This window comes from Leptidea sinapis, chromosome 44 (assembly GCF_905404315.1).
Source record: "Leptidea sinapis chromosome 44, ilLepSina1.1, whole genome shotgun sequence".
Taxonomy (NCBI): domain Eukaryota; kingdom Metazoa; phylum Arthropoda; class Insecta; order Lepidoptera; family Pieridae; genus Leptidea; species Leptidea sinapis.
Window position 1 is genome coordinate 7,610,778 of NC_066308.1, and position 567,362 is coordinate 8,178,139.

The window sequence follows — 567,362 nt, forward strand, 5'->3', positions numbered from 1 at the left end:
GTACCACAACGCCGCCTTGAAGCTCTAATGTGTAAGCATTATTGTGTTTCGGTCTGAAGGGCGCCGCAGGAAGTGAATTTACTAGGCAAAGAATACTATCTTATGTCTCAAAGTGACACGCGCAATAATTGTAGTGCCACTCAGAATTTTTGGATTTTGCAAGAATCAATTACCATCAGTTGAACGTCTCTTACTGTCATAAAAAAAAGATCCCTGAAAATCACACTGTAAAGGAACGCTATACATCCAGCTGGTAAGGATGATATTGAAATTTGTGGCGTATCGTGGGATACTTACCTCGATATCGAAAGATGAGTCCCGCACTATATATCTTATGAGTTCATGCACTTTCCTTACGGTAAAGGTCAAACTATAACAACTAAGAAAACTACATCTACGGGCAACAATTAACACGACAACAAAATTTATAATACATTTATTATAATGACAGCGATGGTTGACTCGAAATTTGTCTATTTGGCAAAAATATTTCCACTAGAAGTGAACTATATTTATTTAAATATTAAAAATCTCTTTTACAATAATGAATATTACGCAACCATCTATAATACCAAGTAGCTGCCTAGTCTACGGTGTACCTCGACCAACGACACCCTAACACACTGCCTCTGTGACAAAGACACGCTACTTCTGCCGTCCGCAACTCATTAAACTTTAATAATTTATTGTATAATATTATGTAAAGACGTGTGAAAACTGTCCTAAGTTAATAAAAAACTCGGCAAGCAATATGTAGTTTCATCATTATTGCACGAATAAAAATAATGTCGAATGGATGTATTCAATACCAATGAGTATACGCAAATTAAAATTGAAAACAAAATTTATGAACGATGCGGGACTCGAACCCGGCCGCGTTCCGTGCCGGCGCTCTTTCCACTGAGACAACCGTGCGAGTGACGTATCGTTGATGAATCTTGTATGTTTTTTCTCAGGTTGTTTCATGAAGACATTCTCTAAACAATTTATTATTAATTAATTTGATTTTATTTGTGTAATTTAACCCAGAAGTGAGGGTTATCGCTTTAAAAAATTAAGAAATTGTCCAACAATAATAAATAACTGTTAAAATAATATTTACTCGGTTTTCTTTGATTGTTATTTCATTCATTTACTTTGATTTCAGTCAAATTCTGTATTTAATTTAAAATAGGTAAAACATGTATAATAATATGATAATAAAATTACAGGTAAAATTACAAAATATGGACGGCAGATCGCTTCTACAATTAAAACACAATGTCACAAACTGATAAAATAATACATCAACAAATATGAAAGCTCGATGAATTGTTCACTAAAAAATTATACAAAATAATAATTCAACAATACTATAGTTAAAAACAAAAAGCACAGCACATTTTTAGCTTAGTACTAATTAAAACAAATTAAGACCTAAAACATTTGTAGGTCGCTACTAGCCTATAAATAGTCTAGGAGCCTTAGTGCACGTACCAATAAATTTCCGTTATTGCCTGTACAACTCACATTGCTGTCATCTATACATTCGATACGCATTAAATTAATGCTGCAATATTTGTACAAAATTAAATATCACATAAAATAAAAAATACTAAAATAACATTGTGTCACTTCAGAACCCGGATCGAAATATAGATAACAACAGTACAATCAATCACAAAGTTATCAACCAGAGCTGAAGATTATCTCACTCTACATAGTATTACATAATGTCAGTGATACCGCTCGTCATCACCACCGGCGCACCCCTCGCCCTGTCCGAACGCGCACTACGAGCACAAGTCCGCGGTAAGAGCCCTTCTCTTTCTCTTACTCTTTCAGTTCTCTTTTCTGTCACGTTTTAGCGAACCGAATACCCTCACCCTGATTAAGGACCTCCGAATAGCCCAAAACTAGTCGGTGCCCACACCGATAAATCGTGGGTCAAGCCGTATCAATATATTACGTAGCAATATCTCACGAAAGTTTTAATAATTTAATTATATCGTTTCTTCATCATGATTGCCAAAGTTTTATATTAATTGTTACCCAATTTTATTTGCAACATAAGCTTATCACTCATGGAAATTTATTGAATAAGGCGTTATTTTGCGGAAATCTTTAACTATTCTCTTCCTCTGCTCGAGTCTCATGCCAGCATTTGGCGAGTCAACATCTCCTAAGGATAACTCATGTAGAGGCGAAACACGTGTCGAATTGATTGAAGACAAATATTAGCGGAATTTGCACTCAAGAAGGCTCACAGCATTTGGATACTTAATTATGAACTTAGTAACAGTAGAATTACTATTTAGAATTATTACAACCTTAAGCATCATTGCAATTGACGAGCGAAAAGTGACAAACATCCATTAGGCAATTCAACAAAAAACTAGTAACATTTTATATTCCCTTTTGTGGGCAAAAAATAATGCAACACAACATTTATTTAGGACCACCCCGTTTTAGAATCCCGTACCATCAGTGTTATCAATAGGAGCCCTATTAATAAGACTCCACTATCGCTCAAGGAAGTCTGCAAACAACCCAGGAGTGTTCTGAACTACTGGAAGGAGCTGGGCTGCTTGGAATGACCTGTTAACACTGCACGCAAAACGGTCCCAACTGAGTGGTCTAACTGAAGAAACAGGAGCCTCTTTACCAATACCAGTAAGATCCGCTATCTGTCAGCGATACACCTTCATAGTGATGGCGAATTGAACTTAGACCGATTCGATATATTATTAGTGATAATGAGATAATCTTCGACACTGGTAGATGCACATATCTACTTGTAATCGCACCCCGACCGAGAACTATCCGCTACTGGACACAAGCACATCAAGAGTTTCAAAGACACGTTCTACAATATTCAAAGAGACCAACGCTTTATAAATGTCTACACATTGAGCTGTCCTAGAGGCCTGGCACATCACTCTAATGCAAATCATCAGCCGCACTCTAATCTCTAACTAGATAGACACTAATCATCATCATCATATTCAATTTCTATTAATATAATCGTAAACCTGCAAAATGGAATGTTGGAGTACAGTCATAGAAGCTATGTTGAAGTGTTAACCATAAACTTAGTATACTAGCGTAAAAGACAAACACTCCACATTACGGCGAGACTAAATTTAAAGTGTGCTAGTTTTACAGATGTTTTAGTGTGTTAGTGAAGTGTGTAGTATTTTGCTTTTGGTCAATCCCGATGACAAATATTGATAAAAGGCGTCATATTCATGTATACAATATTTTATTTTTTGGGAATATTAATTTATCTTAGAGCACATGTTCTACGAAAATAAACATCACGAAAGTACTATTGAAATTAGTATTTACCTGTGAAATGTTTCTTCAGTTGGATTGTTGCGATATGTAACAACACAACCTAATACAAAACATCCAACAACATATTTTTTTAAGAATATCCGTTGTAACACAGAACAATAACGATAAAAACACTAAAATTAAAACGCGGTTCAATTTGACAGGAGACTAATGGACACTAAATTGTTTCAAATCGGTTTCAAGGTCTTCATCTATTCCGTCTCTTTCTCAGGCATGATAGTGTTTCTCAGGTTTTTCTGTGAGGTTAGTAATCTCACTTTCACACAGAATTCGTCTATTTTCGCTGGTACACTAAGTTTATGGTGTTAACTATCTAAGCATTTAGACGGAGCGATGGGCACTATGCGATTGTATAGAAATTTAAATTCTCGTTTTTCTTACAAAGTGGTATTTCGATACAAATAAGGTTATTGAAGTATTAGTACCGTTTTGTTAGTTTAAGTGATAATTTTAATGACGATGAAACAAACACTTAAAATAACCCCAAAAGTTTTTTAAGAACCCAAGAGATTTTGCTCCATCTAATTTGAAATGTTATGGACTCTGAACATGACTCAGTCAAATATACTTAAAAATTATTGTAGGTTAGGTCTCTGGTGCGGGTGACATATTTGAACATTTTATATAATTTCCAATAAATCTCTTACGACAATATAATACATATCTGGTGCGGCCGCGGCAAGTGTCGGGCTACTGAGCTGAGTGAAGGACTTAAACGCTACGATTTAACAACAAGGCTCGGTAAATCTATTTGTGTACTCGATAAAATGTACTTATAGGTAATTTTCTAAGAGGATGGAATATACAATAAAGGTGAGCTAACACTATACCGCTTCGGCGAAGCCACTCGATGTTCACGTACCCTAATACATTGGAATACAACTGCCATACAACAGTCCGGTGTTCTCAACACCACATATATAGCAGTAGCTATCTGCTGTCATCGCTGCTCAAACAAACAGAAATGATTATTGTTTTAGTGGATGGATACAATGACATTAGGATATAGTCAAATATATGGATTTAATATACAGCGCGTTCAAACATTTCTAAAAATTCTTATTGTTTTTTTTCTTTACAATCTTAAAAATTTAACAACACAACCCTAGACGATATAGGTGTGGTGCAAGTGATGAGCGAATTCGGATACAAGCGGAATGTGCAAAAAAAGTCCCAAAATCGGCTTTCTTAATAACTAACTAACTGTGGCTATATTTAGAAAATTGCGATAAACGAATCGATTATCATTTGCACCGCATAAAATTTTTTTTCTGGTAAGTAAAGACCGCGGTGATGGATTGATTATGTACTAAGTACAAGTCTTATAAAGGACGTAGATTTGAAAATGGACGACATTCTTTTACAAAATGTTAAACTAAATGGCTACGGGTCTCGAATACAATTGTTACATTTTTAAAAGGTGGCAAGAAATTATCACAATCGCGTCTTTTTATTGTGAAAAAACACAAAATGAGCAAATTGGGGGAATAAATGCGCTAATAAAACGAAATAATAGCGTAAGTTCCATCCATTATTATAATATATACTCGTACGAGCTAACAAGATTTATAAAATGCGCAAAAATTTTAAAAATACTATCCTCAGGAACTTCATTAAATTGAAATAGAAAAGTTTCTGAAGTTTCTGAACCTTAAAAAGTTATTATGAACAATATTTACTTCTCATAACACTGTGGACCGGTTTTTATATATTGGAATTATAATTGAAAAATTGAATATTCAAATAAGTGAATATAGTCAGTGAGTTAACACATAAATAAATTACAATAACTTCTACAAACTAAGAGTAAAAAATATATATACAAAGAAAATAATTGTCGCTTAAACATTGATCACAAACAATACATTGGTCTAATTAAATTATGAAAAATGATATACTAAAACATTTTACATTAAAAATTAATTAAAATTAGAATCACATCGATTTCATGTCAATAATATTTACAAACACGGGTCAAAAATAAAATAATACAAACAAAATTTACAATTATATAAATAATCCAATTATTGCAAGAATCGAATAGATGCCACCGGAAGCGATCCGTCAACAATTATTGCGTCGCAGCAATGAGTGTGAGGAAATACGTTTCCTTAAAAAGTATACTTAACGGAATAAATATTTAAAGTTTTGCTGTAACAAAGTGATGGGGGCCGCGGAATAAAGGGAAATAAGCACCATAGCGTCGCATGAGCGCAACATAAAAAAAATGGAGCCGAAGTGTGGACGTGACGTCATTCGGTCACTGATTGGTCGGCGTGTGTCGTACACTCGCTGCGGTGAATGTACAATCGTTTATTTGCTTCTGGCTTTGGTGCCGACGGTGTTTATACTGTCGCCGCGGCTCCGCGACCTGTGCATGTTGTGTAGACCGTCGCCTGCCAACAAAAGTTATTTATATAACCTATAAGTTAAGAAGCTGGTCGAGCGGTGTAATATAAAAACATTTTCAACTTATTTTCGGAGATTTATACATAAAAAGCTTAACGACATTTAGTTATTTAATTAATATTAGATAGTTACTTAATTTAATATTAATTTTATGTAATATTTTTGTTTTCAAGTACAAAAGTTAACGCAATTTACCTTTACTCGTGGTTCGTTTGAGCTCGCTATCTCTGAACGCTCGCGCACTGCGGCCGCGCCGGTCCTGCGTCAACTTCTCAGCCCGAACGAAGATGCCGTGACGACGTTTGCATTCGAAGTATTTGGTGCCGCCCACTGAACCGTCGTTTTTACCTATTTAACAACACAATTAGCTTGTATCTCATTATTAGATAATTATTTAATATTTTATAATCAGTAAAATAAGTAGTATAATAAGTTTATAATATAATATTATGTAGTATTATTATACCAGTGGGCGCGTCGAGTTCTACTCCGAGCCAAGTACCCGGCGCGAAATGTGTCGGTCCAATGTACGCTATGACGCCCGTATTACTGCTTAGTCGTATCTGAACGCTCTCGCCCAGGCACATCCAGTCCGGTAATGAGTTTGATCGAGATATCTCTGCTTCATCTGTAAAGTAATTTTAATACTTTAAATAAATTCCACAGTAAAGTATAAATAGTAAAAGGACATACTCGTACGTATCGATTTGAGATACTTTTGTTTCGTTAATATGAGTTTTACGGAAATGAATCGAGTGTAATTAATAACATAATTTAGTCGCCCTTGACTACGCAAACTAGAAACAAGACAGATAAAAAAAACGCGTGCGTACAAAGTACATATGAAGTCCTGGTACATGATGCTAGGATGACACATGATTGCAACCGTTATGAAAGACATTACAATCACCACTACCATATTTATGTTCTCCTGGTGTATTACAAGTAATACGTCGTACGCATGACGTCAGAATATATAAAGGAATACTCGCGTCATACATAAGACAATCTCCTTTTCAACTATGATTGCCAATACACTGTATAATCTCATTTGCTCCCACGTTACATCTTATGAATTTATGTGTCCGTCTCTTTTTACTGTCGCTTTTTCGAATCATCAACTTTCAAATCACAACGCTGCTAAAGAAGTTTCTTCCTTCAAAAATATCGAAAATTCAATTTTAAAAATGAATAAAGTACAAAATAGGCAGCATCCATTTTTTTAAATTCGATTTATTCACATCGCTACATGAAAAACAATTACAAAAATGTTAATAATTACTATCCGATACTGACACTTTAAATGCCTCCATTTTGGTGCGTTTGATGAGAGCGAACAAGAATAAAATTTACACCAACAAACAATAATTGAAGAGAGAGATATGGTTGATAAATTACATATTTGATCGGCATTATTTTACTTGAAATTTGCTCTCACCACTTTTCAACTATTTTAATGTCCCAGAAAATATTTCTACTATTTAAAAATATAATTGTACTTGTCAAATTAAGAAAATCATCAAAAATAATACATATTAATTAAATAAAAATCTAAAGTAATACATATTAATAAAATAAATATTTGACTATTTTCATTTACTACGTATAAATCGCGTTTTAATCTTTAAAAAAGTTTTTACTGGGGAATATATACTAACGTATGTAATGTATTTTTGTTTGTAGTGAATCACACAAAAATTACTTGACGAATTTTAAAAATTATATCACCAGCATGCTGTATATATATAATGAGAGCTGTATTTTATTCAAAGAAATTAAGAGATCGATACGAAAATTTTAATTTAACAGGAAAAGATCGTAGCTAAAGTTAGTTTGCAATTTAATAAAATAATAATAATAAAATATTATAAAAGTAACATTGAGCTAAGTATATCAGTATATACCAGATATACGACTGGGTGGCGCCTATGCACAGAATGCCGGCTAGGTTATGGGTACTACAACGGCGCCTATTTCTGCCTGCGCAGTGAGCTAGTGAAATTACTGGGCAAATGAGACTTAACAGCTTATGTCTCAAGGTGACGAGCACAATTGTAGTGCCTCTTAGAATTTGAGTTTTACAAGAATCCTGAGCGGCACTGCATTGTAATGGGCATGACGTATCAATTACCATCAGTTGAACGTCCTGCTCGTCTCGTCACTTATTGTCTTAAAAAAATTTTGGGCAAGCGGTAAGTGAATAATAACCGTGCAATATCCGCTCGGTGGAGGAGGCAGGAGTGTGTCGGAGAGCGCGCTGATGATGCTCCGTGCGGCTGGCGGCCGGGTACGACGACCGAGATGCGTTCCTGTTGGAGCTTGGTCGACGACGGACCACCTGATACCAATCAATATGGACATATTATCATTTCAGTTCATACTTCAAAAATGTAGCTTATATCTTACATAATTATACGCTAATTTATAAAACCCTGATATCTCGTGTAGGACAACTGCCGGGATTCGAACAAACAAACTAATAAGACATCAATAAACCAATAACCATTCACCCACTCTAGCCATCTGTGGTGGAAAAGGCTTCTGCGAGCATTGGAAAAATAGCACTTCTTCCATTTATTGCAGACTGCAACGGGAAACCACTGCAATTTATTTGATGATGTGATTATATATATGATTGTGATCGTTACCTTCCCCGCGGGCAGCGAGGTATTCGTAGGTGAGTCACTGTCCCCCACCGAGGAGGTCTCCCGGCTGCCCGCCTCCTGGCTGGAATGCTCTGAGCTCACCGACTCCACTTCCACCTCGCCTGTTGGCACAAAACCTTTATTAAAACTAAGACTGCATATGATGTTATACTGCATACGTCGAGAACTTACACTTTCCATTAGATTATATTATGGTAACCGCCAAAATCATAATTGGATACAAGAAAAATATAGTTCTTACCGAAGGAACTATCGTGTGTAGTCTCTCCATTAACATGCTCAGTCACAACTTTACTGGGGCTGCACGAACCATGATCCTCTACAGGGATCGCACCCAGCGGATCAAGAATCGGACCTTCGCTTTCTTCTTTCAATATCTCTTCACAATCTCTCAAGAATGGATTTATCCTATTCCTCGAGCCGGGAGTAAATACGGGCGTCTTCGCCTTTTCGTAGGCGACATCTTCGAGTTCGTTCTTCGATTCGACGATATCGTTCTTTAGATCTGTGATATCGCTCCTCAGCTCGCTTATCTCGTTCCGGAGGCCGGCCACTGATGTCTTCGTCCGGCTTATGTGCGTATACTCGGTCGCCCGGTCGAAGTCCGGTGTGTCGTCTACCGACATGCTGCGGATCGATAGTGTGTCGTCGTTCGTGAGATTTGTCGTCGATACCGCCTGTGACCCTGGAATCGTGTAGAAGAGGTTTAGATTAGAATTCACAATAAGTAATGCCCACCCGAACTTAGCGCTCTGGCTTATATAGGGCAAGACCGTGTACCGTGATAATGCTACCACGTTTAGTTGGCACTACTGTAGTGCCAACTAATTTACACAAATCAAATTAAGCAAAGATCTTAATATTATGTGCTACATTATACCTTATTATTTCTAATCACAATAATAATTATATTAAATAATATTTAAATATTAACAGAAATTTAATAAATGTAATTATTAATTGGGATATCTTATGGCAGTTCGTGACGTTAGTAGCGATTGATAACACACCAAGCTGACAATCGTTATGAAGGTTTCGCCTTCCGCTTTTCATTAACCTATTTTTTACTATTTACCTATTTATAACATTATTCCAATTTGCATAAAGAACTATTTTTCAAATACAATAAAGCCCTGAAAAATTCTGAGTTTATTCATTACAAACACTATTTTTTTATAGGCTTCCAATAAGCTGGGCGTCACAAATAGAGTACGGCTATACATCAAGCCGGTCCACATTCTAGCGCTCTACAAAGCGCAGGTCCGGCCACATATTATGGATTATTGCTGTCATCTCTGGTCTGGCTCACCCCAGTATCAATCTTTTGACCGGTACAACGCAGTGCTGCTCAAATAGTCGGGGATGCAGGGCTCTGTGACCGGCTAGTTAACCTGACGTTGCGTAGAGACGTCGCTTCATTGTGTGTCTTCTGCTGCACTAGGCTTCCGCTTCTCTAGCCCGGGTAGTATTCTGAAGAGCTGTTTGACCTGTTTTTGCCGCCAAATTCACTCTAGGAAGCGTTCATCACATCAATAATAATTATTATGCTAGAAAAAGAGTATCCTTATTAGCCTCTTAATAATAGTCTCCAATAATTGAAACAGAAAAAGATATACTTGAATGTTGTGCTATTTTTATTCCATAAAAAAAATACCATAAACGCTGAGCCACGTGTCGAAAAAACAATCACATTTACGATTTATATTATATATGACGAGGAAAGAGCATTCATATTCTTTTTAAATGGTGTGACGTCACAATTATTGATTTGCTGGTGATCACTCATAATTGGATCATCGAAAGAAAACTGCTCGAGTATTTGATAACCTTCGTATATTCCACGGGCAGCGTTAAGACGCCCCAAAGAGGTCCGTACCGTACGACAGCCCGAGCTCGAATGCATTTATTGTCGACCGTATGGCCGTAATTATAGGGCTGTATGCACGTGCACGTGTTTTCAATTCAAATTGTTTTTTACAGGTATTTCACATCACAACGTAATCAAAGAATGATATTTTTTAACTAATTTTAACTAAAATTGTTACACTGAATTATTCTCGTTTTTATAATAGGTGTGTTGTAGTATTTGCGCCGATATATATTATTATAATATATTATTGACATGCGATTATAATCCCCTTTATTACACTATCCAACTGCTTATATACTAGTTGGAGAGATGAGTGTGTGCATATGTATAAAGGTAATGCAGTAGTGTGTGTATTACCTTTATACACACATACTAGCTGTTCCCGCCCGCTGCGCTGGGCGAATTTTAAAAGGAAATAAATTAATGAAGGAACGTTGGAATTCGAGAAATAAGGCTTATGCCTTATTTCTCGAATTCGATGTGAAATTTATGATGGTATAAACCATCTAGGATAAATTTCACATCGAATGGTGGTAGTTTCATGTCGATACGATCAGTAGTTTAGAGGTGATTGAGCCTCAAAGACCATTTTCATTATATATGTATAGATATATATATATATATATATATATATATATATCGACTACAGACATGTTAGACACACTCACCATAGCCACTGGAGGACAGCGACGGTGAGTTCTTGCTGGTCCCTCGCTCGCAGGCCAGCTCGTGGAGTGAATCCAGCGTCTTTGACGTTGGCAGGAACGCGCGCGATGTGGCGCGAGATCTTGTTCTCTGCAATCACATAAAAAACAATCTTTTTATTTAAGTGAAACTTCTTTGCGCTCATGAACGTAAAATTTTTACGTATGAAACGCAATAATTGAGCGAAGCTGAGCGGAGCTTTCACCGGGTGACTCCAATTGATTTCTGTGTTCCATTCCTGGACCGATTTTTGAACTCATAGAAAGCTTTCGAAATTTTCTAGGTTATAGTCGAGACAGATTTTTGAATTTAGACTTGATTCAATTATTGTAATTAAAAACAAACATGAACAGATAATTCGAAATTAGCACTCGCAATTTATATTTATTTAAAAATTGAGTCGATTCGTCAAATCACAATAAGTTTTAATTGTTTTCTTTTTGTACACAGACTAAGTTTACCTCGCTTCGCTCATATATACGCCGCAGCGGAAGCGGTACGACGAGCGACTGCGGCATCCTAGTAATCATATTAGTGACACAAAAATGTGGGATGTTTTTGTCCATGAAGAGGTTGTTTGCCACTCATCATTTGAGAAATTCATAAACTATTTTTCATAAATTCTCCATTCTAAATTTTATTAAAAAAAATTCTAATATTGACAAAAAACACAAAAATTTAATTTAATGTCATTTGAGATTTCAATCAATTATTTTTCATTAAATATAAAATATGTCATAAATTCTCTTTATGCGCAATTTTTTTTTTTTTAAGTATGATCTAAGCGCCTACTTGTTCTAGCCAGTTTTAGAACATGATTATGCCCAAGTTCAGAATAGTTGGGAGTAAAGCAGTGTCTGAAAATAAGCTAACATCTAACGTTGTTGGACGAGGTTATGCAAGAGGCTGTCACAACCTATATTTACCTTTTCATCATTAAAAAGTTATGCACGTAAGCATAATAGCAATAATTTGGTACGAACTGAACCACAGCTATTAAACCAAATGTTTTTTATTATTTATTCTGTTTATATGTACTGCATAGTGAGGTGACCAAATATTTTATGCACAATCAAGGATATTCGTTTTCTTATGTTAAGTACAGAGTTTTCATACAAGATATATTTATAAAAGATGTACGTTTGATAAATCCAAGTCGGTCAATTGGTTAAAATTTTTAGACTAGTTTACTACTTGGTATGGTAATCGAAAGTGATTCTACGCCATATAGATTTTTTTTGAGTAAGTAGATTTCTTTTACAACGAATTATGGCACCACCGCGAGTTTTCTTTGCAGTTGATCTTAAATCACGATATCATCTAAAAACGTCATAAAGTCCATCACATACTTCTCCATCTGTAAGCCAGGTATCAGCAACAATGATAATGTCATAGTCATTATACAAAATGATAAATTAAAGATCGCTTGTTTTTGTACGTAGCCCACGAACGTTCCGGTAAAATTTATTTATTTATAATAGTTTCAATTTTACACTTACATTACAGGATGAACCTAATGCGCTATTTTAGTTGTCCATAAAAATAATTACAATATGTCAAATTAATAGGTGCAATTTTAAAGCTTAGTCATTTACAATTACAGACAATGTCAATAAAAATAGTATTAGTGCATTAATAATTTGTTACCAGTACAAATAGTTTCAAAATTATTTTTATAAATATTTTTGTATTAAGTTTATGATAGCAGAGTAAATAAACATATAAGCTTGAATTTATTGCAGACGTAAGAAGGTTGTAGGACCAAACGTGATCACTTTTAGATTAAAAAAGGAGGAGGTTCTCAATTCGATCGGTAACTTTCTTTATCTATATACACCGGTTACTCGGAGATTTATGATCTGATTGACGTAATTCTTCTGTAGTTCGATGCAGAATAGATGCCATTTGGTCCCATAAACATTTTTACATTAGCTTGGCCCAGTAGTTTTCATTTGATGAACATTTTTCATGATTTTTTTTTAAATCATACAATTATTTTTTGGCATCGACTTATAAGTTAAAACCTATCAATAGCACCCAATAGTATTTTATTAATTGTAAAGGTTTGTATAAGAGGTATATTAAATTAAATTTTCAGTTATTTGATACTTTTCAGTTTTTGAAGTCGGTTTTTTTTAATGTAGTTTTTTTTTTTAAATAAATTACAGTAGTAGAGAACGTACGTTGGAGCGTGAGTTGGACAGGTCGTCGGCGGTGGACTCCGGCTCGGAGTGCGAGTCGTCATCGTTGCGGCGGCCCGGCTCCTCGTGTAGTGTCGTCATCCGCAGGCTCAGCTTACCATTGGCCGGCGACGCTGTAGTTACAAACACATACTTAGGTTGGGTTGTAACGCTGACTTTAACATAGACTGCGGAATGTGTTGCACCATCATATTCCTTGGCATAGTTAAAGTTGAAAAGAGAGATATTAAGTCTATTTAGCTATTTAACATTAACAATACCTTTAACCGGCGAAGATTGGGCGGTTGCGGTTAACAATATAAAATTGTCAATTGGTGACTCTGAACTCATTTTTACTTAACCGTTACTTTAACATGTTTGTTATTGCTAAAGTTTGTTGGTGCAACCCAGCCTTACTCTTCTTTTTATTTTTATCGACTCTTTTTTTAATTTATTTAATAGCAAGGGACGCAAGTCCATATGCCAATAGCGCTTCACTATAGGCATGTTCTTACCAGATTCGCTGCCTTGACACAACGAAACTGTTTGTGCTCGATTCAATATTCATGAGTTTCAACAAGCTCTACATCAAACACTTTGCAAACTAAATCTAGTTTCATTCAAAGCAAAATCATATCGTGGCTTTTGCATAAGAGTCTTTGGCTTAAAGCATTATTGCATCTACTTGTTGAAAATCGACATTTAAAAAAACATAATTTCAAAAATAATGATTGAGTGCAATATACCTTAACAATTTAAAAAAAAAAGATGACTGTTTGAAATCATATGAGTTTTAACAGCTAATAACTAAAAATATCTACTAAGACATATATAGATAATTGCGTAAATACTTCACTTTCGTTGTTTATCTATCGGGGATCTAAAATATTAAACCGATATAACTCTGATGAGTGAATAAGCATATAAAGATGTAAGATAACCAATTACTTTAGATAAAGGTATAATATCAAGTTTGCATTACCAAATATACTTTCATTCAAGGACTCTATTCTTATCATAAATAATTTCTAATTTTGTTTTCTAACACAACAATAAATATAATGCAGAAAAAATCTACGTTCTTGTTTAGTAATTAGATTTAAAAATGGGGCAATAATATTTAAGAAACACACATGAACTCAGATAAATTATTAATCAAAGAGAAATCAATTTATAGACCTAAACCAGCCAAATAAAGTAAATCATGTAAACAATAAATTTGAAGATAAGTTGAAAATCTTTGGAAGAAATAAACTATATCAATGTCCATTTTTTCGAAACGATGACAAACCATTATTTAAAAATGAAATAAATAGAAACAATCGCACCTTCAATGAAAAGCCTACTGTCTCAAAAGATAACGTAGCTATAAATAAAACATGGCTAACAAAAAAAAAACTAGCAATTTTTACAAACCAAGAAAAGTTTCATAATTGCAAATATTAATGTGTGAATACGAATAGAATTTTGAACAATAACAGCCGATATATAAAAGTAGAAGATCCGAACTTAAATCGTCCTTCACCGAGTTGATAATAAAATTAAACTTATTTTGTAATAAATTTAGTATATTAGAAAAATATTAAAAATGGGGTTGCCAAAAAATCCTGGACAGAATATTTTTAATTATTTAAAAAAATGATTTTTTCTTATACCTGGCAACCCAGTAGTTATTTATACGTCCAGGTTAATTATAGACAACCCTACGTCTGCACATTCTATATGTTTTATACTTCTTTAAGTCCAGTATAAAATTTTCTTATTATCTTTATGTTCCAACATTCAATGAAAAACCTTTTTTTTTAATTATAAAAAATATTCTGTTGTATATTCATATAAATTTTGAGCAGATTTTTTATGGCAACCCAGTTTTAGTATATTTTCTAATATACTATTTACTATAAAATAAGTATATTTTAATATCAGCTCGGTGAAGGTCGATTAAGGTTCGGATCTTAGACTATAACACATGCTAGAATCTCGAAATTGATTTATATTAAGTAATTATTCATACCATATTCACCAGGCATAGAAAATAAAAAAAAGCCTAGAAAGAATCTGTTTACACAATGAGCAATTGTTAAATATGTTGATTTTGAAACTAAGAACACTTTAACACTACGAGAAACTAATAAAACTAAGCACCAATACGCAAATAACAAAAAACATATGGTGGAAACAAAAACAAAATTTCGAAGAAAAACAAGCCAATCTAGTGACAACTATATCTACGACTTATATGGCACCAACGTACACTTGCTGGGCGTCGGCAGTCTCAGCGAGTTCAGGTTCAAATTCAAATTAAGGAAGGTTGGTCGAGCTGAAATGGAAATGTTATTATACTTAACAATATCACATTATTATACCATACACGTAAATCCCACACATTCAGAACAAACACAAATTGTGTGATTTTATAGAATTTGCTCTGCTTATTTTGATATCACAACACTATGAACTTAGATCATTAATACGACTAGATATGACAGCTGTGAAAACGTCGAAAAAAATGTGTTTAGAGCTAACCTCTAATTAGAGTAATTCACGCACAATAACACAGTGTGATAAAAATCGCGAGTGTAATACGTAGCTTGTCACGCACACTAAAGTATTGAACCTTGTAAAGTTGTCTAACAGCAAGAAACTAGCTAGACGTATTAATTGTCTAAGACTATGAACTTACATTAAATATTTTATATGTGTTGCATATAAGTAACAAGATTAATTTACAATAAAATAACTTTTATATACCCTATTTTACCAATAAATAGGTAGTAATGTATTCAAAATACATTCACGATACAATAAAAACCACGTGCATGGATACCTACAACAACACACGTAACACGATCTAGTCCATGCGTCGATACTTCTATTATTACTTTCTTTACCTTACCTAATATACTTCCAAATATACATCTACTCGTCTCATGCACTGACTGTCACATAATACTCGTATAGTAATTCAATCTTATGTCTACGTTTTCTAATTCTACTTAACAATACTGCCCCTTCCAGTTAACAAATCGATTTAAGTGTCGAAAAACGTAAGGCGTTCAATAAAGTGAACATAGGTATAGTGCACCAAAATGCATCTGTTGTATACGACAACACACCTATTATAAAAACGACAATAATTCAGATTAACAGTTTTAGTTCAAATTAATTCATAAATCATCATTTGATTACACTGTGATGTGAAATAGTTAAAAAACATTAATCAAAAACACGTGCATGTGCACCGAGTCCTATAAATACGGCCATACTGTCAACACTCGTGACATTCGTGCTCGAGAGTTGAGCTGTCGTACTGACCTCTCTGGAACGTCGTCCTCGTGGAATATACGAAGGTGATCAAATACTTCTTGCTATTTTCTTTCGATGATCCAATTTCTAGTGATCACCAGCAAGTCAACAATTGTGACTTGACAATATTTCAGAGCTTGCACCTAATCCTCACTATTTATTGAACGCCCCTCGTCTTAATCTTAACCCGACTATTCGAATAAAATTCCAATTCATCTTTACTTTTATTATCTTTAAGCGTGGTCTGCCGTTCAGTGTAACGACAGAATACCTAAGTGGGAAGGAGATGGAAATAATAACAGATCATGCTTATTACATGCAAATGAAAGAGACACGCAAACAAACATTTATTAACACAAACACGTAAGCCTGCTGGGTACTCGGAGCCTTAGTATCATTGCCTAACGTCCAACCAATCCAAAACGAAGATACTATTTTCTAAATTTAATTTGGAAGTCTCCCGCCAATTATCACTAACAGCCAATACCCACTATTGAGTTAAGATAACACAAAACAGCACAACTAAGTTTATCAGTCAATTTTGATATTGCATTCGTCTATTTCTGCCATTCAATTGTCATTTCCAATTTAGTAGGTTTGTCACCTTATTACCTGATAGGAACGAGCCTGAAGATTGCAAGGGTCAAGATGTAAAAAAAATATTAGTTCAAACTGGGAATAAATTTCGATCTTTCTCGATAGAATTTCTTATGTAACGATTACCAAAGTTTCTTTTAGAATAAATAAATACATGTTAATGACGCGACATCTTATCTAATGGTCCCAATCATTGGCAGCACTTAATCATGTAGTCCGTTATTGTATTAAGGTAATCTCAATGAGTTTGAATAAAATTGATGAGAGATAGTAAGGTATGAAGATAGATATTAATAAATATATTGACTGGAGAACAGCGTTGCCACGAAGCAAGTAAAAATAAATGTAAAATAAAGTCTAGTGGATGTAATGTTTCGTGTGTTATGCGGGATTTAGATAGGAGAAAATAAATTATTAATATCTCTATATGTTATGGCTTCGGCTAACAGTTAATGTGCGTGGGTCGACTGTATGATATTAGTGCTACACTAGTCAATTTTAGTGAACTATTGCCTATCAACAACGTACTTCTAAAACATTGGCCACTAACGTAATTTTTTTGTATATCTTACTATATTATGGATTTAGCAGCTTTATCAAATCGTGCAGGTATGAGACCTTCCATTAGTGTATACAGTACAGTACAAAAACGCTACTCCAAAAAAATGTCTGTGTATGTACCTAACCTAATCAACAAGTGACCGAGAATTCATCATTACTCTGTGTCACTCGACTCTCATCTTCTCTCACTTCTATTTTTCTAATATGGCCTCTTTCATTCATGCTGTTTTATTCTCTATTGATAAATGGTAATTTAGAGATTAGAATGTTCTATAGTAATTCAAATTATTTCTATATCGACACTATCTTGTAGTTCTCCTAAAAACAATGCATGTTTCTCTACTTGGACTGTGCACTAAATAGGGCTTGGTAAATATTAAAATTACTTTAATGATGCACAAAACTGAGTTCGTTAATAAAATACTTTACATACTAAAAATTACTAACTAGAAGGTATGTGTCAGGGTAATGCAAAACATAACTTTTGTGTAAATGTAAAAATGTGAATAAGTTAACATAATAAATGAAAATAGTACAATAAATTATTATTAATAGGACAAAATATGTAAGAGATTATTATGACGAAGAAAAATAATTGTCAGCGCACGATCTGTTTTATTTCATAACTTAATTCTAATATGTACCCATCTAGGGACTAAAAAAAGAGATAATTTTAAATTCATACACACCTATAAATATTATAATTATAAATTAAGAACATACTTGAACATGTAGCAAAACATTTAACAAATGACCTAAAAATACCTTAAACGAACGAATAAATATTATTATTAATATAGATGTAAAACTTTGAAATGCGAGTCAACTCACCTAGGCCGAATGGTTTAGTGGGCGTGACAGTATCGGGGTCATTGTGCGCTACCGGTGAGTACGAGTGTCTATGGGCGGGGCGTCGCGGAGTATCGTCCGCCAAGTCCGCGACGCTTCCCGAGCGCGCCGACGATAGCCCCGACAACGACTCAAATGACGAGTCCAAACGCATCACCTATGAAAGTGATTATTAGAATACACCAAATGTATAAACCTTCCTTACAATCCCGTGTAATTGGGCGTAATTCCAGAAAAACGTTTCAAACCACAATCATATCGAAATTGAGTTAAGAACACAAAACTGGTCACGTGATTCATATTAACGGACTGACAAAAAAAGGCAGCCCTACTGTCCTCTTTAAATGACACCATGAATTAGCCCAACCCACATGTATGGAATACACTAATATTTATTAAATTTTAAACACGAATTTCTTAAATTGTTTGTGGCTTGGAACGTTTTTCAGGAACCACGTCCAATTGTAAAACAGTGTTGTGACCTGATTGTGACAGTAATGTAGAAGATTTGGAGGATCTGAATTCGTTCAGTAGTTACAGTCGAAAATATATTTTCAATAAAATTGTTTCCAAGAAACCTTGACCAACCCGAAGTGAATTGCAGTGATGTGCCTCTTACACAATACATTCATTAATTTTTTTACAACATTACATTAAATTATGCTCATAACCGCTAACAGCTACTAATATAATTAAAGCACAATTTCGCAGTAATAAATATAACATAAGAGAAAGCTAGCTGGAAATGAAAATGCAAGGACATAGAACATGCCAAATGTTGCTAAATCAATACACCTTATACATTCTAATAGTCCTGTCTAAATAACAATTATCTAATGAACTATATGAATAGCTCTATTCAATTTAAACTAAAATGATTCTACAATGAATAAGTTCCTTCTGAATACCTATATATAATTTGTTTAATCGATTGATACATTTTTAAAACCTTACGAATTATACATAAAACAGCAAAGACGTATTGTGAACAACATTTTTTATTTTTCAATAGTTTTCAGTTAAATTTTACTTAGTTAAGTTAATTATTATATTATGATTTCCGACTTCTACTTGCAAAGACAATATGTGTTTATATATTATAACACCCAAAAATTATATGGTTAATAATTCGTGTACGAATTAATTCAATTAAATTTATTTTTATTGAAGTTGTACTTCCTCAGGCGCGTTATGAAAAAATGATGAGAGTGAAATTTTAAGATGCGCGCGCAACACTGTATCACAAAAGTTAAAGGTTGAAGTTCGTTCCTAAAATATTCATTTTTTGGATTCTTCGTCCATTATCAGGACAGGCAAAGGGTTCAAGCCCATACAGCCGTATTCATTATTCAATAATTAATTGTCAAAGCCATCTTTAGCGTAGAATAGCACGAGGAATAAATCATTTTAATGATTTTTGCTTCGTTAGGCCAAAGAAGTATAACTTCTTGCGTGCATACATAAGTACACACACACTTTTTCATTAAAGTAAGAACATGTGATAGTTCCGAACGAGATATAAGACACAAGAGTGTTGTAGAAAATAGAGCGAGAAACGATAATGTGAAATGCAACATTGATGCGACTGAGATGCACATGCGGGCTGACTCACGTTCGATCCGTTCTTGCAGGCGGTCTCGATTGGCTGCGACAGCTGCGACCGTGCGACAACACAATCGTTAACAATTGCATACACGAGCGACGCAACGAATAAGTACTTAATATTCGGTGTACAACATCGATATACTTGAATCTCGATTATCCGGGTCCGTCCGAAAGCGATAGCTAGATCTTTTAAACTGTTATGCAAACAACTTATATGTCTATATAATAATAGGACAATTGCACCGGATAATTGCGATTCCATTTTAAATTATGCTTTGATCCTGTATAATGTATTTCTTGTTATTTAAAGCTAACAACAGTATTGCAAAGTATGTAGTAGTAAAAATAAAAGGTAAACATAGATAAAATATATATAAACCTAGTCTCGGCCATATGTTTTTTTAATCTGTCTGGCCACGAATCTATGAATTTACGCACAGCTCCCGTGCGAAATTTAAACACTACTTATTCTAGAGAAAATAAATATAGATTTATAGAATATATCGTAACAGGGTGAACTTATCAAGTGGGTATGACCAAATCCAAAACTATGAGAAATAATAGCAAAAAGTAATCATAATAGTTTCGAGTCCGTTTCAAATACATCATTGGATTCTTGAAAAAGAAATATTCCTAGACAGGAATCGAACCAATTGATTTTGAAAAAAAAATGGATTGATTTTCATTAATATTAATATATTAACGCCGTTTTAACTCTGATAGATACAACAGATTACTATAATAATTATGAACTGAAATAAAAACCCTAACTTAACATTACATTTATTGGTTCCAAAATTTATATTACCTACTGTAGCATGTTGAATAATTCCACGTTTTGTTTATAATTTCGCTAGTGAAAACAATTACGTATCACGTCACATACCTATAAGCATATAATTTTTATGCGTTTTTCTCATATCACTTATTAAAACAGTATTGAAAAACGAATCAAAATTATGCTAGCGTGAGTGCTAAAAAGCCGAATACATCATAAAATTATCGTTGTGTAAATAAATAAATACATTTTCATTTTAATAGCGTGTTACATCTTTTTTGCAGTGTAAGACACTGTCCTGTATACCACTGGACAGGCTGTTTGACAGCAAATTTTTTGTGCCACTCCAGTCCAGTGGTGAATAGTAGGTAGGTGGTCAGTGAGTGTCTTACCTTTTCCTAAATTAAAAGTTCAAATTGTTAGTAACATCGATTAGCGCAGCAAGTTAATAGCGTTTTGTAAAGCACAATATCAACGCCGTATAGCACGTGAGAGAACAATGATATAAACACATAGTTCGGTAAGCGGACGCGACATAACTGAGGATAGTTTCTCACCACGCAACGCGACTCGTTTCCCTGATCGATAACGTTCGTTTCGTACGCGGCGTGCCCTTGCAAAGTCGACACGTATTGCACGACATATCGTGTCGCGTCGCATATCGTACGGAATGCGTCGCGTCGTGAGAAAGCACCCTGAAAACAGATTTGCGTGGACTGCGGGTGTAACATATTGTCCGTTACTCTTCAGAGTGGGTGGAACAACGTCTTAACCATTTAATAGCTTTTAATACATATACATATTATGTACAACTAGTTATTATTGCAATAATACAAAATATCAAATAATTCGAATCAATGTTATAAGGTTCAAGATAAGGTCCACTATTAACGAATAAGTTTGCATATTTTATTTGTAATAAATATGTTAAACATACAAAATCATTTGTGAAAATTTAATGTTGGGAGTATTGAAAAACGTTGTTACATCCACAACTGGTGCTTTTTATATCCGAAACTATTAGTTTAGGTCTTGCGAACAAAATATGGAATAGCAAAGCAATTTCATAATTTATTTTATCAGTGATTTCCACATAATTTACTAAACCATTTATATTATTTTTATTACAATAAATATTAATATGGTATAGCAATTATACCTATCATTGTGATACATAAAATTACAGTAGAGGATGACTATAAAAAAAGATTATAATAAACTTAGTTTCTTAAAAATCAGAATGAAAAATTAACTCTATTATGATGATAACAAGGTAACATTATCGCTTATGTAGTTAATAAATAATTTCCTTTCATTAACTCCTTTGGTGTGTGGTTGGTGTCACCACAATTATAAATATTTTCTCGGCTATATTAATAAATTGAGTTGCTAATAATATAATTAAAATTTATAAATACCTTAGCATATTATGTGAAATAAAACAGTTAATTCCATGACATTTCTTTGTCTATTTCTAGGACAACGAATATTATGAACCTATGTATCCACTTTTTGTCAATTAATTTTGTGTGTTGCCAACTACTTCTGATTGAGTGTAAAATTTATGTTACAAGCTTATAATAATATATAATGGAAAATAAAAATCATATTTTATTTAGCTATTGCAAAACAAGAAGTCTTGTCTGAATGATACGACTAATAAGACAACTCTTTACCAGTTATCTCTTGTTTTGCCATACTTACTGCGGATGAGTATTTATTATTTATTTAAGTATTTAGAATATATTTGTTTGATAACGAAATTGGTAATTAAATGAATTGACTATTCTTTTAATTTAATTTTGTTAAATTTTTAAAAATAACGGCTATACAGTCAGTCAGCTAAATATAGGACCGGGATTAGATTCGATGAGAAACCCCAGAGTTTGAAACTTCTTATCGTGCGAGCGAAATATAAGATTAAGATGGTTCGGCGAAAGAAATTGACAAGTTATTAGAATATTATTTGTAATGTACCGTCCGTACAAAAATGATAAATTTTCCATTTAATTAGATTATAAAACTAACTTATTGTAGTAGGTTTTGTATACAGCCCACTATAGTAAGCGAGTCTTGGTCAATTCAAAGATTTTTTTTTGTTCTGACTGGAGAGCCATCTTATAAGTAGAAATAACATGTAGGATTCTTAACGTATCGCACCTATCTTCCTGAGACTGAAGGATTGAATATCGCTTGTCTATAATTACACCGGCACAATATTTTTTAAACCTGCCTAGTAGTAACAGACACTACTACGTTGTGTTGCGTGGCGTCACCTGCGAGAAGTTGGGCACGGAGGCAGTCTTGCGCATGGCGCCCGAGTGCGGCCGCGCCTGCTCCAGCTCCTTGACGGCCACGCTCTGCCGCAGCCGGTCCAGGGTCAGGATACTCTCCACTGCGCTCACGCCGCGAGTGTATTTCTCTGTAATTGGAGTACATTTTTGGTAATAAGGTAAGACCTTCTTTATGTGAATAAGGGACGAGACGAGCAGGACGTGCAGCCGATGGTAACTGATACGCCTTACCCGTTACAAAAACTCTGAGCGGCACTACAAATGCGCTCGTCACCTTGACACATAAAATGTTAAGTCTCATTTGACCTTCAGGCCGCAACACAAATAATGCATACACATTACTGCTTCAAATAGGCGTCGTTGTGGTACCGATTTAGCCGACATCCTGTGTGAAGAAGCCTTCCGCTGGTGTGAGCACGACTGCACTCGGTTGTTAGTGATCCGCCCGGCTTACTGCAATACATTGCCGCTCGGATTTCATGACAACCTAAGCTAAATCTGATTAGCAATGGCGCTCATAAACTTACTATTTAGATTTTCTAGACTAACCGACACGCCATTAAAACGCAAACACAAACAGCGCTTGTACTCTACAGCCTGGTGACAGAAAAAGGTGATACTGATCTAGCCTGATTAAATGACTGGGCAACATGTTAACTTGTTAACAACATGTTAACTTAACATATTATGTCTCTGTGACGAGCGCAGTTGTAGAGCCGCTCAGAATTTTTAGGGTTATTCAAGACTCCTGAGCGACACTGCATTGTAATGGGCAGGGCGTATCAAGTACCATCAGCTGAACGTCCTGCTGGTCTCGTCCGCTATTTTCATAAAAAAGGCTATATCCTCTGCAAAGTAAGTTTCCACCAATTATCACGCTGAGCTACAACTAGATGCATATAGCCTAATATATGGTATAAAAGGCGCCAGCGAAAGGATTTTCTATGCTATTATAGCAGAAAAACGTTAGAAAGGCCACAAAATTCAAAGTAATTTCTATAGAAAACGCATTATTGGTGCTGGAGATTAATAGAAACTATAAATGTCAACCATCATAAATGACAGTGACTTTGTTTGAACATATTAGATGAGCAAATATAAAACTTGTATCAATCTTCAGCACCGATTACTTCCATTAAAATTAGTAAACAAATACTCCAACGGCCGTTCCCAATATATTATCTACAGATAGAGATAAATTACTTACCTTCTACTGTCAATAACCTGAAGATGTCCCAATATACCCGATAAGTCATTCTTATTTCCTTATATTGGAACGCGCGAATTGCAATTTCCATACAAACTTCTATCGCTAGTAAGCTATATGTCATCCCATTGACAGACAGCGTGTACGGATAAGGTGAGTTACCGTCGATATGTTTATTGGGACAGAAAAGTCAACGATAGTTACGATTTTTATCACAAGTAGGCCACAACCGGAGATAGACTGAATATTGGGAGCGGCCGAAAGCTTGGTGGTCTACTTCTACACGACATTGGCAAACTTGTGGTACACCTTCCACAGAAGCCACAGTAGGAAGAATAGAATAGAATAGAAGATTACCGATGTAAGTCTCCCCGTCCGCCGCGCTGGCCCCGTCGCCGGTGGCTGCGATCTGTGCCAGACTCTCCCTCTCCTCCAGCTCTTCCGACGCCTTCGGTATGTTGGAGACCACCTCGTACGTCACGCCCGTTTGTGTAAGCTGGTCCGTTCTGTCCATTCAAATTATATTATCTATCAAGTATTAACCATTATATTATAATTAAGCGAAAATTATGCTACGTGCACGACTCACGCGATATCGATTGCAAATCTACTGCCCGCTACAGTGTTTCCAATTTCCAAAGTTTAAGACTACCCCTCGCACCAGAGGCCCGAAACGCATCTCCATGACAATGGGCAGTGATATTCACTTAATAAGATGAAACGCTTGCCCATGCGCGTCAAACTCACACACGAATAATTCTGTTGTACCTTTTAAACACCTAAAGAGATATCGGACAGATACCACGGCCAGGTCGCTGTTGGCGGTGAATTCTTTTATATAATACTCAAAGATTTGTGCAGTGCAGGAATGTTAAACATATATATATACACATAATATTATTATAAATACACGTCTAACCGCCATTTTCTATAAATCGAAGAAATAAAAATATAATAACCTAGCACATAATATCCATCAGATTAACAACCGTGGTAAAATTGCAAAATAATGACAGCTCTAACCATAGATTAAACAAAGACAACAAAATATCTAGAGTAAATAATTAATTCTGTTGTTAGCATATAAGAAGACCCACACAGTGACCAACGGCGTCCAATAGTATTATCCATCGGATTTTTGCCGTTCAATATGTCGTATTCGCGACCAGTCTAACAAAACTCTCTAAGAAAAAATCGTATCACTCGATTGTTTGAAACGTGCATCAATGATAGATTGACAGATGACGGCTATAATCTTGTAAAAAACGAAGATAATCGAAATCCACTACGTTTTAAGCAACTTTTCACTTTCAAACTAAGCCGGATTGTACTTAGTTGCCAATCGCGATTCTGTAATTACGAGTATTTCAAACTTATGTCAAAAGACTGCATGTTTCAGACCAAACTAAATTTCAATTTTTACGTAGGCAGTTTCGCCTCTTACTATGTAGTATTTACATCCTCTTTGTTGGCGACTAGTACTGCAGAAGGCGAAGAGGGCACATGTACTCCGTGCATATTTCTTACATACAGGAGCAAAGAATATTACAATACATTGCTTTCGTTTCTCACCTGACAATTCTCTTTCGTATCCGGTCAGTGAGGCTCTGTCGCTTGTATATATTGATCGCCAGTCTCTTGCGTAGGACTAGTTCCATGGGCGCGGGATGTGACAAACGAACAGTCGTTTTAACTATCAAGTAGACGCGTTCGTTCGCTGAAATTCAATTGTTAAACATACGTTACATTAATACGCACGCAAAAGTAATAAAAAAAAATAAACTGTATTAAAAAAATATATATGAAATCATCGACATTTAAAGCTTGAATTCATTGTTAATTGTGTAAAGATGCTGAATCGTGAACATGATGGTCGTGATTACTGTCATAATTATTAGTAATCGCATCAAACGATTACACCCAAACCCGGGCCCTCTAGCTCAAGGACGGGGTTGACAAACACTGGGCTATATAAGTAGTGGTCGTGTGTGTACGGAGAGATCAATTGTGTACTAGATTAAAAGTCACTATAAAACGGAAAATATGAGAAATAGCCGTACAATTAAACGTGTGTTTAATATCTATCTTCAAACCACAGCTAACGGGCGATCGCGGTAGCGCTATATTTAGAAGCTGCCCTGGTGTAAAAGTTCGCCCAACCTTGAGTAAAATACCAAGCTTTAATATGGTCTAAACTCTAACTGATAACGCATCACAAAACCATTAACCTACCAATAGTGAAATGCGATAGCACCCATCGTCAAGTCCAGCCTCCATGGCCCTGCCCGGCTTCGCTGTAAAAGCCTTTAGGGCTATCAGCACAGAGGAGGTTTTTAGTCGGGTGTTTACTCCCGAGTCCGACATATGGGCCCCGTTTCGGGGTCTTCAATACTTAAATGTATTTTTCTCCTCTCCAAAAAAAACCCTCAACAAGTGCCACTAATAATTACATTTTCAATTTAAAATGACTGTTATTACAGTGATACAGTCCACCCAGGTTGGGTACAGGAACAATAGAAGTACGTACGTTCAGTGATCCTGTTGAGGTAGTGCGAGTCGTGGATGGAGGAGTCCCAGGCGGCCACTGCGCTCACGTCCTTGTGGTGGTGGTGTACTATCTGCAGCTCGTAGAACTTGTGCCCGAGCTCCTTGGGCAGGATGGAGTTCACCCCGGCCACCGTGACCTCCTCGCCCGACCCGTGCGTCGTCAGGTCGTCCGCTGGAAATAAGAAAGAACAAGGTTTGCATTACTAGTGGGGGGCTTCTTTGCACATTATGGGTACAACAACGGCGCCTTCTGCCGTGAAGCATTATTGTGTTTCGGTCTGAAGGGCACCGTAGCTAGTGAAATTATTGGACAAACGAGGCTTAACATCTTATGTTTCAAGGTGACGAGCGCAATTGTAGTGCCACTCTGAATTTTTGGGTTGCTCAAGAATTTTGAGCGGTACTGCATTGTAAAGGGCAGAGCGTATCAATTATCATCAGCTGCACGTGCTGCTCGTCTCGTTCCTAATTGTGATAAAAATAGCAAAAAGTATTTTGTTCCACGAAATTATTCTAAGGATAGGATAGGATGTTAGCCGAATTCTTAATTTATACCTTTAATAGTTAGATATCAAGTAAAAAAAATATTAAGGTCCTTCGAGCTTAATTTAGCCGAAGTCACAGTATTAACCATTGAGATCTAGAAACAGCACAGGTATATGGTGTTCCATCCCTGGAGGAGGATTCCACGCCGCCGGCGCACCCGGGATTGGACTGCCTGCACTGGGCACGAGAACCTAAAAACAAAATTACAGTATAATATTCAATGTTCATACAATCAGTTAATGGCAGTGTTCTAAAAATTATTATCTATCTTATACTTACGGCATTCCTCTCCTCAGTGAGCGAGACCCACTGCTCCACCAGCGACTGTTCCCGCTCCATGTCGCGCTCACTCTTCAAAGACGCCGACATATTCACCAGTTTCTGAATATATATCAAAATCAGAAACATTGATTCAATATAAACAACGTTACAAACAACGTTATAAATAACAATTGATAATGGTATTATTAATAGTAATATCTATTTGTCAAACCTGTAGTTGTGCATGTAAATGTTGTCTTCGTCTCGCAAGCGCTTCGCTCCATCTCCCTCTAAGCACGGCTAGGTCCTCTTCTTGATAAGAGTCCAATGGCTTTTGCAGCCGTGATCTGTGAATGATAAATTAAGAATATGAATAATTGTGTCCTATTTTAAATATGATTTATTTTTAATGAATCATTAGTCAAGAAGATAAAACTAGAAACTTTTGTTGTCGTTTTGAAACATGTTACATGTGCATCCCCTCCCCTCCGAATAAAGGAAAAATATTATAAATAGCCAGACGATATGGATGTTGTTCATACAGAATGAATATTTAATTTATTCAAAAGGCAATTAATTAACAATAAACATACTTCTGAATAAAAGTAAGTAAGTACTTTACGTTGTCAAAAAATAACGGGTAGGAAATGTGTGTGCTGTAAAAGTTGATGCGTGAGGGATACTATATATCAAATTTCTCAACAACCTAGATTAGGATTAAAGCCTGACGAGAAATTAACTGATTCGCTAGGAAGATAGTGAAGGCGGATGCTGATGGACATCGTAAGTTGGCTCTGATAAATCGGCACACCCCAATCGTAAGTCTCGGGCACTGTTCGAAAAACCTCACTCTGTCACATGATGGATCTGCAAGGTGAATGCTAAGAAGTTAGCCTCTCATTTGAGCGTTATTCGCACGTACTAATGCTATGATCTCCTATGTTACGCCGTTCGCTGCGTCACAATGCTTACTATATAAATGTACAGTTGTGGTCTCATTCACATGTTGGCGCCGGACGCGGCATCCGAACACCGTGCAAAGCGGATCTTCTCATTTCGGACCATTGCAGCGTGAAGGTCACACAAAGTGATGAGGTTTGATAAAAGATAAGACGAGTTGTTGATTGAATCAGTTCAATCTTATAAACAGGGTACACACCTGACGGTGACGGAGCCCACTTGCACGCCGGCGATGTGCTGGCAGATGATGGGCAGCGTGCCCGAGTTGGCGGCAGGCCGCACGCGCACGGCCACGCGGCGCTGCTGGCCCTGGCGCAGCTGGTACACGCCGCCCGCCACCGCGTCGGCCCGCGGCGACACCTGCCAGAGGTGAGGCAACAACAGGTGTGTCAAGAAATGCGTTGCCGGCCTTAAATAAAGGTGGGTATGCTTTTTTATCAAACTTGTGTCCTCTTGGGTTGAATTGGACTAAATTTTGTCGGCCTCATTCAGAGACTTTGCAAAGCATAGTCTCATAATCCCATGGCCGTCTTTCTGTCAGCGTCCTGTATCTCTCGCAATAGTAAGCCGTTGAAATTTAGTAAGATAATAAAAACAAAGACGAAATCCAAAATGGTGGCCATGAAATAGATATTTCTTATTTTTTACGACGGTATTAATTCTTTAACAATGGTATGGATCCCCACGTGCTCGAGCCCTATCGGTTTATTTTACCTTATCTAAGCAATAACTTGAATCATGAACTTGTTTTCAAGATTTCATATCGTTATCATAACTACAGAGTTTCCAAAATACCGCTAGCGTTTCAAGTTACCGCGCACCTATATATTAACTATACTCATAAAATTGCTTTGTTCATTCGAATGTATATCAGTATGTGGTCGTACCTCCACAGGCGCGTACTCGCCCTGGTCATTCAGCTCGTGAATCTCGATCCACAACTCGATCTTCCGCGTGAGCTCGCTCCAGCGGTCGGCCAGCGAGCGAGCCTTGGCCAGCTGCTGTTGTTCCACTTCCCAATTTCCCACGTGCGTGAATCCTGCCGATCGGTGGCCCCAAACTTCGATCGATAGCGCTCCCTCTAATATCAGTTAATTATAAATTATTGTCAATACTAACGCTTTCAAAGGATTATTATATTTTTGAACTAATATTAATAAATAATCAATTTATTTTTTCAGAATTTTTCGTTGGGGCATCTTGCAGAACCTGTTACGAGCCGATGTTGTATCTTGTCGTGTTTATTTGCGATGGATTATATCATACACAATTTAATAGGTAAAACTAAACCGATGAACCGTTTTGGAAAATTTGATTCAATTAATCTGACTTGAAATAATTTTACGTTTTAATATAGACAAAATATTTCATTATCTATATATATGTATAATAAAAATGGTCTTTGTTTGAGGATCTTTCAAGGCAAAACCACTAATCATATCAACATGAAACTACCACCATTCGATGCGAAATTTATCTTAGATGGTTGATGGTTACTTATTTTTAAGCCATTGCATATCTTCTATCGTAGGCCTTGAGCGTGGAGACCGAATCCAAAAATTCCGTAACGAAAATAACCAAACACCCCACTTACTAGATGTATATAGATATTTCGCCACTGTTATTACAGTGGCCGTGGAACAGCGGTTATCAAGTATGCTTTTTGTGTAGTAGGTCCCAGGTTCGAGCCTGGGGTACGTCTGGATTTTTTTTATTTCTATATTTTTTTTTATCACGTTTTGTTTAATTTTTATTATTATTTACATTTCTCCGAATCCAAAATTGGACGAGATAGAGCATTTTATTCATCGCACTTTACTGAAAATAATTGGTACAAATGGTAATAAATTTTCACTTATTTTGGCTGGCGATTTCAACATCAACTTCGCTTATAAAAAATCAGAGCGGTTGACAACTTTTCTTTTCAAAATATTGATTTTGAAAATGAATGATCCACAAGAATTCACAAGAAAATATGAGACCACCATTGACGCGGTATTTTCCAGATATTTAGAAGATATCAAGTCTGAAACTTATGTTTTTTATTTCAGTTACCATAAACCTATAGTTTTAATGATAAATATTCCTGAATAACCTACATGCATTGTAAGACAATAAAATTATTTTGAACAATATTAACTTCTCATTTATTTAACAAAAGAAAAAAAATGTTTTCTTATCGGTCACCACGCTCAAAAAGTGTAACTTGAATTAATATCAAAGAAAAAAAACAAAGGGAAAAAATTACTGCATAAATAAAATAAATATATAATTATAATTGCATAAGTTGATAAAAAATGCTATGCAATAGCTTTACTGCGGCAGTCCCCGAGTGCCACGCGTCTTTTTTTATTGTATAATTTATTTCCTTTTAAAACTAGCCCAGCGAAGCAGGCGGGAACAGCTAGTTAATATATAGGAAAATTAGTTTGTATGAGCATTATAATTCGCATTCTTTGCGGTTTACTTGAAATGATATTCTTACTCATATATTGTGGCAAGCCCATGTAAATTGAAAGCGTATTGTGTTGTATGCGCCCGCTAGTTATTAGGGCTGTAACTGACCGGCACAGTGCTCAATGAACTCCTCTGTGAGAGGCACAGCGAAGTCGCGGCGGTGGTCGAACTTGAAGGTGAGCAGGTGATGGCGCGGTGAGGCGGGAGCAGTCTGCGCCGGGGGCGTGTCGGCGGCCACGTGCGGCGGCACCACCACGGTGTCGGCGCCGCCCCACACGGCGTACTGGCAGAACACGAAGTGGGACAGCGACGGCGGCAGACCCGTCGCCTGCTTGATGACCACGCGGATCGTTACCTGAACAGATCAAACCAATTGAAAAAAAAAAAATTCGACATCCAACAGGCGTTCGACCGTGTTTAGCATAAGGGTCTAATGATTAAATTAAAGAATAAACTGCCACACTCTTTATTCCTTCTTTTATCTTTGTACCTCCCAGAACACCTGTTCCAAGTCAAACAAGGTGATGCAAGATCAGAGTTATACAAAATTGAAGCCGGAGTATCCCAAGGATCAGTTCTGGGACCGATGCTATACAATATTTTCAGGTGTGACTTACCAGTAGCCGATGATATTACAGTTGCAATATACGCTGACGACATAGCATTTCTGTCCGTCGATGCGGATCCTAGGAATTAAAGTAATAAACTGCGGCGTCAATTTTCAACAACATTCTAATGTTTAATTACAGAGATGCTACAAATGCCAGTGGTTAAGCAACTGAAACGTAACCACATATTATAAGGAGGCGCGGCATTCGCCGCTCCACTCTAACGTCATAATCCCTTCAACAATTCCGCTTATGGTCTTGGTGACCGATTACAGAAACAATTAATCAAAAAGAAAAATATTTCATCACCAAAATAATTGAAAATGAGGCTGGTCTTGGGTAAAACATTAAATTCAAATATTATTGTACTTAATCTTAATTGAACAATCGGAGTGGATACAATATATTTGTAATACTCACTTGCTGCGTCCCGTGGTCGGAGCCCTCATCGTCGTCGCGCAGGTCACCCGAGCCGTCGGACGCGGCCTCACAGATACGGTCCTGCGGGAACTGTCCCGACACCCGGCTCAGCTCCACCTGCACAAATAATACTCAAAGGTTATAGTAATTCAATTCTTAACTTCACTACATAGTTTATTTATACACCTGCTTCAGCAAGCAATAGCCGTTTAGCTAGTAAATTACTAAGTTACAGGGTCCAGGGAAGGTGATATATATCACCTTCATTGTACTTTTACTCTTTATACAAATAGTGTTAGGACCCTGTAACTTAGTAATTTACTAGCTAAACGGCTATTGCTTGCAATAAATGTCAAATACAGGTTTTGTTCATAATAAAAACAGACATATTTAAAACAAACCTTTCCTTTAGGAAATAATAATATATATTAAAGATAACTAGCTAACTCAGCAAACGTTGTATTGTCAAACAAAGTAATTAAATAAAAAATTTAATAATTGAAATTTTTTGGGTATAAAAAATAGATGACAATCGATTTTCACACCTACCAAATACATATATCGTAGATATTTAAAATTTATCGTACTACAATTATTGTATTCGATTGCCATCTTGCAACCTATACGGTTTGTGGATATAACAGAATAATATAAAAATCGCGATACAAAAATAGTTCTAGATCGTAGAAGGGCGAAAATGTGAAGTTCTATGTATTTTTCAATGCTGAATAATAATAAGATTAAAATAAAAAAAAAGTCAAAAAAAATTTGGGGGGACCCTTAACATTTAGGGGGATGAAATTCAAATTCAAATTCAAATATTTTTATTCAAAATAGGATTTAAAATCACTTATTGAACGTCAAAATCTACCACCCAATCAAAAGAGACTGCCTCAGACCTGAGAAGAATGGGCGCAAGAAACTCAGCAAGCTTTTTTTTTAATATAAAATATGGATTACAATGTAATATCGTACAATAAACATTTATAATTAAAGAGCCTGAGGGTGTTCGCTTTATTCCCAGTCCGTGGTGTCATTAAGAAAATCGTTTATGCTATAATAACCTTTCCCACACAAACGTTTTTTAACAATTCTTTTAAATTTCGTAACACATTTGTTTTGTACATTTTCTGGGATCATATTGTAGAAGCATATACATCGCCCAACAAAAGACTTACTAACTCGACCCAACCGAGTAGTAGGCATAACAAGTTTATGTTTGTTCCTCGTGTTAACATTATGAATGTCACAGTTTCTAGAAAATTCCTCAATGTGCTTGCTTATGAACATACAAAACATTATCAAAAATGTATTGAGAAGCAACAGTCAAAATGTTTATTTCTTTAAATTTTTCTCTTAATGATTCTTTAGGACTCTCTTCTGCAGCACAAATAAAGTATTAATATCGGCCGCAATGCCCCACAACAATATACCATAGGACATAATACTATGAAAATAACTAAAGTATACTAATCTCGCCGTATCTATGTCAGTTAACCGTCTAATTTTCTTAACCGCATATGCTGCAGAACTAAGCGTTTTCGCCAATCCTTCAATATGGGGGCCCCACTGCAATTTGGAATCAAGAGTAATGCCAAGAAATATAGCAGATTCCACTGGTTTTACCACCTCTCCATTTAATAAAATATTCGCATCTACATTTTTGACATTTGGCGCGGTGAATTTAATATATTTGGTTTTATGATTATTTAACTATAAGTTATTGGCGCTAAACCAGTACACGATGTCAGATAGAGCATTGTTTACTTCGTCATGTTCAATACAGCTATTAAAAACTAGTGCTAGATATGGTGCTATGACGTCAATAACCGAACTTATTATTTTTACAGATATGCCCCATATATCAGCAGTTTTTTTCATTTCTAAGGATCTGAAAGTTTTAATTATTTCTGCTGGGCTAACAACACTGAATTTGAAATTTTGTTTACATTCCTTAACATTTTCCAAAAGAAGTGACTCGGCAACACTGGTGGAGGAGACAAGGGTGCTTGAGATGGAAACTGGAATGTCAGAAAAAAATTTCTCAAAAGCAGAAGCTACTTCCTGCTCAGAGTGGATTTTTGTATTATTTATTATTAGATTATATTCAGAGTTGCAGTCTTTCGCTCTTCCAGATTCCCAGTTAATAACTTTCCAAGTCATTTTTATTTTATTTGAAGCATTTTTAATTATTTCTCTAATATGCATTGACTTAGCAATAGTACATACTTCATTAAATAATTTTGAATATTTTTTCACATATACAAGGAAAGATACATCATGATTACATGATGATCTCTCACTATATAGTTCATATAGTGAGAGATTGTCTTTCTGCTCCTATGAATACCAGCTGTTGCCCAGTTGTTAAATGACAAGAGACCACCCGAGTTGACCGAGAGTTGATTGAGCTGAAATTCAAATACAAGTTTGAGAGTTTTTCTGAAACATTGCCTCTATATTTCTCCATTCGCCTATTGTTTACCGGAACAAACATAAACTTTTTAGTTGAAGTACATTTGTTTCCTTCAATATTAAAAGAGGCTAATTGACCAAAGTGGTCTGAGGTCAGTTTACTAATTATTTATTAAGAAATAGGTTTATAATTAGTAAAAATATTATCAATACAGCTTTTAGAGGTGCTGGTTACTCTAGTAGGTTCTAAGAAAATATTTGATAAATTATATGATTTAAACAAAGATTTGAATCTAATACTTGTGGTGGATTTTTCTAATAAGTTAATATTAAAGTCACCACAAATCATAATATATTTCTTAGATTCTGATAATTTTGATAGAACCTCCTCCAATACACTCTCAAATAACTCATATAATGCATCGGGGGGTCTGTATATGCTTACAACAATGGCACACTCAAGCTCTGCACAGGCTATTTCAATGGTACGTTCAACAGAGAGGCCCACAATATCTATACGGTCTTTGAATTTAAGTGATTTACTTATAAGTATAAGAGAGCCGCCACGTGTTGCCTTTTCTCTGCTAAACACACTTGCCACCCGATGACCACTGGAGTAAAAAATGAGCTCATATTTTCTAAGCCAGTGTTCAGTAAGACACAAGATATCAATATTTTCATGGTTCATTAATAACTCCAGTTCCAGTTATTTACCTAACAATCCTTGCATATTTTGGTGCATCAAATCATGCGTGAAAAGTAGATGTTGTTCAATTCTCAGACCTACCCAATATGCACTCAAAATTTTACGAGAATCGGTCAAGCCGTTTCGGAAGAATTTAACTATATTAAATAAATATTTAACATTAAATCAAAAAATAAATTTTATAATAAATAAATTTAAATTTTTTGATAAGCGAAAATAACTGATATTTCGAAAGTGCTGGAACTGTTATTGGGATACCTGCAGTCGACCAGCGACCTCTCCCTGCTGGCTGATGATTGGTGTATGGTAGTCCAGGGTCACGTCATGGAACAGCGCCTCCAGGAACACATTGGCCACGCCAATCAGGTTATGATTCTCCTGTGACTCATAGAACGGGTCCAGCGCCGAGTCCTCCTGTTCCTGTGCATCATGTAATATCATAAATATATTTTTCCAGCGGTAGGTACTTTTGAAAGAATTTAAATGCATGTCATCGTTTCCATAGAAGATTGATAAAAATTACATTTTATTTACTGAACCTGTTTCTTTTGCCAGTTTAACATATAAATTAAGTTGAATTAACAACGTGTACATCCTTAAAAAAAGTATTTTATTGAAATATTTAATACAAATATAAACATTGATAGTAGAAAATACTAATTGACAAAGATAAATATCGATTTGGCAAAGAGCAACCATTCACAAACACACGAGAAAAAGTGCCTATTACAGTCGAAATTAAAATAAAACTGTATTCCGAATAACGTATCGCTATTTTATACAAGTACAAATTACGAAACACCATTAAAGGATAGCAATTTTATAATTCATGCAACTAATATTGCACACCACAACCGACAAGAGATAATATATTCTCGTGTATGTGATCCATCAAATAAATAGTGAGTGAGGTGGTGTTTTTGCCAGAAATCTTAAGAAGAGCAATGTGATATAAGGCCTGGCTCTTAGCCGATGCTTATTTATACAAAGTACGTGCGCATGTAAGTATATTTTAATTCCTAAAGATGGATCGCAAATAAATAAATTTATATTTCTGCCATAGTTTATTGACCATACGGCATTGTATCGAGATTACGTTCGTAAATGGCAGGATTATTCAACTCTACAGTGGTGGCTGCATATTATGTAGAATCTATTTAAGAATTGAGTATCATTCATAAACTTTGTCATAAATTAAAATTTTATACTTCTCGAAGTGTGCAAACGACTTACAAACAAAGAATTAATATTGTTTATCACTAATACTTAGACATTTTACTCTTATTTAGAAAATGGCTAAGAGAAGAGAGAAAGAGATGTAAGTTGAGGGATGAAAAAAGTCTACAACATCAATAATATCTACAACGCACCGTTGGGCTTTCCACATCTATTGGAGCTGCGTCCTGTAATTATATATGGTGTTTTATTCAACTATAAATAGAAACCCAAATATTCATTGAAGTCTATACGAGTATCTTAATCTTTCTGTCTACGTTTTCGTTCTACCCGCATTTTGTATTGAACATTCGATAACAATTATATTCACATCTGGCCATCACAAGTGGTATTGTTGGATAAAATTAATTATTATTATTATAAAAATGTATGCCTGGGAATTTCCAATAATAAAAATCTGCATAATTATAAATAGATCCATATGTAGCAGGAACTTGGAACTTATATGTGTATTGTTATGAGCCGGCACATATACTAGCGTTCTATAGAGCGCAAGTCTCGTTTATAAGATACGGAGGTGTCTGTATACCAGCAGCGTGACGTCACCGGGGGCCCGGTGCCGCCACTCGTCGTACATCTCGCGCATGTCCACCAGCTTGTTCTCCAGCTTCTCCATGGACCACACCTGGGCGCCGCGCGTCCCTCGCTTCACCATAATGGCCGGCTCCGACACGAACGCACCGCGCTATAAACATTATAAAGAAGACCCACATCACATTAAACTGACTCGCCCCCGACTTCGTTAGTTACATTTTTAGCCGACTTCAAAAAAGGAGGAGGTTCTCAATTCTTCGGTATGTATTTTTATGTTTGTTACCTCAAAACTTTGGGCAGGTTGAACTGATTTTGATAATTCTTTTTTTTATTGAAAACTAGCTGGTCCCAATTGTGGTCCCGTGTTTTTTCAAAAATAATAATAATCGTTTCAAGAATTAGATTAATTAATTAGATTGTATAAAAATACGCAATTAATTTGCTTTGGAATGGTGTTTTTGAAGTCGGTTATTTTTTATTATCTAATAATATTAGGTCTTTTCAACATACAAAGAATAACTACGGACTAAATGGTCTCCGTAGTCTCATTCACTCGCCTCGCTGCGGTTACTCTTTTTTTTTGGTTCCGTAGATTTATTTCGCCGTCATTCGTTATATGTATACTCGGCCGATATAAGAAATAAAAATGTAACGTTTTGCACATTTTAACAGCAAATTGTTGCGTTTTTGCAAAGTTTACTTATTTCTTACTATCTTACGGTCAAACACAACCAATTTTGATGAAATTTATCATCAGAAGGCTACGTTTATTTCCGAAATTTGAAGAGTTCCGTATAGAGGGTTGTTGTATCGTCTTTCAAACGTGTTTCAAAAGTAGTGGGGTCTAGTTTTTTATAATAATAACAAAAGTTTAGTATTTTACTTAAATTTAGTTATACTTGCAATAAGCTAAGGCAATACTGAATCATATTAAAATTTATACATGGACCTTTATGTTACTTATTCGTTGTAAAATATTACAAACGTTATTTTGATATATTCAAAATAATTGTTAAAAACGTTTGTATGGTAAACGTTACTATAACATAAATAACTTTCTTTATGATACCACAGATTGGGAATGGAGCGACCGCCCTCAGGCTGTAAAATAATAAGTTTAATAATTGTACAATTTTACGTTGTAAACATATTTTTTTGATGAAAAAAAAAGCCCGCTGACTTAATGTGCCCATTCTTCTCAGTTTTTTTTTTTACTTTCAATAAGTGATGTCACAATCTATTTTGAATAAAGACATTTGAATTTGATAGATACTATTATGTAAAAACACCACGCGCATTTATTCATCCACGCACATCCGCCAAGTTATTAGTCCTGTATACCTTCCTGTTGGGGCTCAGGTTCTGCGGCGGTATCTGCAGCGTGACACTGAAGCCGGTGTGCCGCCGCATCTCCTCGGCCAGGAAGTTGGCCTCCTGAACGAGCGCGTTGGCCCGCAGTATGTCGGCCTTCAGCCGCCCGATGGATCGCTTGAACGTGTCGTCTCGCTCGGCCGCCCACCGCTCCACGCGCGCCGCGGTTGTCGGCGTACACGCTGACATTTTACCTAAGAGTGTACGTTTTAAATTAACATTTACATAAACATTGGCAAATCTTATAAAATAATGATAAATACGCATAAACTCTGAAATTTGAAGGCCAACAAGATTCTATTAATAGATCATAAAGGTTACTCACTCAAACGACAATAATAATAATTGCTCAATAATCAAAATATTAATATATTTTTGAAGTTATACTTCTTTAGGTGCGTTATGAAAAAATTGATGAGAGTGAAATATTAAGATGCGCGCGCATCACTGTGAAGTTGGTTCCTAATATATTCTGACGTTTCATCATTCGTTTTTTTTTTTTTTTTGGTTTATTCGTCCATTATTAGTACAGGCAAAGGGTTCAAGCCCATCCAGCTGTATTCATTATTTAATAATTAATAGTCAAAGCGATTTTTGCAAGATTTTTACAAAATTGTTCTTTCTAAAAAGGTAGAATAGCACTAGGAATACATAATTTTAATGATTTTTGCTTCGTTAGGCTAAAAAAGTATTACTTCTTGCGTGAATACATAAGTACACACTTTTTTGAATTCAGGAGAGAATATCAATTTAATAATAAGTTATAAGAGTTACTTGTCATTAATTTGTGATGAAAACTGATTGTTAAATTTAATTTTAAAAGTTATTTATTTAAAATACGTCAAAGTAATTACCTAATTTGAGCGGATCGTAGGAATAAGGGGGATAGGGCGTGGAGGGCGATAAGATGTTACGTAGTTGTTGAAACTGGCGTTCGTATTCCTGTCGTTGTTTCTCCAATGCCACTGCAAATTAACACGTACATGTTTACTAATTAATTAAACTATTAACCAAAAAGTTATTAATTACACAAAACATGAATTTGATTTATATAAAGTAATATTGCCTTTTTATATTGCTATTTCTTTGCTGATTGATGACAAGTGCAATTATTGCTAACTTACGTTAGGGTTACCAACACTTGTTAAATAATATTTTTTTAAAGAATCATCAAATATAAAAAATTCAACTATTTATCTTTTCGAAATTCTTATCTTTTTAAAGGTCTGAAGACCTGAACTGCAAACTCTAAAAGGAAACTTCCTCAATCTATTGTGCATTTGGAACCGAAAGTACCAAATAAATAAGAGACCGGTATTTAAATTGGCTCACCCTGCTTGTCCTCCTCGTGCTGTCGCTCCAGCCTAGAGATGGCGGTCTGGATGGGGTCGTTGGAGAGTTCGTTCAACATGATCTCGTCGCGAGCGAAGTTGTAGTCAATCGGCTGCGCTGGCGTCTGCGGCTCGGACGTCGCGGCTGTTTCCATAACATTTTTTTATGACAATAAGGGACTAGCGAGCAAGAAGGTTCAGCTGATGATAATTGATACTTCCTGCCCATTACAGTGCAGTGCCGCTCAGGATTCTTGCAAAAACCCAGAAATTTTAAACGGCACTACAATTACGCTCGTCACCGTTAGACATAAGTGGTTGTCGCAATTGCCCAGTAATTTCAATAGCTACGGCGCCCTTGAGACCCAAAACTCAATAATGCTTACACATAACTGCTTCACTTGTACTACCCATAATCGAGCATCCGGCATCCTGTGCAAAGGAGCATCCCATCGGGAAATATCCTTAATCGCCTCTTACGACATCTTTAGGTCTGCGACTGCCTTATAATATTTATGCCCCGGGGAAGCACAAGCCAACTTACCCTCGTTTACACATAATGTTGACTGCATTGTTACGGCTTACTTAATAGTCACGACTTATTCTCCTTGATTTGGGCATTTAATATAAGAGCATTGTTGGAAATATGGTCGTGGACTAACTGAAACATTTAATGAATATGATACTATTTAATCGTTACGCAGACTGTAGGGTCGAGTGTTGAGTACATACGGAAACAGCTTCTGTTAGATGGGCCTACTTATCACATAATATAGTATTTCAAACAAAAAGCATTATTAGTATTTGAAGGATAAGGATCTAGGAGAGCCTACGTATTTAAGCACTGTAATATTTCTACGCCTATATTTGTGATTGTTTGGTGTTAGCTCTATCGAATATGCTGAAGCGCCATCATCGCTATTTGAAACCGGTGGCACTAGGCATCACCATTCGCGTGACGAATGTGTAAACGCTGTATATAAGTCTACTTGAGGTTGCAAGAACCGTCGTAACAAAAGAAGTGGGTGATAAAGCATTATTTTCTTTCATAGTTTTTCATATTACGACTACTAAACAACTTCAGTCGTATCATACAGTCCACATTAATATGGTCTTTATTGTACACTAGCTGACCCGGCAAACGTTGTTTTGCCATATAAAGTATAATTCACGCGATAGTTTTATAAGTAATAAAATATTGCCTATATTATAGCCTGTACATCATTTTGTTCTATCGTCAATAGTTTTTGCAGCGCACGCAAAAATAGGTTTTCGATTTTACACCTTGTGTTACAAAATAGCAGTTTTATTACGGATCCCTAATTTTGAAAAGGCCTATAGCCTTCCTCGATAAATGGACTACCCAACACTGAAATAATCATTCAAATCGGACCAGTAGTACCAGAGATTAGCGCGTTCAAACAAACAAACAAACAAACAAACAAACAAACACTGCAGCTTTATAATATTAGTATAGATGTCAAATCGTACGATATGTCTCGTATGTTTTCGATGCAGCTGTAGCTTATTGAGTATTCCAATTTTTTTTTTTAATCTTTTTTGCTGAATTTTAGTGTAGCCCATTAGGATAATATTAGGTAGACCTACGGTAAACGAAAGCTAAACGTCTCCTTCTCGTCGTTAGTAACATCACTCACCGGTCTCCTTGGGACAGTTGAGGCGGAAGAAGTGGTGGTTGCCCCAGAGGATGCGGTCGGCGTGTCCCAGCCGCACTCGTTCCAGCACGGGCGTGCCGTTGAGGAAGCAGCGCGCAGCGTGCAGGGGCCGCATGTGGAGCACCCCGCCCTCTACTTCCAGCACGCAGTGGTGGGGCTGGATGCCCAGCCCCGACAGCTGGATGTCGGCCGACTTGTCCGCGCCCACGAGCGTCCGCTCCTAACATAGCGACAGGTTAATAGAGACAGGCCATTTTAATGAAGTCATTGTGATGTCAGATTCAAGCATACACTTAAAAATCTCCCATCAGACGTAGCCATCGTATATAGAATAGCAACTTCGAGGAGATCTTGGATCTTGGTTGGAATTATTTATGCGTATGATAAGCTAAACAGCGTCTTAATATAATGGATTTCAAGAATCCTCAACTCAAATTAAAGATACCGTTATTCACTGTAACAGTTAATATGCTTTATTTCAAACTGATCTATTTATTCTATACATTGTTAAATTCAGTTTTAAAAATAAGTACCGTACAGGTAATGATTTATACCGCGAAGGCTATCATTGTTTTTATATAACCGTAATCGCCGTCACTGATAATGAAATGGAAAATACGCATTTTCTTACACATTAAATACATTCAGGTTTTTTTTACATATAATGAAGTATCAACTGGATTTGCTATGCATGTGCACCCAAAAAGCGCACTTCAATAACCCGGACAAATTAAAAAAAACAATAGAACATAGCCCACTTTGGCATTTGTTCCGAGCATGATAATTTTAATTTACTACATACTAATTTGTTTAAATAATTTAATTTTTATTATAATTCTAATGTTGAATTCTTTAACACGTATGAACAAGCTACTCAACTAACTAACAACAACTACTTAAGCTCATATTATATAAAACTTTTTACAAACCAAGGAATATTTTTAAGGTTTTGTTTGTAAAAACGATATTTAAATGATGAGTTATATGCAAGACAGGCACAATCACCTCTTTAATTAGTATTCAATAACGCAAAATATACAAACAAGTCAAAATATAAATAACGCAAAATGTACATTAACGTAATATATATTAGAAAAAAAAACAGAAATTCTAACAAAGACAAAAATATTGTTGTCTTCATTATCCAAAAAAATTGCTATGTTTTTTTTAATGCACAGTTTCGTAAAAAATGATCCCTGTTGTTATAATGAAATTGTTTCACAGTAGAACTGTCAAACCGTGCGTCACTAAATTCTCTCATAGAAAATAATATGTCCATACAAAACAAATATTGAAAATAAAAATAACTTAATATTATCGGTCCCAAATCGAAATAAAAACTATCCTATCTCTCAAGTTGGACCAAACTGCGCTCCATGAAGTATGCCCGTTTAAATCCGTTCATTAGTTTACAAGTTCACAGGAAACAAAACTCAGGACACCGGATTTATATATATACGTATGTTCTGATTTGGTTGTAACACATTGGCGTACCTTGAGATAATACACCAGCAGTTCATTGAGCGACGGATCCGCGTTAAGGTTCACGAGATAGTACTTGTTCTTCTCCACTTTGATACCGCTCGCTTGTACACTGATGCCCATCTTTTCCAGTGCGTGTTGACGCTCGCTTTGGATCCGACCTGGTGAAGACGATGAAAATAAAATAAACTCACGCTTCACACCAAGTTCTAAGAAATCACTATTTTTTTAAAGTCTGGTGAAGAGTAGGGCAAAAAAGAATTACAAGCTGGTATCCCCGAAACTTAACCTTAAGTGTAACGCTATATATGGGAAGACGAAATTAAGAAGACAGCGGCTGGACCCTACTGGCGACGTGTAACAGGGGGACAGAACTTATTTGAGGGGATTAGAGAAGGCTTTTGATATGACAAAGTTAGTATAGTGTGAGTTTATTTCGATTTTAATATTTTTAAGAAAGCCAAGCGCGTACACCTTAAGCAAAGGCCGGCAACGCTCCTGTGATTCCTCTGGTGTTGCAAGAGAATGTAGGCGGCGGTGATCACTTAACACCAGGTGACCGGTACGCTCGTTTGTCCTCCTTTTCCTATAAAAAAAAGCCAATTGCTTCTTGTACTTACATTTACATAATAAACAAACATAATTCATTCGAGCTAATAGAAGACCGCCACGCATCTATACAGATTTTTTCCCTAGATTTTTATTTCTCTAGTCTTCACTAATAAATGATGATGGTAATAATAATGTGCGCTAAATGGAAATAAAACTTTAATAATATTGGTTATTTTAAACAAAGTTATAATTACATGTAATTGTATCATCCTATAACTACTAACCTTTAATTTTCCATGAGATTGAATTAAATTAGTTTAACATACCGGTTTCCACTAATTTTTCTTCCCATGTCCTAGACATTTCCTTCATCAGGTGTTCACTCTGGGCCAGCTTTTCATGTACATCCTCTCCCATGGGCGAACCCTGAAGTAAATAAATTACATAACGACAATTAACAAATAATTATACTTCTTATCAATGCCTCATGACTAGGAATGTATAGGTGTAGATACCGACATTACTTAGATGTTATAGAAAAATAAGTTGCTGCAACAAGACAGTTCCCAGTGGGAGGCTCCTTTGTACAGGATGCCGGCTAGATTATGGCTACCACAACGGCGCCTATTTCTGCCGTGAAGCAGTAATGTGTAAGCATTATTAAGTTTTTCTCTGAAGGGCGCCGTAGCTAGTGAATTTAATGGGGAAATGAGACTTAACATCTTAAATCTCAAAGTGACAAGCGCAATTGTAGTGTCGCTCAGATTATTCTGGGGTTTTCAAGAATCTTGAGCGGCACTGCATTTTAATGGGCAGAGCGTATCAATTACCATCAGCTGAACGTCCTGCTCGTCTCGTCCCTTATTTTCATTTAAAAATAAACTTAGATTGCCTTGACACTATAAATGTACCTATAGGTATTGCTGTCGAAGACTAGATTTCGGCGAAAATGAAAAACTAGACCCATTAATATTGTCTTATCAATATATGTATAATTGTCGTAGGAAAAAAAAAATATTTAAAAAAATACATATATTAAACAACGAAGAAATTTTTTAAAGTAAAAGTTGCACGATCTTACGATATTGTGATATTATCTATGTGTGCCATAGTCGAGCTGCTCTATCTAATCAGCTTCCATCTCGCATATCAGCGCGGATCAACCCTCGACCCTTTGGCCTAGCTCCGACGTACGTGACCTCTATAGCCGAGCGCTCGCGACACACTCCACAGTGTCACACAAGCGCCTCATCAACGTACAAAAAAACATTAAACTACGACACACGCTCTTATTTATTAACAGGCGACGTAATTAGCTACTTTTAAATTCATCGTACAAAAAATATGTCTCTAGCATACGTCGCTTTATTCTGCTAACTGAAGTGATGTGAAATATTAATGCAGCGACATTTTGTTTGGGATTTCTAAGACAATCTATATATTTAAAAAATGAATTGCTGTTCGTTAGTCTCGCTAAAACTCGATAACGGCTGGACCGATTTGGCTAATTTTGGTATTTGTGGAAGTCCAGAGAAGGTTTATAAGGTGAATAAATATGAAAATATTCAGAATTAAATAAAAGCAACAGTTTTGTTTTTCCTTTGACGTGTCCTCCGTCGTTCAGAAATCAAATCGATATAATAGTTTGAAATGAATAACTAATTAGAATCTTTATATCTTTCTGACTTTCTCAGGGGGTAAAAAGTAATTTTAGCTTAATTTTAGCTACCTATAATTGGTAGATTAACTACAGTTGTTAACTATGATGGCAATACAACGTTTGCTGGGTCAGCTAGTATAAGATTAATATACGCATTCAGAACTTAAAATGGCAACAATTAATAGGCGTAGAGCTGAATTTGTTACAGATTACCTATATATATACCTATGCATTTGTTATTTCATTATCAGTGACGCCAGTTACAGTTACATAAAAACAATGATGACCTTCGCGGTATAAATCATTACCTGTACGGTAGTTATTTTTACAACTGAATTTAACAATGTATAGAATAGATCGGTTTTAAATAAGGCAGTGTAAACTGTTACAGTGAATAACTGTATGTTTAATTTGATTTGAGGATTTTTATGAAAATAAGGGAAAAGACGAGCAGGACGTTCAGTTGATGGTAATTGATACGCCCTGCCCTATACAATGCAGTGCCGCTCAGGATTCTTGAAAAACCCCAAAAATTCTGAGCGGCACTACAACTATTATATACCTACTAAATTTCAAGTCTCTACGCCTTATGGTACCAGAGATATCGTGATGAGTCACAATACATACTTCATACTTTACCAGTGGGTAGCTGTAACTTTGCGCAGGATGCCGGCTAGATTATAAGTATTACAACGGCGCCTATTTCTGCCGTGAAGCAGTAATGTATAAGCATTATTGTGATTCTTGATGAGACTTAACATCTTATGTCTTAAGGTGACGAGCGCAATTGTAATGCCGCTCAGAATTTCGGGTTTTTCAATAATCCTGAGCGGTACTACATTGTAATGGGCAGGGTGTATCAATTACCATCACACGTCTTGCTCGTCCACCCGTATTGGCATAAAAAAAAGAAGTGACAATGACACGAGACACGAAGCATACCGCGACTCGATCACATCACCCTGTGGAATGTCTCATGTGTATGTACCGTGGCATAGTTAGTTTAGCTGGGCTGTTTACACACTTAGCCTCTTAATTGGGCCATTGTGCATATTTAAAATGTCTTCTTCCTCCAACCAGCCCAGATCATTCCAGAAGTCTAGCAGTCTTAAGTTTCTACAGGCATCCGGAAGCGATGCTGGTGATTGAAGTATTTGTGTATGTACCGTGGCATATTTGAGCATCTCCTTGAGCGCCTCGACCTCCTGGCGCAGCTCTCGTATGATGCGCGCGTTGGGGTCTTCGTTGACGACGGCGTGATTGACAATCCGTTTGGCGCGGTCCGCGTACCGAAGTGTCGAAAGCGTCTCCTCGTAGTTGTCGGCCGCAGGGGACACTGTCGCCACCTACAGGTGCGGCGAGGAAACAAATGAATACAAGTCACATTTACCACTCAATATATTAGCAACAATTACATATTTAGTCGAATGTTGTTGCGGGTCTCGAACCCACGATCTCTCGCATTCCGTGCGAGTGCTCTTCCAGCTGAGCTATCCGTTGGAGTGACGTATCGTCATAAAATCTTGTATGCTTTGTTCAACTCTCAGGTTTGGGTTTCATCTACAGGATCTACTTTACAGTTGATAACCTGCTCAACCCCAGTATATGCAAATTAGGAAATTGACTTGAGATGTCGCTCTTGCAAATCTCAACAATTTGTTATGTTTTTAAAGTGATAAGCCTCACTTCTGGGATAAATACACAAATAAAATTTGAAAACAAAATTTTATGAACGATGCGAGACTCGAACCCACGACTTCTTGCGTTCCGTGCGAGTGCTCTTCCAACTGAGATAACCGTTCGAGTGACGCATCGCAATAAAATCTTGTACGCTTTGTTCAACTCTCAGGTGGCTTGTATTGTAATGTAAAAATAATTGTACCGTATTTTTTTTTTCAAAAAGCGTTAAGATGTCTGACACCGTGAGGTTGGTCGATATGTCTCCCTCTAGTATAGTGTGACATCTATTAAGCGAGTGCTACAGCCAATAATACGTAAGTGCATATGCACTAAAATACTAAATATAATCATTTTATATACGCAGTAAACACTAACCCCCTTATTCATAATGGTCCGCTAACTTTAAACAGCCGCTAAGGAGTGTTTTTTCTCATTCTGACTTAAGTCAATAGAAGAAGACAGAACGACAATTAGCAATGCTTTAAGTTAGCAGACTGTTATGAATAAGGGGATATGTTCTTAAGATTATAATCATTTAAGAAAATATGTGTAAGATAATAAAATATTGTATACGTGAAAATGACGCCGTTTATCAATATTTCTCACAGGGATTGACCAAAGGCAAAATACTACACACTTCACTAACACATCTGCAAAACTAGCACACATGAACATTTTAAATTTAGTCTCGCCGTAATGAGGAGAGTGTTTGTCTATTAAGCTAGTAGCATACAAAGAAGATAGAACTATCAATAACTGTTTTTTACTCAATATGGATATATTTTAACAAAATAATTTACCATAACAGTCTTGCTGTTGCCTCCGAGGTTGTCCTTGAGCAGCCACGTGAGCACTGAATCTCGGTACGGCACGAATTTGTCCTTGTTGTTCTTGCCCGACGACTGGTCCGCGAGCTTCGATATCACGAGGCCTAGGGTTGTGAGTGATCTGCAAACATTTCATTTAACACTTATTGCTTACATACTTGTAACTCTTAACCGTACGAAACTACACACAAAAAAAACCTAAAACGTAATCAATAAATAAAAATAGTTTAAAAAACACGCTTAGGTTGAAAAGATAATTGTTGAAATTTAAAATGAACATCAATTCCTGACTTATCGACGATAGATGAATAAATTAATAAAAATCTTAATTTGCAAAATGAAAAATTGAATTATCAAATTCCTGTATTATCATCGGTCCTCGATAAATCTACGAAGTATGAACGAAATCTGGCTGTTAAAAGTGTGTCAAAATCGCGCCCAAATGAGTCTGTTACAAACAAACATAGTCGAAGCTAATAAAAAGCGTGTAAAAAATGATATTTATATTTCTGATATACATTTAATCAGACTAATTTTTAACCGACTTCAAAAAAGGAGGAGGTTCTCAATTCGTCGGTATGTTTTTTTATGTTTGTTACCTCAAAACTTTCAACTGGGTTTGATTTTGATAATTCTTATTTTATTTGAAAGCTGGTGCTTCCCGTAACTCTTCAATTCTAAGGAGTAAATTAACGATACTCGACCGAATCTTTTTTATGCTCATCTACACATATTTAGTTAGCATACTTCAAATTCACTAAAAATCAAAAAATAACAAAAAACAACCGACTTCAAAAACACTATTCCAAAACAATAGATATAATATTCACTAAAAAGTATAAAAATAATTGCGTATTTTTATACGATCTAATTAATTAATCTAATTTTTGTTACGATTATCGTAGTTGTTGAAGTCGGTGTCATCCAAGAAAGGTTTGTAACTACATACACAGTTATAGGTGAGATGTGCTCGAGTTGTGAGGAGGCGAGAGGCGAGAACACCGATTCCAAAAATAACAATAATCGTAACTAGAATTAGATTAATTAATTAGATTGTATAAAAATACGCAATTAATTTTATACTTTTTAGTGCATATTATATCTATTGTTTTGGAATAGTGTTTTAGAAGTCGGTTGTTTTTTTGTTAATTTTTATTTTTTTAATATATCTAAATAAACACCATTTTTTTATATTACTATTTAAGGTATATATATCAAACATTATATTATGTGATATGTTGCAGTTAGAACATATAAATCAATACACATTACTCACTAAGAACCTTAAATATTTAGTTAGTTTAGTTTCCAACTTATTACATTAGTCATTCCAAACATACAATTTCCCATTTAGGTTTCATCGATTTCTATTAATGAGATATTAATACTAAATGTGAATAGGTTTATTGATGTCTACAACTCGGTTAAGTTGAGCTAGTAAATCTTTTGTTAGACGATGTATATGCTTTTACAACATGATCCAATAAAATGTACAAAATTAATTACGAAATTCAAAAGAATTATTAAAATCGTTATATTATGTGGTAAAGTTTACCTACTACTATAACGCAAATAACTTTCGTAATGATACCACAGATTGGGAATGGAGCGACCGCATACAGACTATTTTATTCTTCTAAAATTATGAAAAAGACGCCAGCTGAGGTGCCTGCGTTCTTCTCAGGTCGGAGGCATAAATAATACAGTCCTCTAAACGTTGAGGCCAGTTATCAGCGGAGGTCTCATTATACCTATTATTAGCCCGGTACACAACCTTCTTTGTGTAATGCAATCACAGCGACTCGGTTCTCTTTATCACCTCACAATATTGTGCAACTCAATGAACAACCAAATAAAAATTACAAATTCAAATGAAAATATTTTGTTTATTTTTAATTCTAACAGTATTTATGGCCAGACTAAGTAAAGTGGTGGTACGTTTTAAAATTCATCTCATAACGTACCGCGCTTATTTCTGACCCCTACAACGCAGTCAAAGAACCTACACAAACAGATACAGTAGTAATGGTATGCGCGACAAGCACACTGCTATTGCTTCAGTCGTTCACTTACACCTCTGAGGATTTTGACTATAGGGGCCTTCACTCGACTCTCGGTCAGCTGACCGCATGCAAAGGCGACCTTTGGCCAAGTGCCTCTATATGAAATGTTTATTGTATAGTCCTCCTCCTCCTTGTCCATACATAAAGAGATTATATAAAGAGGTTTCCCGGTATAAAGGCGTCTGGGGTGGTGTTCAAAGCAGGTGTTCATTATGGTAAGGTTTTTTTTTGTCGATACAAAACTCCAGTAATCTCCAGTACCTCTGTCATTCTGATGCCCAGTCCAAATTTTTGTACTGTTTCACGCAAGTGGTAATCATCTTCAGTTTTGCCTACCTAGGCGTTAAGGTCACCAACAATCATTAACATCTCGCGGTTAGGTATCTTCGACAAGGTTGCTTCAAGACATTGACAAGATACTCACTTATTAATATTAGAGCCTTCCTTCAGCCTGTCCCCGACTGCCCCGGTCTTCACCGCCCTCTCCGAGCCCGCCAGGTCCACGAGCGACAGTCGCGCGACCTTCTCACCGCTCACGCCGGTCGCGGCGTCACACAGCGTCTGTGTGAGCACTACGCTGAAAACGGCGTGCGAACGCGATGACTCGCTGTTCATGTTGGTCGCAGCGACTGTCCGCGATTTGTTGCCTTCCGTCATCAAATTGTCTATGTCCTGAAAAACATCGCAACAATTACACTATTGTTGTTACAATTTACCTTCCATAACAAATAAACCAACCACGCTTCTAATTTCACGCATTCTTAAAAATGCCCGCGCTTTAAGAATGGGTCAAGCCATCACATTATAGTACAAATACTGGCACCAATTTTTGGATAGGTATTTGAGGCAAGCTGAAAACTTGTTCCATACGTCTCCTATTATACACCAACTCGGAGCTGCAAAACTGGCTGATGAGCAGTGGGGCTAAAAGAACCCCAAAATTATTAAATTTTTATTTTTCCAGAAATAGAGGCAATATGCAATTTTTATATGTTGTACTTTTATGTATAAAGAATAAAACAAAAACATAAGCCTGACGATTGAGACGGGGCTTTAACATTGCCAACATTGCCGTGCAGAAATATTTTCCAAAAATTTTAAAAAATGTATTTGAAGCAACTTGAAATTTTAATTCCCGGCGTCAGACACTATAAAATCACTAATCAAAGATACTGCTTGCAAGCTGACCACTGCTTGCTGACGCCACGCATACGTTAATATGACAAGTATCCCTGTTCCAATGCGCGGGCGCCGGTTATCAAAAAGTTCATAAATCTGAACACGCAAAATGTATACAAATTTAAACCAAACGTAGGTATCTCTTAAAATACGCTGCTATTGTCAACTTCACTAATTACATAAAAATTTCGTTGTTACCATGAAATTCCATACAGAAACACACCATCTATTAAATCGCGAATATACCTACTTACTGAAGAAAGGAGTTAAAAAGAACCTATAAAGTAGTTCCATTCCAACAGTTTCATTACAATTGGGTAATTGACTCATTTTTTATTAATATTTTCTTATAAAGATAAAAAGTAATACAAATTTAGAGACATTTCAACTTTTGCTGTGTTATAAATAAACGCTTGACAGTTGGAGTAAGGATCTTCTGTCCCTATCTCGCGAAACAAAAATTTGTATATATTATATCCAATACGACAAAACTGAGATGTCACTGCTACTATTCACTATTGTTTAATAAGTAGAACTCAACTCAGAGACGTCCGCACCCGACCGAAGACCGTGGATATCTTGTGACAGTGATGGTTATAACATACTTAATTCAGACTAGATGTCAAGACACTACAGTGACGTCACATTTCATTATGACTATCTCTGTCTAATCCGAAATATTAAATCCTCAAAGCTTTTTTTATTATTGATCTACTAAATATTTTTGATCATTTTATTTGTTATTAGAATCAGTTTCAAAAAAGAATTAAAAACATCTATATTTTAATGTCAATATCCAATAATGTAAAATTTCTGTTGTAATTCCGTACGGACGTTACAGATTAACAAAAGAATTTATCATAAAAACTTATAAGTTACATTTCTCTATCACTGGCAGCCAAATACATTTCGATTTCCTTCACCCACGCAAATCCGTCGTTATCCACTGATTGTATACTTTCTCCAGATCGACTTTGAATTACTCTGAGTGACTATTCATTGTGCCTTGTGTCCTACGCACAAAGATCTTTTGTTCGATTGACTTCCTGCTTTGCGGCCGGACTGAATATAATATTATTCTTTTTTCATGGAAATGCCTGGTATTTGAATAATTTCGCATGCTTCATACATTTCATTACGCATAATACTCTGTTTAATTTATGTTTTCTTTACTTCGAAGCTTATTCTTAACCCACTGCCAAAAATGCACCCAGCCAAGTTGTTGAGCTAAATGCTTACATTAAATTACAATTTTATCGATAGGTTATACATTTGATCGAAGAGCACATAACATTAAACAACTATAACAACTTCTTAAATATAATATTTATTAACTAACTATAGGTTTATAAAGTACATAAAGAAGTAAATAGATTACTGATAGGTTTTTATAGCTCGTATTTTCTTTAAGAGGAAGTGGAGTAGGAGTAGACTGAGAAAGTTATCTATATTAGAAGAAACAGGTAGTGTTTAGGTGATTGGGAAACACTTGATAAATCCTGAGGGTATGTCAAAAAAAATGTCTAACTCTGATTTTGTTTCAGAATTACATTTCGTCAGACTTCATTTGATGATGGCGATAATATTGAAGAACAGTTCCATATAGAAGCTGTTCAAACATAATCATAATTAGATAAAGCCAAACTGCATGTGTGATGTTCTTAAGTTGACATTAGGTACCTACATGTCAGAAATTCTACCTCTTACCTTAAATCTCCAAGATTAATCGGCAATAAATACCAGAATCAATCTTAATTATGTTATTCACTCATAAAGGACGTTTAAGTAAAATGGGCAACAGTATCTGTTTCAGCAAAATGTTTCCTAATTTATACTTTCTTTTCTATTCCTGGTTTAACATTTTCAAATAGTTAAATCTCTATTTACAACATGCAATTTATAAGTAACAGAGAATTCTAAAAGCTCATTCTCAATTTACACTTATTTTCTCACACCATTCCCTTGGGTCGTTCAACAGTGGAATGAAATAGCCCAAGTCCCAACCCACGCGTAAGAGTACAATTCAAATTTCTTCATTGGTCTCCAGATGAAACATCATCTTCTTACACATTTTAATTTTGTTACATTTATTCATAGATTTGTTTATCGTTCAATTATAATCATAAACTATACGATCATATTTCTATCTGTGCGAAATATAATATTGTTAATATCTGTATGACTTTTAGAATGTATAAATTTATAAGGAATTTACAAACAATAAATAATGGAATGATTATATTTACAATTACAAACAATCTACGGATTTGTTCCCTTGAGACGCAAGTGACATTTTATAATACATTACGAAGGAATTCAATAAAGACCTTAACGACATAATATAAAAGAAATACAAGTTGTTTGGTTGGATTTAAAGTTTTCACATAGTATGGAGAAACAAATGTTTATAGAAATTAAGTACACATAACTAATAAAGTGTGCAACTGAGAATCACCACCTCACTCACCACCATAAAGCCTAGTCTTAATTCTATTACAAAGGTACCGATATATAACATAATATAATAATTTATATATTTTAATTCAAAATACATTTAATTGATAGTAATTATTATCTTAATATATATAAATCCAGTGTTCTGATGTTTGTTTCCACTGAAATCCTAAACTAACGAGCGAATTTTAATGGGGATTACTTCATGGAGTGCAGTTTAGTCCAACATGAGAGATAGGATAGTTTTTATTTCGATTTTGGGGGATTTAATTCTTGATGTTATGAAATATTAGTGACAAATTCATAAAATACAGCATTTTATTTATTATGTATACAGAACAACGTCTGTCGGGTCAGCTAGTTATAAAATACAAATTTTACACGAAAGGAATAATTGGTACAACATAAATTATTATAACAAAAATGTAGTAAACAGACAAAGCAAGATAATCAGTGTAATGAGAACGAAGGCAGTGTATATGTATACGAATATATGTATATGTGTCTTTTTAACCCAGTTTTAAGTACAGCAAAGGAACGGGGTCACGGGCAAACCCCGCGTATAGCAAGGCTATTCAAAATAATCGATAAGAACCTCCGCTTTAGAAATCTGACTTCCTTTTCCAGTCCTTGTTACATATTTTAGCAAACTAGCCGTATCCTGAATACTAACCTGGAAAATTACTTGAAACAGATTGTTGATACTGTGTATACAACTGTTTACTTAAAAACACCGGCAGTCTGTTTAAAAAAAATGCAAGCTTGCATTTTGACGAGGGTGTTTTCCGGATTTACTTAAGTATAGAAAAATTACTTCATTATTTAAATCTGGTAGTGCAACTGATCCTAATAATTATAGCCCTATATCGGTCTTACCTTCTGTTAGCAAAATTATAGGAAAAAAATATTTTTTCTACAGCTAACGAAACAATTATTCTATGTAAACAACTTTATGCATAGAAATCATGCAATTTGGTTTTACTCGAGGTTCATCAACAACTGATGCTGGTATCGAGTTAATAAGGAATACTTTTGATGGTTTTAAAGATTCTTTTGATGCTTGGAAAGATTCTATTGATGCTTTGGGTATTTTTGTGACTTGTCAAAAGCGTTTGATTGTGTTCAACATGAGACTATTATTAATAAACTGTGTTATTACGGTATACGAGGAGTTTCGCTGAAACTGTTAAAATATTTACAAGGAAGAATGCAATTCGTAAATGTAAATGGAAAGCAATCATCTAGTTCTCTGGTCTCAATGGGCGTACCTCAAGGCTCAATACTGAGACCTTTCCTGTTTCTGGTATATATTAACGATCTGCCATTTTTTATAACTAACCAGTATCATATAGTATTGTTTGTCGCTGACACATCTTTGTTATCAAGAATTAAACGTCAGAATGACAAGTGCGATGAAATAAATAAAACTTTAACACAGTATCAAAATGCATAATTTCACTATGAATAATATATTATTGAATAAAATAAAAACAATGTTTGAAATTTAAGTTGCCAAATGTAACACAAAAGTGACTCATTAATGACACAGATTTTTAGATGTTAAATGAGATTTTATGTCAATAAAGTATTTTTAAATTGACTTGACTAAGCGATACTAAGTCTATGGGTGGCACGATACTCAAATTATATTATTTACAAATCCAGTTTATGTTATGGGATGGAAGATGGCTTATAACATGATACTAATAAAAGAAATACTTTAATTACTTATTTAGTATTCGAAGATCTAAATAATATAATTACGACAGGACACAACGATCACGTAGGAAAAAAGTGGTCTAGTACATTAAATTATTTTATTTTATCAGTGCGAAGTGAAGCTATAATCCAATGAAGAAGATCTATGAATAAATTGTCAGAGATACAAAAAAATACGCTCATTAGACCAACAGCTAATTACATGGTCTATTACACTCATTGCAGCTAAATGTAAATAATTCATAAGTATTGAACTGTTGAATACTGAATCTCTCATCAGAATGTAACTTCATAAATATTTTAGTAGATCTGGGAAAAGCTCGAAATTGTTCCGATGCGAGAGTAAAACCTATAATCGATTAAAGCTCGGGCTTCCAAACACTTTTAAATTGTGAATTTATTTATTCAAAAAATGTCAAAGGCGTAATTTAGAGCTATGTATTGGATTTTATTGTACAAACTTTTATATGGTGCCATAAATGAGTTATAATAATATTATTATGTTTCGGTCAGAAGGGCGCAAGTGAAATTACTGGGCAAACGAGGCTTGACATCTTATGTCTCTTACGAGCGCAATTGTAGTGCCACAGCGTAATTTTTCGATTTTTCAAGAATCCTGAGCGGCACTGAATAGTTAGTTTAATTAGTAATTGGCAGGGCGTATCAATTACCATCAGCTGAACGTCCTGCTCGTTTTGTCTCTTATTGTCATATAAAAATGTAGTATTAATTTTGTACTGATACCAACTACACACATCAAAACAGTGCTACATCTAAGCAACATGCATGATATTACAAATTTACCATTTATATTAAGTAGTTTCTAAGTCTTTATTCACTCAAAGTGCATAGGTATATAAACTTTTTTGCTATTGATGGCGATTTTACTGGCTGGTTGTAAAAAAGTCGAATATGTGTTTTTTTTTTTCATAAAATTAAATGATAGGGAATTTGTTTGAATTTAAGTGCGTTTTTATTGCTACGTTTAGTCTTGATTTTATAATTTTACCAACCATTTAAATAAAGTTAGCGACAAAATTGAATTGTTAGATATTCTTTACGTCATGGAGCGACGTCATTTGACGGCAAATGAAATGCAAAGAGCTGTAGGGATGTTGCAAGCGGGAAGTAATCAATCTCAGATATCTCGGCATTTTGGCATTCATAGAAGTGTTATTTGTCGTCTTCGGCAGCGCTACAATAATACAAGGGAACCCGCTGAACAGCATTAAGGCCGTAAAAGGAGTACAACCACTCAGCAGGACGGGTTGGTACATACAACTGACTGCAAGACGCCAGCCGATGTTAACCGCTCGAGAGATAAGTTTGAGGCTACAAAATTCAAGCGGTGTTGATGTAAGTCCCCAAACTGTGCGAAATCGACTGCATTAGTACGGCCTACGAGCTTGACGCTCAATTAGGTGCCCACCGATGCGTCACGGGAATCGCGCTCGTCGAAATGAATGATGTAGAGAACGAACAACATGGACCCAGAAACAATGGGATAAAATTAAATTTTCCGATCAGTCGCGATTCGGGTTTAGTATACAAGAAGGGTGCGAATGTACCGTCCGCGTCGGCCCGGAAATACTGAAAGGCTCAGGTGCATTCAGGAAGTTCATCCATACAGCTGCTCAACAGTTATGGTATGGGCGGGAATAATGAATAACAGATGAACTGAGCTCGTTTTTGTAAATGGAAACATGAACGCTGAAAATCACGTTGAGGATATTCTCAGACCTTATGTCCATCCATTTGCATAAACCTTTGGCTCCGATTTTTCGTTAATGCATGACAATGCGCGTTCACATACAGATCGGCGAACCAGTCAATACTTGGCATCGGAGAACGTCCCGGTATAGCCCTAGCCTGCACAATCGCCAGACCTCAACCCCATCGAGCACGCATGGGACATGCTCCAGAGACGTGTTTTGAAGGACTTGGACGGAGTGACAACAACCCAACAGCTGAAGGATTTGCTACAATTCCATTGGGAGCGAATACCGCAAGATGACATAAACAGTCTCATTAATTCAATGAATAATCGTTGCCGACAAGTTCTGAATAGCAGAGGAGACCAAACTTTGTATTAAATTATCCTATCCTTTCACATTAAATTCATTTTCTTTAGAAATTTCATTTTGTTAAAAAAATGTTTACTTGCTTATGTACCTTAGTTTCTGCAGTATATTCTAATATTGGTGATTTCTGTTATAAAACGAACTTATAAAGACAACAGCTGTTATTTTTACATCAAAGGAACTTAAAAATATTATTTTAAAAAAATACAACGTTATAATGTGAAAAACCATCCTAAAATTTAAATAAGTACATGTTGCTTAGACTTTTTTCGATGTGTGTATTTATAGTTTCAAATAATAACTGTGGCAATAGACATAGACATTATCAGCGGAAAAACAAGAAATATTAACGTAGGTATTGGATATTAAAAATATGTCTAGATATTGAAAAGGCAAATGTACAGATTGAAAAGTGACGAAAGGCGATTTTTTTGCACGCAGCAGTTACTCAACTGGCGAGTATAGATAACAATAGGATATGAGAGAGAAATAATGATATGTGACGTGGTTTTATTTGCCAATAACAAGACTTTATATCAATAACTTGATTAAATTTAAATTTCAGCAATAACACTCAAATATTTCATCGAAAGTAGGAATATTACATCGGAGTGGAAGTACACATAATACAATATTAAACGAGCCTGGCAAATAGAATTAGCCGCAATCAAGCGAAATAATTGCCGCAGTTGAACCCCCGTGCTGCGTCTAGATGTAATCAGACTCTTAACGGACACTCTTCAAAGAAATCTACAATTGACTTATCCAATATTTATGCCAACGTTCACGAAGGCTTTAATATTAAACTGGGAGCTTTTCGTTCTTGATTATTAACAAATTCAGTGTTCCGCTTTATTCTTTACGAGAAACACAAATTTCAAGATTCGTAATGATACACAAATACAAAATGAGTATTGCCCTATTAATACTTTGCAGATATATTTTTCTAATATTAGCAAGATTTGAAGACGAAGGTTTTTAACCAGTGTGTGTTGCCAGTGATGACTTACGGTACGCAGACGTGGTCGCTAAACTATGGACCTGATGAGAAAGCTCATGATCGCTCAGAGGGCAATGGAGAGGGCTATGCTCGGAATTTGCCTGCGAGAGCGAATCAGAAATGAGGAGATCCGCAGGAGAACCTAAGTCACCAACATAGGACAAATGATTGCGAAATTGAAGTGACAGTGGGCAGAGCACATAATTCGACGGACAGATGGCCGGTGGGGCAAAAAAGCCCTCGAATGACGACCAAGTACCGGAAGACGCAGTGTTGGTAGGCCCCCCACAAGATGTAACGACGATCTGGTCAAAATCGCTGGAATGTGTTGGACGTGGGCAGCGCAGGAGTCTTGGAGATCTTTGGGGGAGGCCTTTGTCCAGCAGTGGACGTCTTCCGGGTGAATTAGCAACTAGGCAATTTTGTGATGTCCTTAATTTGTACGAATCAACAAACCAGCAGCTCGGGCTTATTTGACGATAGGTTATATATATAATAATTCTGGGATTTAGTTTAAGTCACTACTATTTTTTTATTTTTTTACAAAACTATTTTTCATATGAACCTAGAATATCCTTTAGCGTTTCATCAGTAGAATATTTGATCTTTAGAGCCATTCCCTCTAGGACCGGTTACTTGACACACCATCGTGAGTTATACGTCGCTTATTTTTTCAACGATGGTATTCGTTCCCACGACAATACAGTATCGAACGACTTTTCTATTCAGTCCTGATCCAATAACGGCAATTTGCTGTCGTAAATCTGTGTTCTCGTGACTTCGGTTGTCTACAATAAAACATGTAAATAAGCTTTGAAACGCTAAAAAAAGAATTAGAAAAGTTTGTATCTACTTATAAAATCCCTGACCTTTTTAAGAGACGGCGAAATGTTTTGATCTGAGTAGTTTGATACTGTTTTGAAAGCCGACGGGCGCGTGAGGGAATGGAGATTTATATCAGTGAAGATAGTCCCTATGTGCATCAGACTTCTAACGTATGGGCATTCTACAAAGGCTGAAACTGACACGTTTCGAATGTTAGCGGGTGACGCTTCGTGGATGTTGAAATAATTCTATGGATAGCCATGATGATGGCATTAACCTTCATTTATTTACAGTACATGTAGATTGATGCATCTACTCATAACATTTACTTACTTACTTACAAGTCGAAACTTTTGATTATTTTGGTTGCATCATTTTTTTGTATATATCGTAGTCAAGAACGTCGAGCCACGAGCACGAAGTACGAAGCGAGTACGAAGATGTTTCGGCCTAGCCTCGGGTAATCGGCGTGTGGTGAGAGTGCGGTCGAGATCGGGTGCCGGGCGAGCGCCGGACAAGCAGTCAAGGAGTAACCAGCGAGCGAGGCGGTTGTGTCGAACGCGCATACCGGGAACACCACGTTCTGATTACATAATCATAAGGCTTTGTGACTACCATAACAATTGTTACTATTATTACACTGTGTTTTATTTTCAACGTCCACAAAAAATGGACAACAACAAAGATCTCAGGATCTTCATGGTCAGCCATGTGACCAGTCTTTATTTACCTGGTAGGAGGTGACGGCGAGCTGCGACAGTCCGTCGACGTAGGGTCCAAGCACCACGTGCTCGCGCACCCGCAGTGAGCGTCGCGTGTTCTCGGGGTCGAGAAGGTCGTGTACGCGCTCGTTGTATATCTCCATGTACGACACCTCCACCTGCACACGACACCACACACCCATCATATACACATCTTAGCGCGGCCGCACACATACTATTTCCGATTGGATATTTCGGAAAATTAAACAAACAGTAACTCCGTGTGCATTGTAAATATTTTTTTATAAAAATAAGGAACGAGACGAGTAGGACGTTCAGCTGATGGTGCTTCACCACTTCACACCAAGGCAGCCTGCACTTTTTTTTAAATGTATTTATCATTATACAATTTATTATATACAAGACTAGGTCAACTTAGCATCTAACAACTACATAGGTTACAATTAATGCTAATAATTAGAATAATAACAGTTAAAATTTTGTACGACATAAAACTAATAAATATAACTTAGCAGGTTCATTAATATTGTCTTAGCTGCTATAGTTTTTTTAATAGATAATCTTTTAAATTTTTACTTGTCTGCTTGGCAACCACCTCTTATATAAAAAAATTCTTCATATTTTAGAGAACATTAAAAATATTATCATTTTTTTATGAAAATAAGGGACGAGTCAAGCAGGACGTTCAGCTGATGGGTATTGATACGCCCTGCCCATTACAATGCAGTGCCCCTCAAGATTGTTGTAAAACCCAAAATTCTGAGCGACACTACAACTGCGCTCGTCATCTTGAGACATAAGATGTGTATCATTTGCCCAGTGATATCACTAGCTACGACGCCCAACTGCTTCACGGCAGAAATAGGCGCCGTTGTGGTATCTTTAATCTAGCCAATTCTTTCAATTTATGCTAAATCGGTACGGTTTTCTACATCGATGCAGTAGTATGCAAATACGTTTTATATATCCAGTATCTTTCTTTTACTGGGCTACTGAAACTTGTCAACTTCTTAATATATCTCAAGATGAGGAGCGCAATCGAGATTCTGTTAAGAATTTTAGGTTTCATTTAATCCTGAGCGGCTCTGCATTGTAGTGGGCAAGGCATGTCACATGTAGTCTGATGCTCGTCTCGTCACATATCACTAACCTCTACTATAAACCACTGGACTGGCGGATGTCAAAGTGCTTTTGTGCCTGTTTGATATTCGCCATTTTGGCGCTGTTAGCCATGTAGCGAGAGTACGCGGTACTAAAACTAGTGATGACAACCTAGTGGACAACATAGATGGTGGGAAACTATTTACAAGAAATTGTTCGTTGATTCTTGAAGTATACATAAACACGGAAAACGAACGAAATGTAAGAATACTTGAGGGTATTGTACGTTCCTTAGCACCCATTTGTATTATACGTCAAAATTAGTTCTCTAGAGGCTCGCAAGTGGCGCTTCAAATAGGCACAAAAAATTTCTGTCAAAGATATGGAACAGCCTGTCCAGTGGTATTTATACAGGTCAGTGTCACATATACATAGTATGTTATAATATAAATATAATTAAACACTATAAACGTAGTACTCACTTTGTAAGTGAGCGCTGGGGGCGACTGCTGGACCGCTATCCTCTCGAACAGAGCGTCGCACAGCCTCGGAATTATGCCACGCTCATCAGCCCCCGGCGCACCCATCATTGTATATGATTTTCCTGAACCTGCGAACAGACAAAGAGATCCATTAATCATCCAAATTACTATAACATAATACGATAAAATATAAGGATAATAATTTGTGTAGATAGTCTCTTGCTACTAGACAACCGATAAAAACAGACCAGGAATATTAATTTTGTGTGCGTGCAAGTGCAAGCTACGTCTTACACTCGCGATTCCTATGACACTCTTTGTTACTGTGCGTTGACCTGCTCGAAATAGAGGTTATTTCTAAACTCAGTTTTCACAGCTTTCATAGTCTATCTAGACGTATAAATGACCTAAGACATAAATAATAGATTATAGCAATTACACGCTGTTAATCGTTATTAATTTTAATAAATTTATTTAAACATTAAGCTCTGAAAATTTAAAATATAAATGGAAGTAAGTTATAACCTTATTATATATATATATATATATATATATATATATTAAAGGAAACGTGTGTGTGTATGTACGTTCACCTAAAAACTTCACATCTGTTAGTCCAATTGCAATTAGACACTTGCCCAGATATAATGACGATGAGATAAACGACATGAACACTCCGAAAAACGTAGTTACATTGCCCTAGTAACAGTGATTTTATCTTTTGAAACATAACACAAATTTATATGCAACTAGCTGACCCGACACACGATGTTCTGTCAATAGAAAAAATAATGATATATTCGGGAATAATGTATCTAGTCTAAAGCCATAAGAAATGTAAAATTTAATTAGTTAAACATGAAAAGTGTCCTATATCAATAAAATAACTCCGATCGAAGCTTCTGTTTGAACGAAATTTAATTTTTTTCACACCCACTTTGTAGCACGCTTTCTGTCAATTCTATGTCAAACGTTAATGATTAACAAAGCGCTAATGTTAGTTTAGAAAAAATTTTATATGGTGGTGAAGTATTCTTAAATTTTCCCCCTAATTTTCTTAATTTTTTGTTTCGTAAGAACCTTATCCTGACAATAACAAACAACAAAAAAGAATTGGCGAAATCGGTCCAGCCGTTCACACGTGTAGGCGTGACCAAGGGAAATAGGGGATTCATTTTGACAACATTGGTTCAGTATGTATGCGTAGCAGCTAATAATATACAAATGAACGGCAACGCATCTCTTGAAGTACTACACTCCCCTAGTGTTGCGGAAGTCCACCAATTCCCACCAAGTGAGCCACTTGCCCGTTTGACAGTAAAAAAAATACTCCATATTTTCGAGCACGTTCAAAATACAATAAATTTTCTCAAATATTACATTGGTTCAAAATATAAATGAATATCACGTAACAAGGACACAAGTAAAAAGAAAATAATAAATAGCTATTCCACACAACATTTTCCTCTTGAATCTCAGCACACCTGCAACGTGGAAATAAATTGTTTGTACATCGGTACATATAGCACGAACGTGATAGTGAACGTGAAATAGGTCCTCTTCGAATGACTGAAATACAAAATTAATACAACAATTTTGTTTCTCATCTATGGTCTATGTTTGAGGCTCGATGGGAAATTTATCCTAGATGATGTATGGCTACTTATCTATATATATGAAAATGGTCATTGTTTGAGGCTCAATCACGTCTAAACCACTGATCGGATCGACATGAAACTACCACCATTCAATGCGAAATTTATCCTAGATAGTTTATGGCTTATTATTCAAATTCCAATGTTCCTATATTAATTTATTTCCTTTTAAAATTCGCAGCGAAGCGTGCGGGAATATAGGGCGTGATATTAAAATACGGGAGAGAATTCGATTAAATACAATTCTGCTTCAGTTTATTCTAAGAACTTTGCAATTCTGCTTTTAATAATAAAAGCCGTTCTTAGAATGAATCGTTTAAATACGAGGCTTAAAATATGAGTGCCATTGAACTGAAAACAAATTAAAACTTTAGTAATAACATCGTATAGAGAGATAAACATATCCCACGCTCCAGATAAACGCGAAACAACTTCTAGCAACGAGGATGAGAGCGGGCCCTCAAGAACTCGAGCACAACGAGGGACACGTTAAGGAAAGTGCTCTCTGCAAAAATAGCGTAAGGTCAACATGTGAGCTGGAGTGTAATTAAACTTAAGTTATATAAACAAGTACGGTGCAGTGTAGCTGAGTCGTGTCGCCGTGATATTGTCACGGAGCTTGATTTGTTGCCAAATGCTTAGTTCTTTAAACATAACAAAATAACGTAGATAAAAAATTCATCAAATGCGAGTCGGACTCGGATATATAAAGGAAAATGATATTAAATTATTTAAATGGAAAAGGCAAAAAATCTGCATGGTAATCTACATTATATATTTTTTAAGTTAAGATACAAAATATTCAGTTTCGAAAAACAATATATTAGAAACCTCAATATCATTTTTGAAGACCAATCCATAGATACCCGTATGGGTTTGATGCTAAAAAACTTTTGAGTTCTAAAGTTTCAGTTCTAAGTATGCGGAACCCCCAGATAAGTACCGGATATTTTTGTGTGAAAATGTTAAAGCGGTTCACAAAATACATCTTCTTACCAACATTCAACATATAGTTCATGTAGTTTTGAAAAAAAAGTGGCTGTGACATACACGGACAGACAGACATATATGACGAATCTTTTACCATAGTCTTTTGCCATTTGGCTACGGAACCCGAAAAAACCGTCAACTATTAGAATTTTAATAGACATTAAAGATGACCAGATCGATTGAAATTACTTTAATTAAATTCCAGACCAGTTTAACGTCTGATTTTTTTTATGGAATAGGACGACAAACGAGCGAACGGGTCACCTGGTGTTAAGTGATCACCGCCGCCCACATGCTCATTCCACAGCTTTGTAGTACGAGAAAGAAAGCTCCTTGAAAACCGCACTGTGGAGGACCACCACACATCCAGATGGTGGCGATTTATCCACAGATCCACTTTTAAAGTAAGACAAAGACATTGCCAATTTTCCATTTGGACAAAAGGATAATCACAATGCTGCATATTAGGAATAACAGCAGAGAGGCGTTTATAACAAAAATACGACCTCACGGTGACCAGTGATGTAATACAATCCATCTGAAAATTTCTTCGTGGTTCATATGCCGAGCACATCGCCACCGACAATAAACCCACATTACAAGACGATATAATATATTTTATCACACACCCACAATAATATAAATCAAGGCGGTAAACGGCGTGAAGCTGTGGCCACGCTGACGTAGGACGACCATAACTCACCAACGAGACATTAAGATTGTAGACTTACTACCGTACGCAATGGTTTCACAAAGCAACGCCTTGATTTTTCAGATAAATGTCTCCCCGGTGGCGTTGGACATGAAAGTACTCTTATCTACATTGCTTTGTTCTTACTTTTTTCGTGACTTTTTCATTTATGCTGCTGCTACATTTTGTAAATATTTTATTTCTCCCACTGAAGTGTATGACCACTGGACAGGTTGTTCCATATGTTTGACAGCAAATTTTTGTGCCAATTTGAAGCGTCACTCGCGAGCGTCCAGAGAACTAATTTTGACGTATAACACAAATAGCCGCGACAGAAGCATACAGTACTCTGAAGTATTTTTGCATTTTGAATTAATTTCGTTAGTTTTCCGTGTTATTTACACTTCAAGAATCAACGTTATGAAATACAATTTTTTTTGTTAATAGTTTCCCACAATCTATCGTTGTTTGCTAAGGTTGTCATCAGTTTGATCTAGTCTTAGTACCGCAGAATCTCGCTACATGGCCAACAGCGCCATAATGGCGAATATCAAACAGGCATTAAAGCACTTTGACAGCCGCCAGTCCAGTGGTATATAGTAGAGGTCAGTGATTTTTACACAAGAAATGAAAAATATCTTCTGAAATGATTCTAAATTAAAATATGACAACTATTGTCTGCACTCATTTCAAACTACCGACTTGTAATAGAGATGTCTAGACGAGACTTGATACTAATGTCATTGAAAAATTGTACAAGCAAAGTATAGAAGGACGGTAGACAAAAAATTATATGTTGGAAACTTTCCAACCACAACCTTTTGTTTCTAGTAATAACAGCTTTCCTTCTCCGACTTCAAAACGAAATTTTTAAACTTCCAACAAACCAGTTTTAGGCGGGGCCTTTGTTTATAAACAGAATGAGGTCACCTATCTATGGACTTAAACATAAACAATAATCTATGATTAAGGAGTATGCACACTACATGAAATGTGGCTTGTGTCTATGTTATTATTCATTCATTTTTTACTTCCTGTTATTAAAGCAAAATTCTAAGCAAAATTAGAAATTACATAACATTACACAGTTTCACGTCTGTATTCCTGAAGGGTTAGAGGTATATTTTTTCCACCCACATTTCACTATGTTTAATTCCCACGTAATAATAGGGGGCGAGCATCTAGATTTCTGAACTATGGGCTGCTAGTGAGAAATTTCCTACGAAAAACTCAATAACTGCCCCATTCCATACCCAGGCCGGGTACAAACCCGGTCCGGGAATGGAGTACATATTATTAATACGAGGATGGTCAAAGATATCCATATTTGACAAAAAAAATCCGTGAAGAACAATTTCTTAATAGGAGTCTATTAGAATTATCTTTATTGGATAAAACATTTTTGAATTAAAATGTCAAGACTCATTTGCACCGTAATAAGAACAGCTACAGTGCCATTCAGACCAAACCATAATAATGCTTACACATTTTTGCTTCACGGCAGAAAAAGGTGCCGTTGTGGTACCCATAATCTACAATTACAAATTTGGAATTATTTTCAATGTAACTTGAAGAAAACTTCAAATAATTCTACGTTGAAGTGCTTACGTAATAACTTAACAAAAATGTGAACTCATTTAATTTCGAACATAATAAACAAATCTTGAATTAAAAATGGTGCCTTTAGAATAGACATTTACACACACACAGAGCAGTAAATATCGTGTTTCAAAGCACAATTCAAAGAGTATTAACGCAGACAGGCCGATCTTTTCAACCTAACATATTTAAAAAAACACAAAATGTAAAAACACAGTTACAATTACACTAGTTTTTATCTTTTAAACGTGTTTTATTTAAATTTGTAACACTCGCGGAAATCAGAGTAAATACTAACATAACATACTTTCATAATAAGATTAGAATTAAAAAAATCTTTATTGGGTAATACATAACTACAGTAAATACAAATTTAGAAGTATTTTCAATGTCAGCTAAAGCAAATGCACATACAAAATAACTTTGTCTTCATGGCAAAATGAGAACACAAATTCCTTCACAGCTGCAATGAATCGTAGGCATTTTACTATTATCTGATATTATGTCACACGTTTTTCATCTGTTTAAGGTCAAAGTGAGTTCAAAAAAACAGCTGATTAGGGTTGAGGGAATCATAGTTTTTGCGAAAACTTAGCACTTTAAATATTGTATTAAAATATAATCCTAATTCATTTCTGACTTCACATAGTCATTAGAGATGACCTAAGGAATGTCTGGTTCAAAGCATAGTATACCCATTTAGTTTCACCTTGTATAACATACTAGCTGACCCGACAGACGATGTTCTGTAGATAATAAAAAAATACTGTTTATAGGAATTTGCCAATAATATTTCAAAACACCAAGAATTATTTCGTAAAAAATGATCCCTGTTGTTATAATGAAATTGTTTCAAAGTAGAACTGTCAAACCGTGCGTCACTAAATTCTCTCATAGAAAATAATATCTCCATACAAAACAAATATTGAAAATAAAAATAACTTAATATTATCGGTCCCAAATCGAAATAAAAACTATCCTATCTCTCAAGTTGGACCAAACTGCACTCCATAAAGTAATCCCCATTAAAATCCGTTCATTAGTTAAGGAGTCCATTGCGTACAAACAACGTGTCACGTAATTTATATATATAAAGATTATGTACATTATAGATCCGGCATGAATCTATAGCAGTGCCATTGAAGCCACGCAAATAAATAGCCTAGAACAAACTCAGAGTGTCTTGGTGCTACAGGCAAAATCATATGTAGGTTCGTGACTGCGTCTTGCGAATGAGTTTCGCTCACTACTCAGGGTTATAGCTACAATAAATTTAATATAATCATAATTAATATAACAATAAAATATCACTAACTAAACCGACACACGCTGTTCAGTCAATAGAAAAAAAAGATGTAAGTATTCGGAAATAATGTAGTCTAAAGCCATCGGAAATGTGAAATCAAAGTTAATGATGATTAGTAAATTTTGAAATATTAAAATGGATATAGTACGTATCCTTAAGAGATAGAAATATGTGATCGAGGACTTTTCTGTAGACCTATACACAATTCCACCATACATTATTTTCTTATATCTCAGGGTTAAAGACAGCGTTTTCGTTGAAAGCTCCCAGACCGCTTATTTTTTCTTACACCTCCAAAAATTATCGTTAATGTATACAAATATGTATACACAAACTTAAATATTTTTAGACTAAAACCTTCCTCAAGAGCCATCGCCACGCTATCCATTGGCGAAAACAGCATGAAAATCGGTGCAGTAGTTTTTGAGTTAATTTCGAACAGACAGACAGACAAACGCAGCCGAGGACTGAATTTTATAATATTATGTAGTAATATAACATGTGGCAGTCTTTCATTAATGTCAATGAAAACAACGGATTTTCCGAATTAAAAGTCAACATTGAACAACGATAAATTGATATTTTCACAGAGCAAACAGAATTTGCGATGTTGCGAAAATACACAAATAAAAAATATTATTTTTTATAGAATACGCGCTTCATCTGGCTACGAGCTGACTACAATGCAAGAAATGCAAACAGAAGGCAATTAAAACTACGTTTACCCACTGCAGAAAGATATTGCAGTAAGCGCAAATTCTTGCCTTTAAAACTGTGTCAACAAAGTTTTGCAACTCTTAACTAATAGACATAACAACAACCTACTTTTCCACCAACGTAAACTAATTTCATATTTAACATGTAAGAGTTATACAAAATAAAGTCATCATATTTTCGAACGTCATTACCAGATTATGTATCGCAGACAACAAAGAGACTGTAATACGCTACATTTCGTGATCTTATTGAGCAATTCAAATATGTATGTAACAATATATGTTAGCATTAACACAGATCGCTTCACTATTGCTAAACAATGGTAATAAAAATGTTTTTTTATGACAATAAGGGACGAGACGAGCAGGTCGTTTAGCTGATGGTAATTAATACGCCATGCCCATTACAATGAAGTACCGCTCAGGATTCTTGAAAAATTTATTGAAGCAGGCGTTATTTTGCGGAAATCTATAATTATCGTCTCTTACCAAAGTTTGGCGAGTCAACATCACCTGAGGATGCATCTTGTAGAGGCAAAACACATGTCGAATTGTTTGAAGACGAATATTGGCAGCTATTATCCGCAGTCTCTACAACTGCCAATTTTTTTTTTTTACAAAAACTCATTTGTTACCAAATATAGGAAAAAGACAGTACATAAAAGTACAGTGGTACTTCTTATAATACGTACGTTATTAAAGTAATGTTATATATTGGTCATTACGCTAGGTGTATTATGCGTGCGAGCCACTGGGATGCACGAGATAGGAACCGAGAGTGGCATGATCAATATACATGCGTTGTATACATCATTTTCAACAGATTTGCGAGGAAAAAACAGATTTCTTAATTATTAACTTTTGGTGGGTATAAAAAAACTCTAAGCAAGCAATGATTTCTATTAACACTCAAGAAAACTTAAAACATTTGGATTCTTGAAAAACCCAAAAATTCTGAGCGGCTCTACAACTGCACACCTTGAAGACAAAAAATGTTAAGTCCCATTTGCCCAGTAATTTCACTAGCTATGGCGCCCTTCACACCGAAACATAATAATGCTTACACATTACTGCTTCTGCCGAAAAAGGCGCCATCGTGGTACCCATAATCAGGTAAAATATACGTGTACGTTTAGATGTTTATATCAGTTGATTTTATGTAGGGTAAAGAAAGCTTTATTGACTAGAGTTAAAAGCTCAAGTTTATAGAAAAGTATACCTGAACTGAACGTAATATCTTAACAGTGAAATTTCTCAAAGTATTTCATTACAAGCGCGAGCAAAGCTGAAACAAAGTCTCCACCTGCAGTTTTAGGTCATGAAGGTGTCGCGAACGCGTCGCACCTTCTCTTTGTTCCATTTGCCGCGTTACCTTCGTCTTCACAGTTTATTCCGTGCATTAAACATTCCCAATGTTGGAGCGTTTACGTACAATATTAATAAGTCTACCATCTTGCTCCTTGCATATTTTATGAAGTACTTGGATGTATTGTGATCTAGATACAAGACTGTAAGTATAGCTCGACATGTACAAAGCTTGTGGGTGCCTAAAGTTAATATATTTTTAAAGCTTTAGATAATTTATACGTATAGATAGTCTCTAGAGTCTAGCTTGCAGGCAACGGCTGACAACAGGCCAGTTTTATTACATTAGTGTGCATGACAGCTACCACTGACACTCGAGATACTTTAGTCACTTTGTTTTGTGTGCGTGCGTTGCTGAAAATAGAGGTCAACAGTTTGCTGCTGTCTTTTTCGACGTGTACACACCTGTTACTGCAATATTACAGATAATTATATTTTTTACAATAAATTCCAACGTGTCGCAGGATTTATGACTACTAAGAAATACAATAAAAATGAATGAATTCAATAGGTTTTTTTTAGAGATGTGTAATAGTAATAATTAAGTATCAAATTACAATCAGCATAACCAAATCGCCTTAAAAGTAAAGTTTATTCTCAATATATTAAATTTAAAAAATTGGTATTACATATGCAAATCCTACTTTCTGTTTTTCTGATAAGGGGTCTTCTGTAAATTAAAAATCTTCTATCAATCAGAGATAATGCACCAATGTTATAATCCAATTCTCACTTTCACCGGCCATGCCATTAAAATACAATATCCCGTATGAATATAACAATGAAACTTTTCTATCCAATTTACAAGCACTTTTGCATCATCATCTTTTTACCACCATTTCGGAATATTCTCTACAATAAAGTAAGGTTTGCGAGAAACTCTACGATATAGATAAAGTATCAATTGTTTCCTTAAGTTCTTGGAGCATTTATGCTATACATACATATCAATTACTCTATTAAGATTCTTCATGAATAGTTTAAGGAAAAAATATATACTTATAACAGTTTATAGTAAAAAAGTGTGTGTGTAGAACATGTATGCACGCAAGAAGTTATACTTCTTTGGCCTAAGGAAGCAAAAAATCATTAAAATGAATTATTCATCGTGCTATTCCACGGTTTAGAAAGAAAAATTAAGTAAAAATCATCAAGCCATGGCTTCCCTTTGCCCGTCCTAATAATGGACGAAGAAACCAAAAAAAAAAACACACGCACAAAATTTTAGGAACCAACCTCAACCTGTTACTTTTGAGTTACAGTGATGCGCGCGCAACTCTAAATTTCACTCCCATCATTTTTTCATAACGCGCCTAAAGAAGTATAACTTCAAAAAATCCTATAATTCTTTAATTTAGAACCTTATTATTATTATAACAAATATAAATAACAAAGAAGAATCTGCCAGGGAGTTAAGCGATATAAAACGCGTTGTGAGGAGATCATGATACGCGATACCTACATTATTACGCAAGTCGACGTAACGTTCTCGATAAGAGGATATTAGCGAGCAATTCAGCTAATGTACAACCATTTGTACTTGTATTACGAGACCATTATAACCGCTTCTTCCACACAAGTGCTTTAATCTTACTAAGAAAACACTTTTAATAAACGCTATTATGATTGAGCACTTGTGTTAATATTTGTGTCGATAGAATAAAAATCCAGCCGTTTTTGCCCTCGTAAATATGTACACTTAGATTAGTCTCGGAATTTTCATTGCATATTCCACAGTTTATTCTGTGCATTAAACATGTTGGAGCGTTTACGTACAATTTTAATTAGTCCACCATCTTGCTCCTTGCATAGTATATGAAGTAATTTGATGTATTTTGATCTAGATCTGTGTTTCGCAACGTGGGGCCCACGCCCCACAGGGGAGGCAGTTAAGGGGGACAATTAAAAAATGGACTTGACACGACTTTAACCCTTTCGCTTTGGATTATTTAAATGGCAATGCTAGATATCGGTACAAAAAAGGCTAATCCAAGAATGTGCAAGAAAACTTTTAGTACCGATTCCGTCTCCATATTTAGATAATGTGGATTTAGTGCTGTAAATGATTTACGGATAAAAATAAATCGACTTGATATAACACAACGCGGAGACTTGAGATAAGAGCGAAGTAAATTGGAGCTTTTTCAGCTAAAGTACAGCCATCTCTACTTGTACTACGAGACCATTATAACCGATTCCTCCACACAAGTGCCTATTTAATCATACTAAGAAAACACTTTTGTTGTTGTTAACACACATGTCAATATTCATGTCTATAGAATAAATACCCAGCCGTTTTTGATCTCGAAAATATACTCAAATAGTCTCGGAATTTTCATACCATACATTCCAACGAAATGAAGATGGACGAATTAGATGTGCGGGGGGTTGTAACACGGCTTGACAAAATTGGTACCTAATGAATACATTCAAGATTGTTCCAATTTTTGACAAAATCACCGTAAAACCGTTTTTGTTGGTATGGACATGTCAAAAAACGAGGGTAAGACCACGTAGTGCAAATTGCTCAAAACCTACTGGAACTGAAAAGAGGTAGAGAGCGCCCGCCATTGACCTGGTGGTCTAACATAAGACGAGATCTCAATAAACCCCAATTGTCAGAACCGACCACCCAAGATCGTTCGGCTTAGCGCAGAAAAGTGAGAAGACCAAAGAAGGCAAAAAAGAAGATTCTTCTTCTTTTGTCTACGAATTTACAGGATTGTCATAAACAAATCATGTCCTTGCCTGGGGCTATGCCATAAGCATAACACAAAAAATCAACCTACGTCTTAGAGTAAAAGAACGATGCATACAATCTACTAAATTATCTCAAAACTGATAAGGCCTTACTCGCCTGAAAAAATTCAGAGGAAATAAAGGAAGACCACTGTTAAAAGACTAAATATGTATTATTTGAGAACAGCAAAAGAAAGGCATGCAGGTTTAAATAAAACACTTTTTAAAGGATTAAAACGAGTGTAATTGTAACTTTGTTTTTACATTAGGTTTTTGCGTAAAAGTTAAATTTTGGAGGAAGTTAAATCTTAAAATAATAATAAAAATGTAATGTGTAGCACTCGTTTAATCAAAGAAGATACTATAGACATGTCAGGATAAAAAACAGATGACGAGGCAAGGCAACAAACCGCCCAACCCAAATTGACACTAACGGAAAAGTCAAAGAAGAAATAAGAAAAGAGCATGCAATGGCCTGAAGTACAAAACAAATAGAGACTGATAAACACGCGACATGTGCCTGTTGTAAAATGTAGGAGTTCGTGGATTAGAAATGGTATTTAAATTACCATTGGATATAGCGTAGAAACTGAGCGAGTGTTTCCAGCTACTGCTTATACTGGTACTACAAAGTAGGGTTTGAAGTCAAAATTTTGATGCTTTGATTCGAAATTACAAATACATTTTTGTTTCGCCTTTATTGTTCGTCCTAGTTTACGAATTTAATTGTGTTGTGAAATTATATTAGATCCAATTAGATCCCGGATTGAAAAACATGCTTGAGATTGTTTTCTCTGACGTTAGAGGTGTGCTGGATGGTCTAACGGAACATTCGACCCGCTCATTCGAGTCGTTAAATACCAATATAAGCGTAACACTGAGTTCACATCACAAATAATATAATTAAGCTTGTTGCGTTTCTACTGACTGGGCAGTAAAATATTTAATCATCTAATTACGGAGTTATTTTGCAAAGTGTAAAATCTGTATTTCCAACAAAACAAAAGCATTACATTTCTTTTTACTATGTGTGGCGGCGCGCATTTTGGTTATACCTCACACTTTAAGTACCATGAATCCATATCTAAGCCAAATTAGTAATTTTAAGCACATGAAGTTGCATTAATAAATTGAAATATTTTTAAAACCATTGAAATAATTATTACACATAAAGAAAAAAAAATAACGAAAAAAGAGTGGCATTATATTGCTTTGTTTGACGTCCGTGACACGTGAATTTAATGAATATTGAAGACGTCCATTACGGTGATTTCGTAAGCATAAAGTAAAGACTCTTATTTACAACACAAAAATCAGGAAAAAGAGTTTAAACCATAGGAGTTAATCGCGAACAGACAGACGCGGCGGAGGACTTTGTCTTATAACATGTAGTGATACAAGCCAAATATTATGTTCGTACTTTTTCTTAATGGTAAGTATAAGTGTTATTGATATGTTACGTGCGACGTTTGTAGTTTGTTGCCCTCTCTGGACTTCTTGGATGCGTTCCAAACGTGGACGAAATCTCGTTAAGCTGGCCGAATGAGCTGAGCTGACAGACAAAAATTGAGGTACGTCTCATAGTCTGGCCGATACTGCAGTCCCATTTGTATCTGTACTCAGTTGGGTCTAGTTTATATGCTAGACATTAGATCACTTGAATAGCGTTTGCGTTTCGGCTTTTCAGTGACATAAATAAATTAGAATTTATGTTATTCAGTAGAGATATTTATTAAGAGTGAATAACAAGTGAATACCAGTTTCATTTTTACCAGTGGGAGGCAGCCGGCATCCTTTGCACAGAATGCCGGCTAGATTATGGGTACCACAACGGCGTCTATTTCTGCCATGATTCAGACCGAAACACAGTAATGTGTAAGCATTACTGTGTGAAGGGCGCCGTAGCTAGTGAAATTACTGGGCAAATGAAAATTAACATCTTGTCTCAAGGTGGCGAGCGCAGTTGTATTGCCGCTCGGAATTATTGGGTTTTACAAGAATATTATAAACTAGCTGAGCCGGCAAACGTTGTTTTGCCATATAAAGTATAATTCACGCGATCGTTTTATAAGTAATAAAATATTGCCTATATTATAGCCTGTACATCATTTTGTTCTATTGTCAATAGTTTTTGCAGCGCACGCAAAAATAGGTTTTCGATTTTACACCTTGTGTTACAAAATAGCAATTTTATTACGGATCCCTAATTTTGAAAAAAAAACATAGTCTATAGCCTTCCTCGATAAATGGACTACCCAACACTGAAAGAATCATTCAAATCAGACCAGTAGTACCAGAGATTAGCGCATTCAAACAAACAAACACTGCAGCTTTATAATATTAGTTGGCTTGTACAACTATTTGTTTCGTTATTGTTATAAATAACTTATCCGTTTGCCATAGACCTATACGTATAGCAATACTTGCCGCCACAATAAACGACAGCATAATATCAAAAAAAGCGGCCAAGTGCGAGTCGGAGTAGCCCATATTCCGTAGCAGCAAGTAACATAATATAAAATTATATAGAAAGGAAAATGATATTAAATTATTAAAATGGAAAAGGCAAAAAATCTTTGCTCAAAATCTGCACTGTATGTGCAAATGAGCTTTCATCATTTATCCAATTAAAAAAAAAACTACTTACTAGATCTCGTTCAAACATATTTTCTGTTGAAGCTTGCATGGTTATGTACATATTTTTTATGTTATTTATCACACACATATTACCACTTTGAAAGCATCATCTCTCGCGCAAACTATTTAGTTTAGAAAAAAAATATAATAGAAGACTCAATATCATTTTTGAAGACCTATCAATAAATACGTTGGTTTTGATGAAAAAAAAATTGAGTTTCAGTTCTAAGTATGGAACCCCCAAAATTTACTGTTTTTTTTTTCTATTTTGTGTGAAAATGTTAATGCGGCTCACAGAATACATCTACTTACCAAGTTTCAAGAGTATAGTTCGTAAACTGTTGGAAAAAAGTGGCTGATACATACAAGGACGGACAGACAGACAGACAGACATGACGAATCTATAAGGGTTCCGTTTTTTGCCATTTGGCTACGGAACCCTGAAAACGGTACTTACATGAATCAAAAGATGTAACAAGAACAGTTGTGCACGTTTTCGGAATTCAAAAAGTTTATTCCGTGGAATGTACTGATTTGTGGACTGTGGTAACGACTTATAAGAGATGCAAATTTTAGTATATCCAACACTTATATGCCATTTAAATGATAATTCTTACCGATTTTAACCAATTTGATATAAATATACATATAAAAAATACGGATTTAACGCTGAATCTATTTTTATGAAGGTTAATTTTATTAGCGTTTCACGCCTCGTCTAAGGAGGAGACGTCAAGTGATACGTAATTATTTATCAAGCGTGGCGTTATCAACAAGCTTACGTCATGTGCCGACAATCATAATTTATACAACAGATTTACATTTCAACAGATTTTAATAAGTAAGAGATCTATGAAAGGGAGTGATAAAATAGTTTAAAACACCCTTTGGTTGAAAAGGCAATGGTTGAAATTTAAAATGAACATCAATTGAATGAAAGATGAAAAAATTATAACAAAAATCTTATTTTGCAAATTGAAAAATGGAATAATTTTATCAAATTAATGTATTGTCATCGGTCCCCGATAAATCTACGAAATCTGGCCGTTTCAAGTGGTTCAAAATCGCGCCCAAATGAGTCGATTACAAACAAACATACATACATACAGGTGAAATTTTTTTTTAAAAGCGTGTAATAAAAGGAACTACTAAACGCAAAACACAATTACAAAAATAAATGTTAACGAAAATATATCATCACACAATGTGAATATATCATTTAATATTCGTAGTATCAACAGCCAAAAGTGGGGTCTCAACTCTTCGATTTTGTATAAGCTATTACATTTATTTATTCAAAGGCTTAACTCAGCTTTTGCTTTTTCTTGATCGCAATTCTTCATTTCTGAAGGTCATGTCAGTACTTCAAAGTATTCGTAACGTTGGTCAGTAAAGCCTTCCACTCCTTTCGGTCCTCGGCTTTCCTTATTGCGGCCGTAAGTGGCAGGCCAGTGAGTGTCTTGATCTGGTCCGACCAGCGCAGCGGCTGGGTGATCGTCCGCGTGGGGGTTTTGCGCTCCACCTTGCCTATGACTATCGGTTTGTCTAAATTACTAGGAAGGCGTCGGGAAATGTGGCCAAAATACCCCAAGATCTTTTGATAGCAGATTGTGGACAATCCAGTCCCAATGCGAAGTTGCCCCAGGATAGACATGTTTCTTCTCTTAGCTGTCCACGCTTTTGCTAATCATATTATAAACTGTGCAGTCAGACAACTTACTCCATTTATTTTATAACCGACTTCAAAAAAGGAGGAGGTGCTTAATTTGTCGGTACCTATGTTTTTTTATGTATGTTACCTCAGAAATTTCTACTGGGTGAGCCAATTTTGATAATTCTTCTTCAATTTGAAAGCTGGTGCTTCTAGTGTGGTCCCATTGCAATTTGGTCCAGATCTGACAGTGACATTCATGAAAAGACCACAAAAGTCTTAAATTAGCTATAAGTATGTGGCAGGAAAAATTTACAAACAGCTCAATATCGCGCCAACCGATTTCGATGATTATTTTTTATTGGAAAGGATATAAACTTCAAAGGTACTTTGGTGAGATTTTGGTTAGGTTCTGATTATGGGATCCATGACAAAGTAACGGAACTCTTCAATTCTTAGGAGCAAACTAACGACACTTGCTTTCTTTCTTTCAAGTTACTTCATAATTCTAAATCGTAGTCGATTATGATGATCAATGAAACTCCTTAACTGATACCAAAAATAACAATAATCGTAACTAGAATTACACTGATTAATTAGATTGTATTAAACTCGTAATTATTTTTATACTATTTAGTGCATATTATATCTATTGTTTTGGTATATTTATTATATTATAGTATTTTCGAAGTCGATGGTTTTTATTGTTAATTTTTTTTTAACTTTACATGCAAGAAACAAAGAAACTGTCGAATACAAGACGAACATTATTATGTCTCTAGAATTGAAACATTAATATTTAACATCGCCACAATCCTGCTTTCTATTTGAACAGTGCAAATTTGGAAGCGGACCAACACAATACTGCAAACTCCGTATAACACGGATTTTAACATAACAAGCTTATACAGTATAACAAAGGATTTATTTCACTTTGTAAGTTCAATATGTGTCGCGTCTCGTCGCCGGAAACTTGCAATAAATACAGTCAAATTAAAGATTATGTCTAAAGCGAGCGTTTTATGTTCAGCGAATTATGTAATAATATCCGGACGACCGAGCCTTGCTTGGATTTTTAAGAATGTGCAAAACTTGAACGAAAAATACTAATAGGACACCTGGATTCGAACCGGAGTCTTCTGCTTTCCGGATCACCCAATGTCCCATCTGAGCTATTATAGTCTTGTATATAGTGGCGAAATTTACCTTTGTATTCTAATGTTATTGTAGCAGTTTCTAAAACACGGATAAAACTACATTTTCGTAAATTAAAACCTAGCTAGATCGATTTATCGCTCCCGAAATCCCCTGTATACTAAATTTTATGAAAATCGTTGGAGCTGTTTCCGAGATTTAGATTATAATTATACAAGAATTGTCGTTTAAAGATATAAGATATATCACTTTTCTCATGATCCAATACTGAGATTTTTTAATTATAACAAATAACTCGACATCATTTTTTATACATTGAACTCTCCAGATTTAATTAGGATTATATGGTATCATTAATTATTGCATTTTTATTGCTGGATTCTTGTAGTAGTAGTGCAGTGAAATTTAGCAGAAGACGAGCTCAAATACGCACTGCACTGCAACTGTACGATTCAAATGAGGCACGCAGCAGTGCAGCCGCAGTTATTTAATAGAATTACCCCAACCCCACTAAACAAAACACTAAACGTTTGGCAAGCCTTCGACATGCAGACATCAAGGCGCTTAAGAAACGTCTAGAACAAGCAGTTACTAAATTTCCTATTGAATCAGTGCGTAAATGTATAGATTCTCTAATCTAAGGCCTGCATTGAGAAGCCCAAGATAGTAATTTTGAATAGAATTCTATTTTAGTTAATGTTATCTTTCATCACATTTGAAAGGTTTCCTAGAGTCGCAATCTATTTCCTAACAGTGAACGTACATCAATCGTATTTTATTTCGGATTGCTATAATGATTGATTGATTATATAAGTAATTAATTTATGAAGTGGTTAGTATTCATTTTAATAGCAGATCTTCGTAGTGTTCAATTAATGTTAACGACCTATTTATCTATAGTGCAGGTACACGTTTACAAACAAAATTTTATGCACGATGCGGGACTCTGGCGACCTCTGGCGTTCCGTTCCAGTGTTCTAACCAACTGAGCTAACCGTTCGAGTGACGTATCGACATAAAATCTTGTATGCTTTGTTCAACTCTCAGCTTGTGGCTTCATCGACAGGATCTACTTTACAGTTGATAACCTCCTCAACCCCAATATTTGCATATTAGGAAATTGACTTGAGATGTCGCTCTTGTAAATATAAAAGTGATGACCCTCACTTCTTCTACACAAATAAAGATGGTGGGTTCGAGTCCCGCATCGTTCATAAAATTTTGTTTTTCAAATTTTATTTGTGCATTAATCCTAGAAGTGAGAGTTATCACTTTAAAAAAACATAACAAATTGTTTAGGTTTACAAATATTTTCTGTTGGAAGAGCTACGAGGGGCGGTCAAAAAGTTCGCGGAATGGCGGGGTTGGCGGGGGTGAGGTCGCTCCTCCAGGTAGCCGCTACTTGAGTAACTCATAATTACTATATATGCCAATTTCTAGCCTAATTGGGTCATTAGCTTTCGAGTTACAAACGAGTGAACAAGTAAATCGGGAACAAACTAGCCACTATGGAGAAAATTGAACATCGCGCCGTCGTAAAGTTCCTCACCAAACAAGGAAAAACGCCTCAAACTATTTTGCAAGAGATGTTAGCTGTTTACGGAGACTCTGCTCCTGGTAAAACCATGATTTACAAATGGCACGGCCTTTTCAAGCAAGGAAGGGAGTCAATTGAAGATGATCCTCGACCTGGACGGCCCATTGAGGCCACTACGCCGGAAATCATTGAAAAAGTTGAAAAACTTGTATTGGAAGACGGAAGGTTGAAGAAGAAACAACTTGCAGCATCAGTTGGAGTATCAGAAACCACAATTTTAAATATTCTTCATCAACATCTTGGCATGAGTAAAGTGTGTTCAAGGTGGGTCCCGAGAATGCTCACGCCGCTGCAAAAACGTGAGCGCGTCAACTGTTCCCGCGAGTATTTGGACCGCTGTGGAGAAGTTAGGGAAGAAATTATGGCCCGAATTGTAACCGGTGATGAAACTTGGGTTCACCACTATGAGCCTGAGTCAAAGCAGGAGTCGATGCAGTGGCACAAAAAAGGCACACCACCCCCAAAAAAATTTAAAGTGTCGCAATCGGCCGGAAAGATCATGGCGACTATTTTTTGGGATACTGAAGGTATTCTTTTGATCGATTATAAAGAACGTGGTGTTTCTATAACGGGAGAGTACTACGCTTCCCTATTGGACCGATTAAAAGAAGCTATTAAAGAAAAAAGAAGAGGAAAACTGACAAAAGGTGTACTCCTTTTGCACGACAACGCGCCCGTTCACACGAGTCATGTTGCGACGGCTGCCATTCATCGATGCGGTTTTGAACAACTACGCCATCCACCCTACAGTCCAGACCTGGCCCCTAGCGATTTTTATTTATTCCCAAAGATGAAGAAAGAGCTGCGTGGAAAAAAATTTAGAGACGATGATGAAGTCAAGTCGGCGATTTCGGCGTATTTTGACGCCCAAGACAAAACCTATTTTTTCGACGGTATTAATAAGTTATATGCCAGATCCCAAAAATGTATTCGTGTTAAGGGGGAATATATTGAAAAGGAAAAATAACATAATGTATCATTTCATCTTTTTTCCCAGTCATTCCGCGAACTTTTTGACCTCCCCTCGTATATTAGGTATTTCTTTCCTTTCACAAAAATAACAAGGAGAACATAGTTGAACGAAGTTGCTTCTATACTCGATAGGTACTAGTATGAACTGTCAAACCGTTAATTAGACGACATTGTGAACTCGATACAGCACATAGCTACAACGATGTATTCCACCTGCACTAATATGGATATAACGCTACAATTTGCATTTATTCGCTCCGGTGAGTGCGCAACGTGCAAATCAACCTGCCGCGCTCTCGAGCGTGGCTGACGTGCTCAAATACGTCCATTCAGAAACAGATTACATACAAAGGCGAACCGAGTACTTTATAAACCCAAAGCCGTTAGGTACACCGCACAAATGAGCTCAGTTTCTTTTATTTTACTGAACTGTATGCAGACGTGTTAAATATACCTCAACCACGCCCTGTCGCTCTATTGAACCTTACGTCACATACGAATTGCAAAGTGACCTACCTACAGCTTGCCTCGTCGACCTCTTTTTGAAAATCCCAACCCTTGAAGCTTTTCTTGTAAAGAGGCGACAAAGCTATGAAAAATACCTATAATTATTGCATTAGGTACTAGCCGTTCCCACCCGCTTTCGCTGGGCGAATTTTAAAATGAAGGAACGTTTGAATTCGAAAAATAAGTAGCCATAAACCATCTAGGATAGATTTCGCATCGGATAGTGGTAGTCTCATGTCGATACGATCAGTGGTTTAGGCGTGAAAGAGCCTCAAACAAAGACCATTTTCACTATCTAAATATATATATTTCTTTTGTGCGTCTGTTGTTACTGAATCCTAAACGTCTTCAGGTGGTTTCGTGAAAGGTTTGAATTGGACTACCTCCTAAACGGCTGGACAGATTTTGATGATTTTTTTGTGTGTTCCAATGAATTTGAGATTGGTGTGTGTCTTCAGGTGGATTCGAGAATGGTTTAGATTCACAATTATTGAACTTCCTCCTAAACGGCTGGACCGATTTTGATGATTTTTTTGTGTGTTCCAGTGAATTTAAGATTGGTTTAGATTCTCAATTTCCGTCCATATAATATAATTCTCCTGCTCATGTGTATGTTAGTGAACTCCTCCTATCGGCTGGACCGATTTTTTCAAATTTAAGACGTGTACAGGACAACGTCTGTCGGGTCCACTATACATATATATAGATTTATCTGATTTATTAATTGTCCTATTCTCGGAATATTTCATTTATTTCCTACACAACACTTATACTTGCCATATTTCTCAAGGGTCAGTAGAATTATTGTGGCGAACATGTTAAAGACAAATATTGGCGGAAACTCAAATCATTTGTATAATTATGGATTTCCGCAAAGTAACGCCTACCTCTATAAATTTTCTTAAAAGGACTTTTTAAAAGTACAACCTTCACCTTGACACCCCTTATCTTCCCTTTCAAAGTACTCTTATGTTTCGTAAAGTCAATGAGGCATGAGACAATGGGACACGTCTGTAGGTTACCCGAGGCAAGCGGTTAGGGCGCTTTTGTTCAGTGTGACCTAGAATGTTCCATTGAATGACCCCTAGGTCAGTAAAGCGCTAATTGGTATCTGTGTGTATTTCTGCTAATAGGGCATTATGTCACTATTTATAAGAGAGAGCAATTTCAACGTAATTTTAAATATTCCAACGTAGGTACTTTATACTTACTTATATAATATTATAGTTTGTTTCTTAATTTGAAAAATAAAAAAGGGTTGTGTGGTTTTATGAAACCACGGTAAAAGTGAAACTTTTTTTCACATTATACAGGGTGTCCCGTAATCAGTGGACCAACGGGATACCCGTGATAGGGGTGGTCATCATCTATCGAAAACACCAAATTTTTCTGTTCTAGGGCCAGTAGTTCAAAAGATATGATTTTTTAAGCATTATTTTGAAAATTCTACCCTTATCAACACAAAAGTTGAAAAAAAATATTTTTTATTTTTATTTTGCCCTGTTTCTTAACTTAAGGTGGCTGAGGAAACATGTGTCTTCACAATTAAATCCATTTTTGTGAATAAATATTGCCAAATTGAAAATTAAAAACCAAAACATGCGCAAATATCAAATAACTAAATTTGGAACGTGATGTTTGAAGCAAGCTAGTGCAAAAAAAATGTATGACAGCCTTGCGGACCATTATTTAAAAAACATCTGCAGTTCATACTGATTCCAAAAAGGTATAACAATATTACATTTTACAAAAAAAATAACTTAATAACCAATTTTAGACTCCAATTGCGAGAAACATTTAAGCGCTATCTATTCTGAGAATTATTTTGTTATCGAGAGAGAGATAACACAATATGCTATCTCTTTCTCGCTCAGGTACCTTTTTCGTTTACGGGGTCCTATTGGCCGACGCCTATGATCCCCACACCCTAATTTTTCAAATTATTCTTAGTTTCATCAGAGACTTGCTCATAGCTCGTAGCTGCACACGTGTTTTTTACTTCGCTACCATTACGACTCTTTTTTTTGGTGACTGACGCTTGAATTGGACCTTGTTTGTCTTTGTGATTTGGATACTGTTTGCCCGGATTTTATAAAATGCCTAATACCTATACTCCTCGTGAATATGCTGAGATGTATTTTATTTACGGTCTGTGTAATGCAAACGCTCGGCAAGCAGCCCGTACGTATCGTGAGCGCTATCCTAATCGCGACCGCTATCCGGATCATCGAATTTTTCTCCGTGTAAATAACGCGTATTTAGAAGGCAGAATTCCCGGAGCTGCAAACAACGTGGGAAGACCTAGAAGAGTCGATGAACTTCAAATACTGGCCGAAGTGACAGAAGAACCTTCTACGAGTGTTCGTCGTATTTCAAGACGTACTGGTATAGCAAAAACAACAGTACATCGCATTTTAAAAAGAAACAGTTTATACCCTTATCATATTCAACGAGTGCAGGCACTATTACCTGCTGATTATCAACGGAGGATAGATTTTTGTGCAGAGATGCTTCGCCGATGCCGACAAGATCCACTATTTTTCAATTCAATATTATGGAGCGATGAATCGTGTTTTAAAAGAGTTGGAGTGTTTAACATTCATAATTTACATGAATGGGCTGTTGTGAATCCACGTATTGTACGAGAAGATAGATTCCAGCACCAGTTTGGAGTCAATTTGTGGGCTGGAATCTTAGATGGTAAACTTATTGGTCCATTTGAGCTCCCACCGAGGCTTAATGGTGCTCGGTACTTGCAATTTTTAAGAAATGACTTAAGTAATTTATTAGCAAATGTACCACAGGAGGTATGTGAGAGGATGTGGTTACAGCATGATGGCGCACCCGCTCATTATTGCAGACAAGTGAGGGAATATTTAAACGAGTCTTACCCAAGTAGGTGGATTGGACGAGGAGGTACAATCCCATGGCCAGCTCGATCACCTGATCTTAATCCATTGGATTATTTTTTATGGGGATATTTTAAAGAATCCGTATATGAAACCGTTAACGATAACGAAAGACAGCTAAGACAAAAACTGAATGTGGTGAGTGAAAAAGTCAAAAATAATGAAAGGGCGTTAAAAAGTTTAAAAAGAAATTTTATAAGAAGATGCCGGCTATGCCTTAGAGTAAGAGGAAGACATTTCGAACATTTATTATAAGAAATAAATAAAAAAATTCTAACTATTTACTTTTGTTTTATTGTAAATTCCGCCAAGAAATTGCTATCTAATGTTGATTTAAAATAATTATTGTCTTTTATTGTTTCACAATAATGATTAATTATACCTTTTTGGAATCAGTATGAACTGCAGATGTTTTTTAAATAATGGTCCGCAAGGCTGTCATACATTTTTTTTGCACTAGCTTGCTTCAAACATCACGTTGCAAATTTAGTTATTTGATATTTGCGCATGTTTTGGTTTTTAATTTTTAATTTGGCAATATTTATTCACAAAAATGGATTTAATTGTGAAGACACATGTTTCCTCAGCCACCTTAAGTTAAGAAACAGGGCAAAATAAAAATAAAAAATATTTTTTTTCAACTTTTGTGTTGATAAGGGTAGAATTTTCAAAATAATGCTTAAAAAATCATATCTTTTGAACTACTGGCCCTAGAACAGTAAAATTTGGTGTTTTCGAGAGATGATGACCACCCCTATCACGGGTATCCCGTTGGTCCACTGATTACGGGACACCCTGTAGACATTTAAATAAATATTTTTGGAATAATATTCCATTAAGGGTATAAAATTCGCTTTTTCAATCTTAATTTAATACTCTTATGAAAACCTTTACCTTTAATATTAATAACATACTATCATCAACCTGAATGAAAACTCATAAAAAGCCACACACAAAAAACAATTATATCATCAAGGTAGACAAAAATTTTCATAGAAAATGTTCATAAAATGAAAAGTACTGGGCCGAACTAAATATTTTTTTTTATGAGACCAAATGGCATCTATTTCGCATCGAACTAAAGAAGAATAACGTAAATCGGATAACAAATCTAAGTAGTGATCGTTGTACATACATAAAAAGAATACCGATCGAATTGAGAACCTCCTCCTTTATGAAGTCGGTTAAAAAAAATGACAAGCAGCAGAATATGGTAAGGAATTAAACAAACAATCCTCGTAAAACAATATCAAAGACAAAGTAAACAGTGTTCCGATATAACTGGAAATATAAATTGTTTGAAGCGTTGAAACACTGACCCAACGTGCCGCATTGAGAGTCAATACGGTGTTCGAGCTGAAATTTATTGAAACCTGAATACATTTGAATTGTGAATAGTTGAATTCAGACATTCGATCAATAAGTAACGCGAACTTAACTGTATCCATGAGCAGAATATTACACATACAGAAATAAATATTTTTGGGTGTAAGCTACGATCATACGATTCAAGTTATTTAATGTTTTTTTATGACAATAAGGGACGAGACGAGCAGGATGTTAAGCTGATGGTTATTGATACGCCATGCCCATTACAAAGCAGTCCCACTCAGAATTCATAAAAATTCCAAAACTTCTGACCGGCACTACAATTATTGCGCTCGTCTCCTTGAGACATAAGATATTAAGTCTCATTTGCCCAGTAATTTCACTAGCTGCGGCGCCTTTCAGACTGAAACACAGTAATGTTTACACTGTGCTAATTAACAAATAATAGTTCTATTCAGTTATTCTATACTTTTGAGTTTTACAAGCCCGTTTTTTTAACGTATTTTTTTTTTAATTTTTGTGTCAGTAATCAGGTAAACTATAAGATTTCGGTGCTTTTTACTATCGTATATTAAATAGTAATATTTTTTTTAGCTATGGGTAGGCCGACAAAGGTTTCGCGTGCCTTACGGCCGTTCCCAATATAGTATCTACAGGTAGAGATAAATTATTACCTTCTACTGTCAGTATTTAACTGTCAATAATCTGAAGCTGTCCCAATATACCCGATAATTCTTATCGCCTTATATAACGGGACTTTATATCGCTGATAAGCTGTACGTCGTCCCATTAACAGACAGCGTGCACGGATAAGGTGAGTTACCGTCGATAAGTTTATTGGGACAGAAAAGTCAACGATAGTTACGATTTTTATCTCAAATAAGATATAGACTGAATATTGGGAACGGCCATTAAACAATATAGATACCCCTACTTCACGTTCTTGTGAGACACTGAAATATCGTGAAGAATGTTTGTTAGCTATGAATGACAGGAAGCCTAAGACCCACTTATCGTCATGTGGATTAATAATAATAATTCTTTTATATTTGCCCTAAAGATTAAGGAGCACATTCAGTGGAAACTTTCACGTTTATTATTTATACAATACCAACTTGACGCACTCAACTAAGGCATTCTCTTATCTTATATCTTTAAACGAGCAATTCTTGTATATATATAATCTGAATCTCGGAAACGGTTTCAATTTTAAAAAATGTAGTTTTAGCCGTGTTTTAATGAGAAACAGCTACAATAACACAAGAATACAAAGGTAAATTTAGGCACTGTATACAAGTCTATAATAGCTCAGATGGGACATTAGGTGATCCAGAAGAACAGAAGACCCCGGTTCGAATCCAGATGTCCTAGATGTACATACTTAAAAATCCGAGGGAAGCTCGGTCGTCCAGTTATTTTCATTTATTTCTCATTCTTTTGGACGAACACTTTTCATATTTTAAGCTTTGGCAACACCACGCGCGACAATTTGTGATCATTTTTATTAGAACCTTTATAACGGTTTTGGTAATAATTATCAAAAAGTTTGTTGAATTGTAGATGTAGCCTCATTCTTCGCTAGTGTGAAAAGCTGTACGTTCACTTGACTGTGTGGTCATTCAATTGAACCACACGTAACAAAATGGTGAACATATCTTAAACAAACTGTTTGCTGGAACGCGACCTTTCGCATTCCGTGCGAGCTCTTAACACTGAGCCAACCGTTCGAGTGACGTATCGTTGATAAAGGGATAATATAGGGAAATATAAATGAAAGAAACATATTGTGGTGTAGGATTGTTTTTAGTATAGCTTACCAGCGATAGAAGTTTGTTTAGAAATTGCAATTCATGCGTCCCAATATAAGGCGCTAAGAATGACTTATCGGGTATATTAGGACAGCTTCAGATTATTGACAGCTAATAACTGACAGTAGAAGGTAATAATGTATCTCTGTATCTGTAGATAGTATATTGGAAACGGCCGTGAAAGTATTACACAATCTCAAACCCATGTGAATGGTCAGTTCAGTGATGCGTTTAACATTATAAGTAGCCACATAGTATAACGTGCTGACTAGAAAAGCCTAGAGGCTTACAACAGCGTTTAATCGCAATAAATAACTATCAATTATGATATGTATGGGTAAAGCTTCGTCTCAGGATAATTTTGAATATAATTATACCTTTACACGTCAACGTAAACAATTATTATTAAACAAGAACACATTCTCTCTGAAAAGAAAATGGTGTAAGTAATTAACACTTTCAAAATTACTGAAAAAACAGACAGTAAGTGATGTTTTATTTAAAGTAAATAATTATAATAATATTTTACATCCATGTGATACTAAATATTTATTTTCTTCTTACATAAAACTCAATATAGCTTTATCTTGATAATATATATAAATCCAGTGTCCTGATGTTTGTTATCCAGTGAACTCCTAAACTAATGAACGAATTTTAATGGGGATTACTTCATGGAGTGCAGTTTAGTCCAACTTTAGAGGTAGGATAGATTTTATTTCGATTTGGGACCCATAATTATTTTTAATCCCAAATATTTGATTTGCATGGATATATTTTCAATGAGAGAATTCATTCACGCACGGTTTGACAGTTCTGCTGTGAAACAATTTCATTATAACAACAGGGAGCATATTTTATGAAATAATTCTTGACGTTATGAAATATTATTGACAAATTCATAAAAAACAGTATTTTATATATTATGTACAGAGCAACGTCTGTCGGGACAGCTAGTTGCTTTATACTATATATTAAAACCGTACGTGAAAAATTATGTAAATAATGGTGAAAGCGTATCATAATCCGTAACAATGGCGTAAGTTAGCTGATACACAGACCGGATAGCGGAAAGAAGTGCTGGGGTGATGATAAGTTGATATCTTATTTAAAAAAAATATCCAAATAGGAATGCTAGTACCGCAGCGTTGTCACAATTACCAATAACAATGTGAGAAGGGATATACATAAGACAATGCAATTCATAACAGCAGATTGCAAGCAGCGTCACTATCTAGAAGATGATTTTAGGTCAATGCACTGTTGTACTACATTAGTCAGCTGATGATAAAGAGTTATTTAACTAGTGTATTTACATTAAGCAAGACGACACGGTGTGTGCACAAGATGATCATAAAAAGAAATGTGAACACTCACACACGGTTAAATATAAATATAAAAGATTTAACAAATTAATAATGTATCATACTTTACTGTTATTGGCCGGTGTCATCGGCCGTGTGTATCGTGATAACCTTTAAAAGTTTCCTTTACGATCGTTTTGGGGACACAGGCCGAAATTTGTTTTTGTATGAAATGGAGGCCAGTATGGCACTAAGGCAATCTGTGTTGGATTATTCTTTATGTAGATTTGTAGAGATGTAATAAAAAACCGACTTATTATCAAATCAAGATGATTAAAAAATATTTCAATTGGTAGAATATGTCTATATTTCGCGCCTATGGAGTGGCCGCCAGCAAAGTTATATCGAATTGGAACTTGCCTACGTAAGGTATGCGCAATGGAAAATTTATAAAAAAGTGAAGAGTCTTTTTGGAATATGTTTTTCTTGCTTATTTCTTAAAGATTTTTCAAATAACATGAATTCCTCATCAGTCAGAAATACTAACTTACATTTTCATGCTGAAATGCATGATAAGTGTTTATAACTGAGGTGCAATCTTTAAATCGTCGAAAACAAATATAAAAAAAAACATTTTTTTTTTATGTAGGTGGTTATTTTCGGCATTTCGATAAATCTACCAGATATCACAGTAAAATTTACGAATATTATAATCATTTAATGACATACGAATTCAGAACATTACCTGATGATTCTGATAATGAGATTCTTTCAGAACACTGAAACCAAGATATATCCTGACACCTAAATTGAAGTGGTCCAAAAAATTTGCCGAACAATTTGCTTAGCTATTTCTTTTTGTGATAAGAAATGACTAGATTTGTAGGTAAGCCCTGTCCCCTGCTATGCAAAACCATTCGGAATATAGAAAAACCATAATTCTGAGAGGCACCGCGATTGCATTTGCTTCACCTTGAGCTATAAAATGTTAAGTCACCAATGTTATTTCACTAGATAACGCGCTCTCCAAACATAAAAAAAATAGTGCTTGCACAGTTCTATGAGGCAGGACCAGGCATAGGTACCGTAGCAAGGTGGTACATGAGTATCCGGCATCCTGTGCTAAGAAGTGTCCCTATTGGTATGCTCTGTGCCTTACACCTTCGTTCAATTCCGGCCTTTATTCCAACTTGTCCATTTAGGGTTGCAAATCTGACCTAACTGTGAAGGTATGGACCTCCGCTTATCTGCGCTAACAGCAACGCAATCTTTACAGACGACATCACTATAGTATAACTCTAAATGTTTGTCTTCATATTTAAAAAAACTCATACACGAGAGATTTTTACACAGCAAAAACTTCTATAACACTGTTGATACATAAGCTAAAAAACAACTAAAGAGTCAAAGCTAATTAAAATAGTCTCGGCTCTATTCAGGCATCGTACTTATTGAAACGTAATGAAAACCGAGACTGAACATGAAAAGCTATTCGCAACTAGCTCTTTGCGACCGACTCTATGATGCCGTATTGATTATTATAATTAAATCGCTACGTAGATTATTATAAATTTGTTACTATCAGTACATTTTATTCGTTATCTGCAAATATATTAAGAAAAGTGTAGATTTTCTATGAAATAACCGCGAAACCAAATGTCTAGTATTAACCAAACTAGTATATTATTATTATTGTCTACTATTGTCTAGTATTATTATTATTGATAATTTCGAAACTGAAGTGGCAGTGGGCAGGGCACATAACTCGACGTACAGATGGCCGTTGGGGCAGTAAAGTCCACGAATGGTGACCATGTAATGGAAGACGTAGTGTAGTTTAGTAGGCCAATCACAAGATAGACCAACGAGATGGTCAAGATCGCCGGAAGAAATTGTACCAGGGCAGCGCAGGACCGATCGTCATGGTTTTGGGGAGGCTTTCTGGCTAAAATGATGATGAACCAAAAAAGAAGTGGTCTAGGATACAGGTTGTTGTCCGCGATTGTTCCCAAGACTGTGCCGTACAGTATTCCTTCTGCATCATCAATTGTATGTTGATGATTCTAAAAAACATTGTTATAGCGAATTATACTAGAGATGGTGTATGCACCTGCCATGCAGGTCACTCTCGGGAACATGTCTACTAGTGCCGGAAGAGGAAGTCTTTTACCGCGAGTACTCTTGCAGGTCGCGGAATGTGTAAAAATCAGCGTTGCTCAGTATAACACTCATGTTTGCGCGTTGCCCAAAGAAAAAATCGTATTTGACATCATCGATCTTCGACAACACCTCTCCCAGGGGTATTTTCTTTCCACTCCATTTTAATTTCAGTATACTTATTTGTTGGTTTAACACCATGGTGTAAACTGTATCTAAATCTATAATGTACTGGTATCCGAGAGACCGAGGTAAACCATCTAGGAGATGGGTGGACGAGATTAATGTCTTGTGTGCTAAACAAATAACAGAGTACTAAACGAGGGTCTCATGCCGTTGCCCAGGAGTTTAAAGCACTTGCGGGCAGCGCATGGAATAGAACAGCTGAAAACAGGAGTCTGTGGAGGCAGTTGTAATAATTCAAAAATTAATTTATGACGGAAAAATTTTCAATTTGAAATAATAAGTGACATGATTATTAAGTTGCTGTAGAAATTCATAAAATCCTAAAAATAATATATTTGAACAGAACAAAGACTTTGGGTCGTCTAGTATAATTTGAATACTGCCATTCAGTTTATACAGGCTGAGAAAACTAAGTCGCGATTGAATTAACTTTCATAATCCATATAGCAAGCACGATAAAGTGTTTTGAGTAGCGTGGGGAGAGCGGGCCGCAGGTCGGGTTGTTACCTGTACGGCACGTGCCCGACCGAGACGAATAATTAAGCGCCGCTTTGTGCTTCGTAATTACGGCTTCTGTGTAAAAATTTCAGACTTTACGAAAATTCTTTAAGGTATGAATAAAATCAGACAGGACAGAGTTGGTTTACAACCAAATAAATTATAAAATGAAATGTCCTTATTTTATGTAATAAAATAGTTTAAAAAAAAACTAAAAAAACACGCTTTGGTTAAAAAGATAATGGTCGAAATTGACAATGAACATCAATTCCTGTCTTATCGGCGATAGCTGAAAAAATTAAATAAATTAACTAAAATCTTATTTTACAAATTGAAAAATGGAATAATTTTACCAAATTAATATATTGTCATCGGTCCTCTATAAACCTACGAAGTTTGAACGAAATCTCGCCGTTTAAAGTGGGTCAAAATCGCACCAAATGAGTAGGTTACAGACAAACATATAAATAGGTGAAGCTAATAAAAATGGTGTAAAAACAAGTCTTCTGAAAGAGCTGTGCGATTCAGAAATGAAATAATTAGAACAGTCGAAGATTACTATTACTACGCTCACCCTGATGAAGGACCTCCGATTGATCCTAAACTAGTCGATATCAACACCGATGAAACGGGAGTAATACTGATTTAAAAAAATTAGGTCAATAATAGGGGTGGCTTCACTTCGTTTTTGCCAACACGGCGTTAAGGTGAAGGCACAAAATTACCTGAAGGAGATATTCAAAGCGGTTGTTAAAACATCAATACGCACTAATACTGCGTTTTCCAACGGGAAAGATTGGCCATGATCGAAGACCGACTTAATTCTTCCTTTGGATTATTCGTTTTGAACTGAATTGAATTTAAGAGTATGTAGAAAGTCTCAACCAAACGTGTATCGTTATCACAAGCGAGCCCTTATCAAGAAATCGAAACAAATTGCTTTTGAAAAGATTCGTATCGCCATACATGAATGGCCTACACCTTTGAAGGCCTGCATCAAAAACAAGGGTGGTTATTTTAAATGATTTATATTTAAAAATCCAGATGTCTGCAGTTTAATATCGTTTCATTAATATTTTAGTTTCAATTTGTCTTAAGACCTAATCAACACAAGGCATATTTTAAAGCAACAATTCAATCACACTGATATCAAAGTAATGTTAGGAGTGAAAAACCAATTACCATTAAAGAAGGCACTTATTTCTATGTGAATTAATAAGCATTGCTATAAAATGATTGCATTTACCAAATTTATTCAAGCATAATACTGATTAAATTTCTTTTCCCCCAGAAAACACTAAATTATTTCCAAGCCTCAAATCTAAATATAGAATAACAATTTGCTAGCGCTCAGGAAAGCGGTAAACAAGAATAATATTACAATATGCGGCTTTCTCGAGCGGTGTTTTGTGTATAGCAGTGGATATTGAGCACTGTAGCAATAACCGCAGCCTGAGACGTTTGCTTTTGTTGTGACGTAATTAAATACTAACATAGCCTTCGACGTTAACATGCGAAACCGCAACGATATACTCATACAGACATTAAAGACGAGTAAAAATATTATTATTATGATAAATTGTTTATATTTCGGGACATAAATTGGAAGTGAAATGTCAGACATCAACATTTAGCATTTCGTTACGTTAATTGTCTTAAAATCATTTTTAATGTATTTCATTTTAATCCTTTAATATGAGGGCCCCATTGTGAGTTGCAATTAAGGGTTAATTATTATGAATTAATACCAAGAAATATATCAGATTATACCAGTTTTACCGTCAGTTTAAATAAAACTCGTAAAAATACACGATGTCAAATAGAATTTTATTACATCCGCATTTATGTAGCATGGTTTCATTTCACTTTGAATTTGAGTGAAATGTCATCCGCAAACAATACTACTCGGTGTTTTTTGTCTGAGGTTAGGCAGATCATTAATGTAAATGAGTAAGAGGAATGGGCTAAGATAGACCCTTGTGGTATCCCCATACTGAGAAGAGCCCCAGTAGACCTCCTGACATTCACATAAAATTTCCTGAATTCTTTTGCATAAAACAGAAATCAGATGATGAAGCGCAGTTCCTTTTATGCCATAGTGATAAAGTATCCTAAACAGCGTTGAATTTTTAACAGAATCAAAAGCCTCAGTTAAATCACAGACGATACCAAGTGCATTCTGTGATTTCTCCCCAGAATATTCTTACCTAGCGCAACACCTGCATCGGTAGTTGAAGATCTTATAATATGATCTCTAATATACTCTATATTCAAACTGTTTCAAATGAAGTAACTAACGAGAGATAAATTAAGTAAACATTTGGCTTATAATTATTTTTACAAAATATATCTTTATTAGGGTCGGTAATACGTAAAACGAAACGGGGCGATAGCCCTTCTTCGGTTCTTCTGTATCTATCTAAAAAGATTTTGCGATTAAACTGGCACTGCTTAGCTTCAAATACATTTGAAATGTAAACCTACCTGTCTGTCCGTATGCGAATATGCAAGCGTTGTACCCGTCGAAAGCATTGTCCAGTATGTCCCGGCCGAGGCATTCGAATACAGTCTTCTGGGACGCGAAGTTTGGTAAGGCTGGGTCGAGTGAGTAGAAGCAGTGGTCGAAGGCGAATGTCTTTGGCTGTTTTCTGGAACAAAAAAAAACAAACCCGTTAAGCTACATTTCGAACTTATCAATTGAAGTAAGAAAAATTCACAGGTAAATGTAAATAAGCGTAGAGATATAACCATGTGCCGCTTTCAATAAAATTTGTGTATTTTTTTTGCCATATCGCGTCGTCCAACTTCGAGACACACACTTAAGGATATAAGAGCGGTTAAACGAAGAGGACTACCGAATACATTGATAGTGTAGATTTTTACCATTCATTCACCACTCGTCATACCTGTGCATATCTCAACACAAACACAAAATTAATATATGTTTGTGTGTTTATGTAGAGGTCTGAAAATATGTATATGTGATGAAAATTTAACACTTTAATTGTAAACATCCATTAAGATTAACGGGCAATAACTATTTATCGTAGTAGAATTAACGTGACATCTATGTACAGCTTAATTATAAGTCGACCGGTTATATGGATAGCCTAACACGCGATGAAAGTATAGGCCTGAGGAGACTCCGGTGCTAACGCCTTTATTCCAGCACTCATACTCAAACAGCGTAGCCCTGGAATTGAAAAGCTAGACAGATCGGCTTCCGTCAAGGCGATCGACAGATATCTTCTAGTATGCTAGTAACATGCAGATGTACAGCATTCATCGAGAGTTCTGATAAATAGAAGGTTTTTGATCCACAAGTATTTTACAAAGCATTATAAATTATAGCCCTGAAGAGGCATTCGAATTCAGTCTTCTGTGACGCGAAGTACGCTAACGCTGAGTAGAGTGATTATAAAAGCAGTGGTCGAAGACGAATAATTATTCCCGCATCCCGACTTCGTATTCTCGGAGAAAAATCCGTGAGAGCATAATGAACAGTCAACTCTTGGCATATCTAACAGGATCGCCGTTGATTAAAGATCGATCGATACCCGATACGGTTCTCGGAATGGACTATCCTTTTGAGCAACAGAGCAGGCGAGTGTTTGCAGGCGCATCACCAGATTACTCACGTGGCGTATTATCCAGGTCATTATTCAAACTGTAAAGAAATTAAAACAAGCCTTTCTACTTCATAAGAAAACAACAGTTCACACTACCAATAACAGCACTAGTGTTATTCATAATTTCCATGTGTTACATTCTAAATGTAAATTAAGGTACATTATGTTAATATAATACGACAATAGCCGTCTATAATTTCAACATTAGCATAGGAGGCAGCTACCCTCACTCAGCCTTACTTCTATCTACTGTTATACATTCTTTGAATCAGCGCCAATGACGTTCTGGCCACATAATATGAGGACATATCTTTCGCAATCTGATAGCGGACCGGCAAAAGTGTGCAGCAAGACAATGTAAGCACACTTTTCTCCTGAGTCGAGTGTCAACGAATCATATTTTAAATTGCTGCTTATTGACCAAGAATATTTTAAATAACTGGAGTAAATGCGGCAATGTATAGGATATAGCAGGCGAAGCTATGGTTATATATTATGGTGTAATATGTGACATGTTCCATGATTTGTCTATCTTATATCTTTAAACGAGCAATTCTTGTATAATTATATATAATCTGAATCTCGGAAACGCCTCCAACGATTTTAATGAAATTTAGTATACAGGTAGTTTCGGGGGCGAGAAAAAATTTAGTTTTATCCGTGTTTTAATGAGAAACAGCTATAATAACATTAGAATAAATAGGTAAATTTCGCTACTATATACAAGACTATAATAGCTCACATGGGACATTGGGCCTATTAGTTTTTTTTGTTCAAGTTTTGTACATTCTTAAAAATCCGAGCAAGGCTCGGTCGTCCAGATATTATGTCTAAAACGTCATTGCTAGGCGCAATAAATTAAGCGGCGCTACCTCAAGAACAGCATGACTATAGCTCAACACAACACCATATACATTCAACAGACGATAACTTGTACGCGACATAGTTACGCTAATAGCCCCAAGTTTTAATTAAAACGTCTACGAGCAACACAAAACATTTTCACACGTGCGATGAATATAATATAAGATTTATAACATTCTTAAAAGACGTATCAAAACACTGGAAGAAGCACTTAGATATTCTTATTTTTTAATGTGGTTGAGCACAAAATAACGTCTTTATATAAAGCTGTTAGCAGAGTGAAAGATGATTCGTATTCTAATTTCCGTGAAGAAGACGACTATCACAGATTCAAATCACATTTTAAACGACTATCACAAATTTGAATTAAATACATTCTAAAGGAATTAAACACGTGTAAACTATAATTACACAATCACATTAATTATTTGAAATAATAACTGTCATCGAAATGTTACGATAGAAATCTTTAACATTAAGGGTATTTTATGTAAACTGTGAGGTAGGGCTTTAAACTTGAAAATATAAAGTATTTAATATCCCTAATACCCAAATTTTAAATTGTAAGTGGTACTTTGAAATTGAAACAACTGAATATATCTACTAATTAGACTGCACTTGTACTTGAGAATTTTTTTAAAGAGAACAATGGGGATTAACAGCAGGGGCGTAGCTACCGCCGTATCAATTATACGGGTCCCCCGGGCCACGGGGTCCGTCAACGTGCGTAAGCAAAAATTAATAAAAACTTTTATGCTAAAAACTTTTTCCTTTTTTTTTTTGCTGCTTGCCGAAAAAACAAGGTAAGGAGAGTGTATTAAATATACTAATATTTGAATTGTTAATAAAAAATTTGGAAAAAGTGACACAGATAATTATGATGACTAAATATTCCTTTTAATTTTATGCAAACATTTTTTTTCTTTTGTAAGAATTAGGTGTTTCATTATATCAAAAGACTGGCTGGAACAAAGTGGTTGGAAACTGCTCAAGACCGGAAAATATGACATAAGCTGAAGAAGAAGGTGTTTCATTAAGAGCAGGAAGAGCACGCGCCATCAGTGTTTGGCGCGCGCGGCCGACGTCGGTGTCGAAAGTGACAGATAGATAATTATGATGAATAAATATTCCTTTTAATTTTATGCAAACATTTTTTTTTTCTTTTGTGAGAAATCCTTCCCAATCATAAGGCTCCCAAGCATTTTTTTATACGGGCCCCGGAAAGGCACGCTACGCCACTGATTAACAGATTACAGGTTATATTCGCTGTCCCAACCGATCGTTAAACAAATTTAAAATATTTGTCACGGTCTAGTTTGCATAATTCCTCTGTCTCCCGCTCTGCCGAGTCTTATTATACGGTTCAACGCGTACGGAAAGATTACGGCTCTTGTTTATGCTTTCAACTTGTTGCGTTATCACTGTTGTAAATACACTATTAATATAATCACTACATAATATTATAAAACAAAGTCCTCCGCCGCATCTGTCTGTCTGTCAGTTCGCGATAAACTCACAAAACTACCACACCGATGCTTTCACCAATGGATAGCGTGGTTCTCGAGGCAGATAATTTGTAAGTTTTTGTATGTAAATTTACGATATTTGTTCGAGGTGTCGGTAGAAAATAAGCCGTCTGGGAGCTTTCAACGGAATTGCTGTCTAAACCTTTTGAGATATAACAAAATAATGTATGGCGCACTATGGCATACGTCTGTATCTCTTAAGGACTACATACAATATCCATTTTAACACTTTAAAAAATTGGCAATTATTAAGGGGTAATGTAAAATCTGTTTACACAAATACGATATTAATCCTTATCATTTTATTACTACATAATATTATAAAATAATTCAAAAATACGCTTTTGTTTTAATTTAACTCTTTAACATTGATTACATATTTCCGATGTTTTTGACTACATAATTCCCGAATACTTAAGTACACCATTTTTTTTCTATTGACAGAACAGTGTCTGTCGGGTCAGGTAGTTATTAATATATCTATTTTTCAAATATATTTATAAAATATTATTCTAATATATTTTTTGGTGTCTCTTCACTAATACAGGATGGCCATCACCGGTATGAATTTGTACCTATACCCGTCACAACGGAATATTTGTTCGATGGAGGATATCACTCCGTTAGCCAGGCATTCCTCTTTTGCCAAGTGCGTCTCTTTCCCTCCACCTTGTCCATCATGACAGTAGGTAAGGTGTGGTGTGCCAACTGAAGTTACTACTAACTAACACTAACTTTAATTACATTCAAGCATACAAGATTTTAACTCACTCAAACGGTTGGAACAGTTCGAAGTGCCCTCGCACGGAACGTGAGAGGTCGCGGGTTCGAGTCCCTCATCGTTCATAAAATTTTGATATCAAATTTTATTTGTGTAGTAATTAAACCCAGAATTGAGGGTTATCCACATTAAAAACTAACTTTTATCTTACATATAAAATGACTTCTCTATTTAATGTGGCTGTTTACCGTTAAAATTATCATTTAGATGTTTATCTCGCTATTATTATAATCTATATTATAATATTTTAATTTTTGGGTGCCTTACTCTTGAATACATCACAATTTTCCACCATATTAAGATGGTTGCTATGAATATGCATTTATGATAAAACATTATCTATAATTTGAATATACCTTTATATTTTTTTATTATCCACGTTAATTAATTAATAAATAGTAATAATAACGAAATACGTACGTTATTAGACTAACATGATACTTATCAGTAAATTCTCTTCTTGAGGAAAATATTTTCAGTGAAAGTTAAGAAATATAGATATTTTTTAAACATAAATATTTTTTAACTAGATTCTCATTCTAAGTTTTTCATATTATGAAACAATAACAAACATAATTCTTGATTACACTAGTAATGATTGTATACAGTATTTTCCTTGATTAATCTGAGTGCCCCCCCCCCCCCCTGTAACTTCTAAAATAATAGTATGATAAAATTAAAAATGAGTACATACATTACCATGCAAACTTCCACCGAAAATTGGTTTGAACGAGATCTAGTAAGTAGTTTTTTTCTAAATACACTATTATTAAAATATCGATCAAAGTTACAACGAACTACAACAACTTTTATATTCTGTTACTTGCTGCTACGGAACCCTTCATGGGCGAGTCCGACTCGCACTTGGCCCCCTTTTCTATAAAACAAGTGTTCAACTTGTTTGTAATAACACAACAAAATTTCAATTTAAAAGTACTTATTCAGCAGTCCACGAATATGCATAATACTCTCGTACTGTGGCGTCTTGCATAAGAGAATTGATTGGCCAACAAAAGCTTGCAAATGCTGACTGAAACCGTCGTCAGCACGCCGGAAGGTTTCACAGTGTTTGCAACTAAATAATAGCTTGACGAATACTAAATCATACATGTAGAAATAATAGTATCAAATTCAAATAATACGATACAATAGTTATTTATGCAACTGTTCTGTCATAAGGGGTATTAAAGCACGAATGTGGGTTTGTGTGTGATAATATGTAGTATCACATGAGTGTTTTAATACCTAATTATCAACAGTTGCAGACAAGACTTTATCTACACCCATAATATGAATCCTCTATAAAAGATTCGGAAGCAGTTAGTTTACTGCTTACATTCAAAAAGCCAGTCCTAGGAGAACGGATGATATAATGTTGTAATGAATTTCATTACAACACTCATTTGGATGATGTAATGGTTATTTGGACATTGGTAGTTTTAATGTTGGCAATATGGCTAACTGTTTTAGGATCTTTATGATTTAAAGAATGGCTGTATACAAAATCGCTTATTGAACTTCAAAAACTGTTACACCCATTCAAAATAGATTGCCTCCACCTGAGAAGAACGGGCTGTGACAGTCTTAATGATAATTAAGTAAATCATATAGTAAACTTTCCCACAGAAACGTTTTTGACAATTCTTTTAAATTCCGTAACACATTTGTTATGTACATTTTCTGGGATCATATTGTAGAAGCATATACATCGCCCAATAAAGGACGTACTAACTCGACTTAACCAAGTAGTAGACATAACAAGTCAATTTTTGTTCATAAAATCATTCTATAAATTCATGAATTTGAATAGAATGCCGTGAAGTTAATATTTATTCAATAAAGAGGGAGTTCTCAATGAACGTACTGACAATTAGGTAACTCCAAACTGTAACATCGTTCGATACGTCGTATGGACTAGCCATCACCTCTTAGCCTTTTCTTGGGAAGTGACTTTACTGTGTTTCGGTCTGAAGGGCGCCGTACCTAGTGAAATAAGTGGGCAAATGCGACTTATCCACAGAAATAATTATTTTTCATTTTTCATTTTCATGTCTTAAGGTGACGAGCGCAATTGTAGTGCCGCTCATATTTTTTGGATTTTCAAGAATCCTGAGCGGCACTGTATTGTAATGGCCGTACGTATTGGCAATTTAACCATCAGCTGAACGTCCTGCTGGTCACGTCACTTATCGTCATAAAAAAAAACTAACTTTAGCAATAACACACATGTTAAAGTACCGGGCAAAAAAGGTGTTGCACCATTTACTAAGGTAAAGGTAACCTTCGGACAAGGTAATAAGGTAAGCCTTATTACCTTGTTCGAAGTATAGCATAATTTCAAAAAATCGCAGTGCGTTAATTATTATAAATTTTTTACCATTATGACTATAGATGTAGAGCTTATGATTCCATCACAATTATATAGCTGCTTTGGTATGCTATAATATAGTACTATATAGTATGTACTCGATATATTTTCCTAATAACAGAAAAGGTTAGGTATTACCTACCACATCAAATAGTATGAAAATAATCATCGGACAGGAGAAACGTGCAAAAATATCAAGGTAAGTAATATAAGTCTCCCCTGGGCGATTACCATGTCTGAGGGTTCCGATGGAAGCAGAAATGAATAATATTTACATACTCTACCCGCGATTATTACTTCAATATCTCGCTAGACACCAACATACCAAAATATATATTTCGTTGAGTTAATAATACGATAGTAAAATGGGCTTCATATCAGTAGTTCAGCTCTTTATTTTAGATTGGAATAAATCTCCTTCTAATAATATATGAGTACAGAAACATACGTTAAAGTTTTAATTCAATAAAAACTGAAGTATCAATTGATATTTCAAGAAAGTTGTAACACTTCGTTAATTAGGCTAAAGCCTGCTGATGTTCTCTCAAAAAACTGCTAGAATGCTTAGAGAATAAATAAACTAAATCTTAGTTTTAGAAATAATTTCATAATATTTGTACTGGTAAAAGAAAAGAACAAACATGTCCTGAAATTCGTCTGTTATGGCCATCTCTATTTTTACACGCTTTTTAATAGCTTCACCTGTATGTATGTTTGTTTGTAACAGACTCATTTGGGATTTTGACTTTAAACGGCCAGATTTCGTTGGTAGATTTATTGAGGAATACATTAATTTGATAAAATTATTCCATTTGTCTATTTTGCAAAATAAGATTTTTGTTAATTTATATAATACTCACTGACCCGGCGAACATTGTTCCGCCTTAGAGGCAATAAATGAGCAGATTTTGGATTTAATTAATTTCAATATTTTAATAGGATAATAAATATAAGGAAATAAAAAAAATCAAGTTCGTTAATGATTCTTTATCGGCTGTGTATTTTGGTGCTTGGGTTGCACTCTTCAGTGAAGCACCTTGTGATAGACGACATTTGCCGTTTTATTATCATGCGCAAAAGCAAATAACGCAGATGGTCCACCATCCCGTGAACATGCCACTTATAATTAATTTAACATGGGAAATGGATTCTAGATTCAGACCACAAACTTTCAAGGATTGGGCTTAAGATTTGAATGGTCAGGTCGAATGCGAGACGGATCGGAAAGGAAAGATTTGCGGGCTAACTCGTCATGCAAAATGTTCTGCCCCAAATGGGGTCATTTATAAACAAACATTGTGTTTTTGAGTGTTTGCTAGAAAATGTCGTGATTCGGTAGTTTCCCATTCTCAAACAATAATAAGTACTGCAATCGTATCGAAATACTCCTAGATTCAAATCAGTACTTCATAAATTTCTTCTTGTGCGTCGAAAATGATCTAGTTGTAGATCTCTGAGGTTTTACTGGACGATTTCGTATTGCCAGCCGATCCGTTTTACGGGCTGCCTCGCATTACTCTTGTGATTCATAGCACGAAGTCCATCCATACTAACGCGGTTCTTTTCACCTGCAATATCTTGTTCTTCTTCAGTCCTTTCATTCGCAATGTTTCGAATCCTAGTTGCATTAAGTCTGTCGGGAATAATTTGATTGTCTTGGTCGTGACATTGTTAATGATAATATCGACACAATAAGCTAACAGAAACTCAAAGCAAACACACCAACCAGTCAACTTGAATAACATGACGTTTTTATTACTTATTATCCTATTCCGGACTAAGAGAAATCCAAAAAATCTAACAACAGAAAAATTGGTCTAGCCGTTCTTGAGTTATAAACGGTGTAACTAACACGACTATGTTTTAAATATATAGATTCATCTATCGTCTGTCATGTCGCCTGTAAGGCAAGAAATGATGTTAATTTTTAACCGACTTCCAAAAGGAGGTTATCAATTCGATCTGTATTTCGAAGTGAAACTTCTTTAGAATCGTTGTGACAAATACAAAAATGTGTAGGATGAAGCCGGCAAAGAATGAGACAGAAATGTGTATACTATTTTATTTTTATGTATGACGCGAGTAGGTATACCTTCATATATACGAAATCATGTGTCATCCTAGCAACATGTACCAGGACTTAATTTTTTTTTATGTATGTACCCCGATTACTCTGAGATTTATGATCCGATTTACGTAATTATTTGATTTGTTTGATGTGAAATAGATGCCATTTTGTCCCATAAAAATTTTACATAGTTTGGCCCAGTAGTTTTCATTTTGTGAAGATTTATATGAAAATTTTCGTCAACCTGGATGACATAATTGTTTTCTGTGTACGGCTTATTTTTGGAGTGTTCATCCAAGTTGATTATATATTATTATTAACTGACACTAAACCTTAAAAAATAAACTACTAACCACCCAATTTAAAATAATAATCATTTATTCACAACACAGAAATTAATTAAAGAGTATTAATTAGAAGTTGATATATGGCATCAATTAATTCTAGAGTTTCACAGTTCGAACAAAAGGTTGAACCCAATGACCCAAAAACTAGTGAAAACTGAATCTTCGGGCTCAATAGTTAAATTGGATCTCGTTCCAATTTGATTACTGAGCGAAAGGTTTTAAGTGAGCAATGTTTCGACGTTTGAGGTTTTAATGAGATGAAATTTATTCTCATTTATACGTATAGATAGACTATGACAGCTGTGAAAATGTCGAAAAAAATTGAGTTTAGAACCTCTATTTTGAGCAATTCACCCACACCAACACAAAGTGTCGAGCGTGCCGTCTCACAAAGCGAACGTAATATTCGTAGAGACCAGATACGGGACGTCGACTCGAGCTGGTGTCTCCCCGTGTGGGAAGCTGTCGTGACCCAAATGCCGGCCGGAAACAAATCTCACCTTGAAGGTTCTAATAGAATCCGACGCGGCCGCCACACAGTTTTCACTAAAATCAACCTTCAATATCTGGACAACTATGTAACTTACATAAACGAAATTGTTATAAATATATTCTCATTTATGCATGCATACAAGAAAATATCAAAGAAAATTCCATAAAATTACAATATGTGAGATAGAGACAGATGAAAAGCTACATATCTTGTCTCGCTCTATTAGCTTATTGGTCAGCAAGTACAGCCCATACCCACCGTGAACCGTTCTCATTACATGATAAATCTATCTTTACTAATATTTACAAAACAATATTGTAATTATAAGACTTATTCACTAAATAACTTGAGAAGTGTCGCCGACACAAAACATCATACAAATCGCGAGTGTAACATGTAGCTTGTCACGCACACTAAATTAATATTAAGCAAAAGACTCTATCTAGCCGTATTAAAATTATCTCAGAAATTTATACTCATCTAGAAATAATATATTACTTGTGTCATTTCAATGTATAAAGTAATTGAAGAATGTGGGAACAATAAGAACTGTCGACGAAAAGACAAAGACAAATTAAGTGCATGCTCGTTGTAATAATATTAGAATAGAGAAATTGTTTTCGGGAAAATAATTTTCCTCCAAGTTGGCAAACACTAATTGAAATTTCTATTGTTTGGAGACTTCTAATTAACGTTTGATCGTGGGTCGAATTAATTATAAAATATGCAATCTATTATTAATGTCAATATGAAAGAAAGTCCCACGACTTAAATCAACAATAAGTTTCGTGGTCGTCTTACCTCCAAGATTCATATATATATTCATTTTAATAATCCAACGAATCGAAATTTTTTGATTTCTTGTTTCAAATCCTTCTATCGGATGACGTAATAGTATTAAAAAAAAATAACAGGTTGCGCTCCGGGAGTGCCGGCAGAAGGGAAAACTTGAACATTAATGTTGTGCATTTTTTAATATTTTGTAATGGTTAGGGAATAATTTCGCAAGAATTGATTTACTTATCTATATAAAAGTATGTACTAGCATTTAAGTAGTTGAATACACTATTCATTTATTGCGGACACAATAATGACAATTAATTACAGAAAAATTTAACAATTTAGAACTATTACAATTATTTTACATTAAAAAGTTTATCTCTCAGAAAAATCAGCTTTCATCCATAATTTCAACGCCTGTATTACGAATTTTCGATCAGGTCGCGTGTCCTGACGCGAGTTTAACATTTTATACCCATCCCAAGAAAAGTGGTAAACGCTACTAAAGCAATTTTCACTTCAAATATATTTGTATGAATGTGGCAGGTACAGGACAGGTGTTTCTTATATTACTATTACATTATTTTCTTCTTCACATTTGACATCATATTTTGTTCGATATATGGTCATTTTATGCTATCAACTCTTCAAACATACGTTGACTACACCAACTTACGTAGCAGCTACGGAGGAACTATCTATATGAATTTGGAGAGCAAGATTGAGATACTCAAATGTAAATTCGATACGTATAAAATAAAATCTAGATTAAAAATAATCTGCGATTACAGATCGGATATTGAAAGCGGCCTTAATATTACAAGTATGGACCGGGACTATAAGTAAATCAAGTAAACCCAATACTTACGGGCCACGTTCTTTAGTTTAAAACGTCGATATTTTGTTAGTCGTATAGTTTATCAATGGGAGGCTCCTTTGCACCGGATGCCGGCTAGATTATGGGTACCACAACTTTTTGCTTAGGAATATCATCTATACCAACAAATAGTCTTACGATAAGTCACCATGTTCTGTTCTGAGAGCCAGAAACTACCCACCCAATCGGGAATCTTTCAGGATTGAGAAAGGAACGGGCTTAAATGTGTGATTATGAGTAATGTATGTAAAGATTCAAATTAAAGACCCCTTGATCAACTATTCGGTTTTATTAAGCCATAAAATCTCAGCGATCTCCTTGTACTTAAGTTCGGTGGTTGAAAAACTTTTTTTTATATGAAAATAAGGGACAAGACGAGCAAGGCGTGTCTGATGGTAATTAGTGCCGCTCAGGATTGTTGAAAAACCCCAAATATTCCGAGCAGCACTACAACTGCGCTCGTCACCTTGAGATATAAGTTGTCAAGTCTCAATTGCCCAGTAATTTCACTAGCTACGGCGCCCTTCAGACTGAAACACAGAAATGCTTTCACATTACTGCTTCACGGCAGTAATAGGCGCCAATGCGGTAACCATAATCTAGCGGGCATCATATGTAAAAGAGCCTCTGGTAACAAACATATAAAAATACACACGAATTGATAACCACTTTCTTCCTTATGAATCCTCAAAATTAGGGAGAATTTCACAAACAAGTGTTCCTAAATAGATCTTACAATACTTTCGTTTTCGCTGTGTTATCAGCACCGGCGGTGGGTAGCCGGGGCGTGCCGCTACGAACGCACTCTGAATGTTAAACACGACATTGGCATGTCAAAGACCTTTGTACGTGGTGACTAGCATAGATAAAGAGCGTTCCTTTCCTGAAAACAATGCATGTACAGCATGCAAATCAAATCTGGAGGGTATACTATTTCCATTTTCCATAATAAGTCCTATAAAAAATAACGGGAATGTCACATCGAACATACATATTAACTTAAGAATAAATCAATTAGAGCAAATATCTAGCAATCCGTGTTCGGTTTTATCTGTGATAATTTAAAAATATATAAAATATCATTTCTTTAGTGTGTTTTGTGGGAATACTATAAGTTTCATAATAAATCCTCTAGAATAATTCTAATGAATATCATTTTAAAACTTAAGTTTTAAAAAATTATAATATTAAAGTGAGTAGTAGTTTATATTTCAAATTAAAGGTTCAAAAATAGTAATGAAAAATTTAAAGTGTCATATGTTAACAGTATCACAAACTACTTATTGCAATTACGAGCAAAAACTATTTTATGCACCATCATTTTTTTTACTGATTTTAATAATAATTACTTTTATGAAACTGACATAATTTAATTAAATACATAAAATCAATAAATATTATATTATAAAGTAGCCGCACGAGTCAAATATTCTTGATATTGTGGGCGACCAATCGCAAGAGGCTTTAGAACTCTCAAAGACTCTCCTCTATGCCGTCCGCCAGAAATAGGCTTAATATTCGTCGCGTAACCGCTCGCGCTGTGACATCATCAGTGAATATTAAAAGAATAACACGAGCACGCTTATTAAAAAGGAAATAGGGAGTGGAGAAACAAGGGCGTGTTCGTGTTTACTCGCGTATTATCAAGTTAGGGAACGCAATGACGTCATAGGCGCCGCAGCGGCTCGGGGCATTGTCAGCCGGGATCGCGCTGAAACGCCCGCGAAGCGACGGTAGTCTTTACGTGTCATCTTACAATAATATGACGTAGTTTCCTCGGCTTTTAAATTTATAATTCTATTCTGATACTATCCCTACTAATAATATTATAAATGTGAATGTAAGTTTGTTTATTACGCTTTCACGCCTAAACCACAGAACGTATTTCGATAAAATTTAGTACAGCTTTATTTAACATTTAGCTTGAAAAAGGATATAGGTAGACTTCAATGCAAAAAAAATGGAGGGGTTCAATAGCGGATGGAAGTTTGTATGGGAATTCGTCATTATTGAAGATAAAACTATGAAACTTCGTATTTAGGCACTTGATAAGAAATAATTTATAAACATTTGTTCGTGAATTTTTTTAAACTTTGAAACCAACATGGAAATGAAACAGAAGATTAAAGTTCACAAGGAAATACTATTAGACTGTCCAAAATGTCATGGGATATGCGATGTATCATAGAAGAGCGCTACCAGCAGCAGTAAGAGTAGTTTGTATGTGTATTATTTGAAAAGTATCCTAACAGATAAAAAAAACTGCCGAAAGTAACTATTCAACGCCGACGAAGTCGCGGGTAAAAGCTAGTATGAAATAAAGCTGAAGAGATTCTCAAATGAAAAATTCTTCAGAGGTGTTCGAATACGATAACCAGACCAATAGTGTCTATCTAGAATTAACATAATATGTATGTTATCTTAAATAGCCTTAATAAAGGAAGTAGGAAGAAAAAGCGCTCCTGAAAGGCTTTTTCTGCGTGTGGCGCATCACTATGTATCAACATATTAAATATAATGTTATGCAAAGATATAGATTAGTACTAATGATCTAACGACCGTTTTCAATATCGTATCTCTAGTTGCCGATATATGCTATCACCATTTACGGCCGTTCCCAATATTCAGTCTATCTCCGGTTGTGGCCTACTTGAGATAAAAATCGTAACTGTCGTTAACTTTTCTGCCCCAATAAACTTATCGACGGTAACTCACCTTATCCGTACACGATGTCTGTCAATGGGAGGACGTATAGCATACCAGCGATAGAAGTTTGTATGGAAATTACAATTCACGCGTCCCAATATAAGGCGATAAGAATGACTTATCGGGTATATTGGGACATCTTCAGATTATTGACAGCTAATTACTGACAGTAAGGTAGTAATTTATCTCTATAAATAGATAGTATATTGGTAACGGCCGATAGTGACAGGATCTTATCATACATGGTTGTCATGTTATAGTATAGTTATGTCATATTAGAGTGATGTCGACAGGTTATTGAAATGTAAGTAAGCGTAAAGAGATAGATTTGTCTACCTCTAGTAAGTTAAACTAAGGATAGATAGGTTATTGAAAACGGCCGTAAATCTAGGACTACTTTTTATTTTAAATAGTTAGTGATACCATGATTATTTTTCTAATACAAAAGCCGCAATAGGTAATTGTTTAATAAAACAACTGGACTTACTCAAAATTAAATCACATTTTAAAATATGGATTGAAGATGTCAACAAACGGTACTATAATTAAGTTCGCACTGCTCTCGTTTATCTTATATCTTAAACGAGCAATTCTTGTATATATATATAATCTGAAACTCGGAAATGGAACTCCAACGATTTTAATGAAATTTAGTGTACTACCTGTACGAAAAAACGATCTAGCTAGGTTTCAATTTAAAAAAAATAGTTTATTCGTGTTTTAATGAGAAACAGCTACAATAACATTAGAATAGAAAGGTAAATGTCGGCACTATATACAAGACTATAATAGCCCAGATGGGAAATTGGGAGATCCGGAAAGCAGAAGACCCCGGTTCGAATCCAGATATCCAATTAGTTTTTTATTTCAACACAATTATTGTTCTAGTTTCGAGGTAATAGCAAAACCAATAGCAAAACAATCAAAGGTTGCTCGTTGACAACAGCTGAGCGAACACAAACATGTCATTAATAACAGAATCAATAGCCGGCCAGATTTATAGCACTATCGATGTCCCGTAGCTGTTCCGCGCCAAGCACCGCCCGCCCGAGTGAATGCGGCTCGATGCACACTGAAGTATGTCTATACGTCTGCACCCTGCACTACAGTTTGAAACATTGCTCTGTACAGTGGATGCCAGGAAATTAATATGCTTCGTGGGTTTAATGAACTCTTAATAATTATCGTTCGTATCGTTATCAATAATTCAATTTTAGATGATTCAGTACATAATTAAAATAATATTTGATACTTTAATGGAAGAATATTTGAGTAGGGATTGTATTTTATGATTTGATGATGATAAGGGATGAGACGGGCAAGACCTTCAGCCGATGGTATGTGATACGCCCAGCCCATTACAGTGCAGTGCCGCTCAGGATTCTTGAAAAACCTAAAATTCTGAGCGGCATCACAATTTCGCCCGTCACTTTGAGACACAAGATTTAGGTCCCATTACCCCAATAATTTCACTAGCTACGGCACCCTTCCGACCGAAACAATATCGTGTGCACATTTCTGCTTCACGGTAGAAAATGGCATCGCTGTCGTACCTATATCTAGCCGGTAATGTAATATACATACATAAGATACCATAAAACGTGTTCACCTGATTCTAGAAACATCCAAAATGTTGAGTGGCCGCACTCGTCAACCTATGACACATCAAGTGTCAATTTAAAAAAAATAGGTTTAAAGATCATTTATTCTCATTAAAAACATAAAAACTGTCACTTACATGAGAACTATATTTTTAAATAATATTATATGATTCATCCGTAGAATAAAATAAGTATAAAACTAAATATAAGTGTGTGCACTAGACAAAGGAAGTAGCATCTGTAAAACATTTGGTTAAACGGAGCTTGAACAAATGAAAATTGCCTACATCTTTGATATCCGAAGATAGTCCATTGCACAGTTTAGCATCTTCATATGTAATTGTTTTCAGTCCATAACAGGTCCTTGGCTTTGGTAGTATGAAATGGTCATTATTGCGTCTATTTTGTATTTGTTTCAAATGCGCAATTCAATCGATAACAAACTACCTAAACAATTCTATACTATTCTAATGATCAAACATTAAGTTTACCACAATAGAACATAAAGTAACCAAAATTGAATTTCAGGGTAATGGTCCCACATTTATAACAAATTCCGACAAGAGCGTTGCGGTCGGGATCGAGAGGATAATCACCGCCCCCGATGAAGAAATTTATATTAATTTTCCAAATGAACGACCGCAGCCTTTATAGAATTTAAAACACAAACTGGCATTTTGTATTGTTTATTCCAGAGCTAAATATATATTATATTTTCTTAATTCCTCCAATTTGTACCCCAGTAAGTAATATTTTTTTTTTCATGAAACCCATTCGTGTGGGGTATTTATGGATAAGGTCTTCAAAAAAGATCACGAGGTTTCTAATATAATTTTTTTCTAAACTGAATAGTTCCAAAATGGTAAAATGCCGACTCGTACTTGGCCGTTTTTTTTTATATGTTAACTAATCATCTGCCAAATCATTATTCTAGCAGATGATAACGAAATAAATACTTCCCGACTTCATATCTTTTATTTCAAACAAGCTAACTAAAAATATTTTGACATAGAGCCGCATTAACGTAAATTACATACCTAATACTAAACAACTAATTAGGTATATTAGCGCGGAAATTATATTTATTTAAATGAATTCTTTATTGCCATACAAAACATTACAAATATAATGTCACCAGTTGGACGCTCCTTTGCACAGGAAGCCGACTAGATTATGGGTACCAAAACGGCGCCTATTTCTGCCTGAAGCAGTAATGTGTAAGCATTACTGTGTTTCGGTCTGAAGGGCGCCGTAGTTAGCGAAATTAAATGAGACTTAACATCTTATGTCTCAAGGTGACGAGCGCAGTTGTAGTGCCGTTCAGAATTTTTGGGGATTTTCAAGAATCCTGAGCGGCACTACATTATAATGGGCAGGGCGTATCAATTACCATCAGCTGTACGTCCTGCTCCTCTTGTCCCTTATTTTCATAAGAAAAAATGAATAATTAGGCTTCGCATTGAAACAATAGGCAAAAGCAAAAGGCTTAGCTTCACCTGACATAGAATCATGGATTTATGTTTCCATGCAGCGCTGTTTTTCAGCCATCCCCTCCTCCCTAAGGTGTTGAATAAGAGTGGATGTATTGTGGCTCCCCGATTAACTTTTTTGGACAAAATGTTAAGGCCGATGCTTAGTAGAATGTAAAATTTAATATTTAAAACCAAATATTTATAAAAAAGATAGCTTAAGTAGGTAAGATAGCTTAAGACTTAATTAAGTCAATATTTTTTATGGATTTATTTCACGTTTTACTTGCCTTTTGTGAAGATCCCAAATCCCAACTTACACATTTCGGATACTGGATGTTTTTATGAAGGAGTTTCCATGCTTACCATCTGGCGTCATAGCCAGATCAGCTCGATTGTACCATTTTCACGAGAATCCATTGATTTTAGTTTGATTTAGTAACCTCTCGCAACCAATGAAATAGTTTTCATTAAAAATCATCCGGTGGCTAATTATGGACTTTTTCGTCAATTCCAGTTCAATAATCGCCAATATATCAAAACACAACAAACACTCAATAAGCCTCAATAACACGTTCTGGATAAAATGAGTACACGCCCTTGAGATTAATTGGACCGGGTCCTATCTGGCATCATCTATGAAATTTTAATTTTTCTACTCATTGCTGTTTAGGAATACCTGATATAGTTATTTCGATCACAGGCGCCGCGACTTGCATAGGAAGTATAATTACGTTCCTGAATTAATATAAAAAAGCGATCAGTTATATAAAAACCTAGATAATTTATACGTATAGATTGACTTGTGTGTTCATAATTTGTTGCATAACTTCTATTTTTAGACCTTAAAATATGTTGATGTTTGTTATTTTGACATTTTACAATGCACAACTGGGAAGAGACTGACCCCCATGTCACGGGCTGTCCTAGTTTGGTGGTCGAAGGTAATTTTAAGCAAAAGTGTATTTTTTTTTTGTTGCAACAAATAAACATTTATTATTATTACTATGACAGCTGTGTAAACGTCGGACAAAATAGACTTTAGAACTAACAAAGTGTCACACAAATCGCGAGTGTAAGACGTAGCTTGTCACTCACACTAAACTTATAATCGTGGCCTATTTTTAACGGCTGTCTAACAGCAAGAGACTATCTAGACTCACCAAATCGGTAATACAGTAATGTCAATGTAAATGAAACATAACATCTGAAAAAGCAATTAACAGGCAAACAAAATATAATGTCACCGGTCTCAATGACTAGAAAAGGCTTTGGAGGGCTATCAACAAAGAACAACGCTGAAATGTTCACAACAAAATCTCTCTATTCATCGCTGTTACTACAAAAGAACTTTTCTTCGGCAAAATTAATCGTTGTTTCGTGAAATTACAACTAGCAGAGGGTGGAATGTGTATTGTTTTGTTTTTATGAATTTTCAGCGTAAAATATCAAAGGGTTTTGGGAATTTTGAATGTGCAATAGCTTTATCAATGTTGTGTGTTTTATGCCGCTTTTCAATCTTATCTTATCTACTTTTATGATAATATCGAACAATATGGTTACTATCATAGTAATATGTCTACAACGGTGATGAAAGTAAAGGTGCAGTTTAGAACATTGCTTTGCACCTATGGAATGAAAATATGGTTTATTAGTTCCTACTATCATTTTAAGAGTTTAAAGTAATCAATGACTAGAACAAGACATCAGAGTATTCAAAACTCAACGCGATAACGGGAATCAAATCAAGTGTAAATTATAATAAATGCGTATTGCTTCAATATTTGGTCGATAACGATTTTAAGACATAATATGCGATTTTTTCTTAATAATTTTTTTCCGCTTGGGTTATACCAAAATTCATACATATAAAGGCGTTTCCAAATTTAACATATCTATGTTAGTCATAATAACAATGTAATCTGTGACCAGATATTGGTCTATGTTTTCTATGTATTAGCAATCGATTTCATAAGATGGCGACTTATACAAGTAACATTAAACCAAGCAAGTATGGTTAGAGTTTATTTTATTTAAAACTAGCTGACCCGACAGACGTTGTTCTGTAAGTATATATAATAAATAACATCAAAAATTACTTCGTAAAATATGCACCCTGCTGTAGTAATAAAATTGTTTCACAGCAGAACTGACAAACCGTGCGTCAATAAATTCTCTCATAGAAATTATGTATGGGCACATCAAAGGAAAAACAAATTTGTTGTTTTTATTTAATTTAGAAGCATTTTCCTATTTCTTCACCTTTTAAACCTTCCCTGGACTCCCACAAATAATTCAAGACTAAAATTAGCCAAATCGGTCCAGCCGTTCTCGAGTTTTAGCGAGACTAACGAACAGCAATTCATTTTTATATATAAACTAGTGGACCCAACAGACATTGTTCTGTCGGAAATTTCGGACACACGTCTTAAATTTGAAAAATCGGTCCAGCTGTTAGAAGGAGTCCTCTAAAATACACTATATGGACGGAATTGAGAATCTAAACCAATCTCAAATTCACTGGAACACACAAACAAATCATCAAAATCGGTCCAGCCGTTTAGGAGGTAGTTCAATTGTGAATCAAAATCATTCTCAAATCCACCTGAAGACACACACCAATCTCAAATTCACTGCAACACACAAAAAAAATCATCAAAATCGGTCCAGCCGTTTAGGAGGTTGTTCAATTGTGAATCTAAACCATTCTCGAATCCACCTGAATACACACAGAAAGTTTCATTAGAATCGGTCCAGCCGTCTAGGAGGAGTTCAGTGACATACACACGCACAGAAGAATTATATATATAAAGATGTAGATAAGTAATACAATACACCAAATAACCACTTTCCTACCACCATAATGAATTAATTATATTAAGGAGATCCAATATCTACCTGCTATGTTTATCACAAGACCAGTTTTCATCAGCGTCTTATAATGATATGGTTCATTGCTGGTTAAAGTCGTTCAACTATCTTATATCGCCGACCGAGAAATTCTTATATAATATTGTATTGTAAAAACAGATACCTACACATAGAAACAAAATTTATATATCAATGCCTTTCAAATGAGGGGAGCCCTTAATTATTCATAGGGCTCGCTAGAACTGATTTATTTATACGAGACTAAAGGACTGAAGGGGGAAGTAGGTATATATGTATACTTTCAAATGATGTCCTCTGAACTCAGAAACGTCAGCCTCAAACATAAAACTAATCAATAGCTACCAGGTTTTGTGAAGTTGGGTGCAAATTTAGCCCTTTCTACCTGAGACAAAATCATTGTAGAGTTAGGAAAATTCTGTCAAACATAAAATAAACGCTTCTTCTAATTCCGGTTTGTCAAAACATCTTCCTCTGCCGGTTTTACCTTGTAATTGTCATTCGTTTTGCAACCTTGAGTAGCGCTCAGCTCAGGGCTAGTAATATTTGACCTCAGCGTTATAAGATTTGCGACCGGCTTTGTAACATAACACCTAAGCGTGACGTGGGGAACTTGGGAGTGACGACTACGACTTAAGTAGGTTATGTAACTCGTAGCGTGAGAATGTCGCTCAACTTCCGTAATCTTATGAAAGAAAGAAATATTACTTATATCCGATGCTACTCTCCCACGTGTCTTATTTCGTTTATTGTTGGTTTAATTTTAACATATTAAGACAAATTATTAGTGATTCAGATTCACTCAAAATCAAAAACTAAATTGGTGTCCTCCCGCCGCGGTTCCTTTTTCGCCTCTCGCCTCCACACGTCGCGCATGCGACTCAAGCACATCTCACCTGTAACTATAGATGTAGTTACAAACCTACATTGGCTGATACTGACTTCAAAAATTACAATACTCGCAACTAAAATTAGATTTATTAATTTTGTATAATGATTGTATAAAAATACGCAATTATTTTTATACTTTTAGTGCATATTATTATATCTATTTATTTGGAATAGCGATGTACAATTTTTTACTTCAAGATTTAAATGAGTTTCGTCTAACTAGTAATTATAAAATACTAGCTTTTACCCGCGACTTCGTCCGCATTGAATAGTTACTTTGGGTAATTTTTTTAGGATACTTTTCAAATAATACACATACATACTTTCCGCTGCTGGCAGCGCTCTGCTATGATACAGCGGATATCACTTGTCATTGTGGACAGTCTCTTAAATAGTATTTCCCTGTGAACTTAATCTCCTATTCATCCCCCTGTAGGTTAAAGTTTCAAAAATGATCGAACAAATCTTTATAAATTATTTCTTACCAAGTGTCTAAATACAAAATTTCATGGTTTTATCTTCGATAATGACGAATTCCCATTCAATCTGCCATCCCTTGCGATAAAAGGTAGCCTATGTCCTTTTTCAAGCTCTAGTCTATCTCTTCTCTAAGTATATCAAAATTTCGGTTCGGTGGTTTATGCGTGAAAGCGTAACAAACAAACATTCACATTTATAATATTAGTAGGGATTTAAATAAGTCACTGTCGGTAGTCGATAGTCGATTAGATCTGCTTCATAGCTTCCTCTTCACAAAATAAAACTTTCTATATACAAATCCTCGATTTGGTATTAACAAACGAGAACCCTTAAGTTATTCAACAAATATAAGAATGGACACACAACTTGATAACCTCTTCAAATTTTTTGAAAATGGTTCGAAACAAAAATATTACACCTGACAACCAAATAAATCTTCAGTAAAAAAATTCCTCCGCCGAGGCTTGACAGCCAACCGCTGATAAGTGGCAAGACGCGTAGGAGACTGTCCCCAGTGATAGTCAGACAAGTGTATAGCTAAATATTCTTAGTTGAACTGGTTAATATTACTCTTTGGTGGTCTCAGCATGGTTCACTATATCTTCAAGCTGGTCAAGCAATAACGGCAGATGTCTACTGTGCCGAACTCCGTACAATGATAGCAAAACTAGCAGTCTCATGAATCAATTTTCACCATAATTCATACCCCATGATAACGGGAGAGCTCATACAAAAAGACAAACTGTTTTAACTCTACAGGCAATTGCGCAATTGCAATTAGAAACCATTCGTCACCTTCCGTATTCACCAACCTTGCTCCAACAGACTACCACTTTTTTCGTGATTTCGATAATTTTTACTTGATAAAAAAATTTCTTCTCACGAGGCAGTACAAAATGTTTTCACACCGTTTGTCGAATCTAGATCACCACAGTTCTATCTCAAAGGCATAAATGAGAAATGATCTTCCTAATAGATGGCAGTAATGTATAGATATAAAGTATAGCGTATTTCATTAAGAAGTACTGTGGTGATTTCGAAGCAGAAACTTATATCGACCAACGAACAGATTAAACCGGTTTTACGTTACCAATACCTCATACTTGAGGAAAGTTATTACTTAAACTTGTGGAAATTGCTCCAAAAGTTTTTAGATCGCGATCAAATTCTGCAGGCTAACATTTAGGATATGCAGGAGAACCAACTTCCGTCGCATACACTAAGTGATTTACTCTATTCACACACGCCCATTGTTCTCTCGGAACGGAAAAGCTGAGCTGAATGTATAATGCGATCTACTAAACACACAGTCTGCTAATAGTATATAAATCTTCGTGAGTCAGCCAAGACTTGAGACTTCCTGAAGGAGCTGACTCATCCAATAAACGAAATATCGGTTACATGCATCACGATGTGGTTGTAATTGTTATAGAAAGAAATAGAGTAAGTAATGTATGTGTACGTATGGACAAATTTAGCGGAACGCAAGAAAAAGGTTTTTTGTTCTTATTGTAATTATTGTGCGAACTGGCCACAAACTTTAATAAAGCCTTCGTAATCATGAAAATTGGAACGCCGAAGCTTGGAGTCGAGTTCTATTCACAGATGAGTCCACATTCTGCCTAAAGCCAGATGATAAAAGGGTTAAAAAAGTGTGGTGAAAACCAAGAGTGTACACACAGTGCAACATCATTGAGAAAGTGGCCTAATATGGTGGAGGATCACTTATGGGACACGTATTTGGGGGCGTGGACGAACGGAACTCTGTGTCATTGAAAATAGGAAAATAAAGGCGATACGATTTGTAATTGACAATTTAGAAGAAATTGTAGTACCATTAACTTCATATGAATCGTAATTTCTTTCTGCTATTGATGAATAAATAAAACGTTTCAACAACTAAAGAGAATGGGCGACCTCGGGTTTTACTACGGTTTGTACTAGTGGCCTTGATTAGAAATGAAACATCAGAAATTTCTGGACAACTGATGGATTCATCTGACTCAGCGCAAATGGCCCACAATATATTTGACTGGGTCATAATTGCCTCGTTGGATCTACTATTAATATAGAGTTGTATATTTGTTCGTTCAGCTAGGTACCCAAAGATATTATAGGTTTGAACTAAGATTCTCGAAAATTAACAACAATAGTTAATTACACATTGCGATACACTATACTGGTGTCGGTTACCATGGCTAATAAAACCAACATTTACTTTACCATGATGCTATTATTGAATCAACTCATCATACAGCACCAACCTTACAAAAGGCAAATGTAGGCAATCGAATGAATACGAAATCAAATGAAATAATTATTAATCATTTAACAAAAATCCGAATGCCAAGTAGTTACAATGATTATTGGATCACTGCAATGCAGCACTGATAATTATTGTTAGACAGTTGGAAAAACAGAACGTGCAAACATAAAATATATTACGTATGAACAAAATTAGTTCGATTATTTTTTAATATTAGTAAAGCTAAGGCATATACTATGCGTATAGATATAAAAATTTCGTTATACATTTCTTAACATTAGCACAATACACCTGCTATTATATCAACGATTATAATATCTCAATGCAATACGCCAATTCGTAGTTCTATGATCGCTATGATCATCAATCATATGTTCTTACGTAGTACGGTTACGTTGAGTCGATTTGCAAGTGGTCGCTAAATTATTAAACCAATCAATATCAGCTCTATTAAGCTCCCATTTATTATATACACAATACTCCCAGTACGTAATCCAATAGAATCCAATCGGTCGCCGTAGTGACTGACTACAAACACTGACGTACAATCTACCTTCTTAGCTTCTAGCAATCATATCGATTGACGCTACGTATTTACGTCACCGTTCTCATGGATACCTGTGCAGTGTGAATGAACTATGCTTCTATTTACATTTAGAAAAATTAATTGTTTGCTATCCCGTTTATGGGTAAAAACTATACTACAATAAAACTGTGGAGTAGACGTGTCAATTGATATTTTTTTAAGCTGATTTTAGGTGATAAAGGAAATGAAGCTGAATACTTTATATTGGACATACTTTCATAAAACATTCACGAATGCCTACAGCGTAGCCAGGAGCTACATCTAGGCTGTATTTCATCAAAATCAGGGAACGGTGAAAATTGTATATTTACGGTATATTTACATTAAAAAGAAGCGTTCATATAAATGCATTTAAATTTGTGTGAACGATGTCGAGGGCAAAGCTAGTATCAATAAAATTATTGAACTTTCAGGACGTTTTCTTTCAAATATGGCTAATTATGTTTTACTCATTATTTACACGGAAAACTTGGCGTTCACAATCACAGAAGCAGCGGCAAATCGTTTGAAGTGCTAATTAGGTTTGTACTTTGACTAATTAAAACGTCACTCTTTAGTTTCTACGAATTTTTACGGTTGGTGCGTCCGAAATCGTGGCATTGAGCGATGGGCCGAATGAATTGGGCTGCGTCCAATCAGGTTTCAATCCGCTTTGGAGTCGGACTTGAATTTCGATTGATAAGTATCAGCCCCGAGCAATACATAAAAAGGATGAAACCAGCCCGATACTATACAGGCTAAATAAAGGCAACCGAGTTAGTTATTAGGCTGATGCTTAGTACCTATTACGATATGAGCGCTGCGTATATAAATCTTCTAAATAGGTACCGTTGAGTTCGTATCATCTCATATTTTATGGATATATATTGCGATGGTCTTACCTATATTTAAGCAAGCGTTCATAGAAATGATTCGTTTGCCAATTAATAATAATATTATTTACTATGCGACAGGAATTTTATATAGCATTACCAAACATACCTAATATATCCTTTTTTGCGAGCTTCTTTCTGAGTGATTCCGGCATTGGGGCTGGTGGAGGGCGAGGCATTTTTGTGTAAAACTTAAACGCGTCATACCCGATCCATTGTCGTCCTATCAGTGTTCCAATCATAATGTTACGAGCGACCAGGCCCCGCCCTATAAATATATTCCTACCTCCCCAATAGTGCCCCTGATGGTAGCACTAATTAATAAATATACTAACTTAATGTTTGATAAAAAACCTCCAAAATATATGCTTTTTATCTGTAAAGAAAAACAACAAGTAAAGACAATCTTCTGTTATCGGAACTGATTGATATATGAAGAGCCATACAGAGCCAGGTCATTTGTACCATAAGGAAATATTGAATTCCTTTGGAACTACGGTGTAAAATGTAAATTAACGGAAGTCCCGCCGCGATAGTATAATTAGTTGGCGTAATTACAAAATTTGTAACATCCGAGTTAAACGACGCGGATATTCAAACAAGGCCATATATAAATACCACAGAATGTGAGAGGGTAGGCCTAAATCCATGGACATAAGCACAAATACCAGAGCTAAGAACAACCATCAATCAAGCACCTCTTCAAAGAGATACACCATTAAGTCGGAGGTCACCTTGACAAGAGCAGAACTTTACTCCTTACTGAAGAGTTATCAAGTTAAAAACCCTCTTTCCTTAATTACATATTTATATTATAAGGAATGTGTCAACCAAAACCTAGTCGGTTCCTAACAGTTATTTATTACTTATTGTGAAATAATTTATGTTTAAACGCGACTCATATATTGGATGCAGCATTAATTTGTTATGTATATTACATACATTGTAAAATACTCTATTTGATTGAAAAGAGTCGCCATTCAGCTTCTCATATGTACTTCTCACGAGCTCGACCTTTTGGAAAATTCAGTAATTTAAAAGATATATTTGTAGTGACGATTTAAAAGCGCTTAGTTTAAGTCTAATTGAATAAAGTTTTTTTGACTTTGACAAAACCTAGTCGGTGTGAGGTACTTAAGCTGTTCTAAGTAGCTTAAGAAGTATCTAAACTTTTTTTTTTATGGAAAATGAGGACAAACGAGCGTACGAGTCACCTGGAGTTAAGTGATCACCGCCGCCCACATTCTCTTGCAACACCAGAGGAATCAAAGCAGCGTTGCCGGCCTTGAAGGAAGGTGTACGCGCTTTTTTTGAAGGTACCCATGTCGTATCGTCCCTGAAACACCGCACAAGGAAGTTCATTCCACAGCTTTGTAGGACGTGGAAGTAAGCTCCTTGAAAACTAGTGTGGTGGACCGCCACACATCCAGATGGTGGGGATGATATCCTAACTTGTCTCTTGTCGTGCGAAAGTGGAATTCGGCGGCAGGAATCAGGTGAAACAGCTCTTCGGAACACTCCCATGATAAATGCGGATCATAGGATAAAAAATCTTGCTGGATTATTTACGCAAAATAAAACCTTAGATGACTGTTTTTTTCAAGTTTTTGGTTCACTGTCACGCTCCACAACAAAGAACTACAAAGTATGTCGGAAGGAGCTAATAAAATAGTCTCCCATCTCGTGTTGGGCCCTCAGGGAAATACGTGTAAAAATGTTGAATGAGGGCCGGGTAATCCAACAGGCGCGGGCGGATCGATAGACCGCCGCGCCGGGAAAGGGAGACGCCTGGATTATTATGATTTACAATCTTACCGTAGTAATTGCTGTATCTTTAAATACAGAGTTATATATTTGGTTAACTGGCGGTCGCGCTTTAAAGGCTCACTATATAACATAAGGTTTACAATGAAATGCAAAACATTTTTTTTATGAAAATAAGGGACGAGACTAGCATAACGTACTGCAGATGGTAATTGATACGACCTGCCCATTACAATGCAGTGCCGCTTAGGATTCTTGAAAAACCCAAAAATTCTGAGCGGCACTACAACTGCACTCGTCATCTTAAGACTTAAGTTTTGCGTCAAGTGTCATTTGCCCAGTAATTTCACTAGCTACGGCGCCCTTCAGACAGAAACAAAGTAATGCTTACACATTACTTGCTTCACGGCAGAAATAGGCGCCGTAGTGGTACCCATAATCTAGCAGGCATCCGGTGCAAAGGAGCCTCCCACTGGTAAATATCTGAACTTGATGTAGCGAAAAACAATACAGATGGACGAAGCATTTCTTTCAAATTTGACTTAATGTTATATTAATGTTGTCATAACGTTTTCTCCTGCGATTACTAAAATTTACATTAGCAATTTTTAACCTTTAAATAAAATAAAATACAGTACACTAACAATAATTTATTAATTCTTAGACAGAAAAAAGTTCAAATCTTAAATTTTAGAATTATTTACGTAAGTTCTTCACTAGCAATGACTTTTCGTACACAAAATATAATATTGCTAATCATTGTTAACTGGGCCTTTAAAAAAAATATATTTAAAACAGCAACTCTATTGTTTTCATTTCTGTTTCGCGTTCTTTCATCTGTCTCATTCTGACAAGCGGGAGAGAAAGGGATGTGAATACTTGACAATAATTGTACCATATTTAATATAAAAAATATTCGTTTTACTAAATTATTTACCCTTTTTGCCAACACATCATATACGAATAAACTTACAAGTGACAAGTCACACCCTCTTTTTTTGCGTTGTAAACGTATTATTTGGGCAGTTTTTTATAGAACACTTGGACTTGATGATTGACACACAGTTCACACACAACTAAGGAGAAAAGTGTGCTTACATTGTCTTAAAGCACACTTTTGCCGTTCCGCTATCAGACTGCGAATGATATGTCCTTATGTATAGAACGTCATTGTAGTCAATCATTTATTTCGCACGGTATATTTGTCCGACAGAGACTTTCCAAACACAAAAATATATTTTTCTTTCTAAATTCAACAAGCAACTGATATATTAATTCAACATTCTGTTGATGAATGAACAGTTCAAGAAAACAATATCTGTAATCTGACCTAACTGTAACTTGAATGCAGATCAATTATTAATATCCTACTAGCTGCCCCGACAGACGTTGTTCTGTAGATAATAAAAAACTACTGTTTTATAGGAATTTGCCAGTAAAATTTCTAAACATCAAGAAATATTTCGTAAAGAATGCTCCCTGTTGTTAGAATGAAATTGTTTTACAGCGGAACTGTCAAACCGTGCGTCACTAAATTCTCTCATAGAAAATATATCCATACAAAACAAATATTGAAAATAAAAATATTTATGGGTCCCAAATCGAAATAAAAACTACCCTATCTCTCAAGTTGGACCAAACTGCACTCCATGAAGTAATCACCATTAAAATCCGTTCATTAGTTTAGGAGTCCATTGAGGACAAACATTGTGACACGAGATTTATATATATTAAGATATAAAATGGCGATAGATCTACTAGACCACTGAAATTGGTCGTATTTTTTACTCGTTTGGGTATTGACAAAGGCGCGGTCGTGGGCCCCCGCTAATGAAAGTCAAACACGCGAACCTACGCCCTCCAACACGCACCGTCGTTATTAATATCGGTATTCAAATTGCCTCGTATAGTGTGTTCCTCGTGGCACGGCACGACTCTTTTTGCACCAACTAGTATAGCATGTGTCACGGTCATAGATCTGTCACCTCCACCTAAATGAGTCCTCTCAAATGTGCTTACATATTGTTTGCTGGTTTTTTTAATCGAGTTTACATCAGATCTTTAAGGTCCTAGGAAGCTTCCCTGACTATTCCCGCCATGGTGTCCGTACGTCTGGTGGTGTACGTATGTACTAAAGAATTCATCGCGGTTGGCGCCATTCGAAAGGGTTAGAACCAAACTTACATTTTGATTACAATTTGGACCGTTAGATTTTAAGAACTCTCAAAAAAACTACGAAAAAATTTATGTCTATTGTTTTTTTTTGAATAAATTTTAAACGGTTTTACCGATCGATTCCAAAAACTAATCAGCTCTTAGCATCCAAAAACCAAATCGGTTGATTCGTTCGTGAGTTATCGTTGACGAAAGAAGACCGAAGTGTTTTTTCGGAATTACTTTGAAATTCCGAGTGCAATCAAGTCGGACTCAAACATTATTTATGAGAGCCGTGTCAAAATCGGTTCATTCATTCAAAAGTTACTGACTTTTAAAAGTTTAAAAAAATGGTGTATTATTAAACCCTTATCAGACTTTTGAGCTATCTGTTTGAGCTCGAAGAGCAATATCAATATCGTTATAGGTACAACTTGAAGCGTTTAGGTATGGAATTAGCGGGAAGTTGCGGGGATGGGGCCTTTAGGGTCAACCATTTTCCTAAATTTTTTTTTTCGTATGTATGTAGTATGTAAACATACTCTAAATCATTCCAACAATGTATACAGATTGCACTCCCTTAAGGAAGCAGGCAGGTCATACCGCGGCAAATGTTGTTATTCTTTTGATCTGACCCATATTCTATATTCAAATATCTATTCTATTTCTTTAAGAAGAGTAATTAGTCCAGAGAAGCCGTTATTTTAAGTAAGCCGTGATGCTGACTCACATAATGCACAAGGAACAAAAAAACGGGCATAAAATTCAGTTATCTGTTCGCAATGGAGTGTATCAGAAAGAATTTGTATGAGCCAAACTATCATACAAAAAAAAATCCACTGACATTTTCATAAATAATAAAAAAAATAGCCACATTTACGTATCTTTAAACTTCTCCACTCAAATATGACAACAAATAATGAAATTATTCATGACTGAGTTTCATTTTTACAAATCAAAAATGGTCCATTATTGGTCAGGGTGTCTATACGCTAATATATAAATCTATGGATATAACATTGACCATGTCGAAATCAACTCATGACATCATTCATAACTATAGAAATGCAAATTTTATACAGGTGGCTCGATATCAACTTTTTATACCAGTCCATATTTATAAAACGAAACCAAACAACTGTGTTATCTAATATAAAATTCTCATGTGAGTTTGCAAAGCCACGCCTAAATATTTTTTTGGCAATTTTATAATATTTTTTATTTATTATGATTCAACATTGAAAAATACATACAACTTCAAATTACCGCCCTTCTACGATCTACAACTACTTATGTATCGCGATAGTTATATATATCTTCTATCTTTAAACGAGCAATTCTTGTGTATAATATATATATTATTATAGCGGACGTCATGAAAAGGCATTTATTTTCTCAAAATTGAATCCTTTAGAATTCTTTTTGATGTCATTTCTAATAACTACTAGATACTACTACCGCTTCGGAAACAAGTGAGATGATGAGATGAGAGAGAAGAAGTGGCGCAAGAAACTCTCCCAGCATTCTTATTTTGCGCTCTTTTCAATCGAAATATACAATATTGTACAGTCATTTCTATCGCTATAAAAAAATCACAATCTAGTGCCAGGCTGTCCGATCATTTAGATATTCAGCTGTGGAGTAATAGGATTTACGACAGAGCCATTTTTTTATAAAACATTTAAATTTATTTATAGATAATGCCTGAACAGTGGCTGGGACTTTATTATAGAAGTGTATACATTTACCCTTAAAGCTATTATGTATCTTATGAAGCCTACTAGAATTAGCTACAAGCAATCCCTTATTTCTAGTGTTATAATAATGAAAATCACTATTAAGAGCATGAGCGGGAAACATTGCTGTGTCTTTATTGTCGAGTGCCGACTGCCCCATCATTGAGCCGTGTACACTTCATTTACTACATACAGACGGCTTATGTTAGACGCACTATCACTCGAACATAACTTATATCTTTAAACGTGCAATTATTGTATATATATACATATAATCTGAATCTCGGAAGCGGCTCCAACAATTTTCATAAAATTTAGTGTACAGGGGATTTCGGGGGCTATAAATCGATCTAGTTAGGTTTCAATTTAAAAAAAATGAAGTTTTATCCCTGTTTTAATGAGAAAAAGCTACAATAATATTTAAATACAGAGGTAAATTTCGCTACTATATACAAGACTTTAATAGCTGAGATGGGACATTGGTTGATCCGGAAAGCAGAAAACCCCGGTTCGAATCCAGATATCCTATTAGTTTTTTTTTTGTTCAAATTTTTTAAAATCTTAAACGACCGAGCAAGGCTCGGTCGTCCGGATATAATATATATATATATATATATTTAAGCACAAACAATTTAAACTAAACGTTTAAAATGAAACGAAATATTAATGTTCCTTTTCGTACGTCAATTTTAGCACACAAAACCTGTCAATATTTGACATTTGTTTTTATTACGGTTTATATTCTTACCACGCACAAAATTTCCACCCGTCATGAAATAGAAAACTTTCCTAACAGCCAGACATTATATTTTTAGAAGCTGAAAATTCGCTGAGCGACCGGCGGCGATAAATAAATTAGTAAGTTTCCGTTAATGTTACAAATAGGGTTGCCAAATGAAACTTAATGTAACAAACCAAAATATATTATCACAAAACCTATGTGCTATTACGTAGCTTTTACATTTTATTTATTTATTTAGAAATACCAACATTTGTTAACATTGATGCAGTATATATTTATACCATGCTTTAATAATTTTCACAAAGCAAATATTAGTTTATGAGAAAAAAGAAACTTATATGCTAACAAGTAATAATGGTTAAATGATTTGGTATTAAATTATTATTATAAAAGACTGAGATATATAATTATTATGACTACATTTTATTCTCTAAACTTACATACAAATAATTTGCGTACTGTAAGATTATAACAATCTACAGAACCAACATTATTGTGAACTATTTATGTTATATGCCCCGACATTGATTCACGGACTAGTAAAAAATAATGACTCCGTGTCACCTTACATAACAGTGTAGCACCAAAAGAAGCCGATTAACGTGTAAATACATAGCCCCACGCACACTTACTCCTACAAACCGATAGGCGGCCATTATGAGAATTGTCGTCGTCTGTGACAGATCAGTTTGCGTCTCAATAAAACAGTTTAAAAATGCCATCGTGCTTTGTGAACAGGTGTAAAAACGATACTATATAAGTATTTGTGGCCATATATGATGATTTAAGGGAGAACAAATTGTGTAACTAGTATCCCTCGTAACCGCACACACATTAACATAACGGTGCTTCACTTGCTAATATCACGGTGCGGAGTCCATCTTATTTTACTGGTCCATGTATTGATTCACGACATCTTCAAGCGAGTTAACAACAATGATGACAATAAAACATACTCGAAAGAGTCAAGTGAAGTTGAAAGCCCTAAAAACCCATCTGCGTTCATTACTATATAAAACTTCTATAAGCTCACTCGCTCTTTCCGCGAAAATACAAATTTAAATATTTTTATTCAAAATAGGATGTGACATCACTTATTGAAAGTCAAAAACTACCACCCATTCCAGAACGAATGCCTCAGACCTGAGAGGAATGGGCGCAACAAACTCAGCGGGTTTTTTTTTCATCGAAAAAATATGTAATACAAAGTTGTTTAATAAGTTATATTGTATAATTAATCTTATTATTTGATAGCCCGAGGGCGGTCGCTCCACTCCCAATCTGTGGTATCATTAAGAAAGTCATTTATGTTATAGTAACCTTTACCACACAAACGATTTTTAACAATTCTTTTGAATAACGTAATAATTTTGTTTTGATCTTTTTGTCGTCCTCGTCCCTGGAAATCTAAGTTATAAATAATGTATTTCATTAAAAATATAAAGGGTTTACAGTCGGTGTTGTTGAAATTATTTGCTTTAGTCTTATTTCAAAGCTCACTCCCGAATCTCGTAAAGTAAACATAGCAATTGAATAGAAATGTCGAGAATCGTGGTTAATATTAAAACGAGGGTTTATATTCCTATTACATTGAGAGAACCTATTTGCTGAAGCATATACCTGTGTCAGCATATTATAATATTGATTACTTGATGTGTTAATAAGCGCTACCAACGTCATGAACTGCCATAAGACATCTCAATTAATAATAACATTTATTTAACTACTCACTGTGTTAGTAATGTTATTTTATAAAATTATCACTATAATTAGAAATTAATATAATAGCATATAATATTCAGATCTTTAGTTAGCTTGATTCGTGTAAGTTAGTTGGCACTACAGCAGTGCCAACTAACATTTGGTAGCAGCATCATCACGGTAGACGGTCGTGTCCTATATAAGCCAGAGCGCTAAGTTCGAGTAGGCATAGGTACAACACGTAGATAGAGTTGTAGAAATAAGTTTTCTGATACCTACACATATAAGGCTTAATTGCAAATTACTATAATAAGTAGATTATAAGTAATTTTGTATATATATTTTACTATCAAATATAGAAATTTGGAATTAGAATTTATTTTTTCGAGTAGGCATTACTTAGGGTATGTTCCGATATGCACTCCGTGCACTGCACAGTGCTATCACTGTAGAAAAATTCGTTCCGTTATGGACTGCCAGTATACTGCCGCAGTACCCTAGGGAAATATATGACGTCATAAATAGCCGCCATATTCTACTGTGCGCACTGGCGTTTTCGAGGTAAGGTACTCGCAGTACTTTGATCACGTGATCAGTCAAAACCACTCGAATGCCTAACGTTTTTAATGCAATGCCAAATATTTTTAATTTGACAGTACTCCAACAACAGTTTTTTTTAATGAACTAGAAATCTTTAACACACTCATTTGAATGCAGCGTCAAAAAATGCGGCTGACAGTTTACAGGATTGCGTTCCGTTTTATATAGTAACCAGTATAACTGGCTATAAAGGAACGGCTTCACAGTATACTAAATTGACGTCACACTGTACAGTGGTCGCAGTGCATATCGGAACATACGGAATTGTAGGGGGACACTATGCCCGTTACTATAATTGTCAGTGGTTATTACAATTTTAAGTGGAATATTTAAATTTTAAAATACAGTTAAATAATTTTAAATAATATTTTATATTATGTGCGTTTAAATTACCAACCCCTTCTACACCTGTACTAAAAGTTATACGGAGAACTTTACGGTGTGTCAGCAAATGAGTTGGTGCCAATTTTCGTACACTTCATTGTCGGATGACCTCGAGGGACCGCTCCCCTTCGTCAGTTACCGCTTGTGAATTCTATTCGCAAAACTGTACGTGCCGCAGAATGTAAACGAGTTTTTTTCAGGGAACGGTGAAACCCGTCCATTCCACGAAAGGCAATCGACTACACAATAACTTGTTAGTACCAAATTGAAGTTGTACCATTGTCAGAAAAAGGGAAAATAGAAAAACTGTGCACTCAATCCAATCTAGCAAACGACCTCGAAACAAGCGTCCGTGATATGAAGCCTCAACCTTGGAAGTAATTCGGAAATGAGATCTGAGCGCTCCTCACACAAAAACCCACATAGTTTATCTCGACACGGTTATTGTGCGTGAAGACAATGGCCTCACTGTACATTGCGGCTTTCGTAACGTGTGGCCCACAATGGGTCAGCCTTGGGCGGAAAATGTAACAGCGCCACTCTTACTTACCTACAAATGTCTTTGTTATGACATACATAGTAATAGTAGGAAGTACAGAATATTCACAGAAAAAGTCATCGTGAATACATCGCCATGCAATGTAATCGCTGAATTCTTTATTTGAATGATAAAAATAAGTGCCCTTTATGCTTATGTTCTATTTGAAAAATGTAATGAGTAATGTAGTCAAAAGCATTAACAACATTTCTCTCTAGATAATTTTTTCTTATTGCGGAACTGTGGGTTGTTACGAGAAAATTACTCGATTAATTAATGAAATAATAAAAAACATATTATTTTTAAAATCAACTTTGTTTTTATTGAACTAAAACCCAGACAATGTTTTTTTTTATTTGATAACATAAACGTATCTACTATTTTAAAAACACCAATGAAATAAAATCTCAATATGAAATTATAACATTAAAACATCGGTATCCATAGTTTGAAATGAGCTCACAGAATTGAAAAATATTTATTAGGGAACTGCTGACGTAAAATAAAAATTAGTAAAACTAAAAAGTTTACGTATGGCCCACAATGGGTCAGCCTTGAGCGGAAAATATAACAGCGTCACTCTTACGGCCGTTCCCAATATTCAGTCTATCTCCGGTTGTGGCCAACTTGAGATAAAAATCGTAACTATCGTTGACTGTTCTATCGCAATAAATTTATCGACGGTAACTCAAGGTGTGTATACGCTGTCTGTCAATGGGAGGACGTATAGCGTACCAGCGATGGAAGTTTGTATGAAAAATTGCAATTCACGCGTCCCAATATAAGGCGATAAGAATGACTTATCGGGTATATTACGACAGCTTCAGATTATTGACAGCTAATTACTAACAGTAGAAGTTACTTACGGCCGTTACTTACCTACAAATGTGTTTGTTATGTCACATAAAGTAATCGTCAGCAGTAGGTACGGTGTCGACTCATACAGAATTGTTGGCACAACACTGCAATTGTCTCGAATTAAAGTGCTACGACCTCACAACGAATGAAGGATGTAAATATATAGTAAGCTACAGATATAACTGCAGTCTCGCGGGAAAGGAACAGTGAGTCAGCCGCGCTAGCGTGGGTGAAACTAGCAAATCTCGATTTAAAAGCTAACAGCAAACATAAGAAAGAGCTCCTTTGTGGAAAGGACGGGTGCAATAATTCGTGTTAATTGATGTTCTATTTTAATATAATACGATACAATAATTTTTTGTTCTTTTGCACCATTAAGTTCGTTTAATTTTAGACTTTGTATCATTAATTGCATTTTAATAATAACACACACACGTAAATTAGTAAAATGAAATATAAAATAGAATGTTCTGGGTATTTAACTTAATGGAGTTATTCAGATAACACATATTTCAAACTCTAAAAAGTCCCTAGAACATAGCTTGTGAACTCTTTGTAAGTAATATAGAGTATGAATATAATTTTGTAAATGCACAATTATTTATTATTTGTTCGTGAAATATTTTAAACGAAGCATTAATTTTTGGGTATCAAGACCGATTTAGTCTTTACGGTTTTGTTATTCAAATGCATCTTCAAATGTTTTAAGACTGTCAAATAATTCTAACAATACTTTTTTAACAAAACCGCAATATCCTTCATCACAATAATTTACAGTGTAATCCTCTGTTGCATACATAAAAGAACAGAGGCAGGTATTTTTGATATTTGTAGCATCTCTTTTTTTGATCTAAAACGTAGTAAAGACAGGCATGGCTATTTCTAAAATAAGAAGCCCGGGGAGGCTTATATTTGAAAGGGTCAAGAAAGGTGTGTTACTGCTATTGTGTATATTGTCGTAGACTAAGATCAATAATTCTACGTGACAGCTGTGAAAACGTCGAAAAAAATTAAGTTTAGAACTCACCTATTTTGAGTAATGAGCGCACACAAAATATCATACAAATCGCGAGAGTAAGACGAAGCTTGTAACGCACACTAAAGTATTATTCCTGGCCTGTTTTTATCGGTTGTCTAACAGCAAGAGACTATTTCGACGTAATAATCATCTAAGGTCACAGAGGTCGGCGAGCGTGTAGTTACACAAACGTTGCTAAATTTTGAATAAACAAAATAAGTACGTCAGGACCATGAGTCTTGATATTCTGGCCTTTCTATGTTCATTTTCAAAATTTGCCGTGAAGATAGAGATATCTTCGTGAAGTAGTTATCTACATAAATAAAAGCATATTTATAATTATTGTTCTTTATCCAAGTAATAACACAACATAGGCAATGATACTCTATTATTTACCGTAACGTCTCCAATCCACGAATAGACACACAAAAGGAATAACTTGAACAACTTTAATTGGACGCAGTGTACCGTCAGAATATACTATAGACATGATATAACGGTCGTGTGCAGACAGATCGGCGTCGCTTAAGATTGTCAATTATACTGTGAGTGATCTCGCTTGTGTTGTAATTGTTTAATTTCTCTCATTCGCCACTGCTGCGTTGGTATTTGGAACATGATAATAAATTGTTCTGTCTAATTTTATAATATTACAACCGTGAATATCACTTAATAATTAACTGGAGGTATTGTGTATGTAACTTGATATTATATATGTACCTACAACTGGTACAAAAGTGGCGCGTGCGTTTACAGGCATGATAAAATCATCAGGAATCTAGTTTAAAACAATAATCTCCTGGGAAGATCTTTATTTTGTGTTATAAGAATAGACTCTTGAATTCCTAGATCGTAGAAAAATGTGATCCTTTTTTGAGTTCAAGGTTTAAAAAAATAAAAAACATAATTCGTATCCTCATTTGCACCTATAGGAATATAGAAAAACAGAAAATTATTTTTGTTTTTTATTTAAATAAAACACTTTTTAAAGGATTACGTGTGTAATTGTAACAATGATTTTAACATTTGATTTTTGCGTAAAAGTTACATTTTTATGATTATTTTAGTTATACCGACGTTTGGGGGACTGCAGATGTTTTTTTTATTTTTTTTTAGATATTATACACAAACATACATACTACAACACGCGCGCCACTTGTCTTAAACTCATAGCCGGAAGTTAATAGCATAAAAAAAGTAAAGTAGCATGAAAATGGCATAAACGTAGAAAGTACAAGTAGATCGTAGAGTGCGTTAAATTTATTTTTATAATAATTTTCAATGACTGAGAAGGTGCGATTAAAAACAAATCATATTAAAGGGCAGCTAAAGCAACTACTTCTTTGAATTGTATTAACTCAGTGAATCTTCTGTACTACATATCTTTATTCTGTGCTTGTATAACAGTATTCATTATCGTCGAATTAATAAAATACACAACTGCATTTTGCAGGTGGAAACACTAGGAATTCTTAAACACAATATTAAAGACATTATAACGGTATAAGACAGGCACCTGTCACTTATTAAGTATAACATTCGATGGAAATATATTACCATTGTGTTGTCCCTTTCACTGCCAAATTAATTAACGCTAGAGAAAACGAGACGAATCAATAATTTGTAAAAGTAAGATTTGAACAGTTTATACTTTGTTCTAATAAGGATAATAGTTTTAAATTCTTAAGATAGGCACTGTTAATAAACGTTAGAATAATTAATATTTTATGACAACGAAGCAAGAAAAACTGTTTAAATATATCGTATTGAAGAGGCATCAAGGCAACCTTTAAGAGTGAGCTTGAAATTACTGTTTGTGTAAAGATACTCCGCAAATATGATTGTCATGATTCTTGCTTGACCTTGCCTTCTAATATTATATGTATATATCTAACACTCTTACTCCTCCGAAACGGCTTTACTGATTTTTACCAAATTTTATATGCATATTCAGTAGGTCTGAGAATCGGCTACTATCTATTTTTCATCCCCCTAAATGTTAAGGGTAGTCCAACCCAATTTTTTTTTCATTTCTTGACATATTTTTTTTTTATTTTTATTTTATTATGATTCAGCAGTGAAAAATAAATACAAATTAAAATTTTCGCTCTTCTACGATCTACAACTATTTTTGTATCACGATTTTTATATTATTTTGTTCCATCCACCAAACCGATATAGGGTTGCAGGTTGGCAATCGAATACAATAATTGTAGTACGATATATTTGGTAGGTCTGAGAATCGGTTGCATCAAAATTTTAATAATTCATTTTTTTTAATATGTTATATGGCAATACGACGTTTGCTGGGTCAGCCAGAAGTTTAATAATATACTTAATCGTGGATTGTAAGCTTCTACAATTCCTTACAAATAACATTTGAGATCAATGAATAATATAACGGCGCGTGTTTAAGACCAACCCACATAAGTGAAAACTTCATCAAGACGAGGTGATTACTATGAAATATATCTTTTTTGTTCTAGAATCTGTATAGATAATTATGATTCTGTATAGATTTCTCTGGTAAATTCTGCTCTGACTGATAACGGTGCCTTAGTTAACTCGAGCCGGCATTACCGGAACAAGTGTCACACAAAAAGGTTGCGGATCAGAATTTCAAAGCCCTTCAATTAATGTGAGTTGCTGTTGAAATTCCAGTACCTACCTACCTGTAGTCGATGCCTCTCATGAAAATAGGGCACTGTGGACTCTGTAACTTTGTATAAGAAATTAATAACTTATAGTACCTATGTACTTGAAACTGCCACTAGAAACTACAAACAAGTTAGCGAGCGACTACAATCGAACTTCGGATATCATCCATGCGAACACGAAATATGGATCTCGAAAGTAAACAGTCAACTCTACAATTTTGCAATCTCAAGTCAAATATTCGATTGTTTGTTTGATCACAGAGATCAGTTCATATCATTTCCACCAATATATTTGACATAAGAGAACGCTAATTTAATAATGTCAGCGCTGAATTCGCTTTCGTAACTCGAAATGTTCTTACCGAATGCGTCTACAGTTCCGATAGTTTTGTCGGTGGGATATCGCGAGTGTACGATAGCGACGGGCGATTACTTGCACTGAAGTAGACAATGACCACTCTAGGTCGTTTGGCGAGTGTTTCTGACCGCCAAGCGAATACATCTTACATAGCTGCGACAAACTGTGTCACTGGAGTAGAATAAGTTTTTACTAAATTAAAATACCCAGAATACATATGAAACAAATAGGTACAATGTTATTCTTATACATATACTTATAATATTACTATTTTTGTTTTGATGCACAGACAGCCAATATGAAAAAATATTGCTAGGAATCCCGTCACAAACCGTTTGCAGAATCCGGTTCTGATATTTGCGTAGTCTATCCCAGAAGGAGCCAACTCTTTCTCATCACAGCATAAAACTCAGGCACCCTCTATTCAAACATACGCAAGGCACTATCTAGGCAATCGCATCAATTTGGGAAAAGCCTCATCAAACTGCACGCGCATTATCGTGTATGACTTTTTGTGAAATTTGACAGGTATAGATACACTGGCAATACGTGTTAAACAGTACAATCTTGACGGGACGGCAACATTTGCCAAATCTTCGGGCTAACATGTTGCAACGAATCGAGAGTGCCCTCCTCTGTCTCTCTCTTTTTTAATAATAATAAGTGTGTTTATTGTATTATAAGTGTCAATGTTCTCTTTCTATTCGAATATCATCAATTGAGTAAGTAGTTTTCACGCCACGCAACTGTAATTTCGTATCAAATAAATTATTTAAATTTATCTACCTAATTTTAGTCAGTTTGTATATCGTGCTTGTAAAGATTAATACTTGTCTGATTCTGTGAAAAAATGTATGGCTGTCAATGTAATTCAATGGAGTTAAGAAGATCCCATTAAGAAAGGCGTGTAACCCATAAGAGCGAGCGAAACGTCGCGATAAATAATGTTAACTGTCATTAGAGTTTTTGTAATTATTCGTTTTATTAAGCCCACCACATAATCATCGTACTGCAACTTAACGCTACAAATAACGCGGCAGACATCTTGCATTACACTAGCGCCAAGGATATCAGCGGAGTGCTTCACCGCAGACACGAATTGAAAAGAAGCCTTTGCAAGTGATATTGCAGGCTTCGGATGATTACAATCACACTACGTTCGCGTGTGACTTCGTGATTTGGAATTGCTCCAAATATATTCGCTAGCCCTATGCGACTTCCTCTAAGATTTACGTTAGTTACAGTTCCTTGGTAAGAAGAAAAGTAAAAAAGTTTTGAACATATTTGGCGCAACAAAACAAAAATCCTTAATAAATATAACTCGTGTTTTTAAATAAAGAAGTTGTGAGAGTTTCTTTCGCCGCTTCTACATTCTCAGAGCGCCATTTGTTTCCGAAGCGGCAGTAGTACCTAGTATATTAGAAATAACATCAGAAATAATTCTAAAGGAATCGATTATGAGAAAAATAAATGCCTTTTTTTATTAGTTGACAGTAAAAATTACCCCGCATATTTTCCCCTAAAGCGCCAAAAGAGGTATAACTTCAAAAAAAGCTGTATTAAGTTACAATCTCCGATTCAAAGATAATCAATTATTCTTTGTTGCTAAGTAGTAGTTAGAACCCTTAAAATACCGAGACATCATCGCCGCTGTATAGACCACTACCGGCACGTCCGCGTGGAACGGTTACTTTGGGCAGCATTTTTAAATTTTTAAGAAACTTACTTTGCAAATAATACACATAAAAACTGCTATGGTTAATAGATTTTATAAACTACGTTTCTTTCTAGTCACATCTTTTGCTAAAACGTAAAGATTTTACGGTTTGATACTATATCTATAAAGTGGCCCGTGGAAAAAACTATCATCTCTGATAGTGAAGAACTTCCATAAATATTTCCACCCTCTATTTCAACCCCTTAAACACGATAAAAGTAAGCCTGCGTCCTTTTCCAAGTTCTAGTTGATCTCTGTACTAAATTGTATCAAAATCGTTTCAGTGGTTTAGGCGTGAATGCGTAACAAACAAACTAAAATTCACATTTAAAACATTAGTAGGGATGTGTGCGTTGATCTCATTATGCGAGCAACACTATCGCCACGATAAATCTCATTACGTAAACAATCCGTTGAAATCCTCTTTAGCGGCTGGTATCGCTGGCTAAAAATAACGCGTCAACTCGATATTTATAACGAAAGCAGCTACTAATGCGGTTACGTATTCTCGGGATTAGCTGGTCGTTGAAAGGTAAATGCACTGTTATATCGAAACAATACCAAAAAAGACTACGATTAAAGATTAATGTATATTTTGAAACCTCGTGTTGTAGTTTATCGGTTTTTTATCAAGTCACAAAAATTTACAAGTTTTAATTAAAAGAAAAAGTTCTTTGTCATAAAATTACTCTTAAGAAAAATAAGTTTCTTTAGTACCTTTTACAAAATCCCTGTTCTTTTCGCTAATGAAACAAAATAATTATTCAACATTAAGATTTTTATGTATATATATACTAGCTGACCCAGCAAACGTTGTATTGCCATATAAAGAAAAATATTCAATATTTAACTAAAATTTTTGGGGTATAAAATATAGATGACGACCGATTCTCAGACCTAACAAATATATTATCGTACATAAAAATTTATCGATCTACAATAATTATTATATTCGATTGCCATCTTGCAACCCTATTGCGTATCTGTGGATGGAACAGAATTATATAAAAATCGCGATACAAAAATAGGTGTTGATCGTAGACGGGTGAAAATTTGAAGTCGTATGCATTTTAGTGCTGAATCATAATATAATAAAAAAAAATATTTGGGGGTCGGTCACCCTTTTCATTTAGGGGTATGAAAAATAGATGTGGCCGATTCTCAGACCTACCCGATATCCACAAAATTTCCTACAAATCGGTTAAGCCGTTTCGGAGGAGTTAGGTAACAAACACCGGGACACGAAAATTTTATATATGAGATATATATATTTATATTAAGTACCTATTTACAATAATTATTGTAATACGTAAGTGAGGTTCAGACCGAAGACTAACATTAGACTATGTAATTAATTTGTATAAGTTCACCGAAGTTAATAACACATTCCGTAAAACTTTAAAAGGAATGCGCGATCCGTTGTAAATTATTACACACACACTAATATCAAACACTACCTAAACACCCGTGGACACATTATGTGTAGCAGGTATGTGCGCGCTCTAGCTCTAACGTATATATACAATACACGTATTAATTACCTGAATCAAAGTTTCATAAACATCTGCACAAAAAAACCACAAGCTTTTCCAGTTTATTTCAAATTTCAAACAAGTAAATTCGTTTATTATTACCGCCATCAAAGCAGTGTGAACTTTACATGTTATATTATAAATATTTAATATACGACCTGTTCTGAAAATGATTACTCATAACTAGATGCCTTATCAAGAAAATAATGGAAACATTTCATTTAGGTAACTGCATAACAAGCTGTTTTTTACACTCTATACATATATTATTCTGGCATAGTTTTGTTAATACATTTTGATTCATTTATCAACTAGCCTTTATCCGCGACTTCATCCACGTGGGATAGTTACTATGGGCAACATTATTTATTTTGTTAGGATACCTTGCAAATAATACACACACGAACTGATTTTTAGTCTGCCGGCGCGGAGCTCTGTTACGATGCAGCGGATATCCCTTGTCATTGTGGATAGTCCCTTTAATAGTATTTCCCTGCTAACTTTAATCTCCTATTTCATCCCCATTGAAACTGAGATCTACAAGTTTCAAAAATGCTCGAACAAATGTTTATAAATTACTTCTTATCAAGTGTTTAATCAATGCAAAGTTTCATGGGTTTATCTCCGAAAATGACGAATACCCATGCAAACTTTCATCTCTTATTTCAACCGAAACATGCCTTTTAAAAAAAATGCTAGCATAGTCCTTTTCAAGGCTCTATTCTATCTCCGTATTAAATTTCATCAAAATCGGTGGAGTAGTTTAGGCGCAAAAGCGTAACAAACAAACTTACATATTCACATTTTTAATAATAAGTAGGGATAAAGCAAAATGTATTAACCATGCTCTTATTTTCAAATTCAAATAATTTGAAGTAAAAACTACCCTAACCCCTTCGCAAATTGTATGCTTCAGACCTGAGAAGAATAGGCTCAAGAACTTATCAGTCTATTTTTTTTTTTTTATAATCTTTCGTTACAGCAAAATTTGATGTTTAAATAGCCTGAGGATGATTGCTCCATTCCCAATCTGTGGTATGGTTTATATAATAGTATGTCTTTTCAAAATGAACGTCTTTTATCAATTCTTTTGATTTTCACAACATTTACTTTATTTAAACTTTAAAGCATTACAACTGCCAAATGGAATAGTGCAAAATTGTTTTTTGTTGAAGTAAGTGAACAGTGAACACATCACAACAAACTAATACGAATTCCGTGCGTGTATCAAGGCTAATAGTGCTCTGTGTAGAATACGGAAATAAATACGCCTATTAATGCGCATGCGATTTTAAAACATGTGCAAAATTGAAGGTAAGTGTATGATGAAACGCAGACGACACAGGTTCACGCAGCACAGGGTAGAGCATATTTTGTAATATAGCTACGTACGACGGCGCAGGCATGCTTCTGTCCCGCTCTGCGTCTCGTTGTAGCGTCCGTAGGGATTTCTGAGCGAAGCGTGCATGTTTTACCGCTAATTCTTAATTTTGTTGCAATTACAGAACGTTTAGTTGAATTAGTGCGTTGTGAACCTTATTTCTATGATTCTAACCATATAGACTATTAAAAAAGATGTTTTAAGAGTAACAATGGGTTAAAACTAATTTTAGCCGAGAAATTAAACGTTTTATCTTAGTATGTATAGTTGAATAAAAAAACGTACAAGCGACTTCTTGCAACAGCCTCAGCTGACAGAGAAATTGCCCCTAGTGTATTAAAATTGTTTTTAAAAGTGTGCTGTTAAAGAAAATCTCGCTCACCTCATCCCAATTCTATGTACTCATTTTACTCGTCAACTAGAATCTTCTTCTTCTTAGTCGGACACTCTTGTCAGAGTGGTCGTGGTTGCGCTGACGAGGTACATGGTGGAGTGTTCGGTGGGTCAACATCCTTTCTGAGGGTAGATCTCCTGGCGATGTGCTTCCATTTCTGACGGTTAGAGGCGTTGCGAGTACACTGGACTATGGTGGACTCAGTAGCCTTTGTGATGGCGTCTATCCAGCGGGTTGGCGATCGACCGCGTGCTCTCTTGCCTTCCACCTGGCCCTGAACTACCAGTCTCTCCATCGAGTTCTCATTTCTAGAGACGTGACCAAAGAACTTCAGTATTCTTAGTTGCACAATTGACGATAGTCTGTCTTTAATACGAAGCTCTTTGAGGATGGATACATTGGTGCGAAATGCCGTCCACGGGATCTTTAGGAGGCGTCTCCAGCACCACATCTCTAATGCATCGATTTTACAGCGGTCCTGCAGTCTCAGAGACCAAGTTTCGGCTCCATAGAGAAAGATTGGAAACACAAGGCATTTCATCAATCTGACTTTAGTCTTCTTGGTAATCCTCCTGTCCCTCCAAATCTTTCCCAGTTGTTCCACTGCAGACCTGGTGATGGCGCACCGTCGTCTGATCTCGTCGCCACATCCTCCAGTACTTGATATAGTAGAACCAAGATAATTATAGGTCTGAACCACTTCACAGTTGGCTACATAGGGTACGTTGGTTCCAATTTGTTCGGCCCGGTCTACTATCATCACCTTCGTCTTGTCTCGGTTAATAATAAGTCCGAATTGGAGACTGGTACTTTCTAGACGGTTTAGAAAATTTTCCATATCTTCTCTAGTCTGTGCGAGAAGGGTAGTATCATCAGCGTATCTGAGGTTATTTATCACGCGTCCCCAACAGATATTCCTTTGTTCCAATCTTCCAAGACAATGCGCATAATATACTCTGTGTAGATGTTAAGGAGTAATGGCGATAAGATGCATCCTTGTCGTACACCGGCCTCAGTCTTGAATTCGCTTGAAAGGGTATCATCCACTCGTACCGCTACAGTACCGTGCTCATACAACCTCCTCAATAGAACTATTAAATGGGATGGTACACCCATTTCCGCAAGTATCTTCCAAAGGTGTGTCCATATGACCGTGTCAAATGCTTTGCGAAAGTCCACAAAGCAGATGTAAAGGGAACTAGAATACGTGTATTATTTATACGACGCAAGTGTTCTTGCTGGGTCGCGACATACGCTCGTGGCCTATGTCTGCCTGAGCCTTAGGCTAAGCGTATGCTGAGACGCAGGTGACGCAGCACAGCACAGTACAGTTATTGCAGTGCAGGGCAGGCGAGGCAGACATAGGCCACGAGCGTATGCTGCGACACAACAAAATACTTTTGTGTTGTCTAGTATACAGAATAGAAGTGCTCGAGTTTGCGAGTATAGTTCCTAGAAATAGGATGAGGTCAACGAGATACCGAAATATGCTTTTACAGTACGGGACTACGCTGAGGCGAAACAACGTACGACGGCGCGGCGCAGACATAATTAATAATTTTGTCGGAATAACAGACCTTTTCATTAAATAACTACGTAGTGAACCTTAATTTTATTACACTAATAATCCGGACTATTCAAAAAAGACATTCAAAGAGTTATAATTAAAGAAATTAAAACTTTTCAATTATGTATGTTGAAAAAAAAAACCTAGCAGCGACCGATTGTCCAACCACTTCTGCTTGCCAAGAAGAAAAATAAGATATCTAATTAAGTCGCGTTTTTTCTTAGGATCCTCTTCATATGGTATCGAACTGGAAATACCCCGCAACACAAAACAAATCGCGTCGATAATTTCTATTGTATTCAAATAAAATTTGAAAACAAAATTTTATGTACGATCTGGGTACTGTGGCTTCATCATTGGCTGAGAGTTGACAAATCATACAAGATTATATAGGTGACTCGATTGGTTAGCTCAGTTAACAGAGCACTGGCACGGAACGCCAGAGGTTCGAGTCCCGCATCGTTCATAAAATTTTGTTTTAAAATTTTATTTGTGTATTAATCCTAGAAGTGAGGGTTATCACTTTAAAAACATAACAAATTCTATTGTACTGGTACTCAGTACATAGATCACCTTGACACCAGCACACAATATGTATAGAAGTACGAACATACGAGTCAGCTGCGTGCGCGGTCGTTCCAACAATGATGTTGTTATTTCCTTATTTACTTGTAACACTTAACTATATAATTATATAGTAGCAATGTCTCTGTATTTATGAAATTATAACAGATTATACGAGACCTTAATTACAGTAAAAACGTCCTACATATAGTAATTGTATTTTATAAGATAAGCATTGGGAGTATTTTCTTTGATTAATGCGAATCTAATTCTAGCAGTATTTTTACATTAGATTATTGTTATTTTAGTTAATCCGACGTATCAAGACCTTTCCAGATCTCGTTTCGAGTCCCCCTGAAAACGTTTAAATGCAGTGGGAGGATATTTTGCAGTGTGGTTTTACAAAAAAAAATATTCAAACACGAGACTCGTCTGAATGTCAAAATGTATTTAATCCAGCATCTAGCCCCGGACTCGCACGGTCAGCGAACCAAAATTAAAACAACCATTATAAAGATAACAACGAAGCTCAAATAAAAAAATAGTATCTACTTGTAGCTGGTTTATGCAGCACGCAAAAAAAAATTACCAGTCTTTTTGAAAGACGGGCCAACAAACGCGGGACAAATTTGTACAATAATAAATAAAGATAAGTAAAAAGTATATACGTATTTAAGAATTTAACATTAGTAACCAAACTAACAAAAGTCGAAAAAAGTCGACTTGATAGATATTATTTAAACAGAAAAATCCGCTAAGCGAAATTAACACTGACCATTTTTTTCAAAATACCGCCTAAATCAATAAATCTCCCGATAAAAGAAAACAATCGCACCAATAGCAATAAGTCCAGAGCTCGTTACGTTAGGAAATGTGATCAATGAGTTATGAGTATAATATACTTTATCTAATGTTCAAAAAAATTTACTTTCATCATCTCACATGTATACATTTACGAGCTACCATTAAAAAACATTTTTATTATATTATGTAGGTACATATTAGGTGTAAATGTTCGATTGAAGCACTGTTTCAAGACAAGACGTTCAACCGATGATAACGTAGCATGCCCTGTCCATACAGTGTCGCTCAGGATACTTGATTGAACCCAAAATTCTAAGCGGCATCGTAATTACTTATTATACTTATATTAATACGTCACATTGCAACAAGTTACGGCGCCCTCCAAACCGAAACTCTTTGCTGCAGAAAACGGCAGTCTGCAGTAAGTTTAATCTTAGAAGTAACATCTAAAGCTGTACTGGCATATTCTTTTTAAATTTAGCTCAGACACGGAGAACACCCAGGTACGAGAGAGGAGAGGGAGAGTAAGAGACCCCCATAAAACCGTACACCCGAGCCACAAGTTTCGGACTATGTCTTAAGTTTTCTGTTTGAGTAGATTAGTTATCAGTGAACTAACAACTAAACTAAGATTTAAAAATGCAGATCGTGATTCGTGATCCACATAATTGAATTGATATTCATAACACGAACACTCCGATAATAATATCTAATAACACTGACCCGATAAATTTCCTATCGATCGAGTCTTCGTCATGCTTTGATATGTATTTGCATAGTATTACTTTCCCTTGACGTTGGGATAGATTGTTTTTGAATGGTATTATTGCATGCGTTCACTGGGTATTGCTTTTATCGCAATTGTTTGGAAGGGTTCGAATGTACAGGGTGGTTAAGATTTCTAACAAAAAGTTTGAATAGGAGGCGAGTTTACTTTCGTGTAAAAATAATAAAGCAGAAAATTTGATATTTCGTTTAATTTTTAGTAACACATTTATTTGCAAAGATTGATCCTTATCAGCAACAGAGTCCATTAGTCCAATAATACAGGTGTATTTTTTTTTTTGAAAAATCATTCGAGTCGATTTCCGTCAAAAGTTAAAGAAATTTTAAAAAACAAAATATGCAGTTATTGGTTTCTTATAAATCGAGAGCATGACTCCTTCCACGACTTTCATTTTTGGCCATCACCACCCTTCTCAATAAACCATCCTGTATATTAATGTATATTATGATTTCGACACGATTATGGTAAAGGAGATCGTTTTTCTCTACTATTGATGAATAATCATTAACGATATAAGATAGTATATCTTAAAAAATTACATAGTTTTTTCTTTGATTAACGCGAGTGTTACACATATAAATAAAAAACTTTTAAAGGACTTTAATGAGCTTATTTCATCCGCAGTCCCCCTAAAACAAGATCTGGAAAGGTCTTGAAATGTCGGGTTAATTACAATAATAATAAAAATGTAACTTTTACGCAAAAATGTAATGAATAAACACAGTTACAATTACATACGCGTTTTAATCCTTTAAAAGTGTTTTATTTAAATATAAATTATGCTCAACAATTACTACCTCTGGGGGAGCTCTTTTGAACATTAATTTACTTAGACATATGTAGGGCATGACTCTAATGCATTACTGTCAAGAAAAATTGAACAAAACACGCAAGCAAGCTAACACCTAGAGAAAATCTTAATTTGTTCTTCACGTATTTATTATTTAGAAGTGGGAGAGTCACGCAGCCTTCTTTTGACGTCAGCACAATCGGGCCAGACTCGTCCGGGTTAATTACCACACTCGCACAGAATACCGGCGTGAAGTAGCGGCCTAGTGCCGCTATGTTTCGCATAGGTTAGTGTCGAGGACCGGAGGCCATTCCGCCCCCCCATCCCCAACAAAGATTATGAAAGCGGTCCCTAAAGAGATAGTACCCCAGGAGGGTACCGGCTCTACCAGAGTCGGAGAATCCCTCCCCGAGCACTCTAGCTCGGGCTGCCCTTCGTATTCTGGGGAGGGCACAGTACCGCGCATGACCAAGGACAAACGAGGCAGTAACACCACGGCACCCCGCTCCAAACTCAACGTGGACTTTTGCAATATCAGGGGAATTCACTCCAACTTAAACGCCGTCCACCACCACCTTGAGACGGCGAAGCGATATCTTGACCTAGCGATACGTCATATTTAACGTACCCCGGGTACAAAATTGAGCACAATTTTTTGCCTCATGCCGGGGTATGTGTGTACGTTAGGGAGGATATCTGCTGTCGCCGTCTCGGCAATTTTGAGGGTAGGGACCTGTCCACTCTCTGGCTCCGCGTAGATTTAGAGGACCGCGTCCGCATCTATGCGTGTGTCTACAGTTCCCATAGTGGTCACGCAGAAACCGATCATCTCATGGGCTGCGTTCAAGCGGCAATTGACGACGTGCTTGCACAGATCCCCTCCGCTGAAATCGTAGTCTTGGGTGATTTCAACGGGCACAATGCCGAATGGCTTGGATCACGTACCACAGACTATGCAGGGCGATCTGTGCATAATTTTGCATTGGCGTACGATCTGTCCCAATTGGTTGAGTCGCCAACGCGGCTCCCGGATGTGGATAGCCACATGCCGTCCTTATTAGATCTTCTGCTGACTGCACATCCCGATGGTTACCAGGTCATTGTCGACGCCCCTCTCGGAACGTCCGACCATTGCCTGGTCAGGAGTGTAGTGCCTATACGACGCCCACGTCGCAGACCACCAGCGACCCGCCGCGTTTGGCACTACAAGTCAGCAGATTGGGATAGGATGCGTTCCTTTTTTGCATCCTACCCTTGGAGCAGGGTTTGTTTCCCTTCGGATGATCCTAGTGCCTGCGCCGTTGCAGTAGCCGATGTGATACTACAGGGCATGGATATTTTTATACCAAGCTCTGTAGTACCGATCGGTGGCAGATCACAGCCCTGGTTCGATGCGTCAGTTAAAGCAGCATCTGACTGCAAAAAACAGGCGTATCGAACTTGGGTTGCGGCGCTGGGCACAAAGGATCCGAACTGCATAGTTCTAAAGAGGAAATACAACCGTGCTTCCAGATTTTTTAAGCGGCAAATCGCAATTTTAAGTGCAAAGTCAAAACACGTCGTCACAATCGGCGAGCAGCTTTCCAGTTACCCGACCGGAACACGCAAGTTCTGGTCGTTGTCGAAAGCTGCTCTTGGTAACTTCAGCCAGCCGTCCATGCCACCGTTGCACATGAGGAATGACACCCTGGCCCATACGGCAAAAGAGAAAGCCGATCTCCTGTACGCTCTTTTCGCCTCCAACTCGACTCTTGACGACAACGGAAAAACACCGCCGACCATCCCGCGGTGTCAGAGCTCTATGCCTGAAGTACAGTTCAGACAGAAAACTGTTAGGCGAGCTCTGTTTTCGTTGGACGTCAGGAAGTCGAGCGGGCCGGATGGCATTTCTCCAATCGTGCTTAGAACGTGTGCCCCTGAGTTGACGCCGGTGCTAACGCGTTTATTCCGGCACTCTTATTCCAAAGGCGTAGTCCCTGACTCATGGAAGTCAGCCCTTGCGTCCATCCGATCCAAAAAAAGGAGACAGTTCGGATCCGGCAAACTACAGGCCTATTGCTATTACCTCCCTGCTCTCCAAAATCATGGAGAGCATAATTAGCCGTCAGCTCTTGGTATACCTAGAGGGTCACCAGTTGATCAACGACCGACAATACGGGTTTCGCCATAGTCGGTCGGCAGGTGATCTTCTGGTATACCTAACACATAGATGGGCTGCGGCTATTGAAAGCAAGGGCGAAGGCCTGGCAGTTAGCCTGGATATAGCGAAGGCCTTTGATCGTGTATGGCATAAGGCGCTCCTCTCTAAACTTCCATCATTTGGGCTTCCCTTTCGAGAGCTTGTGCAAGTGGACCTCCAGCTTCCTCACTGGGCGCAGCATACAGGTCGTTGTCGACGGACATTACTCGAACCCGAAGCCCGTAAATGCTGGAGTGCCCCAAGGCTGTGTGCTATCTCCTACGCTGTTTCTTCTGCATATCAATGATATGTTGGACACCTCCAACATTCATTGCTATGCAGATGACAGCACTGGTGATGCCGTATACACGGGCCATGCACGTCTCTCTCGGGAAATCGTCGACCAGTGCCGGGAGAAACTTGTGTCTTCTATCGAGTCCTCTCTTGAGAAGGTCGCGGAATGGGGTAAATTGAACCTTGTCCAATTTAACCCCCAGAAGACTCAAGTTTGCGCGTTTACCACTAAAAATACCCCATTTGTCGCATCACCGCTCTTCGACAACACTTCCCTAAAAGCCTCGCCTAGTATCGGAATACTGGGTCTCGAAATCTCGAGCGATTGCCAATTCCGTGGCCATCTGGAGGGCAAAGCCAAATTGGCTTCAAAGAAACTGGGCGTCATTAATAGAGCACGGCAATACTTCAAGCCGGCACACATTCTAGCGCTGTACAAAGCGCAGGTCCGGCCACACATGGAGTATTGCTGTCATCTCTGGTCAGGCGCACCCCAGTATCAGCTCGATCCATTTGACCGCGTGCAACGCAGAGCAGCGCGAATTGTCGGGGACCCAGTACTCTGTGAACGGCTGGATCACTTGGCGTTGCGTAGAGACGTCGCTTCATTGTGTCTTCTACCGCATTTATCACGGGGAGTGTTCCGAAGAGCTGTTTTACCTAATTCCTGCCGCCGAATTCCACCTTCGCACGACACGCCACAAGTTAGGATATCATCCTCACCATCTGGATGTGTGGCGGTCCTCCACAGTGCGGTTTATAAGGAGCTTTCTTCCACGTACTACAAAGCTGTGGAATGAACTTCCTTGTGCGGTGTTTCCGGGACGATACGACATGGGTACCTTCAAAAAAAGCGCGTACACCTTCCTTAAAGGCCGGCAACGCTCCTGTGATTCCTCTGGTGTTGCAAGAGAGTATGGGCGGCGGTGATTACTTAACAACAGGTGACCCGTACGCTCGTTTGTCCTCCTATTCCATAAAAAAAAAAATACTTACAAAATAATTTTGTTATTGTTAATTTTTTGTATAATTACATCGTGACACGTTTTGAATCTTGTCATAAATATTTTCTTACATAACTATTTTTAGAGGCCCATTTTAAATCATGTTAACAGATTATTTGAAATCGTATGTTACATAACTCCTAATCTAACATTTATTATATGTATAAGTGTAGATGAGAATACATTATTATCAAAAAAACACACAACAAAATCCACTTTAAAAATAAATCATCAACTTTTGTAAGAAACTTTCAGCATTCGTCATACTGTCATTAAGAACGCTTTCATTTAATAACTCTTTCGAGAACGCTTAATTAAATAGCGAGTCAACTTTAAATGTCAAATCTCAATTAGCCAGAAATAAATGAGTTATCTTTTATGTTCTTATATTATTGATTTTACAATAATTATTGTAGTATTTTCTTTGATTAACGCGAGTGTTACACATTTAAATAAAACACTTTTAAAGGATTCAAACGCGTGTAATTGAAACGGTTTTACATTAGATTTTTTGCGTAAAAGCTACATTTTTATTTTAGTTAACCCGACGTTTCGAGACCTTTCCACATCTCGTTTTCAGGGGGACTGCGTATTGTATAATAAACGAGCTTTTAAAAGTGTTTATTTAAATAATTATTGTAACGCATAATGGAAATAATAATAAAAGACAAGATTTAGACAAACAAATCTTGTAATCACTACCTAAAAGCAAGAATATTATCGTGTTCAGTTTAAAGTTTGTCTCATTCTAATGATTAAAATGCATGTTTTTATGGACTTTGAACAGCTATTTAACACCATTACAAAGCCGTTTTAAATAAACTTAAACCTCGAAATGAATAAATCAATGGTAGTTTTATTTATGAAAATAAGGGACGAGACGAACAGGACGAAGACTTCAGTTGAAGGTAACTGATACGCCTTGCCCATTACAATGCAGTGCCGCTCAGAATTCTTTAATAACCCAAGAATACTGAGTGGCACTACAACTATTGCGCTCGTCACGTTGAGACTTAAAATTTTAAATCTCATTTGCCCAGTAATTTACTCGCTACGGCGCCCTTCAGACGGAAACACAATAATATTTACACATTACTGCTTCACGGCAGAATTAGGCGCCGTTGCGGTACCCATAATCTAGTTTGCATACTGTGCAAAAGAGTCTCCCACTGGTTAATATCATGTGCCACAAATAATACTATTAAATCCACAATATAAAAACAGACAGATCTATTTATTTGTGGTAGGGTTTCACTAAAACAAATGAAATACAACAGGCCGGGAACATTAGTTAAAAGACGGTCTCGATACGGGCACTCTATCTAATGAAACACTACGCTGCCGAACATTATTTCAAATTCCTTTACCTTTATGTTGTCATTTGAAATGTGATGAATAAATGCGTTACAGGTAAATTACTTTCGAGACGTTTTTGCATTTGTGTGTGTGTACGTGTACGGTCAGCACATAAAAAAATAAAGCAATACTTAAATATTTAATTTCTTCAATTATAGACCTATCGCACTCATCCTCACTTTCATTCGATGCCTTGAAATATCTTTTCCACTTTAATAGCAGTAGATAAACAATTTTCCATTCCTATAGGTACCTACTACAGTCATTTTATTAAATTTTTCCTCTGCTAATATTCAACATAGGTACTGTGAAGATTTTTATTATTTATACCCACATTAATGCTAAAAAAGATTTAAATATATTTTTAGGGTGCATTATTAACAATTTATACTAATTTGATGATAGGCGAATAATTAATAAGTAACACTTAGATCATTTATAATAATATAATTATAATAATAATAATATCTTGTCTAGATAGAAGATGACAGCTGTGGAAACGTCGAAAAAACTTAAGTTTAGAACTAACTTCTATTTTGAGCAATGCACGCACACTAACACAAAGTGTTATATAAATCGCGATTGTAAGACGTTGCTTGTCACGCACACTAAACTAATATTCGTGGCCTGTTTTTATCGGTTGTCTAAAAGCAACAGAATCCAGGCTAGAATCAAGGCGTATAAATTATCTAACAAATAACACTTACGTCGACGAAAGAAAATCTAATATTTTTGATGAAATACTTAAATTTAAGTCATTAAAAAGCCTGAAGTTTAAGGACACATTTTTTCAAGAAATAATTATAAGTTAGTACTTACTTATAGTATCTTTACACTCCAGTTCATTTTATTATGAGTGTATAGATAAGCCGATGGAAACATCATCTGCTCAGTAAGTAGCAATCAATCCGGATAACTCATTAATTCGGAATGGAGCTTGGATGAGATCCGGCTCACACTGCTTCACAATATAATTTCACATATCAATCCAATTAAGTACCTTCATACGAAATCAGGATCTACATTATTGAATCCGTTTACAAAGCTTATCCGCTAATTGTTTTATAAGCATGAACGATTATTTTCATGGAATAAGTGCTAAGCTTATCAAAACATGGTCCTTCAAGCAGGATTTGTAGAACTAATTTATATATTTGCTAAAAATCTGAGTCTATTGGCCAATTTCTCAATGTGGGAATCCTTTAGTAATGTCGAAATAAATAAAACATATTCCACAGGTATCAACACCTTCATAAATTATTATTGTAAAAATACCGTAATAAATTTTCATGCTATTAGTAATCACTATTAATCAATATATAATATAATGACGTCTTATAGAGCATTTTTGTTTACTACGAAATATATCTTTATAATTTTAAAATAAACCATCCAACTGCATTGTGTGATTCCTCGCGGACTTCAAAGACATTCATAATAATCTCAATGCATACATTGTTAGTAGAATGTCCCTCCTAACAATTCACGAATATCAAGAAATAGCTAAAAAGCGAAACGGAAATTAGTGAAATTTAAAGACATTCTCAGGATCTCCCTTATGACAAGCTAAGAGCTATTAATAAGCAAAAATACACGCGACTCCCATTACATGTGAGTCATCGTAAAAGAAAAACCCATTAGTAAATTGAGCAATCCATCGTTTGATAGACTTTTAGTATTATTATTATGATACGATAATAATCTTGGCATATGAACAGGCGATAGCAATTTACCATTAAATTGTTTTACTCTCATTCACAAAAAGTACTCATTTTATTTATTATATCTCATTAAGTACTTCTACTTTAAAGAACAGATCCCTCATCTCTATCAGATGTTACGTCACACCAAAACTTTATATTTCCTGTTCCATATTAAATTTGTTTCGAGTTCTTTCGTAATGTTATGAAGATTCCGCCACATGATCAACAATTTATTATCTCTATCTAAATTCTAGCCCATCAACTAACGGCCGTTCCCAATATTCAGTCTATCTCCGGTTGTGGCCAACTTGAGATAAAAATCGTAACTATCGCTGACTTTTCTGTCCCAACTTATCGACGGTAACTCACCTTATCTGTACACGCTGTCTGTTAATGGGAGGACGTATAGCTTACCAGCGATAAAAGTTTGTATCGAAATTGCAATTCACGCGTCCCAATACAAGGCGATAAGAATGACATATCGGGTATATATTAGGGCAGCTTCAGATTATTGACAGCTAATTACTGACAGTAAAAGGTAGTAAGTTATCACTATCTATAGTAAGCTCCTATTGTCAAATAATAAAGGAGTCCTCTTTACAGGTTGACTAGGACTGTCGTCAGATTGTTAGCATAACGTATCCTTTATTCATTAATTGTTCAGCGTGAATATATTCCATTTCCATCAAAGTAATCAAGAAAGGCTGTAATGAGCAAACGACGAACTAACTGAAGCAATGACATATTGGGTGATGCTCTAGTTGTGAGATTGTAATTGTGGTTGAAATTGCTTGCGGGTTTACCGTCTTGGAATCTTAATTGATCCCGCTGGAAATTCAGGCAAATATGTACACTGACCCAACAACGACAAAGGTCACACAATCTAAAGGCACTGCTGATTGCATGTACCTGTTATGGTGAACTCACACGTCTATATCGAACCTTCTCGTCAATAGTGTGGTAAGGTTCGATCAGATGCTAAAATATATTAGCTATTAATTTCTATAACTCGGCAGGTCCTTCTGGACCTTACGAGTTATAGACGAACGACGAACTAACTGACAACGACAGACTAACGACTTACTTAATGACAAGGAAATATCCTACTAATATTATAAACGGGATAGTTGTACATGTTCGTGTACATAAATACAATAAAAATTGATAATTTATTGTAATGAATATTGGCTAGTTTCAAATTGATCCTTATATCAAAATAAACACTAATTGCTTCCGTTACTCAAAGTAGATAAACTTTGTCTATCACGCTACATCACTTGGACAAATATTTGACAGTTATGAGGAATACCAACCGAGTGCGCGATACTATGGTGCGGTCCGGCGGCGGGCGAATTACAGAAAAATTACAGTTCGGGAGAAGATATAGGCTACATAATATGACGCTAGATATAGGCATACATATATATTGCTGCTGTAAAGCGTTTACGCGGACGACGTCGCGAGCGGCAGCTAGTTGTACATAAATATAAAGTGAGTATTTCATATCCCATGATTACTATTTCTGAACATGAAAATATTCTCCGGGAATTAATCAGTGTCCAACATGCAAAAAAATAATCATTTCAATATTTGTCAATCTTTTATCTTCCACTATTCAAATAATTAAAAATGATGATAACATAACACAATTTATTTATATATACAGTGTTCAAGCGGTTGGAAAAATAACTTCAGCATAAATTTATCTGAAAAACACTAGACCTTCCGAAAATGCTTTTCATTCGGATTGAATATTATTACGAAACAGTTTCACGAGATTTACCGCTTTAATTTTTAATTAAATGTCACAGAGAACACAGAGCCCGTGAATATTTGAAGTGTACCATTTATCTTGAAACATTGCAAACGTCGGCAAATGAATTTCAAATTGCTCTTAGGTATCTCAAACAGTGAGAGCAATTTAGCGGACGGGAGTAGCTTACATTTGCAGAATGCAATCCTCGTGAATTGATATTCACGTGAATACGATTTTGATATTTCAAGAGGAATTAGTACTGGGTTTCTGGGAAAGCTATTGTAGTTTTTTTTATGAAAATAAGGGACGAGACGAGCAGGACGTTCAGCTGATGGTAATTGATACACCCTGCCCATTACAATGCAACGCCGCTAAAGATTATTGAAAAACCTAAAAATTCTGACCGGCACAATATATATGCGTTCATCACCTTGAGAATTGAGATGTCAAGTCTAATTTGCCCAGGAATTTCACACTACGGCGCCCTTCAGACCGAAACACAGTAATACACATTACTGCTTCATGGCAGAAATAGGCGCCGTTGTGGTACCCACAATCTAGCCGGCATCCGGTGCAAAGGGGCCTCCCACTTGTAGTGAACGTGATTTCAGGATACCCTTAAATAAACGTCAGCTAAAAGCTAGTTGTCAAAGTCAACATACTCAATGTAGTGTGAGTGAAAGAGAAGGAAACATTATGTCATCTCTAGCGCTCGTGCGGTCGGGACTCGTGATACAGTGAGTCCGCTGTGAACGACGGAAGTTAGTGGGCGCATGCGTCTAAGAGCCGATAATATTGGCGGTTTGTATTGTATCCTAACTAAATACATACATTGAAAATTTTGTGCTAATTAATTTTTTTTTACCAAAGGCTCCATGGGACGAATTAATGTTAACACGTAGAGCGCAAGAGAAAAAGTGGAATGTAAAGATATATATATAGCCGGATGATTATAAAACATGATATATGAAGAAATAAACTTAGCGAAACAGATTAACATAGATTATAAGCGTCCATCAGTTGGGACACAAAGGAAGTCTACAGTTTTTTTTTTATGGAACAGGAGGAGAAACTAGCGTACGGGTCACCTGGTGTTAAGTGATCACCACCACCCACAATCAACTTGCAACACCAGAGTAATCAGACGAGGGTTGCCAGTCTTAAAGATGTACGCGCTTTTTGAAGGTAGGTCATATCGTCCCGGAATAGTTTATATGGAAGTCGCAGCTTTCGCAAAGCTAACTGATCAGAACAGGATATTTAAAGGTTGAGAGACGGATCAGATTTAATATTAATAACATTGATAGATAACGTGTGATAATGATAGTACCTACCCCATTATGTGATGGAATGAGATACACTGTCGCAAGCAAAAGTTTGGAATCACTTGCGTCCTTAGTGCTTAACTAAATCCGGGATAGCTTCTTAAATACTGGCTTGATTTTAATGAATTCGTATAAATAAATTAATATATTAATATTCGAATAAATGGTTTCAGTTTAAAGTTAAGAGGTGAACCTTGAAAATTATGTAATTTTTATGATAGTTAAAAATTTATTTAGTAGGTAAGCAAGATCGCCCGGAACCAATTATTTCGAGTAAGTGATTCCAAACTTTTCCTCGCGACTATAGTTCGTATAGCATATTCTAGGAGGAAAAATTTGAAAGCATCCATACGAGTTCAAAATACTTAAATAAGAGATTCTCTACCTTCAGGGTGTATGCTTAGTGTGTCGACTAATGTAGCGTACCTAATAGTTCAAAGTTCATTTAAGTTTACGATCCGACTTCGACACACTCCGACAAGGATGAGGATATCTCAACAGCCATCCACACCTCTAAGGGCCACTTAAAACGTTATCATGGGAGGCTTCAAAGCAAAACTGGGCAAAAGTAGCGGCGAGGAGTTGAGAGTGGGGCAATTTGGGTTTGTAAATCGGAACGCCCGAGGTCAGATGCTGGCTGACTTCATGTAGTTAAAGGACCTCTATACGATGAATGAGATAATGAAGCCGGAACAATGCAAATGAACTACATCATACATTGTATGTATATTATATAATCCCATGTTAATTCTTTACTTGTCTGCGAAAAGAATCCACATGAAGCAGGTAATAAAGGTAAATTTTTTGCTCTTAATAGTGATTGTCATTAGTATTACACTAGAAATAACTTGTAACTAATTCTAGTATGCTTCATATGATACAATATGATAGCTATATGGATACACTTTTATAATAAAGTCCCAGCCACTGTTCAGGCATTATCTTTAAATATATTTAAATGTTTTATTAAATAATGCCTCTATCGTTAAACTGCCTGAGACTCGATTATGATTGTTTTACAGCAATAGTAATGACAGTACAATATTATATATTTTATTAAAAAGAGCGCAAAAAAATAATGCTGGGAGCGCCACTTGTTTCCGAAGCGGTAGTAGTATTTAGTATATTAGAAATGACATCAAAAAGAATTCTCAATCAATTTTGAGAAAATATATGCCTCTTATGCCATTAAAAAACAGCTAGATAGATGGATATTACCTAAATTTTCTTTGTTTTTAATTCGCTGATTAAAAATAAATGTCATTATTTCACTTATCAATCACAACTCGGACGAAGTCGATTCTTGTAATCAAACTTCCCTGGAACTACTTGCCCATAATATATTCAATAGATTTTCCAAGGATATTAATAAATTAATCCATTATAGGCACGAAAGGCACATACGAAATGCATTGCCTAGCAAGTAAAAGTTAAAATGTATTATACTAGCTGACCCAACAGACGTTCTTCTGTACATAATAAATAAAATATTGTTATTTTTATGAATTTGTCAATAATATTTCAAAAAGAATTATTTCGTAAAATATGCTCCCTGATGTTATAATAGAAAAAGTACGGACTATTTATAGAAAAAGTGCAGAAGGCGTTGCTATATATTATCCTTTCATGTATTCAACCAAATTTCTCATAGGTTGTTAAGGTTTCAATTCCCTGGAGGTCAGGCGGACTTGCGACCAGCTAAAAATTATGTATCGAATATAACGAGGAGACGCTCATGCTCCAGATCTTCATGAGCAATTGTGTCGTATTATAAGTGTAATAATCTTCGCCCACGAAAAAATAAACTTTTCGTGCTCCCGCTTCATTGGCATCTTTCAACGCGCTCTTGGACAAGAATGCTCAATGCGATCCATTAAATGATGGGTGGACTTCCCTAGTTTCTGAAATACCAAGGTACGCGGAGAGCATTGAAATTGTATAATTCATTCAAAAATTCTTTAATGTTCCTTTTTTGTTTCTAATTTTTCCCTTTTTATGTTTCATCTAATTAGTGTAAGTGGCACTGCCGTGCTAATTAATTAGCCTATAAATAAAAAATAAAAATTGTTTCACGTCTGAACTGTCAAACCGTGCATCAATAAATTATTCTCTCATAGAAAATATGTCCATACAAAACAAATATTGGGAATAAAAATAATTATGAGTCCTAAATCGGAATAAAAACTATCGTATCTCTCAAGTTGGACTAAACTGCACTCCTAAAGTAATCCTAGTTTAAATCCGTTCATTAGTATAGGCGTTCACTGGAAACAAACATCAGGACACCGGATTTATAAATATTAACATGTAGACACTAATGAACCCACGCAACACCCACTTAAACCATCATTAGTCATAGATTGTTTCCCTGTTACTTTAACTTTTGCACCGGAACTGATGGTAGATAATATCCAAATCTTGTTGCTTGATCAATTTCTCTCGGTTGTTTTGCATGTTGCACTTGATTATACGAACGCCTGACAAGCGTGGGTAGCACTGGTTGTTAAAACTCTACACCAAAATAGGGGCAGAATTTACAGAAACACAAAAGCGTGTCCATTGAATAAGTCCTTCCGAAAAATTTGAGTGATAAGATGATAACCATCCTTTTGAGTGACTGACAAGGGTCCATAATTATCTACAAAACTTGGAATTTGTGTTTTCATATACTAACTAAATTACTGAATTTACCATATTTTGTTCGGAAAATGGGTACCACAACGGCGCCTATTTCTACCCTGAAGCAGTACCTAATGTGTAAAAATGAGTGTGTTTCGGTCTGAAGGGCAGGCGCCTTAGCTAGTGAAATTACTGGGCAATTGCGACTTAACATCTTATGTCTCAAAGTGACAAGCACAATTGTAGTACCGCTCAGAATTTTTGGGTTTTTCAAGAATCCTCAGCGGCACTGCATTGTAATGAGTAGGGCGTATCAATTACCATCATCTGAACGTCCTGCTCGTCTCGTCCCTTATTTTCATAAAAAAAAAGATGAGCTCGTCAGAAGAACATACAAGAAACTCAACGGCCACACTTTTCAATCAAATAGAGTATTTTACAAAGGCTATATATAATACACAAAACAAACTAGTTTGGTAGCTGCATCTAATATATTATGAGTCGTGTTTAAATAATATCAATCACTAGCTGACCCGGCAAACGTTGTTTTGCCATAAAAAGTATAATTCACGCGATAGTTTTATAAGTAATAAAATATTGCCTATATTATAGCCTGTACATCATTTTGTTCTATTGTCAATAGTTTTTGCAGCGCACGCAAAAATAGGTTTTCGATTTTACACCTTGTGTTACAAAATAGCAGTTTTATTACAAATCCCTAATTTTGAAAAAAAAACATAGCCTTCCTCGATAAATGGACTACCCAACACTGAAAGAATCATTCAAATCGGACCAGTAGTACCAGAGATTAGCGCGTTCAAACAAACAAACACTGCAGCTTTATAATATTAGCATAGATTTCATAAAAAGGAATAATGAATTAACTGTATAAATATTAATTATTATAAGAATATTAGATGTTTGATTGATGATGATTGATGTAATTCATTGTTTATGTAATGATGCCTCGTGGACATGATCGTCTTGATCACTGTAATAATTAAGTAATTGCATCCAACAAAAATAATGATTTTTATTAACTACTAGCTGACCCGGCAAACGTTATTTTGCCATATAAATTATTTTAAGAGTTAGACCGTTTCTTGGATATTGCAACATTACATTATTTTTCTAAAATAAACGTAGCCTAGTAAAAAACAGTTCTTTCAATATTACAAACAGACACTCCAATTTTATTTATATATATAGATGTATAGATAAGAGGTCGATCTGGCACCACAAACACAATTCTTGTAAAGAGTCACTCCGCAAACAATGCGAAAGTAAGAAAGTAATTTAATACACACCAAATCTTTGTTTTAAAAGTAAGGTCGTCGACATAATATAACCGCGCTCAGGCTGAGACGGCATTGGAAAATATTCAACGCAATAAAATCGTAAATTAGATTTCAAAACAGTTTACGCAATATCGTGTACAAAGACCTCTCTGTGATGTAATTGAGCAGAAACGAATGAATTTAGATGTCGGATGTTATAGAAAGATGAATCAGGAATTCAGGGATAAATATACACGCCAATAAACTTTCAGGGTTATATTTTAATGAGAGAGAAATACTTTTTTGGTACAAAGACTAATATCAGAAACTTCAATATTTTTTTCTTTATATAATAATGTCCTCTGATCAATGACGTTCTATACATATGGACATATCATTCGCAGTCTGATAGCGGAACGGCAAAAGTGTGCTTAAAGACAATGTAAGCACACTTTTCTCCTTAGTCGTGTGTCAATCACCAAGTCTAAGTGTGCTTTTAAAAAGTGATCAAATAATATATTAACGACGCACAAAAAAAAGATGGTGTGACTTATCACCGGTAAGTTTATTTTATTTATTAATAAGAATAATTATTTTAAAACGAATACTTTTTCATTATATATGGTACAATTATTGACAAGTATGCTGATATGAGATGAGATGAAAGGACGCGACAAGCACACATTCAGAAAGGAAAATAGTCGCTCTTTTTTTAAAGGCCCAGTGAATAATGATTATCAATATTGTATTTTGTGAACGGAAAGTCATTGCCGATAGATTCACTTTTTTTAAAGGCCCTTAGAACAATATTGTATTTTGCGCACAGAAAGTCATTGCCAGTGAATATAAACGGCTTACAAGACCGTAAACAATTTATAACCAGTTTACCGAATTATTTTTTGTAAATAAAAATATTATATTTGAGTGTTTGTTTCTCTCATTATAACACATTTAGAGCGTTAACGAGTAACTAATATACGTACAAACCACTTAATAAACATACAAACTTTCACCTTTACAATATGAGTGTGATATTTTATTAAATACGTAAAAAACCTCCAACTGACAGATCTCGATCAGAAAATAGGGACAGACTAACAAAAGTAAAACTTATAGCAACCCTCTTTTTCGTCTGGGTTTAAAAAAATACGTAACTGCTACTCCACTGATGTCACTGTCCAAATCGGGTTCTAAATTTCAAAAACGAAGCTTAAACTGAAAAAGTTTAAACAACTGGAGTAAGTCTATACGTATAGAACGTTATTGCCTTATAAGGTGTCGAATAATCGTACATAATAACGTGTTCGGAAACCAAAACCGTACGTTGCGGGCGGGAACCCTTTATACTCGTATGGAAAACATCTCGAAAATTAAAGTCGCGTTTTTAAACACTTAGGCGTAAACAAACATCACATTTCAACTCTTTTGCGACCGTTCCTAATGTTTAGTCTATCTCTTACTCGAGATAACAATCGTAACTATCGTTGACTTTTCTGTCCCACTAAACTTATCGACGGTGACTCCGTCTGTCAATGGGACGACGTATAGCTTACCAGCGATATAAAGTTTGTATGGAAATGGAAATGCAATTCACGCGTCCCGATATAAGGCGATAAGAAAAACTAATCGGGTATATTGGGACAGCTTCAGATTATTGACAGCTAATTACTGAGAGTAGAAGGTAGTAATTTATCTCTATCTGTAGATAGTATATTGGTAACAGCCGTTAAAGTACATTGAAAAACATCTTGTCGGAATGATGGCTAAGCGTGTATATTGAAATCGAACTGAGTAAAGAGTTTTACATCCGTGCTAGATAGTTAAAGACCGTTACATTACAAAGGCTCTACATTTCGGGGATTTAAGAGATAGTTCTTAGTAAGCCTAATTGGATATCTAAACGCTTTATACCATGTTTCAGATTAACTACTTTACCCTACCGCTCGTAAAACCATGTTATCAACTTATCTATTCTAATAATATAAAATATGCTAGTGTGACCTTGTTTATTTCTTAAGCCTCCACGCCTTTACAACTAGTAGTTCGTTACAAATCAACACGAATTTTAGTATGCATGTTGTTTTCAGTATTCCCGAGTCCTGGGTACAGTAAAGATATAATATATAAATTTTAACCTTAATATTGTAAGGACCACGGAGAAAATGAACTCCAAGGGCATTAGTAATTCTACAAAAATAGACTTTAAATTTTGATTTCCAAGAAAACAAGTACGAAATGCAGTTCGAAGTTTTGAAAATCAGAATTATAGACAGACACATTTTTGACGAGCTCAAAACGCATTAATATTTCTTGTATTGTATGTAGACTACTCACTAAATACATTGTATGAAGTAGAGCATTACATATTTTTGCTGTGCAATAATTTTGGCAAGTACCCGGTGCTAACTGATTCACCAGATAGATAACTGAGAAAAAATAATATTACAATGAAAGATAATACAATTTATGAGTCTATTTATTTATTTACTTTGGCTTTTAAACAAACTACAATAAATTTAAATTTATGTAATTATTATTATTTAAGTTTATTATTATTAGTTTCGTGCAAAGATTTCACAGTTATCAATGTCAAAATCATGTTACCATTTACCACTGCTTCGGAAAAGGCTGAGGTTCAATGACAAGAAGTGGCAACAAACTCATTGCCAACTCTTATCGACATTTACAGCTTCATCATTTTACAGATTATTCTAATTATTATAAATTATGTAAAGTATACGCCTTCGTATTTCACGAATAGCGTGCACATCATGATTTTTATAGAAATATATAAAGAAACATATATTTTATTTGAAACAAATACAGTATTTATATAATAATACAGGATAATCGTACTGAAACCAAATGTTATAGCTTTAAACGAGCAATTCTTGTATATATATATATTTAATCTAAATCTCGGAAACGGCTCCAACGATTTTCACAAAGTTTAGTAATACTGAGGATTTCCGGGGAAATAAAACGATCTCGCTTGGTTTCAATTTAAAAAAAATGTAGTTTTATCCGTGTTTAATAAGAAACAGCTACAATAACATTAGAATACAAAGGTAAATTTCGCCACTATATACAAGACTAAAATAGCTCAGATGGGACATTGGGGGATCCGGAAAGCAGAAGACCCCGGTTCGAATCCGGATGTCCTATTAGTTTCTTTTCGTTCAAGTTTTGTACAATCTTAAAAATCCGAGCAAGACTCGGTCGTCCGGATATTATGAATAAACGTGAAGTGTTTCCCATAATTGGTTGGTGACAAACCACACTTCAAATAAATTAACTATAATTTAGTTTACACACACACTGTCTTATTAAGAAACGCATTGTAAAGTACTCCAAGACAGAGATTAAGGATTGGTCTGCTGCGCTCCAACTAGATACCGCACTACCTAAGAACAATAGCTTTTTTATTACGGCAACTATTAGATGCTTGTGTGCGTGGCATCTTGACAATCAATGGCATCTTTCAAATTTTGTAACATACGCTTCGTGTTATTTTATATTGAAATTGATAAAATACAAAATACTTACTGATGATATGTGATCCCAGTGCCTTTCTTATTTCTAGTAGTAATATTTTTATAAAAAATTTTACTACGAAACCCGGCATTTTAGCTTCAATTATTAGCAAAGTTTAACAGAACATTTGGCACATCAACGTCACACATTGTCCAACACTGGCTCGAGTACGCCTATTTTGGCGTAGTATTAGTTGCCGCACTTTGCGACTACGCCTGCGGTATCTAGTTGGAGCGCTGCGGACCAACCCTTAATCTAAGCTCCAAGTTTAGAATTACTTCTCCCCGTCATGTAATTCTGTAGTGACAAAGGTAAGACAAAAGTTAACTTGGAATAACTTAACTTCGCGTTTATTATAAACACAGACAAAGACCAGAAAGGTATACTAGTATACGTATACTAGTTGACCCAGCAAACGTCGTATTGCCATATATAACATATTAAAAAAAAAAAAAAAATTTTGATGCAACCGATTCTCACCTACCAAATATATCGTACTACAATGTATGTATTTTTCAATGCTGAATCATAATAAAATAAAAACAAAAATTAAGATTTTTCAGACCTACTGAATATGCATATAAAATTTGGTAAAAATCAGTAAAGCCGTTCCGGAGGAGTAAGGTAACTAACATTGTGACACGAGAATTTTATATATAAGATTATCTTCATCAACAGAGTTTCTGGAACGACTTAAATACAAGGCAAAACTATAAATAGCAACGACATGTTCTAACATTCCACCCCAACTGCAGAAAACTAAATTAACGACCTGCATCGCTGCAAGGACGAAGGTAAAAAAATAAAGCCCGACACACGGAAGGCGTTAATTAATTCGCTAATTGAAGCAGTTCCTGAACGCTCCACTCTTTATATTGTTTCTTTAATCTGGGGCAAGGATATGCATGAGTCCTGTCATGGTATCAAATGCAGTCAGGTCATTAGAGAGACGTATAAACTCATACATTGGAGTCAACGGAAACCATTTTGAGCAACTTATTAATAGTCAGGTATAAAAAGTGAGATATGAAAAGCAATTTGTAAAAAAATTCTATTTGCTTTCATTTTTAGTAATGCATATCTTTGCAAAGTTTGATCCTTATCAGCAACAGAGTCCATTGGTTTAGTAATATAGGTGGTATTTTTTTTGAAAAATCATTCGGGTCGATTGTCTTTATAAATTAAGCAAAGCTAATTAGTACGAAGGTCACACTAAAAGTTTTGAGTAACTTAAAAAAACAACATGTTATAACCAAAATATTATTTTTATTGCTTTTCAAAATACTCTCTCCTTTACATTTTAAAATTATTTTCATGCATGTTCTCTACGTGCTGATTGAACGCTATCACTGCCTCTTCGGAATTGGTCAAAGTGAAACCTCTCATCAAATCTTTGATTATGATTATGAAGATATAGAACAGAAAAAAACAACAGGTTGCAACGTTTCAAAAAATATAACATTCGAAATTCAAATAGTTCCCATTATCTAGAAGTGCAAAACTTTTCGTGTGCCCCATGTAATTAACGACCTGCATCGCTGCAAGGACGAAGGTAAAAAAATAAAGCCCGACACACGGAAGGCGTTAATTAATTCGCTAATTGAAGCAGTTCCTGAACGCTCCACTCTTTATATTGTTTCTTCAATCTGGGGCAAGGATATGCATGAGGCCACTTTTGTTATTATAAATTAGAGGACACTCATTCTTATAACGAGGTTCTTGTTCAGCACAAAAACTACAAACATATCCTACTTGGAACTTTATTTAGCACGGCATGGTTGTAGTTCCTTCATGGCACTGTGCAAGGCTTCAATTGTGAGCTCATGTACAATTGTTAAGTTCTATCACAATATCGCGTGATTATTCGTCAATATCGAGCGCTCCTCCAAATACTATATAGGCTTATTGCCAATCATTTTACACGTGCAGCCTTTGGACCGGCTATACGCAGAGGGCATACAACGCGCTGCGAGTGCAATATGCCTTTGTTTTTTAGCGCATCCATATACGGCACGATTGCGGAGGCGCGCGTTGATGATTTTTACGCGATCATTTGAAAAATATGCGCATCGTTAATGAACAGGCTCCAGGCTAGCCCCAACACTGTCCTAAGCGCGTTGGCATGCAGGTGGGAGTCACCACTGCTGAGGCATTGGATAGGTTTGCATGCGCCTCTAGCTAGGTGCAACTTATTGTGAAAATAACTAACCTTACTAACATAATTTTTAATACTTCGTGGCTGGATGATCTTGTTACCGTGATTACGTATTATTATTATTATTATTATTACGTCTGCTTGATGTGATTTTTTATATTAATATTTCCTTTATTTAGTTATCTTAAAGTTATTATATATTTTATTTTATGAAATGCTCACATAATGCCTCTTTATTTACGGTATGTGTGGATTGATGCATCTACTATACTCAATAACTCTTGTGTTTATAATTATTATTATTTTTTTTCTTTTTTGACTTACTTGTGTAAGCCTTTCAGTTTTTGACATTTGAGTATTTTTGTTGCGTCACTTTGCATATATTGTAATTGAAATGATTTGTAAAACAATTAAAATGTAAATCTTGACTTAAAAAGTGGCAATGAGTTTCTTGCTACTACTTCTCATTAGCTCAACCCTTTACGAAGTAGCGGTAAATTCAATAAGAAAAAATATTTTTATTTTTTGACATTCCTAAGTGTCATTTCCGTGACGTATATGAATAAATTTATTTAGAATTTTGAAGATAAATTGTAACTAACATACAATTACTAACATTACTAACTTAGTCTAAGAAAAATTGTTACTAACTTAATAATTAATACTTATGGATGTATAGTGTCTGAAATAAATGATTATTATTAGTATTATTAAATACCCACTAATATTTGTATAAAACAAATGACGCATGTCCCACATATACCTACGAGGGGAGGTCAAAAAGTTCGCGGAATGACTGGGAAAAAAGATGAAATGATACATTATGTTATTTTTCCTTTTCAATATATTCCCCCTTAACACGAATACATTTTTGGGATCTGGCATATAACTTATTAATACCGTCGAAAAAATAGGTTTTGTCTTGGGCGTCAAAATACGCCGAAATCGCCGACTTGACTTCATCATCGTCTCTAAATTTTTTTCCACGCAGCTCTTTCTTCATCTTTGGGAATAAATAAAAATCGCTAGGGGCCAGGTCTGGACTGTAGGGTGGATGGCGTAGTTGTTCAAAACCGCATCGATGAATGGCAGCCGTCGCAACATGACTCGTGTGAACGGGCGCGTTGTCGTGCAAAAGGAGTACACCTTTTGTCAGTTTTCCTCTTCTTTTTTCTTTAATAGCTTCTTTTAATCGGTCCAATAGGGAAGCGTAGTACTCTCCCGTTATAGAAACACCACGTTCTTTATAATCGATCAAAAGAATACCTTCAGTATCCCAAAAAATAGTCGCCATGATCTTTCCGGCCGATTGCGACACTTTAAATTTTTTTGGGGGTGGTGTGCCTTTTTTGTGCCACTGCATCGACTCCTGCTTTGACTCAGGCTCATAGTGGTGAACCCAAGTTTCATCACCGGTTACAATTCGGGCCATAATTTCTTCCCTAACTTCTCCACAGCGGTCCAAATACTCGCGGGAACAGTTGACGCGCTCACGTTTTTGCAGCGGCGTGAGCATTCTCGGGACCCACCTTGAACACACTTTACTCATGCCAAGATGTTGATGAAGAATATTTAAAATTGTGGTTTCTGATACTCCAACTGATGCTGCAAGTTGTTTCTTCTTCAACCTTCCGTCTTCCAATACAAGTTTTTCAACTTTTTCAATGATTTCCGGCGTAGTGGCCTCAATGGGCCGTCCAGGTCGAGGATCATCTTCAATTGACTCCCTTCCTTGCTTGAAAAGGCCGTGCCATTTGTAAATCATGGTTTTACCAGGAGCAGAGTCTCCGTAAACAGCTAACATCTCTTGCAAAATAGTTTGAGGCGTTTTTCCTTGTTTGGTGAGGAACTTTACGACGGCGCGATGTTCAATTTTCTCCATAGTGGCTAGTTTGTTCCCGATTTACTTGTTCACTCGTTTGTAACTCGAAAGCTAATGACCCAATTAGGCTAGAAATTGGCATATATAGTAATTATGAGTTACTCAAGTAGCGGCTACCTGGAGGAGCGACCTCACCCCCGCCAACCCCGCCATTCCGCGAACTTTTTGACCGCCCCTCGTATATATCTAATTACATTACCCAAAATTTTAGTTACGATTTGAAACAATTTATTCCTTTCAAGTACATACGGCAGTAGCAATCTCTCTATTATACTTCAAGAAGAAATGTTTAATATAGATTACCTTTCTTTGTCGTGTGTTGACTGGGGATACTGCAGAACGGTCTGCTGCTCTTCCATTTCCACCACACATTGTGTGCCGAGTTCGAGCTCTGAAAAATAATTATAATCTCTATTGTATCTAAATAAAGTTAGTCACACGTCGAGATATTGTTGAAAACCATTTGTTGGGCGATGTATATGCTTTTAGAATATGCCCAGAAAATGTACAAAACAAATGTGCACAAACCAAGGAATATTTTTAAGGTTTTGTTTGTAAAAACGATGTTTTAATAATGAGCATACTTAAAAGACCTTAAAGGTCGGCAACGCATTTTTCATTTTTGTATGTGTTTATACATCTCCACGGATGTATTAAACATTTTAAAAGGATTGTTAAAAAACGTTTGTGTGGGAAAGGTTACTTTAGCATAAACGATTTTCTTAATGACACCAGGGACTGGGAACAAAACGAACACCCTCAGGCTCTTTAATTATAAATGATTTTGTACGATATGACATTGTAATCCATATTTTTGTATATATAAAAAAAAGCCCGCCGAGTTTCTTGCGCCCATTCTTCTCAGGTCTGAGGCAGTCTCTTTTGAATGGGTGGTAGTTTTTGATGGTCAAAAAGTGATTTTGAATTCTATTTTGAATAAAAATATTTTAATTTGAAATTTGAAGCATTCGTTTCTGAATATGCCGAGATTTCCTAAATATATACAAGTTGACTTGTCTATTGTCCTCATATCATTTCCTGCGCAAACTTATACGCAACAATGTCAGTCTGAAACTCGAGTTGCACAACTTCGCTAAAGGGACCGCTGTTTTCTGTTATTTAACCACAAGACGTTACTAGAACGTGCTGAAGCTTCTCCTAATTAAATACTCGTCAGTAAGAATATGTCACTTTATACATTCCGCTGTTAGGTTATTTTGAAATCTTACCAAGTGACTGCATTTAAAACATTGAGGATAATGACAATTACTCGGCTGATCATAAGTGGGCAGATAAGAAATTAAATAATATAAGTTTTACCAGTGGGAGGCTCCTTTGCAGCGGATGCCGGTTAGATTATGGGTACCACAACGGCGCCTTTTTCTGGCGGAAGCAGTAATGTGTAAGCATTACTGTGTTTCGGTCTGAAGGGCGCCTTAACTAGTGAAATTACTGGGCAAATAATGAGATTTGACATCTTATGTCAAGGTGACAAGCGCAGCTGTAGTACCGCTCAGAATTTTTGGGTTATTCAATCATCTTGAGCAGCGCTGCATTGTAATGGGCAGGGCGTATCAATTACCATGAGCTGAACGTCCCACTCGTCTCATCCTTTATTTTCATAAAAAAAATATATAAGTATAAATTATATGAAAGATATGAATATGATTAATATGAAAGGAGATTCTTATACTGCATAATTTATTATGAAGAAGTAAACACTACATTTAGTTTTTAAACTAAATAATTTCTTTGATCAGTGAAATTCCTCGCGGCTATATATACGTGCGTTTCAGACTCAAAACATAATGCCTCTTTTAAACTACGCTACTAGAATGTACCACATGTGTCTACGTATCCAGTCACATAGATTTAAACATTTTCAACAACTGCTAAACAGGCGCGTTGGTGTTCATTTGAAAGATAAACAGAAACATGTGTTTCACACGTGATAAAAACTAGCTTCCGTTCGGTCCGCTAACACGTAACAGGACATTGTGTACTGTTTATTGTTTATTCCATTGTTTTAAATACATTAAAAGTAGTTTTATAGCAACGGGATTTTTCAAGCATGTAAACACAGTCACAAGGACATAGATTTGACAGTAGGTGATTGATAATAGAAGTTTCTTCGTATTATATAAGAGCATAATACATATATGTTCCATTTTGTTCTATGACTTTTTGCATCTTATAGGCAGAGACCCGTTGCTGTGTAAATTTTAGGACTTCTAATCAAAAAACGCGATTAAGTAATTTTGCAGTCCTCTCTTGATTTTAGCCTGACACTGCTTAAAGAATTTTTATTTTTATGACAATAAGAGACGAGACGAGCAGGACGTTCAGCTGATGGTAATTGATATGATACGCCCTGCCTATTTCAATGCAGAGCCGCTCAGGATTCTTATAAAACCTAAAAATTCTGAACGGCACTACAGTTGCGCTCTTCACCTTGGTAAGGTAATATAAGTCTCGTTTGCCCATTAATTTCACTTTCATCATACCGAGAACACAATAATGCTTACAAATTACTGCTTCACGGCAGAAATAGGCGCCGTTGTGGTACCCATAATCTATGCGGGCATCCTGTGCAAAGGGCTCCTTTGGTGAATTTTAAAAAGAACGAAACAGGTTGCCATCTAAGTGCCATGTCAGCGCTAAATGACGGATACATTATAACACATCCCAGCCAAACTCTCTTAATGTGCTGAGTGGCTAAGCATGGGTGCGGTCTAGCGTTATGGTGATAAAAGACCATACCCTTTCTTTTGATCAATTTCGGACAGTTTCTCTTACTTCTTACTTTAATCTAATCAATGGTTCTACCCAGCGGTAAACGCTCATAATGAACTACGCCCTAACAATCCCACGTCCAATCCCACAAAATACGGCATGATTTATACGGCCTTATTGCGAGTCTTTGAGCCGACCTCTTACCACGACTTTTTCGGACGTTCTTGTCGTACGTAATCATCAAATCTTGAAACCAATTTTTCGCTACTTTTACTGACACTGTATTAGGTCCATAAAATCTATAATCTTTTAGCAGCCTGCGTTGCATGTTTCCTATACTTTGCGTTTATATTTTGCCATCCAATGTCAAGATAGAAGTAATTTTAGGCATCTTCATGCAAAATTTCAATCCTAACACCATTTCTGTCTGAACTGTACTTAGCTCTGACACCCTGGGATAGTTGGCGCTGTCACCGAGTGCACGCAGAGCTGCTCGAATTGTCGAGGATCGACTGCTGTGGAAACGACTAGATCACTTGTTACCATAGAGTTCACTTCTTTGAGTGTTCAACCGCATTTATCACGAAGAGTGTTTTGAAGAGCTGTTTGACGTTTTTTCTCAAACTCAGATATCATCCTCACCATCTGAATGATCCTCTGCGGTTTAAACTTGGAACTTAAAGTTCGATATGACATGGGTACTTTAAAAAAAACTGCATAAACTTTCTAAAAGGCCTGCAACACCGATCAGTAAAGGGCAGTTAATTTTTTTATGTAAGAGGTGGGTCATTGGGCAAGAGCCTCATGTGTTGGGGAGTGGTGAGGCAAGCGCCCATGGATATCCGCCAAGGATCAAGAGACGTATTGCCAGCTGTTAAGATGGGAATATTCTTTAATCTAGAGTCCCTAAGTAGTATCAATTAAAGAAAACAGCAGCCGGATATTCCATAAAGTGGCTGTGCGAGACAAGAATTTCATGCAAAACATGTGTTTGTAGAATTTTGTGTTTTGACATAAGGTCCAATAGTGAAATTCGCCAGCTGATATAATTCCAAACAGCTTCTGTGAGCACTTCCCAAGATAAATGAGGTAAAAGATGCAGAGAGAACCCACATTTTTAGGCAATAGAATCAAGCGGATGGGAGATGACTTGATGGTTGATGATAAGAGCCACTCTTTGTTGTTTGTGGTCATGTGAGCCCGAATTTGTACCTAATATAGTTGCAAGTGGTGGTTTCTAGTGAAGCCTTACTGAATTCACCAAACTTTTGTGACCATGGAACTGAATGTTGCTCTATATACAGACAATGAGTATACTGATACAGGCTGTAGCAGTTCGAGAAGTGATTTTGAATTGAGGGGATAGGACAAAAGAATTCTTTCTGGAGGTGAACGCACAAACCTGTGTCTTCTTAGGATTAAATTAGACTAAATTTTGTCAATTCTATTCTTCTATGCTTTGCAAAGTCTCAATTTCAGACACAAATTTCAGCACTCATCAACACTATCCAGGGAGATGTTGGAACAGCTGGTGAAGGAAGCATAACCCTGTGCTGTCGTCAGCATAGCAAATAAATACTGCTGATTTGCATCACATCATTGAGCACAGCCATGCAGGACAATTGAAAATAAAAAATTGTTTGCATACAGTGATATTCTATACTAATATTTATATAATAGTGTAATTTTGTACAATTATTTTATGTTTGTATCAAATTAAATTAAAAACTAACATTAAGAAAAATTAGCTATAGCAAAAAAACTATAGTTTATTTAAAAAAATAAAGAACCTTGTGAAAATTATAATAAAAAATAATTGTAGTCATAAACATCATAGCCAATGCTGGTTTGAAATATTTTTCTATTAAAAAGAGCAAAGTGTTAGGTATAGGTAGGTGTTCAGGGGCATTTTCCAAAACTCTACATCTACTGTGTATAAGAAAAACAGATCTGCCTCAACAATTAAATGATGTATGAGTAAGTAAATGACAAATAGGAACCTCTAGGTATACTCAGATTCCCCAAATTCAGATAGCATGTTTCTAATCCCTACCCCTAATATAATCACAAACAGAATGGGCAAATATAGAGTAAGCAAGTAGTAACCAAATCCATTCAACCAACAGTTATTCTATTAAATATTTGATAATATAATCATTTTGTAATAAAGGAAGTAGTATTTGTGTACGAAGAAAAATTATATTATTATATTTCTTTGTCACAATTTGTGATTTACACTGCAACTTAACCATCAATGAATTTAAGCCAATTTTGTATATAAACCATTCCCCGTTAATAAATTTAAAAAGCTATACTCCTAATCATACTTTTATATCGATCTGAATTAGATAAGTAGATAAAAAGCGTCATGCACTCGCGGTTTCGATTTCGATAACAGATATTTATTTATTACCAAAGAAAAACCAGCTTACCTCGCCTGTTAAAAGGACGAACTCGAACAGCAACTTTGATTTTATCCGAGGCCATTTTACACTTTGTTAGCACAAAATTATCAAATCACAGCACTTTTCACACCTAAATTAAGCAGATTAATACACATTATTCACCCAAATTCAAGTATAACATAATTCATTATTTCACGTTTAATTCACGTCGATCCTGAAATGACACTGCCCGCCATGTTGTTTTTCAGCAAATGGTACTCGCCACAGACTACATAGGAGATACTAAATACTCAGCGTGGTACTAGCAACCTGACGGCTGACAATGTCATGTCGTTGTCAATTAGATTTCGATTTAAAAACATGGGGCGTTTTATGTCTGCGGAACAGTAGAGATCTGTTACTAATCTATTTTCTAGCAAGCAATAGATTGCTTTTTTATTAAGGTCACAGACACATTCCGAAAAAAACATTTCTTTTTGTTTCAGCTTTAGAGTCTGGCTAATTATTAAAGCTGTCCTTAAGAAACGGCGCTAAAGATTTAAAAAATCTGTTGCTGTTAATACTAGCTATATACTGAATTAACGAAGTTGACACTGTTTATTTTGGGAACACCCAAACACACTCCGAAACATTTTCTGTCGGAGTTTTATAAAATATAGCTACTTAAACATTAGGTCGGACTTCTTGTTATTCGATCTCTTACAACTCTTTTATTTTGAGAATAGTATTTAAAACGTTAGAAATATTGAAAAATTGCAAATATAAAAGGAAATTTGAATCAATCTGAATTATGTAATATTAATTAAATACAATATTTAAAGTCAAATAATATAAAATAAACCCCTCTTCTGTAGCTTTTTATTACGTCCGTGTGAAGCTTTGATAGGTCACCGGTATACTTATATCAGCCGTAGCAAAGGTGTGAAGATGAAATGAAAACTACTTTTTAATATAATTTCATTTATTTATATCATGACGACTTACTAATTTATTAAAACTTTTGTGAGACATTATAAACTATATTTATTTAAAACGGCCTTTATACTCACGATTCATCGGTGTTGATAGAGACTAGTTTCGGACCATTCGAAGATTCTATATCAGTGTAAAAGTAGTAAGTTCTAAGTTCACGCGGATGACTGATGAACGTATGCCCATAATTAATTCGTTTAAATATACGTGAAATTGGATTAATATGAATCAAAATAAATAGTTTTTAGGAAAAAAGTCAATAATACGCACAATATATACTTGAACAATTAGAAAATAAAAAACGAGTGACAGCAATATTTATGGACATGACCAAAGCTTTTGACTATGTCGACCATTTAATATTTATCAAAGAAAATTAGAAACGTATGGCATAAGAAACAATGCTCTTAATTTAATTAAATCATATTTATCTGGTAGAGAACAATTAAAAGAAATAACTTAAATAAATCTTATAACTAAAACCAAAATGAAATATTTATCAGACCCCGGAAAACAACAATTGGCGTGCCCCAAGGTTGTATTCTAGGACCACTGCTTCTTCTTATTTATATAAATGACCTTCCTCAAACTATTAAGGATCCAATGGTCCTATTTGCAGACGATAATACTGCCATATTTATTGACAACAATCCATTAACATATGAAAATTACATAAACAATTCGCTAAACGAACTAAAAGAGTGGTTTAATTATAATAATCTAAAAATCAATCTAAATAAAACATGCATGACGAAATTTACTTACAAAAACACACAATCTTATGGATTAAATATAAATAACGACGGTAAAGCGATTAATGAAGAGAAGTCCACAAAATTCTAGGGCATTTATCTTGACCACAATCTGTCATGGAGAACACATATAGATTGTCATTAAAAAACTAAATAGGTTCTCATTTCCTCTACATATGCTGAAGAAAGTAGTTGATATGACTGCAGTGTTAACAGCTTATCATGCGTATGTAGACAGCACTCTGAGATATGGGATACTATTCTGGGGTAATGCTCCAGGTATATAAGAACTATTCAAAGCTCAAAAGAAATGTGTCAGATCTGTCTGCTTACTAAAAGCAACCGAATTATGTAAACCTCACTTTATTAAATTAAATATTCTTAGCATGCCATCAATATACACTGGCCTTCAAAAGTAAGTATCACACTTTTAAAATTGGGATAACGTTTTAAGTTTACAAGATATACTTTCGAAATAAAAAGGACTCCAAAGAGAATTTAATTTTGTACATAAAAACTTTATAGTCGGTAACCTTCTTTTAAGAATTGGCTGAAAAAAACCTTCAAAAACAAAACCATTCCTTTTTCAAAGTGGACGTTTCCGAATTACAGTTTTACCATTCACATTTTTCTTTCTGTTTTAATTTTTTTTTTAAGATCGATGGGTCTTGTTTTAAAAATTTATGCTAAAACGCACATAACATTTATTTATCATGCCTCTTTCAGTTGAAGAATGTGCTAGGATCATGGCTTTTCTGGAACTAGGCATCAGTATGCGTCGCACTGCAAGAATGGTGGGTGTGACAGTACGAACGGTCCAGGAGGTAAAGCGAAGGTACGAAGAGACTGGACACCATCTGAGGAGACCTTGTAATGGCAGACCCAGGTGTACCAGTGCCCGAGAAGATCATTATATTATTTCCACTGTGTTAAGAAATCGCCACCAAAATGCAGTTGAAGTCCAGCAACAGCTACTTCAGACCCGGAGGGACTACATTAGTGACAGTACAGTGAGAAGAAGACTTGCTGAAGCAAATTTGAAACCTCCGGGAGTTCCGGGACCAGCGAGTGGCCCAAAACTCGAGAGACAGCATCGATTCGCGAGACTGCGATACGCCCGTGAACACATGCAGTGGGATGAAGAAGAATGGTCAAGAATTTTGTTTGCAGATTAGTCTTGATTCTCCCTTTACATTTCTGATGGAAGGCGAAGTGTTTACAGGCGACCTGGTGAGCGACACCTTCAAGCCTGCATCTCAGAAAGAGTCCAATACGTTGAAGGCAGTGTACATGTATGGGCTGGCATATCTTCAGAAGGTTGCACAGAGCTAGTAGCCATAGAAAATGCCACCCTCACTGGGCAAAGATATGCTCAAGAGATTCTCAATGAGTATGCAGGGCCGTATTTAGCAAAATGGGTGATGGATCGATGCTGATGCATGATAATGCCCGGCCACACACGGCTCATATCGTACAAGAGTATATTCAGGAGGTCGGTATCAGCGTGATGGCTTGGCCATCAAGAAGTCCTGATCTCAACCTGATTGAACACGCCTGGGATGAGCTTGGGAGGCTAGTCAGAAATCGCAGACCACCACCTACTACCCTCAGGGCACTAAAGCAGGCCCTGGTAGAAGAATGGGAGAATATTCCCCAACATCGGCTCCGAAACCTAGTGTTCAGTATGCCAAACCGGCTCGAAGCTGTAATCAGAGCTCGAGAAGGCAATACCAGTTATTAAAAATTAAATAATATGTAATACATTTTAGTTGAATTTTTTTACACTAATCTAACAATGTCTATTTTAGTTGTTTTATCTTTTTTAAGTTAAAAATGTTACTAATGTATAATTTTAGTTTCTAAGAATTAAAGCCTATAAAATTTGCAACAAAACGTTTTTAATCTTAAATAAAAAAGTTAAGAAAAAAAAAATTTGAAAAGTGTGATACTTACTTTTGCAGGCCAGTGTATATTTATGAAGTAGCAGTTATGGTAATAATATCAATAAATATGAAACCCTAATTTCGAAACGAAACGACAACAAATTACGACCTTAGAAGTCCAGAACAGAGTTGTATCAAAACAGCATCTTTTGCATGGGACCAACAATTTACAATAAGTTACCTGACAATATTAAGCTCGAAAATATATTCTACTTTAAAAAGTCACTCAAATCTTACTTAATAAAAAAGCATACTACTCATTAAGGTTTTCTTGACGATAAAATAGTAAATAATAAAAATTAACTTCGACTGAACTCATTATCATTGTGTAGCTAATGACATTATATTATAAATTAAAATGAATAAGCCTATGAAAAAATAACTACTGTATGATTAGTGTAAATTTAAGTTTGCTTGGGATGTATATCTTTTTTTTAGTATAGTACAGTATATTATAATCATTGTTAAAGAAATTAAAACGTGAACTGACTATGTATTCCACTATAAGTTTGCATGCCTTACGGGTTAGGATAAGAGCTCCTGTTAATTATCCAACAACATATTATGATTACCTTATCTTGCAAGTAAAGATCATTTGATTTGAACAAAGTATCAAAACAATCCTTGACGTCATATTATACTTAGAGATTATATTATCAAAATAATGTAAATAATTCTTTCAACTTTCGCTAGCCAAACTCTACCTAGTACCTACGACTTACGAGTCCTACGAGTAGGTACACAGTACGCATGATGTCATTTTTGATGGCTGCCTGCTGCATGACATGTCGTTAGAGTAAAAGTGTTCTGTGATGACAAGTATGTTTTGAGAAAATAATAACAGGTAGGTACAATACTGTAAACGTACTAGGTACCTATATTGACTTTAATAAATTAATTGCTGGCTACATAGTAATTATTAATTTGTTTTGACAAAATCTCAAACAATATCGTGCTTAAATTGTTTATAAATCCTATTAAATTATTATAAATTTCATAGAAATGGCATCAGATCCATTGTTTGGATGGGATTTGACTTTTAAAACTGTAGAAAAGGATATTAAGAGAAAAGCTGATGTTATTATAACTTTTATACACTTTAACTTAATAAAAAGAGGATTCAAGAGTATTGGTGTGGGTGATGAGGTAGGTATTTTGGTTTTAATTGCAGTTTTCCAATTAATTTTGAAAAACAGAAAAGTTTAAGAATGTGACTTTTCTTTCATGATGTAAAATTTTTCCGATTACAGCGCACACTCTCTGGCGATGAAGATAAAAGTGAGCTTTTACCTACAGGATGGAACGACAATGAAAATTATACACTTCGATATGTCTTAGATGAGAAATTATACATTCTCCATGGTTTAAACACAGATGGAAATCTTATTGTTAATTTAATGGTTGGTAATGTTAATGTTTTCATTATTAGGCTTAAAAATTATGCCTTATTAACCATTTTAACTTGACTTTTTGTAAGAGCTACTGAGTGCAAACATGCCATACATGTGTATGTTAGTAGTAGTGTCATTTTTATTATTTACTTTACTCATCTTCAGGTTCCAGTCTTTTGTTTTAGGTAGTTATTGGCCTGTGATTTATATTAATATCTGTAACTTGTGAAATGACCTTCCTTATAAACCAGTTTTAGGTCTATACCATACCAACCCTAAACATCTATGGTGTAATTACAAAAAAATAATTTAAACATGGCTTACACACACAGCTTCATCTTACTATAACAATATCAGTGACATAACAATAAAAATGTCTAACAGGAGTTTATCTGCTTTATTCCTAACAGTGTTTAACTAAAATGTTATTAAGCACAACATAAACACAACTGAAGTGTATGGGAACAATAATTAAAGGAATGGAACATAATTTTTGTCAGCTGTCATCATAAATAATCTAAATCTTCCATATGAATATAATATATCTGTTTAAAACCACCTAAAGCTTCAACTCCTGTTTAACTATAAGCAATGTCTAAAGATTGTTGAATGCTAAACAACAGAAAGACAGATTTGTACTAGCACTTTTTTAAAACAAGTGTTCACCACATGTTTTTTTTTTTTTGGAATAATACAGCTAATGTTTGTGAACTATCATTTATCTATATAACTTTATATTTTTATTTGCTTACTAATATTATAATACTTATGCTAATTTCATCAGTTCAGATAAAAAAATATGAAATTTATAAAAAATTAAAAAAAAAAATTAGCTTGCATTCAGCTTGCACATTAGTAACGCTAATGATTATTTATTGTTGACTTATCCAGAGATCAGAAGACTTAGCAGTATCAAATGTGGCAGTGAAAATAGATGATGCAGTTAAAGAGATGAGTGGACCCATTGAGAAAATGTTGCCATCACATAAAGATCTGATGTTTAATGTAAAAAGGGATTTAATTGATACCATCACAGAGAGATCTACTACTACAGCTCATACTCAGACAACAAGTATGTGTAAAACCCTCCTTAGAACTGACATAATTAAGTCAAATTAACAACTATGTGACATCGGCAGCTAGCTGTTTGTTGGTAAATAATAGTGTTTTAGAAGTTTAGAGCTAGACTTGATCACACTTGTTCCTATCTTTGTGTACATACATGTACAATGTTTACAATGTCAACCTCTCCCCTAGTCACAAACATACAGTATCCCCATTTTTTTTTAAATGAAAAAATGGGACAAGACTAGCAGGATGTTCAGCTGATGGTTATTATACGCCCTGCCTATTACAATGCAGTGCCACTCAGGATTCAAATTCAAATATTTTTATTCAAAATAGGATTTAAAATCACTTATTGAACGTCAAAATCTACCACCCATTCAAAAGAGACTGCCTCAGACCTGAGAAGAATGGGCGCAAGAAACTCAGCGGGCTTTTTTTTTAAATATAAAATATGGAATACAATGTAATATCGTACAATAAGCATTTATAATTAAAGAGCCTGAGGGTGTTCGCTTTATTAGAGTCAGTCCGTGGTGTCATTTAGAAAACCTTTTATGCTATAATAACCTTTTTAATATAACCACACAAATGTTTTTTAACAATTCTTTTAAATTTCGTAACACATTTGTTTTGTACATTTTCTGGGATCATATTATAGAAGCATATACATCGCCCAACAAAAGACTTACTAACTCGACCCAACCAAGTAGTAGGCATAACAAGTTTATGTTTGTTCCTCGTGTTAACATTATGAATGTCACAGCTTCTAGAAAATACCTCAATGTGCTTATGAACATATAAAACATTATCAAAAATGTATTGAGAAACAACAGTCAAAATGTTTCTTTCTTAAAATTTTTCTCTTAATGATAGGTAGGTTATAAATCGCGCGAATAGCCCTCTTCTGCAGCACAAAGATATTATTAATATCGGCCCCACTGAAAAACCCCAAAAATTATCAATGGCACTACAACTGTGCTCGCCACCTTGAGACATAAGATGTTATGTCTCATTTGCCCAGTAATTTCACTAGCTATGGCGCCCTTCACACCTAAACACAGTAATGCTTACACATTACTGCTTCACGGCAGAAATAGGTGCCGTTGTGCTACCCATAATCTAGCCAGCATCCTGTGCAAAGGAGCCTCCCACTGGTGCAATTGAGAAAATGTCCTGGGAGTGTATTGAATTTTTAGAATCGACACTCCCTTTCTTGGTACAAAGAATCATAGGCAGTTTTGATTACTTATGAAGAATCTCAACATTAAGTAAATACAGTTTTGTGCACTTTCTTGTATCATTCAAAATATAACATGTTTTAATCAATTAAAACGAAGAGAACTATAGAAACACACAACAGATAAATCTATTCTTTATACTTTCAGGTAATTCTAACAACAGAAGAGCAAATGATGATCCTCTAAGAGTTCCACCAAGACCTATGCCTGGTGTGAACCCTGATACTCCTGATCTTTGGTATGTAACTCTCGCATCCACATCTGAAGTATAATATTGATTATTATTTATTTATTTTGTTATCATACATTGTTAAAGATTTAGTAAAACATATTATTATGTAATAATAAAATTGTAAATATGTAAAAATTCACATTATTTATTTAATCCAAGTTTCTGTTGTCTAACATAAAAAATTGCCCTGTGCTTCCCCAGGGCGTAAAAGACTAGGGGAGTCCCAGGCCCAAGTGTGTCGTAATAGGCGACTAAGGGCTTTTTAAAAGTGGGAGAGTCACGCTGCCGTTTTATGACGTCAGTGCAATCAGGCTGGACTCGGCCGGGTTACTTACCACACTCACACAGAATTCCGAAGAAAAGAAATAGGGGCCTAGTGCCGCTATGTTTGCCGCTACGCCGTTGCAGTAGCCGATGTTATACTTTTATTTTATTTTAAGAAACACATCAACGTCCCGATGGCGATGACGCGATTATGATTATCCGAAGGCGAGCACCATATTCATCATAATTAAAAGCGAAATAAGTACTTAACGACTACACCTATGGCTATATAAAAATTCATTCAAGTAGTTGAAAGTATAGAAAATCAACATGTATGATAATTAAATTGTTTTTCAACCCAAGGTATTCAAATAAAGCTCGAGATTATAGGTAGAATTCCGATAAAGTTTTCTTAAATGACACAAAGTGCGATCTAAACTTGGGAAGTAAGTGGTTGCTGTCAACCTTCTTCCACAGCCACGTCTGCTACCACCTTCTCTCCCTCGGGCCTCGTCCTCTAAAGGCGCCTTCGTTATTTGATCTACAAATTATTAAATATACCTTCATCATAAGCTCGCCCTTCAAAGGTTGTAAAATAAACACATTGAATTATATTGCGATTAAACATATCCTATTATACTTTATAATATTTTGTATTATGTAAACGAGAGCAATTATAGTCGTTGAATTTTTGTCAGTTTGTTTATTCAATTGAGCATGCTAGTAAAAATTATTTCAATTCTTTATACTTTATAACAATATACTTATGTTGTCTTCGCACGAGAAGCCACAAATTACCATCGGGATGTGTGATTGTGTGCCGTTCCTCTACTGTGCGGTTTTTAAGTAACTTTATTCCACGTACAAGCAAGCTGTTGAATGAGCTTCCTTGAGCGGTGTTTCTAAGACTATATGACATGGGTACCTTAAAAAAAGGCGGGTACACCTGTCTAAAAGGCCTGCAATACTCCCGTGTTACAAGTATGGGCAGCAGTGATTACGTAAACCTAGGCGACCCTCTCCACCAATGCTCGTTTGTCCTCCTATTCCTTAAAAAAAAAATCACAAAAACAACTTCAATGTGGTTTCCATTCATGAATTCATTCGTGATGTGGCAAGCTTTAGAAATATTTTGTGCTTGCTTAGTTTCACTTATTTGACAAGCAAAAAAAAATCTAGCTAAGTGTAATACTACACTAAAAATTACGCGTGCTAAGTCTCGACCGCACGTTCGGTGTATATTGTATATTTACTTACAAATACTTATTATATGGAATACTCACCGTCTAATCTGCGACGCTTTGCCGCTGGTGCATTGGCCACACCATCATTATTTTGATTCTTAGACCTAAAATGTTAATACAAAAGTTCAATTCTTAATGATTAATATAATGAATACTCATGCTTTTAATATTAGCAAGCTTGTATCATATGTAAAATTTTAAACATGTCAAATAGTGTTAGTTCATGCTTATTTATTTTATTTTCATTAATTTTTTTTTCATATAATAATTTTATTTTGTTTTAAAGTAAAACTGACTATTTTAAATGAAGTAGCTAAGGTTTTCGAACTTCTTGTTCATAATGAACTATATCTTGTTATCCGTAGAAGCATTTTACAAGAACAATATAGTTTCGTCAAAAAACGATTAACGATTACGAACCTATTTAATTTTACTTCTTTTCTGTTCGATAACATTGGCCATAACGTTCAAATGGACGTAATTTAGGTACATAGATTTTATGAAGGCATTCGACAAGGTAGACCATGAAATTTCGTTAGGTAAAATTATTTACAATGATGTAACAATGTACATGGTAATTTACTTTGATTTTCTTCTTACATTACACAATTACTTCAAAAAGGAGTTGGTATCGGTCGGAGAGCATTCATGTAACTTAAGGCATATCCCAGGGCTCAATACTCGGACCTCTCCTTTTTCTTATGTATATGACACAAAGCAGTTTTTTCATCTTTGTAATTATTAACTGTATGCTGACGACCTGAAAATATTTAAGTCGATCACAAACAGGACAGATTGTGATTTAATCTAACAGGATCTAAAAATATTATCTGATTACTTACTGCAGCAAGAAATACAATTAAGATACGTAAATATATTTATATATTATGATTTTTTATAAACTATATAATATATTTGTGATAGTGCCTATAATTTTCCATCCATCCGAGACTCGGTTCGACTTCGGCGCAGTTTCTAATTTCTAAACTTATCTTCTTTTATAAATATAAAATAATTGATAGGATATCCATAAAAAGGTAGAAAAGTATGTGAACATTTGTTAGTTTTTTCCTCTTTTTTCGGATGTAGCCATAATTTTGGATTTTTTAATTATTTACTTCTCATCAAAATAAATTAGCATTGTATTCCTAAACGTTTTACACAATAAGATGCGGATAGCGCAACTGGCTACATTTTTATTTGATCACTTTTTTAATTGTCATGTACAGGTTTCATATACAGCGTATAGATACACGGGTAAAGCTATTTAAACGTAATCATAAATAAAATAATTGAAATTTTGAATCAAACAAAATTATACATTTAGAAAACAAAAATTTAATCACCTTACGTGGGCCCTATTCACCTATGAGTTCTGATGGTTACGCCACGGCGTGGAAGAAGTAGGTGTATAGTGTACGTTAGCTTGCAGCTACTAGATTATTTACAGGATGTTCCGAAATTATGACACGAAAGATTTATATATTTTATTTATTTATCTACCCGTTTGTTAATTTAATAATTGTGGTGCCATGCTGTACATAATGTATTATACAAGGTCAATTCTTTATGTTTATGTTAACCTGTAATTGATTATTTTCAGGGAGCTACCACCAGCAAATTTACCTAACATAGGAAGATCAGATTTGGATCCATTTGCTCCAGGTGGTGGTGGTATGATTTTCAACCCATTTGGACCCCGTAGAGATCCTGAAAACCCTGGCCTTGGTATCCCTGGAGGTTTACCGAGGTAATTTTTTTTTATTTTATCACTACATTTTATACAACAAAGTACAAGCTATGTATGTGTGTTCGCAATAAATCTTAAACTACTGAACTGATATTAAAAGAGGTAGTTAGTGATTCATTAGTAGTGTTTTGGTGTATATCATGTTAAAATTTTGTGTATAATGGTTGAAATATGATGATGATAGTTGAAGATATCGGAAAAAATGAAGCCGGCTGGGACATTTCGTTGAAAAACCTTGCGAATCCCTTTAAGGTATAAAAAAGTGTGTCCTGAGTTTCAAAAAAATGTTCACTTAAATCTATTCAGTATTAAGTCTTAGGTATATATTAAATTAAATATGCATTTCATACATATTAATTCCTCCATTAAATTTAAATAAAAATTCACATCAGCTACATAGCCAAATCTATACTACCGTTGAAATCTGTAGACTCCATCAGTAACTTTGTTTTGGAAAAATTCTGTGATATTTATTACAGCATTTTATGACTCTCTGACATAAATTCTACGATTTTTGAAATTTCCACTGTCCATATGTACTTTTATAACTCAAAAATGCCTTGCATTTTCATGACGATAAATCATGTAAATATAATTGACTATACAGTCATATTTACATGATTTATCTATGCATGTGGTATAATCTGAATAATTGTTATATTTAATTGAATAAAATTAAGATTATAAAACTTAAAACTTACTTAAATTTAAATTAGTACATGTTGCTTAGACTTTTTTGATGTGTGTATAATGGAGCGTTTTCAATCCAAAGCTATCAGAATGATTTATAAGATATGATGGTGTATCAGCAATAGACATAATTATGTACCTCGATATAGGGTTCCCTACAGTAAAAGAAGAAATAAAAAATCTTCTCCAAAGATATATCGGAAGGATTTCGAATCACCCCAACATATTGCATCGGCCCTGATCAACAGCGACTGTGGTCAGTTCACCCGACTAAGGAGTCATAGTTAACTAGATTGCAAACACGTATTGAATAAAACAACCATTAATTGATGCATGTGACCAATGGGTCATTGTTAACCATAAGATAAATCCCAGCGCAAGCAAACAAAAGTGTTACTCACTGTTGGAAAGTACCAACATATCGTGACAAGTGCAATAAAGAGGGAAAAGAGAGAGAGAGAAAAAATTGGAAACCTTCCTCACTGCACTTGGCAGCTAGAAAACGATTTCAATGTACGAGTATAAGAGTAATTCGTAGTGATAAATTATTTTATATTACGTCTTTACACGATTTTACAGATTCATCAATAATATTATTTTAATCAGTAGGCATTTTTTTTCACTATACGGGCATAACAATGCAAAATTTAATTGTTTACACCCCGGCTCAATAAGTTTCTTTATTGATTTTATGTAGATTTTATATTAAGAGCCCTTTTTAAAATCTGGCATGAAATATTAATTGAGTGAATTGTTGTATAAAACTGGATGTAGTACAGGAAATTATTTAAATGTAGATACATTTTACATCTTTTATTGACTTTTCAGGGGTGCAGTACCACCCGGCGCACGCTTTGACCCATTCGGACCTCCCGGAGCTGGGCCAATGCCAGGACGAAGACGTGCTCCGCCGGACGCTGATCATCTTCCACCTCCTGGGTTTAATGACAATATGTTTTTGTAACCATACTCAAAACGTTTTGTAAAGAATGGTAATAAATTGTATCTGTGGTTGGAAAGTTTTGTTTAGGTTGAGATTTTTCCAAATTTCATAGTTCAAGGTCAAAGGATAAAAAAGTATGGTCTGCATACCTATGTAATAAATAAAAATATAAGTAATACTAGTCCACAGAGCTATTGCAAAATTAATTATTTAATTAAAAACTTTAAATTGAAAAAGTGAAATTTTCAAACAAAATAAATATTCAAATAAATATACTAAGAATTAGCAGTACTGTTTCGACGACGTACATTGACATCTGGATCGTCGGCTTCACCTTTGATTTGTTTGATAATTTGCGACGAAATCAAAATTCTCTATGTTCATTCTTACGAACACTTTTTTATTTCGGTATAACTGAACTGAACTGTAAATTCAATATTGTGCATCTTGTTTTATATTCAAAAAAACTCACCCGTATTCGCAAACGTCAAAGACAAAATAAATGTCAAATTCACCGTAAAAATAATAACAATTAACATACTTATAAACACAATTTACACATACATACACACATACAGTAGTAGAAAGTCTCCATTTCAGCTTCATTCCTTCGAAAGGCAAACACATAATCTATTCGCCCAGAAGACTCGCGATACACTGGTCACTGTGATGACTGAAGTGGTGAACATTCAAATAACGAAAAAAGTCTTGAATAGGAATACCTCACAATTATAGTTTATCGATACTTTTTTACCATTATTTAGCATCCATTACGAAATACCTACCCAAGGATAGGATACAATAGGATACAACTATTTATGTGTTATTCGAATGTTATTATAATTTTAACAAATTATAAATTTGATGAACTTCTAGCAAATATTTTTTTAACGATTTAACTTACGAAACTACTGTTTTGTGAGCTGTGGGTGGCTAAAAGTGTGTTATGATGTGACAGAGTCATGCTGTCGTCCTATGACTACAGTACAATCGGAGCAGACTCGTTCGGATTATGTTCCTCACTCGCACAGAATAATGAAAGAATAATAATATGGGTAGGTGTGTTTGTTGGGGAGGATATCTGCTGTCAACGTTTCGGCAATTTCAAGGGTAGGGTGTACTCTCTGGCTGCGAGTAGATTATGAAGACCACGTCCGGTCATGTCATGTCAGGTCATCTGGAAGGTGTCAAGGAAGCCAAATTGGCTTAAATGAAGCTAGGGGTCATTAAAAGATCACGGTAATACTTCAAGCTGACCTAGATTCTAGCGCTCTCCAAAAGCACAGGAACACCAGATACTGCCTGTATTGTTGTCACCTCTGGTCGGACGCACCCCAGCATCAGCTAGAACCTATTGCCCGCGTGTATTGGATAGCTGCTCGAATTGTCGGGGATCCAGTGCTCTGTAAATGGCTAGATCATTTGGCGTTGCTGGGAGTTTCCGAACAACTGCTTGACCTGATTCCTGCCGCCGAATTCCACTTTCGCACAACTCGCCACAAATTACGATATCATCTCCACCTGTCAGGCGTTCCCTTTCATCTTTAAAATCAGCTTGTACACCTTTCTAAAAGCCCGGCAATGCTCCTGTGATTCCTTTGGTGTTGTAAGAGAATGTGGGCGGCGGTGATCAATTAACATCAGGTGTCCTGTACGCTCATTTGACCGTTTAATAAAACCTGAGTAGCAACGTGTAAGTTGATACGGTTTTTAAAAATTAGATTGCTTTGTATTACATAACATGTAATACATTAAAAAACGTTATTGTTTATTTCTCCTTTGTTTATAATTATTATCTGTTTACTACTTAATAAAAATAATTTAAATAAATTCGTTTTCATTAAATACACTAAGTATTTAAGTTTAAGTAATTTAGTAAGCGTAGCGTTTTAGGGTTTTTTACGATATTTCTAGAAACACTGTGCGCTAATTATTTAAAGTAAAATAGCTTTTTGAATCGGGTATTATTTCCTTTAAAAGAATATATTTATCGATATGTTGCGCCCTACCCTAAGCCCGTCCGCGTTCTTTCACTTTAGGACGGTCCGACACGTTTGAAGTCACCGCGAAAAGCGAACAGGCAACATCGCTTGTGTTCTATCCGACAAACGACCAGCGTCTTTGAACTTGAAGCACGCGGGATGGCAACATCGCATTTTGATGTGCAAAGATTCAAGTTCATTGAATCATTGAGTGTTGACCGAGTGACCTCGTGACCCGATTGTACAATGTACAGCATGTTAATATTCGCTCAAAATTAAAAGTCTACTTTTTGACCTAACTAGTGCACCGACTTTTTTCATGTTTTGTATATCGTCAGCAAATGTTATAACAAGTATGTGGCTACATTTAATTCATAGATATAAAATACATACTGTATACTATAAATTTATTCCCTTGAGAGTGTCGAATTATACGTTTTTTTGCGGCATAAACGGCCGTATCTTTTTTGAAGTAAAACTTCTTTAGGCGCGACTTGGGAGTAACTCAGTAATATTTTCTCGTACTAAGTAACGCTCTAAAAATAAATTTGAATGCACTGAAGAAAATATTAAATTAAGTCAAAAGAAGTACATAGAAGATTTCATGAAAAAATTTTAAATGGAAGATGCAAAACCACTATCTACTCCTATGGATGTAGGGTTATATCAAAATAAAATATAAATAAATAAGAGAAAAAATAGGAGCCTGAAACTGACTTGCCTTATTGTTGAAACCTGGCTGCAGCTCTTATGAATCTCCCAGTAGCCACACGCTGTTATCTAGCTAAGACAGTTTATTGAATATTACGGAAAAGAACATAAGGAAGGCGGCAAAATGCGTGCTAACATAATATAATAAGCAAGGAACAAAAGATCTAAAGCTAACACTTACAAAAGAAAGTAATGGAAAATTTACAGGATACGTTGATGCATACTGGGCCTCTTGCTCCTTGGACCGCAGATGCTATTTAGGACACAGTTTCAGTACTTACTTAGCAGTAATTAGTTTAATGTAAGTACTCATTAATTACAACAGAAGTTTGGTATAAATAAGGATGCGAGCAACCACTATTACGTGTCTATAAAATCAATGCGACAGATGCAACCACAACATTCTGGGTAATGTTATTAAAGTATTGACGCGTTTCGAAGTATCATCGGTTTTAAGTGATGATCCATGTGACACTCTCCTATTGACGCCAGTAAACTTCTTGGTAGGCGAACCATGTGTTAATGTTACTGATGAAAATTTGTGTGACAAAAATATTAATGGATTGAATAGATGGAATCTTTGCCAAAAAAGCGTGTGTGTCAGATACGACGCACGACTGGAGTTTACTCCTCAATAACGATTGTCTTTGAACAGCTACTAAACAAAATCAAGTCCAATGGGGTCGGTTAAAAACAGACATACAGCAGAAGCTAATCAATAAAAATGAAATCAAATAGCCTTTATTGCTGCTTTTCCTTACAATTAGTATATACATGCCTACTTACTAAACACTTAATTGATTTAATATATTCTATTATTTGAACTATCGGCAACTGGATGTTTGTGTAGGACAGCTTGTCTATCGACAAAGGCCTCCTCTAAAGATTTCCACATATTCCTGTCTCTCGCTAAACGGGTCCATATCGTATCAGCCACTTTCTTGAAGTCATCTTCCCATCTTTTGCTTTTTCTGCCTCTATTTCTTTTGCCATCTCTTGGGTACCATTCTGTTATTAACTTAGTCCATTTTTCTTTACTGTCTCGTAACATATGTCCCGTCCAACGCCATTTAAGCTGTCTGTACATGCAGTGTGTGCATTTTTGAATTTTGTTTTCGTTTTTATTTCTTGCAATTTTACTTTATCAATTCTTTTTATTCCTAAAATACTCCATTCCGTTTTGGCAAACTTTTAATTTATTTTCTTGTAATTCTGTTAGCGCCCATTTCTGGCAACCATATAGTTTTCCAAGTATTAGTTATTCTTCTTTCTATTTCTTTATTCATGCAATTATCTGTAGATATAAGTTGGCCCAAATATATATATTCGTTTACATATTCTAGTTGTTCTTTATTTACTGTTATTTATTCATAATTTTGGTTTTAGTTAGATTCATTGTCAGACCGGCCTTAACGCTTTCATCGGATAGCTGCTGCAATATTAGTCCCAGATTTCCTGCGTCCTCTGAGAACAAAATCAAATCATCGGCAAAACGTAGATGGTTGAGGTTTTCTCCATTTATATTGAGCCCATTTTTGGTCCACTTTAAATTCCTGAAGATCATCTCTAGTACTGCTGAAAATAATTTAGGTTATTTTTAATAGGAAATTCGTTACCCGTAGATTCCAGTTAATTTGTGCTGTACTCACTGTGTATACGTTAATTACGTTGGTTGCAGCCAGGAGATGCAAAAAAATGCAAATTTACTTCAACTTATTTATTAAAAGAAAGTTAAAACTAATTACAATTAATTATCCTAATGTCTACTGATCGATGCTAGATCAAGTAATGAACACACTTATATTTCCCACGATCGGGTAAACGCCGTCATGATGTCACCTAAGTCACGTTTCTGCTGCGCTTGCGCCTCGTGCGTCGAGTGCCGTGTGCAACGTTTATGGGACTATGCTTATGCGGCGCTTCGCTAGGGTTAGCTATGCGTAACACCTCCCCCCGTAGAACAGCGACTATTGCAGGACGTCTCCGAGATGGTCGCTGGTAGGCATCCATGGTCAACTTTTATTTGGTTAGGGTTGATTTTCCTGGGTGCCGGAACAGCATATGTTGCATCAGGGGTGCCGCTGCAGGTCTTCGTGATTCCGCTGGTTTCGTTTCTTCTATGTAATTGGAGATATAATAAAGTTCCAATAAGTGCACATGTACCCAATAGTATAAGGTACATGGGTATTGTCGTGTGATAGATTACTGGATCGGTGAAGCTTTCTTGATGTATCAATGATTGAGTTGCTATATCATTTTTAAAAGTATGGAGCTTGTGTAGACTTGGTGAATTTAGAATAAATTTTGGTAAAGATTTGGGCTCTGGTTCGATGTACTGGGGCATTTCAATTATTCTTACGACATGTCCTTTGATATGATCGTTTGAATTGGAGATCGTGAAGGTAGGTGCTTTCAAGTTGCAATTCAGTGGGATAATTGCTAAGTAGCTGCCATGTAAAGTTCGATACTGTTCTTGTCCACAGGATATCTTTACTTTTGTTGGAATAGGGAAGCTCATGGTGTAATGTTTGTCGTCAAGTGCTTCCAGTGCTTCGTTGTTCAGAGTAACTGACGTTAATTCACAGGATGGCGGGAGTTCTTGATTAGTAATAAGCTGCTGGACACAATCGGGCTTTTCCTGTATCTGTAGGTTTGATTTCGATTCGCAGAGAAATAGTGAGTTTAACTTCGGACATTCTGTCTCTATGTACCGAGAATCTTTGCTAGAGATTGCTACGAATGGTAAAGGTGGGATCAAGGTCTTATGGTTTCTGTTAGGAACAAGGGAGAGCTTATAGAAGTCGTATAGTGAAGGATCCACAATCGGTACTTTAATAACAATTACTATTTGTTTATCTAGATAAAAATAACCTAATTTAATAACTTCATAAAAATTTCTAATTTCAAAGTCAAGGACTTCCTTATTAGAATATAAAATCCTAAGCTTACTTAACATATCCTTAACATCACTAACACTAAATATAGAGTATGGAGTGCTCGATGCACGAATAAATGTTAACGTATTTTCTAAGTTCTGTAACTCTTCACACAGATCTTCTACATTATCTCCTAAGATCAGTAAGTGTTGTGCCATATGTGCGTACTTTATTAAGTCAGTGTCCTTTCTGGCGTCGCTTTGTAATATTAAATTTAATGCTTTATTCATTTTATCTTGATTTGATACAATACTACTTATTATTTGAGTGCTCTCGGAAACAAATTTCTTATTTAAGCTGACATGATTATTTAATTCTACTTCTAATTTCTGTTCATTACTGTGCAAGATCTTAATAGCGCGATCGTACTTCAACGCGTCTGTGTAATCCAAATTACCAGATATGCTTTTTATGACGGAACCGAGACCGTCGATGAGACCTCTTTTATTTCGTGATGATTGAAATATATTGAGTTTATTTGTAATTGATGCAATTTTACTATTGAGATGTTCAATGTGTGGGTCAAAAAGGAATACAGTTTTATTATTTAATAAGGGTCTTAATTCGGATATCTGGCTTTTCACTAATTCTATCTGTCTATGAATATTTTCTAAGTCTATATGGCTAAGGAAGGCGTGGTAATGTGAGACAATTCTTGCTACTCCTAGTTTGAAAGGAAGTAATCCTGGTCCATTGTCAAGTGAGTCAATCGTTACTTCTTGTCCTAGGGTCGTGCGGAGTACTGTCAGCCATAGAAATATCCTGCAACAAGGTGAGGTTTTTAGGGCTTCGCTTAAGGCGAGATTTGGCAACTGGACCGCGTTTTTTCTTTGTGTAAATGTGGATTGGAAGGTCTGCAAGTACAGTATCCTGCGTAAAGCGAGGGGCTAGTTTTTGTCGGGATGCCAAAGGATTTTTTATAAAGACTTGCTGGTCAGGGGTATAGTCTATCTCCGGTTCCCTATCCTTGTTACGATTTTCAGTCAGTTGGGTGCGTTCGTGTAAGGAAATCTCATTAATCATATCATATACTTGACGCATTCGTTTCCTATGGTCTTGTGAATACTGCTGAAATAGATGTTCAGTTAATTCAATGTCAATTGGGTCACGCGGGTCAAAATGCCCTGTTATCAAGTCCAAAGGCCTACACCTCGTTAAACTATGGATGGAACTATTGTATGCTAAGATAGCATAAGGCATGAGATTAACAGCTGGTTCATTCCGTTTCTCAAGTTTCAGTATCCTGAGATGTTCAAGGATAGTGGAATGAAATCGTTCTACTATACCATTGTCGTTTGGTGAATGTGCTAGTATTTTATGATGTTGCATCTTATGGATCCGGATGAATTCTGCAAATAACTGATTTGTGAATTCAGGTCCACCATCTGTCACTACTGTCAATGGGACACCGTGATGTGTGCAAAATATTAATAATGCTTGTACGACACTCAGAGCAGTACTATCCCTTAAGTGGTAGGCTTGCGCGTATTTAGAAAACGCATCTACAATTGTTAAAAATTTTTCGTTTTGAGCTGTAAAAAGATCAAGATGAATTATCTGAAACGGTTTAGAAGGAGGGGGAACTATTAAAAATCTCTGTTTAATTGGATTTCGGTCATATTTAGCCTGTCCACAAATGCTACATTCATTTATATATTTACTTATACATTCTTTCATCCTAGGCCAATAGTATTTAGATGATAAGGCCAAGTAACATTCAGTGATACCACGATGGTTTGTTTTACCCTCATGATATTTTTTTATGATGTCCTGTTGTCGCAAATATTCCTTAACGTTTTCTAATTCGATTTTTGTCAAGATGAGATTCATCGAAGAGCTTTTAAAGTTATCTTGTATAATTGGAATAATCTTATACATAGCGAGAGGTGGATGGATTATTATACCTGTTCTTACTTTTGGATTAATATATTCCTTAACTGCATTAACAACGTCATTAGTCAAGTTAGATTCGGAAAGTTGTATAGTAGTCCGGGTGTGAGTTTCAAAGGGTTTAGTCACTACTGGTCTTTTCGTAATATCGCCTACTAAAATGAAACAAATCTGTCTACTGAATTTATTTAGTGGTTCATCTGAAATTGGGACTTCGAGTATTGGAATTTCGTTACTAGTGTGAACAGTCACTGTTTCTGAATTAATCGGTAATCTGGAGGGAGCCGATAGAGTTTCAGACCCCGCAACTGATTGAGGCTTTTCAGATACATTAACAACTATAGAACTAGTGTCTTCATTATTTAATTCAACACGAGACAAAGCGTCTGCATTGGTGTTATGTTTGCCTTGCTTATAGACTGCGGTGAAATTATATTCACTCAACTTAAGTCTCCAACGGGTGAGTCTAGAGCCAGGCTCCTTAAGGCTCATAACCCATTGTAGAGGTCTATGGTCTGTGACTATTTTGAATTTTCTACCGAATAAATACGGACGAAAGTATTTTGTTGCCCAAACGATGGCTAGCAGTTCCTTTTCGATTGTACTGTAGTTAGTCTCAGTCGAGTTTAAAGTCCTGGATGCGTAAGCTATTGGTTTGTCGCTACCTATTGGTCCTTGAGAAAGAACAGCACCTATCGCGAAGTTAGAAGCGTCAGTTGTTAGTACAAAGTCTTTAGTGAAGTCCGGGTATTGTAGTATAGGGTCGTTAGTCAAGAGTATCTTACATTTCTCAAAACAGTCAATGTATTTGGGATCGTTGTAGGTGATTTTTGAACCTTTTTTTAGACATTGCGTCATGGGTTTAGTTATACGAGCAAAGTCTGGAATAAACTTCCTGTAATAACCGAGCAAACCGAGGAAACGCTTAATCTCAGAAGCAGTTTTTGGAATGGGGAATCTCTGGATGGCAGTGATTTTATCGGGATTAGGCTTTATACCATCTTTACTTATTACGTGTCCTAAATATGAGGTTTCTAACTTTAAGAATTCTGACTTATCCATTTGAATTTTGAAGTTAGATTCCCTTAATCTTTTGAAAACTTTTTCTAAATTAACTATGTGTTCCTGTAATGAGACGCTAAACACTATTATATCATCCAAATATACTAAACAGATAACATTCTGAAGATCCCTTAGGACATCATCCATCACACGTTGAAATGTGGATGGTGAATTTTTCAGACCCATTGGCATTCGTAAAAATTCGAAATGCCCATGTTCTACGTTAAATGCCGTCTTGTGGATGTCAGAGGGGTCCATTTCTACCTGATAGAATCCACTTGCAAGGTCTAAAGTGGTGAAATAATGACAGTTACCAAGCTTATCCAAAATATCGTTAATGTTGGGGATGGGGTATTTGTCATCCATAGTTTTTTCATTAATTTTACGGAAATCAACAACAATACGCCATTTAATTTTTCCAGAGGCATCGCTTTTCTTTGGAACTACCCATATGGGGGAGCTCCATGCTGATTGTGAAGGACGGATTATCCCTTGCTCAAGCATTTTTGTAATTTGTTCCCGTACTTCCTGTCTGTGAACGTAAGGGTATCTATAGGTTTTAGTATAAACGGGTAATTCATCTGTGGTACGGATTTTATGTTTAATTTTATTGGTGAATGTCAAGGGTTCCCCATCAAGATAAAAAACGTCAGCATATTGTGCACAGAGAGATTCTAAGTTAGCACGTTCTTCTGGATTCAAATGATTAGTTCGTAATCGCGAAAGAACTTCCGAAGCACGATCACTAGGTTGTTGAGTGTGCGTGCATTGCTCATTAAATAGTTCTGCACTAACCGGTTTATCCATTGAGAACACTATATCATGCTTAGTGGGGTTTACGATCTCTATTATACCGCGATTGTTCTTGACTGTGGTAATGCAATCGCGAATAGTACAGTTGGATATTATTTGTTCTGTCACTAAAACGTCACCATCATGAAAATTAATAGGTATGCGGATCAATTTGGATGTGTTAGCCGGTATTATATCTTCATAAAGATTACAATTTCGTGAATCATACATGCATAACTGGTTGGTCGACTTACGTGTAACTAAGACTTTATTTTTTAAATCTATGCTAGACTCTAATTTTTCTAATAAATCTAAGCCAATTAAACCATCAAAATAGTTATGAAATTTATATATAAAAAGAGTAATCTCACTATCTTCGTTAAACTCAGAAAAACACGGTATGGTAATTGAATAATTATTCCTAGTGGTCGCATGAATATTAGTTACCTCAAAGGGTTCATAATTACACGGAACATTTGAAAAAAAAATTTTGACAGCTTCAGGGCTAATAAAGGACTGATTCGCGCCTGTATCAATTAATAATTTTAAGGGTGGATCTGCTATTTGAATAAATGGAAGTTGTCTCTGAGTTTGTAGATTAATTTCTATTTTGGTTTTTCTGATTTTTGAGTTTCCTGAAAATCCTGATTATCAGAAGGATGTTCATCATGGTGCTCTTCAACGTAAGCGGGAGTATGAGCACTATACGCTTGCTCGTACATTGGCTCATAATATAAAGGTTCTGAGTACGTCTGTTCGTAATAGTCATAGTCATATTCAGGGTATTCGTAATAATTGTAATAGTCAACGTCGTTTAAGTTTATTTCACGCGTCTTGAAATAATTAGATGGGGGTGGATTTCCATGTTGTCTCCAGTCACGTCCTATCATCGGTCTAGGCAATGGCTTAGTAACATAGTGGCTTACGCCACTCATGGGTGTAGGACCGTTATTATTAGGTGTGTGTCCTAACCTTTGCTGAGGAACTCTAAACACGTTGCTTTGCGGTCTGTAATTAGGTGGAGGTGTGCTGAAAATTTGTTGTGTACGCGTAGGGCCTCTGTTAGGCGGTGCTTGGGGTTGCCAGACTTGCAATGGCCCCGGTGGCTGAAAATTATGCTTTGGAGTTCCTGGTGCGACATTGAATGAATTAAAAGTAAAAGGCCGCGAGGGTGGCAAATTAAAAGGCTTAACATTATACTTATTTGTTGCGTCATATGAAGACGTAGACTGCACTCTGCGTTCACCTGGTAATTGGTCATTGCGCTGCTGTAAATATAAGGTGTTGATTTCCTCTTGAACGTACTCTAATGCCTTCTCTATTGTATCCGGTCGCATGCACCGAATACGTGAACCTAATGGGTCTTTCAGACCTCGTACAAACGCTTGTAGGGTTAACTTTTTATACAATGTACGCTTTGCTTCTACGGTAGTGGTTATCGTTTCATGAAGTGTAACATAGGTCATTATTGTACTAAACAAACTCTGACATTTTTCATAAAATTCTTGAGGTGATGAATTTTTCTGGGTTAAAAGTGCTAAATCATTATACAAAGCGGTCTCATCTCGCTGGTCAGCAAAATTATTAATTAAGGCATTTCTAATACCCTGCCAATTTTCGGGGATGCCATTTGAATTTATTGTGCGCGCGGCATGTCCGGTAATTTTATTAAGGATACCATTTAATAAGGAAAGGTTACTGAGTTCATATCCTGGCTCCGCTCTAATAAATTGTGCTACCAGTTGATCACACAAATGCACGAACCGCGTAAGTACGTTCGGATTTCCATCGAACTCGGGTAACAAGCGTAAGGCCTTGAAAACTTGGTCTACTAAATCTACACTCATTTTTGAATTAATATTATTATGCAAATTAAATAAACTAGAAAATTCTATGCTATCGCTACTTTCTAATATATCCTCTAAATTCCTACTTGCATCAATTTGCGAGATTCTACTAATACTAATTGACCTAGTGGTCCTCGGTTTCCGTGGATGGAAATTTTTTTTAAAATTTAATAGGTACACAGAGGAAATTACACTGGAAAACAAAAGGAAAGAGAAAAAAAAATCACAGGAAAATTACAATTAAAAAAGGGTGAGCAACTCTAGTAAGATCTAGGTACTTACCAAATCATCTGCATTTCTCTGCTGTATCGATTTTCGGATACTCTACCTCGCCGCAACTCAAGTAGGTTCTAATAGCCCTTATCGGTGATCAATTCACTGACTCTATTATTTTAGACTATCCTACCGACTGCGCCAATTACGTTGGTTGCAGCCAGGAGATGCAAAAAAATGCAAATTTACTTCAACTTATTTATTAAAAGAAAGTTAAAACTAATTACAATTAATTATCCTAATGTCTACTGATCGATGCTAGATCAAGTAATGAACACACTTATATTTCCCACGATCGGGTAAACGCCGTCATGATGTCACCTAAGTCACGTTTCTGCTGCGCTTGCGCCTCGTGCGTCGAGTGCCGTGTGCAACGTTTATGGGACTATGCTTATGCGGCGCTTCGCTAGGGTTAGCTATGCGTAACACGTTTTTAATTATTCGTATGTATTTTGCTTCGACCCATTGTTTTTTTAGAGCGTCCCATATATGCTCATGTTCCAATGTATCAAACGCTATGTTAAAGTCAACGAATCCTTTATAATATGTTTTATTATATTCTTTATACTTCTGTGTATCTATATCTCTTAGAGTGTGTATATGGTCAATAGTTGAAAATTTGCTTCGGAAACCAGCTTGTTCCTTAGGTTGGTTTTCCTCTAGTGTGTTGGTAATTCTGTTTAATATGATTTTTGAAAATACTTTATAAATATTGGACATGAAACTGATACGCCTGTAGTTTCTTATATCGCCCTTATCTCCTTTTTTATGCAGCAGTATGATTGAAGATTTGGTCCAGTCTTCCGGGATGATTTCCGTTTCGAGGATTTCATTGAACACATCAATAAGTATTGGTGCTATCACTGGTAACGTAGTTTTTAGTAGTTAATTTGTGACTAAATCGGATCCAGGTAATTTATCTAGCTTTTGTGTTTCGATAGATTTTATTGTTTCTTTCTTTACTTGTTTTCCATTATGACTTTGGTATCAGTTTTGACAGTATTCCGTAGCTATTCCTAGTATTTCTGGTCTTATACTGGTCTTTCCATTACCTTTATTTTCCATGTCCAATCCAGTCTTTTTTATAATTCATTTCTTTTAAAGCCTTCTTTATTCCTCCAGTTTTTTCAATATGTTTTCTTAATGTTGTTAACCTTTTTGTTTTTCGTTTTTTCTGAGTTGTTCGCTTATCTTTTTCTTATTTCTGCTATCTTTTGTCTATTATTTTCATTGTATTTTCCTTGTTTTATAAGTTCTTTCCGTTCTTGTAATAATTGCTTACTTTTTAATGTTATTGCTGTCTTACTAATTATATTTATTTTTATTAGTTTCCGGTGCATTCAATGGCTTTCATACTGTTGTGAAACAGTCGTGCTCTTTTGACACTTGTCCCTGATAGTTTAGCTCTCACCATTCTATGATCTGAGTTAAAATTAAAGTTGTTTAAAACAGACAAATCTTTAAAAAAAATATATTGTTAGACATAATGATGTCGATCTCGTTCTTATGCCGGCCATTAGGAGAGATCCATGTCCATCTCTTCGATGGTTTCTTTCCGTACTTAAAAACTGTTTAGGATGCTTAATTTATTTTCAATAGCAAAGGATACTAGTCGTGAGCCGTGTTTACTTCTATTGCCAAACCCATGCTTCTCTATGATATTTTCTTCTCCAATTTTTTGTTTGCCAATCTTTCCATTAAAGTCGCCCATAACTATTATGTTTTTGGATGCTTTTGCAATAGTGGATTGTAAATCTACGTAAAAAATTTCGATTTTGACTATGTCTTCTTTTGTATTTGATTCGGTAGGCGAATACGCTTGGATTATTGACCATACTTGGTCTTCCTCACCTACAGCCAATTCAATTTTGAGAAGTGCAATCCGTTCTGGAATTCCTCTTAGTTCTTGTATGTTTTTGACAGGGTTTCTATATATATATTTATAAACCATGAATCCGACTCCGTACAATCCGAGCGTCTGCCCAATATGGTGTAATATGTATTTTCCATGGTCTTCTATTCTTTCCCCAATTCTTCTCACTTCGCTAATTCCAGTTATGTCCCATTTTATTTCATCTAATGCTAGTTCTAGTTCTTCTAGTTTTTCTGTGGTTCCTAGTGATCGACAGTTTATAGTTGCTATAGGTATATCATTATATTTATGTTTTTTGTTATTTGTTATCTTGAGAGGGTCGTGGTCGTTTTCCCCCAGGAGTACCAGTCGGCTTGGGGGAGCTAATAAAGCTAATAAAAGCGTATTAATTAATTTTGTTTATAGATATTAATAGATATTAAAAAAATAAAATAACTTCATAGGTCGGTATATCTGAACTGAAGTCTTGCGCAAGTATACCTGAGCGTGTGTGTGACAAAATTTGCACAAGTTTCCGGACTTGCACAAGTCTGGTAGGAAGATCGAAACTAAGATCTGTATACATGCGCAAACTAGTTTGTGCAAGTATGCATGAGTGTGTGTGTCGGAACGCAGTCAAACGCGCGCCAGAATTTCAATTCATTTAAAAGGTTGGCGTGGGAATACTTATTTCTTTTCAGTAACCATTCTTTACACCATACAGAACGTTTCTTCTTACACATCTCTTTTTTCTGAATAGCTAGCACCAAACCAACAATAGCCAAAACGTCATCATTTGTGGGTGTCACTTTTGGCATATTTTACAAAATACTTATTGCATGTTATGCAATAAGTATGACGTGATATGTGCGACTTCTTCGGTTTGTCACAGGCGCAGAACTAAGACTGCACAGGCATACTTGAATTGTGTGTGGTCACTATGAACGTCAGGTATACTTGCGCAAGCGTTCAGTTCCGGTATACCGTTACGTATGTGGCCGCCATTATGGTCAGGTACCTAATTATTAAAATCTGTGATCATCGCCATCTATCGAAAACTGTAATGGTGTCGTATTACTTGATGAAAGTGACACTAGATGACGTTTAATGTAGTATTATTTATCTTTAATTTGAACTAGATAAGGGGTGTCTGTGGTTCAACGCCATCTAATAAAGTTTAGGAAACTAACTTTCGCTAGCCACAACACGTCTTCTTATTGCAAAATAAAATAATTTTCAAAAGTAACGCTAGGTGGCCGATAGGAAAATACAATGCTAATTGTTGCCTTATTTGTAAGCAGACAAAGTCTGTTTTTATTTAAATGAGAAAAACTTTACTATCAAATTTTAATGAGCAGATTTCACTCTCCAAATTTTTCTCATACCGAGCGCCTTATATGAAAATCGATTCTTAACCCTTATTTCGAATTTGTCCGTGCTATCGGACAAGTACTTAAAAAAAATCTACGTTCGTTTCCGTTTCTACTTTTTCTTCCTTTCACGCTATAGTAAAAAAATAAATTTTTGGTGCGGCAGCCCCGTGTCTGACAGTTGCCAAAAACATGTCGGCGAGACAACATTCCAGGTAATTTACTTGAAAAATATTATTTTTGTTTTGTTTACGAGCTTTTTCTGTCTGTTGTTTTATGAATTATGTTACTATCATTCAAATAACACAAAACCCCTTTGATTTTGTTCTTGTCCTTCACGGTAAATAATGATTTTTATCTTGTCACAGCGGACACTGCCGAAATGTGTACTAAAACCGTTAGTTTTGAGTTGTACGTGGTGGCGGACATGTCCGAAAAGTAAACTTTCAAAAATCTAATTAGCCTTTACACATTCATGGAACAAACTACTACATTTTAACTACCTAAGCTACCGTAATAGTCAGAGACACTCACCGTGTGACGAATGTTGAACTTACAATGCTAACAGTAAGACTCAAAAATGTTATACCGTGAGTGTCTCTGGCTAAAACTTCTTGCCTGCACCTACTTAACTTCCTTTTTAACACAAAGGCTCTAGCACTAAATGCATGCGGCTGAAAGACTTTCGGTCCGAAATATACCGTGGTTTAATCAGCACAAACTGAAGTGATCTAGCTATCAGAAAACGGAAGAAAGCACGATCAGGCACGTTTGTAAACCAAGACCGGCTGACAGTTCACGTTACGATGGAGTTGCGCACTTTCCGTCAGTGAAGGAAGAAGATCGTTGTATGAACTGCATTAAAAAAAACTACGGTTTTCTGTCTAAAATGCGACACACGCCTTTGTTTTGTGACGGGCAAGAATCCTCGAAACTGATTTCTGTACTTTAAAACAAATTAAAGACTCATTTGACTACTTACATTGTTTCTTTTACACTAAGCCGCTTCTGCCACCTTGTTCGCTCAAGCCCGCTAGGGCGGACAAGTACTTTTAGTACTTTATTTCCTTAGATTCGATAATGTCCGCTGTGGCGGACTCCGATTTTTTTTTAAATGGTAGGACATAATTTTTTTTTTAAATTTTTTAGGGACTCAGACTAATAAAAGAAAAAAATTCAAATAAAATTTACCTTATTTGATTATCAATATCTCCATCGAAATAAGGGTTAAGGAGTAAACTCCAAAAATAGTGTCTAAATTTTGGCAAAGATGGTCTAAAGAATATTTAGTTAATTTGAGTCAACGTTATTAATGGAAAAAAATTGAAGAACCGAATGTAAATGACATTTTTATTATGAGAGAAGATAATATCCCACCAGCCAACTGGCTTTTAGGTAGAATTATATCAAAACACCCTGGCCCAGATAATTTAACTAGAGTAGTAACAATTAAAAGTAAATAGAAATTTTTAAACGTCCAGTTACTAAAATTGTAGTATTAACAAAATGAATAGTGTATGCATTCTGTTTTTAAATTTTTAATCACTTATTATTTTATATGGATGTCAATACAGCATTCTTAAACGGAAGCTTAAGTGAAAAAGTATACATGCGACAGCCACCTCACTTTGAAAAAAAGGGAAAAGAAGACTATGTGTGTTTAATAAAGAAATCTCTTTACGGTCTTAAGCAAGCCTCTCGGTCTTGGAACCAAAAGCTACATTCGGAACTGAAGAGCCTACACTTTAAAAGTTGCTTAAACGAATCCTGTGTATACATGAGGAAACGTGATAAAGAAATGATAATACTCGCTATCTAAGTTGATGATATCCTCATTTTATACAACAATGAAAAGGAAATGAGAAAAGTTAAAGACGAACTTAAATCAAAATTTGAGATGAAGGATATAGGTAAGGTAGAGCTCTTTCTTGGAATGAGAATAAAACAAGAAAAAGTTACTATTAAAATCAATCAGGAGGAGTATATCGAGAAAATTCTTCGCAAATTTTAAATGGAGAACTGTAAACCAGTGAGTACACCAGGAGTTACAGGGCAGCGTTTCGAAAAACCAAAAGAGTCATCTGTACCTGACCCTACAGAGAGCTGATAGGATCATTGATGTATGTTGCTGTCTGTATAAGGCCCAACATTGCCCACGCAACAAACTTTATGAGTGAATTTTGTAATAATTATGAAGAAAATCACTGGTTGCAACGAACAGGATTCTGAGATACCTTAAAGGATCAAAGAGTATGGGACTAGTATACTCTAAGGACACATGTCAAGAAATTGAAGGCTTTGCTGATGCAGATCATGGAGGTAATTTTGTTGACAGAAAGTCATATTCAGGAAATGTGTTCAAGATGGCTAATGGAGCCATTTAGTGGCAAAGTTCCAAATAGAGGAGTATAGCACTATCGACAGCAGAAGCTGAATACATAAGCTTATCCGAGGCTGCGAAAGAGGCCATATTACTCAGAAGATTTTTAAAAGAAATCACAGATAAGGAGCTACCAATTGTGATTCATACAGACAGCCAGTCCACTATGGCTATTGCACAAAACCCAATGCACTATCAGCAGACTAAACATGTTGATGTGCGCTATCACTTCATTCGGGAAACTATAGAAAATGGAACAATCATGCTGAGGTATTTGGAGACACAGCAAATGGTTGCTGATGTTTTGACGAAGGCAGTAATTAGAGGAAAGCATGAGTTTTGCAGAAGTGAGATGGGAGTGCATTGAGGATTGTCCGTGAGTGAGTGAGTGAAAGGATTAAAGGAGTCTGAATCTTGATAGGAAGTCTGATAGAAACAATTGAGGAGGAGTGTAAGAGCAATGAAGTACAATTGTTCATTGACTGGCTGGTTATGAATCATGACGTATGTTTGGATTTTTAGTGACTGCTGGTTTTTCTATGTCAAAAAAAAACAAAACTATCTTTTTATCTGTTGTTTCAGCTGAGGCTGAAAGCTGTGTTTTTCTATTATTAATGTGCTATTTTTACCAAATATATACTATATAACTGTATCTGCTATGTTATTATTAAACTTCTAATACGTTTGGTACGTGTCCTGTCACGGTCGCCAAGTACGTTACTCGTACAATATGTAATTTCTTAAAATTAATAAATGTAACGCAAATTGTTTATTTAGACGCTCCTGCACCTGCTTGTGGCTTGCAAAGAACCACTGGCACTGTTTAATGCAATGTTATTACTTCTAAATATATATTACCTACTTCTGAACTGGCAATTCGCAAGTGACGTTGGCAAGTCAGTTAACTGTCCCTTGTCAGGCTGTCAGCACAGTGCAGTGCACACCACGTGGCAACTGGCAACATTTTATTATTCCGTATTCCGTAATTCGTTCAGACTTCAGTACATTAAATTTTTCGTGCGGAGCACACGTATTTCGCGTGTGCATGCAATTTATATTAGCTGCTCTCGGCTAAATCAGTTCAATTCATATTCAATGTGTATGGCTGTGGGGGTAAGTTTGTTATTTTTATATGAAGCTTCTTCATACGTATTTGGTTGCGAAAACTAATTGTAGTGTATTGCCCTCGTTCAAAAGGACGTCACTACTTGCAGCTATGAGCAATCATTTAAATGTTGGAACTTGGAATGATTTCCTTTTAGGTACTTGTTTCTCGAATATAAGTTTCGATTTAAGTAACAAATGAATGATAGGTACGACCCGCTTTATTTATAATACTGAAGACAACTTTAATTGTTTTAGTACCTACAAGGCTAATTCTAGACGTTCAGTAGAAATGGAGAGGTACACCTCACTGTTCAGTGTTTCTAAAAATAATCATGGCTATAGAAATACTATTATTTATGCCGTGAAATATGAATATGTACATATTTATTTGTTAAATCTTTTTCGGGAAGTTCGCGATAGGACGTTTCGCTCTACTGTTAAAAATAAAATTTTAATATTATATGATTTGCACACTGTGAAGTATTATGTTGACTAATTATTAATAAATAATAACTTGTGATTTATATCACAATAAGGAAAAGTTGTCTTTGATATTCAAAAATCCTCAATTTGCATAATTATGATCTGGTGGTCAGTAGTCACATTCAAATACCAGATATAATATTGTATTACAAGTAAGTACTTATATAATTCATCTACATATAAGAAACACATTTAACAAATAAAAGAATTAATTATACATTAAGTTGACTGACCACTATATTATTTACCTCTTACTATCTCAAGATCACACAGCAGGCTGATATTATTGGCAATTTTTTTTGGTATTAGGTTTAAATTGCTTGTAAAATGTATGATTATATTGATGTTGAGGCCTCTAACAGCTGTCCAATACTTACATCACCTATATTAAATGTATCAATTATCATTTATAAGAATAAATAAGATTATAGTAGTATTATACAACAGTAGGAAGTGTTGATCAGAATGCTGCAGGAGTTCGTTATTCAGCCATAAAAAAATAGTTTGCCAGCACTATTTGTTATATGGTTTTAAGAAAGTTATTCATAATGAAACAATTTGGCTGGTGAGACATCTTATGCCTCAAGGTGACACACACAATAATATTTTTCATTTCTTATTAAAATTACAGACTAGTATTTACAAACAAGGACAGAAATATGTAAAATTGTTCTTATACTTTTCAACAACATCCATTTTGCATGTATGTCATTTCATAAACAATATTGTTGTATTTTTTGTACTTTGTACATAACCTCTAAAGTCTAAGCAGTCTCAATAACATATTATAATATTTTGTAGTTATATATATTACCTTTGTATCTCATTGTATAGTTTTATTAATATTTTGATAGCCTCAATACAGGCATGGTCTAAAAGACAAAACAACTAACTAAAGGGGTATTCTTATATGGAAATATGATTAAACTTAGAGTATTTGACATTCTGTTTGTTCTGTGATCAGTTTGTTACAATAACAATTTGAAATGATAATGTATTTATTATATTACAAAATGATAATTAAATTGAATACATTATCCAGTCTGTTTTGATCATATATTATCTGATGCATTCAAATGAGTGAAATTTGTCATTTTGTTGAGTGCCAATTCGGCAGTAGTACTAAGATGTTATGCAATCATCAAATCAAATAAGTACCCATGATTTATGGGAGTATGATTTATTGGAGTACTCATTTAAACTCAAGGGTTGAGTTTACAGTCCAAGTTGATTAAGTTTTGGAAATTTTATGAGGTGTAAAATCAAGATTTTGCCTTTAATAATAGCACTTTGAAATTATTATTTGGAAATATATACTTTCCAATCAAAGAATTTATGTACCACATAAAATTATCCATCAATATGGATATAATTTTCAAGGTTCTCAAGGTGGCAGTGATCAAATTTGGTATAATCTATAAAACTAGATATCTTGATGATATCCTGTAGTTATTGCAATGTCTCCCAAGCTGCTTAAGGAAGTACAAGATACTAAATATAATTCAACCACCATAATTAAATCATTTTAATATCTTGCTACAAGGAATGTGAGAACTTTATTGAAAAGTAAAACAAATTCAATTTACACTAATAAGCTCCTCAAGACATAGGTCATTGAACTTTATTAGTAGCGACTTGAGCAGATTTTGACCCTGTGGATATTATAACTACTTGTAATTTTAAATTTCAGCTTAAAGCTGTAAGAAATATTATAATTTATAATTATGCTGGGATTAATAATTTTATGGATAGGAAATTATAAATTTAATATGACTATGTTATTAATAATTGTAACAGTAAAGTCGGCAGTCATCATTATGTGCGAATTAGTGACTAAGATATAAACTAAAAGCTGATATTTGAGTTTTGTTATTGATTCAAGCATTTGTGTGATGACGTCAACATCCTGTAAAAATTATTCATGTTTAGCAAATATACCTTATTCAAATTCTCCCATTGAAATGCAACATGCATTTGAATAAAATTCAAGTGTTTATTCTGGACACGAAAATATTATTTTTTGTCCCTGTTTTAAGCTGTTCTAAGAGATTCATCTCTGCGATTTCGTAAATTTTATTCTGCTAACGTTTGTAGAGGCAATAATTTGTATACGAATTTAAAATAGAAAAAGCGGGCAAATGCGAGTCGGACTCGCTTATGAAGGGTACCTAAGCAGCAAGTAACAAAATATAAAAGTTATTGTAGTACGTTGTAACTTTGATCGATGTTTTATTATTAATTTGTGTATTTTTTTTAATTAACTTCTTTATGACGTATTAAAAAAAACTACTTACTAGATCTCGTTTAGACCAATTTTCGGTGGAAGTTTGCACTATAAACCTCAATATCATTTTTAAGACCTATCCATAGATAACCCACAGTTCAATGAAAACGATTTTTGAGTTTCAGCTCTAAGTATGGGGAACCGCCATTTTTTTTTTCATTTTTACTTACCAATTTTCAACAGTATAGTTCATATAGTTTCGGAAAAAAGTGGCTGTGACATACGGACGAACAGACAGACATGACGAATCTATAAGGGTTCCGTTTTTTGCCATTTGGCTACGGAAGCCTAATAAAAGTTAATCTGCGCATGAGACTTCTGTATTATTCGGTGTAGTTGTTTTCATCAAAGGCACTGCATTGGAAAGAATTAGGGACGAGTTGCGCGCCGTTAATTCGTTGGTTTAACAGGAAGTTACGTCACTTCAGCTATGCCGACGCCATTGTTTTCAGACGATAATAGCACGTACTAGGTTCTAGAAGTTTCTATTGACTCCTATGCATTTGGATATCTACTACTATTTGCTGCTACTACTACTAATTATATATAGCTTGAAATCGGCAATCGATTAATTGTCGGATTGACTCATCCCATAACATTTGTGTCATTAGAACCACACCTACGTCTAGCATTTATTATGAAAGTAATAGTATCAGTTTTTATAGTATTTTGCCTAAATATTTGTCAGGTATGCTTGAGTTCTGATTGTGCAGTTTTTTTACTTGTGAATACCTGGTTAAAACTAGAAATATAATATTATTGAAGTGAAACTTCTTTAGGCGCGACTACTAGGTAACTGGACGACAATGCAACGGAACCGGAAGTCCGTTACGGCAAGATGGCGTCACGTTTCTGTACCATCCGGTTTTTGGTTTCTTCGTCCATTATTAGGATAGGCAAAGGGTTCGAGCCCACTTGTTAAAATAAAATAAGTCTTAATTTTTTTTTAATTCTAGGTAAAGAAAGAAATGCTTACTTTGCTCAAAATATGAGGTTATAGCGTCAACGTTACCGATAAAAAAATAGCAAAAAATTTAACAATGGCTTTAATTAATATATTATATAATTATGTATTCATGTATCTGTTAATTATTCCTAAAGTTAACTTTTATTAAGTTTTACGTCAATCGCGCGTAAAGATTTTTTTTATCATTCATCATGCGTTAACATTCGGTGGGTCATGTGCGTTGGACTAGAAGCATAAAGACCTTTATTCGACAGCTCACAATGTCTGTCCATGTTATTATTAAATAAAAACTCCTATTACTCGTTGCTGGCATTATAATGCAGGTAGAATAGTAATACAATTCATTGCAGCGCTCCCAGTTAATGCTATACTCAGATTTTATAAACATATAGGTAGTGACCCTTCACATCCTGCTGTGAGGCTGCGAGAGTTTGGCTACCGCTTATCGGTGTCGAATATAACCTACGCCAACATACCGGTTTCGAACGCTTAGGGCTCGAGAGGCGAGGCACTTGGACTCGAAATAAAGGGCGTTGATTGGGCAGACGAGGGGAGAGCCTTTAGGTACGTATCAAACCACGTAGGTAGGTTTATTCAGCAAGGGCCCAGGGGTCGTTGATCGAAGTTTTAGCGGCGGACTCCCGAATCCAGAGGGCGACGTGCGCGGCGTCTGTTCTTGCATGATTAATGTTTTGTGTATTCATAATGTCCTAGTACCTCAATGTCAAGTATTCTTTTATCTGTCTCAGTTTATCTTTATTAACCGCATTACATTCTGAGACGTAATTTCATATAAATGAATAAACAGATAAGCAAATTATTCCATTAGCAATCTATTTGAAAAAATACAAAAGCTTTATTTTTTACTCTAGCTGTTAGGCATAAAGAAATACGGGATGGCAACAATCGAAATAATATTTTAACTATATAGGCTTATGAAAGATGCTTACAACCACAGTACAGAATAACAGTAGCAACTGATTATACATATAACTATTACATATAAGAATATAACATAACTAGCTGACCCGACAGTTGTTGGTCTGTAAATAATAAATAAAATTCTGTTTATTTTACGAATTTGTGAATAATATTTAATAACGTCAAGAACTTTCGTAAAATATGCAATAATGAAATTGTTTTACAGCAGATCTGTCAAACCGTGCGTCAATAAATTCTCTCATTGAAAATATGTCCATACATAACAAATATTTGAAATTAGAATAATAATTATGGGTCCCAAATCGAAATAAAAACTATTCTATCTCTCAGTTTGGACTAAACTGCACTCCATGAAGTAATTCCCATTAAAATCCGTTCATTAGTTTAGTAGTTCACTGGAAAAAAACATCAGGACACTGGATTTATATATATTATGATAATAGAGTAATAATTCCAGATCTTATTTAATTAATATTATAGTTGTAAAACAATAATATTAACCTATATTATGGTAAGGCTGTTAAATTATGGTAAATGAGATTAATTTCGCACGAGAGTTTCGCAGTGCTGCTGCACTCAGCTGGGCGTACTGATTTATACACGAGAACTATGCTAAGTTCATTGTGAATAGTGTGGGTGTTCGATAAACGAGTGGGGATATTTGAATTTTAATAATATTGTTTATCAAGCTAAAAATACACTTCTTTAGGATATAATAACGTTGTACACTTACAATTCAGTAAGAAATTCATATATCCTTAACACTATATAGCAGGTAGATTCACCCTTTCGTCGTTGCCATGCGAAAAACTAGGCTTTTGTGTGGAAATGTCTTCAGATATTTATTATGATCATTGTAATTCTTTAAGTATAACATACATATATATATAACAATATACATATAACATTTTGAGTTCAACCAATGAATATATAATAGTACAAGTACAAACGAAAAGTTTAATAAAACACTATTTTTTAATTTTCAAACGGCAATAACTTTTGAATGAATGTACCGATTTTCACGTGGTTGTCGGCATTCGATGCCTCCGATTTTCACTTTGAGTTTCAATTGATCAAACTCAGAAATTCAAAGTACCTACCTAATTACTAAAAAACACTTTTTTCGGTTTTCTTGCATCGATTTTCATTTTTCTTAGCGGGAAGTTATAAAAATGAGAGATTCTCGTCGATTTTTTTCCCTCTGAAAATGACACCTTCCTTATAAATACATTTACGTCAAAGATAATTAATTAATTGTCTCTAAATTTAGTTTGAGAATATATTATATGAATTTAAATGACTAATTAAGTAAGTACTTCTTAATTATCTTATTTGTTCAGAGTTTTATTAGTTTTATAATTAATAATCCAGTTGTGACTTGTGAGTCACTTCGTTTTGCCAAACTGTATAAAACTTGAATCGCGTTAACATGGTCGTACTTACAAAAGCGAGATAATAAATAAATGAAATGAAATGATTTATTTGTATGAATTGTGGTAACATAGTTCATTGATTTGTAGGTGTACAGCACAATTCGCCAATATATCGGCATACAAATATTGTTGATAGATTGTCAATATTGGATTTTGTATATTTATACATCATTAATACACATTACATAGCTATAATTCAATAATATATATATTTCTTGTGTGCGTGTTAAGTCACTGAACTCCTCCTAGACGGCTGGACCTATTTTGATGAAACTTTCTGTGTGTCTTCAGGTGGATTCGAGGATGGTTTAGATTCACAATTAAACTACCTCCTAAACGGCTGGACTGATTTTGATGATTTTTTTGTTTGTTTCAGTGAATTTGAGATTGGTTTAGATTCTCAATTCCGTCCATATTATATAATTCTCCTGCTCATGTGTATGTTAGTGAACTCCTCCTAACGGCTGGACCAATTTTTCAAATTTAAGACGTGTCGTGTTGTAAGTACAGGACAACGTGTGTCGTCGGGTCCACTAGTATAATATAAAATAAACATTAGTTTGTAGCTACCTCTCAAAAAATAACATTTAAACAATATTATGTTTAGCTAAAGAATTCTTTTAAACTATAGAAGCATTTATCTATTAGCCATAATTTTAATTTTTTATGCATTATTGTTTTAAGCATCTCTCTAATATTCTTTGAAAGGTGGTTAAAGACCCTAATACAAATAACGTTTGCGTTATTTTGATGAAGCGCTGTTCTACACTATGGCATCAAAAGGCGAGTTGGATCTCTTAATCCTAATATGGAATAGTCCTTTGCTGGTTTAAAATGTTCACCATGATAAAGAATAAATGAATAAGTGAGTACTTATCTCACTAAGTGTAATGTGGAATGTTATTGGTGTTTGTGTGACGTAGATATGTAGTGCGCAGGTAAGGAGGTCACAGGGTTGGAAATACAGGTCAGTGCTCTGCGACCGGGTCGTAACGGAACGTTTGTAGTGACGGGCTACGTTTTGACTAATTATTGTACGACCTATATAACCGAGTGGTTAGCGATCCTACCTACTAAGCTAGGTGTCCCGGGTTCGAATCCCGGTAGGTGCAAGCATGTATATGATGCATATGGATGTTTGTTTCCGAGTCATGGATGTTTATATGTATTTATGTATGTTTAAGTAAGTATATTGTATTAAATATATCGTTGTCTTGCAACCCATAACACAGGCTATATGCCTAATTTGGGGTAGAATAAGTTGTGTAAAAAGTATGCCAATATTATTATTATTGTTAGCAATTCTTATATATATGCATATATATATATATATTTAAGATGTTTTTTTGAGAAGGGCGGTGATGGCCAAGTCGGAAACTACGAGACTTAGAGAAAAGTTATGGAAGGAGTGATGCCCTCGATTTAAAAGAAACCATTAACTGCATATGTAATTTCTTGAACTTTTTGATCCTTATCAGCAACACAGTATATTGGTCCAATAATACAGGATGTAATTTTTTTGAAAAATCATTCGAGTCGATTCCCGTTAAAAGTTCAAGATATTTTAAAAAACTAAAAATGCAGTTAATGGTTTCTTATAAATCGAGGGCATCACTCCTTTCATGACTATTCTCTAAGTCTAAGTAGTTTCCGACTTGGCCATCACCGCCCTTTTCAAAAAACCACCACAGGGTGGTTTATACAGATGCATACTAACTTTTACCCGCGACTTTGTGCACGTGCAATAGTTACTTTGGGCAGCATTTTTTATTTTTTAATGTACTTACTTACTTTGCAAATGATACACTACAAACTGCTGTGGTTAACACATTTTTATAAGCTACCAAGAATAGAAGTTTCATCCTCCCTTTTCACACAGGTCTTATTTTAAAAATTCTAGAACAAATACTTATTTTTTTTCTAATCAAGTGCTAAATTTTCTTGGCGCTATCTTCGATAATGACTAACTTTCATATAAATTCCCACCCCCTATTTCCTATGTCCTTTCCCAAGCTCTTGTCTATATCTGTACTAAATTTGAAAAAAATCGATTCAGTGGTTTCGGAATAAGTGGCTGTGATATACGGACGGAAAGACAGACAGACGTCATGTCTGTCTGTCATAAGTCATACATAAGTTTTCTTATTTTCCGGCATCCGTTTTTGCCGGCTACGGAATCCTAAAAATGGAACGGTCCAATGTGCTGCCGCTATCGTTATATGATAGCTTTATGGTGCAATATCAAATGCCAGTGATTCAGCGGATTCGCAACAACTCTGTGATTCCCACATTTGATATTCGTTCCCAATCTTAAAATACATCTGTTCTTTTTAATTGTCTGTTTCGACTGCTGAAATTGCGTTCATAAATTTTTGTGTTACATACGTACATAATAATATATCTCTACGCTTAGCTGCAAGTTTAATATTTTGTGCACTTACATTTTCGGGGAAAATAATCGTTGTTTTGTTAGACCTAATAATAATAATATTGACACACTCTTACACAAATTATCTTGCCCCAAACAAGCCTGTACTATGGGTCCAAGAGAACGATATACTTAATACAATTTACTTACCTTAATATAAATACAAATAAACATCCATGACTCGGAAACAAACATTCATATTCATCATATAAATGATTCGAACCTGGGGCCTCTATAGCTCAGTTATAGGCAGTGTCACTAACCACTGGGCTATAGGGGTCGTCTGAACTTTTCTCTTTTACTTTACTTGGTAAGTGATACTATTATCTAGGGCTGAGATTTCTATTATTATTATATTTCTTGACAGTTCTTATAGCTTTAGACAAGGTCGGATTTGGTCCCTACGGCAGGACAATCGGACTGTCCAGTGGACGCCTCACATCAATTAGTCTGGCGTTATACTCGGTACGGTCCGGATGGTAATAATAATAATTTTGTCCGATGAACAATGCGACATATCTTCGAATATGGTGCGGTACCAAACCACGTCCGATGGTTCAGTCGTACTAAATCTGAATCTGATAAAGAATACTTCATTATAGTTTCTGTAATTGATGAATTGATAATTATCGGTATCGCACTATCTACGATAACTATACCGCAATGGTGTTATTACTATCTGATCAGATATTATTTTATAAAATTTATTCAAACCTTGAAATATTAATATCCTTTTGATAACATTCTAATTATCGCAATAGCGCCGTTACTTGACTAGAAGTAAAGCAAAACCAACAACTCCTGCATCTTATGCCGCTTCTTCACAATCGGCGATTAAAGGCGAATACACGCGAGCAGGATCGTGTATAGGGCTTATTCTAGTCGCCGATCGTCATCGGTGACTTGTCGGTTTTTCGGGCACGCATAAAAGGTAATTCACGTGTAGTTGCGTGCGCGTGTCCACAAGATCGCCGGTCATTCATTCACTGGAGGACACTGGACAGTGAGCGAAGCTAGTAATTAGGATTACATTATAAGTTAAATTTACTTGTATATTTACTTTGTTTAAGACAAATGCTCAAACACCATCTATTCTTCTTCCATTTTTTTCACAAATTTTCATTCAACTAAAGTGACAAAATTATTGTATACTGAAATAAATTAATGGTAGCAGTTATAAACTACAACTATAAACTCCACGTCCATCTCGAAGGACTGCCGCTCAATAAATGATCACGGATGTGTGGATGCTTTATGCGTACACGATGATCAACGATTAACTTCACGATGACAGACGATCATATAAGTAGCGATCATCGCCAATAGTGGAGAGGAGGCTTTAAAAAAACGCGATGGGGAAATGATCTTAAAGAACGGGATCTTTTAATAGTGTTGTTTGCTAAAACTGGTTATTTGTTATGCCTATAACAGTCGCTATTCAGTTCTTTTTTTATGTTTCGTAAATCGGTTCTGAATCTGCATTTCAAATGTCATTCATCATATTAAAATCTATAGAATATAAAAAATGCACATCTTTCGCATTAATGGGAATACCAATAAAGTTAAGCAAACATAGACGTTACTCTTAAGTCGGCTGTATGTGAACACATAACAGACCATCCAAACCACTACATCCGCATCGACCAACCAAAAGTTTTGGTAAAATAGAATTGATTTCTCCCAAGTCGGTACTTGAAGCCATTAAAATTAAAAAACATCCAAATTCCAACAGAGAAGACGGTCGAAATTATACCAAAAAAGAAGAGGACACTGTCAGTAAAATTTGCCAAAAACCATCTGTCTATAGCAAATACTACCTCCGAGGCTATAAATGGCGCTAAACTTACTAATGACAATTATGATAAATGCTATCTTGACTCATTTCATCTGCAGTCCCTCTGAAAACGAGATCTAGAAAGGTCTTGAAACGTCAAAAAATAATAATAAAATGTATCTTTACGCAAAATCTAATGTTAAAACAGTTACAATTACACGCGTTTTAATCCTCTAAAAAGTTTTATTTAAATGTGAAACACTCCCGTTATTCAAAGAAAATACCACAAAAAGATAACCAAAACGTACCTATGGATCGACTACGACCAGGACAATTCCTTGATTGTCCTTGACTCCATTGGATAGAAATAGGTGTCTCTCGCGCAAACTATTCAGTTTAGAAAAAATTATATTAGAAACCACAATATCATTTTTGAAGACCTATCCACACGTATGAGTTTAATGGAAAAAATTTTTGAGTTTCAGTTCTAAGTATACCCCTTAAAATTTATTGATTTTTGTTCTATTTTTGTGTGAATATCTTAATGCGGTTTACGGAATACATATACTTACCAAGTTCCTACAAGTATAGTTCTTATAATTTTGGAAAAAAGTGGCTGTGCCATACGGACAGACAGACATGACAAATCTATAAGGGTTTTGATTTTTGCCATTTGGCTACGGAACTCTTATATTATGAACTAAAAATAGCAATCTTGATTGAAATCGCCTGTATAGTTGGTAAACAAGCCGTATTAAAATAATTCACCAAGTTGAGCTGATATTGAGGTTATATGTATATTGTGCGTGCAATGCACCTGACATTGGCGGGACGTAAAGTTATTTATAGAGACGAGGGTAGATGCTCCGTAGTCTGTTCTGTGGAGGGAACGGGGCGCAGGCGAAGTCGATGACCGAGTATTGATCCCGACTCAGTGGGTCGCGACCTGTTTCCCGTTGCAACAACATCGCAGCCCGCTCACGGGGTTGACTCACGTGGGCACCCCGTTGGACAGGTTCAATGGTTTCCCAACTTGTGTCAAAGTTACTCAAAAAAAGCTAGTATTGTTGTAGATTAAAACGCGCGTGACTTTTACTGAGTCGGAGTCTGAACCGTTGACCGCAAAGGCAACGAACCGTCGGGTTTGATATATATTTAAATAATGAGAAATGTTAAGTTATTTTAAGTATTATTTCATTTCCCGATTTTATTACGTAGAAATAGTTCTACGACACCTCCGGACTGTGTTTTAACGGATATGGAACGGATTTGGATCGGACGTAGTGCTCTTAGTGTGCGGGAATTGCTCAAAATAGAGCTTAGTTATAAACTAACATTTTTTCGACGTTTCACAAATTATAGCATCAATTATAGCATCTTTCATAAAAATTATAGCATCTTATATCATTTTTCAAATGATATAAGATGCTATAAATTTCATCAAAAATTACTCCGTTTGACATTTTAAAATTCTCATGTGAGGTTTATTCTATTTCTGTGTCTGTAGTTTGCGTAAAGTTCATACTCCAATCACTGTCGTGTTTATTTTGAGCTGGGTGACCTATTCGCGAATCGTGATTGAGTTCACCCGCCTGGTAACAATTGGTACAGAGCGCCATATAAACTGATCTTTATTGATTGTTTATGCTAATCGCGATGGCGTGGCCCGGAGAAACTGTCACGAAGAAACCGCGATCTCTCATACCGGTACCGACCGCGATTGTTATTATGGTCCTCGCAAATGTACATTATTGCTACTATAAAATTTAGCAGTAAACAGCCTAATAATATTTTCCGTTTATGTAAGTTTAGGGGAGGGTTTGAATGGATTTGTGGCGCCAAATTCCACCTTAGCACGACATACGATTCTGGCCACTGACCTCTACTATGTACCACTGGACTGGCGGCTGTCAAAGTGTTTTTGTGCCTGTTTGATATTCGCCATTTTAGCGCTGTTGGCCATGTAGCGAGAGTCTGCGGAACTAAAACTAGTGATGACAACCTGAGTCAAACAAACATCGATAGGAAAACTATTTACAAAAGAAAAATTCTGTCAATCATATGGAACAGCCTATCTAGTGGTATTTATACAGGTCAGTGATGGCCATCTGTATGTATGGCTTTCTCCATAGTGCTGTTTTCAAAGAACTCTATGCTACGTATAACAAGTTATGGAATATGAGTGTTTCTAGAACGAAATGACCTTTTCCTAAAATAAAAACTAAAGATTAAATTGTAACAATTAATTTAGAAGCTGGATATCGTATTAATAATGGTTGATGAGAAGTGTTGAAGTAACCGCACCAGTGGGAGGCTCCTTTGCGCCGGATGCCGGCTAGATTATGGCACAACGGCGCCTATTTCTGCCGTGAAGCAGCAATGTGTAAGCATTACTGTGTTTCAGTCAGAAGGGCGCCGTAACTAGTAAAATTACTGGGCAAATGAGACTTAACATCTTATGTCTCAAGGTGACGAGCGCAGTTGTAGTGCTGCTCAGAATTTTTGGATCTTATTTGTCATTCGTCATAAATAAAACGTAAAAGGTTTTTTTTTGAACCCAATTCGGCCTTCTCTTCCAAGTGACCACGGAACTGTACCTACATACTTTTTAGCGATGAACGCAAAAAAGACAATATTCGAACATCGCTAAAAATGGTAAATCATGCTAAGCCTACTAAGTGAACTTGATAAGAATCCATCGCGCGCACTAATTTATTTGCGTATCAAATTTTAATGTCGATATGGTAATAAAGAAAATTCTAGATAAAACAATTCTACGAACTGCGATAGTCAATTATAAATATCGACTTCAATGACGCACAATATGACGACTTCAATACCAGCATTATTATCGCTTGCGATCGCCCGATTGTACATGCCAATCCGTCGGTTCGCAATTATGTGAAAGTGGAGTTGCTCAGTGCAACCGCCCATAGAGCGCACATTTATAAAAGCAACTGTGATTGCTTCACTTTCTACCGTTGCAATAGTATTATCCTTTCATTTCATCCTGCTGTCAAACACAATAACTGTAATAATAATAATACTAAATTTCTTTATTTCAAAGATTACATATTATAGTGGTTGAGACTTCCCAGTAAGTTGTCTTAGGACACTAGTATTGGGAATATCTCGCAAGTACCTTAGCATGTACATTTTATTTAATAAACAATATAGAAATAAACAGAAATGATTAAAAACCAAGTTTTACAATTATCGCACAATGAAAGCAAGTCTGAAAACTGTGTGTGTGTGTGTGAGTGAGTGTGTGCATGTGGGTTTGAATTTGGACCTATAATTGGGTCCATCTATAGAATGCGTGTGCTTGTCATGTCAGTCTGATCAGAAGATTTTCGACTTCATCATAATAACTAACGTCGAAGAATGACTTACCTGTCTATGATATGATGAAAATGTAAAAATCGATTTAAAAGAGTGGCAACCCTTACGTAGCTCAACCCTTTACGAAGTAGCAGTAGATTAAATAAGAAAAAAAATGTTTATGACATTCATAAAAGTCATTTCCGTGACCTACATGAATAAAGTGGTTTTGATTTGATTTGATATGAGGCTCTCTATACATATGTATTATCTATGCGCCTATTTCTATCGAGAAGCAGTAATGTGTAAACATTACTGTGTTTCGGTCTGAACTCTGAAGGGCGCCGTAGGCAGTGAAATGACTGGGCAAATGACTTAACATCTTATGTCTCAAAGTGACGAGCGTAATTATTGTAGTTCCGCTCAGAACTTTTGGGTTTTTCATGAATCCTGAGCGGCACTGAGTTGTTATAGGCAGGGTGTATCAATTACCATCATCTGAAAGTCCTGCTGGTCTCGTCTCTTATTTTCATAAACATAATATCTATTGAACTAATCAATAATTTAATTATGTAGGTACCAACGAAAATAAAAATTGATTACATTGCATTTATTATTTAACTATATTTAGTTATAGTTTAGCATTAGTTATTTACATAAAACCTAGAAATTGAATAGTTTGCCGCTAATACCGGTCTCTTTTCTGTAGGTTTGTTCTACACAACTAACTCAGCATTGTTAGCTACTTATCTCCACTTACTCTCGCTTACCACACTTATTGTAGTCGTCTTCCATAATTCAAATGTTTCAAAGCTGTTTCAAACAAAAAGTTCTGAATTTTTATAAGAACATTTTTAACTCGATGAAATATTCACGTGATCAGATTAAACATCAGATTAAACGAGTATATTTTAAGAATCGGTGTCAATGATAATACTGTAAATGTGTGTGTACCACAGTACACTGTGTGTAGGTACATTACACATAGTGTGACAACACCTTACTAAGAGAGTGGTCAAACAAACGAAGACCCATGAACTTGAAGCACGAAATTTGGTGAAAAGTAAAGTCTTACAGAACAAATATAACCAAAAATAAAATAAACAGACAATTTTATAGTTGTAAGTTTCCAAATTCATCAAAATCGATTCAGTAGCTCCGACGTAAAAACGTAACAAACAAACCAGGGGCGTGCAAGGTATAGGCAATTAGACAGTGCCTACCTCGTTAATGAACCTAAATAAATATAGCACTTGTGTCAAAGTTAGTTTAGTTTAATTTGGTTTCGTTATTTTATCACAAAACTTCTATTGAACACCCACTCATAAAAATTTCCCTTACACTAGATACTAAACACCCACGGTAAGCAATCTTTGCTTATTGTAGAGCTCAATTACGACTAGTACGATCCATGGTGCCTACCTTGCTAGAAAACCAATGCACGCCTATGAAACAAACGTACATTCACATTTATAATATTTGTAGGGATATAAGTCGTTAAACTATGAAATTGCCGTTATGTACTGAAAACTTTAAACATACTTATGTAAGTTAAAATATTAAAATTTAATCGATACCTTCTTTATCTTATACATTTGTGCCATTTCTCATCAAGATATTCTCCAAATCATTGAACATTTTACAGAGGTTTTATTTTGATTGAATGTTGCTAGTACGCCAAAATGATAATCCCCGATAAGTAAAATATTTCTGAGTCCCGCAATCATTCACGATAATATTCACTTATTTGATAAATTTACGAATTATCGTGTTTGTTATCAGTCCGGAAAATTCTCGACTGAAAAACTGAAGTGTTGTGTATTTTCAGAGGCGGTCTCTATGGGGGTATTAGTACACTGACCTGGTGTGAAATGAGATCAGTAATTGCCTTTGCGAGTTCGTTTGACGTCAGTACTTTAGACCTGATACGTAAGAGATGAATATAATTCACTTTGTAAATTTATGATAGCTAGAGACCAAATAGACATGCCCGCAGTTGAATAGCCTATAATATTTTTGCGTTTAGACAAAACTTTCATTCATTCGTAAATTTATCGTATGCCAAGCGATGTCTCCTAAATTCTAAACGCTTAGATGATGTATTGATCTCCGTTGCGCTCCAACTAGATACCGCAAACGTAGTGGCAAAGTGCGGCAACTAATACTACGCAAAAATGGGCGTATTCGAGCCAGTCTCGAACAATGTGTGACGTTGACGTGCCACATGTTCTGTTAAACGTTGCTAAGAATTGAAACTAAAATGCTGGGTTGCGTAGTAAAACTTAAATAATACTACAAGCAATAAGAAAAACACTGGGATCTCATATCATCAGTAAGTATTTTATTTATTTTAATGTAAAATAGCACGAAGCGTAAGTTACTAATTTTGAAAGATGCCAATTGAGTGTTAAGATGCCATACACACAAGCGTCTAATAGTTGCCGTAATAAAAAATCTATTGTTCTTAGGTAGTGCGGTATCTAATTGGAATAATCCTTTATCTAAGGCTAAACGTCTTGACGTCATACCTTCACACTTCGCAGCTATTATCATCATTCTCATACATCAAAGCGTCTCTAATTACCCACCGTTTATATTTTATTATTCATAATTTTGTCGACGTACGAAAAAACCTTTCTTCATTTGAAAATACTCCCCTAATTGCCACAGCCTGTATAGTGGCATCGATAACTAGTGATGTTCATTAATTTCCGTGCTCACTTAGAAGAGAAGGTTAAATTGGTGTTTCAAAGGCTTGGTGAGCTCAGTAAGACCCGATAGCACTTCACTTCAAGCCACCGTCTGCAATTGTACTGTTAGCACCTCTGGCTGGATGGAGGCTCCCCAGGAACAGCGAAGAGCGGTTCGAATCATCCACGATCAAGTTCTTCTTCGTTACACTCTTGGCAGAGTGGTCGTGGTCATTACGAAGTGACAACTTTTGGGGTAGATGTGACTCGCCCCACGAGCATTTTCCACTTTTCCCTGCTAGCCAACAGTCTGGTACACTCGTTCAATGGACCGCCCACAGCAGACTTAATTTGGTCGGTCCATGGCATGGACGGCCTTCCTCTCTTGCCCTGCACGACAAGGCTCTCAATGAACTCACTCTCGCGACGCGAGACGTATCCGAAGGACGCGTCTCTGTACTAACATTGAAAGTCGTTATTTTATGCCAAGTTCCTTGGAGAATGGAGACGTTGGTGCGAAACTCGGTCCATGAGGTCGCATGTATTATGCGGAGTGCTCAGAGTTCATGTTACTTTACCACCAGGCATTACGGCAAAATGCAAAATTTCACCCGCATCTCGTTGTCTCACATTTCAGTCATCACAGTGTCACTAGAAACTTTTTGCCTCGCACAACCACTTTATATTCCCGAACGGATACGACTTATCCCATCTTAAAAGCCCGAAACACATCTAGCAGTCGCGACAATTTTCTTTAACATTATATGCCTCTATATAGGAATAAGAAGATACATACCTACTACAATCACGTTTTCAGAAAAGCATTGCACGAATATTAATGTTCTGCCGCGTGATGCAAACACGTGAAAACTGAAATTGACCCGTTTATGGTGGCATTATTCAGACAATGCTTGCGTCATTAGCTGGATTGCGTTCATGGCTTAATAACGAGTGCAAATTTTAATTAATGTATTCATTTTATATTAACAAGATTGTAGAAGAAGTAGTTACATAGAATTTGAATGTTTTGGGTTTGCATCCCTTTCAATCTATATTCATTTGAAAGTATCAGTGAATTCGCCAAAGGCTATTAAATTTTTCTGTTAAACCCTACTTTATAAAATCCACTCAATAATGCGTATTTAACAAATAATTAACGCTGAATAATTTTTTAATTATTTAGAATGGAAATGTAAAGACTACTCTTGAAATCCAGCGTAAAATATTTTGCCTCAACTATGTATTTCACATTTTGAGACGAAAAAGTGCACTGTTTTTATGATATCCTCTATCATCCACGGGTCATCTGGTAGGATCACACTTTGCAACACAAGAGAAACGTTATCGGGCTTTTAAGCAAGTGCACGCTCTTTCTTTGAGGGGATTCACCCATATCGTATCATCATGAAAACACCGCGCAATGAATTTCATTCCAAATTTGGATAGAACGCTCCTTGAGAAGCGCGCTGTGAAGGAACCCTACACATCCGGCTAGTGAGGATGATAATTTAATTTGTGGGATGGTCTGAAGGTGGAATTGGGAAGCAAGGTGATGATATTAAAAAATGTCAGTGATGGACAAACAGCTCTTCTAAACACACCCAATGATAAATGCGGTAGAGGTCACAAAACGTAGTGACGTCTCTACGCAGCGCCAAATGATATAGCCACAGATATAAGATCCCCGCCTATTCGAGACACTTCCTGATTGTTTAGGTATACCCAAGAGCCGGCAGTTAATTATCCTTTTCATGATTTTCGAGAGCAGGGAGGTAATAAATACCCATAGAACTGTAGTTAGTCGGATCCAAGAACTTGGCTGAACGACAAGGGCTGACTGACATAAATCCAGGAATACACCTTTTGAGGATATTGAAGGATTGGCGATTAGGCTTAGTTCTGCAGCATATGCCGATAAAAAAATTACACAGTTAACTGACATAGACACGGTGCGACTAGTTAAGACTAGACTTAAGATATTTTCATAGTATTATGTCCAATGGTATATTAGTATGGGGCAGTGCGGCCGATATTAATACCATCTTTGTGCTGCAGAAGAGGGCTATTCGCGATACTTATAATCTAGGTCCCAAAGAATCATTAAGAGATAAATTTAAAGAAATAAACATTTTGAATGTTGCTTCTCAATATATTCTTGACGATGTTCTTTATGCGTTCAAAAGCACATTGAGGAATTTGCTAGAAACTGTGACAATCATTGTTATGCCTACTACTCGGTTAAGTCAAGTTAGTAAGTCTTTTATTGGGCGATGTATATGCTTCTACTATATGATCCTAGAAAATGTACAAAACAAATGTGCTATGAAATTTAAAAGAACTTTTAAAACCACACAAATGTGTGTGGGAAAGGTTACTATAGCATAAACGATTTTCTTAATGATACCACATACTGAGAATGAAGCGAACACCCCAGGCTATTTAATTATAAATGTTTATTGTACGATATTACATTGTAAGCTATATGTTTATTAAAAAAAAGACCGCTGAGTTTTGGGTAATTTTTGATGTTCCATAAGTGATTTTGAATCCTATTTTGAATAAAAAATATTTGAATTTGGATAAGAGTTGGAATAAATGCAATAGCACCGGTGTCAGTGTTCTCTGCATTATGTATTTTCGTTAGACACGTGATTATTAGTATGAAAATATATTACTATCACCATTGGGAGGCTCCTTTACACCGGATGCCGGCTAGATTATGGGTACCACAACGGCGCCTATTTCTGCCGTGAAGCAGTAATGTATAACTGTGTTTCGCTCTGAAGGACGCCGTAGCTAGTAAAATTACTGGGCAAATGAGACTTAACATCTTATCAATATGTTATGTTTTTAAAGTGATAACCCTCACTCCTAGGATTAATACACAAATAAAATTTGAAAAACCACAACCTGAGAGTTGAACAAAGCCAAACGGAATTTTATAACGAGGCGGTACTCGAACGGTTAGCTCAGTTGGTTAGAGCACCGGCACGGAACGCCGGAGGTCGTGGGTTCGAATCCCGCTTCGTTCATAAAATTTTGTTTTTCAAATTTTATTTGTGTATTAACATTTATGTTTCAAGGTGACGAGTGCAGTTGTAGAGGCGCTCAGAATATTTAGGTCTTTCAAGAATCCTGATCGGCATTGCATGGTTGGGTTATGTTATCAGCTGAGCGTCCTGCTTGTCTCGTCCCTTATTTTAATAATAAAAAAAAACTTGTATCAGGAGCGTAAACCTCAAGCGGTATCGTTAATCGTATTATAAGGTTACCAGTTGTCACTTACCACTGTCATTGTTCGTCCCTCAAACAGCGTCTCGTGTATCATAACGATTATGATAACATTCAATTAATAAGAAATATGATACTTATCATAAACTTTAGACCACCCAATGAGGTGTTGTTACGGTTAGCAACGCTGTCTGTATATTTATAAATTTTATATTAATTTATGATTTTCATTGCTTATGCCAAACACAATATGACCGCTTGATCTACTCGATAGGAAAAACATACTTAGGTAATGGGCAGGTTGATCAATTGAACCCCAAACTTTAAATGAGTTACAAGTAGAATAGTTGCTGTTTGGGTATTAGTTGTAAATTAAATAAGAGCAAATTAACATAAGATATTCCATAAATCATGCTGGCCTAAGCATAAGAATAAACTGAATATGAATAAACTAAATGAAGTAAATAAACTTCCCTCAGTCAAGTTGAAACTTGAAAAATATGTGAGGTTTTATGAGAGCCTGTTTAGCTAAATGAAATATTTATGCGAATCAGACTAAAGGAGTATATTTTAAGAATCAGTGTTGGTAATTCTAGTGTAATCTACCATGTTATAAATAAATTGTATGTTATTAGTGCTGAGTACGTCGTAATACGTACGTTCCTGAACAATACAGTGAACTGTGATAATACTGATGTAAAAGTGTGTGTAATGTGGCAGTAGCTTATAAAGAGAGTGGTTATACAAGGGTCTCTCAATATGACCGTTACAAGCAGAATAGTTCTAGATTCGGTTTTATACGTAAATTATATAAGAGCAAGATGCATAAGACCTAATGGCTGAGATGTAATATATATCACCAAAGCAGTAGCAAAACATCTGGCCTAAACATAAGAATAAATTGGATTTGATTAAACTGAATGAAGTAAATAAACGTCGCTCAGTGGATCAAAGAAATAATTTAAGAAGGGCGTGTTAAACTCTTAGGCTGAGTTGCACCATATAAGCTGTTATAGTAACGGTTTAAGTAAAATTTAACGTTAACAGTAGGTAACGCAGACTTTAACATAGACTACGGAATGTGTTGCACCATCGTATTCCTTGGCATAGTTACCTAAAGTAAAAGTTAAAAAGTGAAATATAAATATAATATCGAATATTTTTTGTGGAACTTGTGACAGGTCGCTATTTAGCTATTTAACAAGGTTGGACGGTAACGGGTTACGGTTAACAGTTAATGTAATGACATCATCTAAAAATTATCAAATGGTGCAACTCATTTTTTGGTTAAGCGGTACTTTAACATGTTTGTTATTGCTAGAGTTAGTTGGTGCAACCCGTCCTTAAAATCGTAATCAAAATATATAATATAGCTATAATTGTTATTCAGTGGATCACATATACATGAAATTAAATTCTATCATCTTGATTTATCGTTGATCGTGAGCATAAAGAGCAATCATTATTGATTTGCCCTCAAACACATTTATATCGAAAACGTTTTGAATTTTATTTTGTTTCTTAATATTATGTGTTCTGCAAAACTTACTACTTTTATTATTAGCGTTCAGTACCGATTTAATATTACTGTTCACATGTCTTCCTGATACTTATTAGGTCTGGCGATGGCATTTAAATTCAATTGTGCTCGAACCGCGTAGGAGCTATCGCCTACGCAGTGACAGGATCACTGTTCACCCACTTAAATGTTCAACTTTCTGAAAACTTTCATCAGTACCTTTCCAGTTCACTGTCGTGAATAGGTAAGGCTAAGACGCAATAAACCAAGAATAATTAGTGCATACTTAGTGTTATTTTCTCCTATGTGTGGTATAATTACTGAAACCTTATAATTGGATTCTCTCTCAAGTTACCATTAATCTTCTACACGCAACGATATTAAGATCGTGTTCACATCTACATATTGCACAACTTGTTGTGTCTGCTATTCAACCATTGTCTTCTACGTTCGGACGTTGTTTAGTCTTCTATCTGTGTGTTTCCTCAGTGTTTACTCGTGGACGTGAAAAATTAATTTCAAATGTGCCGCTTAAATGTTGGCATGCGAGTGTAGGGCATGTGTCGGTGGAGATGACGCCATCGTCGGCCGCCGCCGTCGCGTGTGACGTAGTTGTGGCGCGCCACGAGCCAACTCAACGCTCAGGCCAGTCTTCAGTCTTCACACGATCGCGGCACGGACCGTGTCGACTCGCTGCAATGTGAACTCATAATTCCTTCCACTGTCTCCGAGGACAGCATCAGTTGCGTGTTTATTGTCTCTTATTATTTTCCATTTTTTGAGTTCCAATCTCACCTATCGTAGCAGAGAAATGTAAGTGATTGCTGTGTCATGTTTAACCTCTGTGTCCCGAATTGCTTCTGACATGTGTTAAATCGGTGTGCGTGCGACAAAAGTAGATCTTTGGTATTTCGCATTTATCATTTTGGATATGCTCGTTTTGTTACGAGTCAGGTAAACGGACCAATGTTTCCTATACAAAAAGGTTAATGGCATGTAGCTATTTTGCCTTTTTTGTTCCATTTATTTAGTTTCGCGGCAACAGGTGTTTCGTTCGTATGCTTATTTTGCGATAAAATATTCGTATCGCAGTGTTCGACATTTAACCGCTGTATCTTATCAAGGAAATTCAGTTAATCTTACTGATATGTGGGATAGTTGCAAAATAATGTTAACCTTTTAGATTGAATTCATTTACAAAGTTTTACATTATTTGCTAAATAACAAGCGAATAATTACGGGTGTTATTTGTGCTTGTAACTTGTAAGAGGAAAATATATTGTTTACCTATTGTTACATATATATCCTTCACTTTAGTATTTACATCGTAGAATTTTTTTAAACCTTATTATTAAAACAAATTTATTTTAATAATGAATTCTCTCTACATAATTTAAATATCTGTAATAATGTATTTTGACAAGCTGATTTTCGTCGCATGGTATCTTATAACTACTTAATTTAATTTCATCCTAAAGAGAATGAAATTGATAATAAATCTTGGTTAAAAATTAATTTTGTATCCGGATACAGCTAGTGTTAAAAATACCAACGAAATAACTGCGAAGTCATATTGTTTATGCTATAAATATTTATTGTTGTGAAGCCAATTACAGTAGGCGTTGAATGAAACATGGACGTTGTTAAAACAATCATGAAAACTGTGTATCAGCAAACCACACGTCAGAATTTTAGCGCTATTCTTGAGAATATTATTAGGGACCGATGTAAACGTCTCTTCCTTTAGTTTACCTCTCGAAAATTTTACGGTTTTTAAGCTTGCCGAAACGTTAGCTTCGAAGCCCTGAAGGTTGAATGCTAAAAAAAGGATAGAGCCACGGCTTGAAGAGATTTGAGAGCAAAATTGTACTTTTAATTATATATATGTAGAGGTAAGGATTACCTTCTTCCTTATGGAGTAAAGCGTGTCTGTGAATCTCCTGATAATCAGTAATAAATCATTTATTTAAATGGACATGTTTCATTTTCTACGACAGACGAAATAGCAAGACCGTTGCCGACATTAAGGTGTTTAATGTTTATACACGATTTTTATTAGCTTCACCTGTATGTATGTTTGTTTGTAGCCGACTCATTTGGGCGCGATTTTGACCCACTTTAAACGGGAAGATTTCGTTCAAACTTCGTAGATTTATCGAGGACCGATGACAATACATTAATTTGATAAAATAATTCCAATTTTCAATTTACAAAATAAGATTTTTGTTAATTTATATCATTTTTCTATCGTCAAAAGGGCAAGAATTGATGTTCATTTTAAATTTCAACCATTATCTTTGCAACCAAAGCGTGTTGTTTAGTTTTTTTAAAACTACATTTATTGTTTGGTTCAAGTTCATTTGATGTTATGTATAGACCTGTTAAGATTGTCAAAATTATAATAACAATTTCGATTAAAAAAAGGATATTAAAACTCCCTTAAATTATCACCTGTATGACAATATTATTCTATATTTTTTTGTTTTGTAACTGGATTTAAAATTACATAAACTTTACTTCACTTGTACAGATATTATGATTAAATATCGAAAATAAATAGAATATTTTCACAAACATTCTTTTTTGTAACTATTATAGTATTGGAAGCATTTATTGGTCATAAACTTACAATTATTATTGTAGCAGTAAATATTGTTGTAAAAAACACCTTCATAGATGATGACTAAAAATTACTAAAATGACAAAATTTCATTGTTAATTTGATGTTAATATTTGTGATTTAGATGATTTTTTAACGTTATACTTTATTGTGTAACGTGAAACCGATTTTATGGTTCGAATGGAAAATCTAATATGTTTACTGATATCTATAATATGACCAAGTAAGTCCAACCTCTCGTAAAGGATGTGGAAGACTAAAGTCTGGCCAAAAATATCTACTGTTACAAAAAAAAATTACTAATACATTTGGAAACAAAAATGTCTGACAGTCCGCGTATTATTCGTACTAAAAATGCGATCAAAGCAGCGAAAGGAAGAATTCCAAGAAAAATTGTCCGAAACCAAGATTTTACTATATCGAAAATTGAATATAGGACCATGAACCATGATTAAAGAGACGCACTGATCGTTATTATAACCGATAATTTAAAAATGAATGAACAGGGTGGTGAAATACAAACAAATTCTTGATGTAAGGAAATATTTTATTTATTGACGCGCATATTTTTATCATCAATATTTTAATAAGCACAATGACTTAATACTAATAGCCTATGAGAAGCTTATCAATAAGTCAGCGTAGTATGAACAAAGTTAGCTTCATGCGACTTCAGTGATAGTTTGGTGGGATGTTTATCAAGGAGTCATATTTTTGAGAAAGAAGTGATAAAATATTACGATTCTTCTTAACACTATGTTTTATAACCAAGAATGGTACTATCAGCAACTTAGCAAGCATCAGATGATCAGCACCGTCTCATAAAGCTCGATCCACGAAAGCGTGGTTGGAAACGAACGTTCCTGACTTCATCGGATTTGAAGTCTGGCCTCGATCTTAATCTGCTGGAAATGTATGGTTAGGTTTAGACAATATGGCTTACCATAAAAATTTAGATTCTTTGCCATGTGACAATATTATGGCAAGAGTATGTATATTTTCTGACATGGTTGGCTTGCAAACTTGACTTGAGGATTTTGCTTATGTAATTAGAATCGGAGGGTTAGGTTAGAAACGTGTCGTAACTATAAGCATGCATTATATTATCCTGAGCTTGGCTTAACCGGCGAGATAAGGCACGCGGAAAATCACTGTTTGGTAAACAGTGACTGCAGAGTTTTTGCTTCAAGGATACTTTGTTCAATATTGCAGTCTAATCGTGTAACTAAGTTACTGATTCATTTTGTTTTTCACTCTTTTGCGTATGCAGAATCAATAAAAAGATCGATTATTGCGTTGTTTTCTATGTGACGTTAAGTAGTCTTTATGTCCATTCAAAATTGTTTTATGCAGCATTTTGCTTATTACTTTAGTTACGACCTCGACTGGCGAACATTTCCGCTTTATTGTTGAAATTTGCGTCACCACCTTGCTTGGTAATTATTTTGTTTAAATTGATCTTAGCATTTTCCCCAGCATGCATTCATTCCTACTACAGCTTGTTTGCTAAACAAGCTCTGTGTTATGTATGTTGCGGTTGCTCTGTCCTGTGTGGTCAGCCTCCTGTTTGCCTCGTGTCTCGATGTCTAAAGCAACACGATATCCACTCTATTAGATTTCATAGTATAACATGCACATTGCCAAGTCTATTGATAGACACATAACATCCGCAGTGTCAATCCCAAACATATTATGTTGTATGTATTTATTTTGCATAATATCTTGATTTTGGAAAAACGGCCTGAAACTTCGGAAGAGTCTAAATAAATGGTCTATTGTTGTCTACAATGTTTCCATATATAGGGGAGGTCCCGGCTGGAGTTTATCGACCGTCTAGTCGGTAAGGGTGGCGTATTCTTCTCAATTGATCCAAGATATTAATTGTATGCACAAGATGAGATAACTACTACGTTTACATGTGAAACATTATATTTATTATTCTATCCACTTTCGAGTTCTTTATCACCATCAAAATACATTGGTTGAAGTAAAAGAGTTATTATTTTAAAAAATCATCCCCGTCTCGACGCTTGGCACCCACCCAAGTCTGTAGTGTTGTTTCCTTGAATGAATCTTCAAGAATAATAAATAGTTCTTAATTATTTGCCTCGTTACTTATTATTAGCTATCGTAAAATTCATATAACTCCTTAAAGTGATCTGTTAATAATGAATAATGTTTCTCCGTAGTGTATATTTCAGTAATGTTCTTATTTATTTTGGTCTATTGGGCTTATCTGTTTTCATATTTTAAATAAATGAATGATAAGAAACATTATGTAATGATCTGTTGATAAATGTATCGAAGTTAGATTTCGGGAATACTCATTCCAAAATAACCTTTACCACATTAAAACAGAAATTCGCGCTAAATTTGGACACGTTATATGATTGCCGACAGTCTTCTTGCCAAGAAACATTGCGTTGTCTTTCATGCGTTAAATTGTTTGTAAACAAATTCGGGTAGATGTATTTTTAGACTTTTTATCATCTGGCCTGAAACAACAATTAAGAGTCCAATTCGATGAGTGTTATCATATAAAAATAATCTTCGTTTTTAGACTGCTTACCTACTTACAAGGAAAATCTTTCTAGACATGGGAATGTTTCAGTGTTGGTGAAGTCTTCATTAAAATTTGATTAACAATGATTTATTACCTTTTATGTTTGTACAAGGAATCCTGTAGCAGACTTTTAATGTTTTAATAACAATGTACAGAATGAACACACTTAGAAACTTACTATAAAGGCTTTTATTGAATTTGATGATAAACATGTGAACTAGCAAAACAAAATTATAATAATGACAATAACAAAATTTAAATATGTATTATGGTTGCGGAGACTAACCATACAAACTCATATAACGATTTCCACCTCGACCTGTCTCAGTTGATATAAACAAATATAAAATGCGTATATCATCTTTATACGAGCAATTCTTGTATATATATATATATAATCTGAATCGGCTCTCGGAAACGGCTCCAACGATTTTCATAAAATTTTTTGGCTTTCGGGGACAAATCGATCTCGCTAGGTTTCAATTTAAAAAATGTAGTTTTATCCGTGTTTTAATGAGAGACAGCTACAATAACATATTAATACAAAGGTAAATTTCGCCACTATATGCAAGACTATAATAGCTCAGATGGGACATTGGGTGATCTGGAAAGCAGAAGGCCCCGGTTCGAGTCCAGATAGATACATTCTTAAAAATCCGAGCAAGGCTCGGTCGTCCAGATATTTTAAATTTATACGATATGTTATATGATCTTCCTACGCGATGGTACCTAAGTCGATATTGATGAAATAATTTTCAAGCTGGTGTCTATCGGCTCAAAATCATTTCAAGTTCGATAGTAATCTACGTTGGTTTGAAATCGGTTGTAACCATCCGTATGTCGATAGTACCGTAGACTTAGTTTTTTATAATATTTGTGTAGTTTATATTAAGCATATTGTTTCAGCTGGACATTCGTTCTGTGGCGACATTGATGGAGTTCCGCTTGGACAGCGCGGAGTACTGCCAGGCTCAACACAAATAAAGTCGAGGGTGTTCGCGGAGGCAGGTAGCAGGGAGCTCTCGGACACATGCGGCTGGGAAGGCGCGCCCACACCACTCACCTGTGCAATACGCAGAATCCGACCACCCACAAGGTAGGTCAGATTCTGATCAGCTATCAATATAGATTGCGAGTTAAATATTTTCGATATACACCCGATCATTTTGAATGAATGAAGCCTTTATTGCAAGCAAACTAAATAAAGTACATTCTTAACATATGCCACAAATTACACTAAATGGTTCTGATTATATTTCACCTAATATAATATAAACATTTCTTATGTTATTCATCGGTCGCTTGTCCGCTGACATAGGCCTCCTCCAGATCTTCCCACATTTTCGTGTCGTAAGTTGTTCTTCTCCAAGTTGGTCCAGCAATCTTTTAAATTCATATTCCCATCGTATCGTTTGTGTCCCTCTATTTCTTTTTCAATATCTTGGATACCACAATATAATGTTTTTTGTCCATTTATCTTTTTAGCTTCTCATCACATGTCCTGTCCAACGGCATTTTAGCTGCTTAACTGGTTTTTCCACACTTTCCATTTTTGTTTTCTTTCTTATGTTTATTATTGTTACTTTATCATATTTTCTTATTCTCAACATTCTGCGCTTAATCCCATGTTGGCACACTTAATTTGTTTATGTTTTTATTTGTAAGAGACCAAGTTTGGCAACCATAAGTCATACATGAACACGTATTATAAAAACTTTTGTCTACATTGATTGGGAGATATGAACGCTTTTCATTATTTGTTTGAATGACCAGAACCTTCACCAAGTACTTGCTAATGTTTTTTCGATTTACTTATTCATAAGTTCTTTATTACATATTATCTGGCCAAGACACACATATTCAATAGTTTTGGTCTCTATTGCTATAGTTTCATTTGTATTACTAGTTATTCATAATTTTAGTTTTTTGGGTGTTCATATGCCCAATCATTTTATCGTTGCAACTATGTATTTATTTTGTATATTTTGAGTTGCACTTTGAATCCGTGGATCTATGGTGCTTTCTACATGTGATGATGCTGAGATGCATGTCCTTTCATTCCCACTACCTTGGAGCTGTGGTAATCGAGGCTAACTCACGTATTATATGAATAAGGCTTATTAACCTTGCTCAACTGAAGTTTTAGTGTACATAAACAACGTTATTTAAGCCATATTGACTCTTAAGAGGGTTTAAGTGCTACTGGATGTACCTTAAATGTGATTTTACTAACATTTATATTTTACTACCTTTTACCCGCGACTTCGTCTTTGTGGAATAGTTACGTTGGGCAGAATTTTTTATTTTTTGATATTCTCGCTTTGCAAATAATACACATACAAACTGCTGTGAGCTAGCTAGTTGCTAGAGCAAATATTTATTTATTTTTTTAAGTGCCTAAATAAAATATAATAAAGTTTCATGGTGTTATATTCGATAATGATTAACTTTTATACAAACTTTCACCCCTATTCCAGCCCCGCCAAGCCTTTTATTCGCGATAAAAGTTAGCCTATGTCCTTTCCCAAGCTCTTGTCTATCTCTGTAATAAATTTTATCAAAATCGGTTCCGTGGTGTAGGCGTGAAAGCGTAACAAACAAACTTACATTCACATTTATAATATAAGTAGGGATTCATTATTCCTACTGCTTATAATAATATGACGTACCTACCTTAAGCGATGACTCACTAGCTCATTTATTCTTCTATAATATAAAAATCAAATAATTGAAAGAAAATGTAATAGGAAAGAACAGTATCGATGCAAATATTTTTTCCCAAGTAACTAGTATCGTACAATTTCCTTCGGGCGACCTTAAATTATCAAGTTCAATTACCAGAGCAATATAAAATACAGCAATGCCACCTTTGTTGCCGCAGCCTTGAATGTGGATTCGTCAAGCAGCTACCACAATGATAACAATCAAATCATTATTGCGTGTAGTGTTTACCAGCATGTTATCACATTTTGTGTAAATACAATCGACAAGGGGCAGTGGATGTGATCGCGCTAATACGTGACGATTTGTTGGCACTCTGTCAGCGGCTGTCGCACCTCTTAACTCTCACATGATCTGACTTGCTTCACATTTCGTGCAATCTATTTTTAATACTTCGCTTTTTTCTCCCTCTTCACTCTTGTTTTGGCACAGTCGTCCGAATAGGTATCTGTTTTAAATCAAGTGGCGTTTTCTGGAATCTTAATATTAATAACTAATTATTTTGTTTCAGTTACCTTAGACGTGGAACCCAGTGTTAATTGCAGCATATCATTGAGTTGCTGAAGTTTCGCACCAACAACAAAAGCTTATGTTTGTCGCTTAGCTAAGTTTCGTAAACAAATTCGGAATTTTCGTTTATCAGTTACCGAATGTGCTCAAGTGCTTGAAAGCGACCTCGATGCGGGTGCTCCAAATTATATAATTGGACTTTTTCTAAACAGAAGGCGAGAAACTGAAGTGTGTTGTGTGGAAATAGAGTGACAATTTGTCTGTTAGACTTTTACGGTTCGCTACATCTTCGGAGCGTGTGAGACGAACGCGACTTTCAATCGGAAGGGACAGAGAAGCAGTCACCATGAAGCAGAAGGACATCAGGCCGGCTCCATCTCTCATCGAGTTCAAGAACTTGCGCTTCCTCATAACGGACCGACCATCGGATGTCACCATCCAGTCCTACTTACAGGTATATATCACTTTATATTCCCGCCTCGCTGTTAATTATTTCTTATGGCCGATGATACTAACGTTTATATAACAATATCTGATGCCCGCGACTTCGTCCGCGTAGTTAAGGGTGTTTAAAAATAATAAGCAAAGGAATTGAAGGTTTTCTTATCCGGTTCCCGTTTTCGCTCCGGTTCCCAACATATTATATGAATCTTATTTCGAGGAAGATTGCTCTGGCAAACTAAGCCTTCTCTTGGTTTAGTTATAGCTCATCGACGTGAATTGCAGTTTCTCACTAATCCGCGTTTTTCTTAGCCTATGTCCTTTCCTAACTCAGTCTATCGGTGTACCTAGTTTTATCAAAATCTGTTCAGTAGCTCTGGCGTAAAAGCGTAACAAACAAACTTACATTCACATTTATAATATTAGTAGGGATGTCAAACGGTTGATATGAACTAATTTAATCAAGCAACACAAATAATACATTAGACTATTAAATAGTTGCCACCACTTGAGGGTAGAGCTTGCATCGGAAAATGTCGAAAATCAAAAGAAATAAAGGAAAATCGCAATTCTTAATATTATCCCCTAGCCTTAGGCTGAGAGCTATAGAACGTACTTAGACTTTGCTCAGACTTTACTTACGTAGAACTTTGTATAGTCATTTGACAGCTGAAATATGCTTAGCTAGGACAGCCCTTTCTAAAAGTCAAGATCACATTTTATTACACTTAACTAGTTTTACGTAAGCAAAGTCTAAGTACGCTATATAGATCTCGCCTTTTAATGTAACCGTATATGACAGCCCTATAATGCGTGAACAATTATATTATTTCCAATGTGTGCGTTAGCTAGTGGTTTTATATAAAAAAAATACTAAGGAGCTAATATCAAGCAAGGGGGACTGTTTACGTCTTTTCAATCAAAATTGAATACAGTAACAAAAGATTCGCGTACCATCGTACTTTCTATCTTGCTGTATCTACGTTAGAATGTTCTTCTCTCTCGCTCTTGTCTCCTATTCAATTTTTTATTTTTTAAAGTTATATCCCTCACTTCTGGGACTAATACTGGTCCAGTATTAATCCTAGAAGTGAGTGTAAATTTAAAGAACACTCCATCTTCAAGGCTAAAGAGCTTCTATCAAAATATTTAATACAACTATCCTATTTATATGGAAACTGAAAATCTTCTTAAGATACAATCCTAAAAAATACACATATACACAATACACACACTTTCACCTTCATATACACACAATTAATACTTGTATAGTTATTACTTTTAGTTTATTTCTTAATATGATTTGTTAAATTTTAGTAATCAGCTTGTTGTCACTAGCCGCTTGTATATTTTTATTTTCTGTTAATTCTACTATTTCCCCCACGAGACAGGCAACGCCTAGTGTGGGGGTCAGTATAAAATGTTAATTTGTACATGTAAACTGCGAAATAAATGATTTTATAATTACACAAATAAAATTTGGAAACAATTTTTTTAACGATGCGAGACTCGAATTCGCGTCCACTCGCTTGTGCGAGCGCTCTTCCAACTAAATCAACCGTTCGAGTGACGTATCGTTGATAAATCTTGTTTGCTTTGTTCAACTCTCAGGTTGTGGGTTCAGGCGTTTATTTGTGTAATTCTCTTCGATTACTTAGTCAACTATGCTCTTACAGCCATTGAAACCTAGATTTAGTACTTAGTACCGACCGGCGTGGCGACAGGCGCACATACCGCCATTATAATCCTACAAAGGGGCACGTCATTTACAAACATAGCTGGTTTTATTCTCGTGTCCACTTTACGGAATGAATTCCGTGTCAAGTATTCGTTTATGATTTGAATGAAATTCGTTCGTATTTATAATTGGGATGCCAGCGTTTTGTGCGTGCTTTTCGTTTCAAGGTTAGTTATTTTCGGTTTCACATAGATTGTAATCCTCTCATTCAGTCCATTTACTAAATTTCTTCTAATTCCATTCATGAAATGGAAACAATAATTCTAGTTGTTAAATTCAGCATTATTTCTCCTCACATGATGTACCATCGGTGGATAAATAATACCTAATCGACTCCGAAATTCGTCCTTTATTGGCTGTAAAAATATTTCACCACAATGTGGATCTTTTTTTATTGATGGTACGTAAAAAAGTACCCATGTCGTATTTAACTGGAAACACTGCGCAAGGAAGTTCGATTAATAGTCTTTTTGTAAGTGGAACAAAGTTCCTTGGAAACCGCACTGTGGAAAAACGACACATATCAAAATATTAGTTTGTTGTGATGGTGGAATTTGGCGGCAAGAATCAGGTTGAACAGCTTTTCGGAACACTCCTCGAGGTAAATCCGATAGAAAACGCGTTGTATGCGGTCGAATGGTCCGATATGTAGCCGAGATTGCAAAGCGCTAGATAGTGGATTGGCTTGAAGTTTTTATTGCCTTACTGTATTTATTACCTCCAGATTGTTCGAACTAATTTATATTTACTTCGATAGAAGCCTTACTCTATTTATTACCTCCAGATTGTTCGAACTAATTTATATTTACTTCCATAGAAGCCTTTATTTTATTTTTTACCTCAAGATTATTCTAAATAATTTATATTTACTTCCATAGAAGCCTTACTCTATTTATTACCTCCAAATTGTTCGAACTAATTTATATTTACTTCCATAGAAGCCTTACTTTATTTTTTACCTCAAGATTATTCTAAATAATTTATATTTACTTCCATAGAAGCCTTACTCTATTTATTACCTCCAAATTGTTCGAAGTAATTTAGTTTTAACTTCCATAGATGATTAATGATGATTCCATTTATATGATGAATATGGATGTTTGTTTCCGAGTCATGGATGTTTAAATGTATTTATGTATGTTTATATGAATTTATGTATGTTTAAGTAAGTATATTGTATTAAATATATCATTGTCTTGTAACCCATAACACAGGCTATATATGCTTAACTTGGGGCAAGATAATTTGTGTAAAAAGTGTGTCAATATTATATTATTATTATAGAACGGCGGAATTGGCTATGATTCGATATTCCGTCAGAGTCCCAGTATTCCGTTACTAAGCAAGGCATTACGAGGAGAACTGGAGGCAAAAAATCTAGCTGGTCCCCGACTGATATATGATATCTCTTGCAATCAGTGAAGACCGTAGCAGGTCTCTTTCAGACCAAGTCATTTATTTACTATTAATATATAGTAATTAAACTACCACTACGCCGCAGCGTTTTCGTATTAGACAGAATAATTGTCTGAGTCCAGAGTCTCGTTTCCCAGCTTGATTGAGACGCCTACATATTAATAATTGTGACAATCACCGCGCCTTTGAGTCCCACGGGCTTAAGTGCTAGTGTGACGACAATAAGTACAAGACATAACCTAGTTTTAATGTTTAGTATTATGTTTGTCATCCGATCAGCTTCGAATTTTTAATTATAACATTATTCAACATTAAACGCGATTGTCGTTTTTGCCATTAAGTGGATATGGGCTCTTTTGGTATGATCTTAGCTCAACATGTATATGACATAGGGCAGTCTTCTTTACCTACATATAAGGTCATCTTATAAGAAGAGCTTAGTTTTTTCTATAATATAAAAAGGTATTGACAACCGACTCCACACGCAAAGAAACTCGAGTCCTCTTACATTTGACATGTTTTTTGTCACACAAATTAAATATTTAAAACAAAATTAATTTGCCTGCGACCTCTCGCGTTCCGTGCGAGCGCTCTTTTCGCTGAGCCAACCGTTTAAGTGACGTACGTTGATAAATCTTGATGTGCCTTGTTCAACTCTCAGGTTGTGGCTACATCTTAAGGACCTACTATACAGTTGATAACCTGCTAAACCCCAATATTTGCATATGAGGAAATTGACTTGAGCTGTGGCCCTTTTAAATCCAAACAATAACAAATTTTAATTGTGTTTTAATCCTAGAAATGTTGGTTATCACTTTAAAAATATAACAAATTGTTTAGATTTGCAAAAGCGACATCTCAACTCAATTTCCTAATATGCAAATAGAGGGGTTGAGCAGGGTATCAACTGTAACGTAGATCCTGTAGCCACAACCTGAGAGTTGAACATAGCATACAAGATTTTATGGCGATACGTCACTTGAACGAATTTTATTTGTGTGTTAATGCTAGAAGTAAGGATTATCACTTTAAAAACATAATAATTGAATAAATGTGTGTGGTGTTTCAGGAGTTGAGGAAGCACAATGTGTGCGTGGTGGTGCGAGTGTGCGAGCCCAGCTACGACACGGCGCCACTCAGTGCGGAGGGCATCGAGGTGAGGGACCTGGCCTACGATGACGGGACCTTCCCGCCCACCAACGTCGTCGACGAATGGTTCGAGATTCTGCGTGAAAAGTACGTCCTATTTCTTATATATAACTTCCCTTTCTTGGCGTGCGTCCGTGCAGAATGGGATGTCGCTTGCACGCCTCCGTTTATGAAATGATTGTTCTCATATTAAACATTTTATTGAGATAAAACCTTTAATTGGGAACGCAACGGGCAACTACTAGTTTCTAATACTACTTTACGAAATGTTTGATGCGTCATGATACATTAAATGGCATTTTTTTTATGACAATAAGCGATGAGACGAGAAGGACTTTCAGTTGATGGTAATTTATATGCCTTAAAAATTAACTAAGTGGTTTACTAGAACATATTTAATGTAATACACTACAGAAATATCAATAGAATTAAATATTTGCTTTGTTTTAGATAACCCGCATAATAGGTACGTGTTGGTCCGAACCTCAACAACTCGAAAAATGACCCAATCCCTCCCAAGCACTGCCTTTTCCGTCACAAAACATTCATTAACTCAGTATCTAAAACCTCTATAAGTCGAAAAGAAATCAGCAATTACTAACAAGATATTGTAGTAAAAATTTCCCCTAAGAACTAATTATTTCAACAGTCTTATCACAAAATTAATTAAAATGAAACAAAAATTGCAAGACAACTTTTACATTGGTTCGCAATTACTATATTATGTTGTAATTCTGTATAAAAACTATTTTTGGTATATAAATGCATATAATATGATCACATATCTACTAAACATACATTTTGGTGATATGTATACTACATATATGTAGTATATGTCTGCTCTTGTTGGTCATATGTTTGCTACAAGTTGCAATCATGTCAAGTTATGATTTCTAACAGATTTTTGGTAGAACCAGGGTTTAATCACTTTTAGGCCACTTTCTACCAAAATGATTAAAATTGTTGTAAAAATTAAATAAGGCGGCTATGGTTTCTCTTGGCTTGATATAAATCCAATAATTTGATCAAAATATTTTCCCTCACACAGAGTTCTTTGGAGGTTTATTAGACTTTCTGCGAATGACAAGTTTTAGTCAAATGCCAGAGTAGTATCACTACAATATACAAATTATGTAGTAGTTGTTTTTTAACTACATATTATAAAACAAAGTCCTCCGCGCCACGTCTGTCCGTCTGTTCGCGATAAACTAAACTCAAAAACTACTGCACCTATCTTCACGCTCTTTTCACCAATGGATAACGTCGTTCTCAAGGAAAGTTTAATAAATTTTTGTATATACGAGGGTTGCACTCAACTTGAAAATTTCGGCAATCAAGGAAGTGACACAACATTACTATTTAAAAATGTATTTATTGCTTTTCGAAGTATTCTCCGCGAAATTTGACACATTTTTCCATACGATGGAACCAATCATTGAAGCAACCATTCCATTCGGAAGTTGGGGTCTCCAAAATGGCCGTTTTGTAGGCGTCCACAGCTTCTTCAGGTGATGAAAATCTCTGACCACGCAATTTATTCTTTATTTTAGGGAAAGTATAGAAATTATTAGGGCTTAGGTCGAAGCTGTACGGCGGATGGTCTAATAATTCTATGTTTTCTTGCTCTAAAAACTCTTTTGTTCTGTGCGCGGTGTGAGAAATCGCATTGTCGTGATGGAGGATGATGCGGCGGTTGCAGTTCTCTTTACGGAGTTCAGAAAGACCTGTGGCAAACAAATGCTAGCATACCATTCTGCATTAACCGTTCTTTGTCCCTCAAAGAAAAGCCCCGAAAGTCATAATAAATCATCTCTCTAGAATTTTCTCGAGTCAATTCCATTTTTCAACGACTAAACAAGTTTGAAAAGACCTTGTGACAAGACCGAGAATCTTTTTTTAAGTAAATAAATGGTATTTGATTTTTAAAACCAAGGAATTTTCAATTAAAAAGATTTTAATATGACAGGAACAATGGAAATATTCCATTCCCGATACTTTTAGTGCAGCCCTCGTATTAACGAAATTTGTTAGACATGTCGGAAAAATAAGGGAGCTATGAACGAAAACGCTGTCTAAACCCTTTGAGATATAACAAAATAATGTACGGAGGAATTGTGTATCTTATACCTATCTGATAGCATATGTCTTTCTCTTAAAGATAACATGATATACCCATTTAAATATTTTCAAAATTGGCAATTATAAAGCGGTAATGTAAAAGCCATTTGCACAAATACTTAATCCTTATCATTTTCTTTGACAGAACAGCGTCTGTCGGGTCAGTTAGTTGAAAATAAAATAGCAGTGTATTTTGATGAAGTAAAATATATGATAGAATTAATGTAAACGTTTGCGTCACTAGCTAATAGCAATAACATTTTGTTATTAGCGCAGTAAAGTGATCGTGTACTTCTTATTTGCAGTTATAACTAATACGTGCATTCAGATGAATTATGATGTTATTTTTGTACCACTCTGTACAACAGAATAATTTAAACCGCCCAAGGTTAAGGTCACCTTCAACATAAATTATCTTTATCTAGACTAATGCATAGTGCACGTCTTGTTTTTTTTTAATTTGGACATCTGTACATCTGTTTTGTCATTATTTGCGTTCACTAGTATATCATCTGCATTTGCTTGCAGGTAATATTTCTTAGAACAACATATTTTTAGATGCTAACTGACCCGACAGACGTTTTTCTGAACATAATAAATTAAATACTGTTTTTTATGAATTTGTCAGTAATATTTATAACATCAAGAATTATTTCGTAAGATATGCTCCCTGTTGTTATAACTGTCAAAACGTGCGTCAATAAATTCTCTCATAGAAAATATGTCCATACAAAACAAATATTGGAAATAAGATTAATAATTATGGGTCCCAAATCGAAATAAAAACTATCCTATCCCTCAATGTGGACTAAACTCCCCATTAAAATGCGTTTATTAATTTAGGAGTTCACTGGAAAAAAATATCAGGACACTGGATTTTTATATACAGTAAAAGCTCTTTATTCGCGGGGTATATGTTCCGTAAATATGCCGCGAATACAGAAACCGTGAATAGAGAATAGTAATTTATATGGGATTATAAGGGATACGGTCCTAGGTGACAAAATAAAACACAAACTTAAAAAAACAAAAACAATTTAATTGAAGTTTTTCACTATACTTATCAATCATTATCTTCAGACTTAGGTTGCTTAAGGATAAAAGAATTTTGTAATTTTTTCTTGTATAACAGTTTTTAAAAGCTCTTATAGTTCAAACTGATATTCATTAGCAATTTGCATCTTAAAAATAAGACTTCGTTCCATAGACGGATCAATTTTCATAAAGAAATCACAAAGCTCATTTGCCATGCCAAGGTTTAAACCTTCACTAAGATTTGTCAAATTAAATGTCACATTTCCAGTGCTTGTTGAAGCCTCTTCTTCAATGTTCTGTGAATTTAACATTTCCTCCAAGTCGATTTCAGTCAAATCTTCATCTTGCGATTCAAGCAACTCCTGAATGTCACTTGATTCTATTTGTTCGAACCCATCTCGTCCTATTCGATTCGCAATTATGCAACTATGTAGGAATTCTTTTTATTAATATGCATGTACTATGTACCGATTACATCCGCGAATAAAGAAATCTTTAGCCGCGAAGATAGGTCACAATTTTTTAATCCGCGAATAATGAAAACGCAAATGAGAAGCTTTTACTGTATATTAAGATTTTCGGTCAGATTTACCATACATAGGTTTATGATTCATATCATAGAATACTATATTTTTTATTAGGTGCTGTGTGTTAATCGTTAATATATTTATTATCAACTAGCTGACCCTGTAAACGTAGTTTTACCATATAAATTATTTTTAGAGTTATACCGTTTCTGGACATTGCAACATTACTTTATTATTCTAAAATAAACGTAGCCTAAGTTACTCCTTATTACATCAGCCTGCCAATAAAGTCCAGTCAAAATCGGTCCAGCCATTTCAGAGATTAGCCTGAACAAACAGACAGACAAGAATTGTAAAAATTGTTATTTTGATGTATATATATTCATAATCATGTAGTAAAAAACGGTTATTTCAATATTACAAACAGTCGCTCCAATTTTATTTATATATATAGATGAACGTGTGTTATGATTCTGATAATGTTTCAATCTGAGTTCTGCGTATTTGATTACCGGACCGATATACATCTTACGTAGCTGTACTGACATTTACTCAATTATTAGAAACTGTTGCGTCATCTTGGACTATGTACGTGATGGAACAGCTGATTGGCGAATACTTTGATTCGCTATAAATAAACTATTAATTGCTGGAGAACTTATTTCGGCGTCTATTTCTGCTGTGAAGCAGTAATGTTTAAACATTATTGTGTTTCAGTCTGAAGGGCGCCGTGGCTAATGAAATTACTGGGCAAATGAGACTTAACCTATAAAAAATTACAATTAGTTGAAAGTCCTGCTCGTCTCGTCCGTTACTGTCATGAAAAAAAAATTTTGAGTGTGTGGTGCTTGTTATAATCGGTTGGTGATTTTTTGTCGAGCAGAGCGCAGAACAAGCCGTCGTCTGCGGTGGCGGTGCACTGCGTGGCGGGACTGGGCCGCGCTCCCGTCATGGTGGCCATAGCGCTCATCGAGCTGGGCATGAAGTACGAGGAGGCCGTTGAGACCATACGGGAGTAAGTGACCCCACATACTGTTTGGACTTTGGAAGTGTGTGAGTGGCCGGGATGTAAATGCAGCTAGATCAATTGGCGTTGTGTAGAGACGTCGTTTCATTGTGTCTTCTACCGCATTGTATCACGGGGAGTGTTCCGAAGAGCTATTTCACCTGATTCTTAGAAAGCTTTAGAGTGAGCTTCCTTGTGCGCTATTTTCGGGACGATACAAAATGGGTACCTTCAAAAAAGTGCGTACAAGGTGTACCGAAGGGCCTTAAAGGCCGACAACATTCCTGTGATTCCTCTGGTCTTGCAAGAGAATGTGGGCGGCGATCACTTAACACCAGGTGACCGGTACGCTCGTTTGTCCGCCTGTTCCATAAAAAAAATATTTCATAACAAAGTACAAGCTAATAGTATTAGTGGTTTTGGTTGTAACTTGTGCTTTTATGTTGCATAATAAAGTAGCAGTAATAAAAAACAAGTGGCAAAATATCAGTCCTAATTTATTTATTTAAGTACAACATCATATACAACGACCTCTATCTCAGTGGGCAGGGCCACTAAACACAGAGCTATGTGGGTCGTATTCTTTTTTTTATGGAAAAGGAGGACAAACGAGCGTACGGGTCACCTGGTGTTAAGTGATCACCGCCGTACAAATTCTCTTGCAACACCAGAGGAATCACAAGAGCGTTCCCGGCCTGCCGGTGTACGCGCATTTTTGAAGTCGCATTGTCCCGGAAACACCGGACAAGGAAGCTCATTCCACAACTTTGTAGTACGTGGAAGAAAGCTCCTTGAAAACCGCACTGTGGACGACCGCCACACATCCAGATTATTTTTTTATTCATTTCTTATTAATAAATTACATATTATAGATATCAAAATTCTTGTACATAAATAAACTCATTCGAGTTTTGCCGTGTACAAAAGGTCGGAATACATATAATATTATTTAAATTTAAAGTTTAATACCTAATTAATTATAAAAGAAAAAGGAAACAACTTAAAAAGATGGTGAGGATGATATCCTAATTTGTGGGGTGTCGTGACAAGGTGGAATTCGGCGCCAGGAATCAGATGACAGAGCTCTTCGGAACACTCCCCGTGATAAATGCGGCAGAACACACATAATGAAGCGACGTCACCGACAATTCGAGCTGCTCTGCGTTGCACGCGGTCAAATGGATCCAGCTGATACAGGGTCGCTCCAGACCAGAGATGACAGCAATACTCCATGTTGCAGGTCCTGCGCTTTGTCGAGCGCTAGAATGTGGGCCGGCTTGAAGTATTGCCGTGCTCTATTGATGACGCCCAGCTTCTTATATACAGGCAATAGGCCCCTATATTGTTAAAATAAGTAATTAATAGTATTTTAAGTATAGTTTGTGTTGTCCCATAGCCAGCGGCGCGGTGCAATAAACGCCAAGCAGCTCTCGTACTTGGAGAGGTACAGGCCAAAGTCGCGTCTCAAGAAGAACGGACACAAGAACTCATGCTGCGTGCAGTGAGTCGAGCGGCCGACAGCGAATCAAACTCTGCTTTCACACACACACTCGACACACGGGAGCATAGACAACTAACTAGTTTTTTTTTATTTAGCCCGCCCACACACTCTCCGACTCCATTGTCCGGCCCCGATTTTCGTTTTACGATAATTCTCTTTACTAAATTTACAGTTCGTCGGACTAGGCGTTACATAATATTTTTCTTTTCTGTATCTAAATCTAATTTCTTCAGTTCCTGACATTATTTTTTTAATCGGGACCGTACAAAAAGGCCGGATTGTCGGGATCCTCAGCGTCTTGTGGCGTCACAACTTATTTTCTAAACATATTCCGAGGGTCCGTAACCGAATTCCGACAGCTTTTGGAGATGACATTCCCGTTCAGTTTCGCGGTGAATTTGATTACGAACTCGGCACCTCCGATACCGTCTTTATATAATTTTGCTACGAAATTTAATTGACAGCCATTTTGTATACTAAGTGTAATAATTATTGTGAACCGTGTAGTATGTGGAGCCTTTATAGCCACTATTTGTGTTCATTGGAGGACAGTCACTATGCTGTATGTAATAAAGTCCAAGTTTCCATAATACACTGAATCGAGTCGACTACACGCTTTAAAACTACTTAATTTTGATTTTGTTTATTATAAATTTGTGTGTTGATAATATCATAATTCTATATTTTTTCTTAAATGCTATTATTTTATATTTTTCTTAGAGACATTATTATTATTAATCAATGAATAAATTATGACATAATAGAAGATTTATTTGTATTTGCTTCATAAGACAATGGATATATTTTTTTCGCGTTTTTCAATTGTTTTAATGAAATTATGACGATGCTGAATAAATTAGCCTTCAGATGAAACCGACTGAGGTCAACGAGAGCCACATTAAATACACAAACCTAATCACTGATGTTCCAGTACTTGTAGCTCTTTGATATTATTTTTCTATATCTAATTTTATGAAAATAATCAAAGTTATGATTGTGTAACCACGCCACATTCATAAATAAAAATTTATTTATAAGCAATGAATCGATGTTTAATTTACGCTTTCCTCAAAACAATTACATTAAGTCTACCAGTGGGAGGCTCCTTTACATAGGATGCCGGCTAGATTATGGGTACCAAAACTGTATTTCTGCCGTGAAGCAGTATTGTGTTTCGGTCTGAAGAGCGCCGTAGCTAGTAAATTACTGGGCAAATGAGACTTAACATCTTATGTCTCAAGATGACGAGCGCAATTGTATTGCCGCTCAGAATTTTGTCTTTTTCAAAAATCCTGAGCAGCACTGCATTGTAATGGGCAGGGCGTATCAATTACCATCAGCTGAACATCCAGCTCGTCCCGTTCCTTACTGTCTAAAAGAAATAACCAGCACGTAATATTCATGATACTTATATTAGATCATACCATCAGCATTACATTGACTAAAATCTATTCAGATGAGTGTAATAATGCAATGAAATTAACTGACCTTTTCATTTTCTAAGCCTAACGATACTTATGCAATGCTCGATATCTGGTATATTCTGTAAGTAACATTCTTAAGGAAACTAGCAGTTTCTTAATTTTAACTAAGAGATCAGTGAGTAGGTGACGACAATACCCGCATAGTCACTAAAAAGTAGTAAATTCACCAGATATATACTTATATTATATATTTACTTTTTAGAAATGGGATAGTCACGCTGCCGTCTTATGAAGTCAGCATAATCGGGCCAAACTCGTCCGGGTTAATACCACACTCGCACAGAATACCGGCGTGAAGTAGCGGCCTAGTGCCGCTTTGTTTCGCATATGTTAGTGTCGAGGACCGGAGGCCATCCCCCCACACCAGAATATGACAGCGTTCCTCAGAGATTTTACCCCACGAGGGCACCGGCTCTACCAAAGTCGGAGAATCCCTCCCTGAGCATTCTCGCTCGGGCCGCCCGTCGTCTTCTGGGGAGGGCATAGAACCATACGACATGGGTACCTTCAAAAAAGCGCATACACCTTCCTTATAGGCCGGTAACGCTCCTGTGATTCCTCTGGTGTTGCAAGAGAATGTGGGCGGCGGTGATCACTTAACATCAGGTGACCCGTACGCTCGTTTGTCCTCACCATCTGGTGTCGCGTTCCTTCACAGTGTGATAGTCAAGGAAATTTCCGCCACGTACAACCAAGCTTTGGAGTCTTCCTTGCGCGGTGTTCTCACGAAAATATGATATAAATCAAATCAAAATCACTCATGTAGGTCACGGAAATGACACTTATGAATGGCAATTTATTTTTTTCTTATTGAATTTAACGTCACTTCGTGAAGTGTTGAGCTAGTGATAAGGGGTAAGATACTCATTACCACTCTTTTATATCGATATTTATATTTTCATCGTTTTACAAATCACTTCAATTACAATATTTATGTAAAGTGATGCAACAAAAATACTCAACCTTCTTCTCAATAAACCCTGAAAGTTATTTAGTATTAAGAATCTGAAGCAGTTTTCGGTAACAGGATCACAAATAGCGCCCGTTCACGAGCATGAAACATGGGCTAGCCATCGCCTCTCTCGACCATGTTTTAGGGAAGGGAACAACCCGTCCCATTTCGCCGCCACAAGCATTGACATTTAAGATACGATTACATACATACTCACTCGCTTATTCACCACTTTCATAAAAAAAGCACTTAGCAAGCAAATATTATTGATAGATAATTGCCGCACACTAAATTGAAAGGTAAAGGTACAATGGTTCGGCAAATACATACTGTATTTTGGCGCGTTGTAACTACCAAAACAAACAAAAGTACACTTATTTTTTCGTAAATAGCTCGGCGCAAATAGCTACCCTCGTTGAAATTTTCGTCAAATTACCTTAACCTGCCCAATTCATTCCACTTGTCCTAAGATCCAATATGGATTTCTACTGTATAGGTAACCTTTATTGTCATCTCCAATGTTACATTAAATAATTTGTTAAACAACTCATTTCCTTCACTCACTCCATCATCATGATATAGCCTCAGTCCTAGGACCCTGGCAGCTTCTCATCAATTGCATGGTCAACATGAAAATGTCATAAACAAGCTCTAAAAACACATCCCATATGTACCGAAAGGTACCTAAGTCAAATTTGTAAATACATCCAGGTACTTAGTATTTTTTTTGGAAGAGGAGGACAAACGAGCGTAAAGGTAACCTGCTGTTAAGTGATCACCGCCGATCACATTCTCATGCAACACCAGAAGAATCACCGAAACATTCCTTAAGTAAAACTTGCCATTAAACTAATAAATAACAAGAAAAATAAAATCAGTTAATAAGTAGTGCTCTCTTTATTCAACAATCAAAAAAGTACTTTATTTACAATCTTAAAACAGTATTAACTTAATTAATTATCCCTCATAATAAGATTAATTCGATTCGAAAAGATTGTCATACAATTACAAATATCTAATAATTGCAATAACTTATGTATTAAATCGTATAACTATTTAACAGTGCTCTGGGTTAAAACATCTAATAATATAAAATACAGAGAACATAATGTAGCTATTATTGGGTCGATGGGCTGAGACATTTTTAAGAGAATTAGGTACAAACTATTTGTACTTCGACAGAGTTCACCTGAATTTATGCGAGATTTGATAAATTATGCTATTTAACCAATAGTTTATTGAAATGTTACATGAGCTTTACATTTTTTGGAGGACGCATAGTTTCCGAGATATAACGAAAAAGGTGTTTGCCCCCTTTTTTCCAAGATGGCCGCCGGGGCACAAGGGCAGAAACCCCACAGACTTGGGGTTAAGCTTCTATTGACCCCCACACATGTTCCAATAATAAAATCCTCTAAGAAATGCATTTTTTTTTTTATTCTTTTTTTTATAAGCCACACATCATATTGATGAAGACGGCAAATACTGCAATATTAGGTCCTTAAATTGTAACATTTCAATGGACTACAGTGGGAGGCATTTTCAAGAAGGTTTTGAACCAGTGTTGCCTGTGAATTACGATACGCAGACGTGGTCGCTAACAATGGGCCTGATGAGATAGCTCATGGTAGCTCACAGGGCAATGGATGGAGGGGGTATGTAAGAGAACCAAAGTCACCGACATAGCCCAAATGATTCCGAAACTCAAGTGGCAGAGGGCAGGACACATAGGTCGACGGTCAGATGGCTGTTGGGGCAGAAAAGTCTTCGAACGGCGACCACTTACCGGAAGATGGACCGACCGGAATACGTTCTATGAGGGCAGCGCAGGAACGATCGTCTTGGAGATCTTTGGGCAAGGCCATTGTCCAGCAGTGGACGTCTTCCGGCTGATGAAGAGGCTTCATTGGACAGGTTGACGGCTAGGTAAGCCACCTTACGTGTATGTTGTTAAGTTGGTTACAAAGTTGCTACCACTGTCCACTGCTCTATACCGAGTACGAACTTGAGTCAATAAACCACGTTCACTCTGTTCGCACGCGTTTCATATAACTATCACCTAAGTACATACCTATCAGTAACACAGCGGCAATACTACTGCTTCAATGCGTATTAATGCAAGCGTTAACACGAAGAAAATTGACGTAATTTTGTTCTATCACCACCAATATTTACTACAACACATAGTAAACAATCACCCCGAATAACAGCTAGACGTTGTTGGAAACAGTCTGATTTCGTATAAAACCGCGTCTCCTGTGTCGTGTTTTCATGTTTGTTAACAGAAAAACATGTTTTATAAACAGATTAGGGGCGTGGCTTAACAGTTTTGTTAAATAAATCACCTTAACATGTTTACCGCGAGAAATGGATAACAACACCCGCGTTCGCCTGCGGGGAGGGAAATTAACGCATAATTTGTTTTTGTTCAATGAATGAAGACGTATCTATCATTAGTAGCTAGCGATAATTCTATTTGGTTTGATTGTGATGGAATGGATAAGGAAAATACTTTGTTTTTTACTGATAAAATAAAAACCGGTTTTTTGGGATGTTACATTAGTAGATCATAAAAATAAATACAAAAGCTGGATGCACTACGTCGGAACTCATTTTTGAAATGAAACAAATACATACACAAAAACAGGTGCAGCGGACGGACTGTTTTGCTAATATAGTTTGTGAGAAAAAATTTGACACAGCAGACCCAGTTTTACGCGTGCAACACCATGTTTACTTGGTTACCTAGTTTCACTCTCTTTATAACCCTTATAGGCTTACAGTATCAAAATAAATATACACTTGTGCGATTATCTCACCATACATTCATCTCTCTCAAATATCATTTAGTTTTGTCTTACTCACTTTAACTTTAATACCATTACACAAATAAAATTTATAAACAAAATATATCAACGACTCGGGACTCGAACCCGCGGCCTCTAGCGTTCCGCGCGAGTGCTTCTACACTGAGCCAACCGTTCGAGTGACGTATCGTTGATAAATCTTGTATTTGTCTTGTTCAACTCTCAGTGTGTAATTAATCCCATTTACATTTGCAAGAGCGACATCTCAAGTGAATCTTCTAATATGCAAATATTGAGGGTTCAGCAGGTTATCAACTGTAAAGTAGATCCTGTAGATGAAGCTCTAACGTTGAAAAAGACATATACAAGATTTATCAACGATACGTCACTCGAACGGTTGGACCAGTGGAAGAGACTCGCACGGAACGCGAGAGGCCACGGGTTCCTGTACCGCATCGTATATAAATGTTGTTTATAAATTTGAGGGTGAGGATTTGTGAGGGTTATCACTTTAAAAAAAATAACAGATTGTGTAGATTTTCATGCTTTCTTTCTCTAAAGACTCATGAGAAACCGTAACCATCTTCTGGCGTTTCCCTACCTAAGATGACAAAATATGACATGATCATCGGCGAACAAGAGACATTTTAATATTGTCATATTCACTCTCTGTTAGATCTATTATACAAAACATGCCACAGGCCTTCTCCAACTATAAGAATGCGCAGAGTTCTGGTTTTAAACCAGGATTATCATGTGATGCGTCTTAAGGAGATGACCTCATCCACACAACCCATTTGTCTGAAATTTTGTAAGCGTGTCAGTATTATGTATTATGATAACGGTAGAATTATTCAATCCGTCACTTTGTACTTAGAATCTCTATAATAAACCTTAAACATCAATTCTACATAGCTAAATTACTAAAAAATACATACATCAAGGACGAATGCGATATAAATTACATTGTTTAAAAATTGTACATATTTATGTACAATTTCATTTTTTCAAAACATTTTCATCTTTATTTAAAGATGAAAATGTTTTGAACACCTGAATCTTTGTTTACATTCTTTATCTCATCTTGTTGGCCTTACTATTTATATAAAATTGTCATGTTAAAGTCAAACAGCCCGGTGCAAGTACGTTTGTTTACTTGGCGGGTACGTACTTGTGCGCTTTGCCGCCGTATCGCGCTATGAACGCCTTGATGTCAAACTTCCGCTTGCAGCCGTCGTAGTTCATGAAGCGCACCTTGCCAAAGACGCTGCGCTCCGCCCAGCCCTGGTCGTGCACGCCGCAGATAGACCACATGCATCCTGCCATCAACAAAGTATATATATAACTCGCATATATGAAATAAATGTAGGTACATACTTGTTACCATATTTGCTGACTATATACCAAAAATTAACAAAATCCGTGCATTGGTCTTGTCAAAAAATGACTTTTCATTTTGAGCAAATTTAAACGTAACTACTGTTGTATTAGGTAACTGGGTCAGTCGTTTAATGAACTTCAATATTTCAAAATTATAAGGCGGCGGTACCGGCTTGCCGTGCAAATGTTGAATGCGCCAAACCATCAGACACGGTCTGGTACCAGACCATATTCAATTTTTTTTTTATGGAATAGGAGGACAAACGAGCGGACGGGTCACCTGGTGTTAAGTAATCACCGCCGCCCACAATCTCCCGCAACACCAGAGGAGTCACAGGAGCGTTGCCGGCCTTTAAGGAAGGAGTACGCGCTTTTTTTGAAGGTACCCATGTCGTATCGTCCCGGAAACACCGCACAAGGAAGCTCATTCCACAGCTTTGTAGTACGTGGAAGAAACCTCCTTGAAAACCGTACTGTGGAGGACCGCCCCACATCCAGATGGTGAGGATGATATCCTAACTTGTGGCCTCCGGTCCTCGACACTTACCTATGCGAAACATAGCGGCACTACGCCGCTACTACACGTCGGTATTCTGTGCGAGTGTGGTAATTAGCCCGGATGAGTCTGGCCCGATTGTGCTGACGTCAAAAGACGGCAGCGTGACTCTCCCACTTCTAAAAAGCCCTTAGTCGCCTCTTACGTCACCCATGAGCCTGGGACTCCCCTATTCTTTTTACGCCCCGGGGAAAGTATAGGGCAAATAATATATTGAATAGCAGCGCTACGAAAGAAAAGCCGCCAGTGTCTTGACACGCGTATTTTATAGCCTAAACAGGTCGGGTTTAGTCGCGCCAAACCATCAGACGCGGTCTGGTACCAGACCATATTCCATATAATATATTGAATAGAAGCGCTACGAAAGAAAAGCCGCCAGTGTCTTGACACGCGTATTTTATAGCCTAAACAGGTCGGGTTTGGTCGCGCCAAACCATCAGACGCGGTCTGGTACCAGACCATATTCCATATAATATATTGAATAGCAGCGCTAAGAAAGAAAAGCCGCCAGTGTCTTGACACGCGTATTTTATAGCCTAAACAGGTCGGGTTTGGTCGCGCCAAACCATCAGACGCGGTCTGGTACCAGACCATATTCCATATAATATATTGAATAGCAGCGCTACGAAAGAAAAGCCGCCAGTGTCTTGACACGCGTATTTTATAGCCAAAACAGGTCGGGTTTGGTCCCGCCGAACCATCAGTCGCGGTCTGGTACCATCGCACAAAATCATTATTATTACCGTCCGGACCGTACTGAGTACGACGGCGGACCAATTGGCGCGAGGCGTGCACTTACGCCCACCGGACCGTCCTATGGTCCGGCCGTACCAAATCCGACCATGTCTTTAGGCTATAAAATACACGTGTCAACACACGGCGGTTTTTCTTCGGTAGCGTAGTACATGTGTTGGGGTAACTTTTTGACGGTCGCGGGCGGCGCTATTCAAAGGCAAGGTCGAACTTCGTACGGCGTAGGGTACATCTTCTATCGATTATTAGATTTCTTAAAGGAAGTTGTAATCGAAAAGCAATAAATTGTTTAAGTTAATTTTAATATTGTTCTGTAATGATTATTGTAAAAATACTACATCCTAGGTATTTAAAACTAAACATATTCGTAATTTTGTTTTTATAAATTATGTAGTAGTTTAGAGATAATGATTGTGAATAAGGAAGAACCAAACAGTAACAATTTATTACTTGTTTGTAATTTGAAAGCAAACTATCAAAAATCGTACCAACTTACTTGTTCGCTGCTCAGGAAATCACTCAGAAAACAGTGGTTTCATAAGTATTGAACTTACAAATATAAACAATTTTGTAGAAAGCTTATCCATTCATTAATTTATTAATAATTGTTAAAAATATTGAAACATTCGAATAACCCTATTAACGCCTTTATTTTTTCGCCATTTTAGTGTTTGTTGAATGTTGATTCAAGAATCAGTGTTCCGCTAGCTTTCGGGATATGTGTTAGTGAATCCAAGTGGATGCCTTACCTTATTTATTAATTTAACTTTCTAAAAGTTCAAGTGAAATCTTTAAATCAGTTTTCATTTCTTCGCTAATCGTCTTAAAAATTAAGCTCTTAAGCTTGTTTAATAAAAGGGAAGTAACAGCCGATTTGGCGCTTGTGTGCTACGTTGTCGCTTCTCGGGGTCAAAGTACGTTGTCTAAACAGACGCGATTTTCATGTTGTTACTACCAATGGATAGCGTGGTTGTCGAGGAAGGTTTTAGTGTATAATTTGTTAAGTTTTTGTAAACATATTTGTACACATTAACGATATTTGTTGGAATAATAATTAAATAAAATTTTGTATTTTTTACTCCTTACCAGTATACCCGCTGGGGTCACGACCGTCCACACTGTAGTGATCGTTCATGTATATGGCGTACTTGAGAGCGTCTTCCGGGCTAGGAGTCCACTCCAGTACCTTCTTGCACCAGTACATCCGCAGAAAACCGTGCATCTTGCCCTCCTTCACCAGTTGTATTTGGGCAGAGTTCCACAGATCGTCGTGAGTCTCCGCCTTGCACAGCTGCTCTAGTGTGTATATGTGGGTTCTTTTGTCCTTCCTGCAAGAGACAATAATTGGTCTAAATAATGAGCATGTTTTCAGATAAAACAAAAAATAAAGATTTGGATTTATAATAAATATTATTTATAATACATCCTATTTACTACCTATTTTATTATTTTTATCTACAACCTATTTTATAATAAATCAAAGCCTTTTGAATACAACTACACCTTAAATGATACACTTCTACAGAAATCCAATCTTATTCACGACCTCGGGAGTGTACTTTGTTACTCTGTGGCAATATTGATTACATAGTAAAAAAAAGCATAACAAATCTGGGCTTCGCCTTGCGCACGTGGAAACTATTTTCTGATATAGAACCTATTAAATTTATCTACTATGCGTATGTCAGGAGTATTCTGGAATATGCTTGTCAATTTTGGTCTCCACATTATTTCATTTACAATGGTGGTTTCATTTATAGGAAAAACGTTGGTGTGTAAGGAACTACGCATGAACGGCCTGTCAACTGTGTTACGTATTTTAAAGTGTTAGAAATATAATTAAGTAAGTTCTTAGTAGTAAAATATTTGTGAAACAGTGAAGTAATTAAGTGAGAGTGTTAGTTACGAGATTCACACTGTAATTAATCTAAAATGATTAATTTTAAAATCTGACAACAAAATTTAATAACTTATAAACATTCAAGATAATCCCACGAAACCTCATTCTTTTTCCTATAATAACCCACATCCTTAATTTTTCGATTAAATCTAATACTTTCCCAGAAACATGGAAAGAAGCTCACTTAATTCCTTTACCAAAAATTTCAAACCCTCTGACTTTTCGCGACTATCGCCCAATATCTATACTCCCTTTCCTTTCTAAATTACTGGAACGGTTAGTTTATAAACAATTTAGTTATTTCCTTAATAAATACTGTCTTCTAAGCCCCGTGCAGTCAGGTTTTCGTCCTGGACACAGCACCGAGACCGCTTTGGTCAAAGTTACGGACGATATTCGTCTCGCTATGGATAACCAACAGCTTACTATCTTAACCTTACTTGATTTTAGTAACGCATTTGGTTCTGTCGATTTCGACATATTAGTGAAATCATTATCTTCTTTAAATTTATCAGCAGATGCCGAGAGTTGGTTCCATAGCTATTTGATAGGGCGACGACAGCGTATTAAAGTTGCGGATATACAATCATCCTGGGTTCATGTTTCTGCCGGTGTTCCACAGGGAGGTGTCCTTTCTCACTTGCTTTTTTCAATATTTATAAACTCTATCACTAGCAATCTAAATTCTTCTTTCCACTTATATGCTGATGATGTTCAAATTTATAGGCACTCCACGTTATCTGATTTACAATCTACAGTTCATAGTCTTAATAAGGATCTCGCTACCATATGCGAGTGGTGTAAAAATTATGGTGTAATGATAAATCCAGGAAAAACGCAGGCAATTATCATAGGCAGGCAACATCTGATCTCTAAAATTGACTGGGATGTACTGCCTAGACCTCGTGTCAATGATGTTTTAATCCCTTTTAGTAGTAATGTCAAAAATCTAGGCTTACATATAGATTCAAATTTTTCTTGGCAGACGCAACTGAATGAATTAAGTAAAAAAGTTTTCTCCGCACATGGATCCCTGCGCCGGTTACGTAATCTTCTCCCAGTACCTAGTAAAATATGTCTTGCGCAGACTTGCCTGCTCTGCATTCTTGATTATGCAGACATTTGCTATCCCGACCTTACCGAGGCGCAGCTGGATAAACTCGAACGCCTACAAAATTTATGTATTCGCTTCATTTTTAACCTACGTAAATACGATCATGTCTCCTCCTACCGAAAAAAACTTAACTGGCTTCCTATACGTCTACGTCGCAATTCCCACATTCTACACCTTCTTTACTCCATAATTTTTCACCAAAACACTCCTCTTTACCTTAAAGACAGATTTGAGCTACTAGGGTCTCAGCATGAGCTTTCGTTGCGCTCTGCTGCGAAACAAATACTAAATGTTCCTTTACATAAATCTGATAGCTATCACTCTTCTTTCACCATTAATGCCATCACTCTTTGGAATCAACTGCCGCTTACTATCCGTCAAGCACAATCATTAGCATCCTTTAAAAATCAACTAAAAAACATTATCTGTCCTCTATTTGATAGAATCTATCTGTATGTATCCACCAACATAATTCAACAATTCTGAAATGTTAATTATTGTTCCTACTTTTTACATATTTTACTTTCTTATAAATTTATCTATATTTTAGTATAGTATATATTATGTGTGTCTATATTTTTGACACTTCTTACCCTTTTAATGTACTGCCTTTCTCTTTTATTGTATTACAAATGGTTGCCTGGAAGAGATCACTATATAGTGATAAGGCCGCCATTTGCACCATATCATGTAATTATGTATGTTAGTAATTAAGTTATATTTTGTTAATGTGGTGTCAAAAAAGTGTAATAAATAAATAAATAATGCAAGTGAGTATTACTTGAAATATAAATTATTCTGTTAAACTATATTAAAATGCAGTGATAAAAAGACGAAATTATAACAATTAGTTCCTTCGACCGTTAGAGTAGTTCAAAAGTGACTTACTAACGTGTCGAGTTCAAAATACACCACCTTCACAATCACAAACACACTCCACAAACTGACACAAACATACATGCACACAAACATTTACACTACTTACATACATACAATCATAAACACATACATACACACTTACATACATTACACAAAACATCAAAACACTCGCCGGCGAGTGTGTTCTTCTCAACTTTTCATCTTTCATCTTCATTCTCTCTCCTTCCCACACAGCCGTTCCGAGGTTCGAGTCTCCTTAGGAGACGCAACGCGACTGTTGTTGCGTAGTCTTTGCGGCCTCCACGGCCCACGTCCTATGTCGCTGTAAAAGCCTTCAGGGCCAACAGCAAATAGGAGGTTTTAGTCGGTATGGGGTGTCCGCTTGCGCGTACACTCGTGTCCGACATATTACGCCCCGTTCCGGGGCGTAAATACGTAAACGTATTTTCCTCCTCTCGAAAAAAAAAAGTGTCGAGTTCAAGGGTCTGTCTTCGTGGTCAAAGCCTACCTAAGGTGTTTATAAGACAAGGACAATTTACCTTTTTTTTACCCAAGGATCTTATTCTCAAAAATAAACGACCATGGAAAATGTTACAACTAGACGTCCTTTATCAAAAACTTTATCTGAGCCAATATCTTCATAGATATTTATCTGACGATGATTCAATACTAAATCGCAGCATAATAAATATTTCAACACAGAGTGCACCTGACAGAACATTAATGGACTTTGAAGAAATACATGAACTTAAACACCTAATCAATAAACTTAATGCAGAACTTACCATTGCACACCAGGAAATTGAAAACTTAATATTTGTAAATAAACAATGTTTCTATCACGAACTCCTCCCACCTCGGAAGCAACAGATCAATGAGGGTACTTCTAAAATACCTAATATTTTCATAATAGGCGATCAATAACTATGTGACTTGTCGAGTGCATTGCATTAAAGTAGGCTAAATTCGTTGAATAATACTTACTCAATCTATGGGTTAATAAAACCGTTCGCTGATTCGTCAGTAATATCAAGTAATTGTGAAAACTTCTATAAAAATGTTTCTAAACATGATATTGTAATAATTGTAATTGGGGCACGATACAAATACCCTATAAATTGTTCTCTGAGCTTAGCCATGTTTTATCTATTCTAAAAACACTAGAGTTTTTGTAGTAAATATATATGAAAATCAATTCCTAAACTGTGGTTTGTAAAAAATATATAAAATTGATAACACAAAACTATAAAAACTGTAGTTTTGTTCATTCAAACTACAATTACAATCTAAGAAATATACAGGAAAACCGAATAAGAGACTTGTGCTCAAAAATAAACATAGAATTAGACTATATTCACTATAAAATATATATAGACGGTATTAAAACAATTATAAAATCCAATAACAAGGGAAAAACATATAAGAAGCGGACCATCCCGTACTACTTTCATTCTCAAAAATATTTACTTAATTAGCATAAACCTAATTCAATGGGTTGAGAGAAAAAGGGGACAATCCCCTATTACTTTAAATTATTATTATTACCATCAAAACAATCTGGTTTAAATCTTCCTAAAGATGACCAACAGCTGAATAAACAGTTTTCCAATGCTAACGTGCAAACTAATATTAATAATAAGCTACCGATAAGCTATGTCCACGAGACCTGACATTCTTCATGTACAATAAAATTAATATAATGCATCGGAATATTAATGGACTCATCAATAAATCATATTTTATTTATTATTCTAGTATTAATGTTACATTCTTTTATTGGTAAAAAAATTTCAGTTGACGTTTTATGCATCACTGAGCACAACATGACAATGCACGATACCAGCTTGCTTAATATCACTAATTATACTATAGGAGCTCATTTTACAAGAAATAATAGATATGGGGCTTATGTTCACAAGCAACATAAGTTTAAAGCTCTTCCCGTTACTAAATTGGTCACAGCAATATAATAGAATGCTGTGCAGTGGAACTTTTACGACATAAAATTATAATATTATGAATTTATAGACCGCCAAAAACTTTTTTTCTCAAGCTTGATTCTCTCCTACAAGAGTTCTGCTATAGTAAAAATTATTCTTTGCGGTGATTTCAATATCAACACTCTTAATGACCCCAAAGTATCTAGGACTTTTCTTTAGCTTTTAAAAACATTTAATCTTAAACTAGCTTTTAATGGACCTACAAGACTAATCAGTGGATGTTGCATTCATCATTTTATCCATAATATTAAAGGGCGCAAAGGAAACATTTTTGACTGTGCTTTATCTGATCATACGGCGCAATTATTATCGTGTCCGGTTAAAGTAAGCTACTGTTTGAAATATTGGTTTTCAGAAGCACGTGACTATAGTAAAGAAAATCTGGAAAAATTTAGAGAATATCTAGATTGTCTTAGATACAATGAGGTTTATGAGACTAACAATCCTGAGTCTGCTTTTAATCATTTTTACGATCTATTTATACTTTTCTATTAATTATGTTTTCCAGTAATAAAAATAAAAACCTATCTGCGAAAACGACCAAGTTGGGTTTCTAAGGCATTAAAAATTGTTCTAAGAAAAAACGTGCATTACTATGGCAACATAGAAAAAACCGTAGTGATAATAATAAAAGTAAACTAAAAGAATACACTAAACGGTTAAACAAAATCATAAAATTAACTGAAAAATCTCAGAACACTTATCAAATCAACTGTGCTACTAATAAATCCAAGGCAACATGGAGGAACATTGTCAAATCTAATTATGATAAAATAAACGCTCCCAAGGAAGAGATAAATCGAATACTTATTGGTAGTAAAATAATTGAAGATCCGTTAGAAATAGCAAATTCATTTAATTTTCTTAAAGTTCAAGTGAAATGTTTAAATCAATTTTCATTTCTTCGCTAATAATTTTGTTATGGTTTAAGCAGAGAAGTAACAGCCAATTCCAGGGTCATAGTACGTAGTCTAAACAGACTGTTATATTTTTTCTAATTCAATTTTGATATTTAGTTTCTTTGAAAATTTAACTTTTATAATTTAGGGATTTTAATTTAATTATTAATTTTACTATACTTCTGTGGACCAGTATGACTTGCATTTTCATTTATTTCATATATTTGCAAACCATACCGTATATATACATATATGATAGGACAATTTTTTATATTACCTGTGATCATCCAGAGTCTTCTGTGCCCAGTTGCTCGCACCCTTAACACTGTCGTAATGTTTACAGTAGAAGCAGAAGTTATCGGCGAGTTCCCTCCGCACGATAGCCTCCTCCAGGTATGCATTTACACTTTCCGTGTATTTGGACTTAAATTCCTGGACACATAGCGCTACTCTCTGCACAGATATCTGTCCTGAAAATAATTTTACGTGTGTTACTTAAAATATTATGAAGCCTTATTGTGTTCTTTATAATCTGTTAAGAAATGTTTATTAAGTATGGGAGATTTTATTCTTTGCGTTGGGAACTCTATTTTTATTCATAATATATTATTCAAATGTGGCTATGTCATATAAATAAAAAAAAATATCTTCTTCGAAACAAGGCAAAGCTAATAAGGCAGTAAAAAACCGAATTCAAGAACTGTAAAGTATCAAATAACTTAAAATTTAATTGAATACACCTTTACCTATTATAAAATACTATTATTTATATGTGCAACATATTGATAGCTTTAAAGCCAAATGTAATAGTAAGTACCTACACTTGCTACGCGTGATTATTATGGGACCAAATGGCATCTATTCTGCATCGAACTAAAGAAAAATTACGTAAATCGGATCATAAATCTCAGAGTAATCGGTGTACATACATAAAAAAATACCGTTCGAATTGATAACCTCCTCCTTTTTGAAGTCGGTTAAAAATTGTATCAAATAATTAAACTAAACAATAAGACTGTAACAAAGAAACCCAGCCCAGTCTGGTGGCAATTCTTCTATACAATAATAAATACACAATATTTGTAAAACCTCTAAATTAAGAAATACTAACATTTGTAGCATTCGAGCGCTTTCGCACTTCATCCGATCCGAATGCGATCCGCATCCGTGAAAATACGGTCCGAAGTAGTCGTCGAACTATTTCTATGGATCTACCATACGCACTAGATCCTGCTTCCGTCATCCGATTTCTTTCCTTCAACCGTAAGACATAGTTCTACGACTTTCTCTTGTAACGGACAGTCCTAAGTGCAGAGGCTGTTTGGCCGAAGACGAAACGGTCGCTCACGTAATCCTGGAATGTGCGGGGGTGGCCAACCAACGGGCAAAAAGCTTAACCAATACGAGGTCGCTCCAGGAAGTCTGCGAACACCCCAGGAATGTTCTGAACTTCTGGAAGGAGCTGGGCTGGTTGGAGTAACTGGCCATTACTGCACGCAAAATGGACCCATGCTAGTGGTCTAATTGCGGAAACAGGAGCCCCTATGCCATACCATACGCCTTTCTCTTTCCGTTTTTCACGGGTACGGATGGGATTCGGTCCAGACGTAGTGCGAAAGCGCTCTTACCGTAGACATTAACATAAGACTGACATAAAATACAAACATCAAAGACAGCAAAAAACGCTATAATATCAACATCTGAGAAAAATATTAATGTAACTACAATGACTATGGAGAAATCGTCAGGCAATTCATGTGCACTCACACTTTTTTGTACTGTATATCTTTATATGGATTTGAATGTACGAAAAATTCTGTGTAATCTTTCAAATTCTCTGTTACAATAATTATTAATAATAAACTTGTGTTCAACTGAAAGAACATAACTAACTTTTAATTAGTAATATCGTATTTTATTGAAGAATTGAATATTCTATATATAAACTAGCTGACCCGACAGACGTTGTTCTTTACATAATAAATAAAATACTGTTTTTGATGAATTTGTCAATAATTTCATTTCATTGTAACATAATATGCTCCATGTTATAATGAAATTGTGAAACAACACTAGAACTGTCAAACCGTGCGTCAATAAATTCTATCACAGAAAATATGTTCATATAAAACAAATATTGGAAATAAAAATTATTATGGGTCCAAATCGAAATAAAAACTATGCTATCTCTCAAGTTGGACCAAACTGCACTCCATGAAGTAATCCCTATTTAAATTCGTTCATTAGTTTAGGAGTCCATCGCGGACTTACAACGTGTCACGTAATTTATATATATTAAGATAATGTAATTGCTTCATTATTGTGGAATATGATGTATAACCCTCAACTGGCCATGTTAGGTTATATTCTGAGAACTAAGGGGATTCACAAACTGAGCCTGAACTTTTTACATTATATTAAAGATTTCTACAATGCATAATTAATTAATAATGGTTTGTACTGAGGTACAGTACATTGAATTTGGTACTTTCTTCTCCAGTTGTGATGAATCATTGCTCAATTGGCCTAATATTATATCTTCTTTGTGTCTATTTTTTTCTTCATGTTAGCAACAGACTCTAAATATTTCAGATGTGTTGTAAAATTAAACAAGCATTTAACAACCTATTTAGCCGAGTGCTTAGCGACCCAACCTACTAAGCTTAAAGGTCCCGGATTCGAATCCTAGTAGGTGCAAACATTTATATGATGAATACATATGTTTGTTTCCAAATCATGGATGTTTATATGTATTTATGTATGTTTAAGTAAGTATATTGTATTAAATAGATTGTTGTCTTGCAACCCATAGCACAGGCTATGCCTTATTTGGGGCAAGAGAAACTTGTGTCTTCTATCGAGTCCTCTCTTGAGCAGGTCGCGGAATAGGGTAAATTGAACCTTGTCAAATTTAACACCCACAAGACTCAAGTTTGCGCGTTTACCACTAAAAATACCCCATTTGTCGTACGACCGCTCTTCGACAACACTTTAAAGCCTCGCCTAGTATCGGAATACTGGGTCTCGAAATGGCGGTGATCACTTAACAACAGATGACCCATACGCTCGTTTGTCCTACTTTTCCATAAAAAAAGATAATTCGTTTAAAAGTGTGTCAATATTATTATTATTTAAGTCTTGAAGAAAAAGCTTACCAAAGTGAAACCATGGTGATAAGTTACTCAGTGCATTTTGTGTTGGATCATTTCTCTTGGACGCAAATATCTTCAGTCTTGTGTCAAGGAAGCTTTTAAGTGTTTTCATAGCTTCAAGGTACCCCGGACCAGCCCATTCAATAGGAGCAACTGATTTATCTGCCTCTCGAGATTCAATGGCATCTTCCCAATCTATAGGCTAAAATTTAAAACAAGAACCATGATTATAGCTTTCTGATTTATTTTAAGTGAAAGTATATAAATAAATAATATAATAATAAAAAATGAATAAAATCAAATAAATAAATAAACAAAGGTAATTTATACCTAAATTAACGAAGGATGTGGGACTTGACCCCTTATGTCCAAGCACTGTTACCAACCGAGCCAACCGTTTGAGTGACACATCAATTGTAAGTCTTGGTATGTCTTGTTCAACTCTCAGGTTGTGGCTCCATCTATAGGATCTACTTTACAGTTGATAACCAGCTCAACCCCAATAATTGCATATTAGGGTATTCACTTGAGACGTAGCTCTTTCAAATCTAAACAGTTCTTTATTTTTATTCTTCTCTATATTTTTCATATTTATGGGATGCGAATCAGGTACAAAGAAACTTTTAAATAATAAATATGAAAACTATTACCTCTGGCTCAAACTTGCTTTTATATGGATGTTTAATAACTGGAGGGAATTCCGTGAGAAATTCATCGAGTTTTGAATTAATTTTGCCTCTTATAGTCCTAGCGGAGTACTCCTGTTTATCTGATGCCTCCCAGCAAGGTACAACATTGTGGGCGTCTACCTGCAAAAAAACAATAATAATTTAAAACATAACATAACACACTTAACTGTTACAGATGTCTGTTCAGGCGTCGCGACTATGACTTCATGAACATATTGTGAGCAATCCGTTCGGGCACAGTATACTATTTTTCTCAAAGACATACGGTGTGTGTTGAACGAATCATAAATCGGCGATGGTCTGATTGTATGTTATGAAAATTCAGAGAGTGAATGAGAGTCTCTTCGGGTAATAATTAAAATGATGACACGCAATAGAAGCGGTAGCAACATATTAATATCAGTTAACGTCCTTAAATAGTTATTTACAGAGTGTGTGGATTTATGTATCTACTGAACTCAATAACTCTCATTTCATATTGACTGTAATTAACCTCCTAACATCCATTTCGGGAAACTCTGATCGTGCGGTATGCCTCAGAATGGCGTGATTATGGCATTCACACAGCGTTCTATCAATGCATATTATTTTACATGTATTAATAGATTTCTCATAATTAGGATGATTTGAGCGAATGAATCTGAAAGCTATTGAAACAAGCTATAAGACCATGCAAAATAAACCATCTTATACACAAAATAAGGGCCAGATCTTGGTGATTGAATAGTGTGCTCTATGGCACTCTTGGCTTTTTGTATCTGATGATTTTTCAGATCGGAAATCGGATTTCATAAGATTAAAATAATTTGTTGATGTTGAAGCTGTAAGTATTGATTTAAAAGAGTGGCAATCACTTTCATGCTGCTTCTCATTGAAGCTCAACCTTAACCATAAGTCATTTCTTTACCATCAGTTAATGTGAATTCAAATTCAAATATTTTTATTGTAAATTTGAACATCAAAAACTACTACCCCTACATTGCCCCACTATCTTCAATACTTGTACTTCAATACAGTATAAACTCAACTGGCAACACAATGATGTAGAGCAGTGTTTCCCACTTGCTGGGTCACAAGTCAGTTACGGGCCATCAAAATAAAATGCCGGGGTAGAACTCTCCCACCTTGTTTTAAAAATATTATCTACTATTGATTGATGTATCATAAATATTCATAAGGTATATAAATTGGTTAATATAAAGCAGCGAGCTTACCACATTTTACTATTTATAACCTTTTTACTATTAATAAGTGTGTATTATGTGGAACAATGTTTGGGAAACACTGATGTAGAGAGCAGTGGTGATTACATACCATCAAGTGATCCTATTACTTGTATCTCTTCATACTCAAGTAAAAAAATTTGAAAAATAGTATATCACCTGTATCAATGGAACATCTTTCTTTAGTTTCTTTTTAACACCTTCAAGCCAGCTCATGGGGACCCGTAAAGGATTGAAGTCACACACCACTGCCCCAATTTTGTGATCAACAACCCACTGAGGTAAAGCATCCGCACCACTGCCTTCCAGCAAATGAAACGATATATTTAGCTGATTACACTCTTCAGCAACTTTCTCTAAGCCTGTTCCCAGAATTCATAAGAAATTAGAAATGACTAGTATAAAAAATTTATGTTATAAATACATATGACAAAATTCTTCCCTACCTTTTATTAAAAAATGAAATTGCCTTACAGAGGCATCTAGATATTTAGCAATTAGGCAGAAACACACATGTAGTGGTACTTCATTTTTTAAAGCTAACTTCTGTGCGAATAGAAACGCCCAATTATCTTGAACTCGACTATCTCTGGACATCCAATATATGATACCTTCGCATTGATCAGCAACTAATTGCTCCTGCGAAATTATTCTTACGCGTTTCTTATTAAACTTGAAGTTCAGTATTGAATCTGCAGTTTCTTCCCGCTTTTTTTGGATGCTTGTAATGAAATCACCTAGGTTACTCTCAAGTTTTTTTTCCTTGCTACTCGTAGGTGCAGATAGTTTTATTTTCTTTGCAGCTGTTGCCATTTTAAATAAATTTCTATTTATTCTTTTCATAAAGTAACCTAATTTACAATTTTGAATACATAATATTTTGTTTATAACTACTTGTCTTGTTCTACTTCTAAGTTTTATTTTCTAAATTTGGCCCGCCCGCGCCGCCCGTATGACAATTTACAATTGTGAATTGACATTGTTTTTTTTTTTTTTTTTTTTTTTGCGCCCAAGCAAGGGAATGGGCTACCCTCCGGGATAACGACGGGAGGGAGGTAGTGAATGCTCATGCATACCAACGCAGCCTAAGTCTGCGTTGGTTATGTGGGACTCACGTGAAACCTAGGTGCCTACCCACTAAACACCACCTGCAGTTGGCTTTGGGCAGGTGCCCTCTAAGCCTACATCGAAGGCGACCTTCTCATGGGGAGAGAGAGGCGCAAGCGGCACTCCCTATGGAGTTTCCGCTGGGATAGATTGACATTGACATATTATCTCATATATATATATATATATATATATATATTTTTTTTCGTCCAATATTAGGACAGGCAAAGGGCCATTACTTCGTCGTTTTTAATGCTTTTTTTCTCTTTTAGTTTCTTCGCAATATTATGTCAAGTCCGATCATATTTTTTAAAGGCCGTAGCCAAGTCTCTTGTTTTGAAATTCAGAAGTATATCAGTTTCTTCGCAATATTATGTCAAGTCCGATCATATTTTTTTTAAAGGTTGTAGCCAAGTCTCTTGTTTTGAAATTCAGAAGTATATCAGTTTATCAGGCCGAAGCCAAGTCTCTAGTTATATTTTCCCGTCTGGACTGGGGTCTCAAATAATTTAATGTCATTTCAGTGTTAATACATAACTCAAGCGAGTTTCTCTTCTGTTTCTGACTTTCACTGTCATGTTTCAAGTCAATGTCATGTCGAATGTCGATATAAAATATACGAGATATGAATATAACAAATAACAATTTATTATTTACTAAATTGCTACGCTACTATTATATGCTACTAATAACTATTTAGCTATACTACTTAGTACCTAAAACTAAACTATTGTCTACCTCTTTAACTATATATAAAAATAATTACAATAATACTAAAATATATTAAACTACTGTATTTCCATACGTTATGCAGGTAACACATTTACCTATAGATAATATATAATTATTAAAATTTACCTAAGTAGTAGTGCTAAAATATATACAAATTAAATTACAATATCAAGTATCAATAGTGAATAGACTGAACCATGTCCATAACTAGTAAATATTATACTCTAGGGTCTAGAGGTAGAAGCCTCGGACAATTCAATACATAGGTATGTTACACTTTTTACAAATCTTTCACAGTGGAAAGAATAAATTCGTAGATTGCCAGGAAGCAATCTCTATTTGATAAAAGTTGCGGAAGAGAGCGCGGGATATTATCTGATGATTTATAAATGCTAAGTAGATGATCAATTAGTACAATCCTATCAAGTATAAAACTAGTAACTATGGCATTCGAAGAAAATGTGGTGAAGACTTTGGGGTTCGTTGGAATTACAGAAGTTGCAATTTGGAGATGGGATAAGGTTTATCCGATGAAGATGAACATTAAATAGACAATGGCCCAGACGTAAACGACACAAAACCGTATAAAATTTTCTGTTATGGTGTTGGTTGGAACCAAGGAATACCAATTGAATTAATTTCAGCATACCATTTACCCTTTGTTTCAATAGCTTGATACCAATGTTGTTTAAAGTTTTCTGTAATTTCCTTCTTAATACAGATTAGAAGATCAGATTGTGGAGGCGAAATCTGTTTATTAGAAAAAGGTATGAAGGTAAAAGGTAAGGTTGAAGAGTCGTTTGTGATGGATTCGGCAAGGAAATCAGCTTTTTCGTTACCTATAACACCAATATGTGAAGGTGTCCAAAAAAATACTATATTTTTTGAAAAGGATAATTGAAAGTATTTTTCTCGAATTTCGTGAATGATGTAATTTGTTTTAGAGTTGAGTCCAGGATTATCTAAAGCTTGTAAAACACTCATCCTATCAGTGACTATAACCCATTTATTAGAGACTTGCTTTTGGATATAATTCAGAGCTTCTAATATTGCCGAAGACTCTGCTGAGAAAATACTGAATTTTTCAGGTAACTTGTGCCTTAAGCCTCTCTCTGTAGTCACATCATAGAAAGCAGTTGCCACTGCCTCACTGTTTTTTGCAACATTAGTGTAGATTTGTTGATACCCCACAAAGTCTGATAAACCATTGAAGACATCCTCTTTATATTTTAATTTGTGGTGTATGACTATCTCTATAAGGCAAAACTTACTTAAATAAGAACCATTATAACAAGTTTAGAACAAACTTGTACTTGAGATATTTAAACCTCAGACTAAGTGGTGGTATATTTGCTTCAACCTGCATAGAAATGATGGGTGTTGAAATCATGGCACCCATGATAACCCGTAAACATCTATTTTGGACTTTATTTAGTTTTTCCACTAGTAATGATTTATGAGCATAACACAAATATCCATATTCAAAATGGCTCCATACTAAACTTTTGTAAAGTGTTAATAGTATTTTTGGTATACTGCTAAAGATTTGAGTATATTATAGGCTTTTAAAGCCCTATTTGTTAGATAGTCAATATATTAACACAGTTAAAATTAGATTGCAAAAATTACTCCTAAAAATTTTGTGGTTTTATCTTTTGGAATTAAATGATTATTATAATAAATGTTGATGGGCTTGGTTAGAAATGCATGAAATGCAATAACTTTGTTTTTAGCAGGACTGATATCCAAATTAAGAAAGTTAAAATATGAATTTAAGTTTTTAAGGGCATTGTTAAGTACACTGACAGTGCTTTGTATATTAGTACTTGAAAAGTAAACCACTAAATCATCAGCAAATTGAAGATTAGTAACTTCAGAGCCAAGTTCAAGATTTAGTCTATATATGTATAAAACAAAGAGAAGGGGACTTAAAATTCCACCTTGACTTACACCTTTATGTGAATATCTTGAACCGATCAATTTATTATTATATTTAACAAAAATTTCTCTGTCATTTAGAAAATAAAAAATCCATTCTATTATTTTTCCAGGAAATTGGAGTGAACTTAAAATGGATGAAAGAATATGCAAATTTACATTGTTGAAGGCACCAACTACTAAGCTACTAAGACTTTGTTGTTCTGAAAAGCATCATCAATATCCAAATATAAATGGCTAAGACTCTCTCTGGCAGAGCGACCACTGCGAAATCCAAACTGATTGCTTGGTAATATGCTATTATGTTCAACATAAAATTCAATCCTTTGTTTTAATAATTGTTCAAAAATTTTTCCAACACAATATGATGAAAGTAATTGGGCGATAAGAATCTGCCTCATTAGGGTTTTTGTTCAGTTTAAGTATTGGTACCAAACAATCAACTTTCCATTCGCAAGGTATGGTGTTAAATTTCCAGAGTAAATTTATAATTACCAAAAAAATTTGTAAGTTTGATGTATCTAACAACTGTAACATTTTATATGATATGCCATCAAGTCCACAAGCAGTATTCTTTCTTGATTTCAAAGCTGCCTGTAATTCAACTATTGTAAAGCTATCAGTCAGATATGAATTGCAGGGCAATGACTTAAGGCTACTATTTGAGATAGAAGTGTTCTCTACTGTATCAGGTGTGTATTTATGAAGAAAATTTGTAACCCAATCATCATTAATGAATTGTTTTCTTGTGTTATAAGTTTTATTAAACTTTCGCATTTTTTCCCACACTCTACTCATAGGAACCAAGCCAGTCGACACTAATTCTTTAATACAACTTTTTTCAAAGCTTGGGCCTTTTTGAATGAAATGTAATTTTGTAAAGTAGGGTATGTTTTGAATATAAAATAGGCATGTTTGCAGTCATCAACAGCTTTTGAACATTTTGCATTCCACCAAGGTAAAGGCAAGAATATTTTCTTACTTTTATCATGTGGAATATTTTTACTATTTAGATTATTATTGTTAATTCTTGATTTAGGCAATGAATTTTTAACAGTAGAAAGTAAAGTAACACATAATTGATTATATGAATTTAATGGATCATTTGCATCCACTACAAATTTTCTAACTAACTGGTTAATATTTTCTTTGTACATAGGCCAATCTACCAATTTTTAATTGAAATGATAAGGGATGATTTGAGATGACTTTGGTAAATGACTAATATAATCAATGTATATTCTGTTACAGTGGGAAGATGATATCCACCTAAAGGGGAATTGCAGACCTTCCATTCACAAGATAAAAGTAATGAAGAGGATACCATTGTCAAATCATTCGGCCTCCAACTGTTTGAGCCAACTGTAGTGGGACTTCCATCATTCAAAAGTGCCAAGTCATTCTCCTCCATGACATCTAAGATATCTCTACCACAAGTGTCTGTGCTTCCACAACCCCAAAGAGTATTATGTGCATTAAAATCACCAGCTATTATCATTGGACCAGGAATGGACTTTATTAAATTATTCAACTTTGATTTTGTAAAACTAGGAGTGGAACGTGGAGTGGACTATAGAAGCTTACTATTGATATTAATTTGTGGTTAATTTGTATTTGTATAACAATATTTTGTATTGAATCATCATATGAAGTAATTACATTTTGAAAATGAATACTATTATGAACTATAACAGCCACACCATTATGAGCATTACCACAGTCATTTCTCACAATGGTATAGCCTTTTATACTAAGTTTCATAGAAGGTTTTAACCAGGTCTCTGAAATTAAAGCTTTGTGAATTTGTTTATCACTAAGAAATTTCTTGAAAACATTTTTATTATGCATAATGCTTTGAGCATTCCACTGCATAATATTTAAGGTGTTGAAATTGAATTTGAAGTGAAAAAAAAAATGATTTTCAGTAAATTCTTAGTCAATAAAAAAAATACTTTGAGAGTCTAATTAATGTTAGGTGTTATTGTTTTTTAATGTTGCATGTAAAATATCTGTAATATTTTGACTGTTAATTGCCATATTTTCTGTTTTATTTAATGATATAATTCTGATTAACGATTCTGTTATCAAATTAATTACTTTCTTGTCTGAAAGTAATTTAGAGATATCTAGTGGATTTTTATTTAAGCTGGGGAAATTACTTTCATTAAATAAAGATGAGTAAGGTCTTGAAATAAATTTGTTTTTATTTTCTGTGATTTTTTGTTGTTTTACAGGGCATTTGCCCGAAATAGCAATATTCCCCTTTGCAGTGAACACATACTGCTTTTTCTACAGTGATGGTGCAAGTTTTGAAAGAATGTCCATCACCACAAACTGAACACCTTTCAGCATTTTTACAAAATTTGGCAAGATGTCCATACCTTAAACATCGGTAACACTGCTTCACAGCAGGTACATATGGCAATACTGCCAATCTCCACATCTGCAGATAGACATAGTCTGGAAGAGAAGTGGAGCTTGCAAATGTGATTGCAACAGTCTGAGTAGGCTGCAATGAAAATGTATTGTTAAATCTCTCACGCTTCATTTTGCGTCTGACACTAATTATTTTTTTTTGTGCTTAATGCTAGCGCTTTAAAAATATTTTTGTTAGACATATCAATTGGTACAGAGGTTATCACTCCAGTCAATTCAGTGGATGAAGCTGGTATTGATGCGATAATGTCTTGTTCTTTTAAGAATGAAGAGTTATCTAAAAATGCATTAGCTAAGTTGGCTTTATCAAAGATTACGCCGATTTTAAATTTGTTGATTTTTTTTAAATATTTAATTCCCTTCACAAAACGTTGGAAACAATTGCTAAGGCTTAGCATATCGCGTGTTCCGATAGGTTTTTTTTCCTCTTTACTTTGGATGAATACGATAAATTCATAACCTGCCGCGTTATCTTCTGGATATCTTCCATTAATTAATCAGTCACCATGTATGGTTTATATTTGGTGGCTTCATTTTCTATTTCATTATCCTCTTCACTAGAAGAGAACAAATGGAGTTCCTCATCAGGAGGTTTCTCCTTTTTCTTTCGCTTAGACATAGCGCGAAAGTTAGCGCCAAAACTTAAAAAAACTTACGGAACACCTAGGCAATTACTATTAAATATCTTAAAAATTGAAAGAATAGTCAGAACTATAAAAATATGTACAATAATTTCAAAAAGTAATAAAGAAATATAATTTAAAATTAAAGAAGAAAATAAATACCGCCCTCACGCTTCGAAGCTTCCCGCGCTCTCTTTTATTTTCTAAATTTGGCCCGCCCGCGCCGAATTGACATTTGACATTGACATAGTATCTCATATGAGTCATATTGTTTCCGAGTATTTTTTTTGAATATAAGAACATGTGCCATCTTAATACTAATCACAGAAGAATAATATTGTAATAATAAGAAGGCAATGACGTTCTAAATACAGATATAGACAAATCATGGCGTATAAATACAAAGCCGCAATATGGAACATTGTAATAGTCACTTACGGAGGATCCGTTTTGATGAATACTTTTTTAGAGTTACCTATGTTTCGTCTCTGTTCCCAATATTTGTTATCAACTTCAAACATCTAGGGTTAGGCTTAGGTACGCTTACCTAAAAGGCTGACAATGCTTCTGTATTTCCTCGAGAGGCCTAGGGCGCAGTTTGAGTATGGAATGCATGTAGATTTTCATCACGTGTACCCCTTTTATGTTTGCCCCCTCATATATTATAAAAAGACATTAACGATAAAAGCAAAAAATTCTGCCTACCATCATTCGTCTTTTGCTACGCTCACTATTTATACCCGAATATTTAAAAAACTCTCGATAAAACACATTGACTGTATCAAATAATAATTTCTTGAGAATTTTTGTTCTTCATGTTGTTCAATCTATTGCCAGGTTACCAACACTGAATAATTTAAAACCACCTTCTCCATTAAAATCTTAAATAGGAATTTCAATCCTTTGATTCACCGGATTACAATAGGTTGATGGTGGTAGGCCATTGACAGTCCTCATACCTACGCTAAAAATTGTACACTTTATAATTCTAGTGATCTCACAGACCACAGTATCTACTCATAGAAAACCAATACTTACGTAGGTACCTATTGCCAGCTTAGGCAGGCCTGTCTTCCTACACTCCCGTGTAGTTGTCGAAAGCGTAAGTACATGCGGTAGCCTCTACAGAGAGGCTATCCAGTAAGGAGTAGTGAATAGTGAAGCACGCGTGAGCACTGAGCATTGCTAGTCACCTTACTACACTGGTCCAACCGATCATTGAAAAATGGAGAACCATAAAAAACGCAATGCATGTTAAAGGTCATTGCAATCCAAAAAAATATTTTTAAGCTTCCTAAAGACGCTGAAACAATTAATTTAAAGTGATTATTAATTTTGAAATTACCATTCATGATAGCTACCTTTTTATTTCTAACTAAGTAGGTTTGACTACGTCGTGGTCTTGCAACGCATACATTACTATCTGCAACTATTGTAGGATTGACAACGAAATAATATTAATTTAAAATTACGATTACATACCTATTTATATTATAGAGGAAACCACAGAACACTTTTACTCTAACGAGGAAGAAACTGAGCTATTTTTTAAGTTACCTAACCTTTTACTCGTTAGGTACAGGTAAGAGTCACGTGATAGAAAGAGAGGCAACTTTTAGGTGGATTAAAATTTAGAATAAAAGCGCTGTGCAATTTGAATTACACCTTATTGCATGGCCGCAAGAGTCCCTATTTCTTTCATTGATTTTGCAGAGTGAGTCTTAATATATTCTTTATTAAAATATATTCTTTGGCATAGGACTGGAATCTTAAGGATCGCTTCGAAATGAGAACAACTTCAATATTTTAAAATGATATATTTGACATAATTTACACTTATTCATTTCAATTTCCAAGCCTCTACAGAATTATTGATTTATTTTGAAAAGCTTAAAACAAATATAAATTAAATAGGCATTATTAAAAACAAATTAAATGCCAGCTTTTGTATTTCTCATGGTTTTAAAATATCCACCACTAAAGGTTTACTTTCGGGAAAATATCTTTTACTCAAGTCATCACTACAGGGATGGCAGGAAACTCGATCAATATTAACTCGCATACAGTCAAATGAGCAGAATGAAACTAGTTTACAGACACCACATAAAATATAATCATCTTCTAGAGGTAAAGCACATTCGAAGCAGACATTGAACTTATTTTTCTGAAAAAAAAGAGAGCTCATTTAATTTTAATAATTTTGTATTATTTGTGTTTAATATTTATACAATATTTATATATTTTAATTATTGTGCTTCTTAAAATAAAACACAAGAGCAATTATGCTCGCTGGTCATATAATGTTACGTGATTATTGACATTAGGGGTTTTGCAAAAGATTTTTGAAGTCTGGCCCACTTGAAACAAGAAAATCGTTCTATGATTGGAATAATCATAAGCGTGAATGAAGGTATTATTGAGGAGAACACTGAACCGGGTATATATATCGAACCAACGATATATTTAATAATCCTTTGAATGAAGTATATAACTAATTACGGCGAACGAAAACTGTTATGCTATCATAATTCTCTATAGAAATAGTATGTCTAACTGGGTGAGTTAATAAGAAGCGAGACCTATTCTTTCTTTCGTTATTTATAAATGGACACTGCTGCCACCAAGCAGAAGTATACAAGCACTATTTGTTTAAAGGTTTGAGATCTCTCTGCCTGGACCTAATGGTAGGCAACTTCTATCTCAAAACAGGGTTTCTACTTGGTATATTAGTACGTTACTATCACGCCGTTCAATATACTGGCTATAAAAATAAATTATATAGAACAGTCGGGTAACACGTGAGTAGGTCTTTAAATGTAAAAAATCTCATCCAACTGTACATACTTTCGAGTTTTGCGAAGAAAAACTTTCCCTGTAACTTCACTTTTTATACTTTATAATAAATATAATAAAGTGCCGTTGGCCTTATGTATAACAATCAATCCTCAATCACCTTTGGTTTGGCCTTACAATTATAATAACTTTACTATGTCATATATTATTGTGTTTATGGCCCAAAAATAATAATAATATAATACATTACCGCTTCCATAGTTTCTGGCTGTACATAAGAACGTTTCCAGCATAAATCCTGCATGGCATATTTAGAATTGCCAAAATATTGATTCAACATGTGGCGTACATCTTTCTCTATTAGCCCTTTCACAACAGCCGTTACTTTCGATCCTAAATTTAAATCTCTTTTATCAGGATCAAAGTAACGCCAAGCTAAAAAAGTCACTATGCAGAGCAAGTGTTTTAGAACTGTCATATCTTTATATATTTGATTCTTGGTCGTTCCTAGAATTTTCCAAATTTCGAGGCATCGATGAGGCGTTACCCATAAACCGATACATTTCTTTTTTTTCCATTCATTTAGAATTAAATTCCAATGCCGGTGCTTGAATCTTAAAAAAAATACCATATAATGTTAGTCTGTTAAGTCATAGATTATAGATTTCTCTAATCTCTATACACATTATGCAACTACTTGGATTAAACCGACAAGCAGAATGAAATGATTAACGTTAAAGTTAATAAAATTTATCTAATCAATTTAAATTTAATTTCCCTATAAGTAAGCCAGAAAGTCACAAACACCTTTGGCGTATCTAAGCCTTGTCCACATACAACGAACAACGGCTTTCGAAAGCTCTCTTCCGCTCCATGGTTCTTCTCTTCGTCGAATTCATTCTATGAGGACCCGCCTACTATGAAAATGGCGCGCATTCAAAAATCGTAGAAAATTGGAAATATGCATATCTTTATTTTATAAGGGAAAAAACAACGTGTTTACGATTATTAGCTTAAGTCTTATTAACGCTTTTCTTAACAGGTTATTTGTTACATAAACATACCAACATCTGTTCTCTCAATTTCTTTTTAATAAAGTAAGATAAAATCTTGAACAAAAGCGATTCAAAGGAGGATTCATTCCGCGTGCAACGCAGAGCAGCTCGAATTGTTGGGGACCCAGTGCTCTGTGAACGGCTGGATCACTTGGCGTTGCGTAGAGACGTCGCTTCATTGTGTGTCTTCTACCGCATTTATCACGGGAGTGTTCCGAAGAGCTGTTTAACCTGATTCCTGCCGCCGAATTCCACCTTCGCACGACACGTCAAAAGTTAGGATATCATCCCCACCATCTGGATGTGTGGCGGTCCTCCACAGTGCGGTTTTTAAGGAGCTTTCTTTTCTACAAAGCTGTGGAATGAGCTTCCTTATGCGGTGTTTCCGGGACGATACGACATGGTACCTTCAAAAAAGCGCGTACACTTTCCTTAAAGGCTGGCAACGCTCCTGTGATTCCTCTGGTGTTGCAAGAGATTGTGAGCGGCGGTGATCACTTAACAACAGGTGACCCGTACGCTCGTTTGTCCTCCTATTCCATACAAAAAAAAATGAGATACTTCTTAAGGAATTCTTATACATTCGCATACAGACTTCGTAAGTAAATGCATTTTTGAGCAAGTGTGTTAAAAGCTTTTACTGATAGCGCTAGGTGAAGGAATTCGAGATGGCCATTGGACGGAAAATGTTTATTTATCGTAGGGCAAACGTGCTTGCAGGTCGTTTGATAGTGTCGCAAACTATGCTCACTTCATTACAGGAACTCAAGACAAGACAAGCAGTCCAAACCATTAAGTCTATATTGTCCTTACGTTGTCATATTTTTAGACTACTATTTCCGCAAGTAGAAAAAGATCCGTATAACATCGTCGCTTGACGAATTAATATTGTCAAGTTAACGTGGAGTGCCCCATGAATTACCGATTAGTCTATCAGCGTGTTCTTGTATAAATTTATGATGTATAATTTTACAAAACGTGAAATGGTATCTCATACTCTTTCTCACATTTTATGAAGAAGAAATTAAGATTCAATATAAAGAATGTACTCAAGTTTACAAAAGCTTCTGTCGCGTGCAGCGCATGCTTCATATTCTCGAAAGACTCAAATATATCAACCCTGATCAAGTGTGTTTTGTCACTATCTTTATATAACTGTACATTGGAGACAAAATACTATTGATCTCGGATTACTTATCGAAATACCTTTTGAATTACGGACCTCAGTTTGGTATGTAGTATGCACATGCATATAATTGTAACCGACTTCGGGTTCGTGACGCTAGACAATTTCGAGCAACGTGTGTTATGTTCGACCCTCGCTTGGTATTTTCTAGCAGGAATGCTAAAATTCCAGCTGACAAAGTACAACTTTTCGCAACTGTGATGACTTTGAACTGCGGACTGCATGCTTTGCACCAAGTTTGTTGATGGACTAACATAAAATATGCTTACTTATTTATTGTGGCCACAAGCTCCTTCACCAAGCCTCCCTGAATCCAGCGAATATGCAATAGCCTCGCGCACTCCTTCACCAAATCTATAGCTTGTTTGTAATCCTCTTTATCATCACTCAGAGCTATTGCTTTTGTTGGATCATTTTTACTGTCAGGTTTTTTTGATTTCGACGCCGGGGCAGAAGCTTAAAATAAAAAGTACTAGTAATTTTTTCCCGAGCATAAAAAATAAAATATGAGGAGATGGGAGAACAAAGTCACCGATATAATCCAAGTTGGTTGCGAAGCTGAAGTGGCAGTGGGCAGGGCACATAGCTCGACGGACAGATGGCCGTTGGGGCAGGTAAGTCCTCGAATGGCGACCACGTACCGTAAGACATAGTGTTGGTAGGCCCCCTACAAGATGGACTGACGATCTGGTCAAGATCGCCGGAATACGTTGGACGATGGCAGCGCAGGACCGATCGTCATGGTGATCTTTGGGGAAGGCCTTTGTCCAGCTGTGGACGTCTTCCGGCTGATGAGGATGATGATGATCCCATATTTACTTAAAATATAGACAACGATAAGATAATGCTTTAAATAGAACTTCACCTACTTGAAGGGGCTCCCTTTCCATGCGAGTTTTCTAATTCCACTAACGTTTTCGTTGCGAAAACAAAGATATTGGCATATGCTTCGTCTCCGCTTTTACATGGTAATAACGGATCCGCACCGTATAACAGCAAGTTCGTAAGCTTGAAAAGAATTTATTTTATGTATCGTTTCTCAAGGGTCAAACTGCTACTTATTATGGTCATACTTTATGTAACATTAATACAATAATTAAAAACCCCCAATGCTCAAAAGACGAAAAAAATGTAACAACCAAAGATTCAGCGGCATTTCAGCCCAATGAATTGAATATATTAAATAAAACACTTTTAAAGGATTAAAACGCGTGTGATTGTAACTGTGTTATTCCATTAGATTTTTGGGTAGTTAAGACAAAGATAATACTATTAATTGAATATAATAGTTAAGATCGTAACACCAAAGTGCAAAATGTATAGAACAACTTCGCAACAGGTAATAGGCGACAAGTGGATAAAGGCGGTATGGTGGAGGCAGAGGACAATAGCCGGCAATCACTACCTGAGTGCCAGCGGAGCACTCGGAGTAGCACACTTCTGAGTTATTAAAACAATAATTCTATTATGAAATTATTAAATTTCAATCTGCCTATTAATGAATTATAAATTATTATTAGGTAAGTCAAATGTAAATTTTATTGTTAAATATCATTTATTTCCGTTAAATTAAATGTTTTATTTAAAATTTACAGCAGTTGTTGGCCGCACGCTCCAAGTACCTTGGTTAATAATTTTTGTTGGTTAACTTTGTTGTTGACAATTCCGGAAGGGTGGATGAAGTATCACAAGAGAAGTAAGTTTGAATGGGAAGGTCCCATTATGCGCGAAACGGAGATATTTGCAACGAGTTATGCAGAATTAATCTAATGAACAACGTTCGATGAACGAAAAATCAGATATTACATTATGATCTTACCGTGTGTAATCTTTGACTGCCGTTAATGCTTTTGAAGTATTGCAAGCAAAACATCTTAACAAGAATGTTTTGATTCTGGTCATTGATGATACAGTTAAGGTTTGTCTTTGAGCCTTTTATGAAGACCTCTAAGATATCAATACTTTTCGACATTGCGAAGTCGATCGCTGATCGTCCAAGAAACTGAGCAGCTGGGTTACAATTGTTATCTAGCAATAGATCTACCAATTGGTAGCGAACCTAGAAACGAAATAAACTTCCTTTGATAATGAAACAATTTTATTTGTAATGTAGAATTTTATCTAAATGTGAGAAAATGGTCTATAATATATTTATGTTGGACTTCAACGGATATGTAATCAGATCATCCTAGTCGACGGGTAGTATGCAGGTAATTGACTTTTTCATCAACAATATAAAATTATAATAACCTCTTCTTCAATATCGGTTTCCAAATTCCTCGCAACAACAGCATGCAGGAGCGTGGGACCAACTCCTATAACTCCGTTTAGGTCACTATTGTCTGAATACGGTACTCTACGATCAGCATCCGCTCCACATTCTAGGAGCACTTTGACCACATTAAAGTTTTCGTGTGTAAATTCACGAGATATTGCAATATCCAATGGGGAATAATTCATTGACTAAAATGAAAAAATATTTTTACACGTTGTTTTTAAATGTTAATGGGCTGCACTTTTGCACCATAAATACTTGCTTAAGTGAATAAGAGGGCAAATTAATTTATAATAATATACCTTAAGCTAAGTGATCACCATGCTTTATGTTTTATTTGCCTTGTTACTGCACGGAATCAAAACAAGAGAAGTTGCAAAGGGGTTAATTTAATGACATGAGACGACGAATGGACACCGTTGGACATGAAGTCACTTAACAAAAATATAAAAATTTAATACTGAAGTTATATTTACCTGTCGATATACTTCATTGACATCAGCTCCGTGTTCTACTAATGCAGTTATAATATCCGGAGAGTTGCTTAAAATTGCCATGAATAAAGCTGAATGTGGACAACGGACCAATCTTGGGTCTGCACCATTTATTAATAGCTCGAAAATCGTTTGTTTAATCTTATTCAACCTATATGTATAATTAAAATAATTGTTATAAATATTAGCGTTATTAATATAATACCTAGGCAGTTTTCGACACCAAATTGATCACTTTTATTTTTGGAGATTTTCTGTGATGGGTATATTTGTTTTGTGTATGTTGTATTAAGGACTTAATACTATTTGTTAATATGTACTTTCAAATCGCTTTCAAATAAATTATGAGTTTATATTATAGTTCATACAAAAATAATATTATGAAAGACCCAATACACGATCATAATATCACAAAATCGATTGAGTTGTAAAAAGTACTCAGCTCTTAGTTTTAATTGGCCTTGCTATGATAAATATTTTGAATCGAATAGAATAATATTTCAGTACATACATATCCAGTCTTATTCTTTCAGCACTACTCAATGATACGCAATCAATAATATCTTTACTTGTACATATATTATCTTTACTAGGTTTGGCAGTATCTTTAGCTTTAGATACAGTTTTTTTTGGTAATTTATCTGTATTCTTTTTTTGTTCATCCTCCATATTTTCTATATCCCTGATCATATCATTAACTTGAAAGGCATAAGCAGCCAGGTTAGTTGGGGCTGGACCAATTAGCAAATTGTTCACTATGATTGTATATTCTTTTAAAGCTTTGTCGTGAATGTCCATTTCCTCTGATACAGAATCAAATGAGTCCGTTTCATCTAGTAATTTTATAGGTGCATCAACTTTTTTTGGGCTCTTGTCTTTCAAGGATATTAGAGATTTAATTTTCCTGTTACTTATATTCTTAGTTTTGCTTGAGTTTTTATGTAAGCTTCCAGTTATATTTTGAGACGTTAGCTCCCGATTAATGTTCCACTCAACTGCTTGTGGTGCTATCATTATAAAAATAATAATATATTTATTTTATTTTTAAATGTAGGTAGGTATACTATAAAAGACAATAGTTACACTTGTGTCTTCACGAGTGTAACTATTGTCTTACGTAGGAATTTATTATCTTTAATATATTAACTTACGAGTTATTGGAACTTCTGGAGGTGGTAGAAATGTTTGAAGAATTATGTTATTTGAAATATCTTTGTATGCACACATGTATCTGATGAGCGCAACTCCAAGAGCCGTGCAACAAGAATCATTAAAATTATCTACATTGGCGCCTGCCTCTACGAGAAAACGTATAACATTGACTTGATCACCACTCTACAATAAAAACAATGAGATTGTTGTCTTTGAAATGTAATAAATATAAAATATAAATAGTTTTTGTGGGACAAACTTACAGTAGCATACATGAGAGGAGAATTCCCCTGAGAATCCATTACGTTTGCACAAGCTTTATTACTATTGACTAGCTCTGCAACATTTGAAGTATAACCTAAGTAGCTCGTTAAAAGTAAAGTTCTAGAGTTGATTTCGTCTACTCCAGGACGCCGAAAGTGGTGTCTTGCTCCAGATAAAATTGGATAGATATCGACTTCATCACTATCCCTTTGATATTCATGTTGGAATGAGTGTGTGAACATATTTATCATTTCATTCGAGTTATTCCACGCATAGTACCTTTCAGTTTCAGGTGTTTCAAGATTTTCAAATATGTCCTAAAATAAATACTTTGTTTACCCAAAAAATTAATTTAATCAACCTTGGAACTTGTAATAGCAATACATGTATACCTGGATATTTTTGGAATTAAGATGAGTATTAGTTTCTAGTATTTTATAGATTTTGTTGTAATAATTGAATTCAAAAAATTCAACGGGGCATAGAGGGCTATTGTGGTCTGTGCAATTTTTTGGATATAACTTATTCCACTTATCTACTGCCATTTTGGGATCAGCCCCGTACTTTTTAAGTAAATCGATAGCACTATTGGTTTCTCCAATCAGTCTTTCACTCGCTGTCAATAAAGTCCGCATTGCTTCGACAAAATTTCGTCCAAGGGGGGTCGCCATGAAGTCGGGAATGACGCTGGGCGAGACTGGAGACCAGGCTAGTCTGACCAATTGAGCACCTCTCCAAAGTCCAACATCGTTATTCATTTTTGCATCAGATTGTACTCCCGGACCAAATCTTATGTTGTTACAAAATAAGCCCTGAAATTATTTGCCCTATAAAATTAAAATGTAGATATAGATGTAAATTCTGACTGTCTATGTTTTGCGTAAGGTTATTGAAGACTTTTAGTAGCAAAATCATTATTTTACCATTCAGCCAAAAATTAACTCAACTCTGAATGTTTTTCCGTCAGGAAAAGACATAAGTCCATAGCCGTGCATGGTGTTGTTATAAAAATATCCTTCGTACGTGTGATCCACGCCTGCCTCTCCACGTATCCTCCAGCGATATTCACCTCGCCCATGCATCGAGTTCCGAGTGAAACAGCCTCTATAAGTTTCTAGCGACTAAAATCATTATGAAAACTTTTTAAGCATATAATTATAACGGCATGGTAAGGTCATATGGTGTTGGATAAATTAAAAAATAATAATAGCATGGAGGATCAAAGTCACAGACATAGCTCAAATGATTGCGAAACTGAAGTGGAAGTGGGCAGGGCACATAGCCCGACTGACAGATGGCCGGTGGGGTAGAAAAGTCCTCGAATGACACGCACCGGTACACGCAGTGTTGGTAGGCCCCCACAAGATGGACCGACGATCTGTTCAAGATCGCCGGAATACATTGGATGAGGGCAGCGCAGGACCGATCGTCGTGGAGATCTTTAGGGGAAGCCTTTATCCAGCTGTGGACGTCTTACGGCTGAAATGATGATAATGAATAGCATGGGCTGTACAAAGTACAAATTTTTATGTAAGTTCTAATTCTCACCAATACTGTTAACAGTACTGGGTGGTCGATATAGAGTCTAACTAGTAACTATTGCAGGAAGGGAAATATAGGTGCACGCACGACCCACAGGTTTGCGTAGGCAGGCCCGCCTCAGGTAAGCTTTCGTGAACTGAGGCAAAGTAATGTTAACCTAGGAGGCTAGGTCCGTCGTATGAAGTAATTAAGAAAATCAATTCATGTAGGTGTACGGCAGTAGTCACTTTTTATAGTAAGTCTTGGAAACATACCTTTGCTCCACTCCAATTATTTTCACCGGAACCATTCTTCCTATATTTGGCATCTCTTTCCCCTGTGTAATATTGGTCATAAGGCCAACTTTTTTTTGTGTTTGTTCTATTCACCCCTCTTAATTTAACCACGGTAGTCATAAGTATAAATTCAAATGTAAATAAGATCTTGTAAATTATATAAAAAATATTTTTCGATGTTACAAAAGTAAGTGGATCGCGTTGTCACTTTTGACATGATTGATTTGTTTGGTTTTTCCTGTTTGAAGCCTTTGGGAATGAATGATATATGATTATTTTTTCTGTGGATTATTGTTTCTCTCTTTCATTTGTGATACATAAAATTAGCTTATATTTGATGAAATATATATTTATTTAAAGTAAATAGTTTCGTACGCCTATTCTTCTCAGGTCAGAGGCATACTTTTTAAATTGGGTGGTACTTAGTTTTTGACTCGTAATAAGTTAAATAATATGCTATTTTGAATAAAAACATTTGAATTTGTAGCCTAACGTCCGGAGCAATAATACCACTTCACATTCTGTGGTGTGCATATTTTCATATTGCATTGCGTTGCGTCTTGGGTCATTCTGTGATGCTTTTCGATTCAGAGTGCTAAGTGTGAGATTTTTTATCTATTCGATCTAATGACATTCTATACATATGGACATATCATACGCAGTCTGATAGCGGAATGGCAAAAGGGTGCTTAAAGACAATATAAGCACACTTTTCTCCTTAGTCGTGTGTCAACTGTGTGTAAAACACCAAGTCTATGTTGGTTTTAAAAAAGTGCCCAAATAATACGTTAACGACACAAAAAAAAGATGGTGTGACTTATCACCGGTAAGTTTATTTTATTGTTATTATATTATCAGTTGGCAAAAAGCGTAAATAATTTAGTAGAAAGAAAATTTTTTCATTAAATATGGAATAATTTTTGACAAGTATTCACATCCCTTTCTCTCCCGCTTGTAGTATTTAGAATTATTATTAATTTTAGAATACTTAACAAAGATAATTTTTTAATTCAACAATGCAAATTAAGTGCAAGTTTAAAAAAAAACGAAAAAAAACACGCTTTTATTAATAAAACAAATTAAAAATTCTATAAAAAGTTTGTTTTTATATTTTTTTTAACTACTACTTATCTAATGTTAGCGAAATCATATCTGAAGACTTCACCTGACTGTCTGATTTTAGTATTTGATAATAATTTCTAGGATGAAATTAAATTGTTAAATTTTAGATTTCAAATCAGTAATAAGCCGACCGTGCCATACTGCTTAGAATCGTATCAACCAAACTAAAATTGTATACTGCCAGTTTATTTTGTCGTCTATTGAGAAAGCAATATTTAAATTCAGTAGGAAAACAAAAACCAAGCTGCTAAGATTTGTTTTATATTCTTAACCTTATTAAGCGTAAATACTCCATAAGAAACAAGTTACATATACAAATACGTTATAAAAATTAACATTTTAGAAGACTATGACAAGCTGCACCGAACATCCAATAGCATTAGCAGAAATTGCATCGCCAACAGCTATTCTTCGCTCTCTCGAAATAGGCGTACTCCTGAAAAAAATAAATCATTGAAACATGATTCATATACCTAAAGATGTGCTCGATTAAGTACATTCTGGAATTTGAGGCGGAGGACCTATCAGCTAAAAAGGACTGATAGGACTGTGTTCGTCTTTACTGAATAGAAAGTCATTATGGCAATCGAATTAGAAGCACAGTCTTTAATTTATTTACTGAAATGAAAATTTCATTTGGCGCGCTGACTACGTAATTTTGTGACTTATTTTGAATTACATACATATCTGAAGTGTGGACGATCCGAGCGGCAGAGAGGAAAAATATTGACGCGTTTGACATGTGCTGTCAGAGAAGGATGCTTCACATACTGTGGACGGCTAACAGAACAAACAAGTCCATCCTGGAGCAACTTCGTAATGGTACTAGATTGTCTACAATTGGCTATCAAAAGATGTTGGGGTATCTTGGCCAATTGCTCGATACCTTCCCAGTAATTTAGACAAATGATAGTCATAGGCAAGGTGGAGGGCAAAAGACCACGCGGACGGACCACCTAGCCGCTGTGGTTGGATCAGATCAAGACACTCACTGGCCTACCACTTACTCACTTGCCACTGGCAATAAGGAAAACCGAAGACCGAAAGGAGTGGAAGGCTTTAGTGACAGATAGAACTTCAGAAATGAAGAATGCGACCAAGAAGAAGAAAGAATAGGCATACTTATATACATAGCTGACTACTTTATTTTGTGAGTATTAGATACAGCCACAGACATACAATATTCAAGTGTTTAGACGAACGAAGCATACAATATAAAGAATATTTCTGACGGAGATACAGCAAGATAGAAAAAGAAAGGAATCTATTGTTACTTTAACCGATTTTGATAGACAAGTCGTAAACAATGAGCGACGTTTGGAATTAGCTCTTCAGTATTTACTATCTACACAAATAAAATTTGAAAACAAAATGTTACGAACGATGCGGGACTCGAACCCACGACCTCTCGCGTTCCGTGCGAGTGTTCTTCCAACTGAGCAAGCAGTTCGAGTGGTTTATCTTTGATAAATCTTGTATGTCTTGTTCAAAAAATCGTATCAATCGTTCAAATTCATGAAAGCTATATACTAAGTAGTATTTATTTCCTGTATAGGTTTGTCTATGTCGTGGTCGTCCGACCCGTACATTATTATTTACAAGTAATATAGTGTTGCCAACGAAATAATATTGATTTAAAATTACGGATGCATACCTATTTATAATATAGAAAAAACTGAGCTATTTTCATAAGATGTCCTTATGCTAGGTAGGTACAGTTCCAGGTAACGAAGTAAACCCTAATGTCGTCAGAAGAGTTAAGAGTCACGCGATAAAAAGAGAGGCAACTTCTAGGTGAATAAAAATGTAGGTTAGTAGCGCTGTGCGATCTGAATTACACCTTATTGTATGACCGCAAGAGTCCCTATTTCTTCAATTGATTTGCGGATTGAAACTTCTGTATTTGTACTATTATATATTCTTCGGCACAACTAAGAAGACAGCGACAGTAAAACAGTTGATTAGTGTTATACTAACCATTAGAAATGAGGCGGCTAGGAGCAGAGCCTTATGCTTCGGTTGTACGGCGGCGTCTGGAAACCGGACGTTGGTTACGAAGCTAACGAGCTCACGATCCCAACTGTGGGATATCTTGCCCACTTGCCGCAGAGAATCTCCAGTTAAAATCTAAAATTAAATACATCATAACACAGTCTAATTATTTTAATTTAATTTCATCCAGGTATAGAAATTATTATCAAATACGAAAATCAGTTATTATTATATTAATCATTATTTTGCGATATTTTTTTATGTAACAATAAAACCTTTATAAAGCTACATCGAGGTCTGCTTAATAAAATAACTAAATGAAGGTACTTCAAAATTTGTGATTCAGGTAAATACCTGACAAGCAAATAATTTAATTACAGGCGGATTTCTTCTTAGCAAACCTTCCCGGAAGATATTCAAACCAGATTGAATTTGAATTTCCTAACACAAGGTTACTGTACCTCTTTTTTATGACAATAAAGGACTAGACGAGCAGGAAGTTCATCTGGTGGTAATTAATACGCCCTGCCCATTACAATGCAGTGCCACTCAGGATCCTTGAAAAATCCAAAAAATGAGCGGCACTACAATTGCACTCGTCTCCTTGAGACACAAGATGTTAAGTCTTATTTGCCCAGTAATTTCACTAGCTACGGCACCCTTCTCACCGAAACACAATAATGCTTACACATTATTGTTTCACGGCAGAAATAGGAGCCGTTGTGTTGCCCATAATCTAGCCGGCATCCTGTGCAAAGTAGCCTCCCACTGGTAAAGTTAGTTTTGCATTTGTTACAATTTGACTTACTTTAAATTCGGAGAGTATCAGGTTGCTTCTATATAAGCTAGCGGGACCTTCGATGACGTAGATGACCACATCGTTGACATCCCTCACCAGGTAGAAGGGCACCAACCAGGTCCACTGCTGCTGCACGCGTCCGATGTAGTCGCCAGGCGGAGTTATTACTTTCATCTCCTGGATAAGATACGAGTCCTTATAAATTATATAATAAACTAGCCGGCCCTACAGACGTGGTTCTGTACGTAATGATAAACAAAATATTGTTTTTTATGAATTTGTTAATAATTTTTCACAAGATCAAGAATTTTTTTCTTAACTTACGCTCCTTGTTGATATAATGAAATTTGTTTTTTTTTAAACTGATAATTCTCACTTTTGGGATTAATTACACAAATTAAATTCGAAAACAAGATTTATAAATGATGCGGGACTCGAACAGTTGGCTCAGTGGAAGAACACTGGCACGGAACGCGAGAGGTGGCGGGCTCGATTTTGTCTTCAAATTTATTAAATTGTGGTGTGGTAAATTTTATTAATTATTTTCAAGTCGTTGTTTTATAGAACATTGTGAAGTGCCGCTCGTTCAACGTCGGTCGCTTCTTTTCAGATTCAATACATTAATCTTAACACTGCTTGTGCCCTGCGGTTTTACCCGTGTATAATATTTCTTTTATCATAAAATACCCATTTGTGGCTTTTGTGAAAGGAATAGGCATATGATTAAATTAAATTAAACATGATTGAATTGTATTAGACTATATTAATTTTATAATTTTTATTTCTATAATTTAATTATTTTCTTTTTTTAATTGTAATCTCTTGTAATTTAATTAAAATCAAAGTATAATGTAATTTAAGTTAAGATTGTTTGTAGATTTATGGGTAAAATGCCTGAAATAAATGATTTTTTATTATTATTATATTTATATTAACCATTGGAATAGAAACCCAAGAAGAATGTATGGAATTAAGATCCACCAGTTTTCGTGGGCTAAGAAGGTTATCAAATAATGACAGCAGCATCAGGATCACCAAAAAAAAATTGTAAAGAAATACTTTAATTGATTTTGTATTGTTTTATTTGGAATATTTTTGCAGGGTCGAAGGTAAGGAAGTCCACGATTGTGTTACCTGCAATCTACATGGGAAGCAGCATGATGCTCCAGCCAGCCTCCTCTGCAGCACCATGGCTTCCTGTCTCGTGTTATCGTGAAGGTGCATGGTGAATGCTCTGCCAGAGCCGCACAAGCATCGCTGTGTCTTCGTTGAGGTCTCGCTGGCAATGTACAACGCTTCACCCTTCGGTATCCTCACTATATACCGGTTTTCTGAATCAACCTTTGAGGTTACTGAAATCAATTATTTTTTATATTATACAGTGACCAGTAGCTAAAACGTAAGATAAAAACGACCTATGCCCGGTTCCTATTAAAAAGAAACGCAAATTTTTGTTACGCCAAGTAATCTTTACTATTTGAAAACTGTTTTTTTACAAAAAATCAAGTGGTCCCATAAAATCTGTGAAAGTAGCTTTTATTATGGAACAGGGGAACAAACGAGCATACGGGTCACATGTCTATGATGTTTTCCTTTACTTTCACTAGATGGCGTTCTTTCCACGCTCTTTCGAGTTTCGACAAACCGTAGTTAACTTTTACGTGACCAAATAGGTAAAAACTATGACATTTGGCACTCTGATGCTATTTATTTATGTCTATTACCAATGACGTTCTATTTTATGTACAGAACATCATTGTCTATAACAATAACTTCGCTTTTGAATAGGGTACATTCACAAATTTTGGTTAGGTATTTGAGGCAAGCTGAAAACTTGGTCTATACCTCTCCTGATATACCCCAACTCGGAACTGCAGACCTGGCTGGTGAGTAGTGAGGCTAAATAAACCCCTAAATTTTTAAAAACATTTTTTTTTTCAAAAAATATATTTGAGGCAACATGCAATTTATATATGTTGTAGTTTTATGTTTTCAAAATAAAAAATATTAAGCCAGTCAATTTAGTCGGGGTTTTTACATTGCCAGGCGCGTGCAAAATATTTTGCAAAAAATATGTAAAAAATGTATTTGAGGCAACTTGATATTTTTATAGGCCATTATTTATGACAAAATAATAATATTCCCAAAAAGACCAGCCAGGTGATCTAAAAAGTTATGTATAGGTGCGAGTGAGTAGCGCTATAGAGAACGTCGCATCTCTCTTAGCCCATCAGGCGAGCCAATACAACCCACCTCAAGTATAGAGGTGAAAGGAATTATTAGGGAGCTTCACTCCAAAAAGGCCCCGGGGCCCGACTCTATAAATAACAGGGTTCTTAAAATCCTGCCTCCCACACTCATTAATTTATTAGTAACCGTTTTTAATATACTGCTATTACATTGCGCGTTCCCCGAACAATGGAAGGAATCTATTGTTATCGCTATTCCCAAGCCTGGTAAACGTAAAACTTGTCCCAGTATTTATAGACCCATTAGTTTAATTAACTCTTTAGGTAAACTATACGAACGTCTGATTCTCGAGCGCCTCAAATATTATATCGCGGAGCAGAACATGATACCCGACCATCAGTTTGGTTTCAGGACTGCTCATTCGTGTCCCCAACAAGCCCACCGACTCACTGAGTATATTCTCAAACGAATCCAATACCGTACAGTTACAGCGGCCGTATTTCTCGATGTAGCGAAAGCTTTCGACAAGGTATGGCATAACGGCTTAATCTTAAAGCTGTATGAATTGGGTATGCCAGACAGGCTCGTGCGCATCATACGAGCCTACCTTACTGATCGAAGCTTCCGCTATCGAGTAGAAGGCACGTTATCCACGCCCCGACCCATCAGGTCGGGAGTGCCTCAGGGCTCAGTTCTGTCCCCGACCCTCTTCTCACTCTTCACGAGTGACCTCCCGAAGCCTCAGAAAGTGCAAATCGCACAATACGCGGACGACACGGCTCTTTATTATGGCGCCACTCGGGGGCGCCTCGCGACTCATATAAGAGTGCTTCAGGCCGCCGTTAATGAACTAGGAGACTGGTTCAGAAAATGGCGGATTGAAGTCAATCCCTCAAAGAGCGCAGCGGTATTCTTTGGTAATACTAATAAAATAAAATCTTTGGCCCCTATACCTATTGTTTAGTTATATGGGACCCCTATTCCGTGGGCCCAACATTATAAATATTTAGGTGTTACGTTCAACAGTAACATGAACTTCGCAAAACATATCAGCACGGTTTGCAATAGAGCCCGGTTTGTCCTTAGCCGCCTGTATCCACTTGTGTGCAAGCGAAGCAAACTACCGCTCAGACACAAAGTGACATTGTACAAGACCATCGTACGTCCCATTATGTCGTACGCAAGCATCGTGTTTGCCCACGCGCCGCCGAGCCACTTGCGGCGTTTGCAAGTGGTTCAGAATAGATTCACGCGCACGGCCACCGGAGCACCGTGGTTCGTTCGTAACGTAGATCTCCATCGCGATCTTGAGCTGCCGACCATCGCTCAACATTTCAAGGAGATATCGCGACGCTACTTTGATAAGGTGGCCGAGCACCCTAATATCTTGGTGAGGGAGGCATGTGCTTACACTCCTCTAGACCACAGTCTGAACAAACAGAGGCGACCTTGACACGTACTAGTCGACCCGGACGACTATATTACGATCGCGAACGCGACACCAGCACCATCACCAACACCGACACCAAACCAACCACACCGCCCTCGAAGACGTAGGCGCGGCCGTGTGCATCAAACCGCTGCCACTCGTCACTTTGACGATTTCCAGCGGCCACAACCTAATATAATACGATTCACACACTTTGATAGAAGCCCGACGAGATAGTCCTCGTCCTGTAATCGTTTAACACCACTCACACTCACATCACAAATCACACACCTACAATAACACTTCACACAAATAGTAACACACTTATATACACTCACACATACTTACATACATATATCACCGCACTCGTCGGCGAGTGCGAAGTCTCGTCAAACCTAGAGTCCACTGGACTTACAGATATATTAGATCGTTAGTGATCTTCTCTCCATCCAGCCTAGTGAGCAGGCGGTCCGAGGTTCGAGTCTCCGTCCGAGACGCCCCGCGCCTGTGAGCTACATTTTCGGCCTCCAAGGCGGGGGCCTTACGGCTTCGCTGTAAAAGCCTTCAGGGCTATCAGCACAGAGGAGGTTTTTAGTCGGTAGGGGGTGTTTACACCCGAGCCCGACATATGGGCCCCGTTTCGGGGTCTTCAATACGTAAATGTATTTTACTCCTCTCGAAAAAAAAAAATTATCGGCAGCTGTCTGCGTGTTTGCTTGCCTTACTTACTTTTGGCTCTAATAAGGTCACGTGTAAATTTTTTGTAAAAATAATATTATTTTGTAAATTTAGGGGTTTAATTAGCGCCGCTACTCACCAGCTAGGTCTGCAGTTCCGAATTGGGGTATATCAGGAGAGGTATAGACCAAGTTTTCAGCTTGCCTCAAATACCTACCCAAAAATTGGTACCAGCTCTCGGACCATATATATCGTTGCCCGTTATAGTTCTTAAGAAAGAAAGTCTCCTTGAGTAGGTGAAATTAATATGCAATACAGTCGCATGCAGTGCGTGACGAATGTTAATGGTATGCTGTCTGGGCGTAATCTGGACATCTCGCCCTCACAACCTTCCTTATGCTCCACGTCGTAGTCTACCTCGCCTTCTCCCCTTGGGAGCTCCTTTGTTGTTAACTGCATGAGCAAAGAATAAGACTTACATGTACATCTTGTTAAAAATGCTTACATTCATTAAGTTCCACCGTCTGCTGTATCAGAAGGCTCTCTACACCAATGAGGAAGTCCAAGCCATGTCTGGGTATGAACTGACCCTGGTTGTTAGATCTCCAGTCTACTGTTGACACGGGAAGTTGAGCCCTTATGTTTCCTGTAATAAATTTCTACTGTGTTATTATAATGGTCGATAATGATACATTTTTCCTTAACATCAAAGTATTCAAATCAATCAACTTTGTCACAAAATATAAAAAATACTACTACTACAATTATTTCTAATTCCTCTAGAATCCACGAGACATAGAGATCTTAATAAGAATCTAATAGAAATGTGATCAGTGCATGGTCTATCTACATGTAAGGCGACATGAATGACTCGGCTATGTCACTTCCAGTATCTTCTTATATATACATCTGTGGTCGCCGAGAATCGGGGTAAATCATAGATTTACAATTCTAGCGTAGAGACAAGTCAGCAGACTTTTTCGTATGCTTCTCAAAAAGGAACTTTATTAAAATTATATTATGGCTTGGATTACAATAATCCTTTGCCATTATTTTTCTATTCAATTTGTCACCCTTATTATTCTGCAACATGAAACAATGGAGTAATTTTTTTTAATTATTACCTAAGCAATTCACCGACTACTTAATTCAACAAAAGATACTGATAAAACTTACCAAGTAATGGAGGTTGCACACTGATTACTAAATCTGGTCGTAAGTTGGATCCATCATCTGTAAATTTTATGTCGGTGAATATAGTTTATGTTATTTCCTGATATTTGACAATACTTTTGTTAGCAAACAAATCATGCATTTAATTAATAACGTAAATTATTCACAAAAAAAATATAAATTTTGCGCTGCCATGGTAACATTAAATCAACATACGAGTAGAACTATTTAAGTGTTATTATAAAATCATAATCTAATACTAAAAGTCACGGACGAGTAAATAAAGAAGGACTCCGCGCCGTGATATTAGCAAGTGAAGCACCGTTATGCTAGTGTGTGTGCGGTTACGGGGAAACCAGTTACACACTTTTTTCTCCCTTAAATAATTATATATGGCCACAAATACTTATTTAGTATCGTTTTTACACTTTTTCACAACTATTATCATATTTTATTGAGACGCAAACTGATCTATCACAGACGCTGACTATTCTCACCGGCTGACATTTCTGACCGCCTATCGGCCTGTAGTAGTGTAAGTGTGTGCGTGGGGCTATGTATTTACACGTTAACCGGCTTGTTTTGGTGCTACACTGCTATGTAAGGTAACACGGAGTCCTTATTTTTTTACTAGTCCGTGCTAAAAGTAAATAATGGAAATTTTGAATTTTTCAATCAAAACTAATTATGTATTTAAAGTTTAGTAACTCTACACTGTCGCCAATGTAGCTGCAAGCTGTACATAGGTACGTAAAAAAATTTATATCGAATATAATGACTTACTTCCAGTAGAAATATTTAACTCATTACTCATACTTATCGTTTTCTTTGGCATTTCGAAAATCTCTTAAAATTCACCCCATGCTTTTTTACTATCATCTTTTCCTTATTTAAACTAAATGAATATTATTTATACTTACTTATTAGTTTGGTTTTTTATTTACGTTTTTTTAAACTAATATTTAGTTTTGCTTTTTTAGTCTTTTAAAAGTTGATAATGTCGTAGCGACAAATAATCGACTTTTTGGTGTGAGCTATATTAAATGGGACGCACCTTGGTCTTTTGCACAAAGGCACAAACTAAATAAAATCGCTAAACCCAAAGATGTAAGAAAGAAAAATGGGACAGACTAAATAAATAAATAATTTAACTATCATCAGTCCTTGTTAAGAACGCAAAGTTCTAAATTAATTCGACATTGTGAATAGGTATGTGATAGGTGAAAATCACTACAATTAATTAAAAAAAAATAATTTAAAAAACAACCGACTTCCAAAACAATAGATGTAATATGCACTAAACGAAGTATAAAAATGATTGCGTATTCTTTGAAAATTTAATTAATTAATCTAATTCTAGTTACGATTATTGTTGGGACCAAATGGTATTTGGTTACAATGGGACCACGGGAAGCACCAGCTTTCAAATAAAAAAAGAATGATCAAAATTGCTTCACCCAATCGAAAGTTCTGAGGTAACAAACATCAAAAAAAAACATACCGACGAATTGAAAAACCCCTTTTTTTGAAGTCGGGTAAAAATAAAGACATACTATTTCGACTATTGAATCGGCATCGGTGTTTGATAAGTGTGTAAAGTGACATATACATAGATGGAGTAAATAACATTTATTCAAACAAAACAAATCCTATAACTATATTTACAATACTATGACTACATAAAATTAAAACTATCATTACGCGGAAGCGTACCAAGAATACTGGCAGCATTTCCGCGCTGGATAGCTAGGTTGATCCGTTGACCGAAATAGCTGCCAGCGCTAGGGTTTCCAGTAGCCTTATTGAGGCACGAGGTAGTAGTTTGAACATTCTCCGCGCGTCTGGGCCCCACGAGTCAAGTGTCTCGACACCAAACGGCACAAAGATGTATGACTCACTGAGACCAATACATTTGCGACGGTTGCTGTCTTCGGCAGTTGAAGCAGCAGCGCCAGCACCAACTGACGTGGCTTGGACATGAGAACGTGACAGAGTGTCGATGCAAGTCGCGTCCCACACTAGCATCCTTCTCCGTGCCACCAACGTCATTCCATCAGGACGCCTGCCATCGCGGCGGGTGCATATATACAATATACCAATGTAATAAAAGTGTGTTAAAATAGAACTTACCGTTAGTTGCTATTGGATTATCGTTTCCTTTTAGTTCTGTGTTATTATCCATTGTATTTAAAATATCTTTCTACAGTCTTTACGTGTTTAATTAAGATGTTATTTGTTATTAGCACTTCACAACACTGCGTTATCGATATGTCGGCCAGCCAGTGCTGCCTTATCAGATAAATCAGATATCTCTATCAATCACATATGCTGCGTTATACACGATGATTGAAATGAACATGAACTCGGTTAATTCTTATGTTATTAGTGTTAAGTGAAACTTTTATTACATCGCCTCTTTTTCGACCATCTATCGCATGTCGCAGTAGAACCCGCCGCGTTGTAGGGATCAATTCATTAATTTCAACTGTTGTGTTCAAAAGGCTGGTTGGCCGAGTGGTGTAAGGCGCCAAACTTTAGCTTTTAGTTTATGCAATACAAAGTTTTCTTTTTAATTATGTTTATATAACTATTTTATGAATGTCGGTAGATATATATATATTTATTACTAGCTGACCCAGCAAACGTTGTATTGCTATATAAAGTAATAAAAAAAAATTTGTAGGTGTAAAAATTAGATGCAACCGATTCTCAGACCTACCAAATTTATCGTACTACAATTATTGTAAGTATAGATCCATTGCCATCTTGCAACCCTATAGCAGATTTGTGGATAGAACAGAATAATATAAAAATCGCGATACAAAAATAGGGGTTGATTAGAGGGTTGAAAAACTTAGGGTTGTATGTATTTTTAATGCTGTATCTTAAAAAAATTAAAACAAAAAAATACGTCAAAAAAAAAATTTGAGTATCATCCTTAACATTTAGGGGGATGAAAAATAGATAGTAGTCGATTCTCAGACCTACTGAATATGCAATTACTTTTTAGTGTTAGTTAATAATAATGAAAACTCCAAAAAAAGCCGTACACAAAAACAATCATATCATCGAGGTAAACAAAAATTTTCTTAAAAAATGTTGAAAAATTAAAACTACGGGGCCAAACTATGTAAATTTTTTAATGGGACTAAAGAGCATCTATTCTGCATCGAACTAAAGAAAAATTACGTAAATCGGATCATAAATCTCAGAGAAATCGGTGTACATACATAAAAAAAATACCGATCGAATTTTTGAAGTCGGTTAAAAATACTGAGGAGTTAATTTGAAATTAGCTCCTTACGTGGCTTGTCAAATAAAATCGGTTACAGTAGCTAAATATTTGATTTGATTTTCTATCTTACTGTATCTCCGTTATTTAGATGGTAATCGTTTGTAAAGTGGATTTGGTACAGTTCAGTGCAACCCTAATTCACTGCGACCAATGTGATCTATTGTGATAGCCATTGTTAACTATAGCTCACTGCTAAGATTGATTCTTTTCATTAATATTATTATATATTATGCAGTGAGCTGACGTATCTCTAGTGGTTGAAGAATTAGACCTCCCAAAGAGATGCTACGTTTACGCATTAAAGGACCACATTCAGAGAGGATATGTAACGGTGTTTCATCTGCACTATTACAGAATCTATACGCACTGCAATCTGTGAGGCCTACGATTGGGAGGTGTTTGTTTAATCTGCAGTGCCCCGTTAGTGTCCTGGTTAGAAGGCGTTAGTTTTCTCTCCTCAGCCCTAATACGTTATGCGCAGCCTTCTTGGTGAAGGCTTGAATTAGGGTTTTGGAATCGGTTAAAACTCCAGGTGTTGCTCCAGAGTTTCATACACACTTGTGAGATGTTCTACTCTCTCGCAGATGTTTTCTATACGCTCCTATACTGCAAGTCTATAGACAAAACACATATTTATTAAAAAGTAAAAATAAAACAGTGAAATTCTTTCTGAAAACATTTATTCGTGTTATCGTGATTTCAATTTTACAAATACAGTGATACAACTTTAAATGGGAACAAGTATATTATATAATTTAGTTAGTTCAACGTTCTTGATTTGAGTCATATTTCAAATTATTGTATAAGATTGTAAAAGCATTAAATTTTAAGGGTCGTTATACATGATGACAAATACCTTCGGAAGACATAGTGGAATCCTAGCATTCTTAGCTTAAGACTAATTAAATAGCCTCGTGAAAGCAAATAAGAATTTATTGTCCTAGTAAAGTCTAGAGTGCATTAGTGCTAATTTGTGCTTCCGTCAGAATTCACAATTTCTATTTAAATTTATCATAGCTTGTTTTTTCTTAATATTGAATCCTCTACCTATATTTTGCCGCAATTATATGATTGCAACCAAAACAAAGAGTACATATTAAATATAGAGTTTTTTTTTTATAAATTTATTATCTTGCGACCGAAGATTACGATACGTTATGGATTTTTTTTTCTACTACTATATTAAATTTTGTATCCAATTATAGTATAAATACTTAAATTAGCAGCACCCTGTACAACAAATAGTGGTACAGGATAGCAATTAGTATGGCTTATTACATACAGCATGTCTCAACAATTCCTACTTTTTCTGTCCATTTCATTTTGCTTCATGTCTCCCATATGCTTATAAGAGGATTCGTTTTCGCCAATACTCTTAAATTTAAAAATCCTGTTTCAGTGTTTAGTACGTATTATTTAGTTTTGAAAGATTTTTTTCTCGTATTATGTACTTTTATATAGACCTAAATTTTAGTTTCAGTTACAAAAATTCCGTTTAAATTCCTATAGAATCCTCTTAAATGACCATTCGTTGGCACATCCAAGATACTTAGAAAACCCAAATATTTTAAGAATCAAGTTTATCATTACACTCTATAATTATTATAGTTAAAGTAGTATTAGTAATATATAATAACGTAGACACAATAAACAATGCATATTATAGAATTATGCAAACATTTAACAACATTTAATTAACATTTACTAATAGGTTTTATAATTAAAACGTTTACGAAACGATCTTAGTGTGACATATATACGCAGTTACCTTCCCAAGCAAATTTCTGATTTGCTCATGTTTCTTTCAACCAAATTACGTTATGGAATGTTATTTTATAACTTATTTATTGTATGAATGTGAGATAAAATACAAAGTTAGCATTTGAATTTTTCAGTGAAGATTATACCTGCCTATAGCTGGGTAGGCACGTCCTTATAATATTTTAGTAAAATATCATAAACATTAAAGAATTCAAATTGAAATGGAATAAAAACACCAAGATAAATATAATTAAATTAAGAACTACAAAATAGTAACATATATTTAAAGTTAAATAACTTTATCGTTAACATTCGTGTTGTAATTCAACTTGTGAATTCACACTTCGCATAATTCTCTTGGCCATACCATCGGGATGCGTTAAAGATCATTTATCGTTGCAGGGCTCTTTGCCAGCCGATGTTGAGTTTGAGTGTGTCAGGGAGGCAAGGGTTAGCTTCACATTCCCCGTCTAGTTCATCAGCCAGGGTGTCGTGGAGTTCTCTGAGCGCCATGAGAGCGGAGCGGGCAGCACGCTGACAGCTCATATCACCGTCGCATGTAGAGTCCGCTTCAGAGAGGAATACTAAATCGCATGTCGTTGGTGGGGCTTCTCCCTAAGGAATTATACAAATACATATAAGTTATGACATGACGACACTGACCTGTATAAATACCACTGGACAGGTTGTTCCATATGTTTGACAGCAAATTTTACGTGCCTATTTGAAGCGCCACTCGCGAGTGTCCAGGGAACTAATTTTGACGTATAGGGGCTGCAAAAGTACGTTCAATACTCTGAAGTATTTTCGCATTTTGTATTAATTTCGTTCGTTTTTCGTGTTATTTATACTTCAAGAATCAACGTAATAAGGTACACAATTATTAAATTAAATAATTAATTAAACAACTAAATTACACAATTATTTTTGTAAATAGTTTCCCACTATCTGTTGATGTTTGCTGAGGTTGTCTTCAATAATTTTAGTACCGCAGACTCTCGCTACAGGCCAACAGCGCCAAAATGGCGAATATCAAACAGGCACAAAAGCACTTTGACAGCCGCCAGTCCAGTGGTATATAGTAGAGGTCAATGCATGACGATGACAAGTCGGACAATAGCCTAGCGAGACTCTTAGAAAAAGCGAGCGTATGCAATTGTTTGGAACGTGCAGTTATAGATAGATTGACAGATGACGGCTCTAATCTTGTGAAACACGGAGATACCGAAACCCACTTCGTTTTAAGCAACTGTTCGCGTTCAAACTTAGCCGGATTATACTTCGTCGCCAATCGCCATACTGTAATAACAATATTCAAATGTTATAACTATTTCAAACTTATGTCAAATCTCACTGCACGTTTCATACTAAACTAAATTAAAATTTTTACTTAAGCAGTCCCGCTTCTTATTACTTACATTCTCTTTGTCGGACACTTGTAATTTTATCATAGACTACATAAACCATTTATGGATAGGTCTTCTTATTACGAAACGTCGAAACTAAGAGATATTTCATTTGTCAGTTCTAAAATAAACTATTTACGAACGGGAGGCTCCTTTGCACAGGATGCCGGCTAGATTAAGGGTACCACAACGGCGCCCTTTTCTGCCGTGAAAGAGTAAATTCGGTCTGAAGTGCGCCGTAGCTTGTGAATTTACTGGGCAAATGAGACTTAAAATCTTATGTCTCAAGGTGACGAGTGCAATTGTAGTGCCACTCAGAAATTTTGGGTTTTTCAAGAAACCTGAGCGACACTGCATTGTAATAATTAATATAATAATAATTGTAAAAAACCTATGTACTTTCTAGGGCCATTGATATAAAATTTAGTACAGAACACTCATGAGTTGCCTAACTATTAACTTACACAAAGGTAACAAATTTGATGCAAACTGCAGAGGGGCAGGAACAATTGCCCACGATCACCGGCTAGTACGTCAACTCCATGACATCGCTGCACTATTTTTGCAAGGATTGGGCAAGCACCCGAAGAGCTTGATGCTGGAAATAAAAAAGAATTTCAATTGTTTGACGTAGTCTACATAAAAAATATCTTCAAGCAACTAAACTGGAATCCATATTCGATATAGCATACCTATCAAAGGCAGACGACGTAGTCGCAGTGTCTGAGAGTGCTATCCAACTTCAACACATGATCAAAAATAAAGTTAACACGGCAAGTATACAGGTTGGCGTCGAAATATACTTAGAAAACAAAAATAATGACTCACGGCATTTAGAAACCTATTAGGTATGTTGAATATGTAGGAGAGTATGTATTCTTAGGAAAACAAATATAATTTGCTAAAAATAGCAAGTTAATGGAAATTGAACAAAGAGTTACTCAAACGCAAAAGAATCTGAAAGAAGGCTTCAAAAGCAACCTAGAAAGGCTCAAATTTCCTTCATACCTAATATATAAATGCCAAATAGTTATGGAAATTTAATAACCATATCAAGAACAAAGTAACAAAGACCAAAATTGCCAAAGGGGTATGGAGCGCGGTGTGCTTAATATTAAAAAACAGCACAGAGTCTATCGCTCTAAAATCCGACCAACATCAAAATTTATTGATAACACACACTTGCAAATTAATATCGAGCATTTTATCGAGGAGGCCTCCATCTCAGTAGTTCTCAATTAAATAAACTTTCTCTTTTATATTATTATGACAAAAATCATTGCAAGAAGATAAAAATATAGGGCTTTTTTATTTTGACTTATATAGATATAGTAAACATAGTTAAATTAGTAATTTACAAATATTCAGGCTGGGTTGCATTATATTAACTGTTAGAGTTAAGGTTTAAGTCAAATTTAACGTTACAGTTATGCTGACTTTAACATAGACTGCGGAATGTGATGGACCATTGTATTCCTTGGCATACTTGAAGTTAAAGTTAAAAAGTGAATTACAAGAGACAACATTAAATAACTATATTTAGCTATTAACTATAGCTTTAACTGGCGAAGATTGGACGGTTAAGTTTAACAGTTAGAGTTATATAGTCATCTAAAATTTTTCAAATGGTGCAACTCGTTTTTTGTTTAACAGGTACTTTAACATATTTGTTATTGCTTAAGTTAGTTGGTGCATCCCAGCCTAAGAACATTTTAAATTGTAAAATATTAGTACTAACCGGTTGATATGACTGGAATTCGATGACGTCCACTGCCACCCATGTATCCTTCAGAGAGCTGTTCATCAAGTTTACCGTTTATATAATGACCAGCTCCTTGTTCATCTTCAAAGTCTTCGCTATCTGTGTCACCTTTATGTGGAAGCTTCTGTTGTATATCATTAGACATAGTTACCCTTTCCTTTTTCACAGCGACCCTTTTATCTTTTGAATCTGATTCAGATGTCGATTGTCTTGCTAGTGGTGTCTTTTGAATTTGCAAGCTTTGCTTAAATTCTTTTAATGCTTTTCGCATCTTTTCTAAGCTATAAGCTGCAGCAAGCCGCGATAATAACTTTTCCTTCATTTCTTGTTCCTCTTTAGAATCTAATTTGTCACCAACGTTGGAGTAATGTAATGCTTCGTCAACCATCAGTCCCTCCATGTTCTTTAGCTTTTTATCGAAATTGTCTAATTTGGTTTCTGTATTTAGTTCAGGGTTCCTTTTTTCACCATGAAGTGGAACTTCAGTATTTTCTTTACTTTTAAAGGATTTGATTCCCTCATTACTCCTCTTTTGATGATTATTTTTATTTAAATTAATAGAGGGATACATAACTTCCCTGTTAAATTTATCAAAGTACAATGTTTTTAGGCTATTTTCATTAAAGTCTTTTGGTACAGCGTTTTTAAATCTTTTGTCGACACCAAAGTAGTCGGACCAGTCAATTGATTTCTTCTTAATTACTTTAGCTTTTTCAAATTCATTTTGATTATGTGAAATGGACTTAACTTGATGATAATTTTCATGATTTTGGAGTGGATGCTCAACTTCTTTGCCGGTTACACCTGGAGGGTGACCATGATGTTCATGGCTTGAGTCTTCTGATTCATTATCGTGTGCATGCTCGTGACTGCTGTTTTGATTAACGACAGTCATTGGCGGTTTTACCTCATGTGAATTCAATGTTTCATAGTTACTACTTCGTTTAACAGGTCTCTTAATAATGTCATATTCAGATGGTCCAAATATTTTAGCTAGGTCCGCAATTACTTTGGGATCAGTACCGGAGCTGGTTCTAAACGATTTTACGTTACTACGATTATTCAAAGCAAATCTCTTTTTTTGCGAATTTTTATTTATACCTCCGCTACTACGTTTTGAAACAGGAAAACGTTTTTCTATGTTTTCATAAACTGAATCATCTTCATCTGCAAGATCTGAAAGGCTGTCATCATCCAAAGGTTGAAAAGCTATTGCATATTCTTCTCTCATGTCATCTTTATCATCATCAGATAAATCATATGTGTTGTAATTAGGACTTTCAGAATCAATGTTTGCTTCAAATGGTTTATTTTCTGGTCTATCTGGTCGTTCAGTTTCTATATCAGAGCTACGTTTCCTTTTAAACGCTATTGGGCCCCAACTGTCAGGGTACCTTTTCTTAACAATTTTTTCCTTGTACAATTTCACTACACCTTGAGGAGCATCATCTACACGGTTAGGGCTGTCTTTACTATTGTATTTTGTCCACAACTGACCCAATAGCAAAGCATATTCACTGTCATTTTCTGGGTGACCTGAAGTTTTTTCTTCTTCAACTGGCTGTTCATCTTTATCATAAAAAATTGCACGAAGCTTATCGTTGCCCGATATTTGACTTCTTTCACGGAAAGTAGATTGCTTTTTATTTGAATTTTGCAATACGGAATTCTTTTTCCTGATAATTTTGTATTCGTAATCATCAACCGGTCTCTCACTCTCGTCAAGCAATCGCACAATATACTTCGGTTCTTCTTCTACATTCTCAACATCCACAGGATAATCGGGTTCTGTAAAGTGCAAGATTATTTCTATCTATATAACCTCACCATGTATGATATAATTGTTGGAGTAAATCACCAGGCAATAAGTAAGTCCCTTTTAACATTTTTTCGTTTATTAATATGTGTGTATACCTATGTATATATATATATATATGGGCGCAAATCGCCACTTACCGTCAATTGTTTGCAACTATTGATATTTATGTTTTAGTTTATCGTTAAAATGAATATATTATTATAGATACATCTGAAATATATAAGATTTAAATACAAATAGCTATTTGTAAACATAAAACTGTTATTTATTATGGTCTAACTAATTTAATAGGCACTGTTTTGACTGTTTCAATTGTTTGAAGATGTTTCATGTTTCATTTATTGTTAAAATTCTTAATTGAATGTGAAAATGTTCAAATTAATTTGTATTAGAATTAATATCGTTATTCTGTACCAATCTTTATTATTTTATGCATTAAGTCTTTCTTAATTGTATTTCGAAACTTGCTTGCAGCGCCATCTTCTTACTTCGTAATGTTTGTTTAAATTAAGTGAACAATCTATTGTATAAATCATTCGAAGTTATATAAATTCACTAAAACATTTTTATTGAGCTGTATTTAGGAATTATTTTACAATAACTACCTAATTGTATTTGTGTTTTAAAAGAAGTTGTATCTACTCTGTTTCCTCTATTGTATGGAAGCTATAAAAGCGGTTGTTTTATGTAAAGACCGTTCATATCAATACTAGCATTTGTGCTTCAATAAACTGAGAAACTCTTAGTGTTGTATTTCTTCATGATGGACCCTGATCAAGGAAACCCTGGTGTAACGCCGCCATATACATGTATATATAACTCTGTAAATGTATATATAAATATAAACGTTCTTCAGTGGAAGAGAGAATGGCGGATTGTGATAAATTACTAATAAGTGAACCCCAAACTATTTGGTCCTTCTATTCTTTAAAAAAAATACCTTTTACGTTATTCCTTTACCACCTTGCCAAGGCGGTTGGACAGGCTGATAGAAAATATTAGTTTCCTTAACATTGTCTTAAGAAATGGAATGAAGGCTGAGAAGGCACTAGCCCGCACGTCTTTTACAAGAGGGGCAAAAGTCATAAATAAATGTTTCTAGTTTCAAAAAATTAAAGTATAAATAAATAATACTACATGGGACGTCATAATCCGCGTGGAATTTGGTTGTATCGTGCTCCCAAGGGAACTAAAGCCAAAGACAAATAATCGCAAAAACACTTTTTTATCGTCGATTTTTATACTATATAATATATATCACTCATGAACAGTAATAGTGAGACAATTACTCTCTAATCAGCAAGGGTTTCAAGTACTTTTGACCTTGAATAAATATATTGTCTTGAACCTCAATGTACCTGGATAGTTCTGAGGCGGTACAAATTCGTACAGCGTATCGTAGTCCTGCACGATAGGCGCGTGTACCCTGCCACGTTGTCGTCGCTGCAGCGCCTCCAGAGCCCCACGGAGTGACCCACCACGTTCAGCACACGAGCTGGCTGTCAGACAGGCGGCTATCACCAGCAGCCACAATATCGCCATTGTAGTAGATCTGGACAGTCAGAAATTTATTCTTTATCAAATAAGCGATCATTTCTGTAACTACCCGCATCGGGCAATTTTTGGTAGGGGGAAATCTTATGGGTTCGCGTCATCAACATGCTCATGACTGACGCACGCAATAAATAAATAAATCATTAAAAATATAAATATAATATATAGTTAAGACACTTTTTGGATGGGTGGAATTTCGGAGCTTCTGTCACCGAAATGCTTATAACAGTATATCTGTAGCGATACCGCTGACCTATTGTGCAACATTAGTGAAATTTAATGGAATTAGTAAAAAGTTCAATGTACAGTATAAACATACTGTGCATTGTTGAAATACTGTTTTTGTTTGATTAAAATATAATTTAAAATAAGTTTCAAAAAATAAATTCGCGATTAATAATTTAATTGTTTTCAAACATTATGATTTTTCAAATTTTAATACTAAATTTTCTAAGTTCGCATTTCTATCGGCAGTCTCTATAACTGCAATTTTTTTATGGATAGGAGAAATCTATTGATAGATCACCATTTTTCATTCTCGCCTGCAACACGTGAAAAGCAACAAGAGCATTACCGGCCTTTACTTAGACCTGAAGAATGTCGAAGGAAGTTTGGTAGTCTGTCGTAGAATCTCCTTAAGTTTACACTGTGGATGATCACCACACATCAGTTGGTGATTATGACAGCAAATATACTTGATGTTAAAGTTCTTGCGAACACTCCTTGAAATGGTGGTAGCATAATTTTATTCTGAGTTCTTTTCAACTTCAAGAAGGAGGTATGTTATTATTTTGTGTATATTATAAATTTTTATTATGTTCTTCGTCGCTTATCGTCATTATTTGTGAGTTGATTTGTTTGGTCTCATAATATATTTTAAAAATTTAGAATAATTATGTTTTCTTCTATAATAGCAGAAACTAATCGAACACCTTTTGATTTTGCTGAGGGGGAAAGAAAATCAGTAGTGAGATAATTGTTGTCCATGAGTAATTGAGATAAATTTTACATGCACATAACAATTTTGTTATTATAAACAATAAATCAATTGGCCATTTGTGTTTTTTCATTTGTTCCACTATTAGATTAAGGATTGGTCTGCGCTGTTTACAATTACTTTTTTATTACGACAACTATTAGATACTTGTGTGCGTGGCACCTTGACACTCAATGGCATCTTTCAAATTTTGTAACATACGCTTCGTGTTATTTTACATTGAAATTAATAAAATACAAAATACTTACTGATGATATCTCATCCCAGTGTCTTTCTTATTTCTTGTAGTATTAAAGTTTTACTACGCAACCAGGCATTTTCGTTTCAATTGTTAGCAAAGTTTAACAGAACATGTGGCACGTCAACGTCACACATTGTTCGAGACAGGCTCGAGTACGCCCACTTGGGCGCAGTTTTAGTTGGCGTACTTTGCGACTACGCCTGCGGTATCTAGTTGGAGTACAGCGGAGACCAATCATGAATCTGAGGTACCACTTCACCAAATGAGACGTATTGTATTTAAAATTGTTTAATGTTAGGGAAGTTCTATAAAATCGTACTCTTTTTGGTTTCTCTTAAATCTAACTCTCCGAATCGGTCCGAATTGTATTCAAAATCTAAGTTTGGTTAAGCCCTTCGAATGGCGCCAACCGCGATGAAATCGGTCGCCCCGTTCAAGAGCTATGACAGGTTTACATACATACATACGCACGACACCATTGCGGGAATAGTGAGGGAAGCTTCCTAGGACCTTAAAACGTCGAGATCTGATGAAAACTCGATTTTTGAAAAACGGGGTAGTAATAATAACTTGCCGACCATCGATCGACTGCGTAGTACACCTAAAATTGTATCCGACATTAAACAAACACTGTTTTGGTGTATTGTATATTAATTGTGCACGTTGATTTAATTCGATAATGACCTGCGTAAGCTTAGTAACAACCAACCAAACTAAATTAACTAACCAAAATTACTAATATAATATACTATATATATGTGTCGAATACGATCCAGAAGAATCGATTTCCTGAAATATGTGCAAGGTATTTTTACTTTTTTTTTACTTTTGACTTCTAATAGGATATTCGGGGAAATCCTCGCTAATTTTGAACATAAGTGCTCAAACGTAGATTACAAATACCTCCTAATTGAAAAAGCCCCTGAAAACACATTCCCTGGTTTTTCTGACTATCGTAAATTTAATAGAAAACGTGCTTTTCTGATATTCATAATTGTGTAATATGCAAGTGGTACACAGACGCACACACACCCACAAACACTTGCGCATAAGCACACACACTCACACTCACACGGAATATTTTTTTATGATGTTTATAATGTTTGATATTTTTATATACATGTCCCTTTAGATATACAAAATGAGCCTACAGATTTATGTAGAAGTATAGACGTTGTACAGCACTTAAGAATAGGAAATTGATTTTTCTGAAACGCCGTCCTGACGTCCGCGTTAAGGTAAAGAAAGAGGTTTTTTAATGACATTAAGGGACGAGACGAGCAGTACGTTCACCTAAAATTTCTGAGCGGCACTATAATTGCGCTAGTCACCTTGAGACGAGAAGATGTTAGGTCTCATTTGCCCAGTAATTTCACTAGCTACGGCGCCCTTCCGACTGAAACACAATACTGCTTCACAGCAGGAGAAGTCGAAGTTGTGGTGCCCATAATCTAGCCGGCATCCTGTGCAAAGGAGCCTGGTAAAATGAATGAATGTTAGATTGAAAAGGAGATTTCTAAACGGTTGAAAAAAAATGTTTAATAGAACGCGAGTAGAACAACAACACAAGTTTTTTTTCGGAACAATTTATTCGTACGAGTCATGCTCGCTTCGTCCGGTTGTTATTTATAAAAGCTATCAGTAAACCATGTTAGAGATTACACTATATTATGTATTTGATAACTGTGATCCCTACATGAAAAAGAGCACCTGTAGCAATAAATTTCAGCCGTAGATTCAATATTTTTAACAAAATACTAACTATTACGTTCCCTACTCTATCAAGTGAGGAATGTAGATAAACATTAATTGAAATCTTAGCAAACCGCATACAAAAGTATAACGTTGTAATTAAATATATTAAATAAAAATGCATTTGAATTATGGCCCAACAGACTACCAGCGTTGGTTTTCAAAACCAGCAAATATTGCTGAGTTGGGACCATTGTTTGAATCGTATATAGTGAAATCTTTCAGTCCTTTTGTTTTTGCTTGTTTATCTCTATCATATAGTTATGATAAGTTTATTTTTATTTTATATCTTTTGTATTTGCGTGTACATACTACAATATAACAATTTTTTCTTTCTTTCTTTCTAATAATGCTGTTGTTGTACAAAGAGAATGACTTGCGATCGTTCACAGCGCCTCATCAGACTTGGTTAAAATAAAATTTCTACGTACAACAGTTGTCATATCGAATTATAAACAATTTTTTATTTTTTTTTAAGTGACAACCATCACTTCTGGGGTAATTACACAAATATATACAAAAAATTGTGTTATTAGTGCCAGAAGTGATGGTTATCACTTTAAAAAATAATAAATTGTTTAGATTTGAAAGAGCGACATCTCAAGTAAATTTCCTAATATGCAATCATTAGGGGTTGAGCAGGTTATCAACTGTAAAGTAGAGCCTGTAGATGAAGCCACAGCCTGAGAGTTGAACAAAGATATATTTTCAAGATTTATGAACTTTACGTCACTCGAACGGTTGGCTCAGTGGAAGAGCGCTCGCACGGAACGGAATTTATAACTCACGTACGCGTTAATGAGAATACCAAGATCTGTAGTGTAGAATAGAATCAATTTCCTATGATGTTCATAAAAAAGTTGTAATACATTTTGAAAAGAGAAAGGATAAAATGAGTCGTTGTATTATGATTTGGGGATTTCAATGCACTTAAATCCTAGGATCTATTGTGCCCAATTAGTCGTTGTAAGTAAAAGTGATAACAGAGTTTTAGCTATGAGGACGAAAGAAAAGTGCCCTCTCCTAAATTCGTTTTCAAAATCCGAAAAAATCTAAAGATTATTGTAGTATTGCGATTAAGATTATATTATTGTTGATACAGAAACTAAATCAAAATTTTGTATTAAATGTGATATTCCATCATTTAAGTTCTCCCATTGTTCCACTGCTTTGTGGTTCTAGTCACTCTAGGACGTTGTTGTTTGAAGTTAGTCTAGGTGATTCAAAGTTCAGCTTAATAAAGCTAATAATCTCTATCTAATGGCGTATTATTATTATAACGCTATCATAAGCAATCAGTTTAGAATCGTTGTCTAACGAAAATGAGACAAGAAAGTTGCATGAATATTTCAGCTGAAAGACATATGACTCACCTTAAATCATTTAGATCTGGAACAACAATAGCCGACTGAATAGCCACGTCTAGCGTTTCAGCGCGTCGATCACGAACTGGGATAGATACTGAAAGTTGGTGATGTGTGCGCGAAGCTGCGCAATGAAACAGACTTTGAGCACCACCTACAGAGCCTGAACAGGGTGGGGGTTATATAACATTCGATCAATATGACCGGAACGCTGGCTTAGGGCACGTTCACATGGTTTTATTTGTCTTTTAGCTTGCGGTCAGCGTTGCTTTGTTGTTCATTGGCTTGCTTGAGGTTAGCTTTATTTGCTTCTGTTAGTAATCATTGAATGCCTGCTCTTATCGTGTTTATTTACTTGATTGGACCTTTATAGTAATAATAGTGTTCTGCATGGAAACTTTCCATGATTTATACGAGTACCACACATTTAAGTCTCCGTTGCGCTACAACTTACGAACAATACCTTTTTTATTGCCGCTACTTGACACTCAATGGCATCTTACAAATATTGTAATATACGGTTCATGTTAATTAACATTGAAATGATTTAAAAGTTTAACAGAACATGACATTGTGACACGTCGAAGTCACACATTGTTCGCCACGAGACCACACGAGGCTGGCTCGAGTACGCTTACAGGCGTAGTATTAGTTGCTGCACTTTACGACTTTGCCTGCGCTATCTAACAGGAGACCAATTAATCTTAGCTTAGATCATTCATACGTCTAGATAGACGATGACAGCTGTCAAATAGTCGAAAAAAATGTGTTTGACAGTTATCCTCGATTTTGAGCATGTACACTAACACAAAGTGACATGCAAAATTGCAAATGGCGAATGTAAAATGTAGCTTGTCACGTACACTAAAGTAATAAACCTGGCCTGTTTTTATCGGTTTTCTAGCATCTATAGGCTTTATCTAGACGTATAAATTATCATAGATTTAAATCTTGTTCCGTGTGAGAAGTACAGGGTTGGGAAAGCACCAGTATGATACTGCAAATAATTTAATACCCGTGACAGCAGTCAGTAACACACTCCTCAGTACGTACCAATAAATACACACTATTAATACTTATATCAATTTTGAAGGTGAATGTTCACTTTATCGCCTATTTAATCCTATTAATAAGATACGCCTCTAATTACTCAAGTAAGAATAAGTCTCGAATAGTCCGCTCAAACTATTCCATACAACTTTTTGAATAGTTATATCTCAGAAATGGTGGCACGTAGGAGAAAAAGTATTAATAAATTTTTTAAAGATAATTTTATTATCTACAATTTTTGTAAGCTGTACTTTTATGATAAAACTTACCGTTGTACTGAAAATTACTAAAAACTCATTTTAATGACCTTGATTAATTTTTTTCCATACGCGGGAATGTTGGGAAACTTAAAAATACAATTATAATTATGTTTTGAACAATTTTACTGATTTTCAGCTTGTTGGGAATTTATGCACCTTCGAATGTCTACATTGACCGGACTAGAATGTTCTTAAACAGAAACTATAACAACATCAAGTCAATTTCCTAATAAGCAATTATGAGGTTGAGCAGGTTACGAAGATTTATGAACGATACGTCACTCAAACGGTTGGCTCAGTTGGTAAGAGCGCTCGGACGGAACCCGAGAGGCGCGGGTTCCAGTCCCGCGTCGTTCATAAGTGTTGGTTAGAAATTTAATTTGAATAACAACATGTTTTTGTAAACAACTCTGTTCGAGATTAGATTTCCGTAACAGAATAGTACATTTCGAAATCATTGCGAAACTGAAGTGGCAGTGGGCAGGGCACATAGTTCGAAGGACAGACAGCCGGTGGGGCAGAAAGGTCCTAGAATGGCGACCACGTACCGGTAGACGTAGTGTTGGTGACCCCACAAGATGGACTGACGATCTGGTCAGTGGACCAGTGTTCTGCTTATGATGATGATGATAATACATTTTAGAAGGGATTAAAATAGACGTAACTTTAATTGAAACTGCAAGAAGAAAAGCTGTGGAATGAGTTCCTTGTGCGGTGTTTCCGGGACGATACGACATGGGTACCTTCAAAAAAAGCGCGTACACCTTCCTTAAAGGCCGGCAACGATCTTGTAATTCCTCTGGTGTTGCAAGAGAATGTGGGCGGCGGTGATCACCTAACACCAGGTGACCCGTACGCTCGTTTCTCCTCCTATTCCATAAAAAAAAGAAACCTAAGGAAGTTGTATCATGTTTATTGAACGTCTCCAATTGATTTCTGTGTTAAATTGTTCCTCGGCCATTTCTGGACCGATTTTAAAAAATTTTGAACTCATAGAAAGCGTTCGAAATTTTCTAGTTTATTGTCGAAAAGAATTTTGAATTACGGCTTGATTCAATTATTATAATTAAATACAAATATGATTTACAAATTATTCTAAATTAGCACGCGCTATTTATATTCATTTAAAAATTGAGCCCATTTATCAAATCCCAATAAGTTTTAATTGTAACACTGCTATCATTTGATCATTTTTCTCTTAGTTATTGAATTTGCAAACCAAATAAGTGACCAAATAAGGCGCTAATTCCTCATGTTAAATATGGTGTCAAATTCCAAAAGATTCATTTTATTGTTTTTGTTTGAATTAAGTTTGTTTTATTTTTGTACACAGACTTAGTTTACTTCGCTTCGCTCAAACATACGCCGCAGCGAAGCGGTACTGCGGCATCCTAGTTTATATAATGTCTAATAGGGGCGTAAAATAACTGGTTTTAAAAAGTAACTTAATAATTATTTGTTAACATGTTAAGTTGTTTCTTTGTGGACACAGTTCTAGAGCCTTGTGAGGCTTTCCTTTCTTCTGTCGGCGTTTAATTGAAGATATCTTCATGAAGGCACGTAATGGAAAAATTATTCCACGATGTATTGCGGCACGTAGGAATGTATTATCGCCTAGCTATGCGATGACATCGCATCTTATAACGTTAATATATGTTCATATAAATTCTTAAGACACGTATATACGGGAATAATAGAATCAAACTAGTTAATCAAAATAAGTTCTGCAGCATACGCGGTTAAAAAGATTAGACAATTAACTGACATAGATACGGCGCGACTTATATACTTTAGTTACTTCCATAGTATTATGTCCTATGGGCTATTCGCGCTATTTATAACCTAGGCCCAAAGGAATCATTGAGAGCAAAATTCAAAGAAATTAACATCTTGCTTCTCAATATATTCTTGATAATGTAATTTTGTCATGTTCATAGGCACATAAGTGAAATTTCACTTCTGGCAATTGCCAGAAACTGTCATAACCATAATGTTAACACCAGGAAGAGACATAAGCTTATAATGCCTACTACTCGACTAAATCGAGTTAACAAGTCTTTTGTGGGGCGATGTATATATATGCTTTTACAACAGGATTCCAGAAAATGTTCAAAACAAAAGTATTACGTTATTCAAAAGAATTGTTAAAAAACGTGTGTGTGGTAAAGGTTTTTATAACATAAATGACTTTCTTAATGATACCACAGATTGGGAATGGAGCGACCGCCCTCAGGATATTAAATAATAAGTTTAATTGTACAATGATACTTTGTAAATGTTACTTTAAGGGCACGTTGTCGTTCACCATGTCCAAGTAAAGCTGTGATTAGTAACTTCTCAATTAACGTTAATTGGAAGCTACATGTTATGAGTATCTTTTGCCAATTTCACAAGCGAAAATTATGTCTTGAGTAACTACTGATTGGTTAAGTGAGTAATGAATCTATCACACGTGATATTCGTTCAATTTTACGTCAAATATCACTTTTCAAACGTCATTGCAGATTGTCATTTATGATTTTGTTGAATGTTGAGCGTTCATTTCACTGTTTAGCGCCAGATGTTTGTTTGCTTTTGAAACTAGTAAGCATCTGGAAATAGTATAATACAGTTTTTATCATTTAGTGGTAACTTGTGTGTGTTGATAAAATTAAAAGAGAGAGAAGTGCATACTTTACACGAGAGGGATATTTTGTTATTATTAAATAAAAATATGGTGATAAATTGGAATTTAAATATACGCATACTTGGTATTTGTTCCATGGTAGAATAATCTAACTCGATCAATTGATGATCAATCAAATCGAATAAATCCATATCTAATAATTTATTTTTATGCTACCTGTGAAAAGATGCACAAAACAACAAATGATAATAATAGTAGGCACATAATATCATGTAACTGTCAAGTAACCGTGCTAATTAGCAGAAGATGTGGCAAGTTAGTTACGTGACAGTTAATCTTAAGATTAGTGTTACTTTAAGGTCGTGAAATTCGCATGCTATGTTACTATTGACTTTACTCAGTGTTTAGCTTACTTGATAGTTTACTTGAATGTGGTGAAAGAGGGCCTAAGTGTAAAACATATTTTTGATGAAAAAAAAAGCCCGCTGAAGTTGTTGCGCCCATTCTTCTCAGGCCTGAGGCATTCATTTTGGAATGGGTGGTAGTTTTTTGACTTTCAATAAGTGATTTCACATCCTATTTTGAATAAAAATATTTGAATTTGAATTTGTAACATATTTATTGAAGTGAAAACTTCTTTAGCGGCGTTGAGCACTTTTCTTGGGATGGGAATAAGTATTAAACTCGCTTCAGGAGATGTGGCCTGATCGAAAATTCGTAAGACAATCGCTGAAATTATGGATGAAAGATTTATACATCTAAGTAGGTAATAACAGTTCAGCTATTTCGACTTGAATTAAGGTGACACTAAATGCCAGCGACCTTGAGCGATATGAGTTCACGGCTGCCGGCCCGCCATCTATGTAACAAAGCCAATATTTTCAAAATTCTTGGGTGGAAAACAGCTTATATGCTTACAATCCTCGTTATTCACTATTAATCTGAATAAATGAACCTACACAAAAAAGTATAAGCTATAAGAATAACTTTTCTGAGAAAAGTACAAAAAAAATGCGTCACGCCATGCCAAAAAACTTGTTTAACTTCAAAGAAAAGTGGTAGTTCAAAAAGGCTCGGCAGTGTTAACTATAACCAACAGCAAGTATTAGCAACCTACAAATAAGACTTAAGGATCAGTAACTTATGTGTAACAGGATTAAGTAGTGTTCATAGCTCGAATTGCTATACTTTCACCACAAAACTTGTCTAAAAACACCATAGTTGCGTGTTTTCTGCGTTTTTAAGCTTTGTCTAATGACACTTCACTAATGTGAAGACTTTCCCTAAGGCGATAGTTATACTTGTATTTCATTATTACTTATTATTTTGTTTCTTACTTCGGCTACCGTAAACCTATTGTATCAGTTTTAGAGATTGGCGATGATGATGATGCTGGTAATGAAGATGGTGAAATAGTCGTTGAAATTATAGATGATAGTTGATTTTTCTGAGAGATATTTTTTAAATGTAAAATGATTGTTATAGTTCTGTGAAGTGTTAAATTTTTTTGTAATTCAAATTGTCATTTTTGTGTACGATAGCGCAATAAATGAACATTGTATTTAAATGCAAGTACTTTTATACTGATATATAAAGCAATTCGTGCGAAATTATTCCCTAACCATTCCTAAACATTCAAAAATGCACAATGTTAAGCTTTCACATCTGCCGGCACTCCCGGAGTGCAACCCGTATTTTTTTTACATATTATTATTAGGTTTAAATAATGGAATAGAGTACTAACTGATCAGAATGCCACTAAAATAAATATTAGATACCTTAAACTAACGTAGAATTCCACTGCTTTATAATTATAATTTTTTATACGTCTAGATCACGGACTAGTAAAAAATAAGGACTCTGTGTCACCTTAAATAACATTGTAGCACCAAAACAAGCCGATAAACGTGTAAATACATAGCCCCACGCACACATTTATGCTACTCCAGGCCGATAGGCGGCTGTTATGAGAATTGTCATCTTGTGTCAGATCAGTTTGCGTCGCAATAAAATATTTTAAAAATGCTATTGTGCGTTGCAAAAATGTAAAAACGATACTATAAAGTATACTAAAAAGTATCTGTGGCCATATATGATCATTTAAGGGAGATAAACTTGTGTAACTAGTATCCCCCGTAACCGCACACACGCTAGCATCACGGTGTTTCACTTGCTAATATCACGGCGCGGAGTCCTTCTTTTTTTACTCGTCCGTGGTCTAGATAGAGGCTCTTGCTATCAGGCAACGCATGAGAACAGGCCAGGTTAATATAGAGGTTAACTGTTTGACGCTATTTTTTTCGACGTGTTCACAGCTTTCTAGACGTTTAAATTATCTAAGCTATTCATTTTACACTTGCTTCACAATACAATGAAGGAAAGAAGTATAAAATGTAAGAGTTAATTCCTTTCTGGATAAAATCAATACTTAGCCCGATATGTCTTGCCTTGTTGTAGGTTTCCATGGCAACCGTGTAGCACTAAGTCGCTGGTTTGTGTTTATAATTGATGACCTCCGTCTATTTGCGATTTATTGCTCGTCAATCAGTCAAACTTTGGTGCTGATTGCTAATGGAAGTAGATAGGGAACTAGCGGGTAATTAGTTCTATTCAGATATGCTTTATAATAAACTCATTTGCAAAAAAAACGAGCAGTTTTAATTTTTTCTGTCCCTTTAGAAAATACAATACCAAAAGAGGTTTTAATCATTTGCGAATATTACTGGCACATTAATGAAGTGTTGTGGTGCATACAAAAGTTTATTCCAAATTCAAATTTATAAAACAGTTGGACTTTAACAAAAATTGCAGATAATTGCGTATCGTAGCGGGAATCGCTGATAGGTCGTATTAACTCTAAATCATTTTTAAATATTTATTGTCGGATTGTCCTATTTCCTTGATATCTTTAAGTATTGATGAAGGGTGTAAGTCAATGTTATTTGTCCCAGAGGCTAAATGTGTGTCCAGAGGACTTGGCAACGATACAAAGAGACTGGTTCCGTCAGTAGAAGGCCTTGAAGAAAGCCATGCACAGAAGCTCGAGATGACCGCTTCCTGGTGAACCAGGCATTGAGAAATCGCACATCTCCTTATGTCGACCTCAAAAAGACTATAGAGGAGGTGAGAGGTGTGCAAACCAGCTTTTAGACTATCAGGAGGAGGCTTTTTGCTACCAATATATGCATTTGCCGTCCAGCCCGTGCACCTAAATTACTCCGCGAGCATAAGTGCTGGCTTAGGCTTCGCTCGAAATTGTGCGACAAGGACTCAAAAGAACTGGCAAACCTGCTTTTGGACTGGCAGGAGGAGGCTTCTCGCTACCAATATATGCAGTCGCCGTCCAGCCCGTGGACCTAAATTACTCCGCGAGCATAAGTGCTGGCTTAGGCTTCGCTCGAAATTGTGCGACAAGGACTCAAAAGAACTGGCAAACCTGCTTTTGGACTGGCAGGAGGAGGCTTCTCGCTACCAATATATGCAGTCGCCGTCCAGCCCGTGGACCTAAATTACTCCGCGAGCACTTAGGCTTCGCTCGAAATTGTGTGACAAGGACTCAATAGGACTGGGGTAGAGTTTTATTCTCGGATGAAGCCAGAATATCACTATATGGTGAGGACCGACGTCGGCGAGTACTGCAAGTAAGGCAAGGGGATCGTTTCAATAACCCTCTATGGTGGAGGTTCAGTTATGTTTTGGGCAGCGATTTATGTATTGGACCGTACGTCTCAAATCGAAATAAAAACTATCCTATCTCTCATGTTGGACTAAACTGCACTCCATGAAGTTATTCCCATTAAAATCCGTTCATTAGTTTAGGAGTTCACTGGAAACAAAGATCAGGACACTGGATTTATATATATAATTTTTTTTTATAATGTAATGTAATACTATGTAGTAAAATATATCGCCAACCGCCATTTTCATCATTGATTGACATCACATTTAAGCCCATACTCATAAATCGGTTCATTATATTAAAAAAATAAAATTCGACTTAAAAAAAATAGTTTATTCAAAATACATAGTACTTAACAATGCCACATTGCATTTAAGAAAAATAATGCATAAATAAATTACGCTCAAATATAAAGTTAGTGTACTTATACGGCATTACAAATAAACTTGGTATTAGTTATACCTGAGATTAAACAGAGAATATGCAATATATTTACAAAATAGACATTTTGCTTATGATTGGTTTATTCAGACGTAAAACGTTTCCCGCGTTTATTACAAGGCTGCTTGACATTCAGGAAACTTCAGAATTCTGATTGTATTGACAGTGTTGTCAGAGATATAGTCCAACATTTTTAATATTCTTGGCTTATTCTCAGGAATAACTTTATACCAAGTTTATTTGTAAGGCCCCTAAAATATATCAATAGCGAAAGCAGCAGATCTTTTGTTGACAATATTGTAGTTGCTTTTGCTGATTAGTAAAAATACTCTATGTATAGAAAATTAAGAAAATATTCTTAGTTTTTTTTATTAATACGATTATCACACATTTAAACCAAATAACCTTTTAAAATGGTTAAGACGCGTGCAATTAGACTTATCTGAATAACGTTGCAGAAAATTAATATTGATTAAACACACAAATTAAATTTTAAAACAAAATTTATGATCAATGTGGGACTCGAACCCACGACATTTCGTTTTAAATCACGTGCATCAATATCACGTACTTAACAGTGACCAAGCCGACAGCAAATGTTAATTACACGCGTTTTAAATATTCTATCCTTTTAAAAAGTATATTTTATAAATATTCTTGAAACTCTATTTCCAATACAGCTCTGCAAGCCCTGGAGCCATATTTACCATTAATTTTAATTGAAATTAATAATTAGTTAAATGGCACACTTGACTAAATAATATTTACAATAATTCCGTAATATATCACCAATACTATGATATAGTTTATTCAGAAGAGTTTGCATATTTAATAAGATGTAGATTTGTTCTCGTTATGAAAAATGAGGGCACGCATATAGTAGGAAATAATGGATACTTTTTAAAATATGATTCTGCGTCATGAAATAACAAAAGGCTCTATCATAAATCACTCGGACTGTAGCCCACGCTTAGAAAAAATAACGATAGTGTCAGATAAGTTGGCTATTGTATGAAAAGTACGTAACAAAAATTACTATAGGTTCATTATATTAAATTATTTATTGCATATATTAAATAATATATTAAGGGCTGTTTCACAAGGTCCAAGTAAAGTTCCTGATAGGCTACTTGCTACTTACCTATTAAATAAAATAATTCTTAAATTGATCATGATTCATTTTATTGTGAAAATAGTAGTAGAAGTGCTATTTAGAAATATATACAAATAGAAATCCGTAAAATAGGAACAAAATTATCACTCAAAGCTATTAAGCTTGTGTTACGTTATTTCGTCTAAGAAACAGTTTTTTTTAATATTTTCATTTCGTCAAACGGGACTAATAAGTACGAGGTTGGCAGACCGATCTATCAGATAAGTCTTAAGTAATCTAGAAAATTAATACAGTGATTGTGAGAGTCAGTTTTATCTGGAAACTTTTATGTAGCCATTAATTTATCTAGATTATGACAATCTGCTAGGATTACTTGGACATTGTGAAACAGCCCCTAAATGACATAACTTACAAAAACTTGACACGCATCTTTAAAAAATATTTAATTCATACGCGTCACTTCCACGAGCGATTCATGTTTATTTTACTTGACGGGATTTCGAGAAAATTCAAAATATCTTTGACATATTAATGTATCTTTTCGAGTGTACGTACGTTATCTAGGGACTACAAAACGGCTGGATTTATTTATAATTTTTAGACAAATATTAGATTAGCCGAGAAAATGATACTGTGAATTATGTTTTCTGTCAAGATCTCTGATTATACTATGAGAATTAGTGATATGCGGCCGAGTGTTATTAGTATGCTATACAATACAATTAATTGTATTCATATATGATCTGTGAATTCAACTTCTAGTTATCAAACACTAAACAAGAAGACTCAAAATATCTAAAATCAGAATGAAATGTGAGGTTTCTGGGTTGATAACTTTAATTTGATTTGTTCTCTAAAAATAAATATTACGATATTATAGCTAATAAGACATCTTACTTATACTAAGTCGAATAGAAGACTTTTACCAACACAATCTATTAGTCTACATTTCTTCGTAAGGCTCTTCAGCATCAGCCAGCTTCACAAGACCTATGAAACTCTTTTCTGGCTGCATCAACGAGTGTCTGTCACCACCGGTGTTACGAACTGCGAGTCTGTCACCAGCTCTGAGGAAGAGTGCTGCAGCGGAGAAGCAGGAGTTGGGCTTGTCGAGGGGTTCTGATGAATGTGAAGATAAAGCACATTGTAGGAGAGTGTCCCGGTTATCTGTGTAGGGACTCGTTCTGTGCAACACCCAGGATATTATGTCGTGGCTATCCAGGTAGTATATCTGAAACAATGTTTAATTTATAGGCAACTAGATTAACATTTCCACTTTATAGTTACAATTACATTTGAATTCCTATTCATTTTTCATTCATAATTGTATTATATCGCTTATCTCTCAAAACTTTATAATAAGACTAATTAGCTGACCCGACAGAGTACAGACGTAGTTCTGCACATAATAAATAAAATACTGTTTTTTATGAATTTTCAATAATATTCATAACACCAAGAATTATTTCGTAAAATATGCTCCCTGTTGTTATAATGAAATTGTTTCACAGCAGAACTGTCAAACCGTGCGCCAATAAATTCTGTCATAGAAAATATGTCCTTACAAAACAAATATTGGTAATAAATATAATTATGGGTCCCAAATCGAAATAAAAACTATCCTATCTATCAAGTTGGACTAAACTTGACTCCATGAAGTAGTCCCCATTAAAATCCGTACAATAGTTAAGGAGTTCACTGGAAACTAACATCAGGACACTGGATTTATATATATAAAGATTTATTCAACAAAATCCGAAGGGATTCTTTATAGTCTTGAAGAAATATAAAGTATTTGGTTAATCAGAATGATATCAATCACAATTAACGACTTCGCAATAAAGCTATAATTGCGTAAAGGTATAAAAACAATAAAAACTGAAATCTATTTTTACACCTTTAAACGGCCAGATTTCGTCCAAACTTAGTAGATTTATCGAGGATCGATGACAATACATTAATTTGATAAAATTATTCAACTTTACAATTTGCAAAATAAGCTCTTTGATAATTTATATAATTTTCATCTATCGTCTATAAGGCAGGAATTATATGTTAATATTAATTTCTTTTCTATTTTTTTACTTCGGTTTTCTATAAATAGCGTGTTTTTAAGGACTATTTATTTCGTCTACAAAATACATTATTCTTCCCAAAGAAAGTTGACAAGCCTGTTAGTAATATAATTTAGTCCTAAATCAAACTGACAAGTAATAAAAAATATATTTTGTAAGTCGATGCGAATTCTCGTGAACGTAATATATCACAGAAACGATAATAAATCATTTAATGATGTAATATGTGCGGTAAAATGAGGGGTTGTGTTGTAACCTGCCGTCTCGATTTCATCTCAGTAACGAAGATAAATCACATCAGCCTAACAATTTGATACGATATAGCTGAACACAACATAAGTAGTTTGCTATGTATTGACTTAGAACTAGTTGACGCCATGATATATACCTATTTTTTTATGAAAATAAGGGACGAGGCGAACAGGACGTTCAGCTGATGGTAATTGATATGCCCTGCCCATTACAATGCAGTGCCGCTCAGGATTCTTGAAAAACCCAAAAATTCTGAGTGGCACTATAACTGCGCTTGTCACCTTGAGACTTTAGTCTCATTAGCCCAGTAATTTCTCTAGCTACGGCTCCCTTCAGACCGAAACACAGTATTTTTTACACATTAATGCTTCACGGCATAAATAGGCGCCGTTGTGGTACCCATAATATAGCCAGCATCCTGTGCAAAGAAGACTCCCACTGATAAATACGTATATATTTCAATATATTTCATCAGCAGTAAAAGTCGTTAAATGCTTGGAATTTGGAATTGAGTCTCGTTAAATATAAATCCAGGTTATATCGATAGACAATAATGTTACTGTTGGATTGAAATCAAAAGTTGCATTGAGTTCAAATTCAACGGCCTTACAAATAAACTTGGTATAAAGTTATACCTGAGAATAAACCAAAAATATGAAAACTGTTGACTACAGGGTGGTTTCCACCACCCGTCACCGTCAAAAGTTCAAGAAATTTAAAAAAACTAAATATGCGGTTTTTGATTTCTTATCAATCGAGGGCATGACTCCTTTCATGACTTTTCCCTTAGTCTTGTAGTCTCCGACTTGGCCATCACCGCACTTCTCAAAAAACCATCCTGTAGATCGCTGACATTACTGTTAATACAATGATAATTCTGAAGTATTCCGAGTGTCGGGCAGGCTTACAAATAAACTTAACAAGATATACTTAAGAATAAACCAATCACCAGCCAAAACATCCTATTTTTGTAAACATTTTCAATATCATAGATTTATTCTTAAGTATAACTTTAAATCAAGTTTATTTGTGACGATCTAGCCGAGTGGTTAGCGACCGTTAGCTTATTGATCTTATACTTAGCTGGAGGCGTATTCGAATCCCGGTAGGTGCAAACATTTATACTCGTATTATGATGAATATGGATGTTTGTTTCCGAGTCATGGGTGTTTATATGTATTTATGTATGTTTAAGTAAGTATATCGTATAAAATATATCGTTGTCTTGCAACCCATAGTACAGGCTATGCCTAATTTGGGGCAAGATAATTTGTGTAAAAGTGTGTCAATAATATTATATTTGTAAGACATGTTTATTGTGTAAGTAGGCCACAAAAATGGCACTTTTATTCAGTTGAATTTGTGTAATCAGTCCCTTAGATGTATACGGTAATATTACCTGAACGTAGACCAGGTAGACTCCTGTGTGGTGGACATGCACGTGGCCATTCCTGGTGAGCGTGGGACGAGGATGAGGGGACGCGACGGTCCATGGCGCGGGATACCAGACGTCGTGCGGCGCACCATGAGCCACGCGTACTAACCCGTTACCTGAAGTTATTACAGTTTTATCGTCAATATAATTTTTAACATCAAAAATTAATTTGAAAATAAATTGTCATTTTTTTAAATGACAATTCTTTTATAGTTGTTTTTAAAACACTTTTTAAATTATAAAAACGCGTGTAATTGTTAATGTGTTTTAATATTAGTTTTTACGTATAAGTTATATATTTTTCAAAAGTTACATGACCTTGTCGGAATCCCACTGAAAACGTGCCATAAAAAATAAAAGCTATCTTTATTTTGATGTAATTGGTAACAGGCGTACGAAATAAATGTGTTTAACTAGTTATCTATGGATTAGTGGTACTACTCATTGTATTTTTAAACTTTAGTGTCTAATCTACGCTACTATTTGTTAATACAAGAGTATGAACATGTAAGAGGATAATTATTACAAAATGTACTGATTTTTTATTTGTAATTCAATGTGTCAGTAGTCAACTCTACAACAGATTTCTTGTATAAATTATTAATAGAATATCTAAACAAAGGGTGGAAAGCACTGTCGTGGCTCATGGGTGTCATTATTGATTATGCCTTGCGAGTGAATTTAATTTTAACTAGCGAGTGATTTCAGTCGCCCACTACTAAGATAGGTTTCATTCCAGAGATGAATACTCTACTTCCCACAGTTACTGCGAGGCAATCAATGAAAAGGCTACAATAATAAATATTTATTTAGTTCGTAATTATATGTATAGAAATATTATCACATTTTGAGCCTATTAAGAAACGGCCTTAACCCTTCTTTAAGCTCTATTGATCGATATCATCATTGAGCTTTTAGGTATTTACCTACTTACCTTTCGACTATTTTGATTCTAGATAATACTTATGGGACTGGCTGTATAGATTTGAACTCTTTGCCTGTCCTAATAATGGACAATAAAACAAAAAAAACTACTTATATTATATTATATAATTATTGACATTTTGTGACATATAATAAACATTGACGAGGTTGTCTAGAAATAATCGGCATGAGTACCGAAAACTATTCCACCTCAATTTTTTATGCGATCCTTTTCAAATTAACTATTGATGATATAAATGCATGTTGCCATGGGGCAACCCCATGCTATATTGTTTGAACCGAAATTGTTTAAACTTTAAACAATTGCAAGGAATTGTTATTTTTCAACCGGATTTTTTTTTATATTCTTTATTAAAATACAAATAAAAATGGTCCTATGACTTTACACGATAAAGTTAATATTTTAGAGATATTATGAATATTTAAAGGTTCGAAAAATTTCAATTGGGTACTTTTGACCCATGAAATGTATATTTAAAAAAAAAGAAATTCAATATAAGTTATACACCTGTTTTTAGTGTTCCGTAGCCGGCAATAACCGGAACCCTTATAGATTCGTCATGTCTGTCTGTCCGTCCGTATGTCATAGCCACTTTTTTCCGAAACTATAAGAAATATACTGTAGTCTACTCTGTGAACCGCAATAACATTTTCACACATAAAATAGAAAAAAAAGCAATAAATTTTGGGGGCTAAAGATACTTTGAACTGAAACTCGAAAATTTTTTTTCATCAAACCCATACGTGTGGGGTTTATTTATGGATAGATAGATAGATATTCAAAAATGATATTGAGATATTTTCTAATACCAATTTTTTAAACCGAATAGTTTGCGCTAGAGATACTTCCAAAGCGGTAAAATGTGTGAGTGTGTCCCCGCCTGTAACTTCTAAAATATGAGAATGATAAAACTAAAAAAATTTTTCAAAGAAATCTTAAATTAAAGGAAAAAAATCTTAAAAAGAGTAAATTTAAGTACCTATCGAGGTTCTTACTCCGCGCCAGTAAACGCACGTGGTCGTTATTTCAATCAATAGTAATCACTTAAGTGGACGTAACCTTAAACATCGAGGTGAATGAACACCAATTCAATTTATCAGATGAACCCATAATCCATCAAAAGAAGATTAAAGTCTGACATTACGTCATACGAGAAGGGTCATTTTTTGAGAGGCTTTTATGATAAAATCTGTGAATGTATAATAATCTGAAAATAATGGTGACAAATAGTCAATTTTGCCAGTTATTCACGACCATTCGTCATTATCTCCAAAGAGGATGTAAATACTACGTTATAAGAGGCGGGGTAGCCCTAAGTAAAAATTTAAATTTAGTTTAGTATGAAACGTGCAGTGAGGTTTCATTTATGTTTGAAATAGTAAGCTTACAGCTGTATAGCGATTGGCGGCGAAGTATAATCCGGCTAAGTTTAAAAGCGAACACTTGCTTAAAACGTAGTGGATTTCGGCTATCTCCGTGTTATACAAGATTATAGCTGTCATCTGTCAATCTATCAATGACTGCACGTTATATATAATCGCTTTTTCGATAGGCTGATTATCATCCATGCTGATTAAGATTCAGACTAAGGCTCTTTTAAGATTTAAACTAAGAAGAATTCATCAGTTAAATTGAAACTACGATATACAACTTTTTTGTTCTGTATTCAAAATGTAATAACATATTTATACGACTATTTTAAGTTGTACAAATTGTATATGTATGTACCTTTGAAATGTTCATGTATTTCGGTGCTGAGATGTGAAGTGTTTCCGTGAAAATGAGCTGCTATGAATGGTCTCCTTACGCCTTCCTGAAATAGATAATAAGAATTTTATTAATGTTATGCACCTCAGTAAAAATTCTAGGTTAAACTGCATAAATATTTACTTTTTCAAAAACATACAAAGTCATTTATGTTATAGTAGTAGTGGTGTGGTAGTAGTAACCTTTACCACTCAAACGTATTTAACAATCTTTGAAATTACAAAATAGTTCTACGTAGGTATTTTGTAAGTCTTTTAATTTCCTGTTCGCTCAACAAAAGAATTTAATTCGAGCTCCTCTATTAACATATCAAATTCAAATATTTTTATTCAAAATAGGATATGTGATGTCACATAATGAAAGTCATAAACTACCACCCATTCCAAAAAGAATGCCTCAGACCTGAGAAGAATGGGCGCAACAAACTCAGCGGGCTTTTTTCTTCATCAAAATATATTATGTTTACAAAGTAATATTGAACAATGTAACTTATTGTTAATTAGCGTGAGGGTGGTCGCTCCATTCCCAATCTGTAGAATCATTGAGAAAGTCATCTATGTTATAGTAACCTTTACAAAACAAACGTTTTTTAATAATTCTTTTGAATATCGTAATACTTTTGTTTTGAACATTTTTCAGGGATCTTGTTGTAAAAGCATATACATCGCCCCACAAAAGACTTACTAGCTCGACTTAGCGGAGTAGTAGGCATAACAAGTTTGTTTGTTCCTCGTGTTGACATTATGATTGTCATAGTTGCTAGCAAATTCCTCAATGTGCTTATGAACATATAGAACAATATCAAGAATATATTGAAAAAGCAACAGTCAAAATTATTTCTTGAAATTTTTCTCGTAATAATTCTTTCATTAAGAGAAAAAAAAATCTAAAATTAATTGATATTTGTCGCTAGTATTGTGAATATAAATATTATTTTGAAATTTACATACATACAATATTAACACATAAATTACATAGAACTATAGATGATAATAACTTATGTTGATGATCGACGCCATTTATTAATTTCTTTTTTCAAAGCCAAAAAAATTTTATTCAATAAGGTTTAAACAAAGCGCTTTTGAATCGTCACAATAAATAATTCTTTTAAATTACTGAATCTACTATAGAGAGCTCATGAGAAGAACATGCAAGAAACTTAACGGCAATTATTTCCAATCAATAGAGTATTTTACGATGGCTGTAATATACAATCCACTATAAAATGCATCGTGTTCAAAGTTTAAAACGTTTTAAACATCTAATATTTCGTAAAAAGTAATAAAGAATAAACTATATTAATTTTCTCGTAATAACGTGATTTATTATTTTCTGATAATAATTGCAATGAAGTGGTGAAAATTATGCTTAAGGCGAAGGTTTAACAGAAAACACGCAAACAAAGTGTTCTTAGACAAGTTTTGTCGTGAAAATATAGCATTTGGAGCTATGAACACTACTTTATCCTGTTACACATACCCTTAAGTCTTATTTGTAGGATGCTAGTCCTTTTATTTTTTTCTCGGCATGACGCATTTATTTAATACTACTCTACGAAAAGTTATTCTCATAACTTGTACTTTTTTTGTGTAGGTACATTTATTAAGATTAATAATCATTTATGAGGATTGTAAGGATATAAACTGTTTGTTTGTCTGTAAAAATGTTACGTTTCCCACGCAAGAATTTTGAAATTTTGGCTCATACCGCTCAAGGTCGCTGGCATTCAGTGTCGCCTTAATAACGTTAAGGTACATCTTAAGTGCGAAAATGTGGAAATATCTATTAAATATATTAAGCTTACTTCAGCATTACTGTCCCTGATGGTCCTCGAAACGGTGTGCAGCGGCATTTTCGTCGTACCCTCTGTTACTGGACTGTACTTCTTTGTTTTACGTCTGTGAAATAAAAAGTAGTTAAAAAAAACTAAAAAACACGCTTTTATAGAAACCTGTATTAAAAAATTGAAAATATTTCATACTTTTCAGTTTGGTTTAATTGTAAAAGCGTGTTTTTAAACTATTATTTGCATTGTTTAAATTTAATTAAAAAAAATCTTTGGTATTCGAAAATTTCCTAACATTAGATAAATAGGTTAAAGTAATGTCTTTAAATGATGAAATGTAATATAAAAATTAACATCAATTCCTGCCTTATAGACGATAGATGAAAGTTATATAAATTTAAAAAAAAAATCTTATTTTGCAAATTGAAAAATCGAATAATTATATCAAATTAATGTATTGTCATCGGTCCTCGATAAATCTACGAAGTTTGAACGAAAGCTGGCCGTTTAAAGTGGGTCAAAATAACGCCCAAATGAGTCGGTTACAACATACAGGTGAAGCTAATAAGCGTGTAAAAATATACACGTTTTTAAGATACATGCATATGAACAGGAAGCGATCGTCATCCATCCGTTTAATCACTACATATTGTAAAACAAAGTCCTCCGCCACGTCTGTCCGTCTGTTCGCGATAAACTCAAAAACTACTGCACCTATCTTCACGCTGTTTTCACCAATGGAGAGCGTGGGTCTCGAGGAAGGTTTAAGTATATTATTTGTTAAGTTTTTGTATGGATTTTTGTACACAATATTAAAATGGATATAATTTTAAATTATTAAATATTTCGTGAGTCATTTTTAAATAATTTATTAATACGGCTTTACTCATGTTTTTGTCGGTGTCGGTACCGACTAGTTTCGGATATTGTGAGTACATCTTGTGCACCCGTGGACACCAATTGTGATACAGTGTCAGTGATACCGTGCTCGTCATCACCCCAAGTCCGCAGTAAGAGGTGGGACGTTTTCGCGAACCCACCTAACTCACCATGATGAAGGACCTCCGAATGGTCCGAAACTAGTCGGTACCGACACCGACAAAAACGTGAGTAAAGCCGTATTAATTAATAATAAAATAATTGGATATATACATATACCATCTATACATACTATACATATGCCATCGGACTTTTTTGTAGACCTATAATACAAGATACACAATTCCAACATACATTATTTTGTTATATCTCAAAGGGTTTTTTGACAGCGTTTTCGTTGAATCTCCCGAAGAGCTTAAATACAAGGTTAATGTAAGGAAGACATCAGGAAATTACATGATAAGTCAATTTTTATTTATGTAGCTTTATGTATATAGTTATGTTCGCCCAGTATTCAATGACTACACTGGCCTGCAAAAGTAAGTATCACACTTTTCAAATTATTTTTTTTTCTTAACTATAGAAGGTAGAGATTTAAGATTAAAAACGTTTTGTTGCAAATTTTATATGCTTTAATTCTTAGAAACTAAAATTATACATTAGTATCATTTTTAACTTCACGCTGATACCGACCTCCTGAATATACTCTTGTATGATATGAGCCGTGTGTGGCCGGGCATTATCATGCATCACCATCGATCCATCACCCATATTTGCTAAATACGGTCCTGCATACTCATTGAGAATCTCTTGAGCATATCTTTGCCCAGTAAGGGTGCCATTTTCTATGGCTACTAGCTCTGTGCGACCTTCTGAAGATATGCCAGCACATACATGTACACTGCCTCCACCGTATTGGACTCTTTCTGAGATGCAGGCTTGAAGGTATCGCTCACCAGGTCGCCTGTAAACACTTCGCCTTCCATCAGAAGTGTAAAGGGAGAATCGAGACTCATCTGCAAACAAAATTCTTGACCATTCTTCTTCATCCCACTGCATGTGTTCACGGGCGTTTCGTAGTCTCGCTACTCGATGCTGTCTCTCGAGTTTTGGGCCACTCGCTGGTCTTTGGGGTTTCAAATTTGCTTCAGCAAGTCTTCTTCTCACTGTACTATCACTAATGTAGTCCCTCCGGGTCTGAAGTAGCTGTTGCTGGACTTCAACTGCATTTTGGTGGCGATTTCTTAACACAGTGGAAATAATATAACGATCTTCTCGGGCACTGGTACACCTGGGTCTGCCATTACAAGGTCTCCTCAGATGGTGTCCAGTCTCTTCGTACCTTCGCTTTACCTTCTGGACCGTTCGTACCGTCACACCCACCATTCTTGCAGTGCAACGCATACTGATGCCTAGTTCCAGGAAAGCCATGATCCTAGCACATTGTTCAGCTGAAAGAGGCATGATAAATAAATGTTATGTGCTTTTTAGCATTAATTTTTAAAACAAGACCCATCGATTTTGAAAAAAAATTAAAACAGAAAGAAAAATGTGAATGGTAAAATTGTAATTCGGAAACGTCCACTTTGAAAAAGGAATGGTTTTGTTTTTGAAGTTTTTTTTCAGCCAATTCTTAAAAGAAAGTTACCGACTATAAAGTTTTTATGTACAAAATTAAATTCTCTTTGGAGTCCTTTTTATTTAGAAAGTATATCTTGTGAACTTAAAACGTTATCCCAATTTTAAAAGTGTGATACTTACTTTTGAAGGCCAGTGTATATTTAAATTCAAATATTTTTTATTCAACATAGGATATAAAATCACTTTTGGAAAGTCAAAAACTTCAACCCATTCCAAAAGGTATGCCTCAGACATGAAAAGAACGGGCGCAACAAACTCAGCGGGCTACTTTTTTTTTAATAAAAATATGGTTATAATGTAAAATCGTAAAATGAAATTTATTATTTAATAGCATGTTGGCAGTCGCTCTATTCCCATCAGTGGTATCATTAAGAAAGTCATTTATGAGTAACCTTTACCACACAAACGTTTTTTAACAATTCTTTTGAATTTCGTAATACATTTGTTTTGAACATTATCTGGGATCTTGTTGTTAAAGCTGCAACGCCCTACAAAAGACTTACTAACTCGACCTAGCCGAGTAGTAGGCATTATGAGTTTATATTTGTTCCTGGTGTTAACATTATGATTATGACAATTTCTGGCAAATTCACATATTATCTGCTTATATACATAACATTATCAAGAATATATTGAGAGGCAACCGTCAAGATGTTCATTTCTTTCAACAATCAAGATTTTGGAACGGTCTAGATGTTTATTTCTTTAAATTTTACTCTCAATTATTCTTTAGGACCTAGGTTATAAATAGCACGAATAGCCCTCTTTTGCAATACAAAGATTGTATTGATATCGGCAGCATTGTCTCGAAGCAATATAGTATAGGACATATTACTATGAAAATAAATAAGGAAAACTAGTCGCGCCGTATCAACGTGGGTTATAAAAATATAATACGAAGCCTTACAAATGTAGATCAAACCTCAATTATGTAAACACCGCAACCTGAGATATTTGAGCCGACTGTATCACGTTACACACATATTAACCACGTAGGTATAGCCATTTCCACCTGTAGACATCTTATCTTACGTAAAGTTTTTTCTGGAATCATATTTTTGTAACATCTTTTACGAGGGTATTTTATCTACACATAAATAAAATTGGCGTGTCTGTTTGTAATATTGAAATAACCGTTTTTTACTACATATATATGTATACACCAAAATAACATTTTTTTACAATTTTCTCAGACGGTTTGTTCCGGCTAATCTCTGAAATAGCTGGACCGATTTTGGCGGGACTTTTATTGGCAGGTAGCTGATGTAATGAGGAGTAGCTTAGGCTACGTTTATTACAGAAAAATAAAGTAATGTTGCAATGTCCAAGAAACAGTCTAACTCTACAAATAATTTATATGGCAAAACAACGTTTGCCGGGTTAGCTGATTTGAATATATCATTCTCACCGGATGGGATGCAAAGTAAATTAAAACAATGTCATTATAATATAGTCACTGTCTGTTCGCGATAAACTCAAAAACTAATGCACCGATTTTCATGCTGTTTTCACCAATGGATAGCGTGGTTCTCGAGATAGGTTTTAGTATATAATTTGCTAAGTTTTTGTTTACATTTGTGTATACATTAACGATAGTTGTTGGATTTGTCGGAAAAAATAAGCCGTCTTTGAGATATAACAAAATAGTGCATGATGGAAATGTGTATCTTAGATAGGTCTCAGACATAAGTTTGAAATTGTAATTACATTATGGTGACGAAGTATAATCCGGCTAAGTTTGAAAGGGAACAGTTGTTTGAAACGTAGTGAATTTCGAATTACAATCGAATCCCTTTAACAGCCTAGCGAAACTTTCTAAGAAAAAAGCGATGTATGACACGTGCAGTGAACGTCAAAACGGAGATAGCCGAAATCCACTACGTTTTACGGCCGTTCCCAATATTCAATCTATCTCTTACTTGAGATAAAATTCGTAGCTATCGTTGACTCTTCTGTCCCAGTAAATTTATCGTCGGTAACTGACCTTATCCGTACACGCTGTCTGTCAATGGGACGACGTATAGCTTACCAGCGATAGAAGTTTGTATGGAAATTTCAATTCACGCATCCCAATATAAGGCGATAAGAATGACTTATCGGGTATATTGGGACAGCTTCAGATTATTGATAGCTAATTACTGACAGAAAAGCGTTAATAATTTATCTCTATCTGTAGATAGTATATTGGTAACGGCCGTAAAGAAACTATTCGCTTTCAATTTTGGCCGGATTATACTTAGTCGCCATATTGTAATTACTATATCAAACTGTCAAAACTCACGTTTCATACTAAATTTCAATTTTTGCTCAGGCAGACCCGCCTCTTATACATAGTATTTACATCCTCTTTGATTTACATATCCTAACTGATATAATAGGAGTATATTAATTTGATCTGCGATTGGTGATTTGTGATGGAGAAAGGCGTTAATACGTCTTAAACGATTAACGGATTATTTAATTTAATTTTGCACACACGTAGTAGGGGAAATAGAAAAGAATTTTATTTTAAAAACAATAATGTAATACATTTTTAAGAAATCCCGAAGAAGCGATATATAAATCAAGTATTTGTTTATAAATATCTATATGTTTCTCATGTAACTGCAAGAATTTGTTACTGAACTGTTCTTAAACGGCTAAGCGGATTTAAATGGAATTTTATTGTTTTATGCTTGTCTGTGTACCTTTGCTTAGATTAACAACTGAGCCCAATAAATTGCCTTAAATATCTTTTTAAATAAGTGTGTCCTGGATATTAATCTTAACAAACAAACAAAAAAATATGTGCATACGCATGTTTATAATATTCGTAAAGGCAACTTTCTTAATGATCACTTTTATGCATCCCTTATCCCCAACTAATAGGAGATCTGGATTCGAACCGGGGTCTTCTGCTTTCCGGATCACCCAATGTCCCATCTGAGCTATAATAGTCTTGTATATAGTGGCGAAATTTACCTTTGTATTCTAATGTTATTGTAGCTGTTTCTCATTCAAACATGGATAAAACATTTTTTTTAAATTGAAACCTAGCTAGATCGATTTATCACCCCCGAAATCCCCTGCATACTAAATTTTATGAAAATCGTTGGAGCCGTTTCCGAGATTCAGATTATATATATATACAAGAATTGCTCGTTTAAAGATATAAGATACAAGAAACTTAACGGCCACTCTTTTCAATCAAATAGTGTTTTACAATGGCTGTAATATAGATAACGAATTAGTTTGTAAGGTGCTGCATCTAATACATGAATCGTGCTTAAATAATATAAATTATTTCATTGAAAGTAATACATAATTTACTGTATAAAATATATCTAGCTATATAAAATACTAGCTGATGCCCGCGACTTCGTTCGCGTAGATAATGGGTTTAAAACTAAAAAGCCAGTTTGGAATTGAAGATTATCTCATGTCCTATTCCAGTTCCGGTTTCCGTTTTCTCCCCCGTTCTCAACATATTATATAAATCTTATTTCGAGGAACATTGCTATAGTTCATTGACGTGAATCAGTTTTTCACAAATCCCGCGGGTACATGGATTTTTCCGGGCCTATGTCCTTTCCCAAGCTCTAGAGTCGATTCTATTGCTGTACCAAATTTCATCAAAATCGGTTGTGTAGCTCCGGTGTAAAAGCGTAACAAAAAACTTACATACGCATTTATAATATTAGTAGGGAAAAGTATCTAGCTGCAAATAAAGTAAGTAAGATTAAATCATCTTCTCAAATTGCTTCTAAATGATTCATAATATTGTTTGGTTATACAGCTAAGGAGAAATAATAATTGAAGTAATTGGACACCCAATGGAATTGAGGCCTTAAATTTTCTAGTACTGTTGACTATGTTAGAGAAACACTGTTATACAATTAAGGAGAAATAGCATCTGAAGTGATTGAGTAATTGCATTATAGGCACCCTAAGAAACTGAGGCTTTCAATTTTCTAGGACGGTATGAAAGAGCCACTTCTTTGTAATTATTATGACAGTTACTCACGATATATATATATTTTATTCACTCAACTTTATATAATTATTATTTATTTACTCAACTTTACAACTACTACACATGCATACTTATATATAAGATAACTCATAGACTCATTCACTCAAATACAACATTCACAACAAAACACAATATCAACAAATATGTATTATGTCGCGCCAGACACCTTGTATTAGCTAGTATTAGAAACAACTATGGTAAAAATAATATAACATTTGCAGGAGCACAGCTATACAATAAGCTTCCGAAAACTGTTAGAGAAGCGACTTCGCTCAACATCTTCAAAAAAAGGCTGCTATATCATTTACAAAGCAATAAATAAAAACATCTTGTCATAATAACAATAAACTGTATCTTGTAACTTGGACCACCGCCTTAAAAACCGGAAAGCAGATTCTCACTCATTGATTTTATGTTCTCATGTAAGTAATGAGAAAATAAAGTTCTTTAAACCGATATATTTTATTAATTTGATGACGATATTTCGATCCAATTGCATGAATCGTGGTCACGACGGAACTGCGGAGGCTGCGACGAAAAACGACGTCAAATGACGACAAAACGAACTAGGCGCCAAGTGGACAGATTGATGTACTATTAGTGTCAAGTGTCAATGTGTCAAGTGTTTCTGGGCGTGAGTAGCCGTCATAATAATTACAGTGTAAAAGTTCCGCGATGATAAAAGTTTAAAAATATAAGCCACTTCTTTATTTGTAGGGAATAGACAAACTATAATATACATTTGTATCATTAATAAGTAGTTTATAACATAATTTAATGAAAAACTAACCTAAAAAGTAGAAATTTTACAATAAGTTTGAATATGTATTAGTGTTATGAACAAAAGAAATGTTTTTTATTTCTTTTCACTTATTTTACATTAAAGCTTCACTTGTCAAAGAACTTCAAACTGTCATAAATTCGACTAAAGTCTAAAATGAATAAGCATTTCTTGACTTTGAATCCATTTAATATGGTTTTCTATCAAATACTTCTATGTACATATACTACAACAAGTTTTTAAGGAATAACAATTGTATCGCATTTTTGTTTCGTGCGGGCGAGTAGAGAGGAGCAGGCATGGTGAATATGCCTTGAAAACGCATATGTAATAATAATAGCGATTTTTCATTAGTCACTTTAAACAAAATCGGTGTTAGCTTGTTGAGAACAACGTTAGCGGCTTACAAAACAGTGCCAGTGCACTGTTTTGTCTTCTCGCTTGCTCGAAGTGGATTAAACCATTTTTTTTAAGATAATAAGGCACGAGACGACCAGGACGTTTAGCTGATGGTACTCCCTGCCCATTACAATGCACTGCCGCTCAGAATTCTTGAAAAACTCAAAAATTCTGAGCGGCACTACAATTGCGCTCGTCACATTACTGCTTCACGGTAGAAAAAGGCGCCATTGTGGTACCCACAATCTAGCCGGCATCCTGTGCTAAGGAACCTCCCACTGGTATCGAGTTGCGGCGTCGGAACCGAAACTCAGTGAGCAATTATTTAAGGCCACTGAGCTTGTCTGGTAGTATACATAGAATTCTGTGTTCTCAATAGATAAAGTACATATTCCTCAAAATATTTAGGTGACTTTAATTCCACTCACCTTTCCTCTGTTTTCGATATAAACTTGGGCACTGTTACTGATGAGATGGCGTCTGCGACAGAGTCAGGAAACACGCTGCGTTTCTCTCGTGGGTTGGCAGCGGCTGGAGTTTCAGTACTAGTTCTGTGTGGCTTCTCAGTAGTTGGTTTACGTATGTACGAAGGTAATGTTGGAAGAGCTATAAGTAAAATAACTAATTAATGATATATTTAATAATAATTAATACAGATGGCAAGCGTCCTGATGTATGTGAATGACGCTGGTGGCTTGAGAACGGGGAAGGGTGCTGGTGTGGGACGCGACTTGCGTTGACACTCTGGCTCCTTCCCAAGTCCAAGTCATGTCAGTTGGTGCTGGGGCTGCTGTTTCGACTGACGAAGACGGCAAGCGTCGCAAATATGTTGGTCTTAGTGAGTCATACATCTTTGTGCCGTTTGGTGACACTTGGCCCGTGGGGCCCAGAGGCGCGGAGAATGTTCAAAATACTATCTTCGCGCCTCAATAAGGCTACTGGAAACCCAAGCGCTGGCAGCTATTTCGGTCAACGGATCACCTAGCTATCCAACGTAGAAATGCTGCTAGTATTCTTGGTACGCTTCCACGTTACGATAGTTTAATTATATAATATACAGATAATTTAATACTTAATTTCTTGTAGTCATAGTATTGTAAATATAGTTATAAGCTTTGTTTGAATAAAAAAGTCATTATTAAATTAATTGGTAGGTGATATGAGAGCTCAACTAAAATTATTTTTAGGGTTGCGTGCCCGAAATAAAACCAACGAGTACCTAATTACTAAGAGTCTGCTGTCAAGAAACCGTAATATTTAGATATCTGAGGGCCTACCATCAACTTTTAATAAGCGATGCGATTCCGATGCAGTTCGATTTAGGTACCTAAACTGAATCGCTAAAATTCGTACCATGAAGTGCCTTTTACTGAATAGCGTTTGGATCCCTTAAGAAGAATGAACGAAATAAATTTCTTTCTTTTTCTTGTCTGTGGTGAGAAAGAGATGACGCTCTACAGTCGTTGCATAAGTTTGTCTCTCTTACTAGAACCATATGCGTTGCGTTTCGATTTTAGCGGTTTTTTTGCGTAGAAAATACTACAAAAAACATTGTAAAATTGCGCTTTATAGCGTCAAATTATAAACCATTAAGCCTTTTTTTGTACTTATTAAATAATAGTAATATAAATAAATATAGTTCTTTGAATTACAAATTAAATGTTTGATTAGGTGTTTTCGTAAAAATAACGAGTTATGAACGCACCTCCATTGATGTTTGATTTGACAGGAATGGTCCTGTAGGTGGAGTACATTTTTTTTATCCGTTCTTGCGAACAGGGCCCGGTCCGGGCCCTTACTGCCTCGTCTTTAGTATTTTTATTTTTGGTATTTATTTTCAGTATTTGGTTTTACAAAAAAGTCTGATAAAGTATTCACACCTCATCTTTAATCTATAAAATTTTCCTTTTCTGTATGTTCTCACTATTTTTAAAAGTTATTAAGAACACGATTCACTTTCCTCTAAGGAAGTAGGAACTTTTTTCGAATCGCTCACTTTGACACATAAGCTGTCCAGTTTAGATTGAAATATTACCTCATGGTACGAATGAATGGACGAACTACATAAATCAGTTTGCGATTCAGTTGATATCATTTTTGACATCATTGCGATTTAATAAGTTGATTTGACGTCAACCTAAATGAGATAGCTCTAACCCCGTCGTGTTACGAAATAGCAAAGCAGTTCATTTTAGGTTGTCAATTGAATCGCAATAAGAGTAGGTAGGCCCGCTGATCCTTTGACAAATAAAAAAAGCAAATAATAAAAAAAAATACGGGTTGCACTCTGGGAGTGCCGGCAGAAGTGAAAACTTGAACATTAACGTTGTGCATTTATGATTTATTTTGGAATGGTTAAGAAATAATTTCGCACGAATTGCTTTATTTATCAGAATAAAAGTACTAGCATTCATGTGGTTTACTACGATATTCATTTATTGTGCTATCGTACACAAAAATGACAATTTATATAGCAAAAAATTTAACATTTCAGAATAATTACAATTATTTATCATTAAAAAGTTTATCTCTCAGAAAAATCAACTTTTGTCCATAATTGCAACTATTATCTTACGAATTTTCGATCAGGCCACGTGTCCTGACGCGAGTTTAACATTTTATACCCATCTTAAGAAAAGTGCTCAACGCCCCTAAAGAAGTTTCCATTTCACTTCAAAGATCAAGATGCTAAATTCCAAATTGAACGGCAAGCAAATTAAAAAAAAAAAACATTTTACAAAAACATTTGAAAAGTACACATTGAGTATTATATTTATGTGTGCGAGTTTAATTCGCAATTATTCGGTTTTTCCGTTTTTATGATCTAATGCTGCCACAACGTTTCTCCTGTAGTGACGAATCCTTTGATTAAGAGCTATCTTTGCCGTTGTGGACCCATATTCTGGCTCTTTTTAGAATGGAATATATAAAATATTGATGATCGATAATAATATATAGAAGATCGAATAGAATCATCGATGTGGGCGGTATGGAGGAGAGCGGCGTCTCCCTCCTGCCCGCGATGTCTGTGGTTTAACCGGTTCGCTCAGTTGCGTATCGGTACTCGTATGAAGCATATACCCCAGATAAGTTGCGCATTGGTGCTCTCATACCACAACATGTTTTTGTTGATTATATTGAAATTTTATATCAAATTAGTACATTTTTACATTAATATGCCTGTGCTGTAAATGGCTGTGCCTCGAAATCGCAGGTGTTGTAAGACACTTGCATATTTTTAGCGAATATAAGACGACGAGACATCTCGTAAGTATTTATTGGACGTACAATGGAGTTGTGAGTGGTTACAGACAAAAGAGGAATATTAATTGAATTAATTTTAGATTTTCAATGCTCTCCGCGTACCTAAGTCTTTCAGAAACTAGGGAAATCCACCCATCTTTGAATTTGTCCCATTGAGCATTTTTGTTGAAGACCACGTTGAAAGTTGCCAATGAACGTAGTGTAGGTGCCATGGCATTAGGTACGTGTATATGACACAATTGCTCATGAAGATCTGGAGCATCAACGTGTCCTCGTAAAATTCGAAACATAATTTTTAGATGGTCGCAAGTCCGCCTGACCTCCAAGGAATTCAAAACCTAAACAATCTAAGAAAAATATGGTTGAAAAAAAAACTATATTTATACTATCGTAGGATAACCTACCTACGTGAATTGTTCCGTAAATCTATCCGATCCATTTTAGGAATTTCAGATACCCACTCAATACTAATTTAAGAGACGCACAAAATTCGCATGTAAAAAATTTTGTTCAATTTGCACGAATTCAGATTAATTGTTATAATAAGTACGTGATATTATGCGGTTACTTATAATTAAACTAAGAATTTAAAAGATCAATGACTAGCAAACGATGACTCATCGTTGGTAGGTAAAGCGGGGTTTCCACTAGAGTCCACTCCGAGCAAATGCATACATGCTGGATAGTATAAGAGTACCTACACTCGGAATCTGGTTTACACATACACGTGATGTCCGACCAGGCACAAACAAGATGAGAGCTACTCTAATCTACGATGTATTTATGGTTGAAATACAAAACTATAAAAGCGAAAGTTTACCCGCAAAATCCAAAATAAATGGGAAAAGAAAAAAAATGTTTGAAACACCATAGCATTGTGATCACCACAGAGTACAACTAAAAAATAATATAGAAGGTAGATTCCCATTTAAGGAGAGCAATAATACCTGCTAGCGTGAACATGTAATATTTCATTCAGCTCTTTCGCTTCAATTCAATAGAACTGGGTATGCCGCGACACCGTGAGTAGATAAAAAATTTGTCCAGATCATGAAAATGTCGCTTTAGAGACAAATATGTTATTCGGCGCTTGTTTTCATTTTACTTCTATCAAGTATCAAGCTTAATATTATTCCTTCAAATATTTGCATATACATCAGAATGTCTGCGTTCAGCCGATGTGAAATGGCTTAAACAAATGACAGTTGACTTAAATATACTTAGCGGATTCATTATTCGATTCAATATAAAATGTTCACTTAATTTACCTATGTCTTGTATTTCAGGGTTTTCATTGAGAAGCCGTTTGATTTCTTTCAGGTTTCCACCGACGTCCACTCCGACTATCGTGTCTGCGAAGTCTTCTGGAGTCAGTCGAACCATGTTCGTTGTGCCAATCTGCAAATAATATTCAAAAATAAATAGATTTAATAGCTATAAAGATTATTTCTACTAATATTTCACAGCAGTCCAATCTATTCTGATACGCAATACATTTTACTTTGAGCTATGTTGGCATATCGTTGCAAAGTGCTTACGAGTTCCGAGGATAAAAGTGAATTCATGCATTCTTTCACAACCTTTGTAGAATTAGATACTATAGAATTCTTGGCAATGGTGATCTTCAAAGAATCATTTCAAACCATACTTCAGCAATTTGTATGCATGTAACTTGAATTAAATTCGAACAAAGTTTCAGTGGTACTACCAATCACCCTTAATATATTAAAAAAAGTAAATTATCTCTCTCTACATTAAAAGGTAGCTAACTCAGTTTGCGAATCTCACCATACCACGGTTTACAATTCTAGAAACAAAACACCATGTGTGGCCGAACATACGTCGTAAATTGTTGCAGCCGGTGGCTTGAAGTAAAGTACTGTCTCATCTTACTGAGAACACCAAGCATTTTAGAGTCCAAATTTTTTCCAAGTTACTCCGTTCTGGGATGTTCCTAGATTCGACGATATATCGAGCCAAGTAAGCCGATACAAATTGTGGCAGTTAGAGGAGTGATCTCGAATCGAAGGGATACGACAACGAAAGACTTGTTAGCGTGAAGTCACAAACTTGTGTCCTCTTACGGTTGAATTGGGCTAAATTTTACTGGGCTCTTTCCGAGAATTTGCATGGCATAGTTTCAATTTTAGACACAAATTTTAGTCCAGCTGAGCGACCTTGACGGACCCCCTGAAGTGGTCACCAGTGGAACCGCCTATTTCCGCCGTGGAGCAGTAATGTGTAAGCATTACCGTGTTTCGGTCTAAAGGGTGCCATAGCTAGTGAAATTACTGGGCAAATGAGACTTAACATCTTATATCTCAAGGTGACGAGCGCAATTGTGGTGCCGATCAGAATTTTTGGATCTTTCAAGAATCCTGAACGGCACAGCAATGTCGCTGTCAAAGATATTTGATTCAAAATTTTGCATATTCTTAGTTTATTCTCAGTTACCTATAACTTTATACCACGTTTATTTATAAGTGTTTGAAACAGTCATAAGTCAGATCGATTTGTCATTCATTTATTACATCACATTCATTTATTTTATTGATATTATTAATTATTTCATTGGTCATTATCATTTGTCGAAGAATCACTGGCCCCGAAGATACAGTTTTAACTAGTTTCGGGGTCAGAGGTCCACCCATTTTAATATCACTGCAAAACCGTTTTCCAATGTTATTATTTCTTTTTTATGGAATAAGAGGACAAACGAGCGTTTATCACGTTGTTAAGTGATCACCACCGCCCATACTCTCTTGCAACACCAGAGGAATCACAGAAGCGTTGCCGGCCTTTAAGGAAGGTGTACGCGCTTTTTTTGAAGGTACCCATGTCGTATCGTCCCGGAAGTTCATTCCACAGCTTTGTAGTACGTGGAAGAAAGCTCCTTGTAAACCGCACTGTGGAGGACCGCCACACATCCAGATGGTGAGGATGATATCCTAACTTGTGGCGTGTCGTGCGAAGGTGGAATTCAGCGGCAGGAATTAGGTAAAACAGCTCTTCGGAACACTCCCCGTGATAAATGCGGTAGAAGACACACAATGAAGCGACGTCTCTACGCAACGCCAAGTGATCCAGCCGTTCACAGAGTACTGGGTCCCCGACAATTCGCGCTGCTCTGCGTTGCACGCGGTCAAATGGATCGAGCTGATACTGGGGTGCGCCAGACCAGAGATGACAGCAATACTCCATGTGTGGCCGGACCTGCGCTTTGTACAGCGCTAGAATGTGGGCCGGCTTGAAGTATTGCCGTGCTCTATTAATGACGCCCAGTTTCTTTGAAGCCAATTTGGCTTTGCCCTCCAGATGGCCACGGAATTGGCAATCGCTCGAGATTTCGAGACCCAGTATTCCGATACTAGACGAGGCTTTTAGGGAAGTGTTGTCGATGTATACGGCATGGCCCGTGTATACGGCATCACCAGTGCTGTCATCTGCATAGCAATGAATGTTTGAGGTGTCCAACATATCATTGATATGCAGAAGAAACAGCGTAGGAGATAGCACACAGCCTTGGGGCACTCCAGCATTCACGGGCTTCGGGTTCGAGCAATGTCCGTCGACAACGACCTGTATGCTGCGCCCAGTAAGGAAGCTGGAGGTCCACTTGCACAAGCTCTCGGGAAGCCCAAATGATGGAAGTTTAGAGAGGAGCGCCTTATGCCATACACGATCAAAGGCCTTCGCTATATCCAGGCTAACTGCCAGGCCTTCCCCCTTGCTTTCAATAGCCGCAGCCCATCTATGTGTTAGGTATACCAGAAGATCACCTGCCGACCGACCATGGCGAAACCCGTATTGTCGGTCGTTGATCAACTGGTGACCCTCTAGGTATACCAAGAGCTGACGGCTAATTATGCTCTCCATGATTTTGGAGAGCAGGGAGGTAATAGCAATAGGCCTATAGTTTGCCGGATCCGAACTGTCTCCTTTTTTTTGGATCGGATGGACAAGGGCTGACTTCCATGAGTCAGGGACTACTCCTTTGGAATAAGAGTGCCGGAATAAACGCGTTAGCACCGACGTCAACTCAGGGGCACACGTTCTAAGCACGATTGGAGAAATGCCATCCGGCCCGCTCGACTTCCTGAAGTCCAACGAAAACAGAGCTCGCCTAACAGTTTTCTGTCTGAACTGTACTTCAGGCATAGAGCTCTGACACCGCGGGATGGTCGGCGGTGTTTTTCCGTTGTCGTCAAGAGTCGAGTTGGAGGCGAAAAGAGCGCACAGGAGATCGGCTTTCTCTTTTGCCGTATGGGCCAGGGTGTCATTCCTCATGTGCAACGGCGGCATGGACGGCTGGCTGAAGTTACCAAGAGCAGCTTTCGACAACGACCAGAACTTGCGTGTTCCGGTCGGGTAACTGGAAAGCTGCTCGCCGATTTTGACGACGTGTTTTGACTTTGCACGGGCGATTTGCCGCTTAAAAAATCTGGAAGCACGGTTGTATTTCCTCTTTAGAACTATGCAGTTCGGATCCTTTGTGCCCAGCGCCGCAACCCATGTTCGATACGCCTGTTTTTTGCAGTCAGATGCTGCTTTAACTGACGCATCGAACCAGGGCTGTGATCTGCCACCGATCGGTACTACAGAGCTTGGTATAAAAATATCCATGCCCTGTAGTATCACATCGGCTACTGCAACGGCGCAGGCACTAGGATCATCCGAAGGGAAACAAACCCTGCTCCAAGGGTAGGATGCAAAAAAGGAACGCATCCTATCGCAATCTGCTGCACCTGACCAGGCAATGGTCGGACGTTCCGAGAGGGGCGTCGACAATGACCTGGTAACCATCGGGATGTGTAGTCAGCAGAAGATATAATAAGGACGGCATGTGGCTATCCACATCCGGGAGCCGCGTTGGCGACTCAACCATTTGGGACAGATCGTACGCCAATGCAAAATTATGCACAGATCGCCCTGCGTAGTCTGTGGTATGTGATCCAAGCCATTCGGCATTGTGCCCGTTAAAATCACCCTAGACTACGATTTCAGCGGAGGGAATCTGTGCAAGCACGTCGTCAATTGCCGCTTGAACGCAACCCTTGAGATGATCGGTTTCTGCGTTACCACTATGGGACCTGTAGACACACGCATAGATGCGGACGCGGTCCTCTAAATCTACGCGGAGCCAGAGAGTGGACAGGTCCCTACCCTCAAAATTGCCGAAACGGCGACAGCAGATATCCTCCCTAACGTACACACATACCCCGGCATGAGGCAAAAAATTGTGCTTAATTTTGTACCCGGGGTACGTTAAATATGACGTATCGCTAGGTCGAGATATCTGCGTCTCCGTAAGGAAACACAAGGCCGGCTTCGCCGTCTCAAGGTGGTGGTGGACGGCGTTTAAGTTGGAGTGAATTCCCCTGATATTGCAAAAGTCCACGTTGAGTGTGGAGCGGGGTGCCGTGGTGTTACTGCCTCGTTTGTCCTTGGTCATGCGCGGTACTGTGCCCTCCCCAGAATACGAAGGGCAGCCCGAGCTAGAGTGCTCGGGGAGGGATTCTCCGACTCTGGTAGAGCCGGTACCCTCCTGGGGTACTATCTCTTTAGGGACCGCTTTCATAATCTTTGTTGGGGATGGGGGGGGAATGGCCTCCGGTCCTCGACACTAACCTATGCGAAACATAGCGGCACTAGGCCGCTACTTCACGCCGGTATTCTGTGCGAATGTGGTAATTAACCCGGACGAGTCTGGCCCGATTGTGCTGACGTCAAAAGACGGCTGCGTGACTCTCCCACTTCTATTTATCTATTATTATATTACAATTATATATATTATTACAATTAACGATAAAAAGATGTTATTAATTAGTATTTTTCAATAAATATTGTACATTTAGTAAATTAAGTTACTTGCAGTGAGTGTAAGAAAAAGTTGAAATAAAGTATTATTATTATTATTTAAGGAGAATTTTTGAATGTTTGCATCGCACTGTTTTGTAATTAATCAAGATTAACGGCCACGTATTGCTTATGAGTTTATTAAGTAAGGCTGTATTAGATTAATGTGTACCTAATGCTAGTAGATTAAGCCTTGGTATTATTTCTGTGCCTAACTAAAATTTGTTGTTGTATTTCAATATTTTGTAAACAAATTAAAATTACGCGAACCAGCGAACCAGTGAATTTTCAACCTTAGTTTTGTTCGTTGCATAAATATAATTATCAATAGATAATATTTGCAAACAATCAAACAAACAAATTAACTTGTTTATTTTAAATTACGCATGAGGAAATATTTTTTTTGTCTGGCAACTGGCAAGGCCGGTTTTGCACACGAAAGGTTCCACACCATCGTACAAGATATATATAACTATGTAACTTTTAAATACTTTAGTAAAGATAGCTTTTTGAAGTGAAAACTTCTATAACGGCGTTGAGCACTTTTCTTGGGATGGATATAAAATGGTAAACTCGCGTCAGGACACGTGACCGGAAAATTCGTATGACGGAGGTAGTTGAGTCCTTTGGAACAATTATAAACTATGTAATAATATAAAAACAAAAATATAATAAGTAAGTTGAATTATGTAATATAAAATGTCATTTTTGTGTACGATAGCAATAAATGAATTTTTACATTAAACCATATAAATGCACTGGCTTTTATACTTATAAATAAAGTTATTATTCCCTAAACATTCCATACTACGCAATAAGAGGCGAGACCACCGAAGGAATAATTGAAATTTAGTTTAGTATGAAACGTGCAGTGATTTGACATAAGTTTGAAATAGTAGAAACTACAGTATGACGATTGGCGACAAAGTATAATCGGGCTAAGTTTAAATGCGAACAGTTGCTTAAAACGTAGTGGATTTCGGCTATCTCCGTTTTTTACAAGATTATAGCCGTCATCTGTCAATTAATCAATGATTGCACGTTTCATACAATCGTGTGAATCGCTTTTTTCTTAGAGAGTTTCGCTAGGCTGAATTTACTGTGCAAGTTTTCCCTTCTGCCGGCACTCCCGTTATTTTTTTTAATTCACAAGCCATTTTGCAATTCATTTATCTTCGCAAGAGTAATATGTCACAATTAAAATTTCAATTTTCATACAGATTTTTATTAACTCCGTATTATTGTTTTTTACTAGACTTAACAAATTAAAAGGTGATAATTTTTCTATATTTCGGAACTAGATATTAATCATTCTAAGTGTGAAAACTATTCTAATACTATTGTAAAGATGACTATATTATGATGTTACTCTTTGTTATATTTTATAGTGCAAATCGTTTTTTGAAAAAAAAATGTAATGAATTTGGTTTGCTCCGCTTACTATTTCGACATAATATGAACGTAGTGTTTAAATTCTCTTTGATAATACGCGGTAATTAGCAAAAACATTTAGGTTCATAACGTTATTAGTAATATTTTTAATATTTCGGCTTAGATTATAATCCTGAAAGATGGAAGTACAAATAATTTTCAAACCATTGTAAAACCAAATATACCTTTAATAATGATTTGTAAACTGTAAGTACAACATAAGACTCCCACCTTCTCTCTGCGGCGATCATAATCCGGGTACCAGTCGCCACTCTCCTCGTCATCATCATCACCATCGAATAGGTCCTCATCATCGGCGAGTTGGTTATCATCCTCCAGCACTGTGAGACCATGCAGTTTATTGATCGCATTGAATTCCTTGTCATGCTTCGCCTCCTTTACATCATCATCCAGATTTACTTCTTGATCATCATCGGCGTAGAGCTGGAACAAATTTTAAATGTTATTATTTATTCTTGCAATTGGTGATTTCTTTTGGGCGTATTTAGAAAAGCATACGCACTCCCATCTAAAAGGGCCTACAATGCTTCTGTAATGATCAAATTCCCTAACTTAAAAAAAAACCAATGATTTATGACTAACTTCTTATTCTTTATTTTTAGAGACTTAAAAGGGGATTGAACATTATGTCACGATTCAAATTGTTCACTCAATTTTATGGAACGTGTAGTCATTGATAGATTTGCAGATGACGCCTATAATCTTGTGAAATACGGAGAAAGCTGAAATCCACTACGTTTTAAGAAACTGATCATTTTCAAACTAAGCCGGATGATATACTTAGTCGCCATATTGCACTGCACTTCTCATACTAACCTAAAATTAAATTTTTACTTAGGCAGTCCCGTCTCTTATTACGTAGTATTTACATCCTCTTTGAGACAGTAGTTTTCATTTTATGAACATTTTTATGACAATTTTTGTCTACGTGGATGATAGAATTGATTTTTGTGTACGGCTTTTTTAGGAGTTTTCATTCCATTCAAATAACTAAAAATTTGAATTAATACACCTCATATGCAAACCTTTACCTTTAATATGAATATAATACTATTATTTGTATGTGCTATACATTGATAGCTTTCAAGTCGGTGCCAAGCCAAATGTAATAGTAGGTACCCACCTGGCCACGCGCGACTTCGAGCGGGTGGCCAGATCTAAAACAAAACAACCCAAGCGGAGAGAAGCTGTTTATAATATTAAGTTTTATTTTTTTTAGGGCTTGGCACCGACTTAACCTATCAATAAGGAGCACATGTAAATAATAGTATTTTATTAATATTAAAGGTAAAGGTTTGCTTAAGAGGTGCATTAAATAAAATATTTAGTAATTTGATACTTTTCAGTTTTTAAAGACCGTTTTTTAAACGTTGCTTTTTTAATATAGGTATTTAAATAAAGCATTAGTGGACACAGATCATCCCTGCCCGAATATTATCGTTCAAACCTAGCTCAACCATGTAAAAATATTTTCTATACATGTCGTAGTAAGGGACATGAAATTGCTTTTAGTTAAAATTGTTTAAAGCAAAACATTTATTGGTACGAACGAACGCGTCAATAAACTTTGAATGATTGAAACCTTCACTGTCGATGATGCAGGTGCGACTTTTCATAACTCATAACACAATAAATGCATTAGGCTGAAAGCACGCCAAAGGGGCCATGTGTTTATATGCAGTTTATATCGGCTTTTTATGTTTCAATTCACGTATTTATATCTAAGCGTTAACATCGTACATATGTACATCATAAATAATAAATGATTTGCTTTTCTGCACCCTTGACAATCTATGTGCAAAACTTCTTGATAGTTAAGGTGTGAAAGCGAAATAAACTAACGCTTAACGATTTACATATAGCTTTTATTTTTACAAAAAATAATTATATGTCTACAGAATATGACAAATAAATCCATTTTTTCCTTACATTTCTATCTTTATTACACATCGCGAAAAAAATCACAGAAGTACTCCTAACTTTTACAGTTGGAGCCATGTTAATCATTGAATATAGATAAAAATTGTATGAAAAATTATTAACTGTTTACTAATGCTAAATAACATGACATAGTTTTGTTATTTTTGTAAAGAAAATTGTATTATATTTATAATGAATAAAAAATGCTTTAAATTCCGAATTAAAACTATGGAGATCTTGTACGAGACTTAACCTAGCTCCGCTCGAATCCTCAAGGCCGTTGGTTCGGTCCCCAGCCTTAACATTTATAATATTAGTTACAATATTTTATTGACGGACGGGCCAAAGCCTGCTATATATTGCCACATGCCAAAACACATCAGTGAAAATTAATTGCAAGCCGCATTCAAATCCATTAGTTTATTCAAAAGTTTTGCGAGTGCAAAATAAAAAAAAAATTTGGCCTTGGTTACAAAAAATTTCAAGGTGAAATAATTTATTTAATAATATTTAATGTTAGACAACATGAAACGTTAAAAATATGATGGTTTGAGTGAAATTGGACTACAATATAGCGAAGCACCTTTTATTTGAAAATAAACTATTTATTCATGCTGAAATGCCTACTTTTGAAGGAAATTTTATAATTATTTTCGTTTCAGAAGCTATTCATTACCGAAACAAAATAATAAAATAAATCTTACAATATTGGATGAATGCCAATTTAATGGAAATGAAATTGGAATTAAAATAATTAAAAATGACAAATCTATCCGTTTTCAGTATAGAGAGTAGATGCAAGTCTTAGGCAAGGAGTATCATCTATGTTTATGAAAAAGTGTCCGCCACAATGCGTTAAATTAGGGTGGCGCTGCAGTAGCATCAGACTGTAGATCATAATAGAAGCGCCAAATATAAAATAATAGTAATCACTCTAGATGCATGTTTCCCTAATGACTGTAAGTATTATTTACTACATTATTTTGTACAACGTAAGTTGTTGAAATTTTCAATAATTCACTACTTTAGTCGACAATGATATTAAAATTTCAACTCGGCATACTTCAGTTCGTTTCCAATACTTCAGTTCGGTAGCTTTCCAATTAGAGAGCATAATGCGACTCAGTGCCGCACAATGTGTGACTTGATTATGAATTAGTTTTAAAATGCACCAGCAGAGTGCGTGTGTACTAAGTTCAGTGTTGAAAAAAAATATTCATAGAGTTAGCAATCTAATAAGAAAATAAGATGTTGTCTTCTTTCTTTTGATAAATATGTTCATTTCCACGAAAACATTTATGATGTTTGCTTCATTAAATGATTCGATCAAGCCATTGCAACGTTGACAAAAGTCAGTATTACTACCGATATTAAATATCTGGATTAATGCCAACTTATAGAAAAAACACACGTTAATTTTCTGCCACTGAGTTCGTATCTATTCTATGCATCACCCGAAAGCTAGTACTTTTGAGAATGATCGATTGTGCGAAGCGTTGCTGTAGTTGGAACACTCAACTTATGCCGCATAATGCCCTCTAGTGCTGTAAATGGAAAACAGTCTTCATCTACAATTGCTACATTCATACCATACCCTTTGCCGACACCAGCGCCATTGTGGATGGTTTTTGAACTGGTTTTTACTACATAAGCTGGACACTTTTTTCAACTTTTCTCCCTTATGTGATGATTCTACTTGCCTCTGCCCTTCATAGTTTTCAGCTTTGAGACGCTTCAATTGCAAAATAAAAGGCATAAAAGGCCTTTATTTTCTTAAAATTTATTCCTTCAAAACTATTTTTATACTAGATACCTACTACTACCGCTACGGAAACAAATGGCGCTCTGAGAGTGAAGAAGCGGCGCAATAAACTCTCCTAGCATTCTTTTTTGCGCTCTTTTTAATAAAAATATACAATATTGTACTGTCATTGTTATTGCTATACAATAATCATAATCTAGTCCCAGGCTGTCCGATCACTTAGATATTCAGCAGTGGAGTAATAGGATTTACGACAGAGCCATTTTATAATAAAACATTTAAATTTATTTATAGATAATGCCTGAACAGTGGCTGGGACTTTATTATAAAAGTATATATTTACCCTTAAAGCTATTATGTTCCTTGAATCGTAAAAATACTTGAATCAAAATCAACAAGGCTATTCACATCTTCCTAAATTCATATGCAAACTAGTTCCGTAAATTGGAACACTCATAAAATAGAACTGCAAGGCGGACAGGAATCGTGTTTCGTTCCGATGACCTGTTTCCACGTTCAATAACGGATATGAACGCTCTCAACCCAGTTGCAAGGACGCTTTGATGTCGGCAAATTAAAATTTTAACAAATTGGCTACAATTGGATAATTGTATACTACACTTAAGAAGTGACGCTTTTAATCAGAATGTTTACAACTTGTTTACAGCCAATCTAAGCGGACGAAGAATAAGAATAGTAAATGAACGAATACAATCTATATTTATAATAATAAGAGATTTTCACCTATATATTGACTCATCACGACATCTCAAGAACCATAAGGCTCGAACGGTTAGCTCAGTTGGAAAAGCACTTGCACGGATCGCGAGAGATCGTGGGTTCGAGTCCCGCATCGTTCATAAAATTATGTTTTCAAATTTTCTTTGTGTATTAATCCCTTTAAAAACACAACAAATTGTTTATATCCAGAAAAGTTGAGTGAACTATAACGAGAGACTGTATATTATGTCTTTACCGCATTTGTTAATAAGGATGTTCACAATTTGTTATTTTAAAAGTGATATCCCTCACATCTGGCAGTGGTTACACAATTAAAATTTGTAAACAAAATTTATGAACGATGCGGGACTCGAACCCGGGCCGCTGCCACTCGGGTTCCGTCCGAGCGATCTTACAAACTGAGCCGACCGTTCGAGTACGCATGTGTCGTAAATTTTAATTTTAAATTAGGGTGTTCCAAAGAAATTATTTTTTAATGTTAAATTTGTGACCAAAATTTATGACGGATGAGGGACTCGAACCCGCGACCTCTCGGGTTCTGTCCGAGCGATCAATCCAGTTGAGCCAACCGTTCGACTACGTACGAAAATTATAATTTTAATTAAGGGCGTTCCTAAGAACTATTTTTCCTTCGGGTTTAGCCTACCACCGCAGAAACCCACATATGTGTGTTACACTAGGTATTTTTGTAGTAGTAGTAGGAATTTTTGAGTGAACTTCCATGCTACTTCCGCGATGTTTACTTGGTTTACACCCATTTTAAAGCTTAATCTGGTGTTGCAAGATAGCTAGGCCACTAGTGAACACTTCCCATTAGATAACCTATAGCCTTAGATAATTTAAACGTCTAGATAGAGCTTCTTGCTGTTTTTTTCTTTACGTGTGCATGTCAAGCTACGTCTTACACTCGAGATAAGTATGTCACTACGTGCGTTGCTGAAAATAGAGGTTAACAGTTCACCGCTATTGAATATTATGTTCAACAGTTCGGTTAGTAGCAACAATAAGTTTACACGTTAGGCTTGTCACTGGTTGGGCGAGCATCTAATATATTGATCTAGATTTTGTTTTATCAGCCTTTACCGTGTCGTAGATCAAGTTGCTGTTATTGCCTAGCTTTGTTACTTAACACATTGAGGAATTTTCTAGAAACTGTGACAATCATAATGTTAACACGAGGAACAAACATAAACTTGTTATGCTTACTACTCGGTTAAGTCGAGTTAGTAAGTATTTTATTGGCCGATGTATACACTTCTATAATATGCCCACCCAGAAAATGTACAAAACAAATGTGTTACGAAATTTAAAAGAATTGTTAAAAACCGTTTGTTTGGGAAAGGTTACTATACTATAGTATAAACGATTTTCTTAATGACACCGCAGACTGGGAATGAAGCGAACACCCTCAGGCTCTTTAATTATAAATGTTTATTGTACGATATTACATTGTAATCCATATTTTTATAAAAAAAAGCCCGCTGAGTTCATGCACCCGTTTTTAAAGGGTGGTAGTTTTTGGCGTTCAATAAGTGATTTTGAATAAAAACATTTGAATTCAAACCATCCGCAAAATACTAAAATAACCTTAGGAACCACACAGCTTGTGGGTTTCAGCAATACACTAACCAGACTGTAAAATTGCGATTTCTGTGCGTTTTAAAAAAACACAATTTTAAAACACACGCTTTATTTTATTTTCAAAACAATTATAAAAGTATAATTTAAACTCAACTTGAACAGGGATTCGACCCCCGTGTTATTGTTGTATTTCCCTTAAGCGAAGCCGGCAGATCTAACCCTTCCGTAGCAGACCGAAACACAGTAATGCTTACACATTACTGCTTCACGGGAGAAATAGGCACCGTTGTGGTAATCTAGCCGCCATCCTATACAAAGGAGCATCACACTGGTAAAATCATGATCATACTGCTGACTCCGACATATTAGTCGGAGGGGCTTATTACCCAAATCAACAATATTGGACAATATAACAGGACACATTAAACTGCTAACCAGATGTTAACTGCTCGATCAACGAGTTAAACAAAGTAAAGTAGATATAAAACAGGTAAGCTGTATTAGAATGAATTATAGACTTAAAGTAATGTATATCCCGTGCGACAGAGCTCCATAAAACTGCTCTCTCTATGTGGGCGTAAGCTATCTATAAATATCATAATATCTATGGCACGTACTATACAGGTGGAACAGAATAGTAATCTTACTAAAAGTTTCTTAAACGAAAACTTTCAACCGACTTAAAAAAAGAAAGAGGTTCGTTTCATTCATCTATGTTTGTTTTGTATATTTTTATCTCAAATCTCCGCCGTTTATAGATCGATTTTAAAATTTTTATTTTCGTTTGATTTCGTGCTAAAGGTAAATTGTAAAAAAATGATTGTGTGGTTTTATGAAACCACGGTAAAAGTGAAACATTTTTCACATTATAGACATTTAACTAAAAATTTTTGGAATAATATTTAATTAAGGATATAAAAATCGCTTTATCAATCTTAATTTTATACTTGGAAAGTTGGAATGATAATGGGAAATAATAATAATAGATAAAAGTAGACTAAGTCGCCAACTAAATGAGTAATAGTCTATACAGGCGCCGCCCGACCGTCACGCGACATGCAACACATATACGAAAAAGTTTGAGACGATGTTGTAAAAGTTACACTTTAAAAAATTTTTTTCAACAACAACGCAAGCTTTGTGGAAAGTAGAACGATGAAGGCTAGAAACGTCCACCGCAACATTCTGAAGGTCGGTATTTCACGGGCAAAATATGTATAATATTATGTTTTGAATATAATATGTAAAGAATAAATATAATCAGTGTTATTCCTAAAAATAAATATAAACATGGCTTAGACACGTGTTTGGTTAGACAGTGACCTAACAATAACGACGTCTAAAATTTTTATTTTTAGATTTCAAGGCAGTGTTTGTGTGCGCAGTGTTTAACTAAAACGTCGTTAAGCACAAAATAAACTAAAGAGTGCAGGAACCATTAAAGAAACGGAACGCAATTTTTGACAGCTGTCAACTATCTGTCATCATATAATCATAATCTTCCATGTGAATATGATCTATCCGTTAGACACAACTAAGACAAGCTTCAAATCGTGTTTAAATGTAAGCTATGTCTAAAGATTGTTGAACGCTAAACAACGGAAAGACACAGATTTGTACAAGAACAAGAAAATTTATTAAGAATTGAGTAAGATTTTATTATTTCCATCCTGTATATTAACCGTCCTTCCTGCTCTCTCCCACGCACCCTCGACACAGACATATCGGAATTTGATCAATGCAATGTCTGTGATCAATTTATTACCGCTCCTCACTATTTCATTCAGCATTATGCAAATAATTGATCAATTTTTCAGTACGCAGACGTGGTCGCTAACTATGGGCCTTATGAGAAAGCTCATGGTAGCTCAAAAGGTAATGGAGAGGGCTATGCTCGGAGTTTCCCTGCGAGATCGAATCAGAAATGAGGAGATCCGTAGGAGAACGAATGTTACCCACATAGTCCAAATGATTGCGAAACTGAAGTGGCAGTGGGCAGCGCACATAGTTAGACGGATAGATGGCCGTTGGGGTAGTAAAGTCCTCGAATGGCGACCACGTACCGGAAGACGCAGTGTTGGTAGGATGGACCCACAGGATGGACCGACGACCTGGTCAAGATCGCCGGAATACGTTGCATGAGGATACCGCAGGACCGATCGTCGTGGAAATCTTTGGGCGAGGCCTATGTCCAGCAGTGGACGTCTTTCGGCTGTTGATGATCTATTTTTCAGTGATTGTGAGATACATAGTCTCTTAAAAAGAACAACACAGATACAGACACAGAGGCAAGTTAGGCTCGGTATCCACCAAAGCGGAGAAGAGAGGAGATGTATTTTGATAACCAATCAGATTTCGTTACTTCCACATCTGCTCTTCGTTTAGGTTCTATGGAAAAGGATCAAGCGGAGAGGAGAGGAGATGTCTCAATTGTCTTTAGAATTTTGTGGCGCATCGAGCGATATAGCGCAAGCCTTTCCCCGCTGCCTTCTACCCACGCCTCAGACATTCAAAAGCGTTGCTATAAACACAGCTCACATATCCTCTCCTCTGCTCTTTGGTGGATACCGGGCCTTACAGGAAGCCAATCGCCTGACGTCGCCAGAAAAACGTTATAGATGCTTATTGCTTTATCCAAATATTGTGAGTTTTCTTGAGTGTAAATTTCGCTAAGATTCGACACGTTTTGCCTTCCTTGCATTCGCCTAGATTGAGGCTTAGATCTATAGAACCTACTTAGACTTTGCTTAGACTTTATTTACGTAAAATTGGACTGTCTTATCTTAAGCACAGTATATTTTCCACTGTCAAAAGTTTACAAAAACGAAATTAACATTATGGTAAGCTTACTATCGGTAATATATAAGTTATATATATATTCTTTGTAATGTGACTCATTTTTGGTTTCTATTTAATGTGATAGGGAATATAGGTTCAAATTCAAATTTAAAAAAAAATATTCACTGTAAAACTTTATGAGCTATTTAGTGCAAGTCAGGACGGAGTACAAAAGTTACAATAGCATTCAAAGAAGTATAACAATATTCATTAACAATAAGTTTTGAAATATTAATTCCAACTATCTTTATCCTTCAAATAATCTTTCACATTATAATAGGCCTTAGATGTTAATTTATTTTTACGATACATTTGAATTTTTTAATCGGTTATATTTTAATATCACCTGGGAGTTTATTATAAAATATTACTTATACTTTAATACCTAGATTTAGATTTTTTATGAAAATAAGGGACAAGACGATCAACTGGGAAGGACGTTCAGCTGATGGTAATTGATACGCTCTGCCCATTACAAAGCAGTGCCGGCCAGGATTCTTGAAAAACCCTTGCACCTTGAGACATAAGATGTTTTGCCCGTTTTGACTCATTTGCCCAGTAATTTCATTCGCTACGGCGCGGCGCCTTTCTGACCGAAACACAGTAATGCTTACACATCACTGCTTCACGGCAGAAATAGGCGCCGTTGTGGTACCCATAATCTAGCCGGCATCCTGTGCAAAGGGGCCTCCCACTGATGTTTTGAGATAATTAATGCCTTTTATTATATCATGGGCTTAATTTTATTTGCTTTTAGGATGTAATAGTGATATAAAAATAGGGTATTCGCCAATTCGATACAGGCACATTTTAATAATATTTTGTATTCAGTGGCAGTTCTCCAACGGAATTCCTACTTCCTATCGATTATGGTAAACGTGTGATCCGTTGTAATAAATTAATTCTTTATTTAAAATTTCTTTGCATGACATTAATTTATGCGTGTTTTAATTTGACGTTTCGTCAAATTTATTTCATATCAAATTCTATATGCCGATAAATTCTAAATTTATATTGTGCTAAATATTAAATAGGTATTTTTTATAGGTAAATAGACGATACATGATATTTTAGGTAATTTTTTACACCTTGGGTCCATTATTGGATTAGAAAATATCCCTAATTTTTTTGAAAATATAATATTATTAATAGCAATGTCACCTTTGGATAATCCGGCTTCCCAACCGTGAAGGATTTTTGAAATGAGTTCTGTAGTTTCGGAGCCTTTTCAATGAAAACAAACAAACTTTCCTCTGTTTAATATTAGTATAGATAAAGTTTTTGTATTTCACATGTTATACCTGTATGGAAACGACAAGGCATAGAAACATAAGCACAAAGAGATAAGATGAACTTGCGATATAAAAATCAATACTGGATGGTTGTTGCTGATAGATAACAAGTTTCTTACATATCTTAATATATTTAAATTACGTGACACGTTGTTTTTCCGCGATGGACTCCTAAACTAATGAACGGATTTAAATGGGGATTACTTAATGGAGTGCAGTTTAGTCCAACTTGAGAGATAGGATACTTTTTATTTTGATTTGAGACCCTTAATATTTTTTATGTCCAATATTTGTTTTGTATGGACATAATTTCTGTGAGAGAATTTATTGACGCACGGTTTGACAGTTCTGCTGTGAAACAATTTCATTATAACAATAAGGAGCATACGTTAAAAGAATCTAGATGTTATAAAAAATTATTGACAAATTTATAAAAAAAAAAAAACAATATTTTGTTTATTTATTATATACAGAACAACGTCTGTATGGTCAGCTAGTATATATATGTATATAGTATAACATGACGTGGTCATTAACGATATTTATTGATAGAATTTGATACACAATTTTCGTTCTAATTTGAACAAATTTTCTTGTCTTTGATCATCAAATATCAAAAGTATACTGAATCTGATGCTTATCACGAAGTCACTTATATCTTATAAACATATTTAGGAGTTTGACAGGAATTGAACAATTTGACTTTGTTTTTTTTTTTGCATGCCGTGCCGCTCTGAATTCAATTGCGCTCGTCACCTTCAGACATAAGATGTTAAGTCTCATTTGCACAGTAATTTCACTAGCTACGGCGCCCTTCCGACCGAAACACAATACTGCTTCACGGCGGAAAAAGGCGTCTGTTTGGGTCGCATAATCTAGCCGCGTGCTGTGCAAAGGAGCCTCCCACTGATCTCGTTAAACGTGTCGCCTCACAGGTGACTTATAGGCCACAAAGCGAGTAAGTAGTAATTAAGTATTAATAGGAACGGTTAATATTGTTAGTAGTATACTGCCGTAAACATAAATTTGTATGGGTAACTTTTTTGTATAACAAAAATTTATATTTTCCGGATATACATCCTTTACTTGGGCTCTTAGATATCTTGATAAGAAGCTTATCGAAATATTTTAAGTGCTAACTTCTTACGAAATGACTGTAGAAAATGTATGGTGAGCAAAATGTCGGCATTACCAATAAATTATGAATCACATAGTAAAAAATAAACTCGAAATATTTTGTAAAGTTTTTAAAGTGATAACCCTCACTTCTAGGATAAATACACAAATAAGTTTGAAAACAAAATGTTATGAACGAAGCGGGACTCGAACCCACCACCTCTGGCGTTATAAAGAAAGTTAAAGTGTACAGTGAAATTATAAATTGTTTAGATTTACAACAGCGACATCTCAAGTCAATTTCCTAATATGCAAATATTGGGGTTGACCAGGTTATCAACTGTAAAGTAGATCCTGTAGATGAAGCCACAACCTGAGAGTTGAACAAAGCATAAAAGATTTTATGACTATACGTGACTCGAACGGTTAGATTAGTTCGCAGAGCACCGGCACGGAACGCCAGAGGCCGTGGGTTCGAGTCACGCATCGTTCATAGCATTTTGTATTCAAATTCGAAATATTTTATACAAAACACAGCAGTTTATTTAAAAAAGACTGATAAAATGTAATACATATTTTCATTGGTATACTTGTTCTGGAACAGTTTCCGTAGTAAGATATATTGAAACACACCACATATACGCGATGTTTCACGACCGCCACTATCGACAAAAGTACCTGATCTCAAATTAACATTAAGTAGAGAACAATCATAATCAAACAGAAACAATACTATTTGAAAACTGCTGTCGATACATAAAGTCATTAATATATCAAATTATTAAAATGGACCAAATAAATCTCCTTGCGGGATGAGTATTTAAACTCATACAGACGATTTAGCAAATTATTTCATCTGTTATCGTGCCATTTTAACTAAATAAATAACATGATCCATTTAACTGTTGTTTGATTTCATCGGACAATAACTATAATGTTAATATTTTATTATATTTATGTGCACATAAATTGTTATGAGAAATTATCGCTTCTCTTTTAATCTTGGATTAAAGCCAAATAAATTGGTGCATAATGCAATCGTTTTAAATGAAGAGTTCATGTGAATAACTTCTGTGAATTTAGTCCAATTTGGTTTATTCTTGTTCATATATAGTCATGCACAGAATTTGTCAAGAAGGATAGCTCTTAATAGATGATGTTAAAAGTGTTTAATGAAATACCACGGTTTCCCCAAATATAACTCAGTACACTCTACTACTAATATATTGTAATCTTGAAGTCGAACCATAGACACTTATTGGTTCGAACTTCGAACAAAAGTTTGTGTTGTATCATTTTATTATAGTCCAGTAGTACTTATCTAAAAAGCACCTAACCTTTCTCGAAAATTACTTGGATCGTGTCGTTATAGCAAGATGGTAAATAATGTAACACTTTGGATTGTTTATTTTTTTATGAAAATAAGGGACGAAACGAGCAGGACGTTCAGCTGATGGTAATTGTTACGTCCTGCCCATTACAATGCAGTGCCGCTCCGGATTCTTGAAAAACCCAAAAATTCTGAGCGGCATTACAATTGCTCTCGTCACCTTGAGACATAATATGTTGTTAAGTCTCATTTGCCCAGTAATTTCACTAGCTACGGCGCTCTTCAGAGCGAAAGACCAAAGCACAGTAGTGTTTACACATTACTGCTTCACAGCAGTAATAGTTGCCGTTCTGGTACCCATAATCTAGCCGGCATCCTGTACAAAGGAGCCTCCCACTGTTTAAAAAAACTGTTGGTTTGGTCTCTGAGACTTAGAAATCTCAATATTTTTTTAAAATATGAAGTACCTACATCTAATTCCATAGCAAGAATATTGAATACTGAATCAGACTAGTATTATTATAACAATTTACCACATTCATTTTAGAACATTTGGATCCGTCATAAGCCTCTGAGTACATATAGCATCGTCAAAACTGCCCTTTTCCGAAAAATTCTTAAGTGATTCATATTGTTCTTGTCTTAATGTTCTTGTGCTGCAAACAGCTGTTGTTTTTCAGGTGTTTTATAGACAGACCGTTAGTTAAAAATAGCTACTAAGCATTAAATAATTTAATGTGACTAATTACAATAAGTTCTATAAAATTCTTAATAGTTTTAACGGTAAATCTCATCTTTGTAATGGGATATTGTCAGCCAATAGTCAGACGCGAAATATAATGATTTAAAGAATAGGCCTGCTGTAACATTTTATAACTCTTCTTCAGATAATCTTAATGATCAGCCAGCCTGGGATTAGATTATAAGTGTCTTCAGAAATAACTTATGTACAACAAAAAGTAGTAAGTAGTAAGCGCAAAAGAAGAACTCTGGTAACTTTTCTTTCGTATCTATGAAGATCACAGAGCGCCAATTGTTCACCGAACGGTGTAAATGATTAAAATAACATAAAAAAAACCATTTATATGATACAAATTATTTCTTGTTACAATCGAATCGCGTTATATCACTACCTCGATAATTTTAGTATCTCCGAAAAACATTGGAGAATATTAAATTATATAATAAGATATACTATTCGTATTGAATATCTGTTACCAAAATGTCGGTGTATCTAACGGCCGTTCCCAATATTCAGTCTATCTCTATCTTGAGATAAAAATCGTAACTCACCTTATACGTACACGCTGTCTGTCAATGGGACGACGTATAGCTTACCAGCGATAGAAGCTTGTATGGAAATTGCAATTCACGCGTCACAATATTTACAATATTTACAAGAAATCGATATTATCAGTAATGATTACTGCCGTTCCCAATGTACTATCTACAGATAGAGATAAATTTCTACCTTCTACTGTCAGTAATTAGTTGTCTATAATCTGATGCTATCCCAATATATCCAAAAAGTCATTCTTATCGCCTTATATTGGGATGCGTGAATTGCAATTTCCATACAAACTTCTATTGCAAAATTTGCCCTACCCGCATTAATGAAAGAATATTCTAATTATTTCTTAATAATCCTAACGTGTTTGAGAACCCTAAAACCGATAAAGATAGAATCTTAGATTAAGGATTGGTCTGCGCTGCGTTCGAACTAGATACCGTACTACACTACCTAAGACCAATAGCTGTTTATAACCTCTTTTAATACTATAATATCATTGGTTTATTAGTCCAACTTTATATCGTATTTGTGTTGGCTATTTTTAAAGATGCTTGCACGTGTGGCATCTTGACACTCAATTGCATCTTTAAAATTTTGTAACCACCTACGCTTCGTGTTATTTACATTGAAATTAATAAAATATAAAATACTTACTGATGATATGTGAATCCAGTGTCTTTCTTATTTCTTTAAGTATTATTTAAAAAGTTTTAATTATTAGCAAAGTTTAAAAGAACATGTGGCACGTCAACTTCACACTTGTTCGAGACTGGCTTGAGTACGCCCAATTGGGTTTTAGTATTAGTTGCCGCACCTTGTGACTATGCCTGCGGTATCTATTTTTTTTATGAAAATAAGGGCCAAGAGGAGCAGGACGTTCAGCTGATGGTAATTGATACGCCCTGTCCACTACAATGCAGTGCCGCTCAGGATTCTTGAAAAACCCCAAAAATTCTGAATGGCCTACAACCGCGCTGGTCACCTTGAGACATAAGATGTTTAGTCTCGTTTTCCCAGTAAATTCACTAGATACGGCGCCCTTCAGAACGAAACACAGTAATGCTTACACATTACTGCGTCACGGAAGAAATAGTCGCCGTTGTGGTACCCATAACCTAGCCGGCATCCTGTGCAAAGGAGCCACCCACTGGTTAATCTAGTTGGAGCGCAGCAGAGACCAATCCTTAATCTAAGCCTAACGATCTGTTTGAGAAGCCTAAAATAGACAAAGGTAGAATAAATATTTAGAGTAGAGCTAAAAAGCGTTAATGAATACGCAGAAAAGTATATTTATTATACTTGCTTATTCTGTTTACCGTCAGACTTAACTGGAAAGCGTAACTCGATACGTTTGGAGAAACAATGTTGAGTTAATGGGTGCTTACATAATATGAAACGGAGACATTTCTAAACAATACGTTGAACGCACGTAATATCTTCTATAATCTAATTATCTAGGCTAAAAGCACGTACTGCGCAGTAACTAAGGAATTCAGGCTTATTCAATGATTATATTATTAAATTTCTATTACTTAGCTTTTGAGATTGTGAGTACGATCGATCAGAAAGATACTCTACTAAGTCCTTATTATTATGATAAACGCAAAAGTTTGTCTGGATGTTTGTTACTCCTTCACACAAAACTAATCAATTTATGTTAATGAAACTTTACAATAATACTAGTGGACCCGACAGACGTTGTCCTGTACACACGTCTTAAATTTGAAAACCGGTCCAGCCGTTAGGCGGAGTTCACTAACATACACATGAGCAGGAGAATTATATTATATGGACGGAATTGAGACTCTAAACCAATCTCAAATTCACTGGAACACCCAAAAAAAAATCATCAAAATCGGTCCAGCCGTTCAGGAGGTAGTTTAATTGTGAATCTAAATCATTCTCAAATCCACCTGAAGCCACACAGAAAGTTTCATTAAAATCGTTCAAGCCGTTTAGGAGGAGTTCAGTTACAACAGACGTACAAAAGAAATATATATATTAAAACTAGCTGACCCAGCAAACGTTGTATTGCCGATATTAAAATCGTGATACAAAAGTAACTGTTGATCGTATATGGGTGAAAATTTGAAATTGTATGTATTTTTTAATGCTGACAAATTTAAAAAAAAATGTCAAAAAAATTAAAAAAAAAATTCGTGTGGACTACCCTTAACATTTAGGGGGATGAAAAATAGATGTTGTCCGATTCTCAGACCTACCCAATATGCACTCAAAATTTCATGAGATCGGTCCAGCCGTTTCGAAGGATAAACTCCAACTACAAACACGACGACGTGAGAATTTTATATATTAGATATAGGTTATACATAAGAATACCAACCTTTCCGAAGTAGCAGTAGATTCAATAAGAAGAAATTTTTGTTATTATCGTTACCTACATGAATAAAGTGATTTTGATTTGTCACATAGGCCATAATTTATAAAGATATTGTGTGATTTGTCTAAAATGTAACGATAACGACTGTAAGGTACATACGATATACTATATTTCACTAACAATTATTCTGTTTAACATAGTTAATATATTATTAATATCAAAAATAATCTTTTCTGGATGTCCGTAAATACAATACAAGACTGTATTTATGAATCGGTGTCTGTGGCAGGGAAGTTCTTATTGAAAAAATATCGTACCAGAATATTTTTTTATGATGTTGTGTGAACTTTCTAAAATATGACGATAAGTGTTAATGATATTTAAAAGTAAATATTATAATATCATTGATAAGTGTTAAGTAAGTAGGATAGAACTCTTCCATTTGCGAGCTATTCTGGCGTACGTTTCAAAAACCATTAGAGTTACACATTAATAATGTAGTTATGATATAAGACCTGATTATATGATATAATAAGCTAACATAATATCTAACTTAAATTTCTCCATTCCAAGACGTTTACCAAGACAACCGATTAATAAAATATTTTCAAATAATTACTCTAGAACGAATGTGTAACAATACGGTCCTTATAATAGAATATCTACAACATTCAATGATATCAACGAGCATGACGTTGACATTTTTCACGACACGTTTAAGTCATTTAGAAATAAAGTTTTAGAAAAAATAACGACCACGGTAGATAATAGTTTGTATTAGATTGTTAATAACTTATTATTCTTACTTTTATTTTTTGTAATTCCACACTTACCACTTTATAATTATTTACATTGTATAGTTTCTAGAATTAAGATTTATTACTAAGTTACTTAATTTTTTTCATAATTAAAATGCTGAATGTACCTAATTAGAATAACCAACCTAGAATTAGTATGTAAGTGCAAATCAATTGTTAATGTTAAGTTGAGTTATTGTTGGTACATCTTAAATAAATAAATAAAAATAAATAAGTATTCATCTTACATAGTCCTACAAAAAAAGCCTACCTTACCATAAATCTATATTTTATGTGAAGTCATTATCGCCAAGATAGTGAACCATAAAATATAGAATAAACAAATTGGCACTTATATCAAATTAAATACTTTTATCGGCTATGGTATGTATTTAAATAAAATAAACTTCGTCTTTTACACTACATCATTTGGACCAATATTTGAATAGTTACGACGATGGCCATCCGAGTGCGCGATACTATGATGCGGTCCGGCGGTGGATGAACTAATTAATAGATTAAATTAAAATTGTACAGTTTAACGTGAGGTCGAGATAATATATACTACAATACATACGAATAGGCTACATATTTTCACGCCAGATGCAGGTATAATATATTTTTGCTCCTTTACGTTACTCCTGGCCGCGGATAACATCGCGGGTAGTAGCAAGTTTATACTAATACTATAAGGAAATATATATTACTTCAATGTGTATTATATCAATTAATAAATTATAACAAAGAATTTTTCTAATATAACATTCTAACCACAGAGTACAGATACGTAAATACTGAAATGACTCAAGTAATTTTTATAATGTACTACCAAAAAAAAAAAAACAAAAAAAAATCTCAAAAGCACAACAAAAAAGGACAGTCAATGCATTTTTTAGGCCTAGGCTTTTTAGACGTTAATAACTTAATAAGCCCTTTTTTAACTCTTTATTTTTATTGCGTCGCAAAAGGTGTGAAAGATAGAGTATTTTCCTCAAGAATAAAGCCTGTCTTAGTCTTGGGTGGCTTGAATCACTGGGTTCACTCAAGACTCTAGACCAGGGGTGCTCAAACGGTCGATCGGGATTCGCAGGTCGATCGCGAGTGCTTTTTGAGTCTATTTCGACAAAAAAATCCGGTATAATAAACTAAAATCGGTAATTACGTACCATCTTATGAAAAGTATGCTCAGGACATGCAGTGTCATGCAGATTCAACATCCAAAGTCACTATTTAGTTAAGCTTGGAACTTTAGAACGCGTTTGTTTTGTAAGAACCAATAAACTCGCAATTGTGAATAACAATTATGAGATTTTTCATTGACATTTAAGAGCAGACCTACCCTTACCTTGACTAAAAAAATGCATATTTTGCGCAAAACTAATATCTATGTCATTGTGACACTCTACCTAGACGACAATCCTTCATCACACATACTTGAAGCCTCTCAGAGCCGATCAATCGTAGTCTAACAATTTTGAGGTAGATCGCCAGCAGTTCAAGCTTGAGCGCCCCTGCTCTAGACTCAACACCTGACCAAAGCGACGTCGTTCAGTATCCAATATGACGCCTAAAGACAGTTCTTTATACCTCAGGTTTTATATCTGCAATTATATGCATAAATTTATCATATATATATATATAATATTGACGTCATTAGTAAATATTGTAACCTAAGCATCCAATTAAAAATTCTTACCTCCTGTCGACTTCTGTTTTCAAACTCGTTATATAGGTCAATTTTAAAAGGCGCCAAAATATAGGTCACCCATACTGAGATTGTGCCTCTCTGTTTTGATATCATTATATAATGTTTACAACATAACACATGTGGCATCTTAGCATCTACTACGAACATAAGTTTGCAGAATTCTATTTTGGTACTGTTATTAAGGTTAGGAGTATTTAGTGCCATTGCGTCATATCCCACAAGCGAGTTGCCAATTATAGACAGTAGTTATAAATGATGTAATTATAGATTTCGCCACCAACATTGGATTTTTACGATAACATGACGTTTAAGCTATGTGCGGGAGTTATCACTAAGACCCGGTATCCAGCAAAGCGGAGAGGAGATTTACCAGTGCGAGGCTCTTTTGCACCGGATGCCGGCTAAATTATGGGTACCACAACGGCGTCCATTTCTGCCGTGAAGCAGTAATGTGTAAGCATTACTGTGTTTCCGTCTGAAGGGCGCTGTAGCAAGTGAAATTACTGGGCAAATGAGACTTGACAACTTATGTCTCATGGTGATGAGCGCAATTGTAGTGCCGCTTAGAATTTTTGGGTTTTTCAGGTATCCTGAGCGGCACTGCATTGCAATGGGCAGGACGTATCAATTACAATCAGCTGAAAGTCCTGCTCGTCTCGTCCCATATTTACATTAAAAAAAACATATTCCGGTTTCCATTTTCGCTCCCGTTCTCATCATATTATATTAATTTTATTTCGAGGATGATTGCTATGGCAAACTAAACCTACTTACGTGTAGTTAAAGCTCATCGACATGAACTTCTGTTTATCAAAAATCCTCGGGAACCATAGATTCTTTCCGGGATAAAATGCAGCCTATGTCTTTTCCCAAGCTCTAGTCTTTCTATGTACCAAATTTCATCAAAATCGGTTCATTATCTCCGGCGTAAAAGCGTAACAAACAAAATTACATTCACATTTATAAAATTAGTAGGGATATACTATACTTCTACCTATACGTCTTTTGCCGCGTTAGGGAAAAATTATCAAAGTGAATTTTTACGATGCGCGCGCACACCGTCACGTAAATTCGACACCCTGACGTTAGCTGGTCAACTAGACCATTTGTATCATACTTCAGCTTCCATGGCTAGTAGTTATATTGTAAGTCTTTGCTAAGTACCGATTGACTACACATGTGTTGGTTATGTTTATTAAACACAACGAGTTTTTAATTAGCAGATAAAGGTCGGGATATGTAGAATAGTTATTAATTTTATATAAAACTTGTCAATATTCCTGTGTGAGGCCGCTATTCCGAGAAATCGCCACAACAGCGCAATTGAAACTTGAAGACTGTATATTAATAATGTTTATATTTACAAAAACAGAAACTATATCTACAGCATATGAGAAATAATTACATTATCTTTTTGCACGCCTTTTAAGCGTGAGGTAGTGACTCTCGACATGTCAAAATAGTAGATTTTACAACGAATGCACAAAACGAACCATTTTATCCGAGCATTCGGCGAGGGCTGATAGTAATGTCGAGGATAAATGGTTATGTGGACGAGTTATAAACTCTGCTTTTCATTTCGATTGCGAGGAAATAAAACAGTGGTATAACATGGACATTTTTAACAATTTTAGCTAATTTTAAGATATTAATAAACGAACGAAAAAACAAGACCTGTTTCCCGCCGTTTTTTTTTATTTAATCTTACGACATTGATATTAGGCTTGGGCTCCAGACCTATACAGCCAACTATTAAATTAATTTTGTAATATATATTTTTTAATATTAATTAAATAACCTACCGTATTTAAATTTTAATTTTAATATCTTTTATGTCTTAAAAAACACATGAGGCAAATAAATTAAAGTAAATGTTATAAAAAAACAAATTCTATCTCTGACCTTTTTATTGTTTTGGCTGTATGGCTCATTTTCTTTGCCTTAATATAGTTACATTTATGAGTAGATACGTTAATGCACTTATGCACAAATTTTGTGCAGCCTATTTCGTGCACAAATAAGCAATTTCAGAGCATGAGAAGTGAAAGAGAAGTTCTCTCGAAATTGAAATGTTTTTTTTTGTTTATTTATATCGCACTTATATCAAGATAGAGATATTGAGACACAAGATTTATGAACCGATTTACGTGATTCATCTCTAGTTTGATATTTGCCATTAAACCCATAAAAATTTAACATAGTTTGGCCCAGTACTTTTCATTTTATGACATTTTTTCTGAATATTTTTGATTACGTGGATGATATAACTATAGTACGGCTTTTTAGGAGTTTTCATTTAGATTGATAATTTATTATTTAAAAGTATTAAGCCGTGTCCCGATAAGTTGGTTTTAGGCTACTCGTTAATTATAGCTACAAGAACGTGAAATAACGTTTCGAACAGCATTTTTTCGGAGCCGACTCTTTTTTTCTGTTCCCGTTTCATGGGATCGATATTGTTTAATAAGTAGTTTTTATACATACTAATGGTATCAGATTTGCAAAAGAGGTGTTTTAAATTAAATCTTTTTTAAGTTATGTTATACTTCTCAGTTTTTGAAGTTGAGTTTTTTTAGACGTAGTTTTTTTCTTTTATTTTTCACTAATGGTGACCGATAAACTAGTTATTAGCATTGGTAGCATCTTCACGAACCAGGTCATTATTGAATCCGATACTATTTACATGCCGAATTAATAAACACCAATAGTAAATTATCATACTAACAAATAAAGACATGTCGCGTTTAACTTATAATATCCGGACGACCGAGCCCTGCTTGGATTTTTATGAATGTACAAAACTTGAACAAAAAAAACTAATAGGACATCTGGATTCGAACCGGGGTCTTCTGCTTTCCGGATCACCCAATGTCCGATCTGAGCTTTTTTATTCTTGTATATAGTGGCGAAATGTACCTTTGTATAATATTGTAGCTGTTTCTCATTAAAACACAGATAAACCTACTTTTTTTTAAAAGTGAAACCTAGCTAGATGGATTTATCGCCCTCGAAATCCCCTGTATACTAAATTATATGAAAATCGTTGGAGCCGTTTCCGAGATTCAGATTATATTTATATATACAAGAATTGCTCGTTTAAAGATTACCTAATTAGCATGCCGAGAAATATTTAAATCTGCAATGACGAAGCAGAGGTAATAACATGTATTAATATATTTATTTCTCTTATTTCCTCTCGCGGATGTATTTAGTGAGCAAATGTATAATAATAATAAGTATTTCCTTGAATAAACTTAGTTAGTATTATTTATTTCTTGTTGAATTTTACTTCTAAGTTACTGTATTTTACTTTACTGTATATTATAATAATTGATATTGTTAATACATATAAGTGACAACTGTATTGGTGTAAACTGTAAGTTTTCCATAAAATAAATTTACAATATTGACACGATCTGCCGAAACGCTACAGAGAGGAGCATGATCCCGATCATCAAAGATTATCAGACAAAATAAGAACGTGCACACACGCAAACAAAGGATGTTTCTGTTATAATAAGGAAACTTAAATGGAAGTGGACGGAGCATACTATAAGAGGACAAGTGAAATGGTGTAAAACTATATGAACTGGTATCCGAGAGACAGAAAAAGAAACCGAGGTTGACCATTTAGGAGATGGGTGGACGAGATTAAAGCAGTTGCCGGTTGCAGTACATGGACTAGAACAGCTGAAAACAGGAGTCAGTGGAGGCAGTTGGAGGATGCCTATGTCTATAATAGACAAACAGACAAAACCCATAATTATTCAACTAATTAAAAAAAATGTATATATATATAATTTATGAAGGAAAATACTATCAAATTTAAATAATAATTATGCATGTAAAATTAGATTAAGTATTTTGTATAAATAAAGGCTATTTTATTTTTTATTTATTTATTTTATACATATATTGACACGATCTTACACAAATTATCTTGCCCCAAAATAGGCACGGTCTGTAGGCAGCAGTATAGTCATTATTTTTTTATAGTCATTATTTACTGGGGTTATACTTATAGGGGTCATCGGATCATATATGTATCACACATCGTTAGGTTTTTTTCAGCTGAGGGTAGGGCTTGCCATGCACGCTTAAATGACACTGCTCGTGGCAAAGACGTGGGGCGAGTCGTTTCCTTCCCTATGATATTATGTGCGAGGGAAACGATGGCTGGTTCATGCTTCATGTTCGTGAAATTGGTGATAGGCCATTTTAAGTTAATATTTTAAATATATACTTACTCGCATAAAACCTTTACTTATTTACAGTGTATGCGAATTATGTTATATTTTATGATTAATCACTTCATTTTCTCTTTTTTTAACCTACACAAGTAACTCGAAACACTTTACAAAAATAGTATACAATATAATGTAAAATACTGAAACTATATATGAAAGAGAGTGGTGATGAGTTTCTTGCCACTTCTTCTCATTAAAGCTCAACTTTTTCGAAGTGGTGGTAAAGTATTTGGCATAATATATAAGTGTCATTTTGACCTATATCAATAAATAATTTTTCTTACTTTGTTTCGTAAATCACAAATATTTATGACTCATTCTGTTATTACTTCCCTATCCGCAATCTTGGATACCAATGTTCTATCTACTTTCATTGATCCTCCGTATTTTGATTATTCAACGTATTTATTCGGATTCGTTCTTTTTTTTATAATAAGGGACGACATGAGCAGGACGTTCAGCTGATGGTAATTGATACACCCTGTCCATAAAAATTCAGTGCCGCTCAGGATTCTTGAAAAATCCAAAAATTCTGATCGGCGGCACCACAGTTGCGCTCGTCACCTTGAGACATAAGATGTTAAGTCTCATTTGCCCAGTAATTTCACTAACTACGGCGCCCTTAAGACCGAAACACAGTAATGTTTACACATTACTGCTTCACAGCAGAAATAGGCGCCATTATGATACCCATAATCTAGCTGGCATCCCGTGCAAAGGAGCCTACCACTGGTAAACTCCCACTAAAGTCGCACATGCTCTTGTTAAAGTTGCACAATGCATTTAGCATTCGAAAATATGTTGGAATAATAATTTTCATTGCTTTTGTAATAAAAACTAATTAGGGAATTATTTTATTTACCAAATGCTAGTTCATGTATGACTAACAAAACCGGGAATTCTCACGATCATCAACTAATTAGACTGATGGCTGATAAATTATGAGTCAATTGTTTATCTACCAAAGTTCTGTGAAGCTAGCGGTTACACAAATATGCATAATTTTATCTAATATATAAAATTCTCGTGCCATGGTGTTAAACTTTGAACTCCTCCAAAACGGCTTGCTGATTCTCATGAAATTTTGATTGGGTAGGTCTGAGAATCGGACAACATCTATTTTTCATCCCGCTAAATGTTAAGGGTGGTCCACGCCAAATTAAATTTTTATTTTTTTGACATTTTTTTTAAAATTTAATTTTTTTTTTTAAAAATACATACAACTTCAAATTTTCACCCATCTACGATCAACAGTTACTTTTGTATCGCGATTTTAATATCGGCAATACAACGTTTGCTGGGTCAGCTAGTTTATTTATAAATATATACACTATTGCTGATCGTAGGATTCACTTTGTGTTCTTTCTCTTCTTTTAATTAAAATAAAAGGCGGCCAAGTGCGATTCGTACTCGCCCATGAAAGGTTCCGTAGTAGAATGTAACATGATATAAAAGTTCTTGTAGTTCGTTGTAACTTTGATCGATGTTTTAATGATTGTTTTTTGATTTGATTTGTATTTTTTTTTAAATTAAGTTATTGATAAGTAAACAATATAATTATATTATATTTAAGTTGATTGAATGAAAGGTAAATTCCGGTTTACGATTTATGACGTATTAAACAAAACTACTTACTAGATCTTTTTCAAACCAATTTTCGGTGGAAGTTTGCATGGTAATGTAGGTATATCACATATTTGTTTAGTTGTATGATTCTCTTATTTTAGAAGAAACAGGGGGGGGGAACACACATTTATCACTTTGGAAGTGTCTCTCGCGCAAAGTATTCAAAAATTATTCTCGTTTAGAAAAAAATTATAGTAGAAACCTCAAGAAACGTATAGGTTTGCTGAAAAGAAATTTCAGTTTCAGTTGTAAGTGGGAAACCTCAAATTTTATTGTATTTTTTTTATTTTTGTGTGAAAATCTTAATGCAGTTCACATAATACATCTATTTACCCAGTTTCAACAGTATAGTCTTATAGTGGAAAAAAGTGGCTGTGAATAAAAACACACACGGACAGACAGACAGGCATGACGAATCTATAAGCGTTCCGTTTTTGCCTTTTGGCTTCGGAACCCTAATAAGTGTGTGTTTACATTATGTACGCACGCAAAAAGTTATTCTTTTTTGGCGTAATAAAACATAAATGTCTACAAACATTTATTCCTCGTGCTATTTTACGTTTTTAGAAAAAACAATATTGATATAAAGAAGGTATTAAATATAACCAATGAAAATATTATTTATACTTTAATTAAATATCATTAAATTATTTTTATAGAATTGAAGAGAAATATATTTTTTATTTTAAGACGTGTATATAAATTGAAATTTATTTAATTCTTATCAATTGGTTGTGGTTCAGTATACATATTATGAGTTACAAGTCTTGGTATAGTATGATACAAAATGGTCTGGTTGCCAAGCTAACGTCAGGGTGTCGAATTTTCACTGTAATAAAAATAATTCCCTAAAGCGCCAAAAGAAGAATATAACTACCAAAACATTATAGTGAAAAAAAAATCAAATCTCCTCTCTGTTGGAATATCCACGTAATGAAGTAAGAAGTAGTTTCTGTGTTAACTAAAATATATCATTAATTGCTTTATGTTGAAAATCTTTTAATAGAAATATTTAACGCTTGAATATTTATCATACTGTTTTATATATAATTACTAATATATATATTACGCCGTGAATAATATAAATGATTTAAAATGTATGTATGTGGTATTTAAAGTATAATTAGACTACCTACTAACACACACATATACATAGATACAGTGGCGTGCATTGGTGTTCTAGCAAGGTGTTCTAACTCTAGATCTAGCAAGTCGTAGTTGAGCTTTAGATCATAGAATATGGATATTGCTTGCCGTAGGTATTTAGTATCTTCGTAAGAAAAAAAAATATGACTAGTTGTTCAAAAGAACTTTGGCTATAAAATAACGGATCCAAATTAAAATAAATTAACTGGCTCCTTCTCATGTACAAGCTACGTCACTTGGTGCTGGGGCTGCTGCTTCGACTGCCGAAGACAGCAACCGTCGCAAATATGTTGGTCTCAGTGAGTCATACATCTTTGTGCCGTTTGGTGTCGAGACACTTGGCCCGTGGGGCCCAGAGGCGCGGAAAATGTTCAAAATACTATCTTCGCGCCTCAATAAGGATACTTGAAACCCAAGCGCTGGCAGCTATTTCGCTCAACGGATCAGCCTAGCTATCCAGCGCGGAAATGCTGCCAGTATTCTTGGAACGCTTCCACGTAATGATAGTTTTAATTTTATATAGTCATAGTATTGTAAATATAGTTATAAGATTTGTTTTGTGTGCGTTAGTGTATCATTTACAAACACCAAATGTTGTCTAGGTAACCTATCTATACTTTTAAATATAATTAACTTCAACACTATATTTATTTAGGGTCATAACGAGATAGGCACTGCCTAATGGCCTTTATCATATACACGCCCCTGTCAACAAAACTCGAACACACTTGATATTAAACTTGTATGGTTAACAAAAAGCTTACAGCAAATCCCTCGTTCCAATAAACTCCGTGAATTAGAAGCATTGATGTCGTTAGAGCGAAATATTATAACTCCGCTCAATTGAACTCAAAGGATTCACGAGTTGTGAAGCTAATCAAAGGCATGTGAGTCAGCGAAGTATGAATATTGTGTATGAATTCGGTCAGCGATTCAGGCCACACCTACATTACGAGCACTGAAACAAATATTATGCCTTTATGCGTCGCTACACGTCTTTAAACATAAATTCTGAAGCGTTTGTTTGTGGTTAAAACTTTCCATTATTTTGTTTCAGACTTATTATAATTCAGTTATTCGTTTCATTTGTAAGTATAAACTCAAGCGTCTGATTTCTTACACACAAGCAAAACTGCGTATATTTGTTTACATTTATGAGAGTAAGTGAACTGATCGTCAACTGATTTAAAGTGATGACCTGCGCCCATATTCTCTTCCAACAGGTTAGATTTCTTAGGTGAAAGCGCTTTTAATTCTTCAAAACGAGAGGTGAAACAATCTCATGTTTAGCAGAGCTGCCTGCCCATAACACAAACTGTGAGTCGTAACGCATCACTTAACGATCTCAAAATTGATTCCTTTAGAATTATTTTTGATGTCATTTCTAACAATGCCACCGCTTCGGAAACAAATGACTCTAAGAAAGAAGAATTATTAAATTAATAAAATATACAATATTGTACTGTCATTGTTTTTGCTATAAAATAATCATAATATAGTCCCAGGCTGTCCGATCACTTAGATATTCAGCTGTGGAGTAGTAGGATTTACGACAGAGCCATTTTTTTCACCTTTACCTTTAATTGCCCCCTTGGGTTTTTTTGTTTTAGACGTAGCAATCCCGCTCAAAGTCACGTGTCGCGAGTGTAGGTACCAACTATTACATTTGGCTTGGCACCGACTTAAAGCCTATCAATATGTAGCGCATACAAATAATAGTATTTTATTAAGGTAAAGGTTTGCATAAAATGTGTATTAAATTAAATTTTTATTATGTTATTTTATACTTTTCAGTTTTTGAAGTCGGTTTTTTTAAACGTAGTTTATAAGTTTTTCATAACCCCCATTACAAGAATTATACTCACTCCGGTTTTTTTCCATATTCTTTTGACCTTTAAAAAAAATTGTAATCAATAATTTTGAAAAAGTCGACTGAATTATTTTTTTCAACGGCTACAGACTCTTTGCCTGCCTACCTATTGTGCTTCAAAAACACTCTTTAATAAAACAAGCAATAAATTTTTTGAATGTGTTTTATTAAATTTTATAGTTTGAAGATACAAAAGGCAAGGAAGAGCGATAAAAAGTTGTTTCATTGCAAAAAATGAAATAATTTACCGCGAGATTCGTATAATGGATACGGCCGTGAATTTTAAATTATACTTTATTAAATTCTCATGTAGTGGTGTTTGTAGTTAACTCCTTTGAAACGTCACCGATTCTCGTGAAATTTTGAGTGCATATTGGGTAGGTTTGAGAATCGAACAACTTCTATTTTTCATCCCCCTAATGTTATTATTTAATGTTTGTGACATATTTTTAAATTTGTTTGATTATGAGTCAGCATTAAAAAATACATACAACTTCAAGTTTTCACCCATCTACGATCAACAGTTACTTTTGTATCGCGATTTTAATATCGGCAATACAACGTTTGCTGGGTCAGCTAGTATATTATAAAATTTCCAGCCACTGCGTCGTATAGTATTGCTTAGCAGAGAGGGAGATAAGTGATTTGCAGAATACATAATAATTTCTCTTCCAGTCGCAGATGTACTCAGGCTGTCATTCATTCGCCTTTAGTCTTTCTCATTCCCGGTACCGCTTCACTCTGTCATATGGTGTCTAATATCTATCACTTTATTGCTTTTGAGAATCTATTTCCAACTGTACACGGCCTATAAATTGTTTTTATTCTTATTACAATCTTCCTTCAAAGGCGGTTCCTTCATTTTCCCTAACTAATATTTTACGTACTACATACAAGATTCTAAATTCGATAGAATTGGGCGATCTCTGATGATTTACACATAAGTGAGCATCGGAACTTCGGTTCAAAACCAGATTGTATATTAATTAAAAATATTACATCCAATATAACAATGAATCCTGCATTATAACCAAATCATCTCATCCAAGGAAAATTATAATAATATCAGGTCTAATAATGAAAAAAAAAATATAGGTGGAATAAAAATTACAACTAAAATTAAAACATTTTGTTAAATTTAATTCTGAATTTGTGTTACCTTTTCTGTAATAAATAGCAGAAGCTTAAATTAACGGATCTTATGTAACGTAGTAAATGGAGTTGGTCTCCCTCCACAAGATGCAATAATTCACAATTCTCACTTATGTAACAATTTCTTTGATTCTTTGGCTGTCGAGTGGCATAATGCAACTTTGGATGAAGATTATTATTTGAAATAACAATTACAAACTGTATCGACTGCTTTTGTTTTCGTCAATTTTTTGGGATTGCCTCTCCCAGTATGCAAATATATTTTTTATGAAAATAAGGGACGAGACGAGGAGGACGTTCAGCTGATGGCAATTCATACGCCCTGCCTATTACAATGAATTTCCACTCAGGATTCTTCTAAAAACCCAAAAATTCGGAGCGGCTCTACAATTGCGCTCGTCACCTTGAGGAGTAAGATGTTAAGTCACATTTGCCCAGTAATTTCACTAGCTACCGCGCCCTTCAGATCGATACACTTACACATTACTGCTTCATGGCAGAAATAGGAGCCGTTGGGGTACCCATAATCTAGCCTGTGCAAAGGAGCCTCCCAAAGGTAAAGGATGTTATTTAATTAAAAACAAACTCACAGTGTAATAATATTAGTTAGGATTGTAATATTAGTAACTAGAACGGCAGTAAATATAACCATTACACACATTAAGGAAACAACACCGCACGTTTTCTAGAATTCAATCATTCGTAACAGGTTCAATTTAGTTTGATTACGACGAATTAGTACTGCAGTTTGTAGATGACACACTCGGACAGTAGCTATGAGGTAGAAACGATTTAAAGATAATATCTTACCAAGGAAAATGATGAGGTAAATATTTTTAAATTGAAATCTTCTTTGGGCATGTTGGGCACTTTTGTGATGAGGAAAAAGCATAGTATATCTTTCTTTCATCACTTATTCCTATAATAACGCGATCACCAAGCTTGGGGGGTTCGCACATTAAATTCGAACCTTGTAAATGCAATCTTGTATTCCAATTTCATTACCCTGTCAGAATTAAACGTTTCTATTAATGGTAATAAATAAATAAATTCTCATGTCACAGTGTTTGTTGCAATTCTGCTCCGAAACGGCTGAACCGTCTTTGAGTGAAATTTTGTGTGCATTTCGGGTTGGTCTGAGAATCGGCCAACATCTATTTCTAGCCCATAAATGTTATAGCCCAAAATTTTTTTTGTCATTTTTTTTATTAATTCATATGGCAATACAACGTCTGCTGGATCAGCTAGTAATCATATAATAACCTTACAGAATTTTACCCTATAGAAGCTTACCTGCAGGTGTAAAATTTTGAAAAGCAAATAATTTTCCAGCCGCGATGAAACCAGAAATGCGTTGGTCAGTAGACCGAAAGATCGATGCAAAAATACATTACTTAAAATTGTTTTCGCATTATAAAACACAAATTCTACGCAAGGCACAAACAAATGATGGGAAAATTAACTGTCACGTAAGGTTATCTTGCTATCAAAGAAAATACTGTTGGCATTTGAGAAGGGGTCGTAATTCCAGTCACTGCGTGTCCTACAACGTGACCGAGACACGAGAAGCAATAAGCATACGATGGGTTGTACCCTGCGGCGATTGCAGAATTTATCGACAACTTAGTATTAGCTAGACTAAGCCTTTGATTTTGTACCCTTCGATTCCATCTAGTTTCGTGTATGGTATACACAATATTAGCAATAATAAACTTAAAATTTAATATTTACGATATTTTTATAATAATTTTTAATTGTTCTTCTCATTCGAAGAATATAATATAATAGGATAAAGTGGTCAAAAAAGATTTTTATTTTGTGGCTAATTAATTATGAGGCATATTAGTGAATGCGTTAGTAATGTCAATGATCTCGTCTTTGAACTGTCATGGCATGGAAATTTAATTTTTAAACTTACTACGTTAGTAAGTGGAGTTAGTAGTGGATGCTTTGTAGAATGGCAGGACTACAGTATGGCTACAGGCTATATATCCATCATCATCATCATCAGCCGGAAGACGGCCACTGCTGGACAAAGGCCGCCCCCTCCTTTCTTTTTATAAAACAGAATCTAAAGAGATATTTTAGAATTAAATTACTACTTCTTTTTATCAGTAGGCAATCGCCCAAAATTGAAATCTAATTATGGTTACGTATGTCAATTAAATAGAAGATAGTGATGTTTTTTTTCTTTAATCCGTAATTCTTTACAATAATAAAAATACCATTAAAAATATACATTAACCGAGTTTTTTTTTGGAATGTATTGGTAGATATTATTAGAGAGATATTATGAGATAATATGTATAAGTAGCAATTGGCAGAAAGCAGTTCTAATCGTATTTAAATAGTTTACATAGATTGCATAAAATCAAACATAAACCCAAATTTTGTATTAAGTCACTCTACCATTGTATCATCGTACTTTGATTCTAATTTTATTTGGTAAATTAGCCTCGCAAGAGGCGCAACTAATACACAGAACCCACAGTGATACTTAAAAGTGCAAGTTGTCATGCGGGTGAGGTCACTGTCCACTTTAATTAGATTTTATGAGAGGAGCCTTCGTCGACGATATACTTGCAGGTACAATGTAATAATGTTGGTATTATCCAGCGATATAAAGAAGACGATATAATTAAAACAGGGTTTACTACCTGTATCAAATACCTAAATGTAGAATAAAGTTACCTATTATATAGGTTTTTTTATTAAGCCACTTTGTACGCTTCAATCATCACTCACGAAATTAATGTAAACTTTCTCTAATTTTTTTCCCGCGAACGGTTAACCGCCATACCGCGAATCTTTCCTCGATTATCAGATTTAAAATGGATGTCAAGTATTCATTGTTGCTAATACAAAGAGGATATCAACTCAAATTTCGTAAACTTATGCCAGTTTTGTTATTTATGAACTATCAAGATTTAATAAGGCATAAACTCTTTCAAAAACTATTGGATATTGGTTTTAAGAATCCAGATTAGATAAAAATTATCACTTTCATATACGTCTGCGGATAACTATCTAACTAAACAACCCGCGGTTAAGACGCATAGCGTGTAGGCCAAGTAACTAGACACCATACAGACACCAGAATTATGACGCATCCGAGCTGGTCGCGCCACCAAATCGGTTTCACAATCAAACGGAGACCAGGTTAGTAACTCTCTATAAAACTGTATACATTTTGTTGGTAGCGGCGGTGGAATATAGCACATAGATAATCAAATGTTACATATGAGATTATTTTTTAGTCGGTACGTAAGTACTCTCGTAGGATGACTACGAAAAAAGAGCTTATATTTTTATAAGTAGATATGGATTTTGATAAATTTATTAACATCTTACTAGTAATAGATGAACCGTGCTGAATTACTCACTTTATTACACTTACAATCACTGTAATGCAAAATGAATAACATTTTTCACAATATCGACAACCCTGCTTCAAGGATTACGGAGAGAATAATTATTGTTTAGAAGGATTTTGTTATAATGAAAAAAAGAAAATTTGGAGATTTAATTCGAAACAGACAGCAATCCCGTCCTTACGTTTATTTTCTTTGGTCTCTAAACCAAAGATAATTTAAAATACAAATTGTAAGCTTCAAAATATTTTATCCACCAGATCCGATAGGGTAACGTTTCTACTTTAAAGCGTTGTTAATGATAACGGGAATGCTATCTTTATAGAGTAATGTATATTACATAATTTTTCTCCCTATTCTTCGAGGCAGGGTTGTCATTTATTTATAAAAAATGTAGACTTGTATTTGCCAATTAAAACTGGATCCAATATCCAATACTTTCATAAATGTGTAACATATAAATTTCATCATAACCATGTTGATAATACCAGAAACAGACATAAACTTATAATGCCTGCTACTCGGCTAAGTCGAGTTAGTAAGTCTTTTGTGGGGCGATGTATATGCTTTTACAACAAGATCCCAGAAAATGTTCAAAACAAAAGTATTACGTTATTCAAAAGAATTGTTAAAAAACGTTTGTGTGGTACTATAACATAAATGACATTCTTAATGATACCACAGATTGAGAATGGAGCGACCGCCCTCAGGCTTTTAAATAATAAGTTTAATTTTACAATATTACTTTATAAACATATTTTTACGATGAAAAAAAAGCCCGCTGAGTTTGTTGCGCTCATTCTTCTCAGGTCTGAGGCATTCGTTTTGGAATGGGTGGTAGTTTTTGACTTTCAATAAGTGATATCACATCCTATTTTGAATTTAAATTTAAATTGGTATTCAAATATGCACAAAGATAAATTCATAAGCACAAATATGTATTGGACTTGAAAGTGTTCTAATTGAGACGCATTTTGACAGCAAGTTTTGTTAACAATAAGTTTGACAGTGACAAACACTAACGGTTATCGCTATAATCACACCTTTTAATATAATTCCAATGTGCCAATGTGTTTTTCAGAACACTTTGTCAATTGTTTTGTGTGTATATTATAAGATTTTGAAATTATGCGTCTTTAGGTGCGTTATAAAAAAATGATGAGAGTGAAATTTTAAGTTGCGCGCGCATCACTGTAACACAAAAGTAACAGGTTGAAGTTGGTTATTAAAATATGACATTTAAACATTGACAAACAACTATTGACATTTGACACATTTCAGATAAATTACATTGATTGTTTGTTTTTTAAAATATGTCTTTTAAACATTGACAATTAACAATTATTGACATTTGACACATTTCTGACAAATTACATTGGTTGAAGGTTTCATCGTCTGTTAATAGGACAGGCAAAGGGTTCAAGCCAAAACAGCCAAATTCAATCATTATTTTCACGATTTTGACAATATTGTTCTTTCTACAAACGTAGAATAGCACGACGAATAAATAATTTTAAGGATTTGATTTGTTACGCCAAAGAAGTATAAGTTCTTGCGTGCATATATACATACATAAGTATACACACACTTATTTTAAATACATTTGGGGTTGAAGCATCTAACTACAAGGATATATCTTGTGTGGCTGATTTTTTTCTCTATCTCTGTCTCATATTATTTATGCTTCATTATTAGCGTTAAATCCAATCTTTATAGTTCCTTTGTTCAATTATATCGTCTTAGTCCGCCCGCTTCTGTGCTCATAATCACGGGTCATGAACTCCACGCGTGTCGTATTGTCGCCTTATTTCATCCCAATTACTCATCTACGTAATTTTATACCGCTACTCATTCGAAGTTATCAGGTTCATATTGCAATTTAAATTCAAATATTTTTATTCAAAATGGGATGTGACATCACTTATTGAACGTCGTAAACTACCACCCGTTCCAAAAAGAAAGCCTCAGACTTGAGAAGAATTGACGTTACAAACTCAGTGGGCTTTTGTTTCATAAAAAAATATGTTCAAAAAGTATCATCGTATAAGTAAACTTATTATTTAATAGCCTGACGGTAGTTGCTCCATTCCCAATGCATTTACCACACAAATGTTTTATATTAGCTTCAACTGTATGTACTTTTGTTTCTAATCGACTCATTTGGTCGCGATTTAGACCCACTTTAAACAGCCAGATTTCGTTCAAACTTCGTAGATTTATCGAGGACCGATGACAATCCATTAATTTGAAAATAATTCAATTTTTCAATTCGCAAAATACTATTTTTGTTTATTTATATTATTAATAATTTTTATCTATTGTCTATAAGGCAGGAATTGATGTTAATTTTAAAATATCAACCATTATTTTAATTTTAACCATTTTCTTTTAATTTCACAATGCAAATAATAAAAAACTTAAAAACTTTATTTTTTAGTTCGGTTTTCTATAAAAAGCGTGTTTTTAGTTTTTTTAACTACTATTATTTAATAATTCTTTTGAATATCGTAACATTTTGTGAACATTTTCTGGGATCTTGATGTAAAAGCATATACATCGCCCCACAAAAGACTTACTAACTCGACTTAATTTTATGTCTGTTCCTGGTGTTAACATTATGGTTATGACAGTTTCTAGCAGATTCCATTATGTGGCTATGAACATGCTTAACGTCATTATCAAGAATATATTGAGAAGCAACAGTCTTTTATCTTATTGATATCCTATATATTTAGTATTGCGTAAGTTATAGTCCCAACGATAGAATATGGAGTGTTGCTGGACTGAAGAGGCAGTGATTAAGTTACGATAATTATATATAAGTGGCAGTAGAACTAACTGTAAATTGCAGTATTTATGTCGCAAAACAGCGGTGTTCTAGTAATGGTTAATCACTGGCACATGAGATATTCTATCTAAAGTCTGCTTGTGACGGTGGCAGTGTGAATTTTAATGTTAAATGTTTTAGTCTATCGTAAATCCTAGTACTCTACAGCTGATTATCTAAGTGATCGGATAGCCTGGGACTAGATGATAATTATTTTATGGCAATAGCAATGACAGTACAAAATTGTATATTTTATTAAAAGGAGCGCAAAAAAAAGTGAAAAAGATCTAAAAATAAAAAAAAACTAACAAAAAAAAGAACCGACTCCAAAAACACTATTCCAATACAATAGATAATATGCACTAAAAAGTATAAAAATAATTGCGTATTTTTATACAATCTAATTAATAAATCTAATTCTAGTAACGATTCTTGTTATATTTGGAGTCGGTGTCAGCCAAGGTACCTACCTTGTACCTACATACATTGTTATAGGTGAGATGTGCTTGAGTCGCACACGCGACGTGAAGAGTCAAGAGCTCGGGTCGCGGCGGGAGGACACCGATTCATAAATAACAATAATCGTTACTAGAATTAGATTTATGATTTACAATCGCCTAAAGAAAGTCTTAGACTTCCCATTGAGTGGAACATTATTATAACGACAACCGTCCTGGAATATACGTTTTTGTTTACAAAAGTTTGTGAACATAGTTTTTATAAAATACCTGCCCAAGCTGGCGCCGGGCCAGAACACGTTTGTAAATTCACGCCCACGAATTCTACTTATAGTTTGATGAAAGTTCACGAAACCATAACGATGACGTTAATCGGATGTACCTTGTAGCAATGTTCTTGTGTTCCAAAACCAAATTGTTTGTTATTCAATATGAATCACATAAAATACAGATTAGAGAAAACAAGAGACGTATGGCATCCACGTAGTACTCACAGATACTAAACTGAGAAGAAATTAAAATTTTCGCATTCCACTGGACTCAAAATGTAAATGGTATTTTTTTTACGTAGGTACACCAAATTTTATTTAGTTTGTAATTTTTGGTAATACTATAGGTATTGTTTAAGCACACATAGACCTACTCTAGGTTACGTTATTTCCAAACGGATTTATAAAATCCAGTTTAGCGAAACTCTCTAAGAAAAAAGAGATTCACTCGATTGTATGAAACGTACAGCCGAATGTATGAAAGTATGAAGTTGATCGATTGACAGATGACGGCTATAATCTTGTAAAAAACGGACACTTCATCGTCAATCGCCATACTGTAACTACTACTATTTCAAACTTATGTCAAATCACTGCATGCTTCATACTAAACTAAATTTCAATTATTACTTAGGCAGTCCGCCTCTTATTTTGTAGTATTTACATCCTCTTTGATAAAATCCTTTTGGTTTCAAGGTTCAAGGTCAAAGACATTTATCCAATTTTCAAATTGGTTTTTAAAATCAAAATGTGAGCCAGTGAGGACGTTAAAAATTGGTGATTTCAAAACGTTGTTGGCTCTTCGACCAGGCTATTTGTCCTGGTTGTTGTTATCGCCGGCACCAAGGTACAAATATCTTACTACCGTAAGATACGATCGTTTTCTTCAAATGACTGTATCGCAGTGATCCAGCTTATCCCAAGGCCACAGGAAGCTACCAGGTGTTGGTAAGTTACCAAACTGTGCTCAGAAGATAGCATTTAGTAAGTCGTCATGCTCGATGAATCCAATGGCTGCAGCGTTGCAATCGCGTTCTGCGAGTTTTGTAGGGTCGAAGACAATTGTCCTAAGATCGGTAACCATGGTCATAGATGCTTTTCACTGATAATTTCTGGTTTAGATTTTATCAAATTCAAGGCGAACACACGTTTCTAGAAGAGTTTAAAGACTAGGCAGATAAACCCAGCTCGTAGAATGTATAATATTTTTTGGAAATTTCTGTATTTTGAATTCCAATTATCATCTACACACATATTTTATTCTATTACATATATTATGTAGAATACACTGGCCTGCAAAAGTAAGTATCACACTTTTAAAATTAAATTTTTTTCTTAACTATAGAAGGTAGATTTAAGATTAATAATATAACGATCTTCTCGGGCACTGGTGCACCTGGGTCTGCCATTACAAGGTCTCCTCAGATGGTGTCCAGTCTCTTCGTACCTTCGCTTTACCTTCTGGACCGTTCGTACTGATGCCTAGTTCCAGAAAAGCCATGATCCTAGCACATTCTTCAACTGAAAGAGGTATGATAAATAAATGTTATGTGCTTTTTAGCATAAATTTTTAAAACAAGACCCATCGATCTTGAAAAAAATTTAAAACAGAAAGAAAAATGTGAATGGTAAAATTGTAATTCGGAAACGTCCACTTTGAAAAAGAAATGGTTTTGTTTTTGAAGTTTTTTTTCAGCCAATTCTTAAAAGAAGGTTACCTACCGACTATAAAGTTTTTATGTACAAAATTAAATTCTCTTTTTATTTCGAAAGTATATCTTGTGAACTTAAAACGTTATCCCAATTTTAAAAGTGTGATACTTACTTTTGAAGGCCAGTGTAGTTTGACATAAAATTTATTATTGTCTATATATATATATAAACATGAGAATACATTCCATTCTACACAAGTCGACAATGTTTTATTGGAATATCAAAGTCCAGTCGCAAATATATTCTAATGGAAAACAGATATGTATCTAGGTGAACCTATTTAGAATATATAATTCCTACAAGACATTGAAATGGAATTGTTGCTTCTGGATTATGAAAATTCAATGAAATTCTTTTGAATTCTCTGTGAATTCTTCTGTCATAGTTATAAGTTGACTCGAGCCGAATGTATTGAGATCTTACTTTTCCTAGCTTATAACGTACTAACGGCTATCCCGAGAAATCGCCAAAATAGCACATATTTTTTTATGAAAATAAGGGACGACACGAGCAGGACTTTCAGCTGATGGTAATTGATACGCCCTGCCCATTACAATGCAGTGTCGCTCAGGATTCTTAGAAACCCCAAAAATTCTGAGCGGCACTACATCTGCGCTCGTCACCTTGAGACATAAGATGTTAAGTCTCATTTGCCCAGCAATGCTTACAAATTACTGCTTCACGGAAGAAATAGGCGCCGTTCTGGTACCCATAATTGAGCTAGTATCCTGTGCAAAGGAGCCTGAAACTGGTTTACATTTCTATCTTTACTAGACATCAAAAAATCCCCTAACTCTTACAGTTGGAGCCATGTTACTCATTCAATCCAGATAAAAATTGTATGAATAATTATTAACTGTTTACCAATAATATTTAACATGACATAGTTTTGTAAGTTTTGTAAAGAAAAGTGTATTATGTTTGTAATAAATTAAAAATATTTCTCATTCTGAATTAAAACTACTTATGCGAGAGAGGTAACCTAATAACGCTCGATTCCTCAAGGCCATTGGCTCGGTCCCCAGCCTTAAGTCAATAATCTCCTGATGTCTCTTAATAGACCACGGATAATATTTTAAGTCTACATAATATACTCATCAAGACAAGATCAAAAGTAAGACAATTACACCAAGTATGTATTAAAATATACCAAGAATACTAGCAACATCTGTTACAACGTTTACAAGCGCATTTTATCATCGAAGGAACTGGAAGTATGCTTTTTATCATCATAATCTCAAACACTCGTCCTGTGCTATAAATCATTGGTAGATTAGGAAGCTTGTATAGCGTCGCGGATTCATAGAAAAATGACTGAAAATTTAATGTACATATCCATAACAGTATTATGAGTTTTATTGAAGTGAAAATTCTTTAGAACCGATGTGATTTCTCGAAATGTGAAACTCGATGAATCGAAAAAGCGAGACGATAGAGAAACAAACAAGTAAAAAAGCAAAGTGATACCAGTCGATCATAGTTGAGGAAGAGATTGTCTTACGTATGACGCGAGTATACCTTAATATATTCTGACTTCATGCGCATGACTATTACTACCAGACACCAGGAGAACATAAATATGGTAGCGAAGATAGAAAAGTTTTTCATAGCGGTTGAAATCACGTTTCATCCTAGCAACATGTACCAGGACTTCATATTATGCAGTTTAGAGGTTTGTGGACACCGTGAAGCCACTTCTACCACGTATGAATTGCATTGCACCCAGTCGTGTTTTTTATTATAATTTCGATACCTATTTAAACAACACTGTTGTATTCGTTGACATAATAAATATGGCACATAACTCTCGCTTTATTTATTTGTCCTTCGCTAGCAATCACGTGGAATATATCAGATAACTGCTAGGGAAATAGAATTATTATACATGCGTAGATATTTTATATTTTTATTACAAAAAATAATTTAAATGTAACTACTTATAAAACTAATCTTATAACTATATTTACAATACTATGATTACATAAAATTAAAACTATCACTAAGGGGAAGCGTACCAAGAATACTGGCAGCATATCCACGTTGGATAGCTAGGCTTATCCGTTGACCGAAATAGCTGCCAGCGCTTGGGTTGCCAGTAGCCCTACTGAAGCGAGAACATAGTACTTTGTACATTCTTACCTTGTTGGGCTCAAATCACTACTGAATGTAGACAGAGTCAAATATCTTGATATAAGGGTGTCAATTAAGTTTAAAGATAAAATATAAGCGCCTGTACCTCGCATTGAGAACAAATTCTAACTAAGATAACTTGAGCCAGTCTTCTTCTGTGTTTTTTAATGAAAATAAGGGACGAGACGAGCAGGACGTTCAGCTGATGGTAATTGACACACACTGCCCATTACAATGCAGTGCCGCTCAGGATTCTTGAAAAACCTCAAAAATTCTGGGCACTACAACTGCGCTCGTTACCTTGAGACATAAGATATTAAGTCTCATTCACCCATTAATTTCTCTAGCTACGGCGCCTTCAGACCGAAACACAGTAAAGCTTTCACATTACTGCTTCATGGTAGAAATAAGCGCCGTTGTGGTACCCATAATCTAGCCGGCATACTTTGCAAAGGAGCCTCTCACTGGTGAAAACTGTGTCACATCATTCAAGCAGAACAATTAGTTTAAAGCCTTTTTCTATAATGATTTAATTTTTTTTTATTGACAGATTCAGACCAACGCAGGAGCTCCTGCCTAATTGACGCTGAAATGAAATGTTGCCTTTAAAAAGATTATAAGAGCATGCTTTAACGGGATTAAAATTAGTGAGATTTTTCTCTTATGGCAGTTTGAGACAGAACGAGCAGATGCAGTACCATCGGTATGTTAAGCGATATCATTGGCCCTTAATGTCTTCTGTGCTAAACACATAACATACTCTGTTATAAACTAAACGGTGGTCTCATGTCGTTGCCATATGGCATAAGACTCTTTGTCATTCTTTGTCAAAGCAGCTTTAATATAATATGAAACAATGTAAGTACACTATGCGCCTATTTCTGCCGTGAAGCAGTAATGTGAAAGCTTTACTGTGTTTCGGTCTGAAGGGCGCCGTAGTTAGTGAAATTACTGGGCAAACAAGACTTTACATCTTATGTCTCAATGAGACGAACGCAATTGTGGTGGCGGTCAGATTTTTTGGGATTTTCAAGAATCCTGAGCGGTACTATATTGTAATGAGCAGTGCGTATCAATTACCACCAGATGAAAATGCTGCTCGTCTCGTCCCTTATTATCATAAATAACAAAAAAAAAACAAAACCGAAAACATATTGGTACAGAACGGCCGAGGATCTAATCAGGGACACTGTGGTCAGTCATTTGGTATATATTACACATCGGACGCTTTCAAACAAGAACACAAATGAATAAGTAAATAGTGAATTTCGGCAGAAATTCCTGTGGTGACAGCACTACCAGAACTGCACCGAATAATACACATACAGTTACTTCTACAGCTACTCATGGTGTTAAATAGGCAGTTTCCCTAGACACTATCATTCGACGCATCAAATTTATTGGAGAGTTCACGAAATAAACACATGTGCAACTTGCGGTTAACGTAGCGCTTGCAAGGACTAGTTTTATCTCAGTCAAATAAAGCACATTTCCATTCAAATATATAACAGATACAGATTGATAACAGTCGTAAACAAAAAGAATTTAAACACTACATTCGTAAACTTGACGTCATTTGAGCTAGGCAAGATCGAAAGCGTATCTGACAACTAAGTGGTAGATAAAAAGGAACTAATTTTGCTACATTATACCCTCATCTTAGATTGAATGATTTTAGGAGGAAAATGCATGTTGCTAATTGCTGTGGAAGTTAAGAAAATATTCTAAGAACCAATGCGAAAAACCGTTTATTTGATAGATAAAAGTAAAATAATTATAGTGCATACACGAATCCAAGTGATAATTCAATGATATCACATGATTTGACATTTTAGTCATTTACCAAAACGCTTTAAGGTCCTGCGCCCGCGTATATTTTTTTGTTCACTCAGCGAACTGGTTTCTGCTAAAACCAGTTTTTGTAGACATGCGGACATCCGACAATACATCTATGGTCAATGGAGAAACGTTTTGTAAAACAGATTTAATACAAGATGATGTTGGCGCAGTATATATCAGATCTAATTATCTGTATAATTATACTATTGTATTTCCCGTATTATTTGGATCACCTATTAATATGATGTTATACTCGTATACTGATGAAATATTTCTTTAAGTAAAATGAACTTTATCAAAGGTATTTGATAAGTCACTTCGATTTTTTAATCACTTTAGAATAGTGAATTTATACTATCATTCTGTCATGACATCTGCATACAAAGGAATGCTCTTTTTATATTCGATATAATAAGACCGGCATATCACCCGGCCAAACCATTTTTTTTTTCGTTTGTATCTCTAGTAAACTGGAGATATTTTGGAATACGAGTAAATTTCGTTTAGTACATGAAAAAAAGGTACGAGACGAGCAGGACGTTAAGCTGATGGTAATTGACACGCCTTGCTCATTACAATGGAGTGCCGCTCAGGATTCTTGAAAAACCCAAAAATACTGAGCGGCATTACAATTGCGTTCGTCACCTTATGACATAAGATGTTAAGTCTCAATTGCCCAGTAATTTCACTAGCTACGGCGCCCTTCAGACCGTAACACAGTAATGTTTACACTTTTTACACATTTCTGCTTCACGGCAGAAATTTGCTCCGTTGTGGTACCCATAAATTAGCCGGCATCCTGTGCAAAGGAGCCTCCCACTGGTGGTAAGTGATTCCCGCTGCCTTCATTTCCTAACAAAAATAAAGCATACATTTAACATAAGTATGATTTTAGAACGCGACTCGTCCAATATTTAAAATAGTCTTCGTTATAAAGGCAATTATAATTTGTAATGCAACATCCAAATCCATTGAAGTCTGTTTAAAAATAATTCTAGTGATATTTTGAAAATAAATTGAAGCTCAAACCATCAGCCGCATAACTTGGCACTCAGTCACAAACGTTTTGAACAACATTGCTTTTGTTGCGTTCGAAAATAACCACCTTGTTATTCCATGTTTTAGTATCGAATCCTACGAATTCGGAAATGATTCAGGCATGTTTATTCAAACTGTTCCTTGTAGTTAATTATACAACTTATGCTACTATAATATCTAGACGACCGAGCCTTGCTCGGATTTTTAAGAATGTACAAAACTTGAACAAAAAGAAACTAATAGGACATCTGGATTCGAACCGGGGTCTCCTGCTTTCCGGATCACCCAATATCCCATCTGAGCTATTAAAGTCTTGTATATAGTGGCGAAATTTACCTTTGTATTCTAATGTTATTGTAGCTGTTTCTCATGAAAACACGGATAAAACTATATTTTTAAAAATTGAAACCTAGGTAGATCGATTTCTTGGCCCCGAAACTACCTGTAGCCGTATCCGAGATTCAGATTATATATTGATACAAGAATTGCTAGTTTAAAGGTATTAGATTTATTTTTTTAACATAACCGTGTAAAGAGTGGCAGAAAAATATCGGAGTACTTAAGTAGTATCGGAGTACTTAAGTAGTTATGGTATTAATACCATGACTGATAATTATTTGCGAAATGATTGACTCGTGATTTCTATAGTTGTACAAATCTTTGTAACACTGTCCTACGATAGGACGAGCTAAAACATAGCTCTAAGTGATCAAATTTTTTATGCACGATTAATTATTAAACAATCACTGCATTACATTAGTTCTATATTTCATTAGTTCAAGAATAAAATGATAGAAACACAGTAATCAAATGATAGAAAGTTAGACGAAATAATACGTACAATAATCTTAATTTAGTGTGCTAGTGTAAACAAACAATTCTTCAAATATAGGTTTACGACTTCAAGTTATCTGTTCAGATAATGAATAGTAGCGTCGAATGGCAGGTAGAAATCTCAAATCATAATAATATCTATATTTCTTCACAAGTTGTTCTAAATAAAGGCATGGCCATCTGCTATGGGCTTTGCTGGTAATTAAATTGTTTATGAATGCTTTAGTCAAATTGGCTTTAATGATCTCGAGTGTCTTGGTCAAGGCCATTCTTGTTATCTCACAGCAATTACTTCACTCATTATGTACATAATTTGTAGCAAAGGTACAGATAGACATCGTACATATTTCATATTTCTTACCTCACAAGACTCAATGTGATTTGCGAAGATTTACAAACATGTCTTATGTGATTTACAGACAACGCCATGTTTTTCGGCTTCTTTATTATAGGTTAAACTAAAAAGTGTTTATATGTCGATAATAATTTCATTTCATGTTTATTATATAATATGGCAATTGTTTAGAATATTAGATTCTCATACCAAACCGGGCTATTATTAAATGTTACATTAGACTTTATATTGGTTCAAAGTTATATTTACTTACCGTATCTTCCAAAGTTTTGAACTCATTGAACAGCTTGTTATTGGAAAGCTTTTGGTTAAGCGACATGACGTTTGCCGACATCGCTATCATGTTAGCGGTCAGCTGATCCACCTCATATCGGAGCCGAGATATTTGAACTTCACGGAACACAGTCAGCACAAGAAGCCACACGGCAAGGGCCCCGACAGTCACACCAAACACCACACAACCCCTTTTCTTATCACCACCCTTCTCCATCCCTTCCTTGTATTGTCTCTCGAAGTCCCCACTCATTAAGTTCTTTGATGAATCTTTGATATCAAACTCCGTCTGTGTGTACATAATGACGGGTGGTATTAAGCGCTAGTTTCGTTTATAGCACAACAATCGCACGAGCTAGATGGATGACATGTTCGGAACGCGTCGTGGGTTGAATCGAGTTAACCGTTCGAAATATTTGTAGTTGCATGCGGGCGTCCGGCAAGACCGACCGGCATTGAGTGTTTCTGGTTGGGTATCAACTTGGCACTTGCTAGTGCGGATATGTACACTAGAGCCTGCAGGCTGCGCTTGCGCATCGCAACATGATTGAGAGATCTAAACCCAATGCAATCTGTTCTAATCCTTTGTAATATTTTTTAGACTTGAAATAAGTTAAAAAAAATTACCCGCTTAAAAATATAATTAATTTGTTTTCAGCTCATATTTTTTTAGACGGTGGCGGTGTCGCAAAGTATATAGCCGTTGCCTGACATCCGGAAGACGCCGGTTCGATCCCTCCACGTAACTACCTGTTTTGATTTTTTATTGCGAAAAATTTCAGTCGTTTTTTTTGGTCTTATTCATATGCAAAGCAAGCTAGAAATATAAGCTTTCGTAATAACAAATTATGATATGTAGAATTTATGATATGATTATTACAAAAAAATATGCCATCAAAAATATACAGAAAAACAAGTCAATTGCGCGACGTACTCCCGAAGAGTTCCGTACCATTTAAAGTATAACATTATGTAAAAGACATAAAAGACATTTATTTTTCTCTATCTTGATTCCTTTATAATTCTTTTTTATATCATTTCTAATATAAAACTAATATATTTAAATGTGTATTATAATGTACTTTAATTCGTGATCTTTGATTTTATATTTTGTCGTTATTATGTTAAATATATATTATATATTCAATATTACCCTGACAACTTTTTAGTCACACTATTGAGGTTTATGAGATAGAGTCCGTCGACAGAGACACAGACGGACGGAAGATTTAAGAAGTCTTAATAATACCGTCTTAATAATTATATAATAATAATCTACCAAAAAAGACGAAGATCGAGTCTGTCCAAAGACGATTCCTGCGAAGACTTTTATTTAAATTTAACAGAAAACTTGTCAATTTCTCTTATGAACTTAAATATTTTAAACTTGATCCTCTATGCTTGCGTCGTGTGCTGCTTGACACGATGCTACTTCATGAAATAGTTAATAATCAAACGGACCAACCAAACCAAAAATAAATTTCAATTGTGAAATCCCTAAACGTACAGTTTGTACCAACAACATATTTAAAGATAGTCGTATCCGTACTAACCTAGCATATCACTCCTGCATCAATCGTATTTGTCGCCAATTTAATACAGTTTCTCAAAATAATCAGCAACTCGATTTATTTAATTCCACATCAACCTGCTTTCGTCATAATGTCATTGACTCCCTGCGTAAGGGAGCTAATTTATAGAAATTACTATTATTTTTGTTACACTACTTTAAATAATCTGTACGTCTCTAAATCTTTTGTATATGCCAGTTATTGATATTTTTACATTTGTGCATAAATATTGTTGGTTTGTTGAATAAAGTAAAAAAAAAATAGGGTTCCGTACCCACTTCGGGTATAAAACCCATAAAAGCAAAGTACTAAAATTAAAACTAAATATGATACGTAGATAAAAACCGCCAGTAATATAGTTGTGTATTAATAAGTCAGAATATTATACATAGATAAAACGTAGTCAAAGTCAAAGTTAAATAAACATTATTAAATTAGGCTTAAACTGCGCTTTAAAGCGCTTTTGAATCGTCACTCCAAATATATCTTTTAAATTACTGACAAATAAAATTTGAAAAACATAATTCTATGAACGATGCGGGATTCGAACCCACGACCTCCGGCGTTCCGTACTGGTGCTCTAACCAACTGAGGTAACCGTTCGAGTACCGCTATAAAATTATGTATGCTTTGTTCAACTCTCAGGTTGTGGCTTCATCTACAGGATCTACTTTACAGTTGATAACCTGCTCATTAATCCTAGAAGTGAGGGTCATACCTGCCTATTAATCCTAGAAGTGAGGGATATCACATTAAAAACATAACATATTGTTTAAATTACTGAATTTACCATATGTTCGTAAATAGCTGAACTCGTGAGAAGAACATAATATAAGAAATTCAACGGCCACTCTTTTCAATTAATAGAGTATTTTACACTGGCTGTAATACACATAACAAATTCGTTTGTAAGGTCCTTCATCTAATATATGAGTCGTGTTTAAATAATATAAATTATTTCATAAAAAGTTATAAAGATTTATTTGTATAAATATAAATCGTATATTGGATGCATCAACCTTTAGAGCTTCATCTCGTTGTTTGTGTAAGGATGCTTCGTGAACATGATGGTCGTGATTACTGTCACAATTAGTAATTGCATCCAACAAATACAATTTATGATCTATAACAGGTCGACCTGCCACCACAAGCAGCACCCATTCACGAGTTGACGCATGGACCAGCCATCGTTCCCCTCGCACATATTTGAATGACTACTACTACTACTCTGTAATAATATTAATATTTAAATATTAACTTGTAAGAAAATCTATTTGGCAATTCTACATTTAACCTATGGCACATTTCATAAAAGGAAACAAAGAAGTAAAATGCTGACCCCGCTGTTATTCATTTAATTTAAAAAAAAGTAGGTCTAACTTACATTTCAACATTTTTTGCCCATAAACTTATGGAGGTTGAAGTTGTAGTTGCGTATATTGAAAATTTATTTAAATTTAACTTCAAAGAATGTTAAATAGTATTGTATTATTTTTTATCTACACCCATGCTTTAAATCCTCTATTAAAGATTCTGAAACAGCTTATTACCAACATTAAAACACCCAATGTCGTAATAACCATTACATCATCCAAACGAGTGTTGTAATGTTGTACTGAATTTCATAACAACACTCCTTGGTTTTTTTTTCGATCCCTTTATGAGCAAAGAGTATCAACAAACAGCCACATTTTTATTGCTCGATGCGTGGTATCTGTATGAATTTCAAAAAAAGAACATTTTCGTTTACGCGCGTTCCACACTACCAGAACCTGGCGCTCCGTAAAAAAAAAGTAGGTTATTCGAAACCCCGCCAGTTTTCTTGAAAAAATGAGCGATTGAAGTTTTGACAGCACACCGCCGGATATTTTAAACGCTGCAAAATAACATAATATTCAAGTGAATTTTAATAATTGCACAATACAAAATGTAAATTACTACTAAAATAAATAATTAAGTATTTCATTAAACCTTAGTTTTATTGTATAAAATCAGTAATGTATGATATTAAGTTACTACTAGGACTGGCTGTTTTAATGTTAGCAGTAAGCTAACTGTTTCAGAATCTTTTAAATGATTCATATTCTGGGTGTAGATAAAGTCTTGTATGCAACTGTTGATAATTAGGTATCAAAACACTCATGTGATAGTATCACATGAGTGTATATATATAGAGTAGTAGATAGTAGTATCACATGGTTTATCACACGTTAGTGTTTTAATACCCCTTATTACACAACAGTTGCATAAATAACTATTAACAAATTATTGTGTATTATAAATAATTTGATAATATTATTAATAAATGTTTTTTCATCTTAATTAGGGAGACATATTTTATTTATTCCAAAGTATTTAAGTGGATTTTCATTGGCATAAAACCTCTTTGTTGTTACAAAAAAGCTTTATTATCCGGTTAAATTGAAAATGCTCTGTTTACTCTCATATAATTTGCAGTTAGGTACTAACTTAACTTTGTAGGGATGATTCTATTACTCACTAGTGTGTAATATTATTATGCACGTGTGTGTTATAGTTTGGTATATGTCCCTAAGAACGATGTTATAAGGCTCTCTTTACGAGCAAGTGTGTTAAAAAATTAATTATTCATAACCATTTGTATAATTAATAAATTATAAATAATTGGAATACGTTTGATGTGGGAAGCGCAGGACCGATCGTCGTGGAAATCTTGTTTTACCAGTGGGAGACTCCTTTGCACAGGATGTCGGCTAGATTATGTGTACCAAAACGGCGCCTATTTCTGCCGTGAAGCAGTAATGTGTAAGCATTACTGTGTTTCGGTCTGAAGGGCGTCGTAGTTAATGAAATTACTGGGCAAATGAGACTTAACATCTTATGTCTCAAGGTACGAGCGCAGTTGTAGTGCCGCTCAGAATTTTTTGAGTTTTTCAAGAATCCTGAGCAGCACTGCATTGTAATGGGCAGGGCGTATCAATTACCATCAGCTGAACGTACTGCTCGTCCCTTATTTTCATAAAAAAATACTTTGGGTGAGGCCATTGTCCAGCAGTGGCCGTCTTCCGGCTGATGATGATGATGACATAATTAATATTCTCAAAACACTGATTCAATTCCATTGATTCCTTCTGTTTCATCCTCGTGCTGGCTGTATGACCTTCAAGTGATTTAGATAAATATCGTTTGCCCGAACTGGATAGATACGATATTTATCGACAGTCAGATTGTGATCTTAAACGAGATTAAATAAAATAATATTCCATAAGTTCATAGTCCGGTCAGCTTGACCTTATACCATTTTTATATAAATTTATTTTATTTCCTCATTATTTTACGAGGGCGGCACTGAAAATTTCGGGAATCAAGGAAGTAACACAACATTACTATTTAAAAATGTATTTATTGCTTTTCGAAGTATTCTTCGCGAAATTTGATACATTTTCCATACGATGGAACCAATCATTGAAGCAACCATTCCATTCGGAAGTTGGGGTCTCCAAAATAGCCGTTTTGTAGGCGTCCACAGCTTCTTCAGGTGATGAAAATCTCTGACCACGCAATTTATTCTTTATTTTAGGGAAAGTATAGAAAGCATTAGGGCTTAGGTCGGGGCTGTACGGCGGATGGTCTAATAATTCTATGTTTTCTTGCTCTAAAAACTCTTTTGTTCTGTGCGCGGTGTAAGAACTCGCATTGTCGTGATGGAGGATGATGCGGTGGTTGGAGGTGTTCAGAAACGACCTGTGGCAAAAAAATGCTAGCATACCAGTCTACATTAACCGTTCTTTGTCCTCCAAGAGGAATAGTCGCAACATGGCCGGTTTTGGAGACAAACGTGGCCACCATTTGCAACACTCCATGAACGAACAATTTTTGTTGGCTTTAACTCATTTTCGAACTCCCAAACTCGTGACTGGTTTTTTGTTTCGGGTTCGTACAAGTATATCCAGGATTCTTCACGATGATCTTCTTCAATCAGCTTACGCATAGCATCAACGTTTTCTTTGGTGACTGCAGTTTTTGGACGACCTTGACGGGGATCATCACTGACCTTGACACGTCCACGTTGAAATTCAGCAAACCAGCGATAAATTGTGGTTTTAGATGGGGCTTCATCACCAAATGCAGAAATCATCCGGTCAACACACTGTTTTTGTGTTAAGCCACTTCGAAAGTCATAATAAATCATCCCTCTACAATTTTCTCGAGTCAATTCCATTTTCTCAACGACTAAACAAGTTTGACAAGACCTTGTGACAAGAACGAGAATCTTTTTTTAAATAAATAAATGGTATTCGATTTTTAAAACCAAGGAGTTTTCAACTAAAAAGATTTTAATATGACAGGAACAGTGGAAATATTCCATTCCCGATTCTTTCTTGCAGGCTATTGTACTACCTATTCTAACAAAAAAAATTACAAACATGAAAAATATACTATAAAACAAGGTTATTAAAAAAATAATTTTCTCTACAAAATATTGAAGTTGGTTGGCCAAGTTAGGAAAACATAAATATTACATTTAATTCTTATGACAATACCAAAATATATTGGTTTCGATATGTATCACCACTGCAGCACCATATTTATTGAGGTCTATGTACCATCAGATGACCCAGTCGCACGTTTTTCATCATCATTTTCATCATTTGGAAGACCTCACGTGATATTTGTGGTAGTAGAATAAAGCAGCTCTAGGCAACACCAAAGAATATGTAATAGTACAGGCCTATAGACTTGCATACCGTGCCACTTAATAAATTAAAAAAATGTTATAGTACAAGTAAAGACAACACCGAGGCTTTCTCAGAGTACGCAGCGAAACGCGGAAATTTGGTCAGTTCTGTGATGCACGCGATCTAATAACCCTAGATCAGGGGTGCTCAAACTTGAACTGTCGGCGATCTACCTCAAAATTGTTAGACTACGATCGATCGACGCTTAGAGGCTGCAAGAATATGTGATGAAGGATTGTCATCTAGGCAGGGTGCATCGTGACATAAATATTATGAATACATACATATATTATTTTTTTAGTCGAGGTAAGTGTAGGTCTCTTCCAAAATCTTTGACAAGTACCGCGCGTTCCCTTGATAAAGCCGCCTTTTGCGGCTAGCAGGGGATTATTTCGATAAAAGAAAATGATGAGGGGGTTATACTGGCCTAATTATTGGGGATCGATTAAATGTTAGAAGTTTATTCATAACATTTTGATTTCGTTACCTAATACAAAATCTGCGAATAGTTCTGTATCGGATTTTTTTTCTCAACATCGACTCAAAAAGCACTCGATCAACCGTTTGAGCACCCCTGCCCTAGATGATAATTGAATACAGTATACCTGCAGAGATGAGTGCAATTCTGTATGTCTTACCAGAACAGCGCCTTATTATCGTAGTCATAAGACAAAAACTAAATGAAGGTCAAGTAGGATATTTGCTTTGTTTTGTAGAATAAGATTTTTGCGCTCTTCAAAAATAAGAAAATTTTACACTGTTTCCAGGGGAATCCATAAATACCAGAATAGAAATCTTAGCTATAAGTTAAGGGCCCCTTCTCCTGTTTTTTCCAATCTAATTTGCGCGGTATTTCTGGAATAAACGTTCTTCAAAATGTTTATATATTTTTCTTCTATTCCTTGATGATGTAGTGCTTCCCAGATATACTTGTGTCCCAAGGAATCGAAGGCCTTGTTGAAATCTACGAATCCTAAATAATAGTTTTTCTTATATTCATTGTATTTTTGCAGGATTTGTCTAAGGACATGTATGTGATCTATCGTCGAAAATATTATTATTATTTTTGAAAATTTTTTGTAAATATTCGAAATTAAACTGATTGGACGGTAATTTCCTGTGTCACTTTTGTCTCCTTTTTTGTGTAGAAGTATTATTGTAGATTTTGTCCATTCATCAGGAATATTTTCAGTCTCGAGAATGTCATTATATAGTTCCTTTAATATGAGAACACTTGCGGGTAAAGTAGATTTAAGTAATTCGTTTGTGATTTGATCAGACCCTGGCGCGTTTCCTGCTTTCTGTGAATTAATTGCTTTAATTGTTTCTTCTTTTAATATTTTAGGTACTGACTTTGCGGTTTTTAAATTACTTTCACCTGAAATATCTCTAGGGTATTTGCTTTGATATAGATTTATATAGTATTCTGTGGCTTCTTTGATCATTTCATCCCTTTTACTTGTAATATTTCCGGTTTTCCTCTTAACACTAGTCATCCATTTTTTGACTCTATTCAATTGTTCAACTCTTCAACATTACTAGTAAGAACATATACTACAAAGGTATTACTGAAAATTATAAAACCTTTATTGAATTGATTATTTGAAGATATCTAAAAAACACTAAATTCACTAAAAAATCAAATTCTATGATGGCATATGTTCAACGCTCCCCGGTACGAAATATGGACAAATCAAAGCCCCCTAGTACTCAATCAAAAACGGACACTGACTCAAATGAGACCCTGCAAGATGAGCAAGCAAATAAAAAACGATCCAAACGCCTGAGGCCGAATAGCTCCCCAAATAAAAAGTATTTAATTGATGATACAACGCCTGAACTATCTAATATTAACTTAATGCAATCCTTGTCCACTCAAACTACATTGCTGTCAAAACTAGTCGGAGATATGGATGCCTTGAAGAAACAGAATGCTGAAATTCAAAAATCTAACCAAGATATACATAAAATAAACGAAGAAATTAAGGAATCTATTTCTTTTATGAATATCCAATTTGAACTCCTAAAAAATGAAGTTGTATATTTGAAAAAAGAGCGGCAACAACAACAACAATATATTACAGAACTAGAGCGTAAACTTCTAGATACTGATCACAAATCTCGCTCGTCTTGTATCGAAATACGTAATATTCCGCCACTTGAACAAGAAAGTGTTAGTAAGCTTAATGATCTCTTATGTAATATTAGTCAAGCAGTCGGATTACCTATTTCCCCAAGTGACCTTCGTGATGTGTACCGCCTTCCTGGAAAAACATCCACTACGCGACCTATTAATGTGGAATTTTCCACAGTACTAAGAAAACAGCAGTTGCTATCCTTTGTGCGAAAATTCAATGACCAAAAATTGTCTAATGATAAATTAAACACTAAGATGATTGGCCTCCACGGGAATCAGAAACCTGTGTACATAGAAGAAAAAATACCATCAAGAACTAAAAAACTTTATCTCCAAGCCAGAGAATTTCGAAAGAAGAACAAATACGCTTTCTGTTGGTGCTCTAATGGCAATATTTTCCTCCGGAAAAAAGAAGGAGATAAACAAATCATAATAAGATCAGAGCAGTGTCTAGTAGATTTGCAGAAAAATATATTGTGACTTTTATTAATTAAATTTCAAACGGACACTTTTAATTTTACATCTAGTATTTTCAATATTATTAATGTTAAATTGCTACTGTGTAATAATAACTCACACATGCACTACACACACAATATAACATATATCCCACAACTTAATCTACTGACATTAAAAACACACAATCTTAATCTGAAGTTAGCATTATGTAAGGTAAAAAGTCAATATCATTTTATACCAATAAGTTACATGTGTATAACTACACTCCAACTACTCTCACAGATATCACACAACAAAAGCACTCTCATATGCATGTTTATATTATATACTAAAATGGCCACACATAGAACATCAGTGTCTTATGACTACCATTCACAATTAACTCACTATGGATAGTGTAAATAATCTGCACGAATTAGATGAGATACAAACTGCAACCTCAATTAAATGTGATATTCAAGATCTATCTAAAAATGTAAGTAGTTCCCACAATAACTTATATATTATTACTCAAAACATTAGAAGTATATACAAGAACATTGATAATATCCAGATAACGTTATCGCAACTTAGGTTTGAAGTTGATATTCTAATCCTAACTGAATGCAGACTAAATTTAGCTAAACCAATCCCTCTTTTGAAAAATTATACTTCCTATCATACAGTTAGACTACTTAATCAAAATGATGGAGTGGTGGTTTATGTAAAAAGTAACTTGCAGGTCCAAATACTAGAATTAGCTCTTTGTGAAGCAACTGGACTTCAGATTGTGACCTCTAATTATACTTTACTTGGAATTTATCGATCCCCATCCTACAACAAAGCTGATAACTTTATTTCTTCCCTCAATTCATGTCTTGAATCTATCACGCATCACAGAAATATATTTATTCTAGGCGACATAAATATTGACCTTATACCTATTCAGACTGAAAAAGCCCATGAACGTAGGAATAGGCTTGAATATTTAAATGTACTATCTTTTCATGGTCTCTTACCGGGCCATACTACATCCACGAGAGAGAATAGCTGCATCGATCATGTCATTCTCAAACTAGAAAAGAACGAAAATAAAGCTTATGTAGCTGTACTAAATACTACAGTAACAGACCACAACATGGTGGTGTTGACTATATCGAGCACATATGAAAAAAAGTCAAAACGCAAGATTAAAACTACTACTGATTTTAACAAAGCATATCGCACAATTATCTCAACTGACGTTACGAAATTAAATATATTTAATGACCCTAATTTATTTTCTACTTATTTAATAGAAATGATCAAATCTGCTATCCAAGTAAACACTTAACTCTCAGTGATATCGCACACTAAAAGAATATAGAAGCCATGGATAACGCCTGGAGTTTTGCGTTGCATCAAACTTCGAAACAATATGCAAATTAAACTGAGATTAAACCCACAGAGTCTTATTCTAAAATTAACCTACAAACGTTTCCGAAATTATTGCACTAACCTCATTAAGAAGCTTAAAATAAAATACAACAAAGATCAAATAAATAAGTCCCTAAGACACCCTAGAGCTCTCTGGAGTACTATAAATGAAATAACTTATTATAAGCCTCCTAAAACTAAAAACATCGAGCTACTTAATATTACTCCTGACCCACAAAACTCAGTAAATCTGATTAATAGAATCTTTGTTGAAAATGGACAAATGCTGGCTAAAACAATTATTGAGCAAACTGGCTCCTACCAAAGTCCTTTCTATACATCATTTTCATTCATCTTCTTTTGTACTACTTGATACTGATACTCACAGAGAGCAGAGATCAACAGCATACTTATGAGTCTTGACTCTAGAAGCGCTCCTGGCTGGGACGGAATTTCAACGAAATTTCTACAGCTCTCTAAAGATTACGTGATCCCACTTATAACAAGATTGGCTAATCTCTGCTTTAAATCAGGTATTTTTCCTTCCTCTCTAAAGCGTTCCATTGTTACTCCTGTGTACAAGAGTGGGACTAAAACTGATGTAAACAATTATAGACTTATCTCTGTATTGTCTGCTATTTCAAAAATAATAGAAAAATTAATTAACAATAGACTTCTTAAATACTTCAATAAATATAATATTATTTCTAATTTTCAATATGGCTTTAGAAAAGGTGTCTCCACACAAGACGCAATTTTAGGATTAACAAAAACTATAGCAAGAGAAGTGGACAAGGGCAATAAATGTCTCGCAGTTTTCCTAGATTTAAAAAAGGCCTTTGACACAGTTTCTATTCCCATTCTTGTGCGCAGATTGGAGGGCCTGGGCATTCGTGACAAAGCCCTCTCTCTCCTAGACAGCTACCTAAATAACCGAACACAGGAAGTTAAGGTTGACCTATACCACAGCACAGTGGAAAATGTAAAATTTGACGTGCCGCAGGGCAGTGTCCTTGGCCCGATACTCTTTTTAATCTATATTAACGACCTATGTAACCTCCAGATCGACGGGGCGAGTATATTCACTTATGCTGACGACACAGCCATTGTTTTCTCTGGTATCTCGTGGGAAGCCGTACAGAGGAAGGCTGAGATGGGCCTTGAAAGAGTCTCGAATTGGCTAAACCGAAATCTATTGTCACTCAATATATCAAAAACAAACTATATATGTTTCTCTCCACATGACAGATACCAGCCCGTTCAAGACTTCTATATCAGAATCCACTCATGCTCCAACCCACACGATTTGAATTGTAACTGTCCCTCCATAGAAAAGGTGAATTGTACCAAATATCTCGGCATCCTGATTGACCAAAGGTTAAGTTGGCATTCCCAAATCGAACTGGTCATAACCAGGGTGAGAAAACTTATGTGGATTTTTAAAACTCTGCGGCACGTTATGAATAGCACAGTCCTTAATAAAATATACATCGCTTTGGCTCAATCAGTGATCACCTACTGCATCCCGGTATGGGGCGGTGCAACTAAGATAAGCCTCTTAGAATCGGAAAGAGCTCAAAGATCACTTCTCAAGGTCATGTACTTCAAACCTTTAAGATTTCCAACTGATTCACTCTATTTGAATTGTAATCTTTTGACAATTAGGAAACTTTATGTTCGTAACATCATTTCAGCCGTCCACAAGTCACTTCCGCTAGATCACGCCAAATTGATCAGTGGAAGAAATGATAAAGTGGCAGATACCATTACTGTTCGCACTACTTTTGCTGAACGACAGTTTAGCTGTCAATCAGTGTTCTTATATAATAAAATAAATCGTGTCATAAATATATATCCCATGACATTACATCTATGCAGAAAAGCTTTAAATAATTGGCTAACTTGTCTTGCTTATGATGAAGTGGAAAATCTTCTGATCAGACTGACATGATAAACACACGCATTGCATAGATGGACCCAATCAAAGGTTCAATTCAAACCCACATCCACACACTCACTCACTAACTCACACACACACACACACACACACACACACACACACACACACACACATACACACACATACACACACACACACACACACAATTAATTGTAAACTGTAAAATTTAGTTTTTAATAATTTCTGTTTATTTCTATATTGTTTACTAAATAAAAAGTTACCTGCTAAGAAAGTTGCGAGATATTCCCAATACAAGTGTCCTAAGACAACTTACTGGGAAGTCTCAACCACTAAAAAATGTATATGTAATCTTTGAAATAAACGAAATTTATTTATTATTTATTTAATTCTTTAAAGGCTTTCTTTAGTCCCCCAGTTTTTACGATATGTTCTTTCAAAATATTTTGTCGTCTTGCTTTCTTATCCTTTCTAATGTTCTCGTTTAGTTTTTTACTAATTTCTGATATCTTAATACGATTTTGCTTGGTTTTTCTGGCCTTGTAATAATTGTTATCTAGTCCGTATTAGTTGTCTTGTTATTATGGATATTGAAGTTGTTGTCACCTTATTAAAAGTCCTTGTTTTTGTTTTTAATAAATTTAAAAAATGTTCATATCTTTCTTCCATAGGTGTGTTTTTACCCTTGCATTTTTCTGCTAGACCTTTTGGTTCAGTCGTAAGCATATCGATATTTCCAGTACTCACCAAAGTAGAATGGTAATTTTGCCATCTTCTGTTCCTTTTTATGGGCATTCCTGTTAATGTCGCACGGACCATTCGATGATCTGTAGGGAAGTTAAGGTTTTGGATAATTGAAACATCATTGAAGACTTTGCTACTATTAGATAGGATATAGTCAATTTCATTTCTATGAAGACCATTAGGAGAAATCCATGTCCATTTCTTTGATGCCTTTTTTGTGAAGAAGCTGTTGAGGATGCTGAGTTTGTTTTGTAGAGCAAATGTGATTAGCCTTGTACCATTTTTGCTTCTTTTGCCACATCCGTATTTGCCTGTCGTGCGCTCTTCTCCCTTGTCATCTTGCACATCCCTATTTGTCCATTAAAATCGCCCATTATTATAATATTTTTATGTGAATTTTTAATAGCAATTTGCAAATCCTCATAGAATCTATCTATTTTTTCAATGTCTTCGTTTTTATGAGATTCGGTTGGGGAATATACTTGAATAATAGACCACATTTCTGTTTTATTAATAGGCAGCTCTATATTAAGGATTGTTATTCTTTCTGAGATACCTTTGATTTCCTCGATTTTATTAGCTAGACTCTTTTTGATCAAAAATCCCACGCCATAAAGTCCTGGAGTCTCGCCTTTATAGTGTAGGATATAGTTCCCATAATCCTCTATTCCTTCCCCAAACCTTCGCATTTCGGATATTCCAATGATATCCCATTTAATTTACGCTATGGCCAGTTCTAGTTCCAGTAATTTTTCAGGAGTTCGTAGAGATCTTACATTAAACGTGGCTATATGTATATTATTTTTCTTTAGGTTGGGCTGGTTGGGTTCTTTAGGTTTAGGTTTCTCAGGTTGTGACTTCATCTACAGGACCTACTTCACAGTTGATAACCTGCTCAACCTCAATATTTGCATATTAGGAAATTTACTTGACTTTTGAAGGTAATTAATCCCAGAAGTGAGGGTTATCACTTTAAAAAACATAACAGAGTGTATAGAATGATATATATAACGGAATATAAAGTATCTTAGGAATTACAACCAGGTAGGGAATGCGAGCCAATTTACATAATTGCCAATAAATGTAAACACTGACGTTCGCAGCGACCTTCAAATACGGGTTGCCCGTTTTGGCATCAACGTTTGAACTTCTAAACGATGTTAAATTAATATCATAGTGTGTTTATAGCATGGAATAGTGGACTTATTCCGATACTTGCAACTGCAAGCTACTTCGTCCGTTAGTTCATCGTTATGTACTTAGACTTAAATTATTTTCAATATTTTAAAATATGTACTATTTTTAGCTCGACTTTCTAGTAAAGTGTGTTTTTTAGGATTCCGTAGCCAAATGGAAAAAACGGAACCCTTTAGATTCGTCATGTCTATCTGTCTATCCGTCCGTATGACACAACCAAATTTTTCTGAAACTATAAGAACCATACTGTTTAAACTTGGTAAGTAGATGTATTCTGTGAACCGCATTACGATTTTCACACAAAAATAGAAAAAAAAAACAATAAATTTTGGAGGTTGCATACTTAGAACTAAAACTCAATTTTTTTTATTCATCAATGATGATCCACGTGAGGGACGTCCTTTAACACCAACTACTGAAGATAACATCAGTGCTGTGCGACGCATGATAGAGAAAGAAAAGAGAGTGACCTATCAGCAGATACGGGCAAGCCTAGGCATTGGTATGAGTCAAGTTCAAAAAATATTAGACAAACATTTAGGCGTCAGGAAGCTTTGTACCAGATAGATTCCCCATACTTTAACCGACGACAAGAAACACCTTCGCATTGACTGGTGTCGCCAAATGTTAGATAAGTCTAACGGCGGTGACTCAAATGCTGTATTTGACATCGTCACATGTGATGAAAGCTGGATATATTGCTACGAACCCGAAACCAAAAGACAATCAGCTCAGTAGGTGTTTCCTTTCGAGGATCGGCCAATTAAGGTAAAGAAAGGAAGAAGTCAAGAAAAAAACATCTTCACCACCCGCAAAACGGACTGTTGAATATATTTTATATGAGTCATCCGCCATAGAGTCCTAACCTGGCGCCCTGCGACTTTTATTTATTCCGAAGAACTAAAGATAAAATTCTAGGTATTCGCTTTACAAGCCCTGAAGATGCGGTGAAAGTTCAGCGATTCAGCTCAGTGGTTCCATCGAATGCGACGATGTGTAGAGAGGAACGGAGATTACTTCAAAAAACAATAAAAGTATTGGCAACTTTCTACATTAAGCCGTTTTTATTTTCTAAACATTTTCAGTGCTACCTAATATTAACATAATTCTGCAAACCATTGCTAGTAATTATGATGCGCCAAAGGCCTTTATACGGCTTCATGTGCCTGTTTAGTTATAATTATACTAACATAATTTGGACATTTTACTAACAATTATTATGGATTTTATTCTGAATTATATTATTACTATTATTAGTAAGACTGACCTGTATTTTATCGGTTGTCTAACAGCAAGAGACTCTATCTAGACGTATAAATTATCTAAGTGTAAAATTTAAAAAGATAATATTGTAGTTATAATACAACAATAATGAACTAAATATTTCATGGTCATTGATAATTGCAACGAATATATAACGTTCTCTTCACATTTGTTTAGTTTAGTTTAGTTTAGTATGTTCTTATCAGTAGATGTCATAATCCTTGTATGACAAGGTATGCAGAACTCATATACGTGGGTAACACTGAAATTGTTTAGAACTGGCCAGTTAGAAACATTGCTAATGAAAACTTATTTGAATTTCAATTTTAGAACTCTTTGGTAACCTAATGTAGTATATTGCATTCATTTGTCATTGTTTTTGTGAATTGGGGGCAAATTTAAAACTGTTGTTACACGTGAAAATGAACCTAACGCGAGAAATTTTTCAGTCAATGATTTTTTATGATTTTCGCTGTGGGCTTACTCAACAACAAAGCTATGATAGGCTGCGATTAGCCGTTTTACATTTTCTAAACATTTTCAGTGTTACCTAGGTATATAGCGTACAAATATTCATGAATAATGCTGGTATATACATTATACACCTTGCATGGTGATTACTGAGAAGATTACTACGGCATTGTCCACATTAAAACATACCAATAATTTTTCAAGAATTATGAAAAAAAGACATTGAGAAAATCTCAGCATAACTTTTAAAAACTTGGTATCAATTGGCATTACAATAACGTCATGTAGTTTTGATTACTCTATAGCAGGTGTGCTCAAACGGTCGATCACAAGTGCTTTTTGAGTCGATCTTGAGAAAAAAAAATCCGATATAGAACTATTCACAGATTTTGTTTTAGGTAACTAAAATCGGTAATTACGTACCATCTTATGAAAAGTATGCTCAGGACATGCAGTGTCATGCAGCTTCAACATCCAAAGTCACTCTTTAGTTAAGTTTAGAACTTTAGACACTAGAACGCGTTTGTTTTGTAAGAATCAATAAACTCGCATTTTTTAATAATTATGAGTTTTTTCATTGACATTTTAGAGCAGACTTACCTAGACTAAAAAATGTATATTATTGTGTGCAAAACTAATATCTATGTCATCGTGACACTCTACCGAGACGACAATCCTTCATCACACATACATGAAGCCTCTCAGAGTCGATCGATTGTAGTCTAACAATTTTGAGGTAGATCGCCAGCAGTTCAAGATTGAGCATCCCTGCTATAGAGCTCTATATTACTACAGAGTAATTCAGCAGTTAGTATGAACTGGAACAAGCAAGTTCTGGACGTTGTCGAAAGCTACTCTTGGTAATTTCAACCGTCCCTGCCACCGCTTCAGATGAAGGATGGCACACTGGCCTATACGGCAAAAGAGAAAGCGGATCTTTTGTGCACTCTTTTTGCCTCCTACTCAACTCTTGATAACGATGGAAACACCGCCGACTGCCGAAAAAAGAGCCCAAATTTTAGCGGTCTACAAGTCGGAGGTCCAGTCAGATATTATGGAGCATTCCTTTCTTCTCTGGTCTGGCGGAACCTTATATCCGCACGAACCATTTGACCGCATGCAACGCAGAGCTGCTCAAGTTGTCGAGGACCCAGTGGTCTGTGAGCTGCTAGATCACTTGGCGTTGCGTAGAGAAGTCGCTTCATTGTGTGCCTTCTACCGCATTTATCACGGGAAGTGTTAGAAGTCGAAGGGAGAGTTTCCGAAGAGCAGTTTGACTTGATTCCTGCCGCCGAATATCACCTTCGCACAACACGCCACAAAATAGGTTATCATCCCCATCATCTGGATATGTGGCGTTCCTCCAGTATTGTTTTCAAGGAACTATCTCCTCCGTACAACCAAGCTGTGAAATGAACTTCCTTGTGCGGTGTTTCCAGGACGATTCGATATGGTTCCTTCAAGCAAAGTGTGTACACCTTTCTAGATAATGTCGGCGGCGGTGATTACTTAACATCAGGTAGTCCATATATTCGTTTTTCCTCCCCTTTTATAAAAAAAGAAATAATGGTATTTTTTATGTTTTTATGGTATCAGATCCGACCAAAATAGTTTTCTGTCTTGAATAATCTTTTGTATGACAGGAGTGGCCAAAAATACGAAACAATAGAAATATGCAATTATTAAAAATCTATGAAATATTATGAAACATAATAGTTATTTAGTGAATTCTTAATCTGGGCATTCATTCACATGACACTATTTCTTGCAACCTTCTGTATGTGTATGTATTATTAACGCCTTTCGATATTTTAACAGCAAAATTTTACTTATCAACATTGGCTAGGCGATGTGCTGCACTTTTTACATGCTCATTTTTATTTGACTGATTTATGGATTTGCAATATCAATGACTTTTTATTGTGAATTTTCTCGAATTAACTCATAAATCCCAGAACAATAGGTATGCAATTCAACAGCCTTAGTAGATAATCATAATAATGATAGAAAACGAGTGCGATAATATTATATTATAAGTAAATCCTCCAACGAATTTATCGTATTTTCTGCTATTATATGTACGGTTTACTGATACATGGTGTATGTATAATGTATTACGAAATAAGATTTTTTTTTTTTTTTTGCGCCCAAGCAAGGGAATGGGCTACCCTCCGGGATAACGACGGGAGGGAGGTGGTGAATGCTCATGCATACCAACGCAGCCTAAGTCTGCGTTGGTTATGTGGGATTCACGTGAAACCTAGGTGCCTACCCACTAAACACCACCTGCAGTTGGCTTTGGGCAGGTGCCCTCTAAGCCTACATCGAAGGCGACCTTCTCATGGGGAGAGAGAGGCGCAAGCGGCACTCCCTATGGAGTTTCCGCTGGGATATTCGAAATTAGATACAAATTCATCGTTATTTATGTTTTAAGTAACTGGTACAGTACCTACTCAAACTTCTTTTTTTAAGCTTGTGGTGCCATCTTGTGGCGCAACTTTCTACTATTAAGTCATCATTAATATTAATAATTGGTGTTGGTCTTGTAGGTTTCAAGAAATCGTGTTGAATTCCCTATGCACTTTCATGATAGATGTCGCTGAGTGATTGCTTTTTAGATAATATAAACTATTTCGAAGTTCAAAAATATCGACCACAAAAGATTGTGTTTTAATAATAATAAAAAAATCAACATATTACACCCTCGTGGTTTTTTGTATATTGATATATGTTTAATTATTTTATTTATTCTTATTAATTATCGTCGAATGACTCGATAATACATATTATAGAAGAAACGCCTGATAAAAATTTAGCAACATAATTTAAATACTAAAACAGTCAGGAGATAAAAACGAAATCACAAACCGTTAATTTGTCTTATAAATCATGCGCTTTTAAGAAAGAGAACAATAATAGAAGGCATTCCTTCCTTTTAAGATACTCGAAAGCGAAAACTTGTAAAAGCGAAACTTGTAAAATGGAGGATTTTTTATATTAAACCAAAAGATTATCTTTATCATGGGTCCTACATAGTCCTGTTTATATAAGTAAAAGTATTTAAGATAATAATAAACTAGAGATAAAAGAAACTAGAGCATATGCTGCAACAATTGTCAGAGGAAAGTGCTAAAGTAGGCCTCACAATGAACGTCAACAAAACTAAAATAATGACAAACTCTGATAGAAATGAAATTAAAGTAGATGGTAAAACAATTGAATATGTAGACAAACACGTTTACCTGGGACATTTATTATCAATCAAAGACTGTATGACAAAAGAAATCGATAGAAGGGTCACGAACTCCTGTAAAAGATATTGGGCGCTCAGCGAAGTGATGAAGAGCAAGCATATTCTCATTAAGGACAAAAGAAAGGTTTTTAATGCTTACATACTACCATATTTCACTTATGGATCACAAACATGGGCCCTAACCGAGAAATATCTCACAACTCTAAGAACATGCCAAAGTTCTATGGAAAGAAGCGTTCGAGGTGTTAGATTGAGAGACAGAATGAAGCTGCAGGACATAAAAGAAAAAATAAAATTTAAAAATGTAAGCAAAATTATTAAACAGCAAAAATGGCGATGGACAGGCCAGGCCATATTATGATCAGAGACAATTCTGGAAAATGGACGAAAAAAGTGACGGAGTGGTACCCCAGAAACGGAAAAAGAAAAAGAGGCAGGCAATCCAAAAGATGGGAGGACGACATCCGGAACTTGGTCGGAAGCATGTGGACTCGTCTAGCCAGAGATAGAACGACTTGGAAAAATTTAAAGGAGGCCTATGTCGAGGGACACGCAGCAAGAAAAGTTTTTTAATAATTAAGTTATGCAATATATTTAAATGTAATGTAGCTGCTGCAATAAAGTCTATTTTTATTTATTTATTTTATTTTATTTAAGATAATATGACTTTAAATAATGAGGTACCCAATGAGATCAGCATAATATATTTCATTTACATATTTGTATTTATAATGTCCGGTCACTTAAGCTTAACGGTATAATCGTGTTTGTAAACCAAGTTTTGGAATTCCTCTATATAATTTGACCTAGTGCAGGGTTCCTTGCATATCTTTTTGATATCCATAAGATAATCCATAAAAAACATCATTCACAAGAATAATCTTGTGAATGATGTTTTTTTTGTTTATATCACTACTTCTTTCTGAGTTTGATACCTATAACGCCATTCTCCCCTACTGATTATGCCTTCCTATCGTTATGTTATGTAGGTATACCATATACGTCCCGTAAATATCGTGGCATATTATCCAACTGCCCCTGGCCGTGCAAGAACCTCCAGCCTGTCTTATTTGGTGGTTGTTTTAATCTCATAGTTTTTTTTTCATTCATTTATTTTCTGCCAACACCATTCGGTTTGCATTCTAAGAGCCCTCACAGTAACAATATTAATATCTGTGTGGTCTTCACGATAATGGGTGTGCCGCCATCGTGAATTTCGCCAAATATTTTTTTGAGTGTATTTCTGCTAAGGCTCAGAAACCAGAAGTATCATAAACTAATTTAAACTGTAACTAAGAGTGTAACCTCATCTTTTTGGTCAGCACCCATCATCCTGAACCATACACGAGGACTAGCCTCAGCAGGATTTGTACCTACAGGAATATAATAGATGCCTTGGTGTATTATTTTTGCAAATATATCTCAACAGAAGCCCGTGAATACTGGAGTGCCCCAAGGTGGTGTGATAACTCCCACGGTGTTTCTTCTGCATATCAATGATACGTTGGACACCTGCAACATACATTGCTATGCAGACGACAGCACTAGTGATGCCGTATACACGGGCCATGCAGGTTTCCCTCGGGAAATCGTCGAGCAGTGCCGGGAGAAAGTTGTGTCTTCTATCGAGTCCTCTCTTGAGAAGTTCGGGGAATGTCAAGTTTGCGCGTTTACCACTAAAAAAAACCGTTTGTCGTATCACCGCTCTTCGACAGCACTTCCCTTAAAGCCTCGCCTAGTATCGGAATACTGCATCCCGAAATCTCGAGCGATTGCCAATTTCATGGCCATCTGGAGGGCAAAGCCAAATTGGCTTCAAAGAAACTGGGCGTCATTAATAGAGCACGGCAATACTTCAAGCCGGCCCATATTCTAGCGCTCTACAAAGCGCAGGTCCGGCCATACATGGAGTATTGCTGCAATCTCTAGTCTGGCGTACCCCAGTATCAGCTCGATCCATTTGACCGCGTGCAACGTAGAGCAGCTCGAATTGTCGGGGACCCAGTGCTTTGTGTACGGCTGGATCACTTGGCGTTGCGTAGAGATGTCACTTCATTGTGTGTCTTCTACCGCATTTATTACGGGGAGTGTTCCGAAGAGCTGTTTAACCTGATTCCTGCCGCCGAATTTCACCTTCGCACGACACGCCGCAAGTTAGGATATAATCCCCACCATCTGGATGTGTGGCGGTCTTCCACACTGCGGTTTTCGAGGAGCGTTTTGTACCAGGGAACTCAAATATGCATAGACCCTTTTCTATTGTATTCTCTCCGAATTCCTTACCGGAACTGGATGCCTTTGTTTTATATGATTTATCTGAACGCCGGTTACCGGCATAAAATAATGTTCAATATTTTCTTCAAATTGATCTATTAAGAATTATTATTGATGTTTTTTATATTATCTAGTGATTTTCGAGTAACGCGTTTCGTAAAGTGTGTCATACTAAAGCCTTAAACATATTAAGTGATTAATATTTATTTATTTTTATGAGAGGGACAAACGGGCAAGAGGCTCACGGGATGGGGAGAGGTGAGGCAACCGCCCATGGACATCCGCAACAACAGGTGTGTCAAGAAATGCGTTGCCGGCCTTTAAGGTGGGAGTATGCTTATTTCTTGAAGGTCCCTAAGTCGTATCTGTTCGGGAAGACCGCTGCCGGTAGAAGATTCCACAAAGTGGCTGTGCGAGGCAAGAAATTTCGAACAAAACGCGCGGTTGTGGAGTGCCAGATGCGGATGGTACTTGGCACGTAATCTCCGGTGGTGGAAATCGGCCGCTGGAATCAACCCGAACAGCTCCTCTGAGCACTCCCCGTGATAAATGCGGTAGAAGATGCAGAGAGAACCCACATCTCTACACAATGCTAGAGAATCAAGCCGATCGGAGATGACTTGATCTTCGATGATTCGAGCCGCTCTTCGTTCTATGCGGACAAATGGAAGAAGCTGGTACTGGGGAGCACCCGCCCAGAGGTGAGAACAGTACTCCATGTGAGGCCGAATTTGCGCCTTATAAAGTTGCAGGCGGTGGCTTTTAGTGAAGTACTGTCTCGCCTTACTGAGTACACCAAGCTTTTTTGAGGCCAGTTTGGCCTTCTCTTCCAAGTGACCACGGAACTAAACGTCGCTCGATATATCGACCCCAAGTATGCCAATACAGACTGTGGCGGTTAGAGGAGTAATCTCGAATCGAGGGGATACAACAAAGGGAGACTTTTTAGTGGTGAACGCACAAACTTGTGTCTTCTTGGGGTTGAATTGGACTAAATTTTGTCAGCCCCATTCCGAGACTTTGCAAAGCATAGTCTTGGTTTCAGACACAAGTTTGTTCCGGTTCTCGTCGACGTTATCCCGGGACATGTTGCCACGGCCGGTGTAGGAAGCATACCCCGTGCTGTCGTCTGCATAGCAATGAATATTGCTGATTTGCGGCATATCATTGATATGCAGAAGAAACAGCGTAGGGGATAGCACGCAGCCTTGCGGGACACCAGCGTTTATGGGTTTGGAGTCGGAGCATGCACCGTTGATAATAATAACATAATAAATAAAATACAGTCTTTTATCAATCTTTTTTTTATGGAAACGGAGGACAAACGAGCGTACAGGTCACCTGGTGATAAGTGATCACCGCCGCCCTCATAATAATAATAATAAATAAACTTTATTTCACAAAAACAGAGGTTCACAACACTTGAATATATATGTACTACGTCTTAGAAATTAACTTATCTTAAATAAAATACATTGTTGAATTGATACCCATGATGAGATCTAACATGTGTTATGGGTATCAGTGTTTGCGTAAATCAATTTATTTTGGTTTAAGATCATAATAACATTAAAATGAAGAAGCGCGCATACATCTCATCTAAACAAAATTTTACAATAATTCATAATATGTAGAGTATTCCTATGTTGTAAACAGTATGTACTCATAGTATTTTTTAGTTTTATAAGTTACATATCTTGAGGAGATCTTCAGTTTCTGCGTATGTTTTTGAAAGGAGCCATTTATTAACCACGGATTTACATGAAAATTTTGCAAGACGATATATGTGACATTGTTGATTTATTTTATTATAGAGATGACTTGCGATTACTTGATGATGTCGACTGACTAGAGAAGTTCTAAAATTTGGAACTGGACAAACTCTTTGCGATTTTCTTATTTTACTTTTATTTTTATCGTATGAGTGTGGTGTGTTTTCTTAATATGGAATGAAGTATAAAGAGCTGTCGAACGGTCAGAACTCCTGATTCTTTGTAAAGCAAGCGCGTAGAGTATCTAAAAGGTTTACACGCCATTACCTTGATAACAGCTCTTTGTGCCCGTTAAAACATTCTCTTGCAATATCAAAGGAATCACAGGAGCGTTACCGGCCTTTATGGGAGGTGTACCCGCTTTGTAATCTGTCAAAAATATTTCATAACATCAAGAATTATTTCGTAATATATGCTGTAGCTATAATGAAATTGATTCTTAGGAGAACTGTCAATCCGTGAGTTAATAAATCTTTCATAGAAAATATGTCCATACAAAACAAATATTGGTAATAAAAATAATTATGGGTCCCATATCGTAATAAAAACCAACCTATCTCTCAAGTTGGACTAAACTGCACTCCATGAATTAATCCCCATTAAAATCCGTTCATTAGTAAACTATCTCCTACTCCATGAATTAATCCCCATTAAAATCGGTTCACTGGAAACAAACATCAGGACACTGGATTAGACTTGGATTGATTGACCCTTCTTGAAAATTATTTCATAATTAATCAAAATACTGCCCCAAGATTTGTTTAGCAATCCATAGAGTTTGGTGTTCATTTTTTTATACAAAATTGAAATGGTATTTTATTAATACATTTCCTTGTGACCTGAATTGCTAGTTACCTTTCATTGTGCAATCTTATTTCTACAACGCTACATGAATCATATTTCAAACTAATATAATAAAAGTGTTGGCATGCAATCTATATAAGTACTTCCAAACTAGACCTAATTATTAAATCTAAACAGGGATTAGATTACAGCTTTGACACAGACATAGCATTGCCTTGAACTAATTTATGTGACCTTGTACATAATAACATAGAAATGATTTTATTAATATATTTGTTAATAGGGGCAAAGAGGATGTAAATACTACGTAATAAGAGGTGGGACTGCTTAAATAAAAATTGGAAGTTAATTTTAGTATGAAACGTTCACTGAGATTTGACATAAGTTTGAAATAGTAGTTATGAAAAGTTTCGTGCGTACAAAGTACACATGTCAGAAGTGAAACCTGCATTGTGGATGAACCTATGAAGTCCTGGTACGTGTTGCTAGGATGACACATGATTTAAACCGCTATAAAAGACATAAGTATCACCGCTACCATATTTATGTTCTCCTGGTGTCTATGTAGTAATTCGTCGTGCGCATGACGTCAGAATTTATTAAGGTATACTCGCGTTATACATAAGACAATCTCTTCTTCAACTCTGATGGTACTAAAACACTGTATAATGCTTCCTATCCCATTATCTCCCATGTTAAATATTATGAATGTCTTATTAGTTTCCATTCAATGATATGGCTAGTATAAACGAAAGACGAAGTATAATCTGGCTAAGTTTGAAAGCGAACAGTAGCTTTCGGCGGATTTCGGCTACCTTCGTTTTTTACAAGATTATAGCCGTCATCTGTCAATCTATCAATGACAGCACGTTTCATACAATCGAGTGAATCGCTTTTTTCTTAGAGAGTTTCGCTAGGCTGATAGAGGGTTGGGTTAAAAATATTCAAATTGTAAGTAAAGGCATTTAGTGAGTCTTAGATAATTAATACGTCTAGACAGAGCTTCTTGCTGCTCGACAACCGGCTATTTTTTTTTACTTTACTATTATATATATGTATATGTATATGTATATATATATATATATATATACTCTACTCTTTTTTGTTTATTACTTTAGTGGGCGTGACAAGTTACGACTTACACTGGTGTTTTGTTAGTCATTCTGTGTTAGTGTACGTACATTGCTCAAAATAATGGTTAGCTGTAGACCTCAATTATTTTCGACGTTTTCAAAGCTGTCACAGTCTATCTAGACGTATAAATGATCTAAGTGGTGAGTATTGCATATTATGTAGATGAACATTATTTTTTGTTATTTGGTTGAATTCTATTGACAGGCTTCGTCGTGCTCGCTTAAATGACACTGCTTGTGGCGGCAACCACGATGTGGGGCGGGTCGTTCCCTTCCCTAAAATACGGTCGAGGGAGGCCATGCCTGGGCAGCGTTCGGGAACCCGCGTAAAATCTTCTCGTCTCGAATACCACTGCGTCTGAAGACGAAGTTTTTTAGCCAGTGTGTTGCCAGTGATGACAAACGGAACGCAGACGTGGTCGCTTATTATGTGCCTTATGAGAAAGCTCATGGTCGCTCATAAGGCTATGGAGAGGACTGTGCTTGGAGTTTCACTGCGAGATCGAATGAGAAATGAGGAGATTCTTAGGCGAAACATATTCACCAGCATAGCCCAGATGTTTGTGAAACTGAAGTCGTAGTGGGAAAGCTACATAGCCCGAAGGACAGATGTCTGTAGGAGCTGTAGAGTTCTCGTATCGCGCGTGGTCGTATATGTGGTGGTATATATGGATATAGGAAGACTTAGTGTTGGTAAGTCCAGCTGTGTTGTTCTAGGCTAGAAGTACTAGCTAAACTGAAATAGTTTAACGGCCGTCTTCAATAACCTATCTATCCTAAGTTTAACTTACTAGAGGTAGACAGATCTATTCTTTTACGCTTACTTACATTTCAATAACCTATCGACATAAAGCATTGGACTATAACTATAATGGACATAACTATGGATAGATAAGACCTTGTCATTAAACGGTGACAGCAATGTATCCGTAACTAGAGATACGTTATTGAATACGGCCGTTAGTTGAAAAGATAACAGTAGGTAGTGCTTTAGATGTACATATAATTTAAACATAAACATACAGTAAATACTTTTTTTATGAAAATAAGGGACGAGACGAAAAGGACGTTTAGCTGATGGTAATTGATACGCACTGCCCATGCAGTGCCGCTCAGTATTCTTGAAATACCAATAAATTCTGCGCGGCACTACAACTGCACTCGTCACCTTGAGACATAAGATGTCAAGTCTCATTTGCCCGGTAATTTCACTAGCTTCGGCACCCTGCAGACCGAAACATAATAATGTTTACACATTACTGCTTCACGGCAGAAATAGACGCAGTTGTGGTACCCATAATCTAGACGGCATCCGGTGCAAAGGAGCCTCCCACTGGTAAATAATAACAAGAAAAGAACTAATAAATTTGGCACAGTGATAAATAATAATTCAGGAGTATTGTTTTGAAGGATTGGAAAATTTGAGCCCTTCTGATTTCAGTGGGAAGAGAATTCCGAAGGTTAACAGCTTGCACAGTAAATGAACACGTGTACCAAGGAACGGAATATGGACAAATCGAAGATGTACTTGGTGAGAACCAATGCTGAAAATTATCCCTTGAGATATATAGGAGTTTTAGGATCAAAATGTACACGATAGAGAAGTAGAAGTACTTACATGGGAACGCAACGCAAGCGGCCCTATCCCATTGAGCTTTTTGTGATATTCAGACATCTGGTCATACTTACGTAGTGCAAATATAAACCGAATACACATGTTCTGTAATCGTTCAAACTTATCCAACTTCACCAAGATAGATGTACCAATACAAAAAATTTCTCACATACTCCATTGGGCATTGAAAACAGATCAAATTTCGTTTTTTGTTAGGGTTGTTTGTTCCCATTATGTGAGTTAGAATCATAGCACACACAACGGCGCCTATTTCTGCCATGAAGCAGTAATGTATAAGCGTTTGTTGTATTTCGGTCTGAAGAGCGCCGTAGCTAGTATAATTACTGGGCAAATGAGCTCCGCACCGAGCTGAGTACCGCTCCGAAGTTTTGGGTTTTTCAAGAATCCTGAACGGTATATAATTCCTAATAAGAATACGGAACTGCAGCGTATCAGTTACCTTTCGTGGAACGTCCTGCTCGTCTCGTACTGTATTGTCAAAAATAACTAATAATTCTTAATAAATACTTCCTGTAGCTACGTGACCAGTATACCTGTTCAGAGTTGGTTAATTACCTCATGACCCCACAAACTATGTCCTATTCCATATAAAGTACTGACTCGTTCTGTTGATCACGCGATCACGACGTGTTTGTAACCCCATTTTTAATACACATTTACAAAGAAGCATTATTTCAATTCATAGTTGACGTGCCAGACTGCACGGCTCCAAATGATCCGAAATTTTTAACGAATAATGCATTCCTTGCAATTTATCTATAACATGTATTAAAAACCTAGATTGCTGCTAAGCACTTTACAACTTGTATGTATAATATATGTCCTACATTTCCAAGTACGTACTTAGCTATAATGTAAAATGTAAATAAAGTTTATCGCGAAATCAATATTAGAAATTCTTTCGTCGTTTTTAAGCAAAATACGTCTTATACTCTGGAATTTAAGGTGCATAATTAAAATAAACTAAATTAAATACCATAGTAATGCTGTGGCCATACTAGCGTAATATGGCAAAGATTATGGCCATAAAAAAGAAAATATTTGCCTCAGACCTGAGAAGAATGGTCGAAAAAACTCAACGGCCTTCTTTTTAAATAGAATTTCATTACAATAAAATTTCAACATTCATTCTTGAATCTACATTTCAATATGCCAATTAATTTATTTCAAAATCCATATAGGTCGTATAAAAAGTCTGTAACGTTTTAGGAAACAAGTTGAGTGGTATGGAACTCCACTCACCCTGATGAAGGACCTCTGAATGGTCCGAAACTAGTCGATACCCACTCCAATAAACCGTGAGTAAAACCGTGTTAATAAATAGAGTTATAACACAGTAGACATATTAATGTCTCACGATAGTTTTAATAATATAACTTTGTCACATTCACATAATTGCCAATAAGAAAAATATCACAACGTTGTGACAACGTCATTCTTTATTATAATTTGAAAAAAGAATAGAACGCGCCACACAACGGTTATTTAAATTCCAAAATTAGTAAACAGATAATAATATAATGATTTTGGATATAAAAAAATTTAAGAAAAAAGCAACCGACTTCAAAATCACTATTCCAAAACAATAGATATAATATGCACTAAAAAGTATAAAAATAAATGCGTTTCTTTATACAATGTAATTCTAGTTACGATTATTGTAATTTTTGGAATCGGTATCCTTCCGCCGCGACCCGCTCTCGTCTCTCACCTCCGCACGACTCAAGCACATCTCACCTATAACTATGTATGTAGTTACAAGCCTATCTTGGATGACACCGACTCCAAAAATGACAATAATCGTAACTAGAATTAGATTGTAGAAAAATAAGCTAAATTGAAGAGTTCCGTCACTTTGCCATGGATTCCTTAATCAGAACCTAACCAAACTCTCACTAAACTATCTTTGAAGTATATCCTTACCAATAAAAAAAGAATCATCGAAATTGGTTGGCGCGATATTGAGTTATTCGTAAATTTATCATCCAATTTGCTATAAGTATGTATAGCGAATTTAAGACTTTTATGATTTTTCGCATGGATGCCATGTCTGTAGATCTGGACCAAATTACAATCGGGACCACACGAGAAGCACCAGCTTTCAAAATAAAAAATAATGATCAAAATCGTTTCACCCAGTCGAAAGTTTTGAGGTAACAAAAATAAAAATAAACCCTTCTCTTTAAAATAACAAATTGTTTACATTTTCAAGAGCGACATCTCAAGTCAATTTCCTAATATGTAAATATTGGTGTTGAGCAGATTATCAACTGTAAAGTAGTTCATGTAGATGGAGCCACTGCTTGATAGTTGAACAAGACATATACAAGATTTATCAACGATAGGTCACTCGAAGGGTTGGTTCAACGGAACGCGGGAGGTCGCGGGTTCATTTGATTCAATGGTCATAAATTTTGTTTATAAATTTAATAATTTGTATAAAAATATCCATACCAGATTTTGAATTACAAATTGCGATATAATAAACAGCTTCTAAAGAAGTCATTAAATTTTATTTAATTAATCTTATTATTATGAAGGAACTTAAAGTTAAGACAATTGGAGAACAATGAAGAGATGAGAATTTAAATAAAAAAATACATATATTTACCACGCCAAATATTAATGAAGTTGATGATGGTAATAATTTATACTTCTTTAACAAAATCCTTATAAATAGTATATCAAATTGAATCAGACCTTTGCTTAAAATAATAGCTGTTTAGTAAGTGCCTATCGCTTTACTGACTTTTCTTTTACCAGTGGCTCCTTTGCACAGCATGCCTGTTAGTTTATGGGTACCACAACAGCGCCTATTTCTGCAGTAGTGTGTAAAAATTATTGTGTTTCATACTTTCATTTAAAAAAAACTTGACACCACAATCTCGTTTATTTTTATTTTCTATGCTGCCTGCTGGATTATTATTCGTTCCATAATCTAGCTGGCATCCTGTGAAAAGAAGCCTTCCACTGATAATGGCCTAAGTCGACTCTTACACCATTGGGCCTGGAACTTCCCTATTCTTTTAAGCCCCCAGGGAAGCACAGGGCATTTAATATTAATTATTATATTGTATGTGTTTTAAAAAAACATAGCTACCGACATAGTCCAAATGATTGCGAAACTGAAGTGGCAGGGCATATACAGGATGGGCCAAAAGAAGTCATCCGATGTTGTTTGGCTCTCTTTTTTTTCTAAATGAAAAACTTCGATTCTGTTTTTTGATTATGATTATTTGAACCTTTAGAATTGTAGTGGTCAAGTCGAGAAGATGATATCGGCCAAATGGACGCCGTCACAATTGATTTCCAAGGGGGCTCGTTTTATGGCATATTTCATCATTTCAGCGAGAACTTCGGGCGACAGATTCTCGCACTCGTGTCAAATGTTGTCCTTGAGGGCTTCCAGAGTATCGGGCTTGTTCACGATAACACGGGACTTCAAAAAACCCCACAAAAAATGTCTGAAACGGTTAAATCGGGCGATCTTGCGGGCCAGTGCAAATCACAAAAACGAGAGATGAGGTGACCCGGGAACACCGCCTTCAGAATATCGGTTGTGGCTCGCGCAGTGTGTGCCGTTGCTCCGTCCTATTTAAACCACATGTCCTGCAGTCCTAATTCGTCCAATTGCGGCATAAAAAACTCGGTCAACATGGCCCTATAGCGCACACCGTCCACTGTTGTCGTTTGGCTAGCGGCGTTCTCGAAAAAAATGGCGCTATGACTCCTCCAGCGTGCACAGCGCACCATGCAGTCACTTTGAGAGGGTGTAATGGCTCCTGGTACATCACTCGTGGATTTTCGGTGCCCATAAAGCGATAGTTTTGCTTGTTCACGTACAGGCGGAGGTGAAAATGAGCCTCATCCCTCATTATGATTTTGGTCGAAAAATCGTCCACTTCTTCTTCGAGATTGAGGCTGGCTTGGGCGTAGGTTACGCAGCTTTGGCTGTCGGCAGGCAGCAGCTGATGCACGGACTGGACTTTGTACGGGACATGCGCAGGTCTTTGACCAAAATTCGCTTTAAGGACGTCCGACTGATGGCGAATTGCGTGGCACGGCGTCTGGTCGATTTTTCCGGCGACTGCACGACATCCTCGGCAACAGCGGCGATATTCTCGGCAGAACGGGCGCTCCGGGGCCACCCACTCTTGGCAACGTCTCGTGTGGTCCCATACTCTTCAAGGTTGGTGGCCAAACGGCGCAGTGTTTGCGCAATCGGTGTCAGACGGCCGGGGAATCGGCGACGGAATTCGCGCTGCGCCAACACCACAGACGAATTGTTACACAAAGAAATAGACACAATTATTCCACGTTCTTGGGGAATGTACTGCTCCATGGCTTGTTCACTTGTATTCTGCATCTGTCTAGTCCATAAATGTCAAAACAGATTTGACATTGGCGGCCATTTGCAAAAATGAGACCATCTTCCAATAGGGTGATTTCTTATGGCCCACCTTGTAGTTCGACGGACAGAAGGCCGTTGGGGCAGTAAAGTCCTCGAATGGCGACTACGTACCGGAAGACGCAGTCTTGGTAGGCCCCTCCCATAAAATGGCCGGAATACGTTGGATGAGGGCAGCGCAGGACCGACCGTCGTGGAAAATTTGAAGGAGTCCTTTGTCCAGCAGTGGACGTCTTCCAGCTGTTGATGATGATGTGTTTTAAAATCCGATAATCTCAAACCCAAACCATAAAATAGTCAGAGATTTACATCGCCAACCTCTATAGTTGAAAAGCTGAATTAAAAAATAAGGTAATTCGAAATTTCTTCATTATGTCTCACTAAAACCATAACCTAGGCCAATCAGTCATTAGTGTCAAGCTGTATTTGAAAACGCTGCGTAAATACTATCCATGCAAACAATTTCAGAGCATTTTCGCAGAATAGTAATAAATTTATAGTTATTTTTTTTTAATGAAAATAAGGGACAAGACCAGCAGGACGTTCAGCTGATGGTAATTCATACGCCATACCTATTACAATGCAATTCTGATCGGCACTACAACTGCGCTCGTCACTTTGAGAAATAAGATGTTAAGTCTCATTTGCCCAGTAATTTCACTAGCTACGGCGCCCTTAAGACCGAAATACAATAATGTTTACACATTACTGCTTCATGATAGAAATAGGCACCGTTGTGGTACCCATAATCTAGCCGGCTTCCTGTGCAAAAGAGCCTCCCACTGGTCTAATCCTCTCACACATGGCCTATCACGTTGTAATGCCACGTTTATGATTTAGCCTAAACAAGCAATAAGCAGAATTCTGCAATATTCTTAAGTAATGTAAACAATATTGATGTGGTGTCGTATTACACAAATCAATCACTATTCTCTTACATAATAATCACAACATGCCTAGGAAATGCTCTCAAAAATGCCCTTTTACACTAAACATTTGTTTCACATTACTATCACGCTTATATATAACAAAATAAAAACGATAATGGCTTGCTAATTTAAAGTCTACTTACAAATATTCATTCTTCGAGTATATTACTATTATATACAAGTTAAATATGCATCATTTCAAAACAATTGTCAGCATCCTTACATCATATCAACATACTATGTCGAATGATCAATACTAGGTAATAGTATTGAATATAACATACTGAAAGCGTGCCTGCCTAAAGATCAGGCAATTTTAAGCAAGCATTAAAAAGTGGGCAGGGCACATAGTTAAGACGGACAGATGGCCGTTGGGGCAGTAAAGTCCTCGAAAGTCTACGTACCAGAAGACGCAGTGTTGATAGGCCCCTCACAAGATGGACCGACGATCTGGTCAAGATCGCCGGAATACGTTGGATGAGGGCATCGCAGGACCGATCAAATTCAAATTCAAATATTTTTATTCAAAATAGGATTTATAATCACTTATTGAATGTCAAAATCTACCACCCATTCAAAAGAGACTGCCTCAGGCCTGAGAAGAATGGGCGTAAGAAACTCAGCGGGCTTTTTTTTTTATATCGTAAGATCGTTGTGGAAATCTTTGGGCGAGGCCTTTGTCGAGGACGTCTCCCGGCTGATGATGATGATTAAAAAGTGAAACCAACAGTTCCGAAGAAAATATTTTTAATATCGGATAAGACTTACAAGTGTAAGTCTCCTTTGCACACACCTTTGCCGGCTAGATTATGGGTACCAACGGCGCCTTTTTCTGCCGTGAAATGTGTAAGCATTATTGTGTTTTGGTCTGAAGGCCGCCATTGCTTATGATATTACTGGGTAAATGAGACTTTATATTTTATGTCTCAAGGTGACGAGCGCAGTTGTTGTACCACTCAGAATTTTAGGGCTTTTCAAGAATCCTGAGCGACACGAAAGTCCTGCTCGTCTCGTCCCGTATTTTCATTAAAAAAAAATTACTTCTCAAGGTGACGAGTGCAATTATAGGGCCGCTCAGAAATTTTTGTTTTTAAAGAATTTTGAGAGGCACTGCATTGTAATGGGCAGGGCGCATCAATTACCATCAGCTGAACGTCCAGCTCGTTAACTATCAACTCCATCGTATGAATCTGCTTTTTACAATTGCTTGTCAAAATATTTTTTTTAATAACATAATTATAATTTGGTAATCTGGATAGATTTCGTACAAACTATTCCTTATGAAGATAAAATAATATGTCACGCAATAGTCCCAAGATCCGCCAACAAAAAACTCCAAGACTTTTTACCAAGATGTAGAATAAGTAGAGGTCTACTAGAGATCTCATAACTTCTAAAATTTAAGTCATTATGAAGGTGTGCGTCTTAATATTTAAACTTTGTAACTATTTACCCCCTTATTCATAATGGTCCGCTAACTTTAAACAGCCGCTTAGGAGTGTTTTTTCTCATTCTGACTTAGGTCAATAGAAGAAAACAGAGTGAGAATTAGCAATGCTTTATGTTAGCAGACTATTATGAATAAGGGGGTTAATGTTTTTGTGAGATCTTCTGTGCATGTTTTTCTGAACGCCTCCTAAACATCTGGAACGATTTTAATGAAAATTTCTGTGTGTGTAGGTGGATTCGAGAATGTTTATATTTACAATTGAACTATTTCTTCCTTTGCCCAGTAATTGCTACGGCGCCCTTCAGACTATCGTTACTGCTTCACGGCAGAAATAGGCACCGTTGTGGTACCCAAAAAGCCTCCCACTAACACTTGAACCTTACACTCATCCGTCGATCATGCATTGTTAAAATATATTCAAAGCAAAATTTATTTTAAATAAGAGCCGTCAGGTCATCGATTCTGCTTCATAATTTTTCTTGCTCCAAGATCGTTCCTTATAAATGTCCCAATTATAAGTTCTTTGTTGTTTTTCCATACCATTTAATATTAAAAGTGGGTCGGATTCATAAATGTTGAAGAAAACATAGAAATATTGTATATTATCAACGGAATTCAAAAATTGGAGAACATTCTTAAGTCGTATAGATTTTTTTATGTTATAGTTTGGCACCTCATAAAAGGGATTTATTTTCTCAAAATTGATTCCTATAGAATTCTTTTTGATGTCATTTCTAACATACTAGATACTACTACCGCTTCGGAAACAAATGGCGCTCTCTGAGCGAAGAAGAGGCACAAGAAAGATTTTTTTGCGCTCTTTCTAATAAAATATGCAATATTGTACTGTCATTGCTATTGCTATAAAATAATAATTATCTAGTCTTACCGATCGCTTAGATATTCCGATAACTTAGATATTCAGCTGTGGAGTAGTAGGATTTAAAACATTCAAACTTATTTATTGATAAGACCTAAACAGTTTTACCCTTGAAGTTATTATGTATCTTATGAAGCCTACTAGAATTTGTTACAAGCAATCCCTTATGTCTAGTGTTATAATAATGAAAATCACTATTAAGAGCAAAAAGTTGACGATTTCTGTGAACGTATATTAAATTTTCATAAATGTACTAACAATGAACAGTCATAATATTTTCATTATATACAATATTATATATAATATTTATATTCATATGAAACTCCGTAGTTTATGGTCATGGATTTGTAATAAAGAAATAGATCTAATGATGGAATCTATGATACTTACTATTAGAGAAACTCCTCACAAGTTACATTACGTAAGCCGTTTGTGATTGGATCATATTATAATCGAACTTTAAAAAAGATGGAGGGTTAAAAAAAATACCTTCTTTACAAGGAGTTTTCTATTGATAGACGCTTACTGAGCATTTTGGTAACACGTTATAATTGCGTAGCTGGAACCAAATACTAATTAGGTCGCAGCGCTGACCTGTTCAAATACCACTGGAAAGGCTGTTCAATATGTTTGACTGCAAATTTTTTTGCCTATTTGAAGCGCCACTCGCGAGCGCCCAGAGAACTAATTTTGACGTATAATGCAAATGGCTGCGGAGGAACGTACAATACTCTGAAGTATTTTTGCATTTCGAATTAATTTCGTTCATTTTCCGTGTTATTTATACTTCAAGAATCAACGTCATCAACAAATTTATTTTGTAAATAGTTTCCCACCATATTTCGATGTTTGCTGAGGTTATCATCACTAATTTTAGTACCGCAGACCTCGATACATGGCCAACAGCGCCAAAATGGCGAATATCAAACAGGCACAAAATCACCTTGACAACCAGACAGTCCAGTGGTATATAGTAGAGGTCAGTGGGTCGCAGTAAAGTCGTCACTAATACAAAATTAGATTGTTGTTGTATGAAGCTGTCAATCACAACATGACGTCACAGGTCTTCCTACGTATTACAGCGACTAGCGTCAGAGAAAATTATTACGTACATGATTTTACCACATAGTATTTAGGACTTTGGACGATACTCTATACAAATTCGAAGATTTCCTTTTTAACGGCTGTTGCTCCAATACCAATCCCTACTAATATAATAAATGTGAATGTCAGTTTGTTTGTTACGCTTCCACGCCTAACCACAGAAACGATTTTGATAAAATTTATAACAGTGATAGACAAGAGCTTGGGAAAGGACACATGCTACCTTTTATCGCGAATAAAAGGCTTGGAGGGATGGAATTTTGCATGAAAGTTCGTCATTATCGAAGATAACACCGCTCACATAAGTCCGCTTGGGTTGTTTTGTTCTAGACGAAGCTATCCCGCTTAAAGTCACGCGTGGCGAGTGCAGGGACTTACCTGCTATTACATTTGGCTTGGCACCGAATTCAAAGCTATCAATATGTCATAATAGTCACATTCAAATAATAGTATTTTATTAATATAAAGGGTATAGGTGTGTTAAATTATTTTTTTTTGTTACTTGATACTTTTCAGTTTTTGAAGTCGGTTTTTTAAGCGTAGTTTTTTTTAGTTTTTTACTTTTTAGTGTCAGTTAATAATAATAAATATAATCAAACTGAATGAAAGCTCCTAAAAAGCCGTACACAAAAAACAATTATATCATCGAGGTAAACAAAGATTTTCCTAAAAAATGTTCATAAAATGAAAACTACTGGGCCAAACTGCTACAACTACATCTATTCTGCATCGAACTAAAGAAAAATTACGTAAATCGGATCATAAATCTCAGAGTAATCGGTGCACATACATAAGAAAATCAGATCGAATTGATAACCTCCTCCCTTTCGAAGTCGGTTAAAAACTTAAGAACAAAGCAGTGATAGTAAGAAATTATCACGACATGTACCCAATGGTAATAAAACTGCAAACCGTACTGACTGATTTTATTTTATTTTTAACTTTATTTGTTAACAATATTATTTTTTGTTGTAATAAGTGTACTTGGTTATAGGCCATTCTTGTTAACAATAAATAAAATACCAGTTAGTATTCAAACGCGCCTTTGTAGGCGACAAGCTCGTTCATAAACCGCGGCGTGTACCCAGAAATTGATTCCTTAAGGCGACAATTAATGCCAGCGACCTTGAGCGATATGAGTTAACGGCTGCCGGCCCGCCATCTATGTAACAAAGTCAATATTTTCAAAATTCTTGCGTGGAAAACAGTTTATATGCTTACAATCCTCGTTATTCACTACTAATCTGAATAAATGAACCTACACAAAAAATTACAAGCTATAAGAATAACTTTTCTGATAGAAGTACCAAAAAAATGCGTCACGCCATGCCAAAAAACTTGTTTAACTTCAAAGAAAAGTGGTAGTTCAAAAAGGCTCGGCAGTGTTAACTATAACCAACAGCAAGCATTATCAACCTACAAATAAGACTTAAGGATATGTGTAACAGGATTAAGTAGTATTCATAGCTCGAAATGCTATACTTTCACCACAAAACTTGTCTAAAACACCATGGTTGCGTGTTTTCTGCTTACTCTTCGCCTTAATGTAACTGCGACTTAAAGTTTGCAAAGTTACAGGTACGTAGCGCTTTCTTTGACAATGTCGAATAGGATAATCTACTTAAGGCGAATCAGCTACGGGCTGCCAGATCTGCTGATCCCAAGACAAAGTTTGATACTTATAATTGAAAACCAAGGAAGGACGCTGCTTTTACCTGTTGTAAACGCATTGTTATTTACTATCTACTGCCGCCGAGTCCGACCAGAGAGATTGAAACAAAGGAATTGGGTCTTTGTTAGATTTAACACCAGACCGTTTCCGCGGAACCATTGAGACAATTGATTTTATTACCAAGTTTATTACCATTCTTCGAGAGCATCTAGTGTCGGCGTAGTTATTACAGCAACCACATCATCGGCGTACATTTCTTTTTTATGAAACTAAGGGACTAGACGAGCAGGACGTTAAGCTGATGGTAATTGATACGCCCACAACGCAGTGCCGCTCAGGATTCTTCAAAAACCCCAAAAATTCTGAGCGGCACTACAACTGTGCTCGTCACCTTGAGACAAAATAATATGTTAAGTCTCATTTGCCCAGTAATTTCACTAGCTACGGCGCCCTTCAGACCAAAACACAGTAACGCTTACACATTACTGCTTCAAGGCAGAAATAGCCGCCGTTGTGGTACCCATCATCTAGCCGGCGTCCTGTGCAAAGGAGCCTCCCGCTGGTAAACATTATGCTAAGCTTATCCTCAGCTAAGTTTCACGTCAGTAAGGTCTAAGGTCAAAATCTACGTACGATCCACAGATCGCAGTCTAAGAGTTTTCCTGTAAAGTAAATACCAATGTACTATCATACACGTGCTCGGCTGTACTCACGTACAAGTGTGGCATCCTCAATATTGGATATCACTACGACATAATAACATCCAGTCAACATATATACACACTATTCGCATTGAAAAATAACAAAGACATGACTAAGCTACTCGTAATAGTAAACGGCATTACATTGTTTGTTTATAATGAATGTAATAATTAATTAATTCTAGCTCTAAAGGTTGATGCATCCATTATACGATAATTTATATTTATACAATTTAATATTGTTTACAAACTATTTGATGCTTAAAACGCTTTTAACTTTGAACACGATTAACTTAACTAACTTACAAACTACATAATTTGTTATATATATTACAGCCATTGTAAAATATTCTATTTGATTGAAAAGAGTGGCCGTTGAGTTTCTTGTATGATCTTCACACGCCACTCTACTTTTTACGAACATATGGTAGATTCAGTAATTTAAAAGAAATATTTATAGTGACGATTCGAAAGCGCTTTGTTTAAGCCTAATTTAATAAGGTTTATTTGACTTTGACTATAATTAATTACATTACCAATTTATGATGTTAGGGATACTTAATTAACACACCAGCTGATCCAGCAAACGTTGTATTGCCGATATTAAAATCGCGATACAAAAGTAACTGTTGATCGTAGATGGGTGAAAATTTGAAGTTGTATGTATTTTTAATGCTGACTCAAAATCAACTTTAAAAAAATGTCCAAAAACGTTAACGTTTAGGGGGATGAAAAATAGATGTTGTCCGCTTCTCAGACCTACTCAATATGCACTCAAAATTTCATGAGAATCGGTCCAGCCGTTTCGGAGGAATTCAATGTTTAACACCATGACACGAGAATTTTATAAATTAGAAATATACATATCTATTATAATATTGGCGTTTCTTTTTTTGTAATTTTAAAATCCTGTGATTTAATAATTTAATATTGGTAATGACTAAACGCGCATTGAAACTAAAATGGCAATGGGTCGGTCATATACCACAACCCACAGTTAAGAGATGGACGATGCAGACAACGAAATGGAAAGGGCCGGTGGGCATTAGAAAAGTTGGAATATCGTGTAAGAGGTGGGCTGATGATGTATGGAATACGCTGGAAAAGGCTGGCTAATATTGGGCAAAGATCATATACTGTGGAAGAAAATGGAGGAAGCCTTCACCCAAAGAGGCCCATACTACAAATTAAAACATTAATTATTAAGAAATAGACAAAAATTTACTAACATAAAACTTTTTCTCTTTTTTAATTCTTACAATATTAGGCTTAAGTTAAGTTAAGGTTACTAACAATAATTATAAGTTTTTTAATTTTTAAATTTAGTTTAATTTGACTATATAAGTAAAATAGTGTGGGAATAAAAGGCTTTTTTGTTTTTATTTATCTATACTAATATTATAAAGCTGCAGTGTTTGTTTGTTTGTTTGAACGCGCTAATCTCTGGTACTACTGGTCCGATTTGAATGATTCTTTCAGTGTTGGGTAGTCCATTTATCGAGGAAGGCTATAGGCTATGTTTTTTTTTTCAAAATTAGGGATCCGTAATAAAATTGCTATTTTGTAACACAAGGTGTTAAATCGAAAACCTATTTTTGGGTGCGCTGCAAAAACTATTGACAATAGAACAAAATGATGTACAGTCTATAATATAGGCAATATTTTATTACTTATAAAACTATCGTGTGAATTATACTTTATATGGCAAAACAACGTTTGCCGGGTCAGCTAGTTTATTATAATTACTAAACACAATCGTTTTTTTTTATCTTCGCCAATGTCCAAGAGTCTTACCCTGAAAAGCATACACTTTCGATTCTAACTTCAATCATTAATCGTTTCCTTGTGAAGCATATATTTTTTCGCAGATAATATTTGACCGAAATACATAATTCTTTGTGTTACGGTGTCAAGACTCGACCTCCGTCGCGCCATAACGGTATCGCCTACTCGGCTATTGACTGAATTACTCAAACGTTGAGATTGGGAAGTCATTCGCGGAACCAACTGTGCTTTGGTATAATTAGAAGTGCAAAGTGAAATGGTAAACATAAAGCGAATGAAATTATTTTTAAAACGACTCATTTAGGGCCACGAAAATAAGAACACAAAAACTTTTTAATTGGTGTCGGTAATCATTTAAGGGGTATTTCTGTGGTGAAATTTTTCTTTACAAAATATTGTTATGGCGGAGACCAATAGTTTATTGTCTAGAATTGATCGCAGTTAATTAAACAGTGGTTTGCCGGCCTCCTCCGATCAACTGAACATCACTAGATTAATAGTGGACCACCTTGTAAGTCGCTTTTTTCGAACAAAAAATTATCAAACTGCCGTTATAGATAGCCGAGATATTCTTTTAATGTTATATGGAAGCAATAGGTTAAGATTCTAATGCAATTAATACATTTTTTAACTAATTAGGCGTTATTATTTTGCGCAAATTCATAAATACCGAAATGTTTATTTGTTTTAAGTATTAAGTATTAATTCCGCCAAAATTTGTCAGTAACCAATCAGACTATCGGTCGAGAAATCGGCGAGCCAACATATCCTGAGGATGCCTCGTGTGGAGGCAAAACAAGTGTCGAATTGGTTAAAGACAAATCTTTGTGTAATAAACATTTGCATATTTTTAATTCCATAACAAGCTGAACAAATTTTTACATTTTTTTTGGATATGTAACCACCACCTACTACGAGGGCAGCGAAGACAAATATATCTTTTATTATAATCTGTGCAATAATTCCAAATTGTGTAAGAATAAAATGGATTTTTTTGCCCATAAACCTATCGGGGGGTTTGCTTGTAATCGAGTACTTATATTGAAAATTGATTTAAATATTCTACTTTTATTGTATTTTGGTTTGAGCTGATTTTCTTGTTACCTATGCTCTAAATAAATAAAACAAAAAAAGCTAGCATTATGCCAGACAAACATCATCCGGAAAGCTGTTAATAGAGTGACATATGCGGAGTGATTATATTCTCTTTGGCATTAGCCTTTTGGCGCCAAGCTCCGAAAAAGATTTAAAAAATGAGCTAGTTTTTATATGCCAGCGAAAGTTGCGTTTTATATTATTATAAAGGTATGTGTGATGTGACACGTGCGCGATGAGTCATTTGTATGAAGAACTGTCCATACAAGTTATTATTTGGAAAAGATGAGGCATTAGTCGAAAGTCTATATTATTTTTATATTATCAATATCATCGAAACGCACGCGTTGCAATTAAAAACAAAAGAATGTCGTAGGGCTGGCACTGATCTTCAATTTATTGACATAACCAAAAGCTAATTAAGGATTCGACGTACTTATCTAGCTTTATTTATTAATAATTGATTTAAATGAATGATTTCACTATTATAAACCAGGGTCGATAATATTCGAACCCAAAAAAAAAAATAGTTATGATGAACCCATTGGATATGGAAGAGAATATTTTTCGATATTTGAGTCAAAGAAGGTGTAAAAATTAAATTCACTTCAAATAAATTACAGTGTATTTGGGACATTAAAATGAAACTTTTCTCCAAAATTCATAATTTTCCTTTGTAAAAGATAAAAATAAAAATAAATCTTGTTTTTTTTAATTTTTACATAAATTTTGAGGTTATGTGAAAAAAGTGTGAAAACAAAAGTTGTAGGTCTTTTTATTGCCTAAAACTTTGCCAATTAACTTTTTCCACGTTTTGCCGGAAATCCCGATAAACCGTATTTTCCCCTTAAACTTACCTCCTCCTCTTTTCCTTTCATTTTTGTAATTCTTCCTTTTCCAATAGGTTTCATCTAACTAAGTAACTAAGTCTTTCAGATGTGTTTGATTTATTTGGTATTTTAAGAAAACATAGGCGGAGATAACCATCACCGATTCACGATCGTCTGTCCTTATTATTAGTAAACTGTTTATTTTGCTAATAAATAGCTTAAATTAAGATAATCAGCAAGAACGTTTATTAAACATCGTATGGTATAAGCCTTTTTGCGCCAAGAATAAGTTATACGGTTTTAAATACATATTAGCTGACGAAATAATAATTATTTGTTACATATTTTATGAAAAAAGTGATTTCCACATATCTATTGACTCATCACGATATCTCTGGCACCATAAAGCGTAGGGACTTGAAATTTGTAAGAAATTTTCCTTTCGCTGAGTCAGAGGTCAGCTAAGAACGGATTTTGCGAAATTACACCTGCAAGAGTTTTTTTTTTTTCAAATTATATACAGAACAAAGTCTGTCGGGTCAGCTAGTATATTAAATAAAAATTATAAGTCTTTTATGATATTTTTCTTCTCGTCTAATGTACTCAAAATTCTCACGAAATCTGTGCTGCTTCGTGTCAGTGAAAATGAACAGAGATTTAGTTATAATTGTCATATGGAATACGGCACGTTGTCAATTTTATATAACTATGCGATGAATGACAGCCCTGGCTCGATCACATGATTCATGGATGAGCTTGCTCCAATTTCTACAGCGTATTTCATATTTTAATTTTCGTAGTAACAGAAACTTGCAATAATATTAAATTTTAATGAGACGTTCACCTGATTTTGATTTGAGCTGCAATGCCATGCAATGAAGTTAAGTCTTATTATCCCGGTAATTTCACTAGCTCCCTTCAAACCAAATTTTAATGAAATAATAATAATAATAAATCATTTATTTCGGATCACATCCATATATCTGTTAGTAAAGTTTTACTTAAAAACTAATGTTAGTCGGTACCTAAATCAAAATTATTTAATATTGGTGTGAAGCCACATACACTTTAGTAAAAGAGTGACTCCCACCGATCTGCAAAAATACTCAGGATAGTGTTGGTGCTGCCACGGACTCGAGCGAGCAGAGACGCTTGCACAAGGATTACACATTATTGCTTCAGGTCAGAATAAGGGTCCGTTGTGATTATCTACCTAGCTGGCATACTAGAAGCGTCCCATTAGACCCACTAAATTCCATAGGATATGAAACAATTTTAATGTTAATAAGTGTATATTTGTTTCTTTGTACTAACACTTTTACGGCGAATTCAAGTAAAATTATGCCTACTTGATTTTGTCACTATACACAGATATACAATGCAGTCGAAGTAATAAAACTTTACATTAGTAATATAGAGAACCAGAGATTTTTTTATTATTTTTTGAGTTAAACCGTTGACATTGTAACATTAAGTACTTTATTTTTCTAAAATAAAGGATTTTTTCTAAAATAAACGCAATAATAGCCTAAATTACTCCCTATTACATCAGCTACCTGCATATAAAAGTCCCGTCAAAATCAGTCCAGCCATTTCAGAGATTAGCCGGAACAAACTGACAGAGAGACATACATAAATTGTAAAAAATGTTATTTTGGTGTCTATACACCCTATATCCCTATGGTACATACACCAAAATAACATATATATCATCATATACATGTATTAAAAAACGGACACTCCATTGCTCGTGAATTACATACCAGTGAACTTATTCTAAACATTTTTGGCAGCAGCCTGGACCTATTTTGACGGTACTTTTACTGGGAGACAGCTCGTCTCGTAAGTAGTACTTAAGCTATACATGGGTTGTAGGACCGCACTTTATTTATAGAAGTAACAAACCCGTTTGTCCGGTGGATTAAATTTCTGCCATACAAGCTACGGTTTGCGGCTTTAAAGTGGCTTTTTTTATGGAATAGGAGGACAAACGAGCGTACGGGTCACCTGGTTAAGTGATCACCGCCGCCCACATTCTCTTGCAACACCAGAGGAATCACAAGATCGTTGCCGGCCTTTAAGGTAGGTGTACGCGCTTTTTTTGAAGGTACCCATGTCGTATCGTCCCGGAAACACCGCACAAGGAAGCTACAGCTTAGTAGTACAAGGAAGAAAGCTCCTTGAAAACCGCACTGTTGAGGACCGCCACACATCCAGATGGTGGGGATGATATCCTAATTTGTGGCTTGCAACATTGCATTTTTCACCCTGTAACTCATCATTATCCACCCCAAAGACTTCCACAACGACCGATCTTGCACCGCCTGCATCCCCCACTATCTTTATCAGTTCTCTCATTCGTTCTCAGAGTTAGTGCGTTATAGATTTAAGGTCGAGTCGTCGGCGTTCGGTCTTATTCAACTTTATCGCCGCTAAGCCTGGAATATTGGAGCTACCGAGTTGGGAGAGGAGGATATTCTTTTTGAAGTTATACTTCTTTAGGCGCGTTATGAAAAAATGATGAGAGTGTAATATTAAGATGCGCGCGCATCACTGTAACACAAAAGTAACAGGGTGAAGTTGGTTCCTAAGATGTTCTGACGTTTGCGACATTCGTTATTTTTTTTTGGTTTCTTCGTCCATTATTAGGATAAGCAAAGGGTTCAAGCCCGTACAGCCGTATTCGGTATTTAATTAATTGTCAAAGCCATTGTTGCAAGATTTTTACAATATTGTTCTTTCTACAAACGTAGAATAGCACGAGGAATAAATAATTTTAAGGGTTTTTGCTTTGTTAGGCCAAAGAAGTATAACTTCTTGCGTGCATACATAAGTACACACACACTTTTTTTTCGAGAAGTGGTAAATACATTTACGTATTTAGACAATAAAACAGGGCGAATATGTCGGGCCCAACCCCTAGCAACTGAAAACCTCCTCTATGCTTAATATCTTTTACAACGGTTCAAAGCCGTGGAGAGCCACCCGACGTGACTCAAATCACGTATCTAAGTGTAAATGTCTACGTATAAGTGGATTTTTTTATGGAAAAGGAGGACAAACGAGTGTACGGGTCACCTGGTATTAGGTGATCTCCGGCACCCACTTTCTGTTTTGGTAATTGTACGGATTGTACAAGGTAGTCGCTATTCAGTAGCGCACAGCAGGAATTTGTCCACACATCAGCTTTGGGTGGAGGTGAAGATATGCCTTTTTTATGAAAATAAGGGACGAGACGAGCAGGACGCTCAGCTGATGGTGATTGATACGCCCTGTCCATAACAATACAGTGCCGTTCAGGATTCATGAAAAACCCAAAAATTCTGAGCGCTCATCACCTTTACACATAAGAAGTTAAGTCTCATTTGCCCAGTAATTTCACTAGCTACGGCACCCTTCAGGCAGAAATAGGCGCCGTTGTGGTACCCATAATCTAACCGGCATCCTGTGCAAAGGAGCCTCCCACTGACAATGCTGGGGGCCGTTTCTTGATTGTGTCTTCATACCAGTCTCTAATTGAATTTTTCTGTTTTTGTCCTGTTTCTGTCCATCCCAATTCGTTCCGTGATTCGGCACAATGAATATCATTTAATAGTACAAGCTGACCCAGCAAACGCCGTATTGCCATAATATAACATATTAAAAAATATCAATTATAAAATTTTTAATGCAACCGATTCTCAGACCTACCCTATATCGGTTTGGTGTTCCATCGAACAGAATAATATAAAAATCGTGATACAAAAATAGTTGTAAATCGTAGAAGGGCGAAAATTTAAATTTGTATGTATTTTTCAATGCGGAATCATAATAAAATAAAAATTAAAAATAAAAAACAGTAAAGCCGTTTCGGTGGAGTAAGGTAACTAACATTGTGACACGAGAATTTTATATATAAGATATTATTTATTACAATACTCATCATTATTATATTAATAAATTTGTTCTCACGGGGAAGCGGAAGTTATCTTTAACTGCGATACAGTTAAGGTATTTATTTATCACAAACGGGACGTGTGAATAAAAACAAAACACCTAATTCATTAAGATATGAATAATTATAAACAATCGCTGCATGCTTTGGCTACTGGTAACGAAGCTATGAATGAGAGAACTTTTGAAGAATTTTACTTACAGGATATCGTTAACGTTAAAATAGAACTTTAAAAAATATAAATTGGCAATACTTACAAGTCATCAATAGTGCTTCGCAGTAGCGGATTTACCAGTAGGCTGAGTAGTCTGGAGCCTAGGGCGGCAAATTTTAAGACGCGCAAAATGAGGCAGTAATGTGTAAACATTACTGTGTTTCGGTCTGAAGGGCGTCGTAGCTAGTGAAATTACTGGGCAAATGAGACTAAACATCTTATGTCTCAAGGTAACGAGCGCAATAATTGTAGTGCCGCTCAGAAATTTTGCACTGCATTGTAATGGGTAGGGCGTATCATTTACCATCAGCTGAACGTCCTGCTCGTCTCGTCCCAAATTTTCATAAAAAATACACTTTAGAGCTTATCAATTAACATTGATGTTTAAGTATGGAAATTGAATTTTGCCTCTTGTAGGCACTTACGCTTTGCCACAAAAGAAAATGTTTACAAATCTATACAAATTCCAAGTAGAAAATTGCAATAGGTAACTAAAACTAAATAAACGAATAAAAAATAATCTCAGCATCTACACTTATTAACATGATCACAAACCTAAGGACGGAATTTTCTTAGATTATAATAAGAATCATCGTAAAATCAAAAATCATCAGTTAGGTACCAGGTGATTAAGTTTGTCCAGTGGCCGCATGCTTCTAAAAGATTTTATGTTCACTTTCACTATCGCGAACTACCGGCCCGTCGATAAGTTATTTCAACCCATACGATATCTTCAACAAGCGCACTTTCAGAATCTATTCCATGTGGACATTCCTCGTCGTCCGCAAACACACACTAATAATAACATTGCTATATTCGTTGTAAGGGTGCGTCTATAAGGAAATCAAACTTTGATTGGAATATTTTCAAATAAGTCAGTCATTAGATCATTTATACGTTTAGATAAACAAAATTTAGTTTTAGAACTAACCTCTATTTTGAGCAATGCAGGCACACTGCTGTAAAGTGTCATACAAATCGCGAATGTAAGATTTGTGCTTGTCACGCACACTAAAGTATTAAACCTGGAATGTTTTTATCGATTGTCTAACAGCATTCTCTATCTAGATTACATTACAATAACTATGGATAGATTAAATCTTGTCATTTAAACAGTGAGAGCAATGTATCCGTAACTAGGGATACGTTATTGAAAACGGCCGTAAGACAATAATAGAATTGATCATGGATTACTTATTGATAAAAAATAAATTTTAACTTCAGACTTATTTAAATAAAAAACTTTTGAAGGATTAAAAATTTAAAACGCTGTCCTGAGATGTCCCCTTCAAAACGAGATCTGGAATGGTCTTCAAACGATGGGTTAACTAAAATAAAAATAAGAATATCCATGGTCTAATCTATGGTAATAAAAGTATCTATGGTCAAATAAGGATTATTTTAACTAATGTGCCATGTGGTAAATATGAAAAGAAAAGGTTTATTGCCTGACTGCAGTCGAGTAAAGCCTAATATGAACAGAATACATAAATAATAAATCTTAATAAAACTAACGTGAGCTATCTTCAAAATCTCATTTACGTAATAATTACAACACATATCCGATTAACATTATTTAATATGTGATATATCTTAGTAGAGATAAGATATTTCATCTGTGTTCTACGTTCATTCAGATAATTGATATTTATATTTAGCTTTTAAGAATTCAAGTATAGACAAATCCTTAGTACAGTTAGGTTGCTGAACATGCAGCTGGCTAGCATGCCAAACCTTAGACTCTTAGGAAACTCAAATATTAAACTTCAAAAGAGTCTTCTTACCTATTAGGATATAAAGATTTGTTTTACACTTATACAAATGATTTAAGTTTTCTTTAGTGTTAATTCCGCCAATATTTGTTTTTAAACAATTCGATACGTGTTTCGCCTCTACACGAGGCATACTCAGGACGTGTTGTCTCGCCAAAATCTGGCACGAGACTTGACGAGAAACACGTGTCGAATTGTATAAAAACAAAATATTGTCGGAATCAACACTACAGAAAACTTAAATCATTTGTATAATTATGGATTTCCGTAAAGTAACGCCTACTTCAATAATTTCTTTTTGTTTTATACTTTTCAGTAAAGATCTCGTAACTTCATAATATTTAAATACCTACATCGATATGATACGTACCTACGCGTCAACTAAAAATACAAAATGGCGACGGTGTTTTGTAGTCTGTCTAGCGGAAGCTTATAAAAAGGGGTAACTAGTCCTTTCAAAAAAGGTCACATAGGCATTGTATATTATGTCGTGATGCAAGAGAGTAGGTATGGGATGTGTAGATGACTTTTCATGTCTACGATTAAAAATAATAGCATAAAAATATTTACCTGTATAGGTACTTTGTAATAGGTCTCAATACAATTTTTATTAGAGACATAAAAATCGTACACAAAACAATACAACATGATGTTATTATGATACCTACGATAACAGGCCATTATTATAAAGTATGCAGTGTCTGCCATTAATAAGGCTATTAAATATTTTCAAGTACAAGTATTTGTTGACAAATAACTACCCACTAAACTTTCGGACATTATGTTTCCTGTTACATGAATAATACCAGTTACGAGCTACCTGAGATAAGAGTTAGAAGAATTTAAAGCATTGTAAACATAATAGGTAGGTAGTTACTTACCTTTCAATTCAAAGAAATCCATAGTAATTTCATAATGATATTTCACAGATTATAGAAATGGTTAGTTAAAACATAGGTAAGTACTTACCTAATTCGGTGCTTTTAAGTTGAAATTTTATCTAATTGCATGTATCGAATTAGTAAAGTTCGATTTCACTTATTTGATACTAATGTACCATTTGTCTTCATTAGTATTGGGAAATTAAATTGATTTACTTAATTACTGTATATGTACGAGATCATCATTACGGTTTCAGATAAAAAACCGTCACAAAAATATATATTTTTAATTATGTGTGGATTGATACATCTACTGTACCATGACCTACTATTATTGTTAATACAGTAGGTAGTAGTCGGCCGTGACTGTGCTCAATAACTCTAGTTTTTACGTATTAATTTACATATTTTTTTTGACTATTTGTAGTTTGAGTATTATTGCTGCATCACTTTACATATATTGTGACTGAAATTATTTGTGAGTGAGTGATTGTCACAATGAGTTTCTTGCCACTTCTTCTTATTAAGGCGACACTAAATGCCAGCGACCTTGAGCGATATGAGTTCATGGCTGCCGGCCCGCCATCTATGTAACAAAGCCAATATTTTCAAAATTCTTCGGTGGAAAACAGTTTATATGCTTACAATCCTCGTTATTCACTACTAATCTGAACAAATGAACCTACACAAAAAAGAACAAGCTATTAGAATAACTTTTATGAGAGAAGTACCAAAATAATGCGTCACGCCATGCCAAAAAACTTGTTTAACTTCAAAGAAAAGTGGTAGTTCAAAAGGCTCGGCAGTGTTAACTATAACCAACAGCAAGCTTTAGCAACCTACAAATAAGACTTAAGGATCAGTGTAACAGGATTAAATTGTGTTAATTGCTTGAAATGCTATACTTTCACCACAAAACTTGTCTAAAAACACCATGTTTGCGTGTTTTCTGCTTACTCTTCGCCTTAAAGCTCAACCCTCAAAGGCGGTGGATATAAAAAGAAAAGTCATTTCCTTGACCTGCATGAATAAAGTAATTTTGATTTGAGTACCCTAAAGGATTGAGCTTTTGATTACTGTTAGTAAAAATATATTATTAATATATACTTAATATTAATTACAAGTTTAAGCAGAATTGTCAAATTGTAAGTAGAGGTATTTGGTGAGTTGCATGATCGCATGAGGATTCTTTTATTGTTGTTTCCTTGAGTTCTCGTAGCAGGTTTCGTCATGCTCGCTTAAATGTCACTGCTTGTGGCGGCGACATGGGACGGGTCGTCCCCTTCCCTAAAATATGGTTGAGGGAGGAATAATCGCTTCTAAAATGCTCACAGAATACCTTTATTTATTTATGGTATGTGAGGATGATGCAGCTACTGTACTCAATAACTTTTGTATTAATTTACATTTACTTTTTTGACTTACTCGTGTAAGGCATTGACTATTTGACGTTTGAGTATGTTTGTTGCATAATTTTACATATTATATTGTAATTGAAATTATTTGTAAGTCGATGGAAATGTAAATCTTGATATAAAAGAGTGGCAATGAGTTTCTTGTTACTTCTTCTCATTAGCTCAACCCTTTACGAAGTAGCGGTAGATCCAATACGAAAAATATTTTTTTGACATTCATAAGTGTCATTTCAGTGACCTACATGAATAAAGTGATTTTGATTTGATTTGATTGGAAATGTTAGTTCTTACATAAAAATTAATATCCCAAGTTTACTGTACGTACCTACATAAGCCCTAAAATAAGTTATTAATGATGTTATTGACCTGTAGCAAAATTCTACATATCTATTAGATAGCAGATACCTATTTATTACCTATCTGTAATGTAACAACTAACAAGCGTTTGTATTGGCTGTAGTGAAAATAGTGCGTACTAGGCATTATCAGTAACTATTTAAGCGGGAAGAATGATTAAAACCAACACTACTCTTTAACAGTCTTCATTGAACTTTTATTACAATATTAATTAATCGGACGGAGTACGCGCTTCCTCTCGGCTGACGGCTCGCCCCACATTCCACTCTCCGCATTTTGCGTGAACGGGCAGCTGTAGTTTGAATTTGGCGCGTCGACAGTAGCGGTCAAGCCGCGCGCGCGCTCCAATGCCAGCTAAGAGCGAACGAATTGAAAGTTTCGCTCGTGTTATTTACTTTTTTGTTTGTTTTTGTGCGACGGACGGACTTGTTTTTTGTGTTAAGTTTTCAAATTTTAAATGTAGAAATACTACAACAGTGTAAAGTTAAGCTATACAGTTCAGTTATCAATACCTTCATGTGCTAAATAATTGTGGTATGTACTGTTATTTTTTGTTATCAATTCCCAGTTATCGTGTACTCCGTGCGAACTTTTAATAAGCTCTAACTTCCTTTGTTTAGGGACGACGACGCCTACACGGATGGTGATATAAAATAATATGTGTGTACAACTGTAGTACTCGTAACAATAATATTTATGATGGAGGGAGAAAGAAAAATAAACTTGAGCGAAGGTGTCCCACTTAATTCGGCAGGTGCAGCTAATATATTTTTGAACACGGGTAAAAATTCAAAAGTAAACGATGGTACTGTCATTCATCTGAAAACAGGTGATTTTCAGTTCCTTGAAAACTTTTAATTCAAAGTTTTGTAAGAGACTATTCCAATAAAACTAGTTTTTCTTTTCCATTTTAGAGAAACCGGCTGACGTTGGCGTGCATATAAATACGACCTTCTCCATCGCGTCTTCCAAGAAAATAAAGCTAATATTCATTTTGAACTTTTTGCTTAGTGTAATATGTATGATTATAAGTTGTTCAATAGCATTTTATTATTGGAATGAAATGATATCCATGAGAAGACAACTAGACACTTTAAGAGACCAGTTTCTTGTACAGAATTTAAAAGATGGTGTTCTTAACCAGGACAGAATTGTACAGAGCCATTTAAGATCACACCAAAGAACTCCAGAAGTTAGGGAACCAAGAACGGGAATAAAGGATGAAATACCTCCAAATACAAGAAGGTATTATGTTGAGGATCTTGGAGATGATATGTTGCTTGTTGATTCAAGCAAGAAAAGTCCTAGTCATGGTGGAAATTCAGTTTATGATTTATCCATCTTCCAAAAAGGTATATTTAAATATCATAAATTAATTTAATAACTTTCATTTCTAATTCCTGTGATGTCTTAGTGATATAACATTTATATATTTTTTTTGCAGCACCTCTAGTCGTGCAATTTAATGGTGCCCTGAAGGAACTCAATATTGGAACCCAATGTAAGTAATAAATTTCTCATTATCATAAGTCAGACCAGTTTTACCAGTAGGAGGCTAATTTGCACAGGATGCCGGCTAGAGTATGGGTACCACAACATCCCTTATTTCTGCCATGAAACAGTAATGTATAAGCATTATTGTGTTTAGATAAATTACTGGGAAACCTAACATATTATGTTTCAAGGTGACAAGCGCAATTGTAGTGCCACTCCAAATTTTTTGGTTTTTCAAGAATCCTGAGTGGCACTGCATAGTAATGGGCAGGGCGCTTCAATTACCATTAGCTGAAAGTCCTGCTCGTCTCATCCCTTATTTTCATAAAAAAAACATCAAATATTTCGAATTATTAAATAAATATATTCACTGTCCTTTGTTGAAAGAATTGACAGTTATAAACATAAAAATCATATTTTGATTATATCTGTAACTAAGTGTATATTAATTAAGAAGGTGAATAGCATTACACAGTTGTCCCTGTGCTTATTAAAAATATATTTATTGTAATATTTTGTAGTAGTAGCTTATTAAATTCCTACTGGTTGGTTCCACAACATTATTATAGACCTTAAAACAGACTGTATAACACAATTAATATAATTAAAAATCAGCTGACATAGGACTCTTAGAATTGTTCATCAAAGGCAATGAATGTTATGTAAACAGTAATCATAGAAATATGCAATAAAAAAATTGTAATTTATTCCACAGGATGCATTAAACTTCCATATATCTTAGACGAGGCTAGGTGTACTGTAAGAGTAATTTTATTAAGTTGGTATAAGGTCTATATTTGATTGGAACAGTTTTTAAGTAAGACAGTCGCTAATACTTAATTACTCAACCAACAATTAACAGGCTAGACATTGTTCAATAATTTCTTTTTTAAATACCATTCACAATAGTGTTTGCTTTGTCATTTTCTATGGACAAGAAGTCAATAAAGGTTGATGAACCTTATAATCCATGTATCCAATTAAATCCGAATGCTTCCAGATATGTATTTGTGTTACCGGCCAAAGGCCTTTCTTTGATAGGTTCTTCCTAGGCCAAATAAGATCATCCCTTAGACGATAGGATAACACTGTACAGAGAAGGTACTATAACATACAAACTAATTTCTCCTATCCCACTGGCTCCAATAGGCTGAACTAGTTGAGCCTAACATGAATTGGTACACCTCAGGATAAAGGGACAAGACGAGCAGGACTTTCAGCTGATGGTTATTGATACGCCCTGCCCAATATGCAGTGCCGCTCAAGATTCTTGAAAAACCCAAAAATTCTGAGCGGCACTACAATTGCGCTCGTCACCTTGAGATGTAATGTTAAGTCTCATTTGCGCAGTAATTTCACTAGCTACGGCACGCTTCTGACCGAAACGCAGTAATTTTTACGCATTACTGCTTCACGGCAAAGAGGCGCCGTTGCGGTACCCATAATCTAGCCGGCATCCTGTGCAAAGGAATAATACCAGTTCTGCCTCGTCAAAAATCTGATTTCTGATAAGTCATATATTTGAGCTATCAAAAAGATGATTTTCTTTTTTATTCTTGTCTTTTAATGTGTCCCTTATTATCATAAAAAAAATCAGATATACTCTATTTATTCTAATATAGCTATGGCAGCACTAATTAAAACGTCTACGCGGTCGAAATCGCGGGCTGTTAGTATTTAAATACGAGAGAATTAATCGCGCGACTCAGCCGAGTATATCACTTGAAGTACTCAATGATACTTAACACTGATATGATGTAAATAGTAAACAAAGAAATAGGTGACCTACAAACCATTCGAGTATTGTTATCTTAGATTAGGGATTGGTCTCCGCTGCGCTCCAACTAGATACCGCAGGCGTAATCGCAAAGTGCGGTAACTAATACTACGCCCAAGTGGGCGTACCCCAGCCAGTCTCGAACAATGTGTGACGTTGGCGTGCCACGTGTACTGTTAAACTTTGCTTATAATTGAAACTAAAAGTGCCGGGTTGCGTAGTAAAACTTTATAAAAATAATACTAGGTACAAGAAATAAGAAAGACACTATTAGTAGTAAGTATTCTGTATTTTATTAATTTCAATGTAAAATAACACAAAGCGTATGTTATAAAATTTGAAAGATGCCATTGAGTGTCAAGATGCCACGCACACAAGCATCTAATAGTTGCTGTAATAAAAAGGTAAATGTTCCTAAGAACATTAAGATTACAAGAAGATACCGTACTACTTATAGTACGGTATCTAGTTGGAGCGCAGCGAAAAACAATACGTAATCTAAGATTATTATATTACATTTGTGACATATTTTTCATTGATATTTGACAGTTACATACAGCTCACTCAATGCTTGGATAAATGCCCCAAAATAAGTATATAGGTCTTCACTGATAAATCAGATAATTTTATTTTTTCATGTAGGCACATATATTTACTCTATACAGTATATCGCATTGCTTTTGGGCTTTACTTAGTAGCATAAAAATAACTTTAGGTGATTTGTTTTCAAATCTAGAAAGTATTTTTTATTTCCTTTTGTACAGGAACATGCGCCGATGGAAAGATCCATTTTAATCAGTAAAAATATTTATATAAAAATATCGTTCTTGACATTTTTTGATCGGTCGCTTCGATGTATATGTAACATCGCTATCTATATATTGCTAATTAAAATAACGATATTACCCAATGATATTATAATATTATATTCAGAATGAGCGGATTTAATGTTATTACCGCGCGCATAGCGTGATTTACAACCGTCCTGATTGGGGCGTATTTTGACAGTAAGTGACGTTTGTTTTCACAAAGTTTGACAGAGACAAACGCCGGTTGTCTTCTTTTTGCTCATTGTTTTAATTATGCCATCATTTTACCATCATCTTAATATGTACACTTTTTTCCGAAATTTTTATCAAACATCACGAAATAATTCCAGCTTGAATTATAAAAAAATAATAGACAAAAGCAGACCATCATCCTGTTTCACGGGTAAATTAAAGCCTATGTGCGCCTACTTTGAATACCGTCTTCGGATTTTGAGCCTTTAGTATTAAATAATTTGTTTTTTTATTCCTACACTGGATTCGCTGGTTTCTGGTAATAAATATACAAATTAATTTATATACCACAATGCAAAGGATGATGCGAACCCGCATCTCTAGGAATACGCCACCGCGCTCTAACCACCACCCCAACTGTCCGCATAACGGATTATTTATATGTTCTGGTATATATGTTGAACTCTCTAGTTATGGCTCCATCTACAGGATCTACTTTACATTTGAAAACCTGTTCAATAATTGCTTATTAGGAACCGACTTGCGATGTCTTTCGATATATAACGGCCGTTCCCAATATTCAGTCTATCTCTTACTTGAGATAAAAATCGTAACTATCGTTGACTTTTCTGTCCCAATAAACTTATCGACGGTAACTCACCTTATCCGTGCACGCTGTCAATGGGACGACGTATAGCTTACCATCGATAAAAAGTTTATATGGAAATTGCAATTCATGCGATTTCGAATGACTTATCGGGTATGTTGAGACAGCTTCAGATTATTGACAGCTAATTACTGACAGTAGAAGGTAGTAATTTTATCTATCTGTAGATAGTCTATTGGGAACGACCGTAAGACGTCTTTAGTTATAAGTTACTTTGCCCACTTACCGTAAGAGAGACGAATATACGTATAATATATAAATTCTAAAATTGAAAACTGGCTCTTTTCGAGGCAACGGTACAACCCAGCCCTTGCATTGCCGACGTTCTCAAAATGTCATTCTTTTGCTACCCTCATTTTGCGACTTCAGCGATGGTACAATCAGGCTTGGAAAAAGCGAACAGATATGCCATTAACCATGACTTATTTTTCGAACAGAATTAGGAATCGCTCTTTCGTCTTGTGATTGATAATAATGCCATAGCCATAGATGATACTACGCAGACATTCCGAGCTACACATATTTAGCATATGAATACATTTGGTACGAGACTGTGTAAATGATATTCTATACGAATGCTTATGGCAACGATTGTTGAATACGTAACGCGATTCTATTGTTCAATGTCAGTTCACTAGTCATCTAGTTAAAATCCATACGATCGGACGCCCGCGTAGATTTAGGTCTTTTTTTTTTATGGAAAGGAGACCTGGTGTGGAGTGATGACCAACCAACAAAAACTCTAAAAACTACTTTTTTTGTCTGGTTTTATTTGAGTACAAAGTGTTTAATTTGTTATTTTTTATCCCCCATGTCTAGATGTGACAGGCTTACGATTCTGTTATATTTTATATACATTAAAGGAAGTTTGGTCTTTTGGAGAAGTTACACGAGTAAAACGGCTTCAATTTAGGTATAGGATAATGTTCTCAAAAAGGGATAGTATTTAAAGGCCCAAGAATAAGACAGCTAAGAAGACCAATCACAATTCATAGTAACTTGGGCCCAAAATCAAGTGCCGGCCAAAAAAAAATATATCAAATGACTGGCCACATTTATGTTACAAATAAATCTTTTAACAATTACGATTACAATTATTATGATTCGCTTGCCGTAAATTTTAATTATGGCTTATCTTTGTCTCAAGTAAATCTCAAACACACCTTTAAACGGAAAGTAATTCTAGTGGAATCAAAAGCTTACTATCTAATTATTAACTAATTTAGGCTTTATATATACTTATTTCTATCCTATCCTTATTCTATCTACGAGTTGAGGGATCAAACTTTATTAAGCTAATTTAAAACCAGGAAAGTCCAGGAAAACTGGGGAATCTGGGATTATAGTTATTGAAAATAACTTTAATACTAACTTAGGCTGAGATTTATAGGGCGTACTTAAACTTTGCTCAGATTTAACTTACGTAAAACTTAGCTGAGTGTAAGCTTAGGATAATCTTTGATTTCGTTTTAATAGTCATTTGACGGCTGAAGTTATGCTGAGCTTAATTTAAGACAGCCCAATGCAAATGTCAAGTTCGTGTTTTATCACACTCAGCTAAGTTTTACGTACCTACGTATAGTCTGAGTAAAGTAAGACTTTCTCTTAAAATTTCCATCATTTTGGGCTTTCCGAGAGTTTATGCATGTGGACCTCCAGCTTCCTTACTGGGCGCAGCATACAGGTCGTTGTCGACGGTTATTGCTGGAACCCGAAGCCCGTGAACGCTGGAGTGTCCCAAAGCTGTGTGCTATCTCCTACACTGTTTCTTCTGCATATCAATGATATGTCGGACACCTCCAACATACATTGCTATGCAGACGACACGGTACGGTCGATACCGTCTACACGGTCCAAGCAGGTCTCTAAGGAAATCGTCGACCAGTGCAGGGAGAAGCTTATGTCTTCTATTGAGTCCTCTGTTGAGAACGTCACGGAATGGGGTAAATTGAACCCCCAGAAGACTCAAGTTTGCGCGTTTACCACTGAAAAAAACCTCTTTTGTCGTGTCACCACTCTTCGACAACACTTCCCTTAAAACCTCGCCTAGTATCGGAATACTGGGTCTTGAAATCTCGAGCGATTGCCAATTCCGCGGTCATCTGGAGGGCAAAGCCAAATTGGCTTCGAAGAAGCTGGGCGTCATTAATAGAGCACTGCAATACTTCAAGCTGACCCACATTCTAGCGCAACTCATTTTTTGCCTAACCAGTGATTTAACATGTTTGTTATTGCTAAAGTTAGTTGGTACAATCCAGCTTGAGAAGCCAATGCCAGGCGTTGCTAACTGTTTACGACTTTCTATTATATTGTTAGTCTGGTTTGGTTCTACTATGGTTTTAACATAATCTATCAAATTCAAATATTTTAAATCAAAATAGGATATGAGCTTATTGCAAGTCAAAAACTACCACCCATTCATATATTTCATGCCTCAGACCTGAGAAGATCACACATAGGAGTGTACACATAATATCACATATAAAATTTCCGCATTGCAACTTCAGATTGAATAATTCAATATTATGGCTATCTTTATACCAGATACATAACTGTGGCATGTTTGTTTCAGCGCTAATAGGCCCGTGGTCGCGAGACAAGGAGGTTTCGACGAAGGGAAGCGAGACCAAAATAGAGCTCAACGCCAACTATTTCACTATTAAGGAGAGCGGACTTTATTTAGTCTACGCTCAAGTAAGTAACACTACACACTGTTCTGGCATCAAAATGTATTATTTGTGTTTTCAGATCCTGGTCGATATGAAATTGGTATTTTTTTATGAGAAAAAGTTTTTTTAAGTCAAGAACGCGTGATAAACTTTCGGGCTATGTAGAATACATATGAGATTGTAAATATTTAGAGTGAGTTTTTTTGTGCCATGGAAAATACCAGAATAAATAATTCTAGACACAATACATACTTTGAGTGTATCAATGACGAAATCCTACTGCTAACGGGGAGTGAAGCAGCATGGGGCGATCTACCAGCGATTTATTAATACAGTTGTGAATTGAATGTGTTTTTCGATGATAAGTGGGATAGTTTTATGTTTGACAATGTTTTTTTCTCATTAATGTGTTTATTAACTATAAGCCAGTTATTTTGGTAATTTTTAAAACAAGAAACATAAATGAAAAAGTCCCATTGAGTTTCATGCGCCTGTTATTCACAAAACTGGAGCATACCTTCCTACTGACTTTAATATTCACACACTTAAGTAATTTTGTGAATTTGAAAATTAAATTATGGTTCAAATATTTGAATTTGATGGCACTGCTCACTCAGATCTAAACTTTCCTCTAAAAGAAGAAGCACAGTCTTTTATTTGACTAAATAAAATGGTGTCACAAGATCGAACTGTTACACTTAGTATACTAGCGTAATAGACGAACCCTGTGGGAGAGTGAGAGAACTATCCTTACACAAAAACTTAGTGTGAGAAAGAGACGGAACAGATGGACCGTGAACCCTATTTAAACAATTAAGTGTCCATTAGTCTCCTGTCAAATTGGACCGCGTTTTAATTTTAGTGTTTTTATCGTAAATAAAACACAGGATGTTTTAAGGAAATATCCCTTTTAAAATTAAAGTATAGATCGAAGGAAATATCTTACAAAGCGCCGGTCGGTTACAATATAGTTGTGGATTTTTATTCCCTTTGATATTTCTGCCGTGAAGCAGTAATGTGTAAGCATTACTGTGTTTCAGTCTGAAGGGCGCCGTAGCTAGTGAAATTACTGGGCAAATGAGGCTTAACATCTTAAGTCTCAAGGTGACGAGCACAATGGTAGTGCCGCTCAGAATTTTTGGGTTTTTTGAGAATCCTGAGCGGCACTGCATTGTAATGGGCAGTATCGTATCAAGTACCATCAGCTGAACGTCCTGCTCGTCTCGCCCCTTATTATCATAAAAAAAAATGATTTAATAGAAGCGACGCAGTATTTAATTTAATATCTTATCATTTCGTTTACATAGTTTCCGGTCGGTTAAAATAGTTATATGTATAAAACATAAGTATTTAAATTTAGATGAATTTCAATAGGGCTTTGTTTATGGTTTTTTTTAAAAGCGTCATAAGATAATGGACTAATCTAATGAAAGTTGTAGAAATTAACCTATGTGTCTTCAATGTATTTAAATAAAACTCTAGAGTCGACGTGTCCTGTATATTTGATATTTTTTTATAATCCGAGCGAAAATTAAAAAAAAAATTGTCCGTTTGTCTTTCAGTTTTTCGTATCTCTGGAACTACTGGACAGACTTTCACGAAAGTAGCGGGGACAACTAGTATTAAGTTATATATGAAGTCGTATGTATTTTTTAATGCTGACTCATAATCAAACAAATATAAAAAAAAACATTTCGTGTGGACCACCCTTAACATTGAGGAGGATGAAAAATAGATGTTGTCCGATTCTCAGACCTACCCAATATGCACTCAAAATTTCATGAGAATCGGTTAAGCCGTTTCGGAGGAGTTCAATGTTTAACACCATGACACGAGAATTTTATATATTAGATTAAATCTTAATCCAAGGATTAAGAATGAAAGTCCCCACTAATTGGTATTGTAACGTCACAATAGCCTATAATTTTATAATTATATCTGCATCTACTTGTATTTCATATACTAGGAGAAAATAGACTAAGGCATTAATCTGCATTCCTTAATTTACATAGTTGACAATTAAGAAGTAGGCCAGTGGGAGGCTCCTTTGCACAGGATGCCGGCTAGATTATAGGTACCACAACGGCACCTATTTCTGCCGTGAAGCAGTAATGTGTAAACTTTACTGAGTTTCGGTCTGAAGGGCGCCGTAGCTAGTAAAATTACTGGGCAACATCTGATGTCGGAAGATGACGAGGGCAATTGTAGTGCCGCTCAGAAATTTTGGGCTTTTCAAGAATCCTGAGCGGCACTGCATTGTAATTGGCAGGGCGTATCAATTACCATCAGCTGAACATCCTGCTCATCTCCAAAAGTTAATAATCGTCCCAGGTATGGAAGCCAGTGGTGTAGCGTGCCTTGGCGGGGCCCCGTATAAAAATTTGTTCGGGGCGGTATTGAAGGCTAAAGGTTTCTTACAAAAGAAAAAAAATGTTAGCATAAAATTAAAACTGTGTTTTTTTTTTTCAAATAATTCAAATTAAATATACTTTCCTTTTTTTCGGCTTATATCGGCTTCTTAAATCGTTTATAGCTGATGATTTTTTTTAGCTTTTTTTGGCTCTAGTCATTTTTGCTTACGCACGTCGGGCGCTCCCGTAGCCCGGGGGCCCCGTATTTGATACGGCGGTAGCTACGCCCCTGGTGGAAGCGCGTCAATTATTATTACTTAAATCAGAATATTGCTTTGAGGCTCGTCTACTCCGATAAAATACTCGAATAAAAACACGAGCTTGCCATGTTCCCAAACATAGATTTGACAACAAAACCAACAAAAACCACTGACCCATTGAGCTCACTGCTAAACCCTCGATGAACTTCCAGGTGGTGTACCTAACGCACGCGTCGAACTGCTACTTCGTGTGGGCTCGGCAGCCGGCCAGTGAGCCGCGCCTGCTGAGCACGTGCGCGACCGGCGACGACACGAGCGCGCGACCGCTCGACAGGTCGCAGATCTCGTGCTCCGTGCAGGCCGTGGCGCGACTGTTCGCGGGCGACACCGTGAATATCGCGCAGCGGGAGCAGAACCGGACCATCTGGCTGCGCCCGGGCTACACCTATATTGGTTTTGTTAAACTCAGCTCTTAGTTTTTATCTTACCCAATTGGTTTCGTTAAACTCAGCTCTAAGTTTTTATCTTAACTAATTGGTTTTGTTAAACTCGGGTCTTAGCTTTTATCTTAACCAATTGGTTTTGTTAAACTCAGCCCTTAGTTTTTATGTTACCCAATTGGATTCGTTAAAGTCAGCTCTTAGTTTTTATCTTACCCAATTGGTTTCGTTAAACTTAGCTCTAAATTTTTATCTTACCCAATTGGTTTTGTTAAACTCAGTTCTTAGTTTTTATGTTACCCAATTGGTTTCGTTAAACGCAGTTCTTAGTTTTTATCGTACCCAATTGGTTTTGTTAAACTGAGCTCTTATTGTCTGACAACTTCATGCGCGACCGTCCCCACGGGATGACAGAGGGTAGCGGGGACGGGGTACTAAGAAGGTAGCGGGATACGGCAGTCTCATGTGTTGCCCGACACTACTCGCTAGTCTAAAGTCCTTGTGTGTTCCATGGGACACTTTTCAATCCGTGGGGTAACTGCCATTATATATATTAAGAGCGCATATTGCAATAGGCACCCCACTGCAAATGCGCTCACAGCGGTCCCAATTGTGTGCGGAACTTGGGGTCATTGACCGAAATTATTTTTGCATCGCTACTGTAGTTTAGCAACGATTGGTGCTTACGAATACGCGTGCCATATGTAAATAGCTGGCAATTACTGTAGGACTAACTTAATAGAATTGAGTTTCTTTTCATATCATACTTGTACAAAAAGCGAGCTACGGCAGTCTCGTGTGTTGCCCTTCCCCGCAACACCACCCGCTACCCGCTGACTTCTTAGTACCCCGCCCCCGCTGTCCTCTGTCACCCCGTGGGACGGTCGCGCACGAAGTTGACGGACTATAGTTATTGTTATCTTACCCACGTGTTGGTATTGCGGTCTTCTAATACTACATATCAACCTTGGAAACGATTTTTCCGCTTCGAGCCTTCGAAGTCTAAGACGAGTGGTCGACATTAACTGTCACACAACATTTATTACGATTATTTTCTTTAGACCCAAATAAAGTACTTATTATGGGTCGTACGTACGTATTATTGCGTTCAAACGATCAAACAATTGTGAAAAGTTTGCCGCGTATGTCGTGACTATAAAAACCATAGAAATCTAAATAAGAAGGTACTTAATAAAAATATTTAAAATCCCACTGATCAGTTGAAAACAATATCAACTTTTTTTACGTATTATTAAAATCTGGCAAATAAGGCATTGTTTTTGGAACAGCTAGTATAGTCTACAATTGGTAACTAAAACAGCTGTATTGAATTTATGATGTACCCTCAAAATATAAGATGGTTGCATTAATTTCTTATTCCTATACAGAAAAATTCGCCGATTTTAATTGAACAAAAGACGTGAAATGTTAGTTGAATGATGGATAATTTATTTTGACAGACCTTAGCGAAAACTAAATCTCCTGGTACATATATTGCATATGTCTAGAATTTTCTTATAAAGGAGAATATAATAACTTTGAAGGGTTCAGATATAGAAGTGATAAAGATTTATTATACATAAGTTAAAAAGAAATATTATTTCCGAAAATATTGAGATACTAGAAGTCCACAGAAATTAATAAACATTATGCACCGTTTACGTATATTTATAATAATTAAAATAGTGTTATTTTGTGTAATAAGTATAAAGACTTAATATGTCTTCCAAAGTCCTTGTGTCTTCCATGGGACAGTTAACAATATGTGGGGTAACTGCCATTATATATTTAATAATATTCCGGTCGCGGAGCAAAGATAATTTCGTTCATTCACCCCAGTGTATATTGAAATATGCGCTCAAACCGGTCCCTACTGTGGGCGGTATTTGGGGTCATTGACCGAAATTATCTTTACGCCGCGACTGTAGTTTAGCAACGATTGGTGCTTACGAATACGCGTGCCATATGTAAATAGCTGGTGATTACTATAGACCTAACGTTACGAAAATTGAGTTTGTTTTCATAACAGACTTGTACAAAATTATTGTTTTTGTAAATAGGGTTCCATTGTCACTGCCATTGTATTAGTTTGGCTCAAGATAATTATAAATATTGCTCGTGACTATTCTATATCTTCATACTTCAGACTTCATTTCACTGGTGTTCACAAGGCTTGGAAATCGAAAATAAAAAGTAAGACCTGTTCGAGGTATCTCAATTTATCTATCGGAAGACTTGGGCCTGTGTTATACCTGACAAACCGATATTAGCTAGTGTAACATTCAAAATACTAATAGCCTAAACACATAGTCGGATTTGGTACGGCCGGACCATGGGACGGTCCGGTGGTTGCTTCGCACCCATTAGTCTGGCGTCGTAATTAGTACGGTCCGGACGGTAATAATAACAATTTTGTCCAATTGACAATTCAACATACCATCGAATATGGTCCGCTACCGGACTGCGTCCGATGGTTCAGCTGTGCCAAATACGATCATGTGCTTAGGCTCTTAGGAGCATATCCTAGCGTGGCTGACTGTTTACGAGTTATCAATCAAAATAGGTTACAGTAATAATAGATTTGTTTTCCTTTTTTACCTTGATGTATTGAAAACAGAGAACAGCACTTACGATGTGAGTAAAAGTAAAATTTGCATTTTGAGATAAATTTATATGACATGTGAGTCAGTATATCGAATATCCATTGTGTCTGATTTCGCATGAGAAAATAGACACTGCAATGGCAATATATATATTTAAAGCACTTAGTTGTGGGATTTTTTCACATGGTATGTATAGTAGAGGTTTTTGACTACTGTGCAATCTTATCCGGAAAATTGTGTCTATAAAATTTGATGGCTTATTTTCAAATTGGCAAATACTAAAAAAAATCACAGTAAAGCTGATAAGTGATTGAACTTAATAAAATACAAATAAGTCTTCCAAAGTATATATTTAGAAACATTAAAAATTGTTCAATAATATAAATTCATTACATGAGTACTTATTTAAATGTTTTTCATTAAGAGAAATGCTCTCAACAAACTACTGCACAGAAGTCATTAGAAATTAAAAAGACAAGATTATCACTACCATTTAATGAATAACCATCAATAATCAAAGAGGATGTAATTAACGTAGTATTTAGTAATAAGAGGTGGGACTGCCTTAGTAAAAATTTAAATTTAGTTAGTATGAAACGTGCAGTGATTTGACATAACTTTGAAGTACAGTATGGCGATTGTTGACGAAGTATAATCCGGCTAAGTTTTGAAGCGAACAGTTGCTTAAAACGTAGTGGATTTCGGCTATCTCCGTATTTTACAAGATTATAGCTGTCATCTGTCAATGACTGCACGTTTCATACAATCGAGTGAATCGCTTTTTTCTTAGAGCTTCGCTAGGCTAATCAATGGTCATGAGTACTAATAGGATTAAGATAATTTACAAAATCGTCAGCGAAATTCAATAAGTAATAAGTTTCTATAAAAATTAATTAATATTAACTATCTATTAGATGTAAATAATTGCTCAATATGGCATTTGTCTTGATAATTATTAATATTAGTTCTCCTTTGTGAATACATGTTTTGTATTTTTTTTATCAATGTTTGATGTGAAGTGATAGTAGATTTATTAAGCTGTGCTACTTAATATTGAGTTGATATAAATATTTCAAAACCCCAAAAATTAACTCAAAATTATATTCTATGATCATCCTTTAAAAGGCTGTTTATTTGGCAGTATAAGTTTTGATCTTAGATCGCTTTTAAGAAGATATTTGAAAATTTCCTCTTTAAACACTCCATTAATATTATATTATTCATTCGAAATTGTTTTTGGCATCATCTAGAGCTGTAGTTAATGCAATATTTTTGAGGTTATTTTTAGATTGAATAACTTGACATGACACATTGACAAACACTCACCACGCCATTATCACTAGCAGCCTTACAAATAAACTTGTTAAAATTTTGTATTTTATTAATTCCAATGTAAAATAATACGCATTGTATGTTACAAAATTTGAAAGATGCCATTGAGTGTCAAGATGGCACGCACACAAGCATCTAATAGTTGCCTTAATAAAAAAGCTATTATTCTTAAATAGTGCGGTATCTAGTTGTTGGGGCGCAGCGGAGACCAATCCGTTATCTAAGCCTGAGAACAAGAATATGCATAAGTTTTACAAATAGACATTTTGCTTATGATTGGTTTATTCGGACAAATTACGTTTCCCGCGTTTATTTGCAAGGCTGTTTGACATTTGGAATACTTCAGAATTGTCATTCTATTGACAGTGTTATCAGCATAAACTTTGTATACTATCGTAACAGACAAACCCTGTCCTCACTACGGCGAGACTAAATTTAAAATGTTCATGTGTGCTTGTTTTACAGATGTGTTAGTGAGTTAGTGACGTGTGTTATTTTTTGCTTTTGGTCAATCTCCATGGCAAATATAAAATGTAATATTTAGTATTTTAGTGCATAATATGTTCTATGAAGATAAACATCACGGAAGTAGTATTGAAGAATCAGTATTTAGTATAACCTGTGAACACACAATCTACAAAGAACCCGACACCGTTATATTTTTTATAGATATCCGCTAAAACACAGAACAATAACGATAAAAACACTAAAATTAAAACGCGGTCCAATTTGACAGGAGATTAATAGACACTAAATTGTTTCAAAATGGTTTCATCTACTCCGTCTCTTTCTCACACCTAGGTTTTTATGTAAGGATCGTTATCTCAGTTTCACACAGGGTTTGTGTATTACGCTTGTATACCAAGTTTATTGTTGTCAGTGATATAGTCCCATATTCTTGGTTTATTCTCAGTTATAACTTTATACCAAGTTTATTTGTAAATCCGTTACTCTTTAGTATTATGGAACTTTTATTAGGAAATACTCATTTTTCTGTTCATATATTACAAATATCGAGGATATTTCTACTTAGTACTTAGCGAATTACTTGCGTAATTATAATATACACGTTGTGATATATTTAGATATAAGTATGTATAGGATTTAATTTAAGTTTTACACCCGTAGAGGTTTGTTACCCTTGATTATTTAAAATGATTCTGTACACTAAAAGGTGGAATAATTTTTTTGATGATGTAAATAGTAATGTATAGAACATAAATTTCATTTCGATTTTTATCCCGTCCACCAATAAATGTGCCTTATAATGATATTAGAGTTTTTTATTTAATTCCAGATAATAACAAAAGTAGATTTCCATGAGAACCATAAAACCTGCGTTTTTTTTATGGATAAGCAGGACATCATATGAACAATTCCAACATAGAATGGAGGAGGAACTATCAAAATTTAGCAAAACCAGCAAGTCAATTATAGTGTGTGGAGATTTTAATATAAACTTGCTTGAACCTTCGGCCAATTGTACTAGCCTTTAAAATTTATTTCAAAGTTTTAATTTGTTCAATGTATTTTGGGAACCTACTAGAATCACTTCTACAACAGCAACCTGTTTAGATAATATTTTTACAGATGTTACTATTACTAGTAAACTTATAATTAATAATCTTCAGTCCGACCATAGTGGGCAACTTATAAAAGTAAATATAAGATTGGACAATGTCAGACCAAAAAAGGTGACGATTATACCAGTTACGGGTAGCCGTCTTGAGAGATTTAGTAATAATTTGGTAAAACTGCTAATTTTCACTATAACTGAGTCTTCAATTCCTTCTGTGAGGAAATTGACAGGATTTTTATCCCAGTAACGGTGACAGTAAACAACAAACATTGTTTTAATGATTGGGCAACAATGGGTATCCACAAAAGTCGTAAACGCTTATATGACCTTTATTATGAGAAACATTACAATAATAGCGAAGAATTTAAAATATATGTAAAAAAATACTCCAAGCTCTTTAAAGTAGTTTGTCATGAAGCGAAAACACGTTTCATTGCAGATAAAATTAAAAACAGTAATAATAAAGTAAAAGCTACTTGGAGTGTAATTAACAATGAAACTGGTAGATCGAATTGCCGTAACACCTCTATCTGTTTAAATATTAATAATCGCGTTATAAATTCGGAAATAGAAATTGCAAATGAATTTGATAAATACTTCTCCGAAATCCCGATTGTAACGATCAAAGACCTTAACTCTTCGCCAAAAGCAGCATATGATATGCTTAAATTACACGTACCAGTATCTTCCACTGATTTGAAATTTAAGTATGTTACAGGTAGCGATATAATAAAAATATTCAAATTGATTAACCTAAAAAATACAAAAGACCTATGGGGCCATTCGACTAATATTGTAAAATACATACTTGACATTATAGCACCTGAATTAGCAATAATATTTAATGAATGCATAGATGAGGGTGTGTTCCCTGACCTCATGAAATACAGTAAAGTTATACCTTTGTTTAAATCGGGCAGTTCTTTTGACCCTGCTAATTTCAGACCTATTTCAGTGCTGCCTGTTTTTAGTAAAATTTTTGAAAAACTTTTGCTTCAATAGCTACAAATGCATTTTTGTAAATTAATGAACAAAAATCAGTTTGGTTTCACTAGGGGCTTATCAACAATTAATGCGGGTACTAGACTCATTGAGCACATCTTTGACGCCTGAGAAGAGTCACAGGATGCATTGGGCATTTTTTGTGATTTGTCCAAAGCATTTGACTGCGTCCGCCATGAAACTTTACTCCTAAAACTAAAACATTATGGAGTGAAAAATAGAGCCCTAAATCTGTTAAAATCATATTTAAGCGAAAGAGTTCAGATAGTCGATGTAAATGGCAAACGACCTTGTGGGAATAGGTGTTCCACAGGGTCCTATTCTCGGACCTTTCTTGTTTCTTATATATATTAACGATCTACCGTTTGTGGTAGATGATAGCCATGAGATTGTATTGTTTGCTGATGATACTTCACTTATTTTTAAAGTGAAGCGACGTGCGGATATTGATGACGAGGTAAACAATGCACTCTCAAAGATAGTGCGTTGGTTTGAGACGAATAATCTGCACTTAAACAGTAAAAAAACAAAGTGTTTACGGTTCATTACACCAAACAGCGGAGGTACAAACCAACGTACTTATAAATGACCAGAGACTGGCACTTGTGGACACTACGGTCTTCTTGGGTATCACGTTAGATAAAAAGCTTCAGTGGGGTCCACATATTGCCCATCTAGCAGATAGACTCAGCTCTGCGGCATATGCAGTTAGAAATATTAGAGAGTACACGAATGTTGCGACCGCTAGATTAGTGTACTTTAGTTATTTTCACAGCATCATGACGTACAGTATATTACTACGGGGTCATGCTGCTGACATTGATATAGTGTTTGCACTGCAAAAGAGAGCTGTTCGTGCTATATATCAGCTTGGTTACAGACAGTCCCTCAAAGAAAAATTTAAAGAAATAAATGTTATGACTTCATTGTCAGTACATTGATGAAAATTTTATATATGTTCACAAAAATCGTCACCTTTTTGCTCTTAATAGTGATTTTCATTATTATAACACTAGAAATAAGGGATTGCTTGTAACTAATTCTAGTAGGCTTCATAAGATACATAATAGCTTTAAGGGTAAATGTATACACTTCTACAATAAAGTCCCAGCCACTGTTCAGGCATAATCTATAAATAAATTTAAATGTTTTATAAATAAATGGCTCTGTCGTAAATCCTATTACTCCACTGCTGAATATCTAAATGATCGGACAGCCTGGGACTAGATTGTGATTATTTTATAGCGATAGAAATGACTGTACAATCTATACTAATATTATAAAGCTGCAGTGTTTGTTTGTTTGAACGCGCTAATCTCTGGTACTACTGGTCCGATTTGAATGATTCTTTCAGTGTTGGGTAGTCCATTTATCGAGGAAGGCTATAGGCTATGTTTTTTTTTCAAAATTAGGGATCCGTAATAAAATTGCTATTTTGTAACACAAGGTGTAAAATCGAAAACCTATTTTTGCGTGCGCTGCAAAAACTATTGACAATAGAACAAAATGATGTACAGGCTATAATATAGGCAATATTTTATTACTTATAAAACTATCGCGTGAATTATACTTTATATGGCATACTATAATATTATAAAGCTGCAGTGTTTGTTTGTTTGTTTGAACGCGCTAATCTCTGGTACTACGGGTCCGATTTGAATGATTCTTTCAGTGTTGGGTAGTCCATTTATCGAGGAAGGCTATAGGCTATGCTTTTTTTTCAAAATTAGGGATCCGTAATTAAATTGCTATTTTGTAACACAAGGTGTAAAATCGAAAACCTATTTTTGCGTGCGCTGCAAAAACTATTGACAATAGAACAAAATGATGTACAGGCTATAATATAGGCAATATTTTATTACTTATAAAACTATCGCGTGAATTATACTTTATATGGCAAAACAACGTTTGCCGGGTCAGCTAGTATTGTATAGTTTTATTGAAAAGAGCGCAAAAAAAATGTGCTGGGAGAGTTTCTTGCGCCGCTTCTTCTCTCTCAGAGCGCCATTTGTTTCCGAAGCGGTAGTAGTATCTAGTAGTATAAGAAATGACATCAAAAAGAATTCTAAAGGAATAAATTTTGAGAAAATAAATGCCTTTTATGCCTTTAAACGAGCATACGGGTCGCAGCCGCCCATATTCTCTTACAACACCAGAGGAATCACAGGAGCGTTACCGGCCTTTAAGGAAGGTGTACGCGTTTTTTGTGTAGGTACCCATGTCGTATCGTCCCGGAAACACCGCACAAGGAAGCTCATTCCACAGCATTGTAGTACGTGGAAGAAAGCTTGAAAACCGCACTGTGGAGGTCCGCCAACCGCCACTCATCTAGATGGTGATGATATCCTAATTTCTGGCGTGTCGTGCGAAGGTGGAATTCGACGGCAGGGTTTCAGGTGCCAGAGCTCTTCGGAACACTCTCCGTGATAAATGCGGTAGAAGACACACAATGAAGCGACGTTTCTACGCAACGCCAAGTGACGTTCATAGAGCATTCCCAACAATTCGAGCTGATCTGCATTGCACGTGGTCAAATGGATCGAGCTGATCCTGGGGTGCGCCAGACCAGAGATGACAACAATACTCCATATGTGGCCGGACCTGCGCTTTGTAGAGCGATAGAATGTGAGCCAGCTTTAAGTATTGTCGTGCTCTATTTATGCCACCCAGCTTCTTCGATGGCAATTTGGCTTTGCCCTCTGGATGGCCACGAAATTGGCAATCGCTCCAGATTTCGAGACCCAGTATTCCGATACTAGGCGAGGCTTTAAGGGAAGTGTTGCCGAAGAGCGGTGATACGACAAATGGGGTTTTTTAGTCGTAAACGTGCAAACTTGAGTGTTCTGGGGGTTAAATTGGACAAGGTTCAATTTACCCCATTCCGCGACCTTTTCAAGAGAGGATTCGATAGAAGACACAAGTTTCTCCAGCCTTGGGGCACTCCAGCGTTGACGGGCTTCGGGTTCTAGCAATAACCGTCGACAACGACCTGTATGCTGCGCCCAGCTGGAGGTCCCCTTGCATAAGCTCTAGGGTAGCCCAAATGATGGAGGTTGTGACAGAAGCGCCTTGCACCATACACGATCAAAGGCCTTCGATATATCCAGGCTAACTGCCAGGCCTTCCCCCTTGCTTTCGATAGCCGCCGCCCATCTTTGTGTTAGATATACCAAAAGATTGCCTGCCGACCAACCATGGCGAAATCGTTGATCTTTGATCAACTGGTGACCTTCTAGGTATACCAAGAGCTGGCAGTAAATAATTCTATCCATGATTTTGGAAAGCAGGGATGGATGGCTGGTTGAAGTTACCAAGAGCAGCTTACGACGACGTGCTTCGATTTCGCACGGGCGATTTACCGCTAAAAGAATCTGGAGGCATGGTTATATTTCCTCTTTAGAACTTTGCAGTTCGGATCCTTTGAGCCCAGCGCCGCAATCCAAGTTCGATACTCCTGTTTTTTGCAGTCAGATGCTGCTTTAATTGACGCTTCGAACCAGGGCTGTGATGTGCCACCGATCGGTGATGGTCTGCGACGTGGGTGTCGGACAGGCACTACACCCCTGACCAGGCAAAGGTCTGACGTTCTTAGAGGGGCGTGGACAGAGACCTGGTAGATATCAGGATGCCTAGTCAGCAGAATATCTTATAAGGACGGCATGTGGCTATCCACTGACCATACGTCAATGCAAAATTATGTACAGATCACCCTGCGTAGTCTGTGGTCACGTACCACGCCATTCGGTATTGTGCCGTTGAAATCACCCAAGACTACGATTTCAGTGAAGGGGATCTGCAAGCACGTCGTCAATTGCCGCTTGAACGCAGCCCATGAGATGATCCGTTTCTGCGGTACCACTATGGGACCTCTAGGCACACGCATAAATGCGGACGCGGTCCTCAAAATCTACACGGAGACAGAGATCAGATAGGCCCTCCCTCAAAATTGCCGAGAATGCGACAATTTTGCAAACTTTATAAATGAATATTTTTCTTTCAATCAACATGGCTGAATTTTGCACAACAAGGTATAATGTGTGTGCCGTGTGCTATGCAAACAATATACTTTACCCTCAAAAATTCTAATTCAATAGCTTTTATCAAATTTGCACCATAGTCGGTAGTGACGCCCCAAATATTTTAGTACTTTCAGAATTAATATGGCAAGTGGCAGATGAAAAATCGATTATGATTGATTCATTATCATGAAAAAAATAATCGATTGTTAATTGATTGATTGCAATGTTCAAATCGCTTATTAAATTGATTTTTTTTATCCCTGAGTAAACTGTAAGGTCTGTTAGTCTGGTCACGTCTGGTTGAGTACACAGAGTACTTTTAGGTATACTTAGTTGAGTACATATTACGTATTACGAGCCTAGCGAAACTCGCTTGGTACTCGTATGACACGTGCAGTCATTGATAGATTGACAGATGACGGCTATAATCTTTAAAAAACGGAGATAGCCAAAATCCACTACCTACGTTTTTAAGCAACTGTTCGCTTTCAAACTTAGCTGGATTATACTATCGTCACTGTAATGCACTGACTACTATGTACCACAGGTGCTGTTATTGTGATTATTATTTCAAATCTGAAATCTCACTGCATGTTTCATACAAAACTAAATTTCAAATTTTTTCGTAGGCAGTCCCGCCAAATATTACGTATTATTTACCTGCATGATACATCCTCTTTGTGTACTTATTACCTCAGTGTCACAGTAAACACATGTTCTACTGTCAGTGTTCTGTGGTCTGGTCCAATTTCGTAAATAATAAAATAAATAAATAAAAGGTTATATCTTCAAAACATAAATATATTTAATTTAATACATTCATACACCTAGCCTATTAGGAAATACTTCTTTCACTAATCAATAAATTTTAATATTATTAAGTTATAAACTATAAAATTATGCTGACCAGGTAACCAACGGAAAATCAACCTAATTTTTACTGTTAGAACTTTTAAGCCTTGCAGATTTAATTTTTTATTTACAGGCTAAGATTTAGACATGAAATTAGGTTGGCAGTTCGATGTTTGTCAGATAAACCACCAGAAAACGACGGCAAAATTCCAGAAGTTAAAATAAAATCCAAGGAGAAGAATGATGATACAAGTACCGATAAAATCCAATCCCTTTTAAAAAGTATGATGATTGAACCTAAATTATCTCAAAAGGAGTATGCTGAAAAATTCACTCTTGCTCCAGAAAGGAAGAAGAGAGAACCAGGCGAGCTTGAAGTTAAAACTGAGAAAATTGGTTAGTATTATACATTCGTGAGCAAAAGTTTGGAATCACTTAGTTGAAATTGGTTCCGCTCTATCTTGCTTAATAAATAAATTTTTAATTACTTATCATAAAAATGACATCATTTAAAGGTTAAGCTCTTAACTTTAAACTGATACGGAATTCAAAAGAAGCTATCCCAGATTAAGTGAAGGACTAACGACATAAGTGATTCCAAACTTTTCCGCAACAGTTACTATAAATTAATTATCTGCTTCATTGCTGCAATTAATGTAAATGCAAGTAAAACTAAATAATTTCCTTATGTTTTATATATTATTATTATTAATTATTGAGTACAAATTAATTGACAGACAATTAATGCTGCAAAACAATTTTCTCTAAAATATTCTAATATCTATTCAATAGTGACCTTATGAATTCTAAAAATGTACCAAAAATTTTATTCAAGTGGTATATTATTTGCTATAATTCTTAGATTATTTATACCTCTTGATAGACTATGACAAATCTGAAAACATCGAAAATAATGGAGTTATATTATATAACCCCTATTTTGAGAAATGCACACACTAACACAAAGTGTTATACAAATTGAGAGTGTAAGATAAAGCTTGTCACACACACTAAACTAATATTCTGGCATGTCTAACACCAAGAGATTCTTATTTAGATGTTTAAGTTACTAAGCTTCAATTATTAACAAGAGAGTTATAGTTAGTTTCAACACAGAATATTTGTTTTTACACAGAAGCAAGTATTACAAGAGCTGCTAGTGATGTAGCTCAAGCCCTCGGAGGTGATGTCAAGCAGACTGAAGCTGAGCTGCTGTCCAGAATTCTTGGAAAAATCAACCAGACATCGACAAGTTTAAGGTATGCATTTAACTCTCCAAAATCGGCAGTGCCCCAGAGCACTAGATTTTCAAATACACCAGAACGGAAAGTGCCGTATGGCACCGTACTCCCTCACCAAGTTCTGTCCCTTATTTTGATTATAAGATAGTTTATCATGCATGGTCTTATAGCTTGTTTCAATAGCTTTCTGATACATTCACTCTGGTTATAAGCAATCTATTGCGACACATAAAATAAAACACATTGACAGAAAGCATTGAGGAGTGTTCCCAAACTAAATAAATAAAAATGCAGTTAAATTTAAGATGAAAAATGTGCTGTTGAATAGCATTGAATAACTCTCACTGAATGTTGTTCAATCAAACAATGCTGTATGCTAATTTAATATATAGATTTGGTAAATCTTTTCTTTTGTCTAATATTAATAATTCCAATAATGTTTAGTTGTACGTCCTAATAGTTTAGATTAAAGTAAGTAGTAGTTAAGTATGTACATATAATTAAATGTTTTTTAAGTGCACTAACTTGCCAACAAACTGTTAAAGTTTGGCAAGATATATTAATAAGTTAAAAGTGTACTTATTAATTAAATATAAAAAAAAAAAACAAAATTGTGCCAATCTGAGGCAAACAACACAATCAGAGTTTCCCTGAATTGAAAGGTTTTTAACGTTCACACATACAATTATGGATACAATGTTATTACAAAGCACAATATGATTAAATGATTCCAGTGTTTTGTTAATGTTTCCAAAGTGTGTGTTCCATGTTAAGTATTGTTTTAAACCCTTCTAGTAGGAGTAACAACAATCAACCCAACCATAGTTACACCTACATATTTATAACAAACATATCATTCCTTAATCCTTATGTGTTAAAATAAATGTAAGATATTTTAATATTAGTTCCTATCTATCATTGTAACATTTTTCCACACTTTCACAAATGATTACTTTAAATATGTTGCAAACTTCAATAAAAATGAATTAATAAATGTATCTATATGACATCTGCTTCTTTACCAAGATTACAGTAGTATTTTGGTATGTATGTTGCAAGTTAAAAATGAGAACGGCATCTGGTGTACCACCCTATTGAAAGAATGTTTTGGGTTTATATTTTCCCAACTTTAGTATTTCGCAACTGGCTCTTTTTTCAGTTTTTCAAATATTTTTTTAAAGTAGGGGGAAAGAAAATAATTGAATAAAACTCAATTTACAAACAGAAACGGAACGCCATTATTTAAATTATTTTACAACCTTTTTCGGGGATGCCCATCGATTGTTTTAAATCTTGCAAGCCAAAAAAAGAACAACTGTCATGTCAAAGTGAAAATCAGGGTATTTGAATTTCACATTTGCAAAAACGTGAAACTCTATTTACTAGCTGTTTTATGTTGTATACTGTGTGTTTTTTGAAACATTGGCTTATTTATTACTACATCTTTTCCCAACGATGTTGAGTTGAGTTTGTGCTCCTTCGTTCAAAAACTGTACAGTTTGCGAAAGGACGCTGTGTTGTGTTAATACGTCTTATTTTGTGCTGTGATTGTGGAGTCGAATCTGAACTATTGCAACAAAAATGCCGATCGTGCGTGTGGTCTGCCAGCAAGTGGCAGCAAAAAATTCAATTGTTGCAGATAGTACTCTTGGGAACCCTGATCTTCCGTCAGAGCAAAAACCAGCCATTATAATTGCAGACGCAACATACTTATACACTCAGAAGTGTTCCAATTATTTGCTTCAAACTATGGCCGACTTGATTTTTTTTGCTTGTGGCACCTATCAAATAAAGCAGGCGCGTTCATATGTCGGTGAACATTTCAGGTTTCACAGTATTTACACATTAGAAGTGAGCCGTGACCAAATACCTGGATTGCAGGGAATAAATCCAATGCTGCTTCAGGCAAAAATAAAGTCTCGCCACTCTTCAGGAAAAACATACTTTGTTTTTATTGTAACTGAAGTAGGTAATCTTGGCAGAGAAGCAATAATAAGTTATTATTGCAACTGCATTGTAGAGCTGGGAACTGTGGGGTGTTGCTCCCATGTGATGAGTATCATCTGGTACCTGGGCTATGCTCGCCATGAGGGAGTGACGCGACCAGCTAACTTCTTGGATGACGTTATTTTAAGAGTGTAGTTGATTGAAAAGGCGCCACTATCCGTACGTTTCTATACTGCATGTAGATAAGATATGTCTCAATAAAGACCATTTAATGAAAGGTTGTTTTTGTTATTCAAAATATGCAAGTAGTATATTATGTAGTAGTAGTAGACTGCCTGGTGGGAGTTCTAAAGTATCCTAGAACATGAGAAAATTGTGGTTTTACACGAAGAAAACCGTTGTTGCTAGTTGAGCAGTAGGTAGCATTTAACAGACTTCAAAAAAGGTTTTTTTTATGGAATAGGAGGACAAACGAGCGTACGGGTCACCTGAGGGCCTACCATCAACTTCTAATAAGCGATGCGAATCCGATACAGTTCAGTTTAGGTACCTAAACTGAATCACTAAAATTCGTACCATGAAGTGCCTTTTACTGAACGGCGTTTGGATCGCTTATGAAGAATGAACGAAATAAAATTGCGTTTCGAAACCTAAAATGATATGATTTTAGCGGTTTTTTTGCGTAGAAAATACTAAAAATACATTTTAAAATTGCGCAATTGCGTCAAATTATAAACCATTAAGCCCTTTTTTATACTTTATTAAATAATACTAATATAAATAAATATAGTTCTTTGAATTACAAATTAAATGTTTGCTTATGTGTTTTCGTAAAAATAACAAATTATGAACGCACCTCCATTATGTTTGATTTGACAGGACCTCAGAGTACATTTTTTTAATTCGTTCTTGCGAACATGCTATAGCCCGGGCCCTTACTGCCTCTTCTTTGGTATTTTTATTTTTGGTATTTATTTTCAGTATTTTGTTTTACAAAAAAGTCCAATAAAGTATTCTCATCTCATCTTTGATCAATAAAATTTTTCTTTTCTATTGTTTCACCTTTTTTTTAAAGTTATTAACAACACGATTCACTTTCCTCTAAGGAAGTAGCAACTTTTTTCGAATCGGTCACTTTGACAAATAAGCTATCCAGTTTAGGTTGAAATAACACCTAATAGTACGAATGAATGAACGAACTAAATCAGTTTGCGATTCAGTTGATATCATTTTTGACATTCAATTGAAATCATTTCGATTTAATCAGTTGATTTGACGTCAACCTAAATTAAATAGCTCTAATCACTTCGTGGTACGAAATAGCAAAGCAGTTCATTTTAGGTTGTCAATTGAACCGCAATAAGAGTTCATGTTAGGCCCGCTGGTGTTAAGTGATCACCGCCGCCCACATTCTCTTGCAACACCAGAGGAATCACAAGAGCGTTGCCGGCCTTTAAGGAAGGTGTACGCGCGTTTTTTGAAGGTACCCATGTCGTATCGTCTCGGAAACACCGCACAAGGAAGCTTCTCAATTCGACCCGTATATAATATATATTTTGGGTCAATTATGTTTCTTGCTTTTTTATCGTTTATTTATACATATACATATGTATGTACGTGTGTATATTAGAATGATTTTGTTTCAATTATTTGTGTAGGTATTGATCTCTAACACAAGCAAACGGGGTCGTAACATTACCCCAAAACTTCTTCCCAAAAAAAAACAAACTTAACTTATGACTCCCAACTTTATAAAAAAAAGAAAATTAATACCACATATTCTTATACAATAATCTATTAAATGTAAATATTTTATGTTTCATCATGACTTTTTTTTGGTGTACGAGACTTCCACTGAAACCTGCCATTCGCCTGTAGTGTATTGAATTGGTGGTAGTTGTTAAAGTATAATCAACTATGCATAAGTGGTTAGGTACAGTTAATCATGGGCTATTTTCTACAACTAGATGCCTTCAGTGTATTTTGTCTGAAGATACTTGAATAAAAAAAATGGTGTGTATGTGTAGGTTCACTTCTGACATGTGCACTGTGGTGCACATGTCAGAAGTGAACCTTCTTTGGAAATCTTATTTTTAAACTTGCATGACACAACGCTAGTACGCAAGATGTTCTACTTACGATACAACGCTAGAAGGGAAGATGTTCTACTTACTGGCGGCCGCGCGCTAAACCTGAACGATACAACCCTAATAGGGAAGATGTTCTACATACTTGCGGTAGCGCGCTATGCATGCGCGATACAACGCAAGTAGGGAAGATGTTCTACTTACTTAAGCCACACCCTAAACCTGAATGATACAACGCTAGGAGGGAACATGTTCTACTTACTAGCCGTGCAATGATTTTCATGCTACGTCCGCCCTTTCTCACTCTATCTCAATCGTTCTCGATTTCCCTCTCACTCTTCTTGGATAAAAAATCCCAAATTTTCGTGACACTTTTGTGCTTTTAATTTGTAAAAATTTTACCCTCATGTGCGCAAAGAAGATTCGCTTCAATATTTTGATTAAGTTTCATTAATAGTTTTTTATTCTGTTTTCATTCCAGTGATTTATTAGTTGGCATGAAAGTGGAGAGATCAAAGGAAGGAGAGGAAATGAAAGAAACTCGAGGACAACAAGTGAAGAGACTTGTGAGGTCTGCTCCAAAAACACAGAAACCCAGGCAATACCAGAGGAAACCAGAAAGAGAACCAGTATCAAAGAGAAGGTAACTACTATATCATGTGATTACAGTAGATCAATACACACCAGCCTTACACACAAATACCAGAAGTTTAATAAGTAACTTAATTTCTTTCAGTTTCTCAGAACCAATTACTATTAATATATTTGGTGGACAGCCCCTTGGTATATTCAAGGCAGGTGATACAAACTATGGCACTACACTGGAAGTCTGGGATCAACTCAGTCAGAGAGAGTTGACACTGGCTACTTCTCAGCCGCCAGCTAACTACTTCCAGAAGATGATTCAATGGACAGAACAAGGAAAAGTGTGGAAGTTTCCCATCAATAATGAACAAGGTTTTTACTCAAACTAATTTTTTCTTAAGTAGTCTCTCAAGCAAAAGATCAAGATTACAAGATTGACACCTAAATAATATTTGGGGTCAGTTTTTTCCAATATACACTTTATTAAAAAAACCCTGTATGATAATTGACACAGACATGAAGTTGAAAGCGGAGACACCACTAAAAATAACATTAAAAATCAAAACCCCTCAGATTAAATACTACAATAAAAAGAATATGTTTTCAAAAATCTTGAGAGCTCCTGTCTTATTTATTCTATCAGTAAACTAATGTGATCAGCCTGGGCTCGGTCTAACGGCGTATATTTAGTCAGTTGCGCGGCATCTCAAACGAAGAAGGCTTATATTTAATATAAAACTAGTTATTGCCGCCGTCAGCCTGCCCCGTGCGTGCCCTTGAATGAAGTGGGTGTGTGGGTGGGGAAAAATTAAAATGGCTGCAGTCAGAGGTGTCCAAACTTTCATAATTGGGTACATTTATAATCTATTACTATTTTTAAATTGCTTATGTCCTGAAAATCAATATTTATTTGTTCATACGCCTCAAGCTATATCTTGAAATGAAAACAGGATTTTTTAAATCCATATAAACGACATCAACAAATCTATATAGTATTGATATTTGACAGCAAGCTAGGTGTCCTGGGTGTGAATAAATGTTTGTCAATGAGTCAGTATTGCTCTCATTTCTCTCAAACGAGTCGGTGACGGTGTAAATAATTTTACTAATGATTTAAAAGTGATTTTATAGACCTAAATATTATATCAGCCCAAACTATTTGAATGCACGCAAATGCAGCTGTTCGAATTGACCGGGATCCTGTGCTCCATAAAAGCTATTTCAGTTAGTGTTACATATAGATGTCGCTTCATTCAGTTTTTTCAACCGCATTTATATCGGAGAGTTTCCTGAAGAGCTACTGTTCACCACCTGGATGTGTGGTGTTCTTCTACAACAACAACAAACAACCAAACTATGTAATGAGTTCCCTTGAGCGGTGTTTCTGGGATGATTTGAAAGAAATCTGGAAAAAAATCGCGTGGGTACTTAGTGAGTAATTCCTCTGGTGTTTGCGGCGGTGATCACTTAACATCCGGTGACCCATACTCTTGTTAATTCTCACCTTCCACAAAAAAATGTGAACCCTGGCTATGACGATTTGTATCGTTTGAACCAACCATATCATTCGGTCTGATTCTTCTTATGCTGGGTTCTTCACATCATGTGCCCTGACACCAGTCAGTTTAGATAGACTATAACAGCTGTGAAAACGTCGAAAAAAAAATGTAGTTTAGAACTAACCTCTATTTTGAGCAATTCAAACACACTAACACAAAGTGTTATACAAGCGAAAGACGTAGCTTGTCACGCTCACAAAAGTTACTGGTCTGTTTTTATTGGTTGTCTAACAGCAAGAGACTCTATCTAGATATTAATTATGTAAGTAGGTAACTTTGCATAATTACTAGATAAACAAAAGGTATTGATAATTTTATATTTTCTCACCACAGAGATATTTATTTAAGTACCTTTTTTATGACAATAAGGGACGAGACGAACAGGACGTTCAGCTGTAGTAATTGATACGCTCTGTCTATTACAATGCAGTGGCGTAAATTCTGAGCGGCACTACAACTGCGCTCGTTTTCTTGAGACATAAGATGTTAAGTCTCATTTGCCCAGTAACTTTACTAGCTACGGCGCCCTACAGACCGAAACTGTTTCACGGTAGAAATAGGCGTCGTTGTGGTAATAATCATAGCCCATAATCTAGCCGGCATCCTGTGCAAAGGAGCCTCCCACCGGTCTATTACCTATTGAATTAAATATATTCAAGAAAAGTGCGTACACCTTCCTTTAAGGCCGGCAACGCTCTTGTGATTCCTCTGGTGTTGCAAGAGAGTGTGGGCGGCGGTGATCACGTAACACCAGGTGACCCGTACGCTCGTTTGTCCTCCTATTCCATAAAAAAAAATATATATATATAATAAATATTTGTAGGTATGGAAGAAGAAGAAAACATTCATTTCTCAGAGCATGTATTCTTGGACTCGCATCTAGAAGACTGGTGTCCAACCCGAGGGCCCATCAGACATTTCATGGAGCTGGTCTGTGTGGGTCTTTCTAAAAATGCGTTTTATACGATACAAGAGAAAAGAGATCATATAATGTGGTACAAGGAGTACTTTATGTCGAAGAAGGATTTGTTGAGTGAGGTCGGGGTGTGGGATGTTAAACCTACCACTGTTAGTAATTAGATTATTGTAAAGAGTTATAGATAATAAATAGTGAGTTGTAAGAGTTGTTTTGTTTTTTTGAAATTATTAACTATTGAATTAAAATGAAACACATCATTTATTTATATACAATGTATCCCGGCATGTAGTAATAAAACTTTAGGAGTAATTAAAGAATTAAAGTAGTAATTAAGCTTTTTCATCAACGAAATTACCCCATATTAGAAATAGGGGGTCAATTCCAAAGCCCTGCCAGTCTGCAACTACTTTTATTTTTATCATAGCTAAATTCACCTTAGTTTGTAAAACAACAGCGGTTTAAGTTCTATGTCATGTGAAGTCTCACTGTTGGTCTTATTTTAACCTCATGTTTGCTGCAATATGGCAACAGCATGAGACCACCGCTTAGTACTTTGTTATTTGTTTAGCACACAAGGCAAAGTTGTAGAGTAACTAATACTATAAAAAAGCTGGCAAATAACTGTTGTTTTGTGATTGCTGAAGGGAGAAAGTTTATTTTTTACAGTATTTAGCTCATCTGGGCGTTTTTTTAACCCATCCTTTTTTTTTCTAATTTCATAATAATATTTGAGTTGCTTAACAAATCGCTGCTGTCGGTTTGATAATTTAACTTTTGCGGTCAGGTGTTTCGGAACAATACGACATGGGAACCTCCAAAAAAAGCGCATACACCTTTCTTATAGGCCAGCAACGCTCTTGTAATCCCAGTGCCGGCGGTGATCACTTAACATCAGATGACCCGTACGGTAGTTTGTCCTCTTCCATAAAAAAAAATTCAACATGGGATCCCTGCTACAGTCGGGAGTCACTAACCAGCATATGAGGTTTGAGTATTTTAAGAGGAGTTCAAATAAAACAGCCGGTAATGTAATTACTTTATTGCACCTGTGGAAGTACACTTCGTTGCTTTTGATTATCAGACCCCATTATTACCAAATTTACATACAACAAACACCCGACATCACTCTTGTAAATTGTAAAAAATAACTACCTATTGTATACACATGCTCCACCGAACACATGGCTGATGATAATCTCTGGCAACTAGGCAAGTTCAGTTAAATTCAATTATTATGGAACAACAACCCTCTAGTTTTATAATGAATTGCTTTGTTCTCTTCTTTATATTTAAGATAAATACTTGGAAAATTAAAATAAGCTTAACTATTCTAAACCATAAACCTATTATCAAATAGTTTGTTGAAGAAGCTGTACTTATTACCATCAAGCATGTATCGTTAGCACGTGTATAACCTATAAATGAGAGAGCTTATAAGAGAGTCACATAATATACAGTATTTTTAAATACAATGTTGTTACACATCAAACACAGTTGTCAGATGACCAATATTATTATGTTACCAATATTCAATTGCACAAAAGATACAAATCATTGTAATATGTATAAAATATAGAATTAAAAGAAATTAATCTTCTTAATTATATAACTCCAGTGTCCTGAGGTTTGTTTCCTGTGAAGTCATGAATGGATCAGGACGGAACAGACTCGGGAACCAATGACCGTATTTTAATGGGGATTACTTGATGGAGTGTAGTATAGTCTATCTTTAGAGATAGAATAGTTTTTATTTCTATTTGGGACCCATAATTATTTTTATGGACATATTTTCTATGAGAGAATTTATTGAAGCATGGTTTGACCAACAACAGGTAGCATATTTTACGAAATAATTCTTTATGTTATGAAATATTATAGACATATTTGTAAAAAATAGTAATTTAATACGTACAGACCAACGTCTGTCGGGTCAGCAAGTATATGACACTCAACAAGTTTGTTTCTAAAGAATGCAAAATGAACCCCAAAAGAAATCTAGTTTATTGCGAAAAACACTAAAATTTCCTTAGAAAAAAGAGAGTGAATTATAATATTAAATAATAGTACTTATTTAATTATCAAAAAATATTAAATTTAACAGATATTAATTATTGCATTCAACTGGTTTGATGTATACGTTTCAACATTGCAATATATCCGTAGAATAATTATTATATTAGTGTCATATTGAAAGTTTGAGGAACTTTATGCTAAGTACATATTCTTATAATTATATCGTATACTTTAAAAGCCTCCAAAAGTGTCCGAACAAAAAGTATATTATAAAAATGTACATCACGTGCAACAGAGTCACATGTACAAACAATATATACACAACCATTTCCAAGTAAATAAAAGCCAAGTCGACGTCGGAACATTTTAACATGTCAACTGGAGAATTCATATACATTATTGTAATTTATAAGAAATTAATCATATTTGAAAAACAAGATATAAAAACTAAACAAATTAGTTTTAACGACATCACTAGTGTAAATAGAACAAGAATAAAAAGGAAGCACTTAATTTTTCATAATAATAGTTTTAAAGAGTATTTTATAATAGGCAAGATAAATTAATAATCCACTAACAATTTGCTGACTATGTCAATATATGATGCTATTTCGGGAGTTTCTAGAAGTTATACTGGCAACTCTAAAGATTTACACCTCATCAAGGCTCAAAAAAGCTTCATCCTAGGGCCATAAACAAGTTGTTAAAAAAGACATCCTAAACAAATGACATGGAATCGTAATTGAATTTGTAAATGGAATGTTAGGCAAAATTTCTATTAAAAGTTTTACACTGCATAAAGTACTGTTAGTTCGACAAACTTGAGATTCCACTAATGCCTAAAGGCCGTTCCCAATATACTATCTACAGATAGAGATAAATTACTACCTTCTAATGTCGGTAATGAGCTGTCAATAATCTGAAGCTGTCCCAATATACACGATAAGTCTTTCTTATCGCGTTATATATACGCGTCAATTGCAATTTCCATATAAACTTCTATCGCTGGTAAACTATACGTCGTCCCATTGACAGACAGCGTGTACGGATAAGGTGAGTTACCGTCGATAAGTTTATTGGGACAGAAAAGTCGACGATAGTTACGATTTTTTTTCATGTAGGCCACAACTGGAGATAAAATGAATATTGGGAATATCCTTCACCCTAAGACCATACATAAGTTTAAAAAAAATCCTAAACAAATAACATGGAATCGTATTGAATTTCGAATGAATTTGTAAATGGAATGTTAGGTAAAATTGTAACAGAAAAATTCTAAAAAATAATAGAAATGTATTAAAAGTTTTACACTGCTTTAAGTACTGTTAGTTCGACAATCTTGAGATTCCACTAATGCCTAAGGCGATATTATAAAGATAATAGTTTGTGCTTACGTTAGCTAATATCACTGACATCTACTATGTACCACTGGACTGGCAGCTGTCAAATTGCTTTTGTGCCTGTTTGATATTCGCCATTTTGGCGCTGTTTCTTTGTAGCGAGTGTCTGCGGTACTAAAACTAGTGACGGCAACCTCAGGAAAACAGCGATATATGGTGGGAAACTATTTCCAAAAAAAAATTTGTGTACTTTATTACGTTGATTCTTGAAGTATAAATAATACGGAAAACGAACGAAATTAATACGAAATGCAAAAATACTTCAGAGTATAATTGTGCGTTCCTTCGCAGCCATTTGTATTATACGTCAAAATTAGTGTGTGTTAGGAAAATACGTCCTAACGTTTGCTGAGAACTTTCCTTTTTGCGAATCGCGCTGCTGCCTCGTTTGTTATCATTCTAGTTATTAAATGATCCTTCCATGTTTTAAAGCATTAATATCTCTTTCTTTATTATTTTTTAACATTTGTATTGTTATTTTTTCTTTTCTTTATATAATGTTAATTGTTCATATCTATTGTACTTGTAAAAAATTTGGTGGCAGTTTTTCGCAAATAAAAAATTATTATTATTAAAATTAGTTCTCTGGACGGTCGCGAGTGGCGCTTCAAATAGAAACAAAACAATTGCTGTCAATGATATGGAACAGCCTGTCCGGTGGTATTTATACAGTTCAGTGGCTAAATATACCTATTAGTTACGATATTATTATGAACAAATGATATTTCTAGTAATAGGAAGCTTGTTATTTATTATGAATATAAATGCACATTATATATATATAGTTTTGTGTATTGATAAGACTAATGGACGAAGGACTAAAATCTAATTAAAAATTAGCAAAGAAGTATATGTTCTTATAGTAATTTCCGTAACGATAGTTTTCAAGGCTTTGATATGATTTATTGAGGAAACACTAATTTTAGGTTACATTTTACAAAATAATATTGACAATAATCAGCATTAACTTGTAATGAAATGTGATAGTCCTTCGTACTACAATAAAATATTGTATAATCTTAGATTAGGGATTGGTCTTCGCTGCGCTCCAACTAGATACCGCAGGCGTAGTCGCAAATTGCAGCCACTATTACTTCGCCAAAGTGGGCATACTCGAGCCAGTCTCGAACAATGTGTCACGATGACTTGCTACATATTCTGATAAACTTTGCTAATAATTAATACTACAAGAAATAAGAAAGACACTGGGATCACCTCATATCATCAGTAAGTATTTTTCATTTTATTAATTTCAATGTAAAATAACACGAAGCGTATGTTACAAAATTTGAAAGATGCCATCGAGTGTCAAGATGCCGCGCACACAATCATCTCATAGTTGCCGTAATAAAAAAGGTATTGTTCTTAGATAGTGCAGTATCTAGTTGGAGCGCAGCGGAGACCAATCCTTAATCTAATTGTATAATATTTGTATAGAAAGCCGGTATAAGTAATATTGTCGAACATTTACGTCGAATTGACATCGCTTCATTGGACGGAGGGCGCCTCTTGCACTGCTTACATAACCTACAAATTGATAACATTTATTAGTAGAATATATAAGATTAGTGAAAACAGTTCGCAAGTTATATTGATTAACTTGACACTCGTACATACATTACATTATACTCGTGTACATACACACAAATAGTTATACATCTATTCACACATAAATATACTCACACTCAGAGTATTAAAGTCAAGGGTTGATGCAGTATAATAAATCTGTTTTTTAATATAATATATTGATATTACTGTAACAGTTATAAGTTTTCTGTCTACTACTACTAATATGTATATTACATAACAACCTAGGGAGATCGGCTACACATAAAAAATATAAGCAGCAGATTGGAGAATATGCACAGGATGTTAAAAAAATCCTGTACCATATCTCGAGGCGTATGTTGGTATTAAGTAGGGAGTACTTATAAATACAGATTTTCAGGAAATGATCACATTTAAAAGAAAGAGTAATAACGTACCCAAGTATAAAAGTTTGGACACTGCCTGCGGCCATTTTGATTTTTCCCCGCCCACACACCCATTTCATTCAACAGAGCTTGCACGTAAAATAACGTAACTAGTCACGGGTGTCAGACGATGTAACTTTACCTGCAATATTTGGCTGGCCTCGAACGCGGTGCCCGGCAGGAGTACGATGGGTGTCGCGATACGTCCCGCTTCTACGCACACCATGTTCGGGAACTCGTCGTCTCCTAGATCCGGGATCTCTTTCGCTAACTCGGCCCATGGGTTCCAGATCACTGAAAAATATTGTCTGATTTTAACATAATATATTAAGAGGCATAAAAAGGCAATACTTTTGTCAAAATTGATTCCATTAGAATTCTTTTTGGTGTCATTTCTAATACAGTAAGGATACAAGATTTTATGACCATACGTCAGTTGGAAGAGCATTCGCACGGAACGCAAGAGGTCGTGGGTTCGAGTCCCGCATCGTTCATAAAGTTTTGTTATCAAATTTAATATGTGAAATATATTCAAATATAATGATATATTCCGGTTGGTCCGTCGCTCACACTAACCTGTATCGGGGAAGTTATATTTCTGTATCCGCATCTTCCTGCCACTCACCACGTTGGTGATGATGTGCTCCTGCATCGTGTTCTGGTAGATCCTGGACGTGCACTCGTTGATGGTCACCACCTCGCGAGTGTCTTGGTACATCACGCCCTCTCGCGTCTGCCGCAACAACATACAAACAAAATGGATTCAGAAAACACTACACGGGTTAAGTGATCATTCTTAGGAATTTGGTACACATTAAAACTTTCATATCTATAATGTTGAAAGACGCAGTGTCTTGTGATGGAATTACGGTTCGCTACTTTTTAGGTTGCTTGCATATGATATGATTGCGAACTGATCGTTCTTTTTCATGAAAAATCGATAAGTGGGACTAGATTATGGGTACCATAAAGGTGGCTTTTTTCTGCCGTTAAGAAGTAATATGTAAGTATTATAGTGTTTCAGTCTGAAGGGCGCCGTAGCTTGTGAAATTACTGGGCAAATGAGACTTAACATCTTATGTCTCAAGGTGACGAGCGCAATTGTAGTGGCGCTCAGAATTTTTGGGTTTTTCAAGAATCTTGAGCTTGTTTTGTAATGGGCAGGGCATATCAAGTACCATTACCTTACGAGACGACCAGGATGTGAACATCCTACTAATCCTAACATCGTCTCGTCCCCTACCGTCATAAAAAATACCGCCCAACAAAAGACTAACTCGACTTGAAAAGATCAGGAACAAGTATAAACTTATGTTTGTTCCTCGTTTTATCTTGTTTCAACCGAGGCCATAGAGTACCGACTATGTTTACTTAGTATGACCATAAAAACTGTTACAATTAAAAATAAACAAAATATTACATTTGAATTTGGAATCTGTCATTTTTATATGATTGTTCATTGAGTTTTCTCATTTTGGCGCCAATACATTGTACAATATTTTGCGATATTAAAATGGAGTGAGTGAGTTTATGGTCAGTTTTACAGAGTACGGCATGCTTAAAACGCCATGATAATTTGGAGTCCCTAAAACAATCCGCACGATTGGCAGTGAAAAATTTTTCCATTGACCCCTTAGCCCTCAACAAAGGACTGTATTGCAGCCAATGGAGACCACTTCTAATAGGCATATTTATGTATTAAACTAACACACTGTAAAAGTAATAAATGTTTAAGAAAATTTTTCTTTGTTGCAGTATTAATGGCAAGAGCTAGGTATTTCATGATCGAGTAAAACCCACCTTATCAATAAACATACAGCCGTGAAGACCGGTTATCTGGCAGCGACGCACATCGGGCACCTTGAAGTAGGTGTGCAGCAGGAGCTGGCAACTGAACGTGAGCTCCTTGCTGGGGTTGTACACGCCGATGTTGAAGTGGAGCTCCTTCTCGCGCAGGATCAGTCGGTACGTCAGCCGGAACCTGTTCCCGCACGGCTCATTAGCAATGCGCGCGCCGACATCGATAAAAAAGTGAACGATGCACCGCATTACGACGCGTACGCGTTTAATACGAGTGAGCTATTCTTATTCCATTAACAAAAGGCGGTTTTAGTAATTGCCACCAGTCGGGCCGTACACTTGTATCGGCAGAAATGTGTCTCCTGTCGTTCAATTTAGATTTGCAGACACTCGACTGGTTAATTGTTTGTGTTGGCTCACTGATGACTTGGTATTTGCCGTATATTGTCAATTAAATACTTATCAAGGGAAGCGACACTTTTATTTGGGAGTCTCCTTTGTTATCTGTCACCAGTGGGAGGCTCCTTTCCACAGGAAGCCGGCTAGATTATGGGTACCACAACGGCGCCTATTTTTGTCATGAAGCAGTAATGTGAAAGCATTATTGTGTTTCGGTCTGAAGGGCGCCGCAGCTAGTGAAATTACTGGGCAAATGAGACCTAACATCTTGTCTCAAGGTGACGAGCGCAATTGTGGTGCCGTTCAGAATTATTGGGGTTTTTCAAGAATCCTGAGCATTGTAATGGGCAGGGCGTATCAATTACCATAAGCTAAACGTCCTGCTCGTCTCGTCCCTTATTTTCATAAATAAAATAAAAAAATCTAACTATGATGAAAAATTCAAAATAAAAGTATTATCTCCAAATTTATATACAATGGGGACAAAAAGTCTGTTAAAACAGAAGGGAACCAACTCTGTCCCCCAGGGTCATGAAAACCTATCTTAAAAGCCTGCAGCGTTACTTTTTCTCCTATTCTGCAAGATATTATGCGGTGCGGCGATCTCTTAGCATCAAATGACCCCTAATGGTCCTAGGATTATGGTAATTAAAAATACATTCTTAAATGCCTATTATTCAATAGTAATCCAAACTTGAAGTAGATTTCTAGTTATCGACCACTCGATAGGTTAGCCTGAGTGACAACGAGTAGGTATGTGATTTTAAACATCATTAAGATTTATTGCTCATTAAGGATTAATGCAGTTGCGGTCAGAGATCAGAATAACATCATTAGCCTCGGAAGAATTGACCTAGGGGAGACACTATAGCAGGGATGGGCCAAGCATACGATAGATTCGGAGAGGGCTAAAGTGTTTGTGTGACAATAATTGTCATATCAACCCATAGAAACCATTGAAAAGAAACAATCGCTAAGTCATAGATATTTGATAGCGAAATTATTGCAGTATGTGCGATAATTTTCGTGTCTATTCGTGGAACAACGTGCCACGGATTCACTTCACTAGTTTCAATGCTAAAGCCATTTGTCATCTCGTATCGATGTTTACCATTGTTTTTGGAATATGACCCGCATTTAGAAATGTATAAAGCAGTTATGTGGTTATAAACTATCATTTTGGCATCCCATTGTAAGAAATCTACATTGCTCTAACGATTTTAGGCTAATCTTCTTTGCTTATATACCTTTAGTTTGGTACTATAGTATAGCATATGGTATGAGGATACGTACTGAAAGTGCCACATGGACCTAGTGAAGTCGTCATCCATCAGGCTGAATATGGCCTCCACGTCGCCACTGGGCAGTCGCTCCGGCATTTTCTCGACGTGCCAGCGAGCGATCCTCGCGAACCCGTGCATCGGACCGAATGCCCAGTCCCCGAACTGAGCTGAAATGTTCCAATTATTTTATTAGACACAAGTACTGTAAATGTAATAAATACATTATTGTATTAATTTTTTTACGGAATATTAGGGCAAATGAGGACGTATTCCATCGAACAACAACGAAATCATTGTATGGTGTGGGTGTGGTCTTTTTTTAAGGTCTTTGAGACACCCCGTATCTCCGCTTTCACATATTGCACAACAAAAGTAACATGAGGATGAGCTGTCGATGAACGTCACAAAATCAAATAATGCAGATCTATTTCGTGCAAGACATAATATATCTTCGGAAAACCCACGAAATGCATGCCGTGCAAGGCCCTGTGAACCCAAGTCTCTACACTACGCCCGTTTAGCCCGAATTCTTTACGCACTATTGTTCTTTGGCCCACTATCAGCTTGAAGATCTCTCTAAGATCTTAAATTGAAAACAATAGTAATATAGACTATCCTACGATGGCAGGAAGAATACATATTGTGCGTTGTAAGTGCACTAAAGTGACTAAGTCATGAAGAATTATAATTATTAGCAGAAGTTCTTCTGACATAATATCTCCACTCAGTCGCATTATTTAGCATTTAATGGTTCTAATCGTAATTGCATTCAGAAATAAGTACTAATTTCTCATTACGTTAATTTACTAGCTTTTCTTATTTGAAATTATATATTTAGCGTGACGTCACCAAATAGCCCAACGGAAGACCAGCGTTCGTTTTCACACCAATAAACATGCTGAGTTGGGACCATTTTTGTAACGTATAGGTAGTATTAATCTTTCAGATTTTGTTTGTTTATTTTATATGTTTATTGTTTGTCTCCTTTATAAGTTATATTTTAAGTTATTTGTATATTTATGTGTAATGTATAATGTCAAATAAACATATTTCATTCATTTCATTTTCAAATATTTTTTCATGTCATTTTTTCCATTATGAGAATCTCAGTGGCTGATTTTTTTCAGTGCTGTGTACCTATACTCATTTATGTACATAATGTCGAGGTATTTAATTGTTTGCGGATGGAGGACTCTGTTCAAAACTTATAAAAAAAAACGACAATTTTTATGGATGAGGATAAAAAAGCGTGCCAGGCAACTAAAGGTAAGTGATCACCTATGGCAACACAAGAGGAACCACAGAATCTTTAGCGTCGCTATTTGATGGATGGCATGTGATATAAAACAACGCAAATATTTGACTTTATAGAAAGGGGAACTTATTCGACAATTTTTTATTAGTTTGCGGCGTTTGATGTGATGCTGGGATTGGATGGCCATAATATGTTGAAATAGCTATTCGGAACACTGTTCGCGATAGGAACTGTATGCGTACAGTGTTTACCGGGGCAGTATTACTGCTAGAAAACAGTTATGCACCGTTGCCTTTCGGTTTGAAGGATCATTAGACGTTCTAAATTAAGGGTCACGGGACACACTAATAGACGGCATTTCTTACTTTGCCGATTGAAGGGTAGCACACAAGCAGTAGTAGGTAAGAATTGCCGAACCACCGGCGACTAATCGGGTTTCATCGTCAATCGCCAACGGAGCGATCGTCGTATGCGACATGATGCGTACGGATTTCCAAACCAAGTGGTATGAAAAATAGAATCATATAGTATGGAAGTCCATACTTTTGCGTGGACAAGCCGTCGAAAAACGTTGAACAGTATGGCCGGACTCTACGATGGCGAAAGCCAGTGAGATGTGATCGGGGTCGTACCGTATTGCGCTACGACTAAGATCGTTTTTAAGGTTCCGTAGCCAAATGGCAAAAAACGGAACCCTTATAGATACGTCATGTCTGTCTGTCCGTCCGTCCGTATGTCACAACCACTTTTTTCCGAAACTATAAGAACTATACTAATGAAACTGGGTAAGTAGATATATTCTGTGAACAGCATTAAGATTTTTATACAAAAATAGACAAAAAATAATAAATTTTGGGGGTTCCCTATACTTAGAACTAAAACTCAAAAATACTATATCTATGGATAGGACTTCAAAAATGAAAGCAAACTGAATAGTTTGCGCGAGTGACACACAGTTTTCCAAAGTGGTAGAATGTGTGTGTCCCCTCCCCTGTACTTCTAGAATAAAGAGAGAGAATGATAAAACTAAAAAATATAATATATTTTATATGATGTACATTACGAGAACGAGATCTAGTAGGTAGTTTTTTTAAATACGTCATTATTTATGACGAACTACAAGAACTTTCATATTATGCTACTTGCTGCTACGGAACCCTTCATGGGCGAGTCCGAATCGCACTTGGCCGCTTTTTCATTAGTTACAACTAAGATCATATTCACAATGTTTTGAGCAGGTGACACTGCTCGTTTTGTCACTCGTACTCACACAAAAATTAAGCGACGTCTCTACGTAAAGTCATGGGGTCAAGCCGTCGAGAGATGAATGGTTATAAAAACCCTGTAACGTGCGAGTCAGAGTCAACACGAAGAGTTCCGTACCATGGTTCAAAATAAAACACTATTTAAATTCTTTTCTAATAGAATAATTTCGGCGGTCATTTGGAATTCGCTATCCTGGCTTTTTTTTTATAATTTCTCGTTATACAGGCAATACAGATTAAGCTTGCTGACAGACAAACGGGCTTAATCATTAAAAGTTAGAAAGGTTTTAAAATACTTACGGAACACAAAGGGCACCCCTCCTCGAATAGGCCTCTTTCCATCGAATATAGCTTGTTTACTGTAAACAAAAAAACATTGAGTTACATAATGTGTCTTATACCTATTTATAATAGAGTCGTTTATGCAATAATAATAGGATATCAATGAATTGAACACCAATTTTTGTATCGCGATTTTTATATTATTCTGTTTCATCCACAGATCCACAATAGGGTTGCAAGGTGGCAATCGAATATAATAATTATTGTAGTACGATACATTTTATGTATTAAATATTTGGTAGGTCTGAGAAACGGTCGTCATCTATTTTTTAAACTCCAAAAATTTTATTTTTTTTCAATTATTTTATGGCAATACAAAGTTTGCTGGGTCAGCATGCAGCATAGTTTTGTGAATACATACATAGACGGAGTATGTGGATTAAATAATATTTTAGATTGAAAATATCTGCGAAAACTGGAAGTACGTAATAGATAAAGAAAGATATAACTGAACAGCGACAGCCATTCTAAATTCTAATCCCGGTCCTACTTTTGAAAAAGATACCGTCGTTACACCGTCATCTTAATTACTAAACGTAGCTCTGAATAAAATTTCTCGCTCGTCCATAGTTTAATCAAAAAGTAAGTAATTAAGAACAAGAACTTTGATTAATGAACTTTCCGTGGAAATTCATTGATTAAAGCGACCTTTTCTCGGGAAATTTGCTGACGTTACATTTTCATTAAAACTTAATTTCTAGTTAATATTGTTAATTCAATTTTGGATGGTCTCTTACATTCGAAAAGATCTTTGAATTTATTCATGCTTATTGTAATAATACTTTATTATGTAATGTTGTGTTTTGGTTTGGATGGTTTTGGTGCCTATGTATTTATGTCTGTTATTTTGACAGATCATTGTCAGTAGGTACATTTATGAAAATTAAATATACGTTCACAAAAATCGTCACCATTTTGCTGTAAATGGTGTATTTCAACAAAAGATATAAGGAATTTCTTGTAACTAATGCTTGTAGGCTTCATAAGATACATTAAAGCTTTAGGGGTAAATGGATACACTTTTAAAATAAAGTACCAGTCATGCTGCAGGAAGAGTTTCTTGCGCCGTTGATTCTCGCTCAGAGCGCCATTTGTTTCCGAAGCGGTGGTAGTGTTTAAAGTGACATCAAAAAGCATTCTAAAGTAAACAATTTTGAGAAAATAAATGTCTTTTATGCTTATATAAATATACTAGCCGTTCCCGACCGCTTTGCTGGGCGAATTTTAAAAGGAAATAAATTAATGAAGGATAGTTGGGTTTCGAAAAATAAGTAGCTATAAACCATCTAGGATAAATTTCGCATCGAATGGTGGTAGTTCCATGTCGATACGATCAGTGGTTTAGATGTGATTGAGCCTCAAACAAAGACCATTTTCATTATACATTTATAGATGTATAGAGGGGACAAAAGGGCAAGGGGGTCACCGGAAGGAAAGTGAAAATCAACTGGACATCCGTAATACCAGAGGTCAACAAATTTGTTGCCGGCCTTTGAGGTGGAAGTATGCTCTTAGATTGTAGGGCCCTAAGTCTTATCGGATCAGGAATAACGTTGAAACTTCGAGAACAGTCTCTTAAATAAGTATAAACAATGAGAAACTAACTCATATCTCTTAGGACTATCTTTGACTGGGGCACCACAGTGCGGTGGCGCGACATATAGGGAGTTACCCACCTGGTGTCCGTTTGGTTACGCAACAAATTTGGTAGCGCGATCAGCTCGGACGCGTTATATATGTATGTATACATATCTATGTATTTATTTACCTTAGTTTTTAAGTTAGTTTTAAGTTCTAGTCATTAGTCTTAAGTAAGTTAAGTGATAGGTTACGATTAATATTACGTTATATCAATAGCAAATAGCCAGGTTTTCCCAGTTTCCTGGATCCCCCCCCCCCACAAACCTATTGTACTTGAAGATCAAATATAGAAATTTGGAATTTGATTTTTTTTTGGACGCGTCATGACTCTCATGTATGTATGGTGTCTAGTTTGGTAGCTTACGGAAACAAAACCCGGTGATTTTATAGCCCTTGTAAATAAAATAATATTTTCATTGCATTATAAAAATAAAACAAATTTAGATCTTAAAGCCTGAAAGGTGTCTAAAAGTATAAAATAATAACTTGTATTAACTAAACGTACACGGCAATGTGAGATGCAGCTTTTGACGCAAAATCATGCCACAGCTACTTTCAGAGGAAATTTCCGATTCTCATCAGCCAAAATATGAGATTATATCTATCCCCGCTTCAATAATGAACCTCCAATATAAACAAGGTTTTCGTAGTAAACTTAAAGTGTTACTTAATACTCATCAAAAAGTACAGCAAACTCTTTTACTTGACACTAGTGCTATTTAAAAAAATATACGACCTGTGATTGTCTTGAGTTCTTTTTAGAGAGATTCTTATTAATATCAGTAGAATTAGCACTCATTCAATAACGCAATTTATATTGACACATATTGACACACTTTTTACACAAATTATCTTGCCCCAAGTTAAGCATATATAGCCTGTGTTATGGGTTACAAGACAATGATATTTAATACAATATACTTACTTAAACATACATATATTCATATAAACATACATAAATACATTTAAACATCCATGACTCGGAAACAAACATCTATATTCATCATATAAATGCTTGCACCTACCGGGATTCGAACCCGGGACCTCTAGCTTAGTAGGTAGGATCGCTAACCACTCGGCTATACAGGTCGTCGAATTAGTACTCACTTGTTATTATTATAATTATTATATTTTTTTTACTATTTTAGTGATCTAAAATATTCACGAAATTTTATGTAGTTTTTGTTTTATTTTTATTATTTTAGTATGGCAACCCTTTATATATTTATAACCTTTAAGTAGTTTGACAAGCCGCTAGACCCCCTGGGGTTCTCCGGAAGACCAGCGCTGATATCACCGGTGGGTATGATCAGTATTATGCTGAGGTGAAATCCAATTCTGCATTTCTAATAAAAATTAATAAATAAGTCTACTTGTGTACTAGGTTTTAAGTTGAAGAATAAATGATTTTTCTTTCTTTCTAAACCGTTCTGTTTTGTAAGGGCAGAAAACATTGTTCTAACTTCTAATGTACCTTAAAGAAGTTTGAAAAGACTTATTATTCGTATTATACTTGGCAAACTTCTATGGAATCACTGACATTCCTGAGTCAGAATCTAATAGCCAATACAAATGTAAGCGATTCCTAGAAAAGTGTTCACTTGGAGCGATGTAATTTGTATGAAGCCAGCCGAATTAGTGACGGAGCGAGGTGCGTAGCTAACGGGGTACATTTCGATGTATCCATTACAACAAATGACATTGGATTCACACAAGTCCGTATTTACTGGCGAGAGGTACAGGCGACTTCACAATAACAAGTCCAGACGAATATTAAGAAGGCCAGGTGATGTTGTTGTAACGATACTATTTGCATTCTATTTGTGCCTTTTTAGGGTTGGCAAAAAACGGAACCCAGATAAATTCGTCATGTCTGTCTGTCTGTCCGTATGTCACAGCCACGTTTTTCGGAAAGTATAAGAACTATACTGATGAAACTTGGTAAGAAGAAGATTTTCACACAAAAATAGAAAAAATAATAATAAATTTTGGGGGTTCGCCATACTTAGAACTCAAAATACTATTTCTAAACTGAATAGTTTGCTTGAATTACACTTCCAAAGTGGTAGAATGTTACTTGCTGCTATGGAACCCTTCATGGGTGATTCATTTGGACCGCAGGGTATTTAGTATAGTTTTTTTTTCAATTATAAGGGTAAAGACTTATAGTGCTAAAGTGCAAGACAACCTGTTCCAATCTTGACTAGCGTAGATACATAGAAAAATGTCACTTTAGCTTAATATTACACTCATGTGCTAAATAGCTGATATAATATATGCAAGTCCTTTATATGTAGAACATAAACATATAATATGTAGAACAGTGACTGTCTCTGGGAATTTCCTTTATATGTTTTTATTTTATTTACAAACGATGTTCACTGCTCGACGTAGGCCTCCCCCAATCGCCATAACGATCGGTCCTGCGCTGCCCTCATCCAACCTATTCCGGCGATCTTGACCAGAACATCGCTCCTTCTTGTGGGTGGCCTACCATCACTACGTCTTCCGGTACGTGTTCATTTGATTTAATCTCCTATATCAATTAAAAATGTAATTGGGTGTGCAATATAGTGAATAACAGATCAACGATATTCAAAGCGTAACCCTGTCAAAAAGCCTCTTGTTAAAGGCCCTAAAAGAGACAGTTTGATATAAACAATATTTTCTGTATTTAACTTATAACTATGCTGGTACTCTTGAGGTGACGACATCTTTCGAATATGCCCGATCTGATCCCGGCATTCCAAATAGCTCCAAAATGAGTCATTTTTACACGACCAAACAATTTTTACATACCATTTTCAATAACTATGCGTGTAGGTATCTTATTTTATTATAATAACTACTAAACAGTCATATCATATAATATAGACTGGTCTTAACTCTGGATACGCTGTCTTTATTTGCATTTATTTACCAGTGGGAGGCACAGGAAGCCGGCTAGATTAAGGGTACCATAACGGCGCCTATTTCTGCCGTGAAGCATTTATGTGTAAACGTTATTGTGTTTCGATCTGAAGGGCGCCGTAGCTAGTGAAATTACTGGCGAAATGAGACTTTTACGACGCAATTGTAGTGCCGCTCAGAATAGGGGTTAGTGCTCTTACATTGTAGGGCCCTAAGTCTTATCGGATCAGGAATAACGTCGAAACTTCGAGAAGAGGCTCTTAAATAAGTATAAACAATGAGAAACTAACTCATATCTCTTAGGACTTTTTTTTACTGGGGCACCACGGTACGGTGGCGCGACATATAGGGAGTTACCCACCTGGTGTCCGTCTGGTTGCGCAACAGATTTGGTATGTTAGGTTGTTAGGTTGCGATCAGCTCGGACGCGTCATGACTCTCTTGTATGTATGGTTTCTAGTTATTCAAGAATCCTGAGCGGGTAATGGGCCCTTATTTTTGTAAAAAAAAACTTTCATGCAGATCTTCTAGAAGTGTAGCAGACGGCAGCTAACCTTTTAAGACATGCTCGGTCGCTGTACACTTCTTCAACCACACATCGTTCTCATTATTATTGAAATAGATATATTATCGTTTGGAAAGCTGCATATTTCCGGGCACACGGTACAGCATTACTTTCCAGCTCACGTCTGGAACAGGATCAACGGTAGCGGTTGCATTCCAACGCAGCCAGGGTACGAACGAGACGCGCGGACACAAAAAGCACCCTTATATTATAAATGCATCAGTGGTCAAGTCTGCGCCGCGACAAAAACGGCCCGGAGCTGCCCGCCTATAAATTATTTATGCCATTTTTAGCATTTCGACGTTTGTGCGGAGTGACGGGGGGACAGGGATCGGCCGGGTGACATCCGCGCGTCACATTCATACAGAAAACTCTATTATTTGTCGATGCTTTATTTAGCCTTAACATCAATTCGAGTAATGTATTAATCCGTGGTTTTAACTTTTAAGAAATTTATTAAAATTGTTAGGTCGGAATCGAGGTCTTGAGTTCGATATACTACCTATATATTCTAAACAATTTGTTACTTTTTTTTTAAGTGATAACCCTTACTTCTGAGATAAATACACAAATTAAATTTGAAAACAAAATTCCTCTCGCGTTCCGTGCGAGCGCTTTCCATTGAGCCAACCGCTCGAGTGCCGTATCGTTGATAAATCTTGTATATGTCTGTCTCTCAGTTTGTGGCTTCATCTACACGTTGTACTTTACAGTTGATAACCTGCTCAAACCCAATATTGGCATATTCGGAAATTTACTGGAGATGACGCTCTTTCAAATCTAAATAATTTGTTATTTTTATAACCTGGCACACACATTTTACGACCTTGGAAGTGTCTCTCGCGCAAAACTATTCAGTTTAGAAAAAAATTATATTAAAAACCTCAATATCATTTGAAGACCAATCCATAGATGACACGTATGGGTTTGATGAAAAAAAAAATTTGTGTTTCATTTCAAAGTATGGGAAACCCCAAAATTTTTTGGTTTTCTAAAAAGGCTGTATTATACTATTATTCTACTACTGGTCGTATTATACTATACCTCCTATCTTGATGAAATTTTACACTACCGCCCTAAGCAAACACCGTTTAATTTTTATTTATTAGCAAGGTTTGTCATTTTAAGTGGAACTATTCTAAATAAATGTATAAAATTAATTTCGGTAATATTTTTAGAGTTTGTATTATAAATCGTCTTAAACACTTAAATATAAAAAACCTTCGTTTAAAAAAACTTAATTTAACACACCTCTTCTACAAATCTTATTATACCTTTAATATTAATAAAAGAATAAAGACCCACTTATCGGCAAACGGGTTAATAATAATAATTATATATAATTAATCTAAATGAAAACTCCTAAAAAAGCAGTATAAAAACTATACTAACATCATCCACGTAAACAATATTCATAAAATGAAAACTACTGGGCCAAACTCAGCCAAATTTTTATGGAACCAAATGGCAAACATTCCGCATCAAACTAAAGATGAATCACGAAAATCGGATCATAAATCTCAGCGTAAACGGTGTTCAAACATAAAAAAATAACCTCCTCCTTTTCGAAGCCGGTTAAAAATGCTAAATCAGGTGCTTTCGTAGATATACTAAAGTCCTGTGACAAACCCCTATAGTTAAAATATTATGACACAATAATACGTCATATTATATTGACAGTAATAACTTAAGCACAAAGAAACGACTTAGCTACAAATCGCTGTTACGCTTTTCAAATAATAACTCTATAGTCTCATACTAATTAAGTTAAATTAACTCAATTAGCATAAAATTAACTTAACGGCCGCGTATTTCAAGACAACACTCACGTTTATATCAAGATTATAGACTTAGCGGTGTATTATTATTGCATAAAATTAAAATGCGTAAGTTCTCAAAAATGTTAATTCCCAAGCAGTCGGTACTTATCGGGCTGTTAAATTTTAATTTTATTAACGCTGTCGCGTAGACTTATCTCGGTTATAACTTCGTAAGGAGTATTAATAATTATATAGTGAACAATTTTTCGCGTTGCAAGTATTCCCCAAACGTTCGGACGCGAGATACACAGTTTGAAGATTCAGTATATTTATTGGAGTTTGTATATTACAGCTATTGTAACATACTCTATTGATTGTAAAAGTTTAGATAGAAAATAACCAGTGGGAGGCTCCTTTGCACAGGAATCCGGCTAGATTATGGGTCCCGCAACGGCGCCTATTTCTACCATGAAGCAGTAATGTGTAAGCATTACTGTGTTTCGTCTGAAGGGCGCCGTACCAATTGAAATTACTAGGCAAATGAGACTTAACATCTTATGTCTCAAGATGACGAGCGCGATTGTAGTGGCGCTCAGAATTTTTGGGTTTTTTAAGAATCCTGAGTGGCACTGCATTGTAATGGGTAGGGCGTATCAATTACCATCAGCTGAACGTCCTGGTCGTCTCGTCACTTATTTTCAAAAAAAAAACTAGATTTTATTTTGCTCTAGTAATTATTGATATCAAAATATTTTTAAATAGTAAATGAAAAGTATTACCGTAAAGTCAAACTGGAATAAACTTTATTGAATTATGCTTAACATAAACGCTTTTAATCGTTACTAAAAAAAATCTTGAACGGCTCTGCATTGTAATGGTCAGGGCGTATCAATTACCATCAGCTGAAATTCCTGCTCGTCTCGTCCCTTACTGTCATTAAAAAAAAACTAATTATAATATCCTTATTACGCACTACATCTACATAGAGCACATGGCGTTGTATCATAGTAAATCAATCATACAACTAGATTACTGTTAAAGCAACGATTGCAAAACACATCAAGATTTATCGCTGGACACTCGGAACAATGGATATATATCATAAGAATGGCAGCATTGTAATACATAACGATATGAAACCTTTGTGCCCATTAGCAGTTAGCACCTACGTATTTTAGTTAGCGACATTAAGAAGATTAAATTTCTTATTATAAAGGTTCTCAAAATCTTGATACAATACACAAGTTGTCGAACCAAACCAGTGGCGTAACTATATCATCTGGGGCCCGTGGCAAATTCTTTTGATGGGGCCCTATCAGTAAAAATCATCACGTTGTACTCAGTTTAATTTGAATAAACTTGCGAGATTTTCACCGTACTCAATTACACGTTGTATATGTCCCACTAATGGCCATATGCCTCCTCTCTTACGACCGTTCCAAATATACTATCTACAGATAGAGATAAATTACTACCTTCTACTGTCAGTAATTAGCTGTCAATAATCTGAAGCTGACCCGATAAGTCATTCTTATCGCCTTATATTGGGACGCGTGAATTGAAATTTCCATACAAACTTTATATCGTAGCTATACGTCGTCCCATTGACAGCGTGTACGGATAAGGTGAGTTACCGTCCATAAGTTTATTTGGACAGAAAAGTCAACGATAGTTACGATTTTTATCTCAAGTAAGAGATAGACTGAATATTGGAGACTTCACATTCATCCATAGAACATAAAATCTTAATGCATTCATCATCTATTCGTTAGCTTTTTTTATCAACATCTTTTTGTTTAGGTTGGTTGAAACGCTTAACGATGAACTTGAAATTGTAGTGTAGTATTAAATTGTCTCACTTTAGATTTTAAGCAGAAATAAAAAAATATACTTTTCAAATAAAATACTCAGGTACAATGTAACAAAATATTTTTGAGCTCGCGGCCTCTTGGTTCGGGGGCCCGTGGCATTTTGCCAGCCCTGCCACGCTATTGTTACGCCACTGAACCAAACTAAGAAATAAATTCATTAATTTCACTTTTCTATTGAGATAGGAGACTAATTAATATTAGCGAAGAGTTTGTTAACAATTTTCATTTAAAACTAAACTCCGGTAAAGGCTAAAATTAATAACAGTATTAAAACACTAAAAACACAGTTGGTTGAAAAGATTGAAATTTAAAATGAATATCAATTCCTGCCTTATCGACGATTTTCGAAGAGACGAAATTTCATAAATTAACAAAAATCTTATTTTGCAAATTGAGAAAAGGAATAATTTTATTAAATTAATGTATTGTCATCGGTCCTCGATAAATCTACGAAGTATGAACGAAATCGCGCGCGAATGAGTCGGTTACAAACACACATACATACAGGTGATGCTAATAAAAAGCGTGTTAAAAGACTAAGAACGGTCTAATCACAATTTGAGTTGCAAAATGCTAATAATGACAATTTAATTAAATAATTTTCTCTGAACATAATATATTTCAAAATCTTGCAGTGCAATCTTTATAATTAAATATTAGTATGCAAAAGAATCATTTCAATGGCGGGTATACATATTAAGTATAAGTTGATGTAGCTATACATAAATAACAAAGAACTGTGATGATTGTAGGTAACTGAATATTGAGACTGTGGTAATTAAAATTAAAAAGAAAACATAATCTAAATGGATTAACTGGTTTAAAAGTAACCCTGCTGGGGTGTTCCAGAAAAACAGTAGTTCACAAGACTGTGGATGCGATTAATATTAAACAATAATATTTGAATGAATATATATAAATAAGTATCAATTATCGTTAAAAAAGTACTTTTTACAAAATCCTTCATTCATATTTGCTTTTTATTGATTTCTGTACTACTTTGTTTAAAATAAGATCTATGTTGCTATAACTGTTAAAAATAATTGTTCTTTTAAATTTAAATGTTTGTGTTATCTATACTAATATTATAAAGCTGCAGTGTTTGTTTGTTTGAACGCGCTAATCTCTGGTACGATTTGAATGATTCTTTCAGTGTTGGGTAGTCCATTTATCGAGGAAGGCTACGGATCCGTAATAAAATTGCTATTTTGTAACACAAGGTGTAAAATCGAAAACCTATTTTTGCGTGCGCTGCAAAAACTATTGACAATAGAACAAAATGATGTACAGGCTATATATAGGCAATATTTTATTACTTATAAAACTATCGCGTGAATTATACTTTATATGGCAAAACAACGTTTGCCGGGTCAGCTAGTTTAAAATAAGAGGCTTCACTCACAGATAAGCTTCTTAAAGTTTAAGTGTGCGTTATTATATTTTAAGCTATAAACTACATCGTATTTTAAATAAATATTTACAACAAATGTCTAAAATATAGTATAAAGGAGTATTAAACGCCTAATTAGAAGATAGGGCAAAAAGCAATCATCATTTAGATACAGCTAAAGGTTCCTCTTGTTGATATCTACGTTAAGAGCTTACAATTTATTTATAATACAACTGTCACCTGTTCTATTATAAGTGTAACTCTTCAATTTAATAAGTCTAGAATGCAACGTTGACGTACGAATATTATTAATTACTAGCTGACACAGCAACCGTCCGCGTCGTATTGCCATATAACATATTAAAAAAAAATCAATTATTAAAATTTTGATGCAACCGATTCTCAGACTTACCAAATATATCGTACTACAATTATTGTAGTCGACTGCCATCTTGCAACCCTATATCGGTTTGGTGGATGGAACAGAATAATATAAGAATCGTGGTACAAAAATAGTTGTAGATCGTAGAAGGGCGAAAATTTCAATTTGTATGACGTATTTTTCAATGCTGAATCATAATATAATAAAAAAAAATGTCAAAAAATTAAAACAAAAAGATTGGGTTGGACTACCCTTAACATTTAGGGGGATGAAAAATAGATAGTAGCCGATTCTCAGACCTACTGAATTCGCATATAAAATTTGGTAAAAATCAGTAAAGCCTTTTCGAAGGAGTAAGGTAACTAACAATGTGACACGAGAATTTTATATATAAGTATTAATATTAATTAAGAGTAACATCGAAAACTAAAAAGAAATTCGCAAAATAAGTTTAACACCATTACGAAAAAGGAACTCTTTAGTATCCTAACCTATCAGTTATCATCATATCGTAGGTACGCTATAGGTATGCATGGTTCGTCATGCTCACTGAATGGCATTGCTTGCGGCGGCGTCGTGTGCCGGGTCATCTCCTTCCCTCCAATATTTGCGAGGGGAACGATGGCTGGTTATTGTGGCAATATATATGGCAATTACTAATTGTGATAGTAATCACGACCATCATGTTCACGAAGCATCCTTACACAAACAATGAATTCAAGCTCTAAAGGTTGATGCATCCAATATACGATAATATATATATACAGTTAATTCTTTATTACTTTTTAGTTTTTATGAAATAGTTTATATTATTTAAACACGACTTATATTGTAAAATACTCTATTTGATTGAAAAGAGTGGCCGTTGAGTTTCTTGTATGTTCTTCTCACGAGCTCAACTATTTACGAACATATGGTAAACTCAATAATTTAAAAGAAATATTTGTTTGTAGTGACGCTTCAAAAGCGCATAGTTTAAGCCTAATTGAATAAGTTTATTTGACTTTGACTATCACGCCTAAGGGATAGGCGCAAAAGTGTACAAAGGCTGTATTTCACCGGCTATATATTTGATTTTCTCGTAATGGGAACAAGCGGAATGCCGCAAAGTATATTTCTGATGTCTCTACACTCTGTACACCTTTTAAAGAAATAGCTACTTTAGATGCCAGCTAATAAGACTTATTTAAAATCGTACTTAGCCCGTTACTCTGTTGGACTAATAACACATTGATAAATTCGTTTACGCAAACATTTTCTCGAATAAGACAGCAGTCGCTATTTTTACGTTACTTAGCTATTTACTTGTGTCTATAAAATCGAGGACCAATCTGACAACCCAAACTTTACCCTACAACTCGTACTTACTATGAAACAACAAGGAATTACTTACTTTGCCTACTTATATAACTTACCTAGGTTGTAATATTTTCTATGTATGTTATTCTGAGAGGAGCTCCCCACAACTTTGCACAACCCCAGGTTCGAACACGAGAATACAAGCATTGCAGGCAGGCTACGATTACCTCTATCCAACGAAACAGATTAAGTAAATTCTGTCAAAAGCAGATAAGAAGAGAAATAGCAGAAACATGCCTGGTGGCGTCTATACTGAGATATTTAATTGCAGACGATAAAGAACGAAAAATATTTCACTTACTCACTCATATTATAAAACAAAGTCCTCTGCCGTGTCTGTCAGTCTATCTATTCCCGAAAAACTCAAAAAGTACGGCACCTATGTTCATGATGTTTTCACCAATGGATAGCGTGGTTCTCGAGAAAGGTTTTAATATATAATTTGTTAAGGTTTTGTATACATAAACGATATTTGTTAGCGGAGACGGAAAAAATAAGCCGTCTGGGAGCTTTCAACGAAAACGCTGTCTAAACCCTTTGAGATATAACAAAATAATGTATGGTGGAATTATGCATCTTATATAGGTCTATAAAAAAGTCCATAAAAGCATATGTCTATCTCTTGAGGGTAACATACTGTCGCCAACTTACTACTTTAATAAATAGGCAATTATAAAGCGGTATGTAAAAGCTGCTTCACACAAATACGATATTAATCTTTATCATTTTAAATAAGTTAGGTATTTTACTCTTTTACACCAGCTTATAATTGCTTGATGTGATAAGACCCTTCCCCCGCACCGTCTTTCCCCCTACAAACAAGGAACGATATTTGAAGGGTATGAATCATTCATAAATATATAACACATTCCGATAGCTTTAGACTATATTATTCCCGAAAACTTATCAGTCAGCTAGTACTGTATATTGGGAACTATTTTTTATTTAAAGAAAATACGGGAAGAGACAAGCAGTACGTTCAGCTGATGGTAATTGATACGCTCTCCCATTACAATGCAGTGCCGCTCAGGATTCTTGAAAAGCCCAAAAATTCTTGCGCTCGTCACCTTCATACATAAGATGTTAAGTCTCATTTGCCCAGTAATTACACTAGCTACGGCGCCCTTCAGACCGAAACACAGCAAAATTTACATATTACTGCTTCACGGCAGAATTAGCCGGCATCCTGTGCAAAGGCCTCCTACTAGTATAGTGATAATAGACAAGAATGCCTCGGTTGAGGCTTCAATACACTGAGATATTCGAACTTCCTGCACGCCACATTGGCCTTAAGCCCATTAGGCAATACTCGTAACGTATCATTAAGTTTCAGCCCACCGACTCATTATCATCATTTCATATACATATTATATATGTGCGGATATATTTTATAAATGGCAACAACACCGGTCCGACGAGACGCCGGCCGCGACACTTCAGGGACGCGAATCACCATCTAATGCTAGCTTGCCAGGTTATTAAATTGAAAGCTATGTATCGGCACACTAAGTTTTAACGCTATTTTTAGTTATCTGTCTATATAAAAAAGTGTGTGTGCACGCAAGAAGTTACACTTCAAAAAGGCATAAAAGGCATTTATTTTCTCAAAATTGATTCCTTTAGAATGCTTTTTGATGTCATTTCTAATATACTAGATACTACTACCGCTTCGGAAACAAATGGCGCTCTGGGAGAGAAGAAGCGGCGCAGGGTACTCTCCCGTCATTCTTTATTTGCGTTCTTTTTAATAAAAATATACAATATTGAACTTTCATTGCTTAATGCTATAAAATAATCATAATCTAGTCCCAGGCTGTCCGATCACTTAGATATTCAGCTGTGGAGTAATAGGATTTACGACAGAGCCATTTTTTTATAAAACATTTAAATTTATTTATACCTCAACAGTGGCTGGGACTTTATTATAAAAGTGTATAATATGTAGTGTAAGTGTCCATTTACCCTTACCTCTTTGGCCTAACGAAGCAAAAATCATTAAAATGATTTATTCCTCGTGCTATTTCACGTTTTTAGAAATAACAATTTTGCAAAAAAATTCAAAAAGATGGCCTTGACAATTAATTATTTAATAATGAATACGGCTGTATGGGCTTGAACCCTTTGCCTGTCTTAATAATGGACGAAGATACCAAAAAAAAAACGAATGACGCAAACGTCAGAAAATTAAAGGAACCAACTTCAACTTCTTACTTTTGTGTTACAGCGATGCGCGCGCATCTTAAAATTTCACTCTCATCATTATTTCATAACGCGCTTAAAGAAGTATAACTTCAAGAAACGCAGAATTCGTGACATTATGGTTATATTAAATACTTATTAAAGTTATGATAATGTATGCTACTTATGGCCTTAATAATGAAAAGTATACATTTGCTGATGCGGTTTGTAGCATCTGTAAGTAAAAAAATTAAATTCTCTATTGGACTAAATATGCGATTCTACTCTACCTTTCTATGTCGTCTCCACCGAAGAAAATTATTTGGCCTTAATAACGAGAAATTTATTTTTTCTGTGATTTGTAGCGTATCTGTACGTATTCTATAGGTACGTTTCTATGACGCCAATGAAGAAAATTTTTTGGCCAAGTACTTGTAACTCAAAGAGGTTCTCAATTCGATTGGTATTTTTTTATGTATGAACACCGATTACCCTGAGATTTATGATCCGATTTTTTGATTCTTCTTTAGTTCGATGCGGAATGTTTGCCATTTGGTTCCATAAAAATTTGACATTGTTTCGCCCTGTAGTTTTCATTTTATGAACATTTTTTATGAATATTTTGTTAGGAGTGTTCATTTAGTTTGTTTATATATTATTATTATTAACCCCTTTGCCGATAAGTGGGTCTTAGGCTAATCGTCATCCTTAGGTAATAAACGTTCTTCACGATATTAAAGTTTTATTGCTGATGCAGTTTATAGCTTATCTCTATTCTACTCTACCTTTCTATGTTGTCTTTACTGAAGAAATTGTCATAATTCAGTGACTTATCTAAACTAATAATTATATCAATTTTGATTAATAGTTTCCTTATGCAGCTCATTGCATACAAATTAGTAGCATTTTATTACTTTTACAGTGTGGTAAGACTGCAATTATATCTCGCTTTCCTAAGGTGTAAATACGTTAAATGATACTAAAATAATTATACTCAGATAAATTAAATTTGCAAGCGGAATCCCTCCGTATTTCGGGGGGACAATAATCCAAATCGTTTCCTCGAATCGTGGAGGCTAGATAAACTTTTAATTGGCAATTCCCGGTGAAATTCCTTCATGAGCGGCGGTTGACAATCCCGATACATTCCCGAATTGCCACCGGACCGGGTTTTTACCATGTTCGTGAACCCGTTCCATTCCACCATCATTCGACATTAGCCCTTCTAAATGACAACTTTTTACGCTCGATTTCATTCGATAGTTGTTTCAAAATCAATGAATATTAATTATTTCAAGAATTAAGATCGTTATCAATGCCTAAGCATAATCAATCTGATCTCAAGATCAATCTGAGTAGAATTTTATGAATAGGTGCATGCCAGCTGAATATTTGCATAATATTCAGATAAGCAATGTGCATGTTAGTTAAAAAACTTAACTTCTCTTATCAAGACAACAACTAAAACTCTAATGAAATGCCAATTCATAGTTTAAATTCACCTTAAAAATTAATTAAAAGTATGGATTAACAATTATGCAAATATATAATTAATATAAATCCCAAAAAACACATATCGTTATCATAAAGACATAATTAGTTACTATATAAATACAGGTATAGGTAAGCTTAATAATAGTAGACAAAGTAAAATAGAAAATACACGGTACTAAGAATATCTAAGATCCGCGATGTTAAAAGTTCAAAATTGTAAAAGACAAAACTATATCGAAAGATTAAACATATGTACAATTTGTTTTAAAGTGCAGCTGCCTATCGGTGGATTCTAACTCACAAACGCAATAGTTGAAAAACTGAAATTGAAAACCGAGATCGCGGATTTCAAAATGGCCGCCAAGCAAATTGAAAAAAGGTTTCTTTTATAAGAGTAGGTGTTTAAAACAGTGTTATCTATATATATGTATATCCTATTCGATAGAATAGAAACATAGATTTGATTAACAAACAAACAAAACAAACAGAACTCAAAAAAAGAATGCTGGGAGTTTCATGCGCCGCTTCTTCTATCTCAGGGCGCCATTTGTTTCCGAAGCGGTAGTAGTATTAGAAATGACATCAAAAATAATTCCAAAGAAATCATTTTTGAGAAAATAAATGCCTTTTGCGCCTTTTAAATGATCCAATAGAGTAAGTTTTATTTAACTCGAGATATATAAGCCCTATTATATATATATCATCACAATTAACTCAAACAATGGGATTACTGTACATCAGTTTCGCAGCGGGTCGCGACCGCTCATCCTCTCCGAACGGGATATCGCACAAAAAGCGCGCACAATTACGCGTTCGCTCCCATCATACTATTGTTGAGACTTTCATGAACCCATCGAACTTGTTGCAATTAAAATTTCTCAACATTGTCGATGCGTTCGTAACGCCGGGTCCACACTCCACGTACACCACGCCAAAACATAAATTCACATTTTATTTTATTAACTTCACCTGTATGTATGTTTGTTTCTAACCGACTCATTTGGGCGCGATTTTGACCCACTTTAAACGGCCAGATTTCGTTTAAACTTCGTAGATTTATCGAGTACCGATGACAATATTATTTATTTGAAAAAAAATATTCCATTTTTCTATTTGCAAAATAAGATTTTTTTAATTTATATAATTTTCATCTATGAGGTCTATAAGGCAGGAATTGATGTTAATTTTAATTTTCATGATATTTTTTTTACTTTTTAGTTAGGTTTTCTATAAAAAGCGTGTTATTTAATTTTTTTAACTACTATTTATTAAATTACAGTAACCAGATAAAACTTTGTTTACCAATTATTTTGAATTATACATTTTCTGTAATCAAGTTGAAAAACATACATTGTCCAACAAAAGCTTTACTAACTCGACTTAATCGTGTAGAAACAATTAAAAGTTTACGTTGAATCCTAGTGTTAACATTATGGTTATCACACACGAATAAAATTTGAAAACAAAATTTATTAACGTTTTCGCGACCTCTCGCGTTCCGTGCGAGCGCTCTTCCAACTGAGCCAAGCGTTCGAGTGACGTACCGTTGATTAATCTTGTAGCTTTGTTCTACTCTCAGGTCGTAGCTTCATCTACATTATCATAGTTTCTAGAAATTCGCTAATGTACAATGTACATACAGACAACTTTCTTTCTCTGTATACACATTGTACTATAGCTCGGAATTCGGAATTTATTTACTAAACTTTTTTGAAACACAAAAAATTATTCGTGTAGTTCAGTAAAAGATTTTTTCGAGTCCAATACTTCTGTTCTATTTTTTCGGGTGAGTAGCGCTCCCCACCACGCTTCATAGCTCACTGGTACTATCGACGTAACAAGTCCTTCCCTTTTATGGAATTTCAAGGCCCCACAATACAAAAATAAACAAATAAAGCAATCCGTATATAAATATTTAGAAAATGCAGCGCACTTTAATCTGTTACTCAGTTACTTTATTGCTTAGCAGCTAATTCATTTAGCAAAATAACACTCACTGTAAGTACAAGTACACAATACTCAAACGTAATTTGAACGAATCTTGGGCAGCGGCATGTATAGCTTATAAATGACTTGCTACTCAACTAAATATTAGCCTAGTCCAATCATGCTCATGGGAAGCCGCTTTCATTCGCCGTCATTCTCTATATGTGGACAAGGCCTAACATTAAGTGTGGAACTTTATAGCGATTTGAGATAGACTGCTAGTTATAAATCTTTTTCAATCACATATTACGTTATTGTTAATTTTAAAATTATCGTAGTATTGATGGATTTGGAGTGTTCTCCTTGATTGATGGATCATAGGGTCGAGGGACTTATCCTAGGAAGCATCCCCTTGCAGAATAGCAGTAAACGATGGTGCGGTGTTCGTCCTGAAATATCCAGCATTCAAGTCTTAATGTGATGGGCGCAGTGCTATGTGGTCGGGGTACCACCGTACGCTACGCCTTAGATTATTTAGGAATGCGTTTGAGTTACGACTCAGACTAAATTGTCACTGTTATGGACAGATGGTCCGTCTGCTCGTTCCTTTAGGTACTTATTCAAAGGAGGAAACGGTGTGTTGAGAAAACTTTATAAAGGCGGAGTCATAATACGAAATCCAACTAGTCTTTATTGTAGATTCATAGAGCCATTTAACAATTGCAATAAACAATTATTATTGTGTATATAAACTTTGACAAAAATTGCTCCGACTGATGGCGCTGTCTTAGTCGACTCGAGCCGACGTTACCCAAACGAGAGTTACATTGTCGAGCATTACAGATCAGTCTCATTCTATAGCCACAAAATTAAGTCACAGCGCGCCTTAACATTTCAAATCAAAAAAATTGCAGTTGTAAAGACTGCCGATAGAAGTGAAACCTTAGAACCTTTAGTATTAAATTTCGAAATTTCATTTTTAAAAATAATTAAATTATTAATTTCAATTTATTTTGAATAATATATTAATCAAACAATAGCACTATTTCACTTTACACTCAATCCATTCAATTATAATATATCGACCATTCACTTAAAATCACAGCACTAATTTTGCACAATACGTCAGCTGTATAGCTACAGATATACTGCTAAAAGCATTTCGGAGATGCAAACTCACGAAATTTCACCCATACACAAAGTGTCTAACTATACATCATATATATTTATTTTTTCAATTATATATTTATCGCGTGCGGCAGTCATGTGCATGTCGGTGACGGGAATTCATAATATTCTCCCTACCAAAAAGTGCCCAAAGCGGCTGAAAAAGTTGTCATTTCAAAAATATTTGTCACATTATATAAATTAGTAATGTTTAACAATTAATTGGACACAGCATTAAACCATCTGTTATTGGTATAGAATTAACTTGAAAACTACTATCAGGTGAGCCCCATACTCGTCCGTTGTTGGCTGACATTAAAACAAAAGGGGCCATTGAATGATTGGCCAGCACGTAATTACCGCAATAATGAATAGAACCAGTTCGTCCACGAATGGTATCCCATTTATATCGAGCTCATATCTATTCGCGTCAGGGCTCTGGCGGGATGTTGTAAAAATTTAAAAAATGCAAGTTCCATTAAAATTATTGAGCCAATTACTGGTTTTATCAACGCGGGGACAACCGCGAATTGGTCGTGTAAATTACACTTAAAAGCTCATAGTTTTGTATTTGCGCTAGTATGAACGTTAATTAATTATTTTTTATGACGACGTTAATATGATTAAAGATATATTTAGATTTATCAAGTTAGTTTAAATTTCTATTTTCATTCGCAATCCTAAAATGCCGATCCGGGACTATTATTTAATTTTTGAAGTTTTACTTCTTTAGGCGCTTTATGAAAAAATGATGAGAGTGAAATTTTAAGATACGCACGCATCACTGTAACAAGGTCTAAAGTAGCAGGTTGAAGTTGGTTCCTAAAATTTTCTATAATTTTGTATTGTCATCGGCACTTGATACGTGGGCAAATTATTAAGAGTATCTTGAATTGGGTGATAATCACATTCCGTTACATACATAGAGAGATACTCGCGAAGCTAATGTAAAGCGTATAAAATACGCGATCAATAAATAAAACCAAGATAAGATAATATCGCAAAGAGAACATAACTAGAAGCGCTACCGAGATAATGACACCAAGAGCGCGTTACTTCCAGTTCCAACATAGAAGACACCAAACAGGTTTAATGAAAAAATGAAAGCGCTCAATGCAACACGAAAGCTCGTCCCTAGACGACAAAAGGTCGCGTAATCGATGCGCCATGACATTATGCTATTTCAAGTTCGTCACTGCCATAATAATAAAACCGTCAAAGTATAAAGACGACTACTCATTGCCCGTCCTCGTTACAGGCTAAATATTATAAATATGAGTCTGTTTTAACTTTGAATAGAGATTTCGACGATACCTATTAAACTTTAAAACTTCGAGGGCCAAAATTCCAATCACGAGAGTTCTATTAAGGCTTCGGACCGAGCCAATGGCCTTGAGGAATCGAGCGGAGCTAGGTTACCTCTCCCGCACAAGATCGCCATAGTTTTAATTGAGAAATAGAAGATTTTTTAATTTATTACAAACAATACAATTTGCTTTACCAAAACAACAAAACTATATTGTCATGTTAAATTGTATTGGTAAACAGTTAATAATTTTACCGAGATCGAATGATTAACATGGCTCCAACTGTAAAAGTTAGGGGTATTTTGGTGATTTTTTTTCGCAATGTCTATTAAAGATAGATATGAAAAGAAAATTCATTTCTTGTAAAAACAAAAGCTGTATATAAACAGTTTTGGACCATGTTTAATTAAGAAGACAGGTTTTTATATAGGTTATAGGTTATCACGGGCTATTATCCGCAACTCGACGACTACAGCGCGCCTATTTTGCGTAAATATATTTGCGTATATAATTTTGGTAATAATAATAAGAAATAATAATACTATAAACAGTTTTACCAGAAGCAGCCAATCAAATCAGTTATATTATAAAAGTATCATTGATGTGAAATCGAAAGTCAAGCGCGATAAAGCAGAGCGATCTAAAAAGCAACTTACACACATCGAGTTATAACCACTATCGAACCTTGTAATAAAACGACATAGATATAGGTTAGGCCGTCACAATAGCATTGTAAAGTTAGTTTAAATACATTGTTGATACAGTCTTCAATTCACTGGGGCCCATGTAACAAATTAGTTGACTGTACATAAGAAAACCTTCGAGTGAATACAAAAGAATTAATTAAGACGTGTACACACCTTCGCAACGAACATTCGTTCGATCGACACTGAACAAAATAATATAATGCTAGGCTCCAAAGGTAGCCCTAGTTTGATAATGTGTCAGGTGTGTGGTACTAAATACAATTTATATATGTAATAGTAGAAACGTACAGATCCACTGATAGTAGTAGACATCATAGCTTCTTGAAACATTAGACCAGCGTTTCCCAAAGTGGGGCCCACGCCCGAGCCCCACAGAGGGGCAATTTAAAAATGGAATCGACATGACTTTAACCCTTTCACTATGGGTTATTTAAATGCAATGCTAGATATCAATGACAAATTTAACAAAAAAGATAAATTCCAAGAATGTGAAAGAAAAATTTTACTACCGTTTCCAACTTCATATTTAACTGAATGTGGATTTAGTGCTGTAAATGTTTTACTGATAAAAAAAAATCGACTTGATGTAACATAACACGGACACTTGAGATTAAACGAAGTAAATTGGAACCTAATATCAAATCTCTGTGCAGCAAGCATCAAGCGTAAATGAAAATTCAACATCATTTTCTATAGAATTACAGGTTTTTCAATTAATTAAAAATTATGCAAAATTTTTAGAAATGTTAAGGTGGGGCATGGTCTATAAAAGAACACTGCATTAGACGGATTAACCGGAGCACCGACTTCGACTTAAAAAGGAACTATTGTTAATTCGCGCCATATTTGCTTGAATGTCCTTGAGGACCTAGTACTTGGATCTGTATTAGACCTTCAACTGTGTAAGGCTCATTATATAATAATTCATAAGCATTTAAATAATAAAAATGATGAAATAAGTATTCTAGTTCTAGTGTAAGTCACGTGCCGAACTGAAAGAAGCTGAAAAGAATGACTTTTTTTCTAATTGGGCGAAGCGAAGCTGAGCGGAACTCCCACCGGGTGACTAATATTGTTATTACATTACTAGATATATTTCAATTTCACATTTGCAGTGATCGTAAACGAATGTGCACCCAGCTTAATGTCGGTATAGCGTAGGCCCGCACCAGTGTATATCTAAGATTTTGTAAGCGCGCGTATCTATCATCTACTGTTTATATTTTAATATTTTTAATTACATGCACATAGTAATTAGTAGTAATAGGAAATTGGACACAACCACATATTTTTGTGTTGTCTGAATACGATGATGTAAATATTTTAGAATAATTAAGAGTCAAAAAGCTCATATCAGTTGCGGAACAAACAAATCGCTAAAAAACATTTGAAACTGTAGATATTATAAATGTGAATGTGAAGTTTGTATGTTACGCTTTCATGCATTAACCACCGAACCGATTTTGATAAAATTTAGTACAAAAAAGAACAAAGGCGACCTTTTATTGCAAAAAAATACATGGAGGGGTTGAAATAGGGGATTACAGTTGGTATGCAAATTCGTTATCATCGAAGATAAAACTATGAAACTGTATTTAGACTCTTGATAAAAATCATTTTATAAACATTTGTTCGGGAAGTTTTGAAACTTTGACCTTCATGGCGATGAAATAGGAGATTGAAGTTCACAGGGAAATATTATTAAACATACTGTCTACAACGACAAGGAATATGCGCTGTATAATATGAAGACTGCTACCAGCAGCGGAAAGAGCAGTTTGTGTGTGTATTATTTGAAAAGTATCATTTATTTATTTATTTAGTTAGTTAGACCAACAACACATCATTATAAAATTAAAATTTTAGCAAGTACACAAGGGATAGTACAATATGACATGTCTTTACAGGTGTAAACAACATTTACAATAGTGCGAAAAGAGTAACAAAGTTGAACAATTAAAATTAAAGAAATGAAGAGTTATACAAAAATGAGGATATTAAGTGACTTAAATACATTACTACTTTAAAAAAAAGAGATTTATAAAATTTATAAGTATACAACAATACATTAGTTTATTTCTTATATTTAACTTATATAACTAAGATCTTAATATTTTAATGCAGTCGGTTTTAAATTTATTGATATTAGTCATATGAAAAATATCTATATTACTATTATTTGCAGTGATATCGTTATAAGAGCTCATAATTCTGTTTAAGGGGGCTTTTTGTACCTATATTAGTTCTGCTGATTGTTTGGCTGAAAAAATTTTTAATAGGGAATCTTGGTCTATTTCTAGGGACTGAAAGATTTACATTTATAAGACATTCTGGGGATATGATTCTACCATGTATAATTTTATGTAAAGTAGACACATCAGTTATTTTTCGTCTTATCTCCAACGAATTCATATTGAAATGGTCCAGTCTTGTTTTATAGTCTGCACGATAAGGGCAGGTTTTGTCTTTAAAAGCTAGAAAGCGAGTAAAATTACGTTGAATACGCTCATTCATAAAAAATAAATGCCCAAAGAATCATAAAAAATAAATGCCCAAAGTAATTATTCAAAGATCGCGGGTAAAAATATGATTATAAACTGTTTGACTACGTATATTTGTAGACACTTTGCCCCTTATTCATAATAGTCTGCTAACTTAAAGCATTGCTAATTCTCACTCTGTCTTCTTCTATTGACCTAAGTCAGAATGAGAAATAACACTCTTTAGCAGCTGTTTTAAGTTAGCGGACCATTATGAATAAGGGGGTTAGTTTTTCCAATGAAATTTATTTAATTGTATATATTTTTGGATGAGAAGAAGTAACGACAAGCAAGACGTCTGTCTACCTGATAGTAAATGATACGCCCTGCCTATTTATCGAAACACAAAATTCTGATTCATATTATGGCATCTCTCACAATATACATAAACAGACCACACTTTCCTAATAACATCTTGTATTTTTTTTATATTTTCGATAACCTCGTAGAAAACGTCAAAATTGCTCATGGTGATGAAATTTGACAAACTTATGTTCAAATTTTTTTTGTTATATTTTTTTATGAAAGTCATGTACAAGACGAGCAGAACGTAATGCAGATGGTAATTGATACTGATAATTCTGAGCGGCACTACATTTGTGCTCGTCACCTTGAGACATACGATGTTAAGTCTCATTTGTAAGTGGAGTTACCAGTGGGAGGCTCCTTTGCACAGGATGCCAGCTAGATTATGGGTTCCGCAACGGCGCCTATTTCTGCCGTGAAGCAGTAATGTGTAAGCATTACTGTGTTTCGGTCTGAAGGGCGCCGTAGTTAGTGAAATGACTGGGCAAATGAGACTTAACATCTTATGTCTCAAGGTGACGAGCGCAATTGTAGTGCCGCTCAGAATTTTTGGGGTTTTCAAGAATCGTGAGCGGCACTGCATTGTAATGGGTAGGGCGTATCAATTTGCCCAGTAATCTCACTAGCTGCGGCGCCCTTCAGACCGAAACACAATAATGTTTACACATTACTGCTTCACGGCAGATATAGGCGCCGCTGTGGTATCCATAATTTAGCCGGCATCCTGTGCAAAGGAGTCTCCCACTGGTAATTCAACTAATCATTGTAAAATTCTCTAATCTAATCTTAAGATATGACGGAATTACTAAAGTTTGTAAAAAGTGGTCAGACGTAAACAAATATAAATGTCAGTTTATCTTCGTAGCACTTCAGCTGGGATTATTTGTTTTTCGATTACTGTACTGCTGCTATGAATGACAGTGTTAAAACTCTTCGGAGTGTGGTTTTAAATAGTTCACACTGTAGTCTGAATATCAAATCAAACATTCATCTAAACATCAAAATAGAAACTGATAATAATTTTTATGCGATCACAAAAGTTAGCAATGGAAATTCGCACAGGTCTTGAACTAAATTGAATAATCTACACATTATATAATGAAAATGGTATTTGTTTGAAGCTCTTTCACGCCTAAACCACTAATCGTATCGACATGAAACTACCACCATTCGATGCGAAATTTATCTTATTTTTAGATTTCCAACGTTCCTTACTTTTAAAATTCGCCCAGCGAAGCAGGCGGGAACGGCTAGTCTTTTATATAAAAGAGATTTCCATCTGTGTATTGACTCATCACGATATCTCTGGAACCATGAGGCTCCGAGACTTGAAATTTGGTAGGAATATTCCCTCGCCGAGTACAGGTCAGTTAAGATTTTACGAGATTCCACCCGCAAGAGTATTTTTTAATATGAACAGAACAACGTCTGTCGGGTCAGCTAGTCAAGAATAGCGGCCGTTTTCAATAACCTATCTCTCCTTAGTTTAGCTAACTAGAGGTAAGACAAATTTATCCTTTTACGCTTACTCACATTTCAATAACCTATCGACGTAAAGCATTGGACTGTAACTATACTGGACATAACTATGGATAGATCTTGTCATTAAACGGTGACAGCAATGTAACCTAAACTACAGATACGTTATTGAAAACGGCCGTTAAAGAACTTCACTCACCAGTAAAACCGTATGATTCCTCTGGTGTTGAATGGGAGCTTAGGGCATTCTTCCTATACCACAAAAAAGCAATACAACGAAAACAATTTGAAAGCATGAGCCTATTACTGAATGAACTATTAATGAAGCCTATATATTTGGACTGATTTTACGATGTCGGAAGCCATTTTTAGTAACAGTTGTCTCATTACGTCATAGTACACAAGACTCTTATTGATCATACAAGCGAGCACCGTATTAGGAGACACACGGCACACGTTGCTCATTACTTTGGTGATTAGTAATGATCTATAAGGCTTGTTACACACGGTATAGCCGAAATAATTCAAACGTCCAAGTCACTCAGACTGAACGTGATCTTGAACAATGAGTACCAGTGGGAGGCTCCTTTGCACAGGATGCGGCTAGATTATGGGTACCACAACGGCGCCTATTTCTGCCGTGAAGCAGTAATGTGTAAACATTATTGTGTATCGGTGTGAAGGGCGCCGTAACTAGTAAAATTACTGGGCAAATGAGACATGAAGATAACATCTTGTCCCAAGGTGTCGAACGCATTTGTAGTGCTGCTCAGAATTTTTGGGTTTTTCAAAAATCCTGAGCACTGCATTGTAATGGGCAAGGTGTATCAGTTACCTTCAACTGAACGTCCTCCTCGTCTAGTCCCTTATTTTCATAAAATCACAAAAAATAAAATGTTTGTGGTGTGTGTGATAAAACAATATTATATTGTACTTAAGGCCGCCATACCAAGAAATCACCAAAATAGCGCATAATTGTAACAATTTCTTTTTCTCTTTATCGGTTTATATTAAGCTTTTCTTTACATTTATATCTATATTAGACATTGCGAAAAAAATCACATAAGTACCCCTTACTTTTACAGATGGAGCCGTGCCAATTATTCAATCTAGATAGAAATTGTTCGCGAATGTATTTATTATACACCAATACTATTTAAGATGACAGTCTTTTTAGTTTGGTCAAGAAATTTGTAGTATATTTGTAAAAAATTAAAAATGCTTCTAATTCTGAATTAAAACTATAGCGTTTTCTGTGCGAAAGAGTTAACCAAGCCACACTCGATTCCTCAAGGCCATTGGCTCGGTCCCGCGCCTTAACCCTTCAATAATTTTAGGGATTCCTGTTGTCGTTCATTGTAAGATCTGCAGTAACTATATAATTAAAAGAAATGTTATAAATGTTCTAATCACACGTAATAGTAGTTGTATGGTTGTTATTTCAATACTTTCACGGTAAATTAATTTACTTTGTCGTTTGCAAATATCAGTTTGTTGCCAAAATTTCAAAATCAGTTCAGTCAACCGCACAACTAGGAATTATTAAAATACTAAGCAGATTTTTTACTATCCTTTAATATGTTATATGTACTTGATGTTAAGCATAAGCATTAGTTACTCGAGTAATGATAAAAAAACATCGAAAATATTTTTCAAGTCGTTATATTAAATAAATAAAAATCAGAAATTATATCTGGTTACTTTAAATAAATAACACGCATAAATAAATAATAAAATATAATTTAATTTAATATGTAATTCTTGCGTTTTAAAATGATAATACTAATAAAGATAAGTTATAATCATTGTGAAATAGTTTTGAGTAATCATACCAAGGCGAGTATTGTAACTTAGAATGCTGACGTCATACCACTAAAATCCATTCGCATGTCCTGACGCAAACTTGCTTAATATAATAACCATCAATTGTATATCTTATTCCGCTGAAGCAAGAGTTGAGACTTGTGTTCTCAACATTTATTGCTAAGCATGAAGATAATCACACGCCCTAGCAAAATGATCTATCGTAAATGAAAATTACAATTACCACGCAATGTGCGACCCACGCTAAGTAAAGTAAAAATATCTGAATGATTTTTGAAGCCATCTTGTATATTATTGTTAATTCACCATGTATTACAAAGAGGAATCTTATTGTCGCTCAGAGGTCAATGGAGACGGCTATGCTCGGAGTTTCCCTGTGAGATCATATCAGAAATGAAGAGATACGTAGGAGAACCACATAGCTCAGATGGTTACGAATCTGAAGTTGCAGTGGGCAGAGCACATAGTTAGACGGACAAATTGCCATCGGGAAGTAAAGTCCTCGAATGGCGACCACGTACCGGAAGACGTAGTAGGAGACGATGTGGTCAAGATTTCTGGAGTAGGTTGGAAGAGGGCAGCGCATGACCGATCGTCATAGCAATCATTTGGGGTAGACATTTGTCCAGCAGTGGACGTCGTCAGGCTGAAATGTTTGGGGCAGTGATATGAAAAAACAATACAGGTTAAATATAATGTTACGTATCTTTTATAAATGAAACATTTGATATTGACGGCCATTTTGAGACTTGATATTTTGTTGTTATGGCGGCAAAAGTAAGACATACTGTTGAAATTTGTGCTGTTTATAAGATACACCTTCCTAGCAGACACACAGACGGATAGCAAAGTATTAGCAATAGAGTTTCCGTTGGTGACTTGTCGGATATGTGAATGTAAGTTTGTTTGTTACGCTTTCACGCCTAAACCAATGAACCGATTTTGGTGAAATTAAGTACAGAGATAGACTAGAGCTTGGAAAAGGACATAGGTAGGTATATACTTTTTATTGTGAAAAAGTATAAGGGGGGGTTGGGATAGGGTATGGAAGTTCATCATTATCTAAGATGACACCATAAAACTTTGTATTTAGGTACTTGATAAGTCGAAATTTATAAATATTTGTTCGAGAATTTTTAAAACTATTATCTACATGGCGATGAATTAGAATACTAAAGTTCGTAGGTAAATATTATTAGAGACTGTCCACAATGACAAGGGATATGCGCTGTATCACAGAAGAGCACCACCGGCAGCAAACAGGAGTTTGTATGTGTATTATTTGCAAAGAATCCTAAAAAATGAAAATGCTGCCCAAAGTATCTATTCCACGCGGACAAAGTCGCGAGTAAAAGCTAGTAAAGAAATAATTTCAAGTTTAATAGTTCATCTTTACAGGAAAGTCCAACATGATATCTTATACCTACTATTTAAACTAAAAAAAGATTTTATTTGTTTTTATTTCTCGAAGTTGGGCGATCTAGCCGGACTGAGCCTATTCCGGAACATGTAATTCCAATCCAATTCCAAGTCTACCACTTCACTACCACCTTTCTACCACCCCATTTGTATATTATGTGTGAGAAGTAGCAGCAAAAAGCTATTTACCGTTAAAGCCTTTCTATTTCCCTTTAGTGTTTGTTAAATGTGATTTAGGAAGGATAATATTTGGTATTTTAATTAATTCTTGGAACATTTAAGCTTTTTCATTGAATCTCACTTACATCTTCACGGTGTATCGCACTATGATTGGAAATCATTCTATTCAAATCCTTCTTTACCGTTAATTAAATGCTTCAATGCAAAGAAATTTCTTAGTATCATTTTTAAATGAACCGAATCGTCTCCGAAAAGAAATCGTCGAAGACTTCGTTGAATTATGAACAAGCATAATTTAAATGTTTTTTTACGTATTCATCATCCCCACAGGATGGTATCTGATAAGGTTGTAATGTCACATTATTATGTTTTAAACGATGAAATTGCAGATTTGTACTGACATTTTCAAATATGTTTTTACTTTTATTTTCAACGTATCCATATTTATTTTTAAAGCCGAATGAAAGAACAATTGGAAGGCAAACAATCCAATGTTCTACATTCCTTTAATCTAGAATGTTCTAACCGGCACGTGTATGAAGTTTCACTCTGAAATCTCGCATCAAGGAGGTATAATTTTAAGCCAAAACCTACCCTGTACCTGACGTCACCAAAATGGCAGCCTATCCCATACTCAATGCGCGGGGATTACAATAAAATTAAGGTATCTAGGATTCCATAGTGTGTCCATTCCAATAACGAATATTTAATTTAAGCTCGAGCAATGGTAAAATTTACAAACCCTAGGTGTTTCCCTTCTGTCTACATGGATGTGGATTAAATTGGATGCATGGGTAATTTCGTATGGATGAATGGAAAAAATGGTCCTCCACAGTGCGGTTTTCAAGAAGATTTCTCCCACGTACTACAAAGCTGTGGAATGAATTTCCTTGTGCGGTGTTTCCACAACGGTATTACCTGGGTACCTTCAAAAAAAGCGCGTACGCCTTCCTTAAAGGCCGGTAACGCTCCTGTGATTCCTCTGGGTGCAAGAGAATGTGGGCGGTGCTCACTTAACACCAGGTGACCCGTACGCTCGTGTGTCCTCTTTTTCAATAAAAAAAGATTAATTCTACATAATTAATGAACTAATGTGCATGGACGTGTCGGGAACGATCGAACTAGTTGTTCATACCACGATCGGGAAAGTAGGTACTTAAAAGGGGAAAGGGGCAGAGGTACCAAGTATTGTATATGTACAGTGGCAAAAGAAGTGCGTTATCTGCGTACCTCTGTGAGAGAAAAGCGTGCTTCGTTGTATGTCGTACTACCCACAAGCTAGCAAGCAACTCACGATTGATATAAAGATGTCTTTTAAAATTAAACAGTATTATATTTTATTCTATTCAAAATATTATTACAACGAAATATACTTTTAAATACTGAGCCTGCGTAACAACAGTTTCAAAACTCAAAGTCAAAGGTCGTTAGGCAATAATGGTCGTCGAAAGTTGTAACGATGCTTGATTATGATAAATTATTATACACAGTGTCTATTCACGGGCGAATATTATATCTAGTAATGGTGTGGTTCAAACGATTAGTCCTAGCAGTCAAACATTGCAGTCATTCGAGTAGGTGTTTGATTTTACATTATCTCGAAATGTGTCGACACATTCATTTAATTTATTTACTTGACTACTTGTCCTAACTGACTGATTCATCAACGCAGGGTAGCCGCCATTGCTACAAACTTGATATTTTGAACAAAGGGATTTGTAGTAAGGATTAAATAGGAAAGTAAACCAAAGTTAAGTATGGCCATTTTGTTTTAAAGTTAAAGATTGTTTTAGAACCGAAGTTCATTTCGTAGAAATAAAAAAAAAAGTCAAAATGAAGGTTGGGCGCGGACGGAACACCATGCACATTCGAATCTAAATTACAGTCATAATATATTGTGTAATAAATACAAATAGTGACTCAACTCGGCTACCACACGATGGAGTGCAGGAATGAAGGAGAGCGGCGGCGTGCGGTCGTGCCGGTTCGTTCCATTACGAATCAGTACTGCTACTTAGGATTGTCGTAACGTACCCGAAATTAGGATCCTGGGAACGCGTGGATTTGAAGCTGTGTAAGATGGTCTGTGTAGAAACAGGCAAGAACCATCGACTATACTATAATATATTTCCTGAATTTGTGCTCAGTGAGTGCTGGTACTGTCTGGTATGTTATTGTGAAATTGAATACCACGACCTTTGAAGGAGCCTTTAAAGCAATCATCTTTAAACGGCACGTACAGTTTATTCTTTCTACTTGAATTGAATGAATTCAAATCGCAATTTTTCTTAAATTTTGTTATATTTTTTCTAACATATTATGTATTGTGAGGCAAGGTTTAGGACATTATATCTTCGGCGCATATTATAAATTGCTCTTTTAGCCCTCTTTTGGAATACTTTGAACATTCGCAGCATTTCCCCAGAATCAAAATTTGTAGGGTATTTTCCTTCAACATAGAAATATTTAATGTGGCAAGTAATGCCGTCTTAAACTACAAATATAGGGAATAATCTGAAAACTATACATTTTCGAATTAGGTATATATACATATTTGTATGGGACTTTCGGTGGACGAGTCTGGTTTGTTAAATTTCTCTATTAAACAAAAATATTGCTATGGCTGTGAACAGTAGCAATAGTATAATTATATCACAAACAATTACTCTCAGTATAGAAGAGAAAAGAGCAAAAGCTATAGTTTTATTTTTGGGTCAAAAGATTCCTTTTAATCAGGGATGTTGCAGATGCCGATATTTTCACATCCGCGGATACGGATGCGGATGCGGAGTTTAGCAGGCTCACATCCGCGGATGCAGATGCGGATGCGGATGTATAAGATATTATGTAAATAAAGTCTATCCATGAAGAATTAAAACAATGACAACGTAATTATTAACATTTTTATTGTAATCAAACATAATTAAGTACTTATTTTTATGTTAAAAATATAAGTCATGTATAATGTAACTGAACACCTTCTGTTTTTTATATCAGTAGTTGAATTTAAAAATAGGAGCATTATACTTGATGAAGAGTAGTATTGCCGCCTTTTCTGGTTCTAGTCTGTTACGCAGAGGTTCGTAAATTAATCCCGCGCTACTAAATAGTTGTTCGCTAGGAACACTGCCCGGTGGAGCAGATAAAAATCTTCGTACTATCGGCGATAATACCTTGAATTCCCCTCGATGTACACTCCACCAGTTTAAAGGATTTTCACTCACATTTATTCTTTTTTTAGTACGGTAAGCAAGTAACTCTTTTTTTAATACAGCTTCAACGCTACTATTTTCTGGCTCATCTTGACTTTCGTCTTCACTCGACGAATCTAACATCATAGCCAGGTCGTTTTTTAAGCATGGCTTTTTGTTGAAACCTGAAGTCCCTGGTCCTAGTTGTTCTGTTTCATTTTCCATGCAATCAGTTATTTTAGCCCTTTTGGCATTGGTATTAACTGATTCAAAATTGTCATTCTCAATATTTATCATTTTTAAAATGTCATCTTTAATCTTTTCTTCAGTCACCGGTGTGAAAAATTTGTGCTTATAGCGAGGATCTAAGTAGGTAGCGATGGTATATAAATTGTTTTCTCCCAAGCTAGAAAACTTTGTAGAAAGTTCGTTTTTCAAAGTCGTTACAGCCTGACGAATCGGATCAAACTCTTGCGATCTTGTTAAATATAAATAGTCATCAACTTTTTTTTCAAGCATTTGTATTATCGGTATCACAGATGAAATAAGAGCAGAAGAGCTGCTCAGTTCCCGTGTTGCTTCCTCAAAAGGTCCCAGTAATTGAATGAAACTTTCAATCATTTTCCATTCTTCTGGTAGAATAGGGTCAATTTCATTATCATTCATGTAAAGGCTCAGAGCATCCTTTATCTTTGAAAAACGCTCGAACATGTAGAATGTACTGTTCCATCGTGTTACACAATCTTGAAACACTTTCAGGTGCGGTTGATTCAGTCTGTCCTGAATTGATTGCAGTTGTTTCTGGGCAATGGTAGAGTGATTGAAATGGGTCGTAATTCTCTTACATTTTTGTTTTAGTATTTTTATGTTTTCTTGAGAACCTAAACAACTACGGATAGCCAGTTGTATCTTGTGAACAGTACAGTCTATATCATTTAATGCTGCTAATCGCGCGGCTCGTTTCATATTAGACCCTTCATCTCTGATTAGGCAATGCAGTTGTTGTTTTTTAATGTTCCATTCAGAAAGCATGTTACTGAATTTTTCAGCAACTATGTCACCAGTGTGACGGCCGTCAAATGTCTCACATTTCAATATTATCGATGATCTATCAAAGTTTTCTGCAATTCCATGGCAAGTCAGGCTAAGCAAAGAAGCGTTTGAGCTAGGATCCGACCAAATGTCAGACGTAAACGACATGTTATCAAAATTTTCGATTAATCCTTTAACTTTTTGAGCCACTTTGCTATATAATTCCTTGCATACAAAATCTGTAAAAAAATTGCGTCCCCTAAAGTTATATCTTGGTGCTAATTCTTGCATCAGTCTACGAAAACCTAGCCCTTCAACAAAATTAAACGGCAAATTTTGAAGTGCAATCATTTCTCCAATGAGTTTATCAATTTTTTTAGAATTCAAGTTATTGACGTCCCACTTCTTTTCTTTTAGAACCATTTCCTCTAATGAAAGTTGTTTCTTTGATTCTTGCAGAGGAGTGGTAACTTTATCTGAAAAATACACAAATAAATAAAAATTTTCGTTGTAAAAAACTATTTACTTAAAAGTAATTAAAAAGTGAGGACATTTTAAAACACCAGAAAACCTTTCTATCAAATGTCCAACTTATATTGCAAAAAATAAAAATAAAAGGAGTTTATTCCTTATAAATATTTATAAGAAGGAAGGATCCCTAATGTTTTCTGGCATTAACATTAAATATAGCGTGAAGCTAAACTACACTAAAAAGAAAAGGTACACTTTTTGATAGTGATAAAATTTTTGCAATCAGCCGAATAGTTTTTGAGTTAAGTAATTCACTATTCATATTTTAATATCATATTAAAAATATACATTTATGTACAGGTTGTTTTATTTTGAAACAATAAAAAAGTAGATAAATGAATTACATATATTAGTCTTTTTACAACTGACGTTTTATATGACAGCAAATAACTATAATATTGAGTGGAAACTTAGCCAATAAACCACAACTAAAACTATTCTTTTATTAAACTAACCAAACAATGCCTCAAGTAAATATTAATTAATTAAAACTATTAATTATGAAACTTACTTGCGTCAGATTTCATCTGTTGTAATTTTTTTTCTTTACTAATGTTCTCAAATGTAGAAAATTCTTCTGAGTGCATCGACTTAAGATGGTTTTTTAAAGACGACGTGGTGCGGCCCTTGCGAGAGTAGCTTTTTTTGCATATTTTACAATCAGCTTTATCCTGGTCTTCTTTATTTGGTTCAAAATAATCCCATACATTACTTTTGGTCGGTGGTGACATTGTTGACTAAATAGTTAGATAGATAAACTATCAATAACGGGAATCACACTGGAAAAATAACGAATTTCGTCATAAAACGATATTTTTTCCTACAATAAAACGTATTACCGGCGTAATATAATAGAAGTTACCCTGTGATCTTATGGATATTAGTCTTAAATAATATAAAGTTTTCTTGTAAACTCTTCTTATTTACACACTGTATCACAATAACATTAAAAATACCTATTTATCTTTATGATACGATAAGTAGTTCACTTTCACTTCACAACGCAAACAAACACGTATTTATTCACTTCCACTTGCAAGGAAAGGAACAAACAAATGATGCACTAGCGAAAACAAACAAACGTGTCGAATCTTGTCACTAATTTCTTCGCTCCCATTGGTTATTGTCACGTGCGACCGGCACGCGTCAATCACCGGCCCCGCCCAATTTCTTTCTTGTCGCTACTTGTATAATATTCGCATCCGCATGAACATTCGCATTGATTAATGCGGATGCGGAAGCAGATGCAGATGTCCAAAACAATGCGGATGTTCCGCATTTGCGGATGCAGATGCGAATGTTCGCAACATCCCTGCTTTTAATGTAATAAAACCATGCCTTACGCTAAACTGTTCAAAGATGAGCTATCTATCTAGTACGTACAGTTTATATATGTACTAGACACACATTGTATCAACAGCAAAAAAAAATATATAATCACTTCCGTTACGCTACATAAAAACTCGTTCAGTATGTTACTCGTTGGCCGTAAGCTTCTAATATTTCACCACAGCTGTCGAGACTGGAGCTGTCCGTCTAAAGTGTGAAACAATCGACGTTATGGTGGCTCGCAAAGACTAACAGCGCAGAACGTCCACTGTATAGCGCAATACGGCGCGGCGTGAGTTAATTGCCTACGCGTGGCCTGGCCACAGGGCCGTGCATTAGTTTTCTAGCAAGGTAGGCACTGTATATCTTACTAATCGTAGTTGAGCTTTGGAATATGCAACCTAGAGATTGTTTACCGTAAGTATTCAGTATCTAGCGTAAGGAAAGATCTTATTAGGTTGTTTAATGTGAGGTGTTCAACAGTGGGAGGCACCTTTGCATAGGAAGCCGGCTAGATTATGGTTACCACAACGGCGTCTATATCTGCCGTGAAGCAGTTATGTGTAAACATTACTGTGTTTCGGTCTGAAGGGCGCCTTAGCTAGTGAAATTACTGGGCAAATGAGACTTTACATCTTATGTCTCAAGGTGTCGAGCGCAATTGTAGCGCCGCTCAGAATGTTTGGGTTATTCAAGAATTCTGTGCAGCAATGCATTGTAATGGGTAGGGCGTATCAATTACCATCAGCTGAACGTCCTGCTCGTCTCATCCCTAATTTACAACAAATGTTTGGTTATAAAATAACATCAATATGTCATCATTATTGTTATAAAATAACGGAACCAAATTAAACTAAATTAACTTAAACACTTCATTTATTTAGGTTGGCACGAGCTAGGCACTGCCTAATTGCCTATATGATATGCACGCCCCTGCCTGGCAATAGAGGTCAAATCTGACGTTGAATATTCAAGTGTAAATTAAGTACTGGAGGTATGTTATGAACATATTATAATCTTTATGTATGTTGTTAACTGAGGTTCAAAGTCAACCGCAAATGACAAAAGAACTAAGTCTACTGTTTAAATGTAAGAAACTCCAAATGGATATGTTTTCCATATTTATGTTTGAAAAGTGCAAAAAGTATCTGGGAATATTAAATATTTGAATAGCGACGCCATTGGGCAGAGCGAATTATCCGTAAACATTTGTCGACAAATGTAATTTTTAACCAATCCTCTCAACTTTTTTGCTTAGTGTGACCAATGACGTCGACTAACAAACATACCGAGAGCTTAAATATTTTGAGTTATGTTCTTTGATTAACGCGAGTGTTACACATTTAAATAAAACACTTTTAAAGGATTTGAGTCCCCCTGAAATCGAGATCTGGTAAGGTCTTGAAACTTCGGGTTAACTAAAATAATAATAAAAATGTAACTTTTACGAAAAAATCGAATGTAAAGACACAGTTATAATTACACGCGTTTTAATCCTTTAAAAGTGTTTTATTTCAATATTTTGAGTTAATTGTTGGCGTTTAATATTCATTATTATTATATACCGATGCAAAAAATTTACATATAAAAATTTTCATGTTATAAAGATGCCACCTCTACGAAAAGATTGACTCATTGCGCGTTGTCCCTTCTACGATCATTTATTTTGTGGAAGAGAGTTCAGGTCAGATAAGTTATAGGTTTCATATAATATTATATAAAGGTTGCAAAGAAATATCATATTTTTAGATGAATCGCAGTGGGAGGCTCCTTTGCACAGGATGCCGGCTAGATTATGGGTACCACAACGGCGCCTATTTCTGCCATGAAGCAGTAATGTGTAAGCATTAATGTGTTTCGGTCTGAAGGGCGCCATAGCTAGTGAAATTACAGGGCAAATGAGACTTCCTGAGCGGCACTGTAGTGTAATGGGCAGGGCGTATCAATTACAATCAGCGGAACGTCCTGCTCGTCTCGTTCATTTTTTTTTATTTTAAAAAAATGTTAAGGATGAAAAAGTTCCGCGCGATAAGATAGAGTCAGGCCGCCATTTTAGAGAAGTCATAGTGACGTCAGGCCCAGGCACCCACTTCAAAAATCACCAATGAAATGTGCTGTTTGCAAACGGATGACAGTATGCTTACCTCTTGCTAATATGGTAGCAAAGTTCCGTCACTATTCCAACCGCAGCTAACATTTTTATCCAAAACGAAGTAGTGTCTATTGAACGAATGTAAGCGTTTGGTAAACTCTAATTGCAAATTAATGTGTAAAAACTATTAATAACTAAAATTAAAACAATTAATCATTCGTACAGCACAGTAATTAATGTTATGAAGTATTTGCCGGATCTATAGGTTAACCATAGCAGACACGGCAATTTCGATGATTTTTTTTGTGTGTTCCAGTGAATTTGAGAATGGTTTAGATTTTCTGTCCATATATAATTCTCCTGCCCATGTGTATGGTAGTGAACCCCTCCTAACGGCTGGACGCTAGTAATGTCATAAGTATTAATAAGCTATGGAAGAGCAGAGTTTTCTAACACAGGCCCTAGAGCCCTTAAAAGGAGGTCCCTATCATGAATATTGATTTATGTATATAGGTACTTAATAAACATTTTATATTTGTATTTGAATAGCGTACATTATTATTTTCTTATACTAGTAATTGCCTAATGAGCGTAGTGTTAATTAAGGCTGGGGACCGAGCCAACGGCCTTGAGGAACCGAACGGAGCTAGCTTATCTCTCTCGCACAAGATCGCCATAGTTTTAATTCAGAATTATAAGCATTTTAAATTTATTCAAATATAACACAATTTTCTTTACAAAACTAACAAAACTATGTCATGATAAGTAGTATTGGTGTAAAATTTTTAAATTTTCGAACAATTTTTATGTAGATTGAAAGATTAGCATGGCTCTCTGGCATTCTTTACGCACTGTCTATAAAAAATAGAAATGTAAGGAAAAAATTAAATTTCTTCTCATATTCTGCAGATATACAATTATTTTTTGTACAAATATATGCTTTATATAAACCGTAAAGAAACGGTTTCATTTGTGCGCTATTTTGGCGATTTCTTGGGATTAAATTATTAACAATTTCTAATACAGAACAGTCCAGAATACTTTTAAATGAATATTGCCAAACTACATGATCCAGCTACCTGGTTTTGAGTAAAGGACCCTTGTGAAGCCGGAACATGTGTCGGCCAGTAATGAAGGCAGCACGTGCGTTGTGCACGGCATTATGTAACGCCCCTAATGATACTTTCAACTCACCACCGACACAAAAACAGTCGAAACAGCGGCCGGCGCTCAATATCCAACATTGATGTGAATTCTAGATTTATTTCCATTGTATTTAACTGCTTTTTATTGCATATTGTATACAATAATTGCAATAAAGGTATTAATTAGGCTTAAAAAGCATTCATTTCCTCGAAATTGATTCTTTTAGAATTCTTTTTGATGTCATTTCATGCTCATGCCCATATATATATATATATATATATATATATCTTATCTATATATATATATCTATATCTATATATACATCTTATGTCTCAAGGTGACGAGCGCAATTGTAGTGCCGCTCAGAATAGGGGTTTTTCAAGAATCCTGAGAAGCACTGCATTGTAATGGGCAGGGCGTATTAATAACCATCAGCTCAATGTCCTGCTAGTCTCGTCTCTTATTGTCATTGAAAGAAATAGTTGCAGAAAGCATCCTTAAAGTTAATGTTTCATTATATCACATGCTATCTTTGACTGTCAAGGTGAAAAAGAAAGTGACGGTGTCATATTTAATAAAACATTAACTTTAAAGATGTTTTCTGTAACTAGCGGTATGACGTGATTTTTAAAGATCCGCAGTATTAACTGCGCATAACAACAGTATATTACCTAATTCCTAACACACCACTAAAAGGCGTACCCTAGCATACAGCCTTATAACTCCGAACCTTTTGTGGGTCGCGGACTGCGCCTTGAGACTTACAGCACATGATCGAGATCTAAAGAAAATTTCATCCCAATCAATAGTCGATCCAGAGGTACTTAAAATATACTGGGTGGCCGAGAAGTTGACGTCCAAACCTAAAATTTAAATTTGGCTCATTTTATTGGCCAATGTTCTGGGAAGTTTTTAAAAATAGTTAGAAGCCATAGGCTCCCCAATTTATGTTATTTTTGGAACATTTTCATGAATTTAGCTGGAGCAGTTATCTTGAACTTACGACTCAATTCTAAACTAGTTCCGCATTGTCTATTCATAGTTTCTTATGTGGTTATTACAACCGTAAATAATAATTATCAACAATAAAATTAACTAAAAGTGTTCAAAAAAATTTGAAAAAAGTCCTAAACCACAATTAGGTAAAAAAAAGCGTTTAAAAGGGGAAAAAAATTATTATCTAATAAACTACTAAAATCGTAGAACATACATGGGGGTGATTCGGATACTCATCACCATGAGGCTTTAAATTTTAGCTTTGGACGTCAACTTCTCGGCCACCCTGTATTTACAAAAATTTATAATAATACAACAACGGCTTCTTGAAATATATAAGATTTTATACTTGATTTTAGCCTCTATTATATTCCATTTGGGATACCTAATATATATTTTACAAGTTTGCAATCAAAATTGTTCTTCGGACACGTATTAACCTAACTTTGTAAAGACTTTTTGCTAAATTCTAAAATACGATGCTCGATTGTGATATTTTTCCTGTAGATTTAAGTTTTTACGCCTAAAAACACAATTTAACATATCAGTTTGCAAACTAAATTAAGGATGGGACAATAATAACGCAATATTCTTTTTATTTCTCATACTCGGAAAGTAATGTTGTCTTGATCTGTTTATTGGGTAGAAAATGCTGCTTCCCTCCATAGAGAGGGAAAAACTCATACAAATTACTTTCCACCTAAGGGCCGGAATGAACTTCAAAAATAGAACTGCTTTCAGCTGAAAAGAGTTTTAAGTAAAAAAAGCTGCGGCCATGTGACTTTCTAAACAGCCAGTGTGAACTTAGCGCAAACTTCTTTGAGCGGAATAAGCCGCAACAATTACGCGGAGAGTTCCATATTTAAAATTTAAAAAGTTGTCATTTTCATCGTCATCAATTTGACAATTAATTTTAAATAGCTACTACTAATATTATGATTTAATATCAATAAATAGTTTAGATAAACAACTAGTTTTATTTTCCTCATATTCGAAATGAAAAGTAAAGTGCTTAACACGGGTAAAATAATCAATTCCTACTCGGACTACAGCCGTCCTTGCTGCGCTCGGGCGTCTAAATACCTCGGGAAGATTCTTTCGACCCTAGGTTAACAATCTAATATTATTCTCTTTTATCATAGATCAAAAGCTAAGAGTGAAACAAAAATTATTTAGGATTGCAAATTTATTACAACATCAGCATCCCGCGTACATTTGATGCCCGTTTCGTCATAATGACGTATAAATACAAACACACAGGATGTTTCAAAAAACGTAGTGACAGATAGTCTATGCGTTAGTTATAAATGATAACTAATTAATTTATCTAAGTATAAATAACACGCATAATTAAATGAAGATAATATAGTCATGATAAACCAACAATTCGTTTTTTCCATCCTGTGTGGCTTGGCGTCATACGCCTGTCATCGGCATGACATGTCCGCTCCCTGAACATCAGCCTTTCAACTGCATATTTCAAGCAGATAATTACTACAGTCTTTACTTCTGGTTTATCTTTAGGGAAACTATTTGAGGAGAAAATTAATAGATATTTAAGTAGTAAATTAAATGTTACGGATTATTTTGAGAACATGTAGTAGTCTGTATTAATTGTAAGGGTTGCCCAGATGGTAGGTGGGTGTTCTCAGTAGCGATCCTGATTTTTTTTATGGAAATAAGGGACGAGACGAGCAGGACGTCGTTCAGCTGATGGTAATTGATACGCCCTAACCATTACAATGCACAGGATTCTTAAAAACCCAAAAATTCTGAGCGGCACTACAATTGCGCTCGTCACCTTGAGACATAAGATGTCAAATCTTATTTGCCCAGTAATTTCACTAGCTACGGCGCCCTTCAGACCGTAACCCAGTAATGCTTACACATTACACACCCACCTCTTCACGGCAGAAATAGACGCCGTTTTGGTGCCCATAATCTAGGCGGCTTCCTGTGCAAAGGAGCCTTCCACTGGTATGAATTATTTAGACAATGATTGCCAAAACCTTACGCAATCAGTATTACGACAGGTGTTGGCATGTCACAAAAGAAATATAAAACGATTGCTTTATTCCCGACATCTCGGGCGCGGTGGATCGGAGACAGCTACTGGGTATTCAGCCGAGCCACTGTTGCGTGACGTGCGCCTTCGACCGCCGATGCCCACATTCCTAATCTTGCGTCCGAGAGATGACTTAACATTTCTTAGACATTTTATAGTCACTTTAATCATTTACGGCCGTTCCCAATATACTATCTACGGATAGAGATAAATTACTACCTTCTACTGTCAGTAATTAGCTGTCCCAATATATACAATAAGTCAATCTTATCGCCTTATATTGGGACGCGTGAATTGCAATCTCCATACAAACTACTATCGCTGGTAAGCTATGCGTCGTCCCATTGATAGACAGCGTGTACGGATAAGGTGAGTACCCGTCGAGAAGTTTATTGGGACAGAAAAGTCAACGATAGTTACGATTTTTATCTAAAGTAAGATATAGACTGAATATTGGGAACGGCAGTTAAATTGATACATTGATACCAACACTTTTTTTTCCAAAAAGCATTGACCTGTATAAATACCACTGGAGGGGCTGTTCCATATGTTTAACAGCAAACTTTTTGTGCCTATTTGAAGCGCCACTCGCGAGCGTCCAGAGAACTACTTTTGACGTATAATACAAATGGCTGCAAAGGAATGCACAATACTCTGAAGTATTTTTGTATTTTGAATTAATTTCTTTCGTTTTCCATGTTTTTTTATAGTTCAAGAACCAACGTAATAAAGAACACCATTTTTTTTGTAAATAGTTTCCCACCATCTATCGATGTTTCATTGAGGTTGTCATCACTAGTTTTAGTACCGCAGACCCTCGCTACATGCCATCAGCGCCAAAATGGCGAATATCAAACAGGCACAAAAGCATTTTTAGTACCGCTAGTCCTGTGGTATATAGTAGAGGTGAGTGCCAAGGCACTGCGGATCATCATTTGCCACTTACAGATAAATATTGACTTTTGGCACTATAATGTGTTTAAGTAAAATTGCGTCAAGACGTAAAGATGATTTGAGAAACCAAATTACAAAGGAAATTCACTCTTCTATAGGTTTTCTTTTCTAATATGAATCACTTATGAATAACATATACACGATACATAACTAAAATTTAATTTTCATCAAATTTTGAAATATATTTTTATGTTACAATTATAATACAAAAAGATCTATTCACTTGGTCTTAGGTACGTGATCGGCCTACCTCGTTTGAAAAACTTGCAAACCCCTTATTATATCTACTTTTTCCTGCATTAAACTGAATATTCAGACCCAAAATTAAACTGGCAGCAAAGAACTTATAAATAAATTACCAGTATAGGCTTTTCCGACGCTGTCCCTAGTGAGATAATTAAAAAAAAATCCATAAAATACAACTAAAATCATAATCATTATTTCAAATACAGAAGCTCATTACATGCAATCTTCATAACATCCGTACGATGTTACCGATAAAATAATTTACACGGGTAATAGAACAACTTTTTACAAGCTTAATCTCCAGTCAAGGTGTGGCCAGTAATTTAATAAGATAGTTAACGAGGAGTCAATATAATCACGTCGGCAAAAAAATCACTGTCTCTCGGTCTACATTAGTCTTATACGTTTTGTGACTAGCCGAGCGGCTACCGGCAGCCTCTCCTATCTGATAAACACGGTTCAATCAAACCGAAAATAGAATTATATTACATGTAGGTTATTGATAATGCTGAATCTTGTTACACGAGAGCCTGGAAAATGTTGTGTCAATTATTAATGGAGAACATAATTATGTTCTGAACTACACTGGCCTTCAAAAGTAAGTATCACACTTTTAAAATTGGGATAACGTTTTAAATTCACAAGATATACTTTCGAAATAAAAAGGACTCCAAAGAGAATTTAATTTTGTACATAAAAACTTTATAGTCGGTAACCTTCTTTTAAGAATTGGCTGAAAAAAAACTTCAAAAACAAAACCAACCACCCAAATAAATAACATGTAATACATTTTAGTTGAATTTTTTACACTAAACTAAAAATGTCTATTTTCATTGTTTTATCTTTTTTAAGTTAAAAATGTTACTAATGTATAATTTTAGTTTCTAAAAATTAAAGCCTATAAAATTTGCAACAAAACGTTTTTCATCTTAAATCTCTACCTTCTATAGTTAAGAAAAAAATTTAATTTGAAAAGTGTGATACTTACTTTTGCAGGCATAGGGCATACTTTTTCGAATGGGTGATAGTTTTTGACTTTCAATTAGTACTTTAATATCCTATTTTGAATAAAAATATTTGAATTTGAATTTAGAATACATGAAAAAGCAGATGAATGGAATTGGTTAACATTGAGGACAAAATATAATACAAACACATTATACTTAAACAAAATACTTGAACCATTTTTTACGGCCGTTCCCAATATTCAGTCCATCTCTTACTTGAGATAAAAATCGTAACTATCGTTGACTTTTCGGTCCCAATTAACTTATCGACGGTTACTTACCTTATCCGTACACAGTGTCTGTCAATGGGACGACGTATAGCTTACCAGCGATAGAAGTTTGTATGGAAATTGCAATTCACGCGTCCCAATATAAGGCGATAAGAATGACTTATATGGTATATTGGGACAGCTAATTACTGACAGTAATTTATCTCTATCCGTAGATAGTATATTGGGAACCGCCGTTAAACTATACACTATAGTTTATTCAAAGGGCGCAGTGATACGCTGTTTACAAAACTTTTTAATAGTACTTTCTACAATCGAATTACGAGTTTGTTTCCTTTTATAAGTAGGTATAGATACGTACTGGGAAACTTATTGGACTATAAGTAAGTACACAATATCAGTATAATCGATTCAATCGATTCCTCGATAAGCTTATAAGCCTTTTTCGCAATCCTAAATTGATTTTAGATAGATATTTCAATGCATTTCCTGCTTAAAGCATTTAAAAAACTTATCTATGGATCCTTTCTGTTGATCTGCTTTTTCCATCCGTCTAAAGTCCTGTATTCTAGATTTGTATTACATTATACTACTAGCTGACCCAGCACACGATAGTTTGCCATATAAATTATTTTTAGAGTTAGACCGTTTCTAAAATTAAGCCTTTAATTCATTAGCCTAAGTTACTCCTTATTACATCAGCTACCTGACTCTAAAAGTCCCGTCAAAATCGGTCCAGCCATTTCAGAGATTAGCCGGAACAAACAGACAGGCAGACAAAAAATGAGAAAAAAAAATATGTTGGTGTATGTACCGTATATATATTCATATATAATATACATGTAGTAAAAATGGTCATTTCTATATTACGAACAGACACTCCAATTTTATTTATATGTAGAGAAGAGATATGTAGGTACTTTGACACTAAGATTGCCATATACTCAGGATCGGTTGACGGGTGACTAAATCTGAACAATTTGTTATGTTTAAAGTGATATTTCTCACTTCTGGGATTAATTGTACAAATTAAATTAGTAACCAAAATTATTGAACGATGTGGGACTCGAACTATTTGCGTTGAGAACGTTATCAACTGTAAAGTAGATCCTGCAGATGGTGCCACAACCTGAGAGAGAAAATTTACGACCCATGCGTACTCGAACGTTTGGTACAGTTGCAAAGACCGCTCGAACGGAACCCGAGACGTTGCGGGTTCGAGTCCGGTATCGTTGATAAATATTGGTTACAAATTTAGTTTATATGTCTAAATCTGGATTCCAAACGATAGGATTATGAAAGCGACAGTATATCTACTCAAGTTCGAATGGAGACTAGTAACATTACAAATGAACCCCTCTAGCGTGGGGAGTTGAATAAATTAATTTGATAGATTGTTTAGAGACAATCAATTTAATTCAACCGTTTGATAACGAGAAACCCGCTTCAGACAAAAGCGAATCCCGGTGATCCGTGACGCAGATATAACGATGGGAGCCTGAGCTGATGTGGAACAAACGATTCAACATGCCACGTTACATAATTAAACAAAACTACAAATGATACTGTAAACGAATTTATATTCTGCAAATCATTGTATCATTTTAGCCAGTGATAAATAAAGATACCGTAGTAAAGTTTTTAGAAATAAAACGTAAAAGGCAAAGTAAAAACTTCATCAAAATCGAGGTTTATAAAACATTTTTTTTTCTAAATTCGTAAAGTTATAACATTTAAAATATAAACTTCATTGCGCAAAAAAACGGGCACTTTTGATTTATATATATATATAGGAGGTTTATAAAACATTTTTTTTTCTAAATTCGTAAAGTTATAACATTTAAAATATAAACTTCATTGCGCAAAAAAACGGGCACTTTTGATTTATATATATATAATATATATATATAGTTGACAGTTTAATTACTAAAAGGGATTTGATGCAACAAAATAAAATAAATGTTATTTACTGATGTAAAACCTCTTTTGTTTTATTATGATGACAAAAAAATAAGGTAACTTTAATTGGCTTTTTCCTTTACAGCAGACTATAAGTATGCAGCCGACTTTACCAATCTAAATAATGCAGGTATATGTTTTTTTTTTATGGAATAGGTGGACAAACGAGCGTACGGGTCACCTGGTGTTAAGTGATCACCGCCGCCCACATTCTCCTGCAACACCAGAGGAATCACAAGAGCGTTGCCGGCCTTTAAGGAAGGTGTACGCGTATTAATATATATCCGATTTAAGAAATACGTTATCATCTCAGGTAATTTATACGTCTAGATAGAGTCTTTTGCAGTTAGACAACCGATAAAAACAGGCCAGGAATATTAGTTTAGTGTGCGTGACATGCTACGTCTTACACTCGCGATTTGTATGACACTTTGTGTAAGTCTGCGTTAATTGCTCAAAATAGAGCTTAAATCTAAACTTTCCGATGTTTTCACAGCTGTCATAGTCTATCCAGACGTATCTTATGTTATCTTTATCCATAACTGGCTGACCCGACAGACGTTGTTCTGTATATAATAAATAAAATAATGTTTTTTATATGAATTTGTCAATAATATATCATAACATCAAAAATTACTTCGTAAAATATGCACCCTGCTGTCGTAATGAAATTGTTTCACAGCAGAACTGTCAAACCGTGCGTCAATAAATTCTCTCATAGAAATTATGTATAGACCCATCAAAGGAAAAAGAAATATGTTGTTTTTATTTAATTTAGCAGCATTTTCCTATTTATTCACCTTTTAAACTTTCTCTGGACTTCCACAAATAATTCAAGAACTAAATTTGCCAAATCGGTCCAGCCGTTCTCGAGTTTTAGCGAGACTAACGAACAGCAATTCATTTTTATATATATAGATTATTAAAAACTAAAACCGTTGTACCAACAATCTCAGTATATCCTACGGAAGCGAAAACATCGCCGACATTAACATGCGGTCAACCCGGCTCTGTCTCCACGGCATAAAATTATCTGGGCATCGGTTGGGAGGGGCCCATTTGTCATCGGCAGGGGGACGCGGCTAAGCAGCAGACGCGAACACAAAAACAATACGAGCGGGCTAAGTCGCCGGGGGGGACAGATGGGGGGGTTCCACTGCTCCACCCGCCCCTAGCTACGACTGTTAATCGCTGTTTCTGTATCTAGCCAGAGGTATTAGTGGACATAACTAATGTTTATACTCCTCTTAGTTATCGCGACGCTTAATGATAACTTTAGCGTTCCCTTGGCGTTTTACATATTATTTGGACTGGACGTTTTAAGTAATTTACCTTATGTTTCTGTTAATTTGATAAGCAAGGTGCTGCAGATGCGAATAAAAAAGTGTGTGTATACTTATGTATGCACGCAAGAAGTTATACTTATTTGGCCTAACGAACCAAAAATCTTTAAAATGATATATTCCTCGTGCTATTCTACGTTTTTAGAAAGACCAATTTTGTAAAAATGTTGCAACGATGGCTTTGACAGTTAATTATTAAATAATGAATACGGCTGTATGGGCTTGAACCCTTTGCCTGTCCTAATAATGGACGATGAAACCAAAAAAAAATAACGAATGACTCAAACGTCACAAAATTTTAGGAACCAACTTCAACCTGTTACTTTAAAAATTCATCGAAGGATATTAGTATATATTATAATTTTTGCTTAGCTTATTGAAACATTATTGAAAAAAAAAACTTGCAACAGAAACGATTTACTGGACTCCTATTTAAATGGTTAATGGACAAAAAAATTTGTATTGTTAAGGAATTTGTTTTATATTTTAAGTAAACTTTTTGCATTACTATTATAAATTTAAGATCTATAATGTTAACACTGTATTTGACGCAATAATATATAAATGTCATTTCATTGTTTATTTATATTTACAGACGTACGAACTTACTGTACCATTAAATGTTTAAAAGTTTAATTATGTAAAATGTAATAGTATTTACAGCCTTCTTTATGAAAATGGGAAACACAAATTATACAGCCTTTCGTAATATTATTAAATTATTTTCTACTTCTTTTCGTTCTTGAAATCTTGTAATGCATGAAGGTATTCAAAAATAAGAGATTAAACTGAACTCAATCTTCAAAAAAAAATTAAATTAATACAGCTCTTATGCAAACCTTTACCTTTAATATTAATAAAATACTAATATTTATTTGTGCTGCCTATGAATGCTACGCTACGCTTTGAAGTCGGTACCAAGCCAAATGTAATAGTAGGTACCTACACTCGCCACGCGTGACTTCGAGCGGGATAGCTTCGTCTAGAACACCTATTGATAGGTTTTAAGTCGGTGGTAAAATAAAAAAATGCTGCCTAATTTAAATATTCCACGCGAAGTCGCGAGTTTGAGCTAGTATTTAATAATATAATCGTTTTCACTTAAAACAACATAGCTATGTCAAACCTAGTGTAAGATAGATTTGCTTTAGACCGCGTTAGGGTAGTACCGTAACGAATCAGGCTATTAAGTTTCGGCGTAGGTAATACTTCACGCCCCTGGGGCCTGTGATGTAATAGGGTCAACAGACGCTCAAACCGCGGCTCCCAACCCAAGACCTCCGTAACACATATCCACTTTGTTTAATAAAAGATCACTCGGAATCCGGGGCTGTTTTTGCCCATGACATGGGTAGAGCCATTTTCTAACCCTTTCTATTGTTAGTAAGGTGAAGTTGTGTTTTTTTAGTAAGAGTGCGCGAATGGGCGAGTTACAAAGTGAAGCCCGCATGTATTCTGTGAACCGCATTAAGATTTTCACACAAAAATAGGAAAAAACAAAGAATTTGGGATCCGCATACTTAGAACTGAAACTCAATTTTTTTTTAAAACCATACGTGCAAACCCATACGTGTGGGGTATGTATGGATCTATGAAGCCCTAGCCTTCATGATATTGATGTTTTTAATATCATTTTTACTTAAGTGAATAGTTTGCGCGAGAGACACTTCCAAAGTGGTAAAATGTCCCCCCCCCCCTGTAACTTGTAAAATAAGAGAATGATAAAATTAAAAACATCTATGATATAAATTACCACACAAACTTCGACACAATTGGTTTGAACGAGATCTAGTAAGTACGGAACTCTTCACGGGCGAGACTGGCCGCTTTTTTGTCTTTTTTATGTACAATTATGAAGACAGTGACAGAACAAAAAAAAATCACAAATAACATAATACCATAATCTCAGTTATTTTTATCTTTTCTAAAATGCCTCGCAAAAGTAATTCCAGTCTATAAGAATTTCGTCACTATTTTAGACCCGAGCAGCAAAAAAATTACTAAATAAATTTAGGATTTTGAAATACTTGTGAGATCCGGATCAATAAAAATAAAGAAAATAAAACATTTAATCAAAAGAAAATAAACGGGCGCGAAGCCGCGGATAATTCTAGTACGTTCTAGTTAAAACGAGTTTAATAATAAATTTAATTACTGACGAACACAACTTAAATCTAACTAAAATGTAGATATATAAAGCAATTAATTTAGCTCCAAGTCGCAAAGGCTTCAACTTACGACGAATAGATTTCTAAGAAATTACTTGCAAGTTAAGTGAACGACGTAATACTAAAATATATTATATAAAATAGCAATGGTCAAAGCCTAGGGCTATCACGACTATATTTACAGGACATAAGGAAATCAGACGAATAAATTTTATACTATTAAATGGATTTTCTTCAGATAAAACACTAAATACAATGTCACATGAAATATTTCAACATAACATTTACCAGTGGGAGACTCCTTTGCACAGGATGCCGGCTAGATTATGGGTAATACTTACAACGGCGCCTACTTCTGCAGTAATGTGTAAGCAATACTGTGTTTCGTTCTGAAGGGAGCCGTAGCTTTGTCTCCAGATGACGAGCGCAGTAATTGTAGTGCCGCTCAGAAATATTGGGTTTTTTAATAATCCTGAGCGGCACTGCATTGTAATGGACAGGGTGTATCAATTACCATCAGCTGAACGTCCTGCTTGTCTCATCTCTTATTTTCATAAAACAAAATCAACATAAAATCTTAAGATATAAGTATGTTAACTGAAAGTTATTAATTTTTTTTATTATTTTCATACGGGCAACGCATTACCGTTTTCAAATGTGTCTGCAATGCGTTAAAGAATTTTTCAAGTGACTCGAGTAAATAAGCGGCATTGAATCAATGATTGACTAACCATCAAGTAAAATCTATGCATTCGTTGATGGATGGTGCGTTACATAGCCGAGCATGGCAGCGCAGTCTCATTCAATAAGAAAATAAGGAAGAAGTAATTAAAAAACTTATATTATGTTAAGTTGTAGCGAGTGGCAGCCCTATTGTCATAGAATCATTAGCGGCAGCCGGGTCGTTTGTTAGGAGCATCCGCGGGCCGAGACACGTTTTTGTCGCCGGGCCAAATTACATCTGAACAATACGTGCTACTAAATTGATTCCGAATTAATCTTTACGGTAATAATTACTAACCGGACCATGTAACCAAACTGTTATGATAATTTAATGACAAAGAAATCGTTCGCTTCGCCTTACACCTACAAAGCCTAATAAGATTATTTGCGACACATTAAAATTTCTTAAATCTTGTCATACGTCCATTTTAGGGTAAAAAAAGCGTTTTTGGCCCAAATGGCCCGGAGAATGGAAATTTGGTAAGAATATTCCTTTCGTCGAGTAGACGTCCGCTAAGAACAGATTTTATGATATACGTTTTTTGATCATGCTTTTTCATTGATTTCGAGTATAAATTAATTAGTTTTTATATTATGAAGAACGTCTGTATACACCATAGCTAGTAAGTTATAAATACTGTAGGCAGTCAAGATGAAATATTCTATTATGAAGGCAGCTATCCTAAAAAATTGCTAAAATAGCGCATTATTGTAACCATTTTTCTTAACGGTTTATTTAAAGCTTTTATTTTTCCAAAAAATAATTATATGTCTACAGAGTATAAGAAGAATATTCAATTTTGCTTTACATTTCAATCTTTAATAGACATTGCAAAAAAATGAACTGTTTACCAATACAATTTAACAAGAGTTAATTTTGTTATTTTTGTAAAGAATATTTTATTATGTTTGCAATAAATTAGAAATGCTTCAAATTCTAAATTAAAACAATGGCGATCTTGTCCGAGAGAGGTAACCTAGCTCTGTTCGATTCTACAAACCGTTGGCTCGGTCCCCAGCCTTAAGATTTTTTTTATCGAAAACGTCAGTTAAAGTACGTATCTATCATTTTATTCTTTCACAGAATGCGGATGATAAGATGAAAATGCTATTTCATCCAAATGCCTCCACACACTCAATCACAAATTACATTAGTGAAATGTACATTCTCGAACAAATATCACTCTTGGTAACGATATTATCTCATAGTATAACATTAATAGTACCTATCAAGTCTCAAAACAAAACATACCAGTTGTTAATGTAATACAGATTTCAATGCAACTTAAATTAACATCGCGAGAACATTCCCTCGATACGGATACGGTCATGGCCACATTTTTTAACTTCACACGATCATCTAGCCTTACGTGATTTCAATAATTTGAACATGAAGCTATCCATTATAGTTAAATTATTATATATTACAACGATGAGATATCATTTGCAGACCGTTTTGTATGCAAAATACTAAGGAGCTAATGCCAATAATCGTGGCTGACTGTTTACGACTTGTCGAATAAAATCGGCTACATTAACAATAGTTTCACTTTCCTTTTCTATATAATTTTTTTTATATAAGAGGGGGCACGAGGCTCAAGGGATGGGGAGTGGTGAGGCAACCGCCCATGCACATCCGCAACAACAGGTGTGTCAAGAGATGCGTTGCCGGCCTTTAAGGTGGGAGTATGCTCTATTCTTGAAGGTCCCTAAGTCATATCGGTTCGGGTAAAGCTCTGTTCAAACTGAGGCGAATAAGGCGCGTTTTAGAGCTATTCGCTCGCTCGCTTAGCCTCTCAAACTGACGCGACTTCCCGCGTGTCATTTTTGGTTCTTCAGTGTGGAAACATCATGCATTGTGAGACTAAACAATCCCGCCGGTCGTCCCGCTCTTGTTTCGCTTCAACTTGAGCGACTACTCGTGTCAATTTGAACACGTCCATACAAGTTAGCTGACACAATCGGCGCGAGCGACTTCCGTCCGGGTCCCCTCAAGCCTCAGTTCGAACAGAGCTTAAAAAATTCCAAAAAGTAGCTGTGCGAGGCAAGAAATTTCTTGCAAATGCCAGACTATATGAATTTTGCATTTTGACGTAATGTCCGGTGGTAGAATTCAACCCCTGGAATAAACCCGAACAGCTCCTCTGAGCACTCCCCGCGATAAATGCTGTAGAAGATGCAGAGAGAACCCACATCTCTACGCCAAACAATCAAGCGGATCGGAGATGATTTGACCGTGGCTGATATAGGCACGACCGTCTACCGTGATGAGGCTGCCAACTGTTATTTGGCACTGCTGTAGTGCCAACTAACTTACACGAATCAAGTTAACTAAAAACGAAATATTATATACTATTATAGTTATTTCTAATAATAGTGATAATTATATTAATTAACATGGTAAACACAGGAAGTAGTTAAATAAATATAATTATTAATTGGGATATCTTATGGCAGTTCATGACGTTGGTAGCGATTGTTAACACATCAAGCTGACAATAGTTTTATTAAAAAATGTTATTAATGTGAAGGTTAGCATAAACGATTTTCTTAATGACACCACGGACTGGGATTAAAGCGAACACCCTCAGGCTCTTTAATTATAAATGTGCATTGTACGATGTTACATTGTAATCCATATTTTATATAAAAAAAAGCCCGCTGAGTTTCTTGCGCCCATTCTTCTCAGGTCTGAGGCAGTCTCTTTTGAATGGGTGGTAGATTTTGACGTTCAATAAGTGATTATAAATCCTATTTTGAATAAAAATATTTGAATTTGAAGTATATGATAACTCAATGTTTTAACAGTGAGTATTTTTTTAACTTTTTTTTGAGTGCGTTTTCTAACGTCCAATTCACTCTATATACCTTGAGATGTTGATTTAAGATAAAAGAGTGGCCATGAGTTTGACATTCATTAGTGTTATTTGATCTATATGAAAAAAAATATTTTTATTTCATATAAATTTCCTACTAATCTTTAGTGAATACATACTTACTAGCGGCCGTTTCCAATATTGTATCTCTAGTTGCGGATATGTCCTATCACCGTTTAATGACAAGATCTTATCTATCCATAGTTATGTCATGTTATATAGTTAGGTGTGTCATATTATAGTTATGTCGATAGGATATTGAAATGTAAGTAAGCGTAAATTAATAGATTTGTCTACCTCTAGTAAGTTGAACTAAGGATAGATATGTTATTGAGAACGGCCGTAAATCACAACTGTTTATTTATCAGACCGGTTGAACTTATAAACATGTGCCAGTAATCTTAATATATATAAATCCAGTGTCCTGATGTTTGTTTCCAATGAACTCCTAAACTAATAAACGGATTTTAATGGGGATTACTTCATGGATTGCAGTTCAGTCCAACTTGAGAGATAGGATAGTTTTTATTTCGATTACCCATAGTTATTTTTAGTTCCCGAAGGTAGGTAATGGTGAATTGATTGTATTAAAATACTAATATCTACCTACATTATCATTATGACAAAGGTCTTTGATGTCAACAACAAATAGTTTATCATTTGTTTTTAATTCAATGAGATAATTATACTCATAAAAATGATGGGGGAAAAGGTCATGGGGCTGGCAAACATCAGACTGCGCACCTATAAATGATCACGTCCACCATGTTATGTAAACGCCATATTTACAAAAATATCACAAGTCGGTAATAAATATGTTACACTAATTAAATTTGAAAACAATATTTATGAACCATGCGGGACTCGAACCCGCGACCTCTCGAGTTCCGTCCAACCGCTCGAGTGGCGTATCGTTGATAAATCTTGTATGTCTTGTTCAACTCTCAGGTTGTGGCTTTTTTTTATGGAATAGGAGGAAAAACGAGCATACGGGTCACCTGTTGTTAAGTGATCACCGCCGCCCACAATCTCTTGCAACACCAGAGGAATCACAGGAGCCTTGCCGGCCTTTAAGGAAGGTGTACGCGCTTTTTTTGAAGGTACCCATGTCGTATCGTCCCGGAAACACCGCACAAGAAAGCTCATTACACAGCTTTGTAGTACGTGGAAAAAAGCTCCTTGAAAACCGCACTGTGGAGGACTGCCACACATCCAGATGGTGAAGATGATATCCTAACTTGTGGCGTATCGTGCGAAGGTGGAATTCGGCGGCAGGAATCAGGTTAAACAGCTCTTCGGAACACTCCCCGTGATAAATGCGGTAGAAGACACACAATGAAGCGACGTCTCTACGCAACGCCAAGTGATCCAGCCGTTCACAGAGCACTGAGTCCCCGACCTCATCTACAAGATCTACTTTAAAGTTGATAACCTGCTCAACCCCAACATTTGCATATTAGGAAATTGACTTGAGATGCCGCTCTTCCAAATGTAAACAATTGAGAGATCGGCACTGTCTCATAAAAAAACTGAACAGCTTTAACATACAAATCACGTAAAACAATTTTCAATTCAAGAAACAATGTTACTACAGCTAAAATGTTGCCCAATGAACAACCCCCACTATGGAAAGATTGAGTGGACCCTTGAGTGGGAGAATTTCAATCTGGCCACGGTGAATCGTCGTAATAATCGCGATATCGATTTCCGCAAGTATTTCCTAATATAATTCGGAAATGAGCAAGAGCAGGCAACATCGCCAACCATGACTAATGAGCTCCATTGTAGACTTTCCATTTGCTCTGATTTCTAAAAGACTATCGACTCTGTAGGGCTTCCGTACCGAACCTAATTACTTGGACACCACTGTCTGTCTGTCTGTTTGTGCAAATGACAATACTAACACACAAATGTTTTTTTAAATGTATTAAAAGCTATAAGAACAATAAAATAAATAGTAGTTAAGAAAAACTACAAAATACGCTTTTAATAGAATAGAATTTTAATAGAAGAAATTTAAAATTAACATATTCCTGCCTTATAGACGATTATGAAAATTATATATAATAACAAAAATCTTATTTTGCAAATTAAAAATGGAATAATTTTATCAAATTAATGTATTGTCATCGGTACTCGATAAATCTACGAAGTTTGAACGAAACGTGGCCGTTTAAAGTGGGTCAAAATCACGCCCAAATAAGTTAATCGGTTACAAACAAACAAACATACATACAGGTGAAGCTAAGCGTGTTAAAAAAAACCTCTGGAGCAAACATATCTGTCTGCCCTATAGAAGGTACTAGAAGTGACATACCCGCGTTTAACTCATGCGAGACATTTTTTTAAGAATAATAATAAGGGACAAGACGAGCAGAAGGTTTAGCTGATGGTAATTGATACTCCCTGCTCAGGATTCTTGAAAAAACGAAAAATTCTGAGCGGCACTACACTTGCGCTCGTCTCCTTGAGTAATAGGATTAAGTCTTGTTTCGTTCTCGTTCTCGCCCAGTAAATTCACTAGCTTCGGCGCCCTTCTGACCGAAACACAATAATGCTCACACATTACTGCTTCACGGCACAAATAGGCGCCGTTGTGGTACCCATAATCTAGCCGGCATCCTGTGCAAAGAAGCCTCAACTGGTAAGTACTTATAGACCACTAGCGAGTTGGTAATCATTGTGTTAATCAGAAAGCTCGAGCATGAAAAACCGCGGAAAAATGGTGTATTTATTTCAGTATATCTAACTGCGAGAACTCTTCCAATACTCACCCCTCCCCCATCGTCGTCTCGCAACGAATTAGCACTCGAAATAATATACTTATATTATACTAGCTGACCCAGCAAACGTTGTATTGCCAAATAAAGTAATAAAAAAAAAATTAAAGACAAAGATTGGCGGAATTAACACTAAAGATAACTTTTGGGAATATAATAATATTAATATCGTGATACAAAAATAGATGTTGATCGTAGAAAGGTGAAAATTAGAAGTTGTACGTATTTTTTAATGCTTAATCATAATAATAATAAAAATTGTCACAAAAAAAAAATTTAGTTACCCTTATCATTTAGTGGTATGAAAAATAGATGTTGGTCGATTCTCAGACCTACCCGATATACACAGAAATTTTCAAACAAATTGGTTTAGTTAATACTTCTGTGGTCAAGATTTCTGTGGTCTGCAGTAAGAAAGACTTATCTACTCTTTTGCTCACTATTGGCATTCGAACTCGAATACGTTTGTTACATGTTTTTTGCGTTGCGTTTAAGCTGACCCATTACTGGATTCCAAGCACGTGGCAAATTAAAACTTAGAATCATGGCTTCTTTGTTTAGAAATGTGAGTCCGTCGATAAATCGTTACAATAATCATAATGATACTATTACGCTATGAAAACGTCGAAAAAAATCGACTTTAGAACTTATTTTGAGCAGTTCACGCACACTAACACAAAGTGTCATACAAATCGCGAGTGTAAGACGTAGCTTGTCACGCACACTAAACTAATATTCCTGGCCTGTTATTATCGGTTGTATTACAGCAAGAGACTATCTAGAATCTAGATGTATAAATTATCTAAGGATATTATTATTATATTGTGCCATCGATCTTCGATAATACTCTTAAAAATAGAAAGGCAGCAAAACGATGTGTTAAATAAAATTAATATGTTTTTTTTTACGAAAAACCTGATATAAAAAACAAAATTTATTTACTTCTAGTTATTTCCCTGCTAATTACATAAAATACTGCCACAGCATAGTTTAACCGGTCTTAGATTAAATATTATCGGGGAGCCGATTTTCCTTCGGTTATACTGCGAAAACTACTAAACCTATCGGAATAATACTTATACCAAAAAGTGTAATTTTATCCGTGTTTTAATGAGAAACAGCTACAATAACATTAGAATACAAAGGTAAATTTCGCCACTATATACAAGACTATAATAGCTCAGATGGGACACTGGGTGATCTGGAAAGCAGAAGACCCCGGTTCGAATCCAGATATTTTATTAGTTTTTATGTTGTTCAAGTTTTATGCCGCAGAAAATTTACTGAAACTTCTGCTTCACTAAAACTCTGTGTTTATAAATTTTTAGACAAATTTTTCTTCAAAAGCGATAACATTTTTGTTCATTTAGCAGTAATATTAAAATAAATAAAACTTTATTCACATACATGCCTACTTCAATCATTGTTTCTTATTTCATTTCTTATACATATATACTTATACATATACATGTTCAGAATCTCAACTTTCAGTAAACAAAAGATTTTTAACATGTCTACTTTAGATTTAAAGCTGTAGGTTTTGCCAGAACTGAAACCTACCGAAGATTCGTTTTCGGTTCCTGTAGAAAGTCCTTTTTCCGTCACACACAAAATTATACTAATACTGGCACATTTCATGTAAAATTTAACTCTTTATTATTAGATTTTGATGATTTCAATCACAAACTGACTATAGCTATCAACCAGTGAAAATCCCCTCAAAACAGATATAGCCATTTTAAATATTACTAGAAAGAGAGACACTATTCAATTACCACATTCATATGCATTTAGTTTAAAATAACAGCTTTACATAATAAAAGCTTGTAATACTTTATATCACACAAGAGAGACGAACATTCAATTAAAATTGTATATCTATTAAGGATTTCGTTCTAGTTATTGTCATTTAACGGAAATCTGAGATATAAATATCATGATCACAAATTGTTGCAATGAAGATTTTACCTTGCATTTGTTTTTATTGAGATTTACCAAGTAAGATTATTTTCTTGATAAATAATGGGTCACTAAATATTTTTCAAATAGTCATATTTGAAAAATCGCCACAACATCGTATAAGTAAATCATTACATACATCATATCCTTGAAAAGATAATATTATTAGTGTCATGTGAATATCTGTGTAACACAACCTGTGTCAAAAATGAATTTTCTACTCACAACTATCCGCTATTTGAGTAGCAATGTTTGTAATCAGTTACTCACCAAATGCAAATTAAACTATTCTATTTTATTGCCTTCCATGCACCAACTAGAGATGGTGAATTTTTACTATCCAGGTTTTTTTTACTATCCAGGGCAAGCTGGTATGCAGCTCAACAGATGCTGGGCAATGAATTTCTTTTTTCTCATTTGCATATAAGAGTAATAATAGTAGTTCTCCATTTTAATAAAACAAGCACTATGATTTCCAAATAAAAAATAATTTACTATCAGCCCCAATTTATCTGATGAGTGCAGCTTATCAAAAATATAATTTATGACCCTATCATAACCTTTTTATCTCACAAGCATAAAATGTATTTTACAAATTTTATAACAGTGAAACCCATTATCCAAGGTACTGATAATTATTATATATAATAATATGGGTTATATTTATGTCTATAAAACCAAAAGTAATGGTCCTTTATAAATATTATTGTAAATTCAGCAATTTCCAATGTTTACTAAGATGTGTTTCATGTGCAGCAGCATTCATTGAGAAACTGTATGTATTGTATATAAGAATAAAATACCTGAACTAAAAGCACTATTGTGAAAATTAAAAATATGTTTAAACTAATCTATTACTTACCTTACAAATAATTGTTCTTGATTATTTACCCTCCATGATACAACTGTACAACCTAAAATAAAATATTAATATTACTAAATATTTAAGTTGGTTAAAGAGCTTAATTATGATACAATGTTCTCAACATATGAATATTTTTTGTGTATACTCAAATAATCACTTACAGTTTAGAAATAAGTACCTCTCTACAGTTTACTTCCTACAATCCAATAGCCAAGGTCAAGTTGTCTCAGACAGTTTGGTCTATTCATTGAAAAAAACTTGTTACCTCCTAAACTTGAAACCGAAAATGAATTCAAAGTTTTTATAACTTAGAACTCAGACGATAGAATTAATATAAGCAAACAAACTTAGAGCTATCTTTCGTTAATCCTTTTTTAAATTTAATACAGCATAAATTAAATAATTTTTAAAAGTTACGCGCATCTTTTCAAAACATAAATAAAACTTTTAACAGGTTTCTAAGCTATACAAAAAATTACAGATGAGAGGTAATTCTAAATTTTATATATTATTTGCCTTATCTATTTTGTAACAAAACACAAATTAAGTTATAAATATTACATACCGAAAAGATTTACGGTACAAGTTGTATTATTTCCTCTGTCGAGAACGACAACACTCGTCGCTGCCATTTTCCGATTGACAGCGAAGCCAACTAAATATCTGACAAACAAAATGACAATCTCTAGTGGTTTGCAAAAGCGTAGTGATGTGCCAGAGTCTTGCTTCTAATAAAAATCGACTATGAGAATCGCATAAAATTTATAGTTCTTCAAAATATTATATTATTTAATTTTATGGTATTATTAGAGATAACCCTAATAAAACAAAGCAAAAGTCATATCGATTGATATTAAGGTTAATTTGTTAATTATCAGCATCGGAATTCGGATTACATAAAATAGAACGCATCGCTTGTGACTCCTCCTCCTACTCCTCTCCAGCCAATCACAACCGGACAACGCTGTGCCGGCTAAATGTCATTTGAGGCATCCTACGTGTATTTTTCCGGTTCTTGTCCTTTACTTTCGTGTAGATGAACTTCATTTTGTTCACTTCAGGATTGTGAGGAGTGCAAGAAAAATGATTGGGTCACTTAAATTAGTTCTACTTTTAAGTTTAATTTACTTATGTAAAGCTAGTGAAGAAGATGTTCTTGAACTTACTGATGCTGACTTTGAAAGTGTGATAGCTCAACATGAAACAGCTCTCGTCATGTTTTATGCACCATGGTTAGTATTCATTATGAGATTACTGATAAAACAAAAATAAGAAAATATTAAAATTCAACTAATTTATTGAAACTATTAGGTGTGGCCATTGTAAGAGATTGAAGCCGGAATACGCCGTAGCGGCCGGAATTCTAAAGAGCGATGACCCGCCGGTTGCGCTTGCTAAAGTTGACTGTACAGAGGGAGGCAAGAGTACGTGCGAGAAATTTTCAGTATCGGGTTACCCAACACTGAAAATTTTCCGCAAAGGAGAACTTTCACAAGAGTACAATGGACCCAGGGAATCAAGTAGGTTCATGAAGTAGCAATTTTATATGAAGTGGCAATGACTTTAACCAGATGACCTTGAATATGCCTTCCATCTACAAATATTTAGTTTATTAAAATCCGTAGTATTTGCTTTGTTGGATACTACTTTTGCATCATTTATTGTAGTGTCATGAAACTTTACCCTAACTAAAAAATATTTTAGATGGTATTGTAAAATACATGAGAGCACAAGTTGGACCAAGTTCCAAGGACCTCCTCACCCTTGATAGCTTCAATGACTTCCTTGCCAAAGATGAGGTGGTGGTTGTTGGCTTCTTTGAAAAAGAGACAGATCTCAAAGGAGAATTCCTGAAAGTGGCTGACAAAATGAGAGAAGAGATTACATTTGGACATTCTTCTGCTAAGGATGTTTTAGAAAAAGCCGGATACAAGTAAGTCCCTTTACAAGCTTAAATTAGATTAATTTATTATAAGCAGCATTAAAAATGAGGGTAGATAAAAAAAAAAAAAAAATTATAGTTTTCAAATTAAGTCACATAAGGTTTGCTTGTGAACAGGATGTATCCCTTACCAATTGGTGAATGTCTTGCTCATATTGTCCCTTTAAAAGAAAAATTTAAGTGAAAATATAAACAAGAAACATTCACATTGTTGTTTATAATGATTGAATGAATCAACACAAAAACAACTTGAATAATATAAAAAAAATGTTAAATGACATGTTATCACTGAGTAATTGCAATTATATAATTGTTGCTTTGCACCACTTTGATATTAGAAAGATAATTTTTTTTTTGTTCTCTTCAACATTTTTAACTTGAACTGAACAAAGTTTGAGTTAAAAACTATATTATATATAACTTATGCTAAACTGATAAAATATGATTAAAATATTATTTATTGTTAATATGTAAGTGCCGTACCACGGTGACTAAAGTAAATAAAGCAGGACCTCTGTATTCCGAATGCCCTACTCACTAAATACATGTTTTGAATGGGCTGACCATGTACACATTCTTTAAGTAACAAAAAGACTCCAATTTTTTTTTTAACATAAATTGTGAGAAAAAGCTTTTTATTTATCATTAAAAACCTCTCGACAAACTAAATTATTAGATTTATTTAGAAAAGTTGTATAAATTTTACATTAATAGATGAATATGCATTTAAAATCTCAAAATACTATTTGTTACCCTGCAGATTCTCTGGACGTATAATCCGAATCTCTCCAGGAATCTAAATAGGGGGTAAATTTTTGGAGTTAGGATTAAAGAGGTCCTGCTGTAGAAATAAGTATTTAATTGCAGTTTTCTTATATAAAAAAAAATAACTTGTTGTAAAAGTTGTTATGAGTTACTTGAATGTGATAAAATATTGTGGCAATGTCACACTATCACTTGAATAAATATGCATTGTGCTAAAAATAACAATTGTTATTTGCAATACCATAGTTATTATTATATCCTTAGTCATTGGTATTTAAATGCTAATCAGCTGTCTGCACAGAGGATGTTTTCATTGCACATCACAAAAAGTACTGGATGGATTTCAATTAATTCTTCTTAGTCTTATTTCTTAGACATGTTACTCTTATTTTTAAAAACAATTGTGATATATCATTGAATGTAATGTTATTAAAGTTTTTAGAATCAACAGTTTTTATATTGTGTATGGGGATGAAGTTGCAGGTATATGACAAGGACATTCCATCTTGCATACACTCAATGTAAAGGCTGGCAAAATTATCTGCTCTTTTATTTTAATTCATATAAGAAGACAGTAGGAATGTTTAGTAATAATTAAATTTATTAATGTTTTGGGCCATTAAATGAAGTTAAGAATAGATGGGCAAAATGGCCCAGGTCTTATGGGAGGTGTCTCATGATTCTTATCTAGTGAGACGGCTGATTTGTTGCCTTCAACTCAAAAATGTCCCGACCTCCATGATCCACTCAAAGTGGTGCTAAGTCAAGCAGCAAACCTTTCAAATGGATAGAATACGCTTTACAGTAATAATAGTATTTCAAGGTTTCCATCCCTTTATATTTTTATGCGTTATTTTTTACACAGGCTTTCCGGCCTCTTCATAATAGTATTTAAATAAAACACTTTTAAAGGATTAAAACGCGTGTAATTGTAACTATTTTAACATTAGATTTTTGTGTAAAGCTACATTTTTATTTTAGCTAACCCTTAAATTTCAAGACCTTTCCTGATCTCGTTTTCAGGGTATGCAGTCCGCATATGAAAATGAAATCAAATAAATCAAAGAAAATACTATATACTAGTATTATAGAAGAAAATTATTCATATTACTACTATCCACCAGATATGTTTGAAGTGTTTAAGCAAAAACCAATCATATATCATGAACTTATAACATCAAAATGTCAATCATATCCAAGCTGTAATAATTATTGGATTTCTAATATCATGTGTTGTTAATATTCTATATGAGCTACTCTGTAGCCGCACTTTCCATGTAACATTATATAATATGCAACTATAATATAAGGGCTTTTGAATAATACATGTTATGATTTCAGGAACAATGTTGTGTTATACCGTCCTAAACGTCTGCAAAACAAGTTCGAAGACTCTTCTGTTGAATACAAAGGTGAACCTTCTTCCCTGAAAGCCTTCATTAAAGCTAACTAGTAAGTTTTTTTTTTTTTAATTAAATAAAAGCATTTTAAAAAGAAATTCACTACATTATTTTGAAAATGCCAACTTGAATCTCTTGACTCATTTAAAATAACCCTGAATGTGCAAGTACATTATTATTCAGAACAATGTTATAACAAAATTAAAGTTGTGCAATTAAGTTATAAATTAGAACTTGCCAACCAAGGTCATGGTAATGATAAGTAAACAAGAGAAAGATAAAAATATAGTATTTTAGAGTTAGAAAACTCTTTATTTCATTTATTTGTTTTATGGTTCAAATTGATCTTCACAGATGAACTTAAAATATCTACTATTAACATTTTTAGCCATGGATTGGTTGGTGTACGGCAAAAGGACAACATGCGTGACTTCACCGATCCTTTGGTTGTTGCTTACTACGATGTTGACTATATCAAGAATACTAAGGGTACCAACTACTGGAGAAACCGTGTTCTTAAGGTATGTGTTAGCAATTTGTTTTGAACAAATTTTGTGATAATATTAATAGGCAAATATTGGATATTATATTTCATAATGTTTACTTCTTGTTAGCAATTTAAGACGTAGATTATTATAATGATAAGATAATAATACCACCACAGAAGTTTAGGACTTATTAAAAGAAGACTTCCTTTTTGCGCCTAACAAGACTTATTAAAATTCTGTAATTCCCGCAATGTAAGTAAGTTATTAATGTGATTAATATAAAGATAACTTCTTTATTAGAACTCATGCTAAAATATATAGGCATACAAAAAATTAAAATTAGTTATAATTATATCATGAGATTATGAAAATCTAAATATTATCACGATAGATCGTATCTCAGATAGGATAAGATAGGAACACATTCTTATATGTAGTTTTGCCATAAATACTCAAACAAAAAAAAATCTATTTGCTATGAAACGTTTTAGCTATTTAAAGGCTTCAATAACTTATAAAATTATATACCCGCTGAAGTCCCCCGTCCAATGTCCGTTAAATGTCTCCTCTCCCTAGTTTACCCTCCTTTTGTAAATATTTTGTGTAAATATATTAAAATAAATAAGATTAAGCTGTAAATATTATTTAGTACTTATACTAATTAATTATTTAAGTATTTCTATTTGTGTATGTCGTTTATAGTCTTACAAGGATGTATATTATTTGTTTCAGATATTATTAGAAAATTAAACTTTATGTAATCTGAACACCGATTATTACCGTAAAACTTAGAAGACACATACTCAAAGCTTGGTAGTCTAATCTAACGTGATTCTGGCAAATCTGTGGTATATGTTCCACAGAAGCCACAGTAGGAAGAATAGAATAGAATACACATAAATGACCGTAGGCATAGACAAAGAAATTTTAACAAATGTTACTAATAATTGTAAAAATAATGTCCAAAGAAATCTGAATAAGAAATTTTTCCTTTATTCACTTATATTTAATCATTGGAGCCTCCAACATGTCCGGTAACAGACCTACTCTAAATTATCAGACAAACAGATAATAGCATGACTGATTACTATGCAAACAGGCTGCCAGTGAAACAATAGACAAAACCGTATTCCCTGCATATGTTTTAGCTATTATCATATTTAACCTTACTTGTCTTTTAATTGTGTTTGTCTACACACCATTGATTGTTTAGATAATAAACAAATCAGCGTAGGATTCTGTTTGAAAAGCATAATATCAAAGTAAATTCAATCATAATTATTTACTCATAATGTGTAGTGCACCAATCTAAAGATGGCTGCCGGCCTTTATCACAGCACGTGGGAATAATAAATCAAAACACATTGTCTATTGTTACATTTAAGCCATCGGTTCAAACATTCAAAAAAGCTCAATACATAATTTAAGTCGTAGCGTATCGCAATAATTCAAAATCGCACGTCGCATGCGCTCGTCACCTTATTTAAAATGTAAAGTTCCCCTATATCGTTTTTTTTGTTAAACAGGTTGCTAAAGAAGTTCCGGATGTCACGTTTGCAATCAGCGACAAGGATGACTTCACACCTGAACTGAATGACTATGGCATTGATTTTGCTAAAGGTGACAAGCCCGTAGTAGCTGGCCGTGATGCTGATGGCAACAAATTCGTTATGAGCACTGAATTCAGGTACGGAATACCGATACAGGGTTATTAGTAATTTGACGTATTCCCCTTAGGCAGGGTACTGTTACTAACCTACCGGTTAGGGGTGACTATTTGTGATAATTTTAACTCTCACATGCATAACGCAAAAGTGAAACATTTTTGAGCTATCATGTTTTTTAGCTCTTACAATGTAAGTTGATAATGTAACATCAAAAATTTTAAAAATATCAATTTAACTCTCATTTTTACTTCTGATTTATAAAAACGGTTAAATACTGGTTATTTATCAAAAATAAAAAGGCAATTATCGGTCCATATATAACAAGGCGAGATTAAAGAAGATATTATTTCAATATTTTAATAGATTTTCTACATAAATGCCTTAAAAACAAAATCGTTATGAAGCTTGGCTTGAAGATTATTTTAAAAACACATTTAACTGTGTACACATTTTCTTAGATCTCCAAGAATGCATAACTAGGAAATTATTTAAAAGAAACTGAAAAAAGAAAGATCACAACGGAAGCAGGTGGAAATTTAATTACCCAGATAGGACATTGCGTTTACTTCAATAAATTATCTATTAACTACAATATTTTTTAACTCCTGATTCGTGCTACAGGATATTAAGTCCAACCCGAAATATTATTAACTCAATCTTTCGCAACGCAAATCAACGCAAATCGCATTTCAAGGAAGGATATAAGTATTAGGGGTAGGCGAGAAAGAGACAGGAAGCATTGTTCAAAGAGTTGTATGAAAACTAAAGATTTTAAATTGATATCTTATTTAATTTAATGATTTTTTTTATTTATGTAGTTTTTATTTTCTAACAAATTAATTAATCTCTGGTTGAATCAATATCCAGTTTCTATCATGTGCTAATTTTTAATTTGTTTCCAGCATTGAAAATCTTCTGGCATTCAGCAAAGACCTCCTAGCTGGCAAGTTAGAACCATTCATCAAATCCGAGGCTGTTCCAGAAGATAATTCAGGCCCAGTAAAGGTAGCTGTTGGCAAGAACTTCAAGGAGGTTGTCACCGACAGTGGAAGAGATGCTCTTGTTGAATTCTATGCTCCCTGGTGTGGTCATTGCCAGAAACTTACTCCCATTTGGGAAGAACTTGGCGAAAAGGTAATTAATTTTTTGATTTAACTTGACAGATAATAAAAACAACCCAATATGAACTATTTTAAGCTCATCAAGACATTTCCAACAATAAACTATTGGGGGTCTGTACCTATTGTGGTTGCTGAGGAATAAATTACCAACATGTCTTTGTGCTATATATATTAAATAGATTTTGCGTCTTTAATTTTGAATGCTGGGCTAGGCTGTTTTTAACACTAAAAGTAGGCTGTATTATGCTAGTAGCTAATAATCAAGCAACAACCTTACACATTTATAACATTATTTTTTATGAAAATAAGGTCAAGGAAAACAATCAACATGTTCAGCTGAAGGTAATTGATACACCTTGCTCATTATAATTCAGTGCCGCTTAGAATTCTTGAAAAACCCAAAAATTCTGGGCAGCAATTGCGCTCGTCACCTTGAGGCAAGATGTTAATTCTGATTTGCCCAGTAATTTCACTAGCTACGGCGCCCTTCAGACCGACACCCAGTTATGTTTACACATTACTGCTTCACGGCAGAAATAGGCGCCGATGTGGTACCCATAATCTAGCCGGCATTGGCATAGTTATCAGCATTAGTTATTGATGATATATTGTCACTTTGATTGAATTTTTTTTTATATTCCCAGCTCAAAAACGAAGACATTGATGTGGTGAAGATTGATGCTACAGCCAATGATTGGCCCAAGTCATTATATGAAGTGTCTGGCTTCCCCACTATCTACTGGAAATCTAAGGACACAAGCAAGAAACCAGTTAGATACAATGTAAGTTTGGTTGTTTTGAACAATTCACATAGAACACACACACTGCTCTGATTCTAGCTCTCTTATTGTTGTTGCATTGAATAAGTATCAATTGTTATGGTACCAAATAAGGCCCACTGTCCATATGAATTGCGGTAGAGGTTCAGCATTTCATGGATTGATAGGTGTCTGAGCAAGTAACTCGGAACAGTGCCTGAGACTTGTAATCGAAATATAAATCTAAAATTCTATGTAATCATAAGGTATTTAATTTCCCTAAAATTTCCTCCATATTTTATACAAAGTTAATTCACCCATTCAAGCTTATCTTTATTTTTAATCCTGATGATAGTTCCTTTTCATTGAAGTTTCCAAAAGCAAACAAACATCAATATTCAAATGTTGTGAGCCTTCTTGAGTGTAAATTCCGCTAAGATTCGTCTTCAATCAATTCGATACGTGTTTCGCCTCTACATGAGGGCATCCTCAGGAGAACATCTCCTGAGACTCCAAATTCTGGCACGAGACTGAATTGAATAATCCGGTAACCGCCTTATACCCTCGTCCCATGCTTAGGCGCATTGTGATTGGTTGGCTGTTGTGACGTATTACCGGAAGAGATACGTAACAATGGTGAAGAGACCAAATTTGTATAATTTAAACATAAATAAAAGCAAATAAATGTAAAATAAAACAATCTTATAGTATTTTGTTTAAGTAAAATTATAATACATAATTTAAAATAAATATATTCTTTCAGGGTGGGCGTGCGCTTGAAGACTTCCTCAAATATGTGTCAGAACAAGCCTCCAGTGAACTTAAGGGTTGGGACAGAAAGGGCAATGTGAAAGATGAGCTGTAGACTGCAAAGGATCTGAGAGTGAATGAGTGTGTGTATACAGCCTTAAGCAATAGAACCTAGTGTATCCAACTCTTGTATGAAATTTAGATCATTCCATTCACTAAATCTTATATGAGAGGTTTATTATTTAAGTATTTTTGTTATTTATCCTTTGAAACTTGTTTTATCTTGTCATTGACTGGTTTTCAATAGATAGATGTCAATGAGTTCAAATACAGTAATTTTTAATGCATTTCTATTTTCAGTGGGAATAATATATAAGATTATTTATATAATGTCTTTTATTTTTTATCTTTCGGATGTAACATTTTTCAGTTTGTAATAATTTAAAACAAGTAAAGATCTCTTGTTTGTTGCTACCTGTACCAAAACAATGTTGCTGTACAAATTAGTTTGTGCAAGACAAAAGACAGCCGCATATATGACACAAATACAGCTTCTTATGCTGTGTTTTGGATTCCTTAAGGGTTCTCGATAATCGCATAATCCAGCAACGACAAGTAGCGCCTGTTCACAAGCAATGACCAGCCATTGCTTCCCTCAACCATATTTAAAAGAAGGGAACGACCCGCCCCACGAATTTTATTAAAAAGTCACTAACATTTTAACATGAACATCGAACAAACAACTGTTGTTGGAGGCGTCAACTATTTTGATACGCAGACGTGTTTTTTTTTTAAGAAAATAAGGGACGAGATGAGCAGGACGTTCACCTGATGGTATTTGATACGCCCTTCCGGTAACTGTAGTGCAGCTCAAGATTATTGAAAAACCCAAAAATTCTGAGTGGCACAACTGCACTTGTAACCTTGAGATAAAAGATGTCAAGTCTCATTCGCCCAGTAATTCCACTAGTTACGACACCCTTCAGACCGAAACAGTAATGCTTATACATGACTGCTTCACGCAGGGCCGCGCCGACCCCCGGCAGCGCCTGTGTGCGAAACCTATGAAGCGCCTCTTTTTTAACGAATCATCATAAAAAACTAATTTAATTTTTGAATGAATATCTTTAATTGTTAATTTTGACTGAAATAAATGTTCTCCAGTTTTACAGTACTTAGATAATATATCTAAGTGTACAAAACTGTGGAACATTTAGGAATTAGGATACTAAATAGGTAAATCCCGTTCGCTTCTGCTTGCCAATTACTGCGAAAAATAAAACTCGAACAAAATTTTAACATGCTTTATTAATACAAAGAATTTAAGACTTTTTTCTAAGAATAATAATACTAATATGAGTATTACCTACCTATGTTATGTTTTAAAAAAACAACAAGAGTCTTAACATTTGCAAGAATACAAACATTACTTAAATTATAATATTTCCACTTTTCTCGCTTTTTTGTTTGCGAAATCCTTAATAGTTTCATGTATGTCTATATGGTCTAGTATGGCCTCCTCTATGGATATTGTTGCTAAATTAGTTAATCTTTCCTGACTCATTGTAGAGCGCAGGTAATTTTTTATTAGTTTTAATTTAGAAAAGGACCTTTCCGCGCTTGCTACTGTAACTGGCATAGTTAGCATAATTCGTAATGCTATGGTAATGTTAGGGCATACAGCTGTCAAATTGTTTAAATTTATAAATTCAAGAATTTTCACCACATCATTACTTAATTTTTTGAAAAATGGCTGACAAGACATAATTTCTTCACACAAATCATCGGCGTTAATATCCAATGAATCATTTGCTGAAAGTTTCTCCTGTAAACGATGACAGCTACTTCTTAATCGACTTTGATCTTGGTCATCACTTAAATTAAATAAAAAATTAAACACGTCGTTGTGATTATTCAATAAATCAAATCTTTCATCTACGGAGGATAACGCTTGGTCTAATATATAAAAAAATACATTAATTTTAAAAGAGGTTTTCGGATCATTTATAGTGTGGTCTTCGTGTTCATAATCAAAACTCTTTGGAGTTTTACGACGTCTTAGGGGTCTGGATCTGGAAGTTTCAAATTCAGGTTCGACGTCTAATTTTTCGGCAATTTTTTTGGCATCACTTACAATTTCTTCAAAATTTGTGTCTGTTCTAATTTTTATCAAAAACTTTTTTAATTCTGTTAAAGCATCTAAAGCAACTTGCATATTCATATCGAAGGAATGTAGAATTTTACTCACAAAATTTACTTTTGTCAATATTATATGCCATACATTTAGTGAACAAATGAATGAAAAGGTGCATATTTTTTCTGCTAGACATTTAGCGTCATATTTTGCCTTCCGATCATATGATATATTATTTGATATTTCATATAGGGCATCATAAATTTTTGGTAAATTTGTAAACAGCGGTTTTATAGCATCTATTCTGCTTGACCATCTTGTTTCAGATAATGGTTTTAAGGTCAGATTTATGACATATTTTTTCAATAAATCCCATCTTTTAGCAGAGGACGAAAAATATTTATATAATTCTTGCACAATACAAAAAAAACCAGTCGTATGATGATTGAGGTTGGCAGCGTCGTTTACTATTAAATTTAAACTATGACTAGCGCACGGTACATAGAAAGCGCGGGGATTTAAATCCAGCAATCTTTTTTGAAGTCCATTATTCTTACCGCGCATATTTGATCCATTATCATAACCCTGTCCCCTTAAATTGTTTATATCCAAATTAATGTTGTCTAGTTTTTCTAAAATAAATGACGTCAATCCAGCGCCAGTTGTATCTATAATTGGACAGAAAGCTAGGAAATGCTCTCTTGTTTCCAACTTTCTAGTTTCTGTGTTAAAATTGACAAATCTTATTATAATACTAATTTGTTCTACGTGTGAAACGTCAGGAGTACAATCCAGTATTATTGAAAAATATTTATTAATTCGACATAAATTTAAAATAAAATGTTGAATTTGGTTACCGAGTATGTAAATTATTTCATTTTGAATTTTATCTCCAAGATAAGTCGGCATATTTTTGAAATCCGTATCATTCGTTACGCGTCGTATGTGTTCAGTCATTGAAAGATCAAATTTTCCTAACATTTCAATACATTTAAAAAAATTACCATTGTTACGATCATATAATTTTTGGCTTTGGCCACGAAAAGCCATATTTTGTGTACTTAGAAATTGGACCACATATATTGTTCTTTTGATTACATCGTACCAGCGCTGCTTTTCAACCTCTAAAAGTTTTTGTTGAATACTATCAATAGTGTTCTTATTTTTAAGAGCATGACACAAATCTGTCCATTTTTTATAATTATTGAAATGAGCAGAACTTTTCTCATGTCTGCTGCAATACAAAGCTAGATGTTGCCAATCACTAATTCCCTCGCAGAATTTATTTTTATGTTTTGATTCAAATAGCTTGCAATAGAAGCAGTAAACGGCATTTTTGGACACTGAATACAGCAGCCACTCTCTGTGATACTTTTCACCGTTTCCTAAATGCCTTTCATAATAATACTCAGAAAATTTTCGTCCCGAAGAATCACGCGGAAAATTATACTGTTTCTTTTTGTTTAATCGGATTTTCTATTAAATACTGGATCAAAGTAGCGTTTAAAACTTCTGGCCAGGCTCCAGGATCATCTTTGGAAAAAGTTGGTATTGGTGACGATAATTGTCTTGACGGTGACGATGGTGTATCAGGCACAGGCACAGTCGTAACTTCGGCGGCATCATCTTAAATTAATAACAGACAAACAAATACATAATATTGTTCACATGAGTACCTATCTATCTCCTTGTCTGAATAAACTGATTTATCTATCTATGAATAATTATTTATATTTATACAAATTAGAGTGTCTGTTTGTAATATTAAAATAACCGCTTTTTACTAAATGCTTATGGATGTACGCATTCAGTAAAAAGTACATAAAATAAAATATAATTTTTTACAATTTTTGTCTGTCTGTTCCTTCCGTCTAATCTCTAAAAACGGCCGGAAAAAAAGTTAATTTTTCTATTCAAAATTGAAAAAAAAATTATTTTTTTTAAAATATCCCAAACAGAAGTTATAATTTTTATTTTATACAAAATTACATAAAAAGTACACACTTACCACTACATGAAGCGTTTTTTGAATCAGATTTAATAACACTTTCATCGATAACATGACTGGTTTCTGTCTCTAATAATATCGAAGTGGATGGTTGAGCCGTAAAATATTTACTTATTTTAGTTGCATTTTTATTACGTTCTTCTTCCTGTTTTCTTTTCCTTATTAGATTCTGGTAACCAGATAATTTCTTTTTTTTATCATGATTACTATCACTAAACACGTTAAAACAATCAGTAGATAACACCCAAACAATGATTATAAAAATTCAATGCGCACCTTACACACACACACTTTCAATCAAATGATTGTTCATTTGTTTTGTTTTGCCTTAGCTATCTCGTTCGTTAAAATCGGGGAATACCCGTGACCCCAGCCCCGCTTGCGTCGCACGCATCGCATCGGGTTGCGTTCAGAAACTCACTCATACTCATACAAACTCGGCGCCTCTACGGTTTAAAATAACTAGTACTTTTTCTCTGGTTCAAAGAACTGCCGCCGTTTTAACGTTGAGCTCGTAAGGAATGTAAACTAAAACCCTAAACGTAAAATGAAACCATAAACGTGAATAATTATAAACATTAAATATATATATTAGACTTGTTCAATAAGCGTTATAGATGTTTTGTTGTTTACAAGGCCTATGTTGCGCCTATTGTACCTACTTACTTGTCGATACTCCACTACAAAAAACAATCATATAGGTAACAAAAATAATTTAGGTGGCAGTGGCGGCGCGGCGCCCCTATTGTCTTGGCGCCTGTGTGCGCCGCACACTTCGCACACAGGGGCGGCGCGGCCCTGGCTTCACGGCACAAATAGGTGTCGTTGTGGTACCTATAATCTAGCCGGCATCCTGTGCAAAGGAGCCTATAACTGGTAGTGCAGTTTTAGGAAACTCCAGGAATTAATTATACAAGCAACAAATGATTTAAGTGTTTATCCTATTGCAAAGTCTACGCATATCAGACATAATTAAAAATGCACCAAATAAAATAAAGATGACTTGGAATGTTATTAACTGGGAAAGGAAAGGAAGATTGAAAGACCGCAACATTGATTACAATACTTCAATCTCAGCAGGAAGTTTCTACTGCTTTTGAGATTTTTTTTCTGAGATCCCAGTTTCTATCGTAAGTACTCTTGTCTCCTCCACCAGTGCTGCTAAGTCACTTCTTCTGGAAAATGTTAGAGAATGTCAACATAATTTTAGTTTTGTTAGCCCTGGAGAAATAATAAAAAACTTTTAAATCTCTACACATGAAAAAAACTGCTGATATATGGGGCATTTCTGTTAAAATAATAAGTGATGTCATAGCGCCATATCTTACAATAGTCTTTAATAATTGTATTAATCGTGGCGAGTTTCCTGACCTTCTGAATCATAGTAAAATTACGTCAATATTTAAATAGGGATGCTCTTCTGACCCGAATAACTATCGTCCTGTATCGGTTTAGCCCTTAGTAAAATTTTCGAAAAAATAATTTTAAGCCAAATGCTTATTTACTTTAACTCTCATAAGTTACTTCATTTGTAACAATTTGGTTTTACTAGGGTATGTTCAACAACGGATGCAGCTTATCGAGAATATTTTTGATGCCTGGAAGGAATCGCAGAATGCACTTGGCATCTTCTGTGATTTATCTAAGGCTTTTGATTGTGTTCAACTTTCAACGCTGGTCAGGAAGCTATGTCACTATGGCATAAAAGGAACTGCGCCCTATCTTCTGATTTCATATCAGAATTAGAATTCAGAAGGTCGACGTGATTTTTTTTATGGAAAAGGGGGACGTACGAGCGTACAGGTCACCTTTTTTAAGTGATCACCGCCGCCCACAATCTCTTGCAACACCATAGGAATCACAGGAGCGTTGCCGGCCTTAAAGGAAGGTGTACGCGCCTTTTTTGAAGATACCCATGTCGTATCGTCCCGGAAACACCGCACAAGGAAGCTCATTCCACAGCTTTGTAGTACGTGGAAAAGCTCCTTGAAAACCGCATTGTGGAGGACCGTCAAACATCCAGATGGTGGGGATGATATCCTAACTTGTGGCGTGTCGTGCGAAGGTGGAATTCGGCGGCAGGAATCAGGTTAAACAACTTTTCGGAACACTCCCCGTGACAAATGGGGTAGAAAACACACAATGAAGCGACATCTCTACGCAACGCCAAGTGATCCAGTCTTTCACAGAGCACTGTGAATGGCAGGAGATCTCCTGGGACTCCACTCAGAATGGGGGTACCACAAGGGTCTATTCAAATGATCTCCCTAATCTTATAGAGAAAAAACATAAGGTAGTGTTTGCGGACGATACTTCACTGATTTTAAAAGTGAATAAAAACCAAACTATATATGACGAAGTGAAGGATATTCTTTCTGACATCGTGTACTGGTTGAGCGCTAATAACCTATTGTTAAATAGCAAGAAAACGAAATATATAAAATTTACCGTACCAAATGTCAAAAATGTTGATGCAAGTGTTTTCTTAAACGGAGAGGTGATTTACAGCTGACGCGAACGGCGCGACTAGTATACTTTAGTTATGGGGCAACGCTGCCGATATTAATACAATATTCGTGCTGCAGAAAAGGGCTAATCGCTCTATTTATTACCTAGGTCCGAAAGAATCATCGAGAGCCAAATTCAAAGAAATTAACATGTTGACTGTTGATTCTCAATATATTCTTGATAATCAAAATGTTGTTTTTAAAGTGATAACAAACAAACAAAATTTTATGAACGATGCGGGACTCAAACCCGCGACCTCCGGCAATAGGCCAGTAGTTTGCTGGACCCATCCTTTTTTGGATTGGATGGACAAAGGCTGACTTTCATAAGTCTGGAACTACATCTTTTGAATAGGAGTGCTGAAATAAACGCGTTAGTACCGACGTCAACTCAGATGCTCACATTCTGGTAAGCGCCACCAGCCTGTTTACATCCAAGGAAAACAGAGCTTGCCGAACAGTTTTCTATCTGAACTGTACTTCCGGCATAGAGCTCTGACACTGTGGGTAATATATAATACCTATCCCTCACTACTGTTAAAGTGTAAAATTTAAAGTGCAAGATAACTCTTGTTTACAAAATAAAATATTAAATAACTTAGTAGAAAACAAATAGAATTTTCATTTTGTATACAGTGTGTATAAATAAATACAGATAGTGTTTTTACAAATTTTCCTTTTTTGCTGAAAGACTGCAAACTGGGAAAAAGTTGTGCTTCCCAGACATTATAGCACTTAATGTATTTATATGAATTTGTAAGTATTTGGTGTAGATGATACCTAATCCATGGTGTTTTTTTTCTAAATGAAAAGGTTCAAAAATGCCCAGAAATATTGATACTTATGAAAAAAATAAAATGATGCAGTTTTGGTTTTTATCAAACTTGAGCTTAACTCTCCTTGGACTCCTTTGGTTACACTTTGTTATACCTCATAGTTTCAGATTTGGCCATCCACACCCACTTGAAAAATTCACCTGAATAGAATAATACACAACAATAGGTTTTTTTTTGTTTTTATTATTTATTCCAGTTTGAATTGAATATTCATAGCTTAGACAGAACTATATTTGTAGGGTCACTTAGTAGCTTATATCAAATTTATTGTAAACATAGAACCTAACAAGCTATATATTCTCCTCTTTCCACCTCTCAATCCATTGAACAATAGTGTCAATATTTTTATGTAGTTGTTCTTCATTGTCATTTGTTAACTCAACAATAATTTCTGGTTTATATGAAGATTGCGCTTCTTCTAATAATGTCGCAAATATTTCACATTGTATATTGTTTTCCATTTTTTTACCTGTATAACCTCTGAAATATATATATGCACCTGTATGAGTTATGAGGCTAATATAAGGGAAAGAAATACAGAATAAAGGACATGTTCGACAAGTTAAAAATAAGTATTTACCAAATTTTGTGATATTAATCATAATAAATTAAGACCAGGTTTTCAAGACCAGAAACTGTACTCCAAATAAAAATCAGTACTTAAAACTTTCACTCCAACAAAGATCCCTTGGTTCAAATAAGTGTTATTAGCAGGAACAGTTATTAAAATACATATTTCTTGGATTCAACTCACCTAGCTGACAGTCTATCATACAGAGTTGTATTATTTGTTCGAATAACAAAAACTCCATCAAACCATCTTTCAGGGAAGAAATCACATCCATGGTAGTCTACAATATTGCCCCCTTTTATCATCATACCTTCCATAATGTCAAGCAACTGCAATTCAAATATATTATTCAATTTTGAACAATTCTGCTGTCGCTGATGAGTGAAGCAACCACAAAAAAATAAAAAAGAGGTTAGGTTCATAACTAAAGATGACATGCTTATACAAATACTGTAAAACCAGGAATAAATCTGTTTGTCAGAACCAGAACCACTGCAATATAATTGTTTTAGAATGATGTTTTTAGCTAGAACGAAGGAAGATCGTAATAGGTACAATATAACAATACCCTACTTTTTCTTCATTGAGAATTGAACACTGGTATTCTGGATCATATTCATCCAAACAGTTATGTTCTTCTGCCAATTTAGAAATTTCTCTCCACGTAAATTTTGCCCTTTCTGCTAGTTTTCTGCTGATTGTAGATTTACCAACACCAGGTGTACCTAATTATAAATAAAAATCGCGAAATCAACAAAACTACTGAAATAGTAATTTATCATTTTATAAAATGTAGCTGAGTTAATGTTTACCGGTAATAAGAATATTCGGTACAGTCCTTTTCAAATTCATATTAGAAAACCAATAAATTATAAATAATAAAATTGATTTCAATTTCAATGAAGGTATGATCAACAGCTAAAAATTTTACAAAAGCCCAACTTATAATAATAAAAAAACACAGAACACTTTTACTCTAACGAGGTAACTTACTAGTTACTAGGCTAGATAGGCCGCAAATAATATTTTTACTCTGTGTGATTTTCGTTTGTGTGAGAACTTTAGGTTATCAATATCAACCGGTTTTTCTTAAATTTATTTTAAGAAGACATTAAAGTAAAGTCTTACTTATTCATAATAGTCTGCTAACTTAAAGCATTGCTAATTCTCACTCTGTCTTCTTCTATTGACCTAAGTCAGAATGAGAAAAACACTCCTTAGCGGCTGTTGAAAGTTAGCGGACCATTGTGAATAAGGGGGTTATAATATAACTTAATTTTATGCTTTTGTACATGTCAATTTAATATTATGATCTGTCTTCCACATGTCTAATCATAACTTTTGAATTTCTTATTCAATATATTGGAAATAATCATAGGAAATAGAAATTAACAGGAATAATATCTTTTACATTTATAATATCAACTAAATTAACACTTTTATATTATGAAGTCCGATCAGCCAATTTGTTACCTGTAATATAGTCTGGCTAACGAAACCTGAACCTAGAAAAAGGCGGTAAATTCTAAAAAATTTTTTATGGTATTACCAACTAAAGTAGGAATGAATACTTTTTTTTCAGAATTTCTTACCGGTCGTCATGTAGTTTAGTTTTTCAATTTTATACAGTACTTTATTACATTATTATTATACATACACTATTGAGACAAAAGTTCTTTGCAGTAAAATGCAGGCTAGCGAAACAAACTAAGAAAAAGCGATTGTATGAAATTGAAAATACTACTATTTCAAACTTATGTCAAATTACTGCACGTTTCTTAAACTAAATTTCAATTTTTACCAAGGCAGTCTCGGCTCTTATTACGTAGTACTTACATCCTCTTTGGTAAAATGTATTTATTTAAAATTATTACTTCAACGAACAATGGGATGATAATAATAACAGAACCTAAAGTATTGTATTCGTAGTTGCTGGCCTTTAAGAAAGGTGAACGCGCTTTTTTTGAAGGTACCCATGAAAATTGTGTTTTCATGCGATTGCTAAGTTAATCTAATTATTTTTAACATAATTTTATTAATATGGATATCGTCACTATAAGATGTTGTTAGTTTAGCTAATTTCTAAATAACTTAAGACAGACAGCCCCTTAGAACAGAAGGACTGTAGGCACTGAATAAATTGACCGACTTGACATTACATCGATCTCTCAACTTTCAGCGGTGGAAGAACTGAGTTGCGAGACTTGGTTAAATGTTTTAAAAGTTATGTTTTTGGTGGCATTATTTATTCACATTTTATAAGTTCCTGTTGCAGCACTTCTTCATATTTTATTTCACGATACTTTCATTAACATCAGAAGACACAAGTCAGCCTTCAATGATGTGTATTCTACATCGTCCAAACGACATCTAAAATGACTTGGCTAACGAGATAACCGACATATGAGACGTTGGCTCGACGATCATAGTCTGGATAGTCTACGGCGAACGCTCTCAAGGGCGAAGGAAAGAGCCTCGATCAATATATGAAGCGGTTCTCGCTAGGCGATTGGCACAAAGACCCACACTGATAGGTTTATATGCAGCCCTGCCACCGCTGCCGGCGGCCCTCTAAGTTTAAGTTTTTATTATAATATTTTGTCATTGACGTACAAATAACAACAATCACGCTAATAATTGTCTGAAGCAAAACTCGGCCTTCGCACTCCATTAGGCAGAGTTTTCGTTCAGTTGTTTTGACAGCCCTTGGAATACAACGCCACTCAATGACAAAGTGTACAGTTACAATGAGCTTCTTATAAGGACATACAATAAATGTACTTTGAACATTACTGCTTTGAAGTAAGGTGCTAATTTAAATGAATGTTGTAATGTAATCTGTATTAAGTTAATATATACGTATTTTCAACGCCGATTGGACATTTTTGACGAACTTTTATCAAGCGATTGTGGATTTTTGGATAGTTTTTTAAAGTACGTCGATGAATTTTGTTTTATTATAAAAATTATTTTATGTATTAGATAAATAAAATAGTACACAGTTTTTAATATCTATTAAAAACGTAGATATAAGAAACAAATAAATACATGTGAATAGAAATAAAAAATAAGACAATATATTTCCTGATCATTATTAGAGTTCTGCCCGTAGTTTTCACATAATATTATTGAAATTACTTTTGTAATCTCAGTAGTCTCTTGAACCAATATGGCATCAAACTTGACTTTCATAAGCGTACAAATTGTACCTAAATGAATAAATCAATTTCATTCATTCATAATAATACTTATCTTTTGTTACATAACAAAACATTAAACATAACATTATGGTCCTTTAATAAATATACAGTACAGCTTTTCGTTATTGTGTTTACTTCATTTACATTCCCAATCAATCATCTGTTGAGTATGTGACTTTGTGATGTAAGATCACAGACGTAAGATGTAATTCCGTTAGGGGTAATTTTAATCATAATAATAATATGACAACACCTAAGACTACTCCTGTCAAAACTATTGCTATCCAAAAGAGGCACGTGGAGACTACTTCTATAGTGTTTTCTAAGGCCATCTCCGTTTACAAGATTGGCCTGCACGGGCCAACAAATGGAAAAAAAAAAGATTATAGCCGTCATCTGTCAGACTGTCAATTAATCAATGACTGCACGTTTCATACAATCGAGTGAATCGCTTTTTTCTTAGAGTTTCGCTCGTTCGTATCGTTCAAATGTAGACTTTCGTCAGAGTAAAGTGTTCTGTACGTTAGAGTTAGAGTAATCTGTACGTGTTGGTTTTGCTAGGTTATAATGCAAAGGTTATGTAAGATTTCAAATAGTACTTAAGACTTAAAAGTACTTACAAGCCTAACGTTTTAACCTAACAAGCGCAAATCTGATAAAAGATAACCTTTGTATAATAATTAATAGAATATGTTATAAAATAACTTTATTCATTCAGTTATTATGTATGTTTGCTAGCGAAGTCTAAGATTTGCAATCCCGTGTTTTCCATATAATGAGAATTCGTAGACCGAAATCATTAACTAATGGTCAAATTGCTGTATGCTTAGTTTTAGGCTTTTTTGGTGGAATATACATTTGGAAACCCCTAATAATTGATAAGATAGGGGACCAGAGAAGAAAACAGAGTTCAGATCCTATACAGGACTGAATTTTCAGCTACAAGAACTGTAGAAATATGTCAGCCTTAGAAAGATGGATGCGAAAATCAGGAGTAGCATCAAAATTATTTATGGGCTTGGCTGTGGTCACAGTTGTAATTGTATGCCACAAGACATGGATAAAGCCTTATACAACCCGTCAAAGGTATAAGAAAGCAGAAGAGTGGGCTCAAATGATTATTAAGCAAGAAGAAGAACAGAAGAAATTAGAGGAATGACTTTGTATAAAAAATATTAAAATACATTTAGCAGAAAATTGTTATGTAATTTTAATTAATAATCTTAACTCTAACAGTTTAAGTTTTCTTTTAACTGATAGGTTTTTCATGTAACAAATTAAAATAATGTACCATTCTCAAATTCTTATTAAAAACTTATAATAACTATAATATAAATTTTTCTAAAGATCTTTTTTGCTCAATTAATATTTGGTGTATGGGTGCATAAGTTGAAGATTTGGAAGGTGATGACCGATTGCCACATATACTGGATACAAAACATAAAACCAATATTTTGGATTCAAGAGCACATAAAATGCCATTATGAATGATGAAAGGAATCTCCCAAAAATGTATTGATGAAATATTTGAAAATTCTTATAGAGTATCAAAAAAAAAATCTATGCATTACATCTACTAAGACACCCACCCCAACAAGCATTGCGTGGTGCACCACCACCCTGCACTTTGTCCAGGCCCTGTGTTGACATAGTTTATTTAAATTTGTCTATGCAGCTTCAATGGGCTCCACTTACCCTCACTGAGCAGATATTGAGACAATTGTTACTGGTCAATTCTCAGTCTGCTCCACATCAGTGGAAATGCACCCTAAAAATGTCATTAGAGCTTTATAGCTCTATATAATAATTATCTATTATAAGTGTTATAAATTGTCGGTAGCTTTTTTTAGAAATAAACACATTATTTTTTTCTGTAAGTCTCTTATTTACTTTCCTGTATCTGTTACTGTCAAAGTATTGGTACCTAACATAATATAATACTTCTTTAGATTCTGGTTAATTGACAATTACTTAGTTAATTAAAATGTCTAAATAGAGGCTCTTGCTGTTAACACATTCAGTGCCATTGACACGCCTAGCGTGTCCACACTAATTCTTATCTGCATGCCGCCAGCACGCCGGGCGTGCTCACCGTTTTTCATCTATATCTCAAAGATTAGACAATATTATTGTCCGAAAGACTCTGAGCATAAACTTTCTGCCGTAAGCTAAAGTATTCTGAAGTGGTTCCAGGATCTGATATTTTTTTAAGGTTCATCAAAAATAATCTATTATGTAATGCCGCGAACATACCAGGCGTGTTCATCTCCAGCAGTTCTCAATCTTTTATATTATTAGGTCAATTTACTACATTTATAATGCCAATAATAAAATATAGAATATTTTTTATAAGTTATCATTTATTTTATTCCTTGGCACTTAGGTTGAACAAAAAAGATAAAATAAATTGCATAAAATATTTACCTATAATGTACCCCTTTAGGTACCTAATTATAAACGCTTATCAGCTGTTGTGTAACTCGGATCTGTTTCCTTCTCTCTCTTTCACCAATATCTTTTCATTCATCGGAAGAAGACAAAACCCTGCCCAGGATCTATTCCAATGTTATAAAGCTGAAGAGTTTGTTTGTTTGGTTGAACGCGCTAATCTCAGGAATAACTGGGCCCATTTGAAAAAATCTTTCGGTGTTTGATAGCACATTTATTGAGGAAGGCTATAGGCTACTTTTTATCCCTAAAAAGTAAATGGTTCCCGTAAGACGTGGGTAAAACCGCGGGGCACTGCTAATATTAGATACGTTTGGCGATCGTTTATAAATAAAGTCCCTAGTAGGAATACCATTTACTTCAGTTGCTTGCCAATTATTTTTTTGGTAATAAAACAAACCCGAGTGTCATAAAAAGATTAGGTGAGCCGCACATTGGGACGTTACCATGCCTGCCGTAAGGTCTGTAACAGAGAGCGCAACAGGCGGCGTCCTATTCCCACGTTTTATTGCACCACGGGCCACTAGTATAGCTCCTTACATCAGTGTTCGAAGTGTTCGACATCGGATGTTTCCTACGATCTCTTCCTTTCACTGGATTTACGTTTATACTTACGAAGACCCCGGCTTGTGTTATTGGACCCTGTGATTGCTTTTGCAAAGACCCCGGCTAGTGTTATTGGACCTTGTGATTTCTCTTGCATAGACCCCCGCTTGTGTTATTGGACCTTGTGATTACTCTTGCAAAGACCCCGACTAGTGTTACTTTTGTGATTGTTTTTACGACGAGCTCAGCTTGTCCTTGTGAAGAATTTGGTATCCTTACCGGCTTCGCTAATTACTTCGCTTAAAACGGTGGTAAGTTAAATTATACTCTTATTATAAATGTGAAAGATACCTACATAGTTCGTTTCATTAACGTGAAAAATAATAATCTTAACAAATACAGTGTAAACTCCAAATAATGGGCTATCTGCTTGCGTCGCATCATCATCATATTCCACTGTTTCTTGCACATATTTTGTTTTCCCTAAAAAATCATAAATAAGTAACCAAAGGTTGAAATTCACTGATCAAATTACGATAAATACTTACCTTGGAATCTACTAACTGCCATAATTTAACTTTCAAAAGCACAAACACTGCTAAAAACAAAATATCTCTTCAGTAACTCGAGAAAGACTGATCAATAAACACGGTTGAAGCCGAAATAACGCTTTCTTTGATTTTACCTCTTAACAGTGCCGGTGAACACGCCTAGCGTGCTACGTAATTCCATCCTGCAGTGCCGCGAGCACACCTAGCATGTTTGCGTTTTTTATAGGGCGGCATCGCTGGGAAGTATTAGAAAATCGTGGTGGCATTGAATGTGTTAATCAACCAATGAAAACAGGGCAGGTTTATTACTACCTATAGTGTGCTTGACAAGCTACATCTTTTACTCGCTATTTGCATGCCACCTCCAACGGCTCGAATTGTCGATGAGCACTGGGTCGCTCTGAATGGCTGGATCACTTTGTTTCTTCTGTTCATTGTGTCTTCTACCGCATTTATCACGGGGAGTATTCCGAAGAGCTGTTTCACCTGATACTTGTCGCCGAATTCCACCTTCGCACGATTCGCCACAGATTAGGCTGTCATCCCCACTATCTGGACCTGAACCTTCCTTAAGGGCCGGCAAAGCTCCTGTAATTCCGCTGGTGGTGCAAGAGAATGTGGGCGTCGGTGATTACTTAAGACCAGATGACCCGTACGCTCGTTTGTCGTCCTTTTTCATAAAATAATAATAAAATTGTGTTAAGTGCGCGATCATTGCTCAAAATAAAGGTTAACAGTCAACTTCATTTTTTTTTCGACGTTTTCACAGCTGTATCAGTATCAAGACGTGTAAATGATCTAATGACAATTATTTTATGGTGCTAATAATCGGTTCGAGCAAGCAGGATTTAAGAGGGTTTATAATGTTGATTTATTGTATCTAAACAACTTGTTGTAATCAGGTGTGATGCTATAGGTAGTTTTGCCACCTATGAAGTGGTATCACAGATATAATAATTATATTGTCTCATGTCTATAATTTACACCGATCAAAAGTTATATAAGCTATTTCACCTGCATTCGGAAATTAATAGTTTCGTAAAAGTTTGCTTCAGCACTGGAATAATTAGCCCGCTACGGTATTGCAGAGATAACGACCTTCTAGCTTAAGAGTAATATACTGTAACCTCAATAAATAGGTAGATACATTGTGAAAAAGGTAGCTGGTACCACCTGCTAGGTACTTTGTTTTCTAAAGGGAACTTGATAAGAACTATTTCAAATCAAAAGATCTGTGACTAATGTTGGTACCGAATTACTGGTCAACTACTGTGATAAGACAAACAGGTTATATATAACCTCACAAATACTGATGAAGGTACCTTATGGGTGAATTCTATGACGGCTTTGATTTGGTTCGATGAACTTTAAAAATCACCAAAATCTTGTAAAAGTAAAGGAGAATAAAATACATTTTATATTGGAGGCTACTTTATTCTATGAATTTACATATTTTAGCTTGAAGTCGTAACAAAATATCTCAGATATATGTATAAACCTTATAAATTATAAAATAACATTACATTATAAGCCTTGTTGTATAAAATATAGAAAAGGAATGAGTTTGTAGCCCTTCTTTCCTTCGGAACACCTTGCGGTGTATGAAGTATCGCAGCTGGATAAAGAATTGTGCAATTGACAGTTCTAGCTACTTCTTGCCCTTGGTGGCTTTTTCTGCAGCCTTGGTCACCTTTCCAGATGCGGGATCCTTGAAGTTAACAGCCTTGATTACACCTACAGCCACAGTTTGCCTCATGTCACGGACAGCAAAACGTCCTAGGGGTGGGAATTCTTGGAAGGATTCTACACACAGAGGTTTTGATGGTACAAGGTTGACAATAGCAGCATCTCCAGATTTGATTGATTTGGGATTATCTTCAGTGGATTTACCAGTACGACGGTCAACCTTCTCTTTAATTTCTGCAAATTTGCAAGCAATATGGGCTGTGTGGCAATCAAGTACAGGTGTGTATCCATTGGAGATCTCTCCAGGGTGGTTGAGTACAATTACTTGTGCGGTGAAATCAGCAGCTCCTTTGGGTGGGTTGTTCTTAGAGTCTCCAGCTACATAGCCACGACGCAACTCCTTAACAGAGACGTTCTTGACATTGAAGCCTACATTGTCTCCAGGAACAGCTTCTTGGAGAGCTTCGTGGTGCATTTCAACAGACTTAACTTCAGTGGTTATGTTTGCAGGGGCAAAAACAACAATGGTACCGGGCTTCAAGATTCCAGTTTCAACTCTGCCTACGGGTACTGTTCCAATACCACCAATTTTGTATACATCTTGGAGGGGAAGACGCAGGGCCTTGTCTGTGGGACGCGCAGGTGGCAAGATAGCGTCAAGAGCCTCAATTAGGCACTTGCCCTCAGCTTTGCCTTCTTTGCGCTCAACATTCCATCCCTTGAACCAGGGCATTTTTGTGGATGGTTCCAACATATTGTCTCCGTGCCAGCCAGAAATGGGTACAAATGCAACTGCAGCTGGGTTGTAACCAATCTTCTTGATGTATGAGGACACTTCTTTCTTGATTTCCTCAAAACGAGACTCACTGTATGGGGGTTCAGTGGAGTCCATTTTGTTAACACCAACAATCAGCTGCTTGACACCAAGGGTGAAGGCGAGCAGGGCATGCTCACGAGTCTGGCCATTCTTCGAGATACCTGCCTCGAACTCGCCGGTACCGGCAGCTACGATCAGCACAGCGCAGTCGGCTTGAGAAGTTCCAGTAATCATGTTCTTGATGAAATCTCTGTGTCCAGGCGCGTCAATGATGGTGACGTAGTATTTGCCTGTTTCGAACTTCCACAAAGCAATATCGATGGTGATACCACGTTCACGCTCAGCCTTAAGTTTGTCCAACACCCAGGCGTATTTGAAGGAACCCTTACCCATTTCCTGGGCTTCCTTCTCAAACTTCTCGATGGTACGTTTATCAATACCACCACATTTGTAGATCAAGTGACCGGTGGTGGTGGACTTGCCGGAGTCGACGTGTCCAATGACGACGATGTTAATATGTGTCTTTTCTTTTCCCATTTTTGGTTAGTCTGAAAAATTAAAACAATATTACATATACGGGAAAGAAAAAAACTGAAACTTCGCTATATTGATGATCTTATTACAAGGTCGACTCAGTGTATATAAAATACTCGACCGGCAATATGGCGGCCGCATGGCCGCCTCGCCCTATCTTGACATTTAGCATAGAACGTCGGCCATTACGTGAAAATCAAATTATTAATTGATAGACATAAAATAATTTTTATTTATTTTAAGTGAACACATTTAAAAATAATTTACTCCCTTTAATGCAAAGGGAGAATTATAACATTAACCACAACCACGTGGTGACATGTGCCGACTGCCGGTCATTTCCATAAGGTTGCCGCGTATGCATATGTGCAATTTAAAGTTAGAATACAATAATAGATGTGGAAATTAATTAAAACAAAAGATTATTAAATTCCTATGACATCTACCAGTTAAAATGAGTCAAAAGAATATAAAGGAAGATTGCACCACAATGGAAAAAACACCATGACCATTTTACTATTATGCGTGTAACAATGTGGCATATTAAAATAAGTATTTTACTAACATAGATAGTTTGATAAGTTAACACTTTAATTATTTCACTTCACTTAACTTCTAGTTCCGGATAACACTCACCACGGATAGCGTCTTTAATCCGAGAAAGACTCCAACAGAATGGACGAGAAATGGACATTCGCTCGTCTGGAAGGAGAAGAAAGGGGTCACTTCCGTAAATGAGTGTAGCCAGCTGTATGCCAATATTATTCCCATAAAGAAAGCATAATTCATTACCGTTTAAATTAAAAATGGTGAATCATATTAATTTAATTTGAATTATAATAGAGCAATCGAGTTTAATAATAATAATAATCAAAGATGTCATCTTTGTAAGTTTGGTGTCAATAATCAATATAATTTATTTAATATATGTACGATATTTTTGTAGTTTCTTAATGTTATAAAATAATATACCTAACAATCTTTATTAATTACTTTTACATTTTTAAAAACTTAAAATATTTATTATTAACCTTCAATAAACCATTTGCAATTTGAAAGGAATGAGACTAGTGTGATTTTTTGGCTTTATATTTTAATAATTACTAATTACACAAAAACTTGTAATTTTTGGATATTATACTAAATTATTTCAAGCCAGTATATGTTTGTGTCTAAACTGAGATCTAGGATTCCGTCGTAATGGTCTTAGAGCGGGTCGAACTATAAAAGACGGTGGTGACGAAACTGTAAAAGTGTTAGTGTAAAGATAAAAGAAAAGGAAGACTTATATCTGGCTTAGACAGCACTTAGCATCCTCTGTCAGAAATGGACGAGCAAATTACAATGCCAATAAGAATTTTGGGTTCAAACAAGAAACCTGAGTGGAAATGCACATTAATTGGCGGGTCGTATCACGTACTACGAGGTGAATGACGTGCTCGAGTCATACTTTTTCTCACTCTTTTCTCACAAAGAAGACATAACTAATAACTTCATACACTGTTAACTTTTGTTCCCCCTTTCATAGGTGTAATTTTAAATTCATTAAATAACAAAAAAAAATAATTAAATCACTAAAGAATGAACAGTAGCCAGCAGAAATATAATGCTTTTATTGCTATTTTATTACTTTTTTTACCTATCTATTATTAATGAGAGGATGGTCATAGACATCCATTTTTGACTAAAGTTATCCGTGAAGAACAATTTCTTTAGAGGAGGAGGCTATTAGAATTATCTTTATTGGATAATACATTTTTTTTGTATTAAGAAGGGACGAGATGAGCTGGACATTCAGCGGATGGTAATTGATACGCCCTGCCCATTACAATGCGGTGCCAATCAAGAGTTTAGAAAAACCCAAAAACCCTGTGCGGAACTACAATTGCGCTCGTCACTTTGAGACATAAGATGTTAAGTCTCATTTGCCCGGTAATTACACCAGCTACAGCGCCCGTCAGACCGAAACTCAATAATGCTTATACATTTCTGCTTCTAGGCAGAAAAAGGTGCCGTTGGAATTATTTTCAATGTCAGCTGAAGAAAATTTCAAAGAATCCAACATTGTGCTCAGGTAATTGCCATAAAAATTCGAAATGTGTGCTGGGTGGTAGAAGTGAAGTTTCCATGGAAAATCGATATATCGTCTTCTCCCTCCACATAGCCGTAAAATTTTTTTCTTGACAGAAGAGAAGTTTCACTTAAAAACTTGCCCAAATTATTTCGGGTGATAGAAGACAGTAACTAATTAATTCCGTCGCGGCAACAAACCACCAGTCGCATACGATATATCTCGGTAGGAATGTTCAAATAAAAAACTTTAATGCGGCGTCAAAATATAATATTCATGAGTATCAATTTTCACTTAATATTAATTAATTACTTTCTCAGCTAACATTATAACGCAAAAACGCGTGGTAAAAACTGCTACGGGAAGAAAGAAGAATAACACTTAGGTATTAAATACTCTGGCTATTTGAAAATAAATAGTTTTGGAAACCGTTATACCATTCTGTAAACTTATATAACGTGTTACGATTAAAATGATGCTCTCATGTAACGTTAAAATCTGACGTAAGCGTCAGATTTTTCAGAGCTCGATTAGAGAGCCCGCGAAGGAATACTACAAATAATTATTCAATCATCACAGCTGCATTCCTGTTATATTGATTAAGTTAATAAGTAAAAACACACCATGAACTAGACGTAACTAACTAAATAAATCCTAATTGAACCTAGAACACTCATTCTTATTATAATAAACATGTAATTCGGGAAAATTTTCTGCTTGGCAACAATTTGATTGCATCACATCCGTTAGTTCGATTGACGGCCATCTTGGAGTCTATGCTTCATAGAAAAAATAATTGTTGCCACTAGTAAAATATATCAGACTATAGAATATAATAATATGTAGAAATAATCTGTCCCGTATTAGCGATGGCATTTTTACTAAAAAATATTTTAGAAAAACTGACTATATAATTAGGTAGGCAAAAACTATTTCTGAAATAGATGAAATTGATTGTTACAGTATTGCTGAATCATTACAAAGGAATCATTTTGTCATAGCGCAACACAGCGGTCCATGTTGCTGCAGGATTTTGAGGATTCTTTCTATTTATATAGCACTCTCTGAGACTTAATAGCTTGTTGTTCCTTAACAACTTTATAAATTGAACACCAGTTTAAAAAATGACTGTGCAACTGTTTTACATATATCGGAGGCATAAAATGTTGCATTCGGCGAATACAGTATAGGTCCTCATATCGGATAATTATTTTGGAATAAAATTTCTAGATAGTAAAGCAGCATTACAAAAATCTAATAATTTTTAACCAAACCAAAACTACAAAATTCACTAGATAACTGCACTCGATTACTCTGTGCCGCGTGCTCACCTATCGAAACGAAAATTATGTACATCGTACTATCTACTTATCAATAGGTAATAATCTAATATATAAAATTCTCGTGTCATGGTGTTAAACATTGAACTCCTCCGAAACGGCTTGACCGATTCTCATGAAATTTTGAGTGCATATTGGGTAGGTCTGAGAATCGGACAACATCTATTTTTCATCCCCCTTAATGTTGTGGACCACCCACACGATTTTTTTTTAAATTTGTTGGATTATGAGTCAGCATTAAAAAATACATACAACTTTAACGATCTCTACGATCAACAGTTACTTTTATATCGCGATTTTAATATCGGCAATACAACGTTTGTTGGGTCAGCTAGTTTATCTCTATATATTACCTCTGTCTAACGGCCGTTCCCAATATTCAGTCTATCTCTTACTTGAGATAAAAATCGTAACTATCGTTGACTTTTCTGTACCAATACAATTATCAACGGTAACTCACCTTATCCGTACACGCTTTCTGTCAATGGGACGACGTATAGCTTACCAGCGATAGAAGTTTGTATGGAACTTGCAATTCACGCGTCCCAATATAAGGCGATCAGAATGCCATTGATATTGGGATAGATTCAGATTATTGACAGCTAATTACTGACAGTAGAAGGTAGTAATTTATCTCTTTCTGTAGATCTGGGGGGTAGATATTAGGGACGGCCCTAAGGCGTTAAGAATGACTTATCGGGTATATTGGGACAGCTACAGTTTATTGACAGAAAATTTATCTCTATCTGCAGATAGTATATTGGGAACGGCCGTAGTAAGTAAGTAACCTTAGCTAAGTAGGTACACTATACAGTGGATCTCGATGGGATTATGCAAAGCGCTTATTAAAATAAGAAGGACACTCTAGCTTCTATATACTATATGGGTAGTAAAATTTCAACTATGTTACTCATTTTGGTTCTTGTTTGTTGTTGTTGATTAAAACTCTGGAGTAGATTTAAACCATGCTGTGTTTATTTCTAAAAGGAGGCACTCGTCCCTACATGCTTATGTAAATATCGATTTATGTTATACTTTAAATGGCTTTTGGTAGAAAGCACTTGAAGAATAAATAAAATAAAACTATATGCGTAAGTATGTCTTATTTACTTATTATAATATCATTTTTTTCACACCACCAGCTTTTCAACATTTTTTTACCACTGAAGTACCGTAAAAAATAGGGTTTAAGTATTGATCTTTAAATTTTCAGAACTCTATGAGACCGGTAGCTTGGGATAATAGTTTGACACTAATACTTGTCGCAGACAAATATTAGAGCTACATAAAAAAAGAGAATTCTGAAATTCTCTCAAAGGACGTGATAGAACGAGATGCATTTACAACTTGCCCCACAAAAGAAAAGGATAAAGAATCATCCACCTTTATAAATATAACTATGGATAATTAGTGCTTGGTCTGCTACTCATGTGTGTTTCATCAATAATTATCACTCTAGTTACTAGTACTTGTATCGCGAGTTAAAGGTATACGTTATAGGTATAAGCGTAAATGTTCACTTTATCTCTTAGTTACTGAATGAACCCAGTCAATAGAATAGGTACGCCTCTATTTATAGAAGTAACGATAAATTTCGAATATTCTCGAACAGTCTAGTAAGTAAGCAATGTATTACAAAATATTTTGTAAAGAACTCTATTTACAGCTTGGTATATCATCGAGATTCCTTTAGGCCAGTTATCCTATCCATTTCTTTTACCTAACCATTTCTCTTATTACCTATCCATTTCTTTAAATATCGTGAACATTCGACGTGAAAGTCGTATCATTGTTCCCCTAGAGCAGTAGGTACTTGCCCAATGAAAAGTTACTAACCTGTGAATGCTCGATCGAATGAACGATCGTTAGTTTCCTTCCATGTACCAGTTTAATACGATAGGTCACGTAATTAATCTTCTTAATCAGCTTATACGGACCTTACCAGCTGTTTTGGAGCTTTCGGGAATTTTTTCTTTCGTCGCGGTCTTATCGAGTTTTCATCCTTGCGCCGGAGGCCAGAATATGCGTACGTGCTGGATGATGAGTTTCAGCCATTTGTTTTTGTAAGTCGGCGATGTAATCTACAGTTGGTTTCGGAGTATCAGGTGGAGTGCCGGTAAATCCAGCGGTAGACAAATCTCCATTCTGAAGTTGATCTTAGCAGGAGTAAACCCAACATGCCAATTACCAACCATGCCACTGAATCCTTGTGTGCAAATCAGCTAACATCATCTTATTCAATTAATCACTCGGTTTTCCCCGGGGTTCATTCTTCAAATCAAAGTTTCATCTACGGATGCGATTATAGTAAAAAAGCGAACGGCATGCATTTCTAAAGCCTTCTCCAGACACAGCATTGATATTGCTTCGAGCTGTGTTTGCTGCGATAGTTACGAGTTCACGTATTTCACACACCTTATGAAAAATTACACTTATTTTCAATGTTTACATAAATAGCTGAATGAAAGTCAAACAATCCATACATCTAGTGTTCAGGGAGGTTTTATTTAAATCTTATTTTATTTTTAAATAATTAGCCAATGCGCCTCAGCGGCAATTGCATTAGCTCCTAAAACCCCTTTTTAATATTTTTGAGCACAAAATCTTTATATACTATATAGTAACATTAGAGTCAACATTGTCTAAGAATCTACACTATTTTTCGAAAATGACTTAAAATATTTAGATATTTGGTAAAAAATCAGACTAGTTTGACAGGAGGGGGGCAAACAGCTCATCGGAACACTCCCCGTGATAGAAGGCACACAATGAAGCGTCGTCTCTACGCCAGGTGATCCAGCCGTTCACACAGCACTGGATCCCCGACAATTCAAGCAGCTCTGCGTTTCACGCGGTGAAATGGTTCCAGCCTTGAGGAACTCCAGCGTTTTCGGGCTTCGGGTTCGAATAACTATATTAAACTAGCAGACCCGACAAATATTGTTCTGTAGATAATTAAAAAAATACTGTTTTATTGGAATTTTCTAATAATATTTCAAAACATCAAGAATTATTTCGTAAAAAAATATTCGTGTTGTTATGATGAAATTGTATCACAGCGGAACTGTCAAACCGTGCGTCACTAAATTCTCTCATAGAAAATATGTCCATACAAAACAAATATTGAAAATATAAATAATTATGGGTCCCAAATCGAAATAAAAATTATCGTATCTCTCAAGTTGGACCAAACTGCACTGCATGAAGTAATCGCCATTAAAATCCGTTCATTAGTTTAGGAGTCCATCGCGGACAAACAACGTGTCACGTAATTTATATATATTAAGATTATAAAAGACATATCTAACTACTACACTTAATATCAATTTATATAAAACAAGGACTTGTCTCCGACTCCGACAGTTTATATATTCACTCCCATTCTTATTATACTCTAAATCAGTTTTATTGAGCTGTTTCCGACAGGCAGCTTTCGACAACGTCGGGTTACTAGAAAGCTGCTCGCCGATTTTGACACCGTGCTTTGATATTGAACGGGCGATTTGCCGCAAAGAATCTGGAGGCACGGTTATATTTCCACTTTAGAACTTTGCAATGCAGATCCTTTGTGTCCAACGCTATAACCCTGGGATGGATACTCCTGTTTTTAACAATCAGCTGCTGCTTTAACTAAATAAATGTTACATTCATCACCGGACCTGCAGTGTGTGTTTGAGCATCCCTAAGTTCCGTATAATTTTAAATTACAAAAGTCCCCCGCAAAATTCCATTTTTACTGGCGAATCAATTGCCCTGTCAGAGGCGGTGTCATATGTTGAATCACATAAGATCAACAAGTCTTTAATCCTGTCTGACTCATTAAGCTGTTTGTTGAACCTAACAAAAAATCCTTTCAAATCTTCATACAACTTCACAATTAATTTAAGAACAAAGGCATCCCTGTACAGATGTCACATAATGGGAATAGAAGTTGCATTAGCTTGGATACCTAGCCATCTAGGGATAACTGACAATGAAATTGCAGACTCGTGCGCTAAAGACGCGATTCAGTCTGGAAAATTAGAATTTAATTACTGTTTTCCTCGAGATCTACGCGCTATGTCTAAACACTTTCTGGTTGATTCATGGAATGCTTTATGGCAAATCACAAAATAAACTAAAGGTAAATTCTATGGTTCTAACCAACCCTTTATCCCCTCTAAGCCCTGGTTCTTTCCTCAAAAAAAACAAAATAAACTTTTCACTTCTGTCATCATACGGCTTCGCTTGGGATTTGTCTGTTCTCCAGTATTTTTGGCCAAGATCCGGGTAAGCGACCATTCTATATGTGAATGTGGCCTTGAGGAAGGTACTCTTGAACATTTTTTTTTCTATTGCCCTAAATTGTCAATTCCTATGACCTTCTACCGAAGGATATCCCTCGCCCCATCAACATCCCTTTTCCTACTTACTTTATGCCATTCCCCTTTCATTTATGAAAGGGGAATGGCATATAATCTTTAGATTCTTTACAAATTTATCTCCCGCACTTACATTCACACATTTCTCCCTTAAACTTAGATTAGATACTAACAAGGTAGTTAATATTATGGGTGTTTATTACTAACT

General features: G+C 35.3%; 15 protein-coding genes and 2 long non-coding RNA genes across 33 annotated transcripts; 7 read left to right on the forward strand and 10 right to left on the reverse strand.

Annotated features, from left to right (window-relative positions):
- Positions 1–421: 421 nt before the first annotated feature.
- On the reverse strand, positions 422–169,044 carry LOC126977220 (kinesin-like protein KIF13B). Its single transcript, XM_050825933.1, has 40 exons — positions 168,818–169,044; positions 163,956–164,043; positions 93,514–93,677; positions 61,259–61,386; positions 59,684–59,833; positions 50,120–50,367; positions 47,606–47,753; positions 46,292–46,471; positions 43,792–43,891; positions 42,926–43,074; positions 41,414–41,651; positions 39,757–39,900; positions 39,279–39,389; positions 38,395–38,618; positions 37,049–37,204; positions 36,654–36,686; positions 35,542–35,703; positions 32,163–32,279; positions 31,243–31,489; positions 29,565–29,758; positions 28,877–29,037; positions 27,950–28,064; positions 27,736–27,837; positions 27,542–27,647; positions 26,891–27,082; positions 25,936–26,080; positions 24,721–24,869; positions 23,139–23,284; positions 20,092–20,133; positions 18,462–18,636; positions 17,085–17,099; positions 15,421–15,486; positions 13,170–13,300; positions 10,950–11,076; positions 8,653–9,096; positions 8,394–8,512; positions 7,954–8,083; positions 6,212–6,373; positions 5,941–6,093; positions 422–5,732 (listed from the first exon to the last, which is right to left on the reverse strand). The coding sequence occupies exons 1-40, from the start codon at positions 168,870–168,872 to the stop codon at positions 5,650–5,652; spliced, it is 5,799 nt and encodes a 1,932-aa protein (XP_050681890.1). The 5' UTR covers positions 168,873–169,044; the 3' UTR covers positions 422–5,649.
- Positions 169,045–173,210: 4,166 nt separating this feature from the next.
- On the forward strand, positions 173,211–181,353 carry LOC126977300 (proteasome inhibitor PI31 subunit). 2 transcript variants are annotated; one of them, XM_050826072.1, is made up of 7 exons: positions 173,211–173,301; positions 173,458–173,603; positions 173,708–173,857; positions 174,740–174,920; positions 176,302–176,392; positions 179,498–179,644; positions 181,163–181,353. In XM_050826072.1, exons 2-7 carry the CDS (start codon positions 173,460–173,462, stop codon positions 181,296–181,298), a joined length of 849 nt encoding a protein of 282 aa, XP_050682029.1. In that variant the 5' UTR covers positions 173,211–173,301; positions 173,458–173,459; the 3' UTR covers positions 181,299–181,353. The 2 variants fall into 2 exon arrangements, with proteins under 2 accessions (XP_050682029.1, XP_050682030.1); XM_050826073.1 differs by lacking the exon at positions 173,211–173,301 and adding an exon at positions 173,312–173,328.
- Positions 181,354–199,317: 17,964 nt separating this feature from the next.
- LOC126977319 (PRL-1 phosphatase) lies at positions 199,318–240,941 on the forward strand. 2 transcript variants are annotated; one of them, XM_050826095.1, is made up of 6 exons: positions 199,318–199,485; positions 226,641–226,830; positions 228,967–229,419; positions 233,630–233,796; positions 238,273–238,404; positions 239,792–240,941. In XM_050826095.1, exons 3-6 carry the CDS (start codon positions 229,312–229,314, stop codon positions 239,898–239,900), a joined length of 516 nt encoding a protein of 171 aa, XP_050682052.1. In that variant the 5' UTR covers positions 199,318–199,485; positions 226,641–226,830; positions 228,967–229,311; the 3' UTR covers positions 239,901–240,941. The 2 variants fall into 2 exon arrangements, with proteins under 2 accessions (XP_050682052.1, XP_050682051.1); XM_050826094.1 differs by lacking the exon at positions 199,318–199,485 and adding an exon at positions 221,196–221,364.
- A 2,269-nt stretch (positions 240,942–243,210) lies between these two features.
- LOC126977253 (deoxyribodipyrimidine photo-lyase) lies at positions 243,211–260,618 on the reverse strand. The gene is made up of 7 exons (XM_050825991.1): positions 260,131–260,618; positions 259,844–260,046; positions 258,423–258,581; positions 257,776–257,974; positions 254,898–255,090; positions 248,915–249,156; positions 243,211–246,458 (listed from the first exon to the last, which is right to left on the reverse strand). The coding sequence occupies exons 1-7, from the start codon at positions 260,525–260,527 to the stop codon at positions 246,292–246,294; spliced, it is 1,560 nt and encodes a 519-aa protein (XP_050681948.1). The 5' UTR covers positions 260,528–260,618; the 3' UTR covers positions 243,211–246,291.
- A 674-nt stretch (positions 260,619–261,292) lies between these two features.
- Positions 261,293–265,647, forward strand: LOC126977332 (uncharacterized). 2 transcript variants are annotated; one of them, XR_007732185.1, is made up of 3 exons: positions 261,293–261,605; positions 261,821–263,750; positions 264,713–265,647. It is a non-coding gene; the product is annotated as an uncharacterized LOC126977332 (long non-coding RNA). The 2 variants fall into 2 exon arrangements; XR_007732184.1 differs by lacking the exon at positions 261,293–261,605 and having other exon boundaries at positions 261,615–262,611; positions 263,575–263,750.
- A 2,687-nt stretch (positions 265,648–268,334) lies between these two features.
- On the reverse strand, positions 268,335–277,759 carry LOC126977222 (ankyrin repeat and MYND domain-containing protein 1-like). 9 transcript variants are annotated; one of them, XM_050825937.1, is made up of 13 exons: positions 277,536–277,759; positions 276,687–276,860; positions 276,132–276,551; positions 275,739–276,056; positions 275,475–275,658; positions 274,835–275,330; positions 274,306–274,474; positions 273,805–274,017; positions 273,374–273,613; positions 272,424–272,562; positions 271,824–272,010; positions 269,564–269,927; positions 268,335–268,684 (listed from the first exon to the last, which is right to left on the reverse strand). In XM_050825937.1, the coding sequence occupies exons 1-13, from the start codon at positions 277,674–277,676 to the stop codon at positions 268,475–268,477; spliced, it is 3,255 nt and encodes a 1,084-aa protein (XP_050681894.1). In that variant the 5' UTR covers positions 277,677–277,759; the 3' UTR covers positions 268,335–268,474. The 9 variants fall into 9 exon arrangements, 7 of the variants coding, with proteins under 7 accessions (XP_050681894.1, XP_050681895.1, XP_050681897.1 ...); XM_050825938.1 differs by lacking the exon at positions 273,374–273,613; XM_050825940.1 differs by lacking the exon at positions 277,536–277,759 and having other exon boundaries at positions 276,132–276,566; positions 276,687–276,793.
- A 1,164-nt stretch (positions 277,760–278,923) lies between these two features.
- Positions 278,924–289,187, reverse strand: LOC126977301 (phospholipid scramblase 2-like). The gene is made up of 7 exons (XM_050826074.1): positions 289,070–289,187; positions 286,943–286,999; positions 286,272–286,412; positions 282,604–282,821; positions 281,479–281,646; positions 280,656–280,805; positions 278,924–279,114 (listed from the first exon to the last, which is right to left on the reverse strand). Exons 1-7 carry the CDS (start codon positions 289,119–289,121, stop codon positions 279,058–279,060), a joined length of 843 nt encoding a protein of 280 aa, XP_050682031.1. The 5' UTR covers positions 289,122–289,187; the 3' UTR covers positions 278,924–279,057.
- A 1,710-nt stretch (positions 289,188–290,897) lies between these two features.
- Positions 290,898–303,014, reverse strand: LOC126977231 (uncharacterized). The gene is made up of 5 exons (XM_050825958.1): positions 302,900–303,014; positions 298,341–298,534; positions 295,140–296,951; positions 293,866–293,999; positions 290,898–292,610 (listed from the first exon to the last, which is right to left on the reverse strand). Exons 2-5 carry the CDS (start codon positions 298,522–298,524, stop codon positions 292,386–292,388), a joined length of 2,355 nt encoding a protein of 784 aa, XP_050681915.1. The 5' UTR covers positions 298,525–298,534; positions 302,900–303,014; the 3' UTR covers positions 290,898–292,385.
- A 7,809-nt stretch (positions 303,015–310,823) lies between these two features.
- Positions 310,824–382,946, reverse strand: LOC126977260 (protein eiger). The gene is made up of 8 exons (XM_050826003.1): positions 382,451–382,946; positions 338,816–339,028; positions 332,566–332,695; positions 328,462–328,639; positions 320,340–320,433; positions 318,497–318,581; positions 315,787–315,938; positions 310,824–313,291 (listed from the first exon to the last, which is right to left on the reverse strand). The coding sequence occupies exons 1-8, from the start codon at positions 382,769–382,771 to the stop codon at positions 313,004–313,006; spliced, it is 1,461 nt and encodes a 486-aa protein (XP_050681960.1). The 5' UTR covers positions 382,772–382,946; the 3' UTR covers positions 310,824–313,003.
- A 49,989-nt stretch (positions 382,947–432,935) lies between these two features.
- Positions 432,936–448,509, forward strand: LOC126977290 (uncharacterized). Of its 3 annotated transcripts, XR_007732178.1 has the most exons (7): positions 432,936–433,176; positions 433,263–433,471; positions 433,557–433,994; positions 434,087–434,143; positions 440,154–440,275; positions 443,074–443,391; positions 443,518–448,509. XR_007732178.1 is itself a non-coding variant. In XM_050826055.1 (6 exons), exons 2-6 carry the CDS (start codon positions 433,339–433,341, stop codon positions 443,335–443,337), a joined length of 1,014 nt encoding a protein of 337 aa, XP_050682012.1. In that variant the 5' UTR covers positions 432,936–433,176; positions 433,263–433,338; the 3' UTR covers positions 443,338–448,509. The 3 variants fall into 3 exon arrangements, 2 of the variants coding, with proteins under 2 accessions (XP_050682012.1, XP_050682013.1); XM_050826055.1 differs by having other exon boundaries at positions 443,074–448,509; XM_050826056.1 differs by having other exon boundaries at positions 433,263–433,423; positions 443,074–448,509.
- Positions 448,510–454,555: 6,046 nt separating this feature from the next.
- Positions 454,556–463,228, forward strand: LOC126977285 (28S ribosomal protein S31, mitochondrial). 2 transcript variants are annotated; one of them, XM_050826049.1, is made up of 6 exons: positions 454,556–454,746; positions 454,822–455,084; positions 455,824–455,947; positions 460,445–460,606; positions 460,700–460,920; positions 462,931–463,228. In XM_050826049.1, exons 1-6 carry the CDS (start codon positions 454,736–454,738, stop codon positions 463,185–463,187), a joined length of 1,038 nt encoding a protein of 345 aa, XP_050682006.1. In that variant the 5' UTR covers positions 454,556–454,735; the 3' UTR covers positions 463,188–463,228. The 2 variants fall into 2 exon arrangements, with proteins under 2 accessions (XP_050682006.1, XP_050682007.1); XM_050826050.1 differs by having other exon boundaries at positions 454,563–454,615.
- An 822-nt stretch (positions 463,229–464,050) lies between these two features.
- Positions 464,051–533,372, reverse strand: LOC126977302 (uncharacterized). 2 transcript variants are annotated; one of them, XR_007732179.1, is made up of 9 exons: positions 533,219–533,372; positions 532,651–532,702; positions 474,715–474,773; positions 471,905–472,061; positions 470,213–470,393; positions 468,989–469,145; positions 468,555–468,706; positions 465,763–467,966; positions 464,051–465,681 (listed from the first exon to the last, which is right to left on the reverse strand). XR_007732179.1 is itself a non-coding variant. In XM_050826075.1 (8 exons), exons 1-8 carry the CDS (start codon positions 533,283–533,285, stop codon positions 467,958–467,960), a joined length of 834 nt encoding a protein of 277 aa, XP_050682032.1. In that variant the 5' UTR covers positions 533,286–533,372; the 3' UTR covers positions 464,051–467,957. The 2 variants fall into 2 exon arrangements, 1 of the variants encoding a protein (XP_050682032.1); XM_050826075.1 differs by having other exon boundaries at positions 464,051–467,966.
- LOC126977236 (zinc finger BED domain-containing protein 4-like) lies at positions 506,051–509,228 on the reverse strand. The gene is made up of 2 exons (XM_050825965.1): positions 508,427–509,228; positions 506,051–507,860 (listed from the first exon to the last, which is right to left on the reverse strand). Exons 1-2 carry the CDS (start codon positions 508,644–508,646, stop codon positions 506,155–506,157), a joined length of 1,926 nt encoding a protein of 641 aa, XP_050681922.1. The 5' UTR covers positions 508,647–509,228; the 3' UTR covers positions 506,051–506,154.
- A 286-nt stretch (positions 533,373–533,658) lies between the features above and the next one.
- Positions 533,659–541,934, forward strand: LOC126977258 (protein disulfide-isomerase A3). The gene is made up of 9 exons (XM_050826001.1): positions 533,659–533,885; positions 533,965–534,173; positions 534,358–534,586; positions 536,702–536,812; positions 537,149–537,281; positions 538,775–538,935; positions 539,818–540,049; positions 540,681–540,818; positions 541,558–541,934. Exons 1-9 carry the CDS (start codon positions 533,737–533,739, stop codon positions 541,657–541,659), a joined length of 1,464 nt encoding a protein of 487 aa, XP_050681958.1. The 5' UTR covers positions 533,659–533,736; the 3' UTR covers positions 541,660–541,934.
- A 7,258-nt stretch (positions 541,935–549,192) lies between these two features.
- Positions 549,193–550,783, reverse strand: LOC126977318 (adenylate kinase isoenzyme 6 homolog). The gene is made up of 4 exons (XM_050826093.1): positions 550,413–550,783; positions 550,174–550,325; positions 549,784–549,929; positions 549,193–549,509 (listed from the first exon to the last, which is right to left on the reverse strand). The coding sequence occupies exons 1-4, from the start codon at positions 550,450–550,452 to the stop codon at positions 549,320–549,322; spliced, it is 528 nt and encodes a 175-aa protein (XP_050682050.1). The 5' UTR covers positions 550,453–550,783; the 3' UTR covers positions 549,193–549,319.
- Positions 550,784–553,955: 3,172 nt separating this feature from the next.
- On the forward strand, positions 553,956–554,672 carry LOC126977334 (uncharacterized). The gene is made up of 2 exons (XR_007732187.1): positions 553,956–554,407; positions 554,453–554,672. It is a non-coding gene; the product is annotated as an uncharacterized LOC126977334 (long non-coding RNA).
- A 3,086-nt stretch (positions 554,673–557,758) lies between these two features.
- LOC126977263 (elongation factor 1-alpha) lies at positions 557,759–560,143 on the reverse strand. Of its 2 annotated transcripts, none has more exons than XM_050826008.1 (2): positions 560,019–560,143; positions 557,759–559,396 (listed from the first exon to the last, which is right to left on the reverse strand). In XM_050826008.1, the coding sequence occupies exon 2, from the start codon at positions 559,383–559,385 to the stop codon at positions 557,994–557,996; it is 1,392 nt and encodes a 463-aa protein (XP_050681965.1). In that variant the 5' UTR covers positions 559,386–559,396; positions 560,019–560,143; the 3' UTR covers positions 557,759–557,993. The 2 variants fall into 2 exon arrangements, with proteins under 2 accessions (XP_050681965.1, XP_050681966.1); XM_050826009.1 differs by having other exon boundaries at positions 559,948–560,090.
- Positions 560,144–567,362: the final 7,219 nt, after the last annotated feature.

What these genes read in the sequence shown, in the direction of transcription:
- LOC126977220 (XM_050825933.1), bottom strand. Translation starts at nt 168,872, where the DNA reads ATGGCCTCGGATAAAATCAAAGTTGCTGTTCGAGTTCGTCCTTTTAAC. An exon ending in CCCCAGCGCTCACTTACAAA is followed by an intron (nt 59,834 to 61,258) that starts GTGAGTACTACG and finishes TGTCGTGTGCAG; the next exon opens with GTGGAGGTGTCGTACATGGA. An exon ending in GAAGGCTCTAATATTAATAA is followed by an intron (nt 47,754 to 50,119) that starts GTGAGTATCTTG and finishes AAATGTTTGCAG; the next exon opens with ATCACTCACAACCCTAGGCC.
- LOC126977300 (XM_050826072.1), top strand. Translation starts at nt 173,460, where the DNA reads ATGGCATCAGATCCATTGTTTGGATGGGATTTGACTTTTAAAACTGTA. An exon ending in CCTGATACTCCTGATCTTTG is followed by an intron (nt 176,393 to 179,497) that starts GTATGTAACTCT and finishes GATTATTTTCAG; the next exon opens with GGAGCTACCACCAGCAAATT. An exon ending in ATCCCTGGAGGTTTACCGAG is followed by an intron (nt 179,645 to 181,162) that starts GTAATTTTTTTT and finishes TTGACTTTTCAG; the next exon opens with GGGTGCAGTACCACCCGGCG.
- LOC126977319 (XM_050826095.1), top strand. Translation starts at nt 229,312, where the DNA reads ATGAAGCAGAAGGACATCAGGCCGGCTCCATCTCTCATCGAGTTCAAG. An exon ending in TTCGAGATTCTGCGTGAAAA is followed by an intron (nt 233,797 to 238,272) that starts GTACGTCCTATT and finishes TTTGTCGAGCAG; the next exon opens with AGCGCAGAACAAGCCGTCGT. An exon ending in GCCGTTGAGACCATACGGGA is followed by an intron (nt 238,405 to 239,791) that starts GTAAGTGACCCC and finishes GTTGTCCCATAG; the next exon opens with CCAGCGGCGCGGTGCAATAA.
- LOC126977253 (XM_050825991.1), bottom strand. Translation starts at nt 260,527, where the DNA reads ATGAAAAGAATAAATAGAAATTTATTTAAAATGGCAACAGCTGCAAAG. An exon ending in AAGATGTTCCATTGATACAG is followed by an intron (nt 258,582 to 259,843) that starts GTGATATACTAT and finishes GTTTTTTTGCAG; the next exon opens with GTAGACGCCCACAATGTTGT. An exon ending in ATCACCATGGTTTCACTTTG is followed by an intron (nt 255,091 to 257,775) that starts GTAAGCTTTTTC and finishes AATTATTTTCAG; the next exon opens with GACAGATATCTGTGCAGAGA.
- LOC126977222 (XM_050825937.1), bottom strand. Translation starts at nt 277,676, where the DNA reads ATGACTACCGTGGTTAAATTAAGAGGGGTGAATAGAACAAACACAAAA. An exon ending in TGGAAAGGGAGCCCCTTCAA is followed by an intron (nt 272,011 to 272,423) that starts GTAGGTGAAGTT and finishes TTTTATTTTAAG; the next exon opens with CTTCTGCCCCGGCGTCGAAA. An exon ending in AGCCAGAAACTATGGAAGCG is followed by an intron (nt 268,685 to 269,563) that starts GTAATGTATTAT and finishes CTTTTTTTTCAG; the next exon opens with AAAAATAAGTTCAATGTCTG.
- LOC126977301 (XM_050826074.1), bottom strand. Translation starts at nt 289,121, where the DNA reads ATGGATAATAACACAGAACTAAAAGGAAACGATAATCCAATAGCAACT. An exon ending in TGTGCAACCTCCATTACTTG is followed by an intron (nt 286,413 to 286,942) that starts GTAAGTTTTATC and finishes AATTTATTACAG; the next exon opens with GAAACATAAGGGCTCAACTT. An exon ending in TGATACTCTCCGAATTTAAA is followed by an intron (nt 280,806 to 281,478) that starts GTAAGTCAAATT and finishes ATTTAATTTTAG; the next exon opens with ATTTTAACTGGAGATTCTCT.
- LOC126977231 (XM_050825958.1), bottom strand. Translation starts at nt 298,524, where the DNA reads ATGGCGATATTGTGGCTGCTGGTGATAGCCGCCTGTCTGACAGCCAGC. An exon ending in ACCGCCTCAGAACTATCCAG is followed by an intron (nt 296,952 to 298,340) that starts GTACATTGAGGT and finishes TGCACTTTACAG; the next exon opens with AACCCGATTATCCTGTGGAT. An exon ending in ATCAAATTTGTTACCTTTGT is followed by an intron (nt 292,611 to 293,865) that starts GTAAGTTAATAG and finishes ATAATTCCTTAG; the next exon opens with GGAGAAGCCCCACCAACGAC.
- LOC126977260 (XM_050826003.1), bottom strand. Translation starts at nt 382,771, where the DNA reads ATGTACACACAGACGGAGTTTGATATCAAAGATTCATCAAAGAACTTA. An exon ending in TCAGGGACAGTAATGCTGAA is followed by an intron (nt 318,582 to 320,339) that starts GTAAGCTTAATA and finishes TATCTATTTCAG; the next exon opens with GAAGGCGTAAGGAGACCATT. An exon ending in AATACATGAACATTTCAAAG is followed by an intron (nt 315,939 to 318,496) that starts GTACATACATAT and finishes TAATAACTTCAG; the next exon opens with GTAACGGGTTAGTACGCGTG.
- LOC126977290 (XM_050826055.1), top strand. Translation starts at nt 433,339, where the DNA reads ATGATGGAGGGAGAAAGAAAAATAAACTTGAGCGAAGGTGTCCCACTT. An exon ending in TTTATCCATCTTCCAAAAAG is followed by an intron (nt 433,995 to 434,086) that starts GTATATTTAAAT and finishes TTTTTTTTGCAG; the next exon opens with CACCTCTAGTCGTGCAATTT. An exon ending in TTTATTTAGTCTACGCTCAA is followed by an intron (nt 440,276 to 443,073) that starts GTAAGTAACACT and finishes ATGAACTTCCAG; the next exon opens with GTGGTGTACCTAACGCACGC.
- LOC126977285 (XM_050826049.1), top strand. An exon ending in AGTTAAAACTGAGAAAATTG is followed by an intron (nt 455,085 to 455,823) that starts GTTAGTATTATA and finishes GTTTTTACACAG; the next exon opens with AAGCAAGTATTACAAGAGCT. An exon ending in CAGACATCGACAAGTTTAAG is followed by an intron (nt 455,948 to 460,444) that starts GTATGCATTTAA and finishes TTTTCATTCCAG; the next exon opens with TGATTTATTAGTTGGCATGA.
- LOC126977236 (XM_050825965.1), bottom strand. Translation starts at nt 508,646, where the DNA reads ATGTCACCACCGACCAAAAGTAATGTATGGGATTATTTTGAACCAAAT. An exon ending in ACAGATGAAATCTGACGCAA is followed by an intron (nt 507,861 to 508,426) that starts GTAAGTTTCATA and finishes TGTATTTTTCAG; the next exon opens with ATAAAGTTACCACTCCTCTG.
- LOC126977302 (XM_050826075.1), bottom strand. Translation starts at nt 533,285, where the DNA reads ATGGCAGCGACGAGTGTTGTCGTTCTCGACAGAGGAAATAATACAACT. An exon ending in GCTGTATGTTTATTGATAAG is followed by an intron (nt 469,146 to 470,212) that starts GTGGGTTTTACT and finishes TTGTTGCGGCAG; the next exon opens with ACGCGAGAGGGCGTGATGTA. An exon ending in ATATAACTTCCCCGATACAG is followed by an intron (nt 468,707 to 468,988) that starts GTTAGTGTGAGC and finishes AATATTTTTCAG; the next exon opens with TGATCTGGAACCCATGGGCC.
- LOC126977258 (XM_050826001.1), top strand. Translation starts at nt 533,737, where the DNA reads ATGATTGGGTCACTTAAATTAGTTCTACTTTTAAGTTTAATTTACTTA. An exon ending in GTCATGTTTTATGCACCATG is followed by an intron (nt 533,886 to 533,964) that starts GTTAGTATTCAT and finishes TGAAACTATTAG; the next exon opens with GTGTGGCCATTGTAAGAGAT. An exon ending in CAATGGACCCAGGGAATCAA is followed by an intron (nt 534,174 to 534,357) that starts GTAGGTTCATGA and finishes AAAATATTTTAG; the next exon opens with ATGGTATTGTAAAATACATG.
- LOC126977318 (XM_050826093.1), bottom strand. Translation starts at nt 550,452, where the DNA reads ATGAATTTGAAAAGGACTGTACCGAATATTCTTATTACCG. An exon ending in ACCGAATATTCTTATTACCG is followed by an intron (nt 550,326 to 550,412) that starts GTAAACATTAAC and finishes ATTTATAATTAG; the next exon opens with GTACACCTGGTGTTGGTAAA. An exon ending in CAATTCTCAATGAAGAAAAA is followed by an intron (nt 549,930 to 550,173) that starts GTAGGGTATTGT and finishes TTTGAATTGCAG; the next exon opens with TTGCTTGACATTATGGAAGG.
- LOC126977263 (XM_050826008.1), bottom strand. Translation starts at nt 559,385, where the DNA reads ATGGGAAAAGAAAAGACACATATTAACATCGTCGTCATTGGACACGTC.